The sequence below is a fragment of the Drosophila navojoa genome, chromosome 4, assembly GCF_054131105.1.
Source record: "Drosophila navojoa isolate 15081-1374.11 chromosome 4, UAZ_NAV_1.0, whole genome shotgun sequence".
NCBI classification, from domain to species: Eukaryota; Metazoa; Arthropoda; class Insecta; order Diptera; family Drosophilidae; genus Drosophila; species Drosophila navojoa.
This window is the reverse complement of record NC_142892.1, coordinates 18,400,420-18,898,704: the sequence shown is the minus strand read 5'-3', so window position 1 is coordinate 18,898,704 and position 498,285 is coordinate 18,400,420. Positions and strand designations below refer to the sequence as shown.

At 37.3% G+C, this 498,285-nt stretch overlaps 19 protein-coding genes, 2 long non-coding RNA genes and 1 other non-coding gene across 38 annotated transcripts; 8 read left to right on the top strand and 14 right to left on the bottom strand.

Annotated features, from left to right (window-relative positions):
- The first annotated feature begins 28,487 nt into the window (after positions 1 to 28,487).
- fz (frizzled class receptor) lies at positions 28,488 to 151,139 on the top strand. The gene is made up of 5 exons (XM_018102492.3): positions 28,488 to 29,643; positions 74,127 to 74,246; positions 83,325 to 83,519; positions 83,605 to 83,830; positions 149,372 to 151,139. The coding sequence occupies exons 1-5, from the start codon at positions 28,954 to 28,956 to the stop codon at positions 149,902 to 149,904; spliced, it is 1,764 nt and encodes a 587-aa protein (XP_017957981.1). The 5' UTR covers positions 28,488 to 28,953; the 3' UTR covers positions 149,905 to 151,139.
- LOC108652330 (uncharacterized) lies at positions 101,703 to 102,204 on the top strand. The gene has a single exon (XM_018102493.3). It carries the CDS (start codon positions 101,794 to 101,796, stop codon positions 102,073 to 102,075), a length of 282 nt encoding a protein of 93 aa, XP_017957982.1. The 5' UTR covers positions 101,703 to 101,793; the 3' UTR covers positions 102,076 to 102,204.
- bbg (PDZ domain-containing protein big bang) lies at positions 109,597 to 378,119 on the bottom strand. 4 transcript variants are annotated; one of them, XR_016196692.1, is made up of 10 exons: positions 377,885 to 378,119; positions 375,087 to 375,352; positions 345,921 to 348,507; positions 341,924 to 344,328; positions 212,203 to 214,979; positions 212,002 to 212,130; positions 211,501 to 211,936; positions 211,301 to 211,438; positions 211,044 to 211,242; positions 109,597 to 109,621 (listed from the first exon to the last, which is right to left on the bottom strand). XR_016196692.1 is itself a non-coding variant. In XM_089259489.1 (9 exons), exons 3-9 carry the CDS (start codon positions 348,332 to 348,334, stop codon positions 211,094 to 211,096), a joined length of 8,448 nt encoding a protein of 2,815 aa, XP_089115615.1. In that variant the 5' UTR covers positions 348,335 to 348,507; positions 375,087 to 375,352; positions 377,885 to 378,119; the 3' UTR covers positions 210,683 to 211,093. The 4 variants fall into 4 exon arrangements, 3 of the variants coding, with proteins under 3 accessions (XP_089115615.1, XP_089115617.1, XP_089115616.1); XM_089259489.1 differs by lacking the exon at positions 109,597 to 109,621 and having other exon boundaries at positions 210,683 to 211,242; XM_089259491.1 differs by lacking the exons at positions 109,597 to 109,621; positions 341,924 to 344,328; positions 345,921 to 348,507; positions 375,087 to 375,352; positions 377,885 to 378,119 and adding exons at positions 242,441 to 242,487; positions 255,775 to 255,835 and having other exon boundaries at positions 210,683 to 211,242.
- Positions 198,765 to 199,940, bottom strand: LOC108651836 (uncharacterized). Of its 7 annotated transcripts, XM_030386767.2 has the most exons (6): positions 199,481 to 199,937; positions 199,350 to 199,421; positions 199,238 to 199,288; positions 199,120 to 199,170; positions 199,009 to 199,059; positions 198,765 to 198,948 (listed from the first exon to the last, which is right to left on the bottom strand). In XM_030386767.2, the coding sequence occupies exons 1-6, from the start codon at positions 199,776 to 199,778 to the stop codon at positions 198,902 to 198,904; spliced, it is 570 nt and encodes a 189-aa protein (XP_030242627.1). In that variant the 5' UTR covers positions 199,779 to 199,937; the 3' UTR covers positions 198,765 to 198,901. The 7 variants fall into 7 exon arrangements, with proteins under 7 accessions (XP_030242627.1, XP_030242630.1, XP_030242628.1 ...); XM_030386770.2 differs by lacking the exon at positions 199,238 to 199,288 and having other exon boundaries at positions 199,481 to 199,939; XM_030386768.2 differs by lacking the exon at positions 199,009 to 199,059.
- stwl (stonewall) lies at positions 200,972 to 206,637 on the bottom strand. The gene is made up of 2 exons (XM_089259119.1): positions 206,340 to 206,637; positions 200,972 to 204,244 (listed from the first exon to the last, which is right to left on the bottom strand). The coding sequence occupies exons 1-2, from the start codon at positions 206,482 to 206,484 to the stop codon at positions 201,267 to 201,269; spliced, it is 3,123 nt and encodes a 1,040-aa protein (XP_089115245.1). The 5' UTR covers positions 206,485 to 206,637; the 3' UTR covers positions 200,972 to 201,266.
- LOC108651833 (uncharacterized) lies at positions 206,765 to 209,648 on the top strand. 7 transcript variants are annotated; one of them, XM_089259121.1, is made up of 5 exons: positions 206,765 to 206,897; positions 207,459 to 207,705; positions 208,100 to 208,404; positions 208,481 to 208,992; positions 209,094 to 209,648. In XM_089259121.1, exons 3-5 carry the CDS (start codon positions 208,167 to 208,169, stop codon positions 209,445 to 209,447), a joined length of 1,104 nt encoding a protein of 367 aa, XP_089115247.1. In that variant the 5' UTR covers positions 206,765 to 206,897; positions 207,459 to 207,705; positions 208,100 to 208,166; the 3' UTR covers positions 209,448 to 209,648. The 7 variants fall into 7 exon arrangements, with proteins under 7 accessions (XP_089115247.1, XP_089115249.1, XP_089115248.1 ...); XM_089259123.1 differs by lacking the exon at positions 206,765 to 206,897 and adding an exon at positions 206,992 to 207,271; XM_089259122.1 differs by lacking the exon at positions 206,765 to 206,897 and adding an exon at positions 207,285 to 207,393.
- LOC149091468 (uncharacterized) lies at positions 218,142 to 219,228 on the bottom strand. Its single transcript, XR_016196696.1, has 2 exons — positions 218,971 to 219,228; positions 218,142 to 218,940 (listed from the first exon to the last, which is right to left on the bottom strand). It is a non-coding gene; the product is annotated as an uncharacterized LOC149091468 (long non-coding RNA).
- On the bottom strand, positions 247,500 to 249,829 carry LOC149091467 (uncharacterized). The gene is made up of 3 exons (XR_016196695.1): positions 249,671 to 249,829; positions 248,452 to 248,662; positions 247,500 to 248,396 (listed from the first exon to the last, which is right to left on the bottom strand). It is a non-coding gene; the product is annotated as an uncharacterized LOC149091467 (long non-coding RNA).
- Positions 355,352 to 356,409, top strand: LOC108651835 (uncharacterized). Its single transcript, XM_018101739.3, has one exon. It carries the CDS (start codon positions 355,589 to 355,591, stop codon positions 356,192 to 356,194), a length of 606 nt encoding a protein of 201 aa, XP_017957228.1. The 5' UTR covers positions 355,352 to 355,588; the 3' UTR covers positions 356,195 to 356,409.
- Positions 358,486 to 359,859, bottom strand: LOC108650261 (trypsin-1). Its single transcript, XM_018099380.3, has 3 exons — positions 359,450 to 359,859; positions 358,813 to 359,381; positions 358,486 to 358,739 (listed from the first exon to the last, which is right to left on the bottom strand). The coding sequence occupies exons 1-3, from the start codon at positions 359,784 to 359,786 to the stop codon at positions 358,566 to 358,568; spliced, it is 1,080 nt and encodes a 359-aa protein (XP_017954869.1). The 5' UTR covers positions 359,787 to 359,859; the 3' UTR covers positions 358,486 to 358,565.
- Positions 378,120 to 378,783: 664 nt separating the features above from the next.
- On the top strand, positions 378,784 to 379,785 carry LOC108651837 (adenosine 5'-monophosphoramidase HINT3). The gene is made up of 3 exons (XM_018101741.3): positions 378,784 to 379,104; positions 379,163 to 379,356; positions 379,421 to 379,785. Exons 1-3 carry the CDS (start codon positions 378,843 to 378,845, stop codon positions 379,460 to 379,462), a joined length of 498 nt encoding a protein of 165 aa, XP_017957230.2. The 5' UTR covers positions 378,784 to 378,842; the 3' UTR covers positions 379,463 to 379,785.
- On the bottom strand, positions 379,691 to 382,195 carry LOC108651834 (uncharacterized). The gene has a single exon (XM_018101738.3). The coding sequence runs from the start codon at positions 382,095 to 382,097 to the stop codon at positions 381,057 to 381,059; it is 1,041 nt and encodes a 346-aa protein (XP_017957227.1). The 5' UTR covers positions 382,098 to 382,195; the 3' UTR covers positions 379,691 to 381,056.
- A 513-nt stretch (positions 382,196 to 382,708) lies between these two features.
- Positions 382,709 to 385,807, top strand: not (ubiquitin carboxyl-terminal hydrolase nonstop). Its single transcript, XM_018101733.3, has 5 exons — positions 382,709 to 383,464; positions 383,522 to 383,923; positions 384,444 to 384,551; positions 384,612 to 385,432; positions 385,486 to 385,807. Exons 1-5 carry the CDS (start codon positions 383,345 to 383,347, stop codon positions 385,526 to 385,528), a joined length of 1,494 nt encoding a protein of 497 aa, XP_017957222.3. The 5' UTR covers positions 382,709 to 383,344; the 3' UTR covers positions 385,529 to 385,807.
- A 365-nt stretch (positions 385,808 to 386,172) lies between these two features.
- Positions 386,173 to 386,244, bottom strand: TRNAP-CGG (transfer RNA proline (anticodon CGG)). Its single transcript has one exon. It is a non-coding gene; the product is annotated as a tRNA-Pro (tRNA).
- Positions 386,245 to 386,747: 503 nt separating this feature from the next.
- Positions 386,748 to 387,364, top strand: LOC108651841 (uncharacterized protein CG13380). Its single transcript, XM_018101744.3, has 2 exons — positions 386,748 to 387,123; positions 387,184 to 387,364. The coding sequence occupies exons 1-2, from the start codon at positions 386,932 to 386,934 to the stop codon at positions 387,262 to 387,264; spliced, it is 273 nt and encodes a 90-aa protein (XP_017957233.1). The 5' UTR covers positions 386,748 to 386,931; the 3' UTR covers positions 387,265 to 387,364.
- A 231-nt stretch (positions 387,365 to 387,595) lies between these two features.
- LOC108651840 (uncharacterized protein CG13380) lies at positions 387,596 to 389,064 on the top strand. Of its 2 annotated transcripts, none has more exons than XM_018101743.3 (3): positions 387,596 to 387,788; positions 388,354 to 388,688; positions 388,766 to 389,064. In XM_018101743.3, exons 2-3 carry the CDS (start codon positions 388,359 to 388,361, stop codon positions 388,901 to 388,903), a joined length of 468 nt encoding a protein of 155 aa, XP_017957232.2. In that variant the 5' UTR covers positions 387,596 to 387,788; positions 388,354 to 388,358; the 3' UTR covers positions 388,904 to 389,064. The 2 variants fall into 2 exon arrangements, with proteins under 2 accessions (XP_017957232.2, XP_089115251.1); XM_089259125.1 differs by having other exon boundaries at positions 387,640 to 387,788; positions 388,325 to 388,688.
- A 2,286-nt stretch (positions 389,065 to 391,350) lies between these two features.
- Positions 391,351 to 393,312, bottom strand: LOC108651832 (prolyl 4-hydroxylase subunit alpha-1). Its single transcript, XM_018101734.3, has 6 exons — positions 393,051 to 393,312; positions 392,693 to 392,986; positions 392,413 to 392,609; positions 391,794 to 392,356; positions 391,553 to 391,718; positions 391,351 to 391,485 (listed from the first exon to the last, which is right to left on the bottom strand). The coding sequence occupies exons 1-6, from the start codon at positions 393,245 to 393,247 to the stop codon at positions 391,424 to 391,426; spliced, it is 1,479 nt and encodes a 492-aa protein (XP_017957223.1). The 5' UTR covers positions 393,248 to 393,312; the 3' UTR covers positions 391,351 to 391,423.
- A 493-nt stretch (positions 393,313 to 393,805) lies between these two features.
- On the bottom strand, positions 393,806 to 395,835 carry LOC108650260 (prolyl 4-hydroxylase subunit alpha-1). Its single transcript, XM_089258961.1, has 7 exons — positions 395,636 to 395,835; positions 395,399 to 395,550; positions 395,183 to 395,333; positions 394,929 to 395,125; positions 394,233 to 394,864; positions 393,999 to 394,161; positions 393,806 to 393,939 (listed from the first exon to the last, which is right to left on the bottom strand). The coding sequence occupies exons 1-7, from the start codon at positions 395,833 to 395,835 to the stop codon at positions 393,857 to 393,859; spliced, it is 1,578 nt and encodes a 525-aa protein (XP_089115087.1). The 3' UTR covers positions 393,806 to 393,856.
- LOC115565690 (prolyl 4-hydroxylase subunit alpha-1-like) lies at positions 395,813 to 398,275 on the bottom strand. Its single transcript, XM_089258962.1, has 7 exons — positions 398,076 to 398,275; positions 397,848 to 397,999; positions 397,632 to 397,782; positions 397,378 to 397,574; positions 396,682 to 397,313; positions 396,450 to 396,612; positions 395,813 to 396,392 (listed from the first exon to the last, which is right to left on the bottom strand). Exons 1-7 carry the CDS (start codon positions 398,273 to 398,275, stop codon positions 396,325 to 396,327), a joined length of 1,563 nt encoding a protein of 520 aa, XP_089115088.1. The 3' UTR covers positions 395,813 to 396,324.
- On the bottom strand, positions 398,252 to 400,323 carry LOC108652607 (prolyl 4-hydroxylase subunit alpha-2). Its single transcript, XM_089258964.1, has 8 exons — positions 400,142 to 400,323; positions 399,771 to 400,076; positions 399,518 to 399,717; positions 399,350 to 399,465; positions 398,905 to 399,288; positions 398,809 to 398,847; positions 398,593 to 398,746; positions 398,252 to 398,526 (listed from the first exon to the last, which is right to left on the bottom strand). The coding sequence occupies exons 1-8, from the start codon at positions 400,294 to 400,296 to the stop codon at positions 398,501 to 398,503; spliced, it is 1,380 nt and encodes a 459-aa protein (XP_089115090.1). The 5' UTR covers positions 400,297 to 400,323; the 3' UTR covers positions 398,252 to 398,500.
- Positions 400,324 to 406,535: 6,212 nt separating this feature from the next.
- LOC108657778 (protein terminus) lies at positions 406,536 to 408,301 on the bottom strand. The gene has a single exon (XM_018110435.3). It carries the CDS (start codon positions 408,216 to 408,218, stop codon positions 406,956 to 406,958), a length of 1,263 nt encoding a protein of 420 aa, XP_017965924.3. The 5' UTR covers positions 408,219 to 408,301; the 3' UTR covers positions 406,536 to 406,955.
- A 17,881-nt stretch (positions 408,302 to 426,182) lies between these two features.
- On the bottom strand, positions 426,183 to 447,030 carry AstC-R1 (Allatostatin C receptor 1). The gene is made up of 2 exons (XM_018102679.3): positions 446,364 to 447,030; positions 426,183 to 428,208 (listed from the first exon to the last, which is right to left on the bottom strand). Exon 2 carries the CDS (start codon positions 428,104 to 428,106, stop codon positions 426,577 to 426,579), a length of 1,530 nt encoding a protein of 509 aa, XP_017958168.1. The 5' UTR covers positions 428,107 to 428,208; positions 446,364 to 447,030; the 3' UTR covers positions 426,183 to 426,576.
- Between the last annotated feature and the right edge of the window lie 51,255 nt (positions 447,031 to 498,285).

The following is a 498,285-nucleotide window of genomic DNA, read 5'->3' as shown; positions in this document are numbered from 1 at the left end:
CTTGATTTTTACTTTTATAGAGTCGATTATTTATTAATTATTTATGTATAAGAACAGGTATTCCGTAGTAAATTAAGTTTCTAATACAAACCCAAAGCTTGCCTTCTTCAATGTAAATCAACTGAGTACCAATTATACTTGCAATCAGAAATAAATAAAGAAATCTCTCTTTGGCATTATGAAAAATAGAATCAAATAAGCATGCTCTTCTTGTCTAAGAACTCTAATTAACTTGAATAATAGTCATTTAGATAAAATGTTGATTAAAATTCCAGTTGTGGAAATCTAGAAAATCGAAGCCTGGCTGCGCTTCGCTCACTACTGCGTTCCTCAATTCTTAAGGCGATTTCCTGTTGCAGCGAAAGCTTATCTTATCTGGTGCAGTCATTCAACCCAGTGAAACAGCCACTGACCGAGCGAATCTGCGGACATTTAAGCAGCAGCTCCTCCATCTCTGTGGAGCCAAGGGGCCATTAGCCGCTGCCAGCGTGCAGCGAGTGAAAATAGTTGAGCAAAAAACTATAGAAACGGCTTAGAGAGATAGAGAGATAGGAGAAGGGGAAGGAAAAAACAGAAACACAACCTTAGCTGCAAGCAGAGGCAGTCAATAATTTTCATAACTGCCGCTAATTGAGACATTAAGTATAATTGGCCATAAGTGAGTGTAATGCAAGAGACAAGCGACTAGCGACAAGCAACAAGGTCTGCAGTAGCGCTTAAGCCCAGTCAAGTGTTAAGGCCAACAGCTAAAGCAGCCAGTTTGGCTAACAGGGCGCGAAAAGCGTTCGGCTTTCGTTTTGGCCCAAAGGGAAAACAGGAAAAAGAAAATGCAAAAAAGAATCAGAAAAAAACAAACAACACACACATACACATACACATATGTTTTGTCCATGTCTTGTCTGCGAATGATTGTGCCCGAGGAACAGATGGCGGCTCACTTGAGCGTAAAAGTGGATCCATGCGCAATGGCAGGGAAATCAAAGTGGCCAAAATATGTCAATAAATTACGAGTGCCGCACATCGGAGTGGGCTACTAGCGTTCAGGTGTTAAATTGTCTTTGGCCCAGCCAAGGGCGAGCAAGGGGTTAATGCCGCTTGGCCAGATTTGTGAGTGCACGTGTTGCTCATGTCAACGGCGTAAATAAGCGCGAAATTGGCCAAAAGGGACGATGGCAACAACAGTAAAAGAAAAATTGAATACGCAATATAAGAAGCGAGTTCTACAGCCAAGGAAGAGCGACGAAGCATGAAACGTACTCTGACAGCTGAATTGGTGGTGCTAACAAGGATCCACCCACCCACCCACTCACACACACGCACACACACACACACCCACAAGCTTGGCTAGCTAGCGTGTGGCCCACTTGGCGTATGAGTGATTTATCGCCTCTGACTTTTGGCCATTGGTCATCTCTGGCAAAATCAAATAATAAAGTTGAAATTAGTTGCGGTTCCAAATGGAAATTGGAATTCGGAATAGTTTTTCGTTTGCTCCTTTCATTGGAGCAGCTTTTGCGGTAAACAATAAAATTGATGAATTTGCAAAGCGAGAAAGTTGTAAAGGTATTTGCGGTTTTCACTAAGGGTATTCCAAAAAAACAAAAAATATAAAAAAATTGAAAGGAAAATGGCATAAAGTTCAGTCCGCAAATGAAATACGAAACGAATTTGTTTTTTGAATATTCAAGCACCACGTGCGTATGCAAATGCGAAAAGTTTTGACGCAAAAGCTAAATATGCTTAGATGTTGAAATAATTGAGTTGAGAGTACAGAAATGTTGTGAATTTCATGCGGATATACTATAATCAAAATACGAAAAGTTTATTTAACTCGCATCTAGGAAATGATTTATTTAACTCTGTCTGTCATTAGCTGCTGGATAATGCCACTCAAAAAGTTTTTTTAATAAAGAATTTTATATGTATAAACATATATACATAAACATATATTTCTTTTATTTTATTTTATTTGTTTTTATTTAATTTTTTTATATGTATATATTTTTTTTTTTTTGCTCTATTCCTCCTTAACTTTATATAAAGCTGATGATGCAATTTTTTTCTCAACCGAGTTTATCTAGTGCTCTTCAACTGAGATATTTAAAATTTGTTAATTAAAGTTTTTTTTTCTCATATTAGCTTACAAGGAAACTATAATACCTTGATTTGGTTTAATTACTAACTCAATGCATACTAGCTATAAATCATTTTTAAAACATGTAGAATATATGCAATTTAGATTTAAATTAAATAGAGCTTTCGACGCATCTCTGTTCAGTGATAGTTAGCTGGGCAAACATTTCCGCTGCAGCTGATTAGAGCCATCAATCAGTCTGGGCCCATAAAATTTGAGCACCCAACTGGACAGCCCCCCAATATTATGGCCCAAAGGCTAGCCGGCGACCAGAGCTCGTTGAAAAGTGGTCCGAGTAGATCGGCCGTGGTAGGACCAGCCCACAAGCCTTTACCAGACTTTACACAATTTCCCAGCCAACTGGAAGAGCCACTCGAAGACACTCTCTCCGCAGCTTCTGTCAAGGCACTGGCAGCTCAATGTGCTGAGTGATAAAGAACATGTTAATGGTTTTTAATCAATTTACCATTTTTTTGCTCTTGCCTCTGAGCTCACTGAGCTGTCGGAGAATGTGTAATGTGCAATGTAGGTGCGGGGCAGGCGGTGCCGGTGCCGGTGCCGGTGCTGGTGCAATGCTGTCCCATGAAATTGATATTGCTGCTGGCGCGCGACTTTTCTACATATTTTAATGATACTTTAATTTGTGGCAATTAAAACGGTAGAAGCCAGTGGCTGCTGCTGCGGGCTGCTAACAGTGCGCCTGTCTACACATTTTATGCTCAGCGAGTCAGTGATTACGCAATCAGCCAAGAAACAAGAGACAACAGACAACAGCAACATCAAGTCCACTGCTCAACTTCTTGGTGGCATGCATAATGATCAAGTTTGCCAGAGCGATTTCCGTTCTTGGCTTCCCGAGACCAGCTTCGATTGTGGGCATCGCAGTGGCCACCTGTGTGCACTCAGAGTGCCCAAAACAAGTCTGACAAAGCTTCTCATCGACGTGGGATCTTCTAGATATCGAGGATCAATAATGAATCAAAGGAAGCGAGATCTGAGCTTAGACTAGCATAATAAAGAGATCAATCCAGTGGTTCCCACTATTTGCCTCTCTCTCTCTCTCTCTCTCTCTCTCTCTCTCTCTCTCTCTCTCTCTCTCTCTCTCTCTCTCTCTCTCTCTCTATCAGTTCGTTCGTTATCTCTGTCAATCTCTCAGTTTGATTAATACATTTATAATTACCACATAATATATGCTTGCATTAACATGTTGCCTTTAAGCACTTGCAACACTTTCCAGCAAGATTTTCTTCACACACACACACACATACACACACACATGGACAGCTTGTTGACCATAATTGCTATTTGCTGTACGCTCCCATGGGACATCTTTGGGGTGTGCGGTGTACATATGGCTTTGCAAATTGATTTTAAATTGGTAAACCAAGTACTTGTGCCTTCAAGATTATTGTTGTCCGGCCAACTAGTTGGATGAGTAAATTACATGGCCATCTGCTTGTTATGGCCCCACAAATTTGTGTTCTTAGTGCGCCAAACAGATATTTAAATTAGGCAGTAAAGTAAATAAATGTAGGGCTCGAGTGCGTGGCGGACGATTGCCCCAGTTCTTATTGAGAAGTCAGAGTCAGTTCTTATTGAGTATTTAATGGAAATGGAGTATGCGAGATAAATGCGAAAACTTATTGAATATCTAATGGAAATTGAGTATGCATAAATATGTCTTCAGAAATTAATCATATGTGAGTGTTGTTCAAGCTGGAGCACGGGCTTTACGTACTTGGGAAATGTCAAAGAGATGGAGGAGTAGATGAACAGTGGAATTACTCGTAGGCCCTACGACGTAGGGACACCATAGCACAAGCAATAATACAATATATATTGCAATGAGAAAAGGTATGTTAATATACAAAATTAAGAAATTTTAATACATGGGTACGCTCTTGATTATTATTAATCACCTAGCTCACGAGCGATAAAGATGTCTTTTTCAAACAGAACTCTAAGGGCGTAAACACCAATACAAACACAATAGACCATGTGCTACATTTATCCTCGCACTCGGAGAGCTATCCTTGAGTTTCTTTTCAGAGTGTCAGATATCGAGTAACGGTCAACAGTTACTCGCCATCTATGCTGCTCAGAGCATAAAATCAGTTCAGCATAGATCGCATCAGCTTACTCAACTGAGAGCAATTAACGCTGTTCGCACTCATCTCAAATAATGACTAATTCCTGAAGCTCTTTAAAGAGCAACGCTGTGTGGCAACCGCTTAACTTCCCCCGCACAGCTCAACTAAACCAAGCTCAATTTGTGCATGCATTCCCATTGCTTTTCACAACCTATCGAACAGCAATTAATACTAGTAGATCATATCTGCGGCTCTACAGTTTCGACATTCTTCGTGAACACTCAACTGCTTTCATTACTCTCCTAAGACTCTTGGCTTCGTCGACATTTCCATATCGTCTCGCATACCTGAGCCTCTCATTCAGCTTAAAACTGTTTATATTTTCTTTCAGTCTTTTGCTTTTCTTTATGATCGCCATAGCTCTCTGGGCGAATTCTTAATAGAACAACTTCATTTAACTGACTCAATTCGTGTTAACTCATCGTCCAGATGTTCCTAAACAACACGAAACAAGACTCACGAGTCTCAACTTAATTTACGAAAAACAAACATAATCCAACTACATTTTACAGGTTTGCTGCATCATGGTTACTCTCTCCACCACTCTCTCTCTTTCTTTCTTTCTCTTACTATCGTTGTTTCTCTTTCTCACTCGCACACGCTATAGTCGTGGTGATCTATTCAAATTTCATAACATGTGTCAAAGTCAAAGCACAGGCCGTTAAAGCCGCTTGCCTAACTCTTTCTCCTCCTCAGCGCTCTCACTCCCTCCCTCTCTCGCCCTGCCCGCCTCTCACTCATGGCCTGTCTGCCTGTCTGGCTAGCTGGTAATCTCTGCAGTGGTAATAAGATATGCTCATTGCCTTCGCACATGGCCATAACTAAGACGAGTTTGAGTTGTTCCTTGCGCTTCTGCTTTTGCTTGTGCTTGTGCTTGTGGTCCCGGCATTGGGATGCCCGCAGTGCAGTGCCACAGTGGCTACTGTCGTCTCCGTTGCCTCTGCGCCGCTTGACACTTGGGAGAAAATTGTGCGCCTTCAATTTTGTTTTTGTTATTTTTGGTAGCCATCCATTCAGGCCTGGCCAACGCGATGATGCTCCGTTATGGTAGCCGCACAAACCAGTTGGCCCACTCTCCGTCCCGCCAATCTGAGCTTAAGGTGCACTGCGTTGCCCGGCCATGGGGATTACTTAATTATGAAGGTACATGGCAGACAGGCCAAGCGGGGAGGAGGGCCAGCTGAAGCTGGAAGGGTCAGACAGCAGCAGCAGAGGTTCAGCCAGCCACCAAATGCGGCAGGGAATTCAGTTGTTGCATGCGCATTAAAAAAAAAAGAAGAAGTGTTATCAAATGCCTGGAAGCCGTTTTTAATTTCACATTTCGCAAACTGTTTTATTTAAAGCAAATTGCGAATGTTCATTAAGCTTTACTTGTGATTATGCAATGGTACGGGAAGCTTAAAGGGGTTTTAGATTTTTATTATTATTATTTTATTTTCCATATAAAATTAAATTATTAAATTATTTGCACATGGAAAATAGTATAAAACTGTGAATTAATGTATGTATGGATATATGAATGCCAAAAATACAAATGTATGAATGGATGAATGTATGAATGTATGATTGTATGACTGTATGAATATAGGAATGTGTAAATGGATGAATGTTTGACTGTGTGAATGTATCCATGGTCATATATTTATATGGAACATAATAAATGTATGAATGTCTGACAGATTGAATCTATGATACTTTGAATGTATGAGTGCATAAATAAATTATGTATATACGAGTATATATGAATATAAATTATTTAAATGGTCTCTACTTTTTATTCATATTTGTAATTTATGAACAAGTTTTGTTAATCCTGATGAATAAATATACAAAACTAAACTGCATAAACATATAATTGATATTTTTATTTTTCTAAAATTATTATTTAATATTAATTTTATTCCCAAAAGTTTATTCAAAAACCCGCCAATCATTATTATTTCCCGTTTCCCTGTTCTAGTTAACTCTTCTGCATTTGCTTTAAGCTTTTCCAACTATGAGAACACAAAGAGGAAAGGGTAAAAAACTGCTGGAAGCTTCACAAAAACATGACATTGACAGACACTTAAAGCTGCTTAGTGGCATTTTCGTCTATTTGAAAGTTTTTCTTTGCTTTTCCCCTAGACTCGTGTCATTTTTATTTTTATTTAATTATTTGTAGTAGGTTTTGAATTTATGTTTTATTTTGCGTGCTCTCTTGAGGATTTTTTGCATATATGTACATAAAGCTTAAAGCTTGTAAGCCTTAACTATCTCTCTCTCTATCTCACTCTCTCTCTTTCTCTCAGCTTTAATTAGATAATTTGCCAGCAGTTGTGGCGCCTCAGGCTGCTCCTGGTGGAAGCGCCATAGCTGCTGCACCTGAAACGCATTTGGCATTTGCATTGCAAAACATTTGCAAACATTTCATTATGCAGCTTAAATATAATGCGCTGCCACGCCCCGTCAGCGCTTGCCGCCCCAGCGTCAGGGACAATTGTGAAATGTGCATACAAAAAAAAGACATATAACACAGCAGAGAGAGAGAGAGAGAGAGAGAGAGAGAGAGAGAGAGAGAGAGAGAGAGAGAGAGAGAGAGAAAGAGAGAGAGAAAGAGAGAGAGAGAGTGAACACGGCACTTGACAGAAGCGCTATTTCAAGCTAAAATTTATGGCAAGCTTCTTATAAATTTATGCCAAGGGAATTGCACGTGGTTACAGCGCGAATTTTTAGCAGCAGTTTGAAACATTTGCCGAAAAAAGAAGCAAACAGAGTAAATTTTAAAAATTGCTATACTTAAAATGATTGCAAGTTTAATGGAGATATTTTAAACCGTACTGCTAGTAAATATATTTTAGAGAAAAATATATTTTTATAAAAATATAGTAAAATATGAAATTAATAAATATATAAAATAATAATATATAAAATATATAAAATAAAATGTATAAAATATTTCTAATATGAAAAGACAAATAGTGAATTAAATGAAAAACTTGCATTTACATTTCTTTGTATATATTAATACAAAATTCTTCACGTCTTCAACATCTTCTGAAAAGTCTGAAAGTAAAATATGTATTTATTTATTTTATTTATATTACTTATTTCATTTATTTTATTTATTTTTTTATTTTATTTATTTTTTATTTTATTTATTTTTTGTTACCAAGAATAAATTCTTAATAATAATTTTTTGTTAAGCCAGAGCGACAAAAGCCTTCAGGCAAAAGTAAAATATATATAATTAATACGAATAATTTCTTATAATTAATATGAAATAGTTCTTCCTTCCATAATAATTAAATTTCTTCTTAATGAAAATTAATAGTTATACATTGGAAATATTCTTAAAAATGAAATCAAAGCATTAATTCAATTGCATTTACATATTTATTTAACATTCTCTCATTTTTAATAATAACAAATAAAATGGCTATTTCTATTTCCTCTCCTTACAGCCACGCCCATTGTGCTCAGAGTTTCCACACAAACAGAAATATCTGCTGCTTGATCTGTTACATTTAGCAAATAATGCAAAACGTTTTCCCTTTGCTGGGAAATGCAGGAAAATGACATGCAATGCATTTTAGAGCTTTTCCACTTTTGTGCACATCTTATCTTCATTTGATTTTGCGCCATTTTTGCGCCACTTGTTTCCATTTCGCTGTCCACTCAGACGCGTGTCTTTCTTTCATCCTCTCTCTCCCTCACTCACACTGTCTCTGTCTCTGTCTCGCTGAGCGTTTTTATTTAAGTTGGCCTTAAAACAATTTTATGACACCATAAGTACAAAACAAATAAATTCTTTGGTTACTCTTGCCCCTTCTCTTCCGCTTCCCCCAACTCTCGCCACACTCAACCAACGCAGCCAAACGTTTTCTCTAATGCGCACTACATTCATCATACGCCCCGTTGCCCATCGCCATTGCGAGCAGCGAGCGTAAAACAAAAGCAGCACGAATTTGATAAATAAATGCAACACGATAAATAAGAAGAAAAAAAATATATAAAATAAAGCAAAAGAAGAGAGCGACAAACTGAAAAAATGAGCAGAAAACCTCGCTACAACGCGAAGGATGCGAACAGAATGCAACAGCGGCAGCTCCCACACGCCCACGCCCATGCGAGCAAGTGTTTGCTTGGGCATAAGGGCATTTCAATACCCTTGCGATGCATTTAAATGGAAGTAAATTGAAATAAAAATAAAATAAAATATAATCTTTTATTGCTGTTCATTTAATTGATTTTAGTTATTTTAGCTTTAAATCTACATTTATTAATTTTTAATTAATTTTTAAGCATTAATGCAATAACTTAATATACTTTACTGTAGGCTATCAGCTAAGGGTATTTTTTAAAATTATATCGTATAATGAGACGGTTGAGCTGACTTGGTGCAGATGAGCGGATTCGCTGTCGGAAAACTCGAATCCAAATCCTTTTTTGATTTGAGCGCATTGATGCAGGATTGTGCTAGTACTCAAAACCATGATCAAACCAACGTGGATCTATGGGACTCTAATCTGAAGCTGTTCCAACAAAGCGTTAATAGAAATATCTTATATTCATCAACCTCAATCAAACTAAGAAATATAGAAAGTGCTCGGAATTCCATAAGAGTCTATTAGGATATTTCTTGAGTAAAGAAAGCATCGATTGCATCAGCAACAACTACATTATACGATGCCCAAGAAAAACCCTGCCACATCGCTAGGAATAAACTCTTAACTCGTGTGTAGCTCCAGCCACTAAATTTATTTGATAATAATATAAACTGCTGATGACCTATAGAACAGACTCAATATAAATGGAATATTAAAAAAAATAAAATAAAATAAAATAAGAGATGTAAAATAGAAACAAAATAAAAATAAGTAAATAAACATGTTAAAAATAAAATCAATTAAAATATATAAACATTACTAAATAAATCTGTCAAAAATAAAAAATAAATTAAATTAAATCAATAAAAAAATATATTTAAATTAATAATTAAAACAAAATAGAAATAAATAATAAAATCTTCAAAAAATAAAAAATTTAATAAAAGAAATGAATAAAATAAAGTATATAAAAATTAATAAATAAAACTAAATAGAAATAAATACAAAAATCTGTCAAAAATAAAAAATAAAATAAAATAAATGAATACAATAAAATATGTTTAAATTATTAAATAAAACCAAAATGGAAATAAATCAATAATCCTGTCATTCTGTCAAAGATAAAAATGTAATAAAATAAATAGAATAAAAAATATAAAAATTAATAAATAAAGTGAATTGTTGCCAAATGCTCAGACCAAGCCCATATACCCGCCAATTAAGAGGGCAGCAAAATACTTGGAGAGAAGTCGCAACTTCATAGCAAGCATAGTGCGCCAAATAAGTGTGTGCGCTTGGGTTGATTTATATGGTGTATATATATTTATATACAATATAGGGGATTACACATGTATATACACATATACATATATATATGTATGTATGTAGCCAGTCGTGTGGCAATGTGCAGCAGCAGCGCTCTGTGGCATATTGGACGGCAGGCAATACAGATTTCGGTTGCTCTTGCGGCTGCCTTTTGGGTGTATTTTCATTTTCATTTTCTTGTCGTTGGTGCTGCTGTTGTTGTTGTTGTTTAATTTTTTTGGTTATTTTTGGACTGTGGGCGGCGTTTGGCGGAAAAACTTTTATTATTACAATGCGAAAGCTTGGCGAAAATGCGTTCAGCGATTTTGCTCAGCTTCTGCGCTTGCATTTTGCATTCATTTTTTTTCGTTTCACTCTTTTTTTTTTTAATAAAAACACGCAGCAATAAAATTCCAGCTGTGTTTACGTGATTGGAAAACGATTTTCCATGGCGGCGAGCATGAAAAATTGCTGGCCCCGAAACTTAAGTTGTTTTTTTTTTGTTCGCCTCCTGTGTATTTTATTTGGAGGTTTCTTCATTTGGCTGCCTGAAAAAGAGGAGCGTATTTTTATTGGCCATGCTGTCGATTAAAAAGATATTTTTCTGCGCGTAATTGTCAACATGTGTGGCACTGGGATAACATTTCTTGCATTCATAATGAGCCTTGCAACATTTATGTGTGCCAGCCGAGTTGTAGTCAATAAATTTTCATTACTTTAATACATGTTTTATGCACGGATTCCAACCTGCAGCAGACATCGCACTTTTATTTATTTTTTTTTTTCAAGCTCAACTTTTCTTTGGTCTATGCAACAGCAACTTCAGAGCCTGCCCTCCTTCTCCTGCTTCGCCTGCTCCACTGCCACCACTACTCCCACTATTGCCACTCCCATTCCCATGTTAAATCCCCAAATTTATGATGCTGTGGTCAATTTGTAGCATATGGCGACTGCCACTCGTTGGGCTCCAATGCTGCTGCCGCTGCTGCTGCTGCTGCTGCTCGATTTGGTATCCTTTCGATGGCTGCCTTATGCCATAAATTGCTTTTCTTAAAATAATGAAAAAAGGGTTGTGAATTGGTCTGGTTTCTTTTTTTTTTTCCTTGAATGGATATGATATTTCGTTAAATAGCAGCTGTTTTTCGATAATAATAAATAGCAAACGGGTTCTCTAAATTTTCAATAATATCCAAGAAAGGCGACGAGCTGCGTGTGAGTATTAAATTTAGTCTTTATCAAGCGCGAGGCAACTGACGCAGCTCCTATTAATATATATTAATTGATTTGTCTTTAAGAAAATTATTTAATAAATATTACAAAATTTCAGTTAACATTATGGATTTTTTAAAAGTATTTTTTACGTTTTAAAAATAATAGTTATTATTTTAAAATTATGTTTATAAAACTTAATCAAATGAGATTTGCTTAAATATTTGTTATTTTTTTAAATATTTATTTTTATGTGTTTAATCATTTATGAATTAATTATACTAATTTATTTTTATTATGTATATAGCCACAAGAAACTTAAATTAACTTAAACTTTATTTTTTTTTTTTTTTATTGATTGGAATTTACATCAATAATCTGACATTAAATAATAATTAAATTTATGATTCATATTCTAATAAATAAATTTAGCAATTTAAAAATATTAAAATAAATAATAATAAAATATCTATATTATGAATAAGCTATAAATAAATCAATACAATAAATTTTATATTAAATTAGTAATACATGAATATGCCAAGTAATACCTCATGTCAATTGTGAATTTATTAATATATATAATATAAAAAATATAATAATATATATTTAAATATATAATAAATGTATATATTATAGAACTATTTAAGAAAATATATAAAATTATAATATTAAGATTTTAATTTAGATAATAATATTTGAGATAAATAAATCAAAATCATATGCAAGCATATTCTACCTTAAGTTACCCTATTATTTAAGCTAGCCTAAGTTGTATAAACTTTATTTTTATTTAGCCCGGCTATGGTGCTTCCATATATTCATATATTATGTTTTATTGCAGTGCAGGGCAGAAAATTGTGTTACACTAGGCGATAGTCTCTCTTGGATAACGCAGCTAGCAAACAAAATTTATGAGCTCGGGCTGTTCAGGGAGCCCAAAAACAGATCCAGTTCGTGTGTCCACTGTGCGAGTGTGTGTGTGTGGGTGAGTGCGTGTGTGTGTGTGTCATTTATCATCTTTAATACTGTTGAGTGATTATAAAAAAGCTAGCTAAACTAATAAGTTAGCATCAGGCTCCGGCGGCGCAATAACTCCAAGTAAATGCATAATTTATAACCGGATACTTTCCAATGGCATATTGTTAAAAAGTAAACTTAAAGTCCACATAATATATGAGCACAGGAAAAAATGCGATATAAATTTTGCAATTTAAAGTGAGGACAGATGGGAAGCGGTGCGAGAGCGAGACAGGCAAAAGGACAACATAAGAAGCTCAACTACGGTAAAGTGCATTTGAAATGCAGCATCAATAGCTCCGGCTCTGGCTGCGGCTGTCCATGTCCCTGCATCTAACTGCATTTACATTTGTACAGGGACTGAGTGAAAGAGAGAGCGAGAAGGAGAGAGAGTAGTGGGTGAGATGGGGAAACTGTCTTTGCGCATCATTTCCCGAACACAAGTTAGCAAAGTATTTGCACAACAATATCGAGAATGGGCGTAACAGCCGTAAGCTCATTGAATTATCCGATTTGTGAATCAATTGGCATGCCAATGCGAAAATAGATACGACTTTGAGTAGTTTCGCATGCAAATGCGAAAAGGATTCAACTAAAAACTTACCTGCAACGAAACTTTATGGCCAACAACTTGGCCAATGCATTCAAATAAATCGATAAATGAAATGTAATCCCCGAGCCGACCAACAGCTGCATGCGACCAACTGCAGCTGCGGCTAGTCACTATATATTTACTCGCTGCATCGAGTTAAGTATAAATTTGAAAACCACACCCTCCGCCGGCTGAGATGTAACCGCTGCTTTGCCACTCGCAGGGGGCGAGCAAACTTTTGGGCCATCAATTCGCAGGAGAAAATATTTTGCACATGCCAAAAGTTTTTCGGCTTCCCCTAGTCGTCTCTGAAAATAGTAAAAATATTACGTGAGTTGCGAAAAATGCAAAGAATGTTTGCTCTTCTTTTAATCAAATTTTTCTTAAGGCAGAAAATATTGTAAATATTTCATTTGATACTGTAAACAGCACAGCCTATGGATACAATTCATTTTGGACGAAGAGAGGGAAACAAAAATGTTTTCAAATACTTTTAATCATTATTTGGCCATATAAGTTACAAATACCAAAATATTTACAGAAATACATACAATATCTTCATATTAGGCACAGTTCAATTGGTAAGGAAAAGCTCATAAAAATATACAAACATATGTAATGTTCATATATGTGTGTATATATTTAAAAATATATTTATACAGATTCTGATATATTTACACACTGTTGAATGTTCACTTATATTGACGTAAGTGCAAAGAATTCTATATTCAGAATTATCAATTAAAATTAATAAATGAAATCGATATTTATATACATATATACATCATTTATATACATACCTCAACAGATACAATTACTTTCAGATACATGTACATATACAAGCAGTTATAAATAAAATAATATACATAAATAAATAAACAAATATTACTCATACAGCTCGGATTTTGTTGATACAAACTATATTTAGCGGTTCAGGTAAAATCTCAATAGCTGATTTATTATGTTTATATGTATCTAGACACATATACATATACGTATACAGAAAAGATACACATACAAATACATAAAAACGCAGCTGCTGATGCAGCTACAAACACATACTAAATCTATGTAAATATACAAACAGATACAACTAAGAATAATGTCACAAATGGAAGTGAAAAAAAAAACATGGTTGTTTGGATAGTCCAAGAGATACAGTTATATATAATTAGTAAAAGTATAAATATTTAGAAAGAGTATAAAAAAGTATACAAATTTAGAAAAATGTGTGAGCACAGTCTTAAAATATTTAAAAATATATTTTTTTAATATAAATATAATAATATATAATAATATATAATAATATAAAATATATTAATATAAAATATATTTTACATATATACATATTATATTTAAATACACTGCGCTTTATCAAGAATATTCATAAACATTATCTATATTATTTTTCCCATTATACAATGAACCCATTTAGGTGTATCTTTTCAGCAAATATTGAATATGTACAAAATGAAAAAAAAAAAAAAATGTATATGAAAATAATTTATATAAAATTATGTATAAATATATTCACAAAATTTTTACAAAATGTAAAATAAATATGTATATAAAAATAATTTATATAAAATGATGTGAAAATATATACACATATATTTTTACAAAATATAATATAAAAATATTTTATATAAAAATATGTATAAATAAAAAAATAAAAAATAAAAAAAAATTTATAAAAATATATGTTCACATATACTTTTACAAAACGGAATACATTTATACAATCACAGATTGTAACTTATTACAATATATTTTTAAATTTTCTTACATTTTTATATAAACTCATATTTTATTTAATATTTACGCAGTCACAGTTCCACTCAGAGCCAACTACCCAGAGTTAGTGTATTAAGAAACCCCAAAGTACAAGACGAATTGTTGCTGGCGGGCAGAGAGCAAAAAAAGTGTTTAGGTAGCAAATGCGAAACGTGACAACGGCAACTGCAACGGTGAAAGTTTTCCAGCATCACGCATACGCCGTGTGCGACAGATAGGAATACATATGTACATATATAGCTAAGCACCGGATAGACAGAGACAAACAATACATATGTGCGTACATATGTAATGCAATATGTTTTACTTTTATCGCAAATTGCACGACTTGGAATTGTGAAATAAACGAAAAAGAGGTTTTTGAGTTTTGGTTGCGTTTACGTGCCTAAAAGCTGAGACTTGATATGCTTTGCTTTGAAACCGAGCAGGCGAGAGATATAGGCTAAGAACTACCTGCCTTGGTGTATAAATTATTTCCAATTCAAATTGATTTTATTTAATGTTCTGCTGCTACGCATCAAATGGCAGCCCAGACCCAAGTTTTACTAGAAATCAGCTTGTCAACATGCGTTCACCCGTATCAGTTTGATCTAATCTATATTACCTCCATCAGCCGAGTTCTAACGTTATCGTTGGCAGTTAGTGTCGTTTACCAAGCCGTTGCCGTTGTTGTTGCCTATCTAAGAGTATTTTCATACAAATACAAACACAACAATTTCTGATTGCCAGAGCCTCAATGCCAAACTGTCATTCGTGCTCGCTTTCGCATCGTTTTGTCCTTGACAGAGCGAGCGCACGTCGAGCATTTGCAGCCCTAAAGCGTTGTTAGCGTCTCGTTGGCCTATTTGTTGTCGACCGTTTTGCAACACTGACAAAGCTAGTTATGGCAATGTGTGAGCGCCTGCCACTGTTTATTTGTATAGATTTTTTCCAATTTTCCTGATGGCATTTTAGGTGACACAGACCCAAGCGCCAAGGCAGTGGGGGCAATGTGTGACTCCTCGGAGGTTTATGTCAGGCATGACAGGCGTGGAACCTTTTTTTTTTAGCTACAGCTACAGCTATGTCTTTTGGCTGAGAAGGCGGCAAAAATTGATGGCACATTAAATTGCGTTCCGTGGCTGAGTACATGCAATACGCGTGAGTCTATCAATGCACACGCACAACAGACTCTGGCAATGGCTCAATATGTGCGTTTTGTCAGGCACTTGATAGGCTTTTTATTGTCCTGCAATAAAAAGCAACAGCAGCAGCGGCAGCAGCAGGGGCAGTTGAGGCAACTGGGCGAGTGTCAAGCCAAGTAGTTGCCTCAGCTGTGCTGCATCGAAAACCCAATTTTCTGGCTCATAAATATTTGCTGAAATCCATTGACAGCAAACTTTGATTCATTCTTTTTTTGTTGCCGCTTTACATCAAATTTTGTTGTATATCATAAAGTGATTTTTTTTTATATACATATATATATAAACATTTTTTTAGTAAACACATATGATTCTTTTTTATGGCTGGCAAATTCGCCTTAAATGCTGTTTTTTTTATTGATATATAATGTTGGCAAAGCGAAATATTTTGCATATTTACACACACTGAAACACGTATGCAGCTATACATATATTTATATATATATATATCGACATTTATTTTTTCGGCTGCCTTTGAACTGCAGCTCGATTCGCAATTGAATTTGTTTGATTGACAGGCCGTGCATTAACATTTTCCACCCTTTCCCTCACCTGCTGGAAATTTTGCTTATTCATTTATTCACTTGTGCATTGCATTGAAGTGCTATTTATTTATTTTTTTTTTTTTTGCTATCAATGGGCTATTAATATTTTAAATTAACTGTTAATATTATGTGGCATTAACGCATCGAAATCGAAGCTAAAAGCAATTGAATGAAGATTAGCACAACTTATGCAACATTTTAAATAGAATTTTAAGCACACGAAATGAACAGTTAAGTGACTGACATAAAGAGCTTATCGATGTCATTTCGTGCGTGTGTGTGTGGAGCACTTGATTAAATGTAAATAACTTTAAGAGTGGCATCAAATGACTGTGCGAGGCTGCGTGTTTGAGGAAGCAGCATAACAAAATGTAATTTACTAATCAAGAGCCAGTAAAATGAAGTTGGCCAAATTTATTGAAATGTTTCTTATGTGGTCAGTACTATCAAATAACTTAGCTTGCTTTCACTCACTCTGCCACTTTTCGAAGCAATAAGTCGTTTTGATGATATCTTTACATACTAAAATTTCAGTTTATATATCTAGAAGCATTTTCACAGGCATACAAATTAATTATTATACCCTGAACCCATTGAAAATGGGAAATCAGGGTATAATGTTTTTGTGTAAAAGTATGTAACAGGCAGAAGGAATCATCGCAGACTCCATAAAGTATATATATTCTTGATCAGCACGATGAGCTGAGTCGATATAGCCCTGTCCGTCTGTCCGTCCGTCCGTCCGTCCGTCCGTCCGTCCGTCCGTCCGTCCGTCCGTCCGTCCGTCCGTCCGTCCGTCCGTCCGTCCGTCCGTCCGTATGAACGCCGAGATCTCAGAAGATATAAAAGCTAGAGAGCTGAAATTTTGTGTGCATACTCGTGTATACCATACGCAGTACGAGTTTGCTTTATTTTTTCGATAACTCATCCGATAACTTTTTTATCGAGAATAATCGAAAAATTGATTTTGTTTTTTGAGCCTCATCGGAGTACTATTAGATGTAGAGACTTCAGATTTACTGTGTATATATAGATGATGAATACAAACATTTTGTAATCAACAGATTTTGGATACCACGCCCCCTTCGCCCCCAATTTGTAAAAAACGTATTTCAAGTACTAGAGACTTGCGCTTTGGAATGTACACACATTTTGACCATATAATTACGCCCTGAAAGTTTCATTAAGATCGTATGTTTACAAGAGAAGTTATTCACCAAGTAAATTCTCATACTATTGCCCACATTGCAGCGCAGCCCAAGCGCAGTCGCTGCTTATTGCGCAGTTAGCAGAGCGCGGGCGCGTGAGGGTGGATGCATGTAAATGTATGTGTGCGTGCATAAAAGAAGTGCAGAATGATAAGAATATCAGCTTGGAGGGTTCAGGGTATCTCCTAGTCGAGCAGTCTCGACTAGAGTCTTCTTACTTGTTATTTATTTAAGTTTGGTATATATTATTCTAATTTTATATAGTTTTATTTACAATATTTTTAATTTTTGTAGGTACATTAAATAAAAAAAAAAAAAATAAATGTAATGTAAATATTTAAATTATTTAAATAATGTAAAAATAAAAAAAAATATATGTTGCTTTTATTTATTTATATTTAATTTTTAAATTTTTTTCAAATTTTTTAAAAACTATTTTTAAATAATATACGTTCAAAATTGAGCACTATATTGTTATAAGTTTTTTTTTTTATTTTTATACCCTGAACCCATTGAAAATGGGAAATCAGGGTATAATGGTTTTGTTAAAAGTATGTAACAGGCAGAAGGAGGCGTGGCAGACCCCACAAAGTATATATATTCTTGATCAGGGCGACGAGCTGAGTTGATTTAGCCCTGTCCGTCTGTCTGTCCGTCCGTCCGTCCGTCCGTGCGTCCGTCCGTATGTATGAACGCGTCGATTTCAGAAGATATAAGAGCTAGAGACTTCAACTTTTTTTTAAAATGTCCGTATATATCACGCGCAGATCGAGTTTATCACTAAAAAACGATAACTCATTCCGATACTTTTTTATCGATAAAAAACCTTATCGAAGATCAGTTAAAAAATTATATCTCCTACATCTTTCAAGCTAGAGTCTCCAAATTTAAAACGTATATTAAGAAAATTTTTAGAAAATTTCGGTTTTTGTTAAAATTTACCCCCCACCCCTAAATCCATCCCCTCACCCTCATCTTTGTAAAAGTCGTATATCAAATACTAGAGACTTGTCCTTCGGTATACACATACATTTAAACATTATAATTATGTTTTGAAAGTTTCATTACGATCGTACGTCTAGAAATCAAATTATTCAACAAGTAAGTTCTCATAATATTGCCACACAGCAGCGCAACCCAAGCGCAATCGCCTGTATATGCGTGTGTGTGTGTGCGTGTGTTTGTTTGTATGTGTATGTCTGGGCGTGTATTTGTTTGTATGTGTGTGTGTGTGTGTGTGTGTGTGTGTGTGTGTGTGTGTGTGTGTGTGTGTACGTGTGTGTGTGCTAATTATTATTGAAATATCAGTTCCTTGTAGGGTTCAGGGGATCTCGTAGTCGAGCAGTCTCGACTAGAGCTTTCTTACTTGTTTATTTTATTATAATTTATTTTAATATATATATAACTACTACTATACTTAACTTGCAAGCTGTTCACAATTTCTATTAGTTATACATTTAAGTACAGTTAAGTATAAATGAAAATGTTGTTTATTTGACATCTCTTTAATAAACCGAAAGCAAATCTTTTTAATTCATTTCCATAAAACCAGAATCGCATCTTGCTCAAGCGAGCATGCATTACAACAATCGAGTATTGTTTACAGATCTCAGTTAGCTACAAAATTAACTTACATAACCCTAATGAACTAACATAAAGAAATTCTGAACCTAATCTGCTTTCTTTGTTATGTAACAAACGTAAGAACCTCAGGCATTTGCTACACTCAACAACGAAACCAAATACAACAACAAAACCAAATACAGCAACAACAATAACAATTGCTATTCAAGTATTTCGGCAACTTTTCGCTCTGCTGCTATTACATCGTTTGTCTTGGCCAATTAATGAAACACTTTTGGACAAATTTCTCAGCACTTTTCAACAAATTTTTGCCAACAGCCAGCTACGCCCCTCCCCCCATCCCCAGCTCCGCATAAGCTCTGGTAGAAACAACTAATTTAGTTGAAGTGAAATTGCATTGTTTTTGTTTCAATTGCAAACCCAATGTTAATCCTCTTGGTCCGCCCCCGTAGCTTTCGGCTCATTGCAATGGCAATACGATTCCCTGCAGGCTGAACATTTCTTTAGAATTTGTTTCCAGCAACAACAACACCAACAACAACAACAATAACTGCAGCAAAGGACAGCTAGGACTGCTGCATTTTGTATGCTCTTTCGCAAAAGTTAAATGGGCATATTGGTTTGGCTTTTGAATATATAATATACTATATATGAACAGCCCAAAACAAATATTATATAGTTAATCTATGAGTGGCATATTGAATAAAACAGTTTTTCTTACAATTTCACGTCAAGAAACTTAAAATTGAACGACTAAATTTCTGTTGATATCATTTATAGATATTCATAAAAATAGTAGCTTGGAGGCGGGGCACTAGTCAAACAAATCTGACAGCATTTGGATCCTGAATGAGTATGCCTCAGTCGGTAACACCCAACTTGCTTATTTTGACTATGGCCAACTACAGTCTCAAAACAAGCCAAAATCATTAACAACAAAATTGCAGAGACCCCCGCCAGCCCCCATTTTGTTATACCCCTACAGACTTAACATTTTAATTTAATTTGCGCAGCATTTGTTGTTGCTTCTCCTTCTTTTTTTTGTGTTGTCTCCAAAGCCTCAGAGATTGGTTCTCTCTAATTTTTACTCTACTCTTGCCTTAAAGTATTTTACATATATATTTTTTTCTTTCGTTGCTCTCCTGCATGTTTTTTTGAGACTCCTCTCCCATTTCGCATGTGTAAATACATTTTTTTTTTGTGTGCCGTTGTTGTCCTGCGAAAAATCCTTTTGCCTGTTGTCGCAATCAACGGACAACAAAGAAGAAGTTTGGGGTAGAAGAAGAAGCAGAAAAAAAAATAAATACCAAGCGCAGCCAGCGCTGCTTTTAATGCGCATTTGACATGCAAATTTATTTAATTTTCTGCTTCAAATCATACGCTGCCCCCATACGGCACGCCCCCTCGCCCAGTTCGGAGCTCCTGTTGCGCTTTTAATTACACAACAAAAGCAACAACAAAGGAAATTGCTGGCTGCCAATTTATGGCGCAACATTTTTAGATACCAGCGTCCTGTGCACGCTTTAACATGTCCTTTGTGGCATGCAGCACACCACAGCACCGCATGGTGTGTGTGTGTGTGTACCTTTGTGTGTGTGTTAAAGCTGCAATCGAGTCAACTTTAAGCAAAAATCAATAACCTTTGCGACGAGCCATGTTTCACCCTCAGGTTCTTGACTCTGTTTAGGTATTTACCTGGCATACCCTCACAGTAGAAGCGGAAGCGGAAGTGTGTGTGTGTGTGAGTGTGCGGACGTCATAGTTGGGGGCTTGCCAGCAGCCAAAGTTCCCAGACGACGCGTCGCTGCCAGTCGTGTAAAAATTTGCCAATCTTAAAATGCAAAGCGTTGCCTTTTCTTTCCCTCGTCTGCCCCCCCGCTCTGCCACGTCCTGAAGAGGTTGTTCCACAAAGGCGAGAGAAGCGTTAATAGATGTAGATTATTTACTTGATTATCGAATGTCGAGAGTGCTTAACGTCATGTTACACGAACACACACACACACACTCTGAAAATTTAGGGTTTACGTTATTTTTAGAGAGGAAAGGAAGCAAAAATAACAAGTAAAATTAATTTTGCGTTGACGTTGATATATTTTTTATTTAAAACCATTTTTTATACGTTTTTGAAAATATTTTTATTTGAGAAACACTAACTAAAAATAAAACCAAATATAAATTTAATTGTATGCCTAATTTAAAAAAAAAAAAAAACCAAATTTAAAATGATACGTTCTAAAAAATATTAATAATAATATTATTATGAAATTAAATACAAAGTTTTAATTTAAATTAATTTATTTTTAAGAACTGGCTCTCTGATTGCTGTATAAATTTATTTTAATATTAAATATATATTTTATAATTAATTATTTATGTTTTTATTTAGTAATTATATTAGAACTTGCTATTATTAAAAAAAAAAAAAATGTTAGTGTATTTTTTAATCCCTTATTATCATTTTTTTTAAATTTAAATTATTTTATATAATTTTTTACTTGTTATTTATTTAAATTTAAATTATTTGGAGAATATGTCTGTAAGTTAATTAAATTACAATACATCAAATACAATACAATATTTATCTTACAATATTTATTTTTATTTATATAAAATATTTTTTATTTTAATACAAATATTTCATTCCAAATCATTTTTATAAAAATATATTGTGTTCTGAATATGTTTAATTGTAATTATTTCTGTTATTCTTTTTATGTATTTTAGGTTTTTATCCATTATTCATATTTTAATTTTAAATATATTTATATTTCTTTATTTTCTTATTTTTTTAAGGACTATCTAACTGTGCGGCTTGCTTTATACACGCATACATACATACATAGACACTCCCACAACCCACACTGTTTACATTTTTATAGGCGGGCTGTTGGCTGTTTAATTTTTGTTTGGTCAGCTTCCCGTCTGATTATGGAGCCGCAGTCTCGCTGGCTCAAAGTCGCTCTTTCATGTTGGGTTCACGTGGCGTATGAGCAACTTATAAATAAAACGCGCAGTCTGGGCAACCCTTTGCAGACATTTGCACCCTTCGGCCGGCCTTTTGTTTGACTTGTTCCACACGTTTCGCCCATAAGGCCGTTTCGCTCCAGCCATAGCCCCCTTTTTAGTCCCAGTCCCAATCCCAGGTCTCCGGTTAAAGGTGGCGTTAATTTTACAGTCTGTGCACGTTTTGACCCTTGCTAAAAGTCTTCGTTGTTCGTGTTTGTTTGTTTTTCTCATTTTATATTTTTGCACTCGCATTTTGTTGTGTAGTTCTCCATTTTTGTTGTTGTTTTTTTTTTCTCTTTTTCAGTGTCTGCCATTTTTCCAGACGATATGTTGCGGCCATATTTAATTTGTTGCTAGCTCATGTGTGTGTGTGAGCTTCCGCATCCGCTTAACAAATTTTTTATCTACCTCGCTGCGGTAGGGGCTTAGTCCACCCTCTGCCTTGCTCCGCCAGCTCCAACCTTTCCGCCAGGTACCAAAAGTTTCTCCTATACACCTATTTAGTAAAATGCATTCATCAAAAATGAAATCTGGACAATAAATTAGCTGGGTTTTGCACAATTTTCAGACAATACAAAAAAAACTGTTTAAAAAGTACTAAAGTTTATATTGGTTGACTAAAAGATACCCTGTTTCATAATCAGGTGAAGTTAGTGGAGTTATCCAATCGATGAACCATCACAATATCTATTGGAAATGAATTTAGAAAAAATCAGATAATATACAAATATTGATCAAGTGAAATTATATTGACTAAAAGATACCCTGTGTAAATATAATATAATAAATACTAAAATAAAAACAAAATATTTAAAAATGTATAGTTTATTTAGTCATAGAATTACTATTATATTATTAATTAATTAAAAATAACATCATTAAATTTCCATTCATATATTTTTATAATTTTATGAATATATTATTATATAGCCAAATTATCACCAAATTTTGATCACAATAATTCCATATAATTACTTTATCCATATCAACACAAACCGTTCGCTATATTAATATACCCTCTCACTACATTTAATGTCCATAGGGTATAAAAAGTTACTGCAAACCCTAAAAAGGCAAATGAGTTTAATACAATTGAAGTGGTTTACAAGGGTTAACTTGAGCTATGGAATAATGAGGGCCAGGGCTAAGGGCATTGTTAATTGGATTGGCCAAGCTTAGCTCGGATTGGCCCTGGATAATTGGCCTGATTTTCGGGTACGAAAAAAAAAGAGAGAAAAAGCGAGTCGAGCAACTATAGTTGCTGCAGTCTGGATCTAGCTGAGAAAAGGGACCGGAAATTGTCTGATGAGACAATTGTTGAGAGCGAAAGGAAAAGCTGAAGAACAAAGCAAAGGAAATTGTAGAGCAAACGCCTGAAAATAATTAAAAACACTCTTTCTCCATTCAGGACAGCTCAAACTCGTCATAGGGCTGCGATCTATACACTAGACGTACTCCATTCATAACTGAAAGCTAACCACGCGCCCACTATTTGACCCCGAGCTGTCTGCAGAACGCATTCAATTAGGTGGCATAGAGACGCAGCCAACTAGTTGAACTGGGAGCAATGCCCAATTAAGCAACGTGTCGACAACTTCCTCGACTCGGCCGCCTCTCCTGGCTGCGCCTGCTGCCCTTTTGCATGTAAATCACAATGCGGTTCAAAGTTGAAAATGGCCCGCAACGAGGCAAACAAAAATCTTTGCGCTCTCTCCCACAAAAGTTGATCAAATCTTTAGCCGGCGGGCGTTATAGACCATGCCCACCACCGCCCACAACAGTCCTAGACCGTTCTCGACTCGGCTATTCTGTCTACACTTCAGCTGGCAAAAGTCGTAAACCAAATAGCATAAATAACGCCGTTGGGGATGGGGCTGGGGCGATGTTGTCTGGGGGTCTGGGGGGAGTGGGCGTGCGCGCGCGTAGGTGGAACCGCATACACATTTCCGCTGATGCCAACGCAGCTGAGGGAATTATGGGGCGCGGTGTGTGTGTTGGCCCGTCGGCCCACGTTAAGCACATTTATCACGCATACGCAGCGTATGCCAGGCCACAGCCAACGGCCCCATTTGTGAGTGCATTCGCAGTCGAGGCAGCGAATTGCAAATTTCCGCAACTCGACGCGATTGCAAATGCGACTCCGCATGTGAACTCTGTCGGGAATAGCCAAGGCCTAGACAGCATGTTGCCAGCCGGCCCCCCGCCCCCATCCTCTTGCTGCCTCTGCTCAACTTCACCTGAATGCGAAATTTCAAATGCAATTATTTATAGGCCAGGCTCTGCCCTTCACTCTGTCCGCCTCGAGCATTACGCATAATGCTCTGATTCGATTTGAATATCTTAGATTTGATTTCAGATATAGAGATCGAATCAAGAGGCCGTTAGCTGATCTTATTAACTAGTGAAATTTATACCAACAGAGTTTTTGAAAGTATAACTGAAGAGTTAATTGGATTGTGAATAATATTCAGATTATTATGATTTATTTTAGATCTCAGTAAGTTTAGGATTTTCAGTAAAATAGTTTGAACCTCATATAAAAGAACAATCCAACAATTCCTAAGATTGCTTTAATACATTTAATTCTTTTATTTTATTTTTAATAACAAATTTTTAATATATTTTACGTAATTTATGTATAAATATCTATTTAATTATTTAAGAGAAAGTTAATATTATGGTATTTATTTTAACTTTAAGTGTGAAATAAATAAATCTTTTGAAAAGAAATCTAATTACATATATATAACTAGTTTCATATATATTTTAAACTGATTTCAACTTTAAACCCTCCACTGAAATTATATATAATTTAAAATAAATACTAAATTTTGCAAATATTTTTTTGCCATTCCGAGTCCTTGACAACTTCATGGTTCACAGTTCACGTTCTACTGCCTTTGCAGAGTATTCAAGTGGGACTAGCCCCATTGCTTGTTTATTTTTTTGCTGTGCCATCTTGTTTGCAGGACATTCCGCTTGCCGGGACACTTGTAACGAGCCTAGTTTGATGGACATTGCAGCGCTTTACTTTGATTGATGGACCAGGCCAATGCAATGCAAACAGGGCGAGCAGCCTTGCCTTATGAACGAATTCACTGTAACCTATAATGCCCTCTCTCTCTCTCGCTCTCTCTCCCTCTCTCTCTCTCTCTACTCAGTCAGGGTAAAAGTTGTTGGTCATTTTTCAAAAATTTAATTGAGCTTTTGGCCTTTGGCTGTTTTAAGTAAATAATGCATTATTTATGTAAGTCGACCAAACTTTCCAGCGCTATATTGGTGTATTGTGTATTGGGCGAGAGCTAGGGGTTAGGGCAAGACTAGCCGCGGCCGAGGGTGGGGGTGAGAAAGCTCAGCGCAAATAGCAACAAATGAGCTGTAAAAATGGCGCTGGCAAATGCAGACAAAACGTAAACTTTTAATCAAGAAATTCGCCCGAGGGGGGCTTACAACAACAACATCAACAACTCAACTACCCCCAACCACCACCACAAGCAGTTAGCCCCTGGGCGAGAGCGAGAGTGAGAGAGGGCGAGTGAGCTTTTACATCTAATTAGTTTGTTATGACTGCGGCTGAGGCTGAAGCTGCGGCTAAGGTTTTCCAAAGTTGACATTTTACATCGAGCCGCAAAGGGGGTTGGGGGGATGGAGGGTTGCTGGAGCAGTTACAAAAAGTTTCGCCTGCCACGTGACTTTTTCAGAGGGTTGTAAAACTGGTCAACTAATGTGACCTAAGATGGCGAATTCGAAGATGTTTTTCAAGGGGGGTGGATGGTCGGCTAAGAAATGGATTTGCTTTTGAGTTGGCTTTCACTTTGGGGGTCAGACAAATGTAAATACTTGCAGTTAGCAGCGCAGCCAGAGCCCTTTTGACTTAGGGCCCAAGTCCCTTTTGCATTAGCCCAGCTAAACCACGCACATATGAGTTCCTTTAGCTAAACCCTTTCTAATTTGGACGCCATGTTTGGCAGCTTGTTTATTTTCCCCTGCAAACGGGGCCCAGCAAAAATGCTCGCCAAAAGTTATGTGGATTGATTTTCGTATTATGTAGCTACAAATGAGGTTGTGTTTCCTGCTCGCTACCGGTTCGAGTGTAGCTTATAACGGCTTATTTATGTAGCTAAAAACAGGTTGAACGTCAAGGGTTAACAATGGCAGAACAGAGAACTAAAAGGAGCGTTCGAAGCATTTAATAAAAATATGAAAGAAATCGGCAAAACTCTTTTTTTTTTTATTTGTTAAATTTAAAAAAATATATATATATTTATTTTATGTTCAAAAAGTAAACATAAAATGTAATAAAATATTACAAAAGTTATAGACATAAATTGAAGTAAATCAATATAGTAATATAAGTTCAACAAAATTGTAAAATACTTCAGATATTTTTATTTATATAATATATATAATTTGAATTTTGAAATATATATAATATATAATAAAATACAAGTATTTGTATTTATAAAATATATATTATTTGATTTTTGAAATATACATATATAATATATAATAAAATAAAAATATACATATATTTCAATAAAATAATTATTTTATTTATTTATATTATAAAATTTAAATTTATATCATATAAATTCATTCTAAAAATATATTTAAAAACTTAGAAAGCCTCGTGTTTTTTTAATAGATTAAAAAAAAAAATTAAATAAATAAAAAAGTTATGTGCGAAAACTCTGCTTAAAATTCCAAAATCTTAAAAAAAAAAAAATAAACAAAATCAGAAAAAAAAAAAATAAATAAATAAACAATAGGTTAATCATGCTCACGCATCCACTTAAGATGTGTATCATAATTGGAAAGATCTTCCCCATTGTCATGTAAACAATTCCGAAGGTGTAAGTAGAACTATTAAATATCACATAATAATACCCCTCATTATGACCACTTATTTAGCTCGACAAGAGAAAAATATTCAATTTAACTTTCGCTATCTGCTATCAAATCTTTACTCTTCATATGCTCTACAGTTTGAAGGCAATTTAGATTTAATTACATAAAATGACATGCGAAACAAATACTAAAAGACACACGGAGAACACAACAACAAACACTTTCTAACATTGTCAGTGTGTGAGCGACAGAGAGGGAGAGAGAGAGAAGACAAGCCAGGCAGCGGAAGAGAGTGAGAGAGAGAGAGAGGAGCAGCAGCTGAGCGGCGGCGTCAAAGTTCGTTCACTTGTAAACATAAAACGAGCGCCAACGGAAAACAACAAAAACAATAGCAAAGCAAAGTCAAAAGGCAAAGGCGGCAGTAGCAGCAACAGCGGCAGCAGCAGCGCCGTCGACGTCGCTGAGCAACAACAATGAAAAGTCTTTTTATGCTGCCTCAACTTTGGCGCTTTTTATTAAACAAGCCGACGATGGCGACGCAGACAAGAGAAGCCACAGCGGCTCAGAAGGAGCAACGCCGGCTAAACCGGTAACACTTGTTTACAGCCCACACGAGAGCGAAAGAGAGACATAGAGAGAGAGAGAGCGTAGAAGGGACATATTGTGTGAGAGAGCTGACAGCGGAAAGCAAGCAGAAAAGATGCCTATGTGTGTGTGTGTGTGTGAGTAAAAATATGTTAAACTTTGAGCGAATGCATTCTGAGCAGCGATCGGGCCGCGCAGCGTGCTGCAGGTGACAAAGCCAGAGACAAAGACAAAGCTTCCTCTAATGTCATCATTATTGTCAATATAACAAGTTCATTGGCTGCCCCCCTTCCACTTAGCAGGCAGAAATTCCTTAGATATGCGAAGTTTGTTTGAGTTGGTTTTTGTGAGCAATTGTTGCCATGCTAAGCGCAGATTAAGCGCAAGTTAATGACTTAATTAAGTTCAAGTGTAGTGCAAAAGAAAGTCCCGAACAAAAAACTGAATGAGCTGAATGAAATGAGGGGGGATTCGAGCAATAGCAATAGACAGAGATGGATATAAATTGTCGCATTAGTCGTGCAAATATGCGAGCCGAGCAATTACGGAAACACATTCATCCCAGAGTTCACTGCGCCCAGCATGTTGATTTGTTTGTGTTATTTTGCCTTTGCAATGAAAGTAAATGCAAAGAGAACTAACGGCAGCTGCTGAGCAGATACTAACTGTAAATGATTAAGATTGATGCTCTATGCTAATGAATATAGCAGTTGTACGAACTCTACAGCTCTATATTCGGGGCTAATTGTTATTATCTTTATTGAATTTGTGTTTTTAATTAATTTGATAACCGTTGGCTCTTAACCATTTGTTGATACTTAACTCAATCAACAGGAGCTCAAGCTGCTGCCGCCGCTGCCGCCGCAGCTGCTGTCGCTGTCGCTGTTCGCGCCTCAACATCATCCAAAACAAAAACGTTTAACAGCCCTGCTTTAGTTGGCGCGCTCTCTCTTTCTCTTGCTCTCTCATCATCTTACGCTCTCCCCAAATGCATTGAGCGCCAAATTCAAGGTCGCTCCAGGCAACATACATTGCTGACTATAAAGAGAAAAAGAGCGTGAGAGCACATATTCAGCAAGCTGAGCATAAGCCATGCAAACAAGTGACGACACGACGGCTGCTGTTGCATACTCGGCTCAGCGATGCTCTCGCTCGTGCTCACGCTCGCCCACCAAACACCACCACCAACACCATCAAAGACCTGCTACTCTCTCCCACACTCTGGCACCATGGAACGGCGCTCCATGCAATGGTTAGTTTGTCAGCGTCTGCGTTGCCGCTCGGTTGTGCTCTCGGTTGAATATCTCGTCTTGATGTAATCCCTAACGTTGTTTCGCGCGTTTTACGTAAACTTCTGCTGCCTGCATACGGTACTTTTGTGCGGCAAAAACAAAAACGCCGAAATATTAAGTGTTGTGCTAATAAAAAGAAAAAGGAATAAATGCAATTGAAATTGAAAATAAAATAGAAATTGAGCTGAAATAAGCCTTTGTGCTATGCCAAGTCCGAATAGCGGTTATTTCTTTGAGTGCGTGATTCAAATAAAATAGGTAAATATTTACCGCTAATCCAGCCACGGTGTCTGTGTGTGCGCGTGTGTTTTGTCAAAATGAGTGAGTGTTAAGAATTTAGCAAAGCGAAGATTTACTCAAAGCAAAAGAAAATCGCAGGCAAATTCACAAATTGAAAATTTAGCTGCCAAAAGAAATGAGTGCAAATCAAAAAATGCTGCCGCCGCTGCTGCTGCTGCTGGTGTCGCTGTCGCTGCCGGCGCTGCTGCAAGCTGTGCAGCGCTACGATCAAACGCCTTTGGATGCCAGCGCATATTATCGCTCCGATCTGGCCGGCAGCAGCTCCTTGGACGGCTTTCCGCATCACAATCGCTGCGAGCCGATCACCATTTCCATATGCAAGAATATACCCTACAATATGACGATAATGCCGAATCTGATCGGCCACACCAAGCAGGAGGAGGCGGGCCTGGAGGTGCATCAGTTCGCGCCGCTCGTCAAGATCGGCTGCAGCGCCGATCTGCAGCTGTTCCTCTGCTCTCTGTACGTGCCCGTCTGCACCATATTGGAGCGTCCGATTCCGCCGTGCCGCTCGCTCTGCGAATCGGCGCGCGTTTGTGAGACTCTCATGAAAACCTACAATTTCAATTGGCCCGAGAATCTGGAGTGCTCCAAGTTTCCCGTGCATGGCGGCGAGGATCTATGTGTGGCCGAGAACACCACCTCCTCCGCCTCCACGCCCGCCCCCACACGCAGTGCACCCAAAGTGACGACGCGCAAGCATCAGATCAGCGTCGATAGCCCCCATCGAAATATCGGATTCGTGTGCCCCGTCCAGCTGAAAACGCCGCTCGGCATGGGCTACGAGCTGAAAGTAGGCGGAAAGGTAAGACTATTTCAATGATGATAATCTAGACAATCTAGAAAGTGAAAAGATATTTTAATAAAAATTACTTAAGGAATATGTAGAATAGAGAGCATAAATACAAAAATAAAATATGAAGTGATCTATTTAACTGAACTATAAATTACGTCTGCTGAATGAAATGAAATATTTAAAAGATAACTAGTAGAAGACAAGTATATAGATATTATGTTAATATAGCTAATTACCTATCCAGTGATCTGAGTTAAGGAAACGCTCTTAAGAAATTGCACATAATAAGAAAACTAACTTCAGCAAGAATTTAGTGCACATGTAAAATAAATCACAATACAAAGTGAAAAATATAAATATTATATTTAAAATATATAATATAATAATATTCAAGAGAATATATTTTCGGACCTATATATAATATAAAAAAAAAATTATTAAATTACTTCCATTAATGTTGTCGAAGTAGTTCCCGCAAATTTCTAAACAAGTCTAGAAATAAGAGCTGAAATTTCCCCATTTTAATAAAATAAATAATATTAACAAAAAATAAATGAAATAAAAAATAATAAATAATTAATTAATAATTATTGAAATTTAATAACAGAATATATAATAATTATTGCCAGCGAACAATTTTTAATTTTGTCTAGAAGTATTTTATGGGATTATTTTGTGAAAAATACTTACATATACATTTATTATTTAATTCCGAACATTTTATATTAGAGATCATAGATAGAGATTAGTGGAGATGATTTTGTCTGCTACATGTGTTTTTTTCAGAACTTCATCTGATAGGTCTAGCTTATCGATCGCTCTGCTTCACCGGGTATTATGAAGTATATAGATTTCTTTATTAGGGAAACATTTTTACTGATCTGTATCTGATATTCTATGGAATTTCTGCCATGGCAGCTCTTCGTTTTTTGTCGCCTTAGTTTCCCTTTCACACCATACATATATAAGGACATTGTATGCCGTTATATTCGTCGTATTCCTTAACCTTGCATTTGGGTCAAATGTTTTTTTATGTCTTCATTTGAACCCAATGCGCAATTCGCTCAGCTCCTTTACCCAAACCAAAAAAAAAAAAACAAAAAAAAGGAGACGAAGAAGAAGTAAAGCATAAGGAGCGCTGCATATCCTGTTGCGTAGTGGAATTAGTTTCAACCACCATGTCCGAGCCGCGGGGCGTCTTTCAAGTGACTCGAGTCGCCCTGTGTCGGGTTGCGCCTACCTGACTTGCCCAGCAGGTAAAACTCACTCGGCTCGCAGAAGGAAGAGCCTTCTCTTCACTTCTCTTTCTCCCACTCTTTGAGTTTTGCTTTATCTTCTTCGCGCTGTGCATTTGGGAAAAACCAGTTTTCCCAAATCTCCTTCCCAATGCAATGCAATTTGTAATGCCTGCTTATGGCTCATGATTCCAATAGCCGAAAATTGTGGTAACGCTTTATAAATCTCACCCCCCCACTCTCGCCCATTCCCTCTCCCACTCACTCAACAGTTGGCCCCCTGCCTGCTTCGCCTTTGATAATATGCATTTCAGCGCATTTTCACGTTGTATAATTAATTTTCTTGGCTCCTCCATCATCAGCTTCATTATGATTATCGTCATCATTATCGGCTGTTTTATTCGCTGTTTGTTTTTATGAGTAATGATCAAATGCCTTTGATATTATTGTTGTTATTATTCTTGTGCTCTGCATACCCTCTGTGCTCAGGGTATTATGCAATATGTGCTGGCGAGTGTAACGCTTACAATTCCTAGAAATGATCCATCATGATTATTGCTGGATATTTCGTCTTATCAACAAAGATAATGATATCGGAGTGATTTTATCTTGGAATTTAAGCTCGTATAGAAAACGCGATATGGCAAAGGTCCACTAAACAATTATTGGCTTTTATTGTCAATCATCATTTTTTTATGAAAGTAGAATAAAGGTTGTTAATGTTTTTTTTTTTTTTTTTTTTTTTTTTTTTTTTTTTTTTTTGAAGAGTAGAATATGAACAAATCAATACAGAATACACGATTTCGATTTGCTTTCAGTTGAAATAAACTTTTTACATTTTATTGCTTTATTATGAAACATTGGAATTTTCGAAATTTGTTAGGATGTGCTGCAAATTATTATATTAATTTATGTATTAAAAAAATATATATATTTCAATTTTTTCATTATATTTTTATACCCTGAACCCATTGAAAATGGGAAATCAGGGTATAATGGTTTTGTTAAAATGTATGTAACAGGCAGAAGGAGGCGTGGCAGACCCCACAAAGTATATATATTCTTGATCAGGGCGACGAGCTGAGTTGATTTAGCCCTGTCCGTCTGTCTGTCCGTCCGTCCGTCCGTCCGTCCGTCCGTCCGTATGTATGAACGCGTCGATTTCAGAAGATATAAGAGCTAGAGACTTCAACTTTTTTTTAAAATGTCCGTATATATCACGCGCAGATCGAGTTTATCACTAAAAAACGATAACTCATTCCGATACTTTTTTATCGATAAAAAACCTTATCGAAGATCAGTTTAAAAATTATATCTCCTACATCTTTCAAGCTACAGTCTCCAAATTTAAAATGTATATTAAGACGCATGTCATACAATTTCGGTTTTTGTTAAAATTTACCCCCCACCCCTAAATCCACCCCTTCACCCTCATCTTTGTAAAAGTCGTATATCAAATACTAGAGACTTGTGATTCGGTATACACATACATTTTAACATTATGATTACGTTCTGAAAGTTTCATTACGATCGTACGTCTAGAAATTAAATTATTCAACAAATAAGTTCTCCTAATATTGCCAACACTGCAGCGCAACCCAAGCGAAATCGCCTGTATATGTGAGTGTGTGTGTGTGCGTGTATTTGTTTGCATGAGTGCGTGTGTGGGTGCTAATTATTATTGAAATATCAGTTGCTTGTAGGGTTCAGGGGATCTCGTAGTCGAGCAGTCTCGACTAGAGCTTTCTTACTTGTTAATATTGACTTAAATAAATCTGTTCGGTTATTTTATTTTTGTTATTTTTTATTTACATATTTTAGGAAAGATGCAAATTTTTAAAAATCTTTTTTTATGCTTCGATACCAATAATTATATTATAATTTATTTATTTATTTTTTATTTATTTAATTTTTTTTTTTTGTAATAATTAATATTTCAGACTTAAATCTCTGGCTTTTTTATTTTTGTTATTTTTCATATATATTTAAGCATTTGCTCCATCTCAATTTAGAGCATTTATTTTGCGGCTAACTGAAGAGTTTAGCTGTTCAGCTATTTTGTTATGCTTGTTGTTGTTTGTATTATTCTTGGCGTTGTTGTTGTTGTTGTTGTAGCTGATGTTCTTTTTGCCTCCATCCATTCGAATTCTATTTTTAATATAATATATACATACATATATATCTTTCAATTGCTCTCATTGCTTGTTTGCTCAAGCTCAAGTGTGTTTCAACTGTGTGTGTGTGTGTGTCAGGCTGGCTGTGTGTCCTTTTGCCTGGGCTCAGCCCCTTCCTTGTTTGCCGTGTGTAAAGCGCATTAAATACTTTGAGGCAGGATAATTCACACTTTTGCCGTGCTGCGAGTATCTGACGGATACATATCTATCTATGTAGCTGTTAGATACGCTGTGTTTGCTTTAGCTTGTCTCTTTTTGCCTTTCGTTCTCTATATTGTCTGAGCTTGTGTCTGTGTTTGTGTGTGTGTTTGTGAATTTCTCATCATTCGTCTGCAATTCCAAGTCTTAAATACCTTTTTTCATTCCACACAGAGTGAGAGAGTGAGGGAGAGAGAGAGAGCTGCGTGCGAAATATCGCAGCTTGTTGAGTTCCGCACTTGAGATTGAGACCAAAAAAAAAGGGAAAGAAAGAGATTCGGGTTTATTTTCTGTTGTGTAGGCAATTAGTTTGTTGTGTAAACGATATTGAAGGTAGCGGATATGCCTGAGACCTGAGATTGAAAGTGAACTCATAAATAATTAATTTGCGATATTAAATTTGTAGTTTATAAATGCTTTCCACAATATAATTTACATTATTATTATTCAGTGGTTGTACCTAATTTATGCTGTATCATATTAAAATACATCATATAAAAATATATACATGTTTATCAATACAAAATAATATTACAATATTATCATTAGCAAAGTTATATATGGATATGCAATTGTTGTTTCTTAAATATGTATATCAAATAATATATTTATATGCAATATACATATGTATATATCAGTTTGTTGATATAAGATATTAAAAGACGGTACACAAGAGCCCTTACGTGTATAGAATTTTATAAAATTAAATATTTCTATATGCATATAAGAATTTTTAATGTAATCAACGTTAAAAACTTCACTTTTTTTTATGGTGAAAATAAATATTTTTGATTGAATTTTAAAAATATTGTGTAATAAATAAATAAAGTTTCTATATGCATATATAAATAAATTAGTAGCCGATTATTCTTCAAATTTATTTATATAAATATATATTATATTAGTGTATTTTTACAATATTTTCTTGCACATATCTCTATTCATAGCCCTCTTGCATCTCACATCTCAGTTAAAGCTTCGGCCTATTTCTATGCCCTCGTTCAAAATGCATTTCCTCCAGTTAATGTTGGCCCCATGCAATTGTTCTAGGTTTTTTTCCCGCTCGCTCACTCGCATTCCAGCCACTTCATTGATTGGTTTAACAATCGAACAGCGCTTCGTAATCCAAAACCCTAACAGCTATGCGCGGGAATTTTCAGAATTGTTGCGCTCGAACCACAAAAACCAAAAAACACAATTCCATGGCGCTGGAGGGAAAAGCGCAATGCTCCCATTATTTGACGATAAAAGAAATACCGCTATTTCGTTTGTTCTATGAGCAACAGGGAATATTCCATATGCAGCGCTAGAGGGAATACCCCAACTCAGCCATGGATTATGCTCCGTATGCGTAATCTCTTCCCTTGCATAGCGCTAGAGGGAATACCCTTTATTAACTCCTTTCATCTGTGGCAACTCGTTCAACTGTTTCAGTCAACAGCCTCTCCGTCCGGCGGCGACAGCTTGACCACAGCAAAGCGGCGGGGCAGCAGGGGCTGCGGCTTTAAAATGACCTGGAATTAAATTTACACAGTGACAGCGATTGCTGTTCAATATGTGCGGCGGCGGCAGCGCACCCTCCCCTTCCCCCTCTGTAGCGACCTAATGTCAATAGCAATAACAAACTGAAATCCGGTCAAAAATAAATTAATCAAAGAGCGCGAAAGGACAACGCCAACGCCCAATTCGGGGAATATTCGAAAACTCTTCGGGTCGCTGAGAGAGAAAGAGAGGGGGAGAGAGGCTGAGAGCGGGGGAGCATGGGTAAAATCGTAAACCCATTAAAAGGCTCATTTGAAAACGCTTTTGACGCATTTTAGCCAGACGAGACGAGACGAGACGAGATGCCGGATAATTCATTGGCCCGCAGGATAATCCATTGACCGAATGCCATTAAGCATTCTGCTGTGGATCCCCTTTTTAATTGATGAATGGCTGGCAAAACCAGTCGAAGCGCAGCCAAGCGAATCTGTAATTGATTGTGTCCTGTTTTCTGGTACATTTCAACTGCTCCCTAATCTCCAAGGATACCCACAAACCCTTTTCTGTGAACGAATGTGTGTGTGTGTGTGTGTGTGTGTGTGTGGCGGGAGCCGAAAAGGAATTAAACTCTTTTGTTGCAGACGCTGCCCCGCTGCCTTAGCATAATAAACATATGTCGAGTATCCTTCGGCAAGGATCGTGAGCATTTGCAGCACAAACCCAAACTAATTTAATAGAAAAGCCTATTCAGACACACACACACAAACACACACAGACACTCATCGCTTTGCCTATTCGCCGTTTTCAGTTTGAGTAATTTGATTTTGAAGTGCCCAAAGTCGAGCTTTGTAAATGTTAATTTATCTAAAAGGATTTAGCAAAGGGTCTTAGTCGCTTTATTTATAGGGTATCTACGCCTAATGACGGCTGCTAAGGCGCCAAGCTGGCAGCGCATTGCTTATTTCAAATCTGGCTCAGACAGATTTATAATTGGCTAAGAAATTGCAGAAATTGGTTTATCCACGCCTTTTAGAAGCTGTCAATTAAGTTTTTTATTTTTCATTGTTGAAGGGATTTATTTGTAGGCATATATGTATATATGTGAGAGTTTAAATTGATGAAACTAGATTAGGAATAAAATTGAAGACTAAACTAAAATTGGCAGAGTTGAATTTGCTGAAAATATATTTAAATTTATAATGAATTAAATGAAAATCAGGCGTATAAAACTTGAGTGCAATTTCATTATAATTCCTTGCATAAAAATGTTTTTATGCAAGCCTTCTATCAAGATTAATCGATTCTAATTATGACTTCAATTAAGTCTGGCCAAGGTTGTTATTAAGACAGCTCAAGTCTTCTATGAGGCATGCCCGAACTGCCTCAGCTTATGTTCTATTCGAGCATAAATAATTGTTATATTATTCTATGCTTAGATTTTATGAAGAATAGTTTTTTAGGGCTTGTGCTTTTTCTCTCTGAATATTAAAGAACTATCTGTATTTTATTATTATTTTTTGTATTTTTTTTTAAGAATATAAAGAAAGTATCAAATGGTCCTCTACCAGAAACTACTTTTCCGAAGTATCTCTAATAAACCATATTAATTACATTACATATTAAATGTTTTTGTGCTGCTCTATAAACGCTTCTTTTATTGCTAAACTTTACATATAAAAGTTGCGCTCGTATTCATTGCCTTAGCTTCCGTCTGTTCACTCTCTAATTTATAAACACTTTGCCATTATTTGTTATTATAATCCCCACAGTCAAGTGTAGTGAATGTCCTTTAGGTTGTCATACCAGCAGAGCAGCGCACATGGCTTTCGTCTCTCCTTACCACCCAACCTCACCCGCATTCATCTTTATCAGCCTTTGGCAAGCTTTTCCGTTAAGCCACAGAAAAATCGCCTCTCTAATCATTTAGTGGACAAAGCTCCAAAGACAGCCAGCGACGAGGTCGACAATCCACTTGCAGCTGGCCTCAATAGATAAATGCCAATGCGATATATATACATATATATACATAAACATATATATATTGTATATCTGTTTATAAAGGATATCTGTGTTTGCCCTTCGTTTGCAATCAGTGTAATTTATTTTTGCGAAATGTCCTTTAGCTCCTCCTGCGGCATTAAAACTATAATCCACTTAATATTTTCCGCTCGAATTGATTAATTTATAACCAATAAATGCCGAGCTGCTGATGACTATTTATTTGCTATTGTTGTTGTTGTTGTTATTGTTCCTTTCATTTCGCACACGAGCAGAAACAATAACAACAACAGCAACAACAATTTGAACTCAATTAATTTGCAGAAGACCCAACAAAGGAAAGAAAAACAAGCGCAAAAATAAGTAAAGAAGCTTCCGGCTACTTAAGCACACATACGCTATCCATCTCTCTTCCTCTCTCTCTCTCCCTCTCTCTGTCACTCGCTTTTACTCATGTATGTGTCCTTGCATTAAATCCCTGTAAATCTATAAAAATTACATCGAAGACTCGATGGCAAACAATTTTCTTTTTTCGCTTTTGGCTTTTTGTTTTTGGTTTTGTTTTTGTATTTTCGCCTCGCCTTTGACTAGCTAGCTGCACAGGGCGATAACAGAGCAGTTTGAACGGTAACAGTGTCAAACTAAGTAGCAATGTCAACAACAAAGTGCCGTTGCATTTTCTCCATTTTGTCATCATCCACTTGCCTTTGTCCCGCTCTGAAAGTGAAACTGTAAACAGCTTTTTTAACATTACTTCAAAATAACAAAAAACTTTAAGTAGATAAATTGTGTTTGTTCTTGAGAATTTAGTTAACTATATAGACTAGGCTATACCCTGTAAAAATGATGTTTTAGTCGAAGTATATCAAAGAAACTAATTGCTTGCATACGAAAAAATTATAAATAAAATATAAAATGTATATAAATGTTTACAAATAAATATATTAATAAATAAATATTATTAATGTAGACTATGAGATGCCCTGTAAAGTGATAGGTCTATAACCGAAAAATAGTAATTGCTTAAGTTGTAAAAAAAATGTAATAATTTAATATATTTTCATTAATGTAGACTATATATTTTAAAGATAGCTCTTTTTTCACTTTGTATTATATTCGCATTTCCAGAAGCAGCTTTGCTTACTTCAAGCTCATCCGCCTGTCCTGCTTTTACAGGGTATTTCTGTGAATGCCAGCTTAGCTGCCCACGCAAACACGAACAAAAAAAAAACAAAATTGCCCACCATTGATGGATTGACCAACCGACTGTCAACTTTAGCGACTGTCTCGCATTACCATTTCACAAGTTGTCGCCGTCGTTGTGTGGGCCGTTGTTACCAAATGGTTGACAAAGTTTGACATACCCCCTCTCGCAGATGTCTGCTCAGCATTTTCATGGGCCGTCGGCTTTTCCTTTTCTTTTTCTGTGCTAATGCTAATGCTCGCTTTGCAGCTTTTGCGACTGACAGCCGACTGTTAAAATATTTAATTACAAGCCTTTAATGGCGGTCCACGCGCCAAACCGAAAACGAACAGACAGAAAAAAAATCGGCAATTTACCGTAATAACTGGTCAGAACCTGGCCACACCCAGCCTTTAAGCCAGTCTGGACAGTTCAGTTGACACCTATTTTTCACATATATCAGATTTGGCCGTAAATAAACACGAACTGCAAGCGGAAAATGAAACGCTGATGCAGTTCGACTTTGGTAGCAGAGGCTGACGAGCAGCGGCTTGATTTTGGCTAAAAACGGTGTACTAAATTAACAGTTAGCTCAACATTCAGCTCTCCTAATTGGGCATTTTCATGGTAACGAAATAATCAAATCATTTTTGAATATCTAATTTCAATGAATTCGTATATGCAATGTAAATTGAGATTTATTCGTGAAACTCTATAAATATTTATTTAAATATGGGGAATATAAGCTTCGTAACTTGCTATAAATATTTATTTTAATATATATTTATTTTTGATTCAATTAATATTCGATTGAATAATTAAAATGACTTATAAAATATGTAAAAAAAAAATATATATAAATATTGGGGAATAAATATATTTTGAAATAAAAATATTTTACATATTTAAATATATTGAAAACTAAACAAAAATGTTTATAATATTTTTTGTGTATATATTATATCAGTATAAATAAATATTAATAATAAATAAGTAATAATTACTGAGTAATTAAGAAAACGTATTTAAGATGAATTTTGTTTAAATATTAGAATATTTAAATATATGATAAATATTCAAAAATATAAAAAAATTTTAAATTTAAAAATATATGTATGTATTTTTGTACATAATTTAATTTCTTGTGAATATGGAAAATTCTAGATTTAGGAAAAGTTATATATTTAAGACTAAGGAGTTAAATGGATATTTAAAAAAATGCATGTTCTGCATTCAATAGCATTTTGTAAGCAAATCTCTATTTAGGTAGAACTTTAGTGCAAATTTCTGCATAGACCTTTGGCTAACCCAAAAATCACCTTTGCTATGCACGTTCCGCTCGCAGCTTTAATCTTTTATTCCCGTTGATATGCAGCTATTTTTTATGCAAGTTTCCAGACTAGAAACTAAGTGGAACACTAGCTAACAGAGACGCGCGCGCACACACACACACATAAATATATATATGTATGGGTATGTGTATATAGTTAGCCTAGCTTTACACTGTTGCATGTTTAATTATCGTTCCAATTGCACCACCTGCCGCACCCACGCCCCACACCCACTTCCAACATCCTTTAGCCCACTGCAAGCCCGCTCGCTATTCAGTTCACAAAACAATATGACAAGCCTTTTTGTGTGTGGTCTTTGCAAATATTTTGTGAAGTGGCTTTTGATTTTGCACCTACTGCAGCAGTGCTCCACTTTGGTGAAATGGAGATGTGCCTGGTGGGTGCATTTACCCCACCTGCACCTTCTACCCCCAGCTCCTTGCTTCTTGGTTTTTAGTTGCCATTTTGTAGTCTCTGCACCCGCGTAGCCCACAAAAATTTGACACAATTAAAAACAATAGGAACAAGCCGACATAAACAACAACGACAACAACGAACAACAGCAGCAGCAACAACAATGTGAACAACAAACAAAACAAATGTCAACCACAAAGCAGACATCCTTTTTGAATACCCTGTAAATGGGCTGGGTGTGTGGATAGTTGGGATATAATGTGTGTGAGTAGTTGTACTAGCTATCTATATAAGCAAAGACATGACTTCTATATAAATGTTGAAACTTAAAAATAATATTTATAATATTTATTTAATTTCAAAGAAACTTATAGGGTATCTAGTAGTCTAACACTTGCATTTGGCGCCATTCTTGCCTTGCTTATTGTTTGCATTGTTCGCTAAGCGCTGCGCCATTTTGTGACCAAAGGCATCTCGCAGATACTTAAATACATGGCTACACAGATCCAGATACAGATACAGATACATTATGCAGCCAAGGCTCTCCCCCTGCCTGCCCCGTTCTCAGCTCAACTCTCTCTCATCTGAGGCGACCCTGTTTGTATGTCAGCGAGGAGACAGTCTGATGAATTTATAATGCCCATTGTCTGCCGGCCAGACAATTGCGCAAACATTGGTAGCAAAAGTAAAAGAACTTGGCCCATAAATAAGTGTGCACAGAGATCATTTGGCAACCGAGAGAAACAAAGCACAGAAGAAAAAGGGTTGCAGCCAAAGTCCAAAAACAGGCATGGCCGCAAATACAAATGCATACACAAATACATATATATACATACATATATACATGTGTATGTGCCGCATCGGGACTCACCGACTGACATATTAAGTGGTCCTTGGGCCAATAAACTTGCTAACTTCATGTGACCCGCGCCATAAATAATCAGAATGGAAATTTTCTCTTTGGTCCGGCCATGCCTTGGGGCGTTTGGCCGTTGCTGCTTTTGGCCAAATACAAATTGCAGTCGCTGGCCAGTTGGACCAGTTAACACCTCGCCTAGAGATTCCCCAATATAGGAGAGTTTCGATTTTGAATTGATACTTGGTATTGGTATTGGAATTGGAGCTCGATATCGAGCTCATGTCCAGCAGGCAGCTCAATTAAAAGGCACGACTCGTATTTGAAGATCGAGTTCAGATTTAGCTCCAGCTCCAGCTCCAACTTCAGCTGCCAAAGTCCACAAATGGGCAGCTGGAAACTCGTTTCTGGTTTGTCCCAAGTCGAATGTATAACACGAATCGATGTCGCCCCAGTCGCAAGTCCGCGCTGCCGTCGCTGTCAGAAGAGGCAGCCAAAAGGCAAATCATAAATTTTATGCTCAGCGCATTGGCTTGGCGGCAGACCCAGGGGAAAATATGCTCCATCTATATATAAATATATATAAGTAGGTATGTGTGTGTGTGTGTGTGTACGTGTGTGGGTTTCTGCAGCAGGTTTATAAAGAAGTTGTTAAAGGTTTACGAGCACACAGCAGCTCAGCAAATGATAATGGCGCAACAGCTGCTAAAAAGCTCATATGCAACAGCATCGCGCTTCATTAGCCGGAAGAGTTAAGATCACAGCTCAACAATGCTTACAAAATATACGTTTTCTGCATAAGCGACATAATTATAATGGAGACTGAGTGCTTGAAGTTCCATTTAAATGACATCAGAAAGGTAAATGATTTCGTTTATTATAAGTAAGAGATATTATAGATGTAGTTAAACTATAAAATCTTCGAGTTTTGATATTCGTAAACACATAAATGTGAAAATTTCGTTGGCAAATATAATATAAGCCGCAAAGTCAACAATTTATTAGTAACATATGAAAAAAATAGATAGAGAGAGGAAGAGAGAGAGAGAGAGCATCAGAGAGAGAGAGAAAGATCTGCCAATTGGTATATTTCAAGCTTCGGTTCCTCTTTCTTCTTGTACCATGTGCTATATTCTGTGTACATAGACCTGGCTTCTTCTTTATCTGTGTGCTTCACAATCTTTGCCTTATTCTTATTATTTTTAAATATGCGCCCTTCTATGCAAGTCTCATAACATTGCAACGCTTTTTAAGTGAGAGGAATCTTGAAAAATATGAGGAGAGATAATGAATTCGAATTGATATTGTATGTATATTAAGTATATTCAATCTTGTATAATATTATATAAAATATATATTATATGAAAGATGATCCAAGTTTATTCCTTAATAGACGTTTACAATTCAAATGAAAAAGTCTTTAGAATATTATTATCACAGCTACATTCGTTTAGTCGCTTAGTCCCTCAAAGAGTTCCCTAGATGAGATCCATTATATGCCTTGCCGGTATTATGAAGCGCAGTCACAGGCATTCAATTAACAATGGGGTAGTCAAGCCGCTAGGGTTCGACATGCCAACATTTCATTATGGCCAACGCGTTTGTCCATCGCTTAGGCCATAAATATATAGTTAAAGAACCATTAGGCAGCAGTTAGCCTGAAAAAAAGAGGAAAAAAAATGCAGACAGAGGCTATTAATTAAGTGTGGACACAAACCATTGCGAATGCTGCGATTCTACGACTCAAGCTACAAATCGCCGTGTTGGGAAATATGCAACACGACAAGCGACTGATGCAACTGCATTCATACAACTTACAACAAACAGGCAATTGCCATAAGAAGACATTTGTAATCATCTTCAATCATAACATAGACATTCAGACACGCACACACCCAGTGTGGTAGTTCTTACCCTACAGAGTGAGAGAGAGAGAGAGAGAGAGTGAGTGAGACAGAGTATGTAAGCGGGAGGCAGCCACGTAAACTCTATTTTGTTGTGCATTTAAGCCTTCCAACTCTTTGTGTGCGCCTGTCTCTAATGAACCAACTTAAAATTGTCATAACTGTAAATCATGACAACCTATGGAGCGTGCATACATACATACATATCTAGAGCAATCAGCGACAGAGACAAAAACCAAAAACACAACTTACAGAGAGACAGCGGGACAGCGAGACAGAAGAAACAGAGAAACAGATGCTGGACAGGTACGATTGCGTGGGCAGAATATAAAGCACAACCATAAAGATTTTATATCAGTTGAATGGCAGCTCGAACTTTGGAATACCCTAAACAAGGTGCTTTAGACTAGAAAATATTTGTAAAATTTAGATAAAAACTACTGAGATAATTTGTAAACAAAAGAATAATTTATAATATTTGATAGAGATGAAAAAATTTGATGGACAGAACAGAATTAATAAGGGTCTGCTTAAGAATATATTATTGGGAATGTCAATTCAAACGTAGCTGCAAAGTGTGATTTTTATAGCATCTATATATTACAAATTATTATAAAACAAGTTTTAGATCATTTCAAAAAAAATTTTGTAACTGCTTTCAAAGGCCTAAAACTGAAATTTGATTAAAAAAAAAAATAAAATAAAATTAAATTAAATTAAAAATAAAATAAACTGAAATGGTATTAATTGCAATATAAATTATAATTGTAAAAAAATAATTAAAAAATTAAATTGATTAACAAAAGAAGTGAATAAAATAAACTGAATAAACTGAAACTGAGTAGTAATTGCAATATAAATTATAATTGTAAAAAAATAATTAAAAAATTAAATCTATATTTAAAAATCAAAATTTAATCATAAAGCATATATAAAAAATAAAATAACATATTAAAAAAATTTAATTTAATCCATAGTATTCCATAATTCATTTTATTTTATTTATTAATTTTCTCTTTTTCTTTTGTTCAACATTGTGTAGATTTTTTTCTGATTCTTTGTATATTAAATAACTCGCATCAGAAACACCAAATAGAGTTTTGTATGAAAATTCTTGAAATTTTAATAGCTTTAATTGATATAAATAAAATCTCTTGTCTCAAACAAGTCAATTATAAATATTTCTTATAAGCCTAGTAGACATACATGAATATACTCATACTTACATATATATATATATGTATGTAGGAAAATAGAAAAAAAATTCTCTACATATGCGTATCTATTTCTATTTATAAATAGTACCTTCCTTTTCTGTTATTAATAACAAAAAAAGAAAAGAAAAAAAGATCACGCATGTGCTCTATTTGATTTGTTACAAAACCGAAAGGGGAAAACTCGTTTTACCCTTTGAACACGTTCAACTGCCTGTTAGCCGACAACTAAAGGAAAACGCCAACTGATTTTAAGGCCCGATGATGGATCGACTGCAATGAGAAGCGAGGAGAAGAGCTGTGCATGTCTGGTCCAATTGAAACTGAAGCAGTCAAAGTTGTTTAACTAGCAGAAGGCCAAATTGTGGGAAGAGGCCGAAAGGCAGAGGCGGAGGCAGTTGTTGAAGCCAATGTTGATGCTGATGCAGATGCAGATGCGGCTGCTGCTGCTGCTGATGCTGATCTGTCATGAGGGCCATTTGACATGGGTATTCAATTTGATTACAGCGTTAATTACAATGAGAGAAGGCAGTAGAGAGAGGGGGAAAGAGAGAGAGAGAGAGAGACAGAGACAGATACAGGGAGCAGAGGTTGCCTTGTGGGCCTGTCAGCTGACAAATCACAGCGATAACATGATTCGCGATTCGTGATACGTAATTTCTGATTTGTGGCCTTATGTTTTCTGCAAGCTTTTCAATTGCATTGGGGCAGGGGAGCGTATGGAACAAATGTGAAGCAACTAGGATTGCGTGTAGTTTTTGCCTGGCAGTGAAACGTTTCGTTGCATATTCGACAAGTGGAAAATGTAGCCTACTTTTATTTAGGTGCTCCTCTATTGTTGCTCCTATCTAGATTTGCGTGACATGGCTATGAAATTCAGTTCGTTCGATTACACAAATGTTGACGAAACACAACAGTCATGCAACGTTTGCGGGTCGCTCCGTTCCTTGATTTATGCATGCCACAGCCATAAAACCTATAGAATTTTGCTGTCGCTTGTGGGTGTGGGTCTAGAGCTGTTCGCATAACATTGAGAAATTTGCTGTAATTTGGCGCATGTTTTTGGCTAAACGCTTCTTATCAGGCAAATTGGAGAAATGCGACGCCGAAAATGTTGCCACTGGGCCTGAAGGCAATATTTGCTATGCATATTGTTGTTGTTGTTTGTGTTTGTGGTGTTGCTGTTGTTGTTGTTGATGAATTTCTGGCGTGTGCGTTGCTTAAATCGTGACCAAATTGTGTTAGACCAACAACAGCAGCAACAACAACAAGGGACATGTCATCCAAAAGGCCAACGAGCACGATAACTTTTCGTGTGTGTGTGTGTGTGTGTGTGTGGGTAGGTGGAGGTGAATTGGGAAGCAAAGTCAAAAGTTGAAAAGGTTTTTGTAGGTCAGACATTTGTGTTCTGTAATCGAGAGTATTTGATGTGTGATATGGAGATAGAGAAACATGAGTGATTGTATAACTAAATTTAATGGACATCAAATATGCGAAAGACTCGAATATGAATATGAACTGAGCGTGTGTGAGAACAGTAAATGTGGGAAATAAAAACATGCTGAGTTGAGGCTACGAAATGAAATAAGAAAAATAAATAGACTTTCTAGAGAATTGTATTTCCAGTAAAAACAGAAAGAGAGAAGAATTGCAATGATATTATAATTCAAGTAAAAATATAAAATGGCAAAATTACAGTAGAATATCGTTAACAAGTTAAGCTTAAATAAAATGGAAATTAAAAAAAGTTGATATATATTTATATACATGAATAATTATGCAATATATATAAAATATGCAATATTCAATTATCAAGAATATTATTTCAAAGAAATAAAAAAAAGAGATAAATAAATTCATTTTATAATTGTACATATTTCATTTGAGAAATGGATAATAATAATTCAATAAATTCAATAAAAATAAAAAAAAAATGTTTTAAAATGTTTAAAAAGGTTAAGAATATTTCAGAGAATTTTTAAAAAATATGTATTAAATAATTTAGAGATTTGCAGTGCTTTCATTCTCATTCTTTCTAAAATCATGTCTAAAATACATATTCCTATGGCTGGCAACTTTTAAAATACAATCACTGTTCAAACAATTTGCTCAGGCTCTGACAATCATGGGCCATCAATTGGGTGGTGAAAAGAGGTGAAAAGAAGTGTGAGAGACAGAGAGAGAGTAAGAGTCGAGCTGCACATAAACAAACTGTTAAAACCCATTTTTCATGCAATTAAAACACAGACAAGGCAGAAATTTAATTGAATAACAAGATCCAGAGCAGAGACCGACTTGGGCACAGGAAGGAGAATAAAAACTGTCGTAAAATACTGTAGGCAGGGCCAATGTCGATGCTGATGAGGCTGAAGATGTGGCTGAGTATCTCTCTCTCTGTGTGTGTGTGCGGATGCGAATGCCAAAACCAAAGGCTCACATGCAAGATGCGAAAGGTAGTTCTCTACCAGAGTCCGACACGTGTCTCAAAGTAAAGTTTAATTTAATTAAAATATCTGCAACTGGCCAGCGCTGTTGCGAGGGCCCGAGCATACATACAGCATATCTGGACGTCAGATGATCTATCGCACGCACAGTCCGTACAGGTAAACACAATCAGAATCCAGGCACCTGAGATGGACACGCAACAGACATGCCAACACAGGGAGAGTGAGATGGATAGCAAGAGAGAGATAGGGAGAGAGGGAGAGGGAGTTAAAAATGCAGCGGCAGCTTTGGCAGTTGCCCCAGCCCCAAAGCCGGGGCTCACACAACTCAAAGGAATCAAAGTGCGGTGTGATAAAATGCCCACATAGCGAATAACTCTACTTCATCTTCTTCTTCTTCTTTTTCTTCTCTTTTATAGCTCAACTCTGAGCATAACCATTTTATGATCTAGTTTGTTTTGCCACTCAAGTTGTCAAATTTTTTATAAATTTATGTAACGAGTTGATAGATGCTGTGGATTAACGGAATAGTTCAGCTAGTTGAGACTTAATGAAGTAGTCTTTTAATATATGCAACAAGTTGTATAATATTAGTTAGCTTTTATGTAAAAGTAAAGCCTAAGCTATAGCTGAATATTGAGACTGTTAATAACATATTCTGTAATTTAAACAGTTGTCTAACATTAGATGACATTTAGTTATCATAATAGTATATTAACTAAAATTTTGAATATATTGATAAACTGTTAACTAACAGCTGTTATTAAATAGAAAAGCTTTATTAGCTTAGATTAAAGGTTCTTAACGTCCTTTATATTGGAACTATAATATTTAAAAATTTTATATTGAGCATTTATTAAAAAACTTTCTACAGTTTCTATTTTAATAAAATTTTTAACAAAATTATATTTTTTTTTATTTTTAATTATAAATTTGTAATCATAATTTAGTACTAAAATTAAATTAAATTGATTTTAATGGAAACATGAATTAGTCAAAATGCTAAAAATGGCAGCATATACTTTCCTTGACAGACAAACCCATATTAACTGTTAGCTAACATATTCTTAACATACAAGTATGCAGTTTCAGCTGATTGACTCTATGCAAAAGGGTATTTCATTTAATAATAATATAGAATATATTCTGTAAAAGTATATATCAACCCCCTTCTCTGAGTCTCTTGGTAAGGCAATTCCAGCTTCGGTGTTTGCTTACAGGCGCACTGCAGGTGAGAAAACAATCAAGTGCTGCTGCTGCCGCCGCAAAAAAAAAAAAAAGAAAAAAGAGTTCACTTGGAGTACAAACAGATGCATGGAATAATAAAAAAGAGAGAAACAAAGGCAAAGGCAGAGCGATTGACTATGTGAGTGAGCGAGTGCATATAACATCCGTTTCTGCAAGATATTGCAATGATGTGTATTGTGTGTTTCGCATTGGGTTACTCGCCAGCGCACTAGTTGTTGGCCGTGTAATGAGCTGCTACCCTAACATAACAAATATCGCATGTTGGTCACCTGTCAATGGATCAAGTGAAAATTGTTGTCCTTAAACAGCAACTGGTTGACAGCTGTGGCTGTGGCTGTGTCTGTGTCTGTCTGCCTGTCTGGGTTTGTGGCAACTGCTGCCAGCATCCATTATACCATTATAGACGATTATTATAATGTGAAGCCATTAAGAGCAGTCGACGTTTTTGTTTTAGTTTAAGGCGAGTTGAAATTTACAATTAAAGTTGGTGATTGAATTGCCGCGATAGCCTTGCTGAGATTACAAATATGCCTAGATTATATTATATATATAGGTATATACATATATATAGAGTGAAAGCCTCGCGTCGGCTCTGATGGCTATCTATATGGAGGCAATGCAGTTTGCGTTTATCTTTGGCGATAAACATAAATGCGATTTTTAGCCAGTGTTGAGTGCGTAATTTATGGCCATTTGTGTCTAAGGCCTTATCTTGAAAGGAAATTAGCTATGCAAAGGCGCAATAGACGATAAAAACTGCACGATAAATGGGCCTCCGAGAGCCACAAATGGGCGGCGGCCAATCAAGATCTTGCCTCAAATCAATTTGCCATGACTAATATGGGTTAAATGCATTGCATATTTCCTAAAATATCAATCTTGGCAAACAACTGAGATTTTGCAAGCGCTCGCACAGGAAGTTGAATGCATTTTGCAATGCTTTATGATAGGCATTTTAGATGGTAATAAAGAACAATAAATCATATTTGAAATGTATAAGACTTAGTTCGCTTGAATTGTGGAATACGTAAAACTGATACTGAGAATCTTATGATATGTGTTATCTCTAATATTAAATTGTAATTGCCAAAAGTTGAATAAATTTTTTTCATAAACGTAAAGCTTGCTTAAATGGAAACAAATGTTTATTAAAAATTTTTTTTTTATTGTCCATCTTCTTTCCTTTTGATTGCCAGATAATGGAGCTTAAGGGCTCGTGTAATTGTTAAATATTTACACAATTTTTGGCCATTCACCGCAACGCTCATTTAAGTCATCTAAATTCATTTTCATTTTATTGTCCAGCAAACAAAATGACACAATAAACTTAAATAATATGCAAAAATAATTTGGCAAACGGACGCGAATCGCCGCAGGACGAAAACAAACAACAACAGCAGCGATATAAAACCTAGTTAGCTGCCAAACTATTCGCCAATACACCTACACACACACACACACACACACACACATTTATACCTTTACCTGGTCAGCTTAAATGGCATAGTTAAAAAATGTCCTTAGGCCAGACAAAACAAAATAAATAGCTATGCAAAATTCGCAAAAAAGAATTTGAAAAGCTTTGCAAACGCTTAACAGCAAATAAAATCTGTAAAAATGTTTTTAAAAAAATGGCACAAAATAAAAAAAAATATTTGACTGCATGGAAATTCGGCCTTAAATGTATGTAAATGCCGCGCGGAAAAAAAGTTGCTTGATTTGTGTTGCTGCAACATGTTGCACAGCAAGCTGGCCTGAACTCAATTCCAATGCCAATTCCAATGATTAGCCCAGGGAACCGCCTGTTGCCTGTTGCCGTTGGCCATTTTCACAGTTTTCGCCATTTGGCAAACAGTTGAAACAGCAGGCAAATCCAAGAAAAAGATACGAAAACTAAATTCGTTTCCAACTGCTTCAGCTGCGGCAAACTTTGGCATCACTCAAGCCAGCAAGTTCGTGCAACTAACTGTGGGTGCCTCTTTCCCTCCTTTCCTGTTTCCCTGTTTCCCTGTTTGGCTTGTTTTCGAATGCTCGTTCGCGGAGTGTGAAGAGTGGATTGGCTCTCCCTGGGCGTTGGCTGAAATGCTAAATTGGCAATTGGCATTGCTATATACATATATGAATGAATATGAATATTCTCAGCTAATCTACTTTGTTGTAGCTGTTTCGGGTTTTCGGTTGTTTATCTGCCTTTTGGAGACTTGATACTGTAAAGATTTTTGGATCAATTTTATATGAACATGAGTTATTTATGAAATATATAAATTAAGGATTTTATTGACTTGGCATTACAAATTTAAAGTTTCGTAGCCACTGCTCTATATCAATTTTTAAATTATATCTAAAAGTAAATTGTTTTTAGTAGATAAGACTAAAATAAGATAAGACTAAAATAATGGCTAGATCTAATTCGAATTTGCTTGGAAATAGACGGATTGTTATAGACCTTCTGTACTCCCAATGGGGCGTGTCAGTTGGTCATCACACTGTTGAGGCACTAATATCACGATATATCATATAAAAATATAAATTTTTCTATGAACTTAGCTCTAAATTATAACAAAAATTAATACAGCCCTTATATACGTTCATAGGGGCGTGTCAGTTTAATATCACACTTTTGAGATTATTATTATCACAATATATAAACTTAGCCAAATGTTTAGCTCTTTTTCTTAATCCATTCATTATAATATATTAATTTGTCTATGGATTCAGCGCACAATTATAGCTAAATATAAATTTTGCTATTTATTTTACTTTAAATTATAATTAAATATACATTTTTCTATGAATTTAGTTTTGAATTATATCTAAATGTATACTTTACTAATGTATAATTTCATGATAACTACATATATATAAATTCCGCTAAATTTAACTCTCTCTTCAGCTTGCCAACTGAACGTGTATTAGGCAGTCAGTTAAACCCATTTGCCACACTTTAACTTTGTTTTTTTTTCTGAGTTTTTTTTGTGTTTTTCTTTCCGCTCCTTTTCTCTGTGCTGCTTCTTGGCAATTTTGTTGGCATAGAAATGCGCGTCTATTGACAGTGGCCATAATTTGTTTGTCTAGCTGTTACTGTTGCTGTTGCTGTTGCAGACGCAGTTGCAGTTGCAGTAATGTTTGTTGCACCATGCTCGCCTGCCGGAGTGTGGCAATTGCCCCCACAGAGAGGGAGCTGCTTCTCGGCTGGCTGATGGCTTAAATATTAGTTTTTTGCGTACTTCTTGTCTTGCTTGCTGTGGCATGTTTTGGCCACGAAACTGTTGACAGTTATAAATGATGGGGCTGTGGCAGCACTTAGCCGATATATAATAACAGCAGCAGCACTAGCAACAGCTGAAAGAAACGTTTTAAGTTCAACAGCAGTAGCTCAAACTGTCAAACGTTCGGAAAATTAAGCTCCCCCAGCCATAGACACCGGAGACTCCTTGGCCAGCAATTAGAAGGCTGTCAGCCAAAGCTGAACAGAACTGTTAGACGAAAGGCATATAATTTATTTTCAAAGATTTACAGCTAATAATCAGGTTTTTGCTATTGAGGATAGTTAATATGTACTTGGCTTAAATTTGTAATTAAATTGAAGTAGGGGTGTATAAAAATGGCTTCATTTATAGAAAGTGGATTTGACAAATGTTGAATTATATGAAATAAAAACAAATATATACAAATCTTCAATCAAAATGTAGGTATATTTTATAATTATAGTGGATCCTATTATAATTTGATATAATTTATAAATATTAAATGGAATAAGATTTTACATTGAATTTTAAAAATTAAATTTTAAACTCTCTTATACAAAAACGTCTGCATTAAATCTTTAATGTTAAATATGCTACTTTATTAAATACTAAATATATTATTAATGTGGCAACTGTTGGCCTTTTTGAGTATTTTAATACAATATTTTAGGATTTTAATCAAATATTTTTATTTTATCACTCAAAGCTTACAATAAATTTTGGTAATTTTAATTTGATATTAAAAATATATAAATAAATTATTATTTAAATATTCAGTACGTATATGTAATTTCTTAAATTTTATTTTATTTTTTATTTATATATTTATTTATTTTTTATTATAAATATTACTTATACACAATTTTTGGGAATTTTATTATTTTAATTTTAATAATAATATTTTATTAAAATAAAATTCAAATATATTCTGCATGTATGTATTATTGAATAATGTTTTTTTTAGTATTTGTATATTATTATTTTATAGATTTAATTTAATTTAAAAGTATTTCTATTTTATTAAAACAAAATTCAATTCAAATAGTCAGTATAAATTCAGTATATTATTATTTTATAGATTTAATTTAATTTAAATATTTAATAAAAATATTTTAATTTATTATATTTTATTAAAATATTAATTCAAATATATTCTGTATGTATGCATTATACAAAAAATTGATCTTTGCAGTATTTGTATATTATTATCTTAAAGACTTAATTTAATTTTAATATTTAATTTTAATATTTCAATTTAATTTTAATATATTAATAATTAAACCTCTTTACTTAGTCTGCTTCTAATTTCAATTAGACATATTTGATCACATCATATACCATATATAACTAGTTAAATATATCCATTACAAATTTTATCTTTCATCATATCCAGCCACACACTATTGCGTGTGTGTGTGCGTGTGTGTGTGCGTGTGTGTGTGCGTGTGTGTGTCTCCATCAAGGCCACTTTATAACTGTCACTTACCTTTAGCTCAGCTCAAACGCTATTTGCGGGCAGTTTCTAGTTAATACATTTTGAAATGTTTTGGCTCAGTTGCTGTCGCTGATATTACACTTGGCTCACTTGCCACAAACGCACACGCACACACACACACCAATACACACCCACTCACATACACACTCGTATCGTGTTTCGCAATCCGCAAGCTCGACCGCAATGTGTGGCATGATGCGAGCATGATATGATATAAAGGGTTTCCGCTATGCGCCATCCCCCGCCACCTCTCCCTTCCCATCCATGTGACAATGCTCTTAACGCGCTGATAGTGCTGGTTGTGTTGCTTGTGCTGGCTGTGCTGGCTGTTGCCATTGCGACAAGGGCAACCGCTCATAATCAACTCGTCCCTTGGCAGAGAAGGCGCGGCCGCATCTTCATAACGAAACGTGTCAATTTACATGAGAATGAGACTGAAATGAAAATGATGTTTGCTCTCAGCTCGGCTCAGCTCAGCTCTCTCAGTGGAGCATATCAGTCGCGCTCGGTCTCTTCAGATCTGCGCTCAGCTCGCAGCCACATTAAGACATGGCTTAAGTGTTTTTTATGGCCAGGCTCTGAATTTTTTTATGGCCGCTGCATCCTGTCCTTAGAGCTTCGTTTTTGTATACATGCTGCTGCAGTTGGAGTTGCTTTATTATTTACAGCAAATAATCAAAATGCTTTGCATATCATAAAAAGGATTTTTATGTTGTGCATCATTAAGCATCATAATCTGGCACTTAGATCAAAATTTAATCTACATATAGAGCACATATAAGGAGAGTCAGTAAAAAACAAGAAAGAAAGCTCTAGTCGAGACTGCTCGACTACGAGATCCCCTGAACCCTACAAGCAACTTATATTTCAATAATAATTAGCAAACACACACGCACACACACACACACGCATACATACAAACTCACGCGCACACACACACTCACATATGTATATAGGCGATTGCGCTTGGGTTGCGCTGCAGTGTGGCAATATTTTGAATAATTTAATTTCTAGACGTACGATCGTAATGAAACTTTCAGAACGTAATCATAATGTTTAAATGTATGTGTATACCGAAGCACAAGTCTCTAGTATTTGATATACGACTTTTACAAAGATGAGGGTGAGGGGGTGGATATAAGGGCGGGGGGTAAGTTTTAACAAAAACCGAAATTGTATTAAATACGTCTTAATATATATTTAAAATTTGGACACTCTAGCTATTATGATGTAGGAGATATAATTTTTTAAGTGATCTTCGATAAGGTTTTTTATCGATAAAAAAATATCGGAATGAGTTATCGTTTTTTAGTGATAAACTCGATCTGCGCGTGATATATACGGACATTTTAAAAAAAAGTTGAAGTCTCTAGCTCTTATATCTTCTGAAATCGACGCGTTCATACATACGGACGGACGGACGGACGGACGGACGGACGGACGGACGGACGGACGGACGGACGGACGGACGGACAGACAGACGGACAGGGCCAAATCGACTCAGCTTGTCGCCCCGATCAAGAATATATATACTTTGTGGGGTCTGCCACGCCTCCTTCTGCCTGTTACATACTTTTAACAAAACCATTATACCCTGATTTCCCATTTTCAATGGGTTCAGGGTATAAAAAAACAGCAACAACAACGACAACAACAACAGCAACGACAGCGCTTTTTATGTGCGCCCTTGGCTACTAATTTTTAAGCTGATTAAAAGCCATCAAAATGCAATCCAAAATTTCTGAGTGCCAAACAAATCCCTTTCATTGTCTCTCTCTCCCTCCTGCACTCTCGCTCTCTTTCTCTCTATGTGTGTACGTGATGAAAAGCCTTTGCAGCAAATCCTTTTTATGCACTCTAAAGTCTGCTGCTTGCCGCGAAGGTGGAGCCAGACAGCCATAAAAACTATATACGATGCACAGACTCATTTGAAGGGAATACGATCTTAAAGGCATAGAAGAGGCTGCAAAAATTCTGGTATAGTGCTTTAGTTATGCCTATAAATTGTTAAGTTATTATGAAAGAAATGCGAAAGAACGAACAGAATATAATAAAGAGAGAATATAATAAAGAGAGAAAATTAACAGAATATAATAAAGAGAGAAAATGAACAAAAATAATACTCTTTTCGTTTTTCAAAATGTACTGTTAATTTATATTTTATATATTAATTTTATATTTTATATATTAAAATATTACACTTTCACAACTTAACTAAATAATCTTAAATTATTGCAGAATAAACTCATAGAGTTGAAGAACTTTGAGCTCTTGATTTGATTTTATATAAGCACTGCTTAGCTTAGCTCACTTGAACTATAACATACTCACTCTCCCATTCTCTCTCTCTTTCTCTCTCTCTCTCTCTCTCTCCCATTCTCTCTCTCTCTCTCTCTCTGTCTCTACATCGCTTCATTCACAGTGGCACATAATTAAAAACGTGCTTAGCCTTACAATGCCGAAAAAAAAGTGAAGCTTTGGTGTCCATTTCATTCACTTGTCCTCTCTGTGCAATGATATGCGATTTTCAAGTTATTTGAAAAAATACGAAGAGAGGAGGAAATCGAGAGATATACCTATATATAGAGTACATATATATATATATGAATATAATGTAGAATATTATTCTATGCCATTCAATTCATTTTATTTGTTTTACTTTAGGTTTGTTTTCATTGTCGATTGAGTTGTTGTAGCACTGCAAATTTTGGCTATGAATATGAATATGAATAAATATATTTATTATATTTTGCGTGATTTTCGAGTGCTTTGCTACCGTGACGAGCGAATTGCCAGCATGCCTGAGTGAGTGAGTGAGTGTGTGTGTGTGCGTGTGTTTGTGTGCGCTCTAATGAGATGGGACTCGTTTTTAACTGTGTGTCCAGAGCCAACGCCAGGCTGCTGCTGCCGCTGCTGCTGCTGCGCGGCTTTTATTTTTTTAATTACGAAAATTGGATTTTTATGTACGACGGCAGAGACCGGAGACCGAGACGAAGACACTTGACATGCATGTGGAGCTGGCTTTGGCCCCCACTCATGCTCAATGCGCACCTCTCAGCGCCCCTCTCGCTCAGCGAGCGTGTCCAGGGTGAGAGTGAGAGAGTGGACATAGACTGGACGGGACTGGACTCGACTGGCCTGCCCGGGCATGGCCTGGCCTGGCTTCTGTGCCGGGCCTGGTTTATTTTTACATTTGATTTTTATCTCTTGCCATGTTTTGGGGTCGTTTCTTAATTGAGTTAACAACTGCAGGTAAAAGTGGCAACTGGAACCCTCGCTGCCCCCACCTCCACTTCGTCCTCCACCTCCACTCATTCCTTCCGCTTTACTATTGCTAATGAAATTAGGTTAAAGTGGCAGTAAATGGCCAACAAAACAGCTGCCGTTTTATTTGTTGTTGCAGCCCGAAGTGGCCCCCATTACGCCCCCCACATTAGCCCCGAACCCACCGCCAATTGAGCGATTTTATGCAGCTACTTTCCAAATGCATTAACAGCACAAATTATATGTTCCATCGGCCGTGCAGGCATTTCTGCACTTTGGGTGGAGTATATATATGTACATGTATGTATGTATATGTGTGTGGCTGGCTGAGACTGTAAAACGAGGCTCGACCCAAAATGTGGAGCTCTAGCTCCATAATGAGCTGTGCAAAATGAATTGGGCAAACGAGCAAAGTGGAGTGTGAAATGTGGGCGAAATGGTTGAAGATGCAATTTCGAAATGAGATAAAAACTAGGAGAGAATGTTAGAGACTAGTTATGGGTATGGTAATACAATTCTAATTCTACTAAAATTAAGAACCGTATCAGCTCGAAAGGAATCTTTACATAGATGTAATCTGAAAATTCTACACATTTAAGAACAAAGTTTAAGCTAGGAAAACTCAGATTACTAAGGAAACTTTTCAATCTAAGCCAATCACTCTTTAATCAATGTAGCTAAGCTCTATTATTTCACTTTAATTGCGCTTATAAAGTACTTATCAAGCTTTCTTCCTCTTCTACTTGCAGGTACGTTACGCATATGACTTGAGTAATAATCATCTATTAGGCAAAGTTAAGTCCTAAGCTCCGCTCTCAGCTGGGCAGCTGTCAAAGATGTTGGATTGGGAGCAAAGCATTGGACAAACTTTTGTCGTTTTTGGCGCCAAAAGCCAATTGGCAAAGTTTTTAGGCCCCATTGCGAACGTATATATACATACGTGTGTATGTACGTACTGCTCCTGCGTAATCCCAGTCGTGGCAAGTCAGGAGCAAAGGGTCAAAAACTGTTACCATAAATACGCAAATAATGCGCTGCTGAATGTCGCAGTTTTCGTTTTTCGTTTTTCGATTTTGTTGTTTCTTAATAAAAACTTTTGGTTAGCCCGTGCGGCAGGTGAGAGCGACTCCCCCTCCCTCCTCTGCTGTCAAAGCGTCGACAATTTCAAGTGGCATTAACTCGGCACCGAAAGTTTTCCATTATCTGCAACGCGCCAGTCGCACAAATTTTGCAATTACCGAACCGAATTTTCCAGGCACTGGCGACCTGTCAAAGTTGCCAACTTTACCGCTCGCGTTCATCTAAACCCTTAAATATGGCTAGACAGGCCGGGGTTACCAAACCGGGTATGGGTGTGCGAAAACTTTTCGTTTGCGTCACAAAATTTGATGCCGCGCCGGGCGCCCTTCTTCTTGGCCTATACAGCGAATTGCGCTCGAACAAATTCCGAACAAACATTTTGTTAAATCTTTATTTTTTTCTGCTCCTTTTGAGAGCACAGCTGTGGGCGTGGCATTGTTGCAGGTGCAGCGGTAGTCAGTTTGCAATTTTCCGGAATATTCTTGTTTTTTTTTTTTTTTTTTCAAATACGCAAACAAAAAAATTTTTTCTATTCTTCAGATTTGGTTGACGGCTTAATTTGCTTTTCATGGGAACTGTTAGAGGAAAGACTATATGTATGTAGAACTAGCAAATACCCTGTAATAAAGTGCGAGACTTAATAATAAAGTAGACAAAATTTGATAAGAAAAGTAAGAGGAGACATGAAGTATTTAGGCAGTATTTACATAACATCCTCTTTTAACTATTTCTTGTACATATTCCTGCATATCTAGCGAACTCTATTTACAGGGTATTCTGAACAAATTGTTTGTTATTTTGGATATGCCTGGCTTTTGTATTTGTATTTGAGATTCTGTATGCCACGCAATCGGAGCTCCATGCTACCCCAAACAGTGTCCACCATTTCTCGTTGTTTATTGGTATTTTCGTCTCGGCTGTTGTCGTACATTGGGTAGGCACTGTTTACGCTCAACTGAAGCGATATTTGGGTTTTAGTCGCTCTGCCCATCAATTTGAACTGCGGTCATGGGAGAGTGCCGAAAATTCGGTTAGCATCGGTTCAGTGTCTGCGCTGGACAGTGCTGCTTTTTCTATTCGACTTTTTTTTATGGCGTTTTTTTTTTTGTAGAGTGCGCATACATTTTTGCATAGCTATCTGGGCACCTCAATGGCCCATGTGAAGCGTGTTGACAAATGGCTTAAAGTTGATAGGTTGAATGGCATAGGGAAGTTGGCCTCAGCATTGGCGTATCATATGTGAGATGAAATTGGCTTTAATAAGCGTTAAATTGAGTTTGAGGGATTAAAGTTAGTTTGTTCATAGGCAAATATGATTTATTTGCAATTTGTGGGCATGGAAAGAGTTTTTGTTTATGTTTTATTGAGGACGAGAATTACTTTATCAAGAATAAATCAAATAAAATGCATTAAATTTTAAGAGTTATAGAGAGAGAAAGAGAGAGAGAGAGAGAGAGAGAGAGAGAGAGAGAGAGAAAGAGAGAGAGAGAGAGATAATAATAAAAAAATAAATTTCTTTGGAATTTGTCCTTTCATCTATTAGGAAATTTATTAAATTTACATAGAAAAAACAATAATTTTTTTATTAAAAAAAAATGAAGAAAATTAAGGAGCGAAATTTCCATTTCGTTTAGAATTCAAGCAATTTATTTAGAATTTATTTGCATCTAAAACATACCCATTTATCAATTATGCCCTTATGTCAACTTATAGACATTAACTCAGCCTCAAACACATTTATTTCACTTAACCAATTGCACATCTCATCTGCTGATTAATAGACTTTTGCCTTTTACTAAATACCCGTTGCATATTGGGCTTAATAATTAATTATCAGTGTCCTCTTGACTGCCCATATCTCTGCTAGCTGTGAATATATCGTGATTTATAGGCATTATCCTAATTCTAAACAGTTTTCTATAGCCCCGACAGATTTCCCTTTGAGCTTCAATCACTCAGCGTAATGGGCCTTGCACAAAAGCTGCTGTTAAATGTGCTGTTCTGTCTTCTTCTTCTTCTTCTGCTTCTTTTTTATAAATTTAATGAATTGAATGACGAATGCTGATTCATTGGGCAGCTGGCACGACGTTGACCTCGGCTGAACCGACATGCTGGGTCGGTCCAGAGGAGAAAACCCCATCGAAAAGCGAAATACCAAACGCACTCAAACCACTTCCTGGCTCAATGGCTTGACCCGACTGTGGTCCTTTATTTGAGAGATAGTTTTCAGCATTGACAGCGGCATTTTCCACCAATTGAATATCAGTTGAGGCAGCAGCAGCAGCATCAGCAGCAGTAAAAGCAGACAAAGCATTTGAATGCGTATTAAAATGTTTTTCTCGTCTCGTCGCGTCTCGCATTTTCCACGCTCGAAATTAATGAGACTGACAGGCTTTTGACGCAATTTGATTCCCCGCTGCTTTGCCAATGCTTTTTATAAATATATATGAGTGTATATATATATATATCAAAATCATTTATCAACGCGAACAAAAGAAACGCCGAACCAAAAGCCCCATCGAGTTGCGAATTCAATGAGCGTTTGTCGAGCCCCACCGGCGACCTCAGCGCTCACTTCTCTTATCGACAGATATGGAATACAGAGAAAAAAAAAAGAAAACAAAAACGGAGGAAAATAAATGAAAATAAATGCGGCAAATATTGTAAATGCATATAGCGCACAAGTTGCGGCATTATCTGAGTCTTTTTTTTAGCTCGTCCGTTGTCAGTTATCCAGCTTTTTTTTTCAGCTCAATTTCTGAGTTGTTTGTAGAAAAAAATTTGTCCGCTGACGAGAATAATCTTGCCCGTCGCTGAAGCGATTTCAATGGCCAGCAAATTAATATACGAGTGCCATAGATTTATATGCATCGAGCCGCACTATATTATATATTGAGTAGCGAGGATTGTGGCGGCTGGCATTTTGAACTATTGATTTAAGCTACGGATCGCGATCTGGACATGTAGGTAGATTAAGCTGTAAATTGCCATCAATGCCATTGACTTCAAATTGTGAAGCTTATAATTACAGGGTCATACAAAAAAGGGAATGAGGAAGAGATAAAATGATAGAGCAAGAGAGAGAGAGAGAGAGAGAGCGGGAGAGAGTGAGGTTGAGATGGAGGGGCTTTATAGAGATGGAAGCCGCCTATAGAGATGAAGGGTGTATATAGATATAGAAAGGGTCTCTATAGTAGAAGACGGTCTTTAGAGATGGAAAGAGGTGGTCTTATAGAGATTGAGGTGTATGTACATATATATTTAGAGATCTTTAGAGATAAAGGAGGCTATAAATAAGGAACGGATGTGGCGTGATCTAGAAGGTCGTTAGAGATAACAGCAGTCTATAGAAACGGACGGTTTCTTGAGTTTGGAATCATAGAGATGATCTGTAGAGAGAATTTGCTGAGATAGATCCATAGAGATCTTTGTTATTTGAAGAAATTAAGTGTGGAAGGCTTATCCAAAGGCATATTAGAGAGTGATGTGAATGTAACTAAAGCCAATATAAATATGTGTGGTATTCCTAAAGTTTAGTTGGTATTTGAAATTGCAAAAATATAGTATATATTTAGTAAGATTATGGTACAAATAAAGTGAACATAGATATTTAGTAATTTACTGTATACTAACACACACTTGATATATAAAATAAGAACAAACTCTCAAAAGATAGAACTCTATGCGAATATATCATCTTTGGCCCCCGCTTTATTCATTCTGACTTGTGAACTAGTCTAGCCGAGTGCTAATTGCGAGCATAGGACACATAGTCTTTGGCTGGCCAGTTCTAATTACATAACAAAATCAGCCTCTAAAGAGCATTTCAGCCTGCCAAGCTGCTCAGTGTTCAGTGCTCGAATGGTGTTTACGCATGCAAAGCTAGGACTTCGACGTGCCGAGGCCATAACTGAATAACCGATGCAGTTAGACCCGCATCGGAATTGCCTAACCCCGCTGAAATTTGCACTAAATTACATGGGCCAAGCCATGCGAAGAGCACAGCACGAAACGAGGATTTCGCCAGCGGGAGATGGAGATGGAGACAAAGAGATAGATAGAGATAGAGAGAGGGGGAGAGAGAGAGAGAAAGAGATGTGCATAGCGAATGCGCTGTCATCGTTAGGCCAAGCGGTATTGTGGATCAGCGACTGGATACTTGGAACTGGGAACTTGGCTTGAAATAAATACGAAATCATTTGTATATTTCAGAGTTTTGTAGTTTGTGTAGTTTGAAAATGCTAAAACATTTATCGCTGTCGCCGCATGGCGCAAAGGTGGCAAGGGAATGGGCGAGATGGAATGGAATGGATTGCGGATGCGGACATGGCAAATGGCCCGGCAGTAGATGAGCCGATGAGCCGATGAGCTGCACTACCCTATGGCTAGGGCAGACTGTGGCAGACCAGACCAGACCCCAAACGAGTACCAAAACGAACTCGGCAGTCATTTTTGTTTAGACTGCAAACTGTGAGATAAATTGTGGCTGTATCTGTATCTGCGTTGCATCTGCGGAGCTCGACTCTCGACTCGACTCAACGCGAGTCGCCTCTGTTGATTACAAAGCGCTCGCCACTGTAGCGAAACAAAAAATGGAAATGAAAATGCAGTTGGGCTCTCGCGATGCCAACACCAACTCCCCAATGTCCTCTCTGGCGTCTCTAAGCGTCAGCGCTTAAAGTGTTAAAATAAAAGCAACGAAAGCAGAAAATAATACAGAAAAAAAGCAGAGCCAAGCTTCAGATCTGTAGACCAGCATTTGTTGCTCTGTGTGAAAAATTATGGCAGCCGACTGTGAAAAATTGTTGCAAATAGTTTTTAGAAAATGTTTTTTATTTCTTTTCCATCTTTTCGTATTTTTTCCCTATCAAGAGTGCGGGCTTTTAGTTAATGGCCAGCTTCTCAGGCTGCGAATGCCCAAGGGAGCAGCCACAGCTCTCGCTCTACCCATCTCTCTCTCTCTCTCTCTCTCTCCCTCTTGTATTCATGCGCGCACTCGCGCTTTTCAATTGATTCAATGCTATCGATGTCAGCCAATGATGTGGCAAGTGTTGCGCATCTGTGGCATGTGGCATACGAAATGCAGCTGCAAGTTCAAGTGTCATTTCCCAGGCCAAATGAAAATCATCTGAAGACCTTGGAAATGTGAAATACAATTTGCCGCGTTTACGTGACTGTTAAGCTAAAACTGTCTTGATCGCCAAACAATTTCTAGATGAACCAAGCACGCGGACGAGAGTTGAATTAAAATTGAAACTTAAATTGAATTAAAGTTCTTTTTCTCTTTCAATTTGAAAGCACCAGAGATTATTTTTGGACTGATTTCAGCTAAGAGAATTTTAAAGAGCAACAGCGAACAGAAGACGGCATAACTTTGAATCAATAAAAAGAAGCAGTTTGGAAAGTGGTCTCAGTATAAATGCCTCGATATGCGCGGCATAAATACATAACTAATATTTAATATTGAATTATGAGATAAAGCTTAGCATACGTTCATTCAGAATCGCCTCCAACATGGAACAGACGATTAACATATGAAAGCATGCCGATTATACAAAGATTAGATCAGCGATTCTTAAGCTAGCCTTGAACACAGCAGCAAAGCTTAAATTTGAATATATATTGAAGAACTGATATACATTATATATTCAAAACTATTTAAGGAAAACAATTTAATTATAGCTTAAACTTTTGTTGTACGTTTATTCAACAAATTTGAAAAAATTATTTATATATTTTTTTGTTTATTTTTTTAGCGAAAAGTAAGACTTTTATTGAATGATGCAGAAGATATTCAATATTAACAGAAAATTTGCAATTAAAATATATAGAGCATCGTTTACTAAAAATAAGTTGTAAATTATAAAAAAATATTTGTATGTTAAAAATAAATTTATAAATTATTCCAAATAAAGTAAATAGTAAATGTTGATACTGAACCATAATCAAACTAATATATTTATTGAAAATTAAAAAAGAGACAAATTAATTCCAATTCTTATTTAAATATATTTTCCTTATTCTCTTTACTTTTTTATACGACAAGAAATACTTCTTATTGAGAAAGCTTCTACATGCACATGAACTGAAATTAAAATATTTTCAAACTGAAACTTTAGACAGAAGCAACTGTCTTCGAGCCGACATTGCAATCTCACAAATCTATCTTTACAATATCCAACTTCATCTGCACAAGCTTCTAGGTAGTAGAAGCAGTCTTTAAAGTATCTGCTTGCAACTGCAACAACTATTCACAATGGACCTGCCACATGTCAATGCGCACAAAGGCAAATACCCTAGCAGGCACTCGGCCATGGCAGCTTCCCATTCATTCGGCCAAAACACGATTGCTCGATCATCTTTCATCTGCTAACAATTTGCGTAGCTGTCATATCGATTGTATGGCATTTCTTTGATGTAATTTGATGCGTTATTATTCAAATGATATATAATTTTGAGCATTATATCACTGTGGATTGACTGTGCACTGTGCACTCCGAATGGGCCAGAGCTATGAAGCGCATCACTTTTACCTGGCAGGGCCGAGACTTTGGCTGCCTCCTCAGCCGCTGCTTAGCCACCTGCCCATAACTTGATTGTTGCTCTTGCAATTATTATTGAGAACCGGCTTCTAACTGTATGGCTTGCTGGCAGCCAGGCAACATCGATACATCTCTGTGTGCAGCACACTTTGTGCCGTTAGTCCTCAGGTATCGCGGCATATCTGCATCTGTTGCAGCAACCGCAACTGCAACAGCAACAGCAACTGCCTCCATCTGCATCTCCTTTGCAGCAACAGGCTTCGAGTTCCATGCAAATTGTTGTAATATTTTTCCTCGACGAGCAATGTATCGAGAGGGGAGGACTTCACTTAAAAGTGGACCGTTTGCTTGTTAGGCGATACGATGGCGACACTACGAAATTACCGTTGCAGCCAAGCACTCTTTGACAGAGTCTAATGAGTGGCGCGTGACGTATGCCTAATGACGGAAATTATTTGAATCTGAAGCTCAGGCTTAAACTGCTTGATCTGCCAGAAGGCAAGAAGGCAAAAGAGTGGAAAATATAGAGAAGAATAGTTAAAACCTGCTTGGACCTCAAAGCCGGATCGGAAGCTAAGCAGCTGTGGGAGGTATTGAGCAATGAAATTATGAGAGGATTAGAAAGGATTTTTTAAATTGATTGTGACTGAAAGGCAGTGAAGCATGAAGAGAATAATAATTGAATAATGAAGAGTAAATGTAAAGAAAATTAAAAATTTATCTATATATAGGATTTAGTTAGAAAAGTTGATGAAAGAAAAAAGATAATATGCGAGTTTTATTATTATAAAGAATTTATTGCAATAAAAATTAAAATATTATAAATTTATACATTTTTTTTTTGTAAATGTAATTAAGTAGATAACAATTTATAATAAAAATTAATAATAAATAATATTTTAAAATTATTTTTATAATTTCATAAATTATATTTTTTTTAATTATTTATGTAATTTAAAAAATTATATTTTAAATTATTTATATAATTTAATTTATTATTAATTTATTTCAAATAGACCAATACACTTTAAAAATATATTTTATATTACATATAAATATATATACATACACATACATAGTATATGTAAATATATATATTATTATAATATTTATTGTAATTATATGTACATATTATTGATATTATAAGTTCTTGAAATCACCAATAGAAATATTTGCCCAAAGCGCCGTTAGCCAAGTCCCGCGTCTAATCCAACTCCAGTTGCCTTTAATATAGTTAATTCCATTCAAAATCCCACTATAATATTTAGCTCTATAAGCTCGGAAAAACGTTTACTAAGCCGTCTAATGGGCCACAGCTTTAATTTCCATTGTTAGTGGAAATTCTTTGGCAAGTCTTTAAGAGCTATATTTTCTAGTCGCGGCTTAAGTACAATCATTTTCATGCTCTGGCAAACACAAGTGCAACACATTGACACGCCCACTCGGCTGCTGCTCGGCTGCTCTGGCTTCATCGGCAGCTTCGGCGTCAGCGTCAGCTCTGGCATATAAATTTCAAGACCCACCGCAAATTTGTGGCCACCGAACACGTTGCTGTCTATTAAATTTCATAAATTTATTAAATTATGCGCTTCAGACGATGCGACGTGGCGCGGCGCGGCGGGAGAGGCAAATGAAGCCAAAGCGAAGACAAAACGCAAGCGAAATGAAAATTGTTGCTGCAAAAGTTGACGTTTAATGTCTAAAGCAGAGCACACAGAGCATTTGTATAGAATCAAGAATATAGGAAAATGTGCTACAGTAAAGAAAAAAGCAGAAACAGAAACAGAAACAAACGAGTTTACTCGACTAGCAGTTACTGTGGAATAAGCAATTAACGGTTGTAGTTGACAATCTTTGACTAGCTGAGATAGTGAGCTTAGATGTGTAGATAGATAGAGATATTTTTTCTCGATGTCTTATAAAAATCTCCCTCTTGACAACATCTTTTTACTGTTTCTTATAAGTTCTAGTCAGTGTCTGAATGGGATTCTTAGAGCTAAAACTTCTACTTTGTTATTATGTGCATATTTATAAAATTTCTTTTTAATTTAGCATCGATGATACCCTCTTCTGACATACTCCAAGTCAGGGCATATTAAAAAATAAAGCCAAAAAGAAAATTCAAAGAAATTGCCCCCAACTGCGAATGCGTTGACGAGCCGCGCTACATGTGGCCAAAAACGGTTTAGAAGCAGCATGATGACAAGACTGCAGTGCGGGTGTACATACAGATACATATATAAATGTATGTGTAGCTCTATGAATGAGTCTCAAGTTCTCTACTCTGCCGCCTGCCCCTGCTCCTTGTTAAAAGTTTTCTGCTCTTGCTTGCTTGCTGCTCATTAGTTGTTGTCATTCTGTGGAAAATGCCGCATGACAGGCCAACTAAAAATTAATATGTCAAATTATGTAGAAGATGCTGCCAAGCGAAGCGTGTCCAGAGCTCGACCCCAGCACAGCTAACACGACCTAAAACTCTACACCCGCCTCCTTGCCGCCTTCGGGCAATGCAATTAGAAAAGTAGACAGAGAGCTGCCAAAATGTCAAATCGAAAATTGCTGCGCTTGCAGCCTGCCAACGTAATAGAAGTCGCTGCCAGCGTCAATGTCAGCGCTGCAGCAGCAGCAGCAGCAGCAGCAGTAGAATAAAAAACGTGCCAGGAGCCCAGCTTCAGGTTTTGCAGTTGGCTTCTCTGCCTCTGCACCTGCTGAGCAGCACCTGGAGGAGGCTAGAAATTCGAACATTCAAGCAGAAATCAATTCAAAGTCTGGCAGCAACTTGTGCAACATTGCGTCTGCAACATGTTGCTTGTGTGCATGTTGCCAGCCGTTTACAGTTTACAGTTAGTTGTACCCTGCTCGTCTTGAAGTTGTACTCTATGATCGTGAGGTATGTGCGGGTGTGGTATGTGATATATGTGATATTTGATATGAAAATAAATTAGCAGTGATATATATATAGATTAATATAGCTGATAAATATCGCAGAAATATACATAAATGAATTTATATGCAAATTTAACAATAATAATAAAATACAGTAGAATCTTAGTAGAACGACTCCGCTTATAGAGTCCGTATGATCCTTGCGATGATATTTCTAGTCCCTGGGCAAGCTCTTATGAGTAAACTTATGCGTCGTGCAGGTATAACAATATCGCCATAACCGGATTCTACTGTATATAAAATATGCATAATAATTATAATAATTTTTCATACACCTGTTTAAGCATTGTTGAAATATTTATATATAATATATTGTATGTTAATGCATATATTTTATTTCAATTCTAAATTAATTACTATTTATTTTATTTTTCTAGTATTTATTTTTTGAATAAAAATATTATTATTTAAATAAAATAAATATTTTGAATAACATCAGAATTTTTCAAAATATATTTTGAATAAAATAAAAATAAAAATAAATATTTAAAAAAATATATAAATAAAAATATTGTAAGTTTGAGCTACTCCAGTCGGAATTTTATAAAATTTACTTATGCTTTTTGTTAAATATAATCTTTGCGCTGATTCTCTCTTTAACTAAAAAACCTCTGCCTTATTTGTAGGATATTAAACTATGGTTAAATACAGTAAAATCATTAAATCGTTTATTAGTAATACAGATAAAATATTCACTAATAATAAAATATTAAAATAATAATAATACATTTAAAATTTCTTTGCTTCTGCTAACTAAATAAATAAAATTTTAAAATATTACTTTAAGTAAAAATTACAAAAATGCTATTTATTTAGTTTTATTATTTATTATTATTATTCTTTATTATTACTCAGATTTATTTAGTTAACTTTTGTCTATTTCCTAGAGTATTTAAGCGTTGTGGTACGCTGTGTTAAATGTTTCTTTCCTTCTTCTTTTTTGGCTGGTTAGACGCAACAAATTGTTTAATTTGTTTTGGGTTAATGTTCAAGTAGAAGCCTGTTTCTGGATGATTGGTTTGTGTTGTATTATGTGGGTTATCATGTTGCTGTTGCTGTTGCTGTAGTTGTTGTTGTTGCTGCTACTGCTGTGGTGGTGGTGGTGGTGGTGGTGGCTGTTGCTATGCGTCAGCTGCGTGACTGTGACCGCTAGCAACTGGATTGTGTCCATGTGGTATGAGTGTCAACGTCACGTTGTCCATCTCTCTCGCTCCGTCTGCTGGCGTCTCTGTATGCGGCATGCAACACAACTGAGCGCTTCCCCCCTTCCCCTCTCGGCCGCTGCGTACGTGCGTCGCATTTTAAGCGATCCGATAAATATTTGCCGGAGTCTTTAGGGCAAGCGACGTACATGGCATTTGTATATATGGTATATATTATTATATATCTATATATATAGTGTCTATGGAATGTGCGTATAGCTCTTTAAGTCGCTTTTAAGTTGGTTTTAAGTTGTTTGCATTTAGCTGGCATTAACTGAGATTTCTGCTCTTGGGGCCTTTGGGGACCACGAGTCGTAGGGATCTGCTGGGGAGGCTTAGGGCTAGCTGCAGCCAATTACAATAAATAATTTATTACGAAGCACTTCAAGTGCACATTAAAGCTTATCTTCACGCTATGCTGCAGATGCGAATATGAAATTAATTAATATTTATATATGTAAAGTAAGCTCATACATGTGTAACCCTTTCCTTTTTCTTTTTTTTTTTTTCGTTTGTAGGCTTATATCATTAGGCAAGAAGGGTCATTCTAATTCATATTCAAAACCCTTTTTCGCTGTTAATTTCAATGGCTAATTACGTTGTCAGAAAAACAAATGAGCAGAAGATGAAATACAATTCAGCTGCTGCTGATATCTGAATAAATTCTGAGCGCCCTTTTACGACACCTTGCGTTAATTCTCTCCCCCTCTCCCTCTCACTCACTCTTACGATCCGACAACATTCACACAGCCTAAAGGCGCCGCGCATGGCCCCACTCCAAAGATTGCCCATCAACCTTAATTTGCGTGCTGTGTCACCTTTGGCAACATAAATTTAAAAACGTCGCTCATAAATTTCCATTAAAATTACACGATATGTGTCAGAAAGAAAGAGAGAGAGAGAGAGGGAGAAACAAAGATGGCCAAGAGGATCCGCTATAAATTCCATCACTCCACAAGCTCTGTAATTTACATGAGCCCAAAAACGGACTCACTTACCCTACAGCAGCAGCTCGAACCGCTTTTATATATCTGCCCAAGCGCTGCGCTCTTTCATATGCACTTTGTTGTTATTGTTGTTGTTGTTTTCGCTGCTTTTTTTCGCTCCTCGTCGCTTTGGGCATAATTTGTACGTTGCCTCAACAATTTGGCCATGAAAGGGTTAAGCAACAACAAATTGGATGGGGCTGCCAACTTTAGATGGAGACAGAGAGGGAGCGAGAGGTAGGGCGGCAGAGCGGGCAGTTCGAGGAGACAAAAAGAAAATCAGTTGGCTGCTGCAAAACAAGAAAAAAGGGGTGTTGCCCCGCCTACTGCTTGGTTTTTATGCCGCTAACATATGGACGGGTCGACATTTTATAGCCGGCGGTGGCCTGGCGTGGATTCGGGATCAGCCTCGTTGAGGGACCGCAAAAAGCAAATGTTTTTTGATATGCCATCGAAATGCTGAGCCCAAAGGTGGCGGCAGCGGCAGAGGCACCAACTGAAGCAGCAGCAGCGGCAGCGGCACGAGTTTCAGTTCAGAGTGTCCTTAATAAAGTGTCGACATGTGTAATTTGTGCGGCCCTCGAACTTTGTCTTTGAGCGCTTTTTATTTTGTTATTCGGTTTTTTGGGGCCCTGTGGTTTTTCGCATTTCGTTTTTCATTTTTCGGGTCTTTGGCTGCCGACCCATCCGATAATATTAATAAATTATGAGCGAAATTTTTGATTTCGTTAGCCGTTTTGGTCAACCACGCTTAACACTTTGTCGCCTTTGCCCGACAGGTCTCGCTCCCTCACTCTCTTGCTGCCTCTCCCTCTCCCACTCACTCTCCCTCTTGCTTTTTACATCCTGCATAAAATTGCTTATTAAGACTTGTTGGACGCCGTCTTGACTTCACTTTTGTCTTCGTTCCGGTCACATTATTGAATATCAATTTTTTGCGTCTCTTATTTTGAAATTTTATTCAATGCTCGAATGCATGTTTTGTTGTCAGCAGGCAGGCAAGCAGGCAGGCAGGCTGTTTCCTGTTGTCCTTGCCAGTTGTTTCAAGTGCGACGCAGTGGCGTCTTTCCCAAAGGACATGCCAGACATCACAGACACACACATACACACAGAGCGAGCAAGCAGACATAGACGACAGGCCCATCCTGTGCTGCACACATCCTGCGCCCCGAAAATCAACCCTTAGGACAATCGAATTGCACATTGGAAACATCCGCTCGATGCTTTAGATCTTTTGCCTTGCAGCTTCTACGGTTCTCCACCGTCTGTTCGTCTGTCTATTTTGACTTTAACAATGTCAGCAACACCCCCAAAAATACAAGCACAAATACACACACACACACACACACACACACACGCTGTCGAGGGTTGTCTATGACTTTGGCTTTTGGCCCGGGTGGTTGATGATGAATCTGTGGCCAAATACCTTCAGCTAGAGTGTCTACGGATAAAGTTTTTGGCCCACACTGGTCTACGTGTACACACATACATATATAAAAAGTTTCATAGAAACTTCTTCACATTTTATTTAGTGTTTTTGCAGCCTTTCGTAGAAATGAAAATTTTATGACCACGGCGTCTGGCAAGCACAAAAAAAGGCGAATATTTTATCTTAATTGCTTTGAAAAACGTGCGTATGTCTATTAAAGTCGTCTGACTCTACGCCATTAACACTTTTTATTTGCTCAATTGTCAAACGATTCTATAAAACGTAAGAACTAAGAGAGTTTAAGAAATTCTCATAAGCGAAATTATAGCTAAGGATTAGCTAAAGTTTCTGATTCTTAATATATAATAAGAAATTATTTGTTCAGCTTCTAAAAGTTAACACAAATAAAATGAAACAAAATTCAAATAAACTAAAGCCATTTATAAATTATTTAAGTTCGGCTTATATATTAGTTTTATTTATTACTCATATCAATAATCTGCACATAAATATTATTATTATAATTATATTTTTGTATACTAATATTATATTTTATATGTGTATATATAATTATTTTTTAATAATTTTTTTTTTTTTTATTTTTTACTTTACGTTTCATATATTAAGTTTTATTTCTTATATTTTTTATTTAAACAGAATTGCAAGTAACCCGAATCCATCGATTAATTAAATAAGTTTTTTAAGAGTTTTATTTACTATTCACAATATTAACAATCTCACCATAAAATTGTTGTTGTTTGTTTTATATATGAAAATATATATATAAAATATATATATATATATATAATATATATATAATTTTTATTTATCTAAAATTTAATTTAATATTTATTAAATCTTGGGACATGTTCAATAATTATTATTTATTTTTTATACATATATGTAAATATATATATTTTTAAATTCTCTTATATATGTATTTTATATTTAATTTTTAATTAAATACACTTTTAGTTTTATATGTATTTAATTAAAATATTATTTTGTCTCTATAATTTATTGTTTTATAATTATAATTAAAATTCCTTTTAACTTTAAACCTTAATTTATTTTATACAAATTTATCGAATAACTTTTGTACTAGATCATTTGAAATTGTTGTCAAAATGTGTTGAATAACTTTAGTGCTTTGTCATTTTTACGACTTGTCCAATGTCTTTTGCTTCACTGTGCCTTCGCAATTTCCTTTGTGCTTCGTGCCCTAAGTCTGACTCTTGACTTTAGTCATAATAATTTGCAGGTTGCCCATCATCAACACGCCCCCCAATACTCCAACTAGCAGCCGTCGTAGCTAACCTGAGCTTTTTCTGCCTCTGCCTCTGCCTCTGCCTCGTCTCTCCATAAAATATATTTATAATAAATTAAAAACTCCTTAAATGCTGTTCATACTTGCAGCCTGCTGCCATTTTTTATTACATTTGTAGCCGGCAGTCAAAACAAAAGAGAGCGAGAGAGCTGCAGAGAGACGGGGAGAGAGACAGAGAGGGAGCGCGATAAAAAAGAACAAGATGGTAAATGTTGTTCGCCGCACAGCTAGGGCGTGGCCGGGGGCGCAAGGGCAGGGGCGTGGCAGCTGGCAACGGACTTCAGTTTAGTCGCGTTTTAGTTGTTGCTGTTGCTGTTGCTGTTGGTGTTCGTCCACGCGGCCGGCATGAAAACTTATGTCGGCGGCCTTTGGGCGCAATTATTTATACATGCCTCATAAAAATCGAAAACAATGGGCCGGACTAGGAGTCGACAGAGCAGACGAGGTCGGCGGTGGCCAGGGCGGGGTGAGCCAAAGCCAGAGCCGAGATGCGGGCAGAAACTTGGGCTCAGACTGACTCGGAGCAGGCCTGCCTAACAATGCAATGTGCAAGTCCCAGGGCTTTTGTTGTGGTCAGTGTGCTAGCTGTTGTTGTAACTCCTTTGGGCCACGTTGTCTTTTGGGCTTTTGTTCTAACTGTTGCCGCACGTAGCTCGAGTGCTTTAATTGGCCATAGAAGAGGCGTCTGTTTGAGTTGGTGAGTTCATTTAAAGTGCGCCACAAACAAACTCAAATTTTACCAGAACTCGCTCTGTGTGCGTGTGTGTCCAGCCCTGGTCATGCAATTCATCAGCTGCGTCAGCTCTGCGGGCAATGAATGCAATTTAATGATATTACGCTAGAGATTATTTTGGCTCGAGGGGAGCTTCAACCTTGAACTACACGCAGACACAGTGAACACACTGTAAAACAACCCCGCCAATTGCATTGTGCCGTGAAGAGCGGCAACAGGGCCTGGCACTGGCCGCGGCACAAGAGATTTGAATTTTAGATAGAGCCACACACACACGCACACGCACTTGGCGAGAGAGAAAGGCAAACAAACATTGCAAAAATTGTTCCTGACTGGCAACAGTGAATGCGAAATGTATCTGCATCTGATGCAAATCTCTCGACACATCTGCAAATGTTTGCCTCACGCATTTCTCTTTCTCTCTCTCTGGAAGTTGGCAACTCAACTCGAGTCGAGCTCATTTCACATGCAGCCAAAGCCCCCACAGAGGACGGCTGCTGTCTGTCTGTCTGTCTGTCTTTGTGGCCGTCTGAAGCCAGCAAGGAAAACAAAAACTAAGCAGTTTGTGGGTAGGAGGAGCTGCAGCCACAGCAGCAAACCTCTGTCAAAGAGCAACCCCGAAAAATTTTATGTGTTTGGCCAGGGCATTATTTGAAGTTCCCATTAAAAATTTAAAAGGCGCTTCCCGCTGATCCTGGCCCCGGATTGGATGTTGTTGGTCCTCAGCTCTCTTCACTTGGGGCAATCATCGTTAGGTTAGCGGCGCAAATTGCGTTTTTCTCTTCTCTTGCCTTTCGAGGCGCAACGGAGGAGGGTTAGAGCCGGCTGGGAGAACCTGTCGACGTAGCGACGTTGCGACGTCGCGTTAAACGCGTTTTATCTGGCGCGAGCTCAGGCCCCAAAGCCAGAGAAGAGATGAAAATAAACAACAGCATCAGCAAGCGGCAACAAATTTTATATAATGATGTTAATGATAAGCAACCAGGGAAGATTCGGATATACTTACGCATATTTGTGGCGCATGCAGCCCAAAGAGGAAGACAACTTTTCAGTCTGACTAAAGAGAAAAAAACTTTGGCAACAGCGGAAGCGCCCTCAAATTGCCAGCCAAAGTAGCTGGCATCAAAATTATACACTCAGACGAAATGAAGATTGGAAATTAACTGAAATGGAGTGAATATAATAAAAGGGAAAAAACTCTGATTTGAAACGGAACAAGATTTCTATAGAGATTTAAACTATTCTGAGAAAGTTTCGAAATGAAAAAGTTGGCTAATCTGAGTGTCTATGATATCTATGATATATATCTAAAGTTGAATAGAAAAATTAATGAAATGTTTTATTCAATAGAAAATATTGACAATAAAATATGAAATATGTATTATTAAAAACCTATTTAAGCATAAGATTGCACATGGATAAACAAATTAATAAACACTTTACTATCTGTTTATTATACTTAATTTAAAGTAATAATTTCTTGAAATAAATATTAAATTCTTATAAATATTCATAAATATTAATAGTGCCCATTCATAAATGTTAAAGCTGGCCTTATTCCTTAAATTGAATTTTGATAAATTAAAATTTAATTGTTTTATTTTCAATAAAAATTCTCATTAATATGTAACAAGTAATTAATGGGAATTTACAAAATATGTTAAGTGAAAAAGAAAATAGATTTCTTGGATTGATAGATTCACAGATACCCTACACTCAAATGCTTACGCGATAAAGAAATTAGGAATATCAAAGCGAATGACAAGCATACAGAATTAGAGAGGGAGGTAGTGAGAAAAGTGATAAATGGACCAAGATAGAGGAGAGTAACGATGGGACAGGTTGACAATAATGGGATGATAAGAAATCAGTTTCTTAACTAACTTCATATTGTCAACCAATGAGGGAAAGATGAGGCAGAAAGGCAGAGAGAAACTGAATAGGAGAAGAAGCAGACATAGTCGGGGAAAAAAATGATGAGAGCCATATGGAAATACCAAGAGAGAGAATGTGCGTGTAAAGTGGAGAGAGAATGCTTTAAAAAGAGATAAACAAAATGAAAATGTGAAAGAAACAGACAATATAGTAGAATCAAGAAGGAAACTGAAGAAATGATCTCACGAGCTCGACAAATATAAAGAAACATACACACACAACAGCTGATATTCTGAGTATCTAAAGAGTTTATCATCTGTGACAATTTTGCGATACCCTCTCTGGAAAAACAATTTAATGTTTATTAAAAATTACAATTCACTTTTTACGACCCGCTGTGAGGCGGCTTAAAATTATTAATTAATGATGAAGTGTTGCGCCGTGGCATACAAACAAACCACATTATATAGCTCACTCTCCCGTCGTACCTCTGTCACGCCCACACTCTCTCTCTCTCTTTCCGTCTCTGTCACTCAGTTCTATTGCGATTGCTATTGTTGTCATAAGAGCCGCCGTTAAATGCAAAGTCTAATTAATTACGCACCGCAGAAAATTAATTTCCGTTGTGCCGCCTCACTTAGTCAATGCGCATTACTCATTTTCGGATTTTTCTCTCTTTCGCAGGATCTACATGATTGCGGAGCACCGTGCCATGCGATGTTCTTTCCGGAACGCGAGCGCACCGTCCTGCGCTACTGGGTTGGCTCCTGGGCCGCAATCTGTGTGGCCAGTTGTCTCTTTACGGTAAGTGAAGTGAACGACAGACAGTTCGGTTTTATATACAACTTAATATTAATGCGCGCTCGTCTCTGCCACAATGTCAGGCACTCAATTTTCAATTTGATGGCGATAAATCATCAGAGACAGAACTGCAGTGCCCCCACCTCCCTCACCTCCCACAAGCTAAGCTTATCCTTGCTGATGCTGCTTCGGCTGCTTCTGCTGTTTGCGCGGGGCTTTCAACCGAGCGCTGTCATATTTTCTTTTGGCTTAAGAACATGCCTTGAGGGGCCCAAACGAAACTTTGCATATGTGTGTATGTGTGGCTGTGTGTGTACATCCTGAACCGACCCCAGCTCTGGCTGCTCGTGCTCCTGCAGCAGCTTCTATTATGTTGCTGCGGAGACGACGCGACGCTGGCACTTTGGCAAATCCCACGCATTGACATATTACCTGTCAGAGCATATTTTTCAATAAGCTTGGCAAAACATATGCTTAAACAGAGCTGCAAGGCGGTGGGTAGCGTGCGGCTCCTCTGCCTTTGCCATTCATATCAAGCTGCATAGCTTCTGTTTCACATCAACTCGAATATGTTTGGTCTAACTGCCGCACGTTGTTTATTTGCTTTAGCTGCAGGTGGGCGAGTAGTTTGCCTCTTGGCTTGTTTTCACGTCGCTTGCATAAAAGATGATTGCATGTTGCCATTGAAAACAACAGAGAGTGAGAGCGAGGGAGTGTGAGAACAAAGGCACATAAATATTGTGACTCCAAAAGGCTGCTGGTTATAGCTGCAGTCTTGCATAGTCTGCAAAGTCCCAAAGGCAACGAGCTCAGAACTAAGTTTCAATTAGATAAAAAGAGTTGAGCTGAAAATATATGAAAAGAAAAAAATTGTCAGAATGGCTTTGCCAGTTTAATTATTGTTGAAAATATTTTCAAAAATGTTTAAAAGTTATTTTAAAACTAACAATGTATGTATTAAATTTTACATATTTTATATATTTTTAAAAATTATTTTTATATTATATAAAATTTGTTTAAATATATATAAAATATTATATAAAATTTAGTGCATACATATTTAGTCATTAAACATCACAGTAAAACTAAGTGGATTATTGCTCTAATATCTAATTTGTTGTATTTATTTTTGTTTTTTATTCAAGAGTTAGGTAAGCTAAGTTTCACGTTTTTCTGTCATTTCTTTTTTACATTTCTTAAAATATTTTGGGAATTTCAGTTTATTCAATAAAATTGTTAGCCATTCCACATCACAGTCAAACAAATTGATTATTGCTGCAATATAAATCATCTTTTAATATTCTTCCGACCATAAAAAGAGTTTATTTACATATTATTTCAACCCTTTTCAAACAATTTACGCGTTGCTCGTATGCAAATTATTGCCTTATTTCAAGCGTCTTCCATATTTTATACACATACATACCTATACATATGTATGTATGTATGTATATGCCCTGTATGTATGTATATACCCTTGTCTCTAGCAGAAATTTCAATCTCGAGTTTGTTACCTTTTTGAGTGCAGCCCATTGCCGGCTACATAATATAATATCATATAGACCAACATATCCATCAAGTATCATGTGCCATAAAAAGTAAGCTCAATTTGAATAAAAAATCTATTTGGCTGAGCGAATGCCATAATTTGGCCAGAGCAAGCAAAAATAACGAAATATGATAGAGAGAGAGGGAGAGAGAGAGAGAGAGAGAGAGGTGAGGTGAGTGGGAGGTGGACGAACGCATCTATCAAATATTTTAGTCAACGGCGCAAATTTGTACGATCTGTGGGTGTTTGGGAGTTAACTTACAGCTGGAACTGTTGTTGGCTTGCAGCATGTCATAAAGTTGAGCTACATCCATCACACATGTCTAGAGTAGTGGGTGTGTGTGTGTGTGTGGGGGGGCGAGAACATTGTCACTTTCAGTGCGACAAATTTTGCATAGCTGCTGCTGCTTGTTTTTCCCCACATTTTTCCGCTTTTCTTTTGCTTTTTGTAATAAATTTCGCCTTGCATGTCATTTGTCGCCCATTGTCAGTGGCATTTCTCTATGTTTTTTTTTTTCTTTCTGTATTTCTTGTGGGCGTGGCCCCGCATACCACTCTGTATGCACACTATGTATGTACAAAAATGATTATTTTGTTGCCTATTTCCACTTAGTTGCCCAACAACATCAACATCCACCACTTCCTTTGTACAGCTCCCAGTACTACATTCATATTTTTGTTTTGATGAGAATGAGAATGAGAATGATTATGTTTTCCAAGCGCGCTCATTTTGCATATTGCATTTAGGGTAGCAGCTTTCATTTTCAGCTTTGCATATTTTCCATTTCAATTTTCATTTTCATTTTTCCCGCTCAACATGGCTGCTGATGGAAATGTTTGCTTTGCTCATTTGCTGGGCAAAACATGATGATATTTTAGATTAACAGCCGATTGTCTGCTAAATGTTTTTCGGTCTATGCCAAACGGAGTGAAATGTTGCTTTATTAAACAAACAAAATTAAGTTCGTTTCCAAAAATTCTATATAATTTCTCAATGCAAATTTGAAAAAAAAAATTAATTCATATTTTAGTTTCTCAAACAAAAACTCATTCAAGAAATATATTTTAAACTGATTCATGTTATAAAAAAAATAAAATAAATTAATTTGACTTATTAGAAAAGTAAAATATATATAGAATAAAAATATATGAAGAATTATGCAAAAAATATGATGATACTTCTGCTCTCAGAAAATATATATATTAAAACATTATTCTATCTTAAGCTATACGAAACTTTCGCTCTGAGCAATAACAAATAAAAGTTAAGAGCATGTCAAGACAGTGAGAGCATATCAATTTACTATTTACTTTTTGCTATAGACTATAAAAGTAGACAGATGAAATGAAAAGTTTCGCATTCTTCTTGGTCTAATTGAAAAGTTGTCTGTCGGAATGGCAAAGTTGCAGATGGCAGTGCCTGGGGGCTTAGTGCAGCTCAGCTGAGTATCAACTGGAATATAAACAAACACATTTATTTCAATTTCGCCAACGCAACGCAACTCAAACTAAAACCAAACAAATATGTTTTACTATGTAACCTGACTGGGAACTTTGCCGTTTGACTTTTGACAAGCTGACAGATAAAACGCCGTGGAATCTGAGTCTCAACTTAACGCCTGGAGACAACGAGAATGTCACTGTGATAGCGGGATGAGAGAGAGGGAGGGAGATAGAGGAACGACTGTCAACAATAAACACCTTTTTCATTAAACGCATTAGATGGGAATGAGATGGGAATGGGTTGGGAATGAGATGGGAATCAGATGAGCGACACGTCAAGGCATGACATTTGTTTTACAATGAAAGCGAAAAGGAAATGAATGGCGCTGTAATGGGCTCTCAATGAGTTGCCAATGGGAAGCAGACCTGGGCGCACCTGGGCTGGGCGAGAATAGTGTGACATACATGTCGTAACACACGGCAGCTAGCGCTGATAATGTTGACAACAAATAAGCGAGCGGGCGACCCAGTCAGTCAGTCAGTCGGCGTTGTTGTTAACTTTGATGAGTTTTCTTAATTACAAAACCTGTAACAGAAGTTCACTGAGGCGCATGTTGACAGACAGACAAAGAGAGAGAGTGAGAGAGGGTGGGAGAGAGAGAGAGAGCGAGGACCGGACAGGATGTGCGCAAATATGCCGTGTCACGCTGACGAAAGTGACTGCAGCCAGATCCTGAAGTTTTTAACAATATTTATACACACACACTCACTCACACACATACACACATATACAAACATATGAGCCCCCAGGCACGGAACCGAACAGCTCTTGCCTCACGTTGTTTGCCCACCATTTGCATAAATATGTTGAAAATAATCACAAATATTTGTTAAATATGCACATTTAAATGACAACATAAACAATATTTTTTTATGCATTCTATATTTTGTAATCATTTAAGAGTTTCGGACAGGCAACAACTATAAAATGTCCAATATATTCCAGTTAAACTAAAAACAGAATATCAAACGTTGCCGTAAACATTTACCACAATTTATGCCGCAATTATTTTTTTCAACAAATTCACAAAAAAAAAAAAACCTGCACAAAGCTTTATGCTAATCGTAGGCGCTGAAATAGATGATGACGCCGAAGCAGCCCCTAGCTAAAATAAGTCAAAATTGGTTAGTTTTGAGTGCCTGACTAGGAAATACCCTGGTGCTGGGGGCTGAATGCAGAAAGCAATTGAATTTCTGAATTTATTTATAGTTTATTCTAAATCGAGTCTAGGTCTTTGAGAGTTTGACATATGCTGGAATATCTAAAGATTCGATGTCGATTATTATCGAAAATAGTAATCGATAATATCAACAGCTTATACTTGGTTCAGATATTATATAATATATTAAAGAATATATATTTGTTTTCGGATTAAACTATACCAACTTGACTGCAAATGTTAAGCAAGAATTTATGTACTATTTTAGGGGATCTACAACGGCTTCCCCTACCAGCTACATTTACTCTACGCCAACCAATATACCCCGTACTTCCATTTTCCATGAGTTTCGTAGGCCCCCTATAGCGCACCCCAAGTCCACCGGCACCGCGCCCTCCCTGATGTTGTTGTCTCTTTGGCAGTATGCAAATAACGTAGTCATTTGGTTTGAATTTTAAATAAAAAACGCTACAAACAAAACGTTAGAGCATAAAGGAAAAAAAATTAATTTAATTTATGCAAAATTCACTGGACAAGAGTAAAGCAAAGCAGAGGGGGTGGGGGCTCGGCGGCGGGGTAGTGGAAAATACGGTTTAGTTTTTTTCGACTGTTTTTAATGACTAGTTTTAGAAAATTTATGAGGCGCAGCGGCGTTGAAATTGAAATTAAACATTAAATTTGGGCTTTCTGTGAGAGGTGTGGCCACAATTTGCGTGGGACGAACGCGGCTTAATCTACGGGGATTTAGCAGCGCACATAGATGGTGTTTAAAATTAACGCATTAAAGCGAGATGATTTTAGATGGTAGTTAACGGGTCAGACGACAAAAAAGTGAAGATGTTGCCAAGTGTGAGAGGAAATCATCAATGCTGAAGGCAAAAGAAATTTGGAATAGAATCTAGAATGCTTATATATAAAAAAATAAATAAAAATAAATAAAGAAATAAATTAATAATAATAGAAAATAAATAAAGAAATAATATTGTAGCTGAAAATAAACTTAAACATATAGAAAAAAATTTAAAGAAATGTAGCTAAATCTTTAGTAAATTAGATAATTAAATGCAGTGATTTTATTTAAATAAAGTTCAGTAAACAACAATTATATTTAATTTATCATATTTATGTATCAAATACACATAGCAAAATAAATTAAGCAATACTTACTTAATTTGAAGCTATAAATTGGGCTCCCTACTATTTATATATTTATAAATATTGTATGAAATAAATATGTATCGTATTGCTTCTGCTTTTTCCATTAACAGTTAGTTAAAATTTGCAAACATTTATACAATTTTTTTCGAATATCAAATTCATTAAAATTTATGCAGATTAAAAATTTTTTTTCGTGTTCCCATAAACACAATCTGCTCGTTTCTGATATTCATAACTTGATGTTGATGATGTTGTCTACTACACTCTCGACCTCTAGAGCTCTGACGCCTAATACAAATTAGTTTTATGAAACTATATGACCCAAATGCTAATTAACATATTTAGCATTATTTAAATGCTAATAGTATGATCAAAGGTGTGCAAGCCGTCTATTATGGCATAAAACTAGATAAGATTACGAATAGACTTGTCAGCGCTGACAGTTTGGAAGCTTAGAACTTTGACATTGTTTTCTATGTAGAGTTTGCTTTAAAGTGTTTAGTTCTTCAAAATTGATTATTATAAGCAATAAATTTTACTTTCATTTTATTTGAGATTGACTACTAATCCATAAAATATAAAAAATAAAAATAAATTAAATGATAATAAATGTCAAAATGACATTTACTTATTTTTAATTTAACAAAATATTTTAAATAATAAATAAATTATAAAATTAAATAATAAACGTCAATACGTTTTTTAATCAAACCTAAAAAATTCATATTAGAGAAAAGGAACCATTGAATTTGTGTTAGATTTTATTTACGTGATATATTGTTTTAATATATTTAAAATTTTTTCCAATTTTGTAAAATTATTTAAAAATATTTTAACAAATATGAAATATTTTAACAAACAAGTCGTCAAGGAATTTATAAAAGAACATTTTATTTTTCTAAAAATAATTTCTAGGACAAGAACCTAAAGGAACCTCCAAAAACTTCTAAATTTATTAAAAAAAAAAAAAAAACACCCAATTTTCAATTCAAGTGCGCTGTTCAGCTTTTGCTACCTCTTCACAAGTAAACTTCCTTGGTTGCTACTAATATCATGAGCGTAGTTAAATGTCTGCCGGAAACTGAGTAACTACGCCCCGTGTTTATCAAAGCGCTGCCCACGCCCATCACGACGATGAGATGACAACAAGAGCCAAGCGCTGGAGCTCGAGTAACGCATAATTTTTGGCTTAGTCGTTTGCCAGAGATGGAGATAGAGCCGGCGATAGAGATAGAGACAGAGTTGGGGAAAGAGATGGCTAGGTTGGGGGAGCTGTAGCTCTGGAGTAGCACAAAGGGGGCGCTGCTGCTCTGATGACTGTTGCCGACTGTTGGTTGGCTTTGCTTATTTCACTTCATTTGTAGCTACAATTTCAGCAGTCACACCTACAAGCGGCCACGCCCTACGCCCCTCACTACAAATGAACAGCATGCGTGGCATAACAAATTGCTGTGCAGAGTGTGAGGTATACATATACTACTATACATCTGTATTTAGTATGTGTATATATGTATATGTACATATATGTAATCTTGAAATGGCAGAGCAAGCATCTGAAATAGACGTCGCGTAACCCTTGCCTTTTGCGGGACCTGTGTTGGAGCAATCCTTTCCCTGAATTGTTTGGCATAAATAAACAATTCAATTCAATTTTGTTGTCTGTCTGCGTGTGTATGTGTGTGTGTGACTGTTTTTTTTTTTTTTATTTTTACTTATTTTTATATACCTTGTGTATGTCAACAAACGCGTTACAAAAACTCCCTCACAGAGAGATAGACTCGAGCACACACACATACACACTTAGCCAGCCACAGACACACGCGCGGGCGCGCTCCCCAAATCTCAGGCATAAATTTTACATGTAAATGAGCCAGACGTTAAGACGTTGGCGGGAATTAGACATAGGCATGGCAGAACTATAGGCTAAGACAGAAGAGCGTTAGCTTACGAAGAGAAGAGCTGGAACCAGGCGATGCCCTGTAATTGAAGAGAGGCGGGGCCTAGATGTGCGTGTGTTATTATGCAATGGGTAAAAGATGTATTATTACATATTTAAAAAAAATGTTGATTAATTTAATATATGTTATTTTATTTTTAGTTTAAATTTTTAATTAAAATTGGAATTTAATATTCTAATTATAATACACTTTCTTCATATATGCTTCTAGTTATTTTAAATAGCAGCTAAGTTTAAATGGCTTTAGTTATTATGCCTTTATTATATATTAGTTTTAAAATAACTTTTAGCTTTTACTGAACTTTTTAATTTACGTAGATTAGACATCTATAGAGTTTCCAAATCGATCAATCTAAAATAATTCAAAAATACATTTTCTGAAAGAAGTCTCTGAAATTTATTAAATCTAATAAAAGAGCTGATCCTTTGCTTTCTATTTTGATATCAATTTGTCATTTAATTTACATAAAATTACAGATTTTACTTATAAGCTTCATATTATTTATGCTGAAATAATGATATACAATTATGTTAGCTTGAAGATGATTTTCCTATTGCTCAAGTTTGACTTTAAACGCAATAAATATAATAATCTTTTATGAATGAGCATAAGCTAATGATAAACTCAAACAGAACATAGACTTCACGGGGCCTCTAGGAAATAATGAAGTTTCAGCTCACCTTAAACACTTTTTCTACAACTTCATATATTCGATATATTCCACACATAACACACTTACACCCCATATACCCTATGGAAACTCTACACATGTGAAGCCTAGAAAATCCATACAAATAACAAGTTGCGCCTAGCGACAATTGGGTCGGGTGTTACACATCTATGAATAATTCAAATGTTTCTTGGCTCTAATAATAATAGCGGCACATTATGCAATGGCAAACAACTGCAGAGCTTCTTTGATAGTTTTGTAATGATCAAATTAGATGGCTTTGCTTGGAGGGCACGGATTAGGCGCGTTACAGGGGCAAGAAGCAAGAGACAAGAGACAAGAGCCAACAGATTTAAGGCTCAGCCCAGGCTTAGTTCAATGGTAATGAATTCATTTAAATTGTGCGTAATTAGCTGGCAAAAGCCAGAGAGCTGGAGAAGCTACGGCTGGAGCCTCGCCTGATGGGAGAGTTGAGAGTTATCCAGCTCTAGTTTATGGGGAGCTTATGGTGTTGAATTGTGTGGGTGTGGGTGTGGGTGAGCGGGTGAATTGAGTTGAGTTGCCTATTGTGGCTGCTCGTCAATGTGGTTGAGCCATTTAATTGGAAATTGCCTTTAAAGCCCTACGAATTGTCTGGCAATTGTGTGAGTGTGTGCAGCTATCCACTCGATGCCAAGTTAAGCCTTATAGCATTATTAAATATATATACCAGCTCTACTTTGTAAATGCCTGGGCTAGCCAAGGACTTGGCTGTAGTCTCATTAGGGCCAACTCGTTTAGCCAGAAACATGAGCTCCAAATGAGCTCAGATCAAATAAATTGCACAACAATCAGCTAATGTGTAGTGCCTAATGACCGAGTCCCAAGGCTCAGGCACAGCCTCAGCTCGCCCTCCCTCCCTGCAGCTCCAGCCCCTGCCCCTGTCCCAGTCCCCGCCCCTGCCTAATGCATTTTTAAGTCCGTTGGCAATCAAATGAACGCGGCGGCATCTTCTCCTGCATATATTCATATAATTGCCAAGTGAATTAATCGTACAATATAAAATTAATATGTTTATTTAATTCTCTTCACTTTGCCGGACAGGTGCTCACCTTTCTGATAGACTCGTCCCGCTTTCGCTACCCCGAGCGGGCGATTGTCTTTCTGGCCGTCTGCTATCTGGTCGTCGGCTGTGCCTATGTGGCCGGATTGGGTGCGGGCGATTCGGTGTCGTGTCGTGAGCCATTTCCGCCGCCAGTGAAGCTGGGCCGACTGCAGATGATGTCCACCATAACGCAGGTAAGTGTGGAGCAGGTGAAATGAATTTCATATTTTATTAACCAAATATTCTTCTATCCTCTCTCTCCTGCTCTCTCCTTTACAGGGTCATCGGCAGACAACCTCCTGCACGGTTTTATTCATGGCATTGTATTTCTGTTGCATGGCCGCCTTTGCCTGGTGGTCATGTTTGGCTTTTGCGTGGTTCCTGGCCGCCGGACTTAAATGGGGCCACGAGGCAATTGAAAATAAATCTCATTTATTCCATTTGGTTGCCTGGGCGGTGCCCGCACTTCAAACCATATCCGTGCTGGCCCTGGCCAAAGTTGAAGGTAAGTGCGTCATCCATTGGCTTATTATTAATCTCATAAGACAAATAGCGCGAGCGCGAGCGAGACAGACAGCTATCCAGTTACCGGAAGGCGACGAGCGAAGGGGAACGACATTGAACTTTAACCTGTGTAGACCACTTGAGGCATATTATAAATTACCAGCACTTAATAGTAGATACACAAACTAACCAAGCCCCAAAGGCAGTGCGGTCCACGCTTTAACCACAGCAACAGCGCCAGCCGTCATTCAGTGCTCGTCATGTAAGACGAAACCGTCATTAGACATCATTTTGTGGCATTAACTGTATCTGTTTCGATGCTGCAAAGACCCGAAATATAAGCCCAAAGAATCTTAGAGCAGCCAAATTAGTGGCTGAAAATGATAAAATAGTAGACAAATTTTTAGAAAATTCAAAAAGCCGAAAAAGTACTCAAAAAAGAATTATGAAAATATTAAAAATACTTTGTATATTATAATTTTTCATTATTTTTTGTATTATTATTATTAATAGTTATTTATAAATAATGTTATCAATTGTTTTTATTATTATTTCTTATTATCTGCAATATAATATATAATAACATAACATAATAATAAACCTTTTCTTATCCTTACATAATTATTAATTTATATATATTTATTTATTTAAATATTATTTTATTTATTTAGAATTATTTATAATAGTATTATATTACTATATATTTTTTAAATTCATTTTTACTAATATTTTATTTATTTATTTAAATTTACTTCCACATTTATATAATACAACTCTTCCACAAGATTTTTATTTCTGTAATATCATATTTATTTTCTTCACAAATTGAAGTTCTTGTCCCATCGTACTTGGACTTAGCAGACGGTGCGTGCCGCCCGTTTCACAGTCATTTTGTGGTTCATTTAAAAACGAGCTGAGCAGCCGGAAAGTTGATGTCCGCGATTTCTAAGCAATTTAATGACCTACGTGGTCGAAAGCCGACACGAAATAAATCTTGGCCAAGGAATGTAAAACAAAATGGTTGCTAAAATGGTCACGTTAAAGTGCCGTAAAAAAACCAAATGTATATCTATTTTTTATGCGCTTACCTTTTAGCTAGCTGATTCTGTGGGGCCAAGGCGGGCAGAGTAACTCGAGCAGCGTTGCTTAGCGGCTGTCTGCTTGCTCTCAGCTCTCCAAGTTGTTGTTATGTTTTTTATTATTTTTCCTGGAGAGCCGTTCACATTTTTGGTCTTAATTAGATTGCGGCTTAATGACTCAATTGTGTTTGGCATTAGGGCGCATTAGAATTTAGCGCAGCTGAGAAGATGTCGTTGTGGCTGCTGAAACAGAAGCTGAGGCTCTGATGCCCCACACACAAACACACAGATATATATACATATTGATTGCCTCCTCCTCCTCCTCCCCAACTGCTCTTATCCCTTGTTAATTTCCAATGCGAATACGCATTCGGGCTGTAATTAAATACAGAACACCACATGATTATGGCTTGTTAGGCAAATCCAATGAAAATGGAGAGCACTCTGGGCAGCTGCTTCTGGATGCCCACTTACGGCCAAATATATTGAATATTAACTGCCCGGCCTGCGCGCTGTAACTGCCGAATGTAAAGTGAGCGAGCATTTGGCACCGGCTTAACACCCGATAATTGCCATCAATGCTGATGGAATTGGCAGCGGGTCGAGAACTACTCGCAAAGCCAACTTGAACTGAGCGCATTGCCAAGGCTCTAGTTCCCGAATGAGTTCCGCTCCTTAACTGAGTTCAGTTAGTTGCATTTAATGGGTAGAAGGAGGTATTGCTGAATAGAGTAATGTGGAGCAGACATTATATATATTTATGCATTTTTCTTTAACTTTAAACTGTTTGCTGTCTTAATGTGATTATTGAATATGCGATGGCTGCTAGGAGTGGCCGTTTTTATAGAGAGGGAGAAATATCATTTATGGTACATTTATGGTCGGTTTAGATAAACTCTTCTTATGCCTCTCGTACTTAGGCTGCCTGACCTTGAACCTCATTTATAGAGCAACTGCACTGAGCTCTATATAAAATTCTTTGACTAGCAGAGATTATATTCAGCTGTCACTTAGTCGTATCGTGTGTAAAAACTAAGTGAGTTTAATTTTGAGCTGAATGCTAGGCCTATATAAAGGCAAGATAGCTGTCGCGCCTATTCAGTCATATTCCTAATTTACTTGTGGGCAGTCGTACCGAGTTCCTTCTTTACTCGTAGTGTTTGGTAAATATTTAAATAATTATTAATATCAATATATTATACATAATATATTAAACATAATTGTTATTATTATTATTATTTATTATAATTTATTATTATTTATTATTTATTATATTTATTTAATTATAATAAACATAATTATTATCATTATTATTTATTATTATTTATATTCTTAACTATTGTCCAAGAATTCTAATATTAATAGTAGGTATGAGTTAAGAAACGTTATACTAATAATAAATACATTATTATTAACTCAACATTGGGTATGCTTATAGCGTAAATAGTAATGAAGATAATAATCATTGCATTGCAGTTAATTTCATGGTATTAAAATTAAGATATTAATAATATTATCTGATCATATTAATCACAATTATTCACAATTAATTCACTCAGCTCATAATAAATTCTCTTCTTTCTCTTTTCTCTTCATTTGATATTTGTAATTATAATAATTATTTATATAATATATGCACAATATTTAGTTTCAAGTGATGTACATTATGACTTATGAACTTTCAAATGAAATGTAAATCCATTTCGTAATTGAAAATTAATTCCCATATTTATCCGGCTTTCATTTTGCCAATACCTTTGCATTATATTATATTTCTCATCTCTGTGGATATGCACATGCACGAATGTCTCTCAGAAAAAAAACAAAACGAGCTCAGTGCAATTTCGCAAGTGCTGTGCAAACACAATCAAATATTTCCACTTAAACAGGCTTTCCTGCCACGCCCCCTCCTCGCACTGCCCACATTACACTACTCAGCAATGCAGAGAGTCGCTAATGCATGCAAAATGGCAAAAGCCATAAAAAACATATTTTCGCAATATACGAAAGAGAGAAGAAAAAATAAAAATAAATAAAAGATGGAAAACATTAACAACGAGCTGAAACGATTTATGAAAATCTTTTCCCAATGACTTAATGCACTGGGCACAGTGGGCTGCAAAGGGGGTTGCGGGCGACAAATGTCTTTGGCACTCCTTAAGAGACACACAAGTGTCTGAGCGACAGAGAGAGGTTGCGAGAGGCAGATACAACGTAACGGTAAAAGGCAAAGGCAGCCCATTCAGAAACCATTCAGCGACAATTAATGTTAAATTTAAAAATACATTATTTTAATGTGTCGTCAGCTGGTTGAGAGCTGTTGCCGTTGCCCAAGAGGCGACGATGATGGCGTTCCGTAAACAGTGCCAGCCAACAGTTAGCAGCCAGCCGGTAGTCAGTCAGCCCAGCAGCTACCATCTTCGAGCTACTACCAACTTTGCCTAAAGCCTCGCCGCCTTTGGTTACGTGCATTGAATTTGTAATTTGCGCACGTTCGCAGCAAACATTGAATAATGCTCACAGATACGAACTCTCTTTCTCTCTCTCTCTCTCTCCCTCATTCACTCTACCTTTCTCTTGCCAGCACTTTTCGTTAAGTAAATAAACGTTATGGCGACAGACCCTGAGCTGGGGACACATCAATTTGTATTGACTGTGCAACGCGTTGGCAGCTCATTTGATGGATTTGCCGTTTTGGAACAGAGGCAAAGGCCTATGAATCACCTGCATAAATGGATATTCTCACTATCTCCCTCTACATCTCACACATGCAGCAAAAAGCTAATATTTAATTTATGCTAAATGCCAATTCGTATGTGTGGCATATCAAACAGGCTTCGATTTCTGCGCTCGGTTCTTGGTTTAGTTTTCAACAGGATCTATCGTAAAGTCTATTAAGCGTATTAAAAATATATATAGTCAAATTATAAGCTTAAGTAAATATTCCAGCTGCAGTAAGCCTGGTCAACAGTTGGATTTCAAGCTCTTAACAATTTTTATACCCTGAACCCATTGAAAATGGGAAATCAGGGTATAATGGTTTTGTTAAAATGTATGTAACAGGCAGAAGGAGGCGTGGCAGACCCCACAAAGTATATATATTATTGATCAGGGCGACGAGCTGAGTCGATTTAGCCCTGTCCGTCTGTCTGTCCGTCCGTCCGTCCGTCCGTCCGTCCGTATGTTTGAACGCGTCGATTTCAGAAGATATAAGAGCTAGAGACTTCAACTTTTTTTTAAAATGTCCGTAAAAACAGCGCGCATATCGAGTTTTTCACTAAAAAACGATAACTCATTCCGATAGTTTTTTATCGATAAAAAACCTTATCGAAGATCACTTAAATAATTATATCTCTTACATCTTTCAAGCTAGAGTCTCCAAATTTAAAATGTATATTAAGATGTATTTTAGACAATTTCGGTTTTTGTTAAAATTTACCCCCCACCCCTAAATCCACCCCCTCACCCTCATCTTTGTAAAAGTCGTATATCAAATACTAGAGACTTGTGCTTCGGTATGCACATACATTTAAACATCATGATTACGTTCTGTAAGTTTCATTACGATCGTACGTCTAGAAATTAAATTATTCAACAAATAAGTTCTCATAATATTGCCAACACTGCAGCGCAACCCAAGAGCAATAGGTTATAAATTTATAACTCCTACATTTTTAGAGCTATAGTCTCCAAATTTTAAAAGTATATTCCAATGCATTTTATACAATTTCGGTTTTTGTTATATTTTGGATACCGGCTCCAAATTCACCAGAATCCCCAGTGAAGGTCAGATTCTAGTATAGCTAATTGTGAATGATTTGATTTGATGTTTTCTTTTAAATGCCAAATATTCAATAGAATATGTAGATCATATGCTGAAAGTTTCATTAAATTCGGTTTAGTCAATCGACGTTAAAAAATAACAAAATGTTTGGCCAATTAACAAACGCACGTGCTGCAGCAACAGCAGTTTTCCAATACGTGTGCACACATACATTCAAACATCTTCTAGCACATTCTTTGAATCACATCAGCAGTTAGTTTCGTTTAGTTCTGCTAGATGGCGTTGCATCAGTGAATCTATTTCAGCTTTGACATTGCAAATGAGAACAGAGGAGTGGCGTCATGGTAGAGGGCGCGGCGCTCGATCGCGAGGTCCCCGGTTCAAATCCTGCTGGGCGTATTGTAGTTTTCTTTTAATTGCTTCAAAACTTTTATATATTTGTGATTAAATTTCTCTTATATTTTTTCAAAAATCGAAATTGAAATTTTAACATTTTTATTAGTTTGGTTGTTCTTGCACATTCTTAAAGTCACATCAGCAGTTAGTTTGACTTAGATTTGGTAGATGGCGCTGTAGCAGTGAATCTATTTCAGTTTTGACATTGAAAATTAAAACAGAAGGGTGGCCTCAAGGTAGAAAGCGCGGCGCTTGATCACAAGGTCTCGGGCTCAAACCCGGAGCGTGTCGGAATTATCTCTTTTAATTGTTTCAAAATTTTTATTTATTTAATTAAATGAGTTTTCTATTTAATTTATATTTTTAAATACATCGAAATTGAAATTTGAACCATACTAAATGTGCTTTTCTATTATTTTGGTTCAGGGTAGTATCTAGTCGAGCACTCTCGACTAGAGTTTTCTTACTTGTTATTTTATGCTCCGCCTTTTACCTTTTACGCTTGTTAAAAAGACGAAAGAAAGAAATATAAATCCATCTGTGACACAAAAATATGTAAATTAACAACAAGAGGCAGAGGCGAATAAATGTGACTGAAAGTGAGACAGACAGAGAAAGAGAGAGAGGGAGGCGGAACAGAGGTTTTTCCTCTGGAGCCAGTGAAAGAAAAGAAAATTAACAATTTGTTGCGCTTTTGCAATTTATATGCTGCAAGACAAAGTCGTGTTCCAGTTTGAGTTGTCTCTTTGGCAGGGCTGCGTATACCCTGTAGGCAAGTGCTGAAGCGGGGGTATGCATGGATGTGCTCCATAAAAGAATTGTAATTTAATATATTCTGCGCCGTTTGCCTAGGGTATCTCAGAGCGGTGCTTACCAGTTCCTTCACTCGAACGTTTTCCTTCATTTGTCGAGCTATTATCATAAAGCAGAGGGAAAGAGAGAGGGCGATTGAGAGAGCTGGAGAAATAATATAACCGACTAGCAGCTATGGAATTAACATAATTTATCCGAGGCCTGGCCAGTTGCAAGACGACTTCTGGGACTTGGCTGAAGTCTGGCATTGCATTTGGCGAGCGACGACGACTTATTGAGTGGCATAAAAAAAAAGCTGCGTATGAATGATTTATGATGTGGCGGGGCTGGGCAATTGGACAGTAGCTGGAGCCAAGATCAGCTGCACTAATGCATTGCGTCAGCAGAAATTCGCTAGGCAGCACTTTGTTAGCAGGAAATGGCTCAAAAGACGCGCACCAAATATCCCTGCTGCTCGAAAATCTAATAATCGGAGCAAATATAATCAAATGCTGTAAGCTGAGCATTTCACAAACGCTTTTTCCGTACAATTTCGAAGTAATCTTCTGCACGATGGCAAAGCAAATGAATGAATTTCGCAATAAGCGAGAGACGGGGCGAGGCGAATGTAATGAAATGCCAGACGAATCGCAAAACAAAGGAGCAGCCGGAGCTGGAGGCGCATGGCACATGCAGGTCACATACTACATGACTAGTTCACAGAACGATTGAGCAAGAAACCGTCCTGCTCCTGCTCCTGCTCCTTCTCCACCTCACTAACTGCAAAGTATTCGTGGGTGCATAGGGAAAAAATAGATATGAATAGCTGAGCAAGTGACGTATGGGTAGTTAAATGAATAAAGCAATGGATAATTGACAGTACTTTGAGGGATACACGATGTAGAGGTTTATAGATGAATAGAAAAAAAATATATATAAAGTTAAAAATCTTTAAAGTTTAATACAAAATATTAACAAAAATCTAACAACTTGATAGGTTATATAAACATTGTAGTACTATTTTTATAAATATTAATATTTTTTGGAAAATTTGTTTATTTATTTATTTATTTGTAAAACATGTTTAAAATGGTATTTAAATTGGAAAAAATATAATTCAAAATTGTTTACTAATTTTAAATAATTTTGAAAATTAACTTAGTTCAATTATTTATTGTATTAATTTATATGACTCAATACAATTAAAACACAAAATAGTTGTATTATATTAATATTAAAATTTCTTAATATATAGTAAATAATAAATTAAAATAAACACACATTTCTTACAAATAAATAATAAATAAATAGTTTATATATGATTTTAACAAAACTCTCTCTACTCTATATAATAATAATATTAGAAATTTTGTAAATTGAGGAGCTCAACTTGTTAATCTTAGTAAATTTTGATTATAATTGTCCCTTCGCACTAAATTTAGAGTGACCACGCGAAGCACTTATAGTCTGACCATATTGCCGAATTCGAAGTTTGCAAAACAATATTCTCTAGAGCAAAGGCAAAATTGAAACTCGAACAAAGGGGCAAAATTAACAAAGTTGCCAGTTGGCCAAGAGCTCTTGACCAACAAGCAACAGCAACAGCTACAGCAACAATTGCAGCAACTTCAGCTAACAGTGGCAGCAACAACAACGGCAACAATATGCGCCGTGGCATGCGGCAAAAGTTACGCGCACTTTGACGCGTAAAACCGGTAGCTAAAATGGCTGCCAACGACTGCGACGACTGGCGACAACAAAAAGCGTGAAGCGTGCGTGAGTTGCCAGCAGCAGCAGCAACAACAGCAGCAGCAGCAACAACAGCAGCAGATACGCAGTTGGAGATACAGCAATGTTGTAGCTACACTTGGCTACATGCGGTACACACGGCTAGATGTTGCGATTGGCGTGGCTTCTGTTCAGCTTCAGCTTTCAAACAAACTTGATTTTGTAGTTGTTGTTGTCATTAGTGCTGCTGCTGCTGCTGTTGTCGTTCACATTGTTGCCATATCTTTGATTACGTTTACAATTTGCCTCTTGTCTAACACTCTGCATAAGGGTATTCATGATAAAGCTATACGCATATCGATATCGCATATTCGATACGCTATTATGTGGTTAGAGCATCTGCAGTGCGACTATAGTCAATATTGCTGAGTACTTTTGTATGGCTTTTTTTAGGTCCACCTTTGTGCGGCTTCTGTATCTACATGAATTTTTTCATAGCTTTTTTTCCTCTTGCAGATTATTTGTTTGATTACAATTTCATATGTTTGTTTTAGACAAAGGCATTGAGTGAAGTCTGCGGCTATGTGTGGCAGAAAGTGTTTCATTCCAGATTTGGGAAACTGTTGCCAATTTGTTTTTGCAAATACAGATACTCCATTATTTGTTGAAAATGAAATCAAATAGAATTGTGTTTTATATTTATTGAATACATAAATATTAATTTAAGCAGTAAATGGAATGACAGCTGCAGAAGTATGAGTAGACTTATCGAATTTATAGCAGGATATTTTAGTATGTATGAAATAGTAGAAGTACAAATATGGTAAAAGAGTCAAATTGGCTGTGAAATAGAATGAATGATAATAAGTGGAATATAATACTGATAGCTTAAGCTGGTTTTGCGATAGTAGTAGGTAGTAGTAAAGTTATAATAAATAGTGGTAAAAGTACCTAATATTAGAAGTAGGCATCTGAGTAGTAGTAAGAGTAAAACAAGGAGTGTTAGGTGTTGCAAGAAGAGTAATAGCAATAGTAGTAGTAATGGTAAAAAGTAGTAGGAAGTGTAATGAGAACAGAAATGGAAAAAGGGAAAATATATGAGTAGTAAGAAGAATTGTACAAAAAAGTAGTAGAAAAAGTAGTAGAAAAGGTAGTAGAAAAAGTAGTATACATAGTAACAGATAGTAGAAAGAGTAATGCGAAATGAAATAGTAATAAGAGGAGTACCACTATGATTATTAAGTTGCATTAATAGTACCACTACCATTACTAGTAGTAATAGTAGTTGATTTTAGTAGCAGTTAGAGTATTATTAGTAGAACAAACAGTAACCCATTTCCATTTGCATACTTTTTTCTATAAGACCCTTAGAATAGAGTATCTTCTATTTACTTTAATTACTATTCTGCCCCAGGCTATATTTTTAATAAGTTTCCATAATTGTTTACTCAAGTTATTTGTGGCTGCTGCCATGGAGCTTCAGCCTTGATTGAACATCCCAAATTTTGGCATGCACAATAATTATATAGAACAAAAAGAGATTTTCGAATAGCGGTTGCTATCATTAGGAGGGTCTCAAGCTGTCGGCACTGGGTGTCCACTAATTAGTGGCAATTAAATTCATTAATTCAAATTAATATAATTTGAGAGAGCGCGAAATAAAAGAATGTAAAGAACTCAGACCTAGGCAAATGACAGAAAGGTTTTTCGCGCTACACTTCTTCTTCTTATTATTATTATTTTTGGCCCCAAGGCCAAGAGACCCAACCGTAAGCTGCGACCCGGACAGACCAGGCCAATGACCAGAAGGAAACAATGCCGCAAAGTGTGAAAAGCAATGTTAATGATGCTACATCTAAGAGCCCCGAACAGAACAGACAGAGACTAATGAATGTGCTGCAGGTCGCTAAAAACAAGCTGTAAGTGTCCGATACAGAAAAATTACTCAACTTTAAGATGAAATTAAATGATTGGACGCTAGAGGTCTCTAAGTAGCATGGAACCGAGTGTAGTAGGAGGAAAGGTAACATGATGAATAGTAGTAGAAATAAAACAAGTAAGAAGACTCTAGTCGAGACTGCTCGACTAGGAGATACCCTGAGCCCTCCAAGCTGATATTCTTATGATTCTGCACTTCTTTTATGCACGCACACATACATACACATGCATCCACCCTCACGCGCCCGCGCTCTGCTAACTGCGCAGTAAGCAGCGACTGCGCTTGGGCTGCGCTGCAGTGTGGGCAATAGTATGAGAATTTATTTGATAAATAACTTTTTTGTAAACATGCAATCTTAATGAAATTTTCAGAGCGTAATCATATGGTCAAAATGTGTGTACATTCTAAAGCACAAGTCTCTAGTACTTGAAATACGTTTTTTGCAAATTGGGGGCGGAGGGGGCGTGGTATCCAAAATCTGTTGATTACAAAATGTTTGTATTCATCATATATATATACACAGTAAATCTGAGTCTCTATGTCTAATAGTATTCCAATGAGGCTCAAAAAACAAAATCAATTTTTCGATTATTCTCGATAAAAAAGTTATCGGATGAGTTATCGAAAAAATAAAGCAAACTCGTACTGCGTATGGTATACACGAGTATGCACAAAAAATTTCAGCTCTCTAGCTCTTATATCTTCTGAGATCTCGGCGTTCATACGGACGGACGGACGGACGGACAGACGGACAGGGCTATATCGACTCAGCTCATCGTGCTGATCAAGAATATATATACTTTGTGGGGTCTGCGATGATTCCTTCTGCCTGTTACATACTTTTACACAAAAACATTATACCCTGATTTCCCATTTTCTATGGGTTCAGGGTATAAAAATTAGTAGGAGAAGTTGATGTTCAAGCCTAAGTGGTAGAGATTAGAATAGGGGCAGGTACAATATAAATAGTAGCAGTGCTGGTATTAGAAATAGGAGTACAATATTCATTGTACTCTATTATTATTATTTTTTTTTTTCACTCTACTAAATCCTCAAAAGAAACGTATAATAAATTTACATAAAAAATCTGTAAAAATGTTTAAATATATCTAATATCAGTAAATATATTTAGACTTTTATATTTTTGGTGATTGAATTTAATGAAACAACTGAATTTGGTTTGGGAAACTCTCACATACTTTCAGTCAGTCTGTCCGCTAGAGCTCTAATAGAATCGAACATTAAAGACACATAAATGTATTTCGGGAACATTTTCGCTTCTCGCTCAAATTATTACCACATTTTGGTATTTGTCTACCATACGAGAGGCGGTTGCTGTAGCGGCGACTGTGGCAGAGGCGGAGGCGGCTTATCGGCTTGCTGCTTGGTGGCGCCTCATGCTGTGCTCTTTATTTCTAATATCCTGCCGCCGTTGGCGACAATAAACACGCCCACATTGAATGCCTTTCTGAGCATCTCACATAAAGCCCATAAAGCGCAGCGGTTGTTGCTGTCATTAAAATCTCTTCTTCTTCGTGTTTGGTTTCTTCTTTTTTTTCCTCTGTATGGCAGGTTTATGCGCGTATCGAGTAGAGGCCTATCCTTCGATGTGGGCAATTCAAGCGCTTCCTGTGGCGCTGCCAGCACCTTTAACCCCTGATTGCCCCAGACGAAGCACTTATAAGACATTGAAAGGGCTTTTGCCCTGAAAACTTCTCCCCTTTGTCTAATTTGATAAAACGCGAGAGACGAAGCCAACGAATCTTTTGGCATGTTTCCTCTCACATTTTCTTTTCTTTGCCTTTCGGGCGCATTTTTCCTTTTGTATAAAGGCAGGCGTGGCAAGTTGTACTATGTAAAGTGCTGAAATCGCTGGCGGCCAAGGGATTTCACTCGATTTCAATTGGTCGAGCCTCAAAGAAAATTCGAACTCTTCTTAATTATGAGAACTAAAACACTTTTTCTGCAGCTGCAGCTGCAGCCATGTCGTACGCATTCGCTGTGTGGCTTTCATTATTAGCTTAGGTGAGAAGTCCCACTCGGCAGCTTGCCAGAGCTTTTGTTTAAGCCCACTTCGTCCCGAAAAGAAAAAACAAAAAATGAAATTTATTGGCACAACTTCCGAAAACGAGCAAAGTTTTTGCGCCGGGCCAACACCTTTCGCATGTTACGAGCATGAAAAAGTGCTCAAAGTTTTTCGCCTGGCATTTTTGCATGACGCGTTGAATAGTTTTGCTGCTGCACAAAAGGTAATGGGTTAATTAAGGTTTTTGCCACACCCAACTGATCGCTGACTGCATTGTGTGTGGGTTAATTATGTAGCATGAAATGTATGAAAAGTGCAACTAAATTGATTACAAATTGCAAAAGTTATGGACGGGCGAATGGCCAATGACGTTGATGTTTGAGCGGAAAGTGAGGTTAAGTTGCAGCATAATTGAGGTTAAGGTGAGCAAACGCTCGACAGTGTGTGCATGAAAGGAAAATTTTTAATTGAAATGGCACAAGTGAGTGGGATAGATGTAAGGCAGAAGTTCTTGAGTGAAAGCAAATTGAGAGAAAGAAGAAACAAGCTAAAAAGACACAGATTCGGTATTTTTGCGTATTTTTTATTGACTGAAATTATAGGTGTAAAGCTGTAGAATCTACTTTTTAAATACAAAAGGGAAATAAATAAAATACAATTATGTTTTTTTTTTATATATTTCTATCAAGTCTTATGCTTAAATATTTTTTTCTGACATGCAAATTGACTTGAAATTATTTTAAGTTGTACAAAACTTTCTAAATTTTTCTTTTGCCTTGGTCATTGAATGGCCGGCGACAAATTATGTACAACATCCGACAATTGTGGATTGTGCGATAGCATCGTATCATGCTCATACTTATAAACGCATCAAGAAATCAGGGAGAGAAGCGAAGCAAAATCATTGCTTATTGTTAATTTATTTCCTTTTTGGCTTTAGAATTTTATTTTATTGACTTTTGCTTTGGCACGCCGTCGAACTGTGTGCGGACTGTGCGGACTCTACGGATGTGGCGTTTCCGTTTGCCGCATGTGCCGCACACACGACCCAACGAACTGACGACGGACAGCCACCCACAACAGAGCCGCAGAGTGGGGGCATTGACCATAAAACGGGGCAAGAGTAAGATATATATACTTGTATGTATATGTATATACATATACAGTACAGTAAACACTGCTCAAAAGGGAAATGGGATCGAGCCTCGATACATTTAGGAAAAGTTTTAAGCGCCTTGGCCGTTGGCTTGTAATGAACTTTTATTTGCATTGTGCAGGGTCAGAGTGAGAGAAAGAGAGAGAGAGAGAGAGAGCAGGGCTGCATAACTGCCGAGACAAGTGTGCCATCACATTCTTGTGCTCAACTCAATACATAAGTCGATACACTTGCCGCCCATTTCAATTCATTCATTTAGGCCATAAAGCGAACGCCCCTCATGTGCGACCAAGATGTCCTCGACTTGGGCAGGAGTGCTGGCTCTGGCAGGAGGAGGGCCATGGAACGGGACCACCCCCAAATCGATTTATGGGCATTTCCGGGTTGAAATCACTTAAAAGAACAGAAACGGGGTAGGCCGCTTGTTAGCTACAAAACACTCGGAGCAATGCCTTTTGTGCCCTCCGGCTCCTGCTCCTGCTCGTACTCGGCTTTAGGGATCGCATTCATATGCACGCATGCCTCGGTCTCTTTGTGTTTGAGTGTGCGAAACAAAAAATTTGCGCAAATTTGTTAGCTTTATAAAATAAATATGGCTCGCTTGAATTTCGCTTGACTTTCGGGGGGTTTGTTTTGCGACGCTTTTGACTCGCACAATCTACTTAGGACACAATGATTGCTGATGCCCCTTCAAAAGATTCGCCATCTGCGGTTTGTATCTCTGTTTTATTTGGTGAGTCATCTATAGTTTGTCATAGACGAAATATAAGAAGAGGAGAGTCTCTTTCTCTATTTTATGCGCTCTGATTGAGTTATTGTTAACGGACTAATGGAAATCGTAATGCCGGGACTGAGTTGAATAGATAATTGAATAGGACTCTCACCCTCTTAATTTCAGCTAAAGCCCCTTTTGCTTTTGATGATTTTATCTAAATTGAAAATGTGGGCGGAGCACTTAATTAAGCAAATTAGTAACGCGAAAGACAGAAGAAATTCCAATTTCATTTGCGAATGCAAAACCAAAGAGGTTGCTGTTGAAAATTCAGGAATTCAGGAATTCACCCAGACTAAAATTTAATGGCGAATATTTTGCAGTTTCGTCTCTTTGATAGTGCTTAGGTATATAATTTGGTTTTGCGAATGGCATACACATATTTGTCCGCATCATAATTATTTATAGCGTTTTATGACTCGCCCAGTTTCCACACACAAAGTCCCAAAGTTTGTATTGCCCGTGTCGCACTTAGCATTAATGCAGTCTAGGCAGTGCCTTTCGTCTACTCTGAACCCATTTGGCACATTGTATTTAACTCAAGTGCCACACAAATATGCATAGACCGAGCAGGAGGCAGGAGCCGAGAGCAAGATGCTGCCGGCAGGAGGAGAAACAGCTGCAGTCCCACTTTGTCAAGGAACCAAATGTTTGGCTTTATAATTTTGATGACTGTCATGTTTACACTTTCAATAAAAATGCCGTCGTCTTGTGGGAGGGGCAGGGGGCTGGGCACTGCCCCCAGCTGTGTCCGGAACTCTGGCCACAATTATGGCCTTTAACCCTTTTGTCAACAACTTGAGTTTATTTGGACTTTATATGCACATGGTCCGGGCGGACTCTTGTCGCCGTCGGGGTATTGCTGTCTGGTTGTCTGGTTTTTTAGCTGATGCTGGCCAAAAAATGCCTTTAAGCATTGTCATAAGCGAGTTTTCGCAGCTCCAACACCAAACCTCCCCCTCCCTCGCTTTCTCCATGGCAGCATAATAATTTTACATGGTTTTTGGTCGACAAATTTCTGCATAGTCAGGCAAGGATGCTGCGGCAAAAGAGCTTTGAACATTTTGTATGGCTTGTTACAGCAGACGAGGGTCCTGCCACTCTTTCGGTCCGTCCGTCTGCCTGTCTGCCCTGAATTGCATATAAAATTTGCACTGATTCTTGTGCATGAGTCATGTGGCTCCGCCTAGCCAAGCAAAAGCTTTCCAATTAACTCCACAGAATATATATATACATATACTATATTGTATATATATAAATATCGTATATAGAAAAGTATATAAATAAACGGGTTTTTTTTTTCGTATTTGCATTTTTCTGTTGACATTTCATTATGCGTTGACAAATTACTCACCCCCAGTGTTAGTTAGGGGTTGCAATGCTGCTTTTATTTTTGCCAACTCACGTAATAAAAATAATAATAATAATAATATTTGGATTTGATTTGGCTTCGCAATCGGACGTAAGCCCTCCCCACAAAAGACCCGGACGCGTGTTTATAATTTACGATAATTGCGCTGACTTTTGACATTTTCAATTAATTTGAGTTGAGTGGAGTCTAGGGCCCGTATGATTTCAATCCAGGACAACAACAACAACAACAGCTTTTTCAACAGTTGTCGATATATTAATTAATTAGCCATATTTACGCAGAGGGTTTGGGGCTGAATTGTATGAATTGTATTTGATTTTGTTTGCCCTGCTCAAAGCATAGGGCCGATTGAGCTGCTCTGGTTTTTGCTCGTCTGCGAAAATTTATGGGATTTGAGGCATTTATTCCATATAATTGGCAAGATTGAATTGAGCATATTAAGGCTGCGGAAGTCAAGCAGCAGGTGGCCCTTAGAGGCTCTTAAGTAGATTGACGAAAGAAGGAGTTAGATGAATTATTAATTATTAGTAAATTCATATATTGAAATTAATTGATTCATATTTACATAAATAATATTAAAATATTTGTATATTAATAATCAAGAGCGCTCTGGGTAAGATATATTTAATTATATTGTATTTTATATTATCATAAATTTAATGTTCCACATTTATATATATATTTATTTAATTAATATTATTATAAATATTTTATTTAATTTTCTAATTCTTTAAAATGTTTATTATTATTTATTATTTATTATTTATTATTTATTATTTATTAATTATTATTTATTATTTATTATTTATTATTTATTATTTATTATTTATTATTTATTATTTATTATTTATTATTTATTATTTATTATTTATTATTTATTATTTATTATTTATTATTTATTATTTATTATTTATTATTTATTATTTATTATTTGTTATTTTTTATTTTTTACTATTTATTTATTATTTATTATTTACATATTTATTATTTACTATTTAATATTTTCATAGTTCTTTCATTTCTTTTCAAATATTCCACCTTGTCTCATACATATATTTCTGCTTTCTACTACTCACTGTCTTTAAGTCGAACTTTAACTCTTCTGAAAACTCAATTTCCAATTGAATTTTCTTCGCTTTGCCAGCTAATAAGCCACCTTGGCTTTGGGTAAAGAAGAAAGTTTGTCGAGTACTTGCCATAAAATCAAATTTATGCATTACCTGCATTGCGCGACATCTATTTCCCATTTCCCCCGGGTGTCTCAGATATTATCGCTCCCGTTGGGTTCGACTCACACTTTAAATAGGCATTAAATTGATACAGCAAAAAGTTTGCCACTCTGTTTTTTTTTTTGCAGCTTTTGCTCGCACTTGTCCTTGGCACACGTTGCAGCCCTCCCAATGGAGTTGCCAGCCCGTCGCGCAGTCTAATCGCTTTATAACTTCTAACGCAGTTTATCTGCGCCGTTGCTCTCGCACGCCCGCCCGCCCGCTCTCCGGCCGCCACGAAGGGTTCAGCCAGGAAAAGTTATTGTTAAGTCTATGAGAACGTCGCTCGCACGCACTAAGCACTTGATATGACAACGTCCTCACTTTATCACGCCTCCTCCGCCCCAACTGCTCCAGCCCACCAGCCCTCCTGCCAGCTGCTAAATCTCCATACAAAGTGTTCACTCTTTCCTCCTGCCTGCCTGCATCTGCCTGGTCTGTGAATCGTGTGCTTTGTATTCCTCTTATTTCGCACTTTTTGCGTTGGCCTTTCGGTATTTACAGCATTTCCAGTCCGGCTGGCATTCCCTTTGTCCAGACCCAGCAATGCAGGCGGAAATTATTGCCGGAGACTTCTTGCATTTAGTTTTTATACTCCATTTTTTCTACTATACCCTGAGCCCATTGAAAATGCATAAATAGAGCATAATGGTTTTTGTAAATGTTTATAAAAATGAGAAAAAATCACTCTTTATGAAGTATTTTATAAATACTGATATTGAGTTGATTGATAGATAAATGTGTATCTAATATATATATAATGATTATTATAACAATTTTAATGACACTGATGAGAGTAAATACAATAATAATAATGATATGTGATGATCATGGCAATGATTGATAAGCTATCAAACCTCATGATAATAATCATAAGGATTATGACAATGCGACAGATAACGAAATAAACTATAAACCTGATAATGATGCTGATATTGTTTCTATGGATGATTATGTAAGAGATAATGATGCAGAACACAATAACGAAAATGATAATAAAGTCGATGAATTCCGCTAACGAAAGTCAGGGTATTTCTGAGTCGTTCACGCTCCCGACTCTCTCCCTCACTTTTTCTTTACTCCTTTAGCAGATGCCAAAAAGTTTTCGACGCCGCCATACAAAAAGTTGCAACACTTTGTGGCATGTTTTCCATTTTTGCTCTCTTTTCGCTGCTTCCGCATTTTCCGTAAGTTTTGTCTGAAGCTTGATTCGTTTTTCTCGCTTCTGCCTTGCGGAAAAAGCGTAAACAGATTTATTTATTTATATATTTATTTGCCGCGATTAGTTGGCTACGTTTTATTTTATTTTTTGTGTGTCTCTCGCAAATGGCTATTCACTGGCGAGAGGGAAGTACCCTAACCGGAGCGAACTTACTCACCTGGAACACAGATTAGCTCAACCCCAAAGACGATGAGAAATGTGTTATTACTTTTACAACTCAATGACTCACATTGATTCACAATAGACGAAATGGCCGGGAGATAAGATAACCAACAATTCATGTACATCACCTGCAAACGTTATCAGATAGGCAGCGAGGTATATATTGACAATTGCCGGTAGGAGTGGGCACAGTACGATTGTTTAGCTCGTGGAATTAAGAGCTTCAGTTAACAGCTAAGGAATTGCAAAGAAATTAAGAGTGAAAACAATGCCGCCACCACACCACGACGATCGTCTCTTTGGCATCCACTTGGGCCTGCACTTGGGACACCATCATCATCACCATGGACACCATGGGCCACCGCCGCCGCACCACCACCATCATCATCACGGACCACCGCCGCCCCCGTTCTACGATCATCATCACCACCATCATCATCATGGCCCACCGCATCATGGCCACTATGACCATCATCATGGCCACTATGATCATCACCATGGCCACGTTGAGTATCATCATCATCACGGACCCCCACATCATCACTGCTAAGCGTTGGAAGGGCGAGCAATGAGCCAAAGATATATCTACAATATATTCACTGTGAACTGCCTGTGAAGTGAATTTACATAGTATTTTATATGCAAGCACGAATTTTATTTATTAAAAAAAATATATATATGTATATGTACATAAAAAATATATTTATATAAAAACATGAAATGTGTAACTATTCTATTATTTGTTGTTGAAAAAAAAAATACAGGAATTTAGTTCTGATATTAAAAAATATAAATATAAATAAAAATATTATAAATACATAAAAAATCAAATAAAATAAAATAAATAAAGAACATAAAGTAATTCTTATGTTGAAAATAAAACGGCAAATAAATAAATAAAAATAATATAAATACCTTTAAATATATTTTTTGAAAAGTGAATATTAAATAACTGATAAGAAAATGATAAGAAAAATACGTCAAAAAAAATATTCAATAAAAAGGCTAGATGGCTAGATTACCTAGCTTTTTAATACTGCTTAAAATACTTAATATTGTATATAATTTCAACTATTGCGAAATTATAAAAGAGCGCAGAAACTTTTGCAAAATGACGCATTGAAGAAAGACACATGATATCTTATCATTCGTTAACGAGTAAAAGCACTAGCAATTAAGGAAGGTGGCTAATATATGTATGTATGTATATACAAATATATATACATATATGTTTCTCTGTGTGCGTGTAATATTAGTTAAATAATTAAGCTCAATAATGAAGAACAATGAGCATAACCCAGGCTAACCCCGCCTGAAAGCATCGCATTAGTCGCAGTGACAATTCAATTAGGGTGGACCACGTGTGAGCCCCCATGAGCTAATCGTGCACTAAGCGCATAAATATAAATGAAATTACATATCAATGAGCCATACAAATACTGGCCAATTACAAGCCATTAGAACTGTTTGTCACAAATTGCTAATTAGCTGCAAGCAACAAATGTGTAATTAACTAGTTTTTATGCGAAAAAAAAAATACAAATACAAATAGTAAAGCAGGGCAACTGTCATAAAATGCAAAGTGTTGGCCATAGAGGCGTGGGACGTTGATTCGACACCTGGAAATATTGGTAATTAAAATTGGCCAGCTCGAGTGTCTAGTCGCTCGTTCGCTCGCTCGCTCGCTCGCCTCTGACGTTGTCTAATAATGTTGTAAAACATGTTGCTGTTAAATAAAAATGAAATATTCATACGCCCCGGAGGCAGCAGCAGGCGTTCAACTTTATTGACAGACGAAAACCGAAATAAGTGGAGAAAAACAAAAATATATTGTAGTATGGTTTATATGGAAACTCTCGATGACAGGCCGCGCTAATGGAATCGGTAGCATTTCTCAATCTGTCTGACTGTCAATTAAATATGAAAATTATTTTTGACCAACCCACCAGACTAGGCTGGGCTTGCAATTTTTCTTTGACAATATCATGCGACAGGCTTCAAATTGAAGGCTCTTAAAATGGATCTAGTCACACACACACACACTCTATCTGTGTCTCTCTTTATAGACAATTAACGTCTCAATTCATAATTGTCATCGTATTTTGGTCGCTCTTAATTTAAAAAAAAAAAAAACTTCAATTATTTGATATGCCCACTAATGGAGTTTGAATCCCCCTGTCGCTGTCCAAAAAGCAAACGAGCTTTTGCTATATATCTTAATTGTTATTTGTATTTAATTATACGGCAAGTCAACAGTAAAAAATACTTTGCCTGTTTGTTTATAAATAGAAATCCATAAATGAACAGGCAATAAGTTTTGTTTTTTTGTTGATTAAGTAGGAAATTGTTGATGTATTGATGTATTGATTGCGTAAAGCTTTCAAGTCTGACTCTTTTATCGTAAGCCATGGTAAACAAGTTGACCATATCTTATGTGTTTTAAGCTTGTTGTGGCACAAGTTGGCAGCGCCATAAAAATGAGAAAGAGATAAGACTGCTTTAAGTTATCATGATTTACAATCAATAATGATTTGAGTTACGTTTTTTTCAAGGAAGATAAATAAACATAAAATAGCTAATAAATAAATAAACATAAATATAAAATTTTAAAGCTATAGATTAATAAAGTGAGGAGTGAAGTGAGGAGTATTATGGATCTGCAAAACTATCGATAGAGAGTATTTAAGGGCGCACTGTTCGATTTAACAGCTCTTTGGGGAAAACTTTTAAAATTAAATAAGTAATGTAGAACAAAATAGAAACTTAATTTCCTAAAAATGAAGATTATATAAATAGAAATTCAAAAAATCGATAAATTTCTACTATAATACAGAATCCAATTCAATTTGGAGTCAACTAATTTCATTTTCTTAACGTTGCTCCTTCCCTTGCTAGCCAGCCTTTGTTTCCGTATCACGAATCTGTAATAAATTTAAGCAAGAAGACAAATACCATCAGAAAATCTACACAACAGTACCAGAGCATCCATTAAATAAGACGATAAAACCCCAGCAAATAAAATCCATCGACCTATCGTAATACTAACGGTGGCGCCATCGATGGTTTTAACAACTGTTTGAAAGTCATTTGATTGCTATGCTTAGCTAGTTTTATGTCTCTTCTAAAATACAATTATCATCTATCTATTTATTCCAATTTCGGTATCTAATAAAAAGGTTTTTCTTTTCTTTTCAGGTATGTTTTATGTTGCTATTATAATAAATACTCACGACTGAAAGAATTCTTCTATGACAACACAAGGTTTAAGTACTTCGGAAATACATAATTACTACACATATTTCCATAATTTAATAATCATATCTATCACCCAACAGTCAGTATGGGATAATAATCTAATAATCATATCTCTTGGCTAGTGATTTGAACATAAGCTAAACAATTTCTGCACATTCCAATAATCATATATCTCGGCTTGTAATCCGCACTTAAGTTTCACATAATACTTTAATCTAATAACCATATCTCTAACTATGCACATACACGAAATGTTGTCTGTAGTCAATGCCATCATTAGCCTAATAATGCCGCCGCATTGCAATCAAATTCGAGACCAATTTCAAGAATTCAGAACTCACATTATGACATTTAACCAGCTGGGGGAGTGCACATAAAACAATTTAATAAACCCATGAAAAATCTAAAAATGCGATAAGTGTGCCCACAACAAAAACTCAAACTCAAACTCTGGCCTCACTCACACTCACACACACTCACCCACACACACATGCACACATATGTGGTAATAAAAATTCCTTAAATAAACATACGAGGCGAGTGAGATAGTGAAAGGGGCATAGGGGGAGAGAGAGCGCAGTGTAATGGGACAAAGCCATATCAAGTACGCGTGCTCGCAACTATCTGGCCAATGTAATCAGCCAAGAAGCTGAGACCCCAACAAAGATTTCAGACTAGCAGTGAGAGAGGGAGACAGAGAGAGCGATAGGGAGGGAGGGAGGCAGAGAGACCCAATAGCAAGCGCTGCCGCGTAATGTCGCTTGTTAGTACTAATGATGGGTAACTTCTCGACATGCTCGCTTCTTGTGCCCCAATACGCTAGCAGATGCTTAGTTTTAATAAATAAACATATGCTCGCATATGCACGATATCCAGATACTCTATAAGTTCAGCTTATAGACTGTGCTGTGGCTTAGCTTGAAATGAGAAATGGAAAAAGGGAAGAAAAGTTATGTTAGGAAATATATTAAATTCCGACTTAGTCTGAGAGTTTAATAACTTTAATGATACCAGACAAATATCAAAATGAATGACATTCAAGATGAAGTATACATATATTGAACATATTTCTTATATATTATATATGTATATATTGTTTATTTTCTTGAACTATCTATGCATCTAATTATTTTCGTTTTTTATCATTTTCTATATATCTAAACCTTTTTCGATATATATCGAAATCATATAACAAGACATTAATCGTTTTTTCGAACCATCTAGGCAATTGTTAACTTCAGTTCTTATCTCAGCAATAATTTTCTGATCTCTTTTTATCTATCGCATATGATTCTTATTCATTTATCTCCCGATCACATACCGATTTAAGACTCTCGCCATGATCTAGACTCTTTACAATACCAACTATACCTCATTTTAAAACCAAAATTTCATAAGTAGCTCTTAAATATATGCTCGAAAGTTAGTTGAGTCCATTAAACTAAGCTCTTAAGTTGACTTAAGTCATTGCAGCTCATTTGTGTGCGCAAATAAAATCTTCGCAAGCTGGCTCTGCAAGCTTCATTACATAGTGATTAGGCCCAATTGGAGTGCAGTGCATGCAAACGCAAAATAAATTTGTACAGCTGCGATAGAAGCGGCGCGATATGCCGCCAAAATGTGCCCAGGCACAACGATAGCGATGAGGCGATGAGGATGGCGATGCGGATAGGGATGGAGATGGCGTTGTCCATTCCGCATGTATGTCATAAATTGCCTGGGCCAACAGCAACAGCAACAACAACAACAACAAGTTTTGGTAACTATGATGGGGCTAGCATTGGAGCAGTCTAACTGGGGGCACGTTCAGGTCTCAGGCCAGCAGCCAGGCCGTGTCCACATCCACATCCACATCCACGTTCCGGTCCCGGTCCACGTCCAGGTCCAGGCAGTTGCGTCTAAGCACTAAAAATTAATAGCCAGCATAATAAGCGGCATTTTATGACAAGCGTGCACCTTAACGCAGCAGTTAGCCACGCCTCACAGCCAGCTAGCTGCTGGGCCACCGCGTCTCTCTCTCTCTCTCGTGCCACCCACCAATGATTTCTCATGGCATCGCACGGCAACAGTCGTTGGGTTCAGGTGAGGGATCAGCTTTTTTTTTTCTGCCAGTGCTCACTTGAAAATTACGCAAATTGAAAGTTACATCGTTTGGGCTGGTGACGCGGATGACCGAAATGGGCATTAGGCAGCAGGAGGTGACCAGTGGTGTCCACTGTTCGTAGTACATACCCCCAGTCTAGTCACCCATACAAAGTTATGAGCTTCATATTGGCGCTACAAGATTCCGCTTTATGATAATTACACGCCGTCCCCAGCGTCATTTTATTTATATGTATATGTATATGTGTATGTGAGAGCCAGGCAGACAGCAGACAGCGGCAGAAGCTATGGAAAATTGAAAAACTTTTGCACTGTGTGTGCGCGCATGGAAAATATATGGCCGATTATGTAAGAGCTTATGCCAGTATATCGTTATTGAGGCGGTTTGTCCGGCTTATGTATATAAAAATAAAAACGAGCTAATGACTCTTGGAGTTTAATTGAAATGACATTTGCCGTGCAGCCAGATGGGCAACAAGTGCACATTAATGAAGCTAAATGAAATTATTATAAATGGCATATTTAGCCAACAAAGGTAATCGAATGGCGTTATATGAGAGACTTTACGCCGAACTGAGCTAGGCTGAACTCATTTGAACCGGGAAATATTATGCATGTTTGTAGAAAACCGAGAACAGTTCCTAACTGTAAACATAACCTTAAAAAGTTATTTGTTATTAAACCTGAAGAAAGCTGTGAGAAAAACTCTCGGCTTTTAGCTTCAAAGAGTTTCATCGAGCCATAAAACGCATTTGGTTTGAGTACAAGCCATATGATATACCAATAAGAGCTCAGGGCTGTCTCTTGATGCAGCGTGACATAGAGAGAGAGAAAGAGAGAGAGAGAGGGAAAGAGAAAGATCTAAGTTACTTCATATTCATTAAGATTTTACAACTGCCTACGTTGTACTCAGAGAAAAAAGTATGCAAACCATAACCGTAAACAAACTTTTATGATACACTATAACCCCGAACGGGATAGGTAGTTAAAAAGTATTCGATTTGAAGCCCAAAAATAGTGCATTCATAAAACAGATTAAGTGATAACTTCATATGGTAATATCATGTATTATGGCTAGGCAAATGGCCAATAACAAATCGAAGCTCAACTTGTTTTGGTAGCCCGACTCGAGGCGCACAATCGCTTGTTGTTTATGATGGTAATTAGTTGGAAACAATGGAGCCAACAAATGATGCTTGATGCTAAAGAGAAATATAAAAGAGCTGACATAAATCATGCACTCGATATCGAGATGGATCGTTCGATGGATCGATGAATGGCTCAGCCAAATGTGGAGACACTTGTCAGCCCATGTCTGAGCTGAGCATCCATAAAAGAAAAGAAGAAAAGACGAGAAGATTTGATATGCAAATTAGGTACAAAACGATAAAGGAAGAGATATATAAATATGATGGTTCGTTCCATTCGTTGCTTCGATTTGCTCATCGAGCCCTATGCAAATGGAATGCATTTGCAGTGGCCTGCACTTTTATTAGTTGTCAAAATACGACAAAATTTATGGCAGCTTGGCAATATTTTTAACGCCACAAAACAAAATAAAATGAAATAAAACCAAATAATAATAAATGTGAAAAAATTCAAAGAAAATTTCAGACTGCCATAAATCATGCAATGCCGACTCCAACTACAATTCCGACTCCGATTCTGCAACGGACGAAAAGACAAAGCGAAAAACAAGAGCAAGAAACATGAGAAAAAACAGCATAAACGCAAATGCGGCGCATAAAAGTCATACAAATGAAATTAGCCAAACAGCAGACGGTCGAGAGGCAACTGGAATCTGGTTCCAGATCTGTTGACGTTGGACGAAGGGGAGAATAAATTCGCAAATCCAGAGCAGAGCTTGCACAGTTTCTTAATGGAGGGCGACATTAAATTTAATATATTAAAAAGTTTAGGCACTTAACACTAAACCGTTTTGGCTAATTTTATAAATTTAAGTATATGGGCTTCAGCAGAAACTGGATTTAATTTATTTTTTTGTTATTATGCATTTATTAACCAAAAAATCTATATGGCTTTAAGATAAGATTTACCAAGAAAATTAGGGTAATAAACTTTGCATTTAAATTATTTTCGCACCTTATATAGAATCTGTTTCTAAGGAACATAAATAATTGGGATACAGTGCAACACAAAAGTAATTGTACGTGTATCTACATACATCTACATATCGCGAGCTTCAATAAAAACTAATTCAAAAAGTAGCAAATCAATTTACCTCAGATAAATTTATATGGAAATAAAAATAAAATAAAAATTCAAATTAAAACAAATTTATTTTAAATAATATTATGAAAGTAAATATCTTATAAAGATAGACAATGAAAGAAATAATTATATATATATTTAAATTTGATTAAATTAATTCAAATCAAATAATATTAAATATATGCCTATATAAGATATTCTATTTATCTATTTTCAAAATTTAATTGAATTCATTTTACGAAATAAATTTTAAACTTAAAGAAACAAATATTCAATTTGTAAGATATAATGTTAAAATAATTTAAATTATGAAAATCAATCGATTATATTCATGGGACTTAAAATAATTTATATTTATTTTTTTCCAATATTATTAAATTCAAGGAGTTTAGTTTAATTTTTTATTACATATATTTCATTGGCAACATTTCTAGTAGTATATATGTAACTTCCCGCACGCTTATCAATTACTCTTCAAATATTTTATTTATATCTCTCTTAAAACTGCTTAGCTTACAACTTATGGATTTCTTAGAATCACATGCTTTCATGTTCTTCTAACTTACCATTAAGCGACCCGAATGCTTTATTAAGATAACCTTGCCCTTAGCTCGGAAACAAGTTTTTCATTTCTAGAGCTCCACACTTGAGCATTAAGTCATTTCTTCATAAACGTATTTATACTTAAGATATGCCAAAACTTGGCCAACAACTTCACACACAAGAAACTTCAAAAGAGTTTTTGGCCATCCCCAACCCCTAAAACTTTATTCCTGAGGCAGTCCAAGATATATCTATATATACATGCATGTCTGCTTGTGTGAATGCATAATTAAGACTTCTTGGGAGCAGCTGAATTAGTGGAAATGAACTAATGAACAAAAGTTGCACAGGCCAAAACTTCAAAGCTCGCACAGCTCTGCGTGTGTTTGTGTTTGTAGATACATCTGTCATTCATCTTCATTTGCGTAGAGGCGATCGTTTCGAGTGTGTCTATTCCTATGGGTGTCTGCCATTTGGTTTCGGTGCGTTTCCTCATTGCCTCAAGTGGTGGGGCATCAAAGACAAATTCTAAGAAAATCCATCTTGGCGGCAGATGATCAAAAGGGCAGACCCTGGCAAAGAGCAGCAATTTCTGCTCTCATTTGAAATATGGCATACAAAAAGAACTATTTTGCATGGACCAGAATCTCGAAATTTGACTCATCAACGAGAGTACAGTGGAAACTGTGCTGAAGCGAAAAGTTGTGATAAACGGGAATAATCAAGATATCTCTAGATCTAATTAGACTAATTTACATAGAGCTACACACAGCCAACTCGACCCTAAATGCTTAATTATCTTACTATCTGTAGATGTTGTGTGAACATGTTGTTTTCTCTTTATTGTTGTTGTTTTTTTGTAATCATACGATCTACATAACGAACTGTAGTCGCTTTAGCCATTCCCCACTCTATCAATGCCTCACTGTTTCAATTGACTGACTGATGAACTGTTGTGTAGTTGTGGGTAGTTCGTCTGGCTACGCTCTGTTGGCGTTTGCTTTGATCTTTTTAATAGGAAGCGCTGGCGTTGTTCAGTTCAAAATTTATGAGCTCTGAAAAGTGCAAGTGATTTAAGCCAAAAGATTGCCAAGCATTCCGCACACACAAACAAACAAACACACATAGTCGAACAAAGGCTGCCTTTGTGTGAGTGTGCTACACACGTAATCGACAAACATTAACACACAACAAGCCAATTAATTGAAAACAAATTGACCATTAACTAGCCAAAAACAAAAAACAATCGTCAGAGATTTACACCAGAGATCATCAACACCCGAAAAAAATACATACATACATGTATATATAAATTTAAAAACAAAGCGTAAAACGTAAACGTAAACAGCAGCTCGGAGCGCGATCGATGAAACGATCAATGGAACGAGCCTTAACGAAACTCAGAGTTTCAGTCGCCATCGATCGATCGATGGATCGTTTTAAATTAAAACCAAACTGACTGCTAACTAGAGCGCAAACGGGCAGAGCGACAGAGTGAGAAAGAGAGAGAGAGAGAGAGAGGGAGATAGCGTGAGAGGGAGAGATACGAGTAGTACGGTACCAGATAGCTTGATCAACATCAAACAAAGCGAGCCGCTCAATGACTTGATTAATGTGCGCCACATTAATCAGAGAGTTGCGAGGCTGGAGGCTATAGAGGAAGGGAGAGCCGCATAAAATAAACACAACTAACTTTAGCGGCGATCAGTAAATGTTTGAAGTTGCTCAAATCTCTCTCTCTATATAGAGAGAGGTGGAGAGGGAGGGGGAGTCAGGGCAAGAGACTGTGAACACCCACACACACAGCTCGAATTTAGTTTTAGGCGCTGCGCTTGTCAAAATAAATGAGCCAACATAAATCGAGCATTGGCTAGATCGAAATACAAATACATATACATAGATACTCCAGAGCTGGCTCTGATCTGCAGCAGCGGCAACAAAGTGACGACTGATCGAATCAGCTTGGCCGAGCAAGGGGCCAACTGCAATGGCCGCAAATAAATAAGAAACGGAGTTTGCTTAGTTTAAAGATCACGATCTCTCGCGGCCATGAAGCGTTTGCCAAAATCAGCAACAAACAACAAACAAAACAACAATAGCAGCAAAAGCAACAACAAGCAGAAATCACGTTTGTGATCTTGACTTTCGACACCAAAACGCTGGAGCCAAAACGCTACAAAACCGAAACAGTAAAAGAGCCAGAGAAAAGTCATTTAAATAGCCGGCTTCAAGAACAGAATTGCTAAAGGGAAACATTTGTTTGCACAGAGGAGCACAGCTCAGAGGCGGCTTGTGAAGGAATTAAACAAGAAATTTGTTTAGCAAAATAAATATATGAATACAAAATGAATTAATGAAATAATAATAAGAGAAATTGGTATGGAAAAATAATAATGAGAGAGTTTACAAAGTAAAACAAATAATAAAAATATATACTTCTAGTAAATTTATATTTTATTTATATATTTATTTATTTATTTTTTTATATATTTATTTATTTACTTATTTATTTATTTATTTATATATTTATATATTTATATATTTATTCATTTATTTATTTATTTATTTATTTATTTATTTATATTTTTTTTATTTATTTACTTATTTATTTATTTGTTTACTTTTTTATTTTTTTATTTATTTCTTTATTTCTTTATTTATTTACTTAATAAATTATTTATATATAAAGTGTGGATCAAGTGGTACATTATATTTAATTTAAATTTATATATTAATAAATATCATTATGTTTATGTTATATTTAATGAGCCTCATGAAAATATATTTTTAGCTATGAAATTATTCTTAATGCATTAAAGTGCGCTTTAACATTTACTTCATGTAATAATATTTTATTTGTAATAATTATTTTATTTAATTATTTTTATTTATTTATTTCAAAAAAGTATTTATATAGTTTCATTTATTTTATATTATTTATATTTATTTAGTTGCATATATCTTTTGTTGTATTTATAATTTTTGCTTTTATTATTTTAATATTTTTTATTTATATTAACATGTTTTTATTAATCAATATAAATGTGTGTATATTAGTAATATCTGTCTCTCCATAGTTATTCAAATATGCATAATGACTATATTCTTAGTAATCCCTAATAGAGAATATGAATATTGCATTACATATATGTTTAACAGTATGTATATGCATTAGTATGTTTGTATATGCATATTTGTATCGCATATAATCGCTTTACGAACTCTGAAATGGGAAATTGCGCATAGATATATAATTATCAAATATTGAATAACAGTTCTGTAGAATTCCATTTGCGGTCAAATCAAGCAACTGACTTAGACAACTGCACAAAGCATTTGCAACTCTAGGCTATTGTATATGAATATGAATCGGATATTGTATATGTATATAATTGCATAGAATCCTGCTTCAGCTGTCTAAGTTGATTACTTCGCTTGTTTGCCTGGAATGCGAAACCTTTGTTCCTTTGTGATTGCTTAAGTTAACAATTTAATTGAATGAAATCTGGCTTAAGCAAAGCTTAGCCACTTATACCTATATCTATCTTTGTCACACAATTCTACTTTATTTACACATAGATATTGCCCAAGTTTAACTAGCTAAGATTTCCCTGGAAAACCAGGGTTTAAATATGAAACGCATTCAGATTTTAAGTTGATCTCAAATTAAACTATCAGACAAAAGGCTCATTAAATCCTTCTGCCAAGTGCACAAGGTCTAAAACTGAATTCATTAAACATTCATTAAAGACTTTAGCTACTGTGAATACTAGCCCAAAAACTCCAACTGAAGAGCCCCTCTCACACGACGCCTCTGTGGTGCTTTAGGCCTAGACAAGTTCTACTTGTTTGTCTCTTTTTCGTTGCCAGCTATTTGTGTTGTTCTTGTTCTTACCAACTTTCTGAGTGTGTGTGTGTGTCTTGCTCTTTGTTTGCTGTGCCTTGGCTACACATGCAAAGTGTTGTTTTTGTTGTACTCCCATGTAGTTGTTGCTCCGATTTGAGTTACATGACAATGTGGAGCTATTGGGGCCTTTGCCTGCACAATGGCAATGAGTTCATCGGGCTTTAAAGATTTTTGTTTATTTTTTCCAATTTTTTTTCTTCCCCTCGTTTAGCTTAAAATTTCTGATTGGAGTTTTGTGCCCTGGTTTTTTTGTTCATTTGGCAGTTGGTCTCTACAGCATTTCTCTCTCTGTCTCTCTCTCTCTCTCTCTTCTTGTTGGCTTGTGGTTTGGTTTCTTTTTGGAGCACAGAGCAAACGGAAAAATCTGTCGCTTCCGGCTTGACAACTCACTAATTCTTCAATTGTTGCGCAACTTTCAAATTCAATTTCTCCTGCCCGCTGGCAGTGGTATCTCCCACAGTTTACCTCAGCGGGTAATAAATAATGAGAGCTGTGCTTTGCCAAAGGTCTCTCAACTCTGACATTAATTTCGAATTCAGTGCAGTTGAGCTCTTGCTCTACGGCCCCCGCCCCCGCCACCGAGCCCACCTGTTAGGCACTCACATAATTAAGGCATCCATTGTGAATTCCTTTGGGGAAGCTGCATCAATTTAGTCGAACCTCGCTGCTGTTCCTCTTCCTGGCTACTGGCCTGCCATACATCATTTTTATAATTTACGTGTAATGCATAACAAAAGCCAAAGTAAACAATAAGTGTGTGTGTGTGTGTATATGAGAACGGTAAAATCTAATTTTCATGGCATTTTCCAGCCTACCTGGCTGCCTGCGTGTTTGCCTGCCGCAAAAGCCAACACTCGACGTCAGCTCATCAATTTTCCACGTGTGATTTATTAACTAATTTTCCTACACATTTAAATGCGCATTTCATGCGGCACGTACCAGCAACAAGCTGAAAAGAGAGAGAGAGAGAGAGAGAGGGAAAGAAATACGAGCAAATTCATTAGCAAAAAAATGTTGCTTTCATTTTCTTACAGTTCACATAATTGTTTGGCAGATGGGGTAGGAAGAAACCTCTTGAGAAATATGCGCGAAAATTAGCCATACCCAGAGTATAATGCATGGGCATTAATTACTTTTCGATATATGAGTGGTTTTCCTTTATGGGTTTCCTTGTGAACAAGAAAAAACTAGGCCTGGGAATCAAATTAGACGAAACAGCTGCCAAATCGAAGGAGGTTTTCCATTAACCATCGACATTGAGCGATGCGATGCGATGCATCGACATTTGGTTCACAGAGCTTAACGCTCGATATGAACCCATTTAAATGCCAAACTGCCAGCCAAATGCCTGGCAACTAACTCCTTGTTTACCTTCTGCAAGCAACAGCATTCTGGCGACATCTACATGGCCATAACTTGCCCCAAAGCCACCGGGGCGGGGCGGGGGACTGCGAAAAATGCAAGCAACCAAATTTGCTTGACATTTACAATGGCCAAACTGGCCAACTAGTAGTAGTAGTTGTTGTTGTTGTTGTTGTTGATGCTGCAGCTCCTGCCAACTGGCAGCTCAGCTCTCCCTCAGCCACTGACTGTTCCATAGGTGAATTGTGGCGTGTGTGGAGCGCTGCATCGAGGAGCACTCACTGGCCTGCTGCACTTGTGCCATTTTAAGTGTTTATAGGTATTTATTTTTATTGTTTTTTATGCTTAACGATATTTTAAGTGGACTGTGCAGCTGTAGCAGAAGCTCGTAGGCTATTCGAATAATGATCGGCTGCTAGATACTCTGGTAAACGAGAAGTATATCTGAATTGATGGCAATGAAATGTAAACAGTTATTGTATATTCTAGTGTTTCAGTGTTTTAGTGTTTTACTGCTCTATTTTAGTATTTTATTTTAGTCTCAGTATTTTATTTAGTATTTTTCTCAAGTCTACTATTAGTTTACTATTATAGTACTTTTACAGTATTTTGTATATTAGTCTCAGTATATTATTTAGTATTTTTCTTAAGTCTACTATTACCTTACTTTTACAGTAGATTTCTAATATACAAATATTTTAATTTTCTAGTATTTTAATACTGTTCTGTTAGTTAAATTACTGTTTATTTCAGTATTTTTTATTGTTAGCGTTATATAATTGTCTAAAAATATTTTTATAAAATTCTTAAATTTAAGTTCTTCTACTTCTATATTCTGATTTTTGCTCTAATACATATTATTCGACTAGTCGTATCTACCCAATTGACATATGTTCTGTCTTTGGGTATTCAAACGTCAACCCCACTCGACTTGAACTCTCGTATGCAAAATGCTGAAGATTCTTGTGGATTTCGCTTGACTTTTTGTTTTTATTTTTTATTCTTTTAGTTTTAATTTTTTTTTCGCTTGGTTTTGTCGGTTTTGCAGTTGGTTAACAAGCGAAACAAGCAGGCGGCATAGTTTGGCAAGAATTGTATTTGCATTGTGTTCTCAGAGGTCGACGCAAGTCAGCGGCAATTTAAATGCCAAGTCGAGCACGAGAAGAACGCTTATTGCCAGCACGACAAAGAGAGAGAGAGGGAGGGAGAGGGAGAGGTATAGCGTTTTATAGAAGAGAAGAGTCGAGTACCCAAAGAAGTTGCCGAGTTGCATAGCTTTAAGATTTATGTGCCCTTTGTTTGAGCTTAGTACAGGATAACAATGCATTGGATCGTTCAATTTTCGCTTTCAATATTGTTTATCTTCAGGCAATATTTCAATTAAATTCTGCGAAAGACTAAAGATAGATTAAGCGAGACAATGCAGCGTCATTAATGAGCTGTTTACAGGGATAAATTTGTATATACATGCAAAAGATATACAAATGAAAATATATACATACATATAGATACTCTATAGAAGTGTTTTATATGCCTAGTCATGTTTGGTATCTGGGCAGATTTTTCCCTTTCATTAAGCTCGCGCTTTCATCGGTTTTCCATTTGTAGCCATTGTCTAGCTCCCTCTCTCTTACTCTTTCTCTCTCCCTCTATTTGCCATTTAATTACTGTAAGCATTTTCACATTTTATGATTTATTAGAAATGCTGGGGCATTGTAATTTATGCAGGTGAGAGAAAAAGTTGAGCCGTGGTCTCTATACTCCCTCCGCCTGCTTTCCGTAACTTTTTCGCAGCTGAGGCAAACAGCAAAAGTCACTTGTAAAAATTATTTAATTATGTGATAAAGTTTCACTTGTCATAGGGTGCGACAAAAAGTTTGCAATTTGACACCAGCGAGAACAAAAATAGAAAATTAATTATGAGCACGAAGTACATTTAGCAAATTTGCTTTATTTTTTGGCCTTGAGCACAGCTGGCTTTAAATGCGCTTTAAAGGCATGAGCCATATCGGAACGGAATGAAATGGAATGGAATGCCAGACTAATCTATGGACAAGGGTAGACATTTCTCTGGGTCGCACTTAATCCACTTGTCGTCCCAGTGACCCAGCGTTGACCCATTGTTAACGCACTAATCTAAGGGATTTTTATAGGTTTATGTTTTTTCTTTTGCATTTTTTCAGCTGAGACACAGGACGCGTGGGACTGCAAGGTATCACAAATATTCCCATGTCAACATTAATTAGGGTCCAGCATAATTCACATCTAATGCGCAGCTTAATATTAGGATTTACATTTTTTTCCGCTCTCTGTTGCCTTAACAGCATATGGGACTCTTCTAGCTGGACAGTTTGACATTTTTATTTTTACGTTTTCACTTTTTTTTTCTTTTTGATATGTTAAGCATGCCCCCAATTAAAATGTCATCTTTGCAGAAGCAGAGAAAGATGTGAGCAGCAGAGCTGAGCTTAGATATGTAAACAGTTTTATTGTCAACCGGGGCAAAGTTGACCTATAGCTACAAGGCGAAGATATATTTATAGTAACATCATATATATATTCATAGATACATAGATACATAGATACATAGATACATAGATACATAGGTATATAGATATATAGATATATAGATATATACATATATAGATATATAGATATAGATATATAGATACATAGATATGGCATGACTTAGCTCCTATTGGATTTGCTGTAATATATTCCACTTCGTATTTTAAATAAAGAACTCAGGCTTAAAATTTATTGTCTGCTCTTATCTAATGTATATTTTATTGCTATATATTTATTTCAATTTTGCTTTCAACTCAAATGCCTAAGCGTAAACTGTGAACAGCTTTTATCTAAGCGAAATAATTTATATATTTATTTTATTTTTGTTTGCAACTCGAATGGCTTCCGAGTCGACTCGTTCTTTGTGTTTGCCTACGTTTTCAATCTAAAATTTATTCGCTCCTATTTAGTGGGCAATAACAATCAGACTTCATTAAATTTATGCGCATCAAATGCAAAGTATATATGTACATATACATATATATATATATATATATATTTCTATACATAGGCAAACTAATTCTTTATGGCAATTTGTCAATTTATGTGACAAGTTTCTGTCAAGCTTTATGCAAATGAGATTATTTTGGTTCTCTCTTGTGGCTCTGTTTTGGCTTATAGTTTTCTGGCTCTCCTCCATTATCCAGGCCTGGGCACAAATGTAAACATCTTAAAGAATCATAATGAATGAAAAAATGGCGTAGAGCGCTTAAAATTTTAAGCCGATTTGAAAAAAAAAAGAAATATAAAATGAAGAGTAACTGGCGCCAGCGTAAAATGTGCTCGTAGGCGTGGCCAGATTGTCTCGCAGTGCACAACAATAGGATTTCGAGATGGAGCGACAGCTATCAGGCCGGACAGCGGTGGCTCCTTGAAATTGTGGCCCAGCTTATCCGCTTATTCACAATTGACTGGATTCTGACTTGGCTGAGCGCCAAAATCTGTCGCGATGCCTGATGAGCGCAATAAGCAAATTTGATTAGAGCCAAGTGTGGGAGCCAGCGTCTGCTCACATGCGAATAAGCCGCCAGCCCCGCTCTCCTCCTCCTCTATTTCGGTTTCAATTGTGTAATTCGGCAAATCATTGCCGAGCAGTTTGTCAAAAGACAGTCCTCGATGAATGGCGACTAAGTGGCGCTGTTGTCGATGATGATGCCGCTGCCGCTGCCGCTGCTGCAGCTGCCGCTGTTCCCAGACACTTTTCACACATTAGCCGCCACAAGTGAAGAGTGGAGAGAGAGCTGGGCAGGGCAGACGCCCTCCAAGCGATTGCGACATGCCAAGTGTGCATTAGTGCGAATGTGAATGTGAATGCGAGCTGCGAACTGCGAGTTGAGTGTGGACGGGCGGGAAGGTGGCAATGGCTAACCATAAATAATGCCCCACTCGGCGAGCAGCTGGAGCCAGACAATAGAGCATGGCCATTACCGTTTGTTGTCCCAACATCCTTAGCCGTTTGCTTGCCTTTGGCTTTAACACAATTTGATATATGGCCAGGCATTGATTTAGCCTGCCCAGCAGCAGCAGCAGCAGAATATGCGAATATGCGATATAATGTCCAATTAAATTCTAAAAAAAAGAGAAAAGAGGAGGAGAACGACTACCAAAGTGCAGGAAGCAAAGCCACATATGTACATACACATACATATATGTATATATGTGTATTTGTAGTGTAAGACAACGGACTGACGAACTAACTCGACTGCCAACGGTCGGTCGGCTACCGTCTGCTGGCTGCTGGCCCTCCCCCATAAATTTATACAATTTCTTATTTATTTTATTGTACTATTCTTTACACAAGGCTCGAAGCACAAGGTTTTTCGCCAGCTTTAATGGCTTATCGGCCTGGCCTCTGCCCCTGCCCCTGCCCCTGCCTCTGACGCCGACTCCTGCTCCTTTCACATGCCTCACTTGCATATTATTCCAATCTGAGCATAAATCTTGACTACAGGCGCCATAGATCATCGCACAGCGACGACTAAATCGTCTGCCCTCAGCTTCCTGCTGCTGCAAGGAAACATTTTGCTGTGCACTGGATCGGATTATTAAAAATTAAACTTGATTTTTATGGGGCATGGGCCAGAGCAAATATCTAATATTTAATGGCATGCAAAAGGTTTTAAGGGGCGTGCCAGAATTAGTCCGAAACAATTGCAGTTAAAGCTGCTTAAATATTGAATAAGGAGAAGTTAGAAGTTGACTGAGCGTATAAATAATTAATATAAATGGATAGTGTTTAGCTGTTGATAGCCGAGTTGAGAAATGTTTTTGTTTTCTATAAAACACTTTTTAATGCCATTTTAATGGCCTAAAGTATAAAGTAACTGCATCTGCGGAGCTGTGATTCTTGGCTGGAATATTAGATTCTTTAATGTATTATAATCTTACTCAATTCCTTTAACTTCTAGCAGAAACTTGTTCAAGAAATCTGTAGAAATTTATAACAGTTTTCAATAATCGTAAATGTAAATTAGGAATAAGAATAAAATTTAGAAAAGAGTTTACGTTTCTCTTTATAGCAAGTTCGCTTTACAAGTTTTTATGGCTTCTAGCTGAGCTTTAAGTCTCTAAAATCAGTTTCACATTAAAAACGAATAAACCATATAACGGGAAATGGAGTGAGAACTGTCCTAAAATATAACAGTTTCTTTATAGTATACCAGTTTTATAATAATAAAATATTAATTCAATAGTTCTTTGCGTTGATATGAGATAGTTATTCAGTTCATTAATCTGTATTATATCATTATCATTGTAAGGATTAGCATCTCTAGCTCTTAAAACAACTACCAGCACTTATGCAAAATATATTTCAACTTTTGGGCAACATTCTCTTACCTCATGGTAAACAAACTTTTGTGCTATTAAATATTTGCTAGTTAGTTTCGTGTATTTCTCGACGAAACCAACATCTTGTTAGCTTAATTAATTGTCGGGTTTTATCAATTTTCCAATTTTGTGCTCAAACTTGGGCTAAACTCCAGTCAACATCATAAACACGCAAGCGAAAGCCAAAAGTTTTCATGCATCGAGTTTTTTACTTTTTTGCATTTTTACAATTTACAATTTTTGCTTAAACAATCTTCAGGTGAATCTTGAAAACGGTTCATTACAAAATAGATGTCTGTGCGTGTGTGTGTGTGTGTGTGTGTGTGTGTACTGAGCCAGGTACATTCGAGCAATTAAAAAGTTCTGTACAACTTTAATCAACAAATTTCCCAGCTACGAAAAGACGTACTCAGATACACAACAGCTCGAGGCTTTTCCTTTCCTGGGGAAAATAAAGAGGTGCGTGCGTGGCCCCGAAATGTGTATTTGTTGCACGTTGTGCAACTGCTTGCAACTGATGTTGTCCTCAAACACTTTTTTCTCTTTTTCCTTTATTTTGCATTTCGTTTCACACATGAGCTGTGCTGCCAGCACATGCAAAAGTTCTGCCAGCGCAAGGGCAGGGGCAGGGGCAGGCAGTGAAACAGGTTGAAGGTGCAACTATTCATGTAGTACTTCAGTCAGTCAAAGGCAGAGACAGCGCTGCGATGCGCTCTAACTAGCTGGGCGTAAGTAAGTACAGCAAAGCAACACGAGTCAAAAATTGTAGTCAACTGGCAAATTAAGTTGAATCGCTAAGCGACTCAGCAGCAGCAGCAGCAGCTGCCCTCACCTGCTGCCCCAGGTATTCAGCATAATATTATATCTACAGCCATGTTCAAAGAAAACAAAAAGCAAAAAAAAAGAAAAATGAAAAGTTGAAAATTAATTTGCGTCAGGCGCATGCGCGACTCGACTTGAAAGTTGAATCTAGCAGCAGGCAACTTGCATAGCTGCCTCACATGTTGCAAGTTGGCGAGTTGCAAGCTGCTGCTCGTGTTCCATGTTCTGCCACACTCCAACAGCAGCAGCAGCAACAACTTCCTCATTTGCTTTAACATTTTAATTATGCGCCCCGTTAGAGGTTTATTCTGCGTCTTTCGCCTTTCGCCTTCTCATCTCGTTGCTCGTTGTTAAATGAAAGCTCGTAAATTGCCGGGGCGCAAATAAATTTGTTTGAATATGTTCAGATATTTTGTGGGCGCTCTGTTGTTGCTCTGCCAAATGGCCAGCTTAATGGCATGTAAATTCTCACATAACCGTTAATAGAACAACAACTAGGGTTTGCCAACGCATTTACTAGATCATTGCAAATTGAACTGCTAAAAGAATTCACTGAAATTAAATTTCAATGGGAATTGTGAATTTCTAACAGAGTGCAAAAGACTTGCAGGGATTCTTATGCGCATTCACGAAAGTGAAATGAGTATATTGGTTTTGCTTATATCTTACAAAAAATCAATTATGTACTGAAAAATAACTAAGGCATTTTCAATAGATATATATTGATTAATTTAATTTTTTTGATTTTTTAGTACGTATTTTAATATAATTTTTGATCTTTTAAGTAAAATATGAAAAAGAAATTTTGATTTAATTGTTGGCAATTTTGATATATAATTTTATTAATTTTTATTAATTATTAGATCATAAAATATTTCATATTTTCTTGCCAGCAATTATATATTATATTCGTATCATTATTATTAAAATTGTAGGAATTATATTAATACATATTATTATTTATTATGCATGCATCAATAACTTGTTGATATTTACTTTTGGAACATTACCTCTCTAAGTAATTCTTTAGATTATCTCTATATTTTTGTCATCAATCTAAGTCATTTAAGTAATATCTACCACAATATAAATATTCTATAAATTCTATTCATTTTCAATTTAAAATTTCATTAATATTTGTTATGAATGACATAAACTGAATTTCATAAAAATTGTTGTGCTACAGGTCATCTGAAGTCTTCAATCTATCTTGGCTTTAAGACAGCTCAATGCAAACATTAGTCAATTATAAATATATGCGAATCACATATTTGTTAGCAATTCTCTCTCCATAGTTCCCTTGAATTCAATATAATGTATAATTGTTCTGTTTTTTTTTTTTTTTTTTTCTAAATTCCTATCTGATTGTTGGCAGCAATTGATACTTTAATTGACAGCTATTCATTCACACTTTCATGTGGCGCAATTGTTGATTTGATTAGTAGTTGAGTTGGTGAGCCATTGAAGTGGCCTTAACGATAAGGCCAGGCTGCCAGCCCTGAAATATACGTGAAGGATACGACAGTTGCCACAGCTGCACCCGCAACACGTTAGCCAACAACGGCAAGCCGACTTAACTTGGCTGACTGGCCAGCAGCCATGGCATGCCATGGGGCTCAAGTCAGCAACAGGCGCAGGTAATGCTGTCTGCCACTCACTCGAGTCAGGTCGAAAGAGAGAGAGAGAGAACGACAAAGAGAGAGAGAGAGAGATAGAGAGGCAGATGGCAACCGCTTGTCAATCGCTTGGCCAAGTTGGTTTGGGGCACGTTTTTCCCGCGATATTGCTTTATTTTCTTTACTTGGAGTTTTCCTCGTCGCTGTGGCTTTTGCCATTTCTTGTCTAGATCGAAGGCTGTCGATAGTGTCGCCGGTTCTACGTAGTTCTCCATCTTGGCTTGTTTCATTAAAAATGATTGATTGCCAATTAATTGAAGTTTGCCGATATGTTAATAGCAATCAGACGGCAATTAAATGCGTTTACCCAGCGCTCGCCACAAATACACCCAAAATGCCAGCCTAACGAATAATTTCCACTATTATTATGATCATTATTATTGTTATTGTTGTTGGTTTGGTTTGTATTTTCATTTCATTTTCATACTTTCGCTCATTTGTCGCTTATTTATTTAATAATGTGCATAATATTTGTTTTTTGCTATTTGATTTGCATTTCGGTTTGGCTTTCAATCAATACGACATTGGCTTTTGTTAAATAAATGTGCAAATTTAAATTTTAAATTAATGTAAACAGAGACAGAGATATATAATAAATGAGAGAGCTAGAGATTTCATCTTAATTGCCTTCAATTTCAGCCTCTCACATCTGCTGAATCTTACTCCAATTTCTTCGTCTAGGAAAACCATAAAATTCTCGAAACATTTTATGTGATGAAAAGTTTTTGGGCAAAAAATGTTCACACGCATAAACAAAGTGGCCCAAAGCGACAAAGCGAGTCGGTCTAGAGACTTTAGCTTTACTCTAGCCCAAGTGGCGACCAGGTCGACATCGCGTCGGCAACTCAGCCAAGCCACAGACAAACATGTCGAAGCGACAACAACAGCCAACAACAACAACAACGCACGAATGAACGAGCAGCAACAACAACAACAATAAAGCTTGCAAATTGTGTCGTGTCATGTAAAAGAGGTTTTTACTTTTTTTTTAGTTTCTGTAGCAAGAGAACAACAACAAAAAGTTTCTTCTTATTTTTGAAGCGCGGCCTTTTTATGTTTTTTCACACTCTACAAAGGAGCGAGGAGGCGAGCGAGGGGGAGTTGAGTTGGCTGTGCTTGCTCTGAGTCTACAAGGCACTTAGAATGCAGAGTAGAAAACAACAACAACAACAACAAAAACATGTAAACGAACACCCAAAGTGCTCCATGAAGTTACTTGTGACTTAAGTCTAGAGCGGGTCTCTGGGAAAATTATAAATGTGTTGGAAATTAGCTGCAGGAAAATTGAGATGGGGCACAATGATGAGAACTTATGCGGCACTTGTGTGGCTATTGGCAGGTCACCAGGTTAAGTTGAGATTAGAAAAGCAAAGCGAGATGTGTGAGCTCTTTAAATGACAATAATATGATAAATATGGTGCAAAATATGCAGCAAGAAAAGGTTTCTTAACAACGTTAAGAGGCTTAGGAATGCGAGAGAGAAACAAATATGAAGAACCTAAAAATGTGAATTGAAAGTGAACAGAAAATGTAGTAACAAATATCTATAGATAAACAATATTTTTAACACTTGAAAAAGATCTTGTATGAGAAGACGGAAAGTCCATATGAAGAAGAGTTTAGGAACTGAAGAACCTTTTTGCTGAATTTATATAAAGACATAAACTATAATCTGACCTTAATCAAATTTTTTAATAATTTTTTTAATCAACTAATTAATTTCTCTTTCCCTTGTATCATTTCAGGTATGTTTCACTGTTTTCACTGGCTACAAACTCAAAACTTGTCTATATCCGTTGGTAGTAAGTGCACTAACCTCATTTCTGATATATGAAGCTGGTTAGATAACTGTCTTTTATTGACCCCATTAGCTAATTTACAACAATTAAGCAGCTTTATGGCACTCTATATATGCATGCATGCAGATACGCATGTAATTGCCAGCTCATTGGCCATCAATTCAACATTGATATGCACTCTGAGCCACTTACACGCACACACACAGAGACACAACATCAGCAGCTGAAACTCTTGAACTGTTTGTAAATAGAGCCAATTAATTCTATGGCTGCTGCCGCTGATTAACTCGAACAACTTTGCCAGGCTTTTGGAACAGAGATAAAAAATAAAAAACAAATTAAAATAAAATCGCATGTGCGGCAAATGGAAAATGGGAAAGCGCTTTACAATCGCTGCCAATTGCACTTCAGCCAACTTGTCCATGCCACTTAGCCAGAGTAGCATAATTATGCCATAAACCGAACTTATTCGATTTTATTGTTTGGCTCCCATGGCAAAGGAAGTTACGCCAGCTACAAAGAAGCTGACTATGTATACTATATATATAGAGATAGAGAGGAAGAGAGACTGAGAGAGAGAGAGAGAGAGAGAGAGAGAGAGAGATTGTGTATCATTTGCTAAAGGACAAAGTTTGACAATTATTAAACAAATTCTGTTCCCAGATCTCTTTCATTTAGATTATTATTTAATATAAATTAGTAAATATTATATAAAGTTGCTGATTTTCTGATTTTGTCATCTACATAAGATGTAATTAAATTTCTTATAAATATCCACAATATCTGATTTTAAAGCCGCAGCTTGAAGCTAATCTGTTTCATATTTTAAAATTAAATAAATATTTATATAAATGTTCAATGAAATTAATCTAATTTATATTTCTAAACATACATAAATGCTTTTGCATATTTTTATATAATTTTAAGAGTAGAGCTATATTATTTATATTATAAATTAATTGTTTTATTTATAGTCTAGATCTATTGCATTTTCAAATTATTTCTTTTTAACATTTCCAGTCTAGATTCACTTCCATTTTCATTAAATTCTTTCCTGTTGGAAAGCGTATCGCCAGCTCGTCAATTCGATTGTTGTATTCAAGTCAATACAATATAAATTTTTTTAATGATGATTGTTTAAGAAAACTCCCTGCCCCGCGCACTCTTTTCTCTCACTCTCTCTCCCTCTTTCTCTTTGTTGTTTGCTCTTGCCCATTTGTTGTCTTTTGTGGAGCAAGCTAACGAGACATTGTTAATGAAACCGGTTGAAACTTGTGCTAGCAAACAAAATCAGAGCAGAGTGTAAATATTTTCATTTGCCACACATTTTGAACTGTTCAGAACCGTAATGCAGGCTCTCGTCTCATCAACTGCTGCCTTTTTTTTAGCATGTGAAGCATGGCGTCTATTTGGCTTTCAGTCTGCCTTACGCACAGCATTTTTTCACATTTTTTTTGTACGCTCAAGCTCTCTAACCGCAGCTTCCCACTTCAGATCGTTCTGTGGCACTTGAGACTGGTTTCTCCAAATGCCACTCGAAACGGCCTGTCAAGTGCCTCCTCGGCTATGGAGCGTCAATACACGTCACCATGACTCGTGCAAAATATATATATACCTATATCTAAAAAAAAAACATGAAATGATAAAGAGAAAAATGGGCTTTATATACATTAAAAGAGAACTGAAAACTGAAAGAAATACTTGTGTGCCACGCCAAGAAGTCATAATTATTGCAAGTCAAGCTATTCGGCTCCACTTGGAGTGTCATAAATTTACATACAGATAAATAAAATGGCATATTTTAAGCCTCGATCCATGGCTGGAAAAAAATGACCAAATGTATAACAAGCTGACATTTGGATTGTCACCTGGCCATTAACAATTTTGAAATGTGCTTTTTAGCTCTACTTATCTCGAAATATATCAAGAAAAAGAGCTACAACAAACGTACAGCTTATAACTGTGAAGTAACATTTAAGTGAGGTTATGTTGTTGTCAAATTGAGGTTATGGCAGCACTATAACAAGTTAAGATCAGCAGACTTGACCTGAGTTGGCTTGATATAGTTTAAACTTAGTCAACTCAATTAAAAATGGCATAAGTAAAACTAAAAGTGAGCTAAGGTCGATACTTTAAAGGGCAGAAAACAAGACCTAAGCTTGTTAAATAAGTTTATAACTTATTTTAGAACTCATAAACGGCTTTAGGATGGCATAAAAGTGAGGTTAAGTTCTAATGAACTGAGCCTCACGCAGTATTTTAATGCCGTAAGACTACCAAACATGACCCAAGTCAATTAATTATAATATTAGCTGATTAACAACTCTATTTGGAGTGCAAAAGTGAGGTTAGGATGTAGCAAATTGAGGTTAGGGCAGCACTTAAAGATTAAAAAAAAACTTTTACATAGGCTTAAAATTAGTTTAAGTTATCCCCAATATAGCCAAGATTAACTTAAGGACTACTCAGTATGACCCAAGAACCTCAGAAACTTGTTTGTTTTCAAACTCATAAGCATAACCTAATGTATGCTAGAAAACAAATTATAATATTCCAGTTAGGTAAATTGCTTTTAAGTGTGACCAATCCGGTGTAAACCGCAAAATCTGCACAATGTAGCCCATTAGGCTGGGCCATAAATCATAATTTTTTGCATTTCGAAAGTGCGTTTCGTATTACCGCAAATCGAGACTCGAGACTCGGACACACGTTCGCGCTTTGAGTGTGTGGCAATGCGTGAGGCGGGGCTCCAATTAGGCCGTGTCCATATTGGACTAGGAGCTAGCACACAGCTCAGAAAATAATAAAAAGCAGCTGCTGTAAATCAACTTCAGTGTTGTGTGTGAAAATATCAGCCAGATACGCACACATAGATACATGGATACACACATGCGTGGCTGGCTAAGCATACATAAATTAACATTAATAAAACAGCATAAATAAACTATAAAAACTTATAAATAATTTTCGAAATTGACAACGCACATAAATCATTTTTAATGAATGCCCCCGCAAACCCTTTCCACATGCAACTGGCAGGAAAACCAGCTCAAGGTGCATAAGCAGATGCAGATCCAGATGCCAAGGCAGATGCAGATGCCAAGGCAGATGCAGATGCAGCTTCAGCTGAAGCTTGTCAAAAGTGTTTTGCCAGCTCAGCTGCTGTTGTTGTTGTTGTTGTTGTCATACAATTGAGATACATTTAGCTGAGATACTTTTTCGTTTATTTCTCGTAATTTATATGAAATGCCAAAGCGCTTTTTTTTTGGCCAAGTGTTGAGTGTCAATATGTTTTGCCAACACTTGCATAACAACAACAACAACAACAACCTCAACCGCAACACCACAGACTCCAATGCGTGCCCCGGCTGTGTCTGTGTACCGTTAAATGCAACGTTTAGATACAAATGCACAGATAACAAATTGTTGTACAACTCACGCAAAAAAAAATATATATATATATAGATATATGTATATACCAGACAAAAATTAAAAAAACGAAAAACAAACTAAAGTCTCTCGCTTTTCGCTCGCTTTTCTTTTTCGGTGTGAAAAATTGGCCAAGCCTTCCCCTTGGCTGAGGCATGTCTCTTGGCTTTTCGTGCCACACCAATTGCCTTGGCTTCGGCTCTGGCTCTGGCTCTAGGTATACATATAGAGTGGACTAAAGTGGAGAGTCAGTATCTGGTATCTGGTATCTGGTATCTGCACTTGTCCATCAGCCGCTGCGCGCCGCCTCAAGTGCAGTTTTTCATCTGCTGCCGCTGCCGCTGCCGCTGCCGCTGCGGAACTTTGCCTTGCCCCTTGCGCGTCTCAATTTTTTGAGCGACATTTTGACGCTGTCTCTGCTCAAGTGCGATTCGCTGTTGGCTCTGGCTGTTGCCGTTGGCTTCCAAAGTGCATTTTTGACTCTTGATTGAGGCGATCCGGAATGAGAGATACTTGTAACTGTTATACGCATGCGGATTGTGCGATACTTTGAATGACTTTTGATTGATTGACTCTTGGTTTATTAGTAAAGCTAAATGTAAGCAATCACTCAAACTGTTATATGGAACTAATTGAAAAATGTTCATTCTACTTTTTCTATACCCGAATAAAATAAGAATACATTTGAATGATATATGATATTCAAATAAATTCAAACTGGAAAAAAAAACAAAATTAAAAAATCTTTAAAGATATTTACACTGTTATACATAGATATATATATTTAATTTCATATGAAACTGTTATATTATTATATAAACTGGTTTACAATCAAATTTATATTCTTATATATTTACTTTTTATGAAAATATATTTATTATTGTTTTCGAATTGAACAAACTGTTATACAAACTGTTATACATTTTGAAATTTCTGTAATAGTCAAATTGCAAAGTCAACTAATGCTGTTATACACACTACACACTGTTTACCAAACTGTTATACCTTAATTGACATTTACACAGTATATTAGATATTCACATTTTCATTTGCAATAGCCCCGAGCAGACTATTAGAAGTGCGTAATCTATTCATAAGTCGTCAAACCAAGTGCACACGTCGACTTATGACCCGGCATATGCATTTTTTAGCAGGGCTCAGCAGCCAATCATGCAAATATCGTCAGGCCAGTGTCTAAGTGCCCTTGTATGGCAACTTATTGTGGTACCTGGTATGCAGATGCGAATGCACACATCAGCAGTAGCTGTGGGAGTGGAAGTTTTGCGGAGGTTTTTGAAATTTTCCCAAAATGTTTGGCAGGCGGAAACGAAGCAAAGCCGGAATCCCAGCTGTGACTGAGAGAAAGAGAGATAGAGTGAAGGAGATAGAGAGAGATGGGCACATGTAAAATACAAGCAACGACAACATCGAGTCAAACACACAGACACATATGGTAAAATCCAATAGCCAAGGCAACAATAGATGAAGGAGCAACTGCAGCAACAACAACAACAGAAACAACAACAACAACAACTTGGCTGCGAACAGCCGTTGACCATTGCTTGACATTTGAGCCATGTTGTCAACGTGGCGTTGTTGTTGTTGCCATGTTGTGTATGCATCCATTATGGCTGTTTGTTACACTCGTGCCGTGGCTGCCGAAGCTCACTTAGCCAACAGCCAACAGCCAACAGCCAACAGCAAACAGGCAACAGCTAGCAGTCAGCAGTCAGCAAGCAGGAGTCGCCAGTCGGCAGTCAGCAGTCGGCAGCTTCTTCTTTCCCACTCAATTTTTCCACAGACTTTTGCGTTGTATATGCCCAAACATGTGCGCAGCTTCCTCATGCACTCCTCCGCCTCCGCCTCCTCCTCCTCCTACATTTTGCTGCTCCTCCTGCGTGTGCCTTGTCTTGTCACATTTCATTGGAATTTGTTTTTGGTCAGCATTGTCTAGGGTACGTGTTGTACACACATACTGTAGTTAGTATATATGTATGTATGTATGTACTTTCGGCCAGTCACATCCTTCATCTTAGTGCATATGCTAACATCACTTGGCCCGATAATGAGAAGCCTTCGTAGTACATAAATAAATCTGTAAGTTGACTTTTTCTGCGTATTTAGTCATGTTTTTCTTTGGGCAAACAAAAAGAAAAAAATTAGTTACAGCCACGGCAACAATGTACAACGTTTGAGCACTCGAAATGTCATCTGTCATTTGGGGTAGCAGCTGGCCGAGTGGACAAACTGTGACTGTGGCTTTTTATGATCGATAGATGAGCGCCTCGCATATATGGTTATGGCCTAATAGCCGCCTAATGACAACAGCAACAACAACAACAACAACAACAACAACAACAACAACTGTGGCAGCAGCAGCAACTGGCCAATTGGCCATTTGGCCTTTTCCCATGTGCATCATTGGCCAATTATTATCATTGGCCAACGCTCGTTTTATGGCCACACAAATTTTGTGGCCAGCAGTTTGGCCATAAAGGCGCAATGAACATGACCATTGGCATTGGTATTGCAGCCAGCTGAGTCGAGATCTATTTTAGGGCAATTTTATATCTCTTGCTTGGTTTTTCTTCTTCATTGACTTTGGCTGTCAATCAAATGCTGCTGCCAGCGCCCTCTGCACGGCAGCTCCTCTGTTTAATTTTTTAATTAATTGCTTGTCACGTCGCGTCGAGTTGATGAGCGGCATTCAGTGGCGAAAACGAAATGGCACGCAGAGCCAAAGAGCTTAAGCCATGGGGATATAGGAGATTCTATGATCCGACGATCCGGTAGACAGGCCAGCCGCACAGTCATTCCAGTCGAGTACACAGAATAATTGTCGCGCCATTGTTGCACGTTGCTTAAAATACGAGTGAGACTCGAGCTAAACATAACAATAAGGGGAATAATAATAATAATAATAATAATAGTGATAGTAATAGTAATAGTGGTAGATGTAAGTGGCAGTTGGTCTGCGGTTGGCTGTCAGCAAATGAAAACTCATAAAAAGCACTTCAGACAGACGGCGGAGGAAAAGTGACTTCAGACTCGGAGCTCGATAACAATACGGCAAGAGACGAAGCAGGGAGCAGGGAGCAGGGAGCAGGGGTGAAGGACAGTAGCAATAATTGTCATCATCATCTTGTGGTCAGCAGGAGGCGCTGCTGCTGCTGTTGCTGCTGCTGCTGCTGCTGTTGCTGCAGTTGCTGTTGCTGCTGCTGCTGCTGTTGCTGCTGCTGCAAGTAACCCCAGTGGGCGGCTGTCCGCCAAGTGGACAATCAAAGCCAAAGCAAACTATACTTAAAGCAAGTTAACCAGCGACATTTTTCAGATGCCAAGGCGAAGGCGAACAGACAGTTAAAAGAGAGAGAAAAAAGACAAAGACTGAAGACAGCAGACTGAACAAGCAACTAAACGGGCAATGGCATGGCTTGGACTGCACAGAGGCGCAAAAAGTCGAACCAAACTTGGCTAAAAGTGTTTCGCCAGCGAGCCAGTGAAGTAGTCAAAGAGGGGGCGTTAAATTGGAATTGCAATAATTAAGCGAATGAAGAAATTAAACTGTTATACGTATAACAAACTAGCACAAGGAGCATTGAAACATTAAACAGAAATGAATTTTATAAATAGGTAAATATTCTCAATCTCTCTCTCCGTTTCGCTTTCATTTCCCCCAACTTTCGATACCTTCCCTTCGTTTTCTTTCTACATCTCTCTCTGACTTTCTCTCTTTATTTTTGCATTTTTTGTATAACTCTCTCACTCTACTTCCTCTCACCCTCTCTCTCATTGCCTCTATCTATCTCCCACTCACTACTTGCATTTCTCTAGACAGAGAGTCTCAATCTCCCCCTTCTGGCAGCTGGCCAATTGACTACGCCTCTGTCGTCCTACCTTCTCTTGTAATTCCCTTAGAATAACGCCCACCGTTGTTTTTTTTTTCCTTGCCCAGTTGTCCAGATCTTGGCGGTTTGTTGTGGACAATCAAAGCAATTGCAGGTCCCCGGGCTGTGCAAGTGTTCGTATGGCAGCAAAAAAAAGAGAAATATAAAATAAAATACGGACAGAAGCCCGGCAAAAATAATGAGCTGGTAACCCTTTTGGACCTGGCTGAGAAATTAATTAAGGCAAAGGGGGGCCAAGCAACTGGGCAGCAGCAGCGCCGCCAGAGATGGCAAGTGCGAAGGCAACAAGTGAATCGAGTGAGGTGTTGTCGTTCGCTTGGCTGCTTCGATTTGATTTCTGCACGACCTTCTACACATATGTATGTAAACTCTATATGTACACACTTATCTGGCTGGCACAATCTTTGCGCCATAAATCTGAGATGAATCGCAGCCACGCCCACTGCTGCTACTGCTCTGAATTTTTATGCATGACAAGGCTACTGAATTCGTTGGCCCAAAAGTTGGCCACGTTCCTGTCTCAGCCTCAGTCTCGGCTTCTGCCTCTACCTCTACCTCTGCCTCAGTCCACTCTCTGCTTAATTCCTTATGCGCAACGTCCAAGTTTTCATTAAACTTTGATTAAAAATAAATTATTGGTTATTAAAAATGATTAGTTTTGCTAGACCGCGGCGTGCACTCAACTGAAGCGGCCAAAGAAACGCCCCGGAGAACTTTTATAAAGAAAAACATGGAATAATGAAATTGTTAATGGGCTTCCAAGACAACGGGGGAAGTGGGGCGGAGGGGCAAGGACTCGTTTGATGTGACAAAGCCAGAGGGCGAGCAGCGTACGCTAATGGTCATTTGAAAGTCAGTCGCTGCTGTGGCAGAGCACTTAACAATGCTGCCAGCTGTATAACAGTTTCTTGTATAACAGCCAACAAGCAGCCTGTGCTGTGTACTTCATTAAAATAATATTTTCTTATTGTCGAACCATAATTTTACGTGTTTACTTTCACATTGAAAGCTTTTGACATATTTGCAAATGTTTTGTTATATAATGATAACGTAAAAATTCGCAATGAAAAATATTTGTTTAAAAATAATTAAAAAATATGATAGGAAATATTACAAAATAACATAGATTTCATTTATGTTTTTTACAAACATTTGTCAATTTAAATATATTAATTTTCAAATTAATTCAAATTGTAATATTAATGTTTATGCAATTTCTTCAAGTCCTCTTTATGCCGAGCAATTTAATATAATTTTAATTTAATTAATTCAGAGTTTCTGAAAAAATTTATACTAATATGTAAATTTCTGCTAAATATTTTTATGTAATTTATTTTTTATATTATATATTTTTGCCAAGTATTTAGTTTACACTTCTTTAAAATAGTTTTTAGTTTGTATAAAATTTTGTTTGGTAAAATTAGTTAATTTTTATTTTACGCGTCATTCATATTTCTAGATTTTGGTAGAGTCTATTTCTTATGAATATTTAACTATTAATATTTTATAAAAGTATTTGCTTATAATCTTTAGTGAAATTCCCACAAATTTGCATGAACTAATTTGGCTTCGCTAGCCTAAAAACAGTTTCAGCTACCAATTTGCATCTCCTCCGGCCATCTATTAAACTAGACCATATGGCTGCTATGCTGCTATTGCCCTGCTCCCCAATCTCCCCCCCATCTCCATCTCCATCTCCAGCACAGCACAAAAGGCACTCGTATTTATGTCTTTAAAATGTCCAAGGTATAAGCCCCTGGGCAATCGAGCTATGCCTAGCTATGCCATGGGCAGGGGCACTCTCCTACGTGTTAGTTGGCTTTATGTCTTGGAATTTTTATGCCCAAGACTTGGTATACATATGGGGTCTGTTTATTAGTATAGTTACCCACTCAGCCGCCCACACTCTCGCACACACACACGCACACACACACACATGTTGGCAACGTGTGCCCCATTTCGATCCAATTGTGGTCTCTGCAATTTTTCTTTAGCATTTTTATTATTTTTTGCTGCTGCTTGTCATAATTTTTGTTTATTTTCTTTGCTTGCCTGTGCCTCTTGATACATCAGGGGTGGACTAGGCATACACACTAATGCACACACACACACAGCTATAAATAAATATGTATATGTAGCTAAAGATACTTGGCAGTATTTGCTTTCGTTTCCACAGCTGTCGGTTTATTGGCCACGTTTTTGTTGCCTGCTAAGTAGGCCTTTGATTTGGATAACTATGAAACAGTCTAGGCTTATTTTGGGTATTCTATAATGGAAAATGATTGTCTTTTGGAATTAATGCTAGAATAAAGAGAGGCAGAGAAAGGGAGAGACAGCAGCATATATATACTGCTTAATTTGTTTGGTCGAGTTAATTCAACTGCGTCTCTGAACTCTGTCTCTCTCTCTCTCTCTCTCTCTCACTTTGCCCTTCTCGAAAGCCCGCATGCAAATTTCATGTCAAAGCATCGACAGTTAAGGCACACACACACACACACACACACACAACACTCACACACAACTTGATTAAACCGTCAAGTGACTTTATAACTGACAGCGCCGACATTTTGATTATTAATCATTGCCAATTGGCTGAACGCAGACTATGACACAGACAACTACATACACACTCATAGACACACAGATACAATATTTGAGAGGGCGGTTTGTAAAGTAAGTGGAACTACGTATGGAAACAGTCTTGCCTATAATATGCTAATATGCTATGCTTATAATATAAAAAGGTTTTATTACTATCTATTTGGCAATAATCGATAATTTATTATTCTTGCTTATATTAAAATGTTAATAAATGTATATTTCAATATACCTGTATTAAAACATATACACAAAAATATGAGACGAGCGCTATGGTAATAAATATTTATTTAAATTATAATGATACCTTGAATAAATTCGATGGGTAACTTTAACATAGTTTATACAATTTAATAATTCTTTTTCATAATTATTAGTTTTTATTAAATACAAAAACTTTATGATGCCGTGGAAGAATTTTACAACATTAATTTCAAATCCCTCTACATTGAAATACAAATATTAAACGATCGCTAACTAAATTAATATTTAACTATGGCATAATTATACCTAGAATAAATTTGATAAATAATTTCACTAAAATTCATATAGCCTAATAAATATATTTATTATTAACTTTTATCATAACATTTATTGACAAATATAATTAAACAACTTCTTGAGCACCCTTCGCTGCTGCGAGTGTAGCACTATCTGTAGCACACATCAATGCGGGCAGACAGGCAGACAGACAGAGAGAGAGAGAGAGAGAGAGAGACAGCTACGAAAGCAGGCTTAACCCATTGACTGCAATGCGGCCCAAGCAAACTGCATTATAAACTAGAGTAGCTTTTCTAGATGCTCAGCAGGAGGCGGTGGGGTGTGGCAAGGGTTATTTTTGAATGAATAGAGGTACTCGGCAGTTCAGCAGCTCAGCAGTTCGGCAGTGTTATTTCCAATTGCCTTCACCTGTCATTTTGTCAGTATGATTGTCATAGACTTATCATTAGATTGGGTCAGATACGAATTTTCACTAATTATGACAGCTAGACGTTGACCCCTTCGAACTTAAGCTCTCTCACTCAGCATCTGTCCCTCCCTTTCTCTCAGTGACTGCTTGTAATTTGGTTGCGTCTGTCGCACTCACTCCAATTAAGTTTAACGCAAATGAGCGCAGAAGTTGGCAGACAAGACAAAACTATTGACAGCGAAGAGCACCTGTTGCTAAGACATAAGAAGAAGAGGAGGAAAGGGGGAAGGGCATGAGTCGACTTGCTGAAGTGGTTAGGGGCACTGGAGAGTTGAGTTACTGAGTTACTTTTATGGCAGTTTTGCTCTTAGAACTTTTGGCTCGCAATTGTGTTAAGTGCGTTTTGATAGGCAATGAATAGGTGGAGCGATAAGCTGCAGCTTGGCATTGGGGTTCAAGCTGAACTAGTTCCAACAACAGTTAAAGACAATGGCAAGTGCAAGTTCAATAGAGAGTCAACTGTGAGTTCATTTGAGGTTAGCTTGAGGTTACAGAGATCGTACTAAAAACAAAAGAAAGTGAAACACTAAATGTTAAAGCTCTTAATCCGTAGCTGAACTATTCAAAAGAGAAAACTTAGCTACACTAAAAGTTAGTGTAAAGAATTTTGCATTCTATTTAAATTTCACTTTTCAATATAGACTTTCAAGTCAAATCCTTCTTTCAGCCAATTGGCAAAACATTAGGATTACAGTTCCGGTTGCAAAGAACGGCAAAAAACGGAGGAAGGGCAAAGCAAATGCAACGTGTAAATGCGCACAATGATTGTTCGCTCTGCTGAGCGGGAATTAGAAAGGGAGAACAACAATAAAAAGCGGGACAACAAGGATACTCCAAATGCTAATTACATGTAGCTTGAGCAGTGCAAAGGAAAAGGCAGAAGGGAAATCCTGGAAAAGCGGCGCCAGGCAACTCACGAAAACCAAGTCGTGTAATGAGATTGCAACTGGCTTCTACTACTGCTGCCTGCTTGAGGCAACCGAAAACATAACTAGGAACTCAAGCAAAGTCGGTGCAAGCGAGAGGGCATGCGATTTAATGATGCACAAAAAAATAAGTAAGAATGTAAAGGAAAACGAGAGAGCCACAGCCGAAACCAAAACCAAAAGCCAAAACCAAAACTGAATCCAAAGCTGCAGCCCGTTAACTTTTGCATGCCGTTGAAGCAAAAGCTGCTTACTGCGGCCGGCTGATTGAGTGCGAGCGAGAGGGCAAGCGAGAGAGACTAAACGCAGCAGAAACCGACGGCCATCATTGCCATTGTTTTGCCTGAGAGTGAATGAGCGCGCGTGTGTGAGAGAGAGTGCGAGTGTGTGTGTGCAGTCGCTCGTTAGTTTCGCTTTTTTTGGCAGAGGCATTGTTTTTGTTGCTACTTCATTGTCTCTTTGGATTGGGCAAGGAGCCCTTACTAGGCAGCGCCACCTGGCGGCCCAACGCACAGTAAAGTCATCAATATTGCTTATTTGCAACAGTGCTTTTTGCTGTTGCTGCTGCTGCTGTTGTTGTTGTTGTTGTTCCGTCTTTGACTCCTTTTGCTCTTAGCTTGTTATTGTTGTTTGGCAGTTATTGTAGCTGTTTTCCTTCCACTAACTTCCACACTGCCTTTGCTTGCACAAATTGCGTTTTGTTCAGCCGTTGCCTCTGCCGCTGCCGCTGCTGCTGCTGCTGCTGCTGCTGCTTCCGCTTGTCCCGTTTTTATTGTGTTGCTTTATGTGTTGATTTATGTGCACTGCATATGCGTGTGTGTGTGTATGCGTGGTCGTATGTGTGGGCGTCGGCGTCGCTGACTTCCCTGGAGTAGACATAAAGTGCACTGCGGTGGCATTGGAAGTAGCTGTTGCTGCTGCTGCTGTTGTTGCTGTTGCTGCGTCTTGTTGCGCATACAAATTGGTTTTAGTTATTAATGGTGTGTATAATTAAGCGGGTGCCTTTTGTTGCCAACTTTGTCTGCAGTTTGTTAGAATGTTTCTTAATAATTTGTGTGTGCATCGCTCAAGACAAAAACAGCAAAGTCAGCGGGCGCTATAAAACCGTTGAATAGGGCGGAGAAGGCTAGAGAGCGATAGCCCAATAGAAAGGGAGAGTGAAGCGGATTATTACTTTAGCTTACATATTTTCCCTTAATATAATAGGAAATTTGCCAAATGAAATGCAGTAAGAATGAAAAGGAATTAGCAATGAAATGGAGAAACAAATCTATCGATGGAACTACTCCCTAATCAGTCTGAACTTTCAACAAAATTCCTAATAAAATATGTTTAGAACGGAATCGATGAGAAAATTACATCATTACATTGTTTCCCTTTAACATAACAAATATCTACTTAAATGCCTAAACAATACATATTGTATTACTCTTAAATTTTCCTGAAAACCTTTTCTATTTATCCGTAGCTTTCGGTCAAAACCAATCTCATTTAGCGATAAATTGTTATGTCCCTTGCACGGTTCATTTAAGCATTTACTTATTTTGTGGTTCTTTGGTAGGGTTGATTAACTTTAGTCAATACACAAACCAAATCAGCTCGCCGCAGGCCCAGTTCAACTGGCCGTGGGGCGAAGGCAACTCTCAAAGGCAGCTCTCAATAACTGTCCGCAGTTGTAACCCCTTCAATTAAAAAAGTGCCAGAAACAATCCGAGGGACTTAAGCCCTTTACCCCATATCCTGTTTGTCTATCAATCAGTCGAACAAATAACCCGAAAAAAGGAAAGGCGAAAAGGGAAACACTTGGCAATTGAGACCAAAACCTTTTCTCTTCTTGTATTCTCGGCTTTTCCATTGGGGCAACTCTCATTACGAATGCGGAAAGTGAAAACCACAGAAGTCATTTTTTCTTCTTCTTTCTCTCTTATTTATTCCGATTTTTTTTCTATTTTTGGCTCATGTTCTTGACGCCTGGCGAAACTTTGATTTGCCTCTTTCGATCTCTCAACGACAAAACAAACAGACGGAAATATAAACATAAATTGAGGCTAAATACTGGGCAAATGTTGCCTGAGCAACTTTTAATTGAATAATATTAGAGAGAGAGATACAACGAAAGAGAGGGAGAAAGAGAGTGACTGGGTGAGAAATCAAATTCATAAATTTTCTATACAATTTCGGGCAAAGTTTTTGCCGAACCACAACTTTTCTAATTTATTTTCCATACCTCCCCCCATCCTCAGTCCCACCATCTTCTTCTTCTTCTTCATCTGGTTGTTCTTCCTCGTCATGTATGTGTGTTAATACATATTAAATAATACTTACTTTGTATTTTTCTTTGGCCTCGCGCCGCAAACTGAGCCGAATTTGAGCCTTTCTTATTTTTTTTTTTTCTGTTTTGTTCTAAGCGACGACAAAATGTAAGCAAAAACTCTGCCCGGCGAAACACAAAGAAAACTTTTCGCCCACACATAATATCGAGCCGAAGTTGAGCGTGCGTTGGGCGTCAAGTTTTCCCAGTTTCGCAATTTCCCAGCTGGTTCACTTCTTAATCTGCCTCCCTCTCTCCCATCTCTCCCCCTCCCCCACGGGCGCCTTGTCGCCGCAAGTGTTGACTGCTGCGGTTTTTCAGCTCTTCAGCTTCCCCCACTTAGCCATTTGTCTAAGATTTGCTGCTGCTTGTGTTGCATAGTTTAAGGCACACGAGAAATGCATTTCAACAGTCTCGGCTTACTTAAGTTGATCTAGTATATTGGGTTAATATTCTACTCTTGTAAGCTCTAAGCTCCTTTTAGTTTATTATGCATATGAGTGCAAGTAAAGTAAATAGTGGAGAATTATATTTGAATTTCCCTTTATCGATTGAGGTTATATATATCTAGTTTAAAGTTAACTATTTAATATATTATTTTAGTTATTAGCTGTCTCTCTTCTCACCTAAAATTCCCTATATTTAAGCTACCATCATAATTTATTCTCATGAAATTTAAATTCCCCTTATTTAAAATCCCATTATCAATATTATTTCACATCACACACAAATCGATTCATATTTAGGCTCCTACTGTCCCTCACTCTTATCCAATTTTTGTATGTTAATAATTCCCTGTATTTTTCAAGTACTTGTCTTTCCGTTATCTCTTAAAAGTCAACGAGATTTGCCTGCTTGAGCATAATCAGAAGGCCGCACATTTCATTTCTTATCTACGACCACTTTGCTCCTTTGACATTTACATTTGTTTGCCCCACCACCTCGTCACCTACCGTGCCACCTTTTCCTCTTGCCAGCTACGCAATTACATTAAATTAAGCTTCCTGTAATGAACATTTTTTATGCATTTTATAGTAGAAAGCAGCTTCTGCTAAACTCACTCAGCTCTCGCTCTCGCGCTTGCGTTTGCGTGTCGCAGGATAATTGAGTTGAAGGGGACATTTAAGGCAACCTCCTGCTGGGGGCGGGCGGGGGAAGCCGCCTGGGTGGATGGGTTTTAATAGGTCACACATAAAAAGACCGCAGAAACGCGTGTTAAAATGTGCTAAACAAGGATTTATTGTTTTATTAGTGTTTGCTTAGCAGGAGACTTTTGTAGACCCTATTCTACGACCTAGGCAAATGGTAAAATCTAACAGCAGCATAGCCAGGTGCTTTGTTATTTATGATTATATTTCTGCAGAAGACTTTGGAATATCTTTATCTCAATCTTAAGATATTGGCTTACTCTAGCAATCCATATTATCTTATACTTATTGATCTAGACTCTTAAGTTTAATTTCCTTGATTGGATTTTCTATGATTTATGTATTTTGCACCCTTTTTCGATGAATCGACCTTTAGATCCCACTCCTTCTTCCTTTTGGGAAAATTTGTTTATTTATAGCCAGCAGCACATGCCAAAATATTCTTAGCCTTAGCCGCAAACCGTTGGCGAATAAATTCCATTTTCGTTTTCTGCTGCCATTCGCCTTTTGCCGTCGCTTGCTGCACGCTGTTCGTAAACGAAAATGCCAAAAAACGCAAGTTGCGCAATTTCATAAATTTTAATCCTTTTTTATTGCCAGTCGTGGCCGCTAGAGGGCGTGCCGGGCAGGTGGTGACAAGCAAAAGGTGTGCGGAATGAAATGGCAACGTGAAATACACGAAATTCATTTCCGACGCGCCGCTTCGTTCGGCTCCTATATTTCGAATAAGAGACGTGGTGGTTGCCTCTTGTAAAATATCAACTATTTATGCTGTGAGTGAGTTATGGAATAGGGAATACCCATTTCAAAAAATATTAAAGTAGAGTGTACTGCTAGCTTGTATTGATAGAGGAAGTTGTGTGTGAAAATAAAATAAGTACATATTTCTCTATACATATATAAATATATAGTTCTTTATCGTTTGAGTGTAAGCCCCATACAAAATGAGAAAATTCCCCATATTTTTAAAACTTTTAAGCTACCCAAACTATGAGAGTTTAAAGGCATATTTTCAATCTTCGTGAACTATTTTTGTTAAATTATTTCCGTGTATAATTTATAACCAATATCCAATCATCTTCACTTTTCTTAAATATTTCCCTACATAAAGAATTCCCTACATATTTACCAATCTATACAACATTTCAATCTATATACAAACTATGCATTCTAATTATAACAGTGTATAACAGTATAACAGTTGGCGTTTTAGTCTAGCCACGCTCTGTGCAGCTAAGCGAGGGGCCATTCAGCAATTGTCTAAGTACGAGGTACAATGTGAAAAGGGTAAGAGTGCTTAGTGCAGCACTAATTACTTTGGCACCTCGCATTATGTAGATGCAGATAAAGCAAAGAGGGGAAGGGGTAACTGTAATGGGCAAAGGGACATGGGCGAAGAGCATACTTAAATGTCAAGCATACGCCATGTTGAATGCCTGCGGTTAGCTCACAGCTCACTTCCGTCTCTCTCTCTCTCTCTTTCTGTCTACCTTTCTCTCTTCCTCATTCTCGTGCTCCTGACTTTATCTTCCTGCTGCTCCTGCTGCCGCACAATTTGAATAACAAGTTGGAAATGGCTTTGGGGTCGGCATTTAAATACGCGACCAACTGTCGAAAAGGAAAAACAAATGAAAATTGCGAGAAAAATGGCGGGAATGCATGCGAGCGTGTGTGTAAGCCGCTAAAATACGCGCTGCGGCATGGGCAACAGGATATGAGCAGGAATGCCGCGTGGATGCGTCTACTCGTGTCCTGCTCTGTCCTTTTTGTAATTTATGCATGTCTAAACAGGCTTTTGCCATTGTGCGTGCGTGTGTGGGTGGAGGTATAAGTGGGTGTGTGTGTGCCTTTTGAAATGACATGGACAGAAATCAAATGCTTTGCCGCTGCGGCTCTCACGCTGAAGTGGAAACGGAAAATGTTGAGTGTGTGAACGGGCAGAGAGACGCGAACTGAATGAATGAAATATAAATGAATGAGGGAATGTGTGAATGAATGAACGACTGAATAATACTCATGAAATAGTGCTCACAACCAGGAGAGAAAAATTGTTAAAATTTTTAAAACTTATAAACAAATTGAAGAAGGGGAAGTTAAAGCGTGAGCTTTGGGTGTGCTGAAAAGGAAATTTAGAAAATGGAAAATTGAAATAGCAGCTAAAATAAAACAAAAATTAAATGGAACTTAAATGACTGAAATGATAAAAATATATTTAATATATTAAAATACATGGCAAAAAAATTCTAAAAAGCTCAATTAAAGTACAGAACTCATTAATGTTAAGGCCTTTCAATTATATCAATTTCAATTTCCAATTGATTCGCTCTTGATTCAATTTCATTTTCTGATTGATTCAACATTGAATCAACTTCATTTCTCTATTCTCTATTCCCTATTCATGCACAATTTGCCTAAACTCCTCTAACAAAGATCAAATCGTAACGCTTGCCTCTTAATTGTGCCACTTCTCGTTATATAATTCTAAAAAAAAAAAATGAATGAGAATACAATCAAAAGTTCAACAAACTGTTGCACAAGTGACAAAAATAATGCAACAAACAAAAGCAAAAAATCAACAACAACTACAGCAACAGCAGAAACGAAAAAATTGCGACACGCGACATTAAAAAAGTGGCAGGCCATAAAAATTGAGGTCAACAGCAGCAGCAGCAACAGCAACAACAACAGCTAATGAATAACAAAGGCAAAAACTACAACAGCAACTGTAAAGGGTTGCAGGGGAATATAGGGGAGGCGGGCAGGTTGGAGTAGCATAAAAAGTGAGGCGCGGTTTATCAAGATGCGCAATTAAATATGGAAATGCGCGCAAATGGAAAAATGGAGGCAGAAAAAACAACAGCAAACGCGAAATCTGCACACGCGACAAGTGTCATTAGCAGAAACAAGCCCCCGACCCCACTAACCCCTACCTCGCCGGGCCTTAAACAAACCCCCCGCAGCTACAGCCAACTACAGCTCGGCAGACAACATGAAAAGTAAAATGAAAAATTAAAATGCAACAAAAAAAAATTTAAAACAATTAAATGTCATTTTGTGGCACATTTTATTTAGTAAAAAGTGGGCGTTGCGGTGCAGTGGGCGTGGCAACCATAATGTGTGCTGACTGTAGTTATTTGCTATTGTGTATTTAAGTTGAGTGTTGTTGTCAACGCATTTGCGATTATTTGCTGTAAATATTTGAAAATTAAACACAGAACCAACATGAGACATGAACAGGCGCCGGAGCAGGAGCAGGGCGTGGGTGTGCAGGAGGGGGGGAGGGGCTGATGTGGTGCAGAAGGTTAGGCAGAGACATGCCTAAAATTTGTTGAGAATTTATATTACGTGTCGACAGCAACAACAACAACAACAACAACAAAAGCAACAAGAGCAGCAGCTGGCAGCGAGGTTAGATTGCGTGTTTAGGGGAGGGGGTAAGAGCCGGAGCAACAGACAATGCAAACAATTTCAATTTGCATGTAGAAACAAGGACACAAACACACAAAGAACGAGTGAGAAAGGGATGGAGACAGACTGAGAGAGAGAGAGAGAGAGAGAGCGAGAGAGAGAGGGGCACACACACACTTGTAAAATGGCAGCCAAAGTTCAACTATGCAACTATGCGGGGCTGTCCTTGTCAGCCAAGAGGTGGCGACGCCAAAGAGGGAGGGGGGGACACACATTAAGTGGCGGTTCGGCACATGTGTAGGCATATGCGAACGGCTGAAAGAACGTGTTTTGGGCAAAGGCAGGCCAAAGAAGGTGACGGCTTGATTATAAACAAGGCAGCGCAGCGCGGGGCAGGGCAGGGCCAGTGCTGAGAGTCCTTGCAGTTACACTGGTTAACACAATTCCAAGAGTGAGGGCGCTTGTCTCATAGAGACAATTAGTGTCTTATACAAATGTAGCTGATTTAAATAAAATGCTTGAAGTGCATGATAAATATGTATTTGCATTTTGTTATTTTATAATAAATTGAAATATAAAACTAAATAATAATACAAAAAATTTTAAAAATTTTAAAATTTAGATTCAGATAAAGCATAGTATTACTGAAATCAATAATAAACAAAAAGAATAAATAAAACAATTTATTATAAATAAAAAAATTTATAAATAAAGTATAAAAAAAATGAAACCAATTTCGATTTAGGCATCATATAAATGCATTTAAATATAAATAAAAATATAATAAATATAATATATAAAATATAATAAAAAATAATATAATTAAAATCAATTATGTATAGTTATAAAATAAATAAAAATATAGCTAAAATGATTTATAAGTAAAGTAAAAATAAATTTACTTAAATAATAATATGAAAAAAAATTATTATTAAAGTAAAAATATAAATATAAATAACTATTAATATAATAAACAAATATAATTAATTATTCAAGTAAAAATGAAAATATAATAAACTCCCTTAAAATATAATATAACTAAAATGATTTATAATTAAAGTGAAAATATATTACATTAATTTATAATAAAAAAAAACTAAGATAATTTATTATTAAGCTAAAAATAAATATAAATAGCTCAAATAATTCATTATGAAAATAAAAATTAAAAATATAATAAACTCCCTTAAAATATATTATAACTAAAATGATTTATAGTTAAAGTAAAAATATAAAATTATAAATTCTCTTGGAGTATAATATACCTAAAACAATTCTAATTAAAACTCGAAACCATTTAAGCTTAGAAATTAGTTTTCATATTTATTTGCTGTTTATAAACTAAATTAAAAGACTTTGAGCTGCCGCACAAAATCTGAACTTACGTTGTAGATCTATATGAACAGACAGCTAAGGCAATTTCACTTGGGTTCAGTATTCAATTATGGAAATACTGTTAAGAGCTTAACAGATAGTAGTACGAACTAAAGTTCAACAGACTCAACAGCCACAAATAGCAGCGCGCTGAGAGAGGAGAGTGGAGAGCTCCTCGGTTCGTTCGCTGCTGCATGAAGTTTATGGACTGGAATATGAGCAACCCTTTTGCAGCTGGCGCATATAATATTTAGCCACTGATGGCTGGAGCCAAGTTTATTATCAATTTCGCTTGCACACAGAGCATTTTGCTACAGTTGCCACGCCCACATGCCCAAGCGCCCACCTTTAATCTGGCTGGCAAGCTTGAACAGCTGCTCCACTTTGCTCTGCATCCCCTCTCTCACTCTCTCACTCTCTGGCTGGCTTTGATGACATTTTACCTGCTGCTCAGTTGGCATATATCCTGTTGGCAGCTCATATCTACATATCTGTATATACATATATATGTGTATATATGGCTATAGCTATGTTTGTTCACGTTAAGTCTGATGTGAGCTGTCAACTGTCATTTAAAATTTAATCGCATGTTGTTTCTCTCGCTTTGCAGTTGTCGCCGCGATTATTGTCGCTAGTTGTAGCCACGGCTGCCCCTCGCCCGCCCGCCCTCTCGCAGCGCCTGTCTCCCCTTGCCACAAGATTTTAATTACTGTGCCACAAGACAACGAAAGTCAAAGTCCCCTCGCTCCTCTCAATGCTCCAGAGCCCTAACAGCAGCTGTCGCTCGCTTATCGCTTTGGCTTTATAAAAATAATATTAAGAGACACTCATTGGGTCTCACTCACTCTCTCTGTCTCTGCCTCAGTTTGCTTGGCAGCTCTGCTCCATTTAGATAAGTGACACATAAATTAAGCAATTTTACTTTTCTTTCACTCTCGCCTCTCTCGCCCCTTCGACTTCCTCTCAGCATAATTATAAAACAATTGTCTAGCTGCCTTTTGGCTTCATTTACTTTTTATTTTACAATTCATTCTGCTTCTTTTTCTAGTGTTTCTTCCTCGTCTTTCTCCACTGCAAGTAGTTTCAATCGCTGGTTTATTAACCCCTCCATCATATTTGTCTTCCATCATAAAAGTTTATTTGCCTCATTATCTTTTATCATTTGAGGTACGCAGCTCGAGTGCAAGATAAACATTTTGACAGCTCTGTCATAAATTGTCTCGCAGGTAATTTTCAACGATAGCAAAGCAGGGCAAAGTTTTCATTCAAGAATTTTCCAATGCCGCAGCAAAGCTCAGGTGGGTTTAGCTTGAGCTGCAGCTAACTTTTAAAGCCAACTTTGAATTATAGCTTAATTAATGAAAAACGGAATTTGCATGTGAATTAGGCTTTTGTACAATCTATTTGTTAAGCTTATCGAAATTAGAAATTCAAAAATATAAATATAATATAAGCATGTAGACGAAGCCTTTGTAAAATCTTTTTGTTAAGCTAATAGAAATTAGAAACTCAGATGAATTGGGAAAGCACATGAAAGCTGTTAAAGCACATACATAGATTGTAATTTCTCATTAGCTACTTCTGTAGAAACGTGAGCTTTTTAAGCACATTTATTCAGCTTTGACTGAGTAGAGAAACATTTAATATAAACGAAAACTTTCTAAGCACATGAATTGATTTATTTTACACTATCTACACTTGAATACAAAATTTTACTGAATACTATTCATAACAACTAGCGAAAAACTTTATTTGATTAAAATTTCATTAACAATCGAAAAACTTTATTTGATCTGGGGCTCATCTCAAGGGCAAATCTCATGAAATCTGCAGTGTCAACTTTTCTTTCTAATATTTATGTATATGCTCGACTCTTCTGAGTTCTTTCTGCTCTTTATTCACATTTATTTTGCATATTTTTTTAGGGCCTTACTTGATTAAAAAGAGCTCCAACTTAAATGTCAAGTTTTCTTTTTTTTTTTTAATGCCAACTTTACATTGTCCCACGATCTATTCTCACCTTTACGCTAAAAATAGACAAGGCCTGGCCTTTGATAGACAATCAGCCAGTGACACCTCATTTGGGGCACAAAACATCAAAGTCAGAGCCAGACGCAGCGTCAGCTTCATTATGTGTTGGCTATTTTGAGCACTGGCTCTGTGCCGCCCTTTGTTCGACTGTCGCCTCACCTGCTTGTGGGGGGGGAGAGGTTGTCCGTCGCATTCGTATTTGGCCAGCAGATTAACACCTTTTGAGTGGATGCTGCCTGCCACACGAAACTTGTTCCACAGAGCAGCAATGCAATGCAACGCAATGCAGCTGCAGCTGTTGCTCCTGCTGCTGCTGCTGCTGCTTCTTCAATTTGTGCTGGCAGAAAAAAGAAAACGTTTCCCTTTTTATGTTTCCCTTTTCTTTTTAGTATTTATATTTTTTGCTGTTCGGTTTGGTTTATAATCAAATGCAATGGCATGACTAAAAATGGAATTTTGCTGTCTGCACTTCATCAACATGCGGGGCCCCAAATGACGCAGAGGACAAACAGAGGCAGAGAGGGAGACGGCAGAGGGAAGAGGGGGAGACAAGCCTGAACAAGAACTGAGAACCAGAAATTGAACTCAGACAGAGACTGAAGACCCAACCCGTTCCAAAACACGCATTCCTCATGCCATACAAAACAATTGACAGGAATTGTTGTAGTTGCTGTTGTTGTTGTTGTACTGAATTGTCACAGCAGCAACAGCAGTAGAAGAAGAAGCAGCAGCAGCATCATCCACTCTTCCCCTTCTCCTGCCAACTCCTTTGTTAAGTGGCCCAAAACAAGTTTGCTTGGAAAGGACTCGAGCGACTGAAACTGGTTGCGCACATCGTCAACAGCAAATTGTCTTTTGCTCTTTATTTATCAATTGCACAAGCCCCCAATTCCTGTTCCCCGTTGCCCATTACCTGTCCCCCATTTCGATCCGTGGCACTGGGCCGGTTTCCTTTCAATATCATTTCATTTCGCCTTTAGTGGCCCGTCGCGACGTTCTGGCTCTTTCGCTATCTGAGGCTCTGATATCTTTTGCTCTTCTGCCGCAAATTAAGATCAATATCGTTGCCTCAAACCGGGCGGTAGCCTCTCCAGCGGCAGGTGGCATTCGTATTCCATTCGTTCCACACACACACTCTCTCTCTCTCTCTCTCGCTCTTGGATCTCTGATTTATTTGCAGTTTCCAGTGGCGGAAATCGCTTAATACGTGGGACGCGAAACGTGGAACGCATTCGGTTTTAGCTTTCAATTCAATTGGCGCGCTTTGATGTCCAGCCAGCCAAGAACTCTAGCAGCTCCCCTCGCTGACTGCATTCCTAGATCGGACGGCCCGCTGTGCCCCCTCAGCCCGCCGCGGTTATTTATTGTATTCGTTTATCTGCATTTTCCAGGCGCTTATAAATTTCGCTGCGCTTAATTTGCTAAAGAACTGCAGCGCACATGACTTTTATGGCGGAGAATAATATTTCAAGATATTCCATAAACTGCGTCGAGTGTGTGCTGCAGCGCCATCTGTTGGCCTTTAGAGCAAGCAGCTTTGTTATCGGCTAATTTAATTGGAATATATCGATCGTCATTGAGCACGGGCGAGCAGCTGGAACTAAATAAGTGCTTATATTTAGTCAATTATTAGCCCAAGTAGGGGTATTCCTGCAGTGGAATTAATTGAAAGCAGCCGAGGAGTCAATCAGGCGGAACTAACGCTCGAGCGCTAACAAAAAAACAGAAACAAAAACAATCTCGAGTGAAAATAGAATTAGCATCTCATAAAAAAACAAGAGAGAGGGAAATAGAGAGAGAGGAGCAGGGGCGAGTGGGACAGCAGCTAATCGATAATTTATGAGCAGCGGAGCTGGCCAAATCGGATGGATGGCTTAGCCAACATGCAACATGTTTATAAATATACCGCTAATGAGAAAAGCCAACGAGTAAATGCCTCCCCATCTCGCCCCCTCTCGCCCCTCACTCGGTTCGATTCATTGCGGTGTCAACGAATGACAGCGGCAACAATAAGGCGGGGGGCAAGCATAGAAGAGGGTTGGGGCTGGGGCAGTTCTGCTTGTAAATTGTTTAAACAAGCGTCGGCACATTGACTTTGAAGCAAGCTGTGTGTGTGTGTGTGTGTGTGTTTATTTGATAAAAGAGACGACTTTGTTCCACTGTGACTGTTAAAGCAATCGTTGTGTAAATATTTAACCCCAAAGGTAAAAGTAAAATTAAGCATTGTTTATCTTTGCACCCCTGCCCCAACTCTGCTGCCCCCCCTGCTGCGCAGCCTGCTGCGTCTATCTGTGCCATAAATGTAATTTCCATTGGCATTAAACCGAATATTTGCCACAAATATTTGCGCTGCATTTCCGACTGATGTGGACATTAATTGTCCCAATTCGGATTGCAACTGCAGGCGGACAACGTCTGTGCCACATGCAACTAGGCCCGGACTGTGGCCAGCCTAAGATGCCGCATTAGACATTTCACTTTGCAAACAGAGAAAACAGCTTCAAGCTGTGAACATTTGAATAATTCATGAATTTCTTGGCTCATCTACTCAAGTGTTTCGATGCGTATATTGATGCATCTACTCTGACTTATACATAGACTTATACTTCTACTTATATTCCCATACTTATATTCTTCTTCTCTCTTGCAGGTGACATCCTCTCTGGCGTTTGCTTTGTGGGCCAGCTGGACACCCACTCGCTGGGCGGCTTTCTTATACTGCCGCTGTGCATTTACCTATCGATTGGCGCTCTCTTTCTGCTGGCCGGCTTCATCTCGCTCTTTCGCATACGCACCGTCATGAAGACGGACGGCAAGCGGACGGACAAGCTGGAGCGCCTAATGCTGCGCATCGGCTTCTTTTCGGGCCTATTCATATTGCCAGCCCTGGGTCTGCTGGGCTGCCTGTTCTACGAGTACTACAATTTCGATGAGTGGATGATTCAGTGGCATCGCGACATCTGCAAGCCCTTCTCCATACCCTGCCCGGCGGCCCGGCCGCCTGGCACGCCGGAGGTGCGGCCCATCTTCCAGATCTACATGGTCAAGTATTTGTGCTCCATGCTCGTGGGCGTCACCTCCAGCGTTTGGCTCTACTCCAGCAAGACGATGGTCAGCTGGCGCAATTTCGTGGAACGGCTCCAGGGCAAGGAGCCACGCACCCGGGCCCAAGCGTACGTCTAGTATGAGACGGCGGCGGCGGCGGCTGAGGTGGCGGCTAACGAGAGTTACTTAGCCTTTAGCACGTAAAGTCCCCAAAGTCTCCCCTGCCACAAGCGAAAAATTCACGAAAGCAAGCGAAGAGGAAGAAGTGAAAAAGAGATAGATAGCTAGAGAGAGAGAGAGAGCAAGTAGTCGTAGCTTAGCCTCGAACAGCTTTGTATAAAGTTCATCTATGCCTCCCCCCGTCTACCCTACCCATCAAGCGTAATCAAAAGTTTAATATTTAGTTATATATCTACATACATATATATATATATATATATATACATATATTGTATATGAAGGCTTTTCGCTTTCTTGTTGAACCAAAACATTTTAATTGATAAGCTAATGATAATATTCTAGTATTTCTAGTATGCTAGTGCTCTTATGGCTCATGCTTCCGCTTTCCATATTCATTTCCATTTCCACTTCCGTTTCCCTTTCCGTTTGCAAATGGTATACGAATTGTATAAGAGTTTTATCGCTTGCTCGCTGTTGCATCTTCACTCTTCTACTCCACAGACGCATTCAATTCGAATAAGTTTGCATTTAAGTAGGATTTTTTTGATCAATTTTATTTGTGAAAGCTTTAAATGTGCCCTAACGTTAATTAAGTATATATAAAATAATATATATATATTTGCATATATTGTAGTTGTATGTGTGTCTAAGCTCTTTAAGATTATATGTAAGAATCGCTGTGAATTTCTGACTAAACAGTTTAAAAATTCACAAAGTTCGCACCTAAAAAATTCACATCAATTATTTATGATAATTCGCATAATTTTGTTCGACTGCAGTCAGAATTTCACAGCCAATTTAATTTAAGAAAAAAAAATTAAAAGAAAAAACTGCTTAAAAAAAAACAAAGGAAAAATGCTTAAAATTTAATTAAAAATAAATGTAAAATAAAATCAACAGCATATTAAAAAGTGAATTAAATCATAAAATATTTACGTGTACGAAATATATAGCAACTACTAACTATATATATTTAATATAAATATATATATATACACTTATATATTAATGAGCATATAAATGTATTACGTAGCAATAAATGTCCTCCATGTGCGAAACTTGTAATTGTATAATTATGTATGAATTATTTGTTAAACTAATTAATATTTAAAGCCAAACGCATTTGTTTTATTACATCTTTAATGACGTTGTAGTCATAAAACTTAAGAACTCAAAACGAAAATGAAAACAAATCAATTTGCGTAATTAATTCAAGAAAACAATGAGAAAGAAGAAAAACAACAACAACAACAACAACTACTGCCATTTAAACGTGTGTTTGTTAACTACTGTTGAGCATTTTATTTAGTTTTTTTTTATTGTAAATTCTCAATAATGATTTTTTTGATAATTGTAGAGTGCAAAATATTCGCGTAGCATTTAAGAAGCAGAAGAAGAAAATTCAAATGAAATTCAATTATGATAGTCGTTGTAAAATAGAGAAGAAAAGCAAAAGCAAATGCAAAAGCAAAATGCAAAAATGCAACAATTAAAGCATATTAAGTGTGTATACATATTAATATAACAAATGGCAAAACAACAACAACAATATGAACAAATAAAACTTTATTTTATTGTTAAAGACTGAATGTGAAATGTATTTGAATTTAATTTAAGCTCTAAACCGATTTCAGCTGGCGGGGGAAAAAGCTCTTAATTGAGCAGGAATTGTAAAAATCTAACGGGAGAATATTCGCATTGTAGCCAAACCCATGGGACGAGCTATTCATTGATTGCTTGGGCCAAAGCTGCAGAGCTCAAGGAATATTTCAGCAATTTAAATGTGTTTATTTGAAAAGGTAAGAAAAAACTTAGCTAAAGGATAAATTGTTTCGTCGATTAGGAGAATTTAAATGAATAAAATTCAGTTTATTTAATTGATATTTACGATGTTGGCCACGGATTAAAGGGGCATATTAAACAAGGAATAATAATTTGTAAAACAATTTTAGGCAAAATTAAATATTACAAATTTTAAACAGTGAAATGACTAAGCTGCAGACGGAGAGACAGCTGGACAGAAATTGCACAAACTAAGTAATTTACTGGCCTTAGGCAATTTCTGCTTTGTCTATTTTAATGAATAATTTCTTAGAAAATTATGCAGTTGGCACTAAAACTAATTAACATATACCTCAATGCAATTGGTAAGTATATGTGCATTTAAATTCGATAGACTTCTGCGTATCACATAGATTTCCTAGTTTGCCTTGATGTTTATTTGAATTGAGTTGATAGCTTTTCTGATATTTCACTCAGTTGAGTACTTATAATTAATTTATTTATAATTATAATTATTTTTATTATTTTTATTTTTATTTTAGTTTGAATTACAACATAATATTTTAAAAGAAATATATATTATATTTAAAATCTATTGAATATTTTCAAATGGAACACAGAAATGCTTTTTATACCCTGAACCCATTGAAAATGGGAAATCAGGGTATAATGTTTTTGTGTAAAAGTATGTAACAGGCAGAAGGAATCATCGCAGACCCCACAAAGTATATATATTCTTGATCAGCACGATGAGCTGAGTCGATATAGCCCTGTCCGTCTGTCCGTCCGTCCGTCCGTCCGTCCGTCCGTCCGTCCGTCCGTCCGTCCGTCCGTCCGTCCGTCCGTCCGTCCGTCCGTATGAACGCCGAGATCTCAGAAGATATAAAAGCTAGAGAGCTGAAATTTTGTGTGCATACTCGTGTATACCATACGCAGTACGAGTTTGCTTTATTTTTTCGATAACTCATCCGATAACTTTTTTATCGAGAATAATCGAAAAATTGATTTTGTTTTTTGAGCCTCATCGGAGTACTATTAGATGTAGAGACTTCAGATTTACTGTGTATATATAGATGATGAATACAAACATTTTGTAATCAACAGATTTTGGATACCACGCCCCCTTCGCCCCCAATTTGTAAAAAACGTATTTCAAGTACTAGAGACTTGCGCTTTGGAATGTACACACATTTTGACCATATAATTACGCCCTGAAAGTTTCATTAAGATCGTATGTTTACAAGAGAAGTTATTCACCAAGTAAATTCTCATACTATTGCCCACATTGCAGCGCAGCCCAAGCGCAGTCGCTGCTTATTGCGCAGTTAGCAGAGCGCGGGCGCGTGAGGGTGGATGCATGTAAATGTATGTGTGCGTGCATAAAAGAAGTGCAGAATGATAAGAATATCAGCTTGGAGGGTTCAGGGTATCTCCTAGTCGAGCAGTCTCGACTAGAGTCTTCTTACTTGTTTATATTATTTTCAAAATAAATAGAAATTAAAATAAATACATATTAAATAGAAATGAAAATAAAATTATTCTGTTGTATTTATTACATAATTTTCATATTATATAAATATATAATTTTTTAATATTTCATATTGTATAAATTATTTTTAAATAATTTTGTTATATTAATAATTTAAAATCTGTGAAGTATTTCATAGAAAACACATGTAAGTATATGCAATATCTGCCTCAGCTGCAAATCAATTTATTCAGCAATGTCTATATTGAAGCCCGATCCATTATACTTCACTAAACTAGTGCAGATATTTGATATTTAAAATATATCTTACTTAAGTAAGATTTCTATGCAGAGCTGAATCCTCACAAGTCTGCAGTTGCACATCAAATTCACCTCTTTGCATATATTACTTTCCAGATAAATTATGAATAATAGAAGGAATCCAAGCCCGGTTCATATGGGTAATTTGATTTGTTTGCCATTCGGGGAAATTGTTGGCAGTGTTTCAGATACGTTGTAAATTTGTTGTTGGCTGCAAGCGTTTTGTTGCTCAGCTGCCACTAATTGCATTGCAGACAATAAGCACTTGTCTCATGTGTGTGTTGGTCGACCAAAAAACTTTTCTCATTACAAGCAACTAGAATGAAGGCTTATCCCACACGCACACACACACAGGCACACCTACTTGAAAAGCTAGCCACAAAGCAGCTTCAAATTCAATCATAACTTGCCAAACGCCCGCAGCTATATATACTATGTATATGCAGAAAAGAGAGAGAGGAAGACTGAGAGAGAGAGAGAGAGAGAGTGAGGCTGCTTGAACAACAGCGATCCGCACTTGAGCCACATTGCCGTAAGCCTTGAAATTTACGAGTGGGCTGAGTAGGCGTGCCAGACTAGCACCCACTAACGAACGCCCCGCAACGCCGCCCACAAAGCCACACGCCCATATAATTTTGATTACACTTGTTTCTCTAAATACTCCCGACTATAAAAAGTACATATATATACCACAAGCGAAACACATGCGAGCAGCAAATAAAATCCAGGACTACAGCACGTTAGCGGTCCGAATGACTGCTGGCCGTTGAGCGCGGGAGGGCGCGTGGAGCGGGAGGCGTGACCTAAGCGCCTTAGCAACAAATTGCAGTTAAAAACGAGGGCCAGCAAATCTGCGCTCCTTGGCAACCAGACGTGCGCCGATCCGCTCCCTCTCTTCCGCTTCCTCTCGTTCACTCTCTCTCTTTCTCTCTCGCTCACTCTCAAAGGAAGCACGCACACAGCGGGACGTGTACGCAAGGATATGAAGGATATGGCGCTGTTTTACAAAACACGTGTGCGATTTAACAACTACAGCGAAAGCAAAAGCAAAAGCAACAAAAACAAAGCCAACTACAAATGCAACCAAAAGTTTATCCGAAAATAAAAAATAAATACGAAAAAAATAAATAAATAAATAAACGGAAGAAAAAACATTCAATATGGCGGCGGGTTTTGTTGCGTTTTTATGTGACCGCCATAAAAAAGTTATTAATGTGTGCGTGTGTGTGTGTGTCTGTAGGTGTATGTGCGCGCGCGTATGTGTGTGTATGAAATGTAGCAGGCGTGTGCAAGCGTTAATGTGGCAAAAATGTTTTTGCAATGAACTTTTCTATTCTGCTCTACAAGTTTTTACCAAATGCTCTAAATACGAGTGGATAGGGTGGATTAGCTATTATTAATGAGAGATTGAAGTTAATATAAAAACTTTATTCAAGTAAGTAATAGCCGATAATTTAAAAAACAGACTCCCTTTAAGTTATTTGTAGACATACAACTTTTATAAATTAAAAAAAAAATTAAGTTAATTAAATTTAAATTTATAAATTAAGAGGTAAATTTAAAATTTAAATTTAATTTTATTAAAAAAGTGACAAATTTTTAAAAATAATTAAAGTAAAATAATAAAAGAATAATAATAATTATAAATGAATAAAAATGAAAATTATATATTTAAGTTAATTGAGTATTATCAGAAAAAGTGAGTGCTACATTTTTTTTTTTAATATTCATAAAATAATAAAAGAATAAAAATAAATTATAAAATATTTAATCAATAAAAATGGGAAAATATATATTTTAGGTAATTGAATAAATAATATTAGAAAATATTAGTCTAACATTTTTATACATTTTAATACAAATGTTAATAAAAATAATCACATAATAAAAGAATAAATCAATAAAAATTAAAATTAAATATTTAAGGTAATTGAATATAGTTAGAAAATATTGGTGTTACATTTTTAAATAGCTTAAAATGTTATATTCCGAATATACATAATACATATTTATTTTGAATATACATATATAGCAAATATTGTTATATGGAAATGCGGTTTGCTGCAATAAGATTCTCTATCTATCAAAAGAAAAAGTGTTTTGGCATTTGTATAGCACATTAAAATATTAAATATTATAATAAAAACTTATTAAATTTTAGAATAATTTAAAAATGTTGTTATATTCATTATCTAGAATTTCAACTCGATAAGCACTGTTATTTCATTCTGTATATAGTTTAGTATAAGTATATAGAGTATTACATTGTCGTCATGCTGTGATTTTCTGTTATATTTTAGTCTTTTATTATTTGTATTTCACTTTTTTCATATTTTGTGCGGCAGCGTGAAAGTCTGAAAGAAAACATATGAGTGGATGGAGCGCTGTTGCATGCTGCAAGCTGCATGCGGCATGCGGCATGTTGCTCTGTGGAAGTTACTAAAAATAAAAGTGTGAATATTACGCGGTTAAAAGAAGAAGAGGAGAAGAGGCACGGCAACAATGGGGAATGGCTGGCTGGGAGTGTTTCAGCTGAGTTCGTTGCATACTTTCTGGCACCTCGTTTGAGAGCAGCCCAAGTAGCCAAGGCAACAGATTTGGGAACCGAGTTTGCCTGCCATTTCAATTCACATTCGTTTATATAGATAGACTCACGTGTATTACTAGTAAGTATTCCGGCATCCAATCACGCAAGAGGCATGTCTGTCAAGTTTTGGCTAATTGTAACGGTGCTCTCGGTGGCCCTGGCACACACCTATGTCTACACGGATCTGCTGCGCGAGAGCTCCCCGGGCACGATGGGCAAACTGGACGTCTCCAGATTCATGACGGCCCTGTGGTTCAGCATGGGCGACGCCCTGCAGCACTTGCGCTACCAGCTCAAGCTGCACCTGGAGGTGGGCCAGCGGGCGGCTGTGCAGGTCCGTCGCGGCATTGCCGAGTTCCGCCAGAAGCGCGCCGAGCTCAGGGCTAGGCGAAGCGCCGAATCGAGCTCCAAATGAGGGCTGCAACAACAACAACAACCAAATTTTTGTCAACTGTTTTCCCGTCTATTGTGTGTCTCTGTGATAAATATCATGTTGTGTGTTGTGAGCGAAGAGAAGCTATTCATTCAATTAATTGCAGAAGGAGCGACAAAAAAAAAATTAAATGAAAATTGAACACATTTAATTGGAATTTTCAATTAGCCAATGGCCAAATGTGGCCATAAGAGAAAAGGAAAACAGTACATTTCCACATCGAGTAAGTAGAGAGCGATAGTTCTGCGCCGCTAAAATCTGAACAGCTGTGGCCAATCGCCGCTCAATGAGATTTCATGGGGGGCGCAGGCCGGGGGAGTGGCCATTGCTTAGGCAAACAATGAAAAAGTTAATTGGCCGGGCAACTTATGGCCCCGGCGAGGGCAACTCGGGCAACTCGAGCAACTAAAGCAGCTCAAGAGCCCAGCACAATTTTCTTAGATCGTCGCAGCAAATTGCGCCGCAGTCGTCAAACGGAATCCTGTCGTGAATCAGTGCAAGCTTCAGTGGGGGGTCGCTCCACTTCGAGCGGCTGCTCAAACGGGGGAGTGCCAATATTTGTCAGCTGCCAACAATGGCTGGCACTTTTGTGGGCTGCTAATTTGTGTCGCAGCAGTCAATTAAATCTTCGACTGGCCTGACATCTTCAACTTTGCCGGCGTCCAAATGAATAAATGATGGGGGCTGATGAATGTCAATCAGCGAGTTAACCAACGGAAATGAAGACAAACAATTGCCTGCGAAATGGATGAAAACAAATTGAATTTCGACCCAAATCCACATTCGCATTCGCATTCGCATCCGCATCGGCATCCGCATCTGAAATCCGAAATCCAAACTCTCCATTCGCGCAGTAGACGACAAAAACTTCATCTCTGATGAGTCATGGCGGGGCCGACAATGCCATTAGTGAACTTAGCACGGCATAGCATAAATTATTAGCCAAAGCCGCGCCCACAAATTGATAAAGTTTTGCCAGCCACCCACACGCCCACACGCACGCACCAACACTAATGCCGCCCCACACTAGCAATACTAATGACAGTTGGGGCAAAAGTTTTTCGCTGCCATCGGAGAACGAAATCGATTTTAGTGGCATCGCAAATAAGGCAATGAAAATATCATCTGTAAATTTGCCAAAGCTGAGAAAACAGTTGACTTGTTTATGCACTGCCTGTCGAAAGGGTAGCCTAAGGCCTAAGAGGGGGTGGATGCTCCATGGACATAATAGGCTAAACAACAAAAAAGTTACAACTGCAAATGAATTGAGTTCGATTGTGGAAAATGTTGTAAAATTTTATGGCTATCGCGGGCAATTTGATGAAATGAGCAACGAGATAGGAAAAAGTGTAAGAAACGGAAAGTGGAAACTGGAGAGAGAGAGAGTCACAAAGAAACGGAAGGAGTGAGAGTAAGAGAAATAGTGATGTATTGCAAGTGCTGCTCGACTTGGAAATACCCATTGAGAATCACTCAGCAGAATGATAAGAAGAGAAGGAGCTGGACTTAGCTCAGAGTCCAATGAGTTTATAAAGAATAATATTTAAGATTTATGTTCTCTAATTGTGACTTTTGGTTGCCCCAACCACGAGGCGAATAATTAAAATCAATTAAATGAATACTCAGCCAATCTAGCAGGGAAACAATTTAGCTACGACATTAATCAGCTAAATATTTTATGATTATTTGAGAACTATGAAAAATTATTTAATTAATTATTTTTATTAAATAATTAATAAATTAATACAATTTTTTAATTTTAATTTTAATTATACATTAATAAGTTCATTTATCTTGACATTTTATATATAGTCATATTTTTTTATATATATTCATATATGAGGCTCAGCTTGATTGTGAACTAGACTTACCTGTGTGCCTTTGTATTTATTCCATTATTATTTGCTTTAAATATCACGTCTTTTATATAGGGGTTTTATCTAAAATTATACAACAAATATTAGATTTTTGAATTCGGAAAAAACATATTTAAAAACATAATTTAAAAATAATAAAATAAATTAAATTTTTAAAAATAATCAGATATAAAATATTTTCATTATTTCGAATAAAATATATGAAACTTTTTTCATATATAACATTTTGCCAATCAAATATTTCATTTATTACCTTGAAGTGTTTATAAAATTTACGAAATAATGCACTCAATATTTCTATGTTAAATAGTAAATAATAATCATAGCCCCATAAATATTTATATTCTAAACGAAAATAAAAGTATTTATATTTTATTTGGGCAATTAAGTATTTATATCCAAAACATAAAATAATAAATAATATTCACGCCCTTATAAATATTTATATTTTATTTTGAACATATTATGGTAGTTAAATAAAAATGAAATATGTATATATAATTTTGTCAATTAAATATTTCTATCCAAACAACAAGCAGAAATGTATTAATTTATTACTTCAAGGCAAAGTGGTTAATCCAAAAATATTAATACATAAATATTTGCATGAGTACATGTAACATAAATTAGTTAAAATTTTATAAAATTGTAAAGCTGTCCAAAAACGATATACCCTTTCACTGGCCCGCAGGGGGCATGGGAAAGTGCGCGCATAACTCAGCCAATCGATGGAAGCTGGCTCTCAACTTTGCGGCTTTATGGATAAAGTTGGGGCTTTTAGTGTCTCGGCCATAGATGTATTCAAATGTGAGTCGCCTGATGAAGCGGGCTACAAATTTTAATGCACAGATGCCATAAAAGGCGAGCACTGATGAGGCCACACGCTGAGTTCTAAAGTGAAACCAAACCAAACTCAACTAAACTCAACTCGACTCAACTGAACGAGGAAACTACTTGTGATCGGGCGCTGTAATAGTCCGTCGTAAGCCATGCAGCAGGTGGCCAAAAAGTTGTTTTTGCCACGGTCAGTAATTAAAGCGAATGCCACAGAGGCTGTCAGCGTGTGGTCACATTCCAGGGCTGCCCCAAGGAGGCGGCGACGAAGGCGGCCTTAATCTGATTTATGTTGCGGTTAGCGAATGGCGCGTGCTTCCCTTAATTGTCATAATTTCTTTTTAGCGCCCCAAAGCTGTGCAAATGGACAGAGAGAAGGAGAGAGCAGGAGAGAGAAAGAGAGGAGAAAGAGGGAGGAAAAGTAAGACAGGGGTCGCAGCTCAATTTTGAGCCATTAGAGGAAAGAGCGTGCAGAGATTTCCTTAAGAGAGTAAAAGCTATTTCAAATGGGGAGTATTAGCACCTTAGACTCAACCTAGTCTTAGTTCATTCAGCCGTACAGGGTATCTGCAGCGTGTTCCAGCCATTTACTTCGATAAAGCCATGCGAAATGCCAGCAGCTCTGCGCTAATCCAGTCGACAATCTTTTGTCCCAATATTTCATCTGGCAAAGCTCTGGCTGTGTGCGCCTCAAATTTAAGTTTCGGCATTGGCCTTTCGGCATAATTTATATGCCATTTGTTACACAGTTGCTGTGACCTTTTGCTTGCCTCAAATAGGACCATGAAATTCGTAAGTGTCGCCTGTCTCTCTCGTCTAGTTACAGCGAGATTTTAGCCACAACTCGAGGCCCTCAACGACCGTGGCTAATGAAAAGAAATATTAAATTCTCACGTTCCAAGGCATGGCAACAACAGCAGCAACAACAACAACAACAACAACAAAAGAAATGAAAAGGAAGAGAACAGAGCGAAGTGGGAGGGAAGAATGAAGAGAAAAAAACGCTCTGGGCATAATACAAAACCTGAGCAGAACTTCAGCTCGCAAAAGTACACAAAAGGTAAATAAAAATTGCAGCAACGAGTCATTGGGAACCGTAAGAGCTTCGAGTCGAGCGCTGGGCACTGGGAGCTGTGGCTTGTACTATGCTCTGACCTTTGCCAAAGACCCAGTCTACAGCATAGTCCACAGTCCCCAGTCGAAGTCGCAGTCGAAGTCGCAGTCGCAGTCGAAGTCGAAGTCGAAGTCAGTCAGCCATTGAGTCGAGAGGCATCCTCACAGCCCACGTCGGTGACTGCATCGTTAAAGTACAAAGGCAAAAATAAAACGTGATTCATGTTACTTATCACCCGCACAGCATCGCATGGCTCCAGCTCCAGCTCCAGCTCCAGCTACAGTCGCCAGTCGCCAGTTGCCAGTCGCCACTCTCAATAAGCAGCACAATGCTTGCTCCTCCTTCTCCTGCTGCCTCCTGCTCTGGCTGGTTGCCATAAGTTGCCAAGCCGAAACTTGCCCTGTGGCATATGAGGTCGCCATCGCAATCTTCACTGTTGCTGTTGTTGTTGTTGCTATTGCTGTGCTGCCGCCTCGGCTCATATTGATGTACTTCATCAATGCCTTTCGTTGGCTCGTTTCGCTGGCTCATTCTGGCGAATTGTTCTCTAGACGCTGGCGACGCTTTAATAACGTCGAAAACAATTTTGAAATTTATGCTCACGACCTTTGGCAAGTGCCCTTTATAGATGAAGTCTCATTCTCTCTTCACGAAAGTCAGCTCTGCTCATGATCAAAGCCCAATTCTTCAGGCATTCGTTTGCTCTCGCTCGCTGATTTCCCATATTCTCTTATATACAATTATTTTTTATTTTCTATTCCTTTTCTTTGTGAAAATAAAGCAACAGTTCATTAACGTTCATTGTTGTGGGGGGGTTAGCTGCACAGGGTAGAACAAAATAGAACAGCTTGATGACCTCATACGATCGTTTAACTGCCTGTTTAATGACTCACATGAGCAATAGTTGATTCATGGAACCAGTCTCTATAGAGTAAAGAAGAAGAATGAAAGGCTTTTCTTTAGTTTGATCATAGAAGAATTTAGAGCTATGAACATTTTGCAATGCCGAGTGACGATCAATTTGGCCATAAATTTTATAGCTGATGAGAACGCTTTAAAGTCAATTAAATCTAGGAAAAATAAGGCAATATTGTCAGCTCGGTCAGAAACTAAATAAATAGAAACAAGAAAGAAAGCTCTAGTCGAGACTGCTCGACTACGAGATCCCCTGAACCCTACAAGCAACTTATATTTCAATAATAATTAGCAAACACACATGCACACACACACACACGCTTACATACAAACTCACGCGCACACACACACTCACATATATAGGCGATTGCGCTTGGGTTGCGCTGCAGTGTGGCAATATTTTGAGAACTTATTTGTTGAATAATTTAATTTCTAGACGTACGATCGTAATGAAACTTTCAGAACGTAATCATAATGTTAAAATGTATGTGTATACCGAAGCACAAGTCTCTAGTATTTGATATACGACTTTTACAAAGATGAGGGTGAGGGGGTGGATATAGTGGCGGGGGGTAAGTTTTAACAAAAACCGAAATTGTATTAAATACGTCTTAACATATATTTAAAATTGGGACACTCTAGCTATTATGATGTAGGAGATATAATTTTTTAAGTGATCTTCGATAAGGTTTTTTATCGATAAAAAAATATCGGAATGAGTTATCGTTTTTTAGTGATAAACTCGATCTGCGCGTGATATATACGGACATTTTAAAAAAAAGTTGAAGTCTCTAGCTCTTATATCTTCTGAAATCGACGCGTTCATACATACGGACGGACGGACGGACGGACGGACGGACGGACGGACGGACGGACGGACAGACAGACGGACAGGGCCAAATCGACTCAGCTTGCCGCCCCGATCAAGAATATATATACTTTGTGGGGTCTGCCACGCCTCCTTCTGCCTGTTACATACTTTTAACAAAACCATTATACCCTGATTTCCCATTTTCAATGGGTTCAGGGTATAATAAGAAGAGTAAAACTGTTAAAGAACTTAATTATTTGTTAATAAACATACTAAATGAAATACTTTTTTTAATTATAGAAAGAGCCTAAGTATATATGACATAAATTTAGCCTATGTAATTAAAAACCTAGGAGTAAATTTTGTCTCAGTTTTTGTAAATTGAATTTTACTGGGGATTATACATATGAATATAGCCCATGGCCAAGACCCTCTATTGGTCATATCGCCTGAATTGTTCTATAAAATTATGAACTATTTTTCCACATGGCATGCTTTAAAGTTAATAAACGCAATGACCTTCTGAATAGTTTAGATTATAGAGATATTTATATTTATATGTGGAACATTTAGATCAACTTCAACTACTAAATATCTTTCTTTGCCTATCTCCAGTTCATACTTAAATGAATCTATATCTATCTATACTTTAAAAAATCTATCTATCTTCACATTTAAGTAAATCTATATGCAGAATCTCGATCATCTTCAACAGCTGCATTCCTTTGGCATCTTCACCGCATTTCGCTCTTACTATATTTGTGAAAAGTTTTTTATTTTCAAGTTTCCGCAAGAGTTTGATTAGCTTCGTTTTGTTTTGCAACCCACAGGATTCGTGCGGCATTCGCAATTTGCATCACACACACACACACACACACTTAACACACACAAACATACTTGACAAAGTTGTGTGGCACAATTTCAGACTAAACGCCCTATCGCCCTATCGCCTGTCAGTGGCAACTTTCTTGGCTTTGGCTTAGCGAGTCACAGCCGTAGTGGAAGTGGTAGCCGCAGCTGAAGTTGTAGTTGTAGCTGAAGCTGAAGTAGAAAGAAAAGTTAAGCCAATTGTTTGCTAGTCACGTTCGTCTTGATAACTTGTCGCCAGCTGGAAATCTTCAAATCATGCGACAATGTCGCCAAATCCGCAGCCAAGTGTTGCAACATGGCTGCATTGTTGCACACACAGCTATTAATGCCGGTGCCAGGGACGGTGCCACTGCTGTTGCTGTTGCCAATGCAACTCCTGCTCCTACTCATGCTCCACAGACGCCTCCAGGCCACAAACGCTTCACAACGTCAACCATCAAACGGAGCTTAGGCGCACTGAGCCATGCAACCGCCATAGCCGATGCTAAAGCCAAAGCCAGCAGCTGCCACTGCAGCAACTGCAACTGCATCCTCATCCTCATCCGCGTCCGCATCCTCAACAGATCCACGCCTGCCAGCGTGTGTCATTCCAACATTTTGGCCACATTTTGGCCGCCAACTCGCGGCTTGACTTTAGAATTATGCAAAATGGCTTCAGCCTTTAGAAAAAAATACAAAAAATAACGACAGACAATTTCACGCCGCAGCTTTCATGCCCTGCACGCCCTAATTGAGGCATATCGGTTATGGGTAGCGTTAAGATTATAGATTGGAGTGAATTTGAAGTTAAAGACTAAATCAAATGAATGCAAAACGAACTTAATCCTTACTAATGCTAATGATAATGTAAATGCTAGGGCTCATACTCATACTAATGCTAATACTAATAATAATAATGTGAATGCTAATGCTAATGCTAATGCTGACACTAATGTGAAAGCTAATGCTATTACTAATGCTAATGCTAATGCTAATACTAATGCTAATGCTAATGCTAATGCTAATGCTAATAATAATCTAATGCTAATGCTAATGCTAATACTAATGCTTATGCTAATGCTAATGCTAATGCTAATACCAATGCTAATGCTAATAATAATCTAATGCTAATGCTGATGCTAATGTCAACGCTTATGATATTGCTAACGCTAAAGATCATGATACTGCTAATGATAAAGATAATGACAATGGTAATAGCAATGATATTGACAATAATATCGATGCACATACTTCATGATAATTCAAATACAGTTATTTAGAGTAATGCCGATATCTTGATACTTTCCCCATCTCCGAAAATTGCCCTCAAATTCCCTTCATACCCCTCGCCCGGCCCTTGTTTGTGGGCCATAACGAGCTCAACACTTTCCCGAACGTCTCCCGTCGCCGTCACCGTCATCGTCGTCGCAGTTGATGCCGCTAATGTAGTGGCCGTGCATGGGATTTAAGTAAGTAGCAGCGGAATACAGAGCAGTGCAGGGAGCAGAACTCCGCCCAGTGCAGGGCAGTGGAGGGCAGGGCTGTGCTGTCTAGGTGCCACCTCCACTGCTAGCTCGGCCTCGGTCTTATATACATGATAATCGTGCCCCGCAGACATTTAGCATGGTATCCATCCAGAGCGCTCAACGTCGCTGCCAACCGCTTTTGGCGCAACTAATTTTTCTCTTGTGTTTTCCATTTATGTTTTGTTTTTCTTGTGCTTTCCTTGCTTTTCTTTTTCTTTTTTTTTGCGACTGCTGCAACTGCTGCTGCTGCTGCTGCTGCTGCATTATGCATTTGCCAGCGCTAAGCAATGTTTACGCTTACAACATTTATTTTGCATGGCAGATGCCCCCGCTCCCTTTCTCGCTCTCACTCTCTATCTGTCTCGCGCTCTACCTTCGAGTTTTCCACGGTAATGCCAATTTGGTGCACTCCACTCAGCCATCCTTGTTGTTGTTGCTGTTTTATTCTAAATGGCTCGCGGGCGTTGGCTTCTTTTGGTTGCTGTTGCTCACCACCAAGTTGCAAATCTTCCCGCTACTCCCCTCCTCCTCCTCCTCCTGCGCCGCCGCCTCTTCCGCCTTATCTTACAGCCAAGTTGAGTGAACTTCATTGTTTTTGTGCCTTCGAGCAAATTGAGTGATTATAAGTTAGCGTTACCTGTGCACACATCTACCCAAGCTCCCCATGACTCGGACTCAGTTTTTGGCCTTAAAGTGCGTGTCCCGCTGCCAACTGGCTGAAATCTTGACGAGTCGTTGACTTATTCTGGCTGCATGCTCAAAGCGATTAATTGAAAAGCAACTATAACGAATATGCTGCCTATATCATAATTAAATTGGCTCTAGTCGCGCTTGTCGTGCCCAAACTAAACTCTCTGGGATTAATGATCGTCGTACAAAATGAATGGGAGTTCAACAACTCTTAAGACTTTTATATTTACGTCAGCAGCTCTAAGGGCTCCTTAGCAATATCTAATTATTATTAGCTTAAAGAGAGAGAGAGAGAGAGAGAGAGAGAGAGAGAGAGAGAGAGAGAGAGAGAGAGAGAGAGATCTTTATATTCCGAATTCTTTAATGAAGAAGTGTGCCTCCGCTTTCGACCTCACGGCGAAACCAATCCCAACTAAATCATCTGCTTTGCTAATAGCCCAATCATTTTACTTAATAACTTTTATTCTATTGAGCGGATTGTTATGAAATTTATTGAATTTGATCAACATTTTCTCTGGAATATTGCTCAATTTAAGAAAATTTCAAACTCTCTCGCCAATTGGCTATATTTGCAACTGACCTGCAGCTTGAATACTTTGGTAAAGTCTTCACAGTCATATAAACTCAGTTCTTCGTCCAATCCAAAAATATATTTACTTTCAATATTTTTCAATAAATTCAAGGTATAGTAAAATATAGATATACCAATTAAATAACAAATATATCTCGAATTTCAAATTGGCAATTTTTGTGGCATAAATCATCATTACACGACTAGAGCGACATTGCCAGCCATGTTGAAAGTACATGGACATTGCTGTCTGTTTCGCCTCTGCTCGAACTAAAAAGTTATATTCACATTTCCAATGGATATATTCTAGATAAAAATATTCATAGAAATGATTTTTATAAAATATTTCAGCTGAAATGCCATTACAATTATGGGCAAACATAAATTCAGATTTTAGAGTAAGCCGATTGCAAAAGAACTTGATTTTGGCTTGAAAAACTTTTTATGCAACAATTGCACAATATGAAAATATGTGAAGCACATCGAATCTGCATACATATACACATACACAGACACAAACATATGTGCAATTCCAAGAATTCGCAGCTGCAAGAGGAATTCCTAGCTTTAGCTGCATCCATTTTAAAGTTAAATTTGTTGTATTTAGTTTCCACATTTCAAAGTGCTCCGACAATTTGTAGAGCTCACTTACGGAGTGTCTGTCACGTTTTTGACAAAAGTTGAGCCGAGACGTTGCTGGCATTCGGGCTGTGGGCACACAATTAGCACGACATCAGCTCCGGCTCAGTCTATAAATCAGCTCAAGTCGGAGGAGCTGAGCAAAAACTATTTTGCATATAGTAATAATAACTCTTGGGTATGCCAGACACACAGCCGTTACGTAGGCCTAGTTCTTCTGCTGCTTCTTCTTGTTTTTCATTCTTGTTTTTTTTTTATCTGGTTACAGAGTGTATCGTGCATCTTTAGGGGGCAGCGCGTGCTGAGCTCGTGGCACGTGCCACAAAGCAGCAACTACATGCGCCTAACTGTGCCACAAACTTGGCTCATTAGCATGCGACGCCGAAGCGCATTAAATCACATTTTGCATTTTGTTGCAAGTTGCAGCAAGTTTGAAGCAGGCAAACGCTCGAGCGGGCAACAAAAAATGCAACGCGAATATCGATGGAGCGACGAGTAAATACCCTATAAGTCATGAAGGTTGTAAAAGTTGTGGGCATTTCTCTTTGTGTATGGTTGAGAGTTTCTCTAGGCTTCATTTTATCACGAGCTGTACCCAGGAAATCTTTAATGCCTATTCGGGAAAGAGCAGGGGAATAAATAGATAAAAATAAATTGATGATCTTGCAAAACCCCTCCCACTATCTTATGATTTTCGGAACATTTCTTCTCATTCTTATTTCATTTTTGCCTTTTTTCTCAGTTGGTCTTTTTTGCCTTTATTTGCATTATTTATTGTATTAATATATATTATATTATTTTATAATTTTATTTCAATATGTAAATATTTTACTTTTTTGTTGCCTTTATTTATATTATACTTTCCCCTTTTAATGTAAATTACTTTGTTGCAGAATAAAATAATGTTTACTGATTTATATTTAATATGTATGCAGACACTCGCTTTATAAGTTGCATTTTATTAAAAAAAAAAAAGAATAATGATATAAATAAAGTAGATAAAATAAAAATAAAATACTAATATTAATAAAAATAAAAAAATAAATAAAATTGATTAAAAATAAAATAAAATAAACAAAATAAATTGAAATAAATAAAATATATCAAAAAATTATTTTGATAAATAACAAAATAAAAATACATAAATAAAGTAAAAAAAAAAAAAAACATAAACAAACCAAACTTACTTAAAACAAAACTTAAAATATATAATTTAGATAATAAAATTATTTACTTAATAATATATAATAAAAAATAATAATAAATATTAAAAAATAATAAATAAAATAAAATATATACTTAAAGCTCAAGCTCTTCTCAAACTGATTTTCACATAATTCAAATATAATTAGAGAATGATATTGGCCCCACTAGCCAATCTACCCCAAATCTACCCTGTTGCTAAAGTCAAGCTTTGCATTTTGATAACTTGCTCGACTTTTCGTGTCCTAAGCGACTCTGACTCCTCTCCGCCTATGCCGATGAGGCGATTCCTATTCGCATTCAGAGAGGCTGGCTCATTGCCTGGCTTTGTGTTTGTTTATTTGCCATGTGCATGCATCTATCTATATAAACACATGTCTCTCTCTCTCTCAGTCTCTCTCTCTCTCTCTCTGACTGTCTCTGTGTTCATCTGTTTCTCTATCTTAATGTGCTGGCCAGGACTTGGGCACGTTTCGTGCGCAGGATATTTGCCCTGCAGGAGCAATTCGCAATGGCAATGAAAGGCGCCGTGCATGTGAAATTGACAAAAAGCTGATGGGCGTGTCTGCTGCCTGCCCACATTGGCATGCAAACATAAATATGACTCTTCGAGTCGGCGAGACTCTCTAGCTTCTGGCACCTTGGGGCAAAAGTTGCTAAGTTGTTTACCCAGGCATTGAAAAGGACTAAGCCACCAACAATTCCCATATCTCACTCTCTCCCTCTCTCTCGCCCTCTCTCACGCTTTTCTCTGCAGAGAAAAGTTTAATTTCTTTAATGCAAGTGCAACGGAAACTGTTTCTACTGCGGCTGCTGCAGCTGCATTTTGATATTGTTTTTCTATGTAAATCTTTTTGCATAGTTTATGGTAAAATGTATTTCATGGTCTTTCATTTAGTTGTTGCAGCTTTTCTACTCTGGCAAATCGTTTTGAGGCTTTTTCTTGCTTTGATTGCAAATATTTTATGGCTTTAATTCCTTGCCATTCTGATATTCAAAATGTCTTTTACTATAAATTCATAGCATATTTTTTTTTATAGAAAACTTTTTGGCTTTTTTGGTCAGATGCAAAGCTGAAGAAAATTCTCTTGGCTCGTTGGTTTTTGTGGCTTCTGCTGGGGCTTCAACGTAATTGAATGCCTAGATTTACTTGCAATTATTTAGTTGTTCTCCAGATTGCAATTTTACACTCTGATTAGCTCAAGCATTTCATTGCAATTGCATTGCAAATTTTTTGGGGCTAGATATTGTCTGGTCGGAATCTTATCTTAAACGCATTTTTATTGCTCTGCAACTTTTCCGTTTTAATTGCTCTCCCAGACAGGCGGAGCCGGGAAAGTGCCGCTTATCGCAGCCATTGGCAGTGCAAGTGCCAAAACTTTTGCCCACTTGGCAACTTTAAGTCCAGAGACCGCAAACAAAAGCGGCAGACCGCCCCCCCCCCCCCTTGCCCTCGTCCCGCCCCTTGGCCAATTAAATGCAGCAGAGTGCAGCTCATTATGGCTCGAGCTGAGAGAAAAGAGCCAAACACTTGAGGGACTGGGAACGCTTTGAGCTCTTACGCCCAGCTTCTTAGCCTCTGCCTCGCAGCTGTCTATTTTCATTTGGGGACATCTTGTCTTGGGCTCCCCAGCCACTGCGAGCCACTGCCAGCCTGTTGACAAACATTGTCAACGCCCATGGCGGACGTCATCATCAATGTCACTGACAGTCGCCCCCACTCCAATTCCTGCTCCGACTCCTACTCCTGCTCCTGCTCCATGCTACTTGCTTGTCAGACATCACTCACAGCTACAACTTGAAGTTCTCTTGGCGCTTTTTATGTTCACAAACTTTTCGCGTGATTATTTTAAATTTCTCCCTGCACTCCCTACAGCCCTACAGACCTACAGCCCCACAGCCCTACACTCTGAGCCATTGTCAACCATTTGGCAATCAATTTCCATAATTTGCCATAAAAACGGCATGTTACACATCAGCACAGCAAATGCCCCAGTCTCCCCACAATATGAGCCGAGGCCCATTAGCTGGGCCCGGGGCGTGCTTTAATATCATTTGATTTACATTTTATGCGCGTTCGTCAAAATGTTTCGACAGCTGCTGGCACGCCACATCTAACAGATGCATTTCAGATAAGCCGGAAGAGTTGAGTTCCATTGCCTAGCAGCAACTATCAGATGCGCTTCACAAGAAGCTGATTAAAAAACTTAAATGAGCTTAGTGAATGAAATATGTGTGTGAATATGACTATGAATATCTCTTACAATATAGTTAATAGACTACCGCCAATTATATTACCAAGACTTATGCAAAATTTCATAACATATTATTAATAAAATATATAAATACATATTATAAAATAACAGTTTTTTAGATATCATAATTTTGTGTATTTGTGTTTTTTCTAACTAAAAAAAAAAATAATTAAAATAAATATATAAAAATATATGTAGTTGATTATTATATATATGTATACATAAATGCATAAATTTTTTTAATTTTTTACATATATATTAAAATATATTTTGAACTATATGGAGAGGAAATAATGCCAACTGAACTACAAGATATGAGGAAACACAAATATAAGTTATTTAATTAAATACGTATAATTAATAAAAAAAAAATGTTCTATGAAAAATGATCTACATCAAATAAAAATAAAATAAAACCATAAAATACTTTTATGGACTGTATAAATAAATAATTAAATATTTTATGCATTTATATTTTTATATTTTATTTTATATATTTATGCTGTATGCTCAAATTATATATATATATAAATTTTTTTGTAATAAATAAAAATGTCATTACACATAAAACATATTAAAAAAAAAAAAATAAATATTGTATTTAATTTTAAACAATTCAAACAACTCCCATTTCTGATATTTGGGCAAATTATATTTAAAAATCAAATAAATATGCTATTATTTATAGAATAAATATCTAATAAACATATCGACTTGAATTTCAAACAAAAAAGCTCCCACTTCCGATAGAATATATGTATAGCGTACATAGAAAATAATTAAATTGTGTTTATTTCAAACATATTTTCAATAAATATATCAACTATAATTTTAAGCAATTAAAATATCGAATATCAAATTCAATTAAAATTGCTTTATAATTAAATTGAAATTTAACCAACTTTTCCGGCGCACTCATAGGCTCGATCGCCAATCGCATAACTCGGGCGCACTTTATTATGATTGTAATATTTATGCATATTGTAATACCCATGCATATATCTGTCCATCGGAAATTAAGCCACTTTTAATTGGGCGTCGAATGGCAAAAATTGTGCATTTCATAATGAGCGCATCGCAGGATGCTGAAATATGCAAATGTGTGTGTGTTGTGTGTGTGTGTGTTGCCTACATTTAGGCGCACGTAATCGAAATGGACGTGAGAAGGCTTTGAGTCCATTTCATTACGCTTTTAATTATGCAAATGGCTCGCTCGGATGTCGCCAAAGACTTTAACTAATTAGTTGTGATGCTATATATAGCGAGTATATATATATATATGAATATAGATACACAATATTTTTGCCAGCACTGTAATTGAGCTCTACACTGATGGCTCATTCATCACAACGCACAGCTGACAGCATCATTCGCGTGATTAGGTTGAATGAAGACAGAAATAAATGTGGAAGCGTGTGGCTCCCCATTGTGCAGTGGAGCAACGGTAGATACATACGTGACAGCTAAGCCATTGACAGAGGGACAATCCGAAGCCCCACTCTCCTCCCATTCTCCCTCTCTCTCGCTCTAGCGAAGCATGCTGTGCAATGCATCGACACTTCTTTTCAACTTGCCAATTTTCAAGTGACAATTTCCACACATTGCAATCCAAGGACTCAGTGCTCAGTGCGCAGTGCTCAGTGTTCAGGATTCAGGACTCAGGACTTTGGTCCTGGTTAGTCCCTATTCGATTGCTCTCGAGTGAGGGGAAATACTTTGCAATCCGACTGGCCTTTGATATGCGACTGTGCACATACTTTTACTCACATATACATATACATATAGCTGTTTATATATACGTATATTCTAAATATATTTAGAATAGTCGCCTGACACTCAAATGAATGTCATCGTAAGTAGTCTGACTCTCGCTGTGTCCTTGGAGCTGCGCAACAAGTCGTGAAGCGTAATATTGTGACTGGAGCGAACTATGAACAAATATTGTGACTTTGAGCAAACCAAAGGATGACTTGAAAGAAAGAACTAGTTTTTTTTAGTGAACAAACAGCACTGATTTGCTTTTCGCTGCCTCTACACGATTTATAATAAATTTAAATATAATATATACATAAATGAGTTATATTAACTAAAAGAACGAAGAAGTTTTCTACTCTGCTCACAATGAAAACAATTTGATAAAAAATAAAATATTATGGATATTCAAAAAATGAACATGAAGAAAAAAGCTAGTTCTTTAAGAAACAAAAGTCTGATAAATAAGATCAATCTCAGTCTATGCTTTGCCTCTAGAATTTTTTTGAAAGCTATTTAAAAAAACATTAAATAATGAACTAGTTAAATTAAGATGACTTTTTCAAATGAATTACTAATTTATAAAAATACTACAAGACATCAGCTGCTGTTCCCTAGAACTGAAAAAGGCTGTATTAAATATAAAGAATCAAATGTTGCAGATAAACCAAATACAAGAATACTGAGAAACGTGAAGTGAAGTGAAAGAACTAGTTCCTGAGAAACGTGAAGTGAAGAAAAAGAACTAGTTCCTGCAGTAGATAAGAGTAGAAACGCAGAGTCTCTCCATTAACCATTCCTAAGTAGTTCTGATGTTAACTCTATCTAGTAAATAAAAGAAATAAATAATTCTTATAGCAGTTGCAAATAATGTTATTCCATGATTGTGATATATTTCTTATAATATTAAAATTAGCAGCTCTCTGATCAATCTTATCTCTTATCTTTCCCATATGCCATCACAGTGACTGCCCGTTCCCTAGTTGTGTGCATCTCTTCCGATATGACAGTTCCCATCGGAATGGTTGGTAGATAATAATGATGCCGATGATGCTGAGTTCGACGACGACGCAGATGCTGACGATGAGCTGCTGTGGATGGCAATGACGATGATGAATCGCTGGCATGACAAACGCTGCATTTCCCTTTCACAGCAATTCCAATTTCACAGAGCGCATATAAATAGCTTTGAGTTTTAAAGAAATACAGCGAGTATATTTGCAGGAGCTGTGTGTAGGTCTCTCTCTCTGTGCGTGAGTCCTGCTAACTGCCAGGGCAAACATATCTCTCTGTAATGTGTATTACGTTTGATTGAACCAAGTGCCAATAGCTACTCCTGCTGGTGCTGCTGCTCCTGCTGCTGCTGCTGCTGCTGCTGCTGCTGCTGCTCCTGCTGCTGCTGCTCCTGCTGCTGCTGCTCCTGCTGCTGCTGCTCCTGCTGCTGCTGCTCCTGCTGCTGCTGCTACTCCTGCTGGTGCTGATGCTCCTGCTGCTGCTGCTGCTGCTGCTGGTGCCGCTCCTGTTACTACTGCTGCTGCTGCTGCTGCTGTTGCTGCTGCTACTTCTTCTCGTGCTGCTACTTCTTCTCGTGCTTCCTTAAGCCCAAGAAAGCTCTCTCTTTGATTGGTTGTTCAATTGTGTGCCGCAGTTATCCTTTTTTTTTGAACTTTTTTTATGATTGATTTTTGTTTGAATTTGGCATTTGATCACACGCCTTTGGGGATTTCTCTTGCTCTAGAGCAGGTTTGCATACAAACTGACAGAATAATCAATGCCAGCTGAAACTCAATCAGTTTTCAACTCAAGCTTCATTAACTCTTCTTCTTCGTCACAAAGCATAATCTTATTCCTCGTAAATTCTATCCCTAAGACTCTTTATTTACTCAGTTTGCATTTCCATGATATGTTTTGTTGCATATTATGTAGCAAACAGCTTGTACCACACGCTCTGCCTCCCTCTCTCTCTCTCACTCTCCTTCTCCCCCTCTCCCTCGTCTAGTGTTGACAGTGCGTATTTGGTCTGCTGCTGCTGCTGTTGTTTATTGTTGGCTTGCTGCCATTGTTTGTTTTAAGCTTGTCGCATAAATCCATGACCCCGCCTCCTCGTGTCGCCCCCTTTAAGCCCCACGCTGATTTATGTGGCATAATTAACGCTATCTGCTCGCATGCAGCATTAATTTAGCCAAATCTGATGAAATTGCTATTAAAAGCAAACAACAAACAAACGAGAAAAAAAAAAGCAACGCAAAAGAGAATTTCAGCACGCGCTGCTGCAGCCATTGATGGAAATTTAATGAACTGTCAAAGCTATGCGCGATGCAACGTTGCGTATGCGTGATTTATGTGCAACCCGCTAACGAGTGTAAAATTCTAGTTAAAGCTGCAATTGAAACAGTTGCGCAACGTCGAAACGTGCAATTCCTGAGAATTGAATTGAGTAGCGAAAAGTCCATAGAAATTGCCAGCGAAATTGAATAAATGCTAAAAGCTGCGCTTAGTTCGAGAGCAAAAGCGAAACATGTAATGCCCGGAAGGTGCGGAAGGTGACCGAACGAGAGAAATGCCACCATAAATTGCAATTAAATTGCACAATTTTTCGGTATTTTATGGTGTTTCTGCTACCATGTTGATATATGGGATAAATTGATATTATGGGAAGGCAAGCATATGAAAGAAATTCGGATTTTCTAACAGCTCCAAGTTTGAGAATTTTTCATAAATAAATAGGTTTGACATTTATTAATTAAATGAGAATATTCTCAAGCTTTTTGGACTTAATTCTCAGAAACTGAAACATCACACCTCGCGCCTTTTTGTGCTCACAGAGTTACGCCATCATTTCTGTTCCTTGGTTTGTCCATAGCTCAAGTTCTAGGAAAGAGCACAAAGCAGTTAAGAGCCTTTCGATACTTACACTAATGAGCGGATTTGCAGATATCTTACAAAGAGAATAAAAATATTGCTGTTATGCAATGTTGAGCCTGCTGTCCGTCCGTCTGGATATCTATCCACGCATTAAGCTACTGCGAATTCACTTGAGACCTCTTAGCTGATATATTTATTTTGTTTCAATTAAGAAGAGAATAAAATTGAATTCTTTTTATATTATCCGTCGAGAAATGAGTTTTAGTCGCTCTCAAAAGCCGCTGTGTGAATACATTACTAAGTCACTGTATAAATAAGTATATACAAATAATATTTTACATAGGTATATATAAATACAAAGAGATATTCAAATTGCTGTCTGGAATTTATCAAATTAAAAAGATGCAAATGATTTGCGCAATATTAAAAATTAGTTTCTAGAGATAAATCAACTCCCTCTCTCTCTCTCTCTTCTCTAACTCCCTAGAAAGAGTTATACACTATCTCCATCTCTGTCTCACACTCGACGAGTTTAATTACAGCCCGCAGATTTGAATGATATATGACTGCGATAGTAATCCAAAGTGTTTCTATTGTAAATCAGAAACAAATGCCTGAAATTTATCTGTTGCATTGTAGCAGGAGGCGTGTCCAGTGGGCGTACGCTTAATGCATTTCCGCACGGTCGGGTGCATGTGTGTAATACTTTAATAGAGACACGCAAAAGGAGGTCGCAGTGCGCCGGGCGAGGCGAAGTGGAGGAGGACGACCGAACGAAGGAAAGGGAGAGCACAGATGCCCGCAACATGCCGCGGAATTCCTTGGCTGCCAGGCACTTTATCAACTTCCGGCTGGTGAGCGACGTCGACAAGAGGAACTCGAGGACGGCAGGACGGCAGGACGACGAGGGGGCGCAGGAAGAGCGCAAATCAAGCGTGGCAAGCTCTTTGCAAACTTGTGGCATAGCCGGCGAATTCCCCCAGCAGCTGGCAACATTGCAACGAGGCGTGCAACGCGCCACCCAACGACGCGTCGCCTCCTCAGCTTCGGCCCATCTGCCACGCCTCTGCACTACTTTACATATTTTAGGAAGTGATTGCGCAAATGCATAATTTAATGACAAGCGATTGCCTCTCCAGGCGACAGATAAGCAGCAGCACTCGATGCCCTCGCACCAGAGACGAGCGAGCGTGTGAGATAAATCAAAGTTGAGAGTTGCCAAGGCAAGAATATATGGGGAGAGTAGAGCTAAGAAAGTATTCTTTAATATAAATTTGTATTAGATTACTTTTGATTTTGTTGTATTTTTAATTGTATTGACTGTATAAATTGATTAATCAAATCTAGAAGCAAACTTGAAATTCCTATGGAAAGAAGAAAATAAAGTTTTCATTGTACAATTTGCGGTCGGCTCATGATTCTTTCTAGCTAAATTTTAATCAACAGGAAAAGATTTTTTCTTAATATTCTTTGAGCTGATTTATTAATTAAAATTTACTTATACATATTCTGAATAGTATTAACTTAGAAAAAGGAAGACAAAGTTGTAAACTGTTTATGAATCTTTTGTAACATTTGAAGCCTTTTAATGAAAATTTTAATCTAGAGATATTTAGATAACTCATATAGATTCGGAATTGCATTAACCGCGAATATTAATGAATCAATTAGCCAATATGAATGATGCCAATTAATAAAACCAACAAGTTCGATTAAGAATATATATAAGAATATAGAAGAATATATATAAGAATATATAAAGCGTGCTCGTTGTCACAAAATATCATTTAAGCTGTTGAATGAGCTGGTTTATTATATAAGATAAATTATCTAAATTATAAATTTAGAATTGAATTGACGGAGAAAATTAATAACGCTTAATCAAATCTAGCAGTGTCTTCTTATCGGAAGACTTAAGAATTGGCAGTTGGTTGGATCAGTCTAATATACCTTGCACATTTAAAGTAATTAAATAAATCTCTGGGCTAGATGTAATAAATATTTAAATCACAAGCATGTTATTTATGTACATCATTCCCTCATTTCTGATAGAGTATAGGAAAGTGAGAAGCAGACGGCATAGGGCACGCTGCAATTGGAGTGGGATCTTTAGAGATCAGCGAAGATCTAAGAGAAACATTTCTATTGGAGCAGCAATCCTAATAAAATCCCTCGCTCATTGGAGCGAACTTTGGTTCACCTAAACTAATTGTAGCTCTTCCTTCTTGCTTTTCATACATATTTATGAAACTGATTTGTTCACATTTCTAATTAAAATTTAATAAATGATACTAATTAAAAATAACATTTAATGCATATTTGCTTTTCAGAGGCAAACCAAAAAATTGTTTCACTACGAAATTAATTTTCAATAATTCAAATTTCCAATAAATTTAAATTAATTCAAGCAATTTTATTTAACAACTTTTTTTTCCCGCATTTCAAATACAATTTAAAATAATTCCAGTATGAATCCGTTTGCAATCTCAGGCCACATTTGTGCCTGGCTCTCGCCTCTCTGGCAATTTAGTGAAAACTTTTCGAGGCGCAACTTTTGCGGCGCTTTAACTTTTACACCCCGAAATCAAAGGCGATTTCAACTCGGCGCTTATCAATTTCGCCATATGCTGCATGGCGCACATAAAGTTATTCAATTTGTTAGCCATATGCCGCGCCAACTTGGCCAACTAATTGAAAACAAGCCAAAAGAAGTTATGGCCAGAAGTGGCCAGCGATGCGGTCACATTTGATTGTCATAATTAAATAAGTTAACAGGCTGGCCAACTATTTGTGGTGTCTGCCAATAAATGTTGCACACTTGCCAGTGTGGGCGGTGCGGTGCGTTGTGGTGCGGGGGCGTGCCACTTGAAATATGCATAAGGTCATAATAATTAAATATCACTCATACGCACTGGTTAACAATATTACGAGCATCTCTACATACAATAAACAAGTAACTAGCTTGTCGCTCGCTTAAGCAACAGCAGCAACAGCAGCAACAACAACAACAAACGAGCATACACAAATGACAACAACAACAACAATAATTTGCCATTGTGTTTTTGGTCTGTTGTGGCATTTAATTTATAGACTACGCACATAGTCAGGCTGCATTCAGCAAACTCTAGCCCTCACTCACACTAACCAAACCCTGCGCTGCGCTGCTGTCCGAGCGAGCCTATTACACTGTGCAACAAAAATATATTACAAGTATGCAAATTATAGCTAGCAAATAACTCTCGATATCTACTGAATTTGACTGCATTTATATAATAATCTGAGAGAGAACTTAGAGAGCAATCGATGGCATCGGTTCCTCAACAAGCTCGTTCGTGATCGTAGAGAAACCTTATCGTTCCCGAACTTTTTGTTGTGAGAATTGCGTGTGAAATGCAAAGATCTTTTGTATATGTATTGGTATGTCTGCGAGAGTTTTGTTCGCTCAAAATATCACAATTGTGTGTCTGTGTATGTGTGAATGTGAAGACCGTTTGCCTTGACCGGAGTCAATAGTGCAACCATCTCTCTCTATCTCTCCCTAAATGATGTTCGTGAAGAGAGTTAGACGAATAGGCTAACTCAAAGCGCTCAGCCGCACACAGGAACGAAAAGAACCGAATGGTATTCTAGCGAGAGCGATTGATGATGATTGATTTGATGATTTCTGCTGCTGATCCCGCGAACAGAGCAGAAAGAAGAAAATGATTAACAAATACCTGCGACTTCCAGTTCGAAAGAAAAAACTAATTCGATTCGGATATCCAGTAAATGAAATTCATATTATGAAAAGTCATTCAATATAAGAACTAAACAGGAAAAAAATAAAATAAATAAATAAATAAATAATAATATATAATAAATATATATTAATATATAAATAAATAATATATAAATAAAAATATATTAAATAACTATTAAAAGTGACCAAGGCACGAGATGGAGATGACACGCTCAGTGCTTATGATGTATAAATAATATATGTAGCATTAACCTTAACTACCTATATTTTTCTTACACAATAGTAACACGTGTACTTATATATTAAAATATAATAATTCAGGCAATACATAATAATAAAGGTTTATATACCTATTTAAATAAATAAAAAAAAAGTATATAATATTATATATATTACATTTACATATTTACTAAATATATACCAAATATTATTATATGCCAAAATACAAGATATATATATTTAAGATTTAAGTTAATATTCAACAATAACTTTGATCTCTCCCCGACTCAACTATGTTGTCTAGCGTACAGTTTCAGTTATGCTAAGCGCTAGACACATATGTGAACTGTATACATAATTGAGTTCTGCATACGTGTGTGTGCTGTGACTGTGTGTGTGTGTGTATCAAGTATAATGCTGGATTTACCCTCGCACATACACATGCATACATATCATAATTCAATTGAAATTGTTGCAAAATTCTTAGTAAAATATTTGTGCAGCATGCACAACACTCACCCAACGCACACACACACACTCTGTAGTGGGCGTGGTCAATGGTGGGTGAGTGGTGCATTACTGCAGCAGTCTTGGACAACTGGACAACTGCTCATTAGCCTTGACAGCAGCTGCAGCAGGAGCAGCTTAGCAGAGCTTGAAAAACATTTGCTGGGCAATATCTGAAATCAATTAGCTGACTTTGTGCTTCCAGCAGAGCTGTCTCAGCAGAAATCTGTCTATGTGTGTGTGTGTGTGTGTGCAGGCGTCGAAGAGTCCTTGCATTGTTCATGCTTAAAGCCATAATCCCGTCTAAGCCAACTTTGAACAATGCAGCTATATAATAAAAGCGCAGAACAAAACAAAAGATTAAAACGCAGCCAGAAATACCCTATAAACATGAAATTGTGGTCTAGGCGGGCGTGCTCGACTAGTGACATACCCTGAAGAGCTGAAGCAAGCCACATATATTTTGTTGATGGTATTATGTTTTAGGTAATATTCCATAATTAAGTATAAATAAACAGGGAGGTTCATTCAGCTATATAATACATACATACATATTTATAAAATATATAACATTTATGATATATATATTGTATATATTATATAAAAGATATATACACTTTCTACTCTATAAATAATTTGAGAAAGTAATTTGAATTAAACTGCTCTTTAAAGGAGCGAGCTTGACTGCCGAACAACTGATTAAAACATTTTTTATTCCTAGAATTAAGACCTAACATAACTCATAATATTAAGTAATATTCCTTCCTGGGCTTAAATCATAATATCAGATTATTGAGTAGAGCTAGTTATTGTAATTATTTATACTGTTTGTATCAATAAAACCTACTATAATTATTCAGATCATTTCATAAATACATGAATATGAGATAATTATTGATAGAGTCTTAAACAGATTAACAAAGATATTCACTTTTATTTTTGTTTGATCAGTAGATTAACATATGTAAATTGTATTTATCTTAACTATATACTAGTCTGTGAATATTTTTATAAATGTTTATTGAAAATAAAAAATAAATATATATATATTAATAATAATATATTATAAAATATATTCATATTATTGTTTAATAAATTAATTTAGTGTTGCAGTAAGCTAAATAATATAATAATAATACATAATATATTTTAATTTAAATTTGTATTGCAATAAACTAAATAATATAATAAAATATAAATTATATATTAATATACATTTTTAAATAAATAAATTTAGAATTGCAGAAAGCTAAAAATGATTTTGTTACTAATTTGAGTTTACTTTTACAATATATATTATTTGTTATATATTAAAAGTTTTCATAATTATTAATTGTTATATTATTATATATTAATTAATGTGCCGAGCCCTGTACTAACTTTTCAGCAAACAAACGTTACGGCAAAGTCCTCATAGCCTCTTATGCCCTGCTCTACTGCACACGTCGGCACTTTAAGGTCTTCAGCTGCAGCTCGAACAATGCTTAAAGCTATGATTAATATTTGCAAAATAAGCAAATGTTTACATAGATACATGTATATACATATGAATACATATATTTATTTGAATCCTATTTAAATTAAATTGCTCTTCCATTTATTATCTCTTGTGCAACACGCATACGCCCCGTCGCCGCCCTCCCTGGCCGAAAACAACTTTAAACTGTGCAAACTGTGAAAACTCCTTCAATAGCAATAAATATTAATTGCCAATGAGTTAAAGTTTTATAGACTAGATTCCGTGAAACTTTGAGCGGATTTATCGCATGGGCGAGAGCCAATGCCACGCTTATCGAGTTTATAATTACCCGGGCCCACCTGCTCAAAGGGAGTCTGCATAATGATTATGGCCGTGCTCTGATAGCCAATTTCTGGCCTATTGACAGGCTGTAGCCTCCCGTGTTGAGCCCATGCAAACATTTTGAATGCCCGCCAAACAATGGACGCCTTTGTTGTTGCTTATCAACAGTCGCAGTTGTGCGCGGGCTGCGGCAGGAGGCGGCAGGAGACGGCAGGAGGAAGGTGGCAGGACAATTTATTGCAACATCTGGAAGGCAAGTAGGTGCCTCGGCTAATTCTATGCGATGCTCGCATGCTAATTACCTAGCGAAATTGCCTTGCATGCCTGGAACTGGCTTATCGACAGGGACTATATGGGGATTTGCATTTCATGTAATTTCAGCCGAGATTCCACACACTGAGATTCCCGAGGGCGAAACACATTCAAGTTGTTGCAAAGAGTTATGAAGCCATTATCATATATATACTTGTGCATAATCTCCGTAAGCCTTTGCCCTAAGGCCCTCGCTTCAGTTCAATTCGATTTCCTTTAAAGACCGAGTCATTTAAGTGCTCCTGCCAGCAGGCAGCAGGAGCTGCAGCGCCTCAGCCAATGCCTCGATGCCATTCAAATGGCGTATCCATCTTCATTTACTTCATTTTCCTGTAATTTCCTGACATTTTTGCTGATATTTTGCGGGCCACGTTGCCGGAACTAGCCTCGCGCCACGCCCACAACGCCCAGCCGCCCTAACTAGCAGCACGTCTTGGCTGGGGCTCTGCTCGGAAATGGAAAAGTGCGCCAACTTTTCGCTTGAATTGGCAATCGTTACACCTCGCTGTCCTCACCAGCCAAACGGCTGTTCCAGCTGCCAGCAAACCGCAGAAACCTCTTTAGCCAGCCCCGCCTCATCGCCCATCTGTTGTCTGCGGCGGTAGCTGCGGTTGCCTGCAACGGGACAACCTGTAATCGTTCTTTTGCGCCACATTTAAAATGTCTCCGGGTCTGCGGGTCTCCGGGAGTGCTGCTCGTCTCCTTGTCCATTCGTTCATGTCTTGTTAGCGTAAATCAAGCGTAACAAAGCGCCGCACGGCATCCTCCAGACGCTGGCTGGCCCGCACGGGGCAAGTGAGTGAAGGAAGCTGCCAAGATGAGGCATTAGTCTACAGCTATGGCTGCTCCTGCTACTCTTCTCCTGCATTTGCTTCTGCTCCCCTTTTATCTATGGCTACTCCTGCTCCCACTCCTGCTTCGGCTTCAGCCTCAGTGCCATGCGTTCCCTTTTGTCCCGTTCTTTTCCTAACGCTCCCCCGTCTCCTGCTACTGTTTCAGCACCTCTTTCATCTTCATACTGATGCTTCTGCTCCTCCCCCATGCTGCTGCTCCTGCTCCTGCTACCTCTCCCACTCCCTTCTCGGCTCGCCCAGCTGGCAAAAAGTCGCTGGTAAATTTATTATGGCGCTCAAACGGAAACGCGCTCACTAAACTGCACCACTGGGATCTAAAAACTGGATTGGTTTGAGTTAGTAGCTTCCTCCTGCTGCTCCTGCTGCCCCTGCTACCAGCAATCTCTCTCTCTCTCTCCCTATCTGTCTGTGTCACCTCTGCTCCTCAGCTGCTCTGCTCCACTGCTGACGCTGTCCTTTTGGCAAGCGGACAATGTTGATTAAGCGCACAAAGATCAAGCGTTACACAAAGCCTTTCGAATGCGACAAAAGTTGCAAATTAAATTTTCTCCTACTGGAAATTGAATTAAATCCAGCTATTCATACCGAGGTCAATTTAAGTCAGCCTGACAACATAACTTTTTTTATTAGTTTTATAAATATATTTATATACATTTAGGCAGAAATCAGAGACAGATAGAGAGAGAGATAGATCTCAGTTGAAAAGCAATAGCTACCTATGTTAAAAATAAATTTGTATCAAAAGCTTTATATGACTTTTCAAGGAAAAGTAAGCCAAAAATATAAGTGAATAAATAAAATTTAAAGCAATAAATTGTATAAAAAATATATATTTGGACTAAAAAGCTTCTAAGGCAGTAAATTCATTTATATATTCATAAATATGTATAAATTTAATATATATATATCGAGTGTTTCATAGTAGCTACATATATAGAACCTCAATTTCTTATGATTTCCTTATTCGAAATAGAAATTCTTTGGTATGAATTTTTCTCTCAACTGAAAGAGAAAATGTTTTGACTTAAACTTAAGCTGAAATTTTATTAAATGGCATAAATATGTGGCATAAATAAATGGCATATTTATATTGGTGTTTAGATATTTAAAATGTATAATATATAACATTTCATCAACGAATAAAATTATTTTGTAATATAAATGATATTTATAATATTTATAATTTATTTTATTAATATATACATATAAATATATATGAATTTAATTCACTTGAGCTTAAATTCATCACACAATACATGCATTAAATATATATATGTATGTAACAATTTTATTTATACATATTTATATTTATTTATTCCGCTCAACTGAAATCTTTTTCTTTCTTTCTTTTACTTTTAAATATCAAGTATACGCCATGGCAAACAATTGAAATATTAAATATTCATAGAAAAATTAAATTTCTCTTGAATTTAAGATATTTAAATTCTATTTTTGCATATCATTGAACTTCACACTTTCAGCACAATTAAATTCGTTAAGTTCGTCTGATGTCAAGAGATAAAACCCGTTGTTAATTCGCATGTGAAACCGTAAAAGTGCACTAATTTAATTAGATGGCGCATTTTACATTTTACACACGAGTGAAGAGCCAATTAGGAGTGATAGATAAATATATGTATATCTCGATATATCTGACTCTCCCTCTCTGTCTCTCTCTCTTTCTCTCTCTCTCTCTCTTTATATATATAACAAATTTAATTGACATAGCTAGGAGCTAATAAGAACTTAATTCAATTTGTGCTGCCAAAACAAAAAATATGACGATGAGCGACAAATTCGGCTACAATATTAGTCGCCATGTCCGCCCGGGCCACGCCCCCTGCCCTGTTTAACCACATCAAAATAATGCAATTATAAAGTATTAATATTATACGGCAAACAGACGAGCGCTGCCTCTATATTGACTCTGCCAGGATATTGTGGCTAACAGGCGGTGGATGTGGGCGTGGCGTAGCCCTTTAAAGCCGCCATCTCCCGTCGCGCTCTTCGTCTCCTCCCTCCTCCCTCTCCCTCTCTCTCTCTCCCACTGGTCTGTTGGCCAACTCTGATTATGGCCAAGCGCAAAAATGTTTACTAATTATTTATAAAATATTGGCCAACGGCCGTTTACAGATTTAGTCGTGTTCAGCGTGAAGGCGAGAGGGCGTGGCAGTGTGTATTAGTTCATAAAAATGGCACAAAATTTCAATAAAGTTTTTGTTTGCAGCATTGCCTTCTATCTCTCTGTCTCTCTCTAACTGTGTGTGTGGGTGTGTGTGTGTGTGTGTGTCGTCATAAATGAAAGCTGCAAATCATTTTAGGGGATTTGCAACAGGAAACAGAATATGCGCCATGGAAAGCCCAAACTGAACTTATGGACATGGATATATATGTAAGTATATATAAATATCTAAATTTATTGATACATGTAAATATATATAGGCATACATATAAAAAATGCCATATATGTAAACATATTTCTCTTAATTATAAGCAACTATTTATTTCCATAAAATTACAGCACTTGCACTCAATTAAAGGCGCTAATTAGCTTAAAACTGTAAATATTCCAGTTGTTCATCGCATTTGTGTGCGTGTGTGAGTGTGCTTTAAGTGGCTCTATCGGCCCATCAATAATTTTTGGCTAGTTAAACACAAACGCGAATTCAATATGCACGCCAAGCGCATTTATCACACAAATTATGGCCACTCGATGCATTAAAATAAAATGTTAAACGTAAATTTATGCGTCAAGCAAACAAACAAGCGAAGGGCAAGAACAGCAAGAAAATAAAAACAAGCAACAACAATTTTTATATACAAATGGTTTTCCAAAAAACAATTTCGACAACGATTCACAAAGTTGCAAAATGCTGAAGCTAAAAAAATACTTGAGACTGAATAAAATAAAATAGGGATATGATTATAAATATTTCGATATATAAAGACACATACAAATATATATGGAAAGCTCTACAGAATTAAATGCAAAGCTCAACTGAATTATCATTAAATATGTATATCGGTTCTGTGCTCCTTTCACACTTTTTTTTCCATAAAATGAACTGAGATAAGATAAGTATATGTATGTACATCTATCTTCATTCTGTTATCTCATTGTCAAACAAGTTCTTTGATTCTATTGAACTCCCTCATCGTTGATCTCCTCCTTAGTCTTACTCTTCAGTTTAAATCTTCTTGACCCTATTTCATTTCACTGTCTAACCTATTCTGCTTCTCTCTCTCTCTCTTCTTATCTCTCTTTCTCATCATCTCTATAGTTCTTTATTATTTCAAGCTGTTTATTTCTGTCTCTGTATCTCTCTCTCTCTCCCTCTCTCTATCTCTCTCTTTGTATCATTCTCTGCCTCTCTCTTTCTCTTTGTCTCTGTCTCTGTCTCTCACTCTCACCTTCTGCTCATTTGATTTCCTCCACAATTGTTATATCAATCATTTTTCCTCTATCTCTCTCTCTCTCTCTCTCTCTCTCTCTCTCTCTCTCTCTCTCTCTCTCTCTCTCTCTTTCTCTATCAATCACTCTACTCTATTCATTACTCCCTCTCTCATCTCTCGCTCCTCCTCTCTCCCATTTTATCAAGCAACCATCTTTGACATTATTGAAATTGAATTCAGGAACATCTTAAAAACGCAAAATAAATAAATAAACGACATAAAGGACAAAAAAAAAAAAGTCACGAGTCAGCCTCACATTAATTTGATTTAAGCATCGTTGCTTTTTTGACACTTTTATTGTTATTGTTGCTGCGCTATCAGAGGCTCGCCTGCATTGCTCTTGTTGTGTTGCCTTAACTGTCTTTCGCATTGTTTTAAACATTTTCCAACACAGTTTTGTGTGATTGTTGTTGTTGTTGTTTTGGCTTTTTATTTATATTTTATTTTTTCGCTTTGTTTGCCCTTTTTGTGCCGTTATTTATTTGGTTTTTTGGGCCGCTTGCCATTGTTAAATGGCATTTTCATGCTCAACTGGCGTCAAATATGCCAACCAATGAGGCGCTCCACAGAGCACGGCCCCTGCCCACTGCCCCTGCCCCCAAAAAAGGGGCGTGTGCTGGGCAGGGCGAGCGAACTGGCGAATGCAACGAAACGAGTGCAAATAAAGTTTTTGACACGTGCCAATGCAGGAGAAATGCTAGAGGGAAGGGGTGGACAGGGAATGGGGTGGGTAGTCAGGGGGGAGGGAGTTACCAGGTGACAGGTGTGCATGTTAATGCATAAAATAAAGATGCCACCAGATGAGCAAAGCAGAGCAGAGCAGAAAAAGAAAGAGCCACAGAGAGAGAGAGAGAGAGAGAGAGAGAGCGAGAGAGAGACAGGGAATGAAATATGAACCTGGAATGATATATTGCTTTGGCTGTGAAAATAATTCTCAAAAGTGCAGACAAATGCACGAAAATAAATTCTGTTGATATTCCCACGTTTATTTATGAACTAAAGTAGAGTATATTGGCTATAAGTAAGGCCTATCTCTACGATCTTCAGTCTGTACGTCTATTTCTTTTAATATGTTTTCATATTGTATTCCAAACTTATAACAGATTTTCAAAGTTTCAGATAAAAGAGATTCATTAAACCGCTTTAATTTGCAAGGAACTCTAGCCAACGTTCGGTTTTGGTGTATCATGTATAGCTCTTTAGATTTAACATGTTATCTTACATGTTATCTTTTTTTTTTTCAACTGATTTTAAACATTAAACAACAATTTCGCATAATTTGTTGCTTAAGTGTTGGTTGAACCCGAGCGAGTATTAAGCAGTCAGTCACATTCACTGTATAAATTTGTATCATTACATATATTTTTTTAATTTTATTGCAATATTTAATATTCAAAATTAAACATAAAGCTACACATGAGGTTGCCCCTTGCGGTTTCTACGTGTATGAGTATTTTTTTCAGAAACCAAAAGTTGGTAAATATTTTACATTTTCATGCAGTTTACGAAAGCCTAAAAATCGTGCAAAAAAGGGTATAGAAAAATCGTATCAAAAAAAAGCTGCTAAAGTCAAAATGAGAGAAGAGCTAAAAGTTGGCAGGAAGACCCTAACACATGTATATATTTATGTAATACAAATATAAATATACACATAAGTTAGTAGTCGCTTATAAAGATTAAATATTTATTTATTTAAGATTAATTAACCTTTGCCTAATATTAACATAAAATTTTTAAAAAATTTTAAAACAAGTCAAAAAATACTACAATTAATTATATTTTGCTTCAATTATATTTTTTATCTGAATTAAATATATTTTTTCACATTTATCAGTTTGTTCTTATGTATATCAAATTTTGCCTTTTCTTTAATTATTATAATATCAAGCAAAATTTAATTTTTTATAATTATATATATTCTAAGCAAATTCAGAAATAAATAACTACCTTTGTTTTTTGTTTTAAAAACCAAATTATTATTGACAAGCATAATCTAATAAATCATAAGCTGAAATTTAGCGGATTTTTGGCCACTTTTAGCTATGATTCAGCTTCCCGCCAACAATTAACGTCTCTGCGGCGACTTTTCATTGCTGTCATGTTTGCTCTAGAATGTAAATTCGAATGACTTCAGCTGCTGCTGCTTCTTCTTCTTCTTCTTCTTCTACTTCAACTTCTACTGCACGTCAGTATGCTGTTGCGGAATTAACCGACACACCAAAAAAAATATAGGGGGCGTGTCTGACAAAGCGTGAAAAGCAGTGCAAAAAATGGCTTCGCTCGCTTTGCCAAAGAATTCAGAGTGGAACGGAATGGAACGGAACGAAAGGGAATGAAACGGAACTCGACTAAAGCGCATAAATCTTCGTAAAGTGTCAGTGTGCATATTTCGCTGTTGTTGTTGTTGTTGTTGTTGTTGCTGTTGTTGGTGTTTTATTGTTTTGTTTATATTGTTTTTGTTGCTGATGTCAGCAACAGCTTTGCAGTTGTTGTTGTTGTTGTTGTTGTTTGCTGTTTTGGGCAATTTGTACGCATTGTCTTTTTATTTCATTTTGATGGTATTTATTTTTTACGTTTTTCCAGACTTGCACTTGTTCATTTGTTTATTTAATTTTTATTTTTTTTATCATTTATTTGTGGGCTCTGTGTGTGAGTGTGTGCGTGAATAACGAGTTGCAAAACGGAAATTAGTTGCAGGAATCCCTTCGAGCAAAGTTCTGCCCAGAGCGAAACCCCCGAAAGTTACTCAACATTCATCATTAAACGCAAAATGGCCGCAGGCAGCAAAACTAAAAGAGCGAGAGAGAGAGAGGGAGAGAGAAAAAAAGTCAAGAGAGTAAAGACTGTTGCAAATGCAAGGGAAAAGTGCTTGACAACAAAAACAATTAGCAACAGGCACAGCAATTAGCCTAAAAATACACACACACACACACGCACGCACACGCGCCGGCACAATGAGCGAGCGCGAAAGAGACGGCGAGAGAGTGTGAGCGTGTGCTGGAGACGAAACAGACAGCAGATAAATGCAAATGAGTTTCGGTTTACGGGCAGAGTTTCGCAGCAGTCAGCTTTTTGCTGGAGTAAAAGCGATTAGCAGGATTTATGTGGAGAGCAAAAGTTTTACGACTGGACACAACCAAAACTTTAACATTACGTGGTCACCGTAAGCAGTTGGAGCGAGTGAGCAGGCAAAGGAGAGTGCGTGGGACTGAGAGATAAATGTACAATGTCTGCGTAGGATTGCCAATTGTTGTTGTGCGTCGTGTGTGTGTGTGTGTAACGTGTGTAAATGATGGATTAACAAGTGTGCGGCCATTTATAAAATTCTTTACTTTTTTACACTAGTTAACATGTTCATTAATCATGTTAACTTAATCATGTTAACTTAATCATGTTAATCATATTCTTTTCTAATCGTTGTTTTCTAAAGTTTTTAATTATTAATTTTTATAACAGAACATATTTAATTATTTTGCAGTTTAGTGTAAGTGGTTCAGGCCGAGTGGATTGCTTAAATTGCAGCAGATTCTTTTCGAGCACAAGCAAAGTTAGTCGAAAATCGTGTGCATTTGCCGCATTTAAAGTATTTGCGAAACTTGCTAAACAAAAAGGAAGAAAACAAAACAAAAAGTTGGAGCAACGTGTTAATGAATGTGGTTAAAAGTGGGTGGCAATACACACACACACACACACACACGCCCAAACACTTAACTGCAGAGCCCTATTTGAAGAGGGAGTCGAAAAGTTGGATAAACTGACAAATTGCACAAATAATTTATAACGGGAATACTTGTTAAAAATTGAGCAGAGGGAAAGCTGGAAAGAGTTTTTCCCTATAGAAAATTGTGATAAATGACTAAACGGGAAATTGTAAGAAGAGAAAAACTATAGAAAATGGGATACTTTATTTAAAATAACTGTGAATAAAAGTTAAGAACGAGAGTTGATAAAGTATACAAATTAGAGATTATATAGAAAATTAAAGGTGAGAGTTGAGAATAGGAGGGGTCTATTAACTTGAAGTAGCTCTGAATGAAATAGACTGCTCTGGCCTAGACATGACTGAATAAATTTGAAATTGAACATGAAATGAAATATCAGATACAGCTCTACATTGTACTCTATACAATGAAAAATAAATGTAAGGCAATTGAGAAATAAGGATAACGAATATCAAAATGTGCATTTCCTCCAATTATTCTTCGCTCAAAGTTGAGCTGGTTCCAATTGAATGGACGAACACTTGGCCAAGTCTTTTGCTAATTGATTTTACTCACTCTTTCTCTTTCCCGCGAGCTGTCTCTGTCTGTCTCTGAATTGCAGCATACATTAAGGTACTTCCATCTCTCTCTCTCTTATCATTTCTCTCTCTCTCTCTTTCTATCCCTTTGTACGTGTTTGTTACACCTGTCGTATTTTCAATACAAACCGTAAACTAACTGTAAAATGCAATAAATCGCCCTCGATGCGACCTCTGTGCCCATCGAATGTTGCAACAAATGGGTTTAATTATGCGCTCCGCCCGCCGGGCTACCCCGCCGATGCAGCGCCAAAACATTTGCCGGGACATTGGCAGGACATTCCAATTGGAAGGCGTTCAGGTGCATTGGCCCAGGATAAACGGCGACAATAAATTCCATTGGCAGAGCGCGGAGAGTCGAAAGGCGTTAATGCAAGTGCAGAAATATTTTGTTGCCAGACAGCAGTGGCAACAGCAACAGCAACAACAACAACAACAACAAATGTTTATATTTACCGTTATACTGGAAACTGTTTAACAATAAACGTATTTTGCCAAAGGAATTTTCATTTTGCCAAAAGGAATTTTCACTCAGCTTCTCGAACCCAAATCGAAAACAAAGAAACTAATAAGAGAGAGAGAGAATGAGTATGTGGGATAGAGAAAGGAGGCGGCATAAACAAGCTGGCTAAACAGCTAGCCAGACAGGATGCCAGTGTTCTGCACAGGATGTGCCATAAAGAGCAGAAACTACAGACAGCCAGGTAAAAACGACCAGGTGAGACTAGGTGCGACGAGACGAGAGATGGCGACTTAATTGACTGCAGTCAGAGCCAACTTATCGGCCATGGGAGTTGTGGGAGGGGCAAAGGATTCAAATGCGGCAAATGAAGAGGCGCAGCTGCAGTAGCACTTTGTGGCACATAGTTGCACACAGACACACACACACACACACACACACACACGTGTATAGAGAAGAAAAGCAAATATGCAGCTGCTTTGCGGACCAGTGTTGTAAAGCGTCTGCATGTGTTAGCCAGTTGTTAATTGAGTGACATTGCTGTGTGTGTGTGTGAGTTTACACATGTATGTTGCATGAGCTGAATAGTCCGAAAAAAGACAATACGGGTGCAAATCTGTTAATATATTCATGTAGCAGAAGTTCCATTTAGAATCCAATTGGAAATGAAGCTCCGAACAGATAATCACCATCTGAGTGCAACTGATTTGCTGTTAAAATTTGTTTGAAGAGCGCACTCAAAAAGTTTCTTCTCACTTCCCCTCTCTTTCGCACAACAGCTGCTTCTACTGCCGCCGCTTGGAAGTGTTAAAAGGTGACAGGAAATTTACAGCTAAATGTTTATGGTCGCAATTGTTAAGCCTGGCAAATGACGCTGCCAGCAGTGGCGCGCTCTCCTCGCACTCTCGCTCTCTCCCCGCTCTTCGCGTCACATTTTTGATGCGGTGTTAAATTTGCACACCGAGTCTAATAAAATATTTACGGTTAGCAAGGCACAAGAAAACGAAAACGAACAAGGAAAAAATCTGCATTGAACGCGCAGAGCATAGCTGAATAAGAGTGAGCCGAGTGATGGCAAGAGGATGAGAGTGGGAGCGGGATAGCGAACATCACGTCTGCCAACGCAAGCGCTAAATGTCAAAGCAGCAGCGACTGACGCTTGAACTTTGAGCCGATCTCGCTCTCACTCCCACAGTTAGTCAACGACCAATCGTTAGCTAATTAAATTTATTATTGCCAAAGAAAAAAAAAAAAAAACAGAAAAAAATAGACAAAGGCACCCACACGAAGATGAAACGTCACGAATACGTTTGATGCCATAAAAAATAAATAAAAGAATGGAAAAATCATGGCAAAAATTATATTTTCTATGGGAAAATAATTTATTTTTTATGGGAAAATCGTTGGTGCTTCTCTTTTTGACAGTCGTACGATTTCAATTTGCTTTTTTTTTTTATCCACATTCACATTTATTAATGTATTTTTATTTATGATTACCAAATGACATTTCAGCTTGCGGTGTGGAATTGATTTATTTACTTAATTTCGCATGTTATGCAAAATTCATGAGAATTTCCCATTATTTTCAATGGCATTATTTAAATGAATGTTGATTAAAGTCAAGAGAGCGGGTGGCAGAATGATAAATGCGATCAGACATATTTAAAGTTTATTAAAAAGTGACACATGTCCGATAAAGCCACAGCTAGACATAAATTAAAATATTATTTATACAGATTTTTAAATAAAGGCAAAGTAAAAGAGTGCTAATGGAATATCTTTATTACGCTATTTTAAATTATAATTTACCCTCTACAATTTCCCCCTGGCTTGTCATAAATGTTAACGCTCTCACGTTACTTTTAATCTAAAGTAAAAAGAAAACTACCAAAACAACATCATAACGGAAAGCAATAACAGCTGTAATCACGCTTCCAGCCACCATATTGTGTTTCCCCCTCTTCCCTTCTCTACAACGTAACAGCTTGTCTCTTTTGCACAAGTACAGTGGGAGACCACCGCACAGGTCTCAATAAAAGGAAGATGCGCTGACACCAAACGAAAAATGTGTGCACATAAATGAAAATGAAAATAAAAGCCAAAACGTGTTTTGTAAGACTTGTTAGTGTTTTATTTTTCTTTTTTCGCACTCTTAATGTGTTGAGCTGAGCGCCATCTGGCGGTAAGAGCTGCAATAAAGCAATAAAGGCGACTTTAAGCTGATTACAACCACTAACCAGAGAACACATAGACCGGACACGTAGTGTAAAGCGTTTTGCACACTTTTTTTTTGACATTACGACCCACACAACTTCGTATTTGCTCGGCTCCTCACTTTTAGGTTCAGGCAACGAAAATATTCGAAAGCACAATCATTCTGCTTCATGCGCTCGACCGAGATGGTCGATGGTTGAACAAAAGATCGCTCTGTGCTCAATGTTTCCCTTGCTCTCTCTCTCTCTCTGTGCTCTTTGCTCTCTCAAATGTGTATATGTGTGTATGCATGTGAGCACAAGCAGCAGCTCTGAGCTGCCAGCTCACGAAAATTGAAATTTCTTCGCAGCAAGAACCCATGCCTTCCCTTCTGTGTGAAGAGTATACCTAACTCTTTAAACCGTTTGTCAAGCTCGTACAAAATCTGTATATGTATTTTCGATATTAGTTGTGGAAAGGGTATGAAAGCGTTGGTGCTCATGATGAAAATGCTTTCGCGACGAATGTGCACGCACACACTCTCCCTTGCTACATGTATTATGAGCATTTGTATGCCTGTGTGCGTAGCTCTTGCTGCTTGTAGCAATTTTAGGTCCCAGCATTTGCATTTGGTTGATCTTGAGAAGTGCCTCACACTTATATGTACATATATATGTATGTACGATTGTGTGTACGCAGGGGACGCGATGCCCACAATTGTGGAATATCACTTGTAGAAGCATTTGTATGCCTATGTGCTTTTACATGTGCGTGTGTGTATGTGCATGTGTGTATGCATGGGACGAGAACATTGGCTGCCTACCTCAACTAAGAATTGTCTGAATGATTTTGGGCTCGAATTAAAGAGGCGCGCTTATACATACATACATATGTATGTATTTATGTAAGTAGCTGATTAACTAAAGTGACAAGTGCATATGCCAATTCTTTGTGGCACTGTGACCGTCGAATAACTCATACTGTATGTGTATGTGTGTAGTATAGTTACTCGCGCTTATATTTAAGCACCTGGATTTAATTTTAATGATCGTGGGTTGGCTATTAGAAGGAATTAAAAAAAAAAGTTTAGTACCTTATTTGGCTCAGTATACAAATGGGATGCGATTTTCGATCCTTTGTACCTGTTCATATAGTTACATACATATACAGGTGCATGCCAATAAAAAAAAAAAACTTCTAAAAAGAATTGGCATATGCACTTGTCACTTTAGTTAATCAGCTACTTACATAAATACATACATATGTATGTATGTATAAGCGCGCCTCTTTAATTCGAGCCCAAAATCATTCAGACAATTCTTAGTTGAGGTAGGCAGCCAATGTTCTCGTCCCATGCATACACACATGCACATACACACACGCACATGTAAAAGCACATAGGCATACAAATGCTTCTACAAGTGATATTCCACAATTGTGGGCATCGCGTCCCCTGCGTACACACAATCGTACATACATATATATGTACATATAAGTGTGAGGCACTTCTCAAGATCAACCAAATGCAAATGCTGGGACCTAAAATTGCTACAAGCAGCAAGAGCTACGCACACAGGCATACAAATGCTCATAATACATGTAGCAAGGGAGAGTGTGTGCGTGCACATTCGTCGCGAAAGCATTTTCATCATGAGCACCAACGCTTTCATACCCTTTTCACAACTAATATCGAAAATACATATACAGATTTTGTACGAGCTTGACAAACGGTTTAAAGAGTTAGGTATACTCTTCACACAGAAGGGAAGGCATGGGTTCTTGCTGCGAAGAAATTTCAATTTTCGTGAGCTGGCAGCTCAGAGCTGCTGCTTGTGCTCACATGCATACACACATATACACATTTGAGAGAGCAAAGAGCACAGAGAGAGAGAGAGAGCAAGGGAAACATTGAGCACAGAGCGATCTTTTGTTCAACCATCGACCATCTCGGTCGAGCGCATGAAGCAGAATGATTGTGCTTTCGAATATTTTCGTTGCCTGAACCTAAAAGTGAGGAGCCGAGCAAATACGAAGTTGTGTGGGTCGTAATGTCAAAAAAAAAGTGTGCAAAACACTTTACACTACGTGTCCGGTCTATGTGTTCTCTGGTTAGTGTTACAACTGAATTTAACAACTACCAAAACAACAACTACTTGAACTACTTGACCATTTCCAATTCCTTGCATTTTGTCTTCCCTTGAATCAAATACACTCACATATGTACATACATATGTACATCGTGTACATTGTACATCAGCTCTCATTCCGCTATCATATACATACATATGTATGTGTGAGTGTGTGCATGTGTGTCTTCTTTACAATTTTTGTCAATTTTTCTTGCTCTTTCTTTTGCTCCCTCCCGCTGTCTTCCTCTCTGTCTATGGCTTGAGACTGTCAGAATGACATTGCTGTAAATTGACATTGCAGTCTCTCGGTTGTGGTTTCTGCTTTTGGCATTTAAACTAATCGCTTGGCCACTTTCGGCTGTCATGCGTCACTTTGGCATGTTTCTCTGCTTAGCTGCACAACACATTCCGCTGCCTTTCCCCTCTGCCCTTGCGTTGACAAAACTTTGTTTTGACAATTTTATTTTGTGTGTCTAGAAGGAGTTTCAAATTTCGCGCGTTACCTACAATGCTTGTTGTTTGTTTAACTTATCTACCATCCTTTGTTCTTGCTGTGGCGCCATCTATTGTTAGCAACCTACACTACAAGCAACTGTAGCCGTTTACCTGCTATCTTTGTCTTTCCAGTTGACAGTGCCTGTGATTGTGCTTTCAAATCTAGCATTGTTTTACAATCTTATCTGATCTAAGACTAAATATAAACAAAAAGCTTAAGCTTTACTAATGATTGTTTAGTTTTTAATATTGTTGCATTATGCTTATATGAAAGTCAACTGCAAACTTAAATTGGAAATGGAAATGCAAAATGGGAAGCAACAGTGAATAACTTCTCTTTCTCTTACTTGCTTTTCTTCAATGCTCGCACTCTTCTCAATTGTTGATGTGCTGTGACTTTGCAGCTGTTGCTGCACTATTCCGCTGCTCTCTGCTTCCGCTCTGCCGCAGATCCGAAAGCTTCACTGCTCTGCGTTGAGCGGCTGGCGGCATATTACAAAACTTTTTACTTCTTCCACTTTTGCATTTTCATTTATTTCGTCGCTGCCTCTCATTCACTCTCAGCCTTAAGTGGAAAAGAGAGAAAGAGAGAGGGACAGGGCTTGGGCATCGCTTTTGTTGTTATGCATATCGCTTCACTTTTAGTTTTTTTTTTGCCAAAATTTCATTTCGCTTCCTTAACAAAACTTAACTTTGCTTTCTGCTTTGCCTGCGCTGCATTTTGCCTTTGAACTTTCTGTGCAACTTTTCTGCCGGACACGAATATAAAGAAATAAGTAAACCGTCAATAAGCAAACGCAAACACAACCACTCACACACTCGCACTCACAAACACTTTAATATTCGAAGCAGTTGGCAATTATTTGTGCACATTTTATTCAGCCATTTTTTTCTTGTGGTTGCACTTGAACGAAAACTTTATTAATAGCTCCAGCTTTGTAGGTTTATATGCAAAAAAGGTCATGAGAAATGTAAGAGAGCAAAGAGTCAAGGCTAGCGGGACTTATTGTCGGGCATAGTTTGCGTGAGTGCAAATCGCATGGAAGAGGCAAGTGCGAAGCAGAGTGTGAAGGCCAGAGAGTAGAATTTATAGAGTGCGAGTGAGACGAAACGTTTATCAGCTGAATATTTCTGTTGATGCGTGTATGCGTATGTAAATATGGAAGTTCGAGCAATAAAATTATAGAATATGCATTTGCCCTTATTTTGTTTGGCACATATTGCAGCTGAGCTACACACATACATACATACATATGTATGCATATGTAAATAGAAGTTGATGAGCGCGCACTTCATGTACTCAATTACATCAATTGATCATTCTAACCTCTCAGGAGTTTTGCCTGACTGCTAACACACACACAAACACACATGTGTACGTGCATACATATGTGAGCATATCACACAAATGCAGTTTAATCAAGCGGCTTTTGTTGGTAGCCTGGGGTCAGTCAGCGTGCCACGCCTCCAACGGTAGCAGAGTGACGAGAGGGAGAGAGAGAGAACAGCGCAGCGCAGTAGTTAACAGCATTGTTACACTTTTAAACGGTATATTTTTTTTTGCACTTAAATATGCGGATAGAGGTAGTTGAACCAAACGTAGCCGATGTCGCCATCGATGTGGATGTAAATGTGGATGTGGACTCCTCGTCTGGTCCAGTTCTGGTTTTGGCTTTGCTTCTGGTCTGGTTGGGCTGCACTGCGGTTCATTAGCGCACCAAATGCGATTTGGACTTTTATGCTGCGGCCTATCCAACAGTTGCGGGCGTGGGCGGGCGGGTGGTGCCGTGACAGTGGTCGATGTCGCGTCGCTTTGGCGTTTGCCTCCAGAACTAGAACACATGAGCACGTAATTTAGTAGCCGCTTTAGCGCTTTTGTGTGAAAATCACAACGACAACAAAACAACACATAGACGAGGCGGGTGGAAGGTAGAGAGAGAGAGAGGGGGACGAGGGCAGGTAGAGGAAGAGCGGTGTTTACTTCTCTCTTCCACATTAACCTATGCGCTGGCTAGCTGAGTGGCCTGGCCCGGCTGCCTGGCTGGTTGTTTATGGGCAAGCGCCTCATTGGGATCACGGCCGCTTTCTGCGTGGGTCCGGTTTTTGCCGTTAATTCCTTTTTATTAATAGCCAACGGACACAAAGGCACAGAAAAAAACTCATTTTGTTAGCTCAAACGGGAAACCTAAATAAACGTAGCTCTGCGGCCATGACGCAAAACTAATCAGTTTTTTCTTGCTCTTTTTTGTTTAGGTAGCTAAATGTAATGTAATTGCCTAGCGAAATTGAGGCTAATTTGTTGTTGTGTTGACTGGAAACGGAGAGAGGGAGAGGGATGGAGACAGAGAGATAGATGTGCTCAACACAAAGTTGGGATCGCTGGCAGCGGCAGGCTGGCAGGCAAATGATGTTAAGGCAAATAAATTCAATAAAGAGCTGTTTATTGGGACTGCATGCAAAAAGTAATATACAACTGGCATTATTTACGAAAAGTTACTTACAGAGAATAAATGCAATTAACAGCTAAGCGTGTCCCTTAGAACTAAAGAAATAAAGTATTATTTCAGAAAATGCTTAACCGGCATTGTAGCAGATTGATTACAAGAAGAGAAGCCAAAGTTAAGAATAGTTAATATTTTCACGCAATAGGAACTACGTAATACGTTTTACGCAATATATATTACGTAATAGGTACTACGTAATATATAAGCTAAGAATGACTTTGAGGATGAAATAAATCAAGCAATATTTCAAAAATTGCTTAATCAGCCTTAGTTCAGATCAGAAGAAAAGAAGTCACAAATAGGATCAGTTAATATGCCGTACGTGATAACGTTTACGTAATATCGTTTACGTAATATGTCTTACGTAATATCGTTTACGTAATATAGCTTACGTAATATCGTTTACATAGAATGTCTTACGTCATATAGCTTACGTAATATCGTTTACGTAGAATGTCTTACGTAATATAGCTTACGTAATATCGTTTACGTAGAATGTCTTACGTAATATAGCTTACGTAATATCGTTTACGTAATATAGCTTACGTAATATCGTTTACGTAATATAGCTTACGTAATAGCGTTTACGTAATATAGCTTACGTAATAGCGTTTACGTAATATAGCTTACGTAATAGCGTTTACGTAATATAGCTTACGTAATCGGTAATACGTAATATAATACATACGTAATATACTAATACATTACGTAATATCGTTTACGTAATACAGCTTACGTAATCGGTAATATACTATTACATTACGTAATATAATACTACATTACGTAATATAATACAATTTGTGCTACGTAGTATGTTTTTGTACATCTTATGATATAATATATTCTACATGCAATCTATTATTCTATAATTGTACACGACAGGTTTTATATAATATGCACTTCGAAATATATGTATACTAGTTAGCTACGCAGTCGGAATTAAATTAAAATTAAAAAAAATTAAATATCTGCTTTGAAAACTCCCTTTTATTAAACGAATGCAGAAATTATTTAATGATGCATGCGAGAATCAAGAATTTAAAAACTAAAACAGAAATATAGGCCACAAAATATGTAAACAAAATAGAGCACTCAAAATTAATGAAATAATCCAAAACTAATTAAAGTTAGGATTGCTTACCAGCCAAACATAGTCAACTCAGGGCCAAGACTGTTTGTCGAGATAATGCGGACCTTTAAATAGAGTCGTAGAAACACACTTCAGTCATGAGCTTATCGCCGTCAGATAATTGAGGGAAACTGACAATAAATCACATTTAATTAAAATCAAGAAATGTTTTCGGAGCACTCGAACAGTGTTTTATCAGCAATAAATAATGAAAAGAAAACAACCAAACGCTTAGCCATTTAAATTTATTAATGCTGCCGATAAAAACTTAAAAAATACAATATACAATACACAGTCAAAAAATAGGAGTGAGTTTGGGAGGGTTTGGATGGTATTCAGAGCAGAGAGCGGAAGCTCGATCTTCAGCTTTACTCAGCATCGCTGGCCACGGACATATCGGGCACCAAAGCGGCGACTGTTCGGGAGAATTTGAGATTGAGCTGGAGTTTAGATCTCTCAGGAGTTTCTCACTTACCGTTGTCCTCGCTTTCGGAAGCGGCAGACATATCGGGCACAACAGCGGCAACTAGACCGTAAACGGATTCTAAGTGAAAGTCTAGCAGAAAAGGAATATCTCGGAACTTACCCTGATCCTCGCCATCAGAGGCCACGGACATATCGGGCACCACAGCGGCAACTATTCATCCGGAAAAGTAGTTCAAGTTGGGCAGTTTTATATAAAAGGGGTACAGCTAGCTACTTACCCTGATCCTCGCTTTCGGAAGCGGCAGACATATCGGGCACCACAGCGGCGACTGTGCCAGAAAATGAGTTTTATGTGGAGGTCAATCAGAAAGAGGCTAGGCAACTACTCACCCTGATCCTCGCCATCGGAGGCAACGGACATATCGGGCACCAGATCGGCATCAGCAGACAGAGCCTCGGCAACTAATATGATGCATGTTTATGAACGCATCCACTCAAAGATCGGCGATCGATTGACTCACCTTCGTTCTCCTCAGCGTCGGCAGCCACGGACATATCGGGAATCAGGTCGATGTCAGCGTTGTTCAGCTCCATCTGCTCGTTCATGAAACGGAAGGGCGGCACGTGACGCTTGCTGGGCTGGGCATTCGAGTCGGCATCGCTGGCCACCGACATATCGGGCAGCAGAGCGATCATTTTGCCATCCTCGGCTGTGGACATGTCGGGCACCAGATCCACATCGGCACTCTCAGTCCTGGGCACGGCAGCGCCATAGACGAGGGGCACGAGCAGCAGGGCGCAGATAGCGTAGTATTTCATTGCGGCGGATTCTTCTTTAGTTAACTAAACGTGCGAGCCGATCGCGATCGTGTTTATATATACCACTGCCAGCCCACAGTTCGCCAGTTGTTATCGAATATTATTAATATTTAATTTACAAGCTGCTGCCTGGTGTGCTGTTGTGTTGGCTCTTCAGATAAGATTCTGGGCTGGCATGTATTTAGTGGCCTGCTATAAAAATATTGTATATGTCCAGGCCTACATTGTCTCTATGTATGTGTAGAATTCAACTGTGTCGTGTGCTTCACACCAAATCAAGTGGGTGTTATATGGGTGACTCGCTATCAAGTCTGCTGATCTTGAAAATGGGCACGGAAGACTTAACTATCATAAAGCTATAGCGTTTACTTGGAGCATATATACATACATATGTACCCATATTTTACACGATTGTCTAATTTCATTAACTGCTTAAGCAGCGATCGCTGATCTTAAGAATATCTAAATGAGTCGAGGCCTTTATTTGGTATAGATGTTCTTGGTTTCTCTTTAAGGATAAACCGTTTGTAGGTCCGAGACTCTGATCGATAAAAAGTGCAAATAAAGAGCTAGTCTACATTGATCAACCAAAGTCTAAACAAATAATTACCCCCGGGTAAGTTTATACTTTTCCGCATATGTTTGATGTACCAGAGCCTAATCTGAACACCTAATTGCCCTAGAGTAAGATATGATATTTCTATGGCATTGACAAACAAAATTTCTTTAAATATTTAAAAGGGTAATAATCAAGGATTAGCGCTGACTTTTTATACCCTGGGCTCATTGAAAATGGGAAATCAGGGTATAATGGTTTTGTTCATATAGAAAATCAATATACATAAACTATTTCTACTCCCTTGATTGCTACTGGTTGTTGATTTTTAAGCTATATGTTAAGCACTCAATTTTGATCTCTTCATATTCAATAGATCATACCCTATTTATCCGCCTTCTGTCAAATCTCTTTTTAAAGCGCAGTTTCACATTCCATTGATCTAGACAGTAGCCCTAAGATTTAGGTGTCATGCAAATAATATAGTCTTCTCTCTCTTTACCACACCTAGACATTAGCTCGACCATTTTCTGCTCTCTTTGGTCTCTGGCCTACCTGAGCAAGCGACCATATTGTTTATCTAGCCAACCCTAAAACCCTCAAAGCCCAAATAAAAACATTTTTCAGTTAACAATAATACATTTTTATTCAATACAGTTCATGAAAAAAAAAATTTGTTTATATATTCATATATATGTGTGTGTGTTTTTGTCTTTGTGTAGTTATCTTCAAGAACTGAAGGCATATTCGAATATCTCATACTTCAGATGTAAAAGTGCTTAATTAGTAGTGTAATAGAAATTAAGAGATTGGTAAATTAATATTACGAGTCAAGTTCTTTTTCAGTTTTAATCAAAGCAAAAAATAGTATTCATTTTCATGTTGTTGTTGTTGTTGTTTCTTTCTTATTCTATATATTTTTTTTGGCACCCTTAAATGCCCAGTATATCCACCGTATCATCGGGGTCCACTGGCTCCCGCTTGAGGCGACCCATGTCGAAGTCATCCGCTGCAATGGTGCCGGCCATGTCGGCGTTGGGCACCTCTGGGCGTGGCTCGGCCAAGAGATTGGCCACATTCGAGCCGGGCGACTGGCTGGCCGACCTCACCTGTCCGCTGGCCGGGCTCACCTGGGAGCGAGCCAGGGTCGTCGTTGGCTTCGGCTGTGCAGTGGTCTTGGCATTGGCCACGATCATGGCACGCTTGAGCGGCGGCATCCCTGGCGAGATGCCACTTGGCGAGCCGCCGCCGCCGCTGCCGCCGCGCACGGCCGTGGGCGTGGCAAACTCGTTGAAGACGTTGCCCTGAATGCTCGCAATCTGCGGCGTCTTCTGGGGCACGACGCTCGCCGACAGCGGCGACGCCTGGCGCTGGCCGCCGTTGGCGTTGACGGCGCGGCGCATCAGCAGGCTGTTGCCCGGCGGAATGGCTGCCATCGGGTTGACCGGCGGCTGAGAGTTGGGCGAGTAGCGCGGCCGCTGTGCAGGCGCTGCCATGGGCTGTGCTATGGGCGTGATGCGACGCTTGAGCACGGCCACGTCGATGTTGGCGTTGGCATTGATCCCATTGGCGCCCAAGGAGTTGGCGGGACCACCGCCGCCGCAGACCGAGTAGCGTCGGCCCATTTGACGCACCAGGATGGGCTCCTTGGGCGAGATGGCCGTAGCGGCCGCTGGCCTGCCGCCCTGGCCGAACAGCTGGTTCAAGGGATCCAGCGGACGGGCCACGGCCTTCACTGCCACGCCGGGCACGGCGAACTTGCTGCTGCTGCTGCTGCGAGCGGAGCTGCTGGCCAAGGGAACCGTGCAGCTGCTGCTGATGCTGTCGACGCTGTCCTTGCGCTGATCCGTCAATGGGGATGCATTGGGCACGATCTTGGTTTGGTTGTTCGTCTTCATGATGCGATAGAGTTTCTTCTCGTCGCCCAGTGGCGTTGTGCTTAGGGTTGGCCTGAAGGCGTTCGGCAGCGCGCTTGGCGTCTTGGGCGTGGCCACACGCTGTGCCAACAACGGCGTGCCGGGGCTGGAGCCGGCTGTATGCTTGGCAGCGCCCACCATGCTCACCAGCTCCCGTATGAGACGCAGCTCGTCGTCGGTGACATGGTCGAAGCCCGACGGGGTGTTTATATTGAAGTGCTGCACCTCGCCGCTGGCCGGGAAGTCGGTGGCGTCGTCAAAGATCTCGATCAGGGCCTGGAAGATCTTTTGCTTGAAGTGCATCTTCTGGCGCGGATTCATCTCCTTCATCTGCGGCCGCACCATTTCCAGGAAGTGCTCGTCCGAGAAGATGTCCTGGCACTCGGTCTGGTTGCCCCGCTCGCAGCGCTTGATCAGCGCTATGGTGGGTGGGGTGGTGCTCACAATCGGCGAGGCGGTGATCGAGGCTGTCTGTGTGCCGAAGCTCGAGCTGGGCGTGGAATTGGAGTTGGAATTGGCGCTGAGGCTGAAGCCGCTGCTGGAGCCGGCAATGCTCGCAAGGCTGCTCAAGCTGACCATGTTGGACATGTTGGCCATGCTGCTGATGCCGCTCGAGCTGCTCACCGAGCTGTTGTTGGTGGTGCTGATCACGAGAGTGTTGCTCGAGGAGACGCCTCGCTGTGGCTGCAGCTGCTGCTGCTGCAGCTGGGCCTGAGCCTGCGCCTGCGCCTGCGAGGTTGGCGCGGAGCTGGTCGCGGGCGCCTTGAAGCCATCGGGCGCCGGCGGGCGCTGTTGCCCGGGGAAGTTGGCCCGGGGTCCGGGTGGTGCAGCCCCAGCCAGTAGACGTTTAGCCTGGGCATTGGCCGCCAGCCGTGCAGGGCCCGGCGGACGTCCGATGCCGTAGTTAGGACGTGGCGGCATGGCTTGCACGCCCTGCGGCGGCTGCAACTTTGGCGGCATCTGGAGCGGCACGCCAGGATGGCGAGCGAGCACCACCTGCTGGTTGACCGGCGCCGCGGCCCTTGGCCGTGGAAATATGTCATCCCGGGCGCCGGCCAGCGCATGCTTGGCGGGCGCCTTATTGCCCGCCTTTGGCTGCCCAGCGTTGGCGTTGGCGGTGGTGCTGGCGGGCATGCTGGTTCGGGGCACCGGCGTCATCTTCACCGGCGACGTGGAGCTCAGCAAGCTGTTGGCCGCCGCCATGGTCATGGACTTGCGACGCTGCAGGCGCGTCAGGCGCTGCTCGACGCTCGCCTTCTGTATGGCCGAGTTCTTGGTGCGATTGGCGCCACGCCGCAAGCGCCGGCCGCCGCCCATGCTGGCGGTCTCGTCGGCGCTGTCGTCCGCCATCGAGTCGAGCAGTGGTGAGTCGCTAGCCGAGGAGCCGGCCGGTTTCACGCCAATGATCAGGCAATTGGAGAGGCTGTTGCTGTTGTTCTGCTTGATGAAAAACTCCTGCTTCGAGCTGCCCACGGGCGAGTCCTCGGAGGATGTGGGCGTGACGGGGCCTTCTGACCGAGATTTCCGTTCCTTGTCCGCTCGTTTATCAGTAGCTTTATCCTTTTCCTTGACTTTGTCTTTATTTATGCTCTCTTTACGCTCTTCTGTATCTTTATCTTTCTCTTTGTCTTTCTCCTTCTCCTTCTCTTTGCCTTTGTCTTTCTCTTTCTCTAGTTCTTTATCTTTGGCCGTCTGCTTGAGCTTGGCCAGCGGCTGCTCCTCCACTGACTCGTCAATGTCCTTCTGCTTGCCTTTATATTCCTCGATCGCCGGCTCTTTGCTTTTGCTCTTGCTATCTCGCTCGCTACCGCGCTCACTCTCCGGCGAATCTCGTTCGCGATCGGCACCCGACAGATGCGGATTCAAGAATTGAAGCTCTTCGGCCAAGTAAAACCCCGGTCGCTTCTGTCCGTTGCGTTGACGCTGATTGTCCGATGATATCCAACGCACGTAATCGTTACGAATCTGACGCCAGCGACGCTTGCACTTATCCGCTGAGACAGAGAGAGTGAGAGAGGGAGACACATATATATAGATGCATTAGATGAGAGAGAGAGAGAGAGAGAGAGGGAGGTAGGGATGGACAGGCGCCTAGGTAAATGAACAGTTGCCTAGGTGGGTGGATTTCACTTAGCTACCTGCGCTAAAGGGCTACGAAACCAAACAGATGTTCAGCTTAAGAGGCGACCGCAATTTCTTAGCTCTAATCCTAACTCAATAAGTGTCATAAATGTAAACACGTTCGATGTCGAATTACTCAAGTTTCAGCCTTGACAAAAATTCTTATTTCAGGGTTTTCTCTTAAAATATTTGACGGCTCTTAATGTCTTCCGATATTAAACCACGATATCTAAAGCAAAAAAAAAAAAGGAAAATTGTTTTTCGTTAAACTAATAATAATAATAAGACTAAATACAACTATTTCAGACGAAGGCGTCTACAAAATTACAATTAAGTTATTATAAATACTAAATAAAACTACTAATACATATAAAGTAAATAAATTAATATCTGAATATAATCGAATGTTATAGCCCACATGTATATAGTTCACGTCCCAGACAGGCGCAGTAAAATTGATCGTCTCTAATATTAAATTGGCATGTTTATGTTTTATCGAATGGCTTCGGTTTCTAGAGTGAATCTGCTATGTATCAAATAGTCGACAGCAGGACTATCTCTTTTCACTAAGTGATGAACAATGTAATAAGCATATTAGGATTATATAAAAGAGTATAACTCTTTATACTTTTATACTTTTATAAGAGTATAATAGCGGAAATTTCCCTTCTGAACAGCATTTGGATTTTAAATATATTATCAAAATAATAGCCAAAAAAAAAAAATTGATATGAAATAGAATATTTCGAGCCGTTTTAAAAAATACTTTTTCTTTAAAAAATAAAAATATTATGTTAGGTTTTTTTAATAAAATAAAAATATGACATTTTTCATGTAATTATGTGTTTATATTTTGATTAATAAATGATAACTCTACTTAAAATAAGACTTAATATACATAGTAACATATGTATATTTTTATATTTAAATATTTGTTCATATATGAATGTTTTAGGATTTCTGTCTTTTTTTCTTTTTAATTATATTTATAAATTTAAATATTTATGCAAACAAATTTAACTATATATTTTTAATAAATAGCACCGGAAATCCTCTTGCCAATTCGTTTCACTTAGATTATTATAAACTACATAAGCCGCAAATTGCTAAATAAACTTTTCATGTAATATTAAAGAAAACGCAGCAAGCCTAAGAAGTTTCCCACCATTTAAAAATGTAAAGACATATATACGTTTATTGAAATATTAGTGAAGTCAAAAATATGTGGAAACATATTTTTGTATGTTTTATCGAAATACACGTCAGTGCTTAAAATTAATAACCTCACTGTTTCGATATCTTTTAATTGAAAGTTTTCGGTAAGAAAAACATTAGAGCACTTTAGAGACACTCGGGGGAGACTGCTTTAAGAAAAATCGAATTAGAAAATGATTTGCAACTTTTAATGAAGCAAAAAATCACAGTTCAATCAATCAAAATCAATGGCTGCTAATAACTGTTTATGTATGATAACCTCACCAAAAACTTAATATTTAGCTTAAAACTCACACGACATTTAGATGCGAAAACTCTTTTGCTCACTAAACAATGATGACCAATTATATAAATCGATAACTACAATTATTATTACTATCGATAACATTTTCGATGAGTAACACAAGTATGCAAGCTGAGCGGAAGTATTTACTAAACTTTTTTAGCTGTTATTACGGCTGTTCATTATTTTTTAATAATAATACAATTTATATTTTGTAATTTTCAAAAGCTGTGTAGAATAACAAATAAAACTACAATAATTCAAATAAAATTTGCTGTTATAGTTATTAGATATCGAGTATATATTTCAAAAAGTTAACATCGTTAATTCCAATTCGAATTGGCATGTTAGATTTGGTCGCTTAACAGCACTGCACGCGCTGCCAACTCGCTTGCAACAGTTGTCCAAGCAGCCGATACACGATAACGATAAGCGCAATTGCGCACGCCTCACTTTGCAACACTACTTACCAGGCTCTCCCAACTCTGAAGCGACTAAATCCCAGCAATTCTCTGAAGGCAATCTTTTTCTATAATGTTCATTACTTTCATCATACAATATCGGCTGATTTGCAATAGCGCGGCACAATTTTACATTTGATTTATATGTAGACATGGCTTAGCCACAGCACGCACACACCAACGAGCACTTTCAGTAGGTTTTTATATTTATTTCACAGCAAATACAATTCGAGCGAGAAACTTGCCGACACCAACACGCGTCGTATGTAAAACGAACTGACACAGCTGCGAAAATGGCACACACACATACGCAAGCATTCACACATACACACTCGCACGTACATTCCGTCAGAGAGCGCGAGAGTGCTGAGAGAGGCGTGTGCATTGGTGTTGGTGTTGCGGACGCAAGCTAAATTGGCAGGCCAACTGGGAGGGTTGCACTGTTGCTGCCGTCGACGATTGTTCTTCGATTGTTATTTATATCCAAAACAAGGTTGAACTGCAGTTTGCTAATATTTTTCGTTTTTTGTGCTACTTATAAACTCGTGAACCTTACTTCATACTTTTGTAAGTAGTCTTATTATATTGAATAAAGCGGTCTGTATTATTAGCCGCTGGAAGACCAGGGCTACACCGCACAACCAGTTCTACAATATATATCTGCCGATCGAACATCACTGCCAGCCGTTATTATTATTAACCGACTCGCTGTAGCAACGACTTTTAAGCTGGCAACGCCGCTCTTCATTCTCTCTGGGAGAGCAGTTGTCAGTGTGTGCGTGAGCAGTAGCGTCGTGTAATTTATAAGTGGTTTAAGGGTGATTCAACACAATACTTTACTGATCCCCTCGTGTTTCTGTTAATGCTGACAGCGCCTATGTATCTTTTGAGTTGCCTTTTGCCGGCAAGCAAGCTGTGTACGACAATATAAATTCGTTTGTGTATGTGTTGTTTGTATGGATGTATGTACTCATTGTAGATGCCAGTAAAGTTCAGTGTGTGAAACATGGATTAAATGTCATTTATAGAACGTAAACTTGACAGCTGATAGTTGAACATTCTAGTTACTAAACACATTGCCATTGCATTTTCTGTCACATTTTCCATTCTCTTATTAACGCCTTACAGCAGCAACATCGTCAGTAAATTGCTGAGAGTGAGCGCGAGAGCATACATTCGTTAACCCAAATAAACTGTAAGAGTGTGTGAGCGAGCGAGCGTGCGAACTAAACTCAGCAACAGCAGCAGCAGCAGCAACAGCAATTTCACCGCGGCAGCAACAGCAGCAGCAATAGCGACAACAGCAACAGTAACAAAAGCAGCAGCAACAACAAAACAAGTGAAAAAGGCAATAAACGGACTTAGCGAACTACAGGTAGGTGAGCATAATGCAAGCCAGCACCGCGAGAGCTGGCGGATTTCAATAAATATAATTGTTGCTGGCATCCAGCAGAAAACGCGCGAAACAGCTGTTGCGCCCTGCAGGCAACAGAAACGTCCGAAACAGTTTCTGCATGAGCGTGGAACAACTGGAATTTGTTTCTCTTGTCACCTGCACGCCACGGTTTGTTTTGGCTTGCTTGCCTGAGTGAGTGAGTCTCTCTGTGTGTGTGTGTGTGTGTCTGTGAAGAAGAGAGAGAGCGCAGAGAGCGTTGACAGTTGTTGCTGTGGAAACAGACGCAGCCAAGCTGCAATTTGGTTTGAGAGTGTGTTGCTGCGCAGTTGACGGACGAGTCGAATAAATATTTGTTGTTTTTGTTATTTTGTAGTGCACGCAGCAACATCTGCAGTAACAGCACCAACGGCGACAATATTAACAACAACGACAGCAACAATATGAACACACGACGCAGCACGGGCAGCATCAAAACAAACAAACGGAACCTCAGCCGCTTATATGTGGCAACGCTTACCACAAAGACCATAACACCAGAGCTACATGCAGTGAACGCCAAGATCTGCCGTCTGGTGGAGCAGCATCCCTGCATGTACGATCGCTCCCATGCAGCGTACATGCGCAAATCTCTTGTGGAACAGGCCTGGGTGGAGATAGCCAAGGAGATGAATGACACAGGTAAGTCTGGATTTTGATTTTGATGCAATATAGATGTTGATTTTGATTTTCATTGAAACTCAAATGTCTGTTGCAGTTGACAATTGCAAGGAGCGCTTTAGGAATATACGCACTAGCTTTGCACGATCCATCAATGTGCAGCGCGGCTCGAATCGCGTCAAGCCTTATTACCTCAGCGAGGAGCTGGAGTTTCTCAAGAAGCACATCACGCCCGGTGTGCCGGTGCCCGTGAAGGGCCGTCGCTCGCGGGACAGCAGCAATCGCAGAGGGGACGACAATGACGAGTTCGATGACAACGACGACGAGGATGTGGGCGCTTTGGTCCACATCAAGCATTCGCTTAGCAGCGATGAGCACGAGAACGAGAACAGTACGGACAGCTCGGAGTGGGTGGCTGAGGGGCATGCGCGTGAGCTTGTCGCCAGCCAGTTGCAGAACAAACCAGAGGCTGAGCTGCAGCAACGGAGCGACGAGGACGAACAGAAGCCGAAACCCCAATCGCAGCCGAATTCAGTGACTCAAACTTGCCCCTTTCCGCCCAAGAAGCGGCGTCGTATGGCCACCGAGCAGCTGCCCAAGTCAAACGATGTAAGCATGTGCATAAAGCATATATATATATATATATATATATATATATATATATATATATATATATATATATATATATATATATATATACACTACTACAGCTGCCTTCCTCTCTGAACTCTCACTTTTCACAGCTGCCAGCTGCCGTTGGCGCCGACACGGATGAACACAGCGTTGACAACAAATCGTCCATTGTGGACTTCGATGATGCCTTTCTGCAGGGCCTGCGTCCCGAGATGAATCACATGGACTTCCATCAGAAACTCTACTTCAAGCGTCGCGTTTACGAGCTGCTCAGCGAAATATTTGAGGGCGGCACAAAGGCGAACAGTCAACCGCGTACCAATGGCCAGGCCGAGACCGGCCTCTCCACCATTCCTATGCAGCACCTGGGCCTCTTGGGTCGCTCGCTGCAGCTGCCCAAGCTGGCGCCCAAACCCTCCAAAGATCTCTAATTAGGCATAACAATTGAATCGCCTAGAAATATGCCCAAAGATGGCCGCAGCTGCAGACGGTGCGCTGTGTTAACCATTTCGAATTTATGCTGTACAGTAATTTCCACATACCCATTGCCACTTGGGTATAGTTGTAGTTGTAAGACGTTACGATTTTTAAAATGTAATATTTACATTAAATACACATATTTTCATATAAAACGGTTTTCATTGTTTTGCATAAGTTGAAACATTCTGTTTGAGTGGGTCAAGGTGTAGCTCAAATGATTTTATATTATAGTGTAGAGGAATATTATAATTTAGTTAGGATTAGAGCTATCAATTATTTCCTAGATAAAACATTTTCTTTATTTTTACGGAATCTACCGAGTCGATGACCTGGAAGTTATTAAAGTATATGCAATAGCTTTGTTTTTTTTTTTTTTTCAGGCTAAATCTTTAAATAGAAAAGAAACTATACTTGCTATAGTATTTTCAAATATTTTTTATATTTTAAAAGTAAGTGGCAGGCTGAAGGATATATGACAAGATCATATACAAAATAAATATGAGAATAAGATAATATATGACAAGCTGAGTCATTTGAACTTATCGATTTCAGAATATATGTTTGTGTAGCTCTACGCATATCGGTAAGTACTATTATTGATTAAAATTCGAATGTAATCTACATTTTTAGATAAAAAAATATTTATCGAAAAAAAAAAAACAAAACATAGCCGATAGAAATAGAACTTCATTTTAAAAATCCTAGTCCAATATAGGTTTCTTCAATTTTAAGCCAAGCTTCAAAGTGAGAAAACATGTTGCATACTTTTAGGCTTTCCAGAAATTGAAATGTACGTTTTTCAATTATTAAAATATTATTAAGCAGCTCAATTTATTCATTTAAAATATATATATATATTTTCCAATATTGAGATTTATAATTATTAAGATTTACCACATAATTTAGTCGGTTTATATTTCTCAGGTTGTGTGTTTACCATATAATAATATATTACCACAAGTGAATTAAAATTAAAGTCATTTGTGAATATTGAATAATTTGCATAATATGGTTTATTTTATTTATATATATATATTTTTTTTAGCAAATACTTTTGTAAACATTGATTTTTGTTTGTTTTCGTTTAAACAATAAAATAATTATTTATATATCGTTCCCGCATAAATTATGGCATAAAATATATAAAATATTATTTATTCAATTTGATTTGCTTCAAACTTTTGCGTTTTTGCGTGCACTCAGAAATCATGTGTAAACCAATAATATGTAAAAGAAAATACCACTGTTACAAAAATTTCCATTTCTTTGTATCGTTTGAGAGAATTAAATACGTAAATTAGTTAAGATAGTTATGTACAATCAAAGGATATATAAAATATAAGTGTATATATATATATGTTTAATAGAGGACGCAGCCTCAATTCCAATTAGAAAAGTTAAATCAATTGCACTTTAAATTATTTAAATATATATATAGATGTATAGATGTATATATGATTACGATTACATTTATATAGATCGTTCTCTAAATGCAGAAACAAAACGTCGCAGCTGGCCTGCTCTTTCTCTTCGCTCTCGCTTAAAACTAAAAAATTGTGGCGCATTATCCTTATCAAGCTATTGGCGTATATAGAGTCTAGGCCAATGTTATTTTGACCGGACCCAGCGGCAGCTGCTTCATATAGTTCCAGGCATCGACGCGCGTCATTCTCGCCGTTGAGGCACCATTAATGCTAAGGATCTCGTCGCCGTTGCGCACCTGATTGGTCTTCTGGGCGGCACCACCTGGGGAGCAAATGGACTTTAGTAGTAGGAGTCTAGCTGGAGCTGGCTTTTGACTTACCCATGAACACCTTCTTGACAATCAACGGACGATTGCCCAGCGGCGAGTCGAAGCCACCCTCAATGGAGAAGCCCAGTCCACAGCTATCCTTGATGATTTCCACGCAACGCGCACCAGCGCCAGACGCCACGTCTTCAGCTGCAATAGCAAATGGACATTAAACATGATCCACATGGATTCTTAGGCTTCAGATCGCTTACCCTGCGCACGTATCTCCGCGGCAATGGCATTACGCGCCTCCGCTGCACGCTCCAGCAGCTCACTGGTGCTCAGCTTGGCTGCATCTCCGCGGGAGAGCTGACGCCTTGCCCGAATGCCCGCAATGGTCAGCTCAGCATCGTTGCTGCTCGCCTCGTCCAGCAGGCTGGCCGGCTGCTGCGGACTGCTCGTGCCCGTGCTGGGCGTGCTCGGTGTGCTGGGCACGGTGCTGGCGCCACCCTCATTGGACACGATGTCCAGATCCAGATCGAGCGATCGCGACGCCTTGTGGTAGTTGCGTTTGCGCTCGTAGTCCAGCTCAGTCGGCTTCTCATTCAGTGAGCTGAGCGAGCCCAGCGAGGAGCGCTTCTTATTCAGGGGCTTGATGATCAGCGATTCGGAGCGCGTGGCCACGACGACGACTTCCGGACGAGGTGTCTGTGGAGAGGCAGATGACGTTAGTTTAGAGTACCATTTATTGATGTATGTATGTGTATGCCCACCTTGAGCACGCTGATCGATTCACGATGTGTTAGGCCTCGCATGCTCATGCCATTGACGGCCAAGATGCGATCGCCCTTCTTCAGGCGTCCGTCCTTGGCAGCGGGCGTGTTGCTCAGTATCTTGTGGATCTGGCAATGAAGAGGATGCAAGATTAGATTGCTTCATACATACACATATTTATATTTATATAGAGCACTTACGGTTATTTCCTTAGCCTCATAGTCGGAGCCACCGGCCAGTGTGATGCCAATGCTGCTCTCTGGCGTGTCCCGCTGCAGGACTATGATGAAGGCTTCCGGTGTCTTCAGTGGCGGATCGGCCTCCTCGACAATCTGCTGCACGTCCTGTGCCGTGATCAAACTCTGGTTGCTGCCCAACGATGAGAAGCTGCCGAACTCCGTGGCCGTCTCTTGGGTGGTGCTCACGTTCTGTGTGGTGGAGCTGACGCCCGAGGAGCTGGAGGCCAGCGAGTCCAGCGAGCTGAAGCGCTCATGATGCGGCTTCGCGTTGGCCAGGGCGACGCTCGTGATTGCCTTGTGCACGGGCAATGGAACTGGGGGCGTGGCAGCTGCTGCAGCCGCCGCCGCGTTGCGCTCAAACTTCTCGCGCAGCTCAGCCGTGGTCTGCGACTTGTTGGCACAGCCCAGGCCCAGCTTTGGCGTCTGCGTGCGCTGCGGCACGGGGCAAATCACAGGCTTGGCCTGCACCACGCGCAGCTTGGCCTGCTGCACGGGATCGGCCTTGAAGCTGGCCTTGCGCTCCTCATCGATGAACATGGCACTGATCTTGGCCGGCGTATCCGAGCGCCGGCTGCTGTCGTCCGTATCCGAGGTGAGCTCCACATAGGCAGCCACATTGATCAGCTTGTCCACGACCAGCTGCTTGGATAACAGTTGATGCTGCTGCTGCTGCTGCTGCTGTTGCTTGTAGCTGGACTTGAGCCGACGCCCGTTCAGGACGCAGGCCTCACCGTCGGTGCTGTCGTTGTCGTTGTCATTGAAGTTCTCCTGCCCGCGACTCTTGGCGCTGCGGCACTTGGCCGAGGCCAGGATGCTCTTGCGGTTGCTGTTGGCATCGTTGCCATTGCCGTTGGCATTGGCGCTGCCGTTCAGCTGACACTTGAGCACGCGCCTGGTGAGATCCACGGTGGGCGTGCTGCCCAGCGAGCTGCAGCTGGCCTGCGAGCCGGCCGAGGAGCCCGACGTCAAGGTGGAGGTGTTGGAGCTGGCTATCGACGTGTTTGTCTCCGAGCTGAGCGTGCGCGTCAGCGCGAACTTCTCCGGCGGCGTGGGCACGCGTGCCGTACTGGAGAATACGGAATCTGTGTCGCTCTCCTGATCGGCGAGGAAGCTCTGTTGCAGCGGCAACTGTTGCTGTTGCTGCTGCTGCTGCTGCTGCAGCTGTTGCTGTTGCGGGGCTGGCCGGCTGGGCAGGCTCGAAGCGCTAGCTAGCGATGTCCTCGGCGGCTTGGCCGGCGGCTGCGAGAGCTGTGTCTCCAAGGGGCGACGCTGTGTGGCCGTAAAGAAGCTGCGATAGCTGCTGCCATTCATGTTGCTGTTGCTGTTGCTGTTGCTGTTGCTAGTGTTGCTGCTGCTAGTGGTGCTGTTGCTGGCGTGCCGCAGCGGACGCATCTCGCCCAGGCCGCTGTCCGTCGAGTCCTCCCCACTCGCCGCCTTCACCTGACTCTTGATCTCGGGCAGATCCAGTATGGGCTCCAGCAGCTGCGGCCGCTCCGGTATGACTAGGCCGCGCAGCTTGGACAAGCTGCGGCGCCGCTGCTCCAATATGTTGGTAATGGCCGCCTTCCGCGTGGCCGCATCGCCCTCGCCCGAGAAGCTGATGCGACGCTCCACAGCCGAGGAGGTGATGCTGCTGCTGCTGCCGCCATGCGTGCGACGTGGCAAGGATGCATAGCTGTAGTTGTAGCTGCTGCTGCCGCCGCCGCCGCCGCCGGCGATGCTGCTGCTGCCGTTGCTCGGCGTGGTCAGCGTGTGCAGCGAGTACATGGAGTCGGCCACATGCAGCTGCGGCAGCTGCTTGGCCAGCTGGTACTGACGCTGTGCATCGTTCAGGTTCTCCACGCTCATGGCGCGCGTCTTCAAGGACGGCGCCGGCGTCGAGGAGGCCGCCTCCAGCAAATTCTCGCTGCTCATGTTCAGTGGCTTGCGAGAGAACGTGGAACCGGAACTGGAACTGGAACTGGCTGAGGCTGAGGCTAGAGCTGGAGCTGGCGCAATGGCGTCCAGCTCGTTGCTGGATGAGAACATGGCTATTTTGTCGCGCACCGACTTCTCGGACTTTTCGTCTTTGCGCCAGTCGCTGGGCTTGCGCGGCGCACTGGCGCTCAAGGAACGTTGATAGTCGCGCACGCCACCGCCGCCAGATGGCGCTGTGGTCGCACTCTCTGTGGCGCGTGCTGTCGGACGCGCATCCTCCATATTGATGACCAAATCCTGGCGATACATCTTACGCGGCACCGTCGGCGGCGGTCCCGTCTTGGGTAGCGGCGGTGCGGCGTCCAATTTGCTGTCGTTGTTGTTGTTGTGCTCAAAGCTCAGCTTGGGATGCATTACGAGCGGCTCACTGAAGTTGGGCGGAAACTCGTGGCCATCGGGCGGCAGTCGGGAGTAGGTCGGTGGAGATGCGTAGCTCAGGTAGTCCTGCACCAGCAGCTGCTTCGTGGCTGTTGCTGTTGTTGCTGTGGTTGTTGCTGCTATTGCTGGGCTGCTCAGCAGCTCCATTTTGTTGTTGTTGTTATGCTTGGGCTGCAAGCTCGGTCCGAGCGTTGGGCACGAATTGGATGCGGACGAGGCCGTCGAAGTCAAAGTGGAAGTGGAAGCCTTTGTCGCTGCTGCTGTGGCCAGTAGAGGCTTCTTGCCGCCAGTTGCCGTTGCTGTTGCTGCTGCTGTGATGTTAACTGTGCCGATGCTGTTGTTGTTGTTGCTGTTGTGGTTGTGGCTGTTAAGGGTACCAAGATCTGTAAAGGGAGGGGAAAGGTTTGGTTAGCAAAATACACGAGGAGTAACAGGTGGATAGAACAACAAAAAGAGGGTATACAAGCGATTGGGTGGGGAGTTTATCGATAAGTTTAGGCATCGATAAGTACACGAATAACTCAATAGGTTCATAAAATATAAAATATAAGTGATTTCCTTGCGAATTGTTGTTGATTATCAATTGTAATTTATGACAATAAATTACAAATTCATTATAGCAGCATACTAGATTGATAAATTGTCGTGATTTATCGATGAGCATCGGTAATATTGAAATTGGGGCAAAAGCTCCACAAACAAAATGTGAAGATGTGTAGAAGAACAATAAGTGAGTTGGCTAATAAATCGATAAATCGATTAACAGATAATTTTTATTTGCAAAAATTTATAAAAGACAGCTGGACCTTATCGATAAGTATTATAAGCATAGAAAACATGCAGGAACAACTTATTGAATTGTATTCAGAAACTAAAAGAGCAAATTTTTCTTAAAATTAAATTTAATAGAGATGAAAGAGATCGAGGAGTTGACATATTCATAAACATTCTAATTAATTGATCGATAACGATAATTATTTTGATTATATAACTGGTATTTCCAGGAGGTTAGGGCTTAGTTAAGACACATAAAACAAATCGTAGAGGTTGTCAAAGGTTTCATAACTTGTTGAGGATTGTAAAATCACTTGGATAATGTTTTTGGTCTTTACAGGTAAAATGAGTTTGCGTAGTAAGCTGTAAATTGAAGATTTGTGTAAGAGAATTAGAGAAAAACAGAAAAACAGTTTAAAAAACAATTTCCAAAACTTATATCTATTAGCCGGCCGCAAAGACTATAATTATAATAAGCCAAAAAACAAAACAAAAAATTGTAAACTGAAAACGGAAAACTTTCGCCCAAAAATAAAGCGAAACAGTTGCCATTATGCGCTAACCCCCCTGCGACTTAAGGCGCATCTTATGTATACCCCAAAAGCAAATAGATATATATGTATACATCTCAACTACTCTTCTAGCTGAGGGCAATTAAAAACCGCAAGAGCCGCAACATCTGCAGCAATATACATAATAATAGCAATAATAATAATAAGTAGCTATCATAATGCCAGAGACGAGCTGAGATTTAAATAAACAAATTATGGATAAACAAAGCTTTGTCTTAACTCAAAACGGAACAAAGCCAAAAAAAAGCAAAAACCAAAAACAAAAAGCGAAAGTTTTGCTAATGAAGAATAGAAAAAGTTTTTGTTTAGGTTGACAGATTTTTGTTTTGGATTATTTCTGTTATTTTGTTTTGTTTTGGCAACTTTGTTGCGTATTCGGGTCAATCGTTAGGGCGAGCTGAGCACAAAGAAGATGTGGAAGAAGAAGACTCTAGTGTGCACAATTTCACTGATTGAAATAAGAAATTGGACTGCCTCGAACTAGGAGAACGCCCACATATCGCTCACACTTCAAGCCATCTTCACATACATGAACGAATTTGCATTTTTAATTAAGCCAAGACAAGAATAAGGCAAGCACAAAAAAAAAAGCGAGGCTATCTTTCCATTAAAATGAAAACCGCTGCGTGCTTCTATTTTTTACTTCTTTCTACACTTTTTTTTTTTTTTAAACATATACTATGTTGGAAATTCTTTAATTCTTAATTTTTTTTGCGGTTCGTTGTTGGGTTTTGTAACTGAAGTTCTGTGCGCAGTGTTAATGAACTTTTGGCCAGCCGCAGAGCGGCTAAAAAGAAATCATGTACGTGTAATATATGTACATATATATATGTATGTATTTAAGCCGCATGTGCAGAAACTCTGGCCAAAAAGAAAGAACTGTTGAATGTTTAATTTCCAAAAGGGCCTCAAGGGCGCCGAAGACGCAGACCTAGAAAGTGTTTGCGCTTGTTTGAAAGCCAGCCAGAGAAACCCTGAGGAATGCAGTCATTCCATTCCATTCCAATCCATTTCATTTGATTAATCAGCAATCGATAAGTGCGCAGACATTCACTTATCGATGAGGCATAGCTGCCACACATTTAACTTAGATATCTGAATGATATGATTCAGCCAGGCTCTACACTCACTCAAGGCTAAGATTAGATTTTGTGTAATTTTTGTAATCATGTCACTGGGCACTTGGAGATCCCGCTTGGTTACCCCGCCAGCCATTCAGCTTGTCGGCAGCTAATTGGCTTTCATTATGGCCACATAATATTTAATAATAATTGTTATTATTCATCTAAAAGGCCCTTTGGGCGACCAATGAATACGCTTAGCCATTCTGATGCCATGCTTAATTAATCAAATTAGCCAAAGTTGGGGGTAAATATGAAGAGAAAAAAAGAAGCGAATTCCCTGAACCTCGACGAACTCTTAGACTGGGAGATCGAACTCGCAGGCCTACGACAGGCGGCAACAATTAATCTTCAACTCTCAAGTGTAACATGAGGCGCCCCTCTCGGTTAGGACTTTTGATATTTGGCAGCTGGCAGTTGGCAGCTTGGCAGCTTGGCTCTTTCTTTGTTGGCCAAAAAGCCGAGCGAAGCGGAGATTTTTTTTTTTAATATTATGTATGCATATCGTGGCTGGCCGGCCAGCGATTCTTATCTAATGAATGTTTTATGTAGGCGCAAATGAAAAATAAAACATAAAAAACAAAAACAAAAACAAAACCCGACTCGTTTCGTTCGGGACACCTGCCACAATTTTATAATTTGTAATCTCTTCTGATTGCGTTTCCCTGGCTTTATTTTTGGCAATTAAATAACACCGTTGCTGGAGCTGGAGCTCACAGCTCTCCAATAATATATATAAATATATATACATACATATTCTCTTATTTTTTGTTCACCTTTAGCTGCCCCGCTGTGTGCTCTGAAACAGTCGACTGGCTACATTTAATTGTAATCTTCAGGGGCTCTCGGCGAACGTTCGCCGTGTGAAAGGTTAAGAAGATTATTAGAGGTTCAAACTTACAAGATCAAAAAAATACAAAAAATAAAATAAAATTGGCAATGGGAATTTCGGATTCGAGCTCGAATTCGAATTCGAATTCGAATTGAGGAAATGAATGGCGGCCGTGCACACAAGTGTTCCATGTCCAACGATCAACTGGAAAGTCGTACAATTCTCGGTACTCCACAAATATCAAAAAACGATTCTTGAAAGCTTCGGCGCGAGGCATTTCCGTGCTCGAGTCGACGCTTTCGAGTACATGCCAAAGTGTCGTCTTTAATTAGAAGCGAGTGAAACCAAAGCGGCGGCTGCCGACGCTGTTGGGAATCTCAGTGCTGAGGAACGCTAAGCTACGCTTTAAAGTTCTTTGGAACTGGCTGGCATAACTCGAAACTTGCTCTAATAACTTCCGCTGCTGTGATCAACATGCGACGATTATTGCATAAGACTCGGGGAGCACTTGGCGAGCAGAGCAGCGCCACCTACCGCTGATAATTATAAATTGCATAGTCTTTGCTTTTCCCACAGTTTTCCTCAATGAGTTTTTCCACAGTGCTCCCTTCCATTTGGCTGTGGCAGAAAAAATCCTGCAACAAATTGCGCGCATTTAGCGCACAAAATGCCACTTAGAGTTGCGCCCCTCTCTGCGCTTCTCAACGTGGGAATCGCTGTTGAAAATCGGCTTGCGCGCTGCTTACCGTACGTAAATAATTGAAATTAATATAATAAGTTTTTTTTTCTCTCCTTTTGGTTTTATTTTTTTTTTTTTGTACGCTTTCAGCGATTTCTTTAAAACATTTTATCGCTCGCATTTTACTCGTGTCGGCGTTCCCTTTGACGTCCAAGAGACGTGAAACAAAAACAAAAGACCAGAGAATAAAATGGTTAAAAAAATGCGTAGATTGGTAGCCCGCACATTTTTCTACATGGCTAGCATTCTGCGCTGATTCTTCGTGGTTTCTGATGCTTTTTATTATTATTATTATTTTTGTTGTTTCTTTGTGTTTGTTGTTTTTATCTTCTTTACTTCTTTCAGAGCCTCCGACTCTTTGACCACTCAGTGGACTGTGAAGCAGGAACCCGCGCTCGCATATTGTTAGCAGCTGGAGCCAGCCGTATGGCATATTTCATTTTAATTATTTTATTAAAGCCTCTCAGCCACAATGTGCAATTACTTAAAGTGTTCAATGCGTCGTTTGATGGATGGATTGGATTCAAGAGTTTCGCAGCTCAATGCCCGAGGTGCCCAGCCCCCATTTATAGATCACTCAGCACCCAGCTGAACTACACGTCGTCGAGCTCAATGCATATTAATAGTCTTTTACTAAACAAACTCTTGCAATTTTCTGTTTGATCAGCAGCTCCTCAAAAAAAAAAAAAAAAAAAAAAAAAAAACAAATTTAAAGCTCGTTAATTGCTACGCATTACGATAAAAAACGCAAGACATGCGTATTATTTAGTAGATGTGTATTTACATTGCTAGAAATAACTTAAACATAAGCCAAACAGCTGCTGCAGAAACAGCCGTTGCTTTGTGAACAAAAGTACAAATATATTTAAATATATATGTGCATAGATATGTGGAGCAGTTACTAATTGTAGTCGTTGACTAATATACCCTGTTAAAGTGCTCTTCAGATAATTATTATGAACAGTTGATATATTTCATTTTTATAAGCCAAGAAAATATTTAAAATAAATTGTAAAAAATATTTAAGTAGTGTAAGAGCATGTTATAAATAAAAAAAAATAAATGTAAATGTAATAAATAAAAAATAATAATAAATTACATATAAAAGTGTTTATAATATAATTCATATAAAATATAATTTTATTTATATTTAAGTAATGAAATATATATATCTAAAAGTATTTCAATTTTGTTAAACAATTTATTTATTTTATTTTTTAAGAAAAAAAAATTAGTGAATAAAATACATCTACTTTTATTTAAAAGTAGATTTATTTTATTATTAAAAAAAATAGATAGATAAAAAAAAGTTAATAATATAAATCTACTTTTAGAGTTATTTTATTATTTAAAAAAAAATAAAATAAATAAATAAATAAAAAAAAAGAATAAAATGAATATAAAAGTATTTTATTTTTAACTAAGTAATTAAAATATTATTTATTTTATTCACTACACTTCCTTATATGTAATCTAGTAATTTAAAATCTTTATATTTAATTTAAATAAATAAAGTTTTTAAATATCTCCTCTCTCTATATATATACATAACTCGGTTAACAGCTCAATATACCCCATACTTCTTGCACTGCTAGGGCATATTTAAAAAATTCCAGAGCATTTCTTTTATTTAATAAGAGCAACGCAGCAGACTACGAAGAAGAAGAAGAAGAAGAGGCAGCAGGAGGAGCAGCAGCAGCAGCAGCAGTAGAAACCGCTGCCACAACTGACTTCTTGGCGGTGGCCAACAAAATGTTTCAGGTCTTAACTCCTTGACTACCGCGCTGTCTCTACTTCTACTTTTCCCCCTCTCTTTCTTTCCCTGTCTCTCGTGCTGCTCGCTGGCCGTTTTGCATTTAATGTGTCATGCAACGCTGCATAGCGGACGCTGCTGTTGCTGCTGCTGTTGCATATGTTGCAGCAGTTGCAACTTCTGTTGCTGCTGTTGTTATGTGGCAAGCGCCAAGTGTTGCAAACAATGCGATGAGCGAGCGAGCGAGCGAACGAACGAGCGGTGAGCGAGAGGAAGCGCCAGAGGGGCTGGAAAAACTGCTTATGCATATGGCGAGGAAAATGTGCTGCCAAGAAAAATGCGAGCTTCAATTGCTAAGTGAGAGACAGAGAGAGAGAGAGAGGGAGAGAGAGAGAGAGAGGGAGAGGCACAAAGAGGGCAAGCAGAACTGAAGTGTGTGCCGTTGCATAAATATCGAGCTAAAGTGCCATGGGTAGGGGGCAAGGTAACTGTCGAGGTCTCCCAGCAGCAGCCGCCGTAGCAGCGACAGCGACAGCAGCTGCCACACACGTTGCACACACGCACCCAGCGGCGACTGCGACGTCGACGGCTTTCGGCTTTCGGCGACTTGGCTTAAACGCATTTTTGCCATTGGCAAGAGCCAAAGGCATGGCAAACAGACGGGGAATGGGACAGGTAAGCGCGTTAAGCGCGTTGTGAATTATATGTAAGATAGTGCAAAGCAGGTGAGAGGGAGTCAGAGAGAGAGAGAGAGACAGAGAGAGAGAGAGAGAGAGAGAGAGAGAGAGAGAGAGAGAGAGAGAGAGAGAGAGAGAGATTGAGAGATTGAGAGAATGTAGGCAGACTTCAAGGAACATTTCAATGCTATTTACGACGCAATTTCGCACAAGGCATATACTGAATTATATATGTATATGGCAGAGATGTCTACTTCTGAAATTTATGATGAGTTTTCTCCACTTTTTATTTCGTTTCGAAGCAGGAAGTGAAATCCAAAATTCGAGAAAAACTCCAGCCAAACAGCAAAACTATATATATATACACAAACTCTAAATTCAAATTAAAGCAACAAAATTTGAAGCCCTAAACACAGCTGAGAGGTGCAGTTCAAACGAATTACGATCACATCGCATCGCTTCGCATGTAAAAATGCATTGTCCATAAATTATGCGTGTTTATCATTATCAAAAGAGATAAAAACAAATAAATCTTTGGGGCGGCACAGTAAAACCTGTCGGCGAGTCAACACAATTTAAATAAGGAGAAATAAAACAGAAATTATATATACATATATCTAGCTAGCCACGGAAAACTAATTAAAATAATACCAAGAAATTACGGAAGCAACTAATTGGACAACTCGTGGTCTAAAGCTTGCCGTAACATGACGAAGAAGAAGAAGTCACAGAAGTCGGAGAAGAAGCTCTATAAAAACCGGAGTCCCTCACAGTTTGACAATTGCTTGGCTTACATAATGCCGACTCTCTCGAGTCTTGGCTAATAATGTTGTTGACGGCTTTTAATAACCCAGCTGAAGAAGTTGAGTGAAATGAAAAGAAATGGAATGGTATGGCATGGTATGGTTTGAATATGCCAAGAACCGTAGCAAGAGACGGCGGCAGAACTTTGATCTGCACAAGTCGAAAGACTTTTGACTTTGGCATCTCAAATATTGCAGATCGAAACAATTAAACGGCAATCGGAACAATTAAATGTTTGCAAAAGGCAGGCCGACAAGAAAACAAATGGCCAACATGGGTTAATTACTCTCTCCGGCCCAGACCTATTCCCATTCCCCCATTAACTCGTTTCCCCATTCCCCCATTCTTATTCTCAGTCCCATTCTTAATCTTCCTTCTTTAGAGCAGTGTTGAAAAAGGGCGTACCTGGCAGCTGAGTGTTAAGAGACCGAGAGAGAGAGAGAGAGAGAGAGAGAGAAGGAGTGAGGATGGCGAGGAGAGTGGAGGATGAGTTGAAGAGAGCACGCTTCGCTGCGCAATTTAAGTGACTCGAAAAAGGTTCAAAACTATTAAAAGTTTTGCTGCGAATACCCTGTAATCAGAATGCAGCTAAAGGCATGCTAATTATATGCGAATGAGCGCAGGCAAGTCTTTCAATGGAAGCTAAGAAAGACAGATGAATTCTTATATAATAAATAGAACGTATCATAAATAATTATAATGTGTGCTCTTTGACTTTAAAATCTGTTTATCTCAATTTAAGAAATTAATATTGGAATAAGGAATAAGAATTTTAAAGAACTTCAATTCTTTTTTACAGGGCATCTAGCAGTCCTGCTCTATATACATATATTTTGTATGCATGAAAAGTGCACTCAATTGCGGCATGATTCTCATTTTTTTTTTTCGCGTTTCTTCCATTCGATGATCGTTGTAGGCACTTCCACCTGTGACTGTGACGCGGGCTGTGATCTTTATCGAGGCACAGCTGGCACTTCAAGTTCACTTTGGGTTCAGTTCGGTTCTCGTTGGGGTTCTCTCGCTGCCGCTGTCATTGTTGCCCCTGAGGATTTCCATTTGAGTGACTCGCCAGGCTACAGTAGCCGGCATTTCGGCTTGGAAAAGCGATTTAATATTTTTCCCAAAGACAGACGGCATTGTGTTTTCTTATCAATTAAAGCGTGACCTTTGTTGTGGTTTATCTGAAGCGAATTAGTTCGGCCAGCCAGGTCGGCTGCTTTATGGTCTAATTAGTTGAAGAGAAACCTCCGTTCATTTCGGTTCATTATGACTTCACACACAAGAAAAAAAAAAAAAAGAAGAAGCAAAATAATAATAGACAGAGGAGAAAGAAAGAAAAATCAAAACTCATTCGTGTCGCTGATGACATCAAGCAAATGCTTCCATCACCTTTCTGGCTATCAGCGCAAGTATCTAATAAATCGAGCACTATCAATATAAATTGTGGCACCTTCCACAGCGACAAGGCCAATCAGGTAATCAACGCATTCACTTGTATTCAGCGGACGTAAATAGCTGTGAAGCCTACTTGGAGTGTTCTGATGCATCATTGGCTAAAAACAAATTGCTACAATCAGACTCTATAAATAATAATATTAACATTTCTCCCTTTCATTCATTCGCACTTCACACTCGAACAGCAATAATATTGTAAAGGCATTACTATAATTACACCTGCCAAATGCTGCTAACAAGCAGGTGACTTTCAAGTCGATTACCTTTGCTTCTTCTTCTTTTTGCCAAGCGCAAATTTCATTGACAAAGCAAAGGGTGAAAATGTTTTGTAAGTACTTTAAAAAGAAATACAAACGGAATACTTTTTATCAATTTTGTACCTCTTTTTTCTTTTGATAAATTCGTAGCAAACAAAGGTTATTTTTCTATTTCTAACTTGGTTTTTTAATGAAATTTACATGAATATTTCGATAGGCTATTACACAAATCGTTACACATAATAAAAATTATTAACAAAATGTCACGTTTGGCTGTTGTATAGCCCTTTCATTGTATTAAATGTTTTCGCATTACGAAAGAACCATTTAAATACATGGAAATACTTACATATATAAATATGCTATGCATTATAAAAGAATATTCATTTCCTTAACATAATATACGTTAATATTACTTATAAAAATAAGGCTTTACTATACTAAAACTGACTCAATTTCTATTCTCCTTTAGTATTGATATACATACCCCTAGACTTGTCTATTCTGTTTCCTCTTTTTATGCAATTCGGTTTTAGTGTTCTACTCCTATACATTTCTAGACTTGTACTGCTATACTGTTATACTTCTATACTGTTATTCTGTTATACTTTTATACTGTTGTACAGTTAAGCATTATTACAGCATGGGAATTATAACACGTTTCAGTAAATGGATAATACGAAGATGCGAGCATACAAAGAGTCAAATTTTTTGCGCATGTCCGCAATTATTAAAGTTTAGCTCTGGGCAAAGTTTTCACATATTTACTCATTAACTGAATGATCGTTTTCACTTTGATGTAATACCGATACGATCGGATCCGTTACGCTGCGTTACGATCCTGATGTCGCAAAGCTCTTTAAAAATGCCAAACACAAAATGCCCCAAAATAAAAATTAAAAAAAAAAAAAAAACTAAATAAAATTAAACCAAAAGCGAACGCAATAAAGTAAAAAAGTTGGACTTATAAAACAATTTCAATTGGTTCGCGTTTTGGGGCATTGGTATTTCCACTCTTATCTCTACCTCTCCATGCATTGAGCTCCACTTCGGCCCTTTTTGTCGAATTCTTCGCTTTTGTCTTTTTTTTTCGTTTATTTAATGTGAAGCGCGCAATTTTCGTTGACATTTGCAAATTCTTGTCACAAACGCGAAAATTTACAAACGGACAAACATAAGGTGTATGTATGTACATATACGTATATGTATCTATATAGATACATACAAATAAAATCAGCAACAAAAACAAATAAGGCGAATCATAAAAAAAATGTTTAGCTTTCAAGCGAATTTCAACTATTTTGTAGCTGCGGCCTCTTTTTCGAAATTCATTTATTTTTTTATGCTCAGCATAGACAGAGTGCTAAATGAGTGTATTGATTGCGAGAAAAATATAGCTAAGATTGAGCTTGATTCGAATTTTCTTAACTAAATCTTGAATAATATAATATATAAAATCTTGAAATCTGAGTATAAGAACTAAAGCTAAACTCGTCTTAATATTTAATAAATTGCTGTGTAATAAATATTCATTTTTATATTTTATTATATTGTTTTAAAAATTATTAAAAAATATATATATAAATATTTATTAACATTCTTCTATTTCTTCACTTCCCTAATTAAAAATTCTACAATTTTAAAAGCACGAAGTTTATATAATTTTATTAAGGCAATAGTTTATCCTATTGCTGTATTTATTTTCAGTTTTAAAATCTGCTTCATAGCTCTAAAAATCTTTATTATTATTTAGCAAACAGGGTATCAGACAGTCTTTAGCAATATTTGTTCTAGACTCATTTTTTTTTTGACAGCTGGAGTTGCACATATAGAACGCAAAGCGCATCGCCCTCTTGACCACGCCCACTTGTGAACAATTTGTGCATGTTTGAATGCAAATATTTGAATGAAAGCAAACGCAAGCGTCGAGCGACTGTCAGCGGGACGGCTGGCTAAGTTAAGTAGGTAAATGTTTATGGTGCGCTTTATTGTATTGTTGCCACTGCATTTGACGACAGCAAAAATCAACAACAACAACAACAGCAACAACCATAACAAAGAGGGGCTGGGGCTGCCTTAACACCACAATATATGTATGTATGTTAATTCCCTTTCGAAAGTAGTTCAGCATTTTGGCATTTTAACATTTTGGCCAGCAAATATTTGCCAATGGCATACAAATGCGAACTCTTTGTCTCTCCGAAGAACACGCGAGCTGTGTTGTCTCTATGAAAATGTGTCACAAATGATGTCGGCCAGAGTTGCCCCCACAATCCAATGACAAGGCAACTTTAGTGTGAAAGGTTGACAGACAGAGAAAGAGAGAGAGAGAGGGCGAGGGAGCCACAAAGTGGGCTAAAGATTAAGGAAATGCCAGAGAGGAAGTCAGTGGAACAACAATGAAAAGACAACAAATTAAGGCAACAACTATACATACATACATATGTATATGAAAATAAAAGAAACGCTCCACTTGTCGCAATTTAACATCATTAAAGGAACCCGAACAATATGTGGCTGAGCTGCAAGAGCTTTCACTTAAAGATCAGGCAGAGCAAAGCAGAGCAGAGTATAGAAATGTGATTAAAGACAATCTAGAGAAGAATAAGGAAATGCTGTTTGAAATGTAATTGGTTTATATATGTATATAATTTTGGCTGCCTTAGGCTTTTCAATAAATCATCAACTAAAATGAAAGTGAAACATCAGAAATACAATTTTAATTACATTTAATTTTAACTGTTATTAACTACTCAAAAGTTATACTATTTAAATAAATAATTTTAAGAGAATTATCATTTTAAGCCACTCTCTATTTAGAATATTTTATTATTTTAAATATATATATTTCATTTAGATCACTTTCATTTGAGATTTTGTCTATTTTTAGCTGGCTTTACATACCTTTCTAAGAGCTCTTGCTTAATGTTTGGTGCTTTCGTTTTTGCATAAATTTTGCACACATTATTTATTTATTTATTTATTTTTGTATTTTGTATTTGTGTAGCTTTTGTGAGAAAATATTTAAACAGTTTGCGTTTTGTTTGCACTTTTAGGGTTTGTTTTTTATATTTCAGTATTATTATGATTATTTCTCTTTGTTACCGAATAAACTGTGTTAACACTTAACTGTTATTAAAATTAACATAATTATAGTATTAGCCATATGTGTTTCTGTTTTTTTTTTTTTTGTAGCCAGAGAGAAAGAGATTTCACTTTCTTCAAAGGCAATCATCAAGAGTTAATTTCAAATGTTTTAAATTATTTGCATCAACAATAAACGAATGCAATTAATTGTTGCGCTCGAATGCACAGCGAGGCGAAACGGAAATGGATGCGAATATGAATATGGATATGAACTCGAAATGCCAAAAACAAAGCGAAGATACAACAACCAACAAGCAGCAAGAAATAATGTTGTTAAATTTGCAATTAGCTTTAAACTCGATTTCGATATTTGCGTTGCATTACATTTAATTAGACGGCCAGCGGTGATGAAACGTGAATGAACGTGAATGAACTTGGCGGAGAGTGCAGAGCGGCAATAACAAAGCGCAAAGCAAAAGCAAAAAATTAATACAACTCAAAACACAAACAACAAAGCACAGTTACAGTTACTCAGCTTATAAGCATGCAAAAAGAACAAACTTCACGGTCAGCCTTTGCAAGTGAACGAGCGAGCATTCGAATGAACTGCACACACACACGCACGCACACGTACGATCGCACTTTACGGTGTGGGAGAGCGTGAGAGTCAAAGTCAAGTTTACACCTACGTTCTGTGCCGCCTATTGTGTCTGCCCGCTTAACGTTGTGCACGCGACGAGCGCCAAAAGTAAACTGACTGCGCCGGCCGATACGATACGTCTGCGCAGCCGACTTCGCACGCAACTTGTTTGACAAGCAGCTGGAGCCGAATCGGCTGAGAGAGAGAGAGCGAGAGCGCTCGGCGCGACGCGGCGCTTGCAATTCTTTCCTATGTGCCTCTGTGTGTGCGTATGAGTGTGTGAGTGTGTCTTGGCGTCGCGTCGCGTGGTCTGTTTGATCATTATCTGCAAGCCACGCTCAACTTCATTATGAGTAGCGGCAGCCGCATGTGTGCTCTCCAACTCCAGCTTAAACTTCCCATACGTGTGTGTTTGTGTCTTGTAAGTGTGTGTGCGTGTGTGATCGCATTACAACGAGCTGATGACAAATTTGTGATAAGCATTGGAAAATCTCTTACTGAGCATTAAATTAATTTGCCCAATGAAAATGCCGAACGCCGATTGATATCAAATTGAACTTTGTACCCGCTTGCAGTGTGCCTTAATTGGCCGCCAGGCGGCGCTTCAAAGTGTAATTTATGAGCATTATTTTTTGTAGGGAGGCGGGAAAATATTCTTTATTTGTTCCACAATATTTGCATATATTCGGTTTCCCTTTGCTCATGCTAAATGAATTTACGACTTTGTTATATATTTATATAAATGTATATACTATACATTCTATCGCGCTGGGCGTTGGGCCTGATGTAACACATGGCTCAATTAGTTTGTTTGCTATTTCCTTGGAATTTCATCGCCATTATCGTAAATAATACTAGATGAGTGTTGACATTTGAAACAAAGGGAAACTAGGAATTTCTGCGGAAACAATGGTCAATTCAAGCTGCGAAATAGGTCTAAAAGCGAATCGAAATTAGTGCGGTTATTACTGTCTACTCCAAGTTATTGTTTAAATTGGGTTGCCAAAAAAACTAAATAAAATAATAATAATAATAAGAGAAGAGGGAGACGATAAAGAGCAGTGTAGGAGCGGGGGGATCGCGATGCCTTCGGCCACGCTCCACGCTTTGGGCTTAGTAATTTTTAATTTGGTGATTAATCGATAAGCGACAGCCTCATCGACTCGACACCAGGCCAATGTACGAGCCACACAAATAAACCATGTATGTGTGTTTGTGTGTCTGTGTGTGAGTGTAAGCGAAATGAAATGCGATTAGAATTTGTAATAAGCTCTCTCTCTGGAGAGCTCAAAGCTTAAGCTTGAGCTGATAAAGATCTCTCTCTCTCCGACAGCCTCTGCCCCTCCCTCTGTCATTTCATTTCATCTCTCTGTGGGCTTCTCAGCTTGAAATTTGTTTATTTGGGTATTAGAAATTTTACACCCGCAACAAAATATTTGTAAGCTGTTTTTTTTTTTTTTTTTTCGAAATTGAAAGTGCATTAGGATGAGTTCACAAAATTGTTCATGTTTTTTATTCCTCTGCTGCTTCGGCTGATGTTAGCTTTCACTTTGTTTGGTTTTTTGTCTAGAATGTTGAAGAGATTTGAATGGAAATGAAGCGTGTTGCATAATCTACCAAGAGTCTTCGAGAGATTCACGACCTTTGGCCAATTATCAGGCAACTTTCTTTGCTTCTACTTTTGTCTGGCTACAACTTTCACACAGAACCCAGAAAAAATAAAACCAAAACAAAACACTTTCCCAAAAAAACAAGAAAAAAAGAAACATATTTTCATTCTTCTTCTTCTTCTGCCTCCTCTTCGGTTTCTACTCCGTATTGTCATCTATCAAAAGCTGAGGGCGACTTCTCGCTGAGTTATGTTTTTCATTTGATTTTCTGATTGACAGATCTGCCCCTCGCACAGCATCCGTAATGGATACCAAATGTGTGTTTTGGCTTAGTTTCGGTACGACGCCATTCAGCCCTAATCGGCATGTGTAAATAAATTTATGCAAAGCAAATGCAAAGCAGCTGCCTATTAAAATGTGTCAGCGCGTTTAGTGCGAAAAATATATTCACTCCGTAGACCTTGTGCCACTTGAGACGCCACACATCAAGCCCATTCCCATGCCTATTCCCATTCCCATTCCCATTCCAATTCCATACCATTCCAATCAGCAGCTATCTTGACATGTTGTGCGTCACTTGGCAAAACAAATCAATCAAAGGCAGCTGCAGAAGCTCCGCTAAAATTGCATAGCAAAACATGTGCCAATATCAAGATGTCGTATATACACATATCTACATATACATATGTATATACACGTACATCTATAGCATCTCTATCTGCATATCTGTAGCACATGCCCCACACGTCGTTTCAATTGCGGCAGAAGCTGCGGCGCCAAATGCAAATTGCATTCATGTTTTGTTTCACGGTTAGCGGCGAAACTTTAAAGGCGGCATCATTTGACATGTGACACTATGCGCGAAATTCCACCCCAGGGGGTATACATAGACATATGTATGTGAGTCTAGCTAGAGATCCATTTGCATAACATAGAAATAGAAGATACACTAACTAGGTTGCAAATATTTGGTAAAACTTGGATTTGGGTTTTTATTCAGTTATTTTTGTGGCATATTTCTATACATTCGAAAGTTCTTTACATTAGTTTAACGGTTTAACTGTTTTATACAAGTAGACACATCTCTTTCTTTTTCTTTATCTCTCTCTCTCTTTCTCTCTTTCTACTTCTCTCGATTTTAATAATAATACATATTTTTTATTGGGTAGAATCTTGGTATTTTCTTTTTTTTTTTTTTAATTTTTTTTTTTCGCATTTTTATTTAATTTTTTATTCTCAACTGTTAAAATAAGTAAATTTTAGCACTTTCAGATCTATATAACTTTCGTTTTGTATCTTATCCTGAGCAAAGTACTTATATGCAGTAAATCATATTGTAATCACGATATATCCACTGAACAAATACTCTATAAATTCATTACAAAACAACTATTCGAAGAGCATAAAAAAAGTTTGTTACAATTTATTGCCGAATTGCCGGCAGTCAATCAAAGCGCATCGATTGATAGTGTTCAATTGTGTGTTTTCCCATTGCTTTTCCTATCTTTTGTCTCTCTTCTCTTATTTAGGTTTTATTCAACGGTGACTTGATTTTCCAGGCTCTCAGGCAAATGACAAAGTTCAGCTTCAATGCGGGAGAGACACAAAAAAGCGGACAAACTTATGATGCCACGAAAATGGTTCACAATGCTCACATTAAGTTCACAATGGAGCATGTTGCACTTGACAGTCGCATTTGTTAGGCATTGACAACAAATTTATTGTTTTTCGATTTGCATAAAATACCGCAAAAAAGGCTAAAAACTGGCCATAAAAGGCTAAAACTTGCCGAGCGCCAAGCCAGAGCCGCGGCGGCTCATTAAAGACTTTTTTGCTGGGCAAATTATGAACAGCGCGCATAAATTTATTCACTGGTTTGTTAACGTGTTAAAGCGTGTTTTTCTGTTTAATTTATATAATTATTTACTTAACTAACGAAATAAAATTATTGCAAATACTTGGCTTTACTAAAATGGGAGAATCTTCAAAGAGATTCAAGAATGCAACTGACCTAGCTTAATGAAAACATAAACATAAATAAGGTCTATAAAAAACTATTATTAAAATTTGCCATAAAAACAACTCGAATAAATATAAAACTTAATGTGAATTACACGCAGAGTCCACATAAAATAAACATAAAAATAAATAACAAACAAAAAACGCACAAATAATAATAATAAATAAATGCAGAAAAAAAAGACAGCAAAAAATAAAGCTAAGCATTCATAAATTTCAATCAGTGGGCCAACTAAAAAAACATTAAAATATATATGTATATCTATATATAGATATATCGCTGCTATAAAGTGCATAAAAATTCAATTTCGCATTGCCAAAGGGAACTTCGGATTGGAACAGTGCACCGGGACTATTGTCTAGTACAAATAATGCACAATAAACATAAATTAGCAATTTATATTTTTTGGTATATATCGTTGTGCGCCTTTAAATGAATTAAATTGGGCTTGTTAGGTGGCCAAATGACCTTTGCTAACAAAGCAAAAGCGCTGGAGGAACTGCTGCACTCCGATTGGAGTGAATGAGACTGCCAATTGGAGTCCGTTTACATTATAAATTGGCAACATTCGACATTCGTTTGACAATCGCCGAATTGGCCAAGTTCACATGGTGTCGATATCGAATGTCGATGTCGATGTCGACTCCTAATTCATGTATTAGAAAGTACACAGAGTTTTGAGTTTGGGGCGTGGCAGCGAGTGACGATGGCGAGGGCACACCTTATAGAGCGGTGCTGCCTCATAATGAGATCTCCAGCCGTATCTAAAAAATATACAAAAAATACCTAAAGACAAAAAACAATTGCCCGTGTGCTAAAAGGGGCGTGAAAAACTGCAGGGCTTGCAATCTGTGTTTTTTTTTTTTAGTTTTCTAGGCTGGGTCTTTGTCTTGGGCTTTGATTCTGTTTCAGTTTCTGTTTCGTTTCTCGGTTCGATTGTGGGTGGATTGCACTGCAATTCCCCGTTGTGGCCAACAAGTGCTTTATCTTTAGGTTCTTAATTAGCTGATGTTTTGGCTTTTCTTGTCGTGCGAACTTGTTTTTGTTTTTCTTTAATTAGCTTTGGCTGTTCTTTGGTTTTCGTTCTGATCGAAATGAATTTTGACATTTGCAATAACAGACAACTAAATCGTATAACTGTTTATATATAAAAATCTGATTTATTGGCATGTTGACGTATCTCGTTGACGTTGCAATTAAAAATAAACATTAATGAACGGTTGATAATAAATTAAAACAAAATGCCTTGACCTTTGATATACTCTTTCATATGAGCTATAAATTGTAAATTTAACTGAAAACAGAAATTTTTATTACATATATATATATGTATATATATTTGATATATTATATATATATATTATACAGCTGAAAGGTTAAATTATAAAAATTAACTACATTTTGAACATTTATTTTATGATTTCAATCAGTTTTTTTTTTATTGGAAAATTAAATTCCACAAAGGGAAATTTTCTTTTATCAATTTCTAATAATTAATTTCAAATCAAATAATTTCTATATCTACACATTTTTTCTTTGTATACATACAATTTTATTTTTATTAAATAGCACATAAAATAAATACAAAAACAAAATTTGAACAACAAAAAAAATATATATTTATTTACAATCGTTTAGCAAATCAAATCAATCAAAATTAAAAGGAAAATCAGTTTACCCAAATATAAATGAAAATCATTTCAAATTTAGTTTCTTTCAATTGGAAATAAATCAGTGTCTGTGTGTCTGTGCGTGTGTGTGTGTATTTCACAATTTGTTGTTGTCTATTATTAAACGAATGCAATTTATTTAAATCAAATATTTATCAATGTGGAAAAAGCCGCAATAAAATGTGAATCAAACTGTCGCAATTAACGGGATGACCAAAAATATTGCATTGAAATGTGACTCATATGGAAATGGAAATGGAATTAATGCAATATTCCATTTAATTTATTCATATTCACTTTTTTCTCCTCTCTCTCTCACTCTTTTTGACAACAACTGCGCTTATTGTTATGAAACTAAAGACAGCTGCGTTATCTGATTAAACAGTTAATGTTCAATATAGTTTTTTTCCCCCCTCTGTTTGTTAATAATTGAGTTGAGTTGGATTGTTCTGTTCATTATTGTTTATAATAATAATAAACTGTTTCATTCAGCGTCATTTCAATTATCTAAATGAAAAAATTCCTCGCTCTTGTTTCACTTGTTATTATTGTCGATCTGCGTTCGCTTCGATTTATTTATTTATTTATTGTATTGCATTTTCGCTAATTTGTTACTCATTTCACGCTGCCTGATTGGTTTTGCCATTGTTGCCTTGCAAGGTCGCGCTCACAGATACAGATACACTCGCTTCAGATACTTTTTGTACAACTCCAATTGGCCGCAGATAACGGTGTTTGGTATTTATATTGGCGACAAATTAACTTGTAAATGTTCAATGAGCCGCTTGTCGTAAGATTCGATTGTCAAGTGCTTCGATAACTCTGGCATTTAATCAGTCACATGTTATCGATAACGCGTGTTGTTTCCTTTATGTGTGTGTGTGTGTGGGAGCTGAACTTGAACTGTTATTTAGCACGAAATTTGTCATCAAAAATTGTCGTTGAAATAATAACAAAACCTTGAATCGGGTTAAAAGCTAATTGGAAATTTCCAACAAGCAAAGATCAATGAAAGCAGATAAACCATAAAATATAAAGAAAATAAGCTTGTGAAATATTGGGTAAATATTTGAGATAATTACCTAATGGGTATACATACATATATGTATAGATATATATGGGTTTATATAGAGATATAATAACGCTTTTTATATTGCTATTAGGGACTAATACTCATTAACCTTTAAAGTATTGATAAAAATTAATACATAAATATATATCAGAAAAGATAAAAATAATTAAAGAAATTATAAAAAAATGTAAACAAATTATTGTTATTATTTTATTCTCTTATCGTCTATTTTCTTTTCATTTTTGCTATAATTTTTAAAGATTATCTAATTATAAGTGCACTACTATTCCAATAAACACAACTGCATATTATTTGCATAGCATATACATATTTCTATTGCACTTATCGCCTGCATTTCCTTAGCTAAATTCCAGAGCTATAATGAATTCTATTCAAGTAATTCATGAATCATAAACAAATTCAAATTGCAATCGCTTCACTCTGAGCTGAGTAAAAGATCGTGATTCGCGTTGACATTTCCCAAGAGGCTGTCAAAATCAAAATTTGCATTTAAATCAAAGCCGACATATCCCCCTCGATGGCAACTAAAATGGGGCAAGACTTGGCGTTAAGCTCTTTTTTTTCTGTTGGCGCCCAAATCGAGGCTCATAAATTTTATTTGCTGCCTAATTTCAACGCCTAGAAGTTGTAGAAGGGTGGGGGCAAGGGATGTCAGCGTCATTTATATATATATAGATCTCATATATACATACATACTTGTGCCAGCACGCATAAATCATGATGGCATCGTCAGGTATGGCAAAAGTCGCCTGCCAGGCACTTAGTCACAAAAGATTTTTGGCCAAGCACCGCAACGAAAGTTAACATGAAAACTACATAAATTCACTTAGATGTCAAATGGAGGGGGTGGAGTGCTAGTAAAAGGCTACTAACTTGGCCATAAGTAGCAAAGGAAAGCGCTGGCTGGCAGCAGCTGGGCCAAAAGCTCTTCCACTCGTCAAGCAAATGAAAATGTGGTAATAAAGAGCACAGCCAGCAGCCCGAAGAGATGAACACTATGTAAGAGAGATCTAGTCGGGGCTGACTGACTAAAGAATACCCTGTATGGGTTAACATTTTAAACTACTTTTGGGAACTTTGAGATCATAAATATAATACAACAAATAACAACTGAATATGTATATGGACTGAAGCAAAGAGCTACAACTTTGCTTACTTTACATAAGCCAAAGGGTTTAGCTTTAATAGTCTTAAAAATATGCTGTCCAAAACTAAAAGAATAAAATCGATATTTATCGATATAATGTTAGTGACATGAGATAATGGTAAAAAGTAAAATATATCTGCTGCGCGTGATATTTAAGAATATATATACAAAATAAGGGGTCTATGGCATTGCTAGTACTCGAGATAGTCAGCCTTAACTATATTATTGTAAATCTGCATATATATAAGGAATGCAAAAACGCATAATACCCTTCCACTAAATATGCACAGGGCATACAAAAATATATATGTAGATAGAAAATTTGTAGTGGGCAGCATTAGAGAAAATTTCACTAAAGCGCTCGCCGGTCACGATTTATCATCATTTGACAAAAAGGGAAACATCTGCCACAGAGAGCTGGGTGGCATACCGAGAGGGCTGCCTAGGATAGGGGTAAGAGAGCAGCAGCAGCTCAGCTGCCTGTGTAGCTGCAGTCTGTAGTTCAAGTTTCAGTCAAGCGGACATAAAAAAAAAACTTTTTTTGGCTACGGCTGTTCACTTTTTTTTTTCGGTTTTTTTGCGGCCGCTCAAACGAGTCGAGCAGAGATCGGCGGATCTCTTGTAGTGGCTGACACTTAACGTGTCATTCGAACATTTTATTAGACTTGACAATGAACTCTTGAACCGCAGCTATTTAGGCAGAAACAAAAAACACTGTATGTATTAACAGCAGAGATCAACGCTGGCGCTTGGCATAAACAAAAAACATAATGAAATGCATACAAACAAAAAATGTATTTAAAAACATTGAGAACTAGTTGAAAATAGAGAAGTTGCTGTAACTTTCACATTGACACAGGATTTGCATGAGAAAATAAATATTCAATAAAAACAAAAATAATTGTTGTAAAATATTCCTGTGTGAAATGAGAAATTTTGCAGGCAAAAGTTCAATGTACTCAAAGATAACTCGTATAACTATAAATATTTGAAATAGAGGAACTCTAGGGTCTATTGTAGGTATCTGAAACTCTTTCTGCTGTAGGTTTGAATATTGCTTAATTTGAGTACATTTAGTCTAGATTTAAGTTTATAATGTGACAAATATTTTTGAATTTATTTATTATCAACCAATTTCTAACTATTTTATTTTCATTTTAAACTTTAGCAGAGTCTTTTATCTGTTTTACTTCCCATTTTAAAAGCCTTTTTACACAAATTCAAGCACAACACAGTGCTTCGATATATATATATATTTATTGAAAATTAATATACTATTAATATAATTAACTTGAGAAATGTAATAATTCAACGTTTTTTGATCACCCGCCTGTACCTCTTTACCCTATCAATTTTCTCGAACTGTCTTCTTCTTAATTTCTGTTGCCATCGCGTTGAGATTGTGTAACTAGGGTGCTACACATGCTCAACCAAGCTTCTCAAGCAAGCTTTCGTTTATATATTGTATATGTAAAGTATTTATATATATTATATAAAGTCTTATTTATATGTGTGCCTCGACATGGGCTTGAAGATTTAAACAAAGCCGCCAAAATCGGCTTTGCAGCAAATTTGCTTTTTTTTCTCTCTTTTGTCGTATAAATATATTTAATTTATAAATTCAGGGATTAGTCTATCTTGAGTATATTTTTATCCGATTTTGTTCCTAATAAAAAAAGTGATTTGAAAGTAAAAAAGATTTAAGCGCTTTGCAAAAAAAAAAATAAATAAATAAATATATAAAATAAAACAAATAAAATAAAATAAAATAAATTAAAATAAAATAAAAAAATACAATAAAATAAATATAAAATAAAATAAAATAAAAAAATAAATTAAAATAAAATAAAATAAAATAAAATAAATAAATAACATAGATAAATAAAAATAAATTAAATAAATAAACAAATAAAAATGGGAATCCCTGATTCCTATAGTGGCTATACATATATAAAGTGTCTCATATTATTTATAGTCTTTAAATACAAATTTAAACTGAATAAATGAATAATCTAATAAAATATATGCAAACATACAAATTATGTAAATACATAAAAATTAAAAACTTTAATTCTGGGCTGTACGAAACCAAGCGGAGGTCTGTTAGCAATATTAATAATATTCGCCCACTTAAAATGTTATATTTATTTCTCATCTCTCCGACTAATATGTAATCCACTTTATATCATAAATCAGTGACTAACTCGTCGTTCGGCTGCCAATCAGTAGCTGTTCTCACATAGATTTTGTCCACCTACATGAAGCAAATGCTTGCGGTCTTTGGGCCAACTTGGCTTGTTGGCCATTTATCAGTGTTCGTAGTTTACATTTCTATTTTAAGTGTCTTTTAAATGCTATTTCATTGATTTTATTTGGGATTTGGTGGCTTTATGTTGTGGCTGTGACGGTGTTTTTTTTTTTTTTTATTGAGGCCAGGTTGTAAAGATTTCTCAATACGAAAACTTGGCTCAAATAAATCTTATCAAATTAAGTCGAGACTGCACAACAACAACAACAACAACAACAAGAGCTAAAAACGTGGGCGACTACAAGTGATAGAGCTACACAGTAGGGTTAGCCCCTCAGACGTTGTTCCACTCTTCTTCTTCTTATTTTTTCATCCTCCTCTGGTCTGGCTGCTTCTGCGGCATTTCGTAGGGCTTGTCGAGGTTTCTTTGTGGGCTTGGTGACTTGGTTGAGTAATTGTTAACGAGTTGCTGTTGACCAAGTTAAATGTGTACCGGCCACAATACAAAATCAACAAAAAACAACCAAAAATTGGGCAAATTAATTAAGCCATTTGAAACAATTTCGCGTTTGCCTGAACAACAACAAAAAATTGCACTCACATTAAATTGTTTAATTTAATTTGCCTGAAAATAGTTGAAAATTGTTTCCATTGTTGCGGTTGTTGTTGTTGTTGTAATTGCATTGCGCATTGCGTTTAAGTGAAAAGTGCTCGGCACGTTTTAGTTTTAGTTGTTGCTTTTCGTTTTCCTCCAGACTTGGCGTTAATTTTCTATGGTCCAGTTAGATACTCACTCACTCACAGAGTCTGAGTATAGTGAATTTTGTATACCCATTCACGAAAGTGTAATGAGCATATTGGATTTATGTTTGGTCTGTTCGCTTGACTTGAAGTTTTGAATATGTAATATTGTATAAAGCTTTACTAATTAATTATTAAAAAAAAAAAAAAAAAAAAATAATAATAATAATAATAATAATAATAATAATAATAATAAATAAAAAATAATAATAATAAATAAAATTTTGAATATGTAATCTTGTATAAAGCTTTATTATTTAATTCTTAAAAAAAAAAAATAATAATAATAATAATAATAATAAATAAAATAAAATAAAAATAAAAATAAAATAAAAATAAAAATAATAAATAAATATTACATAAATTAAAAATATAAAATAAATTATAAAACCATAATTATAAATATCTTAAGTCATAACCTTTGTATAAAACTAAATTTTTAGCATCAGCTTTATATGATTGTTAAACAATATTCAAAGGAAATAAAGGTCAATAAAAATAGAAATAAAGTAATAAAAAATAATAATAAATTAAATTAATAAAATAAAATACTTTACACACATTATAAATTGTCAAGATTGTTTCGACACTAAATTTCCAATACCTCTACACATCCAAAAAAAACCCTCAGAGTATTTGCGCTTCGTTCAGAGCTCGTCTCTCTGCCCCCGATTCGAGTGGAAGAAGATGCCTTGTTGCTCGATAGACTTCGTTTGCGAATATTTCGCTTATCGCAAATTCCGATGCACGTTTCGTTTTTTAGTCATATTTGTGGCAGGAAGCGTTTTTGGCACTTTCCAGGGGCCCCAATTTATGGGGACTGCCAGTGGCTGGGCAGCCCACTCGAGGGCCCATCTCCAATTACCGATTGGCTCGGCAGCTGGCGAGGGAAAAAAGCTGAAGCGAAAATCCGCTAGCCCTGGGCACTGGGCAAAATATTTGACTCGCTTATTCCATCAATGTCAACGCGAGGCGGCGGATACAATAACTCAGCTGATCGATCAAATGTCGTCGCGGAAAGATCGAGGCGGCGGCACATTTAATGGGTTAAGAGTTATTTTTGGCCAACATTGTTTTCATTTGACACACTTTTGTCGCAGATTGACACAGATATTTGTGTGTGACGAATAAAACTTTCAATTTGTTTTCATTTATTGATGATTTTTGTTTCTTACATATTTATTATGAAAGCAAAGGAGCAACAGCTCGTTGGCTTTTCCCGCCAACAATTGCGGCCAATTAATTTGTCATAAACAAAAGTCATAGCAGATCAATACACAATTATGTTGTTAACAAAAAAGAAATTGTGAATGTCGGAGCGAGTGATAAACATCAGAAATCCAAAGCAAAAACCATGAAAAGAGCTAGAGCTGGCCGGGAGACATGCACCCACAACAATTATAAGCAACAACTGAAAATTATCATGCTGAAGAAGGCAGCGGTAAACCGAAATGGAAATGGTAATGGAAATCGAAATCGAAATCGAAATCGGAATGGAAATAGACGAATGCAATGCGATCCTCAGCAACAAGCCGCAGCAAATTGCATAATTATTGCTGCAAATGAAGCTGCGAGAGGCCGAGAAGAAAGTCGCACCGTTTGAATCGTGATAAAGCGATAATTTGTGCCCCTCCGCCCCATCCCACCGGCTGCCTGCTCGCGTCGAGTCAATGCATTTCACTTTCAGTTCAACAAACAAAACAAACGAACGTTGAATTCAACTGCTGCCAAGTCCAGCATAGTCGAGTGTATTATTATGAAATCAAATTCAAATCGTCCACCCACGCCAAAAAAACAAAAAAAAAAAAAAAAAAGCAAATGCAAAGCCAAGCCAAAGCTCTGACTGTGATTCCGTTTTTCCAGTACGAATTCGAGTTCAAAGTTTGGCCAACATCCGTAATTCATTTCTTTCGCTTTTCACTATTTTCTTTTATTGCCAAGGCATGAAAATCCCAACTGGCAACTGATATAAACATCACACAAAATATTATTTCTCTCGGCCAGGTCTCATCCTCATCCTCAGCCTCAGTCTCATCTGGCGGCGCCGGCGGACTAAGCCATAGCCCACTGACGGAAGCTTCTCGCATTGCGCCTCAACGATCCATTGTGAAAGGTCATAATTATAGCATTGAGCGCTTTCAGCGCATTTTAAACAGCTTTGATTAGCCAAACATTGCATTAACAGCCAGCAGTCAAGTTGCCTCTCGATGTCATTTCATGGCGCTGAGCTGCAATGAAGCTGACGATGAAAGGAGGACTGCAAAATTTGAAACCATATATTGTTTTCTATTCTATTCCTATGAGATCTAGCTCAGCAATATATAATAAAATATATGTATATAATAATTTAATATAATTATTATATATTCTTTAGCTGCAGTTTTTCTTTTAGTTATTGACATTTCTATGAGAATTGAAAGGGTATTCCGCTATATAACATACTAAAATCGTCGTTATAATAAGATTCTACTATCGATTCAAATTATATTTCTACAAGTTTTGAATAACAGGCTACTAAATATTAAAACCACCAGACCTCAGTATGGGGTTCGGCTCAATAATTAATTTAATATTAAAAAACTAAATATTATTTATTCTTTTCATTAATTAATTATTATTTGTAGAATTATATTTATTATTATTTTTTGATTTACTTTTACTGTTATTTTTATTATTTTAGTAAATAATATATTCTTTAAATATAAAATATATTATTTTTCTTATTATTTTAGTATTAATATTTTAGTAATAATTTTTCTTATTATTTAGTAATAATAATTATTATTTTAGTAATAAATATTTTATTTTTTTATTATATTAGTAAATAAAAGATATTTTATATATAATAAACATTTTTTTTTTTATTATTTTAGTAAATAATATATTTTTTAAATATATTTAAAATAATCTTTACGATTATAACTTTTATTTTATTTTACTTTAATGATTGTTATTATTAATATATATATATATATATTTTCATAAAAAATATATATAGCTGTTTAAAAATGAAAACTTCCCTTCCAATATTGTAATACATATAAGTATAATAATGAATAATATTATTTAAAATTTTCTTGTATTCAAATCCTCTTTTTAAAATAATATAATAAATAATATTGTAAAGTATAATAAAATAATAAAAAATAATAATTTACATTGTTTATTTCACGATAATTAAACATGCATAAACGCATTTGCAATCAATTCAAGCAATGCAATTTATTTATGAATTATTTTGTTTTTGCACTTTATCAGCGAAAAACACATTGAAAAGCAACGAAATGTGAGAATTTGCCGCAAAGCAGGGCAAATGGAGCGACGACGACAATAAATGAGGCGGCGAACAATAACAAAAATTCGTGGCTACCGTTGGCCGCGGGCGTTGAGTAGAGATGGAGCGAGAGAGGGAGAGAGAGGGGAAGAGAGAGAGTGAGAGAGGAGAACTACGGTCATGAAGCCAACAAATACGTGCTAATCCCGCCCTACGGTTATTGACGCAACCCACATACCGAAAACCTCATTGAATCAGCCCGAAATACTTTTCTTTCGCTGTTATTAGTTGTCGTTGTTGTTGTTGTTGTAGTTGAGGTGGCGACTTGGCCTGCGGCTGGGATTAAGTTAAATTATTTTCAGCTTAATTAATTTACAAGCTGGCAAAAGTAAAATCGAAAAAAAAGGCAAAGTAAAAGGGCAAAGCTATTTTCTCGCGCGTTGACAGCTGCGCCTTTTTATCTGGGAAATTGGCCAGCCGCATCAGCCAATAGCAAGCAACAACAACTACAACAACAACAACAGCAAAAGCAATAGAAAAATGCTAGGAAAATATTTATTTATTTACACGCCAGCAGAACGTTCGTTGGGAGAGGGGTCGGGAGGCGTGGCAGCAGTTGAGGCGCTGCCTTTATTTTATTTTGTATTTTTTGGAATTTTCACAGCCGCCAGAACGGCGACTTGGGCTGCCTTTTGATAACGCAAGCAAAACTTGGACCGATCTATAAATAGAAATGCAGCTATGGAGCCCAGGCGGGCTGTGCGCATGCGCGAGGCATGCAGCAGGCAGCAGGCTGCATGCAGGTTCCTTGGAAAAATGCAGCTGAAGAGCTGAAGCCGAAGCGTAGGACAAGTTTTGAGTGTGAAGGGCGCAGGGCGCAGGGCTGTGTGGGAGGGCAAATGCAATGCAATGTGATGGAGCTGCCCTCTGCGCCTCCTCGCAGCCACCGCTCCTGCCCCCTGCCCCTGCTCTGAGCTCCCTTCAGCAGCGTGCATGCCTCATAGACAGATGCTGTTAAATTGATAGCGTGCGTTTTTCTTGTTGCTGCTGTTGTTGTTGTTGTTGTTGTTGTATGTGTTGCGTGTCTGCTGTCTGACAGCGGGGCACGGGCGTGTGTCGGCAATTGTGGCTAAGATGTTGGCAACACGAGCTCCAGGTGTGCCAGACAATGTATTCTAGCGAAAGCGAAACTGAGAATCGAGAACTGAGAATCGAGAATCGAGAAACTAAAAACTAACAACTGAGAACTGAGAAAGTGTCCACAACTTACCCCTAAAACGTTTAATGGCTAACATTTTGTTTGCACTCTGTAATTACCTGGAAAGAGAAAAGAGAAAGATGGAAATAGATTAGTAAATATTCGGGCATATGGTATACAAAATTTATGCAATTATTTCAATTATTTGCAGTGGGCTCGTGTTCAGCTCTTATCGAGCTGTCGAAAGCATCTTTTGAATATTCAAGACTCGACTCGAGTTATCGCGGCAGACGTCACGTCAGCCCGTCTTGGCCAAAAGGCCATGGTCCATTGATAAGGTCTAGGTCGCTGTCTCTGTCTGTCTGCCTATCTGTCTCTATGTACGGCGCCCACTCTCTGCCAGCCTTGGCTAGCCAAATGCCAAGCCCAAAGCTAAAGTCGCAGAGCCTTTTGGCTTGGAGCCATGCACCAGCTCGAGAGCTGCAGAGCTGGGGAGATAGATAAGAAATGCCTTTTATTGGTTTTTCCTTTTCGCTTGCCTACATTTCCTGATTAGCCGCTAGATTGTGGAGGCCAAGGCTCGAGCTCTGCCAACTCGAATTTAGGGCGCGGCTGCCAAGAAGCTGAGCGCACTAATAAATTGCTTTTTCATTGAGCCAAACTTGAATGCAACTCACTTTGACTTGGCCAACAGCAAGACAACAAACATTTTAGGGAGTTTATTTGCATGCATATCCTAACCAATTCTCATTGATTGCTAATTAAAACTTAAGAACTTCTAAGATTGCATGGCGTAAGAAAAGATTTAACAATAAACTTTAAAAAAACATATCATTAATATTTAAATTAAATTAAATGCAGCAGGGGCGAAAATATAGAAATAAAAATAAATAATCTGTAAATACTTTTTCTGTTTAGCAAATTATTTTCTATTGATCATTTATTATTTTTATTATACGCGAATTATTTATTATTTATTTATATAATATTATGGTAACTGTTAATTTTGTATATAAATTGAGAATCAATTAATTTGTTGCATATTTAAAAAAAAAGTTTATATAAATAAATAAAAAATTAATTCATAATATATACTTTATTTTCCTTGTCGTCAAATTAATTTAATCAGTTTAACAAAGAAATATATACATTTAAAAAATAATATAATATATAATAATATAATATACGTATAAATACTTAGTTTATTCAATAATTAAATATGTATTCAAATAGTATTTTATAACTAAAATGCCAACAATTTTGTTGACAATACTTAATATATTGGCCAAAAATGTAAAGTTTAAAATACTGTAGAATAAAAAAATAAATAAAAATTAAAATTATATTATTTTTTACATATTTATTATTTATAATAAATTAATATTATAACAAATTATTAAAAATTAAAAAAAAAACTGAATATAAAAAATATATTAATAACGAAATTTTACTCAATTAAATTTGCATTTATTATTATTCAAGCAAATAGATATGTGGATCATACGACGTATGCGTAATATTTTAGCAGAAGCAAATGGAACTCCAACAACAACAATATCATCATCTATAATACTAATAAATACAACATAAACTCACAGACGAAAAGTATCAAAAGAAATACGATATAGATCATTCAGAAGTAATTCACATATATTTTTTTTTTGGCTGAGGTGTTGTAATTAATTGTAAACAAAACAAAAAACATAAAAATTAAATAATTGCTTTAATGCTACCTACATAGCGCGCAGAAGTGTAAAATTAAACTAATTTATCTAGTAAAAAAATAAGTATATAAAAACAATATGATGCGAAATAACGAAAACGAAAACTCCGCAAAATTTTTTGTGCGCTGAAAAAGAAAGTTTTTCAAAGTTTGATTTTGAGATATTGGAAATTGTGTAACATTTGCTGGCGCCAATAGCTGTGATTTTTGTTGTTGTTGTTGTTGCTGTTGTCTTCTTTTATTTTGATAAATTGTCAATAATTAAAAGTTGGTTCATAAATATAGGCGAAGATGCCCCCAGACTCAATGGCAATCAGCTTATAGCCACATCAGATGATTGACTGCGCCGCATTTGTGATTTGATTTTGTGCCACGATTTTTTTTGCGCATTATTAATCTTTTAGCTTGGCTTTTTTTCTTATATAACACTACACGAATTTGCTGTGAAAATGAAGGCGGATCTAATGAATGTGTGCGCTCGACTAGGAGTTAACAGGGTGGCTAGGGATCTGAAGAGAGATTTCTTATTATATATCAGCAAGCTTTACTTGCATGAGAATCGCACAGAAGGGCGACTGAGTTGTATCATTCTCACTGGCTCAGTCTCTTCCACATATATCATCAACTCTTATTTGCATGCATGACCATTATAAAGAGGGATGTGGGACTGAAATGGTAACTGGAGCCCGTTTAAAAAGACTTAGTTGTTCTCTAGAGCCCAGGATTGGTATAAAAAATCTTCATATTCTCTATTTCTATTCTCTGTTTATACTAGTCACAAATGACTCGTATTGGGGTTTTGCTGTACAAGCAATATATTTAGAATTCACAGTATTATACCTGCCTCGCCCCTTTACGCTTTACGTACATTCACGAGAATTGCATAGAGAGGCGCTAGAGTTTAAGCACTCAATTCAAAGATAAGCTCGTGTTGGAGCATGTCGATTTTACCTGCAGCTATAACAATTTTATAGATATGCCAGTAACATTTACATTTCTCCGCTCTTCTGCTTCCAATCTCTTCCGTTACGCTGTATTATTTCCCTCGATCTCGATCAGAGCGATACCATCAAAGCTTAATGTTCCTTTTATCTGTCTAGCCGCTCGACTGTGGCCGCGCTCTCACTTCTACTTTAACGCACCTAAGCCGTGCGCTCAGATTACAATATTTAATCGTAATATTTTACGGTCTTCTACTACAACTTCAACTTCATCTTCTTCTTCTTCTTTTTGAATTTCGATTACTTGGCCTCGTGGGCAATATTCTTCATACATATATCGATGTGCATGTGAAAATTATATGCATTATTAGATATTATGGCAAAGCAACTGTATTTGTATTGAGGGAGAGCATCGCGACGAGATGCTGCTGGGTCCACCTCAACTCAATGCTGGCAAAATCTCGGCAAAGATTCTAACGGTACGCGGTGCAGCAATGCCGGCAGCAGCTGAAGCAGGAGCAGCAGCCAAGACAAACAAACAAACATGTGTAAGCCGCTGCTTAGCAGCCGTAGGATCCACCTTCTGTCGCTGCTGCTGCTTCTTCTTCTTCTTCTTCAGCTGCTTTGATATGCTTCCAGTTGGGATGATGCTGCTGCGACTGCGGCTGCCTATTTGGCTTCCTCTCTTGCCAGCCTCTTCAACCAGCTTTGGCCAAGAGTTGTTTAGCCACATTTTCAACCTGTCGTCATGACTTGGCCAAAGTCAAGTTAGGAATAAACAACAACAGCAACAGCAATGCGGCACACGTGATTTAGTTCCTGTCGCTGCAAAAAACTTGTTGTTCCCCATGCCATCCCCCCACCCCCTTGTTGCCAGCTAAGTGTCGCCGTGTTTTATGCATATTTTGTGGCCATTGGAGCTGCCTGCCTGCCGCTTATCTTTGGCTTAAATAAATTTTACGCTCGTGTATTTCTTTTCAACGCCAGCACCCAATGCAACAGTCCCCAATAACAAATCCCGTCCGCGACGTCGACGACGACGACGACGACGACACACTGCCCAAATGTCCTCTGTTACCACATTGCAACTTATTTTATTTATTTAGTTGCTGTTGCTGTTGTTTTTGTTGTTGTATCCTCCAATCGCTTGGCAGGCATCTTTGTCTGCCCATTTTCCCAGCACTCTTCCAATCGCCTCTCTCTCTCTCTCTCCCTCTTTCTCCCTCGCTGTCTGGTTTACTTGCACATTGTTTAAAATTTATTGCCACATTAATAAAATTTACAGCTAATAAAAAATGTATTGAGGTCTGGCCAAATACACCCACCAGCTGGCCCCAGAGCTACGATTCTAGATATATATTTCTAGGCCACGAATTAGGACTTTGAATTAATTTCGTTACTCTTAATATACACATGCACACATACATATAAATAACTGCACATATACATACATACACTCACACTCATGCCTCTGCTTGCCTTCCATGCGCTCTCTTCATCTACACACGCTCTCCCGCTCATCACTCGCTCGCTCGCTCTCCCTCCCACCATCAGCGCTTTGCCGTTTCAATCATAAGCAACGCCCTAGCATTGACTATTCACCCGCTCTTTGCCCCTTCCAGTCATTGGAATCTTTACATATCTTCAGCAGCATCGCCGTCGTCGTTGTCTTCTTCTTCTTGTTCGTTTTCAGCTGTCACGGGCTGAAATCTGAAGAAGTAGACAAAGAAGAAGCAGACGCAACTGTTTCCCTTGCGCTTTGAATAAAAATTGCGCAATATTATTTAGCAACAACAATGCAATTGATTTTGAAAGAAGACACTGAAGACGAAGCAGACGAGCTGGTAACCAACAATTACAACGGTACTTGCGCTGCTTGAATGAGCGCAAAGCATGAGCGCGGGGACTGCGCGAGGTGTGTTAGACAACTAACGAAGATTCCTCAAGGCATGCGCAAGCAAACAAAATGCTTAACAAAGGTCACAACATTGACATTGAACAAGTCTTCAAACGCTCGTAAAGAAGAGAAGAAAGCGGGCGCGAGAGTGAGCGAGTGTGCGGTTCTGTAAATGTTTGCTCAAAAGAGAGCCAACAAGGGGCAGATGAAAAGAGTAAACATTACTTAGGTAAATGCTGTTTAATATGCAATTACAAGACGCGAGAGGGAGACAGAGAGAGAGGGAGAGGGCAGAAGCAGAAGTGCGTTGCGGGGTGGGTCTTGGGCTTGGGCTGGCTTTTGTGAGGATCAAGTACCGTTTTGGCCAGTCAATCAAAACGTTTAAAATTAAATTATACGATGACAAACGAAAATCATTTTTTTTTCTGACTCGATTCTAGGTACGTGTCAAGAGTTCAGCGGCGAGTGCAGAGAGAAGAAGCTTTTCAGTTAACCCTGCGGGCTGCACACACACATACATACATGCATACATATTTACAATGTATGTAAGTATGTGTTGCAGCCACAAATCAATCATAGCTGTCATGCCTGCCCTCCTCCTCGCACCCATTGTGCGTCACACATAATTATGCTGTAATTGATATTTTCTACTATGTGTATGCAAGCTCACCTTTCTCGCCCTCCGCCCTCCGCCCTCTCTCTCTTTCCCTCTCCCTTCCACTGTCAGTGTCTGTCGCGCTCTTTGGCTGGGGCGTCGCAACTTTTCAAAAGAAATCAAAATTTGTAACGCCTTTTGATGGCCCGTATTTCTTTTTTCTCTCTCTGCATCTCCCTCGGCCTGTTCCTTTCACACTCGGACTGTGTTCGGCTCTTTTAAAGATCAGCGTTTGGAACCTGCACTTAGTTTGCATAGACAATTCTTTGCCCTCTTCTTCTTCTGCATCATCTACTTGCTGTTGTTGCTGCACTCTGGTATGATTGAATGTTTTCAGAGTTCTCAGCTTTACCGTTAGCTGGACATAAAGTGTTTCGTCAATTTTGCTATATTGTCTCTATGGAGGAACCCAAGGAGCAAAGTGGTTGGGGTTAAAGCTATAACAATGTAAAGTTACTTAACTCCAAAACTACTGTCCAGAGATATGAAAGATCAAAGAGTCGTCCATCAGATACCTTATAAATTACTTAAGCCGAAGAAGAGTCGTTTCAGTTGATAACATTAATTTTAGTTTCCCAATCAATCTTAACACTTTCCCTAGCAGTGAAAGTCTCCAATCAGAATCTTGCGCTTACAACGCACCTACTATTATGTGGGAGCATCTTACAACACTGTGTAACAAAAATTCCAACAATGATAGATCATTAAAACTTTTCACGGGTGACCAGACGTAGCCAAAACAGTCGGACAGTCACGACCCGAAAAAAAACTCCAAAATATGCGACTGCAGAGTTGAAAGGTCGTGTGAAAGGCTGTTTAAAACACTTTAGTGTTGGCTAGAGAAATACTAAATGCACTTTGATTTACCTAAATGAGGATCAATGCGAAGATCAAGTCACATTTAAAGACAACAACTGAGGGCCGTAGCTCTCCATGCGAGTTGCAGCTTCCCTCTTTGTTCTGGACGATCGCGTCTAGCAGGAAATGATTTATGTTTTCTCTGTGAGGTGACAACAATGAATGAGAAGAGTTGTTCATCACATTTGTTTTTCCTTTTCGGAAAATGTTCTCTAATAACCTAAACACAGCTGACATGCCAACCACAAATGTAGTTACTGGACTAGATGAGGAACACGTCCTGATAGCAACTTACGCAGATGACACTGCAGTTTTGACCAGAAGTTCTAGCATCAACATAGCCACGGAATCCTTGCAGCAGTACGTAAATAGCTTTGAAGGATGGACCAGAAAATGGAACATAGGCATCAACACCAGCAAGTGCGTAAATGTCACGTTTACCACACGAACTTTGTCTAGCAGCGGCATCACCATGCTTGGCTCCAGAATCCCACAAAAGAGCTCATACAAGTACCTTGGAGTTTTACTGGACAGGAAGCTAAACTTTAAGGCCCATACAACCATGGTACGGCAGTCAATAATGGCAAAATCCAGAAAAATGGCATGGCTTCTTGCTCCAAAAAAACAAGCTGTCACTTTATAGCAAAACTACGATATACAAAAGCATCCTAAGCCCGATCTGGAAATACGCCCTAGAAATATACGGCATTGAATCCAAATCAAACTTGGAAAAAATTAGAGTCGCCCAAGCAAAGATCCTGAGGCGAATCTGCGATGCCCCATGGTACATGAGGACTCGAGACATCGAAAAGGATCTAAAGGTTCCAAAGGTGGGAGATGTCCTACAATCACGTTCCGCAAGGTATATACAACGCCTTGACAGCCACAGCAACGTACTAGCCAGACGGCTAACTGCCAAGCCGAGGAAGAGACGACTCAAGAAGTGCCACCCAACGGACTTGCCCAAAAGAGTAATATCATAATTAAATATAAATGAAAAAATATTTCACAAAACAAAACTATATTAATATAATATTAATAGTAATGTTAAAGTAATATTAAAAATTAACACATAAATATGTAATCTAAGTCTAGATCTGTTTGTTATTGTTTTTAATGTAGAACTAGATTAAGTTGCCATTATGGTAGCAGTAAGCTCGTTAATAAAATATAAAAATTTTTACAAAAAAAAAAAAAAAAAAAAAAAAAAAAAAAAAAAAAAAATAACCTAAACAACTGCTGGCATGTGGAGCTGGCGATTTTCTTGTTAAGCAGGGGAAATGATGTGAGCGCGTTTAAAGAGCTTTGACGGGGATTAAAGAGGTGGGTTCTATACAAAGCCAAATATGTGTCGCTGTAAGTCCACGAAGACCGTTGAAAACTTATTGGAATTAATATGAGTAAGCAATATGTTTATGTGTGACATAATATATGTGGTTTTGGATATATATAATATAACATATATATTCTCTAAATAAATAATAAATGTAAACCATCTTCTGCATACTAAGCATCAATCGAGGAGGAAATCGATTAATGATGATTTAAAAACCTATTTAAAGGTGACATAGAATTATCATCAAGTATCCAAGGCAAACTCCATTGCAAACTGTTGACGATAATTTATCAAGTAAAAAGTAAAATATGATCTTCATATAGTTAAATCTCATTGGTTCCCTAATCAACCTATGGCTCCAATAAGCTCAGCTCTACATGTACCCATCAGTGGTCAAGAAATACTCGGAAATGTTCCTAGAAAAGGGTTCAGATTATAAGAAAAATTGCCCCCAGAATTAAATGTTTCAGCATTTGTTCCCATCAATTTGTTGACACTTTTGTTCGCGTTCATGTCAATGACCATTCAATAACTGCCACAAAAAAAAAGAAGATAGTTTCCACTAGCTCAAGTGCTCAATAGACGTCTATTTCTATTTCTATTTCTGGTCTGTGTCAGCGTTATCCATCATTAGACTCAATTTGTTGGCTACGCCCCGAGCATGACTCGACAAGAACATATAGCTACGATTCCAACTGCATGACGAGCGACAAATGGATGCTCGGGTGCTGCTAAAAGGGCTGCAACTGCATAATGCATTCATTATAAAATATTACAAAACAGAAACAGAGAAGAACACAGAGATAGAAGAAGAAAAAAAAAAACTGTCAACAAGTGCGGACAATTCCCAGAGACAGTAGCTGGCTGCACTAAAACAAACAAGAAAAATAATACCAACAACAAGAAGAACAACAACACTCGATGCCAGTTCAATCAACTCTCGAAAAGCCGGAGAGGTCTGGACCTGGACCTGGGCCTCAAATCCCATATCTTGGCCTGAACTGAAACTGTCAAAAGGCTCCAGCAACAGGCAACAAAAATGTCAGAGCTTTGTAATTAGGCGGCATGTTGCAGCAACAATGTTGCCAGACTCTGACAATTTGCAACTGTCATCGTGACATTTGGCGGCAAGTCGCGAATGTGTTGCAAATGCTGCCGGGGTTAATGACAACGTCGCCACATCTCTTGCAACATTATGACAGCTACACACACATACGCATAGAGTCTCGTCAGTTCATTTTTCTTATTGATTGCCAAACACACACACACACACACACACACGCACACAGATATATCGTATGTATGTATGTGTGTGCCATTTGCTGAGCAGCCTTGAAAGCTGCGCAAATGCGCCCACAATTCACAATTTGTGACCAGTAAAAATGTCTATGGGCCTAAGTGCACCACCACACATACATATAGGACTATTTATAGCCCATCGTCTATACTTATATTTGAACATATTTATCGGCTCTCCATATATATACGATGCAATATGTCAGACATTAAGAGCTGCTCTAATATTGACATCGAATTGCGCTACTTGTGCCGCACTCAAAGCCATAATTGGGTAATTTATGGAGCACTAGGGGCAAGTGCGTAAAACACATTCCGAGTGAAAATAAACCCAGGTCTTCACTCATGCCGACGATAACAAATTTTAATATAATAAAAGTACACTTTCATCATTTATATATTTGAGAATAATTATTTAAAATGCTTAAAAATTGTGATGATTAAGTAATACAATTTTAATAATATATGTACATCTATCTAGCTAGGCTGTAAGATGAATGATATACAAAGAATATACAATAGAGTTTAAAAGCGATTAATATTATTTTTGATAATTTAAATATTTGTAATGAATATTATAATAATATTAACACCAAAGAAAAGAGTATAAAATATTTTAAAAAATTTTATAATAATGAATACAAATAATAATAAAAATATATAAATAATAATATAGTAAATAATAAAAATTAAAAATAATATTTATAGGTAAATCATTTCTTTCTAACAATTTTATAAACAAATTCTTACAAAATGTCTAAAACTAACAAACTATTTCTATTGATTTGAGCAATATTGAATATTGAGAATCGCTATAAGCTGACTTTCCCCTTAGCTAATTCTCATAAAAAATTAAATGAAGTCATTTGCGGTCTTTGAGATCTATATTTTACTTTAGGCATTACCATCAGCTCTTTACTTCACTTATTCACTTTTAAATACAGTTTTTGATTAGCTCTGGAGTATCATTTCATATCTCTACCATGTCAAAGCATTTCTCTATCTAAATGCAGTTCCCATGCTCATCGCAATAAACATTTGAGACTTCTCACAGTTGTTTGCCTGTCATTCAGTCTCAATTTCCATTTCAGCTAAAAACGAGTTAATCGCAAACATACGCCAGCTCTCTGCTTTTCTATTCCATTTGCATTTTGTAAATCAAGTTTTCCGCTTTTCACTTCCATTGAGTGGGGAAGCTCTTTAGCTTCTCGGTGCCCAAGTCAAATCATCAAATCACACTCGCATTAATCAACAGCAATTAAAATCAATTAAACTAGTTGCAAACAGACAATTTTCCCCCTGCATTTTGCAGTTCCGACTCCCTGACTTTGGAATGCCCTCTCCCCTCCCCCCGTTCCACAGGGATGAAACTCTTTCGCTTCGAGCTATTGTTGTTGCTGTCAAATCAGCGCCTCGCCCGTTGACATTTCTATTATGTCTATGTCCATTCTGTCAGGGTATTTAAGCATTCTAAGCATACGCGCATACACTGCCCGTCAAAAGTTAATGACCAGCGACGACTCTCGGGAGGCACGTCTAAAAATAAAGCAAGCTCGGCTCGACTGAGCGCCACGTCTGCATCCGCAGAGGCGTCTGCATGGCGAATCGAGCGCAGATTAAAGGCAGCTTCAACGGAGTGAGATGGGGCAGAGAGAGAGAGAGAGCGGGATGGATGCAGTTGGAACACCCTGGAAAAGGCAGCGTATCAAACGCCTGGCATCTGCAACTGAATTTGACTTTAATGCGCGGTAATTATGAAAAGTAAACTTGACCAGGTCCAAGAGCTGAAATCGCTTCTGGTCTTCTTTGGCTACGATTTTGATTAGTTGCGGTTTACTGAAGGTCGAACACGATGGGCTATGACTCCGTCTTCGTCTCCGTCTCCGTCTCTGTCTCTGGGTCTGGGTCTGGGTCTGCGTATGCGTCTGGCTCTGTCAGCTCTTTCTGTGTGGTTTTTCAATATGGTTTCGCCCCATTGCAATTCTGTTGCTCATATATGATGTATATAAACTATATATGTATGTGCTATCCATATATAATTCAGTGCGTCACTTTGCCTGACAGCTTCATGCAATGTTGCTGGCAGCACGTTCATAGCTCCAGCTACGGTGTGACTTTTGGGTGTTTCTTTCAGTTTGTTTACTGCTATTTTTCGTTTTTTTTTTGCTTTTTTTTTTTTTTTTGAATGCAACGCGCTTTTCTGACAGCCCCCCACAACAGTAGCAGGAGCAGCAGCAGGAGCAGCAGCAGCAGCAGCAGGAGTGGTAGTAGGAGCAGGAGCTGCACCAGCAGCACCAGCAGGAGTGGTAGTGGGAGCAGGAGCTGGGGCAGGGTTCACTTTTTGCATAAATGCATAAAAATTGTTTACCATTGTTTGCAGTTGCAGAAGTTTCGATATTTCTTTTATTTTTTTGGGGTTTGGGGTTGACTGCAGTCGAGCTGTCAAAATATTGAGCTGTCTGCGGATTTTGGTCAACAGATTGGACTGACAGTTCTATACACACACACGTATATACATATATACATGCCATTGATATACGAACATTTTCAGACAGCATTTAAATTGAAAAATAAACTAGATATGGACAGTCGCCGCACGATTGTTGAAATATTTGCAGGTTTAGGAGCTGAACGAATTGGCAAATTGCATTTGCTAATGAATTAAATAAATAAATAAACGATAGCCGAATTTCATCAGTATTCGCAATATATTGAATAAAATTTTTCTGTATTTAAAAAAAAAATATTTAATACAAAATAATAATATAAATAATATATAAAATTATTTTATTATTATAATATAATTTATCATTCTACAAATTTTGTTGCATCAATATTTTTAGGTTATTTGCTCATTGAACTTTCGAAAAATAAGAGAGACATTTTTTATACATTATAACAAAGTATTGTTATTTCTATGGTTATTGTTTTTGTTTTATATAAAATATTTGCAATTATTTTTTTAAAAAGTTTATTTAAAAATTTATATAAATTATTTGGAATAAATATATTTTTAAAATTATTTTTTCTATTATTATTTTTAAAATAAAAGAAAATATATTTATACTTTTAAAATATTCTTAATTTATTTATTTATTTTTTGTTTATTATATTATTTTATTTATAGAATATATTGTTATATTTTTTATTTTATTTATTTTTTTTTTATTTATTATCATTATTTTTATTGCTGTCATCATTATCAATAAAATTGCCAATATACATGCATATATTTTATTACCAATAATAGAGCTGATTATAATATTTGTCTAATATAAAATACTTCTTTAGAATTAGAATTCGAATGCTCTAGTTAAAATATTGACTAAATCCTTCTCAGAAAAAGCTCATTCAAAATGTATTCTATTCACTTGGCAAATGCAATAATAATTAAATACTTCTCATTAAGCACTATTCACTAAAAATGTATAGATTTTTACATTAGCCATATGCATATATAAATATTTTTGTACATTTGACCTATTGTCCAACTTCAATTTGGAAGTGTTTCCAACTGCATGGAACACTTGGTTATATCACTTATTTGTTTTTCTCACAACATTTCAAATCACGGCAAACAACACACCAGATGCGAGCCCAAAAAGGTTTTAAAGTGCATACAGCGCGTTGCATTCAAATAGAAACAGCAACAACAACAACAACAATGCTCAATTCTAACTGTGCAAACAACATTTGAGGCAGCTCAACAAAAGACCGAGTCCAAACTCGGTGCAAATATTTGACCATAACTCAGCACACAGATCATTGGCGATTTTGGACTATTGTCGAAAGAGTGTTATCGGTCGGATATACATATATACATATATAGATGTATATAGTAATATTTATATCCATATCAGTATTTAGTTTAGATTTTGATTGTGATGCCGAAAAACTTCAAAGCATTTGCCGTCAGAGTTTCTGGCGTTATCTTCGAACACTTTTGTTAGCATTTGCTATGAGCCGAGCTATAAATGAGAGCTACATATATGATGTATTACAATTACACCTAGCACACACCTATGTAGCTCTGTCCCTCCCACACACACACACACACACACACACACTCTCGCTAGGGTTTAGGAAGAGTTTTATTACTTCCACCCGAACACTTCGCGCTCTTAATGCCTATCCATAGCAATCGTCTCGTATCTCGTATCTTCATATCCGTTTTTATAGCCCATTTCCCACTCTTTCTACTCTTTTTTTTTTTCCTAGCAATGACATTTTAATTGCTTTATTGCTTTTTTCTTTTTTCTTTTTTTTTTTTTTGGTAATTTCTTTACTTTTCTTTTGCGTTGATTGTCGTGTGCCGCCGCCGCCGCCTTACGTTGCGTATTACGTAACGGCAGCTGTCTCGCTCGCACGCGCTGCTTTGATCTATGCCTAACTTCAAATGAAACGAGGTCAACATTGTTATGGTCCATGTTTTTGTGTTGTTGTCAGTTGTCGTTGTTGTTGTTGTTGCAGTCAATTTGAAATTATCGGTCAACATTTTTGTCTGCCTTCTGTCAAAAAATTAATCAGATAAATGTGTCCACACGAGACAAAAAAAGAAAAAACTAAAACAACAACAAACACCTACGCAGAAAAGGTCAAACTTGTTTATGGTTGCACATAACACGAAAAACAAAGTCAAAACTCAAGAAAAAAACTAAAACTATAAATTAATTGAATAATGGAAAATTTTTATAACTTACGCAGTTTTTGGTGTTGCCAAATATTGAATTTCAAATTTTCATTCTCTGAGTTTGTTGTTATCTGGTTTACAATTTTTTTTTAAATAAAATTTTAAAAATCTATCAACGTTTTTTAATATTAAATGTTCGGCCCGTACACAAAAGTCACACAGTTATTTGTTGTTAAAGCAAAAATCTTTCAGTAATTTGAGTTTGCGCATGGAAAGATCGCAAACATCGAACGTAACGTAACGCAGCGCAACGTAACGGCACGTAGTGAGTCTGTGGCAAAGAACGAGAGAGAGTGACGCGAACGTCTGCTTGCACGGAAGTAAAAATGTGCACTGGCCGACTGTTTGGGCACGAGCGGCGCAAGCGCAACACGCATGTGAACGTCGTGCAGCCAGACCAACAGAAAATCGACGGGCCGGGCTATATGAGCGCTAACACTGCGACCAGCGCTACCAGCGTTGTCAGCGAACTGCATAAAAGCGAGGTCTTCGACATGACCATAACGCCAATCGCCTACATCAGCTCGACGCCCGTCAACGCTGAGCTGGGAACACCCCTCGCCCAGTCGCATTGCAGCATTTTCGAAGATCTCAGTAAAATATCGCCGCATTGATTTGTTGCTGCACTTGCAGGTAAACAGAGTGAGAGAGAGAAAGGGAGAGCGTAAAACACAGAGAGAGCGCGCGCCAAGTGACAGGCAGACAGATGAAGAGAGCGCGTGTGTGCATAAGCCGGTGTTTAACCGGCAACATGTTGACAGAGTGCACGAGCCAAATGTTGCTGAACAGCTGCAGAGCGTAGCAACATGTTGAGCAGTCATGCTTTCAGAATGTAAATTGTTGCGGGTTAAACATTAAATTATTTGCCAATAACAATCATGTTTCATTGCTTAGCCAAGGCGTGCAACATGTTGCTAAGCCTAATCAATACTAACATGTTGCCAAACACTAGCTCACTTCAATTTCAAGCTGCATTCAAATAAATTCTTAGTATGCGCACTTTATAGCACCGTTAGCTTTAGTCGAAAGCTTTGTTGGGCTGGCTCTAACAATTATTTGCACAGCCACAGCTCAGCTTCCGGCATGCCAGCCGCGCAGTCAATTCCCACATTAAGAACCAGGCTAATAATCTAAACAAAAATGAGGCAAGTTTTATAATGATGCGCGAGAGACTCTCGCTGCTAATGAGAGCAGAGCTCACACCTTTAGCACACCTGGTGAGTGAGTGGCTTGGCTTGGCTTGGTCCGGAAGCCTGAGAAACTTTTGAATTGTTTCATAAAATGCACAAAGTTGCAGCACTTAATTGTGTCAGTCGAGCTGCCAAGCCGCATGGAGAATCACATACATACATACATACATACATATATACGAGCTGAAAATGAAGCCATTTTGTAGACACAGCATCTGCATCTGTCTCGCTTCTCTGGCATCAGGTTATATGCTAATGGCAAACAAGGATCTTGAATCTGAGCGCATATAATTTATGCTTGCTTATTGGCAGCTGTTGCTCTTTAGCCGATTTGCATAAATTTCATATGCAACATGTGGCATGCCGCTGCCGCTGCTGCTGCCGCTGCTGCTGCCGCTGCTGCTGCCGCTGCTGCTGCGAGTGGGCGCTGTCTTTGACATTCGCATCTCGCAATTCGAATGCTGCTGAACTTCAAAAGCAGCTCGAAATAGACATCAATGTGCAGGAAGCCGGACCAAGCCAAAAAAAAAAGACGTTTTTATATAGATATATAAATATATATATGTGTGTATTTAGATGTATGTGTGTGTGTGTGTGTAAAGCATAGCTGGGAGAAACTTTACAGCACGACCTCGTTTCGCACAACAAGCCAGAATCGCAACAAGGGGTTTCCAAAAAAAATGAAAAAAATGGGAAAAAAAAGTGGGCAAAAATATGAAAAATATGTTTGGCAACGGGTCGAACGTCGCGTTGTCGATTTACCGATCGCTGATCAGTGATTGGCGATCGATTATGATCAGTTCGATTCTTTTTTTAATGAGTTCGCGCGCCAAAAGACGCGACGCGACGCGACGTCGAACGTTAAGCAGGTCACTTTTTTGTTTGTTGTTGTTGTTGTTGTTGTGCAAAGAAAGGCAACAAATGAAAGTAAAAGACAGGCTCAAACAATGCGCCGCTGCAGCTCGTGCAGGATGAGACGCTGGCCAGATCGTCGACGTCGCCGTCGTCGTCGTCGTCGTCTTCTGACCCAATTTCGCTTTTTAATGGGGTGCCAAAGGCCGCTGCCATTCGGTGTGTGCCAAAAAGATTGCCGATCGATCTTTTCATCTCGTTCGCTGATCGACGCGCTTCTTGTTTTACTTTTGCTGCTTCAGTTTTTGTTTTTGTTGTTGTTGTTGCTTTTTTTTCACATTTTTTTCATAATTTATTATGATGTGGTCTGCGTTTGCTGTTTGATCATCATTCACAGCAATCGATCTTATGTTCTTGTTCGCCCTCTCTCCCTCTATCTCTGTCTCGCCTGCTCTTTTCACGCTCAATTAATGTTTATGACAAGTGTTTGTGTCGCAGCGATAACTCGGCTCGGACTTTGACTTGCACTTCTAGTGGATGCTGCTCTGCCCCGCCCCGCCCGCCTCCTGCCAGCCTAGCCCCTTGCGGCATACAATTTGAATGAGAATGTTTTTCCTTCTTTCGCCACATAGAAAGTTGGCGATTTGCGAATGGCTCCGATTTGAATTTATGTTGCTCGCTGCCTCCTCCTGCTCGCCGGCTCCTGCCCGCTGCCCGCTGCCCGCTGCCTGACATGTGAAAATCAAAGCTTGATTGATGTTATGACTGCGCCAACGGTTCGCAGCGCCATTCAAAATCATTTTCCATCGCTCTGGCATTAGATGCCGCTAGAGAGGGTTACGGATGTGGCTCAATCTCAAGCTCTGGCGTGAAATGCCAGCGAATCGAAGTAGCATTCGATTGCACTGATTCTGTGTGGGTATCCGATATGCATTTGGGTTGCGCACCGACTTATGTGCGCCTGAAGAGGAACAGACGAAGCCAAGCTTTGTGTTTCAAATTGATTTCTCTATTTAAATGAAAGAGTCTGCTCTGCTTTACATTATATTAGCATATTTGGAAAACTTGTCTGATTCTAAACTAGATTCTTTTTCTTTGTTCTGTAGAGTAAAGTTTTCGCATATTTACTATACCCTCTCTGGATAGAAAATATTAATTTTAAATTCAATTTTTATTATAATTTTAACACAAACAAGCCGAAGTCCTAATCATAATTTTAGATTGATTCTAATTTCTAATAAATAAGTCAAATAAAAAATTCTGAATTGAAATGAATTTATATTAGCCTTTATACTTAGCTTTCGTATGGTATTCTTATTTAAATCTATTTTTTTATAAACACACAAAACAATAAAATAAAAAAAAAAAAAAAAAAAAAAAAAAATTAGAAAATTGAATATAAAATAAATTCAAAATAATTCTAGTTTTTATAGAAACATTTTACTTAATTTTCTTTATTTATTTTACAAATTCTAGAAGCTAATTTCTACCTTTTTCTTAATATCCCACTTTTTCTTTAAAAAAATTTAACTTCTGTTCACATATTTTGCTCTATAATCACAATATATAAATGTATGTATGTATGTAGGTACAAATTCCCTTGAACCCTTCAATAATTGTACAAATTATGTAGAAATATTTTAAAATAGATTTTATAATTTAATACATATAAATTTTGTTTTCAGATATATGTATACATATGTATATACATATTATATTACATGCATTCTGTTCTATTTATTAAAAGCAAATAGAGCTCTCTCTCTCTCTCTCTCTCTATCTCTCTCTCTCTTTCATTTATTAGAATTGTGTTAAGGTTTCATGTTTCTTTGCGCAGTTCTATAGATCGCTTTGAGCACACTCAATTAAAAGTACATTTATTATTAGTTACTAATTGTTTATAGCCCACCTCTAACTCTCCTTTCCTCTTCCTATCCCTCTATAACATTACATTTACCTTCTACGTCTCTTGGCACGCCTTCTCTCTTATAAAACTCAGCTCATATCTCCAATCAAAATGCTTTTTATTGACCCAATAGCTAATTTCTAATGCAATTATTTATTGCTCTAGTGTCATCTGTCTTTCTTACTCTCTGTCTCTCTCTTTTACTCTCTCTCTTTCTCTCCTTCACTTTGACCTCCAGCCACAAAGCTACAAAGCAAACTTTGTATGGTTTTTTTTTGCATTGAAACCAATTTGGCAATGAATCCAATCCAGTTAGCTGCTGCAGAGTGTTGGCTGCCAGACCTTAAATGGCGCAGCATCCACAGCAACAGCTGCCCAAAAACTAAGCAACCACTCAGCAGCAGCAGCAGCAGCAGCAACCACTAAACAGCAACAGCAACAACGGCGTTGCCCCACCGTTCATTTTCGCACCACTTTCGGCTGCCTCCCATTTATTTTCACCATTTGACCGCAGCAACTGTTGCAGCAACGGCAGCAGCAGTTGCAAGCTGTGCCATTTGAATTGAGAGATTAAAACGCAGTTAGCCCCACCTCATGTCCCACCGTCGCTTGGTGTCTTGCCTTCTACTGCTGCCACACCACAGTTCCCACTTAAACCACTCGCCCACCCACATACGCGTGGCCAGCGGAGGAAGTGGCGAGTGGCCAAGGGAGCTCAAAAATTCATGGTCGTCTGCTGATTCTACAGCATGTTGCATTTGCAACAGCAACTGTTGCAACAACAACGGCAACGGCAGCTGTTGCTCAAGACTCGAGCAAAGCGCCAAGTGAAAGCAGGTTAAATGCAAATAAATTGTAAACGAAAATCTCCAAAATAAATAACAGATATACAAATATACATATATATATGCATGCACATGCATATACATATATACACACATATACACATATACACATACACATCAATCTGTCGAACTGCCTTTGCGTGCTTTAAATGCCATTTAGAGGCCTTTAATTTGATTACGCTTAATTATAATGATTATTATGCGGGTAATTTGCTCATAACTATTGAAATTTTTCAGTTGTGGCTTAAAGTAGAAAGTGGAATATTTATTTAACAGCTGCTGCTGCTTCTTCTTCTTCTTCTTCTTCTTCATCTTTGTGAATATTCATTTCACATCTCTGAGCAATTAGATGAAAGCATGAAAGTTGACTGAAATAGTTCTATTTGGGGATAATTAAAATAGAACTTATGAAAATTAAAGCTAGAACTAGAATTAAATTACCTATTTTTGTTTTATTTTCATATACATTTAATTCATAAGGATATATAAATGTATATATAAATAATAAAGCATTAAAAAAAAAAAATATATATATATATATATATATATATATATATATATATATATAAATAATATTAAAAATATATCATTTTTCTTTTTTTGCTCACTCTCTATTTTAATGCCCAATTAATAAAATATTAAACTAATTTTCTTAAGGGAAAACATTTTTGGACAATATAATAATATAGTTTTTTTTCATATTTTAATTTGATTGCATTGTATAAATTTACAACAAAATAAAAGAAAATTTTATAAAAAATTAATTTGATTTATATATAATTTAAATACAAACAGTGTTTTGTATTTATTTTATTGGGATAAAATATTCATTAAATGCATTTTATTATTTTGTTTAAATACATTCAAATACATTCAAAAATTTAAATCATTTATAATTTTTTAATTTTTTTTACCATTTAGGTAAAGAAGAAAAAGAAAAATATTTTTCATTTGATTGATGCTAGCAACGATTTTGTCCACAAAGAAAATGTTTGAAGTATAGATCCTTATTTGAAGTATTTACTTAGGATGCTCGGATATTTCCTTCTTGAACAACAGTTTAACAATTTGCTCCTTTATGACAGGCGCTGGCGGTGCTGGTAGTGCTGGCCCTGCGCACAATCGCCAAGTGTTACAAATTGAACTATGAATGAGAACCGCAGGTGTTTTACTTTATTTTGTATATTCGGGCTGGACTACCTGTTGGGCTGCGAGAAGCAGAAGAAGAAGAAGAAGAAGTGTTTGGTGGCCGAGTTTGCCCGCGCGGGTTACCCTTGGCACACACCGCGGGAACCACTTAGGCGACGTCGCGACGTGCTAATGAGTATATTTTTTTACGGATCTACCGATTTATGTGCACCGATTTCGGGTGTACGAAAATCGGGCATGAATGAATGTGAAAGTGTTTGAAGATTTATGAGATGAGGCAACTGCAACAGCAGACGAGGCTCAACTGCAATTAGCTCACGGGAAAGTGAAATGTTCTCGAACGAAGTGCGGACAAGTAGGTAGAGCCCATACAGAGTGAGAGAGAGAGTGAGAGAGGTAGAGTAGTGCAGCAAGATAAATGGCAAAGACACGGAGAACAGGGCAAAGGCAAGAAGAAGAAGAAGGAAGACAAAAAATGAAGTAAAACACTTTAACGCTTGGGCCACATAAATCACAATGGGACATCGTGTTCGGGTCCTGTGTAAATGTCAGCTGGGCAGTTCGGGCAGTTGGGCAACTGTCAAAACAACAGCAGTGGCCAAAAATGTGAGTAACGGCTAAATAATAATGTGGCCAAAAGCGAATGTGAGCCAAGTAACAGAGTCTCGCTGTGGGTTAAGGTAAACGGTCACAAATGAATGCTCATTTATCATACAGAGAGAGAGAGAGAGAGAGAGAGAGAGAGAGTCAGTTGGGAGTGGAGACAAACCTTTGCAGCTGGTCGACTCCAGAAATGGGGTCAGAGCCAGGCCAGGCCAGGCACAGGCACAGGAAGCCCGTCAAGTGTCGCCAAGCGAGGCAACTCTCTTTCTGCCAAATGGCTCAATGAACTGTAATTTGAGCGCTCGGCCAATTTGCCGAATGCGAATGCCCCAGGCTCGAGGTGTTTGCCGATGCAGCAAACAAAAAATACCACCAAAAAAAAAAAGAAATAAAAAAAAAAAAACAGAACTTGCAACGCAACAACGCGTCCAAAACTTAATTCATTGACCAAATTGGCCAAAAGCAAAAAGGAAGAAGCGCGATTTCAGCGAACAGGAAGGTCTCCTGTACAGCCTCGAGCTGTCTATCTCTGTGTGTGTGTGTGTGTTTGTGTGGGTGCGTATGTAATTTAAGACTTTCTCGCTTGAACTCTGTCGGTTTATGTCGGTTATTTGGTAGGCGGGGGCAACAGCTGGTGTGTTGGCCCGTTGCGAGCTTGGCTTAAACCACAGCAGCTGGTCGAATTCCTTTGCGTGTGTGTGTGGCAGATGTGATGAATAACTCAAACATTTAGACATTTTCGATAATTATTGACAAAACTTATTAAATATTTTAAAATGTGTATTTATATTTAAAGAAAATTTTTTGATAAATTTTGAATGAACTAGTCATTTCAAATTTGAATGAACTAAGTGATAGTAGATATTTTATGTAAAGATATAAATAATATTTATTGCCTTAAAATAGTAATCGATTGCATAAAAATGTGACAGTGACACAATATACATATAAAAAAAATTACGATATACGCTGCATTTGATCGATAACACAGAGAATTACTAAAAGCCAAATATAGTGAGGATTTTTATTTATCTTTAAATCTTTAGATAATATTAAGAATTTTTCAAAAATTACTTCATACATAAAAATTTAAAAAATAGCAAAAAATTTTAATAAATGTATCGATATTATATCTGCTACTTTACATTTCAATTACATATTCATATTAACAACATTTACAACTCTATATTTAGCTTCATTTTATTGACAACCGATTAATTATTAATATTACATTTATAAAATATTTATATTATATATAAATATATATATTTATTTATTATATATAACACGATAACTCCCTCAATCGATACATAAATCGGCTTAAATGAAATGAATTTAATTAAAGCTGGCAGCAACTTCTACTTCTTCAAGCATTCGCTGCTTCACTTTATTCACACACTTTCTTATCACTCTCAGTGAGCTATCAATATCTTAGCTATCATAATGTAGTAAAGCTGACACTTTTATGCGCCAATAAATCGATAAATCGATAACTTGTGTGAATAAGCGCCAGCTACTCTGTTGCTCAATTTGCTCGAACTGCAAAGTCAATTTGAAGCGCAGTCAATGAAAAAGAGTCCATTAAAATTTTGGCAGCCGGAACCGAATGCAAAACTACAAAACTAGGTAAATGCATGTGCCATGTGTATGTGTGTGTGTGTGTGTGTGAGCGTGTGGGAAAACCGTTGGAAAAACACGTCTGACGCTGTTGCTGTTGCTGTCACAGCTCGTCGAAATGGAAAACACAATTAGATGACCTAATAAATAGTTATACTCGTATGCATTGGACATTGGACATTGGACAGACGAGCGCAGAGAGCAGCGAAAGCCCAACAATGGCCAAAGAGGTAAAAACACTAAATTTTTGGTAATGCAAAAATTTGTATGGGAATTACCTTGACTCTGGATCGTGAACGTGTCACAGCCAAAGACTGTGAAGAGCGCAGAGTGAGCTGGAGGAGGACAGGCAATTGGCTTCGGCCTGGCTAAAATGCTCGACTCTAGGTTTAGGCCTCAGCGCTTTGTGTGCCTTTTATTGGTGCAGTCACAGTGTGACTTGTTGGCTTAGCTCTTCTAATGCTTTTGGTCATGGGAAAGTGTCGCCGCCAGGCTCAGCTCAGCTCAGCTCAACTTCGCTCAGCTCGAATGATGTGTTAGAATTGTCAAGCAATTGCACAAATATTCACGACTGTGCAGTGAAAGTTAAAGAAGGCGCTGAGTTGAGTTGAATTGAGTTGAGCTGAGTTGGTAGAAGGATTTAGACACAAGCCAAAGGCAGACCTTAGTATAATTACAATTGGTATATCGACAGTGAGTGAGAGAGCGAGATGGCATAGGGCGATAATGATTGTAGTTGGAAATTATTCGATTTTGGACTTATATCAGTAGTTGATGCATGAATATATTGCGAAAGAGCCTTAACTACATACATCATCAGCTCATTGTGTTGACAGCTTTAGGTATTTACAATTTTTGACACTGAATAAGGAGATTAAGAAAAGATCAGACAAACAAGGGAAATATATTTAAGTTACCTTCTACTCAATATATTATTATATTGTAGATAGATATATGTTTTGAGATAATATACATATATATTATTTAAAATAGATGTATAGATATATAGATATTATTAGATATTATTCAAAATAAATATATATATATTTGATATTATGACAATGCTACAGAATGCTAGAAGAAATCATTATAGATCAGCCAAAAATCGTAAGACAGATCTTGTTACAAAAATATTTTTTCTTGATGACATATTAAACTGTTTTATGATCGGTTTCCTGATATTCCATTAATGTTATTGTTTTAAAGGCTTTATTAATCTTCAAATAGACTGTTTAGTAAGTTCGGTATTATAAAGATTTTTGAAAAAATATTTATAAAAATAGTGAAGATCATTTTTGCTGTCTAACGCAAAGAGTTTGGTACAGAGCTCAAAATAAAACCCACTCAGGAGGTCCAACTTGATCTTTCTAGGCTTCTGATTTAATATTATACTATTGCACAATTCAGCAGTGCTCCTAGAGGGCGAATATGGGATTAAGCATATGGAGGGCGTTCATAAGGAGAGCATTCATAAGGAGAGTGATATTTAATGTCGCATGGCTGCAGCTCTACCTGATGCTCTTTATAATGAGCACTTGACATGGACTAATCAAAGAATTCATGACACTCACATAACACTAATTTTTATTTCGTACTGATATGTCTATACATAAGATATGCCATACCTTCTTAGATGCCACTCTAAATAAACAAAGAATTTATTATCTTCTTTCTGTTCATTGATTAAACAGATAAAGATCTTATAATGAGCAAATATTCTTGTCCAAGTCAATTATAAGCTGTGCACTTTGTCTGGCAATATGACATACTCTACATCTAGTATTTTTTTTAGCTAAGCCCAAAGTCTATTTGCTTTGCTAGACATTTGTAGATTATATTAGTAGCTGGAATTGGCAACAACTTCCCATTCATTTGGGTTAACTACACTGCTTAGATTACTCGAGCTGCCCTTAATTAGCTGACACTATTTGCTGAGAGCCACTGAGTTACTTTGTGCGACTTGATCAGAACTGCGAGGCTTATCAGCTGCCATTAAGTTAACATTTAACTTAACAAACGAGCTCTCTCTCTCTCTCTCTCTCTCTCTGTTTTTCACTGTGTCTGCAACTCCTTTCGGTGCCTTTTTATCGTGGCACTCATCTGAGCCATTTATCATCATCGAAAATGTGAAGCGTGTTGAGTTTGGCTTGAATCGGCTGGCCAGGCTATCGCGTCGGCTGTCCGGCTGTCCGGCTGTCCGGCTGGCTGGCTGGTTGCCTTGGCTGGGGGCTCATTGTTTGGACAGGCGCTCCAGCAGAGATGCCGACCGCTTGCCTGACCCACATTGGCAAAGAGAGCGAGATGGCAGTTGCCAAGAGAAGAAGATGCCTATACTTCCTTGTTTCTGTTTCTGTTTCTGCTTTAGTTTTTTTTTTTTCGGCTGTCGCTTTTCAGTGATAAATATATGTTACACTTTTTTACTGTTATTGCGCCCCGCATGTGCTCGCGCATTTCTCCAGCCAGCCGAGCCGAGTGGAGCTCACTCTTACTCTTCCTTTCAAATGCATTGGCCATTAATCGTTGCGTCGTGTGTTTTCTAATTAAATTGCGGCCAACTCTATGTGGGTGTCGTGTCCAGCAGCCAGATAATTATTCTCAGGCCTCAGAATTCGGTGTTCACATTCGAAATTCAAATCGAACAAATCGAATTTCGTATTTGTAATAGAAAATTCGACTTTTACTTTGCATACCCCGTCGACTCATAACTCAACTGAACTCAACTCAAGTCCCAATATCAAAGTGGGCCAATTATAGACAAACATGTGAAAGAGTGAAAATTACGAAAACTTATTGGTAAAGAATTTCTCGAGTTCATCTGGTGTGGGTGGTCTAATGACGCTGCTCTCAGTGTGAGCTCCATGGTTACTTTTAATTGGATAGATACTTAGGAATTCCATTTAGTCTTTGTTCTTGCCACAATGGAGCTTTTGAGATCTTAGTGCAGTGTATCTGTTGATACTTTTGAAAAGAAACGGTACTGAGCTCTCAGCGTGAGCTGCTTAACTACTTATGATTGGGTTCATAATGCTCATCATAATCATCATAATTTGCTTACACGTCTCATTATGAACTTCATAATAAGTTTTTCATTGGCGATCTATATGGGGCATAAGTAACTACTCTTCATCTAGATCTAATTATACTCATTACAGCATTTTTGGGACTTTTGATGAGCGCTTTACAGATAAAGTTCTTAAAATAGATATAATAGAAATTGCTTTAAGAGCTTTAAACATATTGGACACGTTGGACACTTACGCTATGAGTTAAGTTGTACTTCTTGTAAGAAATGAAGACCCACTCATGTACGCTTAATAAATGAAATTTTTATGGATATACTTTACTGTTTTTGTCATATGCATTTCGCCTTTGATATACTTATCTCAGATCTTATTTTAGATCGTAGAGCGGGATAATAGATTTCAATGAGAGTTTACTTATCCTATGATCTTTTGATATTTATCTATGTATGAAATACTTTATAATTTTATATTTATCTGTTCATCAAATTCTGATTCAAAGGTCTTTGTCATTAAATTATTATATGTGATTTTCATTTTCAAAAAATTCTATTAGTACTTATAAAAGGCATGGAATAGTATTCATTTTCAAAAAATTCAATTAGTACTTATATAAGGCATAGAATCTATATATCTATATTATCTATAGTATCTATAGTATATATAGTATCTATAGTATCTATAGTATATATGGTATCTATAGTATCTATAGTATCTATAGTATCTATAGTATCCATAGTATCTATAGTATCTATAGTATCTATAGTATCTATAGTATCTATAGTATCTATAGTATCTATAGTATCTATAGTATCTATAGTAACTATAGTATGTACAGTATCTATGGTATCTATAGTATCTATAGCATCTATAGCATCAATAGTAATTATAGTATCTATAGCTAATAGTAACTATAGCATAGCATCTATTGTAATAATAGTATCTATTTATTCTATAGTGTCTATAGAGATGAAACGTCTGGCACTGCTTTACCTTTTGAGTTAAATTCTCTATTACAGCTTAAGCTTTTCAGATCAATTTCAAATGATATCAAAGGTATTTAAGCTTTCCACTGAAGAATTGTTACTCCTACAAGCGAGACCCACTTAGTGCCAGCTGCTAAGCTCTATCAGCTGAACAGTTATGCCGTTCGTATCTCAGTTATGCAGATACTTATGATTTTCATTCCGACAAACCCTATAATTCCTGCATTCGGTTAGGGCAAGCGCAGCACATAAATTACCCGTGCGATTCACGACAAAGGAAGCACCAGCAAAGCAAAAGACAGAATTTAGAGCAGATTGCTTATCAGCAATGCTGAAATGTTTCCCGACGCGACGAGCACAACAGACAGCTTCAAGGCAAGCCCAGCCAGAAGCCTCTCTCTCTCTCTTGCTCTCTCTCTCTCTCTCTCTTTCTCTTGGTGATTGTGTCAGCTAGATAGCGAACGGAACTTTGCAAATTCGCAAGTGTGAATTCCCGCTTTGTCCACCTTCCGCCCCTCCCCCTTTTCTTTTCTTCTCTTCTCTTTTGTTGTTGGCGTGTGAAAGCGCAAATTCTGATTATAAACCCAAAGAGCAACTGAATAGCAACTGTAATTTATAGACTAGCCTGACAGCCAGACAGACTGATGCCCCTCCATCTCGGCATCTCGGCGGCTACTCCCCAACGCTTTTCGTTTTCACTTCCTATCGCCAAAATAAAAGAAAGAAAAAAATTCCCCTTCCCGCACAACACATTTTCGTATATATAAATATTTTTGTTTTTTTTTTTTGTTTCTCATGATAAATTTGCGTGGTTTATCCTGCGGCTAACAACAAATTATGGTTCTTAAATTCTCTCGGACTCTCTCTCTTTCTCTCTCTGTCTCGTTGTCTCCCTCCTTGTCTCTCGGTGTGCCAGTTGTCGGCCTTAGCTGTTGATAATGTTAGCCAAACACGAAATGAAATGCCCATAAAACTGTTGTTGTTCGCATTTCGGATCCAACGCAAATAAATTGCTGCACCAATTGCACGCTCTTTAGTGTATCTCTGGGCTCTTTTTCGGCGGTTCGAGTTGGAATAAAAATAACTCAAAAGCTATAGTATTATATCTGGCAGGCCCCAGAGCAACGGCCGAAAATTGATATTGTAACACAATTCGAGGGCACAAAACGGATTAACATTTCAACTGTGGTGTTGTGCCAATTAAATATTATAAAAAATACAGTTGTGTTGCTGAGGAGTTTTGAATGTGGAGCAAAGTTAATTCAATCGAAGGCGTGACTAACAAGATTGTTGGGCTATCATTTATAGCCCAGTTAACAGTTAATTCTGTTTAAAGGTTCAAGACTTGCTTTTATAGCAATGCCAATTGATATCTTTATATATAAGCTGGAGCACTATTGATGGTAGTTAATACTAATATTATTATTAGCTATAGTATGATCTATTCTTTATGAATTTTTAATGTATGAATAGCGTTCATTTTTATCTATTTAATTTCAATTAATCAATATATCTTATCAGCATTTTCCATATCTTAGAATTCTGTAAGAAAAGCCTTCAAAAAGTAGGTTAATAGACAGAAAATCAAGTTGTTTTTCATGATATCTATCAGAAAATGATATATAATGTAATTAAAATCATAAAGTAATTACCGTATATATGATATCAGCATAATATTATGTTCATTTTCAGACATCATTAATCACATATCATTAGGTTACATAGGAAAAACCAAATGAAATATGATTAGGAGAAAACCATATATAATATACCTTATATAGTAAATTATATATATATTTGTAATGCAGCGCTTGCTTTGGGCTATCTAAACTCTAATCATTTATAGAAAATCTTAACAACGTATCTTTATCATATCTTTGTCATATATTATAGACAATTACTTTTAAGAGCTATATTTAGAAAAGTATTTTGTTCGCCTCTCTTTATCTCAGCTCAACTTTCTTTCCTGTCCCATTCGCTAATATACCAATTGGGAAATTTGCCAAATCTCAACTATTTACGTTAATCTTGAAGCTAAAAGCTCGTTTAGAGTGCAATTTGCGAAATTTGTGCGATTTCGAGGCACTATTTGGCTAAAGAGCATTTAATTTGCTGGTACTTTGACAATTATGCTCTAATGATAGCCGCTGGCTACAGTTGAGCCACAGAGAGAAAGAAGCAGAGCGAGAGGGAGACAGAGAGAGAGCGAGAGCGAGAGAGCTTTCGCAAATACTCGATGGCTTGACCCTGTTTTGAACCAACGACCGGGCCGTTGTCATTAGCAGTTGATATGCCATTTAGTTAACAAGCGCACTGTCAAAATATGCTTATTTATTGTAATAATAATTCATTTGATTAGACTCGAAGCGAGCCTGTCCGAAACAAAACGCCCCATTAGCCTTTCTAAAACAGCAGCTGAGGATCTGTGGGGGGAATCGCGAGACTTGGCTCCTAAATGCGATCACGTTTAAGTTGTCCAAAATACGACATGACTACGAAATGGACGTGGATGCCGACTACTGTGCAGCGCTCAGTTCCAGTCAGCAGTTAACGAAAGGAAAGTAATATATATACATATATATAGAGATTTTTTTCGGATCGTGTTTGTTGCTTTTGGTTTTTTATTGAGCCATTATTAAGTTATAAACACGTTGATACAAATACAAATAAATATGAGCTCGATCATAACAATTTTTGTTGCGGTTTTTGCTTAGAAAAGAAAGACAGCAGCCAGAGCTGAGCTCTCGGAGTAGAAGGCAAGTGAAAGGTCCTGGACCTGCCTCACATCTCGACCAGACACTTTGTTTATGTGCACATTTCGTGGAAACGTTTGCCCAGAGACGTGGATGTGGACGTGGACGTGGTCGAAAATGTTATAAATAAATATTGCCATGTTTGATATTCTCTGTGTGTGAACAGGCCCAGGTTAGCTGCTGGTCGACGTGGGCGAGTCTTTTGCTTGTATCTGGGATTTGCGATGTGTTCGCTGTGCATTTGTTTTAATGGCCCATTCCGAATTGAGTTGTTGGCCCAGCCTTTTTGGTGGGCGTCCATCCGGAACAGGGGTGGCGAGACAACCGAGCAAACCTAAACCCGATACCGAATCCAAAACCGAAACCGAAACTGAAACCAAAGCAACCAAATTGCACTCACAGTTCAATTTGTGCAGCATCATTTAGTCGAATTTTATTGTGGGCTAAAAGAAACAATTAAGCGCGCCCAGGCAAATGGCAATAGAGAGCGGAAAATCACAGTTGCAGTTGTCTGTCACAATGAGTGATCACTGTAGTGCATGCAAAAGTGACGGTGCTCGAAAGCTTAAGCAAGTTGATACTCAACTGGGGCTGGCAGCTGTGCTGGCCAGCTCTATAAGCCAACTAGAGCTTGTTGAATGAAGAGCTTTACTAAATTAGTTTAGTAGATCAAGTTGCTTAATATGCTCATGCTAATATAACAAAGCTTTCGAGTATAAAATTTATTAACCAGAATAAGAATTAATTACTTGAGCTTAAGGCTTAAAGCTTTTCATTGCATTGAGATCTAAATTATATTAGAAAGTTTTTTTAAATGAAAGGAGCTTAAAACTGTTTACTTTTAGCAAGTTCATAACTATCAAAAAGCTTTATAAGTAAATGTATCAAATTTGTACACAGGATAAATAAATCAAGAAATACATTTTTAGATGACCTAAAGCTCCTTTATAAAATTCAAGTAATCAGCAGTCCATGTAAATGCATTGAACATAGATTAAACTGACATAAGTTTATCTTAAAGCTCATTAATACTTATATATACGTATAAGCAAACAGTTCTAGATCCACAGGAGAAAGTTTCTTATCGAACAAACAAAGCTTTCGCACGAATGGTATGTACTAGAAAGCCTTCCAAAATATATGCAAGTATTTTAAAATCAAAAAGCTGTTATTAAGCTTAAAGTAGAGCTTTATCTCATACAGAACTCCCAGATGCAGTTTTATTCGCTAAACTCAAGCTTCCCTACATCAATTTGATCAAACCTCAACTAACTGTCTTTTAAAGCCACTTCTGGCAAGAGACGAAGGAGACACAGATGAATAAGTAGCTGTCATCGAAATATAACTGTTCCAACTGCTGGCTTTAAACCAAAAGCTTGCAATAGATTATAAGCAAATGCTGTTGTTTATACAAAGATTAATTGTGTGGGCCCACTGCGGCTTATCTGTAGCATCTGTGACCTTTTCATACCTGAGATGCGAGAACATAAACAAATTAAGAAACCACGAAATATAAAACTAATATACGGGGGGCTGGCACATTAGATCTTGGCTGACGTTGGCAGCAATTAGCGGGATTAATTGCTTTCGTGTGTGAGGGACAGAAAGAGAGACAGAGACAGGGGCAGAGAGAGAGAGAGAAAGACGAAGTGAAGAGTAGCAGAGAAGTGAAGCAACGGCTACTCGTAGACCTCACCTAGTAACCTCAGAGCCGCAGCCAAAACAATTAGAATCAACATATAAAAAACTGACATTTGAATTATATGAGAAAAGGCGCACAGAGAGAGAGAGAGGGAGAGAGAGTGTGAGATAGAGAGAAATAAAGGCGCATGAGTCAAGCCAAAGTCAAATGTTGTTTGCCCAAGTGGGCTCCATTTTTGGTTTGCTGCCAGTTCTCGGATGCAACGTAAACGCCCAAAAGCATATGCCCCCCGCGCCGCACCCTTGGCTTATGCATTAGCTATATCTAGTGGGCGTGACAGCCTCGAACAGCCCACACACACAAACCGATAGACAGACAGACAGACTGAGACTGAAACAGAGGCAGACTTGTGGAAACACCGGCAGCTAAGTAAAGCCAATAAATGGCATTAACCAAATGTGGTAAAAACAATTTTGAAACTTGTTAATAAGTAAACGCAAACACACACACACACACACACACACACACACACCAGTTGTGGCAGACCTCTGGTTATGTTTTATAAATTTCCCACAATTGTTTTCAGTGTAGGTGTGTTTGATTTCTTTTTTACAATGCTTCACTGACCAGGCCAAGCAGCTCAAAGCCAATCCCCAGAGCCCCAAACTCAACTCATATGCAAATTTCTGTCTGTTTCTTTTTTTATTTCGCTTTCCCGGAGATTAGTGTGACAGCTGAGCGACGATTTGTTGAAAAATTATGGACAGTAGTCGCTGCCAGAAACAATAACAATAAATTTCAATATGCTCTGTAAAAGCAGGAAGCCTTGCTCACCGCACACTCCACAGAGTGGGTGGGTGGGGTCCTGGCTTTCGCATAATGATGTGTAATATTTGGCCAAGTCAAGAGATCAGGCCTTGTCTTCTGGCTGAAACAGGGGAGCAGCATTAGAAAGTCCCCAGCGCAGCCAGAGCCGAACGGTTCGGGGCGAAGCTCTTAAGTTAATGCTGCTATAGATACGAGCACTCGCGTCCAGTTAATCATCTTAATGGTAATAATAGATGTGGCCAGGATTATGGGGGTTGTTTTCGGCCAGAGGCCAAGATAACACCAAATGCTATTAACTACAAATATGCAAAGAGACAGTGAAAGCTTTTCGCCTGAGCAAAAAAAAAAAAAATAAAAATAAAAATAAACAAATAAAAAAAAATAAAAATAAATAAATATAAAATATAATACAAAAAAAAAAAAAAATAAAAATAAATTAATAAATAAATGAACAAATTTATTTATTTATTATTTTATTTATTTTATTTTTTTTAATTTTTTTTTTTATTTTTTTTATATATTTATTTATTGATTTTTTTTATTTGTTTTTTTTTTTTGTTGCTCAGGCGAAAAGCTTTCACTGTCTTTTTAAATAAATAAATTTGTTCATTTATTTATTAATTAATAAATAAATAAATAAAAATAAATAAATAAATAAATTAATTTATTAATAAATAAATAAATTTCTGTATTCATTTATTAAATAAATAAAAATAAATAAAATAAACAAAGAAACATAATTTTAATTTATATTTAAATTTAAAAGTGATTAAATATTTTTCAGAATATTATTTTTGAGCGTTATTCTAATTTCAATATTGTTATCGATTTAAAGCTTCTCAAGATATCATCCTCAACTCCATATATATTTTAATTTAAGTGCATACATTGTTGGCTCTTTAAAACATTATCATAAATTATAAAAAAATCTCCCATGAACTTACCCAAAAACAAAATAAAAATGTCTCAAAAAGAACCCTCTGTTGAGCATATCATAATAAAAATCCATTTAACATACCTGCAAAAATAAAGAAGAAGATTTTTGTGATTAAAAGTGAATTTTTTGGTGGCTGTTATTTTAATTTATTTCCTAAGTGTTTATTTGTTGTGTTTTCTTCTTCAACTCGAAATCGAAAGTGTTTTTTTTTTCTTCGGGGAATTAATTGCTAAACAAATAAATAAAAGAAGCATTTGTGGAGGAGGCCAAAAAGGAAGTGAAGATCAAAGCGAAGAAGAAATCAAAAGTGAATTATTTTGTGTGAGCCAAGCGATGAAAGACAACGATAATAACAATTACAACAACAACAACAACAAAAGCAAATGCCAATTTTTGACACTCGCCAAGTAGATGGGTGAAAGAGGGACGGACGGAGGGAGTAATGTGTGGGCGTGGCCATTGCTTAGGCAAAGACAAACAAAAATGTTGTTGACGCGCAGCTGACAAAAATAAAAATTATAGAAAAATGGAATGCCCAAATTGCTGAAAGATCACAGCCGAAGAGGCAGCAGGGGGCGGTGGATGATGATGATGATGAGTTGGAGCTGGAGCAGGGAGGCAGCGCGTGTGTTTACAATTCAATTGTAAAAGGTCGCCAGGCAGTTGAAGGCGACAGCTAAAATTCAGCCTCAGGGTTAAGCAAAAACTGCGCATCAACAGCGAAAAAAATAAAAGAGGGGAAAAATGCGGGTCAATAAATGAATTGCGATGGCGATGGCAAATTATGCAACCATTATCGAAGTGGAGTGGTGTGGAGTGGAGTGGAGTGGCATGGATGCCAAGAGGATGGGGCCGGGCAACCGTTGGAGCTGCTCATTAATTTCATAAACGCAAAAGAAATGCAACAATGAAACCGAAACCCATACTTAAAAATAGCTGGCCTCCATCTGCCTGCTGCTCCTCCGCCTGCTGCTCCTCCTCCTTCAGCTTTTGTGCTTTGGCAGGTAGGCATATCGCTTGCTCAGCTACATAGCACATATTCCCTCTCTCTCGCTCTCTCTGCCTCTCTCATTCCTTCATAGACAAAGCGCATTTGGCACACCTCTGCAGCGCTCAGTGTAGGAGCAGAACGTGGAGGGCGGGGGACTAAGGGGTGCGGGCAAGGCGTGTGTGATGATGATTATGGCCTAATGGTGGGGCCTGTTGGCATGCCAGCGTAGATAACAACAACAACAACAACAGCAACAACGGCAACTGCCTCTAATGTTGTTGTTGTTGCTGTTGCTGTTGCCGCGTTTGAAGCAGCGCGTAAAAAATGGCAAATAATTTTTGCGCTCTGGCTGATTAGTTGATGCCAGCCACGAGAGAGAGAGAGAGAGAGAGAGAGGGGTGGGGGAAGAGAGAGGAGTAAGTAATGTTAGAGTACTCTCTGAGGAGGTCATTGGTCTGGTTGCACTTCAATAGCATCAAATGCAAAGTGCATTGGATTGGAAGCAAACAAACAAAAACTAGAGAACATTTCTTTAAGAACTAAATAGATGAAACTTTTAAATTCCATAATAAAAGATTATCTAATTATAGATTGAGATTTAAATTATTTTTAAAATTAAGGTAGAGGCAATCATAAATTATATCAGAGAAATACATATACACATATTAATATAAATTTCACGGTGAAATAAGAATTCGTTTTAGGAAAATCAAAACTATCCTGACTTTAATTACCTATGGGATTTTCCTCTGATTTATTATATAATATGATATAGAGAACTGGTATTTTTACACTCTCTCTGCTCCTATCCATAAAAATATAGACTTATAATATATACATGCACAGTAGTATGGTAAAATTCCAGTTATATATATCATAATATATATTTTATAAATCATAATATATACTTTATATTACTTAGCTTCATTTAATTAATTTAATTGTTTACCAATTTTTTTTTTTTTTGTGTTGTAATATTTATTTTTATACTTAGTCAAAACTATTTATAGGCATAAATATTCTTTTTAGGTTCTAATATTGAATAATTTTATACAAAACTATTTTTAGATTTATATTTTATATTTTTAATTATAAATTTTTTGTTTTTCATAATTCTTTAATTTTTTTAAATTATGAATTTTGTTTTTAATATATTTATATTTAAATTTTATCATATATAACTGAAATAATGCATTAAATAGATTATAATTGTATTTTATTATTATTATATTTAAGCAACATTATCATAAAGAATTATCATATCAATAATATTTTGATATAAAACTCTGTTTTTATTGCGGCAATACAAGATGTGTACCATTTGGGTTAAGGATATATCAAGAAACAATAAAGTTTTTTATGACAGAACCTTTCTTGTGGCATGTTAACTATAAGAATCTATATGAAACTTCGACACACCCATTATCCTAAACAAAGAGAAAGATCGAGATATAGTTTGCTGCGATTAATTTTGCCCAGAAACAGATAAACTTGACTAGATCTACTCGACTTTGAATACAAATTCAGCTGCCATAAGTTCCATAAATACACTGAAAAAAAAACACAGTTGCTAATGATCTATGGGCAGCGAGATTGGCCTGTCTAGATGTCTGGCTGGCTTGGCTTGACTTGACTTGGCTACTTCCCCAATACAATACAAAACTTTTTTTTTTTATATATTTGTTGTTTTTTTATTTTTTTCAAGTCAAAGCTTTGTAGGCGTTCCATTTGTCTGGTCCCAGATGCAGCTTGCAGCTATGTGCATAGTGCTCCACAGATCCGACTGCGTTTGTTATGACGCTGACAAATTGTTTACCATATCAGCTTTTTGTCCATGTGTAACAAATAACGCCCTGACCAGAGCCGGAGCCCAGAGAGCTGCTGAGCTGCAGAGCTGGAGAGCTGGGAGCGTAGCACACGCCCAAACACAAAAGATACAAACGATGCGTCTGTATGTAAGACAGTGTAAGTGTGTATATGTGTGTGTGTATTTGTGTTTGTTTGTGCCTGTGTATTGCTGCACTCAAGGTCGTTTCATTACTCAGCGGCGTCCTTGGATAATTACACACACGCCAAGAGACCAAAACGAAGACGAAGACCAAGTCTTAGCTCGGACTCGGAGTCTCCGAGCAGAAGTCGACCGCGCCAAAAGAAAAAGCACATAATAATAGCCAGTCAGCCAGCAAGAGAGATAGATAGCCATAAAAGAGAGCACGCGTGAGAGCGAGCGAGAGCGTCAGACTTGAGCTTCGTTTTTTTTCTTTCGTACTTTTGTTTTGTTGTATTCTTTTCGTTGTATTTTTTCAATTTTAAGCATCATAAAAAATCGCCAAGCCAACTGCGCAGAGTCCGGTCCGTCCACGCAGAAATCTGATCTTTGCTTGTTCTTTGCTCTCCCTCTCTCTCTCTCTCTTGGTCTCTCGCTCTTTGCATTTTCTGCAACATTACTTCCTTTTAGGCTTCTAATCGCTTGCTGACTCAACCGTTCCCTGGAACCGCAAGCTCCCTTCCAGCTTCCAGTTAACAGCGTCCAGCGTGCGCGCGCAGCGCATTCGTGCGAAAGTCCGTCCTCGTGTCCCGTTGTCCAGTCTGTGCAATGTGTGTTGTTCGCATTGTATATTTGTATCTGTGGCCATGTTTAGAACAGATACGAGTTCGTTGGATCTTTCGTACGTCCGTACGTCCGCCCCTTTCGCTCGCTCGTTCGGTCGATCGCTCCTCGCCGATGTTTCTAGTTTTGTGGCCTGGCCTAAACAGTGGACCGTGGATCGTGGACCATGGCAACGGAGAGTTCAATGCACCGCCGCCGCCGTTCGTAGCTCTACATGCATTTTGCTAGCCGCTGGCATTTTATGCAATTTTTTATTTGCTTTTATCTCTTGCACTGAACGCGTACCCTGCCCTACCTATATACAGTGTAAGCAGTTGCCTTGATGGGGTCGCTTAGTTTTCACGCACACACACACACACATAACTTCTGCGACCTGCGAGCGGGTAGACTGTTGCTGGTTGAGGGCGCTTTGCAAATGGAATGACTTAGAATACAATTAATTAGTACATCTTATAGTCGACAGGGGGCGCTTTGTCTTATGCAAATTTAATTTCATGTTATTTAATTACTTTAATAGTCGGCAAAATAGGCATGCATTGAAATGCATTTAAGCTTACAATTTGCTTAGTTTTATATGTATGTTCATAGAGCTTGGATCCCATCGATCTGACAATCAAGATATTACAAGAACAAGAACGAATTTGACCTCAACTGGAAGCAGAACGAAAAGTTGTTGCTGTTGCGCTTCGTTGGAGAGCAGCTGTGCTACGCTTTTATTTAATTTTTTTTTTTTTCTTGCTGCACGGCCCATTGTTGCGATAACAATAAAATGTGGGTGGGTGGCTTGAACTTGGACCTCGCATTGTCCGTATGCCCCACAATTATAGGTAAAGAGCTTCCCGCACAAAGCTGCCCAGATGAATTACTTTCAAAAAATACAAGAAAACAGCTCCAGAAAATAACAACGAAACTTGAACTCCTCAGCAACATCTGCCCAATATCTTGCCCGCTTCCCGCTAACCGCTAGCCATTGCCCGCTAACCGCTTCGCTCTTCCCGCGCTGCCCGCTTCGCTCTTTCCACTCTGCCCGCTTCAATTGCTTAGAGACACAAAAGCGGCGCACACAAAACTTGAAACTGGCCAAAGCAAAAAAGAGAAACAACAATAGCAGCAGCAGCAACAGCAGCAGCAGCAGCAAATAAATAAAAGAAACGCAATAACAACAAGAACGAGCAAACAACAAAAAAATACAGCAAGAACTTTAACTGCAAGTCCAACTGCGTTTGCAACTGCAAGTCGAAGGCGCATTACTCAACTGTGGTAAACGCCAATAGGCAGCTGCTTTTCGGTCAGCAGCAGCAGCAGCAACAACAACAGCAAAAACGTCAGCAGAAAGAGCAGCAGCAGCAGAAGCAGCAACAAACGGCAGTTTTATGTCGCCGGAAGCAAAGCTAAAACATTCGTTAGAGACGCGCATCCAGGCTTCGGCGTTGGTCTTCATCCAGGCTTCCAGGCGACTGAGCAGCCGGCAAGGGCAGCGCGACGCGACGCTGGGATAGTCTTTGCTTTGTGCTGTGTAAGTGTATGTGTGTGTGTGTGTGTGTGTGGGTTTGTTAGTGGTACATTTTAATGTAAGAAATGCATTTATTTATAGCACTTGCTCCTACTCTGACTTCCTTTTGACTGTCTCTTTCGCTCCCTCTGTTTGTGCGTCTGTGTGTGTGTGTGTGTGTGTTTGTGTCTGTGCTTTGTAAACAGAACAATATTTTTGTGTTTATTTATTTATTTTGTGCTCAAAAGGAAGGAAGTTTTGTAATGTGGCCCATAAAGTGCGCTCGACCACTTGCTTGAATTCTTAATGAACGCATTCCTCAGTTGCAGGTGAATTTTGTTGTCAGTTGATGCAGGTCAAGAATCGGAAGCAAATTGCTGATCGATGGCAAATGGGATGAAATGGGTCAATAAACGGAAACAGAGACTTCAACAAATTGATTGCAACTAAACGACATTAAATATGTAGTCAGAATTTGACATGTGCTTTAATTGTGATTGACAAGCACTTTGAGAATTTATCGGCCAGTTTAGCAGTTAGTGTCAACGATTTGTATTTCCTTACTACGAACTATTGATACAATCAAAGACAATTTATTGCGGCAGGAAAACTTTTATAATAAGAGCACAAAATTATAGAAATAATAAATAAATAAATTATTTTAATAAGTAAACAAAAAGCAACCTGTTAGACTTAAAAAATAATACCAAACATTTTGAAGGAGATTTATGTATAATTATACTTACTAATACATTCGAAAAATGATAGAGATATTACTTGCCTTAAAGCTTAGAGTTAATTAACATTTACATATATTTCAAATTTAAATAGAATTTATTTTAAATAAATTATAATAATAATAATAACACAAATAATTTATTCTATAAAATATTGTTGGTATATTCAAATACTTTTTTTTTTGAAATACTTTACAATAAATACATTTAATACAAAATTCCAAAAAAAGAAGAGTTTAATTTTAAAATAATATAAAATAAATAAGTTTAGCTTTTCCATGTATATGTGTTGTAATATATAGTTTTTACATACAATATTTCCTTGCTTAATATTTTATTAAAATTTAGTTTATATTTTACGAAATAATAAAGTTAATTTCTTATCATAAAATTTGTTCTAGATATACGCCTTTCTGCAAACAAAAATTACTGTCTCCTCTTTGTCTCTGCATTTGTTTCTATCTCTCTTCCTCTCTCTCTGGCACCCCTTGCTCTTATCCATTTACTTTATAATTGAAACATTTTCTGTATAAAAAAAAACTGGCCCTTTGTCGTGTTACAAACAAATAATCTTTTTTTTTTTTAGCAAATGTTTGCAATTTATTTGATTTTTTTTTAACAGCGCTCGATTGGACTTTATTTGTGGCCCTCAGAGCAGCATCTGTTGTCGTTGTTGTTGTTGTTGTTGTTGTCGCTGTTGTCGTTAGTGTTTTCTGATTACATGGTATTTGTCATGGTTACCCAGGTTGGCTAGGGTATTCCACAGACATTTGATACCAGCCAAATGTTGACAAATGGCCAAGCAAATGTTGTTGCTGCACCCCAACAGCAACAGCAACAGCAACAGCAACAGCAACATCTATGCAACTATAGAAATCGGAATGCTTGACGCATTTGGCAAATAGTTTTTTTTTATTTCTTTAGCTTTTGCAAATGGGAGTTGGAGCTGCAACAGCTCGACCATTGGTCAACTGTGGCGCTGTTTGGCTTTGGAGGGCGCGACGCGCATTGTCAACATGTTGCCAAAGAAGCTGCTGCGGCAGCAACATGAAAATGATGAAATGTGCTCGAGAGTTGCTTTTCACTGGTTCAACAAGTTGTTGCTGTTGTTGTTACTGCTGCTGTTTGCCATAGCGGTTTCTATTGCAGTTATGTAAACTTTTCTTGAACTTTTGCTCAATTAATTTGCAACACAGCGAATGCAACAAAATGCAGCAAATTTCTTGTTCTGATTTATTGAGAGATTTTAGAGCAAGTCATAAGGAATATATTATATATATGGGTGGCAGATTTATACATATATATATAGATTCATATATATAGATATATACGTATCTTTGTCATATCTGGCACAGCACGTCGCAACAATTTGTGGCAAAAGGAAAGCCTAGATTTCTAAGCTGATATTCTAGCTAGATAGCAGCTGGATACTAACTAGAAATTGAATCAAGCAAAGAGCATTCGGATTTTTATAACAAATAAAAGTTTGATTAGCTTATCTGAGACTTGGAGAGTTGAAGAAATTTATTACATACCATTTCCTAATTTTAAAGTTAGGATTAGCTTTAAAAATATATATATATATCATATTTATCCTTGTTTTATTAGCTATTAAAAATAATTAAATAAATATTAACAAATAATATGTCATATTTACCCTTAATTTAACATTAAAAATATATAATATATTTTAAATAAGAGATCACAAAATAAAATTATGAAAGTAATTAACAGGGTATCTGCAAATGGATCACATAAAACTAGAAAAATAAATTCATTTTTCTTTGATCATTATTATTTTTTATTGTACATCAAATTTAACTATATGCAAAGCTTTTATTACTCATAAAAATATTAAAAATATATCAAGGGGTATCTATGCAGCATATACGCTCCACTTTTCGTTCATTATGAGCAACCCAATCGAATGTACTTCATTATGAGCTAGGCAACTAGCATACCCTATACATAGAACATGGTTGTTGACTTTTAATGAGTTTGCTACAGAGCGACGCGGGGCGCCAAACAGAGACAGGGACAGCGAGAGGGAGAGGGAGTGAGAGGGAGAAGGGCAACAGATAGCAAAAGAGTTGTTCGCACACAGTAGCCAACAATCTCGGCACAATCTGTTACATCTTCAGCTTGTAATTATTAACTTACGGCATATTAATTTATTATTTGCTATTTAATGTGGCCAGCCTACCAGCCACGCCCCTCTGCGATCCCATTGGGGAGCCCCTTTAGGCGAGCTGTGCCAGTCTACTATCCTGCTGTGTGCTTTTGCCTCGCAAGTCAAGTTCATTTTTTGACATCTGATGTATTTATGTGTTGCAGCACCAACTGTTGCTGTTGCAGCAGCAGCAGCAGCAGCAGCAGCAACTGTTGCTGTTGCTGTGAGCGATCGGTGGGAAACTATGCTGTCATGTGTTGCAGTCCTCTAGCATTTTTGATTGAGTGATTTATTTGGTAAATGTTGTCTGTGCACAAAAGGTATAATTAAATGGCCATAATGATGCCAAAGGGAAAGGCAACAGCAACAACAACAACAGCAACAATCTGGGCTATTGTCGAAAGGAGTTGATCCCAAGGAGCTGCTGCACCCATAGAACTCTTTTGCTTCAGCTGGTGAATGTTTATTTGGGCTTCGAGATAAGATCGCAAAATTGTGCTGGGCCAATTGACTAAAGCGCTGCCACAAAGCCAAACAAAAGCTAATTGCCATTGAAAGCAACTCTGGCTAAGAGAGAGAGAGCACTTTAGTCTTTTATTATAATGATATAAATGAGGATGGTAAATATATATTTATATATGTTTTATTTATGTCTGACAAGGCAATTCTAAGAATTGTTATTCAATTCTTTTAGAGATTATAATCTAATAATTTAAATTGAACAAATTTAGATATATAAGTATTAGAATTTATGCATCATAAGTCTCATTTGTATGTCTCTTTTATTATAGATGCACACTATCAATTTTATTCATAGCTTTTTTCCCTCTCCGCTTTACACATCTTACACATACATATTCTCCTATCACTCTTACTTTGCTCACACACTCTTCTTATTCTAATACTCTGCCCTCTTCATCTTCAAACGTGACTACTCTCTGTCTTTTATCAACTTTCCTTGTCCATCATAAGGTTACCCTCCCTCCCTCTTTTTACTCCTAAGACTTCGCCTGCCCCCACTTTGTATTTAGCTTCTCTACTTCTACAATTCCTATCCGCCTCATTTTTCATCACCAACTTGACCATCTCATCCACATCCATTCCAATGTCTTTGGTTCCTATTGATTCCTCCCATTATAACATTTTCTATTCATTTTTCTCACTATTATTTATCATATTATTTTTCATTTTCTATTTTATTTTTTCTATTATTTCCTATACCCTTCTGAAATGTGCCATCGTCCTTTAACTACGTTTTCCATCTATCCCATATTTTTCTTTTTCTCCAATTCTGCCTTCGTTATCATGCCTCTTTTTCTATCCTTTATTTATATACCTCCTCCCCAATACTATCTTCTCCTTTATATTAATTGCTGCTCCTCCTTCTTCTGCCTTCTACTTACTGCTCCAATCTATTATTCCTCTGAGTCTCACTTAAATACATGAGAATTGCATAGAAAGGCATAATATTCAATCTTATTTCAATTTACAACACGGTAAAAAATTTCAAAAAAAAACTTCAGTAAACTTGGCGTGCATAATAGATCTTGTGTACACTGAGAAATTCCTCAAAGTCTACAAAGATCATAAAAAAGAACACGTTCTGATTATCTCGGCTAGCTCTCCGATTTCCTAAATAGATATGGGCACTTTTATGATGTTAATGGATTTGTCAGCTGTGCGCGATGCCTTTGAATAAATCAAGCCGTCATAATAAGTGCCGCTCATTTCCTCGTGCTGGCCATAACCGCACAATATATAACTATATATCAGAGTGCACACCTTTCACAGGTAACATAAAAGTCAATTAAGAGTCGCAAATCAGCTGCAATGTCTCTATAAAAAGTGTGATAAAGCCATCATCAAAGCACGCACTTGCGGTGTCTTCAGAACGAACGTCAGGAACGGCTGAGCGAACGGCTGAATGAACGACTGAACGAATGAGCGAATCACCGAATCAAATGAACTCAAAGCCAATGACTTAATCGCACTGCAGACAGACCGAAGCAACTGTAAAAGCCAGTCATAGTCGTCGTCTTCGGTTAGGAGACACGCGAACCCGAACCCGAACCTGAACCCACATAAAAATCTTAATCTAGATCAGGAAGGAAATCAAGAGTCGTTATAATTGATTAACTGCACACGCTCAAAGACGCAGGCGAGGAGCGCAGGCGACGACAGCGCGTCGACAGAGACAGAGAGAGATTGAGAGAGAGAGAGAGAGAGAGAGAGGAGAGAGTAAGCGAGATGGCGCTATGGGCAAAATGCAGATTGAACAAAAAACAGGAAGACTTTCGAGCTAAGAACAGGCACTCCACATCGAGTGAGAGCGGAGAGAGAGCGGAGAGAGGTGTGAGAGAAGTCACGCATGCGCTGCAGCCGTTGCTGTTGTCGTTCTTCTTCTTCTACTTCTTCTTCTTCTTGCTGCTGGCTGGCTATTTTGGGCTCTGCACACACGATCGACTCAACTCAACTTTGAGCGCTGACCAGAAAGGGAAAACAACCGTTGCACGCTCATCGTTAGAGAGCCAAACATTACGGTAAATGCATTGAGACCCGTCTGTCCTGTACAAGACAGCATACACCTCCATCCCCCTCCGCCCCCCATCGCCCTCACTCTTTGTCTCGTTTCGTCTCATGTGATTAGATTAGAATTGCTCGATACTTAGTTAGTTAGTTGCGTTAGATAAGTTTGGCGCGTCTCACTGTCTCCCTCTCTCTCTCTCTCTCTCTCTCTCTATCTCTCTGTGTTGCCTTCTCTAGTGTTGACAGAGGTCATAAAAATAGCAGCAGCAGATGCAGAGGGTGCCTGCCAGACTAGCTGCTGTCTGACTGATGCGTGCAACTTGGCCATAAAAGAGCGACAACAACAACAAGCACCACCAGCAGCAGCAGCAGCCGAAGAAGAAGAAGAGTGAATATAATTTAGCTGACGTCGACGGCCGTGTCCAGTCAAATGGTAGTCGCCAGTCGTCTTAAGGAAATGTATTAAATAAGACTCCAGCAGCAACTACAACTCCTTAACTTAACAGTTAGAGCCAACAGCAGCAGCAGCAACAACAACAACAACAACAAGAACAACAACATTGAGCCAGCTACTGGGCATGCCCATCAACCATAATAAAAACGAACGGTGGAAGCTATTAAATATATATATGACCAGCGCCGTTCAATGAACAGCCGCAAAGCAGCTGCCACTGGGTCAATGCAGTGTTGTAAAGTGCCCATAGAAAAAATGTACTTCAAATGATTTAAGTGCAAATCGAAAATAGCCTTTAATGAAAATAGACGTCCATAAATCAGGTGCACATCACGCTCAATACATGGTGAAGATTGGAGATACTATAAATTTGAAATATTATATATTGGGTCTATAGAATACTTTCAAAAGTGAAAGGAAAAAAAAAACATATCATATACTAAATATAATATTATATTAAAATATATGTATTCTTCTATAAGTTGAAGTGAATAAAATAATAAAAATATATATAAATAATAATATATAAAAAATATTATAGTACAAATATAATAAATACATATATAATAAATATAAAAAATATAATTTTTTTTATGAATATCAATTCTTTATTTTTTTAGTGAATGCCAAATATAGTAATAGTAAAATAAAATTAAAATACTAAATTATAATAACAAGAAAATATATTTATTTATTTATTTTATTTATTAATAAGTTATATTTATTTTATTTTTTTTTTTATTTAACTGATTTTAAAGTTGCTGAAATTAAATTTCTCTTTTGTTAAATACACAATTTGATTAAACTCCAGCAGCAATTGCATGTGTAAAATTTCAATTTCATTGAGTGTCTGCCGCATTAAAATAATTAAATATACGCGCACAAAAAAATTGTTTTGCCAATGCAGGAGATATTTAATAGAAGATGTAAAATAAATAATAATTAAATAAAAGATTTATAGAAGAAAAATATGAAAAAAATTAATTTTAAATAAAAAATAATTATATAAATTATAAATATAATAATGTAATAAAGAAATATTTCAAGAATAATATTTTATTCTTATACATTGATCTTAAAATATTTTTTTAATTAAATAAATTATAAATATAATTGAATAAAGAAATATTTCAAGACTAATATAATAACTAATAGTATTTTATTATTATCTAAAAATAGTTTTTTAATTTATGGCCAACTCTAAAATATTAAGCTGTCTGCAGCTTAGATAATTTTTGAGAAAGTTTTAGCCATAAATATAAAATTTATAGGCATATATAGACATATTATCCTGTATCTGTATATACATATAGCAAATATCGATTGCCTTGGCCATATTTTAATGCATTTCAATAATAAATCTTTCTTTCTTTTGCAAGTCAATTGGCCAAGTTAAGAGAAGAATAGTAGTAGTAGGGTATTTAGACCGGCTGGCTCGTTGGCTGGCTGGCTGACTGGGCTGGCTGGCTGGCCAGACGACGTGCAGAGGCCGGGTCCTAAAATCCGTCCATGACCTTCTTTGGCCATGTCAGTTCTTTTGGGCTAATAACGAAAGATTTTTACTGTGGCACGACTTTGAACTTGGTTTATTTCAAAGGCAAATGCTCGCGTTCGTGTGGACAAATTGTGGCCCAGCATTTGGCATGCAAAGCAACATCAGCAACAGTAACAACAACAACAGCAACAACAATTGGCTGACTGACTAAATGAAATTATATGCCACGAATCTGGAATTGACATGCAGCAACTGGGATTCTGGCCGTTGCAGCTGTGAGCCAAGCCAAGAGCCATCTTTCACTTGGCCAAGTTTTCTATCCCTTTCGTCTCGAAAATGAAATAGAAAGATGCTCGAGGCGAAGCCAAGTTGGCTCATCTCTATGGCCAAGGCTAGTAAATAAGTTTTTCCATTTGTTTATTTATTTTCATTATTTACCTTGCCTTTGTTTATTATCAAAATGAAAGAAAGACAACAACAACAACAACAACTATGGCAATAAAAAAAGTAAAATGATTGCCATTTCGTGTTTGAGGTCTCTGTGTTTTGTTTGATGACCCAATTGCATGGCTTTTCCATTCGCTCTTGATCGTTTTGTCTTTTTTTTTATTCCTCTTTTGCGGTATAGAAAGTAAAGGAAGATGTCGAGAATTTTGTTGCTGTAGCTAATGCCAATTGTTGACGGTTTCTATTAGGGCCCGCACCATGGTCTACGGCTAAAAGGAAGAGAAAGGAATTGGCCTGCAGACTGGCCCAAACAATTTACTTAGCAAGTAGACCAAGCAAATCAGATTGTGAAAGACATGTTTTTGTGTACCCTGAATGACTGAGTGATTGAAGCACAGTTTGAAGAGATTGATGTGGGAACTCCCAGAAGAAATATCGTAGCAAAACTGTCAATTAATATCCGATAATCTGATTGAATCTTTAGAAAATATTTTTCCACTTTCAGTTGTGAAAAATTCTTTAAGTTTTAAACTTAATGACTAAAGATTTAATGATAGTTTCTGGCGTGACTGTAAAAAATTGTCTCAAATTAGAAAAGGCAAAAGGGTGTCACTGGTACGTACTATAGTCAGAAAATGGGCAAATGAACAAGCAAAGGTAATAAACGATTAAAAAAAAAAATAATAATAATAATTAATGAGCCAAATTAATAAAACCTGTTTTCTTTAATGATAAATAATAATATAGAATATTTTTTGTAATAATAAAAAACTATAAAAATAATAAAGTATAAAGTTTTTTTTTTTTTTTTGAAAATATAAAAAAAAATATTATAAAAATTAATTTAGAAATAATGCAGAAAGTCCCTAAGACTAATAGTATCATTAATTTTTTTAATTAATTAATTTTTTAATACATTGACAAATAATACAAATGGAAAAAGTCTAACATTTTTTTATTTATTTATTTATTTTTTTTTTGTATTTTTAAACACGTCAAATATAAAGAATTTTATTTTGGAAAAAATGAATTTGCTAAAGCCAACGAATTTTAAAGGCAATCAATTAAAAAATAAATTAATATAAAATAAAAAATCTTAAATTTAAATTGAAAAAGTCCAACAAAATAATTATTTTTTAATTAAAAAGGCAAAGTCTAATAAATTCTTTTTTAATACAAAAAGCATTATAATTTATATCAAAGTAGTCGATAGAGTCAATGCCTGACTAAAAGCCTCAAATGTGAATGCGGAAACCTTTTAGAGAAACCGAAAGCTTGTCAGCTTTAATTAAATCCCTAATTTCTGAGCCTTAGTTTTAATTGCAATTGCATTTAAATTTAATTCAAGAGCAGCTGTTTCTGTTGCCTTCTTTGTTTTAATTTTGAATCACTTGCACAATTACCTCATCTATCAGCAGCTTGGTCATAAAGATCAGTCATCCGCCATGGCACTGACCACACCTCAACCACAAAAGAGCATTTATAAAGCAACCACAAAGATAAATATATACATATGCAAATATGTATATATGATATATAGATATAAAGTGTCTAACGCTGCGTATGAGTAATGTGAGAAAAGGCTCAGCAATGAGTCAAATTTACTTTTGGGTTTTTTTTTTTTTTTTTGGCTTTGCGACAATATTTGCAATTGCAGCAATTACAGCCAATTTGTTTAGCTTATCTTTATTGTTTATTATTATTATTTATTTTTGGGAATTTGTTGTTGAATTTTGCTTTATTTTTTACCTTGTTTGGCTATTAGAGCGGCGCGTCTTTGCATGCGATACATATTGTAGATATTTGTTGTTGTTTAGTATTTATTTAAAATTATATAAATAATAATATGTGCTTGATTTTGTTAAAGGTTGCTCGATTTAATTAGCTGCACTTTGCTCACACTGCGACGACAGTTCATTGTTATACAACACTGGACACGGCGCGATAAGACATGTTGCACCACGAGACGCGATTTGTGATTTGTGGTAAAGAATTCAGATTTTAGATCAACAAAAAAATTTCTGTAGACTTCGTATAGCTCGTCGCAAGTCTGGAAATCGAGCAACGATTTAGGACCGCTTGAGATGACGTGCAAAATTCAACTGAGCTGAAATTGAACTTCCTGCTGCTGGCTGCCTCGCTTGCCAGTGCAGAAGAAAAAATGCGCAAAGAAAAAAAACCTTAAGAAGAAAAGAAGTTTAAATAAAAAGAAAACAACAACACGCCGTGTAGGAGTCTGGTCCAGAACCCAGCGACTGCAACTTGTTTGGCCAGGCGTGCGCTCGCTCGCCTCTCTGTCTCTCTCCCTCACACACACACACATGCTCTCTTTGTTTCAAAGAGAGCACACGAGCCGAAGACGTTGCTGATCTTTAACGAGGCACAAGGTAAACAAAAGTCGCTTAAAACAACAGCAACAAAAAGCTTGCAAAAAAGACACCAGCAACAACGAGAACTTGTTTTTGCATTGTCCATAGTTGGAGTTGGACGCGCTTTACAATGTGCGTGCCGTGTGAGAGCGAGCGGCTCAGAATGCTTGCGCTCTCTTTGGAGCTGTTTGCTAAGAGAGCGCGGCGCGATCGAACATGTTGCATGTTCGAGTTCGATTGGCGCTTACGACTGCGAACGCATTGACACTGAACTTGAGCTGGCTTGACAGTTGCTCTTATTGTTGTTGTTGTCTTTTTATAAATTAACTGTCATTTGGCTGTGGGTGGCAAAGCGAGAGCGAGAGAGAGAAAAAGAGATTGAGAGAAGAGAACAACGTATTTTTGCATTACGGTGGCCTTGAATTTTTGGCAGCTCCACTTTAAGTGATTTATTGTTAATATATAAAACCAAATTTGAGACATTAAGTATATTGTAATAAATGATAACTATTTTTAACTTTTATGCAGGTTTTTCAACCATTTTTTAAAAATGGTGCAGAATAAATAATTATTATTCAAAATTAATACATTATTCAAAATGTGTTTTTCATCACACATTTTTAATAGTTTTTATTAAATAGATTTATTTATAATTTAGTTAAAATTTTGATTGTCAAAATAATATGTATTATAATTTTTATATTATATTTTATATTATTATTATATATTATTATTTTTATTATTACTCTTCAGATAATTTATATCTAATATTTATATGTGTTATATATATTTAATATTTAATATTCATTATACTTGATACTTTAATTTATTTTAATAAAATAAAAACATCTTTAAGAGGTTTTTATGTAGTTGACTCTGTAAATATTTCTTTTTATTTATTTATTATTTTTATTTTTATATATTCAATTAAAAGATATAATTATTTTCATTGTATATTTTTCCTACTTCTTTATAATTTCCAAATGTAGGCCAAAAGCCTTTTAGCCGCCCTTATCTTAGGCGTCGAATCTAGCAACAGCTAACAATTTGGCCAATTAACAAACGCAAAAAACACGTAAACATCAAACACACTTATCAGATGTAAGCATAGCACCCACAACAACAACAAAACATAAACAAATACATTCCAAGTAGCTAATCAAGTTCAATAAACCCCGAATCCATATGAAAGAAAAGAGACTCCTACGATCTGTCGGCCTTTGTTCAGAGTAAGTTGTTGCACTCGACATTGGGTACTGACACTGACTTTGCATGTGTATGAATGTGTGTATGGTACTACATATGTGGGGGTATGTGTGTGCTCTGTAATCCCGATCTAAGTGGGTCAAAGTTTGCGGACATGCTAATTTATTTAGACGAAGCAAATCAAAATAAACAGCGAAAAAAGAGAGGGATAGAGAGTGGGGGAGAGGGAGAAAGAGAGAGAGAGAGAGAGAGAGAGAGAGAGGCAAGGTGATTCAAAACAGATGCACACTAAATACCCTAAGAAATTATAGAGCTTTGAAAGGTTAAACTGTAATGGAGCCAATTCTAAAAAGTTGGATATCCAAGGAATCATTGAATATATTTAATATAGAAAAATGTTAACATAAATAATACCAAAATGCTGGAGTCTATTAAAGCAGAGCAAAGGATGTATAATTTAATTTTCGTATAGTTTGTTATAAGAATATAAGGGTCTATCGAATGGACAAGCAATTTTTTTGACTACTAAAAACAAAAATACCCTATTATCATTAAATTTAAAGCAAATGACAAAACGCATACATATCATATTAATATATAAATATCTCATACCTCTAATCCTCTATCATACCAGTATACTATATGTCACATACTCTATCTTAATGCCAATATACCCTATAGAAAATCTGAACACAGCTCGCCATTTCTCTGAGAAATTTTGCTGATCACTTTATGGCCAAGCTGAGCTGCCCAAATATTTGTGGCCAACAGAGAAAAAGCCAAAAATTTACATGCCAAACTTGTTGCCAAACGATTCAAAAGAAGAAGATTTACTACAGTCCAGATAAAGATCGACCTCCATAAACACACACATATATATGCATACATATATAAACATACATTCACTGATAAATGTTCTCACGCTTTATGGACTTGGGTTGAGTTGTCAAATAAAGTGCCACGCCCATTTGACGCCTTCTCAACTTTGTTGCCCACTTTGTGTCTCATTAAAAGGGCACTAAAAAATAATAAAAAACAAAAATAAACGAAAGAAGTCACTGAAAAGAGAATCTCATCAAATTTTATTGGAATTACGGCCATCAAATGGCAAATAGAAACCAAGAACTGCATACGTTTTATGGGTTATGGCACATTCTTGATGTCCGATCGGGTTTTACGATTTGCGCTGGCAAAAGGGCTTGAAAGCCCTACAGACCGGGCTAATTTTTATGCCTCGTTTACACGCTCTGCACTTTAACAATCCGATTATCGATTTCCAAATGCGAAATCTTCCCAGGTTTTTCCCCACTCTCTCTCTCTCTCACTCTGTCTCTCTCCATCCAGTTTTTTTATGTGTTAATTTTTACAGTCAGTCAGCTCAATAATTGGATAAAATTGTCATCGTTAAGAGTGCGTGTGTGAGATAGAGAGGGAGTGAGAGCGAGATAGGGCATATACCTGGTGGCCTGGCACTTAAACAGAAGTTGTTGCTCTTTAACTAGACCCTCAGGCAATTTGTTTATGGTTCGTTTTATAGTTTCGATGATATCTATGCTAGACACAAATTTATGATAAGATTCGAACGGAGACTGTGAGTGTGTGTGTGTGTGTGTGTGTGCGAGGTAGAGCGAGATAGGTGTTAAGATCTGTAAGTTTTATTTATTACTTCCATGTTAAATGCATAAAATTTAATAATAAAATTAGAGAATAGTATGGAAAATTAACTGTAAAGCTAGTTAGTATTAACAGCTCTAAGAAGAATTCTTAAAAATAATAAAAGCTTAAATTGCTCAGCAATAAAATATTGACATTGAGTATTCAATAATTAATTAAGGTAGTATATTTAAATTTATTTATAAACATTAATAAAACAAAATGGGAACAATATATTTTATTTAATTTGTTTAAAAAATTAGGGAAAGATTTTTTCATAAAAATAAAGAATGCAATAAAGATTGTTATATTAAAAAAAAAAACAAAAAATTATAATAATATATAAATATATTATTTTGACTTTGGTATCTATTATATATATATATTTTTTTTAATTTTTTTTTTTTTAATTTTATTAGTTGTAAATCAAATATGATTATTGATAAAAAAAACTCCATAATAAGATATAAAATATATATGAAATACAAATCAAATATATTCTAAGCTACATTGCTTAAATCTATTTTAAATAAATAAATACAAATTTTCCCCATATAAACAGCAGTTCAAAGAGTTGCTCCGACTTGTGCTACTTGGCTTTGCAGCCCTGTCAAGCAAATGACTTGTAGCTAGAGCCATGTGTTGTTCTATGGTTCTATTTTCGTACATACATAAGAGTTTCTTTTAACCTATAATTAAAAAAAAATGCTAAAATCTGCTCTTTTTTTCTGAGCCAATGCTGTGGATGAAGGCGGCATTCCGTGCCATTCCACATTGCATAATAAGCAACAGTCAGTTGCCAAAAAGCTGCTCAGACACGAGTGGCCCGAGCTCAGCAACAGCAACAGCAACAGCAATAACAAAAGAGGCAACTCCTCCAAACTCAACAGCTATAGACAACAACAAAGAAGAAGAAGAAGAAGAAGAAGAAAAAAAAATAAATAAAAAACAAGAAAGAAAGCTCTAGTCGAGACAGCTCGACTACGAGATCCCCTGAACCCTACAAGCAACTGATATTTCAATAATAATTAGCAAACACACACGCACACACACACACACACACACGCATACAAACAAACAAACGCATACACACACACTCACATATACAGGCGATTGCGCTTGAGTTGCGCTGCAGTGTTGGCAATATAATGACAACTTATTTGTTGAATAATTTAATTTCTAGACGTACGATCGTAATGAAACTTTCAGAACGTAATCATAATGTTAAAATGTATGTGTATACCGAATCACAAGTCTCTAGTATTTGATATACGACTTTTACAAAGATGAGGGTGAGGGGGTGGATTTAGGGGTGGGGGGTAAATTTTAACAAAAGCCGAAATTGTATAAAATACATCTTTATATACATTTTAAATTTGGAGACTCTAGCTTGAAAGATGTAGGAGATATAATTCTTTAAGTGATCGTCGATAAGGTTTTTTATCGATAAAAAAGTATCGGAATGAGTTATCGTTTTTTAGTGATAAACTCGATATGCGCGTGATATATACGGACATTTTAAAAAAAAGTTGAAGTCTCTAGCTCTTATATCTTCTGAAATCGACGCGTTCATACATACGGACGGACGGACGGACGGACGGACGGACGGACGGACGGACGGACGGACAGACAGACGGACAGGGCTAAATCAACTCAGCTCGTCGCCCTGATCAAGAATATATATACTTTGTGGGGTCTGCCACGCCTCCTTCTGCCTGTTACATACTTTTAACAAAACCATTATACCCTGATTTCCCATTTTCAATGGGTTCAGGGTATAATAAACCATTCAAATGTACCACACGATTTGAGCAAATAACAAAAGAAAGCTCCGCACGGGTCCAGACACACGATCTCTAAAGACTATATAAATGTATGTGTGTGTGTATATATATATGTATATATATAGTACTTCATATACACTTAACAAAAAACTACAAATCTACTTATTTTCGCATACAAAAATCATTAAATGCGATCATTGAACCAGACTATCGTAATGGATATGCCAAGAGGGCAGCAGACGAAGGCAATCAGACAAGTCATGCAAAAAGCGGAGAAAAAAGTAGAGGATGACCAAACAAGAGTGATACGATTTTCGATAAATATATTGCAGCAGTTCTTGCCAGTTATCGATAAGAAATTATTGTTGATAGAATTATAGATATGTCAATTGAACGTACATTAACGTATAAAAAATTTTGTTAAAATATTTTAAAAATATTGCCCAACTTCCAAGTCCTATATCTTATTGATCTTAAACTAATATGCACATGAAATTAGATCTCACTTAGATCTAGATCTGATCAATATAGATTTAAATGAAGACCAAGTGATGTCAATATAGTAAATTTAGCCATTCGAGCAAGCCGCTTTGAAGAAGAGCCAGAAAATTCGTTGACTGCGCGCCCAAAGTCGAGTCACCTCAAAGCACTGCTAGCAAATCTGACTAAGCTTATGTGATTGATATATCATTTCGCATATAAAGACATAGTTGTAGCTTGAAAACAGCACTATAGACATGGCAATATATCACGTGATCGTAAATTCTTTACCCACAACTCTTATTTGATCATCCTGCTGCTCAGCTTTTATAAATAGCCCAAGAAAGATTAAACGCGAATTCCGCCGGGCGCAACAATTGAAATTGAATATTAATCAAAAAGTCTGCATAAATTTGTCACAACCAAATTTCGGCTAAATAAAATTATTTAAGGAATCTCAAGAAAAACAAAAAATAAAGGGGAAAAATAACCATTAATATCAATTTATGAAGCCCGAAAAAATAAAAGCGCGTAAATTTCAATTGATATTTAATTGCGATGATGACTCGAGAATTCATTTCAATCGATACGAATTTCAATACGATTCCATGTCGAGGAGCTGTGTTAGGGGCATTCCAGCTGTAGCTTACATATAAATATATTTATAAATAAATATATGTATATACATATTCATATTCATATTTTGGCGACTTTTTTTTTCATATATTGATTAAGGCTTAAGCATTTTGACCTTCAACATTCATTGAGTTTGATTTTTTCTCTCTCTCGCTTTGCTTGACTTTTTATTATTTATTTATTGTTATTATTTATTGAATTCGATTTCGTTGATTTTTCGCTCCGTTCGTGGCGCCTTTTCATATAAATACAAAAACTCGTTCGCTTTGAGCTCTTCAAGTGGAAATCTTGTTCATGGTTTTGGCGCTGTTCTCGAGTTCAACAGTTTAATTATGTCTGATATATTTGTGACTTTGGATTTATCGTGCAGCTCAATTAGAACTATTTTTCTTGTCTTCATAGTTTATGAGCTCAGCAAGTTTTGTTGTTGTTGTTGTTGCTCTGCTATGAAATGTTTTTATAATGCCAATCTATAAACAGCTAATTACGTGTTTTATGCTTGATGAAATTATTGTGTTTATGAGGATATAAATCTAGAAGCTTAAAATTGGAATAAAAAAGTTGTTGATCAATAAGGTATAAATTGTTAAATAGTTGTGAAATTCCTAAATGTATAACGTATGGAACTTTTATGGGCTTATGAACTTTGAAAGATTAGGTGTATTTAATAGTATTTAATCAATTTTATTCGATAAATTTGTATTTGGATTTTAAATAGAATACGGGCAAATATTTACAATAAAATATTTGGTTGAACTGCTAGCCAATGCACAGAATATAGACTTCTGATTTAATTTTTAACAAAATGCAATTTATAGCAGATTTTATGATTCAATTAATGATCTAAAATTAAATCACATCATGGCGTGATTAGCGAAGAAATAATACCCTTTTGACTTGGTAAACGAACTAAAGATGAGACTTCTACTATATAAATATTGCAATATTTCTCTTTATTGTCCAGATTTAATGTATTTATTATACAGCTCTGCAAGTCAGCTCTGGCTAGTCTCATCTTATGATAATTAAGATGAATATTACGTAAATCTAAATATAAATTCATGTATACTCAATGTAAGCAAAACTTGAACCTTAACATTTTCATTAATGTTAAAATTAAAATTTACATTCGTAAAAACCATAATTTAATATCAAGATTAACATCAACAGAGCTCGTTAACAGACTGAGTGAAATAAGTACAGTTGCAAATGGAACTCTGTTAATGAGCAGATAAATATGAATGTCAATAATATAAAACATATCCATATATCGTATTACCGTAAAAGTTAATGTTAATGTTTTCTCTGCTCTCTATCGATATAAAAGCCAAAATGTATATTTATGAAATGCCATAAGTAAATGAACTTTTCAATTCTAACAAACAACAGTTCAGCTATTCAAACTAAACTCTATCTAGGAACCTTTATGAAATCACATCAATTCAAATCAATCAATCTAAAATATCTAATCCCAGCTGTCTGCTTTTGCTCAGCTATTCACTTCGTCAAACTTAGTTCAATAACAAATCTTGCTCATAGATCGTCTTGCAAAAAGTAAGCTTCTCGCGCCATCTCTCTAACTCACGCTCCCTCTCCCCCACTCTCTCTCTCTCTCCTCTCTCTTTCACACACAAGCTCACTGCAGTGAGGTCTTCAACTTCCTTCTTACATCGAGCTGCCCATCAATTGAAGCTCAGCGCTAGTCGAACATGACTTTTATCAGCTTACGTTTCGTACTTGGTTACCTAAAAGATTTTTTTTTTTTTTATATTTCTTTTTTTTTTTGGCTCGTCATTAGTCAGATCGTTTGCTTATTATTATGGGGCATGATCGTGTCTAAATGAAATCTATTTTGTTGTGCGGAATAAAGTCGACTAATGCGATTACATTAGAGCTCCGACCAGTATTACAGCAAACGAATAATAATAAAAGTGAAATAGAAATATGAGAGACGCGAAAAACAAGATGGAAGAGGGTTACCCAAGACATTTCTAAAGTCAATGAACGTTACGTAATTTCAATTAGGCTCCGAAACGATGAGAAGATGAAATTGCATTTCGTATATATAAGACAGAGCATAAAACAACCAAATCGTAATTCCAAAGAGTTCTGAAAGAAACTTACCCGCCCATAAGGAAGTGTCACATGACGTATACATAATAAATCAGTTTGAAGTTGCAAAATTTACCTGAAAGAAGAACAGTTATTTTTTATTAGATAATAATATTTAAACACATTGTAGCTAAGATTTTATTTAGCTTTAACTTCAACTTTAACTTTAGTTAACCTTAAATTCATTTTCCATTTTCCGCTGTGCAAATTTTGTGCCGAATTCGCTTCGCTTCCTCGGCCAAAAGCGAAAAACCCTTTTTGCATTCATAAATCTTTTATGTGCGCAATGAACGATTCACTAAACTAAAAATTGCATTGAACAATTTGCACGGCGCTGAGTCAACAATTTGCTCATGGCTTCAACTGCGAGGCTCCACTTCCACTCCCACTGCCTGTTCCCTCCTCCTGCCTCCCCTGCTCCATCACCTGCCTGGCTGATAACAAAAGGTAGCCTAGGTACAGCTTATGTGTGTGTGTGTGTGTGTGTGTGTGTGTGTATGTGTGTGTACAATATAGTTACAACAAAGCAGTTGAGTGCCCTGCCGTCTCCCCTTTGCTCCCCCTCCCGCCCTCCGCCACTTCATACACCGTTTCAATTTGCTCTTGCGTGCGTTTCTTTTTTTTTTTTAGGTTTTTTGCTGCAAAAATATTTGCGATTGCCTTTTGTTAAATGCTCTCTGGCCAGCTCCCTTCCCAGCTCCTGCTCCACGCTATATTTGCATTTGTATCTCTATCTGATGTTTATACTAGCAGCGCAGACAAAGCATTGTGGTCATATACCCTATAAGCTAATGGCCATGTGTATGCATAGATGTATTTACAAATTTGCAGACGCAATTCTGTTGAAAATGCAAGTGCATGGAATACATGAATACCCTGTAAAGTCTGATTACGAGTGGTGGGGTCTGCAATAAGTGAAGTTTCTTTCTTTACAATAAGTTGTATTTGTTTCATATTTATATTGAATATTATAATTATATGAATGCATTAAGCAATAGTTGAATTAAAAATTTTGTTGATTGTTAAAAAAGTGTTCAAGGATGCACACCAATATTATAATTCATAAAATAATATATATTTTATTGAAATTTAATTTTAAAAAATAAAATAAAAATATATTAATATTAAAAATAATATTTCAAATGATAAATATATTATAAAATTATGTATATTTTAACAAGCAATAATTCTTATTAAAATAAAATATATTTAATGTTAAAAATAATATAGTTAATATGAATTATTGCAATTAATATATACAAATAAAAATAATAATAAATATAATAAAAATATGATATACATTTTAAATGACTTGTTGCGTATATTATAAAATATAAAACATAAAATATAAAAATAAAAATGAATTAATTAATTAATCAATAAGATATATACAAATATGAATGATATAAAAATTATAATAAAGTTTTAATACAACAAAATTATTTATTTATTATTATTTTGGTATTGTATATTGCATATTTATTTCAACACGTGTACAATATTTAATGTAGAAATTGCGAATCAAAATGAGCCTCAATATACATCAATATAAAAATCTAAAGGGTAAGTCCAAGTCGTTCAATATGAAGTGCCTGCTGCATGTTTAACTTGACTACCGGCGCAATATGTAGCGATATGTAGAATGGAATCGGCGCCGCTTCTATGCCCGCTTATTATACCCTGAACCCATTGAAAATGGGAAATCAGGGTATAATGGTTTTGTTAAAAGTATGTAACAGGCAGAAGGAGGCGTGGCAGACCCCACAAAGTATATATATTCTTGATCAGGGCGACGAGCTGAGTTGATTTAGCCCTGTCCGTCTGTCTGTCCGTCCGTCCGTCCGTCCGTCCGTCCGTCCGTCCGTCCGTCCGTCCGTCCGTATGTATGAACGCGTCGATTTCAGAAGATATAAGAGCTAGAGACTTCAACTTTTTTTTAAAATGTCCGTATATATCACGCGCAGATCGAGTTTATCACTAAAAAACGATAACTCGTTCCGATACTTTTTTATCGATAAAAAGCCTTATCGAAGATCAGTTAAAAAATTATATCTCCTACATCTTTCAAGCTAGAGTCTCCAAATTTAAAACGTATATTAAGATACATTTTAGACAATTTCGGTTTTTGTTAAAATTTACCCCCCACTCCTAAATCCACCCCCTCACCCTCATCTTTGTAAAAGTCGTATATCAAATACTAGAGACTTGTACTTCGGTATACACATACATTTAAACATCATCATTACGTTCTGTAAGTTTCATTACGATCGTACGTCTAGAAATTAAATTATTCAACAAATAAGTTCTCATAATATTGCCAACACTGCAGCGCAACCCAAGCGCAATCGCCTGTATATGCGTGTGTGTATGCGTGTGTTTGTTTGTATGTGTATGTGTGGGCGTGTATTTGTTTGTATGTGTGTGTGTGTACGTGTGTGTGTACTAATTATTATTGAAATATCAGTTCCTTGTAGGGTTCAGGGGATCTCGTAGTCGAGCAGTCTCGACTAGAGCTTTCTTACTTGTTATGAATTATGGCCACGTTGACAGTTTGGACCAGGCGAGGGCGTGGAAAACTTGACAGATGCGCGCAGATCTCGACGAGTCGCTGTGGAATGCTTGTTCCTGGTATTTATTGTAGATGTTGTTGTTTGTAAATGAGATTGTTCTTGTTGTTGTTTCTGTTGGAGCTCTATTTCTTATTAATAATGTGATAAAACTGTCAGACGGCCAACTGTGCGAGCTCCAAGAGCTCCACGAATATGAAAAGCAAAAGTGGCTTTTAGCTGGTATTTGTTTTGTTTTTCATGTTTTTTTCAGAAACTCTCACAATCCATTCCACTAAATTAAGCAATTAATTTCACATTTATATAAGCCAACAATAAATTGTTGTCTTGGCCATATACAAATATACATATGTATGTACATATATGCATGTCTTCATATATAGACTGGATTATAGCAAAGCCCATAGCTATGCGCAGCTCTGTCACATTTTATTATATCGTGAAGCCCAGCAAATGGAGCTCAAGCTCGCAAAAACGTGCTCACAAATTGGCTAAAACTCACAGTCAAATCTGTATCTGTTTCTGTATCTTAAAGTCAGTCAAACTGCAAGACAGTTTGGCTAATGCGAGCTGACGTCTGGCATACTTAAGAGCTGGCAGGAGAGGCGCAGCAGGAAACGCGCATCGAGAAATGAGTTGAAAACCGAAAGTGAAAATCAGATTTATTATGAAATCAAAAGATGATCAGCAAGTGCATATATAGATATGTATGTATGTACATAAATATACAATATGAATATACACATACATACATATACAGATGTCTCTGTGAATATGTATGTATGTATGTAGATTCTTTTAGATTTAACGACAAATGACTTATTGTGAAAGAATTGTAATATTATAAATCTCAAATTCGAATAAAGGTTTTGGCCTTTTACATATGTATATACTGTAATAACTATATTTATATATATACATCTGTATATGTATATGTACCTACATATCTCTCTCTCTTTCTCTCATTCAATGTGTCTATTTTCCTCTCTCGTTCTCCTTATATCTGTCTCTCTATCGTTCACTCTCTCTCTATAGTTCACTCTCTCTCTATAGTTCACTCTCTCTCTCTCTATCATTCTCTCTCCTGTTCTGCCTCACCTCTTCTCCCTCTCTCTCTTTCATCCTCTCTCGTTTTCTGTCACTGTCTAATTAATTATAGCTCTCTCTTTACCCTTTTATACTTCGTTTATTCTCCAACGTCTTCTCACTCTCATCTCTTCTCTCTATCTCTCTCGCTCTCTCTCTCTCTCTCTCTCTCTCTCTTTCTTTCTATCAGTTAATAACCTTGAGTTCTTTAAACATATTAGCGATATTAAATAGATCCTAAAGTTAAAAGCTTAACTGACTCTTGATGGCCTCACATAATTCTCTCTGCAAACATAGATTAGCAAACGTTCAAGCAACTCCAGTTCTAAGCCTTTTTATCATCGTTATTTCGTCCCTTTGCGGAAACTCATTTAAAAAGGCCAGCTGGAGAAAGAAAAAACGAAACGAATTCGCTACGCATTTCAGTTGGGCGATTTAGCGTTCAATGCTCTCCATTAGGCATAAACAAGAAACCGCTTCAAAGCCAATAATAAATTCAAATGCTGCTAACATCGTTGCTATCAATACAACCGTCTAACCAGCAGCAACAGCAACAACAACAGCAACAACAACAGCAACAACAACAACAACAAATGCAATTACAAATAATATGCAACTTGGTCGTTTATCTTTATCTTATTTATGAAAACGACAACAAACCGACAAATGCAATTTATGTGTTTGTGCTGGTCAATGCAAAGGGCAGGGACTCCCTCTGCCAGACTCCCGCTCCCCCTCTTTCCCCCTCTCTCCGTCTCTCTCTCTCTCTCTCTCTGCACTTCACGCTCTTTGGGATTCCATATCAGCAGCTGGCAGCAAATAATGCTGCATAATGGAAGTGTGCAGGGGGAGGATGTGGGGTAGCTTCATCGTCCAAGTTGGAAGCTGGAGCTGAAGCTGAAGAGCCCAGCACTTGGGCTTGACGCTCCCCGAAAAGCAAAAAACAACAAAGGCAAAAAACTAAAACAAAACAAAGCCAAAGCCAACTAGGAAGAAGAAGTGGCAACTATTGTCGGGCATTAGAGATAGAAGATGAAACAAAAAAATGAAACTAAATAAAAAAAAAAAAATAGGAAAAAGCCAAACGAAACATTAAGCAAAAAAGAATGTGAAGCGATTTGTTGAAGTGTGGTAAGGCTGCACAGTGGTTACATAATTATGTAATAACTAGTGAAGTAGAAGAGTTTTGTAATTTAAATATAAATAATAGCTTGCACTAAAAGGCATGAAAATGTACATTAATGAATATTAATTTATATAAATTATTATATAAGTGAATAGTAATTTATTTAAATTAATATTTAAATTTATTTTAATAGAGCTAAAACGTGTTACTATGAAAAGAGCTTAGCCCATTTCAAATAAAAAATATTTTTATTTAGTACATTATATTATATATATATTAATATTGTATGTGATGAAAATTAAATAATATTTATTTTCTACAATATAAAATAAAATAAAAAAAAAAATGTATAAAATTTTATAAAGAAGGTAATTTTTGGATTTTGGGCATTGAACTTGATTTTAAATAATAAATATCATGAATAATAATTCAATAAATGTACTTAATAAAATTTTTAAATATTTTGAATAATTTCAATAAATAGTTTAAAGTCCATTTTTTTTAAATTCTAAAAAAAAAAATTAAGAAATAGAAGTATATGTTCAAATATAAATGTAAAATTATTTATTTAAATACATAAATAAACATAAATGCAATAAAATAATAAAAATTCAGAAATAAAAGTACATATTAAAATATAAAAAAAGAAATTGTTTAAATACATACAAATTTATTAAATGCACAAAAAATAAATACTTTATTTATACATTATATATATTTTCTTTTTTAAATTCTCTTAATAAAATAATGAAAAATTATTCAGAAATAGAACAAAATAATAAATCCAAAAAAAATTATTTTAAATGTATTTAAATATGTTAATATATTTAAAAAATATTCAAAGAATTATAAACAGCTCTCGTTTTATTTCATCTCTTTTACAAATAAAAAGACTATATATATAAAGCTTACAAGTTTTATGATTAATTTGACCACTGTTTGGCCACCAGAGGCAGTGGCAGGGTCAGAGCCAGAGCCAGAGCATTGCATCATCGAGTGGCATTGTGATTGGAGTGGGGCTTGGGCGCTGAGCAGTCGTAACAGAGTGCAAAAGTGTGACTATGGCAAAACGATGGGGAGCTAGCATAGCATAGGGCACACGAAGCACGAAGCACACTGGGCACTGGGCAGTGGCCATTGGGATGCTGCCCCGATTGGCATGTTGCAATTGTTGCAAACCTGGAAGTAGGAAGTGCCACAGAGCACTAAGAAAAAACCCTTTTGGGGGCAGCCAGCCAGCCAGCCAGGCAGTCAGGCAGCACGCAAAAAATCAACAAAAATAAATCGCACTTGATGGCCGATAGCTGGAGTTGCAGTTGCAGTTGCAGTTGCCGAGAGTACGAGACTGCGGCTGCAGATAGGAGCCTGCAACTTGCCACAAATATTGCGTTTAATAAGCGCACATTGGGCATCGGTTAACTAACTGGGCGCAGTTGAAACAAAGGCAAAGAAACAGCAACGGCAATGGCAACGGCAACGGCAACGGCAGCCAACAGGCAACAGGCAACAACCTGTTGCCAAGTGCAGGGCCGCATCTTCTATTGATAGTCAATGACATTTGGACGTGGACGCTTGTGGTAGGGCCACAGCAAAGCAGCAGCTGCTGCTGCGCCCATAAAAAACGGCCAAAAGCTTCTTTGTTGCCTCCACTGATGCAGCAGCAACAGTTGCTGCTGCCGTGACTGCCATTGAAATCCTATAAAAATGTTATCTTAATGGCTTTTATGTTAGCGAAAGCCATTAAAACAACAAAGCCAAAGCCCAGGCGAGCCCCAGCCAGGGCAACATGCAACAGGAGGCAGGCAGCAAAAAGCGTCGCCTGTTGCAAGTACGGCAAATAAAGTTGAGTTTTACTCAATTGTACGATTGATCAGCCAACAGGCAATGGGCAATGGGCATTGGGCATTGGGCTGTGGGCAATGCTCATAATGGGCTGCACCCTGGCCAAAAGGGATTCAGCCTAAGCCTCAACTTGGTCTTCAATTTGGAACTTGAAGTACATGGACTTTTTTTTTTTTATTTTGCTCAGTCTGGCCTCGATGAAGATTAGCGCCTGAAGTTTGGCATAGCCCTGACTAAGTATTGCTCAGATAAATGCTCAAAATATTAACGAGCAATTGGCCATAAGCTGCAGGTATTTTGAGCTTAAAGCATGCCCAGCCAGCTGCGATAATAAAATAAGGAATGCGAGTGCAGCAAATAGGAAAAGGAAAATGATTTATGACTGGGCCGAAGCGATTAAGATTAAACTAATTAATAAATAAAGCAATTACAATTAATTAAAGTCCATTAATAGTGAATTTATATGTACATTGGTATATATGATATAGCTTGAATTGTATAAATAGAACTTGAGTGATTTTGCAGAGGCTAAAAGAGTAAAGATTATGCAAACAACTGAAGTGATTGATATCAGAGGATTATTTTAAAAATTTATTGCGTATTTAAAGTGAATTTAAAAAATTGGAAAATCATAGGAAATCAACAGCTGATATATTTTAAATAAACAACAAATTATATAAATGATTTATTAAATGTATGTAAATAATTAGTATATATAACAAAATATTAATTATAACAAAATATTAACTGCAAAAAAAAAAAAAATAATAATAATAATGATAACAATATTAATAGAAATTAAAATTAAAAAAAAAAAAAATAAATAAATATAAGTTATTTATGTAAATTAAAGCAAATATGAGAATTTTTGTCTGCCAATAAATTTTCTAGCTGCAATAATTTTGCTGGCTTTGTTGTCTATGATAATAAAAACAATAAAATAAAATAATAATAAAAAATATCAAAATATTAATTTAAAAAAAAAAAAAATAATAAAATAAAATAAAAATAAATATATATACATATATATATATATATATATATATATATATATATATATATATATATATATATATATATATATATATATATATATATATATATATATATATATATATATATAAGTTATTTATATAAACTAAAGCGAATATGTGAATTTTCGTCTTCCAATAAATTTTCTAGCTGCAATAAATTTGCCAGCCAAGATGCTAAATACTAGAACTCTTTTTACGATATTTGCTTTAGGGCTAAGCGAACTTCTGGTTCTTAGTCTCGTTCACACGCTGTCGCAAAAAAACGCCAGCAGAGCGTCTAACGGTGCCCGCACTTCCACAGTCTATCGACTAAAGCCACTTAGGCACGCTGTCTTCAACCCGAAAAAATAACAAAAACAAAAACAAAACAAAGTGAGAGACAGCCGAAAAGTAAACAACCTACCGCAGTGTCAGCAGCAGCAGCAGCAGCAGCAGCAGCAAAAAACAACAGCAACAACAACAACAATGATTAAAAAAAGACAATCAACCTGAGCCTGACGCTTGAGCACAGTTTGAGAGGCACTGTCAGCTTAAAAGCTGCCCTTCAGCTGCCGCTGCTGCCGCTTCGGCTATCAGTTTACATTTTGATTTTATGCCTGCTATCTCACCTTCTCCATCTCTCTCTCTCTCAGCTACAGCAGCTTACATTTAATTTTTATGCCTTGCTCCCATCTCGCTCCCTCTCGTTGGCTGTGCTGCTTCGTCAGTTTTCGCTTTTCGCATATTCGTAATTAAATATAAAACAAACTGTAAATATTTGCAAAAAGGCTATACGGAAGCTTTTTATAAGAATACATGCCTTTCGTTGATTTTGGTTTCTTTTCATTTTTTTTATTTAAAAGAATTTTTTTCTGTGAGGCATTAAAAACATTCAGATTGCAAAGTGAGGTGAAGTGCGACAGCCGCCGGTTTCAAGTGGCCCCACAACAACAGCAACAGCAACAACACAATGCAAAGTTCCTCGCTTCAACAGGCCATCAGGCAGTCAGTCGACCAAACGATCTGTCAGGCCTCGCGCTCTTCACATCAACGCAAAAAACAAGCAATATTTGTTAAAAAACAATCAACAATAACAGAAGCGAACAAGTGAATCGCATGTCAGGCAATGGGAAAGGTTTGTGCATCGGCTAAATGAATGGCCAGTTGGACGTGGGAATGGAATTACTCCGATTATTGAATGATTGACCCCCAGATGCCAGAAAGTAAACTGGAGTAAGGATATGAAAGGATATGTAGAGAATATTGCCAAAGAGTTGGTTTTAATGGTTTCTTATTGGGAAACTCTTACAATGCGGTCAGTGAGATCATGAAAAGAAAATCAATATATATATAGAAGAGAATATTACAAATATGTAAGGTAATTTTGCGTATAAGAATATTCTCATAAGAAGTAGTAAGACCGATAAAGGTTAAATGTTAGCACTCTGAACTTCAATCTCTCTCTACCTTTCTCTCACTCTCACTCTCATTCTTTTGCTCTTGCTTTCTATATGCTCATCTCTTTAACTAAATAATTCACGGTGGTAAAACTTACAAAGAGAGAAGAGATTCTTTCGCGTTTACTATATTGCTTACCACTTATCTCTATTATATTGCATTACCTCTCTCTCTCTCTCTCTCCCCCTCTCGGTCGTTCACTCACTATATTTGTCTCTGTCGCGCTACAGGTTTTTTGTTTCCTCTTTGCTTGATCATGTATATATCTTCCTCATTTTATATATAACAACATCTTCCTTCTTTCAATTTCTCTCTATCCTCTCTCTGCAATGCCATATCTATTTACCTATTCAATTCTTTCTATCTCCCTCTCTCATTATCTCATTGATTTTTGCTCTCTTTCATTCATCCTCTGACACATGTAGAGAGAAGTTGGCAGAGAAGTCCTGTTTTTCCCACTATTTATATTTAACATCAGCATTTATACATCTATACAAATATTTTCTACTAGATCTCACACTTGTACTGTTAGATTATATATATTTTTTACTGTTAGTTTATATTGTTTGCGTCTATTTTGAAATGGCAACTCCTTCTTCTGCCACTCGCCGACAATCGCAATTACAACACAAAGCCTGACTCTGACGCTGGTTAATTGCATTTGCCCACAGAAACAAATGCGATGCTGCAATCCAGAAGCGAGCCACAAGCAACAACAGCAACAAGCAACAACAGCAACAACAACTGCAATCAACCAACAACAAGCAACAACAATCATAATGAGCAACGGCAACAAACAATAATGAAACTAACAGCAACATGCGATATGATACGAGGCGATAGCAAAATGAAAAACAGCTTCATTCACAGTAGCATCAAAAGCTATTTAAAGTCTTTGACACTTCATTTAAAATGAAAATGAGAAGCGAACGGGCTTGGGCTGCACAGACCGCCGACCCCTAGCCCCTCCCTCCCTAGCTGCTATCCAGCAGCTCAACTGCATTTCGTGCTAAGCACAACAAAAGACGAAGAAGGCAAAATACTAAAAAAAAAATTAAATAAAGAACCAAGCAAAAAAAAAAAACAACAAAAAATTGCGGGCCATAAAAAAAAATAAAACAAAACACAACAAAGCTAAACCTGAAACTTGAGCACAATATGCTGGTACTCCAAAAACTTGCCAATGGGTTCACAAAAGTGAAGAGAGAGAGAGAAGGGGGGGGGGGGGGGGGGGGGGCGGACGGGGGCAGCGACAGCAAGTCCTAAGTTGAAGGCGACAAAGTGTCGCAGAGTTTTGCCTTTGAGTCTAGACCTCGCATTCACGGTTCTCGGAATTGGAACTGGAACTGGAACTGCAAATGTTGCATTCAACTGCTGCTGACTGATTCGAGTGCAACGCCATAAAGCTAACCTCCAAACGAGCCAACATAATGGCCATAAATAATGTCCAAGAATCAGCCTAAGCGTAACGCTCGAGGCATTAAGAAAATTATTCAACCCGAAGCTGGGAACCGGCAAATATTTGGCATTTGCACTGCCCAAGCACAACCCAGACATTAGTCACACTTTAGCTATGCACATATCTATATATGTGTATGTAGCTGATATATATGTATGTATATGTATATATCTCTATATCTGGCTTTTATTGAAATTTCTTTGCGGCTGCGAAAAAGGTGTGAAATTTACGCATGAAAAAAACTTGAGAAAAATATAAAACACATCTAACTGCCAAAAAGGAGCAGCTCGCACTGGCGCCTCTGTTATTTATGAGTGACTGGCAAACTGACTGTCAAATTTAAAGTCTGTCTGACTGACAGACTGACTGACAGACAGTCAAACATTTCGGCCTGCTCTGCAACGTGTGTGGCCTATTTCCGGTTTTTCGGCTTTCTGTGCAGAGCTTACACATTAAGCTACAGTGAAAACTACTTAAGGAGCTCGAGTCGGTGTTTAACATGTGCTTGTGCTGTAAGCTAAGGTCAAACTGTGAATTTTTATAATACTAAATTTGTTATTTAGAAAAAATCCATCAAATAATTAAAAATGCTTAAGAAAGATATATTCGTTTGCTCGCTTTTTATTAGATTTATAATAATGCATATATACAGACATATATGTATAAATTATCAGCCCGAAAATTGATTTGTATATATTTTTATATATACAAAATCTATATGTCTTGCGCAATTTTAAAATCTATAATAGTATAACATACATTTAACGTTGCTTGATGAGAAGTGCTTAACATAAACTTCAGCTTACATTATACAAAATTTATATTTAATAAAGTGAACATAATACATACTCATTATTAACTTAACATCTTATTGACTTAACATACACTTAACAGTGTTAACATAAGTTCAGATATTGCCCAGTCAAACAATATGAATCATTGTGGCACTCCTTCGCCCATAGCCAGTGTGCACTGTGGCAAGCTAAGGGATTAGCCATTTGCAGGTTCCTTTCACGCGTGACTCATTCACAAATAAAAAACAAGACTAAGGGCGCCTTTTTTCTGGTTCTTGGCAACGAAGAAAAAAAAAATACATTTGCAGCAGTAGAATTTGATTCGGGCTAAAAAGCTGAACGTTTGCTCCCTTTCCCACATTGGTGCAGAAGACGCCAAAGACCACCGGGCGATATATATATGTATATATTTTTGTCTTCTTCTTTCTTGTTTGCAATTTTGCTGAATGAAAATTGAATTTGAGGCACATAAATTATAGGTTTTGCCTTGGGTATTAGTTTGGTTTTTATGCGGAAAAGAGCAGCAGAGGCCCATCATCATTAGATGACGATGCTGTTGATGATGAAGTTGATAATCATCATCAGATAGGCCGCTAACAACGCAACGAATGCAACACAAACCAAAGATGTAGCTGCAGATAGAAGAGAGCCAAAGCTGACCTCTGGGATTGCGTGCGACGGATGCTCAAAGTGTGGCAGACCATAGACTGCAGCTGTCTCTCTCTCTCACTCTCTACCTCCCTGTCTTTATGTGTGTGTGTGTGTGCATAGACAAGCCTGGGCATTAATATTAATAAGCTGCTGGAGACAAGCGCCAACTTCCTTTGAAACATTTAGAATTCTAATTAAAACGACTTGATCTCCGATTGGATGCTAGTTTTTCACTATGTATGTTTTATTTTTAAATTTCCTATTAGAATCTGAAGCACGTGCCCAGGGACCTGACGTCTGTTAACTAGACCTGCTTGTCAAAACTAACAAGAGAGTTGGGTATGATAACTATGTGACAATGCTGGGCATTCAGCACAAGAGATTTATATTAGGAAAAAAAAAAAGAAGTTTATTTAAAAGAATTTATAGTTTGTTCATAAAACTTATCACGATGCAGCTGCCTTGCATTAAAATGTTAATTAAACATATTTTGCTGACCGCCTGCTGTTAATGTTAATGCGACTGTTAGGGCTGCTGTTGAAGCAGAAGCAGAGTTAACAGAAGCAGCGACGGCAGCGGCAGCAGCGGCAGCGGCAGCAGGTGCAGCGTATGGCACAAAAACTAAATAAGGCGCAAAACAAATAGTTTTTTGCTATTTGAAAAGTGGAAAAGAAAACAAAGTCAAACAAGCAGCTCATTGAGCAAAAGGTAGGCAGAAAGAGAGCCTGAAAGGAGGAGAGGCGGAAACTAACAGAACAGTAGCCAAAGAGAGCAAACAGAAGAGAGCAAGCGGGCGCAGTTGCTAGTGCTTCGACTGCGCTTCGACTGCGGCTGACTGCTGTTTGCTGATGTTGCTGTTGCTGTTGTTGCTACTGCTGTTGTTGGTATTGTGTCTTTTATTTAAACAATTTACAAGAAAGCAACATTCCAGCTGCCTTAAAATGGACAAAAGTTGGCGCAAGAACCACGAATAGAACAAAGATCGAGGGGCGCGCCAAGAGTGAGGGAGACAGCAAGAGATAGCGAGTGAGCAGGGCGAAGCGCTGAGCAGACGCCAGTGACGACGTCGACGTCGACGACGACGACGACAATGGCAAACGTTGGCGCGACAGCAACATTTTTCTTGGCACCAAGGCACAGACAATGTACACACAAGCCGAAGAGTGGAAGGAAGTGCAGAACGGTTGAATGGGGGGGAGGTTGCAATGGACGGGGCTAGACTAGTGTTGGGTAAGACAATAAACGCGTTTATTGACTTGGCTGCTCCTTGGCAGCAGCTGCTGCCGCTTCAGCTGTGTGGGCAGCAAACGAGCCTAGAGACTCGCTAAGCAGCTACTCCAGAAGGCGGCCGGCAAGTGCGGGCGAGTGAGACAGAGATAGAGAGGCGACAACAGCGTTTAACTGTTAACAGTTGCCAACAGAAAATGTTAATTGAGTGTAATGTTAATTACGTTCTGGCATTTAAGCGATTGATTATGTCTATATGGATGTGTGAGAGCGAGAGGGAAGGGAGTGGGGCTGAGGTGGGTGAGTGAGGTCGATACGGTGAGAAAAGTGTGAAATGCAGTGCTGGTAGAACTTTAAGAGATTTATGTGACAATTGGCGAAAGGTTAAATAGAAGGCAGAACGGTTAAGGAGAGCATATTTAGCAGATCGTTGTTGCTGTTAATAAACCAAAAGCCGTAAAACTGTTAAGTACATATTGCAGTGCTGTTAAAACTTTAACAGTATTGATGCAGCTGAAAAATAAACTATAGGGTCAGCAGAACTAAGACTTAGAGAAGAATTAATTAGAGTACAGTTGAAAGGAGACTGTGATGTCATACAAATGCTGGACAGATTCATAAACAAAGATTGCCAAACTGAAGAGCGAAATTGAAAACTGTGATTATAAGGAAAAGTTTTCATGTACCTGGAAAACGGCCAGCAAATCTACAGTTATAGAGGCACTACAATGTCCATTGCCTTCAACAGCTTAGTCAGCAAACTGTAAAGTTCGTTTTGGCATGTCATTTGCTATTATTGGAAATGCATCCACTGGAAATTAGAGATAGCCTATAAACACAGCAAATAAATAATGAATTATGAAGGCACGCTTAGCGAATAAGGAGATAGCGACAATGAGAGAGAAAGAGAGAGAGATAAATAATATCGTTATTTCGTTCAAGTTTATAAATTTTTTTGTTGGTTTCAAACTCGACTGAGGCCGTGGCATTTTGAAAGCGGCTTCTCTATTGCTTCCTTATTCTTTGTGGGCCCAGGCACGCAATGAAGACAACATCTTGAAAAGGGTCAAAACATCAAGCAAAAGGTTTCAAGGGATTCGCGGCGGATAGCGAGATGCGATGCTTGAGATTCAAATGCAAAAGGTTTCCTTTTCGTTTTGACTTGGAACCACAAAAAAACAAAAATAAACTTTTGGCGATGCGCGCCACTTGATAGTCGAGTCCAAAAGTCGGACGGCAGCGTCTTTACAGCTTTATAGCCCCACAATGGAAATGAAATGAGAGAATTGCTTAAAAGAGATTCACGGCACGCGAGATTTATGAGCTGGCACTTTGAGATGAATTTGTAATCACGTAGCCGCTGCCAGGGTTCAAATACAACAAGAATTTGAGATTTTTCGGCTTGATTTGGCAGTTGAAATCGAGCTGGCCAAAGATTTAATGCTTTCTTTCATGTCAATGTTAATTATAAGCGATTAATGTTAACTTAGAATTGCAGTGTAACAGTGTTTAGCTAACAGCAGCAGCTTTACTGCATCTTTGTGTAAACAGTTCTAGCAATCGAATTACAGAGGTAGCCCAGACATCAAGATTAGCATTTAAACACTAGCTTTCTCAAGAGACCCAGAGCATATAAGACTGTTATAAAACAGCATTATCGCAACAGTACATCTGTTAAAAGATATTCTTAACTCAACAGCATGTTATCTCATCTTTAGCTCATCTTTACATAATCTATTTTAACTAACATCCTCTGCCTAACAGCATATAGATTTCCGCTCTACAGCATCTATGTTAACCGATGTCCCTAACTTATCATCATCTATGTTAACTAATATCCTCAGCTTAACAGCAGCTGCAAACAGCTGTTACAATGTAATTAACACCAAAAAAGAAGGGAAAGAAAAAACGAAGGAAAGAAATTTAACTGATTTGCACTGCGGTAATTCACGCGTAGCCGCATTGCAGCCGCCTTAGCCTAGTAGGCAAGCAGGAGGCGGGGGCGTGTCACGCAATATGTTTAACGTAATTAGCAGCGAAGGCAGCCTGTAAAATATTTGCGTCGAATTAAGGCAGCAAACAAGCAGCCGACGGACGACTCGCTGCCAGTGGCTGCCAAAGGCAACAGCAACTGGCAGCGCGGCGGCGGCTCGCAGGGGGACTTGGGGCAGCATTGGGCCTAGCCAGCGCTCAGCTCGTCGCCGCCAATGCCATTTGTAGCAATAGCAACAACAGTTAGAGTTGGCCAAGGCAATAGGCAACAGGCAACAGGCAGCAGCAGCCAGAGCCAGGCTCTGTGATTGGCGTCAACAGACGACGACGACGACGACACCCATTGGAGACGAGAATATGGCGCCACTAATTAGAAATTCTTAGCGCACAAAAAGACGTTGCAAAAATATTTTTGTTGCCTGCTCGGAGCGACAGGAGAGGCTGGCGCGGCGCACTTTTAAGGAAGTGCCAAAGTGACATTAAATAGTTGTGCTTGCATTTCTATCATTCGCTCCTCTCTCTATCTATCTAGCTATCTATCTATCTCTCTCTCTTTTTCCCTACTTCCCTTAGTTCTTTCTATTTGTGTGCCTAGTCAAGCATGAATCGGCTGGCAATGTGTTCAATGCATCTGAAACTGACAGTTTGAGCGGCTTGGTTGAGTCAAAGAGTATCAGATGAGCGAGTTGATCGATGAGCAGCTTCCACAGCATGATCAATTCAGTTCAAACTGTTACATATACTTTCGTATGAAGCTTGCAGAGCGTGAGCAGTGCAATTAAAACTGTAGAATGTACTTGAGTATGCAATTTATAGAGCATAATCAGTGCGCTTAAAACTGTAGTATATTTAGTGACATATGCAGTGCTTTTCCAACTGTAACTTCCAGCGCGAATTCAGTGCGTTTCGAACAGACAGTTTGAACAGCCAGACTGATCCAAAGAGTGCCTGATGAGCGACCTAGTCTATACTCAGTTATATGTATATGAGATGCATTTTATAGCTAGTCTGATCAATGCATTTCAGGCTAACAGCTCGAACGCCTCGATTGAGACGGTGAGTACTTGATATACATACAACATATAAGCTGATCTATGAGCTACCTCTTAGCATTCGAATTGAAAGAGATTAAGTTGCCTATCAGATGTACATAGAATCAGCTCACCTATTCTTCCTGTCAGCAACCAAGCCGTCAGTTTGAAAAGCACTGATCAAACAATGGTGCCTACGCGACTAATGGGCGAGCGAGTCAGTTATGTCATATGCCCACGAAAGTTTCTTTGAACTTCTTTAGTTCTTTATTTTGTTTGCAATACCTTAAAACTGTATGTTTGATATGTGCAAAGCATTAAAAACTTACAGTTTGAAGAACTGGGCAGATTTATACCTTTTTTATACGTAGTAAGTTTGAAAATCTAAAGTACTGTTCGCAAGGATCCAAAGTGTGATTAGACATTAAGCAACGCTTTAAGAGACTCAGTGCATTTTAAACTTACACCTTGAGAGGCTTCACAGGTGCTTATTATTCTATGAGAAGGACTTCCTCAGCAGCGCTCTTAACTAACTGTAAACCTGCCAGAGCTTCTTCAGTGCATTTCAAACCAGATGCTTAAGAGGCCGTCAGGCACTCATGCAATCTCTTATCTATGACATGCACATTAAGAGATTACAAATCATGCACTCAAACCGAGCTCTAAGCTCTACTCTTTTCAGTACCTTGCCAACTGACAGTTTGGCAGGCTAGACAAGTGCCTGTGGCAGTGCCAGCAGCCGTTGATCGCTCATCAGCTCATCAGCTCATATGCGGTCAACGGTAGCTGCCCTTCCATCTAACCCTGGAGTTTTGAAGAGATTGTTTTGTCCCTGCGAACAGCAGCAGCAGCAGCAGCAGCAGCAGCAGCACTTAAAATTCAAGTTCAATAGCAACGACAACAACATGATGATGCTGTTGGTGATGATGATGATGATGATGAAGATGCTGATGATGCTGGCAACAGCGGAACGTGGCGCAGCATGTGGCGCGTTCTAAGAACTTGCAACAGTTGCCGACTGCTGCTGCTGCTGCTGCTGCCACTTGGCACGAATGTCAACTGCACGAAAATGTTGCTGCTGTTGTTGTTGTAGCTGCAGTTGTTGTTGTTGCCGTTGCTGCTGCTGCTGCTGCATGCAATTGCCTCAACCTCTCAGCTCGCTTCTGTTCTATTGATCGTTAGGCTGCTGTGTTTTTTTTTTTGGTCCCTGGTGATAGCGTTTGCTCCTTGGCTTGTCAAAGACGAGCAGCAGCTCCTTGTAGTTGTTGTTGCTGTTGCTGTTGCTGTTGCTACTGCAGCAAAGGTTAACAACATTCGCTTGGGCCGACGTTTCGGTTCGTGCGGCATCTTGATGTTGCAAGCAGCTTCCTGCTGCTGTTGCTGCTGCAGCTCGATGTTGTTGCTGTTGCTGCTGTTGTTGTTTGCCTTTTTAATTAGCAACTTTTGGGACTCTGGGGGCTGCCCAAAAGGCAGCTGCTTTTCATTAAGTATGCAGTTTCGGTTTGTTGCTTGCTCAACAATGTCTCCTTGTTCTTGCATTTAATTAAATGCTCATAAGCATGTGAAGTCATTGTTGTTGGCTCAGTCTCTTGGGCTATTAGCCATAGTCATAGCCATGGCCATAGTCACTGCCTTAGTCTTAGCCATGGCTATCTGGCCCTGTTCCTGGCTGCTGTTCTAATGTCCAAAAGGTTTTGTTTTTGTGGCTTTTGCCTTTTTTTAGGGCCTCTTTTGTTTTGGCTCTCTGATATTTATCATTGCCTTGGCTATCTAGCAGGTAAATGAACTGAAAACGTTGTCAGAAACTACAAAGCGCACCCGGGGCGTATGCTTAATGGAGTTTTGCTTCATTTTCGGTGCATTCAAGCAACAATTTGTACAACATTTTTGTGGCCGCTGGGTGCACTGAATACATTGTTGAGGGCTTTCGAAATTTGTGTATATTGAGATAATAATTTTGTAAAATTATAATATGTATATATGTATATTGTATCGAATGTTTTGAAATTGTATGAGAAAAGTGCAAAAAGTTCGGGTTTTATATTTAATAAACAAAGAAACAGAAAATGTAGATTTAGCATTAAATAAAAATATGTTGCCATAATTAGAAAATGCTAAATTTTAACTTGAGATTGTTCAAAACTTATAATAAGGGAGCTAGATAATATATAAAGAAGAATTATTTCTTTGCACTATGAATATTATTTTTGAGAAACAGATTTTTTTTTTCAGCACCACTATTATAAAATTATTATAAAAAAATGCCTCTGAGACATTTTCTTTCTAAAATAAAGAAAAAACTACTTAACCAAATTGAAATACCTTTTACAACAGCAAGACATTATCTTTTCCATAAACTATGAATTGCATAATGCGTATTTTTATTCCTTTTCATTTCCTTTATACGAAAATCAAAGTTATTGCATTTTCCTTTTAAAATGGCGCTTCAAGAGGTTGGCTCTACTTTAGACAGCTAGCTCAGTACCGTCAGTAAGAAATGTATGCACAAAGTGCCTGCAAAAAGTATGCAGCATGCTTAAGTAGCATAAATAAAATTAAAATCCCTTAAGTTAGCAAAATGTCAAGAGTTGACTCTTAGTTTGCATTTCTTTTTCGCTTTGCCAAGGCAGCTGACCTGGCTTTTACAGCAGGCCCTCCTCCTGCTCCTTCTGCCCCCCTCCTGCCCAATGCATTGGTCGCTTTGGCAATATGCTTTACCCAATGTCCTTTTTGCATTTTAGTTGAGGCAATTTTGCCTTTTTCAATTTGTACCAGTTAGCTTTACCTTTTTGTGCCAGCATGTCCTGCAATTCCTGCTGCTGCCATTGCTTGTGCTCCGAATGCGCATTTTGCATTCAAATTGCTGCCGCATGTCAGTCAGCATATGCAATACCCTAACCAGCTCGCTGACCCGCCCTCTCTGCCCTCACCACCAAGCCCCATCAATTGTTTGTATGGAAAAACTCAATGGCTGCTATGAAAGTAGTTGTTGCTAGGACTGCTCCTGCTCCTACTCCAGCTCCTACTCCTGCTGCTGCTGCTCCTGCCAGTTGCTGGCATTTCGGTTGCCGGTGTTATAGCAAACTTTTATAATCAAATTAAATTTTATGGCTTATTGCAAAATGCGCGCGTGCAAATCCAATTTTCTCCACACATGGAAAAAATAAAATAAATAACAAATACATTTCGAATTTTGCGTTCAGCTTCTTTTTGTGATGCATTTCGATTGTCAAGGAACTCCAGTTTGGTTGACAAACATTAACAAATTCAAGTTTTGCATAAACTTTGATATATAAATAAACTTTAAATATCAGAAAATCATTTTAAAATATTAAAAAATATATATATAAATTGTTTCTTATTTTTTACTGTAACTACATTTTAAAATATTAATAAATATATACATATAAAATATTTTTTCATTTTAATTAATTTTTTATTTTATTTTTCTTTTAATGTTTATTTATTTATTTATTTTTTTTTATTGTAACACATTTGAGCTCAAATAGAAAATCATTTTTAATGTTTCTACAACTGCTGAACTGTTGTCAACTGAAATCAGTGTCCTTTTTGGCTAGACGCCAATATACATATCCGACTTTCGTATACAAATACTTACAAAGAGAGTTAATAGTTAAGGCAAGGCCACTACTAGCTAGAATATAGAGCAAAATCTGCTGCTGATGGAACTCTGAAGTTCCTTTAATAAGCAAACTGGTCCTAAAAGTGACAGAGAGAGAGAGAGAGAGAGAGAGAGAGAGAGAGAGAGAGAGAGAGAGAGAGAGAGAGAGAGAGAGAGGAGAGAGAGAGAGAGAGAGAGAGAGAGAGAGAGGGAGACGAAGATAAAGAGGGGGAGAGAGACCACAGGCATCTATAAATTATACTAAGCCCAATTATTCTAAAGGTTTACTCATATCATTGCACACAAATCAAAATTCTTATTCCTAGCTCTCCCCTCCCTCGCCGCTTCAAGCTAGATTTCTTTTCAAGCACACTTATATATAATCCTATCAGTTTTTGTTTGCCAAAAACAACTGCTTAACTTTGAACTTATATTCAAGAGCTTATCAAGGGCTTCGAGTGCCTTTATACCAGCAAAGCCCCAACATTTCATAGAAAAACTATGTAATGCTTGGCGCAATAAAAAAATACCATTTTCTTTTGTAGAACATTTAAAACTATGCTAGTTTTTTCTGGCATACTCTGCAAACTGCTTCAGTTTCATTTTTTTGTAGTGCTGTGAATGGGCAAGCCCTTGAGCTCGCTGTCCACCCACTCAACCAGTTACAAGACTATTTCTTCTCTAAATATATATATTTGGATTTTTTGCTGTCTCTTTTGCAGCGTTTTTGCTCGCTGTATTTAAAGCAAATTAAACAAAATTGCGAGCAATAAAACTTAATGGCTAATTAAATGGGCTGGGTTGGACTTGGGCTTGCCCCAATGGCGCATCCTTTGCAGCATTAAAAAAATGCAGTAGCAGCAGCGCCCACAGCAGCAGCAGCAGCAAAGGCAGCTGCCAGCAATTTTACGAAGCCTTTTGCATAATTTACAAGTAGCAATGGAAGCAAAAAACTGCAGCTAAAAAAAAAAAAATAAAGGAAGAGGAAGAAAAATTAAATAATAAAAAGAAGTTGAGAAGGAACATGGCCAAGATGGGTAGCTAGTCGAGTGGGAGTTTTAATGCCTGGCTATATGGCATGGATATTTGCCATTCGTTTTAATGAAATTATTCAGTTATTGCTCTATATATGGGCGAAGTTTGCAACTTCTGGCTGCATATGTAGGAGCTCTTCTTCTGCTTCTTCTTCTTATTTTGAACTATAAATATGTAAATTGCTTGTGCATAATAAATGCCAGGCAAAAGCAAAAACAGAAATGAAATAAACTAAGCTAGACGGGGCTGCTTGACTCAGAGATACTCTCTAATACATGCTAAGAGCGTATAGAGTATTAAGAATGCATATGAATGCCTGAGAATTTGAGAGGGGCTCAAAGAACTGAAATAGAAGGGAAGTAGAAGGAAGTATTATACCATTTCTAGTTTCCATACATTAGCCAAGAGCCAATATACTCCCCTATACTCTGTTCTTATGAAAGCTGTAGATATTTAGTTGAGTGCAATGCATTTAGCTACAAGAGAACAGCGATTTTGCTAACTTCTTAAAAAGGGCAAATACTTTGTATTTGGGAAATAAATTTCTTGTAGACTTTAAATTTAAAATTATTAAAAATAAATATATGAAAATATATATAAAATACACAAGAATGAAGCGCAAAAATAGAATATAAATAAACAAGTAAAAATATATAATAAAGCTTATACGCAGTTCACATACATATATTAAGATTTAACTTACTGTGAATTTATTGCCTCAATAATCAAGTTATTACTACCAGGAATTTGTTCTTGTCTTACCTGCAATTCAAAAATAAAAATATATATTATTAGCAAATCATTTAAAGTAAAAATTTTAAAAATATATAATCTATAATAAACATATATTTTAAATTTTATATTAAATAACATAGAGCCTGTGACAATGAAATGAATGTTCAGACTTTTGTGTTTGAGCAAAAAAGAAAAATAATAATAATAATACATATATTATATATATGGTAAATTTAATTCATTAAAACCATATTAAAACATATAATACACATATAAAATATTAATGTTAAAAAATATCAATAGATTTTTTTATTTTTTAATATTTATTAATGATGATTAATGAAATATATTATTGACCAAATAATTAATAAAACTTTTCTAAAACTATATAATTAAAAAAATTTATAAATAATATATTTTTCATTGACTTTATTTAGTTTGATTATTATTATTACTAATTGATATTCATTATTTATTAATTTTTTGTATGTTCAAAAAATATTAACTTGAAAAGTTTAATAGTATTTCCAATTCAATTACAGTGAAGAGCTATAAAATATCAAATTTTCTTCGAACTATAAATTAAACTTGTGCAGTCTTGTTCATCAGTCAAGAACTCTGTGAATCCATTCTCAATTTATGCAATTACACTCTTATTATTCAATTAGCAGAGAAGAAACGTGCTGTAATCCTCGGCTGTTAAGGCTTCCTTTCCGTCTCAATCTCTCAATTGCAGGCACTAAGGATTGCCCAGCTATCTGTTCAGTCATTATGTCTGCAGCAGTTTGTCTACTTAACATTTTGTGCAACAATTTTGCAACTTTTGCTTACAAAACTTTGCATAGTTTTTAATTTTAATTAGCCAGCTGCCCCCAGTCACAGGCGCAGATGTTACCTCTCGCTCTGCCTCTCTCTCTCTCTCTCTGTCTCTCTTGCTATGCTGTTGCTTATCTGGCCAGCTTCCAACTGTTGGCTGCCTGCCTTACGCTCAATTTCTTTTCGCGTAGCTCTGTCCAGCGACTGTCCGTCCGTCCGTCCGTCCGTCCAATCGAGACTTGAGCGTCGTCGTCTTGGCAGCCGCCTGACCGCCAGATAAGCGCGCAAATTTCCAAATGGACAGCCAAGTGTCGGCTATATGTATGGCCCGAGCGGGTCCACAATTCTCTCCCCCCCCCCCCCCCCCCCCCCCTCTCTCCATCTCTTTCTCTTCTTGACTGGCTGCCTTACTTGTAATCTGCATAAAAAGATTTCATTCTCGAGTCTGGAGGCTCAAGACTCGAGAGCCTCGGCATCGGCCCATGGGTAATTAGTGCATTTTAAACGTCTTTTAGTATTTGGCCAGTTTGGCCCTGCGCAATTTTCCAGGCTATTTTAAGAGTTATGGGCATAGATAAATGGATTAGCTCGGACTCGGGGCACAGCCACTCAGAAGCCTTTGACGGGCAACAAAGTTGCGTTTTTTTTTTTTTACTTGCGAAGAAAATAATAAAAAAGCAAAACATTTGGCAGCTGGAAAAAAGAATTACCCAGAGTCCGGCAAAGGTAAAGGTACAACAACGTACAGGTATTCCAACTACTCTTTCACGCTGCCGTTCTTTCTCTCTGTCTCTAGCTAAGCGCAAAACGTAGTTAAAGTCAAGATCTGACTGGTAAACGCAGTCAAACGTGCGATAAATTCAAAGCATAGACCAAAAAACCCCAACTGACATGGAAATAAAAGGCACAAATGTTAATTGGTTTGTGTCAATCTTCCAGCACATTGCCCAGCGGCCAGCCGAACGGTACTGAGCGAGATAGCCACACATTTAGAGGAACAGAGTTGAAGAGAGAGAGGGAGGGAGGATGCGCCCAGAAGCTTTGCCTGCTTCCATATAGCAACACATTTAATGCTACGAACAGATGAAGTTGTTTAGTTGGTAAATTGTCTTATGCTTCAACTCGAGTCAAGTGTCTACGTTCTGGACCTGGTTCTGGACGGGCGATTTTTTCGATTTCGCCTCTTGTTCATTTTTTTTATTTTTTTTTTTTTTTGTAATTTTCATTTCAATTTCTGCAACGTTCGCTGAAAGGGAAATGATGTTTAGCTTCGGTTTCATACCATGCTCTATTGGAGTCTGCTCGCTCCGTTCTTCACCTGCCATTCTGACACGCCGAGACAGAATTTGCGGCTTCTAAGCACGACGACGACGGAAATACGCGCGGCATTTTGAGTAGCAATTTCCTGGTTAATCGTAGAAATGGAGCAATTGGAAGGCAGCGGAGTGGGGCGGGGCAAACGAACCTACGACATCCCGAGAAACTACTTAGTTGATCGCTGCAAAAATTACATCTGCATGAATTGCAAATCTTAATGCGAGCGCAGTCAAGCGAAAGAGTTGACAGAACATCAAAAAGCAGTTGGCTGCCATTTGATAGAGTTATCAAAGTTATGCGAGAAATAATCGAGTTGGGTTAGAAATCTATGGTAGATAATGATCTATGTTACTATTAAAAATATCTTCAAACGACCTATAGAAGATTTTCAAGTCTGGGGCATAATACACAGCATATAGAAATCGAAAAGTAGCTTTAAGACCTTTAAAACAACATAATATGTATAATTATATATGCACAAAATATTATTAGACGAGTTTTAAAAAAATGTTTCAAAATTTAAAATTAATAATGATTAAAAATAATAAATTGACACAGTTAAAAATAAATAAATATTTTAACTAACTAATTTTAAATAGTCATTTAATTAATATTAAAAATAATAATTTTACATAGTTATTATTTTTAGCGATGTAAAATTATTATTTCTAATATTAATAAAAAGACTAACTGAACTAGTTTCAAATAGTCATTAAATTATTTTTTAATTATATAAAATTAAATTGAAAGTTATTAGTTAAAGAATTTATTGATATAATAATTTATTTAATTATTTAATTTATTTTTTAAATATAACAAAATGTAAAAAAAACTTAGTTAATACATTAAATTCTTAGGTAATTTAACTTTTATATAAATAAAGTTCTACATAATGTTAATTCTTTTATTTACTTCTCTTCAACCTACATTTCTAATCTATTATTTTTTGTTGCATAATCAATCTCTTTGATACCATCTCCTTTTAGACCGATAAGTAAATACTCAAATGTCACAGCTCTTGACTTATCTCTCCTATATCTCTCAAACAAAAATATGAAAAAATTCATAAATAACTTTTGATAACTATTTATTCGGTATGCCAAGCTCACTCCATATTAAGTTCCTACTTTAACAAATATTTTTATCTACAACTCCATCTCTAGCTGTCTCCCCACTCCATTAGTCAGCTATCAGCAGCAAAGTTCTATCCACTTAGCTACTTCAGTTCGATATTTGATATAACAACTTGGCATCATCTATTAAGCCCAATTATTTATCCCGCAATTGAAACACTATCTATAATCTCTGCTGGACAGTTATCATCTGTAAAAAGTTCTTAAATACCACACTTCTAGTGCAGTTTCAACTTCACATCGACCATCGACTATCTGTAGCATCTGGACTATTAGTTTTGCCGTTTTACACCATAAATTATCAAACAACCTCGCACACAATTTGTCATGCCGAGTGACTGCATCATTTCTTTCTGGTCTTCCCCCAATCACACGAAGTGCTCTGCTCTTTTGGCAGTGTTCTGCCAGCTCCAGCTGCCTACTACCTGCCCCACTGGCCGGGGACCCAAACATTTGAAAAATGATCAAAAAGCGAAAATGCCGAAATGCACACAGAGAGTGAGTGTAAGGGAGAGAGAGAGAGGAAGAGAGAGAGAGAAAAGCCAAAAGCAATACTCTTTGGTAGTAGAAGTGAAGCTTTGTTGCCTTTTTACCCAATGCCCAATGCCAGTTGCCATCCATTGCCATTTTGGGGCGCAAATCCCTTCAAGTTTTGTTTGATGTCCCTTAACTGCGCCGCTGCCGCAGCCTCTGCCGCTGTTGCTGCCGTCGCTGCTGGTGCCGCAGTTGCTGCACGCTTTGTCCATCAAGTCACGGATGCGGGCTCCTTTGGACGAAGCCGCTTTAGCTTGTACAAATGTCCCAAACTGTCCAAAATGTCTGTTCAAATGTCCGGGGCGCAACTTTTATGGGCAGCGGCAAAGTTGATTGCACTTTGCAAAGCATCTTCGTTTCGGTGACAAAAGTTGCTCTTGCTGTGGCAGCGGCTCCTGTTGCTGCTGCTGCTGCTGTTGCTGCTGCTGTTGTTCTTGTTATTCTTCATCTGCTTCTTCTTCTTTTTTGTTAGTTTTTGATGCACAGCTTGGGACAGCAGTAATTAACACCCACGTGAAATGCAGGCAGCAAACAACAGACAGCAGTCAGCATATTTTACCCCCTCTCTCTCACTCACTCACACTCTCTCAGGGAGCAAGTGTGAAGAGCAGCTGGGCTGCTGGGCAGCTGGGCTTCCCTGGGCCTGGGCCTCTCCGGCTTCCATTTACATGCTACAATGTTGCTCAAGTTTTGGAGTGTTTACTTAACATTAGAGATGACAGCGTGACAGATGCATTTAACAGCGATCTGACAGCCCCAAATAACATGCGCGCTTAGTTGATTGCGCTTGAAGAATTTCATTCGTTTCATGTGCCGATTCTCTGTTTCTTTGGGCAAACTAATTGATATGATGGAGATGCGACTTTTATATACAACAAATTAATACATATACAGCTGCGGTCATAAAAATAGTAGCGTAACTGAGCTCTAAATATTGGCTAAGGAAAGTAGAGACTAACAAATCAATATTGACGTTTAAATTAATAAGAACATTTATTAATCTTATTATTTGTTTCAAAATATTCTTAAAATCTTGAGTTTATCAATAAGATTTTTGATATTTACTGAGACTGTTTGAATTGAATATTGAATATCAATGATAGAATAAGTATAAAAATAATATAAGCAAAAAGATTGATACAGATATTCAATGAAACACTAAACACATTGTATACTATAAAATGTATTAGCGAGTTTTAGAAGGTCCTCAATTTCAATTTGAAGATGTAAATATTTTAAGTTGTTTTAAAAATGTTTAAAAATATATTAATAAAGCTCTTTTTTATTGCAGGCCATTCTTATAAAAAACATTTTTCCAATATTCATAAAAAATTAAGATATTATATATTCCATAAGATTTTTTTTTTCCATTTGACAAACTTTAATGTATTTGTATAATTTTATAAAAATACTTTCAATATTGAATAACTTTTATATAAATATAACAACGATTATAGAAACATATAAAGAAGAGAGAAGAAGAGAAATAAAGCAGAGATGGAGGTTTCCTATTTCCTAATGCCTAGAGCTTGAGCATATCTATCTGCACATTCCAATTATCATCTGCATCGGCTACTGTATATCCCAACTTATCTTCTTTCGCAGGACAGCCTGCCAAATATCTGTTGATTCTGTATACATAACGCCACACAATATTCGTAGCTTATCTTTTTGTTTTATTTATTTATTTTTGGCTATTTGGTTTTTCTGTTTGATGCACGCTCCCATCGCCAATTTAATCGTCAAGTGAGTGAAACCAAAAGCCAAGCCAGATCCTCAATTCAGACGCGCTCCACAGCGGTCCTTCAGCGGCACAACTTGAAACCCAGCCAGCCCCGCTCTGCCTGTCTCTTATGCCAGGCGTCTTCTACTTCTGCTTCTTCGTCTTCTTCTTCTTCTTCATGTTGGTTGGACTCGGCAGCGTCAAGTGTGTGGTCTTTGGATGCACTGCGGAGCGACAGTCGCTGATACGCACACTTCACATTGAATTTCCATTTGTTGCCAGCCAACAGAGCTGAAAGTGGCCAAACTGTTGCTCTGGCTATGGCTCTGGCTCTGACTGTTGCTGTTGCTGTTGCTACTAGGAGCCAGAGGAGTTGCAGTTGGCTGCTCCCTTGATTTCCATCGATTTTCTAGACACTTTGATTGTTTTATTGTTGCATTAAGTGCTTGGGTCCGAGCAGAGAGCAGCGCACAGCCTCTTGCGACCAACCACAAAAATGCAATTGACACTTTGGTGTGAAGTGCTTAGCAATGGGCATAGCCTCGACTGGATCGCGGTGGCTTAAGGCTGCGGGCTGCGGGCTGGCCAAGAGCTCCAGGGGCTGCCTGCCTGCCTGCCTGATTTCTGTTTAATAGATACATTTGCATCTACCAGAGGCCGAAGATGCGTTGTTGCGCTTATGGCCATTTTGATGGGACGTGGCCACAATGCTTACGGCTCGCCAGTGCTTGGCATTTTTCTAGCTGGTTGCCTGCGTCGCTTGAGTGGAAAATTGTTTTGGGTAATTTTGTGCGTGATAGAAGACAGAGAGAGACAGGTGAGTGAGAGAGAGAGAGAGACAGCTGCAGTAGCCCTGCAGGCAAATGCCTCTGGTATGCTGTGGGTAATGGGTTCAGCTAAATGGGGTATACGCTGTGCGGTACGTTGCGCGAGGGGAAATGGATCGATTAGCATGTTGGCGAGGTGTGAAACATTAGGCTTTAAAACGTTTTAGGTTAGTAAAATGATTTTAAATGCTTTTAAACACTATGTGATGACAGTTGGCGCTAATAGAATAGATAGATGTACTTCAATTCATCTTATTTCGGATATAATTTACTGTGTATCTGTATCTGTATCTGTATCTGTATCTGTATCTGTATCTGTATCTGTATCTGTATCTGTATCTGTATATGTATCTGCATCTGCATCTGCATCTGCATCTGCATCTGTATCTGTATCTGTATCTGTATCTGTATCTGTATCTGTATCTGTATCTGTATCTGTATCTGTATCTGTATCTGTATCTGTATCTGTATCTGTATCTGTATCTGTATCTGTATCTGTATCTGTATCTGTATCTGTATCTGTATCTGTATCTGTATCTGTATCTGTATCTGTATCTGTATCTGTATCTGTATCTGTATCTGTATCTGTATCTGTATCTGTATCTGTATCTGTATCTGTATCTGTATCTGTATCTGTATCTGTATCTGTATCTGTATCTGTATCTGTATCTGTATCTGTATCTGTATCTGTATGTATCTGTATCTGTATCTGTATCTGTATCTGTATCTGTATCTGTATCTGTATCTGTATCTGTATCTGTATCTGTATCTGTATCTGTATCTGTATCTGTATCTGTATCTGTATCTGTATCTGTATCTGTATCTGTATCTGTATCTGTATCTGTATCTGTATCTGTATCTGTATCTGTATCTGTATCTGTATCTGTATCTGTATCTGTATCTGTATCTGTATCTGTATCTGTATCTGTATCTGTATCTGTATCTGTATCTGTATCTGTATCTGTATCTGTATCTGTATCTGTATCTGTATCTGTATCTGTATCTGTATCTGTATCTGTATCTGTATCTGTATCTGTATCTGTATCTGTATCTGTATCTGTATCTGTATCTGTATCTGTATCTGTATCTGTATCTGTATCTGATTGTATCTGTATCTGTATCGATCTGTATCTGTATCTGTATCTGTATCTGTATCTGTATCTGTATCTGTATCTGTATCTGTATCTGTATCTGTATCTGTATCTGTATCTGTATCTGTATCTGTATCTGTATCTGTATCTGTATCTGTATCTGTATCTGTATCTGTATCTGTATCTGTATCTGTATCTGTATCTGTATCTGTATCTGTATCTGTATCTGTATCTGTATCTGTATCTGTATCTGTATCTGTATCTGTATCTGTATCTGTATCTGTATCTGTATCTGTATCTGTATCTGTATCTGTATCTGTATCTGTATCTGTATCTGTATCTGTATCTGTATCTGTATCTGTATCTGTATCTGTATCTGTATCTGTATCTGTATCTGTATCTGTATCTGTATCTGTATCTGTATCTGTATCTGTATCTGTATCTGTATCTGTATCTGTATCTGTATCTGTATCTGTATCTGTATCTGTATCTGTATCTGTATCTGTATCTGTATCTGTATCTGTATCTGTATCTGTATCTGTATCTGTATCTGTATCTGTATCTGTATCTGTATCTGTATCTGTATCTGTATCTGTATCTGTATCTGTATCTGTATCTGTATCTGTATCTGTATCTGTATCTGTATCTGTATCTGTATCTGTATCTGTATCTGTATCTGTATCTGTATCTGTATCTGTATCTGTATCTGTATCTGTATCTGTATCTGTATCTGTATCTGTATCTGTATCTGTATCTGTATCTTTATCTGTATATGTATCTATATCTATGTATCTGTATCTATGTATCTGTATCTATGTATCCATGTATCTTACCTATATATATATTTTACCTATACATCTACTCATATTCAGTTATATATCGATGCCGTTGACAACATAAACAAATGGATCCTTCTCCACCTACTTAAGCTTGTCAAAGCTCCCTATTGAATCATATAGCGCGTGTCAATTTCTGCCCCACATATTTGCATCTATTTGAGTGTATGCAGATGCTGTTCGATATTAATGAATATGTATCTCTGTTGGTGAACGTGCTATTGTGCAAATACACTCGCGGCCATAACTGTCAATGTCAACAGGAGACTGCGGCTCTGCATGTGAATGCGAATGTGTGCCGCTGCATGTGCCAAAAGCTGATGATTGCCAATACAGAGAGCGTCTGTTCAGGATGGCAGGCACGAATGCTGGCCACTGCACAAACATAAACGTGGCGCACGCTGGCACAGAGGCCTCGAGGCCAGCTCCTTTGGCTAGTGAGCAGCAGCAACAACAACAACAGCAACAACTACAACTGCAGGCAATTGCGATCCGTGTCCAGTGATGCGAGCGCAGTCCTTTTAACGCTGCGGTTTAAACCTATTTTCAGTTTACAATCGCCGCCACCACACAACAACAACAGCGATGACTCTGTGGACAGATACGGCTAGCAAGCTGGAGGCGAGCTACGTGCAGCGATAATTGCCACAAGATTTGCCTTGTGCAACATGAATAATTTCGCACGCAAATTATTTTTAATATTAACGCCAGTCGGCCCGGCCAGATAGTTTCACAAACAGCGAGCCGAGAAGCATGGTGCGGTCAACCGCACAAGAGCAGCAGGAGTCGGCAGGAGAAGCTGGTGCAGCCATGGAGAGTAGGCAGGCAGACACTAAAAGTGCAGCGCACGAATTTAATTTTTACTTTTACAGTTTGGCAACAGCATCTGCATCATAATGTGGCCTAGGATGACAGTCAGGCAGAGCTATATATATATATATATATATATATATATATATATATAGCTATATATAGGTATGTATATCTGCCTGTGTGGGTGGAGTAACTCGGCAGCTGTGCGACTCTGTAAGCGATATGTGAAACTCAAATTGTCCAATCAACCAGACACTCGGTTGGCCGAAAAAAAATGGGATAAAATGACGCAGACACAATGAGTGTGGCTCAGTTATTTTATTTTTTGTAGGTTTTGTGATGGCTTTGCGGTCGTGTATTGCCAATGATGGGACTGAGGTGCCAAAAGGTCAAGATGCTGGCGAAAATGAGTGCAAAAGTGGAGGCAGAACACGTTCCAGGTATGACATGCAATTACAGCTGCGAGTCGTCAGAGCGCATAATGGACAAATAAACATGTAAATGGAAAACGAAAAGGTCTGTCTGGCTGAAGCTGAAGCGAATAACTAGAGGATATAGCAGAAATGGGAAATACATTATATAAAGTGAATAGAAATGTATTCACATTTACACTATGTATAATCAACTGTGAGTCTTTTTATAGTATATGCACATGGCTTAATAAACTGTGCCGATTAAGTAGTCATGCTTAATAAACATGATCGATCGTCTGTCTCTCGAAGGCTGCAATAGCTCATTTCATGTCTAATAAATTTATTAAATATTTCATTTAAATTTTAGGTTGTTTAACCAAATGTGGTAAACAGCTCAGCAAAAAGAATCTTTTCAAACTGCACGACGCTTATTAACTCCATTTTGGTATGAATATCGTTAGTGATTTTTTGTTTGTTTGCAATTATATCTCAACTAAGCCCTGACACATGTTTCTTATTTAATAATAAAAAAATTTGAATATAACATTTCGAAGACTTTGCTATTATCTTTTATGTCATATGGCTAAAAAGCTCGCCCACGTAGTGCAGTGTACACACACAAGTCGTGAGGGTTAAGAGACGACTCAGAGAAGTCATAAAATATAATTTAATCATACTTGTTCCTAATAAGTCAATGTGTGTTAATGTTAAAATTAAAAATTATTTATTTTTAATATAGCAAAATAATTATTAATTTTTATATATTTTGAAATAAATTTTTCTTGGAGAATTTAATAAATAAGAAATATATAAATATATAAAGTTTGCATATATGCATTCCCAAATGTATTTCTACTATAAGTAATGCCTTAACCATAAATTTCACAGAATCATGTATATACATACATACATACCTACATACATATATTAAGTACATACATACTTAGTACACCACATTAAGTTATTGTTGTTGGCGAGCAGGAAAAGCGTTTGCCAGCGTTCGCCTCTAGCCATATAAATAATTCACTCGTCGCGACGGGCTAATTCAATTTATTCGAAACGTCTATTGGCCACTTTAAATGCCAGTTTAGAGGCGATTGCATTTTGGGCCCACACACTGCAGCTGCACGGGCCATGCACAAGCGTGCACAGTGCTGAATGGCAAGGGCCAATAAAACTGCTGTCGCGGCCCCAACTCGTACCCGATGCTCATATAATCGTAAAACACAAAACTCAATTACAACATTTGATGCTCAAGGCCACAAATAACGTAAGTTACGATGCGTCAACATTTTGCACACGTCCGCTAAGAAACGCGGTGCGACACACACAGCTCACAGCTCTCTCTCTCTCTCTCTCCCTCTCTCTCTCTCTCTGTCTCTCACTCTGCTTCCCTTAGTCCTAGTGCCACCTGGTATGGCCTGATCATGGGGCAAGTGATGCATTGCTTTATTACCAAGAAAGTGAGGCGAGGCCTCAGTGTTGAAAGCTGAGTCGCCGTCGCCGTCGCCGTTGCCGTCTCGTGGCTCTGGCTCTGGGCCTGAGTCGCCTCTCGGCCTGGCTCTGCAGACTGCAATATGCATAATTATGCGCTGCAACTCCCTCTGTCAGCGAGTGCCCAGTCAGCAGCAGGGCTGCTGCTGGGCCGTCTGCCTGGTATCCTTAGCGGCTCTTTTGGGCCCCATTCACGTGGCTCGTTTTTAGTGCTAGGCTGTCTTGTCAGCAGGATTAAGCAATTTTCAGCTTGGTTTGCGCTTTTCGCTCTGCCTGTCCGCGCCTCATCGTCAGCACTGCGCCTCTGCCCTCAGCCTGCCTTGCTGTCTGCCCCGCCTACTGTCTGTGCCCGACAGCGCCCCGGCCGCCCGCCTCTACAAGCCACAGACAAGCCACTGCCCACGTTGACAAAAAAAAACAGCGGTTGAAATTTTGCGATGCGTAAAATTTTGTTAATTTAAGCCGCACGCAGCGGATGTGCAGCACCTTCAAGCTCCGTTGAGGTGTTAATGTGTGCCGCAAAACTTGCAACGTGTTGCATCTTTATTAATTTCAGAAACTTCATTCTCAGGCAGAGCACCACAAAAACTGTTAATGTTTTGATTGAGGCCAAGAGCAAGAGATGTGCGCCGAAGTTCTTAAATTGAAATTTCTGGCTGAATGATTTTTTTTTATTAATGGCAAAATATACATATGTATATACATACAAATAAATAAATTGAAATTCGTGGCTGAATATTTTTGGGAATGAATATGGGAAAATATAAATAAATATATAAAAATGTTCATATGTATAAAATAATATATATATAGATATATATAGCCATATATATTAGAATATATATAAAATAAATATATGCTTATACCAATCTCTGTTAGTTTAGATTAACTTAATTTGTTTGAGGCAGAGTGTAACGAGTTGAAAATGAAATGATTATATATAGGGTTGGGCATTCAAAGTGTAATCTACCTTTAATTTTTGTATAATATTGCTAAATTATAGTTTTTATTATTGATTAAAAGCATTAAAAAGAATGAAACCATCAAATTAAGACTAAATAAATTTATGGGATATATAATAAAAAACAAAATAAATATTTTAAACTGGGTACTGAAAGCGTAAAATCTTCAAAAGTTTATAAATTTATTCTAAAACCAAATTTGTTTTTAATTTCAAAGTATATTTTCATTGAAAACAATTAAAAATTCAAAATTTATTTACTTTGGCTATGTATAATAATGTAAGCCTTTACTTTAGCAAGCTGCGCAAGTTGCATTCAACTTTGATCCACTCTTGAAGGTATTGAATCACCTCTCAAAAATATCCTACAAAGAATGCCTTGGATTCGAGTCTAATAAATATAAACATAGCTAAACGATGTTTAGCTATTATGATTATTTAGCTAATAACTATTCTTCGTTCGCACGAACTGTGTGAGGGATTGCCGCTTCTTATGGAAACATCCAAGGTCTTCAAACTTAATCTCAGTATAAAAATCGATCCTTGACTTACAATCAGTAATTTATTTGTGTGGATTTGCCAACAAAAAATGCTTAGGTACACAAAGAGTCTCTAGAAGGAGAAGGCGAAGGCTTCAAGCAAATACACTCAACAGAAAGTAGATAAACTTCAATATCAACATTCAAGCTAAATCTGTTGATTAACTTTCAACAGCTCTTGAATTTGCTTTTCTAGCCAAAAATGTTGTGGATTCCTTCAAATCGCTTTTTATCACTGGCAATTGCAACTGCACCTACCCTTCCTGTGCATTATCATTAAGCGCAACAGCGCACTCATTAACTACCTAAAGAATATCTCTCGCTCTGTGGCTTAACCCCATTCACAGGCCGAAAAAATAGTCGGGCTAACTAATCAGCTGTCATGTTGGAGACAAGCTCGAGCAGAGGAGTAACAGTAGCTCGAGTTGGGGGATTGGCCAGTGTCAAGCGCTGTCTCCGACTGCACTTTCAAATCCAATTAAGAGTGTGAACTTGCGTGGCGTTGGAAATTAACAGATAGATAAACGACAACAAATGCAACAGCAACAGCAACAGCAACAACAAACAGCAAACAGAATGACATTGTCACATTAAATGCGAAACAAAGCGAAAATCTTGAGTGCAACAGTAGCAGCAGAAGGAGAAGACTACACAGGGAGAGGAAGAGAGATGGATAGCGAGTGAGAGAGGCCAAGCCCAGCTGCACTTTGGTGTCAAACGCAACCAACCCGAACCCGAACCCGAGCCCGAGCTGGAGTTTAACCTGAACCAGGCTCACCTCACACGGCTACGGCTCATTACAAGCGCTGGCTTCTGGGTTCTGCTGGCAGCTCGCTGCAATTATCACACATTGCCAAATGGTCACGGACCACGAAATCTCGATTTTGCAGATAGAAGCCCAGGCCAACGCCATATGGAGCCCAGAAAGTCAAGCGAAGCATTGCACTCTATGACTTCATAAAACGACTTCCAGGCCAAAAACGAGACAGTTTCCAGCGCTCCATGCTGCCCACCTCTAACGCGGTTTATACTCTAAGCTAAAGGTATATTGACTTTCCTATTAGAGTGGTTTACTATATTCTAAGAGTGGTTCATTCATTATATAGATGTATATAATATTTTTATTTATTTTAGCCTGCTCCCATTCTACTTCCCTCAAAAGAGTATTTCATATTCGTTCCTTGCACTCACTTCTATTCATTGTGATTTGTTTTTTGCACCTTCTGTGCCATAATTCTCGCCCAGTTGACATTTATGATGTGTGCGCGCATGTGATTTTCAACGTTAGCGATTGCAGCGCGATAAAACAATGAAAATGAAGTCATGTCTAGATTTTCGAATGGTTTCCTTGCTTGGCTACTCCCAGCCAAGTGTTAAATAATTAGCGAAACTTTTTATTTGTCTCGGACTCTTTGGGCCAGTCAGTTAATTGAAGCGTAGAGCCTTGCATAGCTGCCAGCCCGAACAAATGGGAATTTATGCAGCTGAACTGGCTTTCTAAATTGCGCTACTGAGAATTTGCTATTTGTTTAGCTGTGGGAAGTGTTATATATAAGTGTAGTTCGTATGATAGCTAAAGGAACTATGTTGGTTGAGCAAAGGGGCAAGTACTTATATAGAAATTAGGCATACTTAATAAAGGGGACAAAAAATTCTAAAGGCTCGATGGAAAGTTAGACAAGTCTTCCAGCAAACTTCGCTTTCTTGTTCTTATATTCTTATTTGATTTTAAATGTTGTTTAGATAATAATTTTCAATTTTATTACATAGCTGCTCTGAATGATAATTCTGTATAATTTATTGTTAATCCATTTTAATTAATTATGTAGAATATAATTACATTATTATAGCTCACAAATAAATCCCCCTCAGTAAGTTTTTAGTAGGTTCTATAACGATCTAGCTCGAGATCAGAAAGAAGCCTTATTCTTTTATTGAGTTAAATAGACCCAAGAGATCTTTTGTTTATGTATGGGTATGCATGTTAATCTCATCAATAGCCTTCGTGAATTGAATGTCTGCATGTGAGTGTGAGCATGAAGATCGTTTGCATTGACTTTTTAAGCACGAAAGTCAATCGCATCTCTCTCTAAACCGTATAAGTAAAAGCGCTCAACAGATAACAAAAACGAAAAGAAACGAAGCGTCTTGCTCAGAGCGAGAGCGATTCATGAAGTTTTTATATATGTATATGCGTATTTTATTTTATTATATTATATTATATTATATTATATTATATTATATTATATTATAATATATTATATTATATTATATATTATATTATATATGGTATTATATTATACTACACAATATTATAATTATAAAGAAAAAAAAAAAACATTCTTACTAGTCAGTCAAGCATAAATGTTTCTTTTAGATTTTTTTTTTCATGAAATAAGTGCAAATTTATTAGTTTAACTATTTCCCTATTCCAACTCTTTTATTATTATTTTATTTTTTTTCTTTATTGACAATTTTTTTTAAATTTAATAATTATTATTTATTGTTTTATTTTATTTCTTCTTTGTTTATTTTTGTTTTTGTTTCTTAATTTTTTTGCAAATCTTTATTTATAAATTAATAGGTAATAAACATCTGTATTTGACCACTATATATATTTTTCGTTATTTTCTGTTCAAGTAAAAACAGGAAATATGTCCCATTAACTAAATAATTATTTATACATTTTTTCTTTTATTTTGAATGCATTTAAATATACAAGTTCAGGCTGGCATTAACAAGCATCACTAGCAGCAGCAACCGACTCAGTGTCGAGCCAATTCAACGCTCGCTTAGCATTATTTACTCAAGCATTAATTTCAGAGCTCGAGCCGTTCAACACGCTTTAGCACATTTCAATATGCTGACAATATTGATCCAAGTCTTCATAGCGAAGTGCTTGCCGACTATTTGTGCTGGAGTCTGGAGCCGCTATATGTATATAGATCGCGCACAAAAGGTAGAAATCGACTGCAGTTGGACATAAAGGGACTCAATTCAGATTTCATAAGCGAAACGATGCAGTGTTGAGTAAATAAATGAAGATCGTATTCAATGGACAGTGGCTCAAAGGCTGGCAGAATGCGAACACCTTCGCGAATCTCTTTTATTATCAGTTTGCACATTAAAGTTTGGAGTATCTGTGGCAGCTGCATTAAAGGATGCAGCTGACATACTGCATTTAAGCAAATCATATCGATTGCACATCAAATCAAATGAAATCACTCAATCGGCTTGCCCTTTGACCCCAATGCATGAACGCCTCTCAAAATGCTCGATGCAGCATTTTCTGGCTCATCGATTGTCAAATTAAATGCCATTTAAAATCAATCAAACCAACTGTAAATTTTGACAGCGTTTTGTGGTAGATGACGTCCGAATCGCAATTGGAATTACGGTTAAATCCATTGCTTTGCGGTATCTATATGAAATAGCTAACAGTGCACATTGCTTTTTTTTTTCATTTTAATTTTATTTATTATATTTTTATTTCATTTTTGTGTGTGTTAAGCCAGAGAGTAATACAACTATGTAGAGCACTTGGCTTCAATAAAGGCTTTAATTCCTGTCAAATTGGGTATTTTATATAGTTATGTGAATTCGGTAATTTGATAGAATTTTCAGAATATTTGTGTAATTATTAAGCACTTTTGATACATAGTTATATAATATTTATGATTTTTATGAATTTAAAAAAAGTTGTCGAATTAATCTGTTTTATTTTAGTAATATATTAAATATAGTGTTATATATTATATAAATTTTATATGTATTGCTGTATACCTAAGTACTCCTTCTGGATCTGTCTCTAAATTAAGCTCATGTAGAACTCATACCCGATTTTTTTAAATTTCGCTAGGAATATGCTGCGTATACTTAACAAAAAGAATAGCCTAAGTGTTTGGCTGCTTCATTAGTTTTTTTCTTCTAAAATAATATACAATATCTGTATATATAAGATAAATATATTTAATAAATTTAAGCCTATTATAGCTAATTATTTTCTAAATTTTCATATCAAAAATGAAAATATTTGAATCTCTTAAAAAATTTAATTTTCTGGCAGTTCTCTTTTGTTTTACATATATAACAAGGGAACATCTTTTTCATTTTCTACATACCAATTTATTATTTTTAGTTGTGTAATATATTTTCATAAATGCAACTATAAGTATATAATATCTATATTTTTTTGGTTATATCTATCTTCTTTGTCTTTCTTTATTATCTCAAATTTCTCCTCAGCTGACATAGTTCTCGTATATCTCAACTCGCTGCAATTTACTCTATAGCAGCTCACTCCTAACTCAACCTTGTTCTTGCTGTATTAGAAAAAAGATTTCGACCCGATATTAAATACAAGACCCACAGCTGCTAACAGCCCAGCCAATACCACGAGCCAAAGTCAACAGACGATAGTTTTATTTGCCAAACAATTAAAAACGACAAAACCGCAAACAACAAAATTAGCTACAAAATATAATCAAAAGACCCCGAGGCGCCAACAGCGACATGTAATTACATGGAGCCAACTGCGGCAACAACAGCAACAACTACAGCAACAATGACAGCAACAATGAGCAACAACCAATAACAACTAGCACACATACACACACACACACACATACATCAGTCGAGAAGTTGACACCGAAAATCGAATTGAAAATTAATTTCAAATTAATTTTAAATGCACAAAAGCGATAAATTTTTGCGCAATGCTCGCAGCAAGCGCAAAGGGGTTGAGTGTAGGAGAACAGAATGACTGAGTGAGTGAGTGAGTGAGAGAGTGAGAGAGGGAGGGCAATAGCAAAGGGTGAGCGGCAGCTGACCTGCAAATGTCTACAACACTTGTAATCAAATAGACTGACAGACAGCGCTGTCAATTGAAAACTGTAAGCCAACGCGCACCAAAAATGAAAATAACACCAAAAACACAAGAGAGGGAATTGCTAGACGAACTTCAAATACACTTGAACGAGAAGGACTAGAAAACAAAAATACAAAAAATAAATAGCTAACAAATCTTATAACAAATAAATGTTTATATTAATTAGAATTTAATTAAAAATGATTTCCATAAACACTATAGACTAGAAAATAAATATAATAAATATAAAACCGACAGGAAAAAATAAAAATTGTTAAATAAATATTTAAATTTGAATTTGAGAATATTATAAAATATATATTTGTTATTTAATAACTAAATACAAATAATAGAAAATAAATATAATAAAAATATAAATAGAATATATTGTATAATGATAATAAACTAAATTAAACTTTGAAAATAAATATTTCTATTAATCTACTACTATACATATACTTTAACTGTGGAAATACTAAAAATAGAAATGCAGAATATCATTAAAATATAAAAGAAAGAATCTTAGGCTGAACGAATGACTTAGAAGTCATAGAGTTTATAATAAAAAAGCTATAGTAAATTAATAAAAATATTTGGCTGTTGCTCTATGTTTACTATATAACTAAAGCAATTAACTTACATATATAGCGATTGGGAAAAACTTATTTGCTGCTGGCCATTGACTATACATACATATAAAACCTACTTATTTGATTTACTTCTTTTATATGATTGATATGATTGTAAAATCATTATTTATTATTTATTAAACATTGAATGCAAAATTTTTAGAAGATATTATGATTTTAATTTAAAACTTATTATAAAAGTACTTCCTTTTGGAAGATTACATTTCTTATTATATTTTGTAGTTTATTTTATTGAATTCCACTGTATAATTTGAATCTAAAATAAGTTTTAAAAAAAAAACCCGTAATTTTTTTTTTTAATTTTTTTAGATTCAATTTATCAAAAAATGTTTCTTTTTGGAAGATCAAATTTCTTATTTAATTTTGTAATTTATTTGATTGAATGCCACTGCATCATTTCAATTGCTTTGACTTTTTAATTTAATTGAACGAATATCTAATTACCATAATTTTCTATATATCTAAAGATTTTTTTTAATACATACGAAAATGAATTATAGAATATATATTCAATGAAATAACCTTTTTATATATTCAATAAACTAGTTTAGCTTCTAGCATTTATTCTATTCTTGTACTAAACATTTTTCGTGGCATACTTTTGGCAAGTTGAAAATCAACTAACTTTCTACAAGTTTGCTTGGCTTTCTTAAATATTAAAAGCTCTTCAAGGTATGCAACGGGAAAGCAAATAATAATTAGAGTCTTACGCAAATAGTAAACAATAAAGTAACGTATATATGTATATTATTGCTAAATTGTTATACTATTAAATTAGTTATCAAAAATGCATTACCTAGCTGAGCTCTACATATGGCATAGTGCAGAGACCCAGCAGTAATTTGTCCTCCACCAGAGGGGCAGAGCAGGACTCGAGTGCACTTCGGTGCCCAGGCTCGGCTACCCCAAATGCATTTTCATTAGCCCAGTGGCCGGGGCCAAACGTGGCGCCTCAGTGGGCGCCATGTGCCCAAAAGCAATTATGGCGAATGGTTTCAGCTGCTTTTAGATATGGAACGGCAGTGCGAGTCAGTCAGTCAGTCAGTCAGTCAGTCAGCTGGTCATTATGGCTTCAAATCCAATTTCAAAGTGTTGAGCACTGAAAACAGAAAACTGAGCACAGAAGCTGGCGACGTTGACGTTGTCAGCGCCACAGCTGAAAGGGCAAAGGTGGCTGGATAGTGAACAGCCAGGGAATAGATTGAGCTGGATTACTTCGCTCAATGCCAACTGTTAGCAGATTAGCATTCTGTGCAGACCCAAGCACAAATAACATCGGTAATCAATATTGATAAGGGCTTATCGCCATATGGGCACAAATATTTGTTGTCAGTGATAGATATCACTTGATATGAAAAAGAGAGCTATCAATGCATTTCGACCATAAAATAAAAGTAATTACCATGAAAGATATAAAGACAGAGACACACAGAGAAAGAGAGAGAGAGACAGGCAGACACAAAGGCTTGTAATTATGAAATTCAATGGGGCATACAAATATTTCTTTTTATTGGACGAGAGAAATGCCATGTTGCCATAAATACAGGTGGAATGCAATAATTATTCGCTCTTAATTAAAAATACATAATTAATTGAGCACACTTGAAGATACGCGAATTTAAGTGATATATGATTGCTTGATATGTAAAGAGAAATTTCGATGGAGATATAGAGATAAATAAAGAAAAATAACATATGTAAATATATAAAAAAAAATATATATATATAAAGAAAAATATTTTTTTTAACTCAAATTATAAAAAAAAATTACTGTGATAAAAAAAAAATGTATATAAATATTTAAATATTTAATACAATAAAAAAATATATATTTATATATATGTATATATATTAAATATAATAAAAATAAAAAAAAAATATTTGTGTATATATTATAATAGCATAATATTTAGAAATTGCCAATTATTGAAAATCAAAAATTAGAACGGCGATAAAAAAAAATTTAAAGTATATGTGGCTATGTAAGTATACATAAATATGTAAGTAAATTATCGATCATTAGCGATAATAAAAAATTATAGCAAAATAACTTAGCTCGTCGCCCTGATTAAGAATATTAATCCATTTGCATTGGATTTATAAAGTCATCTATGAATTATAAATACCTCCACAAATTCTCTAATATATTTTATAGAGAAAAATTGAACGAAAATGCGAATTTTAGTCAACATTAAAAATATACAAAAATTAAATATCTTTCCCACACAGCTCCACAACTGTGGCCCACTGAAAGCTTATCCGAAAATTGATAATTTGTTGAGTTTGAGCAGTCAGCCTGACGCAATCCCGAAATTTATAACACTACAAGCAATGTACCATAAATACCTCTGGAAACAAAAAACCGAAAACAGTAAAAGCCTAACACAACAGTGGTAACATTACCTATATCGATGTTGCAATAAAAACATTGAACAACAAAATTATTTTCACATCAAACAAAATTTCAATTATTGATTAGATAATAAAATTATATAGATATTCACATGGGTTCTTATGCTCATGCTCTTGCACGCCCAGCCCACTGTATAATATGCAAATTCAATTCGTTTGGCTGCAAATATTTTTGATTAATATTTCTGGCCAGAAGGATATGGCCGAAAAAGCCCTCGAAACACCGAACCACAGCACATGAAAGCAATCTGCATTTCGTAGCGTATTTTGGTATGCAAATTCTTGTTGGTGCCGCATGCCCCGCTCGCACCTGTGCGCAATGCCAATACAGGTGCCAATATTTGTCAGTTTTTGTTTAATTAAAACATTGCACCAATATTTTATTTGCCCTCTCTGCAGCTCATTGGATTCGATTTTGGGTTTCGCACAATTTTTTTCTTATTTTGTTGTTGTTGCTTCGGTTAAACAAATGCAAATCCAATGCACATAAAATATTTAAGCCCAACAATTACGTATATGCACATGTAAATGTGTGCAACGTATACGTGATATTTGGTTTTATGCACCTGGCGTATACGCAATATGGTTTTATATGCAATTTTTGGCTATTTCGGTGCCTTTTACAATTTCGCATTTCGCTGCGTGGCAATTGTTCCACATTTTATTTATATTATTTGGCGCTGTGCGCGGCTAAATGAAAATAATTCGCATATATGTTTTTCATAAATTTTGCATGTATAATATATATATATTTTTTTTTATATATGTTTTTTTTTTTTCATAATTATAATTCAAGAGAATTGTTTGTCGATTGTGTAAATGGAAAATTCATATAACGATTTGCAATTGAGAATACTAACGATATCAGAGGCAAAAAACGAAGAGCGTTATAAATAAATGTTTTTCACAAATATAATGCGATCTCTTATATAGGAAAACTTTATGAATATTTGCATTTTCGTATCGAACTGCACTTGGCCATTTCGGTTTCATTTGCAGCTGCAGGCCATAAGTCCACAAAGTCCATTAGTGGCATTTCGCATATGCCCAGGGCAAACACAGCCCAACTGGGCGTTGGACTAGGGCAGTGAAATTTTGCGAGCCTGCAATTTCAAATTGTGGCTTGGCCAAATGAGAGAGAGAGAGAGAGAGAGAGACAGACTGTATATGTATGTATGTGTGCAGTGTGCGACCAATAATTGGATGCCTTCTACTGCTAACGGACTGTCGAGAGTTGTCAAAAATCAGCCAGACTAGGCAAACTATCCCAACTGTCCAAAACAGTTATCATGGTGATGCTGCCAGCCGCAGTGACCGCTACTAAATGCTAATAGAACACTGCCAGGCAAACAACAGAGCTCAGCCTCAGCCTCTGGCTAGATTTGCCTGGCAATGCAGCGGATATGTGGAGCAAGCTCAAGCCTGAAGTGTTTGGGAAATTGAACAATAATTGCAAAATCATAGATTGCTGTGGATATCAACCAAGAGGTTAAAGATGGGATACTCGAAAGGAAAACAGTTTGAATGGAAAAGAGTTTAAGCTCAAGGGAAATATATATACTCAATATTTGTTAGTTGAGGGATGAGTTTATGCTATTAAATTCAAAGTCCTTTAGCTTTCTAGCTTCGGTACTAATATGGGAATTATATATAAAGTCAGAATGAGAGCTAGATGCATTCTAATTCTTATTCTGTGACTACAAAATATTAGGCAGATATTTCGACAGAATTTATCATATATAAAATGGTATTTAATGTACATAAGGAAAAGTTTCTCTCTTTCGCATCAATCATCTCCAAATCAAGCAATCAAAATATCATACTTTTTACTCGGGAAACTAAATTTAAAGTAGAAGATGTCTTATGGCACAATGAGGTCCATTGGCAAAATAGGCTTAAAGGCTCAATGAAACATACGAACTATTAAGTCTTATGACCCAATGGGCTTTATAGTTCAATTGATCTTAAGGTAAAGTAGGAGAAGAATAAAAATTGACTCCTCCGGCTCTAGAAGAAACAGTCTATTAAGACTTATGAGCCAATGGGTTTTATAGTTCAATTGATCTTAAGGTAAAGTAGAAGAATAATTAGAATTGAATCCGCTGCATGGAAACAAACAGAGTTTACACTAGAAGAAACAGTTGTTCATGATTAGGAATATATATACATATATACAGTGATGTACTTAAATAGACAGATATGGCTAAACAGAGTCGAAAGTGAATGCTAATCTGAAATATATATATATATATACGTCTACTCTTATTAAGTTGGCAAACTTGAGCTCTTATCAACAATAACACATGATAAACACATAAAGAGTAAGCAAATGCATTTCTAGAAGCCAACTTTTACTCTCACTAATTTCATTTTAAATGACTTAAACTAAGTTTTTCCAGCTTTACAAACGGAATGTAATCAGAAAAAAAAACAGTATTCAGCACTCTCTAACACTTTCAACTAGGCTTCCATTCGAATCGACTCTTTCACATTCACCAAATCAGTGTCACACACACACACGCACAACAGCTACCAACAGAGATTTGGCTCTCCATTTGGCTAACTGCCGCCCTAATGCCTCTGGCACTTAACCTAAGCACTCACCTGTTTCGTGTTCACTGTCGAGCGTCAACGTTGTTGACACATCGTGCTCCACATGCTGTGCGTTGTCTCCGTTTGGTCTATTGTCGCTGCTCTCGCTGTGCTCGTCCCTGTCGCTGGCATGCCCATTGATGACCTCGATGACACTTTTGACCGAATCTAGCGATGACGTCGCCGATACCAAAATTGGCGTTGTTATGGGCGTAGCAACCGACGACGACGACGACGATGCTGTTGATGTCATCGATGAGCTGGCACTGAGCACATTGCCAGTGGGTTCGGTCAGGGACTCCCCACTCTGGCCCACAACCTCGCGCTGCTTCTCTGCATTCGGCAGCTGATGGCTCTCAAAGTGCAGATCATCGTGCAGCAGGTCAACGGCTTGGGCGACCAGATTCTCATTGACAGCCTTGGGCGGCTCATTGGGCAAATCCACGCTGGCCAAATTGATAATTGGGCTGCTCTGCTTGGCCTGCTCCACGCCCACAATGATGCGCTCGAGCGGCTTGGGCGGCGGCTCGAGGCTGCTGCGTCGCTGTGTCGGCTTTGGCTTGCCACTCAAACCCACTTCACTCCGCTTGCTGGGCACTGGCGGTGGCGCCGTCTTCGGCTTCACCACAGCCGGCGTCATCTTGGGCTTGCTGCTGGGCACTGGCGGCTTCGGCTTGGCCACTGGCACTGCCACTGGCTTGGGCGCCACCTTAGGCGTTGCTGCTTTGGGCAGTGCTGCTGGCTTTGGTGCTGGTGCATCGATGATGTTCTTGTGCAGCACATAACCCAGATCATCCTCAATGGCGGTTGGTTGCTTTATGGTTTCGCTTAGCTTCGGCTGCTCGTCGGTAGACTTGACTTGTGGCTCGATGGGAATCTTGACTTGTAGCTCGACTGTAGTCTTGGCTGATTGCTCAATGGGAGTCTCGACTTCAACTGTTGCCTTGGCTGGTTGTTCGACAGGAGCTTTGCTTGGTCTCTCAGCTGCGATCTGCTGCTCGACAGGAATCTCGACCAACTGCTGGTCAGGACTCTTGACTTGTTGCTCCACTGGAGTCTTGATCTCCTTAACAAGTGGGATTTCAACCCGCAGCTCGGCAGCTGGTGCATCGATTTGCTGCTCAACCAGCTGCTCCACTGGTGCCTTAGTCTCCTGCTTCAGTGCAAACTCCATCAACAGCTCTGCCTGGGGTTTCACTGACTCTGCCGCCTGCACCTCTAGCTGCTGCTCGACCCTCTCCACTGGCTGCTCAGCCCTGGGCTCGGCCTGTGGCTCCACCTGCTCAAAGGCGCTCAGGTCAAAGCCCTGCTCATCATCCGCCAACTGCAGATTGTACAGTTTCTCCGTCTCCTTCTTGACTTTCTGATAGCTCTCAATGATCTTCTGTGCCTCCTGCTCCAGGCGGCGCTCTTCGTCCGTCTTCTTCAGCAGCTTGGCGCCCTTCTTGCTGGGCGTGTCTTTGCTTTGCTCCAGCCGCTTGGTCACCTGCTTCTCGCCATCCTTGCTGACCGTGAGCGTCTCGCTGAACTCGCGCTCGAGCGTCGGCTGCGCCTCCGTGTCGACGGGCAGATCGTTCAGCAGCTGCTGGCCCTCCAGGTAGCTCTGCTGCTCGGTCTGCTCGCACTCGATGTAGCTGCTGAGGCCGCCGTTCTCGGACAGCTGCAGCTGCTTGCCACATTCGGATAAGGTCAAAATACCCGTTTCAATACTCTGTTTATCCTGTGGATTGTCCAGGCGCTCCTTTAGACACGTCTCCGCCGAGACGGTGGCAGTCAACGGCTGCAGCTGCTCGACATCGGCCAGGTCGAGCAGATTCTCGTTGCTGCTGATTTTCTTGAAGCGCGCACTACTCGATTTCGACTCGGCGCTGGTCAACAGCTGCTCCTCACCAGTCAGCGCATCCTTGGTCCTCAGCTCGCTCAGCGTTTGCTGCTCGCTAACCACGCGACGCTCTTCGTGTATGACTGTCGTTATAGCCGGCTGCGTCTCCTCCCGCTCCTCATACGGCTGCAGCTTGAAGGAAATGTCCGCCAGAGGACTCGTAAAGACATTGGCGGAGCTGCTGCTAGTGGTGCTGCTCGTCTTCTTGGTGGTTACCACTTTGGTGGTTATTGTGCGTTGGGTCTTGCTCTTCTGGCTGCTGGTGCTGCTGCTGCTGCTGCTGCTAAGGCTTTCGCTGGTTTCCTCCGTGCTGCTGGTGGTGCTCTTGGCGGTGCTAGCGGTGCTACTTTCCACACACTGCTCGGTGGCCTTATCGTCAGCTGCTTTCTCGTGCACAGCAATCTTATCATTGTGCTGGACTTGACCCAGCTCCGCTGGCGTCTGCTCCACTGGGGCCTCCATTTTGGCTGTTGCCTTTGCTGGCGCTACGTAATGCGGCAACTTCTTTAGCTCCTCGGCAATCGCACTCGGATGGCTGTTTGGTTAGACGAGTGTACAACACATGGAGTAATTAGAATGATTGTTTGTCTCTTATCAAACAAAAAACAATATCGATATTTATATACTATGTATGCATGTTAATTGAACCGCCTCGCACCTGTCGGAAACAGCAAACGGAAATTTGCCGTCGCTTCGATCGCTGCGCAAAATACTTAATGGAGAAAAATGCGCGTTCGCACTGGGTGCCCCGAAAATCTATGCCTTTCGCCTTTCGAAATAGAACTGATTGACTCGAACGACGAGTCGAATGCCATTTGCCATTAGCTTTTATCAGTTGCGTAGACGAATTTCCAGGCCTTTATCACTGCGCTTTGCGCTTTGCGCTCTACGCTCTCTGCTCTGAGCTCTTTGCCGTTGTAAACACACCGGCATTTGCTCTTATCAGTGCCATAAACGAGCCCTAGCTCGCGGTGCGCTGTGTGAAAGTTCCCTCTATTATTATTATTCAACACTTATCGCAAATATTTACACATTTCCAAATTTTTGCAGTTCGTTTTTGCCAACTGGAAGAGCTTATCTAGGCAAATACTATGACTAGCCTTTGCCGAATTGCGCAAGATATTACGCCTACGAATGGCGTCTACAATAACTTTCATTGTTTTATGCAATGACAAATATCAAATACTCTATGCCTAAAATGGGGGTTATCTACTTTTCTGGCATGTTTGTGATAATGATAGAGTATGCACACGCTTTCCCTTTTCTTTGCCAGCTGAATGGATTAATGAGTACAGTAGTCGACAAAACTTTACATAAATTCCTATTCTAATTCCAAATATGTTGTTTGAGATCTATTGAGCTGCATTTGATATATTTTCTGTCTTAAGAGACATCTCCTTTAACTCTCAGTTATTATATTTCATTTCTTCTGTAGACCACCTCTAAACCACTCTCTCTTTCTCTCTCTCTTTTGTCTCTTTGTCTATCTTTCTGGGAGGGGTATCATTAGAGTCTCTCTCTCTCTTTCTTATAGAGAAACGCTCCAATTCCATACACCTTCTCTCACTCTCCAATCAGCGATTGCACCCTCTTTTCATTCTCACACTCTCACTTCATACCGTTTCTCTAGACTCTATTTCAATCCGATCACGATTTAACCATCCTCATTCTGTCTTTCTCTCTCTCCTTCTTGATTATTTAGATACGCTCAAATTCCATATTCATTCTCTAAAGGCTATTCTAATACCTTTCTATCTCCAATTAACACCCCCTTTTGATTCTCTTGATACACTTTCACTTCATATACCTTCTCTAGACTTTACTGCAATCCCATTAATACCAAACCAGTCTCTCTCTCGCTTTCTCTCTTTTGATTCTTTAGAAACACTCCAATTCCATAAACTTTCTCTAGAGTCTATACTTATGCCTTCATTATCTAATTAACTCTTCCATCCACTGTTGATTCTCTTGATGCACTCTTACTTCATACATTTTCTCTAGACTCTACCCCCACTCCTTCTCTCTCTCTCTCTGGATTCTCTTGACGAACTTCTCTTCCAGACACTCTATATCCTATCCCACTCCCTTCACCACCCATCCCACCCTCTCTGCCCGCCCACAACTCACCCATTTGTCAAGGATTGCGGCTCCAAGGAGGAGAACTCTTCCTCCACCTCTCCAATGGTTGGCAACATATTCGAATGCCAATACATATTAAAGTATGCCTCGGAGGGTCCTGGTCCATTGATCAATTCGGGGGGACCCAGTTTCTCGCCATCTTCACAGATATACTCGCGCTCAGCGGCATCCACGTCATCCTGGTCGCCCTCATCCTCGTCGCTGCTGGAGCTCGAATAGCATGTTGTGCTTTGAGTGTCGTCCACAATTTTTGTGCACTTGCCCACGACCAACGGCGGCGGGGATTCTCTGGCCAGATCAGCCGCCTCGGCAGCTGCTGCTGCCAAAAGGGCTGCAATGTCGCGCTGGGGCTTAGGCGACGTGTCCGGCTTTTCGACTGCCTCCTGCTTGTGCACCAGATCGAACAGGCTGGGCAGCTTGTCCTCTTCCTGAGTCTTGCTCTCGTACGTTTGGATCTTGAAGCGTATCTCACGATTGCTCGTGGGTGACGGCGTGTTCATGGGCGTGGCAGGCGGTGTGCCGTTGGTGGACTGCCTGAAGGTCTGCATGCTCAGCTTCGGCTGCTGCTGCGGCGGCGTCGTTGGCAGCGACTGCAGCTTGGGGATTTGCGTCTTCTGCAGCGACTGAACGCGCTCGGGAGGCTTCGGCTTGGGTCCCTTCGGGGAGCGACCAGTGCTGCCATTGCTGCAGATCGAGCTCAGCGACTCTGTGGAGTTAGAGCTGCTCCGCGTGCCACTGTTGAGCAGAACAGGTATAAACGTGCGCTCAGGTGTGGTGCGTGCCGGCGCCTCTGCAGAGTTGGCCCGCTGCAGCGGGGCACGCAGATGTCCTGGGCCGGGACTCATGTCCTTGGACTTGCTGCGATAGAAGCCCAGCTTCAGGTCTGTTTCCGACTTTTGCTTCTGCAGCAGGCGAGGAATGTTGGAGTTGACAGCCAGAGGCGACGTCGGCGACAGGGCGACCATTGATGCTGTCATCGATTTGTTAGCTGGCGGGGATTTCTGCACGGGTGTTGTGACAATGGGTATGCGCGATTTGAGCTGCGGCGACTGTTGCTTAACGGGCTGCAGATGCAGCTTGATCTCGCCCTCGGTCTTGGCGCGCGAGAAGCCCGGACTGACTATGGAGCTCGCGAGCTTGGCCTTGGGTATCTTCGTTTGATCTTTCTTGATCTCCTTCACCGGCTCAGTGGTGGGCGTTGTGGGCGTGTCTGTGGGTATACGAGGCGGCGACACCTCGATGGGCAGCTTGCTGGGCGTGGCGATCTTGCGCGGCATCGGTATAATGGAGCGCTTCTTGGGCTCCACAGTGGCCAGCAGCACGCGCGGCTTGGGCGTTGGCGTGCTCAGCGGACTCTTCAGCTCCACATTTTCGTAGTCATTGACTTTCTCGGTCTTGAATTCAATGTTCTCGTAATTATTGCCCGGTATGATTAGCTTGGGCTGACTCAACGTTTGCTCCAGCTGGAACTCCTCCTCGAGCAGGGTGAACGGCTGCACCAGCTTGGCCAGCTCGGGCCCGTTCAGGCTGCTGGTCAACTCGGTGTCCGATGAGTAATTGGAGCCCATGGAGAGCTTATCGATGACGGTGGATATGGTGCTCGCCGTGTCATCGGACTCAGAGCCCGCTTTCAGGGACTCGGCAAACAGATTGATGTAGTACTCGGCATCCGGCGGCGGTGTCAGCGGCTTCTCCACCACAAGCTGCACTGAGGCCGGCCCCTCCTTGGAGTTCTGTCGCTTCACCAGCTTGCGTGGCGGCACTGGCGGCGGCGGCGGTGGCTGGGCATTGAGTGAAATGGACACCTCCGATTGATGCTCATCCTCGCTGGGCGGCTTCTGGCCGTGGCCGTTGCGCACCACCAGATGTATGGCCACGCTGTCCTTGAGGCAGCGCACGCACTCGATGCGCGTCATTTGCGAGACCTGATGGCCATCGATGCTTTGGATTTCGTCGCCCTCGCGCAAATGGCCCCAACTGGTGGCCACCTTGGCGGCGGGACTGTCGGCGGCGCATGATTGTATGAATAGCTTCTGCACCAGTTCCGTGTTGCGGGTGCCGCCCTGAAATTTAAGGCCAAAGCCTAGGCGTTCGCCTGGCAAACGATAGACGGTTACATGCTCCGCCTCATCTGTTTCTGATTGAATCTGTTGCTGCTGTTGTTGTTGCTGTTGCTGTTGCTGTTGCAGCAACTGTTGCTGTTCGTTGATCGTCAGCACGGTAATAAATGAGGAGTCTTCGGCGACGGAACTTTGCCGTTTGACTAGCTTCTTCAAATGGTTTGTGTCTTTGGTGGACGATGTGGGATCGTCGACTTCAACAACGGTTACGTAATCATCGTCCGTTGCTGCTGTTGGGTTTGTGTCTTTGCTTTGCGACATTGTCGTTGCTGTGGAGGCCATGCTGAGCTGCTAAGCTTTAGGCATGCGGCGCTGTTGATCTTTTAGGTTTGTGCATGCGCTAGATACCCGTTGGTGAATTTCGTGGTTGGTAGTTGCCAGAGCTAAGCTTTTGTGATCTTCGGTTGTGCGGTTGATGTCCCAGCTGAGTTCAGTTGATTGAAATGAAATTTGTGCTGTAAAAGGAAACAAATAAAAAACAAATAATATAAATTAATAAATTAAATTAATTTAAAGGAATTAAAATAATTACAAAAGAATACAAATGTGTATAACAATAATTAAATAAATTTCAATATACAAAAAATTAAACGTTTATAAACTACAATCTTTAATAAAATAAAATATATTTAATAAATAAGAAAATAATTTAACAACAAAAATAAATAGTTATTTGAAAAACAAAAAATATTTATATATAAAAAATAATTTAACAACAAAAATAAATAGTTATTTGAAAAACAAAAAATATTTATATATAAAATCTTAAGAGATATATAAAAAATATATAAATAAAAATATATAAATAAAAATATATAAATAATAAATGAACAAAAATAATCAATGTATATCAGCAGTTAAAAATGCTTACAATATACAAATAAATTTTGTTATAATTAAATTTTTTGACAAGTTTTAGAAAGTCTCGCGAATATTATTTTATACATATATAACAATACATAAAATATTAAATTTAAATTTACTTTCGGCCATGCAAAATATTTCTTTTATGCTAAAAAAAACCGTTTTTATTAATTGACTCGAGTGGAGCTGCTGTGCAGACGTCTTTTGTGAGTCCATTTACTAATAATGCTTTTCATAGTCAAAATACAATTTCAATCATCAAATTGCTTTTGATTTCAAGCTGTCCACGAGTTTAGCCATAACCCGAAAGACAGATAGACAGATGGACAGACTCACAGGCGATTAACTTGCTTCACAGAAACTTTCAAATGCATTTCATTTCGACACCGAAATCCCACAATAAGTTGCCAAAAAACAAACAGAGAAAAAAAACTGTTCCCAGTTAACAACTCTTTTGGCATCTTTCCCACTCTCTCTCCCCCTCGTTGTCTGCCCCAGCTCTGGCCGCAGCAGCCTTCAGCCAAAACTATTTCCTTCCTGCACACGACACAAGACAACAGCAACAACAACAACAAAGAGACAGAAAATGGCAAACTTTTGTTGCTACCGCAACTTCAACTGGGCGAGTGCAAAAAAAAGCAACAACAGCAAAAAAAGCACACTTCAGGCTTACAATTTATGTCAACTTTCTTTTTTATCAAACAAAAAGAAAGAATTAAGGCGAAAATACAACAAAATAAATTCCAAAGATTTTTCAAAGTAACCGCAAAATGTGGCAAGCGACTCCCACACGAAAACTTGCCCAGTCAGTCAGGTGGGTTGGGCCGAAGATGCGCGATTCAACAGATGATTTTTTTTTTTAATGTTGTCTTTGGTTTTGCTTTTTTAAGCAACGGGTTTTTTTTTCTAAACCCCCTCGAAGTTGCAGCGCGTTGCTGCAAGAAAGTTGCCAAGTTGCCAAATCATGTTGCGGTTCTTCTTCTTCTTCCTCGGCTGCTGTTGCTGCTGTTGCTGCTGCCAATGGCACAAATACATTTCGGCATGTCCATCGAAATAACGCATCCCAACGAGCCGGCCAAACAGGTGACCACCGCCAGCACCAGCACCAGCACCACTGACACCACCAGTCCGTGCAGTTCTTAAACTTGTTTCGATCACTTCACTCAATTTCAAATACCCTAACGAGGGCATGACAAATCAAAGCGAGAGCAAAATAATATGAGAGGCTAGAGATAATATTGTCAAAATTGTAAAAATTTAAGTAAAATTTATATATTTAATATGTGTAATATATAAACTTAATAATTTAGGAACAAAATTTTTTAAAATAATAATATATATTTTATATAAATGAAATATAATTATAAAAATGTAAGTTTTCTAAATTATATATTTTTGGCCAACTTCAAAAAATATAAATATATATAAATATAAATACTGGTTAATAATAATAATGGGTTTTCTTAATATTCTATTATAAAATTAAATTAAATTTTTAATTAATGAACTATTTATTAAAAGCTACAATGAATTTCCTATAATAATTTAAATATTTTTATGTACCTGTAGTTATATTTTTTTAACGGGGAATTTTAATTTAGAACACAAACTAAAAATACATATGTATATATATTCACCATAAATAAGTCTAAACTCTGTATAAAGAAAAATAAGCTAGTTTCTAGCAACATGTAACAATTTGGAAATAAAGCATATATTAAATTGAATTAAAAATCATTTTAATTAAATTTTATTATTTTTGAGTACAAATTTAAATTTCCAATTCTTTTATTAATTTAACTAAATCAAGTATTATTTTTGTTAAAAATAAATAATAATAATATGCGACAAATAAAGAATATACATATATATTTCCTTTTTAACATAACAAAAAAATAAAATAAAAGAAAAATAAATAAATCAAATTCGTTGTTTGAAAGAACTCGAAGAAAAAAGATTAAATAAACATCAAAATTCTTACAGTTGAACTACAATGTTTAATTGTTAATTCTACCAAGGGCATAATAAATTTGAAGAAATTTTAAAGATTTTAAATTTTAATACATTTTATTTATTTTTTATAGAAATATTTAACTTTTGGTCTTTATCTACATTCACAGCCAATATTTATAAGCCAATTATGAGCAGAGTATTTAAGTTTCGTTGTGGTTCACGCTGCATCATTCAGGCATGTTGTCTTTTATATTTCTTTTTTGACTTTTCTGGACGCCTCTTTTATAACTGTTGTTTTGGCCAAGTTTGGGGCTGAGACTGAGGCTGACGCTACGACTGAGACTGAAGCTAAGGCTGTGCCCGGTAATTACGAAGCTCAGCTCGCGCTTGCGGCCCGGCCCGGCCCGGCGCGGCTCGGCTCGGCCCCGTACATCACAAATTTGAAATCAGTTTCATTATATAAATTGTTACCTTTAGACGAATGAATGTGGCAGACACGCTTGAAACGTGAGGATTAGCGAGAGAAAGATGCGAGAGAGTGCAGAAAAACGGATCTGATTCGCTTCATTGGCCTCACATTTCTAGAGCTGTGAAATATTTGCTGTTGCAGCGACTTAAATTGGGCTTAAATTGCCACAATTTGTGGCGCATAATGTCAAAGTTAGTTGCAGCATTAAATAACAACAACAACAACAACAGCAGCAAGAGAAAAAAAAAGTAAGCTGCAAGCTATGCAATCGACTTCAATTAGAGTTGGCAAGCAAAAGGCTTCCGATAGACGCTCTCGTCAGCCAACTGTGTTGGCCAATGCATCTTTCTTGGGCGCCCGAACTGTGTCAGCCAGGAAGCCCCGCGACTTTGAGTGGCGTTCCCCAGTTTACAGTTTGTTTGCTTGCCATTGCCGCAACGGCCTCTGCCTCCGCCATATTGCCAGCTAGCTAACTCTGTCTGTCTATCTGTCTCTCTGTCCGTCTGTCTGTCTGTCTCTCCCGTCTCCAGCAACAGCAACAACTGTCCCTGGCCACGTCTGCCGGGCAATCTAACCGTGTTGACTGACGGCTGCCGTCAAGAATTTTGGCGCTACAAAAGCGCATAAATAAAAATTGTTCAGCTCTGTTGACAGTGAGGCAGACTAAAACAACAAAACCAACAGAAACCGAAAAAAGCCATAAAAAAAACTGTTGCAGCCTGTCAACTGTGCCATGGAACGCCATTAGCTAGATGAACCACGCAAAGGAACCAAAAAGGGAAACGTGAAAATTTCACCCGAATTGCAATGGCTCTCAACAATGTTGTAACTTTATTTATCAAAGGGAATTTCGGAGGCATAGAGAAGCGAAAAGGCAGCAAAAGTGAAATGATACAATAATGATTTTATAATGCTAAGAAATATCTATATCATATAAAAGAAAATTATGACATACATTTAAAGATAATCTCTTATATGAATAATCATGTACATACGATAAAATATTAATAATGCAAGGAATATCTATATGATATTTAAGATAATTTTTAATATTGCTAGGAATATCTACATCATATATAGGATAATTATTATCTCTTCTATGAAAGATTATAAACATATGATAAAATATTAATATTGCTAGGAATATCTACATCATAAATAAGATAATTATTATCTGTTCAAAGAAAGATTATAAAGAGATGATAATATATTAAAATGCTTAGATATATCTACATAAATGATATATTAAATCATTATGGTATACATTTATATAGATTATCTATTGTATGCAAGATTATATATAAAATGATATATAAAACAATAGTGATATATGTACATATGTATGCACCTATATAGATTATCCATTATATGACGGATTATATACACAAGATAAAATAGTAATATTTGCTATCTATCTAACAACAAAAGCCAATTACTAAGGGCCTTTCCTTTTTTAGCTGAATAGCATTTTGTTTTAAATTCACTTCATTAGCCTTAAAAACGATGAAACAAATATATATTCTTATATTAATTCTTAACGTGAAAGAGCATTGACTAGAAAATAACCATAGTTTTAAGTCCATGGCTAAGTACGATATAACTTTATGGTATATCTTATATATTTGACTATATGTATATATAGATATTTTGATACTCTACATTAATTATTTCCAATACGGTTATCAAATGTCCATTAAAATACACAAAGCTTAAAGCAAACGGAGTACAGCTAATAAGAAAGCTTTTTAAAGTTAATAAGAAAACCAATTTAAATCAAAGTTTCAATTCGAAATTCTCTCTATGCATTTAAATACGATATAAACTGCTTTGCTTACACACACACACACACATACATACATATGTGCATATTTATTAATAATATAAGTGTGTGTTTTTGTGCATTTCACTTCCTTTTTAATTTCATTAGCAAGTTGAATGCTTGCCCAGCTAAAAAGCCACTTAGCAAAATATGCTTTAAATGCCTTAATTAAAACAATTTATGCAAATTTCAACAGCAGCAATAATAATAACAAAAACTAAGTGCGGTTGAAAACAATGCAACAGCAGCAGCAGCAGCACTATCTGCCCCTCTCGCTCTCTCTCCCTCTCTCCAGCTCACTTGAAAGCAACAGCTACTGCACTGCTTTTACCACTGCTTTGCCGACACTGTGCAAAAATTTCACACCATTTGCGCTATGCAATTGACCAGCGCATAGCAAACTCTCCACACCTGCCACTTCCTTCTCTCCACTCAATGCTCCTCTGCCACTTCCCCTTTTTACCTGCTCCCGCTCTCTCTCCCCCTTCCTTGCTGCTCATTATGTGCGCAGCTTTACGCAAATTATGGGAAACTAACTCGCTAAGTTTTTGCTCTCCTTTTGGTCCGCAACGCTTTGTCTCTTTTGCACCAAGCCAATGTTAATGCTAATTTGTTTTGCCTCAAACTTCCGTTCCCCGTTCGCCTTATTCGCGAATGCATTTTAATTGCACTTTTTCCTGCTGCCGTCAACTAATAACTGGCAATTTATTAAAATGTTTGCGGTTTTGCCAGCAGCAATAGACATTGAGAGAGAGAGCAACACAGAAAGAGAGAGAGAGAGTGGGAAAGGGGACGTTGCATTAAGCACTTTTTGGCACAAGTTTTGTTCACAATTTTGATTAAAGAGCAGGCCTTCGCCTTAGCGTCTCAGCGTCTTGGCCAATGGTCAGCAAGGCGTGAAAATTTCTCTACCCAACTCGCCGGCGATTTATGTGAGAAATATGCTAAAATGCCAAGCGAAGCGTGGCCCAAAGACGCCTACCAAAAAAAGAAATAATCCAAAACTCGACAAAAATCTAATAAAAAACTGCACAAGCAACAAATCTTCACGAACAAAAGAAGAACCAGTTCTAGCATTTTTAGCATTTCAGGTGAACTATAGATGTGCGTGGTATATATATAGCAGAGTCAAAGATTTATATAGGCATGATAAACCAATAGCTGAAAGACTAAACACATTTAAACAATGAACTGAATCAAATTATCGATTGCTGTTGATATTAAGGAAATAGAATTAATCAAGAAGTATATTAGAATAAATACATGCTGCGTATGTTAATAGAATTAGAATTTCAAAAATTTCTTCGTTTATAAAGCTGAACAGATGAACTAAATTAAATTGGCTCTTTGAAAGTTTTCTCTTAGATGGCTAGTTTAGGCTAAAGCTTTCTTACTTTATTTATTTTATTTATTTTTTTTATGAAGAATAGTCATTTTTAACACTGTTTAATATTTTAATAATTCATTAAGCTCTTTCAAGCTTTAGTCATAAAATAACAAAGTCTATTGCCTGGCTGCAAAAAAAACTTTAGCTAATATGACATCAGCAATGCAAAGTAGTCATAAAAATGTTTTTTTTTTTTTGGAACAAATCAAGAATTTCTACACTCCTTTCAACCAAATGAAATTAAAGTCTAACACCTACTCTCTTTTTCTGTTTTAAATTGAATTCAAATTTAATTACACATTTTAATTCGTTTATTCCAATTTTAGATTTCAATTTAAGCTGCCAATATCATTAAAGAATCTGGTCCAATTCTTGTTTACCATATATATTTCAAATACCTTTTCTTTTAGAAATGTTCTTTAGCCATTTAAATGTTTTTGGTCAACAGAAGTTAAGCCAGACTATAAATCAATAATTATTACATTAAAACTTATTAGATAACATTTTTAAACTTTCCTGTTGAAATAAATCCCTAATTATTTAAAAAAAAGTCTTTAAAAACAATGTCTCCGGTAATATACTTATTTGTAATTTAAAAGATCTTAATGAGACATTTTATTTAATTTAATATGATTTTATAATTTTAGCCTATTTTATATTAAAAATTCGATGTTTTCCAAACAAATTATTATATGAGCTAAAATCATTTAATTTATTACAGTTATCACATAGCTTTCAGAGCAACTTCTTTATTTGTAAAGAATGTCTTAAATAATTATATTATTATTAGATTATTAACTTGAGTATTATTCAAAAATATTATTAACAAAAATTAAACTCTTTAACAAATTTACATATATTTACAAGCTTCGAGATTTTACTCAAAATTTTAATAAATGTATTCAATTTTCAAGGAAATTAAACCCGATTAAAGCAAGGGACTGGGATAAGTGTAGAGAACAGCTTACTGCCAGAGAATTGCAGTACAGTGAACAGAGCTACGACGATTGGGAGCGATAAATCGAAGCGAATTAACGAATTAACATGGGCAAAAAGAAGAAGCAAAGCAAACAACAAACAAAGCAGAGAACAGAGAATAATGAGACGACGGCGAGAAGGACGAGAACGAGAACGACGACGCCCCAAACGATTGACGAGGAGACGGGCTGCCTTATGGATATCCTGCACCTGAACTTGCTGCACTTAATCGAGGCTCGGATAGGCCTGCAGCTCCAGCTGGAGACGCAGACGGCCAGAGCACGGCTCATGCTGGCCAAGACGCGAATGCAGCAGGGACGACCCCACTTGACCACCATCACGCGGCTCCCTAGCTCCAGCGCCAGTTCCAGCTTCAGCAGCAGCTTCTCCACGCCCTGCCGCGCACTCTGTCGCCTGCTCGAACAATGCATCGGTTGGTGCAGCTCCTTCAAGCTGCTGCGACACGAGCTGAACCAAAAACTCGGCTTTCTGCGTCCCATCAATCGCATCTTTGGCGCCCTGGTGCCGTACACCTTGCGGCTGGCGAGCGGCAACTGGGAGCACTGTGTGGAGCTGATCGTGCAGAGTGCGAATATCCAGCGAGAACTGCAATCTGTAGTCAAAGCCATTGAGCGATTCAATTGGACGCTGCACAGAAGGGGCTGCGCCTGAGCGTCTTGGGGTAATAAGTTCAAAGTTGATATTATAGGACGTGCCTCTCCTTGCTTCCTTTTTTCCCAGAAGGTCTTTTAAGGAAATGCACTCGTGTGATTATCTGTGTATATACATATGTATAAATAATGTTACTTCTTATATATCTTAAGTTGCTTATAATTGGGTTTCCCTTTCAATCATTTATAAACGTGAGCTGAAGCGTGAGAATTACTCCAGTTTGACCTTGGACAGCTCTCGAGTGAGACTAGCATATTGTAAAAGAAATACCTCTGCGACGATAGACATATTTAAGATTTTATAGAAAAATTTCGAATATATATACATATGTTAAGCTGAATCATTAACATAGGCTAGGCATGTAAGGAAAATAGCTAGGAAGATTACATGAATTTGGTAGCATATAGTATGAATAATGCATTCCTTAAAAATAATACATATTTTTATAAATAAATTAATAGGTATATACTTTTTTCTTTATTAAAAATATTTATATTATATATATTATTATTATTATTATATATTATATAATAATATTATAATACAGTAAATACAATTTTATTCATGCAAAAACATAAGAATATGTGTGTATTCCTATTCTGTTCTCCGAAAGGGAATGTTTGCATTCCTTACTTAAAATCCCAAATATAATACTCAATTATTGCAAAATAATATAGCCAAATACTGAGACAAGCAATATTCAGAAAATATATCCATTTGCATATATTATATATATATTTAAAAAATTTAAAATATTTATAAAAATCGTCCTATGAAAAGGGATTTTCTGCCTAATACAGTGCAACAAAAATTGTTAAAAATATAATAAGCGCACATATCGAAATACGAAAACTAAGATTTTAAACTAAACTTTGAAAACGAAAAATTTAAATATTTATAAAAATTGTTCTGGAGCCTTAATAGTCCAGGTAAAAACTTCAATTTGAGTCCAAAATAATAGATATAGTAAAAGAAAAATTGTAAAAAAATATATTTAGCACACATATCGAAATACGAAAACTAAGATAATGCTTTGATAATACTTATTCGTTCGCGGCTCAGCAGAGTTCCCGATAAAAATGTTAATTGCAGTGCTAAATCTGTAGTGCGCCTATTGCAATGCCCCCAACCAGCACCGCCCCACCCCGCCCCAGTCTGTGCGACTCGTACTTGCAATGCCTTGGCTCATTTGCAGTCTAGTTAAAAATAAAATCAAATGCCAAAGCGGCTGCATTGACAACATTGTCGATTTGGTCAACAATCCCCACGAAGTCTCCTATCTCCACGCTCCCTCTCTACCTCTTCCTTCCTCCTCATGCGACTGTAGCGACTGTAGTCGACAATTATGCGGCATTTTCTTTGGCCGCAGGCAAGAAACGAGTTTGCGAGATATCTTTGTTTGCGCTGCAGTTGCAGTTGCAGTTGCTGCAGTTGCTACAATTGCTGCTGTTGCTGCTGCTGCAGTTGCGGCGAACTACAACAAAATACCAGAAATAACTTGAAAATCCATTAAATCGCTGCAGCGCGACACAGCCATGGCACGGCTGGGCCTGGACTGTGCCTGCTCGCCATTGGGATAGAGATAAACTTTTGTCAACTGGCCCCGATCGAGCGAAAACCTGCGCCAACAACTGATAACAATGTGTCAGCGATTCCACGCTGTCCTTGGCTTCCATTCTGCTGCCCAGCGATGACAATGCCAAAAATGGTCCGTCACGGCCTAACTGCATATTTTTTCGCCAAGTCTCGCAGCCCCATTGATTTTTCAGCGTATGTACGAAAAAGTGAAAGGCCAGCGCAGGTATACCTCATTGACTTGCCGAAATAACCAACGATAACCTGTTTCCACCACTAACAAAAAAGAAGGTAAATAATAAAAAAAAATATTTGCACAGAAATTACTTTATGAAAGTATTTGCTGCTAACCCAGTTGGGGGTGCTGTTGGCCAAAAAGAAAATTTGCATTGGCAAACTTTTGCAGCAGCGCGAACAAGTGCCCAGGGTTAAGGTTAAGGATGAACGTGAATAATTTCCATAACTGTATATATGTATGTAGGGAAAAGTTTAAATTACTTTAAAGCGCTTTCGAATGAATTATAATAAATAAAAGAGTTAGCTGAGACTGGAAGAGACTTTAAAGATTTAGTTTATGAGTAATTTCTATGCATGCCAGAGCATGAAATAATTGCAAGTAAATTTTTATTAAATTTTCTAAAGTTTTTACTCTAAAAAAAAAAAAAGTTGCCATAATTTTATTATTTTAACTTAAGCCAAATAAACTTTTAAACTCATTTTTCTAATATCTAAAATCCCAATAAGAATAATTTTATTAATTTAACTTACAGAGAAATTACATATATAAACGATTCATTTATTTATTACAATAACAGGAATCTCTGGTATTGGCAGCGATCCAGTCCAGGTATCTGCTGACTCTTGTATAGACCCCAGGAGCGTTTGGCTTGGCACAGCCGTAGCCGAAGGAGACGACGCCAGCTAAACGGAAGATGCGATCCGGCACTATGAGTGGACCGCCGCTGTCGCCCTACAAACGAAATGGAGCCAAGATAAAATCAAATTCAAGTCAAATGGGAAGCTAAGCTCTGTAGGCAGCCCACCTGGCAGGCATCCCGGCCACCTGTCTGCACGTAGCCGGCGCATAGCATCGTGTCCACGATCATGGTCTTGTAGGAGGTGGCCCGGCACTGGGCGTTCGTGATGATGGGCACCGTGGTCTCCTGCAGCACGCTCGAGGTGACGCCGCCCTCGTCGCTCAGCCCCCAGCCGGCGACAATGGCCTTTTGGTAGTCAAACGACTGGAATCGATTGGTGGGCAGGCAGACGGGTCGCATCCGCTTCATCAGCGGCACGGGCGCGTCCAGGCGCAGCAGCGCAATGTCATGCACCAGGCTAACCGGATCATAGCCCAGATGGGCATGCGCAAACGCCACGGCGCGCGTTATGCCCAGGTGCGTGGAGCTGCGATCCAGCTGGAGCAGCCGCACCGAGACGCCCGACATGTCCATCTCATGCACACAATGCGCAGCGGTCAGCACATAGCGATCGTTGATCAAAGTGCCGCCGCAGAAGAGCTCCGCACCGCGCAACATCTGAGCTATCCACGGGTACTTGTTGGTGCGCACCTGAGTGCCGCCCACAATGCGATCGGCATTGGGCACGCCGCAGGCTGCAAGCAATCGAGGCACAGGGATAGAGGCAGGCACAGACCGACTCGATTCTCGCTCGGATACTCACTGCAATTGGCGCAACGGTTGACGCGAATGGCCTTGGCATCGCTGTCGCTGTCGAAAGGCTGGCCACTGGGCGGGGCAGCGGCTGCGGCCGAACTGGAGCCCAGCACACTTGACAAGATTTGTTGCTTCTGCTGCTCGATTAGATCATCGATGTAATCCGCTTGCGCGCCGGGCGGCGGTGCAGAGCTATTCCCTAGCAGAGCCGGCTGCCGAGCTGGCTTGTTATAGAAGTAACCACGAAACGGTGGCTCATAGGCATAGCCAGAAGCTAAACCATAGAGGCAGCAGCAGCAGCAGAGGCTGAGCAGATAGAGAAAGATGTTCGACTCGGATTTCATCTTGAGCACCGCACGAACCACAAGCCCAGAGTCAACTGTTTGCAAATGTAGCCAACTTAACGGTTCTTATAGGCCATGGCCAGGCAGCACATACACATATATACATTTGGTATATCTGTTCTTAATGATACTGCCATTAAAACGCCAATCAATACTTTTTTTTATCATCTATATTTTAGCATAATTTGCACATTAGTTTTTGGATCCACTCAAAAGCCCTCGGACCCTGCCTGACCCAATTGGCAATGCCATAAAATCTTAAGCCCATTTGTCAATTAAGCTGTTTACGATCTCAACAAAAAGCCATTGTTGACAGCTCCAAGTGGTTCGGTTCGGTTTCGGTTCATATCAAAAGTTTATGTTAATGGTATTTTTTCTTATTTTTCTACTTTCTATTTAAAAACTATTTTTGCTCATCAGTTTTATGCTTGTTTCGCAAGATTTATAAGTTTATAGAGAATTCGTTTGAAATTCGCCTGACCCACTAAAGAAACTTCATAATGATCGTAAATCATTTCGATTACATTGACCCAAATATGACAAAGTTCTTGCAGCTAGAAACAAAGCAGCTAATAAAAAAGTTTTGCACATATGAAATTTCAATAATTCTAGCTACAATCAATAGCGGAGCTAAGCGCAAAAGCAAAATGGTTTCGTTTTAGCATAGAATTATATAAGGAGTGCAGAAGATGATGATGATAAGAGATTATATAAAGATGAGAAGGAATTTTAAACGTACGGCAATAGGGTTTTGGCTTAGAGTTAATACTTAAGTAAGGGAAATTGGGATTATAATATATATTATATAATATGTTATTATGTATATTAAATAAGTTTAAATTATTATATATCATAATCAAAAAAGATTATACACATTCTGAGCATATAATTATATTTCGGAATTGCGGAAATAAATTAAATTTATTTCATTAACTAAATATTTGTCTAGAACTAATTGCTTGATTTGTCTTAGTCATTTAAGAAAAACTTCATAGACAATATGAAACGTATTCAAATATTTTTACATATTCAAATAAGTTTACATTAAATGAAATTATGTTAACACAAAAATAATAAATTATTAATTAATTAATTAATTACATTGCTAAAAAAAATAAGCCAACTATTTAAATAAATAAAAATATCTCACATTAAATTTATTTTATTTATCTAAATTATAAATTTAAATGGTGAAATAAATTAAGATTGGAATTTTATTAATTTAAATAAAGCTTAAATACTGATTAGCTTTGTAGTCAAGCTAAGACTGTGTTTGCACTAAATTTTCATGGTATAAATATTGCATGATATACTTACATAAAATATTATTATAAATCTAATATTCATATTATATAGAAATATTTCTTATTAATTTTTTATGAATATTGCATTAAATTTTCATGGTATAAATATTGCACGATATACTTACATAAAATAGTATTTAAAATTAAACCAGTTTTGAAGCTCACCTGCAAAATTAAAAAGAACAAATTAATATTTTATATCAGAAATAATTTTAGGTGTAATTGATAAAGCTATGATTATTTGTAGTAGTTATGTCTACTATAATAATTTTATATTCTGGAAAAAAGTGTTAAAAGTCATAACCAATTTTCTGTTGGTATTATCCATCCGAGAATGAGTTCATGTGCAGTTGCTTTAAGTTAGGGAACTTTATATATGTACAAGACTTAATCTAACTTATACATAGATTCATCTTCCATATGGAATTAAATTCAATAAAATTATATATACTCAGTATATATGCATGTAAAACCCTAAATTAGATCACAAACTCAAACTTTCGCCATGCTTCAATTGCCATTAGTCAGATTTATTTTGTTATGCAGCCAATCACATTTAAATCCCTGCTTAGTCTACTTAGACGCTTTTCTTCTCGTTATTTCCATAAACTAGTTTCATACGCCAAACATTCGCAGCTCTAGACTTAGGGAGAGAAACGAAAAAACTAAAATTAAAACGGAAGCGCCAAAGCCAACGCCCCAGCAAATCAAAGAAAGTCAAACTAAATTCCCATACGGAAACAATAAAAAAAGAACTTAAGGTTTTTATTTTCTACCCAATGAAAGTAAAATAACAGCAAACGCCTTCTTCTGAAATTAAACTATAATCAAAATGCTAACAAGACGTCTATCAAAAAATAAAAATTATTCTAGTGATCGTTAAGAGAAAATAGAAAGTAAAAAGAACGCGGCACAAATCGAAAATTGGGTCAAACTAATGAAGCCGCAGATAAAGGCGCATAATCGAAAGACGAGAAGAAAAACGAGATATATACACGAGTGTATGAGATGCCCGCCCAAAAAGCCAAGTGCGGGGAAGCCCTGCACGACACGCATGTAAATCGTTTGGGCCAAGAGCAGCTGCGACGGCTGCTGATAATCTCTTGTCTTGTTTAGCCAACAACAAGGGCTCAAGCTACAGCCGAAACCAAAGCGAACAACACAAGCGAATGACACAAGGTGCACAGACAGACACACACATACACACACAGAGAGAGACAGCGGCCAGGTAGTCCAGGTGAAAGAGCGTAGTATTTGGGTTAGGAACGAAGCGAACGGCCAGACCTGGCCAGCCAGCTCTCGCCTCTAGATAGATAAATAACAAACAATTCAATGGATGATGAGACAAAACCACGAACGGACAGCTTCCATAGAGTCTAGAAGTGGGGGGCTCTGGCTTTTGCAGAAAGAAAGTCTTAATTTGTTATTTATATGCGTTCCGCTAGAATCAATGGAAGAAAGTTCTGCAGCATCCCAAAAAGCAAAGCAACAACAACAACGAACAGAACTCGTTTTGCTGCGAGAGACGAGCTGTTGCTCTTGAAGTCGTTTCTCTTTCAGAACGAAAGACTTAGGCAACAAACTTGAGTCGCCCATTGAGAAAGACTTGAGCGGAAAACCAGTAACTTGAGTGGAAGAGCCGTCTCTGTGGTCTCTAGAAAACCATCGCCCGGCTATTTATGGCCACCTCGACATGCTGAGCCGTGGCTGGCGCTGTGTGTTCCACTTGCCGCAAACTGGGTCAGCGCACAGAGCTGCAGAGCAGCAGAGATGCAGCCAAAGAACAAGTGGATGCTGTGCGCTTATGTCTGCAAATGAACAATCAACGCGACGAGTCTCAGACGGACATGCATTAAGGCCGTCGCAGTCGCCATCGCCGTCACCGTCACCTTCGTAGACATGTTATTCTTGTTGCATTTGTGTTGCATGCTTGCTATGCGCTGCTGTGTCCGACAAATTTGTTAGCAATTATCGCATTTTTGTTGCTGGCTGCAATTTATTTGCTACTTGGCTGCGATTTTGCCCCCTCTCAAATTTTTTCTTTGCGCTGATCTTTCTTTAATGTTGTAAGTCAAAAATTTGATTGTCACTTGAGCTGCGCTCAGCTGGGCTCAGGCAAGCACACACACACTTGTTGCAACTTTCTCAGGCTTCATTAAGTTTCACTTCAGCATTTTTGTTGTTGCTGTTGTTTGCTTTGGATTTTTTCAGCAACTATTTTGAGTATGGCACGATTTTGTTTATGACACGAAATTGTTTATGGCGTTGTTTGCCATTTGTTAATGAGTTTTGCTCATCGTGCATTGCATTTTAATTAAATTGAATCGTAGAGCCGGCGTTCGCAACGAGCCATGCGTGCGCTCAACATATTAGACGAATATAATTGAAGATTTATTTATTTATGTTTAAACTATTAAAAAAGTATTAGCTGCACTTAAGATATGCAGCTAAGTAATTTTCTTGCTTTTGTGGAAGATTAATCAAATCAAACGAATTGAAATTTTGTTTACTTAATGTGTTTAAAATTGTTAGTTAAAGTTTTTTTTTTTTTTTTGCAATTTTTTGACCGGTTTTAAAAGGTATTTCTTGTGATATACAGTGAAAGTTATATTGCAAAATTATTCATGTTTTTGACTAACAAATAATAATTTGAAAAAATAATAATTTATTATTCCAAAATTATTCATGTTTTTGGCTAACAAATAACATAAATTATTAACAAAATAAAAATTTTTTATTATTTGTTTTTTTAATGTAGGCGTCTGATTTTCCACCTTTTTTAACAGGCTGGATTATTTTTAAAAATTAATTTAAATTGTTATGATTTAAAATTGCTGAAGCCACATTATTTAATTATTTTAATGAAATTATTATTTTTTTTCTGAAATATAAACTAATTCTTTCAGTAAAAAAAAATATAATTTATATATATTTAAAAAATATATATGTATATGGTAATATTATTATTATTAGGTATTACAACATTTTTTAAAATTGTTAAATATATTTAAGTTTTGAATTAAATTATTATTATTATATATTATTACTATTATTATGATAACAATTTTTAACAAAATAATAATTTATAATTTTTTTTTTTGTAGGCATCTGATTTTCCACCTTTTTTAACAGGCTGGATTATTTTTAAAAATTAATTTAAATAGTTATGAATCAATATTACTAAAGCCACATTATTTAATTATTTTAATGAAATTATTATTTTTTTTCTGAAATATAAACTAATTCTTTTGCACGCAATTTAGCCAATTTTAGCCTTCCATTTAAAGGCAATTTAACATTTTGCTTTTGAACAAATCTATTCAAATTTGTATATAGTATACTCCAACTGGTTTAACATAATTAATTCCCACACAAAGTTAAAGTGAGTAGACAAAGTGCGGCTCAAAAGCTGTCCGAGTCAAGTTCGTTGTCCAAGTCATTCGTTTGGCAGCATCGAAAACATGACTCAATATAAATCATATGAGTATAAAAATAACTGCGTCTATATATGCAGACTGGGCCACCTTCAACTTCGTTTGACATTTGAAAGTAAGCAACAACAACAACAAGCCGCAACGAATGACACTTGAAGAAAAATATGCAAAGCAACAAAGGCAAAAAAAAAAGTCGAAAAATGTAATAAAACGAAAACTAGTTTGCCAATTGAGAAATAACAAAAGCAACAACAGCAAAATTCACTCTCAATTTTTTTAAAACTCTTCATTTGTTTATGCGCGCAAAAGCTGCACAGAAAGCAAAAACTGTAAATAACACGAAAAAGCAACAAAAACGGGAGGGAAAACAATACAAGTAAGAATGAGTGTTAACGACTGCAGAATACTTATTCATGGGGAATATCTGTACACTCGATTTAATTTATATTTTCCCATCTCAAGTCCCTGTGAGTTCAATACCTGTGTAAAGGTTTGCATTCATACGAACAGCACGACGGACATTGCACAAAAACCAATATACTCATTTCATTTTAATCGAAAATGAAGCGTAACTGTTTAGGTTTGTTGCTTTGGTCAGAGACTTGCGAAGCGCATTGACATCTATACCGCTCCATTTACGGTTCTCGTATTACCCGGCGCAGCGCAACGCGTCGCTTCGTCCAACGCCTTTTGTGGGTTCTATTTGGCCTGGTTCGGGTCTGCTCCGCTCTTTTGTCAGTTGTTGCTGTGCACTGGGCGCCTTTTGTATGCGCCACACGCAACCGTGCGGTGAGGTAATTAATAAGCCACCAAACCAATTGAAAATTGAGCGTTGACTCTCGCACCGGGCATACCAAGTAGCGCTTGTAACGCTCCCCCAACCCACTGTATTTTTTTTTCTTTTTTGTCAGTTACGATCCAAACAATATACGATTACGTACAGTGCGAATACGTGTGAGTTACTGACCATACGCAAGACGAGTTTCGGTTGGGCTTTTGTAGGGCTTCGCGTCTCTCATTTTGTGCAAAAGCGATATGGTTCACAAACGTTCAAGGGAAGTGCAATATTCTGGCAAGTCTTTTTTCAATGATCTTTTACGAAAATTTAAATGATTTAGACTCAAAGCAGTTATAAAACGGAATACTAAGCCTTGGGATAAATATTTATCTTAAATTCCCAATAATTATTTGGCACAAATTATATTTTATAGTTTTACTTTACGCTGTTCCGGGTTCACAAAGCAGCTATAGATTTTGGTTAAGGTCAATGAATACTTATAACAATAATTAAAGTATAATTTTCGTCTACTTGTCTTTAGAGAACATTAAGAACATTTCGAAGTTTTGATATTTGGGTTACCTATATAATAATGAATGCTGTATTTGTATTTCTTATTCACTGATTGCCCATACCTACATTAGATGTACAAAAAATATTGTATAAACATGAATATGACAAGGAATTGTCCAATATTTAAGTTCCTTAATAATATACATTACATAAAATGAATAATTTATTGAAAATTATAAATAAAATAAACAACACTTATAAATATTGAAGTAATTGTTGGTATGAGAATCACAGAGAAGTGTATTAAAGACACAACAACATAAAGATTTTAAATAGAAACTAAGCTACATTAGTAGGTCTCGCTCAGTAATCATTCATGAGCAAATTAAATTCATAAGTACTCATAATGATGACAATTACAAATAGGTGCATTCCTTGCTCTTCTTAAAAAAAATTGTACATTAGTTTTATACTTTTATATTTTTAACTATGAGAATTTCTGTATTAATGATGGCAAGGAAATGAGCTTCAATTGCATTCATAATCGTGAGAAGCGCATAGAAGGGCATTCCGTATATACAACAAAGGTGAAATGTACAGTTGTTAAGCAAAATGAATGGCACATCATATAAATATTCAAAAATGCACAATTATGAGAATCACAGAGAAGTGTATTCCATATTTATAGAGCAGAATCATAAAGTAGGAAATTCGACATTTAAGACTACAACAAAATGCATATTAGCTATTCATTATGATTGCTCGTAATCATGAGAATCACAGAGAAGGCTACTGCGCTAGGAAGTGTACATAATTTGTCGCAGTGAGAATTACATAGAAAGGGTATTCCACAAGGAAATGCACATCAATTGGTCCGCATCCAAATACAGTTATGCGACGCATTCTCCCCGTCATCGCGCTCAATGGTCAGTTAAGAACGTACTGCTCTCTAAGTTGGTCGCGCCAAATTAGCTGCAAGCGAGCACAATGGATTCGCTCGCCAGCTGATGATTGCCATAACTGTTTGCCAGCTTTGGACTGTAACTCATTGTTGTTCCCATTCGCATTGGCCATACCCATTGTTTGTCGTCGCCGTCGCCTGGCCCACTCAAAGTGTCCATTCATGCCACATATCGCCAGTGTGCTGGGGGTAGGGGTAGCGGGGCGCAACTAATCGGTTGGCGCTCTCATTAGCAGGCACCACATTTCCGCAGATACTTAGCGTACGAAACGGTCGCACGCCTAACCGTAAATCCCTATTGACCCGCATTTAAGTGCAATAAACGAACGCGCTTAGACCTGTTGAAGTTGGCGAAAAGGGCCGACAATAGGCTTAACCAAAGCAGGCTGATGTATGCAAGCTTTACCCATTGAACAGCACTGTGGGGTATAATGCATGTTAATATGCTTTTGTGACGGACAGCAGAGAGCAGTTATTAGGCCAAGTTAATTTATGCGATTCAGTTAATTAAAAACTGTTATAAATTGTGCGAGACTTAGACTGGCTAGAAATGGAACTAAAGTATACAAACTATAGATATTGAAATGGAGGTATAAGACTCGAAGAAATATATAAATGAAACCCTATATATTAAATGTTATGTAGTAGCGAAAATATAAATAAATAAAATAATAAATAAATAAATATGTGAATCGAGCATGGAACGAGTAAAACAGTTTGATTACTAATGCCTTATTTATATATGTACGTATATATTTAGTGCTATTTCCAAGTATTGCTTTGCCTCGTTGACTTAAGTTATCAAATTTCTGGTATTACTTATACACTTTATTAATTTGTTGGGTGATATAACTGTGTTTACAGAGCAACTTTTAGTTTTGTAGCCCTGGCAAGCGCCCGCTTTTGTCATAAACAATTTAATCCGCTTTTTGTCATTATTTTATTGCATATGTTTAAAATAAAGTGTATAAAATCGTGTATCTACTCTAGCTAGGAAGTTCGATTCGTCATCTTTATTTAAAGTTTTCCATTTATAAGTGCTGTATACAGGGTATATCTTATTTTATAAAATATATAACTTCTACAGGTCTTCAGTTGGTCTGTCTTTCGTTTCGTCTTATATTTTTTTAAATATTTACATATTTTTATATAACTTATTTTCCCATTACTCTTACAAATACTTAAGAAAACTCATCTTATTCTATTATTGTATATGCATGTACAAATTACAGCATATCTACTGTACAAAGAAGTTTATTGTCTAACTCATAATGCATATTCGTATATTATTTCTCTTGGGTTAAAATCTTTCATAAACTGTAAGCAGACTTATTTTGTCTCACATATAAACTATTCCCAACTTTATTTTACAGGGTATCCGATACTCCTCCGCTTGCGTCAAAAGCACTCTTACTTGTCTATTTCGATTTTTGGCTTTTCTGCTTGTTGCGCACTTGCAATTGGCCTTTTCTTTAGCTGCAATTTCAATTTGCACACATTTTGTTTGTTGCTTGATGTTGTTGTTGCTTTTGTTGTTGTTGTTGTTGCTGTTACTGGCAGCAGTGAGTTATTTCTTGTTGTTGTTATTGTTTTTGCTTGACTGAAACTTGTTTATGGTTTGCGCTCCTACAAGAATGTGTGGCCATAGCGCAAAACTGGGTTAAAATAGTTAGACAAGCGGCCAACAGGCGGTCGCCTTATCTTGTTGTTGTTGTTATTGTTGTTGTTGTTGCTTTTGCCGGTTGCCGACTGAAGTTGCAGTTTGCCGTTTAAAGCTGATTGCACAGCCCGCTGCATGGTCTCGATGCCACAGCAGCAACAAAACGGCATATGCTTTAAACGCAACTGTTTTTTTGCGTTATTAACACCGTTTTTAGCCAATTGCAACGAGTTTGCCCAAAAGGCCCCAAATCGAAACATTTTTTGCATACGCTCTTGGAGTTTTTCAAAAGTGTTTTTCCCTTACATTCGTCTGTCTAAGTAGTGCTTCGATTGATTACAACACACGTTTGCTAAATGCAGCAAAGCTATTAACAAACTGGAAAAAAAGACGAAGCTATTTGCCAATTATTGAAGACTCGCATGTATGGAGCAGACCTGAACATTTAGGAAAGGCTTCATAACTATTGATAGATGATATTGATGATGACAAAGTATATATAAATGCACTTTGAACATATATATTTAAAGCTTAGCTCATAAATACAATACAAGTAAAATAATATAATATAAATAATACAAGATAATATAATAATCTATAAATGTATATTTTTTTCAATTTATTGCTTATTCATTTCCAGTGTAAGCATTCGGCTTACATATTTTTTCATAAACCAAGCCCTAAAACAAATTATTTATCCACCTAAGCGAGAGCCAAGCCTAATCTCAATTTTCATAAAAAAAACGATTGTGCTAGCAAAGTTTATTCGAAAGATGGCGCTACAAAGCATAAAATTAATATAAAAAATATTTATACTAAATACATATATAAAAGTAGTATATCTATTATAAGATATTTATAAACTTATATAGCAAATGTTTCCACAATAAATGAAAATAAATAAATATATAGCGCACCTTCTATATGAAAACACATGAGATTTACAGCATTTTCAGTGAAATAGGTGCGCATCCATAAAATATACAGAAAAATAATAAAATTATAAAGCAATTTGTCATGTATAAATAATTAAGTAAATAAATAAAAATAGTTATTTATTAATAAACAAAAATTGATAAATTAAACAAAAAAATAGTATAAATAAATAAAAAAAAAATTAATAAATTATAAATAATTATATTAATTATATTAAATTATAATAATTATATTAAATAAATTATAAAATTATATATATGTACATAACTATAAGCAAATGAAAAAAAAAAACATACATAAATCATCACAGCTTCTTTTTTGTTTTGACTTAAATAAAAACACAGTAAAAATAAAAACAACCTAAACAACATAATATATCTTTTCGCCCCAAATATAATATTAAGTAATAAAATTCAAATATTAAATATTTGCAGTTTGACGCTGTTTAACATAGAGTATTCTATATAATATATGAGGATGACGGTATTATCATTTCTTTTTAATATTATTTTCAAAACTAACGTGTTTTACTATTTAAAAAAAAAATAATAATAATAATACTGATAATAATAACAAAAAAAATATAAAAATGATTATTTTCAAAACTAACGTGTTTTACTATTAAAAAAAATAATAATAGTAATAATACTGATAATAATAACAAAAAAGAAAAACTAACACCTTTATACATATATAAAAATATTATTTCTAAATATAAATCTTGGTTTAAGCTGCTAACACTCAAAGTCCATAAAACAGTTGCCTCAACTGACAACTCGCATAAATAATTTTTATAACAGAGCTAAACAACTAAATTAGTTAAACAAACTGTTGTTTCTTTTTTTTTTTGTTCTGTAAATAATTAACTTGTGCCAATCTCTGACAATATTTGTGCCACTCTTAAGAAATATGACACATTTCGAGAACATCATCAATCTATGGCTTTGTGTTGTTGTTGTCTTTTTGCTGTGGCGCCAAGTTCACTGACCCCGCCGCACAGTAGTCCAGTACGGCTTTTCTTTTGCGGCCTGCTGATGATGGGCTCAACACTTGTTGTCCAACAGTAGTTCGCTTGGCTTTTGCTGTTGGCTTTGGCTTTGGTTTTGGTTTTCTTCACAAACACCCCTTTGGCTATTATTTACACGCTGTCATCCGCGCATTTCTCCATGTCATGATCCGAGAGACTAACTCGTAGAACGCGTACTCTAACTAACTACGTGTGCCAGAGACCTTAACCACTGAATGGCATTCAGTCAGTATGTAGCCCGCAGACGTTTATAATTACGTATTATATTAACTTTATACCTTTATACATTTTATACCAGCTGCTTTCCTCCTGCTCATTTACACTTCTGCCTCTAAGTACTTTGGCTGTCTAACTGCATCTAATGTCTTCTTTTCTTATACCCTTACTAAAGGGTATTCAAATTTTGAATGCTTTCTTAAATTCAATGACATTCAAAAAACGAAAAGTAAATACAATAAAGTATTTGTTGACTATGTGCAAATATTGTTGGACTAAAGATGGAGAATAAATAAATTCTTTGCCTGAAAAAAATGTTTGCAAATATCTAAAGACAGTTAACTGCCTATATACGCATACATATATCTTGCATATTTACATAATTTAATTAGGCTCTTAATAATATTCTATATCTAAGACTTTTATTGTGGGTTTACCTAATACTTTGACGTATATAAAAAATAAATAATTTCATATTTAATATACTTAAAATATTTATAAAATTAAGGAAGGTATATCTTTTCCATAAATAAAATTTAAAATAAATTATTTTACTAATTGCAAAAAAATGTTTATGCATTAGTAAGATTAGTAATACTTAATTATAAGTTTAATAACAAATATACATATAATTTTTTAAGTACCTAATTAATATTTTTTTATAGATTAGAATCATTTTTTATATTAATTAAATATTTTGTTTTTTTTTTTTATACGCCTGTCTATATAAATATTTATATATTGACTATAAACATACAAAAAAATATGTAAATAAATAAAATTACAATTAAATACTTTAAGATATTAAAAAAATTTTAAGCAAACTTTATTAAAGAGGCTTTCTGATCTAGCTCTAAGTTCCAGCTGACTCTACAGATTTCTTTGAAAAAAAACGAGCCAAGTTTTAAAACGTAAAAGTAACAATTGTAATCACTTTTTAAAAGTCAACTAACTGAAATCAGTTCCATTTGCCCTGCACACAAGTATATTTCATTGCAGTTCACACGACTTCACTTAGGTCGTATATCATATATAGAATAGAGTATGCCGTTGTCGACATTGTTGGTGGCCATTGTTTCTAGTAATTCCTGACCCTTTTGACTGTTTACTTTGGCTGCGCTCTCTTTTGTGCTTTCTGCTTCATTTTCACACATAAAAAACGCATAAAAAATGTTTCTTTGTCATTAAAAAGTCAAATTTATTATAGTTTCCAGAACGAGAGACGGGTTTGGCTCGCTTTTGCGCTCTAGGTGAAATTTTTAACGGTTCACAAGAACATCTCGAAACGGTACTAATAGAATAAGAATAAGAAGATGAAGCAGAATAAGAATAAGAAAAACATGCGTGACCTGCGGCTCAAGAAAAATCATATTGATAAATTTGAGATGCTTTTTCGCCCTAATGAGTTAATAATTAATATTTGTTCAATAATGCGTTAAAAGCTGACGAAGAAGTGATGAATGCGTTTTTCATCCACAGACGACACAATTATCAATGCCTAATAATAGACCCGAAAAAAGCGCGTTAATTTTTAATGATAATTAAGATTTTAGGCATAGCTCAGGGTCATATGCGATAGACAGACGATACGGTAGTATTTGATAATAGATGAGAGCAGCAGAAAGCTGATGAATGTGGGCTTGACTTTGGAAATGATCTTTGGGCAATCGTGAGTCGTGATGAAAAGAGTTTTGCATTTTATATCTACAATAGGCAATCAAGGACTAGTGTTGAAAGAAGATCTATCTGAATTATATAAATTTTATGATACCCATGTATACTCTACATCATATAAAAACTATGAGCTTTGAAGCATATATGTATATAATATTAATATATAGTCTATCTGTGAATAATCCATATAGCTTTTATAGATCTTTATGAACTCTAACCATACTAAGTCTTTTCAGTAAACAATATATATTTTAATCATGTGTAGACAGTTAGACTGTATATACTTCAAGAGCTTGGTCTCACAGCTTCAATATACGATATACAATATACGATATACAATAGACGATATACAATATACGATATACAATATACGATATACAATATACGATACACAATTTACGATACACAATATACGATATACAATATACGATATACAATATACGATATACAATATACAATATACGATGTACAATATACGATATACAATATACGATACACAATATACGATGTACAATATACGATATACAATATACGATGTACAATATACGATATACAATATACGATATACAATATACGATATACAATATACGATATACAATACACGATATACAATCGACCACATGTAATATTTCTACTATTTCCATTTCTAGCCTTTGTATACATCTCTCGTTGGGCTATAAGTAACGGCTATATATTATAAATAAGTATAATCCATTAATAAACTCTATAAACTTCCTTTCTTCGCATACATACATATATCCGCACTTCAACTCTACCTACTCTAGCTCATCTTTTCATGCTTATTAAAAATTTACATTCATATGTTGTCCGGCTAATGCCCTAGGGGAGTGCGCCATTTTCTACGCTGATTATCTTGATCTGGTTAAATTTTTGCCATTAAGGCGTGAGCGTCAATTAATTGGCCGCAGCACTTAGCCAAAATGAAGCAATTACAAAATGCCAAAACAACGTTCGGGGCGTTCCACTCAAGTGGTGAGCCGCAATTAGCGGCCGCAACAATAAGCCAGTTAGGCAGCCAGACGGGCCTACTCACCACCACGCCGTACAAGCCAAAAGCCGGGACAGCACAAATACAAATACATAAATAAATATACATGTATATGCAAGCGAGTGTGTGTGTGTTTGTCTGTATTTGTGTATAAACAAATATTAAAAATGCGACTACAACCTTGACATTGAGCGCTGACAAGTTGCGTAAAAGATGCGCAGCCAAGTGGAAAGTAAAATAAATATAGCAGGAGGAGGAGGAGCAGTGCTGAACGAAGGGCTACCCTGTAGGAGCTTATAGAACACTTTTTATATACAATTACATGAATTGCAAATATGTTATAAATAAGCCTACGAGCTTGACTTGACTTGAGCGAGGGCTACTTCTGCAAAGCATGTAAACAAAATAAGAGAAGAATGATAGGAAAAAAGTTACCCTGTAGGAGATGAAGGTGAAGATGAACGAGAAGAGAGATGAAGATAAAGAACGATAGAAAATGTTGAGTAACATACAGTTCAAAGTTTGTTTATAGTTTGTCAAGCTTGAAGATGATTTTTACAGGGTATTTGGAATGCATACAAACCAAATTGGCACTATGCTTTTGACTTTTATAAAAAATTAATTCAAAATCAATTACTTGCAGAAATCAATGTAAATTAATGAACTCTACTAAATTTACAGGGTATATAAAGAACACCCAAAATATAAAAGAATATATATTTATGGAATAATTGTTCCGCAACAAGCAAATACTAAATATAAATGATTAATATATAAAGATATATAGTATATATAGGGTATATAAACATGTTTTTGCCTCAACAGACCTCAGAATATCAATTATAGGGTATCTAAAGTACACAGAATCAAATAGTAAATGCATTAAAAGACTTGCAATGCCTATGGTATTGGTCTTACAGGGTATGTAGTATACACAGAACTCTATATTGAAAGTGCACTAGAAATAACAGAGAGTAAATCAATTTTGATATATCTTAAAAATAATTATAATTAAGATCGTCATTAATATGATATGTGGAATGCAATGAGATAAATAGGCGAAGAATTCTTAACAAAAATACCTTAGAAATGTAAGACGAGCTATGGAAACTGTTTAAAAAACGGGCTACATAAATATAGAAACAAGTAAAGCTAGCTTCTACGCTTATAAAGTATGAAGAAACAAATCGAACACAAAAATGTTTAATAATTAAATGATTTTATTAAGATGAGTCAATTCGGGTTTAATAACAGTAAATCGTGTTCTTAACTGCATTTTCAGCTTATCACACCAGTTAGCTAGCTTTACAGGGTATCTAAAATACAGCGAATCGGAAGCAGCCCACATAAATATCAAGCCCTCATATCACGGAACGTGTCTTTTGTACAAGACTCGCAGCTAGCCAAAATTGCAAAACGAAATTATGCAAAAATAAAACAGAAAATCAAGAAATTAACAAAAATAAAAACGAAAAAGGTAAACAAAACACGTTAAGAACGTTAGAAACAGTTAACGCAAAGTGGTCAAAATGACTCATTTAGCCATTTGAGAGCGGCTCGAACAAGTTTCGCGCACTGATCAGGGAAGACAAGATGAGCTCAGTGTGTAGAGCGATCGATGCTGTCAGTGTATAAATATATGTATATATAAAGATATATAATTGTATATATAATATTTGAGATCAGAATCCAAACAGTTGAAGCTTTCGTTTGACATAAAAAAAATATAAATATATGTACGTACATTTCTATTACTTATAAATCTATTATTTTTGTGATTTTCTTTACCTTTATCTTTCTTGCTCGTTCGCTGTTTGCCTTCTGTGTTGTGCTTTGCGCTGTCTCTCTTCTTCTTCTGCTTCTAATGGAAAATATAGCCGTGATTTTTCAACACTTTCACATTCACAATGAAAATCGAATGGATGCGAATGCACCATTTGATTATTTATAAACAAAATTGGTTTGTTTATTGTTTTGATTTATTTTATTTATTTTATATATATATTTTATTTTGTATTTCTTGAAACTTTTCATTAAGTTTGTACACAAACACACTGTATGAAATTTGATATTTAGGATTTAGATTGCTAGAAAGATAGAAGATTGAGATCTTGGAATTTGCCAGCATTTAGATGTGTATAATTTATATATACTTTATTGGCTGCATATTAAGTTTCACTTTAATTTGCAGCACACGTACTTTGCAACGAGCCATGCTGGAAAATTCATTTTCCACACACACACACACACGCACACACACACTTAAAGCTCGAGTCATAAGTCAAGACTTTCAATTAAGCGGCTTTAACACGACAAACTGCGTTGGTAATTGTGAAAAGATGCTTACGCCAGCCATCCAATGTATCTTTGTATCTATGCATGTGTGTGTGTGTGTGTATGCCTAGCCGTGTATCTTATGCTGTTATGTATCTGTGGGCATGTGAGCCGCGGTAAAAGTGTAAAAATTACAACAACTTGCGCTTTCACAATACACAAAAATAAAACGATTCATGATTTGCCACATGATTTTTCCTTGGTTTTTCTTCTACTCTTCTTTCCTCTTCTTCTTCTCTCTTTTTTCGCCTAGCATCTAGCGACAATTGAAGATGAATCTTTAGCATTAAGCAGCCAAGTTCCGGGTTGAATGAAACACAGATAAATTAGCTGATATACATACAGATATATATACATATATCGTATCGTGTCGTGTGTCTATATATATTCATTAATTTGTATTGCCGATCGATTTAAAATAAATTAAAGTACACGCACAGCTGCCCAAATACAATGCATATTGCGCAGCGTGTGTGTGTGTGTGTATGTGTGTGTGAAAGTACGCAACAACAACAAAATAAAAACAAATCAAAGTTGCCAGCCCATTTACAAATGGAAAATTGTCAACGCACATTGAACTTGACGACAAAAGAAATGCAACAAGCGAAGAGGGAGAGAGGGAGCGAGAGAGAGGGGAGCGCGGCAGCGAGTGGGCACACTAGCATGCCTCAATTTACAGTTAAGCGACGCAGACGCAGACGCAGAGATGCAAAACTCCGCGCAGCAGACTTTCGGCCAGAGGAATGCGAAATGCGAAATGCACTTGCTGCGCCAACTTTTTTTTCGCTAAATGAAAAAAAAAATGAAAAAAGTGAAGGGGCTACAGCTGCCGGGATCTGCGAGACCTGTGCCCAGTCTAGCCTCCGTCATGCCCGTCTCGGCCCCCTTCTTCCCCTCCACCGCTCTCTTCGCACTTTGTGTCTAAAGATATATGGAGAGAGATACATCGAATAGCCGGCTAGCATAGCGGTACTTTGAGTGGGCATGACGAGGAGCTAATGACTCGGCGCCTCACTCGACATTCGACAGACATATAGACAGACGGACAGACAGACACACGACTTAACAGGAAGTTGGCAATTTTGGTTAGCCAGAGCTGAAGAAACTAATGTTGATTGGGGCTGCTGTATGTCTATAAAGGCGTATATGAAAATATATCTATGGCTGGTTTGGCTGCGTGGAGCGTGTGTGCGCCAAGGGGCGGGGCCAAGTGATCATGCCACAGAGTTTTCAAATATCTGTTAAATAACTGCAAAATATTTTTCATACATATATTTAACAGCTATGAAATGCCTATTTATTTCATTTGATTGATTGATGGCATATAATGTCAATATTTATATTTTATTTATTGATAATTTAAAATAGATATTATGAAACAGATTTTAACGATTTTTTATCAATTTTTTAAAGATTTTAATATATACATATATATTAATATGTATATATAGAATTTGTATAAAATATATAATAAAATAATACTTCATATTTAATTAATAGTTTTTGATTACATGTTTCTATTGCATTTACTATTTGTTTCTTAATTGTTTGAACTACTTTAATGTGAAATATACAAATTTTTAAAACATATCAATACTAAACATAAAAAAAATATTTGTTTTATGATAAAAATAAATGTTGATAATTCAATTACTTTATTGAAAATATGCTAATTTTTTACCAATATATATTTATATAAAATTTATTATTAATTTTTCGTTTGTTTGATTTTTATTATTATTTATTATTTATTTTATATTTATTATTAAATTTTTTGTTTATTTTCCTTTTGCTTTAATTTTTTTAAATTGTTTTATGAATATTATTATTATTTTTTATTATTTTATTTTTAAATTTTATTACTATTGATCTTTGACTTGGTTTGAGGTATGATTAATTTATCTGCCTATCCAGATCTTATTATTGTTCTCTGTTATTTAAACAAGTACATTATGAAGAAATATTTGTTTTTCTTTTAATTAAATCAGCCATTTCATTCTACTAATTTATAATGCATTATGATTTGAATATTTGATTATGAACTTAAACCTCTCAGAACCGCTTCATTGCTAAAATATTATTTTATATCTGAATTAATGCTAAGTTTATATTATGCATAGCAAATTCCAATAATTCCGCTATCTATATGTATTTGCGCTTCAGTCTCTTTCAAACATTCAATCGAAATTCCAAAACTCCAATTTAAGCACATTATTTATGCCAATTAAATAAACCGTTATCACTTTGCTTACATATATGCTAAATATGTATATTATCAATTATTCCGCTTGTTTTTGAGTTTTGCTCATTTTTCACTTGGTTTAATTTGATAATTAGCCGCAAAGTACGCAGCAACCGTCGTCGTCGAAACTCTTCGAAATAAACTAATATGAACAAGAACGCAGAGACGGCAATCGAGGCCGATGAATAAAAACGCGCGCGTTACGAACGCGCTACGTACCAAACTCAGACTGTGAGGCAAAACAACGGGCGGCTAAAGCGAGCGGCCAAGCAAGCGCGCTGGCAGCAAGCTACAAAAACAAAAACAAAAGAAAAAAAACCTGACTCAGTGCGAAAGCGGCGCAGCGCAGCTGCTGCTTAAGCGGCTTAGAAAAAAGGCCAAAAGCGCAGAGCGACACACAGCAAATCTGAGAGAGAGAGCGAAAGCAAGAGAGTAGCTTTAGCGCTCAGCTGTTGCAAGCTGACCAACTAGGGTAAAAAATATACAGGGTGTTTTTTTTTTTTTGACAATAGGTGATCCACAGACAACACATGCATAAATATATTTTCAATACATTTAAACAACTTTACATTAAAACAGAAACTCCATTAAACGAACATTTCATTAACAGTTAGCTCACTGTTGCCTTTATAAACGAACATTTCATTTACAGTTAGCTCACCGTTGCCTTTGCTTTGCATTCGCTTATACATTTACAATTTGACCATTTAAACTATATTAAAACAATTCCTTATTATTTTATAGCTTTTTCACACTGCACTAAAACCAAATAAACTAATAATATCTACCCTCGCGAACACGAAAAGTTTATTGAATGCCCATATTTCATAATACGTTTTATAAATAATTTTAACTGTTGCTCGCGCGCGAAAACTGAGAGAACTGAGTAGGCTAGCTATCGATATATGAAAATAACTTCAATTGCTTCAATACAATAGCTAAATATCGCTAACAAATTGAAAACTACAATGTCATCGATATTTATTCCGATAGTGGTGCAGCTGTTCGCAGCAATATTTACAAAATTTAGTGTAGCATGCGAAATGGAAGCTGGAGATTGCATCTTCTGTAATATTGTAAATGGCAGAACTGACACAGTTTTGGAAATGGAATCGGATGATTTTGCCATATTCAAAGACATAAAACCAGCTGCGCAACACCATTACCTAATTGTGCCAAAGGAACATTACGATAGTCTGAAAACGCTCAACAAATCGCACATAAAAATGGGTAAATAAAACGTAGTATTAAATTATACGCTATATTTATGTATATTTTATATCTCTAGTGAGCCTCATGGAGGAAGAGATGAAAAACTTCTTCGTATCAAAGGGCATTAGCACAGCGGACGCACTCTACGGCTTCCATTTTCCGCCTTTCATCTCCGTGAAGCATTTGCATATGCACGGAATAGCTCCACGTTCCCAAATGCCATTTGTCTCTCGGATGATGTTTAGACCTTCGACCGCTTGGTTCAAAACCGTACGTAATAAGCTTATTTATATAATCTGATATTTCTTTAACTATCTTATCTCTGTTAATTTAGGCCCAGGACGCTCTAGCTTATTTGCGGACAAAAGCAGTGTAATTTTCCACTTGCACTCGACGTGCCCAAATAATTTTCTTTTAAAGAAATATATTTTGTATATATATATACTTTATTTTCGGTTTTATGATATGCACTTAAACTAATTCTTAGATAAGCTAAACACATGTGTATGAACAAATAGCCAACACCTTAATGCGAGGGTAGTTCGAAAAATATATAGTTTTCACATAACGCTAAAGGAAGACAAAAGACATATATAATATAATATAATTGTTTAAATAAATAGATATATTTTTGTTAGTTCACACACTTTTTAGACAACCTTCGGACACATACAATAAATAATTAGGCTAAAAATAAAATGTATAAATTATTGTTGATTAAACTACTTAGCGTATTTAACAATTGTGTTTTTAGGCTTTCATTATTTTTGGATTTTTCTTTTCAGATTTTGTAAATCTTTGAATACATTTTTGTAATAGTTAAAATTTGTAATTTAAATTATCTGTATATGAATCAGTCAAATGTTGGAAATTTCTTTGAGAATCAGAATTCTGTTCTTTTTGGGATATTTGCATGTTGCAGAAATATTTCAAATATTAAATGATTAAAGTCGATGCTTCGAATATCGTACTCTGCATATTTTATGGAATAATAACTTTTAGCTCTATTAAAGCAAAGGTTAATAGAGTTCACACACTTAGAAAATATTAAAAATGTTTGTGAATATTTTAATACTTAAGATCCTAAGCTAGACATTTTGTGAAATACACTCAGCTTTTACACATATAACAAATAGCTTGGATTTCTAACCTAGGAAATTTGCTTAAACATATTTAAAATTTGTCAAATAATTTCATTTACCTTAAACTTCTTATTATAATTTGGTAAAATTTGCTCATATTTTAGCGAATTTTTGGAATGATAAAATTTAGAAGATAATATTAATTGGCTAATTACTAAACATATTGTAGAAAATTTTACAAAAATAATTTTCTTTAAATATATTCTTAAAAATATTGTTATACATTATTTAAATTTTTCCAATATCTTAGGTTTTTGGAATATGTAAGCTATAGCCTAGTCATTCCTAAAAGTTTTTGTCAGAGTTTTGATAGAACTTTACTTCGCACATTTAATATATATTTAAAGTTGTTTAAAATAATTAAAGGTAATTAATGATTTTTTTATGTTGAGTTTCTTCAGCTTCGATTAGAAGTTTTATGTAATGCAAATTCTCAGCTGAATCATAAAAATTGGTTTTGACATTTATGGCGATTTTAAGAACTTTTACAAATTAGTTATAATTGATTTTTAAAGATACAATTCCATACAATTTTTTGTTGTAGTCCTCTATGCTTGAAGATATTTCAGGTTTGTTGAATTATTTGGGAATATTTTAGATTTTTCTTATAATTGTTTTATATGTTCACATTCAAATCTTTGTTTTCTCTTACTTTATATGTTATTTGCCAGCTTGGACATTTCAGATTTCTTAAATTTGTTTTTGAAACATTCAAGATTTTGCAAATCTTCTGTATAAGTTCACATTTCGACCATTTTTCTTTGATAATTCCCAAGGGTTTTCCATAAATGAATTTTCAGATAGTTCAAATATTTTTGCGCTTCAAATTCAACAGAGATTCAAGCCCATACCCTTCAGGAAGTTCGGATCATCTGTGTGTCTGTTCATGTGTCGCTTGAGATAGGAGCTCTTGGGGAATGGCATCAGGCAGATGACACACTTGAAGGGCCGCTCGTCAGTTAGATGCACCCGGCGATGCCTTTGCAGAGCACCCGGCTGGACATATGATGCCTGGCACAGATTGCACTTGTACGGACGCTTTCCGGAATGGATTCGCTTGTGCACTGTTAGATTGCCAGCATTGGCAAAGGTCTTGGGGCACTCCAGGCACTTGAAGGGCCGTTCGCCTGTGTGTGTGCGAATGTGTTCATTGAGCCGGCCGCGCTGGGTGAAGGCTTTCACGCAATGCGGACACTTGTAGGGCCGCTCACCAGTATGAGCGCGGATGTGGTCCGCCAGATTGCCGGGATTGACGAATTCCTTGGGACACATCTGGCACTTGTGCTCGCGCTTGCGGGCATGAAAACGCTCGTGCAGTATGAGTTTCTTTTTGCTTAGGAATTCCTTGCCACAGGTGGAGCAGCGATTCGCCACATTCTTGCTGGGTAATGATTCGTCCAGGGTAAAGTTTTCGCTATTTGTTTCACAGATCACATCACACTCGATTTTAAACTGACACGCCGAATAAATGTCCGAGTTCCAGGTGTCCTCGACTTTGGTCTGCGCATCTGTGTACACACATTTGTCCATTTCATCAGTCAAATCCTCTCCGATTTGCTGCTCTTCAATTTTCACTGAGATCATATCCTCAGCCCATTCGGCCAGCTGCATATTGTTTGCCTCGAGCATTTGCCAGAAATACTGTTGACTCTCCTCGCACTTACGCTTGAATTCGTAGAAATGGCGTGCATCCGCAATGCAAGATTCGCACATTTGTTGAGGTAGTGCATCATCTTTGTTTACCTCACAGCTGGTGCAGTCGGCCAGCATTTCGGCCAGGCTGGGTTCGTTCTCCAGCACTGCATGTTCGTCAAAAATGTCCACTAATTTGTTTGCGTTATCTCTGCAAACGCGGCAGCACTTTTCCATTGCTTCAATTTATGCTCTGCAAATATTGTATACAAATAAAATTGTTTGAAAGACAAATCAATCCTTTCAACTGGCAGTATTTTTGTATATTTTAGCACTGTGTTACTTTGGTCACACAGATATATTCCACACGAATATACTGCAAAATTCTTTAACATAATTAAGCGCCAAGATAACAGAAGCTGTCTGCTCTTACATTAATTTGAAAATAATGAAAGAAACTGTATTTTATTTATTACTATGTATATTCAATTTTAAATACTATATTAAATATGCAAACTTGTTGTCGATGATTTGCACACACTATTTATCGGTATTGAAAAACATCGCCGAGAGGAAAAAAACAGCATCGTTTGGTATCGATATTATATCAACAATCCAAGAGTCGACTTCAGCTGTGTGCGCTGTTCTCTGCTCGCTGCTTCGTTTTTCGTATGTTTGTGCCCGCTACCCATGCATGTGTGCTTGTGCGTATGCGAGTGTGTGTGTGGTTGTGCGTGTGTACGCTGTGGCATTTGTGTGTGTGTGTGCGTGTGTGCAAAATCAGTGTCTTTGAAAAAAGCAGAAAACTGATCAAAGGGCCACAAAACGACAAAGTTCCTATTTTACACAATTCGTGCCCCGTGTTCAGCTTAAAAGTGGCCAAAATTCGACGAAAACAGCGCAAGTGTGATAAAAGCACAGTGCCACAGCCGTCTGCAAAACGAACGAAAACAAAAGAGAACAGTGTTGATAGTACAACAAGCATTTTAAGCAGTGGCAGCGGCAGCGGTAGCAGCAGCGGCGCCGGCAGTCGAGCCAGCAGTGGTGGCAATAACAACACCAGCAGCAACAACAACAACAGCAAGCGCGCATACGCGTCTTTGGGCCGGGGAGCGGCCGACGTTGTACCTGAAGTTCGTTTACTCCCAACAACAGCAACAGCTCCAGCAACACTTACTCGAGCAGCAGCGGCGGCGGCAGCGGCAGCGGCCGCAGCAGCGACAACAACAGCAACAAACACAGAGGCGGCTGCCGGCCGGTGTCCGGCTGAGGAAACTGTTGTTGTTAGCGGTGGGCGGGTCGGTGGGGGCGTGGAAGGCGCACAGCTAACAAAGGGTCCGCTGAATGCGACGAATTTGTCGCTGCCCGTTTGCTTGCGCACCGTGCAAAAGCTTGCCGCTGAGCTCGACGCCAAAGCCGACGTCAACGTCAACGTCAGCGATAGCAGCGACGTCGACGGCGACAGCGACGCTAACGTTAACGACATGTCGGAAACGGGCTGCCGGCACTATCAGAGCTACGTAAAGGAGCACAGCTACGATACCTTTCGTGTTATCGATGCCTACTTCGCTGCCTGCGTCAACAAGGATGCGCGTGAGAAAAAGGTGAGCAGCAGCAGCACGCAGTAGCAGAACCAACCCTCCCTAACCCCTTCTCTATAGGCCATACACTGCTATTGCTTCGAGTGCGGCAGCTATGGCATCCAGCTGTACGCCTGCCTGCATTGCATCTACTTTGGCTGTCGCGGTGCTCACATCACCAGCCATCTGAGGGCCAAGAAACACAATATCGCATTGGAGCTGTCGCATGGCACGCTCTACTGTTATGCGTGTCGTGACTTCATATATGATGCACGCAGTCGTGAGTATGCGATAATTAATCGCAAGCTAGAAGCAAAGGATCTGCAAAAGAGCCTCGGCTGGATACCATGGATACCGACGCCCAAGGAGACGAACCTGCTGCTAGCCAATGCACGGCGGCGTCTGGTGCGACCCAATCAGACAATCGGGCTGCGAGGGTTGCTCAATCTGGGCGCTACCTGCTTCATGAACTGCATTGTCCAGGTGAGTTGGTTTAAGAAAATATCGTATTGGAAATGGAATTTCAATTTATCGTATTAAGTACATATATATTTAAAGTGTCATCCCTTATATTTGCAAATAAGTTTCTATATTTCGAATCTTGCATAGCTGTATATTCAAAAAATCGAATTTTTCGATAACAAATATTCAATTTAAAATAAAACAAGTTTTTGCTTTTTATTGTAGTTGCTTTAAATAAAGATAATGTTGAGTTTATTAATAAAAATTAAATTATTTAAATTTATATTAGATATAATATTGATAGATATAATAATGATATCCAATTGTGCAGATTTATCGATTATAATATGATATATATGTATGTGTATATACTATATTAATTATCATATATGTATGTATGTATATAACTGGGATATTCAATTCCTATTTGCTTCTGGCCTTATAAACTTTCGGTGACTGTAAGGGTATTTAAAATTCATCGTGTTTACTTAATAATTTTGTATATATGTAATTTTAATCTTATCTGAACGCTTCCTCTTAGGCTCTGGTACACACGCCGCTGCTGAGCGACTATTTCATGTCGGATCGCCACGACTGTGGCAAGTCCTCACACAAGTGTTTGGTATGCGAGGTGTCGCGTCTCTTCCAGGTAAGCGCATGCGCCTTAGCCAATTTGTACAATGATTGAACTTCGGGTTTGCTTCTGCAGGAGTTCTATTCCGGCTCACGTACTCCATTGTCGCTGCATCGCTTGCTGCATTTAATTTGGAATCATGCGAAACATCTGGCCGGCTATGAGCAGCAGGATGCGCATGAGTTCTTCATCGCCACGCTGGATGTGCTGCATCGGCATTGTGTGAAGGCCAAGTCGGAGCACGAGAGCAAGAGCAACAGCTCGAGCGCCACGGGTGGCAATTCCAGCTCCAGTGCCAACGCAACGGCCACGCATAGCTATGGCCAGTGCAACTGCATCATCGATCAAATCTTTACGGGCATGCTGCAGAGCGACGTCGTGTGCCAGGCATGCAAAGGCGTTTCCACCACATTCGATCCCTTCTGGGACATCTCACTGGATCTCGGCGAGACGACATCGCATGGCGGCGTCACACCGAAAACACTGATCGATTGCCTGGAGCGCTATACGCGAGCCGAGCATCTCGGCTCGGCGGCCAAAATCAAATGCTCCACCTGCAAATCGTATCAGGAGTCCACCAAACAGTTCAGCCTGCGCACTCTGCCCAGCGTCGTGTCGTTCCACCTGAAGCGCTTCGAGCATTCGGCGTTGATCGATCGCAAAATCTCATCGTTTATTCAGTTTCCCGTTGAGTTCGATATGACGCCCTTCATGTCCGAGAAGAACAATGCCTATGGGGACTTTCGGTTCTCCCTGTACGCCGTTGTCAATCACGTGGGCACCATCGATACCGGGCACTATACGGCCTATGTGCGACATCAGAAGGATACGTGGGTCAAGTGCGATGATCATGTGATAACAATGGCATCGCTCAAGCAGGTGCTCGACAGCGAGGGGTGAGTTGGCAATGATTACGTAATTTGTAATATTAATATACTCTCTTTTTCAGTTATTTATTATTCTACCATAAGAATGTCTTGGAGTACGAGTGAGCGGCAGGGACAAGGATACAAACTCAGCGCATCCATAGAGACTGTTTATCTCGCTCTCACAAATCACTCAGCCACCCACACTCACTCATACCCACACACTCACAGAGAGTGGCACTCTTGGTGCCAGTGCATGTAGCATACACACACACACACATCCAACTACGATTACTACTACAACTACAAATATACAAAATGCAGACAAGAACGCGGCAGCGCTTACAACAACAACAACAAATCTTAATCTTAATTAATGCAAACAAAAAAAAAAAAAAACACAAACATATTGTTCTAAGTATTTCCAGCACATAATGCTAAAAACTAAACGAATGCTAAACTACAAATAATTGCTTATGTATGTAAAACAAAGAAACAAAAAATTTATGCATAGCAACCAAAATGCGACGCAAGAAAGAAACAAAACGAAATATCACAATTTTTGCTCTTACTCAAGAAATTTCCAACAATTTAAACAAACAAAAGAAAATCAAAAAAATGAAACCTAACTGATATAATCTTTGCAGCTAAGAGCAGCTTCTTGTTTTGTTTTTAGAGCGGAATACTTTTCTTTATTTCATTTGTTGATTGCGTAGTGTTCAGGATTTTGAAAAAAAAATATAATCACAAAAAATTTGGTTTTAACACTTGGGCTCGTCCGGGAATTGAACCCGGGACCTCTCGCACCCGAAGCGAGAATCATACCCCTAGACCAACGAGCCGGTTGAAGGTGGTCCGCCATATTGTATATTTCAATTTGCTGCGTCCGCGCTGACTATTACAAAATTTGTATATATTGGGCAGCGCATGCAACACGTGTTAGAAAGAGACGACCATAGTATGCCACGGGGTTCGTGTCCATGCTAAAATAATTGCTGTTTTTAGCATAGACACAAACCTGTCTAGCATCATTTAGGTTATGATCCATGGAAACCTGAAATATATATTGAACGGTATATTGAGATTATGTACACAATTATGATTTTCATAAACATACATACATTATTTGTTGATTGTATTAGAAAATAACTATTAGCTAAAATGTAGGGTTACTCACTTTGAAAGTAGGTGAAGTTAGAGGTTAGAAATCTTATTGATTTATTTGATCAAATTTGAATATCATTATTTAATTTAATTAATTATTTATTTAATTTTTACAGGCTACTAAATTAAAAGTGCATTTATGTAGCTTATTTATAAATTAATAATAGCACATGGCTTTGTAGGCTCTTCAATAAATATTATAAACAAGTGGAGGAATATCAACAATATTGCTATCGATCTCAGCTTATTTTACAGCACTGGCTGCCGACCAGGAATCCCAGCGTAGGCGATGATCGTGTTGATTCAAAAACTACTGTAAGCTCAGCGAGTAAACAACGGCAAAAGCAAGCGAAGAGCACTGCAGTATGGAAGTTCAAAGTAATAAAACGAAGAAATATTCTTACCTATCCGCATCGAAATTTCCTGTGCTCAAGAAGCCGGAAATGGCTGGCTGCGAGAACTGTATTTGCAATCGGAAGCGCGGCTCAATTTTTTGCACCAGTTGCAAAAAAACGTTCGTGGGTCGCATTGCTGAACGTTGTCAGATGCATCCAGAAGTAAGCAAAGATATTTGATATGCTTATATGTATATAAATTTAATGATCGCGCTTTTTCAGGTTGCATATCTTATGGATGCGCGCTATTGCGCTTTCTGTGGAGCTGCTGCTAAAGATTTGCAAATGGGGGATCCAATGTAAGACTCATGTCGTTGACGACAGACAGTATGCTGAAGACATACATACGTAATTAATAAGCACAATGAAATTCACAAATATATAAATAAATTTGATTTTTTATGTAAGCACAAGAGAAAATGGTTTCTTTTTCACATTTCGGTACGCGTGTGTATGTTTGGGCGTATACTCTTCTACATGTTTACCTGTGCATGTGTGCGTAGATCAGAGCTGCTTTTAGGTTTGGTTGGCATTTTACAACACCCTTAAACACCGTTACTTAAATATTTTTGCGCGATTGTGCTGTCAATTCTGCCGATTCCCTATTGGCATTTATAGCCGCAATACAATAAAAAAGCTATAATTGCGTGGTCTTCTAGCGGAATGAGTGGATCGGACAGCTGCTTTGGCTGTTGTTATCTAGCTTTTTTATGGCCAGACAAAGCTACCCAGCACTGACTGTTTAGTTGAATATTTTCGCGACGCAGTTGTGCACAATTAAATATTTGTTTGTTATATTTTGCGTACGCACTCGTTTTCTTTGAAAGGTAATTGATATTGAGCACTAATTGTATTTGATATATACGCAATATGTGCAGGAAACAATTGAATTTGTTTTTTAACGTCACTTTTTTCGAAAAGAAGTTTTTTTTTGTTTATTTTTTTTTTTTATAAGTGGAATTTTAGTCATGTACAACATGCATGTGTGACAACCATTTGTGACATTTATTTGTGGTCTACTTCAAGACTTTGTTTTGAAAGACATACAGAATTAGAATGTGAAGTGAAGGCTTTTTTTGCAGTTAATTGCTGAAACAGTAATAATTCTGCTCAAGATGAACTTCGAATTCGGAACTCCTGTTATTAGTGGAATGCGCATACACACATACATAAATATGTATGTATGTAAATGCATGTATAGGCAGGCATGTGTTGTATGTGTGCTTACATACAGCTCTGTTTATTTGTCGAATCTTCAAGATTTTTTTTTTCAAAGTCACACAATTTACATACATACATACATTTACATATTGTATGTGTTTATATGTGAAGTGTTTTTGTTTTTTTTTGTTTTGGTTACCAGTTAACTGCTGACAGAAGCAATAATTTCAGACAAGATGAACTGCGATTCAGGAAATCCTGACTACAATAACAACGATAGGAACTGGACCAACGCCAACAACGGGAACAATAAGAAGGAAAACAACAACACCAAGAACGTCAACGACATATATAACGCCAATAATACGCCGGTCGGCTATAAGAATTACAAAGGCATGCAGAAGGGAAATGAATCGGACAAGAAATTGAAATATGATCCGCCAGCCGATTACAAGTATGAGGTGCATTTGTGCATCTGCAATCGGCCCCAACAGGCATTCGAATGCGGACGTTGCCATCATTTTTTCCATGGACGCATTTACGAGCGCTGCAAGCAGCATCCATTGGTATGTTTACATTGACTTTTATTGACTTGAGCTGAGAGGCATAATTAATGGTCAAATATTGTAATCTCTGTGCGCAGGATTACTTTCTGATGGAGTTTCACCAGTGCCCATACTGTTGTGCACCCACCACAGAGGCGAAGGTATCCAAGTTGTCGTGGGCACAAATTCGCAAGATTGAAGATGCCAGTTTACCGAATGACGATGACGAATGGTAGCTGAGTTTGAGACTCGGTTCGATTAATTAGTATTATAGCAACAAGCAAAAAGAACGTACATATGATATGTATTCATGCTGGGACACGATCTTGTATTAACTGAGATTAACATTAAATATAACCTAGTTCTAGTGTACACTCAAATCTGTGCTATTAATCCATGTCTCATTCACATAATACGCCTGCGGCAGGCAGGACGACGCCGGTTGGGCTTAAACAACGCCAGACACCTGCACACACACACACTCAAACACTTCGAGTATGACATTTATGAAGTCCTCAATGTCGTCGACAGCTTGGCTCGCAGTAAGTTCCACATAAGCTGGCAGCAAGGAGCATGCGGGCGCGTAAGTAGCAGCAGCTTGACATGATTGCATGTTGCATGTTGCATGTGGCATATGGCATATGCCATATGGCAGATGTGGCAAAGAGCGCAGCTAAAGCAGTTGGCAGCCGTGACTTGGCATCAAGTAAGTGACGTGTTGTTGCTAACGCCTGCAACGCTTTAATCCTCTCTCTCTCTCTCTGTTGGCAGGTGATAGACACAGTAAGCACTCAGTTGGCAGGAAGAGCCTCAACTAACAAAGGCCTGCAACACTTTGCTTTAAACGGCTCTTGAGCACAGAGCTGGGGCAATTTGTTAGCAGTTTGCGCTTAACTTATTCGCTGTGCACCATTATCGCATTCAATAGTACCGTTCCCGGGGCGCCATCAGTCAAATTGCCAAACAAATTCATGTCGCCGATAACAATTCAATCACTTAAAAGTTCAAATCGTCTTACAATGCCTCCCCAGTGTCCAACTGGGCAACTGCAACCACAATCTAGCTGCTGTTGCTGCTGCTGCTGCTGCTGTCTGAAACATCTTGTCCCGGGGCTATGCTTAGCAGGGCATCTGCATCGGTTTGTTGGCAACTGAAGTTCGTACTTATCTCAACAGCTTGCTGCAAAGCCATTCAATGGATTCCCTTGATTTGGTCTCAACTCTCTGCAACTGAGGCCTTCAAGTGTCTGCCGTTGTCTGCTGCTGTTGCTGCTGGCCAAGTTTTAAAGCAATATTTTTCAACAGCAAACTTCCACTCAACAGGTCAGGTCAAGTCAAGCTTTTATTTTCTTTAGGTATATATAGTAAAAGACTATTTTGTTTAATCAGGAAGGCAGCATTGAAAGCAGGAAAGTTCCTTTCATATGCATTGTTTATATCTAAATTGGAATAATTATATTTAAATTTTCTATTTGGCTATCTCCTAGCTCGCTTCAGTGAGTTGATCTAAGTAACTTTATATGTTCTCCCATATGCATACTCCCCAGCTTCCATTTGATATCTCTATATATGTATTTACCACTAGAATAATACTCCCCCACAGCTAAATTGAGCTGCCAGGGCAGAGTTCGCTTTCATTGTTGCAGTTGCCGTGGATCCCCCACGCTTGGCTTGCCACCCCTTCAAACCGCGCTAACTGGCATTGGCTTCGTGTCTAATTTCCGTTGTCCTGTTTGGTCTGTCTGTTCTCTCTGATCTCTTGTCTCGCTTTTATTTTTTTTTTTTTCTGTAGCCTCGGGTTTCTGGCGAGTGAGCTGCACAATTGCATTCATGCTGATTTTATTTGCCGCAACACTCACAGCCGACAGCTTGGCTGTCTGCCTGCCTCTGTCTCTGTCCGTCTCACTGTCCGTCCGTCCGCCTGTCCGCCTGTCTGCCTGGCATCCCACCCAGTGTAAGTTTTCGGCGGCGGGCCAACAACTTAACCAAGTATTAGCACTATTTAAGAGCTGCAACGCGGGGCAGCAAATGCAGTTGAAAATTTTCCAATTAGTGCTGCTATTTGAGTTGCCAGCCACGCCTCTAGCACGCCCGCACGCCCTTACGCGCGAAGACCATTGCATTCAGCTTGCCGTAATCTTGGCAATTAGTTTCGCCGACTCGAGACTCGAGGAGTCGCCGCTGTTGCGCCTGATACTCGCTGCTGCAATTGTAAATTATGCAATTGCTTAAAATATTCATGAAAAGTTTCATGGCCAGTCAACAGTTGCCCCCAACGCATATAAAATCAGTTGAGCGCATCCTTAACGCGCCCAAGTGTGTGTGCGTGTGCGAGTGTTGTGTCCTCTGTTTGTTGTCGGGTGAAAAATGAACGTTGTTTCTCTCTTTAAGCATCGCGCTTGAGCGCCATTGTCAATGCGCCGCCTTTCATTGTGCTCGTCCTCTCTGGCACTTTGCGTCGCCCATTCCATTACTGAAGTGTGCACTTCCGCTAAATGGTATTTGGGGCAAGCACATAAGCTTACGATGGAGCAGCAGATAGCAGCCGATTCGACGCGACTTGGCCCCTCCCCACCTCGACCCTTGCCCCGTTCCAAATCTAGTGACGCTTGCAATTTTTATGGCAAACATGACAGCGAAAAAAGAAGGAGGAGAAGAAGCCAGACCGAAAGAGAGGGTGAGCATTGTTCCACTTTTGTAAGCATTGAGCTGTTTATTAGCATTACTCTTATCTTTCAGAGACATCTATATATCTATTCAGGCCAGGCAGAGCTTCTTGGACGGCCGCCGCTGTTCCTGCTCCATGCACTTTGTAATGGCTGTAATTGAATATTAAGCATGGTTAATCTAGCTACATGTATATACTTGTAGTTGCATTTAACCAACCCCATCTGGAGCCCAGGACCACGGGGCACACAGCGTGCTTTGCCAAAGGATCTGCTGCGCCGGCTGCATTCAAATTGTACCACAGCAGGGCTGTGCCACGCCTCGGCTGGACCAGAAGCCGCAGTTTTGGAAAAATGGTAGCGCCACCGACAGCAACGTCATTCGCCTGAATGGGTAAATAATAGAATATATTATAATTATTATTACGATTGTATAGTAATCCTGCTATCTCTCTGCTTACATAAAAGACAATTGTGGCTATGCGATCGGCACGCGCTTTGCAGCTTTTCGTGTCGGCGCCTTGGCCCAGGGCAAAGTTGAGCACGTGCAGCTTATTATGCTCCATCATACCGAAGCCCGTCATATCAGCAATTCTCTGATTTACGCTCAGCTCCACCCTCTTGGCGTTGGCTTCGGGAACTGACATATTTTGAATCGCTTTTATTTCACTATCGTACAACACATCGTGATAGAGCTGCACCAAGGGCTCCAGACTCAACTGCTCCAGCTTCAGTGGCGCCAGCTTCAAGTAAGCTGAGTTCTCGTAGACGTAGCGACAGCTTAAATGATCCGTCTTCCGCTCCGGCCAGAGTCCGCGACAAGCTCTCTCCACGGCTTTGGGCTGTGGCCTATACTTGGCCCGCAGACTGATGTAGATTTTCTCATCCACAGACAGATACTTATTGACCATGTGAGTGATTTTATCGCTGCTGCTCTCGCGAATAACGTTCTTCGATATTTTTTCAGCCAGTTCTTGCCAGCTGGGATCGATGCCATCCGTTGGCGGCGTATTTGTGTTATCCGCTATCAAAGATCAATTATATTTAGTATACATAATGATTACTCAACTGCTTGCTTACGCTCGTTGACAATCGCCTGAGCGTACATTCTGTTCAGTTTTTTGCGCTTCAAGCCTAGCACGCGACTGAACAGATTATCATACGGCTGTCTGTATAGTCGCACCGCTGTGCGATACCAATGCGAAGATCTGGCATATTCTGTATCATTGAAGAGTCTCTCCGCCAGGGCAATGCAATCAGGTGTTGTAAGAAACGAGCTGAATGGAAATCGAAAAAGAGAAACCGGCTGTCATTTCTATTCTTATAGTGGTATGCTCCATGTCATCCATCCATCACCCACTTGTATTGCGTGTCGAGCAGCAAGCCCTTGGCCATATGAGATGTCTCCAGATTGTAGACACTCTCAATGCGCAATAAGCCTTCAACAGCTGTCTGCAAGTCTTTCTCGCTTGGCACCAGCTCCAAATGCTTTTGCATCCTTTCCATTTTGGTTTGATTGCCAAGGTATGCCAGCCATTTGGGCCAGTCCTGTCGGAGCCTTCTCAGCAATGCAAATGCGTTAAGAGGATTTGCAACATACTCCTCCTGCTTTTTGGGGCCAGTCAGAGGAACATGCTCCAACATCGTCTGGTAGCTGGGAGTAAGTGAATTTTGTGACTACTTTCGAAAGTGACTTTTGCAGTTACGCTTGCACTCACAGCTTTATCATATTTAGCTTATCCTGCAAGTCCTTGCCAATGACCTCCAAGTTTTTTTTAAGTTTATTTTCCAGCTTCAGAAACTTAACCATGCTCCCATTGGATCCGCTGTACCGAAATATTTCGTTTTCTTTATGCATTTCTGCATTGCAAAAAACTAATTGTAATGCTAGAAAACATATGAAAAACCACGTCATTTTTAGCCCTAGAAACTATTCCAATTGGTATTCTATATGACGCTGGACTAGTGCTCACTCATGACTTATTTCAACTAACAGTAGTTTGTTTCTATGGTATATTTTGAAGTTTCATGCATTAGTCATAGCGTGACCAGAAAGTTTAATAGATTGAATAGATTTCGACTACGTGATACCCTAGGTAACCGCAGTGTTCAATCAATTTATATATCATGTTATTTTATGTTGCCTTTCCTTATTTTAATGGGCTATATGTTTTATTCGATAATATGAATAGGTTTTTTTTGTTCTACTTGAAGTAGCTGAATTAATTTTTTACAATTTTTTTTTTAATAATATTTTAGCATTTTGCAATAATACAACAATAAAATAAACAGATTCCGCTACAGACTGAGTTCAAGCTAAATTTTTCGAATCGACCCATGTTCGAACTTGAGCGATTCGTCATCATGCTCGTACAATGCCCATAAACCATCAGCCTTTGAGACACTTTCAATGGACAGCAGTTCCTCTATTGTTTCAGAGACAGAGGTAAAGCTTTACAATATTATGAATATATATGTTTGAATCTATAATTTTATTAAAAAGTATTTCTTCTTATTGTTTCGTTTAGTTCTTTAGCTGAGATATCCTCCTGGCCAGACAGGGCTTCCTAAAGAGCTGAGCATCCGAATGTATGAATTTGTTGATTGCTTAAAAACAACATATAAAATATTATTAAAGGCAATTTGTAAATGTACGCGAAGCTTACTCCATCTAGATCCGGATATCACGGGACATACAGTATGCAGTGTAAGTGGATTGTGAGAGTCGTCATCGAATAGATTATACCAATGCAAGGCGCTACCCTTCTGCGGTTGGACTGTAACTTGAATGTTGGGAAAGACGGTTGCACCACCCTGTACTTCGCTCGCCTACAAAAGTAAATATATATTATACTCCGCAATTCGACTTAATTTAAGGAAATTGGATATTGAATACAGACGTAGAACACTACTGTAGCCGTACGCTCGCCTAATCCGTAAATGTGTTTCATGCTTAAGCGATCCGCCGTCGTGTAGTCGAAGTGGGGTATAAAGTGGCCGCCGATGCCGTAGTTAGCGATCTGCAGTGTTTTAAATTCATTGACGTCGAAGCCAGTAATATCTGTAACGCGTACGTTTATACGGTCTGTGAATGGGGTCATTTTTTCAATCCAATCTATTCGTGCCACAATGTTTGGCTTTGCAGTTACATTCAGTGAAGGGCTTCTTGTGAATCCATTAGTAAAGTTTTTTGCTTGCTGTTTCATATCCTCAATCTCGCTGTCGGAAATGGCATTATGGTACAGGACAATATACGGATCGAGACTGACTTCCTCCATTTTAAACGGGGCCAGCCTGAGGAAAGGTGTAGTCGTCGTGTTGTAGCGACAATGGAGATTCGTGCGCTTGGGATAGCCTCCGCGACAACCCAAATAGTACGGCTCTTGCAGTTGCTTATTATGCGATACTATTTCATCATCCCGTTCCAGCAAATCGTTCACAAAGTGCTCCACTAAAGCCGATCTGTTGAGAATCTTGTCGACCTCGGCCCGCAGTTGTGTGTCACTCAGCAGGGGCTCCTCCTTGGTCATGACTGAGTGATAGGTTTGTGTTTATGAGCTATACGCGAGTCTGGATCTAATATCTATTGCGCCTACCTTTGAGCAGACGCGTCCTGGCAAATTGTTCACGCACGCCATCTAGTGCACGGCCCAGCAGTTTGTCATAGGTAAAGGACTTTGGCTCCCTCTCCCGCTTCAGTGCGATGCTGTACCAGGCGAACGCTCCTCCGTAATCCTTCTTCTCATATTTGAATTGGGCCAGAGCCAGACAGTCGCGAATGGAAAGCGTTTGACTGCGGCACATTTGAGTTTGTAGAGTAAGCTTGGCCTGCAGCTGGCGAACAACTTACCCGAATTCCCTGTCTTGCAGTCGACCTAGTGACATGTCAATCGGATTGAGGTCATAGAAGTACTCGATGCGATCAATTCCCTTCAGCATTTCTTGCAAGTCGTCCTCGTCGGGCGCCTTGACCAAGAGCTCTGTCATGGCTTGCAGTTGCTCTGCATAGGCATTGAAATGAAAGCTCATATGACTCGACTCATATCGGATTACGATTTTGGTTTACCTGCGCCCACTTCCTGCTTTGTGTAATTCTGCAGTGTGGGCCAATCCTGGCGCAACCGTCGAATGAGTGAAAACTTATGCAGAGGACTGGAGAGGTACTGTTTTTGTTCTTTTGTGCTTTGAAGTCGCTCGCGTTCCAGGATCTTCAGGTAACTGGCAAATTATTACGAAATTAATTTAATAATATAATAAATTTAATAATATTTTAATTTCAATTATTAGGTTAGTATTCACGCACGTCTTCAGCGTTGCCAGCTTTTGTTCCTGCGCCTCGGCATATTCTTTCATTCGAAGCACGAACTGGTTCTCAATATCTAGCAGCTTCACTAGACCCACAATTGAGCTGCTGTAGTACTCTGCATAAAGATTTAGCTCACAGTTGACACAGGGGCCAAACAGAAAGATGAGGAGACCCAAAAATGATACGTGTAACTTCATTGTCGAACGTTTGTAAACTGAGAAAATCAAGTTAAGCTAAGTATTGGCTTAAACTAAATTAATCACGGTACACTAATTACACCTCAAGTGACAAATCCAATTTAATATGCATTTCTAATTCTAGATACTTGTATAAATAATTTTGTGGATGACGACGGCATGGATATTGAGACGCATAGGCATCGTTCAACTGTTCTTGGGGCAAGAGTAGTAGAGTCTATAGAATCATATGTATATGCGCTGGGAGATAGAGCTGCAATTGTAATAAATCCAATCAGGCAAAAGAATATACATCTGTAGTTGTATGTAGATTGTGGAATGCCATAGTTGCAAGAGAGCTGAAGAGAGTTCCAGCCTGAAATGCATATAAACCAGTTTCAGAGACAATTGAGAGTGTTAGTGTATATATTATGATAATAAGGTAATGCCTGAAGCCGCAATATTCGTTATCAATATATATATAATTTATTTTTATTCATTAACTTTTCTTTAGATTTTCCTGGGAAGACAGGGCTTCCTAAAAAGCTGTGAGTCCGAATGTATGAATTTGTTCAGTGCTTAAAAAACATATAAAATATTATTAAAGGCAATTTGTAAATGTACGCGAAGCTTACTCCATCGAGATCCGGATATCACGGGACATACAGTATGCAGTGTAAGTGGATTGTGAGAGTCGTCATCGAATAGATTATACCAATGCAAGGCGCTACCCTTCTGCGGTTGGACTGCAACTTGAATGTTGGGAAAGACGGTTGCACCACCCTGTACGTCGCTCGCCTACAAAAGCAAATATATTAAATTGTGCAATTCGACTCAATTTAAGGAAATTGGATATTGAATACAGACGTAGAACACTAGAGTAGCCGTTCGATCGCCTAACCCGTAAATGTCTTGTTTGCTTAACCGGTCCGTCGTCGTGTAGTCGAAGTGGGGCATAAAGTAGCCGCCGATGCCGTAATTGGCGACCTGCACTGGTTTAAACTCATCGACCTCGAAGCCAGTAATATCTGTGATGCGTACGTTTATACGGTCCATGACTGGACTCATATTTTCTACCAGCTGCATTCGTGCCACAATTTCTGGCTTTATAGTTGCATTCAATTCCAGACTGCTTGAAAGCCCGTTAGCGAATTCTGTGGCTTGCTGTTTCATATCCTCAATCTCGCTGTCGGAAATGGCATTATGGTACATGACAATATACGGATCAAGACTGACTTCCTCCATTTTAAACGGGGCCAGCCTGAGGAAAGGTGTAGTCGTCGTATTGTAGCGACAATGGAGATTCGTGCGCTTGGGATAGCCTCCGCGACAACCCAAATAGTACGGCTCTTGCAGTTGCTTATCATGCGATACTATTTCATCATCCCGTTCCAGCAAATCGTTCACAAAGTGCTCCACAAAAGCCGATCTGTTGAGAATCTTGTCGACCTCGGCCCGCAGTTGTGTGTCACTCAGCAAGGGCTCCTCCTTGGTCATGACTGAGTGATAGGTTTGTGTTTATGAGCTATACGCGAGTCTGGATCCAATATCTATTGCCCCTACCTTTGAGCAGACGCGTCCTGGCAAATTGTTCACGCACGCCATTTAGTGCACGGCCCAGCAGTTTGTCATAGGTAAAGGACTTTGGCTCCCTCTCCCGCTTCAGTGCGATGCTGTACCAGGCGAACGCTCCTCCGTAATCCTTCTTCTCATATTTGAATTGGGCCAGAGCCAGACAGTCGCGAATGGAAAGCGTTTGACTGCGGCACATTTGAGTTTGTAGAGTAAGCTTGGCCTGCAGCTGGCGAACAACTTACCCGAATTCCCTGTCTTGCAGTCGACCTAGTGACATGTCAGTCGGATTGAGGTCATAGAAGTACTCGATGCGATCAATTCCCTTCAGCATTTCTTGCAAGTCGTCCTCGTCGGGCGCCTTGGCCAAGAGCTCTGTCATGGCTTGCAGTTGCTCTGCATAGGCATTGAAATGAAAGCTTATATGACTCGACTCATATCGGATTACGATTCTGGGTTACCTGCGCCCACCTCCTGCTTTGTGTAATTCTGCAGTGTGGGCCAATCCTGGCGCAACCGTCGAATGAGTGAAAACTTATGCAGAGGACTGGAGAGGTACTGTTTTTGTTCTTTTGTGCTTTGAAGTCGCTCGCGTTCCAGGATCTTCAGGTAACTGGCGAATTAATTTCGTAAATAATATTTTCGATTAATAATAATTTCGATTATTAGTTAGGTTAGTATTCACGCACGTCTTCAGCGTTGACAGCTTTTGTTCCTGCGCCTCGGCATATTCTTTCATTCGAAGCACGAACTGGTTCTCAATATCTAGCAGCTTCACTAGACCTACAATTGAGCTGCTGTAGTACTCTGCAAAATAATTTATCTTACAGTTGACACAAGGGCCAAACAGAAAGATGAGGAGACCCAAAAATGATACGTGTAACTTCATTGTCGATCGTTTGTAAACTGAGAAAATCAAGTTAAGCTAAGTATTGGCTTAAACTAAATTAATCACGGTACACTAATTACACCTCAAGTGAGAAATCCAATTTAATATGCATTTCTAATTCTAGATACTTGTATTAATAATTTTCCGGATGACGACGGCATGGATATTGAGACGCTTAGGCATCGTTCAACTGTTATTGAGGCAAGAGTAGTTGAGTCCATAGAATCATATGTACTTGCGCTGAGAGAGAGCTGCAAATGTAATATTTCCAATTATGCAATTATATATGAGAAATATATATTTATATAAAAACTTACTCCACTTGCAGCCCACCAAGACGGGACATGAGAAATAGTTCAGGCGGCGCTGCGAGTCTAAAACATGTGAAATCAGCGCAAAGCCCTTTTCCGGTTTTATATAAAGTTGATGATCAGGAATTATAGTGGCACCACCTTGCGGTACATCGTTCAGCTATAGAGGAGAATTAAGCCTAGTTTTTATTTCATTTGTAATGAGGTATTTAAAGTACTTACGAAAAGCGTTATGGAGGCTGTTAGACTGCCCGATTGAGGCTAAAAGTTTTGGATTTGATTGGAAACGATATATATTTTATATGCCTTATAATATACCTGTTGCTTTTCAGGCTTTAGAGCCAATCCATCGTACTGCAGTTCGAAATCTTTGCCAAAGTCCATATTCGTTCCCGTCATTGCCCTAAGGCGATTATGGAGTGCACGATTCAGCTCTAAGTGTATTGTTTTGCTAGCATATTGCTCGAATCGATCATATTTTATGCCGTCATGCCTTATGTAGAGTAGATCTTCAATTTCTTTATCATATACGACATCATGATAAAGGGCCACATAGGGCTTCATGCTAAGTAACTCCACCTTGAAGCGCGCCAGCATAAGCAAGGGTTCAGTTGAATTACGATAGTAGCAGAACAATTTTCTCACAGCCGGATACTGACCTCGACAGCCGCGCTGTGCTGTCGTCAAATTGTCGAGCTTTTGCTGCCACAATAAAGTCAAGTAAGATACAATAAATAATGTCAGAATTATTGTCTTGACTCACTGAACTGTTTGCTTTCAGATGCTGACCAAAATTCTGCAGAGCTCGTCGCTGCAGCCAGAGTGAAATGTGTGAATCGGCGGCGTTGTTAAGCACGTCCAAAGCCTCCTTGATATAGCCTATAAGATATTTATTTTAAAAGAATTCTATATACACCGCTTTTCCACCCACCGCTGTTAGCCAACATCGTCGCATACATTCCATATAAATCGCTGACACTCAGTTGATATACTTCACCATACAGCTCGGCATGTTGAGCATAGTTAAACTGCTCCAGGGCTGCCCTCTGCCAGGCCAAGGCGAAATGTTGAAGAGATTTCCGCTGACAGAACTCGGCCAGTGCAAAGCAATCGAGAGTGCCAAGTTGAGCACTAGAAAGTGGGTCCATCATAGATTATATTCAGCCCAAGAGCCGCTCACTCACCTATACTTGTTGCCATCGATCATTCCTTCAGCCAGCTGCTTCGCATCCAAATCATAGTGGCTCTGTAGGTATAGAAGTGCTTCCATTGCCTTCTCCAACTCCTCGACCTTGGGCGACTCCATTTCAATCAGCTTATTTACGTTTGCCGTTTGAGCAGGGCCCACTGATTCGCTCATGTAAGCCTCAAAGAAACTCCAATCCTCATGCAGACGTCGTATAAGCGCATAACTGTTTAGCGGATTTGCTACATACGCCTCGGGGTCTGGGCTCCATTGCTGTCTCTTGGCACTCACTTCAGCCAGAAAGCTGTCAGCGCAGAAATCAGGAAATCAGTTATTATCCCATCATTTTTATCGCCACACTTCATTTACCCCTCGATGGTATTAATTTTGCTTTCCAATTCCTTCGTATACTGGCTGAGCTCCTGTATGAACCGACTTTGGGCAGATTTAAGTGTTTCCTTTGCATAATAAGCAGGAATCCATAGAAATGTTAGGTATATCGAACAATGTAGACTTGGCCTCATATTACAAGTTTATAGGAGATATTTCGTTGTGCCACTTATGGAATTATGGAATGCTCTTATGCCGTTAGTCAAGCTTTTTATATGCTGAAACCATTGATAATGGTAAATCAGGGTATAATGCTTTTGTAAATATGTATGTAAAGTCAAATGGAGGCGTGACAAATCCCACAAATTGTATATATTCTTGATAAGGACTGAGTCGATATAGCGTCAAGAGGTATGCTCATTTCGATTCTTTTTAGGCTAATGCTTTTCTAATTCTATAGACTTTTTGCAATGGAAATCTTCGTGCAGCTGTTGTCGAGTCAAAGAATAAATCTATTTGTTTCCTTCACAGCTTACCGACTGAAGTGTACTTCTAAAATGTTTACGATTTATAGCAAAAAATTGTAATGTAAGCCCCTGCTCTAGTACTAGGGCTGAAAACCTTTCATATGAGTGACCCTGAACGTGCATTATGCACTGCGAATACATTCGAATGCAAAGCTTTCCTTGTATTTTGTCTTTATACTTGTTCAAGTAGTTCACAAAAAGAGTATATTGATTTTCAGCTATTTAAGGCATTTATGTGGAGGGTATACTAACATATTTGTGTGGATCGTAGTTGAAACAGCTGTAAATGAATTTTCAAACAAAATTTAACTATAAACTTTTACAAAGAGCGAGTATTATGAATTCGTGCATGCCCGTCTCAAATATTCGTACATGTTTCTCGATTGCGCTCTCACATGCAGCTGCTGAGGTATACCCAAGCGCAATGCTATTTGTCAGATACTTTGCCACCTTGATATATAGAGAAATGGAAAATATGCGCTTTATCATTTGCACAGCTGGGACAGTCGCATTGCTCTCGCCTCATCCGAGCAATCATTCATGTTTATGAACCTATTTAGATAGCACTTAAACAATTTATTTAGGCTATTGTTTGTCGACCAACAGCTTAATGTCTGAGCCCTGGGCACTGTATTGATTTATTTTGGCGCGACATTAAACCATTTAAATTGCAAATTTCCAATTCCAATGTCTCTCTGTGTGTGTGTGGTTGTGTGTGTGTGTGGCCAATGGATATTTATGCGCCCGGTTGTGCTTGCACAGCTGGTTAGACGATTGTCTTTTGCTTGATTTGATACAAATAAATTCCTCTTGATTAAACATGTGTCATTAGGTAGTTGTGTCTGGGACCATTTCATGCAGGATTAACAGACAGTGACCTTTGTCCTGCCACATATCAGAACTAGCACAGGGATATAATCGATATTTTGCAATGGGTATGAAATAAAATATATTATAATATTTATCATAAATAGCGGATAGTTGCGGGTATTTGGATATGTGGAAATATATTGTAGGTAGATTATATTTTGCATATTTTGTTTCTTTACCATACGCCATTGGCTTTGTATTTCTGTTGGGACTTTGTTTCACAAAATAAAGCACAATTTATTACTTTCAGAACTAGAGAGATTTCCACATGTACAATGAGTAACATTAATATTAGGCTAACTTCAAACGCCTATAAAATAAAATATTAATTGAAATTGAAAAAGTGTAAATGTTAAATTCTTGATTAAAAAATAACCTTTTCGATGAGGTATATATATATCAATGTAGTATATTTAACATAACCAACATAGATTATACATAAACCGAAAAAAGAGTTGACAAAGAAAAACAACCGAATATTTATGTTACCTACTGTATATTGTTCTAAAGTATTGGATAGGTTGTAAACAATATATATAGAATTAGTTGTACGGAAATCTGGCTTACTATTTAAAAGCTTACCTGCCTATTTTATATACAGTTGAATTTGGTTATATGAGCAAACTTACATGGTTATACGGTCCCTTAAGGCGTCCCTATAACCGGTTTCTACGGTATTCCCTACTCACCCACGTTCGCTTCGAGAGCTGTTTAGCTTATGTTTTTGAAATTTGCCTATGCATAGCTTTCGTATATCTAATCCTATAAAACTAACAGATTTGTTTACATACTCTTCAGCTTGGTAATTGAAAAACGCTCAACAACAACTGCTCATGCACTCCATTGCTGTTCCGTTGCTCTGTAGCTCCCAGCGCATTACGTATACGACCCCGTATAGCATATTTTCGTAGCACGTTAGACGTTTGTGTGCCATGGTGCATTATAAGCCAATTAAATGTTGTTGCTGATTGGACTCGGTCTCGGTGACACAGTTTTTGTTATTTCTATCGTTGTCATGGCAATCGGGTTGTGCAAGGAATTGAGTTCTACACGTTAAGCAATGCTTTGACATGTCAACATATCTATCTCTTTAATATATATATATACATATATATATCAAATCCAAAGCGAACAAGTTGCAAGTGAATGTTGCAGATTTGTTGTGGTTCCATTTGCCTGGCCATCGTCTCTGTGTGTGTGTGAGTCTCCCAATATACCCCATATATGATTATCTTTCTATTAAACCAAGCACTGACATTGCTTGCTCTCTTTTGTATGTATGTGTGTGTTTATGTATGTGTGCTTGCAACAATTGATTTTGATTTCGAGTTGGCTTTAAATAGCATTGAGTTACGGCAATGGCAAATGGCAAATGGAAATGGAATAGAAATAGAAATACTTGTCTCTCACTTTTCTTGTTGCTTTTGCTTTTGTATTAGGTGCGGCGCTTCATTTACTTTATGTCTTTTGTCTGCTCTTTATGCATGTACATATACACATATATATATATATATATATATATATGTGTATATGTATGTGCACATATATCTGTTGCCAGAATTTGAATGAGTTTCGGTCTTTGACGTTGGGGCGTTGCATTTTTATGATCTCCCACATTTGGGAAGCTCTGTCGTGCCATCACGAATTGTTTGCGAATGTTCTTTTATTTATTGTATGGCTACTTGATGAGCTTCTGCTGAAAATGTTTTATGGCCCATGTGCCAAGTTCTCTGTCGTCATACGCACGCCGACATTCATCAATCATCGATGGCAGTCGCAGCATTTCAAATGAAATGCGCATTTAATACATTTTATGGTGCTTTCCCACTCTTCGTCTCTCTCTCTCTCTCTCTGTATGAATTTATTTTTTTTGGCACACAAGATTTTACGAACTGCTTAGAAATTGTCCAGCATGAAATCTACTTTAACTGCTGCGCCAGCTGCGGCCATCAACCTGTTGAACCTTCATTTATCACCAGACGCCCGGCGCGTGCTCAAAACGGCGGAACTAATGTGTCCAGCGTCACATTTGAATTATGTGTTATTACGCTGAATTTTTCCCGCTCCGCCCGCTAGCATCCTTATGGGAGGGGCGGACTGGTCGGTTGGGCGGTGGCATCGGGATGCTGGGTAGAAGTGACGGGGCGTGAATTCCACACGATTTACTAACACAGCTTTTGGCCAGCAACATTGACATAGGACGGCATGTCATTCAGCCTTGCAATTTATAACCTTCTAAAAAAATAACCCTCAAAAATCAATAGAAAAATTCAGACTATGACATACCCCTTAGTAGAGAGTGATAATATATGAAAATAATTTTATATATAATATAAAAATTGATAAATGATATAAATAGTAATAATAATACAAAAATAAATTATACAATTATAATAAATACAAATTTCTGTATTTAATTAAATTAATTTTTTCAATCGAACTAAATTTTATAAATTTATTTAAATCCCATGACTAAACAATTGGGTATTTTGAATAGTTAAGCAATTGTAGAAGCGGAGAGTATATTTATAATTTATAATAATATTCTATAAAAATTACTATACTTTTTAAATGCTATAGTTAATAATTTATTGATGTTTATTTTCTTTTAGTTTAAAAACTTAAATATTTATTAAATTTAAGAAATGTTTTTTTTTTATTTATTTAATTTTTTTTTAAATTATAAATTTCCCTTACCCGAATATTTTTAATGTCATGCACACCTTTTGTTTATATAAAAACTAATCGATTAACCCAGGGTTATTCGAGGGTATCTGTATACAAAATAAAAATCGATTTATCAATTGTTTGAACAGGTCTAACTTTGTGTGAAATGTTTATTTTTTTGGTTATTCTTTATTGTTTATTTTATTTCTCTTGCTCATTTTGGGCTTAAATTGATGGTCGCTCATATTTTGCACTTGTTGTCCTTGTCGTCCTTTCGATTTTCTATTAAAACAATGGCCAGACCGGCTAGCAAGGACTATTTTAGTATCGAGCCGGCGTTATTGGCTCACATTACGTTTAGTGCACTTCAAATTATACCCTGTAAAAGCAAGAGCAATAATTGATGTGAAACTTATGAAATATCACAGAAAATGTTCAACAATTATATTAAATTATGGTGCGAAGCTTTTTCTTTCCAAATTATTCAATTTATGTACACCTGGGCAAGAAATTTTACTTTGGTCTCCAATTTTCTATTCTGTTTTGTTAGGTTGCGCTATTGAGCCTCTTTGATTGAGTTCCATCAGGTTTGTTATGCAAGCGTTGTGCTCTAATAATCCAATTTCTAGTGCTGATTGACATTTGAGTTTGATGTTGGCTGCGATTGTGAAGCTCTCGTCGTTCAGCGCTATCAATTCACGTAGTAAATTCCTGTTGACCTTGATCTGGCACCCATGCAGCCAATCGAAGAGCTGCAAAGCTCTATTAGTTCGTCCGCCTTCGCTTATCTTCTTCTTCTAATATATTGAGTTGTTATGCTTGCACAATGAAGAACATGACGCTTGCTTCAGCGCAATTGGCAGAGTGAGCTCTACAAAAAGAGAGATGAGAGAGAGAAAATGAGATGAACAAATCATTTTATATACTCAGATCGCATTGGAAATGGGAAATTGTTGATATGAAATTTTAATGTTGATTAAAGACCTTATTAAAAATTACTTATAAAATGATATCTCTTACATCCTTGCAGGTAGAGTCTAAAATGTTGATACATAAATGTGTATTTTATAGAATTTCTATTTTTATTGTGAGTGGCGTCAATTCTAGCCTCTATTTCCTCTAGTTGTTCTCTATTTCTACTTAGTGTTTCCTCGAAGTATTAAGTTTTCTTCTAAGTTGTTCTTGTAAGTATTTGCCTGAAGTATTTCCCTTATGCATTTCCTCTAAATATTTCCTCTCAGTATTTCCTCTAAGTATTTCCCTTAAGTGATTTCTCCATGTATTAAGTATTACTATGAATTGTTTCCTCGAAATATTTCCCCTAAGTATTTCCTTTATTTCCTCTTCACACTTCGCTTCGCTTCTGTTCGACTACACGACCCCATCAGGCCTGGGCTACTGAAGAAATGCTGCAGCTGCTGCCCTTTATATAGGGCAACTTTCGCCCAACCACTCAGTCGCTCTTAAATGCTGTGCCAGGTAGAGATCTTCGCAGTTGAGCTTTAAGTGGCCAATGGGAGCGCTCTCTCCTGCTGCAAGCACTCTAGCTTCGTTTTACTCAAATAATGTAGATACCCAATGAATGCTGCTGCATACATACATATAAGACAGCTTATATGATTTTCTGCAGCTTTTCTTCGAATCCTGCTTTTGACAGAGAGACAGACTGTGAGATAGACAGAGAGACAGATATACAGACACACATATTAACTGATAGATGGGCAAACAAATGCTGTTGAAGAGTATATAATCTTGATAGGTATAAGCAACAACGTCAGAGCTAGAGCTAGAGTCAGAAATGCTTGAACAGAAAACAAAGTGTATGATATAAGAATTCAAATATAATTATACATATTATTTATAAGAATTAATACATTTTGCTAGATAATTGTTAAAGGTAGAACGGATGTTATATCAGTATAAGCAAAGTTGATAAAGAGTAATGTAGATATTGTAGTAAATTATTTTATTGACATAATAATGAAAAAATTAGCTGATTAATTGACAAACATATTAAGTGGCCTGACAATCCATTATTCAGGCACTTAATATGTGATGGCTGATTGGAATAATAAAATATAATTTACTAATGGTTGAACTAGTTAGCAAATTGATTCATTGACTGATTAAATAGACAAGTTGATTCTGAATACTGATAGGTGAAGCAGCTAGGGAACTACTTTGATGTATATAACTCAATAATAAGATATTTAATACTAAAATTAATTTAATAAATATAAATAAAATAATACAAACATTTTAATTTAAAATATATTTTAAATGTTAATAATATAATTATAGTAATATATCTGCTATACATAGTAATATAATATTTTTATAATATTTAATGGTTAATGGCTATTATTTTTAATGGTTATTAATAATTGTAATCTTTTGTTTACTCTAACAATTTGCTTTGAAATTTAGCTTTATAATTTTCTTGTCATCCGTAGATGTTTTAAAGTCATCTTATATAATGTCTACTTTTATTTGTCCTTCTATAAAAACTGCAAACATTTTTGAAAATTTCATTACTTCTAAGGCAAAAAGCCCTACTTCAACTTGGTTTTCCATACCTCTTCAATCTGTTGCTATTGTTGTTGTTGCATTCATTATTCACTCAACATATTTAAAGTAAACAAAAAGAAATATTTTTCTTTAAGTATGCTTCATATATTTTATATTATTATCAGTAATTTATGATTCCATTTACCCATATACATATATATAGAGTGCCTAAAAATGTTTTTACCTATAAATTTATTGATTTATTGAGCAAAGCCTTAGGTCTATAGATATTTACAGGGGCTGCTGAGCTGAGCATTGCTGATGACCACACAGGGACCGTGCTGCACCTGGACGGAGCTCTTGCATCGCCAGTCGCACTCGATGGGCACGAATTGGCCCTTGCGGATGACGGTCTTGGGCTTGGTGGCGCCGTAGCAGGTGTACTGGGAGAGGCTGCGTGAGACGGGCAGGCACTGCTCGTAGACCTCCACAATGTCCGGATGAATGCTGTCCAAACTGAAGTCTTGGCCGCAGCGCAATTGCTGATGGATGTGCAGACGGCTGCGTTTCTTGAACTGCGCCCGACACCGCCGGCATTTGTAGGGACGGGAGCGACCGCGACTCGGCTGGATGGGCGTGGGCAGCTCGTGCAGGCGCTGGAATCGACCCATGATATCGTTCAGTATGAGAAAGCTCTTGTTGGGCTGCTGCTGCAGCGTTTCGCTGATGTGATACGGCACCACATACAGCTCCTTGGTGGTCAGGCACTGCTGCAGGCCGTACAGATTGACGCGCATGTTGGGCGGAAAGTAGCCGTTGCACTCGCGCTGGTGCTTCACATAGGCTGCCCGCAGGCTGGCCAATTCCGATTCACTGGTGGTGGTGGTGCTGCTGCTGCTGTTGCTGCTGCTGTGGTTGAGCTGCAGCGCCAGTGGGAGTGTGGCCAGGCTGTCCGCACTGAGCGTCTCGCTCTCCTCCCGTTTCCTCTTCAGCTGAACGCGAATGCGCGTAATGCTGCACTCATCCAGACTCACATCGTGGCTGCTGCAGAGATAGTTCTGGATGCGCTGGGTGAGCAGCTCGTAGACAACGCTGACGCATTCCTCGATGTCATAGTGATGCTGCACCACCACCGTGCCGCTCTGGCAGATGTGCACCTGATTCTGCACCAGGACATAGCAGGCCACCTGGAACTCGAGACGCTGCGTGCCATTGTGGAACATCCAGCGCAGCAGCTCGGGCACCGCCGTGCTGCACGTCTCGGCCAGAAACTCGTCCAGCTTCTGCTGTGCACTCTCATCGCAGAAGAAGAACGTTTCCAGCTGCCGCGCCTCAATGATGTCCAGGACGGCTTGCTGCTGCTTGGTGAGCTGCGGCTGCTGCTGCTCGCCGCGGCGCAGCCAGTGCTGGCTGGGCGGCTCGTCCGCGTCGATGCTGCTCCGGCAGGTGCTGCACTCATGCAACTGCCCCTCCGCGTGCCACTGATGGTGGAAGGTTTGCTGGTCGCCCTCGTTGCTAAACACAAAGCTGGAAATTGGCTCCATGTCTACGGTCGCTTGGCTGAGTATCGATGCTTCTGCTGATGTGTGGCTGTGCCGCAGTCTTCGCGTTGACTGATATGCCTCGAGCAGGGGTAGCGCACTTTTATGTGGGCCAACAGGTAGGCACAGCCACCCACCCAACCACCTGTCGCAGGTCGAGCCCAGATGTGCAGCAGCTGCACTGCCACAGACCTTTTTCGGCCGGATTTATGGTCGGTAATCCCTGCAGCAGGCCTCGGTAGTGCCCATAAAAAAGGAAATATTAAAGCTCACTCTCATCCTCTCTCTTTTTCTCGCTTAGGGCAACTCTTGAGTGTAAACTAGTTAAGACTCTCTAAAATTGGTTAGCTCAACTTGTTTGCCTGCCGCTTGCCTCAATTTGCATCTGTCGACCACGAAACAAGCTGCCATTGCTCTCGTTGCAGCTCCATTGTTGTTCTACTGCTGCTGCCAGCTGTCTGGACGCAAACGAAATGGACACTGGACAGTGGACAATGGACAATGGACAATGGCCACAGCCGTGTGGCTAGTGACGTGACAATGGCGTGCCACAGTGGCCACAGCGGTTCGCCAAGAGGTGGAGCTGGGCGACATCGCAAACAGGCCACGCTGCAGTCACTTAATTTCCTTTTCCGCTATTTTTTCAACGCTTCATTGTCTGGCTGCGGCTTTGGTTTGACTGCCTTGCGGCCTTTAAAGCCAACGCCGTCATTAAATAAATGCTCCAGGAATAAACACTGGCAATTAGATGCTACTTAAAGCGGATGTATAATGGAGTATTTGTAGTGCACTCACTTGTAGTACACTACTTTCTTTCTCTCTCTCTTTCTCTGTCACTCTTTAAGTGCTCTTAACTATGTTTCCTTCTTAAGTATGCCTTTTTGCTGTGTTGATCAACGCTTCGAGCAGCGCTGCATTTAAAGTGAATTTCTGGTTTTCATTCATATATTCTTCTTAAAAAGTATATCTCCTCTAAAAATAACTCTTCTCTAGTGTCGTGGTCTCTTTTGGTATGTAATTAGAGCATAGGATATTCTCTTTTTCCTAATCATCATGGTTTTATATGTTGAGTAGAGTCGTAAGTTATCCAATGCACTCTTCCGCAGTCGAATTGAAGATTTTTTGCTGATTGAGATCATTTAAAGAGCAACTTATGTGGGAACAGCTAATGAATTAAGAGGCTAGATTGCATAAATTAAAATTTGAACAGCGCATTCGTACATTACAAATATATCGCACACAAATTGGTATTAAATATAGTACAGAATAATAATTCTTAAAGCATTTTCTACTTCAGAAAATTAGGAATAAATTAGGAATATTTTATAAAATTAAATTTATTATAGCTGAAGAGTAAATGAAAATCTAGCTGACGAATTTTTTTTTAATACTGCAATACCACAATATATTTTATAATTTAATATGAAACATATTAAGTATTTTTTATTTGGCTCTAAATAGTTTTTCCTTCAGTCAATGTATGGAAATTTTATTTTTCCATATTTTTTCCACATCATAAAAACTAATTTTTCGTTGTAAAAAATATGAATTGCAACGCAAAAAATATATTTGAAAAAAAATATGAATTGGAACGCCAAAAATATATTTGAATGCGAAAAAATAAACAAAAGTAAACAATAAAAAATCAGTCCTTTTTATTGCTCTCTAAAAATCTTTTGTTTTAGAGCTCAACAGCGGCATTAAATGAGTATTCAAAGTTCCGCATTGCCCATTTTTTGCTCAGTTTTATTTATGGTATTATTTTTGGCAAAAGGATGCTCGAGAAAACAATGCCATAGAGCAGAGGGCGTAAAACTTAATTAAGGCACTGTTGGCAGCTCAGAATAGCGAGAGATAGAGAGAGAGAGAGAGAGATAGATGACGTCGCCTAGTAGCTGGAAAATGCAGTGAGGTGAAAAGCAGCCGCACTCTAAGCCAACAGTCGACTGTCTGTCTGTCTGTCTGTCTGTGTGTCTGACTCTGGCACGGAGATCTTTAAAATAAATACGATACCAGCGGAGGGGCATGAGAAACCGGGTCAACTGGCAAACTTTCAAAGGTAGTCGCAGCACTTTTGCCAGCCTTCAGCTGCTGCCGGTGGCATTGAATCATTCAGCATCAAATCAGAACAAAGTGCGACAGTGGTATTTGCCATTTACTGCTAGTTGCAATCGAATGCCAAACAAGCAACAGAAGCAACACCTCGGCAATCAAATGGAATATAAATCACGCCAGCACAAATAATAAGTGTGTGTGTGTGTGGCACCTAGATAGAGCTTTTGTGGCAGCCATACGGTGTGCCACACTGTTAGAGCGCTCCATCATAGAATGTTTAATCGCCGCATCTGTGTGACAGACTATATTCTATATTTATCTACTCTGCTGCTATGAAGCTGTCCCGAGTGCCAAGCTGCTTAAGGGCTCAGTGCTGGCTCATATAATCGACAGGTGATATCTGGTGTGCAGGTGAGCAGCTGACTCATAAAAAGCCCAAGTAGAAGAGGAAGAAAAACTGCAAGACAAGTGGAGACAGCAATGGTGACGTTCCGAGTTTTTACTTAGTTTTCTTTCTTCTTTTCTTTTTTTATGGTCTGCTCAAAGTGTTGACAGTTTTTGCTCTAACTCGCAATTTTCCTTCTTCCTTCTTTTTGCTCTCTTTGGGTCTCTCCGCAGCTGAAAGGCTGTTAAGAGTCGCACATTGACCCTGTGCACAGCTGGAAGGGAATCATTGATGAGTCAGTGCTGAAAGCTGGAGGCGTGTAGAAGCTGTTGAATCTGCATTCGCTTCACTAAGCCTAGAGTTTAGTCCGATGTGTGGTTCATGTAAGGCCTGAAGCTTTGGCATTTGGCGAACAAATTTGATACAGTTTATCAACAAAAACTTGATTGAGTTGAATGCTGAATTTTTAATTAAGTTGAGCTAAGTTTTAGCTTAGTTAAATACTGCTTTAAGAAATTTGAAAACTTTCTAAATTTTATTTGCAGGAGTTAATACTTATAATTTGTATCATTCTAATTAAATATTTAAATATTTCTAATTTGTTTTTTTTTTATATTCCGTATATCTACAAATTAGAGTAGAAATAATTCATATTGGAGTAGAGTGATGAATTAGAGTAGAAAAACTTCATATTAGAGTGGAGTGATGGACTTTCAATAGATCAGATCATTAGGCTGTAATATTTTGCTTTTGGTTGCATTGGCGACTTGAAATTTCTCTGAGAGTCGAACGATACCCTCGGGTTTCAATACCAAAGCGTTGTCATTCTATGAATTGTCCACAGAAATGAAATGTGATGAGTGTGAAGAGTGCCCCAATATACCTCTCCTGTAAATTGGAAATTTTCAGCTATTTTTCTCTGGAAGCTCCAGCGCAATACAAGCGTTCGATCGTCTCTAGTTTCAATTTCAAAGTGTTCTCATTCTATTAAATTGGAGCGCATGATAAGTGTGGAGTATGCGCTCATATAACTCTTCTATTAAGACGCCATATGAGACTGATTCTCTCTGAGAGCACAACTAAATTACGACCGATCGATCAATTGCAGCTATACTAATATACATTCATAATTCATACCAATGCAACTATCAATTGTTGTAATCATTTAAGTGTGTTTCATAGTGCTATGAATAAAGAGCGGCAATTGAATTTGGGTAGTTGTTACATATTTTCAGCAGCTGCTGAAATAAAGTTTTTGCTGTGCTCGCTCTCCTGGTGTGCCCTTTCTATATGGTTGCTCCAGCTGAACAAATAAAGAACAAAGGCTTTGTTAAATGGAAACCGAAGGAAAGCAGTTGTACTTTTATTGGTGATTCCGCGAACAAAGAAGCCCCAGGCTGCAAATAAATTATTTTTGACCAATGCACAGGAAAAAGGTCTTGTTCTTATTTCAAATTTAATCAACATACATTTTATTTCCTACTCTTTGAAGTCACTTAGATGCTTGATTTCGATTTGAACTCAATAAGAAGTATATAAGCTAAAAATTAACATTTCTACATTCCTTTAAAGATGTTAATATTTCATCAAATAATTTTTTTATGCTATAAAAAGTAATGCAAGAATTTAAAAAATAATAATATTAATAAAAAAAATATTAATAAATAATAAAAAATATTTCTATTATTAAAATATGTTTGTTTCGTAAATTTATAAAAATTAATTTTAATTTAAACGTTTAAAAATTATTAGAAGAATTAAATGCACTACTTTCTACGGAATTTTTTTTTTCTTGTTGTAAAAATGAATACAATTTATTAAAAATAATAAATAATCAAAAATATTTCTATTACTAAAATATTTTTGTTTTGTTAATTTTTAAAAATTAATTAAAATTTAAACTTTAATAAATTTTTAGATGAATAAATTGCACTACTTTCTACAGAAAATTAAAACAAAATAAATTATTATTCAACTGAAATATCATTGAATTTTTATATAATATTTTGTAGCATTCTGCTAGCAAAACACCCTGTGCATAAAATGCTTTATAAAGGCTAAAGAGGTCCTTTCATACATATTTTTTGCACTTATGCATATATGAATATGCGCTTTTGTATGCCTTCAAATGCCTTGCTTTGTTCCCAAGTATGATTTTTGCAATGGGAGAGGAACAAAGGTTCCACTCAATTTTAAAATGTTATGCTACAAGTGCAGTAAAATGAAATGGATCTATCTAGAAATATTTGTGCGAGCTTTTTTAATTACATAATGAAGATTTTATTTTCACTTTCTATAATTAAACAATAAAGCAATTCACTACTGTACTATCTTTGTTTGTATTTATATTGATAGCAGACTTACATTCAGATTCATGCTCACTCAACTCCTTTGCTCGCGCTCAGCTCAAAATGTAATTTCGCTGAACAGCGTCAATTTTCATGCCATTTGCATGCTATTTTGTAAGCCGCTTTAATTTAATGCTGCGCAAACTTTTCCACTTTGCCACTTTGCTACTTTTATAGTGCAGCCGGGCTCAAGCCTACATGGCTGGCTGCTGGGTGCTAACTGCTGGTTGCTGATTGCAACACCAACTGCAACTGCCAAAGTGAATAAAGGCAAAGAAACAGCAAGAAGCCGAAACAAAACAAGAGCAAGTCACAGTCGCCGTCGCAGTCGTCGTCGCAGTCGCAGTTTAGCTGCCATTCTGGGTGTCTGCTGGCAGATATTGTCGTAAAAGCAAACTTTGTCTGTCTCAATGGCGCAAGTCGTCAATGGCAACGCCTTTGTCTCAGTCGTTTGCATGCGTAATTTAAGCAATCTACAGACGTGCCACAGACTGAGGTAAGCACGGTCGGCTGGGTGGCGGGGCGAGGTGTTGACAGCTCGCCTGGGCCCCAATTTGTCAGCGGGTTATGCGAGCCAACTATATTCTCTGTTTGGCTGTAAAAGCCCGGTTAAAAGTTCTGCTCCTGCTCTTTCTGCGACTCCTGCTCTTGCTCCTGCTCCTACTGCCGCGTCTGCATTGCATTCGCTTGCACTTTGCATGTTGCCGGCGAATTATGCAAATGTGGCTTTCACTTTTCAGCAAGGTCAACATATTTGCGTCCTTTTCTGCATGCATCTGAGTGCATTGACTAAACAAGCGAAAGTGCTGGAGCCGAGTGCGATTGACTGTCTAATACTCGTTCACAGCTTGCAATCAACAGGAATATTCATTAGAAGATATCGATTTTGTGCCTCTAATATAAAAGTGGCCATAGAGCTATCCAAGTGGCTATAGGGATTGGTTGACTGCCAAATACCCGTTCACAGTTAAAATATTTTAAGATAGATTATTATTATTATTATTATTATTATTATTATTATTATTATTATTATTATTATTATTATTATTATTATTATTATTATTATTATTATTATTATTATTATTATTATTATTATTATTATTATTATTATTATTATTATTATTATTATTATTATTATTATTATTATTATTATTATTATTATTATTATTATTATTATTATTATTATTATTATTATTATTATTATTATTATTATTATTATTATTATTATTATTATTATTATTATTATTATTTTTATACCCTGAACCCATTGAAAATGGGAAATCAGGGTATAATGGTTTTGTTAAAAGTATGTAACAGGCAGAAGGAGGCGTGGCAGACCCCACAAAGTATATATATTCTTGATCAGGGCGAAGAGCTGAGTTGATTTAGCCCTGTCCGTCTGTCTGTCCGTCCGTCCGTCCGTCCGTCCGTCCGTCCGTCCGTCCGTCCGTCCGTCCGTCCGTCCGTCCGTATGTATGAACGCGTCGATTTCAGAAGATATAAGAGCTAGAGACTTCAACTTTTTTTTAAAATGTCCGTAATTATCACGCGCATATCGAGTTTATCACTAAAAAACGATAACTCATTCCGATACTTTTTTATCGATAAAAAACCTTATCGAAGATCACTTAAATAATTATATCTCCTACATCTTTCAAGCTAGAGTCTCCAAATTTAAAATGTATACTAAGATGAATTTTATACAATTTCGGTTTTTGTTAAAATTTACCCCCCACCCCTAAATCCACCCCCTCACCCTCATCTTTGTAAAAGTCGTATATCAAGTACTAGAGACTTGTGCTTCGGTATACACATACATTTAAACATCATGATTACGTTCTGAAAGTTTCATTCCGATCGTACGTCTAGAAATTAAATTATTCAACAAATAAGTTCTCCTATTATTGCCACACTGCAGCGCAACCCAAGCGCAATCGCCTGTATATGTGCGCGTATGTGTGTGTGCGTGTGTTTGTTTGTATGCGTGTGTGTGTGTGTGTGTGTGTGCTAATTATTATTGAAATATCAGTTCCTTGTGGGGTTCAGGGGATCTCGTAGTCGAGCAGTCTCGACTAGAGCTTTCTTACTTGTTATTTATTTTTTTTTGTATTTAAGGATTACTTGAATATATAAATATATTTCTTTTTTTATTTGCATTAATTATTGAATGTCAAATTTAACTTTTACCTTAATTTTGCTTTCATAATTCAGTAATCAATTATTAAAATTTTGAAACTTTTTCAATGAAAAAAAAAACAATAAATAAATAAAAAAAAATAAAATAATAAAATTTAAAAATTTAATAAATAAAAAAAAAAACAAAGTAAATATTCAATTTGTGATATTTTATATATATATTTATTTAAATTCGTTTACTGTTCGGACTGTAGGGTACTATAGGTTCGGACTAGGCCAAGAAAGCTTAAGAAACTTATAACTGATTAGCTGTGCTTAGCTATATTTATAATTTATTTATATGTTATTTTATTTATATTTATTTTTGTTAGAAATATATTTTGTATTCCTATTACAAAAGTATTAAATACCACAAAATCTCTTGGCAATTCAACTCCCAAAGACATAGCTGCATATACCCCACCTGGAACTGCCTTGCAGGGCATAGCTCAGAGAAGCTGACATTGCAATTAGAATGATTCGAGCAAATGCTTTCGCTGTCACTCAAAGATTGAGTCACTCATCAGCCTCGTTCGACAGCTGTTGCCAATTGATGGTGATGATGTCATTAGGTTCGTCGCTGACAGAGAGAGAGAGAGAGAGAGAGAGAGAGAGAGAGAGTTGGCTCCATATTAAAGAAAGCAGCATTGCACGACAAGTGCGACTGCATGAGCTGAGTTAATAAACACACAATAAATTCAGTTTGAGGGACACTTTAATTTGATTCCTGCTCATTGCTTTATTATGAAAATGTTATTTATATCTGAGTTGGCTATTGGCCAGTTTATTCCTGTAAATTTATTGCATAATTTGTTAGTATCGGAATTGGCAAAGGAAGCCACTCTCGACTCTCGACTCTCGGCCTGGCCAGGCATCCATTATTCATGCAGACCCTGAAGGTCAAAGCTGACTCTGAGACTGAGACCGAAACTGAGACTGAGACTGAGGCTGAGACTGTGCAACGTAAAGAGTATTTAATTTATATCCTTTAATTGAAATGCATTTTATATGAACATGACCACTTGACAAACTCTCGGTTAAGCTGTATATACCACATTTACATGCATATATGCTGTGCTTATATCTTGTTAGCCAGACAGTTGAACTGAAATTTAATTAGTAATTTAATGCCGTAGGTATGTTAAGGATTATGTAAAGTGCTTTACACTCTGTTATACATACAAATATATGTATGTATGTAACTTTTTCTTTACACTTTAATTGCTTTCTTAGTCTATGCACATACTATGTCTTTATGCATTTAAAGGAGTTAAGTTTTTAGCGTGAGACTTTCACTACTTTGAAACTCTCTCTTAACATTTTGCAGACTTAACATTTTTAGCATAGCATAGCATAGCATAACATGCCTTTGCCACTTCTCACTTCTCTAATTTGAGCTCTAAGAAATTTAAGCATTTAATTTCGTGCTATCTTTACGCTCGTCTCTTAGACTTTACTACCGATTCTCATCATGTTCATTAATCAGCTTAGCTTTCGCTTACGTTGTAAAATGCGCTTTGACTCCTTTCTCTGCACTTGCTGCTCATTTGCCTAGCATTGCTGGCGCACCTTTTGCTCGCCTTTACCCGTGCGGATTTCATTTCTTTTATCTGCCAAAGATAATCCTTTGGTCTTGCAAGGCTTTGGCTTCATTTTCATTAATGCAGTGAATGAATTTCTCTTTTCTCTCCTGTTTTTCTTTGGTACTCATTTAATTTAAATTGTGATCAATCGTAAAATTGAATTACGCCTGTCACGTTTCGTCCGTGCGAGAAATCGAATTAAAATTTGTTTGCATTTCATTTCATTCACTTCAATTTTTTGTTGGAATTTCCCTTTTGTCGTCATTACCAGACTGCAAATCCCTTAAAGCATATTTTGGTGGTATTTATATCTGATTAAACGGCCGGCGGGCGCTTAATACGTCTGTCATCCTTAATGGCATATACTTGTCGGCAAATGATGTTAAATCAGCTCACAAAATTAAAACTGAATTGATTTTTTACAGTTCCCGGATTGTTGCATTTTGTGGCAGCAGAAATGGGTTTGCTGTATCAAAAATATTCACTACAATGAATCGATATTGGGTTTTACTTTTAATTGTTTGTCTGGAACTGATTGTTGAGCCAAAATATGTAGTTCCCAAATAAAAGTTGGAATTGATGCTTGCTGGTAATTAATTGCTTTTAGTTTGCAGTTTCAGCAAAAATTCTTTGTTTTCATTTACCTATTTATTTATTTGTACAATTCGATTCCATGTAAAATGTTGCATATTTATCCAGAGTGTATTCTGTTTGTCTTTTTTCTTTCACATCGGGCTTTCAATTTTATTATAATTTGTTGTTGTTGTAAACTTTAATCAACTAAGCTCTATTTCTCTCTGTCTTTTTCAGTGTGTAATTGGATAAATATTGTTATATTTGTAGCTCTTTGCCTCCGATTTGCATTACAGATCTTACATCATCTTTTATTTATCATTATTTAATTATTACTTTTCTACCTTGAACTGCCTTTATTTCACACTATTTCATATTAGCACGTTTGAATTTTTGGGTGCCTTCAGTGAGAATCTTCTCTTCAATGAGACTCTTTTCAGTTCTCTCATCTTTTGCCTTCAATTATCTCTCATTCTTTCTCCATATCCCTCCCTCCTTGTCCACTATCGTCTGCTAGGCTCATTTCCTCTCTTCTTCAACTCTCACATCTTGATCTCCCCTCTTTTATCATCGTGATCTGTGGCAATAAATACCTTATTTATAGCAGGGCGAATATTTGGCAAGCCATAAAATAACCCGGCGGAAGTAGTATATTTCTCTGTAGCTCTCACTCTCTGCTTTTCTCTCTCTCTCTTTCTCTCGAGCAACTCTCGCTGTCTGTGATGCTCCAGCTAAAACGATTTTCCGGCAAACATATTTTGGCTACAAATTGCAGCATTGAAATGGCGGAAATGCCGACGCCATTTCGACTTGGCTCCAACGGGGTTGTCCATTACCCATCGTCCAGTTGCCTTCCCCTGGCCCATTGGGTGCGGCACGTGACCTGATTTAATTGAAGAGCGCATTCACTGCAGATTCCGGCTAATTCATTGAATGCGTCGCGTATGAGAATGCGATTAAATCGAACATAAGCAATTCATTTGCCTTCCATGTTTAATTGCCCTACCACAAAAGTCTTTCCCTGAATAATTAATTTGAAGATTCAAGACAACAAAGCTAAATTCTCACTCGCTTTTTGCATGCTGAAACTTTATTTTAATTAAACCCCAGGCCACTCCTATATGGCTATATCAATTTGTTCTTCTCTTTTTCTAGCACTTGGCCATTATGAAAAAGTAACTGACGTTTATTTTCATACATTTTGCGCGTTGTTCCATAATTTATGCATAATGAAATGAAAGTTGTTGATGTTTGCTCCCCCGATGCTCCACGTCACAGTCTGTGCCGGCCGGAAGCCTGTCTTAGCTTTGGCTGCCAGCCAACTGACATTTTTTTCCGGCTGCTAAGAACTCGGGCAACCTGCGTCAGGCCACTTTTCCCTTCATACATATATACATTGTACATATATGCATACATACATTTTTTCCCCTTTTCTTTTGCAGTGCACTTTTGAGTAATTCCCCATTTCAGCGTCCAATTAACATTTTAAGGCAGCAAAAGCTTTTGTGGCTCTGGCATAAATGAATGAAATAAAAATGTTGATTATTAAAATCTTTGTGCGCGACCAGCAGTGGCTGGTAAAAGCCGAGAAATAATACGTAATTAATGGCGAAGGCTGAATACTCTTGACGATTACTGTTTATGATGTATAATTTAAATTATTGATGTATTTAAATAAAAGATAATAATTATATATCAGAAGAATGCAGGAGTAATTACCTGAGTCTTACATTTCTATTATTTCTATTCCGTTTTTACAGGTAAAATATATTTTTATTTAGGTAAAAGATATTAAATAAAAATATAAAATTGCTTAAAAGTATGTTTCAAGTTCTTTGTGGGATGAAAAAATAATAAGTTAATAATAAAAAATAATAAATAAATAAATATGGGGCAAAAAAAAAAAAAATAATAATAATAATAAATAAATAAAAATTCAACAGTCTGAGGAACTATTTCTTAGTAGGAGCGAAGATTTTGTGGTTAGACTGAAAACATATCCAAATCATATTTTATTTATTTTTATATATCTCATTTAACATATTTTTATGATTTTCTCATAGTAGAGCTCTATGAGATGTATTTCTGAAGACTGCATTCTATGCCTACAGTCTCTTTTATTATTATTATTATTTATATTATTTATATGTATATTATGACATTTATATATTTATGTTTATATTTATATTATTATATAGATGGATAGCACAGATCCGTGATTTAAAAAATAATAAGCTGTTGTATCCCAGGCTCGTCTAATTAAATACAGCTATCATTTATGCTCTGCAGGATGACCTACACCATGACATAACCGTAGTATCCCTTGCGGGTGGTGCATACACTTAACAATCCATTAAATGTAGGCAAGCCAATGAACTCTGAGTGCAGCCACGTCTGTATTGAGGGCATGTTTCAACTAGCCAAAAAGTTGTGCATGCTTGAAATCTCAGGAAATTGCAATTAAAGTTACACAGAAATATAGAAATGTAATCAAAGTGCACTTTTATATGAATAAGAGCAGGAAAATATATATTTGTGTAAGTGTAAATATTTATATATTTATGTTTTTCGAACAGTGCGTTTTTTTTTCAGTTGAGAGCTGTCAACTCTTTGCTCATTAAAATTTGAAATTATGTTTTGTTTTTATGTACTTTGCACTTTGGCAGCCATAAAGACTAAAAGTTGCACTGGCTGCGTGTTAATTTGTGCGTGAACTTTGCTAACGAACCGGAAGCTCCGTCCGGATCGCATGGACAGAGCGAGCTGGGAAAAGGGAGCAGGAGGTTTATTGCAGCTACTACACAGACCGTAGAGCACATAATTGAAATGACATTTAAATGTTTTGATCTTTCAGCTGCATGCGAAGCGCATGTCAAAGCGAATGCAGGGGCGTGCATTAAAGGGCAGCGTATTGAAAGCCAACGGTGCATAACGATGGATTATTTCTTAAAGTGTATCAAGTGTTGCGGTTTAATGCAAACTGTTGTGGGAGTAATAATTGTGGAAGAAATTGTAGAAATAGTTGGAGCAACTGTTGAAGATTCCACAACTATGAGGAAGGAAATGAAGTAATGGCAGAAGAAAATAATTGTTGAGGTAATAGTAATCATAAAAGTAGATGTGGTTGTAATCCTAGGAAGTAGTTAGTAGATTGAGTAGTAGAAATAATTGAAATAGTAGTATAAGTTGAAGTATAAGTAATGTAGCTCCAGAAGACTTTAGTAGGTTTATCCAAAAGGCAGTAAAAGTCTAAAAAAGTGGACGAGCCGTAAAGAATGTAGATATGGTAGTAGATTTAGATGTAAAAATAATAGTAGGTAGTATTAGTAGTAGTATTAGCAGATGTAAAAATAGTACTTTTAAAGTACTCAAATAGTAGTAGATTTAGATGTAAAAATGGTAGTAAGCGTATTAGCAGTTGTAAAAGTACTCAAAATAGTAGTAGATGTAGTATATATTGCAGAAATATTTTTCGATGTGGTAGTAAAAGTATTGAAAATAGTAGCCGACAACATAATAAAAGTAGTAGTAGAAATAGTAGTAAACAAAATAATAAAAAAATAGTAAAAATAATTGAAATAGTAGAAAAAGTAGTAGAAAATGGTTGCAGATCTGGTGATCGATTCGTAATGTGAACCATCGAAATACAAGTTGAAGAATAGTAGTAGATTTAGATGTAAAAATTGTAGTAAGAGTATTAGCCGATGTAAAAAATAGTAGATGTAGTAGTAAATATTGCAGAAATATTGTCCGATTCGGTAGTAAAAGTATGTAAAAAAGGGAGCTGATAAACTAATAAAAGTAGTAGTAGAAATAGTAGCAAACAAAGTAGTAAAACTAATTGAAGTAGTAGATGTAATAGAAAAAGTAGTAGAAAATGGTTGCAGACCTGGTAGATCTATTCGTAATGTGAACGATCGAAATACTAGTTGAAGAAATGAATAAATAGTAGCAGAACTAGAAGCTGAATTACTACCAAAACTAAAATTAGTACTATTGGAGTGATAGCAGCAGTAGCAAAAAAAAGATGTATACTACTACTAACCCATATATGTTTGTATACTCCCCATATTTCCATGATTTGCATATATACCCCCATCAAGAGCAAGCACCCAGCTTTGGTTTCACCAGGCGCACCTTAAAAGCAATTATCCTGGTAATCCGAATTGTGGCAGACTTCAATCTCCAGCCACTTACGAACAGTTGCAGCAGCAAGCTCCACTCGAATTTCGCAAGCCGCAAACTTTGCGTCGCTTGGCACTGGCCAACTTTTCGGGGCAGTCCATAAGGACTGCTCCGCTGCGGCTGCGGCTACTTGTGATGCCGTGGCTCAGTCCGGCAGCTCCATTAGAAAGTTGCCAGATGCAGCCACATATATCAATTACACAACTTTCGTGAGTCGTCTTTGCTGTAATTGCATAGAAAATTGCAGCCACAGGAAGCATTCGCTATCCGGCTGAAGCCGCAGCAGCAGCAGCAGGAGTAGCAGGAGTAGCAGGAGTAGCCGTTGCCCATGCAAATTGGCATTTAGCTGAGCTCATAACTTGACAGTGGGCACAAAACAATTTCAGTAATTGATGGCCAGGCATTTGTGCTGGCCGGGCCAACTTCTAATTCCGTTAGCAGTTAAAAGCAGAGGATCCCAAATTTTCCCTTAAATACATTCGGAAAATTCTGTTATTGTTATTCCATGCACTTTTCTGTTTGCTTTGCTTTCACTTTGACTTTGGCAAGGCAAACATTTTTCCGCTTTTCGCATGGAAATTCTGCGAAAAAGCCAACCGAACAAATTTATTTCAAATGCGTTGACTACGTGCGTGCCCTGCATGGGCGTGGCAGTGGGGGAGGGAGCTCCAAAACTTTTGGTTGTATCTCACTCAACACGGCACAAAGATGTTTATCATGTCTATCTTTTTTTTTTGTATTTTCTTGCTGTTGTTGTTGCTGAGTGCTGGCTTTCAATTTGTGCATGCTTGCTGTGCGTGCGTGTGTGTGTGTGTGTGTGTGTGTGTGTGTGTGTGTGTAACAGTGCATTATAAAAATATCAGAATCTCAGCAGGATTCCAATGCAAATTGTATTTTGAGCAGCAATTGCTGTTTGTGTAGTCTCACAAAGGTTTAACTAAACTGGAATAATCAAAGCTAAAATGTGACGAATGTTTCAGCTCTTTCGCTGCTGCTGAATAAGCTTTTACAATATATACTAATCCATAAACTTGGATATCTTGAATAAAAATATGCTACCTGCATATCAATAAATGTACCATATTGATTTATATCGTTAACTTTGAAGTGTGGCAAATGCTTTTAAGGCAACTTCAAGATCTCAATACTTATTAGAGAGTAAGCCAGAGCGAGTTTTTTATACATATTTATTTTTTTCAGCTCGGCACTGGCATTAAATCAAGTTTTAGAAACTTGGCTCTCAGCCGTTTGCCAATGCTGCCATTGATTTATGTGCGACGGCATGCCAACACGCCAAGCCTCCCCCTCATCCCGGCAGCAGCTCGCTCGAAGGACTTGGGGATACACAACAACCTGCTGCTGGAGCGAAAATAAATGTTACTTTAAATATGGGCAAAGCCATTGGAATCGACTAAGCCCAACTTCTGTGTATTGCGGACTTGTTTACAGCTGCGCGAACTGCACAGGTGAGCGGAGGGCGGCGGGCACCTGGCGTGGCAGCCAGCTCAGCTCAATAAGTGTGCAACAGAATTCTCTGAACAAATTTGCAAAAAAAGTTGCTCGTTGCCTTCTTTCTGTTTCAGTGAGTCACCTCTTCGCCAGAGTCAGCTTCCCATTGCAGCTCAGCTTTTCTATTATTGCTTTTGACTCTTGAATGCGCTGGCAAATTGCATTTCACGCCTTGGGGGTAGCTTTGATGCGGTTGACTTAGCTACTAATTCAGCTGTTGGTAGAAAAATGAAGATTAAATTGTTGCTTTAATAGATTATGACTCGAGGTATGATAGCTGTGATTGGGGAGTGAAAGAAAAATTGGGAGTGAAATGGGAGGTAGATCGAGATGGAACATAAATACTTTTATTAATGTTATATCATTTTGATATTAGAAATATTTACATATGAATACAATATACAGATGAATATATTGTCATTCTTATAGAAATAAGTAAAGCAACAGTTACATATACATATGTTGCTTCGATTGTTGCCAAGTGAAAGCGAGAGAGGTTAGCTATGTATGTTCTTCGTATAAGAGAGTTGGAGAGGAAGTGTCTGATACAACACATAGTCTGAGGAGCAACACATTGCGATTCATTATAGAGTCGGGCAGGAGGTGCCTGAAAGGGGCATTGCATACAAGGCATAGAGCAATTCCTTATAAAAAGAGCAAATTGGAAAAATTTCTTATCAAGAGTGAGAATTCGTTACATAGAGGTAACAATAATAATGGAAGCCGATCAGATGATTTTTTTTATTATTTTATTTCAATAGAAATCACCATCATATGATTAAATTATTAAATATTTTAAACATATTTAAAAATTAAATGAGTTCAATTTTAAAAATTATTTAGGAAATTAAAGCAGTAACAAAGCTTACGCCTTGTGATAAAAAAAATTATAATTTAATTTTAAACAATGGGCTTATGGTATAAAATATTCCTTTTTTTCTGGTTGAATTGAGCTGTGAGCCACTGTATATATGTATATGTAGGTATGTACATATATTTAAGGGTATGCGCATATTCATATTTATATGTAACAATTTACAAGAAGTCCTGGGTCGTGCTCTACTAGCTGCCTCAGGAATATAACACATAAACGTTACAACATGAACTGATAAATCATTTGAATGTTATGTAGTAATGAGGAGTTCTCAGTAATCGGAGAGGCACTTGAACAGCATTTCTGAGAACAGAGTATGTCGCTCACCCTGTGCTCACTCTATCTGCCAACGGCAGTCGAGAAAATAAATTAATAAAGGCTTTGTGAAATTGAAACCTAAATCAAGCACTGGCACTCTCTGTGGATGATTCCGGGAATGCAGAAAGCGTAAGATATGATGGGGGCGATACAATGAATATGAAAAATTGGTTAAAGCACTATTTTTATAAGAAGCATCTGGAACATAATCCGGAAGAATGAAAGATGTTGATATGCTAGTTTATATGTTTGTTTATGACTCAGTTATATACGGGTTATTTGACAGCTGATGCTTAAATTCGCTTCAACTCAACTGACATAATATGGATTTAGTGACACCAGTAAATGGTTGAGTTCTAAAGGCTAATAAAGGCTTCATTTTATTGGAGGACTGTACGCAGCTAAGTTGAGCTGTCGTAAACAGATCTTAAAATAGTTTTAAGTATTACTGACTTGTTTAAGAGTGCCAGAGAGACAGATACTGGGAAGTAACTTTAGGTAGTAAATGAATGTGAGCGCAATGAATCCACTGCAGTTGGAATAGTTTGATATTCCAATGGAGTACTTAAGGTATGTAGAGCATAAAGTTCTAAAAATAACTGAAGTTATCTGGCAAAAGCAAAAATGAATAAAAGGGGAACAATTTTGTATGAAGATAATCAATATCTTTGTAAAACCCCATTCATTAGTTGATTGATTCATCTCGCAAAACTCATGCTCCAAACACTTCATTCACTTTGCAAATATTTGCGTACAAAGCCTTCTGGGTCAACTGCATTGAAGCAAATTAACTTCAAGCATAATTTATTTGCTCACACTCGAAACGTTGCGCATTTAGTGCCGCATTCTTCGCACTGCGGTCGCCGTCTGATTTCAATTATTTGATTACCTTACAGAGACAAGTCTCTGCATAATTTCGTTTAATTTGCGTTTAATTGAATTTCACATTGCCTGCTTTTCGGCTCACATATTCCGATTTAGTTGCGGTGCATTGCAGTGTAATTAAATAAAGCCTGTGATTGACACTGCGGACGGCCTGGCGCTGGGCTGATTGACCGCAGGGCGAGACCAGGTTGCGGTGGGGCGTGGCTGATAAGTGATGGCTAATCGATTTGCCAGACAATGAGATGTACTTTATAAAGATCTGTCCGCTTCTTCTGCCCGCACGTCAGCCAGTCGATGAGCAGCGGACAAACAATCTGAAACGTGTGTGGCCCGAAAGTCAACAGCCCAATATCGAATGGGCGCCACTGCAATGCGAATGAACAACCAGCGGCAAATTTGTAAAATGCCGTGAAATATAAAACGTGACCAATGCAGTCGAATTGACAACACACACGCACACACACACACACATACACAACTGCACTTTGGCTTTATGCTGCATTTCGGTTGCGTATACGACGTGTGTGCCCCAATGGCCACGTTCCGCCAGCTAAAGCTGAAACATTTGATTATTCTGCTGATGGGATTACGTTGTTAATTTCTGTCCTGCTCTTCATTCTAATCAGTTTCGATTTGGTTCATAAGCCGAACTCATTGAAAATGGCGAATCAGGGCAGAAAGGTTTTGTGAAATGGGTATTTAACAGGCAGAACAGGGGGTGGCGAGCCCCAAATATATATTCTGAATTTGTCTCTCTATTCGTGTGTATGAACGCACCGATCTTGGATTCTATAAGCGCTAGGGATTCGAAATTATATTGAATGTTCCTATATAAAGCATGCATAGATCGAGCTTGATTAGAAAAATCGATAACTATATCCGTTTCGATGTAATCCGCTTATCGGCTCATTAAAATGTAATTATCATATTTCAGTAAGAGTAACTCGAATCAATCAACTCGAGCCGCTCACTAGAAAATAAATGAATAATGAAAAGGAGTAATCTGAAAGTAATAATAAATACATAACCAAATTCGTCCATGTAAAAACCGAGTTAGTTCTGGCTTTGGATTACCTCTTAAAGTTGTCTTATTTTTGGTATTTAATAATTTTATTCCTTTTCTCGTTACACTTAAAAGCACATTTACACAGTTGGAGTAAGTCTTAGGTCTAGTAGATTTAAACGGCAAATGCACCTGTCAAAAATACCCTTAAAACTTAAAACTAAACTTAAGTTTAAGCTGAAAATTCGTCGTACTGAATATATATTTGTATATATTTGTATACTTTAAGAAAACACGAGGGTGATGCTTGGCTTTTTTCTGGGAGTCTCTATTAATACTGCTAGATAGATAAATAGAGAGAGAGAGAGATAGAAAGAGTGGAAAACTGAATACGTATATGCGAGTGCCCAGGTCAGGCATAATTTCTATACACTTAAGAGATATTCTAAGTTAGTCTAGCGCCTAGTTTCATAGATCAGTTTGCTGAATCAGGCTGGAGCCGCGTCGTGTTGTCGTGCAGAACGCCTCCTGCTGTTCGCTGAGGCAAATAATCAGATTCTCTCTCTCTGCCTCTGGCGCCATGGAATTGGGCACGGTCAGCTTGCCGTTGGAGCTGCACGACTTGGGCGCATTGGTGGAGCCCGTCTTCTCGGCCGTGGTCGTCGAGGAGGTGGTCGTCGAGGAGTTGTTGTTGCCGATGTGCAGGGAGAGCAGCGGCGGCTGTTGTTGCTGCTGCTGCTGCTGCTGGAGATTGGCGTTCAGCAGACGCTTGGAGCCGCCACGCCGTCGGCTGCCCTGCTTGGTGAAGACGCTCGGCTCCAGCTGGAGCTGGGCATTGATGTCCTGCTTGTTCATGCAGGTGAAGGCCTTGAAGAAGCTCTTGCGAAAGTTCTCGCTGAGGAAGGCGTACAAAATGGGATTCACTGCCGAGTTGGAGTAGACCAGTGCGCCCAGCAGCAGGAAGATAAGTATCTCCAGCCGGGACAGATCGCGCTGTGCCGGATTCGAGTTGATCAGCGCCAGCTGCGACATCCAATGCGGCAGCCAGCAGGAGATGTAAACGGTGATGACGGTCAGCACCAGGCGCGTTACCTTGCGATGGGCGCGACGCTTCTCCTTGGACTTGGCCGTGTGCTTGGGACCCACCGAGCGCAGCTTGCGTATGACCAGATAGTAGAAGCTGAGTATGAAGCACAGGGGCGTGGCGAAGCCCAGAAAGAAGGTGTACAGTATGAAGGTGGTGCCGGAGTGCTTCTTGTACGCGTCTGGCCACATGATGTTGCACGAATAATTGATGCCATCCTCCTGCTCGACGGTGCTGGCATACAGCATCACGGGCAGCATCAGCACCGCCGAGGTGCTCCAGGCCAGCGCCGAGACCAGCTTCGCGATGTGCAGAGTGCGATAGCGCGGCGACGATATGGGATGACAGACGGCTATGTAGCGGTCCGCCGACATGATCAGCAGAAAGATGGAGGAGGTGAACGAGGTGATCGACGTGCTCACCATGTACGCCTTGCACATCAGCTCCCCGAAGCGCCAGCTGCAGATGCGCATCGTGTAGAGCAGGAAGGGGATGCCGATCAGAAAGCACTCGTCCGCTATGGCCAGATTGAGTATGTAGATGTTGGTCACCGTCTGCATCTTGGAGAAGCGCAGCACCACATAGATGACCAGCGTGTTGCCAAACAGGCCCACAATGCAGACCAGCCCGTACAGCACCACAGTCAGCAGATCCGCGAAGGAGTTGCGCGTCGCCATGCAGTGCTGATACGTGGGCAGATCCGTGCTGTGCATCGAGCTGCCCGTCGCTGGCAAGTAACCCTCCGGCTGGGGGCTATAGAGCGTATCATTTGGATAGTCGTAGGGCCCCCTGCTTGTGTTTCCTGCTGCCAGCAGCCAGTCCGGCTGCTCTGACTCGGCCGTCGGACTGCCGCAGACCAGTTGAAGCCACGCAAACAATAGCCACATGGCTGTTGCTATAAGCTCACTGCACATATAAATATATATGTTATATATATATTTAGTTTGTATTTTAGTTTGTGAGCCCTATTGTTGTTTTCTCATTTGCCAAGTTGCAAACATGTTGTTGTCTGTTGCCTGCAAAATAAATATGCAAATTGCCAGTTAGATATTTTCTATTGAAAAAGCTTTTGTGCTTGTTACAAATTGATTGAGCTGGGGATTAAAAAGTTAGAATACAGACTAGCAAATACTCTAAGCTAAACTAAACTTGCATTAGGACTGTAAAACTTTGAAATTATAGACTGAAAAGAAGAAGTCGTACCAAATGGACTATTGCAATTTCGATTCTATTGTTAAATAACTCGTGCATTAGTGCTGCGATTATAATACAATTTTATATCTATGTATATCTATAATATATTAGTATATTTAAATCCATTTTATTACATCCCCAAACTTTTTACATATTTCCAATTTTCGCAAATGTTTTTAAATTTTAGGAAAACTGTGAAAAATTGTATTCTTATCCAAAGTAGAATTGAAATCATAATTGTATAAAATATATGTAAATTAGGAGACTCTAGTTTTATATATGTACGAGCATACCTATGTAATTTAATACACGAATTAAATTCGGGAAGTATAATAATCTATAAAATAGGATTACTTATTAATTATTAATATTCTTTTTTGTTATATTTTCATATATTCATATATGTATATTATATAATCCATTGTAATTTTTATATTTATATTTTATATTATTTTATTTTTTTTTATCACTATTTTATTATTTAATTCTAAGCCTTTTCTCTTATAAGTGACACGGATGAACAGATGAACGAATGTAGTCCTGCTTAAAAATATTTCTACTTCAGTGCCTCCACGCCTCCTTCTGCCATTTTTACAAGACTCAATGAACTATGTACGTTACACATATATTCACAAACCCATTATACCCGGATTTCCCATTTGTAGTGGGCTCAGGGTACTCAAAAGTTATTTCAGATTGGCCAGTTAATTAATTGTAGCCATGGTTTCCCACTGATAGCGAATCCTTGATGCATAGTAGTTAACAATTTATTGATTGAGCCCAGCAACTTTTGCGTGTATCATTGAGCCACCATTTTTCTTTTTTTTTTTGCGAAACTTTCAAGTCTAACTTTTTGGCTGGATTTCGCGCTCCTAACTTTGGCCAAGTCCGAGAAATTCATGGCTAATGCGCGCAATTAACTTTGCGCAAACATAAAATTCATTTTGCACAATCGATAGGAAATTGGATTTGCAAACTGGCCTTAGCATTACAATTGAATTCAAATTAAGCATATTTCAACTCGAGAGAGCTTCACATGTATTCTCACTCAACAATCCAACGAGTGTAGGTGTGTGTGTGTGCAGGTGTTAAGATAAACAGCCTGTGCTGTTGTCCATTCCAATTGACCTTTGGTATCGTTACTTTGCACAGCTCTTGCCCTGGCCCCAAATTTGACTATAAACATATTGGTTTAGGCTTGTGTTTAGCTAGGCAAATTAATTTGTGGCATATTTCACACTACGCAAATATTGTAGCTGGCCCCGGCTGGCTCCACATCTTGCTAGCCCCAATTAAAATGGCCTTCTGCTATTGGCAGGTTAATGCATCTGCCATAAATTACCACACATTTTCAAGTGTTGGATAAACAAGCCGAGCTCACAAAGCCTTACCCAAACCCAACGCATTTCGATTTCCATGCAACGCGCCTCGAGCACTGCAATACAAAAATGCACTCCGAAATGGGAAAATTAAACAAAAACTGTACAGAGACGAAAAACTGCAATGGAAATTGCTGCAATGTAGCAGGCAGTTGATACTGCCAGAGACTATAGAGAAACTTTAAATAGAAAATAATTGGAAATGTGCACACAAATTGTTATATGTTGTTAAATGTTTCGGGTCTCAAATGGCTGTGAAGTCACTTACAAATATTTTGCATTCAACTTGGGCAATTTTTCGGAAGTTGTGGAAAAATTGTCGCAAGCAAATTATTTATTTATTTTTTTTTTTAATTTGTTACAGTTAAATGACTTAGTATAGACAATTTTTCTTTCAACTTTAGCCAGTTAAGAGGCCTGTGATATAGTATATAATATACAACTTGTGTTTATCTGCCTATTTCTTTTATTTAAGTTAAATTTATACACTGTGAAATCTCAACAACAGTATCAGAATGTGTGAAAAATATATAGGAATATTTAAAAAATATTTTGTGTATTTGCTAAGCCCTAATAAGTATGCTACAATATTTTAGGTTCTATCTGCATAGAAAATCAAGAGTAATTCAACTGCAAAACGTGAGGTATCCAGCTATGTAGTATGTTGTCCATATTAAAAATATTTTAAATTTCTATAAAATAATTTAAACTAATTGGATCAAGCTTTGGTTCTTCATATTTACAGCTCCCCAAAAATCAGTAAAATTATATATCAAAAATATATATATATACAAATAAGAACATATCACAACATATAAAGTCCACTCAATCATTACTTCAGAAATAACAATAAATTCCGTGCTGCATTCGCTTAAACAAAAGTAAAAACCTCTCAGCTGTCGCACACGTTAAGCTCACTTTAAACTTTAGGTCAGCTCTGCAAAAACCTGGCAGGAATTGCTTTTCACAGTCGGATTGAAGCTGATTGAAGTCGACCCACAAATTGCCTCGGCATTCGGTTTGTCAAAAGCGTTTTAAATGTCGTTGTCGTCAACAGTTCATGCTACTGGAACGCGACTCACGAATAATAAATCGCTTTCAATTGACGATGGCGCCCATTGAATGATGGGAGGCGGCGGCGGCGGTGGCGGCGACTGTGGGGGGAATTGCGGTTGATATCGGACAGGATTTGGTTGTGCCATCAATTAACGGAAAGTTCAGCGTCAGGTGCGTGAAATGAGCATGCGAACAGCGGAAAGTTGACGCGTTGCCAAGGCAACGAATATCATAGTTGTGGTTTCAGATGTTTTTGTAAGTTGGGCGATCTGAAGTTCTGATAAATAGATAGGTATATGATACCTATCGCATAAATAGGTAGAAAAAAATCTAGAGTATGTAAAACTAAGTTAACAATAATAATAAATGTTTAATGTATGTACAAACAATAATTATACAAATAAGAATAATAACAAATATTATGGGTTTTTTTGCACATATTTAAATTTTTATTGTTAATAAATTTTTAAATTTTATTTTAATTTGATTTATTTTGTACATGTTTAAATATTTATGGTTTATAAATTTTTTAATTTTTAGCTGTTTGTTATAGGAATGAATAATGACAGGAATTTAATAAAAAATTTTAAATATATACAAAATAATTGATTATTGATTATTAAAATTGTATTTTTTTGTTTCATTTATATATATTATATCATAATTTATTATTATTTATGTAAATATTTGAGTCCTCAAGATTTTGTTAATGGTATACAAAATCTGCTTAAATTATATTCCAACATTCCTTAGTATACGAGCATAGAAAACATTTGATTACATCTATTAATTTAAGCTGTAAAGCAATGTTAAATAAAATTTATTAATAATATATTCTTGCTGATGCTAGGGAAAATCACATTATCAAATTCTAAATATCTGTTTTTGCTGCAATTCGGATGTTAAATGAATAAATCATGAAATATTCAGCAAATGCAGCAGGGGTAAGCGGCAGGGGTAGTGGGCGACCTTTCGCCCCGTTTGCCCGCATTTTATTGCAGTGCTAACTGGTTTGACATTCGGTTGAAGGGTTTTAACGGCTTTAGTTTAACACCTGTCGACGCTTTGTTCTGATATCGTATTCGTAACTTCTGTCTGTTGAATAGTTTTTGTTTTTGTTTTTGTTTTTTTGTGCCTTTATTGTGCTATCAAATGGCAAATTGCAGGCAACTGCTGCTGCTGCTGTTGCTGTTGCAACAATTGTTGCTGCTGCTGTTGCTGGTAACTGCAACTGCAATTCGGTCACAAATTGCAGCTGGGTGTGGCTGCAGTCGGAGCTTATTCGCAGAGCTCTGTCCATCGGCTGCCGTTTGACAGGCAAATAGGAGAACATGTGCTGCAATCATTGGAGCCACTCTGAGGCAGACGTTGGCCAGGAGCACTGAGAGGGCCAAGAGTCAGCTGCTGACTCAGAAAAAGTCGGCTCCCCTCATAGCTGTCAAGTATGTTGTTGTTGTTGTTGTTGTTGTTGGGACTGTCCCTTGGACGCATTTTGAGTGCGGCGCTTATTAAAAATTTATGCAGTTTATGAGAGACAGAGGGCACTCGGTGCCCATCTTCTAGTCGGATGCGGTGCAGCATGTGTCTGGACATGGTTGATGCCACTGCTGCTGCTGCTGCTGATGATGATGTGGCAAAGAGCTATAAAGCAGCAGTTTAGCCTGGGGGATATGCATCAAAGCTGCGTCGAGCTGTTAAAGCGTAAAGACTATCGCATAAGCCACAGCAAAGACTACGACTGAATGGTATTCCATTCAGAGCTTGTCGCTAGAGAATTTTCAGCGCAAGCATTGAGTTTTAGTGAATTTCATTGAAGGGCGCAAAGTTCACATACTGGCAAAAGAGAAAATACTCAAGCAGGGGGGATTTGCTTTGTCACTGAGGTTTATATAAGTCGAATAGTTAATGATGTATGCAGTGTAGGATTTATACTTAGCTTATATATACTATATATACAGACCATGTGACATTGTTATATTATTAAAGCCTAAGCTGACGGTACAAAAATTTAATGGAAATAAAATGTGGATAGACAGATAGTGAGCTAAAGAAAGAGTTCAGGAAGATAAGGAGAAGTAAAGAGAGAGAGAGAGAGAGAGAGAGAGAGAGAGAGAGAGAGAGAGGGAGACATAGATATATAGAGAGAGAGAGGGAGACATAGATATATATAGAGAGAGGGAGACATAGATAGATAGATAGATAGATAGATAGAGATAGAGATAGAGATAGAGATAGAGATAGAGATAGAGATAGAGATAGAGATAGAGATAGAGATAGAGATAGAGATAGAGATAGAGATAGAGATAGAGATAGAGATAGAGATAGAGATAGAGATAGAGATAGAGATAGAGATAGAGATAGAGATAGAGATAGAGATAGAGATAGAGATAGAGATAGAGATAGAGATAGAGATAGAGATAGAGATAGAGATTTACAAAAAAAAGCGAGAAGAGACGGGGATAGAGAGGTACAGAGAGCGAGATGAGAGGATCGAAGAAATATATATAATAATATTATTATATAAATATTAAAATACATACATATATTATACTAATAGGAGTAGGGCAGACTTATAGACAAAGAGAGTGAAAGAATGAGATTTATAGATTCACTGACAATGAGAGAGGAAGTCTGGCAATGACAGCGAGACTGTGAATGACTGACGCTGTAATTAAAAAAGAAATTTAGAGAGAGAGAGAGAGAGAGAGAGAGAGAGTGAGAGAGAAGTAGAGAAGGCAGAAGAAATGGAGCAAGAGAGGCGGCACTCCAAATATAGTTGGAAACTCGCTTAGTGCACATTTGATTGATTTGATTTATGGAGCTGAGCAAAGCAACTGCAAGCGGGAAGAGTGTGCACTTAATTAATTAAAAGTTTGCACAAAAGTTCGTCATTACCGACAGGCCACGCTCCACCGCAAAATCCGAAGCCCAAGAGAGAGAGAGAGAGAGAGAGAGAGGGAGAGGTGAGCGAGTGCGGGGCAACTCCATTGGCACATACTAAAAGGCTGCAAGTTGCTGCACGCGTGCGAATAATGCCATAAAATCAGAGTTTAGGGTGCAGAGCATGGGATGGAGGGATGAGGCGGTGCAGCAGGAGTCACATATTTCAGTTGAATTGGGAGCGACAGCGACAGAGACAGAGGCAGAGGCAGCAGTTGGGCAGTCAACAGCTTGGCAAATGTTTGGCTGCCGGCTGTCGTTGGGGCCGCATGTGAGGCGTATAATTTTTGGGTACACAGCAACAGCAACAACAACAACTACAAAAACAATTCATACATAAACAACAGCAACAACAACTAAACACACACTAAGAGTGTGTAAATTTGGCCAGCGCATTTGCATACAGAGCCCGCTCAGCTACGACCCCACACACACACGCACACACACATATGCAGAGAACAGCCAGTCAACAGAACAACTGCAGTTGGTGTGGGCCTTGTTTATGGAATGTGCGGCCTGCCTAGTGTAAAGTGCAACATAAACAAAAGCCAGCCCCTCTCCTTTTCCCACTCTCTCTCTCTCTCTCTCTGTGTCTCACTCTTTGTCTGTCTTTCTCTTTCTGTATTTCCTTTGTTTGCCAAATGTTAACCGCACTTAATCTTTGAAACACCTTTGGTAAGGGTATGCTCTGCCAACAAAACATGCGCCGCAACAAGTTTTACGTATAATCTGCTTTAGAGTATATAATACTCTAGTCTACTTATACGATGGTTACCCAAAAGTTTAGGTATATGAGTGAATGCTCACATTTCAATTGCATAAAATGTAAATCATAGAAGCAAATCAAAATTTTTGTTTCTTATATGATTTATTATAAATTCAAAGAGTTAGCAAGAAAATAAAAAAGTCCACATAAATTTAAAAAATATATATACATTGGAAGGTAGTGAAATTTGTAATTTATATATTATAATTTATTATATATTTACAAAGGGCATTGTGTGTGTTCACATCGTAACGAGCTTTAGTATGCTTCTAATATATGAGCTTATGCTTATCAACATTTAAGCACGCACGGCCAGAGCTATATCCAGCTTAAACGAAGCCATGGAATATTGCTTCAGCAGAGTCGCACTGGAATTAGTTGAATCAACAGCAGACACCTAATTTTAGCTATGAAAATTCACGCTCAAGCATAAGAGATTGAGCTCGTGAGTCTTACTTATGGAAGACGAATCACTAGCCGAGGCCTTGGCCCACCTACTTCAAGAGCAATTCACGCCACTGATACGAGTCTTCAAAAGTAGAAGCGGCAGAAGAAGTCGATCTCTCATCTCTCCCCAGTAACGTTCGATTGAGAAAAGTTTCAGGAACGGATAAGGCAAGGAAATCTCATATACTTACAATAATTGCCTGATTTAGCAGTAAACAATGGCTGGGTCTCCCTCAAGCCAAGTCTTTCTCGTTTCAATTTTGCATTTAGTTTATTATATAGTAAATAATCTGCCGGTACTTTAACCACATCAATATTGGAACACTTTCACTGGAGCAGTTTCCCATCAAGTTTGGTTTTTGGTAACGCCAACGCTGCAGTCACTCAATCAGTCAGTTCAAACAGCCCAATAGTCTATTCAGATTAGATCTGACATTTATTGATATATGCTGCTTTGCTCTTTTCACTTTTAAAGGTTCCTCACACATTTTCCCAAAATTGTAGAGCTTCAGCTTTCAGCACTAACTCGACATCAGCCGTCAGCCCGTTGGGTCAAACAGTTTTACCCAAGGCACAGACTTGTTTTGTTGCGGTTGAAGCCTTTTGTTGCTCAACAGAGATCACAATAATCGAAAAGTCTGACTTTATTGCAATACGTAATGGCAGAGAGCAGAGCACCATGTCAGTTACGGTCCTTTCAGACCGCTCAATTATGTATGGGTGTGTAGGCATAGATGGGTATGTGTATGTGTGTGTGTGTGTGGGTGTCTGTTCACACATCGCTAGCCAACTGCAGTCTAAGTCCTAGTTGTGAGAGCCCTGCGGTTTTTACCATTACCCTGCCGGACTGCTCATTTTATTTATGAAGCTCACTCTCACTCAGCCACACCTTAGCATCCCCAGCTAGCCAGCTGCCCCCACTCACCCACACACACACATATATCATAGGCACTGGCTTTCAGCTTTTAACAGACGCATTTGCAAATACACACACACATACACTCAAACATTTGCACCTTTTGTTTGGCTTAACGAAATGGAACACAAAATTGGGCCGTATCTGGCCTTTGGCGTGGTTGCCTTATTGCTGCCGCTGCCGCTGCCGCTGCTGCCGTTTGTGGCTAAATGGCCTCGACTGCAGACCTAAATCCTATATCCTAGCCATCTGTATTGTTCCATGGACATTTTCTGCGCTCTCTATCTCTAAGTGATCCAGGTGATATATCAGCGGAACATTAACAGCACTGCTCCTGCCGGGAGGCAAACAGATTGCCATCGTAAATTTGAGCTCGCACGAAAATTTGTCTCCGTTTAGCCAAGTTAACTGCAAGGTGCTCTAGAAGCGGTTTACTTGCTGCATTCAGTTTTTTATAAGCGTTGAAAATTGATTAAATTTACAATTAGTTAATAATATTTCAGTTAAGCAAAAAAAAAAAAAAAAAGAATTTTTTTAATATGAATTTTGGATATGAATTCTATTTTATTTTAAATTTTTGATGAAAGAACTGATATTTTTATATTTTAATTTCCTACTATAAATTATTTTTTTTTTTCAATATTTCAATTTCTATAAACTATTTCTGTTATATACAAATTTAATTTAACTTGAGTTCCTTCAACAAAATAACGTTTTTGTATTATATTTTCATTCAAAATTATTTATTTCCCGCATCAATAATATATTTTATTTTAACATGTTTTATTTATGTAATCACACCATATTGAATAAGTGGATTATTAAATGTGTTTCATAAATTTATGTTGCAAATAATATTTTTTTTATTTCGATTTTTATAAAAAATAAAAATATCCATTAATTTCCATATTGACAAAAGCTTGATATCTGTCAAGAGAAGCATTTCCTTTTTTTACCCATTTATATATAATATATATTGAAACATATATTTAAAAATAAAATAAAATAAAAACTGTGTTCGCCAATTGCAGCTGAGTAAATTTAGAAAAAAAAGTGTTATAAAATTGGCTCTACTTCATGCTCTTTTATTCTTTACGCTCTTTAAGCGAAATCAACGGAAACAAAATAAGATTAAATCGCTCTCGCTCTGAGCAATACCCTTAGGTTCCTTTTTAATTTGTTTTCGTTGAGCGTCTCGAGTTGACTTATTCGTGTTGCGCTCCTGTCGCGAACATCGTTTAGGGAGACTTAATGAGACTGAATAAGTGATAAAATAACTCAATAGCTTAAAACTAACGATCTTCACATTCACATTGACACACACACATGCACACACTCAACTCACAATGCAATCGGTTGATCTCTGACTTTTGGAATTTTTTCGCATTTTATTTAATTAATTTAATTTGTATTCATTTATGTATTTTGAATAAATTTAAATAATGAACATATTCAAATTTGTGAATCTTTTTTCTGATTTGCTTATATATTTATTTATAAACAATATATTGTTTTTATATTTATTTATTTTATTTTTTTTTTGTAGAACAACTATTTATTTGAAATGTAATTTCTATAGACATTTTTTTCCCATTATAATTTGATCATTTATTGTATATTCTTTTATATATGAAGTTACCTCATTTATCAATTCAAATTTTACGCTAATATAAATCACAATAGATTATCTTTAATATTGTAATTTATTTCGTTAAATTTATAATTTCGTCGCTTGCCGAATGCAGCAGCCACCGCAGTCCGTTTTACGCATGTCTCACTGTGTGTGCTCGTGTGCGCGCATTACCTCTATTGGGAGACCCCGGATAATGCAATTTACATAAATTAGCACCAATATATTGCCACGCCCCACGGCCTAATAGCCGCCCATCTGTTGGTCATGCTCCGATAGTTTTCGCTTCGTGAAATTTTCAACGGCAAATTTTTTGGTCCACATAATTGAAGCATGCCCATTGAATCCATATGTGTTCAACTGGCCTGAGTTTAACAACTGATGGGCGTGGCGCGCGGCTTGCCGCCCACAGTCAGTTTGGCCATTGTTGCAGCGATGAATGAAGCCTTTGTCAGGCGACTATTTTGGTTTCTATGGTGGCGACAAAGCAACAGCAACATTTTAATTGGATGCTGTTGAAATTCGACATTTTATTTCAGCTGTTGGCTCACAGTTTGACTTTGTTGAGGGGTTTTAGTGGTAAAGGGTTGTGAATGCGTTGAGTATTCTGTACAAAACCGGGCATATGATTTCTGTGGAAAGCGATTTTAATAGGCAGATGAAGGAATTTTCCATCTGAATGAATATTTCAGAAGAATTATCAGTTGAACTGGGGAATGCCGACAATAATACCCATTTTAACTAATTCGATAAATATCGATTATTTTATATGCGTAGCAGAAGACGAGCTTCGTTGTCAATGGATTTAAGAGACTGAATGAGAAATCTCTTTATATATATACATTAAACTTTTACTATAATTTTCCCATCTTTATACAATTCCAAGAATTTGAATGGGAAAGATCTTTATATGAATAAATTTAACTTCCACTATAGTTTACCCATCTTTATACAATTCCAAGAATTTGAGGAATTGTAGATACTGAATTGAATTGGTTAAACATAGCTAGGCATTCATTGGTCTACAATTATATTGATATAATTATCTTAAATAACGAAGCAAGGTCCTTTAAATATTTCCCTTCCGGGTATCATCTAGTCGAGCACTCCCCACTGCAGTGCTCCTGCTGTTGTTCTATTCACATGTTTTTTTTTCCAACAGCTTAGCTTACACAGTTTTTTGTTACAATTTTGCGTGCCATAATTGTTTCACACAACTTTATTAATATTGTCGCAAACTAGGTTTAAAGCATTTTCAAACAATTCAATTGCGTTTTCAATTAAAATTTTTTTTAGATAATTTGTGAACTTTTTAATTATAGTTGCAAATACTATGTACAGTGGACAGTCGACTGTGAGATAATTTAAAATGGCAATCAAATTTATTGAGTTTTTTATGGGACAAATATAATTTCATGCGAAAAAATCACTCATACGCCACGTGACACTGATTTTATTTATTCTTATCGTATCAAAGAGATTTTTCTATATTTTGTAATTTCTATTTCCAAGAACTTTGCTTAGTCAATCAAAGTTATAGCATTTACCTGTGTACAAACAATATTTGAAGTATAATTACCGAACTGGAATAAATAGGAAGAGGGAAATGGCTCGGCTCGGCCTTTTATGTTTGCCAGAGCTTCTGAGTTTTTCTGTCTGAATGTCTCTCAGTCTGTCAGTCAGCCTATTTGTCTGTCTGTCTGTCTGTCAGCAGGTCTATGTGGCTCATCAGTTTGCCTTTGTGTGTCTGCGTTGATATTTACAGCTGACTCAGCAGCAGGCAAAGTGAAATATAAAAATAAATAAATTGAAATCAAATCAAGCGTTACTCAAAGCAAATTGTCCAGCGGAAAGTCGTTTGACGCTTGGCAAGAAATGCAATTAGCAACATGAATGGCCAATTAATAATTATTGCAGCAAATGCATAGCACGTGTTGTTGTTTGTTGATGTTGTTATTTTTGTTGGTAATCGTTGTTGCTGTTGTTGTTGTTTGTCTTGTTATTTTGGTTGCTCCCGGCATGTTGTTATTGCTCAATGGCACACAGTTTCCTGCACTTAGTCAGCCATCAATTTTATTTATTCATTTAATTGTGATAGTCGGTCAAGTTAATATACTCAGTAAACAACAGATCTGCATGGGGTATATGTGAGGGTGGAGTATAAGCTGAAGAAGGCCTGGGAAATGTTTGTATATTATGGATTGAGCCTATGGAAACACATATTAAGAAAACTGTAGCTACAAAAGTATTGAAAAGAGGATTATATAATAATAATAATACTATAATATATTAATATTATCAATTATAAATATTAACTGAGAAGAGGTTTTCATAATATTAATATGTAAATACTACACAAGAATATTTATATATTAAATTTTTAACTTTTTTTAAATGTATGTACTAAATAAATTTAAAAAATTAAATTTGCCTTCCTTCTTTTTTTTTTTAATTTTAAATACAATTTTTGATTAAAATTTAAAATATATATACAGAAAAACAAAAAAAATTAAAATAAAATAGCACCACTTACAAATGGAAGGTTCATGCAAGTTCTCCTATATTTATTATCAATGTGTTGATATACTTATTTTTATTTTAAATTTTTTTTATTTTATCAATTATTAAAACAAATAAAAATTTTCACAAAAATATTTAACATTTTTATATATTTAAAAAAAAACTCTCAAAAAATAGAAAAAATGCAAGTAATGCTATTTTATTTTTCGCAGCTGTATATAATATATATATATATATCAGTTTATGAATATGGATTAATCTATTTATACTCTAATATTTATTTATTAAACTTTAAGCTTTTCTAAAATTTAAGTACTAATAAGTTCCTTAAAAAATACAGTTGTCTATGAATATGGTTTAATATATTTATATTCTAATATTTATTTATTAAACTTTAAACTTTTCTAAAATTTAAGTACTAAATAAGTTCCTTAAAAAAATACAGAAAAATCATATTTTTTAACTAAAAATTTTAAAATATATTTACTGTATATAATTGTAAATCTATTGATCAAGTTTAAAATTATTTCTGCAACAAAATCTCATCAAATTAGTTTGAGAAACAGAAATGCTAACAAATTTCTAGTCTTCTGCATTTATAGCTTTTAAATTTCCGTCTAGAGCACAATGATTTCCTGTAAATTAATCTTATAATGAATATGCTAAATCTCAAAGAGCTTAACAGCTTCTCTTTGTCAGGATATTTTATAGTCGAATTTTCTTTGAGCTGTTTTCCCCGACACTTTGTTGTTGTTTATCCAAATTGTTTGTTATTGTTGTTATTGCTGATATTTGTTTTCGCTCAGGTTTGCTCATTGAAGTATTTTTAATGGTCGTACGTAGCCATGACCAACCTAGACAATGCGCCGTTCATCTGCGCTTATTTTATGAGTGCATTTAAGCAGAAACAATGAAAATGTGATGTACATTTAATTTAAATTGATTACTCTAGAGCAGAAGCAACGGAGCTACCAGTTGAGATTGGATATCTCTGTATAGTATATAGACTTCTATATACTTTTCTTTGTGCATGAATCGATAGCGCATTGACGTTCAATTAACACTAAATCATGATATTAATTAATTGATATTATTTTTAGTCGCAGTCCTTCTCCCCCACTTCGACTCCCTTCAGCCACTCACACACAAAAAGTCCCATCAATAGTGCCCGAGTTGACATAGACGGGGGGTCTTCAGGCTGCCGGCTGTCACCTCCATTTCCATGCCATGGACAATTATTCATTTCGTCATCGGGCCGTGGCTAATTGAATTGCGAAATCGATTCGGAAGCTCAGCGAAATGGATCGCATGACTCACACATCAACTCCAACCAATATCTGCTCGAACATAACTAATGGAGTATTTAGTCGATGTGGATCGGAATGTCGTTGTGATTGATTGGCTAGCTAATTTCAGTGCTGCCTTTGCAATCAGTGTAACAAATAGTTAAACTAATTTACTGCACGATAATGTTATCAACTTTTAGATATTGCCATGTCCCGCAGAGCCAGCCAGCTGACTGTCGGGCATTCATTATCGTGTAACCCTTTGTTCTTTATGGTAATTTTGTTTTTTTTTTTTATAGCTTTTTTTTTCCCTTTGTTTATAGTTTTATTTTTATTTATTTTTTTGCTATTGTTGTCGTTGCTGCTTTTCCTTTTGTCGTCATTAACGTCAGCCAGGCGTTGTTTAATTTGAGCATTAATCATGGCCACGCGGGCTGGGAGTCCCAGCGTAACGGGATACAGTTGCAATCTGCTTGTGCTGCTGCTGCAGCTGCATCAGCAAATGGCTGACGACAACTTGATGAAAAAGTTGTGGCAAGTTTTTCGGGATGCAAAACAACAGCCACGTTGCATAAGGTGTAGCCAGCAGAGCCAGAGCCGCACAGTGTGCATTGTGCTCTGCCATGGCTTGATGAATTCTTAGGAATTTGTTTTGAAAATATGTTGACATAGCTCAACCACCCGCCGTCCACCCACTGGCTTACTTATTAACCACATGAGGTCTTTATATTGTCAAAGTGTTTCCATTTTTTGCTCTCTTCTGTTGCAGAACTTTGGTAGTCAAATTTATCATTTCCCCAATGTGTGTGTGTGTGTGTGAGCTTTTAGCTAAGGTATGACTGACTAGGGAATACATACAATAATATATTTTAGAGATTAGCTTATTCTGCATGAAGAGCCAAAAGTGCAATTAATCTCTGTTATAATTATGTGAAGCTATCAAAGAGCTTTCAAGTATGCTAAAATTACTCAAAGACAAATTCCAGTTGAGCTATTCAGTATGCATATTCATCATTTACTTTGGCTATAGAATGCAAGCCAAGTCATTCACAAGTTAAACACTGAGGCAGACAGATAGGGAAAGAGAGAGAGAGAGAAGGAGAGAGAGAGCTTTGTTTTAGTGTTTGCTCTTCTAGGTAGGTAAACACATTTGCAGTTAATCTCAGTTTTAATTATGTGAAACTATCAAGGCAAATCAAAATTATACAAAACATTCCAGTACAAATACTGCGTATGCATATTTATAATTCACTTTAGTTATAGAATATACAATGCCAACTGCATTAGAATCATTCAGGAAAAACATTTGAAATTCATTCAAATATACATCCAATAGCCAGAGAGCCAGAGAAACGAAGAAGTATCGTATATATTAAAGAACCATCTATAAAGGAGGTTAACAGTACTTAAGCTGCTAAGTTATGTGATTCAAACTTTAAAAATGGGATACAACACTTTTGGTTGTCATTATCCAGATCCCTAGATGACATAATATTATATGTTATATATAGTTCGTATTTGGTTTATTTGAGCTGATCTCATGCTTCTTCAGAATACTTAAAAAACATATTGATGAAACATATTAATATATATGTAAATTATATATTTATAATTACAATATATCAGATATTTCCCATAGGCAAACACATAGCTAAACTAATACTCTTTGTATTTTACCCTAGAGACAAAAAGCTTTAATGCATCGATAAATACCTTTTCGTTTCACAAGTTGCTTTTCCCTATCTAAAGTTTGTCTCACTTTTCCAGCTACCTCCACACATCATAATTTCGCATAAAAAAAGAAAAGAATAAACTGCAAGAGATGTTACAGCATCCGCTTTGCAAAGGTTTCTGTTGACATTTTGCCAACACCAATTTCATATTCTCTCTCGCACTCGCTATCTCTCTCTTTTATACTTGTTATGCAGAATTTTGTAACTCGCATCTCTGCATCGTTGTCTCCTCTAATTTCTTTTTACCACTTTTTGGCTTTTGTTTTCACTTTGCTTTCACACCTTAGTGCAGCTTTGTGGCATTGAAAGTTGTTTAGCACTCATAAAGTGCGCTTTAATGGACTTTTGTTTGATTTGAATGGCATCAATTCATCAGCATAATTTGTTGGCTAATGGCGAACGATTTAGTCTAGCTCTTCCACAGCCTTTCGCTGGAGTTTTGCTACCTTTATTATCATCGCATCGATTGCTTTTCAATTTTCATTTACGCTGCACACCTAATTGCAGCAGCTCGATAGCTGCTTATCTTATCTATCCGATGCGGGTGCTTTGTACTATCTACAGAGGCAATGCCAGCTGACGTGTTCCCTCTATCCGCCCTGCGCTTCTCGGTTATATAGATCGGTTTAAAGGTCCCACCGTAATTAATTGCAAAACTTTTCCCATTGCACGACGAAAAATTTGAAAACTTTGCTGCTGCTGCTGCTGCAGCTTTGGATATCTCATTAACTGTTTGCGGCTCTGCAGCCATTGAACGAGCGATGAGTGCTGAACGCAATACACCTGCATGACTGTCAGATATCATGGCTAAGTACCTGATGGCACGGTGGAAATTTTAACTGAGCTCGAGAGCAGAGCAAAGAGATAAATGACAGAGACAAATTGCATGGAAAGCAAAGGCTTTATATTTCTTTTTTTCCCCAATTAAATCAGCTATGTTAATTCAAAAGCCTAATATACATAGCTTCAAAATCAAATCAGCTCTAGTCTAATGAAAATCAAAGCATAAAACCGCATCTCAATTTGCGAATCTGTGGCAAAAGCTTTTAATTTGAGTTGCCCCAACTTGAGTTAACCTCAGTATTCGTTTGACTTGGTTAGAAATTTTTGTCACTTGGTTTTTTCCGTTGAATGTTTGCTAAATGTCAAGAGAGCAGGAGGCGAGAGGCTGAAGCTGGAGCTGGTGCTGGCGCCGCTGCCATCAAATTATACGAATTTGCTATGCACTTTGTCTGGCAGAATTCGAGGACAGAAATTTTGGCAGCTGGCGCTCAAACCATAAGCGCTAAGCTTTTGCTGCCTATTTTTTGTCGTAATACTCTTTGTTTAGTATAGAATGGGTGGCTAGAAAGCACAAAGGAAAGAAGGAATTTTCATTCTTAAAAGATATTTATTTATGTAAGAGAAGGAATCATTCAGATCAGCAATAATAATAATGCTTATCTATTTCAAAGTGAATTTTAAATAGGAATATTTAGTTTCTTTATACCCTGCACGGTATTTTAATATAGGATAGCTGCTAGTCTGGCATGTGCATATCTACATATAAATATATTCTGTTAATCTATTCAATATTACAAACACAGCTGTATTCGTATACCTGATATAAATACATACATATACAAAAATTCTTCTTCGATTCCATAAATATCACAAGCATATCCATATTAATTAAATACAGGGTAACTGCTAGTCGCATAAATGGTATATATTGTAACACATGCGATTTCTCCACTACAGGGTATCAGCTAGTCATGTATATAGATACTTCTACATTCAAATACTGCTTATCTGTTCATTATACCAAGCACTGTGATAACTTCTTAACTCTATCGAGAGTAACTCAGTGCATCTCACTCAAGCATAGGGTAACTGCTAGTCATGCATATTCATCAATTGTATTCTTTTTATCACATCATTTGCACTGAAATGTTAATGTCTGTTGTTTCCCTTTGCCGTTTCCTAGGGTCCCCTGTATGTAGGTCCTGGCTCAGAAAGCATTTCCAACTGGCAGCCAGTCAGCCGTAATGGAAGGAAACTGTTTGGTTGCAATGTCCTCTCGTGTGTGCTGGTGTCGATTGTCGGAAATGGGAGTGGGCGTGCGAGTGGGAGTGGGAGTGGCCGAGGTGTCTTTGACTTGACGTTGAAAGAAATCTGTCTGACAAATTACATGCGTAGCAGCTGCTGAATGCTTCGTTTGGCCATGTTGTCCTTTTTGCTGTTGCTACTCCTGCTCCTGCTCCTGCTCCAGCTCCAGCTCCTGCGCCACATTTGGCTCAGCCAACAATCATCAGCCAAATGCGCGTCAGTCACGCTGTCTGTCTGTCCGTCAACAAGCAGTGCAACGACCTTTCAGCTGAATGGGACTACGTTTTGGTAAATGACTTCAGCTTAATTTTTTTTACAACTGCGGCCAATGGGCTGTACCTTGAATTATTTGATAAAAGCGTCTGCAACCTGATTAGGCTAACTCACTTTTGTCGGACTTTGTTAATAAGCTATAGCTGACCCAAGTTTTGTAAATAGCCTTGTTGTATAGAAACTTTAAGCTTATATCACAAAAATCAGTCACATTTATTTCGGCTACAAAGCAGTTGAACAAAAGTGAATATTGTAAATAATAAGAAAACATTTATTATTAAAAAAAAAGTATATATATATATACAAACATATATGTAAATATTATTTTTTCTAAAGCTCTAATTAAATATCCTTATATATGTTTTTGTTAAATAAACATTTTCTGGTATATAAAATATTTTTTATTTTTTAATAAATAAATAAAAATGTATATTAAAAATTAATATACTTTTGACTGTATATTATTGAATATAAAGTTTAAGTTAAGAGCACTTTCATTTAATTAAAATTAAGAAAAAAATGTATTACATTAAAATAATTAATTGTATTTACATATTCTCATGGCGTTAATATACATAGTATGAATATTTTTTAGAATCGTGTTTCAGTATATCATATAAAATTCACACTAAGATTTGTTAAGGACCCCATATAAATTTCCTAAAACTAAAGAAATTTAGTTATTTTTCCGTCCAACCATATTCCGGTCACACTCTATTGCCCCATCATCGGCTTTGAAGTGCTTAACCCTCGCATTCAACAGTTATAAATGATTATGCGTACAAATTGTCGCTATCTTGATAAATTCGCATGCACAGCACAGGACGTGAGAGGACCTTTCGAAAATGGCATTACTTCTATTGTATGGGCAACATTCACACACACACACACACGCACAATTTGAAAGATACAAATGTATCTCAGAATTGTATCTAATGCTTACCATTGTTATGCGTCGCCAGTTGCCGCCTTGGCACATGGTCCACATCCTCGACTGCGTTTAGCACAAATTCTGACGCGGCACGCACTTTTTTTTCACCACGTTGCGTTTTGAGGTTCTCAAAATATTTGGCAAGCGTTTCTATGATTTCTCGAATTTCACGAATTTTGCGAATTTCTCTGTTATTTTTCACTGTCTGAATTATTTGCGTTGCTGCCTGCGGCCGACGGCCTGCAGAGTTATTTGTTTATTTACGCTGCGTTCTGCTAATTTGAATTAGCTCTGCCAGCGCTGCGCAGTCGTCGTCGTCGTTGCCGTCGCTGTCGCCGTCAGAGTACCGTTGGATTTACGCACTGTTGCTTTTGTTTCGCTTTTGGCTCTAGTTTCGCTTATCGCTTATGCGCTCGCTCGGGCCGGCTCGCTGCTGCGACTGCCAATGCCAACTGCACGTTTCAGCTTTGTTTTGCATACTGCGCGCCGCAGTTGCCGGCGAATGTTGTTGTGGTGCATGCGACGCCCCCGACTGCAGAACTGTGATGCCCCGACGAGACGCCAGCCTCGTGTGCTCACTCGGCAAAATTGGCTAACTGTTCATGCTCGTGTGTTTTTCATCTGTTCGCTTCGTATTCGCTTTCTGCTCATAACGAGCTGCATGCATGTCTCACATTGCAAGTACACTGAGAAAAATAGTTTAGTAGGTACTAAATAACAGAATATATGAGATATATATATTATATGTTGTAGAAAATTTTATGGAAACTAAACAAACTAAGAAGGTCGGATGGTCGACTGACAAAATTCTTTATTATAATATTAATTTGTTGCCCATAACTTTATATAACTGTAAAGTCTTTACTGTGATATACATACATATATAAAATATATGTATGTATAAAATAGCATATGCATAATGTTTGAAGACTTGCTACGCCCAATGTCGATAAAAAACTTTTATTTGTATACAGACAAACACACGGGAAGAAACATTCAGAAGTACAGACAGACGACAACCACAAAGCAAACATTCCACATAAACTATGTATTTACTTTTAATAAAAGTATCACACAAAACTTTTCCCAGTGTCTCTTACAATTAATAACACATGGCATAGACTGTTCTATATCTCTCTCTCGCTCTATTTCTGTCTCCCTCAGTGTCATATGTTTGAGCTGCGGCTCTCTTATACTCACGCGATTATAAGTACTAGTATTTTTGCCGGCAAACTTTCACTTTCAGCAACTGCGCTGCTGCTGCTAACATGGCAGCAAACTGTTAACCGCTAACAGCGCTGTTAGTGTGCAGCTAGGACATTTGTTGATTGCACACTGATTAAATGCCGAATTGATTCGGTTTACATGCGATTGCTTCCAGCTGTGGGACTCATTAGGCTAATTAAACAGGTGGGAAATGGGTTTTAAAAGCAAATATCAATTTCTAATTGAAAATCAAAAAGGTTTTTTCATTTCGCATTTGATTTTCATGAATCTATATGTAGCAAAGATGAAACTAGAAATTTCTCAGAATTTTAGATAGTATTTGATGCAGCCTGACTATATTAAAGGAACTAATTTCAATTATTGGGTAATGCTGATGCCAAAATGTCGTGAAATTCTTGGAATTTTAGAGCTATGTCTATTCTATGAAGAGTAAAAATTCAGGTATTGTTTAGGGGTGTAAATTGGAAAGCCGCGAAATTCTCGGCATTTTAAAGATGTATTAAAACATATTTTGACTTAATTTGCAAATTAACAGAATTTGGCTACGAATGGAACTGTACTTCGTATTAGTTTTAATTTTAATTAAAATTTGTTAGCATTCAATACTTAAAGGAAATATTTTTTCGTTTAAAAATGGAAGAGCTAAGTCAACTGTGAAACACGATTTGGTAATTGATTTTCTTTATGTTATGTTTACTTGAATTTCGCTTGAATCTATGTTTTCCTACAATTTTGTATAGATTTATATTTCAGAAGTTAAGCAAAAGAGAAATTCAGAAAGTATTTGAGTTCGAGAAATTCGCTCAAAAAGTAATTAGAAATAAATAAAATGTTTCTGTAACTTTATTGGCCCACGTTGTGTTGTTGTTATTGTAAATTTGTAATAATTTGAATGTGCAACAAAGGATTCTTTGCTAGGAATTGAAACTTTGACTTAGGCAGCAGCAGGAAAACAGAAAAGTAGGAAACATAAAACAGAAAACAGCTTTAGACGAGTTCTAAGCAGATTCACAAGAGATAGATATAGAGATAGAGAAAGGGAGAGGAAGATAGAGAGAGATGGAAAATATATGGCAGCTGTGTTCTTTTGGACTGCGCCTTAGTTCGTCTTTAGAGCAAAACTTTTAATCCTTCTGCCTGCACTTCCATCACTCTCTCTATCTCTATCTCTCTCTGCCTCTTTCTCTGTCAGCCCGTCTCACTCATATTTCAGTTATTTTGCTCTCCAACAGAAATCCTCTAACGCTGACACTGAAAAGTGCTTAGAGTGCGAACTGGCTGAGCTGTTTATTGTGTTTACAATTCTCGCTCGACGTTAGGGGGCAAAGGACTGCAACTCGGCGATGACCCACCCAGGCTGGTCTTAGCCAACTTGCTGAGCATTCTAGAAAAACTTTAATTAAATGAAAGCCACAACTGTTGACAGGATTGTTATTTGTGGTATTGATCAAAATTCAATTTAAAATAAATGAATGTTATTCATTGAATTTAAAGCAAACGTGGAGAGCAGTAAACGAGAGCTACTTCCCTAATCAGCCTTGTTTCTGGCCTATTAATAGCTGACATTGTCATTAATTAGTAAGCAGTGCTTAGCCAAGGAGCTAAGCGGCATCAAAGTCTTTTGAGACTTTCAACTTTAAGCAGCCGATTCTAAAATGTATGTAAAACACAATAACTTAAATATTCCTTGGCTCCACAAAAGTTGCTGATATTTGGCAAAAGTTTTCATTGTGGTTATGCAAAGAGGATGTCTGGCAATGCAGACTAGGCGTATGCCAAACGTCTTCTTAGCACTTTATTCCAGATATACACATATTTACATAGATATATATGTGTGTATGTATATTTGTTTGGACAGTTTTAGGGCTAGCACACAGAAGTAAAAGGGGCGTATTGGCTATATTTAAAGCTGTTTTATCTGTGAGAGTTGAAGACAATGATGCTAGAAGATGGTAGAAGCATGAATTTACAGTGGAGCTTAAAGTTAATTTTTTTTATGAGAATCCATATGGAGTACATATAAAAATTTATGTGTCTTGCTGCTTTTATGTTGTTTAAATTTTTATTAAATATTATTTTTTTATTTTACTGTAATTTTACATGAATTTATTGTTGACCTTCTCTATTAATTAGTGGAAAAATCTGTAAGTTTTAACTGGTGGATCACAGTCCAGTTTATTTGTTTATTATATGCTCTATCCTCTCAAAAATTTTGATTTTTACTCAATTTCAATCAACTTTGTGAACGAGTATTGTGGAGTGTATATCCTTTACTTATGCTTCACTCAAATATTCTTTCTTCTTTCTATTTGCAACTTGTGGGCAAGTGTCTTTCGGCAAAGTTTGCGACAAGTTTTATGGTAAATTTAATTTGGCATACGAACCCAAACAGCCAAAGTTGAACTTTAAGAACTTTGCTGCATAAATAGAAGTCGATGATTTTGCAGCATCTCAGCATAGACACATAATTAAATTGTGATATAAACTATTGATAATGTAAATGTGTTTGCGCATTTGCCGTGATTTTCAGTCGATTGATTTTCGCTTTGCAAACAAATTCTAATTGCATTGGGCTAAATGTTTCTGGGTCGCTTCAAATAGATAAATGTTGAAATTAATTTACAGCGCTCATTTCATTACATTTTTATTGCCAATTTTCGGTTTTAAGTGCATTATTAAACATAAATTTTTGCTGATAGAGGAATAAAACATAAATGCGCTGCCCACATAACAAATGCGCGAAAATAATTACACTGCGTTGGGCATTAATTAATAGCTGGCAACACTTTTTTCGGGGCCAGACATTGAACACAAAATAGAACAACAAATCGAGCCAAGTTGGGTGCGCTCAGCCGCAGAATACCCGTTTAGATATAGCTGCAGTTATACTACATATTGAGAATCAGTCGGGGTCTTATTATTAATATTGTAGACTCCATTGAGATTCATCTGAAAATCTTATTAATTCCGATTTTGCAAACGCTCGGAAAAGGTGCTTATATATCACTTTATATAAATACGTATTTACCTTTTGGGATGTCTTCTATATTTTATTATGTAAATTAATTGACGCAATGTTGCCAATAGTTACTCGGTTAGCATTGCAGAGATTATTTCAACTGTAGAGTATATTTATTTTCTATGTTTACTAAACTCCTAAAGGGCATGAATATATTTAATAATGATATACATGACATGGCTCTTTCGAGGAAAGTATAGTAGTAGTATACCTAATGAAGTAAATATACATTCAAGAATTATAAGCAAAAGGTGAAGTACAGTAGACCGAAGTTATTAATACACACTATTTCTATATGAACATAGTCTTAGTGCCAAATTCGGAGGATTTATATGAATGATTATACAGTAATTCCAATTGAACATCATCTTCAACATCATCATCATCGTCTTATATATTGAAAGTTTGTGAACTCTATAAAAATGCATACAAAAATGTGAAAGATCTTTATCTTTATTATCTCAGATTTATGAGCACACTGAAACAACATATAATAAAAAAGTTATGAATATTTTAATACTTTATATAAATTTTAGTAATAAAAATAATTAATAATTTTATTGAATAAATAAGTTATGAAAGCTTTAATACTATATAATAATTTTAATAATAATAATAAATATTTATATTCAAAAAAAAAGTGATGAATGTTTTAGTACTATAAAATAATTTTAATAATAAAAATAATTATTATTTATATTTAATAAATAAGTTATGAATGTTTTAATACTATAAAAAAATTTTATAAAAAAATTAATTAATATTTATATTGAATAAATAAGTTATGCATGTTTTACTATTATAAAATAATTTTAATAATAAAAATAATTAACATTTCTTTGAGTAAATAAGTTATGAAAGTTTTAATACTATTTAATAATTTTAGTTTTAAAAATAATTAATAATTACATTGTATAAATAAGTAATGAATATTTTAAAACTATATAGTAATTTTAATAATAACAAGTAAGAAAGCTCTAGTCGAGACTGCTCGACTACGAGATCCCCTGAACCCTACAAGCAACTGATATTTCAATAATAATTAGCACCCACACACGCACTCATGCAAACAAATACACGCACACACACACACTCACATATACAGGCGATTGCGCTTGGGTTGCGCTGCAGTGTTGGCAATATTAGGAGAACTTATTTGTTGAATAATTTAATTTCTAGACGTACGATCATAATGAAACTTTCAGAACGTATTCATATTGTTTAAATGTATGTGTATACCGAAGCACAAGTCTCTAGTATTTGATATACGACTTCTACAAAGATGATGGTGAGGGGGTGGATATAGGGGCGGGGGGTAAATTTTAACAAAAACCGAAATTGTATGACATGCGTCTTAATATACATTTTAAATTTGGAGACTCTAGCTTGAAAGATGTAGGAGATATAATTATTTAAGTGATATTCGATAAGGTTTTTTATCGATAAAAAAGTATCGGAATGAGTTATCGTTTTTTAGTGATAAACTCGATATCCGCGTGATATATACGGACATTTTAAAAAAAAGTTGAAGTCTCTAGCTCTTGTATCTTCTGAAATCGACGCGTTCAAACATACGGACAGACGGACGGACGGACGGACGGACGGACAGACAGACGGACAGGGCTAAATCAACTCAGCTCGTCGCCCTGATCAAGAATATATATACTTTGTGGGGTCTGCCACGCCTCCTTCTGCCTGTTACATACATTTTAACAAAACCATTATACCCTGATTTCCCATTTTCAATGGGTTCAGGGTATAAAAATAATTCATGTTTATATTGAAATTTAGTTTCAAATGTAAAATGCTTCGCATATATATATATATGCAGGCCCAAGCAGTTAGTCAAACAAACTTACGTCAAGGTAGCGTAAAAACAAAGCCAATATACTCTCTTTGCTCAGTTTTCACTAGTATCTGGCACAACATATATTCATATATAATTACTAGGTATTTAGCGTGTTTATTTTCTTAAAAATTTATGGCGACAGCTGGTAATTAAGTCATGGGTTTTTGTAAATTAATATGCATAAACATTAATTAGCCGCGTAAATAATCGAAATTGCGAATAAAATCAATTCTAAGCGAAGAGTTTTACTGTGGGCAATCAAACTTAGATGCATTACGAAATAGGCAGTGGGACGAAAATTTGAGTGCCTCTTTGGCTGTCAATCAAAGCGATGACACGCTGTCACCCGCCAGCTAGATGCAGATGCAGATAGAGATGGAAATGCAGTTGCAGTTGCAGCTGCAAATGGAGACGACGATGAGGCCTGCGAGATGGATGTGTGTACGAGTTGGCTAGCTGTCTGGCTGGCTGGCTGTCAAAAAATGATTGACATGCACAAGTGAATGCTGCTGTTCTAGCCAAATGAATGTTGACCGAAATGGGATCGTGCTGGCCGCAGAGGGCGCAGCAGGGGGGCGGATGGCACGCAGTTGACCATAAGCACGCCCACCCGGGCAAACGTCAAATGATTTGCATTTCACCGAGCCACATGCACATCTCACTTTGCTTTTCTTTTTATTTATTTTTTTTTTTTGTATTATTTTTTATTTTGGCTAGCTCGGTTCATTGGACTCGACCGAGTGGTTTATTTAAGTGCCTGCGGATATGTGCGGACCGCTGGCCACATTCAGCAAATATTCGGGCTACTTGTTTGCCCAGAAGTCTGGCAATTGTCGTGGCACTCGCCATCAAGTCAAGTCAACTCAATTCAGCCCGCGCGCTGCCATAATAAATTCACCCAGAGTTCTCTTCGTGAGTCATGCCACATAAATCACGAAAGCTCACTTGTCAATATTTATTTTATTTCACATTTTCTGCGGCTGCTGCTGCCGATGCTGTCTCTGCTCTTGGCAAACAGAGCGTGAATGACAGCTCCTTTGTTGGCCCTTTGGCACCAAGTTCTTTATGGATTCCGGCCAGCTGCACGACGCGTCTCCCACCTGAACTCCGGTGGCCTCTTGGCACAAAGTTTCCCAGAAATTCCCACTGACTGTGTGACTGACTGTCTCTATCGCAATTAGACGTAGGTTAAGCTGCTTATGCATACCTTTTCCGCAACTTGAGCAACTAAAGCCGCTTAGCAGCTAATGTCCTAATGGTCTCTATTAGCCTTGCCAATTGAGCATTTCGCTTTTGCATTATGATACTTTAATAGCAAGTTAGGCTGATTATTTCTGGAGGGACGCAGCTCTAGAAATCACAAGTAGTTTTTGTGGAATCTTGGCAACAGTCAACTCAATCAAATGCACAGCTGGGAAACTACTTGCATCCATCCAAGTTTTGTTTTGCTACCGCCTCTTGTTTTATCTCCTATGACTTATATGGCAACTTCAACTTTAACTTCAACTTCAACTTCAACTCACGACAATTCCCGGCAGCATGACATAAATTGTCAGTCAACGTGCTTGAAAAAATAAATCGCTTTGTTCTGGCTGGCAGTGATAGACTAGAGAATATCCTCGTTTATTTATAGTAGAATTTGTTGCTTGATTTTATATTCTAAGCAAATGATCGTACACAGAAAATTCTGATTTAAAGTTCTTTAAATGACGAGGCCATACATCGTTCAGGAGAAACTTTAGTCTTTTCATAATAGTCAGTTATTATTATCGTCCCATTTATCAACATATATATTAGTAGAAAGATCATCATTTTCATTATGGTCATAATTTTTATAATGAATATCATCTATAGCTTGCAAATCGTTGATCGTTTGTTGATATTTACTGACTCTCTGAGAAACATCACAGAGAGCAACCGATTGCGTAGGTTCTTCAACGACTTGGCCAAAACCTTTTGTGTAGGTATTAGTATGCATGAGAGGGCTGCCTCATTGATAAGGAATGTAAGTTGAGTGTGTGCCTGTGTTTTAGTTTTAGATATTTTTTTGTTCTCATTGTGCGAACATCAATCGTACCTCTCTATAGATAATGCTCGTTAAAATAGGCGAAACAAAAACAGGTAAATCATTCAAAAATTTATTCACAATAATGATGATCATTTACAATTTTAGGGCGAATAAATAATGAAATAACTGAAAACATTCAAAAATAAGCTTAAAATTGTTTGCTTAGATTCATCATAATTTAACTAAATAATTCATATTTAATTATTTTCTACTTTTTAATAAAAATTTTTTAAGTACATTAGATCTCTTTTTAGTTCGAATATATAATCAAGATCATCATTATGTCCAAGACTTCCCTGCTTATATAATGAGCATTAATATAAGACAAATTGTGAATGTGTGTGAATGAACAGCAAGTTATTTATTATAATGATGATGTTCTTAATAATATTCACGAAAGTAGGGCAAAAGGACACACTCAATTGTTAAGAGTTTTCTTCCATGACTTATAAAATATTTATAGACTTGATTATATATTTATTTTAGACTTTATTTAAATAGGCAATCTGACGTATGTAAAATTAGAGCATAAATTAAATGTACGTTTATATAACAAATACGATTTATATATACACTCATATATGTACTCAAAGTTTAAGACAATTCTTCATTTAACTTTTTCATTTAAATTAACGCTGAATCGACATACCCCCGCTTAAGCAATTTCAATGGGTGCAAGCATATGAGTTCTGTGCTCCACAATATGCGCCAGTGCAGCCAGCGCCAGCAAACTCCCGCTTGGCTGGTCGAGCAGCCGCTCTTCAAAATTCATTTGCTTTGTGTCTGCGTGTGGGAGATTATAACTGAAAGTTGGGCCAGGCAGCTGATAACTCTGGAGCGAGCAAAGTTTTTTAGAAGTTTATGACGAGCTTTGAGGCAACAGCACTCTATGCGCCTCATGTGTGTACAAAATGAAATGTGGATGGAACTACAATAGATAGTTTTCTAATTTGAGTCATTTCTCTTGACAATATTCAATTAGTTAAGTAGAAGCCGAAGCTGACGAAATCACTTGCCAAATGGTCTTTAAAGTAATTAAATATTATTTTATTGCAAATTCCTGTCTGCAAATCTCTCTCATATTCCCCTTCATCTAGCATGGCCCGGCTTTTATTTTTATTTCACTGCATACTTTTGGGCAGCTCCACGAAATCACGCATACGCCGTGCACTCCATTGAACCTTGAACCTTGCGCTCTATGAATTTTGTATATTTTATGCCCTGGCAACAGATTGTTAATTGCTCTTAATGCGAATGCTTGTCCAAGCGTGACCACGCCTCACACCGCCCACTGGCGGCCGTCATTGGGCAACTACTGCGCGCCATCACGACTCGCCCGGACCCAGCTCAGGGACAAGGACAGGACAGACACATGTCAAATATTTCAGATAACGACTTTTTGTTGGGCTCTGCTTCGGTTCAAGGCATTATAATTGAGCGGTTTATGCTCCTGTTCCTGACGCCGAGTTCATTTGCTCGCTCTGCGACGCACGTCGTCGCTTTTGGTTCGCTGTGGTTTTTTCCGTGCAATTAGAATGCCATTTTCACTCTGCGCCACTTTATTTATTTTCTTTTTTCTCACATTGCTGTTGCTGTTGCTTTTTGACAAGTTTTTTAATGAGCATTAGCATTTTGGGCCGAAAGTTTCGCTAGACATCTGTGTGCTGCGGTTGCCTAGCATGCAAAAAGCTGACAGCCTGACAGCGTGACAGACAGACTAAACACGCCGGCTTTGCTTCAACTAAATTTTATAAATTGCTTGAAAATGTTTATGTAAGAACATAGACGCGAGGAAATGTATCGAAAGTCACTTGCAATTACTCTACTTTTCTGTTTGCTTATTTTGCTAGCTGTATCTGCTGAGCTCTTCTATGCGATTCTCATATTTACTTATACTCGATTTGGATAACAAAGAGAAACAGTGGATATACTTAAGCTGTCTGAATTGATTTGCTTTAATTCCATTTATTTAATTTAGAACCTTTCTATGCGATTCTCATTGTTATGCAAATTCCTGAATAGAAAAAGAATTAAGAGGAGCAGTATCTACTGCACGTTCTTGTTTTGATTTATATATTTAGTGAAGCATTTCTCTAGCGTTTTATTCGCTCTGTCCTTATTATAACTAGAGAATATATGAATGGAAAATATATGCAACACCCTGTGCTTTGCTATGCGTTGCTCATTGTTGTAAAAACTTATGAATAAAAGAAAATTGTTAGTCGTTTTGCCTTACTTCACAATTGCAATTTCTTTGTATGTTTTGTTCCACATTTTCTATGATATTTCCATTGTTACAATTATTTTTTTGAAGCATATGCTCAGATATAAAATTGTAATATAAAAAAAAAAATATGAAAATGCTTAAAAATATATTCGTATTTTTGAAAAAACATAAAACAAAGCTATACTCTGATGAAAATTTATTTTTGTATGCACCTTTCTATAAAATTCTCATTTATATCTAATTAGTTTTATATAAACAAAACTAGTAGCTATGTTTGGCAGTACTTTTTCACTATACCCTTTTACTTTCTTCTCCTTTTCATTTTCGTAAATTCATCAATTGATTTGCCTTCAAATTAACTTTTCAAAGGAAACAAAATTATTCTGTTTATAGATTTTAATAGAAAAAATATTTGAAATTATTTATTTTATATTCTCATTTCCCCAATTTCTTCGACTCAACCTTTTTCACATGAATTCGCAATATGCTCTGCTATTTTTAATATAATCATTCACTTAAGGTTCGACCAATTCCCGCAAGAGATTATGGTGAATATTTTCGACCTGCAAGTTGCTCTTCCACGTAAACTTTGCGTAATTGAAGGGTGTGTGGGAGGAGGGTGTTTACCAGAAGAAGAGATATTATCATTATGAATTTCTCTTTTCTTTGCAATTAAAAAGCATTTAGAAATTGGAATGGAATGCTTATGCGACTAGAAACGAGTCAATAGCAGTCAAAAGGGCACTAATTAGAGCAACGTGGGACTGTTGAGTGCAGCAATTGCATAATAACAAAATTAAGGGTGTGTGAATGTGTGAGTGTGTGTGCTGCGGATGTGTGTGTGTGTGTGCGTGGTTATGTATTTCATTTCCATGCTCCTGCTGTGGCTAGAACAACATTTGCTGTCGCTGAGGAATTACGCGAAACAAACATGCCACAACACAGCTGACGCAGGGGCAGGGATAGAGGCAGCGGCAGTGGCAGAGGCAGAGGCAGAGGCATTCAGCAGCAGCAGCAGCAGCAGCAGCACGAGACTTGATGATGGCGATGAGGTTGCGTGTGCTCAGGGCGTGGACGACATTGACAAATGATGGCCGCCTTGGAACACACGGTGCGGAACACGGATCGGCTACGCCATGACACGGCAGGACAATGCGAGCTCTGCGCAGCTGATGGCGATTTGGCCAGCCATGTGCCGCATATTTGTGGGTTCACTAGGTCACACAAACACACACACACACATGTACATATACACATGTACATGTGCTGTACATGCTGTAGCAACTGGCGAAAAGTGCAACGACCAACTGACCAAGAATAACAATGGATCCAAAGCTCTTTGTTGCAACTTGGCCCAGGGCGACAAAACTTGCAGCTGCATTTTATGGCTGCGAAAATGTTCATATTCCTAGTTGCGCGCCAACTTCCTGCCATATATATATATGCTACAGGGTGCCTGTGGACAGAGCTAATTAAAGCACATTTTGCACATGAAGAGATAGAACTTGTGGAATTCCTTAAGCAATCACATGGCAGACTGCCCAAGGCGGAGTATTAAAGACGAGTGCTAGAGTCTCAGAGATGAAAGAGTAATAAGGAAAATTAAAGCATGGATGCTATAAAATTCAAAATTGTAATTGAATGCTAAGGCATGAAGAAAGTTAGCTGGATTGTGTAACCTATGGCAGGTAACTAGCAAAAATGAAAACATTTTTCTAATCTCAGAGCTAGAAGCTATTGGAAATACCCTCAGCAACTTAGAGCCTGAGACTTTATACTTGAATCACGCTACTTTCAGAGACCATTGTGATATTATATATGAAATGTATATTAGTTTTTTAAAAGATATTCGATAAAACATCAGGGAATGCCAGCTTCATACGGAACAACTTGAGTTTGCAATATAAATACTATAATATAATACATAATATATCCGAGTCTCGATAAATTGTACCCCGCTAAGCCGTGAATCGCGATATATCGACAATAATTCTATCCTCTTGAAATAAACTCGTTCTCAATAATTCTCGATATTTTGAATTTTTGAGTAAATCGAAACTCTATTGCATTATATAATATAACAGCGAGATTCTGTAGGCTGCAAACATGTATCGACAATATCGTTATAATCTCCCCTGATGTTAACTGATTCCCACACTTGGAACACCCTGTATTTTCCCACATATTGTACGCACTGCCCAGCAAAAATCTTCGTTTTCAGCGGCAGTTCAGAAACTCCAAAAATTATTGACAAAGTAGCTGAGGACGTGACACAGCAAATTCAATTTGCAATAAAAGTGGGCGTGCATGGGGGCAGTTGTTATACACTATATTTGTGTGTGTGTGTGTGAATGTGTATGTAAGTGTGTGTTGTCATTTATGTTGTATAGCAAGCTCTACTCTACTCGTTCTCCCTCTCCCACTCTCTGCTTCTCAAGTTCCCTCTCTCCCCTCTCTCTCTCTCTCTGTCTCACTGTTGAGCAGTTAACATAAGCCTAAAACTCAATTGACACCCGCCTGCCTCCTGCTGCTGTACAGTTGCCCCTCGTCGAATGATATGTGTGCACATAATATGTCAACTAATGTGTCAAGCTTGTGTGAACACTTTGATTCAGTTGTCAGTGCCAACTGCCCCCCGCCGCCCGCACCAGCGCTGTCTGGCTTGATGCGAGCTTTTAAGTTCTGTCATTTGCTCGTAATCCACATTTGTAGCGCTCACGTTGCAAAAATCTCAGCAGCTGCGTTATGCAAATGAAATATTGTCCAACATTTGCATTGGCAAACAGCAGGTAAATGCCACGGACGCACAGTTAGTGCCGCCTACGACACACACACCAGCCCCACCATGCAGCACCACCGCCACCACCAACGGCCTCTGCATATAATAAGTTATAAAAAAAATAAAAAAAATGAATGGCATTCGAAATATGAATTTCAAGGAAGTGCGTCAGTGCGTCTTGTTGCTCTGACTGCTCCTGCTGCTGCTGCTCCTGCTATTGCTGCTGCTCCTGCTGTTGCTGATGATGAAGACTTCGTCAGCAAAAAGTACAAAAATAAATAGAGGCATTTGCTTTTGGGCACACGGCTGAGTGAATACTCTTTGCTCATGAATGAACATCTTATATTGAATATTCCGCTGCCTGCCCAAAGGAAAAAGATCATAGAGAAGTTGCCTAGTAAAAAATAATGTTATTATTTATAAGTATATATGATATTTATTAGTGTCTTCAAAGACAAAAAATTTGGCACTCTTATGATTTCTAGAAATATGTTTCTTCATAGATTCATTTGTCATGCTGTTATATAGCAATTTTATTATGATTAATTTAAGTTTTGATACAGTTCTCTCATATATCTTATATACAATTATTTTATGATAGTTTTATATAGTATATAATATAAATAGAATTTTATATGATTAATATATGTGTCAGTTCTACATAAATATAAGTCATATATATATTTTTATAAATTAAATTATATATATATACATATATGATATATATATATATATATATATATATATATAAATATATATTTTTAAATTTTATTATGCTTTCTTTTTATATAATATAAGAGTTTTCTATATCTATCTTCTATACTGGTCTTATATATAACTCTTGTATAATAATCTCATTTTTCTATAATGATCGTATATAGCTACCATAATAATATTTCCTATAATACATATATGTATATGTGCTATTTGTATATATTTACCTTATGATCTTTATCTGTTACATCTGTCATGCAGCAATCGATATAATCTCAATCGAACAGTGTAAGCATCGTCGAAGATGGATTTTCATTTCAGTTGGCACTTTATGTAGGAACATTATAGCCGAGCGCACAGACTACATAATACTCATTCCAAATGTAAATGATAATGTATAAAAAAATAAAAAAAATTTAACTCATTTAGTATAATTTAACCACATCGTTTATAGTTCAGCAGACTGTTTACATTAATTTAGCTGTTAAATTTTACAGCTTCAGCTCTCAGATTATAGAATATAGCTAACTCTGCCTTGCCATGCTCCCAATAGTTAGCTTCTGTTCATCTAGATTCACTTAAAACCTATATACCCGCTTTGCCACTCCATGAACGCCTGTGAAAAGCATTCGTAATCCTCATACTGATTTTTATTCCGATTCGCTCATTCGCAATTTGAAATACTCGCTTTGCATATGTTTCAGCAAGCTGAGAGATTCCAGCACATATATATTATATGCCATGTGATCTACATATACAACTGTATGCATGCATATATGTATGTGTGTGTTTGTGTGTGTGTGTGTGTGTGCGTAAGGGCGGGTCGCAGGTCTGCCTGCATTCATATTCAGGTTTCTCTGCTCCTCGTCGACGACTTTGCGGCGCAAACAAACGCGTCCTTGCCACGGGCCTTAACTGCTTCCTCTTCTCTGCTCTCCTCTGCTCTTCTCTGCTCTCCTCTGCTCTTCTCTCCTCTGCTCTGCTCTGCTGTTCAGTTAGTTGTTGTTTGCTTTATGCGCGCACGAGTCAACCAGATATAGCTAATGGATGTCGAAGCACATATACACACACACACACACACACACACATTAAACTGCATTAACCAAAGCTGACACTTATCTGTGCTCTAATTAAATAATGAACTATTAATATTGCTTTAGAGCAGAATCAGCAGAGACGCCGACTATCTTGATAAACTGATAGAATCAATATTTTACTTTAAATTTATATACATATACACACATACATATGTAGATACTTACTTATGTACAAGCTCCTTTATAAACATAAATTGATACGGCGTGTTTTCAATTTAACGCGCTCTATAGTTTTCTGCTTCTCCGAGTCTAATGTAAAATCAATATCTGTTAGTTTAAATATATATTTTTCAAATTTATTTCATTTGTATATATTTTCTATTTTATTTATTCGTTTTATTTCTTATCTAGTTATTATATTATATATATTTTGTTAATGTAGAGAATCTTAATATGGCGTTATGAAATATAGAAGAATGGAATGTCTAAGAAAGTCTTGACGCTTGATACCCAACCTTTGTATTTAGCTGGAGCCTGGAACCTAGGATGTGGAACTTGAAACCTGGTTTCTGTTTTTTGGAACCAAAGTTCTAAGGACTAAGCCCTGAATTCTACAGCCTGAACTCTTTAATTAAGAACTTCAGACTAAGATTAGATTCAATTGCAGCTTACAGATGACTCTAGTTCTACTGGAATTTAAATCTAGCTTTTTCGAATGAAGCATTGCAGTCTATATAAATAAGATCCAAAAGGTCTAAAAAGGAAATATGTGAAAGTGAAAGTAAAGTGTAATATTTGACATCGCTTTCAACAGGGCAACGTCTGGACTGTGAATGAGTATGCTGCAGTGGGTAAAGGCCGATCCATTTATGGAGAGAAAGCCTTAATAAAATATGTAATCAAATTGATGGAAACAGAAAAGAGTTATCGATAGAGTAATTTATATGCTCGCTCATCTGAATAAATGTAAGTTTTAAAGGCAAATCCAACTGCAAATACAGTGTGTATAATTTATTGAATTGAATAGTGAATCGTATTCGACATCTACTTTCTTCTTCTTCTTCTTCTTCTTCTGCCTCATCATCTTGATTGCTATTGACATACTATATATGTAATTATGCACATCACAAATACACTGACACACATAGCTAACTAACTACTCAATCAACTCCACCTGAGAGCTAACACATCATCAGCGTCTCTGTCGCCCCAGTCAAATGCCAGATGAGTCGAGTCCTTGCGTTGCCTTTGAGTGCTTGCTGTTTTTTGCATCCTCAATACTTGTTGTTGTTGTTGTTGCCTGTGTTGGCTGGCGCTCTATTCCTTTGTCGGATGTTGGCAATTTCGCTGTGACTTCCGCCAGAAGAGTTAAGAGTTTTTATTTTAATTCTCAACATAAGCGAAACGCGTCCGCAGGCAACAATAAAGACGAAACCGCGGCAGACAAGGATATCGCATGGGCGGAGTGGGCAAACACACACACACACACACGCACTTTTTTGCGCTCATTTCCGTTGAATAATAAATGGCGGCCGGGTTGCTCTGGCGCTGGCTGCTGAGACAGCTAAAGGATATAAATGAAATTTATGCCCCGGCGCGTCCCTCGCCCTCGCGCCTTGCACACTCGCGCATGCAAACACGCATAAGTGAGTGTGTGTGTGTGTGTGAGTGAGGGTCTATATATGCTTAAGGATTGCTATCGCCGATTTCAGCTTGTTGTATACACTTATATACATACTTACATATATGTATATACATACATACATATGTATATTTGAATTGTCGAATTGATTGGCTGCTGGAACGTGCCACACGCAACGCAACGCAGCGCAACTCGAGCCAGCTTCGCCCGGCTGCAAGATGCTCGACGCAAACAGTTAACTGCCGTGGCGCGGAAATGAAAACGAAATTAAACAGAAATTTTACCGTACGTGTGCGTCGATGCCGATGCTGACAGCAACAGCAGCAGCCATAGCAACAACAACAACAAGCGCCACTTGCGCCAGCTTGTTGCAAGCGCAATTAAACCAAAAGGAAATGCATTGTGCCCTTGGCATAGCCCCAACAACAATTGCATCAGTATCTTTATTTGCAACGGCTGGCAATTTACAGTTTGTATTTACAGTTCGGCCAAAAAGAAGACAAACACAAAGGAAGCGAGAAGTGCAAAAACTTGATATACAATTTCATTTGCAGCGCTCGACCTTGATCCTGAACGGGCAGGTGCGAACGGATGTGGGGGAAATGGCGCACGTTGTTTAACAAGTTTTGCATTTTTTTTTTTGTTATAGAGAGTGCAGGCAAAAATGAAGGGAAACTAGTGGAAGGGGTGTGGACTGTGATGAACTATAGTTCTCATTATTACTGAATGGAATTTTGCACTTTAAATGAGTAGAACAAAAAGTAGAAATTATTTATTATTAATTTATATAACGTATTATGATTTTATGATGACTTGAATTAAGCTAAAATAAAAAAATAAATAAAATAAAATAAATATATAAAAATTAATCAGATTTTAAGAAATTTATGGAAATTTATACATTTTTTATAATAAAATAAACAATATTAAAAATTAAATAAATTAAAGAGTAGAGTTAGGAAAATATATAAATATTATGTATAAATATATATATATTGTTTTTTTTTTATTTTTTTTATGTAATGTATAAATAGAGTTTACTATGCCTAAGCAAAAATCACATGGACATTCTTAGCTTACAATTATAAGTATATATATTTATATGCACAGTGATAAATCTGTAAAATCGAAGAGATAAATATCTAAATATTAAATTGCTTACTACACTTGAGCAACAATTGCTTAGGCTTTATAAACTTACGATTATAAAACATACACAATGTAAAGATGAATGAAATGATGAAAAGATGAAGATGAAGATGAAAGTTCGAATACAAAAATATTTATATATGTATATATATATATATTTATTTTTTTTAAATTTAGTTAATAAATTATATTTTATATTCTAAAAATCTATAAAAATTACATTGCATAGTATATCCTTCGATATATAGCATCTCTGCAGTGATTCTTTTTTATTTACATACAGTTTTATGCAGGGCATCGCCCAGTCAGACACGTCCGTCCTTAGAGACTAGCTAAATAATCCCTTTTTTCAGTTAATCATCTCATTTAAACTATGTGCAAATACAGCTTTTCATATTGCCGTTATCTTTTGAAGAGCATTAATATTCATAATTTACAGCAAGTAAAAAACATTATTTGAATTTTAATATTTATTTAAATAGCCTCTAAAAAACAAGCATTTGCATAATCTATAACCCAAGTGGGCTAAGGGTTTTTTCGCCACAACAATTCAACTAAATTCTCGATTTCAGCATTTTATTCGATTCGATTCGATTCGATTCGACAAAACAAAAGTTTGTCAGTTGTTGTCGAGGTTATCTATTTAATGACCGCTGAACCAGAGCAAACACAATGCAATTGATGGACGCAGCTTTAAAGATATTTTATTTTAAAGTTTTTTCTTTTTTTTTTTCAACTGCTCTGCTTCTGCATTTCGTGGTTGACCGCAACATGCGACAGCTAAAAAGTAAACATTACATGAAAGTTCACTAAATTACAATGAAATGTTTGCGATTTTTATTACAAACTATTTTTTTAGTATTTTTTTTTTGTCGCAGTTGAATTGGAATGCATTTAATTGGTTTTCGTTTGGGACTTTTTTTTTTTTTTTTTTTTTTTTTAGCTGGCAAACGATATAATATTATAGCCATGTATTTCGCATGCAAATGCAAACCGCAGCACAAAGAGCGAACAAAAAATTATATATAATGCCAATTAAGCGAAATATCTCGTCTCAATGTTGTTATCAAATTGTAAAACACAAACTACAAAAAAGAATAAACGAATGGCATTTCGCATGCCCAATTGACGTTTTACAGCTTGGCTTTAAGGAAGTCGCCTTAAAGCCTTTTCCATAAACACTTGCCTATCGCATGCACAGTGGGTAACCATCGTATTTGTCTATACATAAATATGCGATGACGTTTTTATGCTCAAAGGGTTGAAGTGCTTTGATAAACACCTCATTGAAGGCAGGTAGCAGCTACCTGCTGCTTTCCTATCAAGCCGAATGTGCAAATACTTCATAGGTGGATGCAAAGCACTCGTAAATATGCGCACACACACGCGCACAAATGTTGTAAGCAGCTTTTCTTTTATTATATAAAAATAAAGCACAAATAAGAACGTGGCAGTCGGGCATTATCGACTGTACAATACTTATTATCAACTGAAAGATTGAAAGATTTCCTATGTCCCGATTGGGCTTAGACATGCTCGCTATATCTCTTTGATGTTGGGCTGTCAGCACGACTATATCTTCCATTTCCATCTCATTTCATTTTCCGATTTGCTACGCCACTAGTGGAAAGACTAGGATATGATCAGGATATACCCCAAGATTCCCGTCGGATAGCCGTTCATTGCGCAAAACCAATAAACTCCTTTCAGACTCGTAAATGAGTACAAAAACCATTCTGCATGCTCAAGTGTATGTGAGTGTGTGTGTGTGTGTGTGTGCGTGTATGTTTGTTTGTGGTCGTTGCCATAGGCGCTGTTTCTGCTGTCATGACAGCGCGTGGAGAGCACCTCAATATTCGGGTAAAACTTTTTTCAAAGGCATCTCCCGTCGAGTTATTTTCAAAATCAAATTTCTTTGGCTTACCTTGCAACACACACCTGCAGCGATTTGAGAGCTTAAATTAAACTCGACAAGCCGCAATATTGCTTTATTAATTTGCGTGTGTGTGTGCGTGAGTGTGTGTGGCTGGAATCCCGCTCGTAACTTCCATTGAGTGCATCGCAATTTATAAGCCAGTATGTGATTCTCTTGTTCATCTGCCTCTCTTTATGCCAGTCCAGTCGAGCGGCAAACCCAAGAAGAATCCCATCTAATGGCATTTTTATTTTTGCCTGCCAGCGAGAATTGACAAAATTGCTTTGCGTGACAGCCAATTTTTGGCATTTATTCTTCATTTACTCTCCATTTTTTCCCCATTTTTATGTTCGCTTTCTGACTGACATGGGTCAAGTGCGGCATGTTTGCTTAGAAGATATAAAAAAGCTTGAGTAAACGACCCCATGAACTGTGAGGAGAGACACAGAAATACTCTTAAACTTCATTCGTTTATTTTACTGAATATATGTATATATATATAAATATTCTTAACATACTTAGTCTAAATATATTTATATTTATAAATATATAAAATATATTTACGTATTATATTAGAGTATTAAAAGCTCCAGAAATAAAATCAAATGCTTTATGGCCTCGTGTAATAAATAAATTTTGCATTTTTGATATGATATGTAAATTAAAAAGTTTTTTTTTATCTTACTTAATCCCGTTATTAGCCTTTGAAGAAGTTTTTTTGTTTGTGGGAAAGCAGCAAACTTTTTGAGCTCAGGCTTAAATTTGATTGTGAAAAAATTTGTATTTTTTTTCTCATAAATTTGCCATGATGAAATCTATTAAAAAAAAAATACATATTTCAATTTATATTCAAATGTTTATTTTTTACGCCTAAGCGTATTTTTTAAATTCATGATAAGCGCTTTAGTATTTATTAGTGCTGATTAAGGTAAGTCAATATTTGTGAAAGTTTTTAATATAAATTGAGGTCATAAATATTAATAAATGTGATTATAAATGTGTATAAATTATTGCAGATTTATATGTAAGTCGATTGTGCTATTAATAAATATAAATAAAAGTGGCTTTCAATATATGTAAATAATTTTAGATACAATTAAATATAAATATTAATAATATTTAAATACCAAAAAAATGCTGATATATATAAATATAAAAATATATGTGTTATGATTAAAGAAAAAAAAATATAATAGTGATAATATATATATATTTTTATTATTATTATTTTTTTCTATATATAAAAATATATAATAATAAAAAAAATTAGAAAAATATTTGAATAAATAAATCTATTTATAATTATAGGTATAAGTACATATACATATGTTGTTTCACTATACTATTATGATGTTCAAAAATCCTTTTTTCCAATTTATTAAACTCACATTAAATTAGTCATAATTTCCTACAACTTTTGTAATAGTATTAGTGTTCAGGCACGAACATAAGGATTGGATTGATGATCATTTCGTCAAGAATATTAACAATTATCAAATTTGTATTTGTCCTGTATATTATTGAGATTTCCACAGACAGCAATTCCGGAAGTCACTCACTTGGCCCCCCGCAGAATGTTCAGGCATGAACATATGAATATACGATGATCGTATACATGCCTCCGACGCACTCAGCGACTAGCAGGTGGTGCGCTGTGATAGCGATAAGGGCCACATGTACGGACTGCATAAATATACAAATGAAGACCAACCCTTGCAACCCCAGAGTCAGATTACGAAGGAGACGAGCGCTGAGCCTTACAAACTCAGCGATAGGATAAGAATAGCTAATAGACCAACGCGGAGTCTTACACACTCAGCGATAAGATAAGAATATGTAATAGCCCAATGCTGAGCCTTACACACTCAGCAATAGATACATTAGATTTAAGGGTTGAAATTATACATGAGTCTGGGTATATAAACCCAGGCTCAGAATAATAAAGATCAATACGAAACTAAACACCATCTTAGTCAAGTGTATTCGTTCAGCAGATATCGATTGTATATTCAAGCTAATTATATATCATATTTATCTTACAGTTCCCTTTAATATTCTATTGACTTTCCCCACAGACAGTTGCTATTGCTGCCCTTTAAAGCTCTCGTTAAATACAAATAATAACTTCTTTTGTTAGCAAGAAAACGTCTCCGAAAGAGATAAATATGTAAGCTAGAGTGAGAGGGTGAGCCATTCAATTCTATTCCACAGAGAATGACTAGAGATATCAGAAGCCGCATTACCGTCCAGATTGCCTAATCCCATTGACCTGTGTAATTAGCGAATATGCTTTGTGTGCCGAGCCAAGGCCAGGCAGAGCGAAACTTGTAAATTATATTCGCACAACATTCCGTTTCATTAGCATAAACATTTCTAATTGCAGTCTGTGTAAGTGGAAGCCCTCTCAGCTTAACATAATGAAGGCCCAAGCGCGATGCCGCCGCAGTCACTGGCTTTTGCACTTTGCTCTAAGAAAATTCAATGAAAAGATTTTAATTAGATGTAATTTCATCTGGCATTCAATTTGCAGCCATTTAAGCGAGCTGAGCAGCTCTTAAGCCATCAGCTGCGGTCTTTCATATGTCATCTGTGCTCTCCCAGCACGTCTCGAACTTTGCGCCATTTGCCAGCCTTAAATGGAATGCCAACAAATAGTGCGGGCTTAAGTGTCTCGCCACCGGCACCGGCACCGGCACCGGCTCCAGCGCATTGAACTGACGTGGGTGGCAGTTGGAGCTGCTGTGGTGGCGCCAACTGTTTAAGTGGTTGGCGGATCAGACAAGGTCGTCCCTTGGCCTCTCCTGCTCGGCTCTGGGGTACTGCGAGAGCACACATGACACGAAAATGCGCTGCTGATTGTTTTGATTAATTAGTAAGCCAGGCTACGACACACAAAGCACATCAGACTGGCCCTGATGGAGTTAATTGTCTTCGATATTCACTTTGATTAACATCAACATTGCTGCTCCTCCACCTCCACCTCCTCCTCCTGCTGCTGCTCCTCCTCCACCTGACATTGTTGTTCTTCCATCGCTACTTGAAAGCTGTGTACATTATTTGTAATTATTGGCTCGTGGATAAACAATTAAATTTAATGGGCCACACGAATGGCAGACAAAGCAGCCATTATCGGGCCCACTTTGTTTAATGGCAAACCATTGCCATGCAAACCAGAAACTCCAATTAGATATTTCACAAAATCACCTTAACAATTTGCAACGTAACTCGATTCCCAGTTGACACGACTCACTGGCATTTTTGCCGTTGGTGTCCCTTTGTCCTTTTGTTTTGAATTACGCTCCTAATTAGGCATGTAAGCATTTCAAAATCCTTCAGAGCACGTACGTGCCTGGATCTACCTTTCGCAAAAGGGCCAAAAAGCTCGCACGTGGCTTTGTATCTCTTTTTTTTGTTTCTCTTTTTTTTTTTTGCATACTAATTTACAACAAATTTAACGTTTGACTGTCAAAAAAAGAAAGAAGACAAAGCATTCCTATATATACATATATCTCATTACGGTAAGGCCTCTCTGTTGCCAGGCAGAATTTCCTCTCGGGAGGCTGCCTGGTGACGCGACTCGGTTCCCATAATCGAGTCATTGTTGCCTTTTCGACAGCCATTCGAGCGTAAACATTTTAATATGCACAATAAATGAAGCAGGAATTATGCCTTCTGTATTGAAATGGGTAGCGAATGGGCGTGTGGGCGTGGCCCACGTCTCCATTTTGAATTGCTTTCAATTTCAATTTCATTTCCGCTCAAATAAGTTTTTGTGCACTTGTTTTTTTTTTTGTTTTTCTTCATCGAGTGCCAGGCTGTCACAATTAATTACAAATGTTTGCATATTTCCAACAGTTGACATCTCTCTTCGCCGAAGACCCTGAAGTGTGCAATTGGCATTCCATTGGAATAGTTGAGCTCAAAGAATTTCAAGCACTTTAGGGTGTGATTCAGGCGCTGATGCAGCAAAGATTTATTATGAAATCGCAGATGTGACTAGCGGGAGAAAGTGAGAGAGAGGACGGGAGAGAGAGAGAGAGAGAGAGGAGAGAGAAGTGGTGGGAGAGAGGAGAGAGAGGGAGAGGCAGGGAGAGATAGAGAGGCAGAGAGAACTTAAGTGGAACGACTTTACTGTGCGAGGCGATTCTGCATATTCGTACATTCAAATATTCATATATTCATAAATTTATACATTCATAAGCAGCAATTCAAGAAGGAATTAATTCACCAGTTCATGAATTCATTAAATTATTAATTCATAAATAAGTAGTCATAAATAGATAAATTCATGAATATATAAATTTAGAAATTAAATGGATCAATTCATAAATTAATATTAAAATCATAATGAATGAAGTAAATACAAATAGTATAATCAATGTAATTTCATAAATTCATGAATTCATAAATCTATAAACTCGCATATTGATAATTTCAAAAATTAATTTATAATGAAGTAAATTCAAATAGAATTAATATGAGTTCATAAATTTATAAATACATAAATTTATAAATACAAAAATTCATAAACTCGTATTGTTTTAAACTGATAAATTAATTCATGTTGAAGTAAATAAAAATATTATTTATATAAACTTATAAATACTTAAATTCATAAATACATAAATTAATATATTTATAAATTCGTATATAAATAAAATCATAAATTGATTGATAATGAAGTACAAAAATAATTAATTCTTAAATTCATAAATTCATAAATTTATAAATGCTTAAATTCATAAATACATAAATTCACGAATGCGTATTTTTATAAATTAATAAAATACAAATATAATTAATAAACAGTAATTAATACTTAAATTAATAAATAAATAAATTGATAAATTCGTAAATTCGTATTTTGATAAATTCATAAATTAATTTATAATGTAAATAGTACAAATATAAATAATATATTTGCATAAATTTATAAATACAAATATATGCATCAATTCAAAAATGAAAGTACAGATATAATTAATATATTTTCATGAATTTATAAATTCACAAATTGATCAATTCATAAACCAATTCATTAGTAAATACACAACTTCATTTATATTCTCTCATTCATACAAAAGTTCATAGTTTCATATGGTACATCATGCAGTTTAACGCAATGTAGAGTATGATACATTACTGCATTCTAATATACGTACATCAAGTAACTCAGATCCAATTTCATGGCTCGTACATACACAATCAATCTCTGTTCTGTCACCAATTTCAGCTGGCAAGAAGCTTAAACAGCTTTTAACTTGGCGAAGTAAAAGTCAAATGGATTCGCTTTCGCAGGCCAATGCCTTCACACCCACTAAAAGTGATTCACACCTGCGACACAGCTGTCTGGGCCTAAGCCCCTTCGCATCGAATGGGTTCTCAAGTTCTCTGAAATCGGAAACTAACCAACTGTTGGATGGCTCGTTTAATGATCTTGAAGTACTCGAAGCGGCACGTGTTTGACCGCTGGCCATCAATCAGGCAGGACTGGACGGGACAAGACAGGACAGAACCGGACAGGTAAGAACAGTCCGACAGATAACGAAATGTATGGCGAAAGGTTTCGACTCTAAAGCTGGCAATAATCAATCAGAGACGTGGCCACCCTCCCGCACTCCTAACTCCTTTCTGTGGCTCGACATAGGCCGCAGAATTCAATCAATTCATGCGCCTGCCCAGCCCTTCGCAAGCAATTTTGAGGCTCATATCAAACGCATGACTAAATTGAATTTCAAATTTGGGCCCGGGCCAAAAGCTGATAAATTGAAAAGCATTGAAAATGATACGCAATCTAAACAGTAAATAGCTAAAAATCTTGTCCGGATTTGCATATGAAAGCCACAGAAAGTCAGCCAAATGAATTGTAACCAAATTTCAATAATAGACATAGACAACAAGCTCTCGCTCCAAACTAGCACAAAGCGAGGCGAATTCATTGAATTTTCCGGGGCCAACTATCATGAGGACGCAGTGAGCGGAGTGTCTGCTCGACTAACAGATACTCTCGCTATTCTTAGTCAATTGAATTTCAGTATTCGAAAATCAATAAAGCGCAATTAGCGCTACTTCAAAGATTAAAGAGCAAGTGGCAAATGGATAAATGCGAGCGCTTCTAATTTAATTAGGCCAACAGTCGTAGCAGAAGAAGAAGGAGAAGAAAAAAAGAGGCAGAAGAAGCAAAAGCAAAAGCAACAGCAGCAAAGGAATTAAAACATTTGCAACTTTAAGCCACATAAATTGTAAAATTGCGAATAAAAAATGAGCAAGAATATCGCAATCGGGCGTGGCCGACTGCAGAATACACATTCATTGCCAAAAAATTAAAATTTGGATTTTTCCCCGATTGGAGGTTATTAAAAATAGAAGTTAATGCGACTTTATATACCAATTTTAAAATCTTTAATAAAATTATCTAAACAAAACTTGAGCAGCTAAGATTGGCCACGCCCCTGACAGGCGTAAGCAGTCGCACAATTTATGTACAGCACTTGGGAGTATGGATTATCGTAACTATAAGGATGTGCAGCCTACGCTCGGGAACTGTGAAAATGACAGGGTGTTTTTCAATATGCCAAGCAGCTAATGAGGCTAGTAAATGATTTTTGGTTCATCAATGGAAGAGGTTAACAGTACGCCAAAAATTGTTGATTTGGCACGCCCCCAACGGGCGTATACATACATATTCTACAGTAGCTCCTCTTTATCCCTTTAAACAACAGGAAACATCATCAAACGGAAGGCTGGACTGGCCAATGAACAGATGGGCATCACTCCGGCGAGGGCAGAAAAACCGATATACCCACTTCACTTCGTGCTCGAGCATCAAAATGAAAGGCAACAAGCGAGAAATCTCGAGTCCGGCCACGAAACGAGCCAAGCATTAGCTTAAATTTCGATGCCAACGGGCGGCGCTGGCAGCGCAATGAACAGGCAAAAGATAAAGATAAGCCCAGTTTATGAATGAATTTTTTATGCGGCGCGTCGTCCGTTTTGGGTGTGGCCCGAATTCTGGCCGGCATTTGAATTGGGCGTCAAGGGCGCTCCAGCTCGAGGCAGACACCCAAAGGAGTAGTTAGCATTAGATAAACGACGCTTTGGGAGACACGGCCCAGACTATTGTGTGTCGCAGGGGCCGAGCCGAGTCGGCCACGCCCCGCAAAGTCAGCCCCACTCAACTCAGCTCAGCTCCAGTTGCAGCCAAACTTTGGCGACTGTCGGCAGCCATAAATCAAAGAGCCTGGAATCAGGGCGACATTGCTCAATTGGAGTGAAGTGCTAAGAGCAAATCATGTTGATCTAATCCCTGGGAGCAAATGCTTTAATCTATGCAAATAGGTTGCGCCTCTCTCGGCACTTCTCAGTTCAATTAGAGTGTGTGTGCATTTTCTTTTCAATTTGCCTGAATCAACTCGAGCTGAATTCATTTACTCATGACGCTGTCCAGCTGTCCAGCTGTCCAATGAAATAAACTAACAGCATTTGCGTGACATTCATACAAATGTAGGTGAAGTTGGTCTCAGCTTGGCCAGAATTTATTTGCCACTCTTTGGTAATTGCTTTATGGACACACTAAATGGATTTACAAGTCTATTAGATAACACTTGAAACTTGTTTATGCTTAAGTCGTAATTTGTAAATTGAAGCTCTTGCAAATATTTAGCAATACATTTGAGAGTTGGAAAACTTTTCCCTGGCGCTGGCTAAACAATATCAAAAGTGGAAATTCAACAGAAGTCGACCTCTCCTGTTTTCTGGCTGGCATGCCAGCTGTTGTCAAGGTCGCCACATAAAAGGGTCAGCATTGTGGTTTATTTAGGCCCGTCATGCGGCTTCGTGGCAAATAACAAATAAAATTCATTTACGCACTAAATGAAATTACTTGCCTTTTAACGACCGACCATAAAACGCTTTTCACGGCATCAAATATAAGTTTTCATTAAATTGTGCGCTGCGCCTTGGCCATCGAGATTGGGCTTAGCTGAAGAGGGCTACATTTGACCTTAGAGCTCTACAAATTTGCAAAGCCCACACAAATTGCTGGCTAATATAACGCGGCAAATGCGAAATTATTAGAGATATTGCGCTGCCAATGAGCCAGTCAGGCAGTCAGGCAGTCAGCCAACATCAGCAATAATCAAACCTCAACCTCAGGCTAGCCCCAGCCCACAGCAGTTGTCCGCAATAAACGTGGCCCATTTTGCATGGTTTGCAATTAAAACGAGCCGCACAAATGGAAAAACAATGTACTCCCGGACTGGAAGCATTTAACGCCCCCAATGTATGCGAGTGGAGGCGAGCAGCGATCCATTGTGGCCTCTGCCGTTTTTAAAGCCCGGCCGAGGGCAGCCAACTGTGATATTATTCTAGGCGCTGTACTAACTAGTGTGCATACGCATTTAGTTAAATACTAGCGGAAATACCAGAGGCCAAGCTAAACAGATTACTAAAACAAAACTTTGTCTAGCTTTCATTGGGCAGGAGGCTAATGAATTTCCAGCACTTTTCCTCGCTGAGGAAGAGCAAGACTGAGGACTGAGAAAAACAAGGCTTAATTTAGTGAAATGAAGCAAAGTATGGCATATATGCCAATTGTGTGTGTGTGTGTATGGCCATAAATCAATTCGTGCTGAATAATGAAAATTGACAGAAATCGAAGTCGAGCATTATTAGTCAAGTTAATAAACACAGACTGAGCACTGAGTAAATACCCTTGAAATTTCTTTTATTTAGCTACTCTTTTATTAAAAGAACATATGGAAGAGACTTTGAAATAAAATTAACTAATGTCGATTATATTAATACATGCATTATTTTCTTTCTTAGAATTTAACGCAGTTTTAAATAAGATTCTTTAATATGAACTTTTCTTTATATTTTTAGGATAACAAATAAATTTAATGATACTTTTTAATAAATTACTATTAGTATTATATTTATTTATTTGTAAATTTTCACTGGATAGCTCAGATCGGAATTAAAACTTTTATTCATTATTTTTAAAGCAGTTTTAAATAAGAATATTCAAAATTAGTTAATTTTGTTTTAATATTTATTGTAAATATTATTAAATATTTCCTATTATTATTTATTTTTGTTTGTTTTTATTTTGTTAAATAAGAATATTCTAAATTTATTTATTTTATTTTAAGATTAATTGTAAGTATTATTTAATATTTATTATTATAATTTATTTATTTTTTTATTTATTTTTTTTTTAATAAGAATATTCAAAATTAATTTATTTTGCTTTAATTTTAATTGTAAATATTATTTAATATTTATTATTATTATTTATTTATTTTTTTATTTTTATCCTTTTAAATAAAAATATTCAAAATTAATTAATTTTCTCTTAATATATATTGTAAATATTATTTAATATTTATTATTAGTATTTATATAATTTTTATATTGATTTTTTTAATACTTATTACTATTATTTATTTTTTTTTATTTATTTATTTTTTTTTAATATGAATATTCAAAAGTAATTAATTTTGTTATAATAATAAGTGTATATATTTTTTAATATTTATCATTATTATTTATTTATTTTTTTTAATAAGAATATTCAAAATCATTAATTTTATTTTAATATTAATTGTAAATATTATTATATTATTATATTATTATATAGATTAAATATTATTATAATTTTTTTTTTTATTTTCAGGATAATTTAATAAATTTATCTTTTCTTTACTTCACTATAAAAACTAATATACTCTGCTTGCCTTATCTACCGGCTTAGCAAATGAAATCAGGCCAGCGTATTTAATGTAAAAAGGTCTTGAAATCCACTTGTTCACATGTTTTTGCTAGACTTTCTAAGATTTATGCGCCGCTAAGACAGACGAAAATGCCGCCAAAGCAGAACAAGAAAAAAAGAAAAAGAAACTCTGAAAGCATATTGAAATTGTCAGATAAACGAAATTGTCAAATAACTTATGGACGCAGTGGAACAATAAATGTGTGCGACGCGATAGCACGCGCAAAAATATATTTTAATTGCGCATACGCCGTGTGTGCCATTAGCGTAAAATGCGAGATGTATTCTATTTTTTGTTATTTTCGTATAGGGCGAGCATTAAGTAAATGTGTCAAAGGATACACGACGATAAAAACGTTTTGGCAGCAAATTGATTTATCGCTGAATTGCCATTTTGTTTTATTTGGCTTATATACATATGTATTTATATGTATGTATGCTTCTTGATTGTTTCTGAGCGAAAAACCTCGCCCATGTCAGATGTTGATACGCGATTTGGTCACGCACCATTTGCCGGCAATAGTCAACAGACGGCGATAGAAGGTGGCCAAATTTATAGGCTAAGCCACATCGGCTGAGCCCTGACGTTCATGTGAATTTCGAGAGCGGAAGCATAAATGAAATTCAATTAAAATGCCAAGGTGAAGCCGCATATTTGCTATTGTTGGTCAAGCCAAGTGCAGCACGCGCTAAAAACTTAACAAATTCCTCGGCAAAGCTAACAAAAACAGCTGATTTTTTTGGCGGCTTTTTCCAGCAGCTGGAAAGCGAGACGAGAGAGCAACAGAGCGCCACGAATTCGGAGTCAGAGAGCAAGAGAGCACTGTTAGCTAAAACACTGTTAGCAACAGCGCTCTGTTGGCAGCCTGACAATGTAACTTTACAGTGCTATGTTACGGACAGTGCTACTGTTAATCGCACTCGGCTGGCTATATAATTAGTTTATTTGAACCACATTTCACATGGACATTTGATAATCATGCCACGCCCATTGATTCAGATGAAAATTTAATCTGGCTTAGCCTGAATGCCAGCCACACCCACTAAAGCCACCAGTTGGCCTTCTAAGTAGTCTGGCATGTTATCAGAATTCATTAAAATCGTTTGCACAAAAAAACAGCTCAACCACTTGAACCACTTCAACCACACTTTCTCTGTGGGTGTGTGTGTGTATCTGTTTTGCATAGGCTTAGAGCTGAGATTTCTATTTTGCATTTGCTATGCGTATATGTAGCTCCAGCGCAGGCAGGGTAGAAGATGTTTGACAGGCTGTCGTCTCAGTAGTAGCAGGTTTGAAAAGGGTTCTTGTGCAGTGGCTAATCAGTTCGCCTCGTGTCCAGGTGGTATTGAGGCTTTCGGCAATCAAGTTGACACGCTGTGAACATGAGCCTAGGGAATTGTCTATAGCTCACTCACTCTCCCTCAGTCTTTAGAAATGCCTTAGCCATTTCACACATCAGGGCGCTACGAAGTGTAATTAATTTCAAATTAAAGCTAGCAAATTGCAATGAAATTTCTCCAAGTGCTCTCTGTAGATTAGTCAGATAGCGTGCCACAATTAGAGGCACTTGCATTATGCCCAGCCACATGTATTACCTGTCCACACCTTCGCATTATCTACTGCTACCTGGCGCAATTTCTATGCAGCAGCAGCAGCAGCAGCAGCTGCCAGCTTGTCAGCTGTCTGCCGTCCCCCTCAGCCCCCCACCAGCTGGACACGTGCACGTGGCGCTGCTGTGGTCCAGGCCCAATGCTCGTGCGTCTGTGCTATAATTACGCATAGCTCGGGCAAGGCCCCAGGTGAAAGTTTATATAAGTGTGTGGGACGACTGTGACTCTGTCTCGCTCACACTATTTGCTCACTCCCGCTCGCCGTGTGGGCGTGGTTGGCTGAGGTCTGCGCCGTGCGTCCTGCCTGCGTCTCATAATCAAAATATCAACCGTGACGTTATTTGCATTGTTTTACATAAGCCGACAGAGAAAACGCTCGGCCGTCGACAATGTGCCAAGGCGGGAGGGGCTGCAGCAGCTGAAGGGGAGGCTTACAATGAACGCCAGCGCAGATAAGTGTATAATTAATTTCATTCGAAACATGGCTAAAACATGCTGCGCTGTCAAGGCAAATTGTCTGAATTTAAATGATATAAAGGGAAATGTTTAATATATATATACATCCATATATACATTCCTACATATATATAAATCAATGAGCAACAATATCGTTGGCATAACTTTTAATTGTGCCCACATACATTTTTTTTTTTTTATTTTTATTATTATTTTTTTTGTCTGCTTCTTTCATTTGTGTGTGTGAAAAATTGACATCGTTATGCGAGAGGCTGTAGCATCATTTATTTGATTAACACGACCGGCCGCAGCGACATTACAAGCTTTACGGGTTTTCATTTGTACTTATATATATTTTTTATATATTTCTGTTTTTATATACATGTATATACATGTATATACATTTTTTTATAAGCCTTTACCTTTACTGAACTTTTTTATACACAATTGTTTTTTGTTTTGTATTCTTTATTTTATTTTATTTTTTTTATTCCGATAACCTGGAATCCATAATTGTAAGCTCCATATCATGGCATATAAAGCGCTTCTCATTTAAAAAGAATCGCTCCGGCTCACATTGTGCGCACTCGTTGAATTATTTAACAAGTTGAATAAATACACAAACACAGAGAAAGAGAGAGGGAGAAAATAAAAGCAGAGAGGCAGACGGGGGCAGTGGAGCGGCTGCTTTTTGTGGATTGCCAGACGCTTACATTTTAAATGCTCTTTGCCCGAAAGCGTAAAAGACAATTGAATATAAACTATGAATTTCAGTCGTTCCACTTAAAGTCAAACCACATGAATATTCCATAAATGCGTGGCAAATATTTATTTAAAGTTCACGTCTTCTGCATTATACATTAGCCTGCTTTGATATCGCTGCTGATGTCTTGACGCGCCCCCTTTCTGACGCCCACAATGCGAGTCTCCTTTTTGCTGCTACTGCATGGCCGATGAATTAACAATGAACAAGTTGGGGCATCAGGAGGGCCTCTGCTCGGAAGGCGACAAATTACATAGATATGCAGTGTTGCATGATTAGGCTGATTGAAGTAGAGTGTTACTGCTCTCATGTTGTTTAACATAATGTTAGCAAAATTAAAGAATTTAAGCAAACCTGCAACAGAGCTAAAAGTCCTTAAAGTTTTAGTATGGGTCTCTTTTAAAGCGCAAAATGTAGAGAGTATTGGGGTCTATTTACGCAACTAGACTTGAGTAGGACTGCAATTTGAGAATTTCTTCCATTGATATGGGTAATCATAGATAACAGAACAATGATAACAAAGACTTTATTGACTAGGCCTATGGCGAGCAAGCCTAGGGAGCTGAAGTCTAAAAATAGCGAGAAAAGGAATAGAGATAATAGGAACAGAGCGAATGGGAACAGAGAGGATAGGAATAAAGAGCATAGGGAATCCCTATTAGGGATAGCGAAAACAGCAACAAGGCGAATAGTAACAGCAACAATAGGAACTGTAAGAATGGGATTAGCAAAGAATAGGAACAGAGCGAGAATCGGAACAGGGAATCTAGGGAGAGTGAGCGAAGGCAAAGCTATATTCCATATATTACTATCCTATATTAAAATGTTTTCATGATTTAAATGATTTATCAGGCCCTTTGTCATCTCTTTGCTCCAAAGGAGACATTTAAGAATGCATTGCTATTCATAGTTCTGAAGCTAAGGGAGGTATTTGTAGGTCATAAATATAAATAAAAGTATAAATTCAATTTCTATTGCAATTTAATAGTCAAATTCTAATATACAAAAGCAACCAATAAGGGTCAGATCTATTCATAGTGTTTATATTATTATTATTAAATATCTTTCTATTATCTAAATTATGATATTTAATGGACGGAAGTGCCCTGCTAAGTGATCGACAGACACAAGAGAACGGAAAACGAAGAGTAGATTCCCAATGACAATTTTTGGCATGCTTCATTCCATAAATTAGCAAAAGAAAGTCGCTCACAATCAGGAGAGGACTCTCAACTGAGTAACAACTCATCTGCAGCTAGACCCAAAGCCAATTAGTTATTCAAGGCTCTTGCTCCTTAACCTGCCATAAATGCGACTCCTGCTGCGCTGTCAATCAAATAAAATAGACAGCCACAAAGTAGAGTATTAGAATGCAGTTAAATGCAGTATAAAGCAAGCCCCACAGATTACACAGGAGCCGCAGCAGAGCTCTGCGCAGACAGTCAGAGCCTGCGGCAGGGGCTGTGCATAGGAAGTGGCTCTTAATGCCATTCAAGCAGCAAATGCCAGGGCAGGCAGCTCAATGTAGAGCCTGGCCCAGGTAAACTAATCGCGCTGCAGCGGTTGACTGACTAAATTAATTTATAATAAGCGCAGCTTGATTAAACTGTATTATGCCAGTTGAATGAGGACAGCCCCGGCCCAGGCCAGGCAACTGACGTCAGCTTGAAGCCAGAGCGGGTCACTTTAAAGCTGAAAAAAGCAGTCAAACTAATGTTGGGCAATATGTTGGGCTAAAATTAAATAGAGTCGTTAAGGGGTCTGTGGGGAGGGCGGCGCGGCAGTTGCACTCGAGGGACACACATTTCATTCGAAACAATTTGAGATTTTAGGTAAGCAGCGCCCTAGGGCTATTTGACCCGAATCGAGCTCTATTTGTTTTTGTTCTTTTGGGTCTGCTGGTTAAGAGCTGACCGCGTCATTGTCACTCAATTTGCTGGCCCGACATTTGAACTGTGAGCTCGATGCAGACGTTGGCTGAGAAACTGTAGCCATAGATTTTCACTGGGTCAAGAGCAACAACAACAACAACTAAGCCCATGGCGTTTCGGGTGGCTGTGCGTGTGTGTGCGTGTGTGCATTGGGGGCATAATTTGTAAATGTCTCAACATGAAATCAAGGCAAAAACGCTTTTATATGCTACCAAATCCAACGGGCCAACACATAAAAACTTGTTACTGAAACACAAGCCCCGAAAACAGCTGACTGACGGGCAGACATGTCAAACGAAAAGAAAAAAGAAAATAAATAAATAAATAACAAGTAAGAAAACTCTAGTCGAGAGTGCTCGACTAGATACTACCCTGAACCAAAATAATAGAAAAGCACATTTAGTATGGTTCAAATTTCAATTTCGATGTATTTAAAAATATAAATTAAATAGAAAACTCATTTAATTAAATAAATAAAAATTTTGAAACAATTAAAAAAGATAATTCCGACACGCTCCGGGTTTGAGCCCGAGACCTTGTGATCAAGCCGCCGCGCTTTCTACCTTGACGCCACCCTTCTGTTTCAATTTACAATGTCAAAACTGAAATAGATTCACTGCTACAGCGCCATCTACCAAATCTAAGTCAAACTAACTGCTGATGTGACTTTAAGAATGTGCAAGAACAACCAAACTAATAAAAATGTTAAAATTTCAATTTCGATTTTTGAAAAAATATAAGAGAAATTTAATCACAAATATATAAAAGTTTTGAAGCAATTAAAAGAAAACTACATACGCCCAGCAGGATTTGAACCGGGGACCTCGCGATCGAGCGCCGCGCCCCCTACCATGACGCCACTCCTCTGTTCTCATTTGCAATGTCAAAACTGAAATAGATTCACTGATGCAACGCCATCTAGCAGAACTAAACGAAACTAACTGCTGATGTGATTCAAAGAATGTGCTAGAAGATGTTTGAATGTATGTGTGCACACGTATTGGAAAACTGCTGTTGCTGCAGCACGTGCGTTTGTTAATTGGCCAAACATTTTGTTATTTTTTAACGTCGATTGACTAAACCGAATTTAATGAAACTTTCAGCATATGATCTACATATTCTATTGAATAATTGGCATTTAAAAGAAAACATCAAATCAAATCATTCACAATTAGCTATACTAGAATCTGACCTTCACTGGGGATTCTGGTGAATTTGGAGCCGGTATCCAAAATATAACAAAAACCGAAATTGTATAAAATGCATTGGAATATACTTTTAATTTGGAGACTATAGCTCTAAAAATGTAGGAGTTATAAATTTATAACCTATTGCGCTTGGGTTGCGCTGCAGTGTTGGCAATATTATGAGAACTTATTTGTTGAATAATTTAATTTCTAGACGTACGATCGTAATGAAACTTACAGAACGTAATCATGATGTTTAAATGTATGTGCATACCGAAGCACAAGTCTCTAGTATTTGATATACGACTTTTACAAAGATGAGGGTGAGGGGGTGGATTTAGGGGTGGGGGGTAAATTTTAACAAAAACCGAAATTGTATAAAATACATCTTAATATACATTTTAAATTTGGAGACTCTAGCTTGAAAGATGTAGGAGATATAATTATTTAAGTGATCTTCGATAAGGTTTTTTATCGATAAAAAACTATCGGAATGAGTTATCGTTTTTTAGTGAAAAACTCGATATGCGCGCTGTTTTTACGGACATTTTAAAAAAAAGTTGAAGTCTCTAGCTCTTATATCTTCTGAAATCGACGCGTTCAAACATACGGACGGACGGACGGACGGACGGACGGACAGACAGACGGACAGGGCTAAATCGACTCAGCTCGTCGCCCTGATCAAGAATATATATACTTTGTGGGGTCTGCCACGCCTCCTTCTGCCTGTTACATACATTTTAACAAAACCATTATACCCTGATTTCCCATTTTCAATGGGTTCAGGGTATAAAAATAAAAATAGAAGACAAAGTTGTAGCCAAGGCAAGGCTGAGCACTTGCCTCCCCATCGAGGCGCAGACACAATTGGGCCAAGCACGAAGAAGCTGTTGACAATTTGAATTCAGGCCAAGACGAGTTTTCAAATCAAAGTTGCGGACGAGCAACAAAACAACATGTAAAATATTTAACACAAAATGTGCTTTTTGTTCTCGCTGCTTATTTTCATAAAACTCGTGTATGCTCCACACAGAAAAGGAAATTGCCCGGGGGCTGAGGGAAAAATGGGACGAGTCGAGCGCCTGCTGAAAAGTAATGAGCAGCATGCGGCAACGGCAACGGCAACGGCGTCGATGTCGACGTCGACGTCAATGCCGACTGAGGCGGCATAAAAGACTGCGACGCTGTGATAAATTTACTAACAAATTTATGGGGGCAACAGTTGTTGGTGCCATAATGGGCCCGGAGCGATAAATTTGACAACTCGTGTGGATATGGATATACATATATATAGTGGAGCCCCTGATGAAGGTAGATAAAGAGACTGAAAGAGAGAGAGAGAGAGAGAGAGAGAAAGAGGGAGTGAGTGGAATGAATTAACTGGATTTAGCTTTAAATGCAATCATAATGTAAACAAAAATATCAAAATGATGTCTAATGGAAACTATAATAAACACAGATGTGTTAAAAATAATTTTTGTTTTAGCTTTGGAATTTGAACTTTAAAAAATATATATTTAAATTGGTATATATTCACCAATAAATAGAAATTAATTATATTCATTACAACGAAAATATAATTAAATTATTAAAATATATAATATGCAAATTAAAAAAAATAATAATAATATATGTTTTAATCAAAATTAATTAATATGATGTCAAAAATAATATACCTATATAAGATTAAATACATATTTAATGTATACAACATATAAAAAAAAAACTAAATATATACGAATTAAAATAAATATATTTAATATGGTTTAGTTGGATTGTAAATGGGATATTAAAACTTTAATAAAACAATTCGTAAAAATAATTTTAGCTGCAAGTGAAATAATATCAAAACATTCAAAACGTGTTTCTAATTGCAAAATCAATAAGGGAACATTCATATTTAGATTTTAATGGCTGAATTAAAATACGAAAACATGCAAATAAATGTTCAATTGGAAGATTTTTAGAGCAGCATGTAAATCATTTTTAATTGAAATGTTAGGCTGAAAATATTAATAATTTTCTTATTGGAGCTGGAATCTGAAAAATCAATACTTTTCTTATTGCAGCATTAACAAGAAAATATATTTATTTTTTTTAAGCACAATTGGAATTGTAATAAAAATATACACAAATATTTTATTTATATTAAAAATATAAAAATATTTTATTTTATATTTAAAGATATGTATTATTAACTATTGCTCTAATTACAAAATTAGCTAATCGCATGCTGTCTTTAGTTTTGATATGTGTGTGTACATAGATATGGACTGGGTCGGTTAATAAAGAAAGAGAGGGGGAAAATTAGACTGAATAAAATTAGACTGCGATAAAACTTATAAAAAAAAAAAAAAAAAAAAAAAAAAAAAAATGAAAATGAATAATGAACTTGAAGTGTAAAAACTTAAATTAATTAGAGCTTTAATAAATTAAATAATATATGTTGAACTTTACGCTATTTGGAAACTTAATATACAAAAATAAATAAATAAAATAAATAAATAGGTATATAAAATACCTCTAACTAATACTTAAAAACACAAAAATAATTTAATTCATACATATGTATATTCACAGCCAACTCCCAAAATTAGCTAATCGCATGCAGTTTTTAGATAAGCCAAAAATATTGCCTGCCTAGGCTACGAAAGTCAACAGCTGGCACGAGAGCAACGACAACGAGCAACGAGCCACGAGAGTCGAGGAACAAGCAACGAGCAATGAGCCAACTGCTTGTTGGCCCCAATTGCCTGGCGCTTATTGCCGCCCATTAATTTGCAGTGTAAATTGTGTGTGCAGCTTGTGTGTTGCATACTTATTAGGGCCAACTGGGAGCTGCTAACTGGCATCAGGCAGCAGGCATCAGGCAGCAGGCAGCATGCAGCATGCCGCCTGTGGACGCGATGAAGCCATCATCAAAATGACATTAAACAATGCCAGCGAATGGGGTTAATTACCATTGTGTATGACATTTGGTCATTTTGTAAATCTATCCATCTCTCGCTCTCTCTCGCTCTCTCTCACTCTCTCTCTTCCCTTCACTCCTTCTGCGTGTGGCGCTGCATATATCGCTATAACATATCGCACATCATCAGACGCAACAATTTGCATAAACTACGGCCGCAACGTCGCATCGTCTGCGCTGTAAAAACAAATGCCCTGGCATAATGGTAAATTTATTAGAATTCTGCGCCTCATTGGCTTAGCCGGCGCTCGGGTTGACTATCTGTCGAGTTATGGCGTTATTTTGATACTCGCAAAGCCGACGCCGAAGTCTGATGGCAATTACTCCAACTTTCAGTTTTATTGCGCCCTTGAAGCTAGCGTCTGCTCTGCTCTGCTCGGCATCATCTGTCTCTTGTTGCGCCTCCTGCTAGCAGGCGAACTTAAATTAAATAGCCTTGTATACATTCTTTCTTCTCTTTAGGTATATGCACTTTGCATATGTATATGTTTATATGGCTGTCGCATATTTTTCGTAGAGTGTTTAAGATCTGCGATAAGAGCATATTTTATGCTTAACACTTTAAGGCTAGCTTTTGTTATTTTTAATGGTCTCAAGTCGTTGGGCATAGATATAAAGGGTAAAATGCATATTTCAGAAGCCAAATGTTGTAGAGGAGAAATAATGTTTATGCAATGTAGAATATTAAGTGAATATAGTTTAAATTAAGTTTACTGAGTTTAGTCTACTGAAAATCGAAAAAGAGTCTACGCGGCATATTAAATCTCATTCCATAGATGCTCTTGAGCTTCTGTATTGAGTGGAGTCTGTCGGCTATAAAAAGCTGGTTGCGGTTAGTGACCAAATTTATGTAGTACAGTGTTGTGCTTAAGTATTAAGATATTATGTAAGAGTATACAGAAAATATAAAATAATGACAATATCAATTATTGCTATTATAATAAATGGAAAAAAATAACAATTTAAAAAATAATAATAATAACAATAAAAAATTTAAACATTAAATGGAATACTGATAATAAAAAATCATATCTATTAAAAATAGAATATATCAATTTTTAGTAAATTTAAAATTTAATTAATTTAATTATTAAGTTAACAATTTTAAAATTTAATTTTTGTAATTCTATGTGTATATATACATATATTTTATTTATTATTATACATACTTTTATTGCTCATATAACATAATGTTATTACTTTTTATTTTAATTATTATTATTCACAATTTTATCACTTATTATAACATAATTTGACCTAATTTTATTACTTTAATAATTACAAAAATTAAAATAATAGATACATTTACATTTCTCATGATCTATAATATTAATTCTATTATTTATATTTGATTTACCAGAATAATTTTATTTTTTAAATAATATTACGAACTAGAGTTAGTTAAAGTACTAAAAACAATTCCTTTATTCTTTTATTCACTTTTTTTTTTAAATTTTATTGCTGATATCAATATGATTTTTTTTATTCGCATAATAATATAAAATGATTTTATATTATATAATATCATAATACAAAAAATTTTTTATTTTAGTCAAATTTAAGTTTAATGGAGCAATTTTAAATTTTTAATTGTTGCTTTACGTATTTTTTAGCTGCTAAATATCAATTGCATATATAGTATGTATGATTACAGAGACTATAGTAAAAGAGCTCGAATGCCTAGAGTATTTTCAAGTGCAGTACTCCGGGGCAGACCACTCTCACTTGTTACTCTCCTTGTTGCACTTGACTTGATTCATGGGCATAGTTAGCATGTCTGTCGAGTCGACGCAAGTCTCAGCTCCTCTCCCCTAGGCCCGGCAGGAGACGGCCGCTCAACTGAGTCGTCGCACCGACGTCATCGTCGTCTGAGCTCGCGCCCTGCCAATTTATTTGCCCCAACAAAACAAGAAAACAACAGCAACAAGAAGAAAGAAAAAAGAATGACAAGTTGATGACTTGAGCGCAGTGACGCGTTGGACAAGCGGCAAAAATGTGATCCGAGGCAATGCGATGTCCAGGCTGGAGCGAACTAATCAAAATGCTGTGAAATGGAAGCTTTATGGCGCTTCATAAGGTGAGCTTACGCTCGATGGAATGAACTGCTCTGACAGCAAGTTTATTGGACATTAACGAGCCGAATGCTTCGTCTCTGTCTTAAATGATATTTTAAGCCGAGGGCAAAGGAAAATAGTACGTTTGACGGCATTGGACAATTGTTGTCTACATATAAAGACATCTGCACATATTTCTGTCATCTATCTTTAACTTTTTTGTTTGCATTTTGGATAAACATAGAAATTTATATTGGATTTTCTGCTGCTGCTGCTGCTGCTGGACATTGTTGTGTGTGTGTGCGTGGGTGTGTGTGAGTGCACATCCTTTGGTTGATTTGTTTTTGTCTGGCATGAAATCACATCTTGTTATGCATGCCACAGCCAGAGAGCCAAGGAAATGGACAAACGAATGGATGAATAGACTCGAAGAGTGGACGTCACATCGCCGACTCATGGCACAGCATAATACAATATAATAATAATATCAGGGAGCTATATCTCGCTTCTGCTATTTGCATAGTCCGAGCTTTTTATTTGTTGTTTGTATATATGAAAAAAAAAAAAAAGACAGCCTGCAGCTGGGAATTAAAATGAAAGCCATGCTCGGGGTTTGGCTGTGTCGCGTTGTCATAAAAAGAAAATAGAAATTCCCGCTAAACAACAGAAAACAAAATATATATATGTATATAAAATTGTTTTCCTTTCGCTGGAAAAACTTTTTGTTTGTATTCAGCCGTTGTAGAGGAAGGCGCCAAGGCTCTCTCGCAGTGTATGGAACACATATAAAGTCTGGGTCAGCGCATTCCGATACAAAGTTAATTAAAATCCAATTAGATTCGACGAGAATTCGGGCTGCCAAAACCGACTAAAACGGAGCGACTTTTAATGAAACATTCTTGCTTCAATAGAGCTATTTCTTAATATATAATTACTTTGAAATATGCCCAGCAAATAGTCTAAAACGAAATTAAATATGGAGCATATGTTGGCATAGTATGCGAGGGTTGCTCGAGCAGCAACATGTGCAACTCCCATTAGGTAAATTTATGCCTATTGCTGAAGCAAATATCCTTGTTGTATCTATATTGTTTCGACTCCTCCCCCCCTCTGCAGTCATGCTCATTAAGTATGCTCGACCCTTACCCGAGAAAAAAAAAACAACAACAAAATCTAAAGCAAATCCTCACACTCCCTCGGGCTGCTGCTGTTTGTAACGATTCGGCTTCAGTTCGAGACTATTCCAAAAATGTTAAAGCAAATATTAAACGGAAATGTTTACTAAGGCTGACTTTTGCAGTTTGCTGACAGAGAGAGAGAGAGTGTGTGAGAGAGAGAGTGAGAGGGCAAGGCTCCACGTCATGGCGAATTATTTTGCGTTTAGGCTGCCGCTGTCACGCCCACCGCCCTCCCATTTGTATAATGCTATTTGTGTGTGGGCTCTGCTGCTCTACAAAGGGCATAGAAAATTAAGATATGTGCTCAAGTGCCAGAGGATGGGCAAATTGGGAATTGGCACGCAAAGGTTCGACTGGGCTAACAAATTGATTTAAACTAAGTTGATTTTTATTGATACAATTCAATGAGCTCAGCTCATCGCATTCCGCATGCAGGTCAACCGAATGGCTACGATCCGAAGGACCCCAGCATATATACGCATTCCAGCTTCTTTGCCAAAGGTAAATAACATAACAGTAAAGAAAGAGAAGAAGAAGAAACGGGCGCATAGCAACAGTCAAATTAAAGTTGCCTTTTAGCCTGAAGTGTTAACCAAAGTGCTCGCAATGATGCGTCTCATTTAAATGCTTTCCCTCACACACACACGCACACACGCACTCATACACACAATGCGAGTTTTCTGGAAAACCTCTCGAGCACTCACAACATGCTCAAATCTGGTTTGCTTAATGGCCTGCCAGCGAGTCCATTAGCTAAGCTGTCAGGCTTGCTACAGCTCAGCCTGAGGTATGCAAATAAAGATTGGAGACTTTCATTAAAAATGCAAAGTTTATTTGTATAATTTATCGGGAAAAACATTCACAGCAAAGTGCACGCAAGGTGAGAGAGCGGCTCGCCTCACCTCTCGACAAGGTATTTCGTGTTCGTGCAGAGGCCATTGATATGCCATCTTCCAAAAAGCGAAATCAACAAAATCATAATAAAAAGGCCATAACTGTGCTGCCAAGAGGAAAACATGCCGGGACGGGAATAAAAATAGAAAAGAGCGTAAGAGCGAGAGTGGCAGAGGGACGGGGGAGTGTGGGAGAAAGGAAGAACTCAACATTGTCACAATGTTGCGGCGCCTTCATAAAAGACTGTAGCTGAAGACATGGCTTCGAAATGGGAGCAAACAATAAAATAAAAAGTGAGTAAGCCAGTTGCAGACGGCTGTTATCGACTGCATGATACTGAGTCGGAATGTCTTTTGATAAGGGAGCAGATCCGTTTTAGAGTACTTTAATATCTGAGCAGCTATGGTTAGTCTATACAATTTGCCACGCAATCAAATTGAATTGAAGCGAATGTGAATTACTATGTTCACCTATGGCCTCTCTTCACATATGAAATGCAGTGTAATGGGAGAGAGTAAATAAAGCAAAGCCGCGGACAGTCGTACTACTCAGGCAGCCAATAAAAAGTATACGAAGAAAAGAGCCGAAAGCAAAGAGCCACAGCGGAGACTCGACCATTCTCTTCTCTTATGCAAGACATAGACAATGCTTTAAATATCGGTTAGGCAATCAACTGGACAACCTCTCCTGTTCATGCAATCCCACTCATTCAATTCTATTCCAACTCCGTTGAATGTCCTACTCCCAAAAAAACCAATATGCTCATTTCGCTTCATAAAAACGTATAAAAAAGAAAAAAAATAAGATAAAATTGAAATGCAAAAAGCAAAGAAAACAAACGCTTAGATAACCACAACGCAAACAACAACAACAACAACAGCAAAGCGTCATGGACACCGAGCGACGTGGCTGACAATAATGGCGCACAGACCGGAAATAGAGCAGGAAATGCCATCAGAGCAAGCCCAGCTCACATATATTGGCTTAAATGCGGCATGCGGCATGCGGCATGTGTGCAGCTGCTCTCCTTTGCTTTCTTCTTTTTAGTGCGGCTGCCAAAAGTTCATTGCGAATAAAACTAAATATATCTGTTATTATTGCCGCTTTCAATTTATGCCCAGGCCAATGGCCAAAATGCGCATTCATATTTGGATTATCCTGAAGTCAGCTTCGTGCGAGGGCGAAAACTTCTTCAAGCAAATTGTTATAACATGCTCGAGCGCCATTCGAATGACTCAGCGCCAGGGCGCACACAGAAGGCAAAAAAGTTTGCTTTTTATAGAATTTATGCAAGCAGTTAGTGAATTGAATAGGCCAAGTGAAGAGCCACATAGTTTTTAACTGGTCTTTAATTTAGCGCCTTTACCACCTTGACTGGCAGTTGCATGTCCCCAATCAGATCAACTCAAACTGCCCAAGTTTCAAAAGCGATTGCATAAGTTTTTAGGGGAAAGTTTCTTGGTATTTATTCATTGAAATGAAAAGGGTATATAGGGTTTGAGTAATGGATTCGTTAATATATGTCCATGTGTATAAAAAATGATTGCAATTATATGAAAAGTGCTAAGAATATATATAGATAGGAGATATATATACTGTATCTACTTTTTAAGACTTTATTAAAGTTTGAAATTTAAAGTTTGGTATAGATATTGGGATGCACAAATAAACGTAAATTAAATGAAGTATAAATGCCCACAAAGGCATATGTACGCACATACAAATATATTAAAAAATAATATAATATCAATTATTTCTTGCAGAAACATTTCTTTAGTTTTCAGCTAGAAAAACTTTCCTTTGTCAGGCATTCGATGGGCACATACCAATTGTATTAAAATGCAATCATGCAGCAGCATTTGCGTATACGAAAATCTAAGCAAATATTTTGAAAAATAAAATGATTTTGCCCAGTGAAATATTTGCGTTTACATCGTAAAATCACGTCAATTTGCGTACGTTGTAAACTCAATCAAGTCAATCAGCCTCGACAAGAAATGCTACATGAATTGCTGGCACAAATGAATATTGAAAACAGAGCTGCTAACTACTTGGCCACGCCCACACACATAGGCAGACAATTTGCAATGCAATAAAATATCATAAAAATCCACAAACAATAAACTTGAACGACAACAACAATGGGCGGAAGAGCAAACGCATATGTTTGGGCATTTGTGCAGCAGTTGGCAGTGCTAGAGGATACCCTGTAAATTTAGAGACTAAATATCAAGTGAAAATAAATCTGTTTAACTTGTTCGCTGTTTAGCAATATATCCCTGCAGCTTTATTCTAGGGTATGGAGTATAGGGTATGCACAATTGGTTTATGACTCTCATGAGCTGATTGGGTCAAAGGGTCCTAGACGTACGTTAAGTACCGAGCAAAAAGGAAAAATAATAAAGGGTGTTTCGGGCCTGAGCTGGTAAATTAAGCATTTTATAAGCGCTGCTCGACTGTATGTGTACACACACACACATACATATATACTGTATATTTGTATATATCAAAATATATATACACTCATGTATTGAGATGTATGAAAGCAGCCTCTAATGTGGCCAGCATGTGTGAAATATCAGCGACCAATTTATGGCGCTTGTGCGGCGTTGCCTTTTGTTTATAAATTGCTGTGAGAGCACACACTCACCCACACACACACACATACATATAAACTCTAGAGCTAGCTATACTCTTTTCTGGCTCCTCTCGTTGCGCAGCGTCACCAAATTAAATTTAATGAGCAGCTGTCGCTTGGCCACAAAGAAAAGGTTCACTCAGCAATGCGTCTAAATCAAATTAACATGCAGTTGCAAATTGTCCGAGTGGAGGCGGAGCGAGTTGGGCCCGCCCCCCACCCCCTCGCATTGGCTACGTTTCGCCATGTGCTCTGACGTGTCTCGCACATAATTCGCATAAATTGCTGTAATTGTGCCAAGCTGCGACACGACCAAGCTCAAGCTGCCAGCATAAATGTATATATAAATATACATCTATATAGATATACATATACATACATACATGAGTGTATATATAGCATGGACCGACAAAAGTCAAAAGCTGTAAAAATGGCGGAAAATATGCTGCGCTCTGATATTTTATAGCTCAGGCGGAAGGACCTTTTAAAAATGATTATATTTTATTAAAAAATACCTCTGTCTATCGACTGCGCGCTGCGAGTCGGAATTAGACTATGAACAGGAAATTATTTAATAAACGTAAAGCAGCTTGCATGCCTCAGATGAACAGCGAAATAACGTGATTTTGTAGCGCTTGAACTTTAAACATTTATTATTATTATTATGTAAGAGAAAGAGAAAGAATATACAAATTAAATATGCATAAATTAAGTTAATAAATGTTAGAAACATTACCCGCATATGTTTATTTTATCATACCTTCACTTCCTATTACAATTATGATTTTGTTGCAATTTTTTCACAGAGAATGCTTTTAGTTATTTATATGTATGTAAGTATATTAAAAAGAAAATTTAATATAATTATATTATATATTTTATTTATTTATATGTATGTATATAAATATAATAAATTTTCTTTTTAATTTACTTACATACATATAGATAACTAAATAAATAATGTAATATATGAAAAATAAAATAGCGCCAAAATGCAATGTCTACGATGTTTTCCTTGATATACATATATACATAATTATTTATTTTTTTATAAGAGCAGAAAACAATAAATTATTGCAACAACAAAAATAATTACAAATAAATAAAAAGAGCAACACTTGCAACTTTTCGACTTTTTTAAACAAAATTTTAATTAGGTATGAACGTAGAATTTTATATAAATAAAAAAAAAAAATTCTGAAAAATTGCAAGTGGTGCTTTTTTATTTTTCGCAGCTGTAAATATCAATAAAAAAATATATTAAAATAAATTAAAATTAAAAACAAGAAAATTAAAATAAAAACAAATTCAAATAAATATACAAAATAAAAAATATATACAAGAAAAATAATTGCTAAACAAATTCATTTCTTAATAAAAAAAATAATAATAATACATAAGTTCATAAACAATAATGCCTTGGCTGGCCAGAAAATAGGCCAAGAAAAGAAATGAGATGATTCCCACGAGATTATAAATAATTCGCACTAAATATGGATAGCTATAAGTAAATAAATGAATTAACAATTCTGATAAAAAAAAAAGCAGCCACGGTAAAACAGTTGAAAGCGCAAACTGAAAAGCCGACGATAGCCTGAGCAGGTGTTGGCCCAAAAATAATAAGACAAAAAAATTTATGAATCGAACATAAAAATAATGAAAATGCAGACCTAGGCAAATTTTGTATAACACTTACTTATTTATCGTACTACATATACAGCTAATGGTATTAAATATCGATTGGGCAATTATTGAACTATAATGAACCATCAATTATTTAAAGAGTAGCTAAATGTACACCAATTGTCATATAGAGCCCAGCTGTCAGTGTTGACAATGTCGTACTACCTCGAGGTTCTGCTGAAGCTGTTCAATATTCTAACCAAAATATTCGGATTCAATGAATTTATTTATGATCGCAGACGAAATAAAATGCTTAGTTGTCGCCCGTCGCGCTGGTACATGGCTATATTGCATTACCTCGTCGTTTGGCCAGTTAGCTTAGCAGTAATTGCATCCATCATACCTTGGAGCATGAAGAAATTGACGCTTGCCTACATGCTAATACGCCTGGGCGTGTACATAACTGTAAGTCGGCATATGGCCAGCGCTGCAATGGGCTGGTACATCATGCACTATCGCCGTGAGCTATGCCGTCTGCTGAATCAATTTCTACGGCTCGCGAAAATGCATCGGGAGATCTTCCGACGCGACGTCCATGTGCCGTGGCTTTGGCTGCTAATTCATTTTATGCGCGAACTTTATTTAGCCTTTTATTTTACTCCGTTCAGCGTAGGCTTCGGCGGCTCGCTGAACTTTGTGACTGCCAGATTACCTTTTTTGTTCGTTCTACTTGATGTGGGCCTGATGATTCATCACAATATGATTCGGTCCTTGGCTGAGCACTACGATGAACTCTCGCATAGCCGAGATCTCAAGCGAGCATGTTTAGAGTACTTTGAGCAATTGGTGCAGCTAAAGCCAAAGTTGCAGCAATTCTGCTGGATCTCGACTTTGGCGAGATTGAGCATCGAAATGATGCTCACAATGATGCTGTGCCTTATAGAGTTTTGGATGCACTACATGCCTGGCAATAAGATTTACCTAATATCCATAATTATTGAATGTGCGCTCATGTCAAATATGCTGAGCAATATAAGAGTGGCAAGATCTATCGAATTGATGGAGTCCAAGATATTGCATCACCTGTACCAAGATGAGATACTGTTCAGCTTGAAACATCTAAAGGCAACAAGAAACTGGCGAATGGAAAAGGTAATTGCTGATTGAGCTCTTGAAAAAATAAATACATTTTAATAGTTTATATTTTGTATTCATTTAAGTTGGAGCTGATTCACTTAAAGCGCTGCACTAAAAACGAACGCTGTGTTTCGATTTTGAACTACATTTATGTCTTGCCTGCTCTAGTACTATATGTCGTCGACTTTATATTCTGCAATGTCTTTCTGATGATGACATTCAGCATAAAATAATAAGCTAATAATAAATTATAGTACCTGATTTAGTGATTGAAAGTTTAATTCGTGAATGTGATTAGATGTGATTATTAACAAAAAGAACAATTAATTATAACATTTTAATTTATAATAAAAATTAGGTTTTTTTATTCAAAAAATAAAAATTCTTTTTTAATTTAATAAATTTTTTCAAATATTTAAAAAAAAATATATATTTAATGAAAAATACAAAAAGAAAATATATATTTGATAAATAGCTTAAATAAATGAAGCAATATAAAATACAATAAAATATTGTATTAAAAAAATTAATGAATAAAAATTAATTATAAATTTCATACATATGTATATATTTTTAAAATATTTTATTAAACTCTAATTTAAATTACCAAATTAATGAGATGTACAGAAGAAGCGAATGAAATTTAACTACAAATAATCCATAATTTGATTTCATGTAACTGTAATTAAATAAATCTATTTGTTTGCTGAAAAGCAGTTCATTTTCGATTTAGTTTAAGCAAATTGCTCATTTCATCTCCTGTACTGATAGTAATTAACGTTTTACTTCTGGTCTCCACATCCTCTGGGTTAAAGTTCTATTATAAATGCTTTACGGATGGTTTGTTCTTTCTGCACACCTCAAAACATTTGCATAAATTAATGGCGACGAAAGTTAATTATAATACTATATAAATACATTTCCTAAGAAATGGCAGAAATAATATTTTCCGAGCACTTCACATTGAAATGTGAAGAAGTTTGCCTAAACAAAATATTTACTCATAAACAGCCATCCTTCAGCTGTCACAGGCCGACTGTAGGGGAACTAGAAGAGCAGAGAAAAAGCAATGGTATGACCATTAACCCAGAACATTTGTTACCCTAGCAAATGGGAAACAGAACTATAAATAATTCGCACAAAATATGGAGACTCATAAGTAAATGCATAAATGAGCCGCACCCACACAAAGCTCTCACAGTCATAAATCAACGCTAATAGCAACGATTAATTCCTGGCGAATTCCGAGAAGAGCAACATCAATGTCGGTGAGAGGGTCGCCAAACTTCATTGTAGGCTGCCTCACAAATTAGGCAAATTAAAATGCTGCTAAGAGCTTGATTGCCAGGCAAAGAAAAAAAACGAGAAAATATAAAGAAAATAAAATAAAAGAAAAGAAATGAAAAGAGAGACACCCACAGCAAGACAGTTGAAAACATGGCCATATATCATGTGCGCCTGGCTGAAGAAGTGGGCGCCTAAAACCCACCCAGGAAGTCGACAACCTAAACAGGTGTTAGTAGCTCTGCGCAGCAGCAATTATGATGAATGAGACAAGTTCGTTGTCAAATGAATTACTCTAGGGTGTGCTTATGCAGAGCGCCAGCAGCGGGTAAACATCGATTCACAATGCGTACATATGTTTTCGCAGCGCCGTACCAAGGGCTATAGATGAGATTAGTTGACTAGAAAATACCCTGAGTGCAATTATAAGAAAAGAGGCCTCGCCTCACTTGCTCTCTGCGTCACCATAGATAAAGCCTGCGAGTCACAATATGGAAAAACAATTTCCTGGCCTTCCTCTAGCGCCCTTAACGAGTTAGACAAAGAGTTTGGCTGACATAGACGTTAAACGCATGCTGGCTGAATTAATTATGCTCACTACTTTCGCTGTGTGAAGTGCCGTTGCTTGATTAATGGAATAGTCAGACACTCACTGTGCCGCCAGTTTCAGGCCAATTAGCATGCCACAGTTCTCATCTGTTTTATGACTCTGCGCTTCTACATAATTGAATTGACTTTCGCTTTGAGAGATAATGAACGAAATTCCAGCGACCAATCATCCAGCGGGTGCTTAAACGTCCACGAATCGTCACATTCAGTGTTTACAATGTCGTACTATCTCAAGGTTCTGCTGAGGCTGCTCAATATTCTATCCAAGATATTCGCAGTCAACGAATTCAACTACGATCGCGGCCAAAATAAGATGGTCAGCTCTCGCTTCTGGCATTGGTATATGAAGATATTGCATTGCATCTTCATTTGGCCACTAAGCGTAATTTGTATATTTCTATTCGCGTTTCACGGCATGCATGAACTGAACCTTCAACTAATTCTCTTGCGGCTAGGTGTCTACATAGTTGTCATACGCTATATTGCCAGTGGTCTAATAGGCTGGTACTTCATATATTATCGCCGTGATCTATGCCGTCTGCTGAATCAATTTCTACGGCTCGCGGAAATGCACCGAGAGATCTTTCAATGCGAGGTCCATGTGCCGTGGTATATACTAACGGTGTACTTTGTGCGCGAGGTCTACATAATGTCACGTTTTAGTGTTACAAATTTGGGGTCCATACTGGTTTTCTTAACTGGAAGATTATTTTTCCAATTTTATTTGCTTGATCTTGGCCTGATGATTAACCTCAGTATGATGAGGACATTGGATAAACATATCGACAGACCCTCTCCTACCCGAAAAGTCCAACGTTCTCGTTGCATAGAATACTTTGAGCAATTGATACATCTGAAACTGCAACTACAACAGTTTAGCTGGATATCGACCACAGCTAGGCTGAGCGTGGAGATCGCGTATGTGATCACGGTCTGTGTTATTGTTTACTGGACATACTTTTTAACGGGCAACGTCAGGTCTCTATTCGAAATATTTCGAGGAGCTCTGCTCATATCAAACATGGCACACAATATATGGATGGCAAGATCCATCGAGGCCATGGAACGCAAAGTTCTGAATCAGATGTACCAGCATGATATGCTGATTCCTTTAATACATCAAAGATCTGCAAGACGGAGGCGCTCGGCAAAGGTAAATATTTGTGTTTAAATCAAATTTTTAAAAATATATATTATATATTCTTCATGTTTTCTTCTCAAGTTGGCCCAAATTTATTTGAAGCGCTGCACTAGGAGGGAGCACAGTCCTTCAATATACAACTACATTCACGTCAGTCGAACACTCACTGTGTTCATCATCGATGCTGTATTCAACAATGCGTTCTTAATGATCATGTTTAGCTTAAAATATGAGAGTCGCAACGAAATATTCTACGAGCATCATCAGCCGCACACTGCAAACGATATAAAACTCAAAATAATATATAACATGGACGACTTTAAAACTAGTCCATATACGCATCTAATTCGCGATAGAATCAATCAATGAATGTATTTCTTGCTCAACAGCAATTAATAAAATAATTCATTTAATCTAATTCTATTCGATATTCGTGTAACATTGTATACAAATAGCAATTAACTAAGTCGGGCAACCAATCATCCAGCGGGTGCTTAAACGTTCTCGAATCGTCACATTCAGTGTTTACAATGTCGTACTACCTCAAGGTTCTGCTGAAGCTGCTCAATATTCTATCCAAAATATTCGCAGTCAATGAATTCAACTACGATCGGAGCCAAAATAAGATGGTCAGCTCTCGCTTCTGGCATTGGTATATGAAGATATTGCATTGTATCATCATTTGGCCATTCAACGCATTTTTTCTGTATTTATTCACGGATCGGTGGTTGCATGAACTAAACCTGGAATTGATTCTTATGAGGTTAGGCGTCTACATAATCACCATGCGATATATCACCAGCGCTCTAATGGGCTGGTACATCATGTACCATCGCCGAGATCTATGCCGTCTACTGAATCAATTCCTACGGCTCGCGGAAATGCATCGAGAGATCTTCTTGCGAGACGTCCATGTGCCGTGGTATATGTTAACGATACATATTGTGCACGAAATCTATTTAATTTCGAGTTTGAGTTTTGCTGATTTAGGACTCATAATGACGTTCATGACTGGACAATATTTTTTCCAATTTTATTTGCTTGACATTGGCCTGATGATTT

What these genes read in the sequence shown, in the direction of transcription:
- LOC108651837 (XM_018101741.3), top strand. Translation starts at nt 378,843, where the DNA reads ATGTCATCGATATTTATTCCGATAGTGGTGCAGCTGTTCGCAGCAATA. An exon ending in CAAATCGCACATAAAAATGG is followed by an intron (nt 379,105 to 379,162) that starts GTAAATAAAACG and finishes TTATATCTCTAG; the next exon opens with TGAGCCTCATGGAGGAAGAG. An exon ending in CGACCGCTTGGTTCAAAACC is followed by an intron (nt 379,357 to 379,420) that starts GTACGTAATAAG and finishes CTGTTAATTTAG; the next exon opens with GCCCAGGACGCTCTAGCTTA.
- LOC108651836 (XM_030386767.2), bottom strand. Translation starts at nt 199,778, where the DNA reads ATGAAATACTACGCTATCTGCGCCCTGCTGCTCGTGCCCCTCGTCTAT. An exon ending in CTCCGATGGCGAGGATCAGG is followed by an intron (nt 199,289 to 199,349) that starts GTGAGTAGTTGC and finishes TTTCTGGCACAG; the next exon opens with TCGCCGCTGTGGTGCCCGAT. An exon ending in CTCTGATGGCGAGGATCAGG is followed by an intron (nt 199,060 to 199,119) that starts GTAAGTTCCGAG and finishes TTTACGGTCTAG; the next exon opens with TTGCCGCTGTTGTGCCCGAT.
- LOC108652330 (XM_018102493.3), top strand. Translation starts at nt 101,794, where the DNA reads ATGCCGCCACCACACCACGACGATCGTCTCTTTGGCATCCACTTGGGC.
- LOC108651832 (XM_018101734.3), bottom strand. Translation starts at nt 393,247, where the DNA reads ATGACGTGGTTTTTCATATGTTTTCTAGCATTACAATTAGTTTTTTGC. An exon ending in TCAGGCGATTGTCAACGAGC is followed by an intron (nt 392,357 to 392,412) that starts GTAAGCAAGCAG and finishes GATCTTTGATAG; the next exon opens with CGGATAACACAAATACGCCG. An exon ending in TAGCCACAATTGTCTTTTAT is followed by an intron (nt 391,719 to 391,793) that starts GTAAGCAGAGAG and finishes TTACCCATTCAG; the next exon opens with GCGAATGACGTTGCTGTCGG.
- LOC108652607 (XM_089258964.1), bottom strand. Translation starts at nt 400,296, where the DNA reads ATGAGGCCAAGTCTACATTGTTCGATATACCTAACATTTCTATGGATT. An exon ending in ATCGATGGCAACAAGTATAG is followed by an intron (nt 399,718 to 399,770) that starts GTGAGTGAGCGG and finishes CCCACTTTCTAG; the next exon opens with TGCTCAACTTGGCACTCTCG. An exon ending in GACGATGTTGGCTAACAGCG is followed by an intron (nt 399,466 to 399,517) that starts GTGGGTGGAAAA and finishes AATATCTTATAG; the next exon opens with GCTATATCAAGGAGGCTTTG.
- LOC115565690 (XM_089258962.1), bottom strand. Translation starts at nt 398,275, where the DNA reads ATGAAGTTACACGTATCATTTTTGGGTCTCCTCATCTTTCTGTTTGGC. An exon ending in AAAGCAGGAGGTGGGCGCAG is followed by an intron (nt 397,783 to 397,847) that starts GTAACCCAGAAT and finishes ATGCCTATGCAG; the next exon opens with AGCAACTGCAAGCCATGACA. An exon ending in GATATCCGGATCTCGATGGA is followed by an intron (nt 396,393 to 396,449) that starts GTAAGCTTCGCG and finishes ATGTTTTTTAAG; the next exon opens with CACTGAACAAATTCATACAT.
- LOC108651833 (XM_018101735.3), top strand. Translation starts at nt 207,845, where the DNA reads ATGAGCGTGGAACAACTGGAATTTGTTTCTCTTGTCACCTGCACGCCA. An exon ending in CTTGTCACCTGCACGCCACG is followed by an intron (nt 207,895 to 208,099) that starts GTTTGTTTTGGC and finishes GTTATTTTGTAG; the next exon opens with TGCACGCAGCAACATCTGCA. An exon ending in CAAGGAGATGAATGACACAG is followed by an intron (nt 208,405 to 208,480) that starts GTAAGTCTGGAT and finishes TGTCTGTTGCAG; the next exon opens with TTGACAATTGCAAGGAGCGC.
- not (XM_018101733.3), top strand. Translation starts at nt 383,345, where the DNA reads ATGTCGGAAACGGGCTGCCGGCACTATCAGAGCTACGTAAAGGAGCAC. An exon ending in AGGATGCGCGTGAGAAAAAG is followed by an intron (nt 383,465 to 383,521) that starts GTGAGCAGCAGC and finishes CCTTCTCTATAG; the next exon opens with GCCATACACTGCTATTGCTT. An exon ending in CAGGTGCTCGACAGCGAGGG is followed by an intron (nt 385,433 to 385,485) that starts GTGAGTTGGCAA and finishes TCTCTTTTTCAG; the next exon opens with TTATTTATTATTCTACCATA.
- LOC108650260 (XM_089258961.1), bottom strand. Translation starts at nt 395,835, where the DNA reads ATGAAGTTACACGTATCATTTTTGGGTCTCCTCATCTTTCTGTTTGGC. An exon ending in AAAGCAGGAAGTGGGCGCAG is followed by an intron (nt 395,334 to 395,398) that starts GTAAACCAAAAT and finishes ATGCCTATGCAG; the next exon opens with AGCAACTGCAAGCCATGACA. An exon ending in CTGCAAGACAGGGAATTCGG is followed by an intron (nt 395,126 to 395,182) that starts GTAAGTTGTTCG and finishes AATGTGCCGCAG; the next exon opens with TCAAACGCTTTCCATTCGCG.
- AstC-R1 (XM_018102679.3), bottom strand. Translation starts at nt 428,106, where the DNA reads ATGTGCAGTGAGCTTATAGCAACAGCCATGTGGCTATTGTTTGCGTGG.
- LOC108651834 (XM_018101738.3), bottom strand. Translation starts at nt 382,097, where the DNA reads ATGGAAAAGTGCTGCCGCGTTTGCAGAGATAACGCAAACAAATTAGTG.
- LOC108651840 (XM_018101743.3), top strand. Translation starts at nt 388,359, where the DNA reads ATGAACTGCGATTCAGGAAATCCTGACTACAATAACAACGATAGGAAC. An exon ending in GCTGCAAGCAGCATCCATTG is followed by an intron (nt 388,689 to 388,765) that starts GTATGTTTACAT and finishes CTCTGTGCGCAG; the next exon opens with GATTACTTTCTGATGGAGTT.
- fz (XM_018102492.3), top strand. Translation starts at nt 28,954, where the DNA reads ATGAGTGCAAATCAAAAAATGCTGCCGCCGCTGCTGCTGCTGCTGGTG. An exon ending in AGCTGAAAGTAGGCGGAAAG is followed by an intron (nt 29,644 to 74,126) that starts GTAAGACTATTT and finishes TCTCTTTCGCAG; the next exon opens with GATCTACATGATTGCGGAGC. An exon ending in TGGCCAGTTGTCTCTTTACG is followed by an intron (nt 74,247 to 83,324) that starts GTAAGTGAAGTG and finishes TTTGCCGGACAG; the next exon opens with GTGCTCACCTTTCTGATAGA.
- bbg (XM_089259489.1), bottom strand. Translation starts at nt 348,334, where the DNA reads ATGGCCTCCACAGCAACGACAATGTCGCAAAGCAAAGACACAAACCCA. An exon ending in CGACAGTGAACACGAAACAG is followed by an intron (nt 214,980 to 341,923) that starts GTGAGTGCTTAG and finishes CTCCCTTTACAG; the next exon opens with ATCTTGGTACCCTTAACAGC. An exon ending in CGCGGAGATACGTGCGCAGG is followed by an intron (nt 211,439 to 211,500) that starts GTAAGCGATCTG and finishes TTGCTATTGCAG; the next exon opens with CTGAAGACGTGGCGTCTGGC.
- stwl (XM_089259119.1), bottom strand. Translation starts at nt 206,484, where the DNA reads ATGTCTACATATAAATCAAATGTAAAATTGTGCCGCGCTATTGCAAAT. An exon ending in TTCAGAGTTGGGAGAGCCTG is followed by an intron (nt 204,245 to 206,339) that starts GTAAGTAGTGTT and finishes TCTCTGTCTCAG; the next exon opens with CGGATAAGTGCAAGCGTCGC.
- LOC108651841 (XM_018101744.3), top strand. Translation starts at nt 386,932, where the DNA reads ATGGAAGTTCAAAGTAATAAAACGAAGAAATATTCTTACCTATCCGCA. An exon ending in GTTGTCAGATGCATCCAGAA is followed by an intron (nt 387,124 to 387,183) that starts GTAAGCAAAGAT and finishes GCGCTTTTTCAG; the next exon opens with GTTGCATATCTTATGGATGC.
- LOC108651835 (XM_018101739.3), top strand. Translation starts at nt 355,589, where the DNA reads ATGGGCAAAAAGAAGAAGCAAAGCAAACAACAAACAAAGCAGAGAACA.
- LOC108657778 (XM_018110435.3), bottom strand. Translation starts at nt 408,218, where the DNA reads ATGGAGCCAATTTCCAGCTTTGTGTTTAGCAACGAGGGCGACCAGCAA.
- LOC108650261 (XM_018099380.3), bottom strand. Translation starts at nt 359,786, where the DNA reads ATGAAATCCGAGTCGAACATCTTTCTCTATCTGCTCAGCCTCTGCTGC. An exon ending in CAACCGTTGCGCCAATTGCA is followed by an intron (nt 359,382 to 359,449) that starts GTGAGTATCCGA and finishes GATTGCTTGCAG; the next exon opens with CCTGCGGCGTGCCCAATGCC. An exon ending in GTGGCCGGGATGCCTGCCAG is followed by an intron (nt 358,740 to 358,812) that starts GTGGGCTGCCTA and finishes TTTCGTTTGTAG; the next exon opens with GGCGACAGCGGCGGTCCACT.